Raw genomic sequence first — 570506 nt, forward strand, 5'->3', positions numbered from 1 at the left:
GTTTTCAGGATATCCACAATGAATATGCATGAGATAGATTTCCATGCACTGTCTCTGTTGCTTGCAAATCTATCTCGTAGATGTCCTGAAAACTTGGCCTGGTTGTAGCTCTCAAGAATCAGAGTTGGCCACCCCAATCTTGCGCAACATGATGAGCCTGCTTTAGGTAAATGTATGTTCCTTTCAGCTCAAGCAATAGTAAAGCAAAGTTGCTTACCTGTAACAGGTGTTCTCCTAGGACAGCAGGATGTTAGTCATCACACATGGGTCACATCATCGGATGGAGCCCAGCACGGAAAACTTATGTCAAAGTTTCTGGAACTTTGACTAGGCACACTGAGCATGCCCGACATGCCCTATATCACACATCCACGTGGGGTCCCTCTTCAGTCTTATAAATAGAATTATAAAAAAATTGAAAACATAAGGAGAAACCCAACTCCACAGGGTGGTGGGCGGGTTTTGTGAGGACTAACATCCTGCTGTCCTAGGAGAACACATGTTACAGGTAAGCAGCTCTGCTTTCTCCTAGGCCAAGCAGGATGGTAGTCCTCACACATGGGTGAATCCCTAGCTAGAGGCTCCTCCCCAACACAAAAGGGGACCAACAGGTGTTATGGTTTGTAGGCTTTGTGGACCCTTGGACTGAGATGGGGAAGACGCATCCTGAGGGGTTGGGCCTCTCAGGATCCCACCATCGGCAGGCGGAATCGGACAAGAGGTAATCAGAGTCAATAGGCAGTTTGTAGGGTGGTCAGGCGTGGCAAAGGTCAGGGGCTGGAGAAAATTCAAAATATGGTCAGGCGAAGCAAAGGTCAGGGTCTGGAGAAAGTTCAAGCATTGTCAGGCGAAGCAAAGGTTAAGGACTGGAGATAATCCACAGCGAATCACAGGCGAGAAGACGGGGAAAGCAACTGGCAAACAGCTAGGGAGCTGAGCAGTTGCCAAGGCAAGTCCTGCTGGTCAGGGCTCGCCTAAAATAGGGCCCTGGAGAGATGACGTCGAAAAGAAGGGCCGACAGCCGACTTGCTGCAGGTCTTTTAAAAAAAAGTAGAGAGGCATGCGTGTGTGCCTGGGAACCCGGGCGTACGGGGCAGATGGCGACAGCTTCTCCTGCCGCACCTCGCGGCACTCCGGCAGTGGACAGAGCCACGAAGAGAGAGGCAGCACTGGGAACATTCCCGCCGCCCTGCAGCAACCCTGGGAACCACCCCGGGTAGGACGGAGGGAAGGTGAGGCAGGCTGGTCGCGGCCTCCGTGACCGTCCGACGTAACAACAGGCACCAACCGGATGCCAATAGGCACAACCACAGTGCTGTTTGTAACAGAGGGGGAAACAGCCTGAGCCCAAACAATGTGCCCTAAGCTGGGAGAGTTGGGTTCTACACCTCAAAAGATTCCTGAGGACAGACTGGCTGAACCTACTGCCACTTTGGCCATCCTTAACCAGACAGTAATGGGATGTGAATGTGTAGCGAGAACTCCATATCAAAGCCTTGCAGATCTCCTCCATGGGATCTGCTGATAAGTGGGCCTCCAACATTGTCATGGTATTTGACAGAATGAGCCTTAATATGACCTCCAAGATGCAGTCCTGCCTGGGCATAACAGAAGGAGATGCAATCTGCTAGCCAATTGGATAATGTCTGTTTGGCAATGGCAACTTTCAACCTATTCCTATCAAAAGAAATCAAAAGTTGGGTGGTTTGTCTATGGGCTTCTGATCACTCCAGATAGAAAGCTAAGGCTCTCTTGTAGTCCAAACTGGGCAGTGCTCATTCACCTTGGTGTGAATGAAGCCTGGGAAAGAATGTTGGAAGGACAATTGACTGGTTAAGATGGAAATCCGTCACCACCTGAAGTATGAACTTAAGGTAAGTACGCAAGGGTGCTCGCTGACCCTGTGCGCTGCTGTGACTGCCACCAAAAATATGACCTTCCAAGTCAGGTACTTCAGGTCAGAGGAACGCAGTGGCTCAAAAGGAGCTTTCATCAGCTGAGCGAGCACCACGTTGAGGTCCCAAGTCATAGCAGAAGCAAGGCCGGTGCAAAGGGATTGGGTGCCCTAAGCATCTTCAGCCTTGTGCCGCCCCCCCCCCCCACCCCCACCCCATCTCCTCCCCCACCCTCCCAACTCCCTCCCCAAAAGAAAACTCACAAATCACCTGGTGGTCCAGCGGGAGGCCCGGGACCCTCCTGCCGCCCCTGGGTCGTCGGCTGCCATTAATCAAAATGACGCTAGTGGCCTTCAGTCTCTACCATGTGACAGGGGCTACCGGTGCCAGAATTTTGAAAGAGCCTGGGAGCGATCTGCCGCTCCCGGGGCCTCGGCTGCCACTAACCAAAATGGCACCGGTGGCCTTCTGCCCCTACCATGTGACAGGGGCTACCGGTGCCATTGGTTGGCCCCTTTCACATGGTAGTGGCTGAAGGCAATGAGCATGGCCACCTGGAATACTTTCCTCCCAAGACCGTCCATCGCCATGAGATCCTTCCCTGGGATGGTGAGGTGTGGGTCCTATAGTGTTTGTCCCTCTACCTCCACCGATTGGATTCTTGAATTTGGTAGCCTTATGAATGAGGTAAATCCCATCCGTCTTCCTGTTCATGGGAGGTACTGTGAGCGGGTGTTCCCAGATCCTCGGCAGCAACTCCTTAAAGATCTCATGCACCGGAATTGCTACGATCTCCTTAGGAGCCTCCATGAACTGGAGGATTTACAGTACCTTGTGCCTGGCTTCCTCCTCCGTCAACAAGTAGAAAGGGATGGCCTCTGCCATCATCCACACAAAACTTGCAAAGATTAGGTCCTCTGGTGGAGACCTCCTTCGTTCCACTGGAAGAGAAGGCTCTGAGGAGATACCCTCCGAGTCCTCCGAGGAGGAATCTGCAGTGTCATCCCCCTAAGAGTCATAAGGTGCCTTATCCTCACAGGGGATGGGGCCCTAGGTAATCGGCCTTTGTCCAAAGGCATGCGGACCGGTAGCTCCAGTGCCAGCCCCGGCAAGCTGGATGGAGAGCTATAGGCATCGGTGCCCGTGCTGGCCTTGTTGGAGCATCCTCCTCAGAGGAACTGGCAACGAGCACCGTATCAGTTGGGGGAAGTATTGATGCCCCGCCAAGCATCAATAGCATCTCGGGAACCAACGCCAGCTGAGTTGGTAATGCACCGATGAGCATATTAAGCCATTCCAGCAGGGGTTCTAGAACAGAAAGTGTGGGTATCGGTAACGTCAGTGCCACAGGCTCAATGCCCTGCATCACTCATTCCACCATCAGCTGGACTTTTCACTACAGCTCCTCCTTGAAAGTTACTGATGTCAACACCAACTGGGAGGCAGGAGGGGTGGCCAGATCTTCCTCAGATCCCAGAGATTGATCAGCAACTGGCACCAGGACCGGTGTAGCCAATTGCAGATCCTCAGCATCAATGGAGGATTGGCACTCCTCACGGGGTCACTTCAGGGGCACCTCCCTGAGCCCGGAACCATGCATTGAAGGTGACCTGTTCTGATTCTTCCTCAGCTTTCCTTGGTGCTCGGCCCGGTCTTTTCCCAGTGCCGAGGTCGTTGACGACGAATCTGACTTTCTTGACCTGGAAGAAACTGATAGGGGCCGGTGTCCAGTGCCCCTATCTGCCAGCAGCATTGATGGAACCAAAGGCCCTTCCGATGTTGATGGCATGGTCAATTGGTGCGGTTCCATGGTCCATCAGTGCAGATACCATCGATGCCGATGTTGATGGCTCGGACGTTCTCGACCCAAAGAGTTTTCCAACTTATCAAGTCGAGTGCAACCTCCCATAGGGGTCATCTGGGTGCACATGCAGCAACCTCGGACATCATGCGATGCCCCCAGGCAGAGGACACAAATCTCATGAGGGTCCATGATGGAATGGTACTCGGGCATTGAGGGTATCAAAGGAAACCGGAGAAGGGGAGAAAAACAAGGGTGGTGACAGCCGGTGGTCAAAGGCGGCGGGCACCGAGGCACCACCATCATGGGGGGGACAGAAGCAAAAAGAAGCTTACCAGGAACGCCAAAACTCCTGGCCGAGGAACCTATGGGGAGGAACTGAGAGGGACCCAGCATCGGTGGAATGTGAAAAAAACAAAAATAACTGGTGAAAGTTTTCCAAAGGCAACTCTTCAAGGAAAAAACCAAGAGCTCACTTAACTATGAGGCGAAAGCTCCATGGTAAAAAAAGAGACTGAAGAGGGGCCCCTTGTGGACGCATGATATAGGGCATGCTGGGCATGCTCAGTGTGCCTAGTCAAATTTCCAGAAACTTTGACGTAAGTTTTCCGTGCCAAGCTCCATCCAATGATGTCACCCATGTGTGAGGACTACCATCCTGCTTGTCCTTGGAGAAATGCAGCGTGGAGCAAAGGGCACCGGTGGGCACTGAAGCGCGAGATTCTTCATAACATTCAGAAAAGCTCCTTGGCGTGATCTTCCTGCACCCCCCCATCCCCCCCCCAATCCCGACTGTGGGGTACACATTCATCACTTTCACCTGTGATCTGCCAGAGTAAATAATTCTAGGCAGTGTCCGTGTACAATGAATAAGTTTCGCCTACCCACTGCCCTTATTCACTTGTGCCATTGAAACCCTCAGTGAGAGAAAGCCTCTCAGAGAGAGTGAGAGGATGCAACATAAACGAATGCTCAGCAATTTGAATCTGACGAGCAGGTGGTGACGGTTTTTTGGAGGCAAGCCTTATCCTGTCTGCTTTCTCCTTCTGCACCTACGACTTTGCAGTTCCATTTTTCGTAGAAAACTTGGACTCTGAAGTCCAAAAAGGCAAGCAGACAAACCAGGACTGGATCGGCCTGTCTCTGATGACCTGCAACCTTGGGTAACCCTGAGCTGACCCCTGAATCCACGTCCGGTAGCGGATGCACCAGATCTCCCGAAACCCAGAATAAGTGAGGGGAGGCCTGCCGCCTGCTCCCTCTTCCTAATAGCTTGGTGGGGAAGGAGATGGAAAATGCTGCAACAGGTCTTGAACAAGTAGATGTGAATCGGTTATTTACACTTTCGAATAATAGAAGGACTAAGGGGCATTCCATGAAGTTAGCAAGTAGCACATTTAAAACTAATCGGAGAAAATTATTTTTCATTCAACGCACAATAAAGCTCTGGAATTTGTTGCCAGAGGATGTGGTTAGTGCAGTTAGTGTAGCTGGGTTCAAAAAAGGTTTGGATAAGTTCTTGGAGGAGAAGTCCATTAACGGCTATTAATGAAATTTACTTAGGGAATAGCCAATGTTATTAATTGCATCAGTGGCATGGGATCTTCTTAGTGTTGGATAATTGCCAGGTTCTTGTGGCCTGGTTGGCCTCCATTGGAAACAGGATGCTGGGCTTGATGGACCCTTGGTCTGACCCAGCATGGCAATTTCTTATGTTCTTATGAGAACCAGGAGAGGAGGAGGAAGGCAAACCTTGCTGGGGGAGGATAAATGCAGAATAATTAATTAATTATAGTTAAAATGAATGTTCTGCTGCTTAAGTGTTCTTTGTTGCTGTTTTGTTTTTTTCTAACCCTGGCAGCTTTATTTAGACAGCTTTTATTCCTCATCCTTTCTTAATTCCCCACTTTCAGGTGGAAGTCTGTTTTCTTTGCCTTTTCATGTTGGTGCATGATTTCCCCCCCAAGTTTTCGTGAGTTAATTGCTTCGAGCAGGCGGAGCATGTCTCCATTGGAAATCCACCAAGAATCCTTCAGAGCTGAATGGGTAGAGCAAAGGTCAGCATCGTGCCTTGCTGAATTTGTTTGAAATCTTTGGATGCCAGCTTTTTCGGTGTGGAAACCCACCCAGCACTATAAGGGCAGCACATTCAGAGCTCTATGGAGAGAGATGTTGCTGATCATCCAAAAAAACAAGGTTGGGCTATTTGCATTCTCGGCAGTACAGTGGTCCACAAAATATCCAAGTGAGAATTTCATACACTGACAGGTTGTTGCATGACAAGAGGATGCATGCTTTGTGATATAATTCCTGTCTTCCTTGTGACCAAGGCTGCTGCCATTGCACTAGGAATCGGAAGGGAGCAGCCTAACACGATTTCAATGTGCCTCTCTAATAATTATACAAATAACCATCAGGTTACCTTGCCTATGTGTGACTGCTGTGGGATTTCAGCTCAAATTCACGTGGCTTAGTTAAGATCCCGTTTAGGCCGATGCAATATCGTGCACTCAGGCTAGCAAACAGGTTAACCCGCGGTTGGATGCGCATTTTGGACGCACATCCATAACCCCTGCTGCAGTAAGGGGATCAGCGTATCCAAAACGCGCGTCCAAACCAGCGCGTAGCTAATAGTACTCATCACGTGTAAATGCCATGTTGATGAGGCTATTAGCTAGTACTCCCTATGTAAAAAAAAGTCCCATACGCCCCACATTTTAACCCTCAAAAATTAACGCTAGCCCCAGAGTTGTCGTTAAGTCTTCAGGCACCCCAAAACCTGAACAGAAAAGCAGAAAATATTGAGCGTCCGTTTTCCAGCCCGTGCACAGCCATGCCTCCTGCTTGCCCGATGCCATGGACACGCTAGGGATGCACAATTTATCACTAGTTTGGACGCACGTTTTTCACACGCACATAATTGATTCAGTCAGAAAGTTTGTAGAATGTAATTAAATTACTTCATAGTGAATGCAGAATGCAGAGCTCAGGATGTGTTCTTCCTCTAGCTGCTCTCAGCTCTAGACATTGACAGGAACCATTCTCTGCTGAAATCAGCAACAGAGGTAACTTTATAGTCTGTTTTGTGCCGGTGATAACTGAGTGTATAAAAGGGATTTTAACTCTTAAATAAAGCTAGTCCAAGCACATTTCCCTATTATAAAGGGAGAGAGTTAGGAAACCTACAGCTATAGTAGAGAGGCACTGAGCACTATGGACTAATCTTTTCTTGGTGAGATGACATTTTTGTATCGATCCTAAAAACCCTGAAAGACAGAGAATAAGAGAGGGAGGGAGAGAGAAAGCAGAAGAGAGAAGCAGTGAGGTACAGTGGAATGCAGGAGAGAGATTTTTATTCATTGGGATTTCTCGAGGGGTTTTAGACCGTTTATATGTCCCCCCTTGCAGCTTTCAGGTTAGGGTGGAGGCAGTGTAAGACGGTGCAAACACTGTGCAGATTCTTGACCTGAGCCAGCAAAAGCAAATGGTACAGGGCGCAGGGTGGGACGAATCACTTCTTGCCTGCAGGTGCATCTTAGAGTACAGATGAGGAAAGGATGCCTGGGGGAGGGAGATCCTGTGGTGAACCCCTCTTTAACAGGGAGAGGTTCTCTCCTTGTTCCTCTCTTGGAACTAAGAATAACTTATCTATCTCGGGGAGAGAGCCCCTGTTCTCATCTCCTCCCTGAAAGCTCTCTTGTAGGACTCCCACTCTCTGTTTCTCTTACCTAGAGGTCTCTATTCACCCATCTCTTATCCAGGCTCACGCAAGAGGGTGAAGTAGGCCTGGAAAAGACCATTATAGTTCAAGCACTAGGAACATTAGTGGAGAACACAAGCGGTCCATACACCTCCTCTTTTTATAGTGTTTCCCCACCCACCCACCCTCTTCTATCAAGTCCAGCCACTAGGTGTCTCCACCGTGCAAGAGCTGAGACTCTTCTCCCAGGGCCTGTGAAACAGTGGCTCTGCAGGTTCCTCAGCCACTGACCAGCCCAAGGGGGGCACTGATCCACAGAAAGTGAAACAGCCTAATGTATGAACACGGTCTAGTGGCCATATTAATTCGGGAAGAAACTGGACTCTTTGGAGATTGCAATAATGGCCCAATATGTTGTCGTGAGCTTTGAAATCAGCTAAAGAAGGGACTTTGTTTGGACTTGAAACATCATGTATATCGCCACTCTGCCTATGGATAATGTTCGCTGGTCTGCTGGAAGCTATCACAGCCTGCAAAGAAGGCAGCTCAGTATAAAACCCTCTAAACTCAATTTCTCAGTTGGAGGCAGAGGTTTCTCTTAGAGTGCAGCAAGTGCTGTAATTAAAAAAAGTCAAGTGGTGGTGCTTGCTGTTTCACCAGACTGCAATTAAGTGAGGCTAATGTAAACCATCAAATCGCTCCAGCGGTAAACAAAAGGGCTCCCGCCATGTTATTATTAATGCATTGAAAATTGGAAACAATTCCAGTTTGCTCGCACTGTCATACTGTCACCTTTGTAACTCAGCCCGAGGAGATGGCAGGTCTCGTTTATCAATCAGGGTGGCTATCACTGGCCCAAACGTACAAGGCTTTGTTCTCCCAAAGACAGCAAATGGAAAAAAAAAAAAGCCATCTTTAGTACATCTGGCCCAAGTACTGAGGGCGAACACCCTTCCAGCCGTGGATACCATGCTTAAACAGTCACCTGCATCCTCCATTCTGCAGCGTTTTGAGTTGGGTGTCAGCAGCTTCCTTGGCTCGGGCTAGGCCTGGTTTTACCTCAGCTGTATCTCTGGCATTCTACTTCCCCATTTCTCTACAAAAAACTCTGATCTACAGCTCCATGAAACAGGGACAGAACCAGGGCTTGCTCAGCTGTCCAGATAAATTAAAGCTAGTCGGTCCGCCCTCCCCACAGACGTGACATTTTTCATAAATGAATCTACCGAGAGGTGCTTGCCCTGCAGTGATAAGACAGATTCATGTGTCTGGGGGAGGGAGGAAGAAAAACCTTAGAGCAAACTGGTCTACATCATAAAATTTATGAAGAAAAGTAAATGAATCTATTCATTACAAATAAGGAGACTCGGGTTTTGTGCCAAACTCGGAGGATCAGGGGCCTGTAACAGCTAACCGAGCAACATTTGTCACCAGCGAGCAGGTTTTGAAGAATTACCAGAGTCAGGCCCCAACAGCTGTTGACACTTCAAAGAAAGGAAGCCAAAGCAGCTTTCTCTGAGCACAGGACGCCTGGGAGATTTCTAAAGGCACATTTGCAAAATAAATGGAGAGAAATGACTAAATTACAGTTTTGTGTGTGGAAGCCAGTCTGAAAAATAACATTTATTTTCTCTTCCTCGAACCGGGAGCGTATTATCGAGTGACTGGCCTGCTCCCGTGCTCAGAGGGACCGACGGCCAAAGGCATCGGCAGCGTGTTCCCTGACCTCAGGGTCAGGCTGAGCCAGCCTTAGCTTTTACCCCATTCCTCTCTGCACTTCCAGTTTCCCCATCCAAAAGGCCTTTTAGTCCGGGATTACTTAACCCTGTAGTCCTTTTCAGGCTTCTCTGGGTTTCTACGGCTGATGGCGAAGGCTGGAATTCTTCACTGGGGTTGCATGCTAGGGGTAAATGTCCAGGAGTGTGGGGGGCTCGGTCTCCCCGACTGTGACCCAGCCAGCGGCCTGCTGATTCCTGATCCAGTCAGGAGTGAGCCAACACAGAAAGACGAAGACTTTGCTAAGCACAAGCGCCATGGAGTAAGGAGAAAGAGGGATCGGAGCGGTGATCCCATACTCCCAGGTCTCCTCGCTGTGACCAGCGGAGGAGTTTTTTGTCTTGCGTTAGATTTTCTGGGGGGTTGCACTCTTAGAGGACTCGGGCGCACCCCGCCTGGAGGCTGAGAGACAGGTCAGAGATCTACTTTGCCCATCCTCTCCTTGGTGGGTAGAGACTGCACCCTGGATTGATATTTTTGGGGGCTTAAAGAGACTTTTTTTTATTTGCAAGAATCCTGGCGGGGCCCCTGGACGCTGCCTGGAGGGAGGGCACGAGGAGCCCTGTCTTTGGGGAGCACCCGAACTAGGGAAGATCTGCCTTTCTGCAACCTCAGAGAGGGCGGAGGAAGGCGCTGACCCAGTGCCAGCAGGACCTTCTGGTGTTTACCTTGGGTTTTTTGGGAAGAAGAATTTGGTTAAAAGACCTGGCAGGCAGTGTTTTCTGCCCCTGGTCCTGCCCGTCTGAAGGAACACCTAGAGCTGCTCGTCACAGAGTGCATCCGTCTGACATAGAGAGGGCACCCACGATCTACTCCCTGAGGGAAAAGAGCATCTGAGAACACCGAGGGCCCTCGCAGGAGTCTTCACCTGCTGGGGAGGGAGGAGGAGGTTTGGACTCCCTGTGCGGAGACAGAAAACCGTAACGTTTGTTTTTTTTACCAGTTTTGGAAGGAGTTTTTCCTGCCCAACTGAAGGATACCCTGCCCACCTGGGAACAAGCCAAGCCGAGTCCTAAGCCAAGTCCTGGAGGGTGGCTCCTTCCCTTGCCCTGGTCACAAAGACTCTTGCACAGACGGAGGGGAAGAACTGTAACAGAAGAGGGATTTCGCGGCGCCGAGGACCCGTTTCGTGCCACATCTCATCCGAATTTTCTGTCAGTTAAAGACTTTCATTTTGAACACTAAACCAGCGGCTCCGGCCTGCTGTTTGGCACCCACAGCACGTGCCGTGAGGAAAAGTGCCCCTCCCCCAGGGACAAGAAAGAAGGTACAAAGGGTCACCCCCTGGTACCCCAGGCCCTGAAAGAGCAAATCATTCCCCCCCCCCCCCGCCCCCAGCAACAACCAATGCAGACCCTGGGGGTAAGAGAGCGTATACGAGGTAGCCGGGCGAGGTGCCAGCCCCGGAGAGAGCAAAACAATTCTTTGGATGGCCCCATCGGCGCGCAGTCCGCACCCGGGGATTGGGGGGGGGGGTTACACTAAACTCAAGCATTTTTTTGCAACCTTGTCATTTTGTCCTTCTTGTGTCCGTCCGTGCTCTGTTCTCTCTTTTCAGTCTTGTCGGTCGGTGCCCGAATCCTTTTCCTAGATCTCCTTTCTCTGTCACCTTTTCGTGTCTCTAACTCCCTCTCAAGCCTCGCCCCTCTACTTTCTCCTCTCCAAACTCTCTCTTATCCCACCCCCCCGTCCCCTTCTGTCTCTCACCCCCCCCACCACCCCCCCTCACCTACTCCCTCACTTCCCTCTTCTCTGATGTTCAGTTAATTTGTTGTACATCTCTAAGAAAGATCTTGCTGCGAGATCTATATAGCGATTCATAAATGTTATAAATAAATAAATAAATAAATAACCACTCCATCTCCCAAGTCATAGGAAACGGAGAACACAGCGGCAGATAAGCCTGCAGGCCCAGCTAGCCTGCCCGCTTCCGATGCAAACAGCCGTAGGGGCCCCCCCCAATCTCAGGCTTCACCCAGGGCCAAACACAGGCAGAGCCAACCTAGGCCCGGGCCTAGGATGCCAAATTCCGAAGACGCCCCCCCCCCCCCCCCCAAAAAAAAACCCGGTTATCCCCCTGCTGCTCTCTGATTTACCACCCCAGTCCTCCGTCATCTTAAATCCTGCCCTGGCTTTTCCCCTCACATCCTGGCATGCAGGGGATTTCCTGTCTTTATTCTGTTACCTGTTTTTTTTTTTTGCCTCCACCTTTTCCCCTGGGAGGCTCTTCCATGCATCCAGCACCCTTTCTGTGAAGGAATAATTTCCAGCGTTACTACCAAGCCTACCCCCCTCTCTGCAGCCTCATATCATGATCCCCCTGCTGCAGAATTTCCTCTCTCCACTCAGTGCTCCTTCCTTATCCTCACCCCACCTAAGCTGAAGGTTAAGGCAGACCAGGTGTGTGGGGGGGGAAACAGCCTTCTTCCTCCATCGCTCCTTATCCCCCTTCCCTGGCCTTCCGGGAAACTCTCTACCTCTTTCGGTTTCTCTGTCCTTCCTTTCTTGTCTTTCCTCCCTTGCCCGCCTTCCCTCTCTCTGTCCCTGGGAGCCGGTTGCATATTTTGGTAGAAAGATCTTACAAACCTCTCCTTAGTGCTGAAGACAAAGATTGTAGAACCCCCACCGGCTACGGAGAAATGAATCAAACATGCCTGCCCCTTAAGGTTTAACCAGCGAAAGGATGGGTGCTTTACCAGGCTGTCCAAGACGCCGGCATGAACATGGGACATATTTTCCCCCTAGCTCTATATTTTTAATAGGAAAGCTGGACACTGGATGAGCTTGGCAGATTTACCATTTCAGTAGAAAAGAACACAATTCCGAATGCTTCTGGGAAATAATAAATAAATAAATAAATAAATAAATAAAAACCCAAAGATGGGATAAAAGTACCCTGATATTGGAAAGACTTTACAAAATGCCAAGATGAGAAACTGGATTAATTAAATGTATGAAGTGGGACTACAAGCAACTGAAAGACTGCTGGGGCAAAGTTGTCGACGTTTTAGGTGACAAAATTCACAATAGAAACAGCAGCAGACAAAGCCTTTTTTAGAATTATTAAAACACAATTCCTCAAATAATTACACCTCAACAGCCGGAACCGCTGTGGGGAGACACTATCATCAGAGGAACCGTGACTACTAAAGTCCAATCTTTTTATATTTTTTCAATTGCAAATACAGTTCTTTAATTATTCTCTCATTATATTCACAGCTACTTAGCTTTTTTTATAGGTGAGAAATTCGACCAACAACCCGAAGTTAGCAGCATTTCGAGAGTTCCCCTGAAGCAGAGAGCAGTTGAGTACTCTCTTGAAACGCTGCTAGCGTGGGGTTGTTGGTTAAATTTCTCACCTATAAAAAAGCTAAGTAGCTGTGAATATAATGAGAGATTAATTGAAGAATTGTATTTGCAATTGAAAAAATATAAAAAAGATTGGACTTTAGTAGTCACAGTTCCTATGATGATAGTGTCTCCCCACAGCGGTTTTCCGGCTGTTGAGGTGTAATTATTTGAGGAATTGTGTTTTAATAATTCTAAAAAAGGCTTTGTCTGCTGCTGTTTCTATTGTGAATTTTGGAAGTTGCAGCTTGTCCTTTGTGGGGTGTAGGAGTAGTTTGACTTTTTAGGTGAGGCATTGGAAAAGAAATCTGAATGTGTATTCTCTACTTACCTGCAGAGAACATGTTCAACAAGATGAAAATTAAAGTTTTGGACATTTACATGTTGGTTGCAAGAGGCACCTTAAACAGTTGGAAAAGCATTATCCCAGTCGGTACATCTAGGAGCTGCGAATTATCCTGCCTTGGGGCATAGCAAGACAGTTCATGGGAGAAATTTGAGCTTTTTTGGAAAGTTTGTCATCCGCTGATTGAATACTTTAGAACTTGATGAATAATAACAAGGCAGAAGCTTTTGTTCTGCTGTTGGAAAATCTGAAATAGAACTGACATGTTGGTTTTTCTTTTCTTAGCAATGTTTGAAATTTGATTACCTAATGGAGAGGGAATCAGTGCTATGCAAGAATGCACTTAAACAAAAATAGGTGGCTATGGGGTTGACTGCCAACATTGTTTTTGTATGTTATCATTAAAACTACTAAAAAAGACCGCCAAAAAAAAAAAAAAAAAAAAGGTTTGTGTGCTCAGGAAGTTAACTGCTCAACCTAATCCATGCAGAAGGGTGAGGTGACCCCCAGGAGTCGCTTATTCTGAATGAGCCCAAGAAGACTCATCATCCCCCCAACCGGCCATTCCCCAACTTTTCCTCTCAGTGGAATCATGTACATGGATGCATAGGTGCTGTTACTTGTCATGAGTCTGTTAGTGAAACCTTTTTTTTTATTTTTATCTATTTTGCAGTGTATTTCTTTGTGGAAAGCCAGTTAACCATAAAAATTCAGTAGCACCATAAGCCAGAAATAATAACCCTTTGACTCATAAGAAGTGTATTGAACCTGGAGGGCTGCAGTTTGGTATTAAGTGCTGCCTTCCTGGAGGTCTGAGCGTTTCTTAAACCCCCTCAGTATCATTAAACCTTTTCCAATTCAGAAAATGTCGACTCTTTCCAAAAGACTCCAATACCTGGAGATCCTGTCTCCTGAAATCGCCCTCACCCAGCAATCTGCAGGAAAGAATCCTTTCCAGTGCATCTCTGTGTACAGGATGGGTGCATTGAAAACATGGCATGAGTTAGCCCCACTCTTCCTCCTACACCCTTCAGTGCTGCTTTGGGTCTCCCTCTTCTGGCATTATCCTTGAAGGCAGGGGTCACACTGTGGCTAAGGCCCTGTACAGTCCAGCAGCCTCGGGGCATTGATTCTCCATTAGGAGGGGAAGATAGACTTCCAGAGCCCTAGGAGTAGGGGGAGAAAACTCCCCTCTGGGTGTATGTTGCCGATTGAATGTATGACCCTGAATAGATGGGAAACTCTGGTTGGGTATTCCAACAACTCTGGTTGGGTATTACAGATTTTTGGAAATAATAACTGGCACCATACACACTTCACTCTGGTTGCATCGTGTCTCAAAGTTATTTTACAAACTGCTCTGATATCTGTGAATGTGTCCCTTGGTATTCGTGAAACAGTCTCACTCTCCAGGGGCATGGGATGGGAGGCATCTCAGGTGGATCTGGCGACTCTTCAATGTAGTGCAGTCCCTTCCCAGTCAATGCCTCAGGTCCAGATGTACTTCCGTTTCTCCAAGCTGTCAATCCTCTTCTCTAGGGATAGCAAGTCCAGTGTAAAAAAAAGAAACCCAATGCTTATTCTCACTTCTCCTCTCCAGATGAGATCTTTCAGATGAAGGGTCCAGTGCAGCAGGGAAAAAAATAACTCTTCTCTTTTCCCAACTCTTGGGCAGGAAGGGTGACAACAAACTTGCTCCTGAAACAAAAGACACAAATTCTTCACAAAATTGCTCAGATACTAGAATAGATTCACCAAAGTTCATCCACGTTGTGTGAGAGGGAACAGAAGATCTTTTATCCTCATCCTTCCCAGAAGCAGGATTTTCCCTCCTTGAGCAAGGACCAGGGATCAGCAAAACAAACAAAAAAAAAAATATCCACAATTTCCTTAGAAAAGCTGTAAAAAAAAACAAACCTGGTGTTGCGATCCCCCCTGCCTGCTGCGCTACAGGAGGTCTCTTACCTTCCTCCAGAGGCCGCTCTGAAGCCAGGGCCTCGCCTACGTTCCATCCGGGACTTGCTCCAGGGCCTGAGAGGCCTAGCTGTGCCTGTGGCTTGCATGCCTCATCTATTGTGGGTGGGGAGGAGGCGGGGGCAGCCAAAGGCCGCCCCCGCCTCCTAAAGAAACAGGGAGAAACAGACAACTAAAGAAAGGGAAGGAGAAGCCAGTGCACCCCAGCGCCCCCTTGCGAGGGCGCCGGAGACCACCAGCATTGGGACAAAGGAAGGGAAGGTAGGAGGGGTGAGAAAACAAGAGGCCACTAGGACACACGTGGCCGAAAAAGCAAGCAGGAGGCTGGAAGCAGGAAGCAGCAGTAGCTGGAACCAGCAGGCAGCAGCAGCAGCAGGGCTCAGGAGTAGCAGCAGGGCTGGAGGCCCAGGAGACTCAAAGTCACAGGGCCGGAGGCCCAAGAGAGACAGCACTACAGGACTGGAGGCCCAGCAGACACAGCTCCAGGGCCTGAGAGGCCTAGCTGTGCCTGTGGCTTGCATGCCTCAGCGTTTGGATTCCTGTTGGGCGACGCCCTTCCCTAGGGGCTGGCCCGCAGCTCTCTACCCCAGTTATAGGACCAGCGGTGGGGCGGTCCTGGCAAGCTCCTCCCAGGGAGTTGCCTTCTACCTCCAGTATTTAAGGACTTTCTGTCACTTGCAAAGGGCCTCCGGATCGGGCTCTACAGTCGTCTGTAACCGGCCGATCCAGGTCCCCCGGTTTCGCCTATGCCTTGATGGGTTCCTGTCCTGTGTCCCTGCCTAGATGTCATGCTCCTGTTCTTCCTGCCAGCCGTAAGGACGTTCGGATGTGAGTATCCCAGCATCGGAGTTCCTGTTCGCCTGGTCTTCCCCGCACCCTCCTTCTCAGCGTGGTCCGCGACCAGCCTTCCTGGGCTGTGTAGGGCGCGTCTGGGACAGGGTGGTCCGCGACTCAGTCCCACGGGTGGGCTGAGTAGGGCGCCCTGATGGACAGTGCCATGTTTCCGTCCAGCCTTGTCTACAGTGGTCTGCTTCAGCCCTTGCCCGGATGTCTTCCTGTCTCTGCCTTGACCTATGTCCTCATCTGGTTCCTGAGCCTTCTGTCCCTGTTGGGGCCCTGGAGTGGCCAACAGGAGGGATTCGTCCCACGGGCTCTTGAGCTTCTGCCAGCCGAGGGGGGCTTCGGATGTGAGTATCCCAGCATCGGAGTTCCTGCTCGCCTGGATCCTGCCTGTGTCTCGCTTCAGCCCTTGTCCTGATGTCTCTGTCTTGCTTCAGCCTGCTTCTGCCCCGTCTGATGTCTTCTGTTTAAGGACTCTGTCTGCCCTCGCCTCTGTCCGGCCTGCTGCCCATTGCCGTTCCCTGCGGCAGGTCCGAAAGGGCCGGGAACAGTCGGAGGACCGTTCATTAGTCAACTTCCCCGTGTTGGCTACCATGGGCATGCAGATCCGGCTGAGGTTCGGACTCCCTGCTTCTGTTCCTGCCTGCCTGGCTCACCATGCCTGCTCAGCTCACCTCCCACGGTGTGGCTCGGGGCTCCTCCTTGAGTCCTGCCGTGGCCCAAGGGCTCACCTCCACCCGCTTACGACGACCGCGCCCGCGCGCGCTCGTAACACCTGGAGGCAACTTCACCAGCCAGGTTGTGAACCAGACAGGCAGACTGCCTCCTTCCTAACTCTGAGGACACAGGTCATGAACCCTGAGCTACCAGAGATAACGGACCATAGAAAATTTACCATGCTTCTTCTAAGTCCAACTAAAAATGCCATAATGACCTCCCTCTCTTAGTAGACAGTAGCTCACCACTCCATGTAACCTCACAGGGGGTGCTCCTCTCCTAACTAGCCCCATGTTCAGAGCTAGAGCCATCTAGTGGAGATCCCAAGGGGTTTCCATACAGGAAAATTCTGGAGACCTTATAGTGGACCCCTTTCCTAAATAAGAGGGTTCATTCTTTGAAACCAATAGTTTTTTTTCTCTGCTCTTTTTGGTTCACCTACAGAGGTCTCTGTTCTCTTCCTCTAGATTGCTCCATGATTGCTCATCGTGGTCCCTGTTATAGGCACTGTAGCGTTTATAGGGAGCCCAGGAGGTCCGTACACCATGTTCCTTTTCATCTCTTCCTCGAGGTTGCTCTCCTACCCTTATCTCCTATCTTCCACCTCCCCCCAAGTTTCTTCTCCATTGTCTCCTTAGCCTTGCCATGTTCCTCTCCATCTCTTCCTTGTTTCTTCACAGGTTCCTCTTCATCTCCTTCCTCAGGTTCCTCTCCATTTTCACACCTGGGAGGTCTCCATCTTGCCTCTGTGGGGTTCTTCTCCAACTTTCCCCGTAATGTCCGGTATTCTGCGACGCATCAGTGGCCACTGTGGCTGGAAGAGAAAACCCAGCAATGGGCGCTCCTCATCCCACGGTAAGTGTGGCCGAGCTGGGAATCCCACCTGGGTCTCCAGGGCACGGTGGCCTCGAAGCGTTACAGCCCACTTTAAGCCCAGTGACCCGCTGGTGCTTAGATCTCTGAAACTACCTTATACGTGAAACATGTTATATGCAAATCTCACACACAGTCTTATGAGGAGACTACTTATCGTTACTTACGATAATTACAATATAGGTGTTCTGCACCGACACCCCTCTTCCCTCACAGTCTTAACTCCTGGGTAGCTTAGTTTAGGTATTGTCTTCTTTCATGTCCCTTATGTTCCCCCTCCCTGCTTTCTTTTTTTTCCTACCATACCCCCGGGAGATAAACCTCACAGACTTTTCTTAAGAGAGCGCTCTGGCTGGCTCTCACATTCCTGTCTTATGCAGTTATTTTTGCCCATAAGCTACTATCTCTCTTTTTTCACATTCCAGCTGAAAGTGTGAGGAGGAGGAGGCGTTGCAAAGTGGAACGTTATATATCACCATCAGCTATCCCAGAGCTACAATCCCACAAACCCCCTCCCCCCTTCCCACCTACCCCTGAATGATCGAGTGTAGGGTGGGCAGCCTGCAGTCCCTCCCCCTGCTCTGCTCCTAACTTCTCCCAAAATCTGTGGGGTTTTGATTTAAGATTCACTCCAGCCAAACGTACCGTATCAGAATCTGCCTACTGGATCTAACCCCCCTTGTGGCACATATTCTGCTGAGAGACAAAGAAACAAGCAGGCATGGGATTTTAAAGCACAGAACTACAGTATTCATCTCCAAATCTTCTTCTTGTCTCCGGATATCTGAGTGAAAAAGAAAAGACATTGAAAAGCATTACTGGCTGGGGTGGAGTCAGCTCTCGGGGACAGGTAAGGTGTGTGAATTTTCTACTGCTGTGCCCGGCTGTATATTTGCCAAAGTGTTTCCTTTCTGCAGCCAATCAGAGGCGAGCTCTAGTGGTCATTATTCCACGGTAGAAGCCTGCTTGCTGGAACTCTCTGCTGATGGGTTTTTTTTTAGGAATTTTTTGTTTTTAAGGGTTTTTAAAAAATATTTTTACTTTCTGAAAGCGTCAACCTCAGCAGGGTCTATCCACAAGAGCAATAGGTTTTGTCTTTCCCTTGGGGCATCCAGCTTCCAGAGCCGTCTCTTCTCTGTCTGTGGCGCCTGCCGTCAGGGGGACCATGGCTGTGATGGAGCCTCAATTCCCCTCCCCCTTCCGCCCCATAATTTTAAGTCATTCCTGAAGTCTCTGGACCAGGTGAAAGTATCATGAGCCACTCACCTTTGTGGGATCTTTCTCCAGGTCTGATCGACTCATATTCCTGGTGCGGCTCAGTGCGGAAACTGCTGTCACCCGAAATAATGAATCGCAGGATAGAATTAACACAGGCTGAGGCAGCATCTCAGCCTCTATAAAAGAAACATTGACGGCTTTGATTGCCGAAATCAAAACCCCATTAAGACTAAGTTTACAATTCTATACTTGAATTTTGTTCTTAAACCCCCATGTAGGAGGAGGGGGCAGATTGCTGGAAAGTATCGGGCCAGAGGTGGCAGGTTTCCTCCCAGGATGCGGGACTGGCCTAGGCCCACGTGTGCGAATTGTCGAGCTGGGTCAGACCAAGAGCCCAGCATCCCGTCTCTGGCGGTGGCTAGCCCGGATCACTTGGACATGCCCCGCAGACCGGAAACAGGAAAGCCCATTCCATGCTGCTCACTCCCAGAAGTAGGAGGCAGAAGCATTGTATGTGCTATATGTCCGTGCCTCCGCATAGACATGGAGGGGTATAGGTAGATGGCTTTGTATGTAGTATGCGTGGCTACACGCGTGCGCGCGCATATTTGTAAGCGTGGGCATGGGTGTCCCGTTCCCAGTGCCGCGTTACTGGCAGCTCTGCCCCGGAGAGCAGTGCCCATACACCTTCATCGGGGGGGGTGCCAATCAGCTGGTGAGTGGTGAGGCCGGGGGTGGGCTGCAGTCGTAGTCTGAGCGTGCCACTCGCATTTGGAGAGGGCTGCCGGTCGCCTCCTTTTTGCGTGGTGACATTTGTTAGCAGAGAGTCGCTGAGCTGGTAATGTCCACTTGTAATGAAAGATGATGCAGATATTAGCACTGGGATCCAGCTGCCCCCGGATACCCTATTCATTTTACCCATAGCATTTCTAGGGTGGGACCCCTGAGCCACTCACTTAAACTATCAGTGCTTAAGATAAATTATAAGCTCTTTGGGACAAGCACATGGCAGCCTTCTAATTTATCTGGCATAGCCCCATTTACACTGATGGAATATAATAACTAATAAATATTATAAATATGCAGCCTCATGTGATAGAGATATGGTGGAAAGGGAAGAGCTGGGAGCAGAGGTGACTTACCACAATTTGCACCCATGAGCCAGTGAAATAAGCTGGAGAAGTGAAGTGCACACTGCTGCTGCTGCTGCTGCACAGTTGGCCCCAATGAGTCCAACAGAGCCACCATTGCTCTTGACCATAAAACCTCGGCAGGGTGACGGTGGCAGAGGGAAGCAGCGCAGGGTCACCCTGGTGGGGACCTGCCCTGCTCCTGGTCTGGCTCAGCCTGCTGCGGCCACAGGACAGCAGCCTCCCTGTTCTGCCTTCGCTGCGTCTGTCCAGCCTGATATATGCATACGGACAGACGATACAGCAACTGTTAACAAGGGTGCATCCGATGACGAAACCGGCCGAAAAGGACAGACTGTGCTGCTGATGGCACCGATGCATACAGCTTGCATAGGAAGAATTACCTAAGGCTGTAAGGCACAGTGTATCCCGACTCCCAGGGCTCTGCTGCCTTCGTGGTGCATTGGGTTCATGCTGGGTCTGCTACACGTGCATTAGATTAGAAGGGAGGAGGAAAGAACAGATCAAAGGCACGATGATAAGAGATTCTCCGGCAATTGCCCCTCCTATCATCATCTCCAGAATGATGCAGTGCTTTGCTCAGCAGGGGAAAACTACAAGGGCCAGGGGTGCATTTATAAGCCTGTCTGCCTGGAATATAAATAATAACAGTAATCCTGGATTTTCCTAGATTATGACATCAAAACAGGCCATCGACACACATTAGATTTATGTAATCACAATGTTATTGTTAATGCATTACAGCTGGTAAACAGCAGTGCAGTGGGGAAGGAGCATGCTAGAGTTATGCAGGGAGACCAGAGTCATTATCAGGGTCAGATGTTCCTATGCCTCACTCTTTAACCATTAAGACCCACCCTGTCCCCACCATAAAAGTCTTAAAACATGGAAGAGTCACATTCTGTTGAACTGCATTTCAAGGGATAGTAACCATCCCTAGGGTTTGTATAGCATTTTTCATTCAATCAGGAGCCCAACACGGTTGATAAATATAATACTTCAGAAACATATCTACAGCCACCTCTGGGGTAGAAAGTCTGGTTACTGGTGTGGGTGATTGATCTGTATGACTGTGAAGAGAGGAGAGGGGAGGAATCTACAAAAATCTACAAAAAGACAAAGACAAGATGGAAGCGGTACAGAGAAGGGCGACCAGGAAGGTGGAGGATCTTCATAGGATGACGTACGAGGAGAGATTGAAGAATCTAAATATGTACACCCTGGAGGAGAGGAGGAGCAGAGGTGATATGATACAGACTTTCAGATACTTGAAAGGTTTTAATGATCCAAAAAACAACGACAAACCTCTTCCGTAGGAAAATAATCAGCAGAACCAGGGGTCACGATTTGAGGCTCCAGGGAGGAAGATTCAGAACCAATGTCAGGAAGTATTTCTTCACGGAGAGGGTGGTGGATGCCTGGAATGCCCTTCCGGAGGAAGTGGTGAAGACCAGAACTGTGAAAGACTTCAAAGGGGCGTGGGATAAACACTGCGGATCCATAAAGTCAAGAGGCCACCAATGAAGAGTGGGTGACTCGCCAGAATGATGGCTATTGACACAATACCCTTACTAAATAAACATACACATGCTTACTGTGACTCCTACATCGCTCTAAGCTTCAACAGCAAGAGGTAATGGAAAAAAGGATTTGCACTCATAAAGAGGGGAGTAGCTGGCTTGTTACGGCGGTTACTACCCCAAACCAAATATGCCTGATACTTCACTTTCAATGCATGATACCTCACTTTCAATGCATATACAGCATAGCTCTCTGCTTCAATGACAGGGGAGAAGAATAACTGATACTTCACACATCCAGCAGAGCTCTCTGCTACAACGGCAAAGGAGAAGAAAAAGGGTTCGCACTCAAAACGCGGGGAGTAGCTGGCTTGTTACGGCAGTTACTACCCCAAACCAAATGTGCCTGATACTTCACTTTCCATGCATATCCAGCATGGTTCTCTCCTGCATCGGCATGGGAGAAAGACTGATACATCACGCATTTCCAGCATAGCTCTCTGCTTCAAGGGCAGGGGGAAAAAAAAAAAAAACAACTGATGCTTCACGCATATCCTGCATAGCTTCAACGACAGGGGTGAAGAAAAAAAAGGATTCGCAATCACAAAGCGAGGAGTAGCTGGCTTGTTACGGCGGTTACTACCCCAACCAAATGTGCCTGATACTTCACTTTCAATGCATATCCAGCATGGCTCTCTGCTTCTACAGCAGGGGAGAAGAAAAAAAAAAAAAAAAACCAACAAGAGCTGTACAACATAGTCTAGGTAAAACAAATAAGCATGGGTGTAGCTTGCTTATCGCGGCGGTTACTGCCCCTACTACCCCTAACTAATCAAGCTAGATATTTCACTTGCATGCAGCTCCATCACTGCTCTCTACATTAATGGTGGGGGTGGAAGGGGAATAGAACAAGGAGCTAAGAGTAACAGATAAGAATGAGAGAAAAAATGTGTGAGGCTTGCTGGGCAGACTGGATGGGCCATTCGGTCTTCTTCTGCCGTCATTTCTATGTTTCTATGTTTCATTTCTATGAATGACTGATGTTGCAGTCACTGAGACCCAAATAATCCTTGAGTAACCTGAGCCCTAGAGAGTAAAAGTGACTTGTCAAAGGTCCAACAGGTCAATGGCAGAGCAGGACTGGAATGAACAAGTCTGATGCCTTAGCCTGGTTCATAGAGTAGTTCATTGGTCTGATTACCGAGCCACACCTCCTCCTAAGGACTGAAGCGAAGGCAACAAGCATAGGCAAGGACCCGAGGAAAGCAAGCAGGAACTTGATCTCATGCTAGGAAAATCACTTACGCATGCTATTAGGGCAGCAAGGCTTTGCCTTACATTAAGAAGTAGGTTGGTTGGCTCATAGGATGCAATCGTTCCCGGTACAATACAATCGCATCCCTCCTGCTGACTATATTTAACATTAACGGTGTTGCTCATTAAGGCCTCCCTCACTGATTCTGCAAGCACTGTACTATATGGGCTGGTAGTGTAGGGCAGAGGTAGAGCACAGAGCTGTGGGACCTGCAGGTCCCGTTATTTTCATGCATGTTGGCGTCATCACTGAATGCGTGGAAACCAGGGCAGGAAGCGAACCATGCTGTCATCTGTTCATCCATCTAGCCACCTTCAATTGTCCATCCCCTCTCGTCAAACGCCTTTTCCCTCCAGTTGCCTTTTTCTTTTCTTCCTTGCTGGGTCTGCCATATCTCCCCTGTTGCCTCTCCTGCCTCCCAGACCTGTCCCCCTTCTCCCCCGGCCTCCACGTTCATCACCCCCCCTCCTCCCAGCCTGATAGTTCTCCTTTCGCAGGAGGAGAAATGAAAGTGCCAGATCCCTCCCCTGCCAGTGCAGAAAGAGGCGCGCTGGCCCAAAGAATGCTCCGGAACAGGGGTAGGTAGGTAATACCGGTTCTGGGATGACCCAAACGGGTCTGGTTTTCAAGATATTCACAAGGAATATGCTACATGAGGGTCATCTGCATGCAAATATATCTCATGGATATTCCTGCTGGATATCCTGGAAAGCAGGACCCGTCTGTGGCGCTCCGGGGCCAGTGCTGTCTACCCCTGCTCCAGAACAGGGGATGGAAGGGGTTTAGACTCAGGAGTAACATAAAAGCATACGTATTTCTTTATTGAAGGGTGGTGGATGCAGAATTGTAAAAGCCTGAGAAAAGCACAGAGGATCCCTACTGCTCTGAATGGCCTATGGGGCAAAAGCTTCTCTGCCAGCAGAAAGGCCACCAACATCGCCCGTGTGTCCCCCCCGTCCCCCCCCCCCCCGTACTGCAATCACACAAAATCATTCTCTGATAAGGAATAAGACCAAGGGTCAAGGAGCGTAATGTAAAATGTATAAATTCTTCCAAAATTTCCAATCTCTCCACTTCTGACCATCAGGAAAAACCATTCCAAAGTTCTCCTTTTTTCCAGACCCGCACTCATCACTGCAGCCTCATTACAGCACACGTGCCTGTCCCCTCACCAAATACAGACCAATTGAACACAAATTAGAAAGAGAAACATGGAGACTGGAAACCCCAAAAAGCCAGACTCCGCCTGCAGTATAACCCCAGAGAAATAAATAAAAATTGCATTTTCCCTGTACTTTAAAATACAGAAAGATTCACTCGCACATTTTCCAAAAATGACACAGAGAAAATAAAACTCTTCCCACTTCCCATCTCAGAGAAACAGAAGCAATAGCAGTCTCACCCTCCTACTCATCCAGCCCCCAAAACTGCAGTCTTGGACTCCAGCCCTCTCTCCCCTCCCAGACCTCCCAGCCAAACTCACATGAGGCGCAATAATGTAGAAGTATCATCATGCCTCACAAAACAAAACCAAGAAAATCAATTGTATTAGTAAAACCATATTAATAAAATTCTTATTTCAAAATAGAAGATGAATAGAGCATCTAATAAACAATAAGGATAAAAGCAACTTTCAACATGTCCCAAAAATCAATATAATATTTCAATACAGCAGACATCAAATAACACCATTCACGAAAACGAATAAGGATAAAAAATGTTGCCCTCTCCATACTTGGGAACTTTTGATTTCCAGTCCCCCCCGAGATCGTTCTGGATTAGTCTGACAGGCACACTCTTTATCTTCCTGTAGTGCGAGGTCCAGCCAGGTAACATTTTTATCCAGGCTTGCTTCTGCAGCAGGCCTCACAGTTTTCAAGAGAGTTCCTGGGTGCTGAGAAAGATACAAAAAAGGCCCCAGGTGTTCTTTACAGCCCGGCTCCCCAGGCTTTGGCCTCTGCCGCTCACCCCTCATTACACCACTGCAATCTGGCCAGGTGATGGGTAGTACACCCCCCACTTTTATTCCATTCCCCTTCTCACATGGAATTTCTATCCATAAAGATTCTTTAGTGCATTTTGTTTCCTCCAGAACTTTTATCCTGTTTGACTCAATGCTCTCTTTAACATATAGTGCCACCATGCCACCAATTTGATCCATCCTTTCATCCGATCATCTAAATGGTCCTCACCTGTGGTATCAGGTGGAACAGGGATGTGAGATACAGTGTTGCAAACAAACTGCCCTTCACTTCCTCAGGTGCAGAGGCAATGGGAGAGGTGACAAGGACAAAACAAAAGTCAGGAAAAATAGCACTGCCTGGTGGTACAGCAGCTCATAGAATAGCTCATTTGTAGCAATGAAATACAACCCCCCAGAAACCAGCTCAGATAGTACCAACAAGTTGGTGGTGATTTGCTACCATATAGTAAGTCCAAAGGTACCTGGGGCTAGGGTAGAGGGTAAAGTGTGTGTGTGGGGGGGAGGGGGAACCACATTTTTGAGCAGCAGACTCACTGGTTTTGGTAGCTGTCTGGATTGTTACAAAGCTTGCTGATAAGACACGGGGAAGTAGGGGCTGAGTGTTGGATGAAGCAGACCTATGGAGTGCCTCAGGGCTCAGTCCTCTCCACAATACTTTTGCGTCCTATCCATCACCTCATCCAGTCCTTCAATATCGAGTACTCCCCTATCTGTGGATGACAGACAAATCTGCATCAAAGTGGGATCTGACCAGACTTCATCCATTAAAAATCTCAATACTGTCTTACAGTAATAGTCCAATGGCTTTGCAAACCCAAAATGAGACTAAATCCATCTAAATCAGAACTCTTCTAGCTCAGCCACTAAGGTGGCCCCCCTCTAATTGTTTCCTTCACTAGCAGGTACTGCCTTACATCGTTAGGAGTCAGTATGAAGCCTAGCGGTTAAACCTGACCAAAACCTCAGAATGAAATCCCACATGAAGTAAGGTCTTCCTTCATGTATCTGAGTCAGATTCGCCAGCTCTGTAATTTCCTTGAGAAACCCAATCTTGCTATCGTAATCCATGCATTAATCACCAGCTCAATCGATTATCGCAATTCCATATACAATGGCATCTCACGAGCACATCCAGTTCCTGCATTCTGCGAGAACTTAGGCAGGAGCAAAAGCAACTGATTATATCAAGCCTATTCTACATCAACTTCACTGGCTTCTGGTAAAAAAGCAGGATAAAATTTAAAACTCTTTGAATAAACAGGTCTCTGAATACCTCTCTCAACTTCTCTCACTTTGCACACCCTCCAGGGAACTCCGGTCCACTGAAATGGCTTGTCTTTCCTTTCCTCCACTGACCGCTGCCAGATTGCTCTTTACGAGACTCCACGCCTTCAGCTGCTACGCGCCAAAAATTTGGAACAAAATACCACTAACTCTGAGCCTGGTGCCATGCCACCTTAAGTTCAAGGAAAAAAATCCACTAAAGCGTGGCTTTTCAGCCAGGTCTTCCCCCAGGACCCACATCCTCGGCCCAACGTCCTGGGCCCCCCACCAGGGATCGTGTTATACAGAGCAGGGACACAACCGTGTCTTGAAACTATTCGCACATGGGTTTTCCTATGTTGGATCCCAGAGCTGTGTTAATTACAAATTCTGATTCAGCAGTAAGCTGTCTTAATGCCTTTGTTCATTTAAATTTATTGCAACACACCTTGAGACCAACTTTGGGAAAAGGTGGACATGTACATCTGGTAAAGAAACACTAGGGTATCCTGCATGGAACAGCTGCCACAACCTAAAACAGCGAGATATGTCCGCATTGGGCTTCCAAGAAGGCATTGAGGTTACCTGTACAAAAATGGTGGTTAGGAACCTGAAACAGCTTTCTGTTTTGAGCAAGCCTTCAATTGTAACTCGTACTGTCAGTGTTAGCACAGTATAGCAGACAACCTTTAAGTATCGAGGTGGAGCGCTGCAGTGTTTTGCTCAAGTGTGCGTCGTGCGTTTTTCTTTTCTATTGCTCTAAAATTATATGCCGTACTAGCTCCTGTTGGGATTTGTTCCCCTCTCGGGGCTGTTAGTGGAGTTAGTGGGCTATAAATTTTCTATATAAATAATAAACAGGCCAGGCCTCTGAGATGGTTTTTGGATAAAGCCTGCATGGAGGCTGGATATTTTTGGACAACTGTCTCCCTAATTTTGACGACTTGGGGAACTGCTACTGGATTAAGTAGTGACCTTTCAAGGACTGAAGTTGAAAATGGCAAGGCCTGAAGTGGCCTACCAACAGAGACAGTGAAAGCTAGCAGTTTTTTTTTTAATAGATGTTGGGCTCAACTGGGACAGATGTGGAGGGGGCAAGAAAAAGGGGGTGAGGGAGACAATTTGGTGTTGTGTTGCATCTGGGAATTCCTATGCTCATCTAGCTAAACCCGAAGAATCTTAACTGGGCAGACTGGATGTAACAATCTGATCTGCTGGCACCCCCCCCCCCACCACGCTTCCGTAGTGGAGGGGGGGGGGGAATAGGGGGCAATAGGATTCAAAGGAGAGCCAACGCTGGGCCCTGGTCTGGGGTATTGATAAGAGGACATTAGGGGAAAAACGCAGGATGGCTTCTACATCCAAGTCCAAAAGCAAAGCACATTTAAGTAGCATTGTCTGAATTATCAGGAAGGCTGCTCACCGCGTAAAAATGTTGCTAGCAGTATTTTGTTATGGGTTTGACAGTGCTTGGTTTTGATTGCAAATATTATTACCCTTAACATAAGGCTTGGGCGTAACCTTCACAGAGTGGCAGTTACTGCCCTTAACAGAAATATAGGGGTAACCTGCACAGAGCAGCAGTTACTACCCTTAACAGAAACATGGGGTTAAACTGCACAGAGCGGCAATTACTACCCTTAACAGAAATATAGGGGGTAACCTGCACAGAGCGGCAATTACTACCCTTAACAGAAACATGGGGGTAACCTGCACAGAGCGGCAGTTACTACCCTTAACAGAAACATTGGGGTAACCAACACAGAGCAGCAGTTAATATCTGTAACAGAAAACATGGTGGTAACCTGCACGGAACGGCAGTTACTACTCTTAACAGAAACATGGTGGTAACCTGCACGGAGTGGAAGTTACTACTCTTAACAGAAACATGGAGATAACCTGCATGGAGCAGCAGCTACAAACCTTAACAGAAACATGGAGGAAACCTGCATGGAGTGGCAGTTACTACTGTTAACAGAAACATGGAGGAAACCTGCACAGAGCAGCAGTTACTACTCTTAACAGAAACATGGTGGTAATTTGCATGGAGCAGCAGTTACTACCCTTAACAGAAATATGGAGGTAACCTGCACAGAGCAGCAGTTACCACCCTTAACAGAATGCATGGGGGTAACCTGCACAGAGCAGCAGTTACTGCCCTTAACAGAATGCATGGGGGTAACCTGCACGGAGCGGCAGTTACTGCCCTTAACAGAAACATGGAGGAAACCTGCACAGAGCGGCATTTACTACCCTTCACAGAAACATGGAGGAAACCTGCATGGAGTGGCAGTTACTACCTTTAACAGAAACATGGAGGAAACCTGCAGTTGTCAGGTTGTCAAACCCGTTGACAGCCACCGCTCCGGACCAAAAGGAGGCGCTAGGGACGCGCTAGTGTCCCTAGCGCCTCCTTTTGCCCGTTTCTACCGCCGGGCCTCATTTAAATACTGTATCGCGCGCACAGGCGAGTGGCCTGTGCACGTGCCGGGAGAGCGTTCGCCCGCTCTCCCGCGGACTTTACTGAATCGGCCCGTATGTTATGATGTTATAGTGTTAAAAAAGTGAGGAGGAGCCTGGACTGTTTTCATTCAGGTTTCTCTTCTGCCTTTCACAGATAGTGTAGTTTGTTGCAATGAAGAGACACAAGGATTCTTGTGATTCATGTTTCACCTTCTGTCACTTGCCTTGGGGGCTATTACCACAATTATAAAAACTGCGAAGGCTTAAACACAAAAAAAAATCAGGCATTATAATTTCATTTGTTTGCTTGAAGTTGTTTTTTGCCTTACATCTTCTCTTTTGTACTCCTAAAGGTGAAAGTAAAGTCTGAAGGGGACGTGCTTTTTTTTCCACGCGTTGGGTTGTAATGGGGCCATTTTAAAATACGAGTTTCTTGCCCTTGGCCCAGATTCGCCTTTTAACGCGAGCAACTCTTTTAAAATTCATGCCACTGGAGTGCTCCATTACCCCTGAGAATAATTCTTATAATTTTAGTCTGGCCTGGCTGTATGTCAGCTAGGTCTGCTGGAAGAATGCAATTCAGAGGAGTTGATTATGGGTAGGGATGGCAGAGAGGGAGGGAGGAGGATGAGCTGGTCATTATTTTAGTAGATGTTCCATACTGGATTTGATAATTTGGATGAGTATGGGAGCTGGGGGGGGGGGGGTGTGTGTGTGGAGAAAATGGGGGAAAATATGTAGGGGTTTCACCATGTCCCTTACCATATGCACTGCATGTGTGATGTTTGAGAACGTAAGCTCTGTGTGGTGTTCCCTGACCCTTCCTAGTGGGATGTGGAGGAGTAGTCCAGTGGGCAGAGCAGTGGGCTATCTTACTGCCGCTCCTTCTGACCCTGGGCAAGTCACTTTACCCTCCGTCGCCTCAGGTACAAACTTAGGGTTCCCTTTGCTAAGGCTTTCTTCACATTCTATGTCTATGTGAAAAATGCTTAGTACATGAGCCCCTTAGATCGTGGGCCCTCTGGGGAGAGGGAAATCCCCTCAAGTACCTGAATGTAATCCGCTTTGAAGTGCCTGAAAAAGCAGACTAGAAGATTGATAGAAACCTAAATAATGAGCCCACTTTAGAAACATAGAAACATATCAGAAAAAGACCCTATGACCCCCTCTAGTCTGCCCATCCGTCCCATTTATGTAGCCCTTACAATTCCCATCACTCCCTCAGAGATCCCCTGTATGTATGCCATGCTTCTTGAATTCAGAACAATCTCCACCACTTCCACTGGGAGGCCGTTCCATGCATCCACCACCCTCTCTGTAAAGAAATATTTCCTTTCACCCTCATCGCATGAGTCCTCGAACGAGAGTCTTCTTTCCATTGAAAGAGGCTCCTCTCCTGTGCATGGAAACCTTTGAGGTATTTGCATGTCTCCATCTTACCTCCCCTATCCTGCCTTTCCTCCAGGGTATGTGTGTTTAGATCTTTAAGTCTATCCTCATATGCTTTAGAAGGAAGACCACTGACCATTTTAGTAGCCTCCCTCTGTTGTTTATATCCTTTTCAAGGTGCTGCCTTCAGAGTTGTGCACAGTATTCCAAGTGAGGTCTTACCTGGGACCTATACAGGGGCAAGATCCCCTCCCTTTTTCTGCTGATCGTTCCTCTCCCTATGCAGCCAAACATCTTGTTGGCTTTTACCACCCATTATCCACCTGTTTGGCCACCTTAAGATCATCAGCAGGCTTTTTCTTAACTTCTATATGTCACTGAATATAAACTCTAACATCAGAAATGAGAAAACATGCAAAGATTTTTGAGGACTTCTTTACCTACAAGTTTTCCTCAGGGGTGTTTAATCTTCAGAAGAGAAAAGCCAAGCCATTCAGGCAACTTTAGCACAAATACTGGCCGTCAGAGTGAACTCACTTAGTAAATTTTATTTGTTTTGGAAATTGTTTTGTATTACATTCCACTTGTATGTATTTTAGGTATATGATATTATTTAAAAATTTGATTTTTGTACTTATTTTATGTTGATTTTATATTTTATGTATGTTTCCATGTTACCCACCTAGCCCTTGGGATATTGCAGTCTATATATACATTTTTAAATTAAATTAAATAAAAAATCAGACACAATCACCCCCAGGTCCCGCTCCTTTTCAGTGCTTAGAAGAATTTCGCCTCCAATACTGTACCTCTCCCTTAGATTTTTCGCAGTCTAAGTGCATTACTCTGCATTTTTTAGCATTAAATCTTTGTTGTTAGACCCTAGACCAGAGCTTTCCAAACTTTTCATGTTGGTGACACACTTTTTAGACAAACATAATTTCATTCAGTCTACTAGCAAACCAGAGGTTAAAGGTTAAACGAACGAAACGTATTTTGACAATTTATGTTTCCTTAAATATATACGTAAATAAAATGTTTCACGACACAACCTATCTCATGAAAACCTTTCATTTATATGAAAAATATATAATATTCCAAGCACTATTTTCCAGAAAAACAAGCCCAAGCACATGTCTGGCCCCCACACACTCATCTCTCTCCCCACCCCAGCACATGCCTGGCCCCCACAATCATGTACCACTTCTTGTTGATTGTTGCCAGTTAAGTGCTTCACTCCCTTCAGGGTTCAAGCCTGCCGTGCTGCATAAAACCTTCCAGGATCACCAGACACTGCTGCTTGCAGTCAGTACTGCTCGTGGCCAGGCCTCATCGGCAGCAGCAGCCAATGACAGGGACAGTTGGGCTCAAGTCCCACCCACCAAGCCCCAAAAAAACGTGATTGACAGCAAAAATTGCCCAATAATAAGCAACCCATGAACCGGAAAAAAAAAAAGTGAATTGCTAGAAAAAAAAAAACCCCAAACTCACGTTGGAGTTGATGGCGCGGTGCGCGACACACCTGCACACTGCAGGTGACACACTAACGTGTCACGACACACAGTTTGGAAAGCTCTGCCCTAGACCATTCCTCGAGCTTTGCTAGATCCCTCCTTATGTTTTCCACACTTGGCTGTCTACTCTGCAGGAAATGTTGATATCATCCGCAGAAAGACAAACCTTTCCCGACAATCCTCCGCTATGTCGCTCACAAAAATGTTGAAAAGTACCGGTCCAAGGTCCGATCTCTGACGCACATCACTAGTAACGCCCCCTCCTCAGAGAAAACTCCATTTACCACCACCCTTTGTCGCCTCCCCCTCAGCCAGTTTCTACCCCAGTCAGATTATGTTCTTTTGCCCAATCTTCTGTCCTAAGAAGGTGTCTGAGGCTCGAGGTCGATGCCCTTAGTTTGGTTACTGAACCACAGAAAGCCGCTTCCAGACAGGGGAGAGTCCCATCTCCTAACAGTACCTCAGAGCAGGTGGGTAGGAGGGGAAAGGAACCCCCATGTGTGTGAAGACTGTGCAGCGACTGCATATTTTTGGACCATGCACTGCCTGCGGATTTTGCAGTATGGATTGCGCTGTTCTTCAGTGTGCACTGCATTGCTTTTATTCACCTGCATCGTTATTCCAGTAAAGGATTTATTTATTTATTTATTTATTTATTTATTTGACAGCTTTTTTATACCGACATTAAAATACACATCATATCGGTTTACATCATAACGAAAGGTTGACATTACATTGAACGGGGAGGGGGGAAACATGAGAACAATAAACAAAAGAATAGGGGCTCTGAGGAAGAGCCAGAAATCAAGCGAGGAAAAAAAGGGGGGGGAGGAGAGGGATATGAACATATTTACAAAAATTGAAAATGATAATGCATAACAACATATTTACAAAAATTGAGGATGGATATGAGAATGGACATATTTACAGCGAAGAAGTCAGGAAAGGCCTGGTGGAAAAGCCATGTTTTGAGCATTTTTCTGAACTCCAGGGGGCATGGCTCAAGGCAGAGGTGGGCAGGTAGGGCGTTTTTTTTAAACCAGCAGATTGTGTGGCAGTGTGCTATCCTTACTGGAAGGGGTCAAAAGACCTCCAAACTTCCTAAAACTGTAACAACACCCCCCCCCCCCCCCCGTTAGAAAGGAATGAAGGGAGTATGAGGCGTCTGCTTGCCCCACCTATCCCAAATGTGTCTCTAAGTTCTAGTAACTGTTGAAACGGGGTCTACAGATGCTCGTTCAATAACTTGTTTTACATGTAGAGTGCATCCACAAATCAAATATACTTTGTCTTGCGTTTTTTTGTATGCTGGATTGTTAATAAACAAGTTTAAACATAGAAGCAAAGTGCACCCAGTTTGTTACATGAATCCGAAACACAGACCCGGGTCCGCTCTGCTGCATAGAAGCCACAGAATAAAGCTAGAATAAAACCCCAGCCACTATAAAGCCATGTGCTGTATTGTGGATGTATGGACATCACTGCTTCCCACAAGCAAGAGTTCTAACTTCTTTGTTGTTTTAATTGTCCTAGTACATGGCAAAGGGCTGTTGGTGGAGGTCACATTGACGCCCTCTCTGCAGTCCAGCCAGAGAGAGGTAACAGCGTCCCAGCATTCACAAGTGACAAGCAGTGGGTGCTCTGATCCTAGCTGTTCATGTCGTAGCCTGCAAGAGGGGGCTCTAGGTGGTGCTCAAATAAAGACGAAGAATTGTCTGTCCTCACAGCGGGCTAAAAAAGATCCTGGAAGGTCAGGGATCATGCTGAGAAGCTTTTACAGTGTGCACTTTTTTCCATGTTTTTTTCAGTAACCCTCTAACATTGTTTTAGGTATCAAAATGTCAGTGTTAGATGGGCTTCAGTTGGAGCACTAGATGTGTAGCTTGGTGGAACCACTGCATCCTTGGCCTTGGGTGTGTGTTCATGCCCCCTCCCCTCCCCCAGCCCTAGAGAGAGTGGCAGCTGGGGTCAGGGGGGGAATTATCCACAGATATTCGTCTATCTAGGCAGCTCAGGAGAATTAAAGAATTAGGGCCATCGGCACAGTCATGCCTTGTCCTCTTGTATCCAAGAGAGGGGAAGACAGCTTTCTCCACTGCTTCTCCGAATGCTGGTCTTTGATTACTGGAAAGTGCTAGGATGAAAGCCCTCAGGAGGGGGTGAAAGGAATGAGGGCGCCATTTCAGTCTCCTGCTGACATAGGCTGAAGAAAGGGGCTCCTTAAGGGGAGAGAATGTGGTTTTAAACAATGTGGTCTAGTCTGCTCTTACGCAGAATTTTCTAAAGTAGATTTTTGCTTAGCCAAATAGGCACTGCTCCTTCATGGAGCCCTCTTTCTTTAGTTTAGTTGGGCTTGGTGCTTTCCCCCTAGTCCTATGGGCGTCCAGCTCTGCCAGAACCAGGGCTGGGGTCCAAGCGGCACGAGCCTTCCCCTGGAACTCTCTGGGGATATCTCCCCTTCTCATTCCTCTTACCCACTCACTGCAGGGCTCCTTCTGAAACCCCGGGCCTTAAATCTGGCCACCAGGTGTCGCTGTTTTGTGATGAGACCTGAGCCGGAAATTCACTCAGGTCCTGTGCATGGCTGTGTGCCAAGCGGCTGGGCTTGCTCACTTGAATGCTCACTTGAATTCTCTTGAGCATTTTATGTGGTACTTGAGAGAGAAAGTGAAAAGAAGAATTATTGAAGCAAAATGTTCTTTGTGCTGGCGGCCTATTGTTTCACTCATTTGCTGCTGCCTCTCAGAGGAAACTGGCATTCTTTGTTACTGTGTGCGCATGCACAATGTTAAGCACGTACTCGCTGTATGACAGGAATACAGGGTGCACTAGCAGCAACGTGTCCTGAATTTCTCTTTGTGCCGGAATACAGGGTGCACTAGCAGCAACGTGTCCTGAATTTCTCTTTGTGCCGGAATACAGGGTGCACTAGCAGCAACGTGTCCTGAATTTCTCTTTGTGCCGGAATACAGGGTGCACTAGCAGCAACGTGTCCTGAATTTCTCTTTGTGCCGGAATACAGGGTGCACTAGCAGCAACGTGTCCTGAATTTCTCTTTGTGCCGGAATACAGGGTGCACTAGCAGCAACGTGTCCTGAATTTCTCTTTGTGCCGGAATACAGGGTGCACTAGCAGCAACGTGTCCTGAATTTCTCTTTGTGCCGGAATACAGGGTGCACTAGCAGCAACGTGTCCTGAATTTCTCTTTGTGCTGGAATACAGGGTGCTCTAGCAGCAACGTGTCCTGAATTTCTCTTTGTGCCGGAATACAGGGTGCACTAGAAGCAACGTGTCCTGAATTTCTCTTTGTGAAGATAGTGCATCTCACATTCAGCCTTTGCACAAAACAAAGCACATTGAGGTGACACAGGAGTAAAGAAACCCCTTCCAGGTGCAATTCTGCTGTTCTGCAAACTTGGTGTCACAAAACTGACATCTTCTTCCCCAACCTGGTTTCAGGGGATAATTTAGATCGCCTTTGAAGGAGGTGTCACGCTGGAGTCAGGCATTCATAGTAGAGGAAGCTTAAAGCCTGCAGACAGTATTTTTTTTAATAAAACTCACAGAGCCGCAGACAGACAGGACTAGTTCCATGTTCTGTTGTGAAACTGCTGCTTGTGGTGATATTTTGTTGCTGTGGGTGGGCCCGGTTTCTTTTGATGACTCGTGCAGCCGGATGCCCGCTTAACGTGAGTCACGCCAAAGGGCATGGAGGGTGGGCAAAGGGTACTAAGGTCTTCAGAGAAGCTCACCCTCTGGTTCAGGGCAAAGTACTTTCAGACTGGCCATTTGGAACTTGGATGTGCTTTTTTTCCGTGAACTTTGTCACGCTTAGGAGCAAATGATCATAACAGTCCACGGGATTCTGGGTTTCCCTCTTTTTCAACACACGCACGGTGATGGGTTTTTCTCTACTATAACCAGACACTGGATGACCTCCCTGGGTCTCTGTACCCTCCCCTGTGTCAAGACTTCTCCCTTTGCCCAAGTGTGGCAGTACTTTATCTGGATCTGTTACAGTGTGCTCATATACTGCACAATGAAACATAGAAGGTTTCATTGTGCAGTATAGGAAAGGTAGGAAAAAAATCACCAGAACCAGGGGTCACGATTTGAAGCTCCAGGGAGGAAGATTCAGAACCAATGTCAGGAAGTATTTCTTCACGGAGAGGGTGGTGGATGCCTGGAATGCCCTTCCTGAGGATGTGGTGAAGACCAGAACTGTGAAGGACTTCAAAGGGGCGTGGGATAAACACTGTGGATCCATAAAGTCAAGAGGCCGCCAATGAAGAGTGGGTGACTCGCCAGAATGAGGACTACTGCCTGGAGTCAATACCCTTATTAAATAAACATACACATGCTTACTGTGACTCCAACATCGCTCTAAGCTTCAACAGCAAGAGGAAATGTGGAAAAAAGGATTCACACTCACAAAGAGGGGAGTAGCTGGCTTGTTACGGCGGTTACTACCCCAAATCAAATAAGTCTGATACTTCACTTTCAATGCATATACAGCATAGTTCTCTGATTCAACGGCAGGGGAGAAGAAAAACCGATACTTCACACATCCAGCAGAGCTCTCTGCTTCAACGGCAGGGGAGAAAATGAGGGTTCGCACTCACAAAACGGGGAGTAGCTGGCTTGTTACGGCGGTTACTACCCCAAACCAAATGTGCCTGATACTTCACTTTCGATGCACATCCAGCATGGCTCTCTGCTTCAACAGCATGGGAGAAGACTGATACTTCACGCGTATCCAGCATAGCTCCCTGCTTCAACGGCAGGGGAGAAGAAAAACAACCAATAAGGGCTGTATAACATAGGCTGGGTAAAACAAATAAGCATGGGTGTAGCTTGCTTATTGCGGCGGCTACTACCCCGAACTAATCAAGCTAGATATTTCACTTGGATGCAGCTCCATCACTGCTCTCTACATTAAAACTGGGGGTGGAAGGGAAATAGAACCAAGAGCTAAGAGAAACAGATAAGTATGAGAGAAAAAATGTGTGAAGCTTGCTGGGCAGACTGGATGGGCCATTTGGTCTTCTTCTGCCGTCATTTCTATGTTTCTATGTTTCTATGACAGCAGATAAGGACTTGCAAAGCCAATCTGGCCTGCCCGTTGTATTTTATATATGATTGTGAAGCATTTTGTAATCCTTTTGTATGACCTGCGCTGTAAAAGGAAATTATATGGCCCTATATACTGTTGGGTGCTACGCCACTTAGCCAAGTATGACAGGTCCAAGATGAAAAATATGGCATGGCAGTGAATCAAAACTCACTCGTTAGCTGTATCTACAACATCCGAACAGATTTAATGGTTGAAAAGCATGCAGTATTGCCAATTATCTGGGCTAAAAGAAGAATTCCCGGTGCTGTGTTTAGATCAGGGGAGTAGAGTATGCAGGTGGAATTGGTAGTTTTGAAATCCTCATGTAAACGTCCCCTAGCAACCTCCTACCCTCCCATTTCTTGTCTTGCACAAAAAGGAGGTGCAAAGTCCACAGGGACTTTTGTGTCCTTGTACCTATGTAAGCAGGGGAAAACTTCCCAACAGTGGCAACCATCTGGGAGTAGCCACTCTGCCAGCAGAAGTATCCACTGCTGAATTTCCTTTTTCCTTTTTTAAAATTTTCAAATGGGCTTTATTGTAATAATGAAAGATAGTATAATAAGAATTTAAACAGTAGCAAAAACATACCACCCAAAATACGAATTACATCGATCAGCAAAGAAAGGTAGACTATACATAACATATTATAATATCACAATCCCTCTAGGTATCGTATGATACAGTGGAAACAGATCCTATTTCTTTACCAGCAAGTTTCAAAAAAAGGATCCCAGATTTTAGGCACATTATGTTGCGATCCCCCCTGCTGCTGCGCTGCAGGAGGTCTCTTACCTTCCTCCAGAGGCCGCTCTGAAGCCAGGGCCTCGCCTGCGCATCATCCAGGACTTTCTCCAGGGCCTGAGAGGCCTAGCTGCTCCTGAGGCATGCCTGTGGCTTGCAGCCTCAGTGTTTGGACTTCCTGTTGGGCGACGCCCTTCCCTAGGGGCTGGCCCGCAGCTCTCTACCCTAGTTATAGGACCAGCGGTGGGCGGTCCTGGCAAGCTCCTCCCAGGGAGTTGCCTTCTACCTCCAGTATTTAAGGACTTTCTGTTCACTGTGTCTTGGCCTTCGGATCGGGCTCTACAGTAGTCTGTAACCCTGCCGATCCAGGTCCTCCGTGGCTCCGACTCCTGCTTGTTGTCAGCCTGCCTTGACTCCGGTCCGTGACTCCGACTCCTGCTTGTCTTCGGCCTTCGATCAGGCCTTGGATCTGAGCATTACAGTCGCCTGTAACCTAGCCGATCCAGGTCCTCCATGTTTGATGGCGCCTTGTCCTGTCTCTGCTTGCTGTTCCTGATGTCCAGTGTCTCTGCCTTGATGTCTGTCTCTGACCCTGCCTAGATGTTTGTTCCTGTGCCTGCCAGCCGTAAGGGCTTCGGATGTGAGTTTCCCAGCATCGGAGTCCTGTTCGCCTGGGTCTTCCCCGCGCCCTCCTTCTCAGCGTGGTCCGCGACCAGCCTCTCAGGGCTGTGTAGGGTGCGTCTGGGACAGGGTGGTCCGCGACTCAGTCCCACGGGTGGGCTGAGTAGGGCGCCCTGATGGACAGTGCAATGTTCCCGTCCAGCCTTGTCTACAGTGTCTGCTTCAGCCCGTACCCTGATGTCTTCCTCTGCCAGCCGAGGGGGCTTCGGATGTGAGTATCCCAGCATCGGAGTTCCTGCTCGCCTAGATCCTTCTAGTGTCTCGCTTCAGCCCTTGTCCTGATGTCTCCGTCTTGCTTCAGCCTGCTTCTGTCCCGTCTGATGTCTTCAGTTTAAGGACTCTGTCTGCCCTCGCCTCTGTCCGGCCTGCTGCCCATTGCCGTTCCCTGCGGCAGGTCCGAAAGGGCCGGGAACAGTCGGAGGACCGTTCATTAGTCAACTTCCCCGTGTTGGCTACCATGGGCATGCAGGTCCGGCTGAGGGTCGGACTCCCTGCTTCTGTTCCTGCCTGCCTGGCTCACCATGCCTGCTCAGCTCACCTCCCACGGTGTGGCCTTGGGCTCCTCCTGGGGTCCTGCCGTGGCCCAAGGGCTCACCACCTGCCCGAGACGACCGCGCCCGCACGCGCTCGTAACAGATTATAGTATGAATCTCGCACAAAATATGTAATTAATTCTATAGAAAATATAGACCAACATGCTTGGATCCAGCCTTCAAAAGAAGGTTTAACTGGTAACTTCCAAAATCTAGCTACCGTACGCCTCGCCGCAACAATCAGATGTATCATTAAAGGAATGCCTTCCTCCCCTGGAAGAGAAGAAGTAATATCTGGTAGTGGAAGACCTAGTAATATTATTCCTGGATCAAATGGGTGCAGAATTTTCAAAGAAAACCTACACAAGCAGGCTACTTAAAATTGCCCTCTTCCGTGACTTGCCCAGGATCACAGGGAGTGGCAGTGGCAGAAACAGGATTTGAATTCAGATCTCCTGGTTCCCACTGCGCTGGTGTTGGGGCTGTTGGAATAGAAGTGACAGGAAAGCGGACAGGACAAATTTGCAATCTGTTCCTGAATATCTGAGGAACTCAGCCTAACCGTGCAAATTTGCCCAAAACGACCCCCAGTTCCTGCAGAAACAAGGATGTCCTTTACAGACTAATAACGTTTCTATGTTTGCAAAGCCCTGATACAAAAATCTTTTGGTGCCATTGGAAGCCCAGATAAGCAGCAGGACAGTGACACTCCAGTGCTTCTGAAAATTTGGGCTTGCATTCCTCCTGGCAGCCTGCACCACTTGGAAGCTAAAGCTTGTCCCTCAGAAAAGGCACAGAGATGTGGTACAAGTTGCTGCACCTTTAAGAAGCATGCTGCTAACCCTGCAGGGAGTTTTGTTGAGGCTCAGCGCAGCAGTGATGTGGGGGTCTGTATTGGGAGACATACGAAGAGAGGATGAAGGATCTAAACCCTGGAAGAGAGGAGGTGCAGGGGAGATACGATACTGACCTTCAGATGATGCACAGACTTTCGAACCTCTTTCCCTTGGAAAGGAAACAGTAGAACAAGGTGGTCACAAAATGAAACTCCAGGGGTTGATGACTCAGAACCAGCATCGGGAAATATTTCTTCACGGAGAGGGTGGTGGATGCCTGGAATGCCCTCCTGAAGGAGGCGGTGAAGAAGAAAACAGTCAATGAATTCAAAGGGGCATGGGAAAAACACTGTGGATCCCTATAGGCTAGAGGTTGGAAATGAAGAAGTGGGTGCATAGGGGTAACCTGCACGGAGCGGCAGTTACTACCCTTAACAGAAGGCATGGGATTACTGCCCTCAATCAACAGCATTGATGCTTTTGCTGCAATTGCAATATCGCTCCCCATTTTGATGGCAAGGGTAGGGGGGGGGGGGATGGGGCACTGGATACAGACAGCAAACCGAGGTGGGCCCTGACTTTTATGATCTGGGGTACTGACGCACAGACATAAGAAAAAAAACACAGTTCAGCTCTACGGCCAAGTCCCAAAGCAAAGAACATCATGGAGTATTGTCTGAATTATTATAAGAACATAAAATATGCCATACTGGGTCAGACCAAGGATCCATCCAAGCCCTGTTTCCAGCAGTGGCCAATCCAAGTCACACATACCTGGCACGTACCCAAACATTAAATAAATCTCAAGGTATTAATGCTGGTAACAGGCAGTGGCTATTCCTTATTGATTAACAGCAATTTATAGACTTCTCCTCCAGGAACTTATCCAAACCTTTTTTAAACCTAGCTACACCAACTGCCTTAACCATATCCTCTGGCTATGAATTCCAGAGTTTAATTGTGCATTGAGTGAAAAAGAAGGCTTCTCCAGTAAAAATGTTGCTAGAAGTAATTTATGAGTTTGACAGTTTCTTGGTTTAATTGATTGTAAATATTAGAGAAACATGGGGGTTTCCAGCTTGGAGCAACAAATACTACCATAAGAAGCTTTCTGGGCACACTGGATGGGCTATCTGGTCCTTTTCTGCTGTCATTACTATTTTACTATGTTAAGCCCAGTATCCTGTTTCACAAGTACCTGGCAGCAGGAACCCAAAAGGTTGATAGATTCCATGCTACTTATCCTAGAGTTAAGCAGTGGATTTCCCCAAGTCCACCTTGATAATGTTTTATGGACTTTTCTTTCAGGAACTTGTCCAAACCTTTTTTAAACCCAGTGTTGTGTTTGTGGACCCTTGGGCTGAGACAAGATTGACGCTACCTGCAGGGAGGAGCCTTGCAGATTCTCACCATTGGCAGGTGGACCCAGACGAAGCAGAGACTTGGCAGGACCTTCATCTATACCAGCCTACGTTCCTCTCAGGTTAGGTGCCAAGGCTGGCAGAATTTTGGTGGGATCTCTGCTGATGGAAGATGGGAAGGCCTGTGGTTAGCTAGGGTTGGGCAATGGTCAGATGTATCCAAGGGTCAGGCAGTGGTCAGAGATGGGTATCCTTCCGAAGGAGAAGAAGGATGGATAGATTGGGACAGGCAGGCAAGGGCTGGAACAAGCAGGCAACAGAGGATAGAACAGGCTGGAATGAGGACTGAGGACAAGCTAGACAAAGACTGAAGACAACAATTCCATGGTGTCGGGTGTGCAAGCACCCAAGGCGTAGCGTAGATGATGGAAGTCAGCGGCATCCTGCCATGCGGTGAGCCAGCAGCTTATAGTTGCATCGGAAAGTGGCACCCTGCCATATGGAGTGTTGGCGTTTTGCCACGACTAGAGGAGGCGGGATGGACCTGGCTGGGGAGGTAAGAGTGGACCGCGGAATGCAACACCCAGCTACATTAACTGCTTTTAACATGTCCTCCGGCATGCATTGAAGAAAAAAAACATTTTCTCCTTTTTGTCTTAAATGTATTACCTAGTAACTTCATCGTGTGTCCCCTAGTCTTTGTATTTTTTTAAAGAATAAACAACTAATTCGCATTTACCTGATCTACTCCACTCATCATACTTATAGACCTCTATTATATCTCTCCTCAGCCGTCTCTTCTGCAAGCTGAAGAGTCCTAATCTCTTTAGCCTTTCTTCATATGGGAATTGTTCCATCCTCTTTATCATTTTGATTGCCCTTCTGTGTATCTCTTCTAATTCTGCTATATCTTTTTTGAGATGCAGTGACCAGAATTGTATAAAATACTCAAGGTGCGATCGCACCAAGGAATGATTCAGAGGCAATTGTGGTGTTAAAAATAAATAAATATATATTTCTTTTTTTTTTTTAAACAGACACAGCTGTTTCCAAACTCGCAGCCTCCAGTGGGAAGCTGTTACAGGATTGATTTACAGTCCCATGCTTGATAAAAAAAGAAAATGCTGGCAGTCCTCCTTTGATGATTTTGTTAGATCTGTCAGCTATCTACAAATCATTTTTTTTTCTTTTTGCTCTTCCTGCTGTTTTTAAAACAGAAGGTTGTGTGTTCAAAAGGGCCTTGCCATAGGCACAGCATGGAGGAAATTCTTTTGACGTAAAGTTGTGTTACCAGATGACAGCAGGCCTTTAAGTTCAAGATAAGCCAGGCCTGGTTTTGTCCCATTGCTTCTATGGACTTGTCATTCCAGTGTTTCTATGGAAACTGAGGATCACAGGTCCGAAGACTCCATGAGAGCAAAACCAGGGCTGGCTTATCCTGTCCCTGATGACCTGGAGCCGTCTGGTAACCCTGCCCCAGGGTCTCTATTTTCTGAGGATGTTTGCAGGCTGCCCTAAGCTGGTGGATTTTCTAGGTAAAGAGATGAGTGCAGGGGGCAATGCACATCTATGACCTTTATTTGATTCTGAGCACGGGACCCAGCCCTCTCTTTTCATTGCCTGACATGGAAAGGTTACACGGGAAGCCACAGAATCTAACTTTCCTTGATTTAATTGCCCACCACGCGTCTGCGATTATTACCGATAAAATGCATCCAGCTGGGCTGCCAGGGCTCAGCAGGAAAGCCCCATCTGCTTCTTGTTTACACCCGTCGGGTCTCCTAGCATCCTCAGAGAAGAGCTAAAGTTGCAGCATGTACTTTACCTGATTTAATTACAGAGCTTAAGTTGTAGTTGCTCTAATAAATACACAGGTGTCCCTGGGTGCGTACAGGTCTGTGCTATCATGACTGGAAGGAACTACAGGGAAAGGGAGCCGGCCATACAGTGGAACAAATTTCACCTATTTTGGAGTTGCCCAGTGTTATATTCTGTTATGTTTGTAGACCCTGGATTGGGGTGAGAGCTGACTCCACCCACAGGGAGGAGCCCTGTGGGGACTCACCACGATAGGCGTGGCTTTAGCTGAGATGGACACAATAGCAAGAGACTTTATTGTACTGGAATGTAGAGAAACACAGTCCAGAGGAATAGGTAACTCAATGATGATATCCCCAGTAGTGGTCCGTGGAGCGGGGTACGCTGGGGAATCCCTCCTTCGATGGAACTTCCTGTATCGATCTGGTAGTGGCCCGCAGCATAGGGTACACCAGAATCACACGAGAGTGTTGCAAGTAGAGCAGGAGATCAGTAGAGCTTGGATAGCAGATGGTTCTCGCTCTGAAGTGTGCAAGGAAGGTTGCTGAGGTGATCACGGTAGTGGCCCAAGGCACGGGGTATACTGGATGTTCCGTCAGCTGAAGGTAGCGAAGTCACAAGGCTGAACCAGACAAAGCCCAGAGTAGGTGTAGAGAGATTCCAGGCAGGAAGGCCCTCCAAGGAGCAGATAGCCAGAACGTGACAAGGTCCCCCAAGGAGCAGGCACCTAAGGCATTCAAGTCTCTGGGTTAGGAACGAGTTCAGCGTAGCGAAGCAAAGCATCTCCGAAGGAGTGGAATTCACCAGGAAGGAAGTCCTTGCTAACTCGTAGGTAGCTCAGACCGGCTGGCTCAAATACCCGCAGGCAGATGACGTCATGCGGAGGGGACGCCCCTGAGGTTCCCGCCATGACATGTATAAGATGGGGCCCGGCGTGCGCGCGTGCCTTAGGTAATCCCCGATTCAAGATGGCGGATGGGATTGCCCACGCCATCCCAGGAACGCTGAGGAGAGCGGCATGCAGAGACAGAGGTCGCCAATTGTCCGAGAATTACTGATGCAGGAAAAAAGGAGGTGAGCAACAGCGGTCGCAGCCGTCTGGCCATGAGACATTTCACCTTGTTGGGCCACCAATCAGAAAAGCTGGAGCCTAGCTCCCCTGCCATAGGGAAGAGACTGATCCAATCCTGCCTTTAGCCCAAAGCTCACCTGAGTTTATCATTCTTCCTTCCCCATCCTTTTGGCTCCATAAGCCTTCATTCACATCTAGCTAGGATTTTTCTTCCTCCCAACGCAGCCTCATCATGGCAAAAGCCCTCATTCTGGGGTCACCAGCCTACTCGCTGGGTGCTGCCGGTGAATAATGACTGAGAGTTCCTCCTCTAGTTCCCAGGGTTCAAACACTGCCTCTGACCCAGTAATCAAATGCAGGTCCTCCCTCATGGTAGAGTTCAGAACCATCACTGAGCCCCCGGTCCAGCCCTTAGTTTGTAGTTCCGATTTTCATAGGGAAGCCGACTGGGCTGTCAGAACTACAAGCCCCTGAATGCTGTAGGTGTCGGTATCCCTTAGATTCCCCACTAATAAATGTGTCCTGCTAAAAGCAGGTGGTATGTTCCATTTTGTGAGGGCACCCCTTTCTAAGTGTGCCCCAGTGGAATGTGCCTGTGAGGTTATATAGAGACCCCTAGAGACTGCAGAAACACACAGAGAGCAGGAAGAAGCCATTGTGTGTGAGCAGGGGAGCAGCTGCAGACCCAAAGATAATTGCCTTTGAGCATTCCCTCTCTCCCAAGGAGTAAAAGAGGGGACAGCAAAGCTGGTCCTATTCTGTAGAATACCTTGCCCTGCTGCCTACGTAATATCAAAGATACTCATGTATTGAAAAAAAGCACTTAAAACCTATTTATTTAAAAAGGCATTTCATCCTGCTAACTGAAACTCTTATATTAAAATGAAAATTCTCTACAAGGTACCATGGTCGTGTTATTGAGCAATTGGCAGTCTGTTTAATATGCAGTTCGTTTGTCTGATGGCTTAGTTTTTGTTTTATTGAATGTGTACATTTTATATATGTTGATATGTACCCCGCCCCAAGGTTTGGAGAGTGTGGGTAACAAATATTTCAAATAAATAAATAAATTCCCAGTGTGTTTACTAGTGTCCTAAGCCGTTGCTCTCGTTATGTCCATGGCAGGAAAGAATCCTGTCCTCAGAGCAGAAACGTTACATTTAGGGCGGTCCAGAAAGGATCTCGGACTCACACAGCAGCCCGCTGTGATTCTGCCATGACTGAATTAGCATGTTCCTTATGAGATGGAATATTCAATAATAAACAATTTAACCTACATATACATTTCCCTCATGCTCCTATTGACCGGTACATGAAAACTATGTGATAAGAGACCTTCATAAATTGATGCTAACCAATATTAGTGTGTGAAGGGAGTACACAAAAGAGAACCCCAGAATAGCTTAAAAGACCTGATCCAGAGATCTTACCCGGTCCACCTTACGTCTGAGACAGCAGGGAACCCTGGTCTGGAAGAAGGATCCTGGGAAGGTGTATGTCTAGCCAGGCTCAGGAGGGAACGAGAGGCCCCAGGGATTCAGGAAGAAGCTTAGAAAGGCCAGACCGAGAGACTGTAAGTTGAGACAATGCTACTTTTGTTTGTAAGCTGCGAAGAGCTGTAGAGTTATTTTTCTGTTCTGAATTAATAAAACGTTCAAGAATAACCAGCCAGAGTCTAGCTTTCATCTATTCTCTGGCCATTCTGACTGCACACTGTGCCACGAAATGCTTCAGGGGAACTGCTGTAGATGACGCTTTTATAACTTCTAACTGTGCACTAAAATGGCTTCCAGAAGAGGGCAGACACCTCACAGAAAACAATGGCAGCTTTTAAATCTTTAGTGGCCAATCAAAATATTGGCATGCAGTGACTGAATTGCCTTAATGGTAAAAATCCAGAATTGTTCCCATTTATTTAACAAGGCTAAACAATCTCCTCCCCACTTGGATGGAGCAACTCTTTCAATAATAGTCCATCTCAAATCAATAAATGTAGTTGTAACTGCCATTGTAGTTGTGTTTGCGACCTAGTGATTGGATGTGACCACAGAGCTTCCTGATAATGACTACTCCCTCCCCCCCCCCCACAAGTGATTGTAAAAAAATGTGCTGGAAAACTGTTGCATATAGGACCTCCTTTCATCTGGATTGGCCACTTTTGGAAACAGGATACTGGGCTTGATGGACCCTTGGTCTGACCCAGTATGGCAATTTCTTATGTTCTTAAGTTCTTAAATATTCATATGAAATTCTTGCAACTAACTCAATATCAGACAAGGATCTATCAAACGCTTCCATAAGCATAGTGCTCTTAACCTTTTCTGCATTTTCAGTGCTCTGTTATTGCAATAAGATGGACTGTTATTGAGAGAGTTGTTCCATCAAAGTGGAGAAGAGACTGTGTAGCCTTATTGGATATTTCATCCTTATGAGACAGAGCCAGATGGCTTTCAATAGTTACAGTATATTGAAGAAAATGAGGCTGTTAAATGTTGGAATGGGGGTGAAGGTGAGTTGAGAGTTCTGGATATTCTGGAGCAATCTATTTTAATGATGCTAGATTTATATAAGAATAGGGTAAAACTCCATGGGTAGTTATGAAAGAAAGCTCATGGCACTACATACCTAGCTCTGATTTCAGTTTTGCTGGAATACAAAGGGTAAAAAAAAAATTGTTTCATGTAATTTGAAATTGATTGCAACTGAGAGCTATGCAATCTTGTCCTAACTGAATTTGTTTATGTAATGCTATTGAACATTTTTAGGATCGAGGCCATGGGAAGGAATGGGTGAGATGGGTAACCATCCAAGTTGTCAGGCCTGGCGGATTCCAATGTGCCTTGTTGGAGGAGGGGATTCCCTATGATGATGCAGTGGCACCCTCATCGTTGCATCATTGAGGAAGCCCCTGGCCAGTCACTAATGTGTAACTGTGTCACGGGAGGCCTCTCACCTTCTCTGGAGGCCGCTCCGAAGCCGGGGCCTCGCCTGAGTAATCGTCCGGATCTTGCTCCACAGCTTGGGAGGCCTTCGGTGTCAGCAGGGCCTACCCGAGGCCTACTCCACTGCAGCCTGGATGCTCTGGTGTGGGCCATGCCCTTCTTCTAAGGGGCAGGCCCGCGGCTCCTCTCCACTCTTGTAGGGCCAGAGAGGTGTGGCCCATCTGGACTCCTCCCAGGCAGTTGCCTGCTCCTGGGGTATAAAAGCTCTTCTCCAGCATTCATGGATTGCCTTGCATTGGAGTTACTCGCCTCTGGATGTCTCCTCTTCCCGCGCACCGTCAGGCCTTCGTTCTTTGTTCCAGCTGGGTGTCCGTTGTCTTGCACGTTCCTGATGTTTCCTGATGTTCCTTGATATTGGTTCCTGCTGTTCCTGTCCCAGTCCTCGCTCCTGACTGCCGGTGTGCAGTACCTCACTCCTGAGTGCCGATGTGCAGTACATCGCTTTTGACTGCCGATGTGCAGTACCTTTCTCCTGACTGCCGGTGTGCAGTACCTTGCTTTGGACTGCCGGTGTGCAGCATTTTGTTCCTGATTCCTTGTCTTTAGTACCTCGTTCCCTTCCTGTGCTGCTCCCGCTCCCACGGATGTAGGACAGGGTGGTCCATGACCAGACCAGTGGTACTGTGTAGGGTGCCCTGAGGGACCGTGCCAACGTCTGAACCTTCCAGGTTCCTGAGTCTACGTCTACATTCTATAGTTCCTGAGTCGGCCACTTCCCAAACCTGCTGCCCCAAGGTCCCGTATTGTTCGATCAGGCGGATCACTTTTGTCTAGCAGCCTGGCGGCAATTGAGGAAGAAAGATTATAAGGAGGAAGTTATATCCACGTTGTTATGGGCAAGTAAAACTTCTACCTCTCTCACTTATGTCTGGGTCTGGAGAGTGTATGAGAATATGTGTTCCGAGCTCGCAAGGCCTCGGTGTCTCAAGTTCTCTCTTTTCTTCAGAATGGCCTCTCAAAAGGTTTGTCCTTCAGTTCCTTGGGAGTGCAGGTCTCGGCCCTTGGTTCCCTCCTGAGGAAACTCAATGGTTTCGTGGTGGCGGCCCATCCGGATATCGTTCGCTTCCTCAAGGGGGCTAAGCATCTGAACCCGCCCATCCGGGCTACTTGTCAGTCGTGGAGTCTGAACTTAGTGCTTCGAGTTCTCTGTGAGGCGTTCTTCGAGCATCTTCAGCAGGCTACTCTCAAGGATCTGACCCTCAAGACGATATTCCTTGTCTCTATTTGTTTGGCCAGGAGAATGTCCGAGCTTCAAGCTTTGTCCTGTAGGGAACCCTTCCTTCGTTTTTCTGATTATGGGGTTTCCCTCAAAACTGTCCCCTCTTTTTTGCCAAAGGTTGTTTCCTCCTTCCACATGAATCAGTCCGTGGAGCTTCCGACTTTCTCTTCAGAGGATATTGCCAGCTTGCCGGGGAGAGAACTCTGGAAGCTGGATGTCAAGAGAGTCCTACTGCAATATTTACGGATCACGAACGAGTTCCGTGTCTCTGATCACCTCTTCGTGTTGTGGAGCGGGCCTAATAAGGGGGAATAAAGCTTCTAGAGCTACTATTGCTAGATGGCTAAAGGAGGCAATTGCGTCGGCGTATATCTGTCGGGGCTGGCTGGTTCCGGAGGGCTTGAAGTCCCGTTCTTTGCGTTCACAGGCTACCTTTTGGGCAGAGAGTCAGTTGGTCTCACCAAATGAAATATGCAGGGCAGCTACCTGGAAGTCTCTGCATAGTTTTGTTCGCCATTATCGCCTCAACGTCCAGGCGCCAGTGTTTGGCTTTTTTGGAAGGCAAGTACTTTGAGCGGGACTAACTCGGTCCCACCCTACTTAGTAAGCTTAGGTACATCCCACTGTCTGGACTGATCCGGGTACGTACAGGGAAAGGAAAATTTGTTCTTACCTGCTAATTTTCGTTCCTGTAGTACCACGGATCAGTCCAGACTCCCACCCTGTTCTTCATTCACAGCATTTTGGATAGAGTTGCTTCCTATCAGACATTTAAGGCACCGGAAGTATCTATCCGATAGATATATATGTAAGAGCAGTTATTTACTGGGTTTTGAATTGTTCAAATGGTTTGTTCAAATTTCCAGTTTTTGTTGCTTGCTTGATCTTTTTTTTTAAATTTTATTTTTATAGCATTTAACATCTTAATAAAGGTCAACTCTTACAGAATAAGAAATTTCTTCAAATACAGCTTATTCATGTTACGAGCGCGCGCGGGCGCGGTCGTCTCAAGCGGGTGGTGAGCCCTTGGGCCACGGCAGGACTCAAGGAGGAGCCCAAAGCCACACCGTGGGAGGTGAGCTTAGCAGGCATGGGGAGCCAGGCGGGTACAAAAGCAGGGAGTCCGACCCTCAGCCGGACCTGCACGCCCATGGTAGCCAACACTGGGAAGTTGACTGATGAACGGTCCTCCGACTGTTCCCGGCCCTTTCGGACCTGCCGCTGGGAACGGCAATGGGCAGCAGGCCGGACAGAGGCGAGGGCAGACAGAGTCCTTTACACTGAAGACATTGTAGACAAGGCAGGTGCAGACATCGAAGAGGAGGGCTGGAAGGAGACATGGCACTGTCCAACAGGGCGCCCTACTCAGCCCACCCACGGGACTGAGTCGCGGACCACCCCGTTCCAGACGCGCCCTACACAGCCCAGGAAGGCTGGTCGTGGACCACGCTGAGGAAAGGAGGGTGCAGGGAAGATCCAGGCGAGCAGGAACTCCGATGCTGGGATACTGACATCCGAAGCCCCTATGGCTGGCAGGCAGGGAAGCTCCAGAGCGCAGGGAAGAATCCCACCTGTTGGCCACTCCAGGGCCCAACAGGCCAGAAGGCTCAGGAGCCAGACAGGACGTAGGGCAGAACAAGCGGAACTGGATCAGGACATCAGGAACACATCAAGGCAGACGTCAGTAACATCAGGAAGCAAACATCCGGACAGAGACAGGACAAGGAACCATCAATACATGGAGGACCTGGATCGGCAAGGTTACAGGCGACTTTAATGCTCAATCCGAAGGCCAGTTGCAAATGACAAGAAAGTCCTTAAATACTGGAGGTTGTAGGCAACTCCCTAGGAGGAGCTTGCCAGGACCGCCCCTCGCTGGTCCTATAAATAAGGTGGAGAGCTGCGGGCCGGCCCCTAGGAGAAGGGCGTCGCCAAACAGGAAGTCCAAACGCTGGCATGCAAGCCACAGGCACAGCTAGGCCTCTCAGGCCCTGGAGCAAGTCCCGGGTGGAACACAGGCGAGGCCCTGGCTTCGGAGCGGCCTCCGGTGGAAGGTGAGAGACCACCTGTAGCGCAGCAACAGGGGGGATCGTAACAATTCATATATATTATTATTCTGTTATTTTCAATTAACCAGATATATCATAGGAAAATGGAGTACCAATTAAAGTTTACAGCAATCTAAATGAAGCAGTTAACAAAGAAGGAAATTAAATCTTCGAAAATCACTGTTACAACCATCCAAAATTATTTTTCCAGTCAATGGAGGTACTAGAAATGAGAGTCCAAATAAGATCTAAGTTGTTCCGGTGAATTGAACAAATATTTTGCTTCCTGATGTATAATCAAGCAACGACAGGGGAACCTTAAAAAAAATCTTGCCCCTCTACCAATAACTTCTTGTCTCATAGATATGAATTTCTTTCTTCTCAATTGTGTTGAGCGGGCAATATCAGGAAATATCCTGATATATTATCCATAGAAATGTATATTCTAATATCTGAAGAACATTCTCAATACTGAATTGCTTGCTTGATCTTAATACAGTTATCTTAATATTTTCTGCTTTGATAACATTTATACTGAAGGGACACAGGGGAGCTCTGTCCTGATATAGGATACCCTTTCAGTTTTTCTCTGTCTCCATCTGCTGGACAGGAGGCTCAACCCACTGTCTGGAATGATCTGTGGTACTAAAGGAACGAAAATTAGTAGGTAAGAACCAATTTTCCTATTTTGGTGTTATTATGGAGCACTGCGCAGGATTAATTGCAATAGACTACCTTCCAAACCAGGGTGCAGTCTTTTATCAAAGCCTACTTTCACGTGAGGGCTTGATAAACAGCAGAAGGTCATGAATTTGTTTATGTAATGCTATTGAACATTTTTAGGATCGCGGCCATGGGAAGGAATGGGTGAAATGGGTAACCATCCAAGTTGCCAGGCCTGGCGGATTCCAATGTGCCTTGTTGGAGGAGGGGATTCCCTATGATGATGCAGGGTCACCCTCATCGTTGCATCATTGAGGAAGACCCTGGCCAGTCACTAGTGTGTAACCATGTCATTAGAGAGCATAGGTTAATGTAGTATTTCCCAATCCAGTCCGGGAGGCACATCTAACCAGTCTGGATTTCTGAATACCTATAGTGAATATGCATGAGAGAGATCTGCAGTATTTGCAAATCTATCTCTTGCATATTCATTACAGATATGCTGTAAACCAGATGTGCCTTCAGGAGCATGGTTGGGAAACACTAGTTTAATTAGGAAAAGAGGTATACCTGGAATTTTGGTGTTATTATGGAGCGCTGCGCAGGATTGATTGCAATAGACTACCTTTCAAACCAGCGTGCAGTCTTTTATCAAAGCCTACTTTCACATGAGGGCTTGATAAACAGCAGAAGGTCAATACACATAGGAAAGGTGAAAAAAAAAAGAAGCAAAGGACAGGAATTGCCCACCCTTCCTGTATCTGGCGTGTACCTTATGAATTATGGCACTGAGATGTGTTGTGTTGCTAGTGCTGGTCAGGCCCACTGAGGATATCACTGCCAGTGCCTACTGGCAGCGGCTACAGGTGACAAATCTATTAGTGGCTGGCACTGCGACTGCTAGATTTAGTGCTCCATTGATGCCCTCATCCTTCACCCCACTTTGTGCTGTCAGCTACGGCTGCAATTCATTGTTAGGAAGGAAGAAATCATGTGCGTCACATGTGTTTCTGCAGGTGCTTTAAGTGATGACAGACCCCATGTGAGAAGCATTTGTGACACTCCGGGAGCCAGGGGAAGATGAGGCTGTGGTGCGTGAGGATCTGTAGTCTAGCAGCTGTTTTGGTGCAGTGGACCACGCTGGCTGAGCCTGAAGGTATGTGTTTCAGAACTGTATGTAGCCCCGGTCCACCTCCTCTCCTGACAGCAGGGCACATCAAGGAGTTGAAGGGCCATGAATCAAGCCTGGGATCCTTCTGACAGTGGGGGGGAAAGACAAGCTTTCAGAGCCCTTAGGCTTTGGATGTCTTCTGATTCTCCCAGAACAAATCGCACAACCAAAATAACGTTTACTGGGATACTTTATGTATGTAAAGAACTTGACTAACAGTACAGCTTCTTCTAGTGCAATCCATACAGATAATGGAAATCCATTGCACAGTCAATAGTTTACAGTCACAGAATATGCAAACGAGGGGCTTTCTCCTCTCCCACTCTTTAGCTCCCGTCCCTGGTGCCTGAGCAAAGTTACAGATGGTCCTCTCCAATTAGGAAGGTAAAAAACTTATACTTTAAGAAGGTGAAACTCCCCCCCCCCCTCTCTGAGATTCCTTTGAACATGGCCTGGTGACTGCCCTCTGTTCCAGGCTGAAATTCCACCTCACGGAATAGGCAAGGAGGTTTCACCCTATTCCCGTTCACTAAGAGATGACCGTAGTGGACAGGATCCTCCTGGACCTCCGAGATTATTCTCCCTCCTTGAAGACCTGAGGGCTCCTACTTTTTCCTGGATGAGAGCTTAGAAGGGAAAAAAGAGGGTAGCTCTGTTATATCGGCTCTGCCGTCCTGAACAAGACACCTTCCATTGGGGGTGTGTGTGAAACACCAAAATACACTCCTACAGTTTGATCTCACACGTAAGAGTCTGTGGACATATCTAGATAACTAGTAAGGGGCTGGGACTTTAAGGACCCCCTTACATGTATTATAAGGGAGGAAGACCTTGTACTATTACCTGTAGCTGCTATTGACCTTCAAAGCATCTTTTGTATAGCAGTCATTAAAGAAATGGGTGCCACATCTTCTAGAACCTCCTAGTGCTCACTGTCTGAAATTTAGACATTCCCGTGGGTTGAGTTTTAACTTTATGCTGGGGCATGGCACTTTGGATGTCGTTTTTATGAAGCAGCGAGGTGTACCCCCGATGCGGATCGGTCTCCTCTCAGATACGTCCTTCAAATGATTTTGCCCTAAAACAGTCTGTCTACGAAACACTGGCTGGTGTCGGGATATTGGGACTTTTTTTTTGTGTTCAATCTTTTTATTATTATAACAAATCTTTATAAAAAAAAACAAAACAATAGTAAAAATAACAAAAACAATTTATGCACAGGAGTACTCATTTACTTATACTCTAATACGACCTTTTCTAGTATTTATTTATTTATTTATTTATTTCGGATTTTTATATACCGACATTCTCAATACATTTATCGAATCAGGTCGGTTTACATATAACAAAACTTTCGCAACAAAAGCGTTACATTGAACAGCGTTTTCTTAACATAGTAAGTGAGACACATCGAATATTACTAAGTAGATCCCATGGAGTCTAATTAAGGGGTTTATATAGGGTGTCTCAGGTCATGATAAGGCACAAGGCACATGTAGGGATGGAGAGAGAAATTGTTTTCACAGTTTCATTGCATGGGATTTGTTAGCCTTCAGATGATTGGACATGATGGACTTCTAGTTTTCTTCAGCTTAAGAGAGAAAAGGCAGGGCCCATTAAAGGGATCAAGATATTTACATTGTATCACCATCACCAGTGTTTCCTGTTCATACCCAGATCAGTCCAGTCAAGTGGGGTTTTGCATCTCTACCAGCAGATGGAGGCAGAGAACAAAAACTTTGAGGCACTGCTACATATCTGAGAGTGTCACCTGCAGTCCCTCAGTATTTCTCTGTCTCCAGCAGATGGTAGAGGTGCAAACCTGCAGTCTGGGAAAAAAAAAAAAAAGAGAATTTTGTCTTAGCAGAAGGTCTGAGATTGGACTGGGGCTCCCTGAGGTATTAGGGACCATTTGAACCATCCCTCAAGTGGAGTCGAGAAACCGGGGAATTGGAAACCCCTGTCTGTAGCCTACTGCTTCTGGAGGCCCTGATAGCCAGGGGACCGGCTCCCTCGTTGCCTCCGGACAGGGACATATTCCTGTTTGTTTCTTTTGGGTTTATAATAAGTTTAAAAAATGAAAAAAAAAGATTAGGTGAAGCCAGGAGCTTCAGTCTCAGTGGCTCGGCGGCAGAGCATTTTCGGTAGCGGGAGCTGTCAGCGCCGGTAGCAGGGAATGAGTTGGGAGCCTGTCTTTTTTTTTTCTACCACTGGGGGATCCCGGGGTTTGAAGGAGGTTTGCCACGTACCGTTCAAAGCACGGCTTGGCTTGCTGGCCTCATGTGTGGCCTGTTCTTTTTGATTGGCGTGCACAGGTCTAATTCTAGCACTGCAGCCTGTGTCTCGTGGGGAATAGCACCAAAACCATGCATGGCGGAGTGTAGGGTGTGCAGCCTCTGGTCTAGGAGGCGCAATGTACGCTCCCTCGGTACTGGCTGCATGTCGGGGGAGGAGGGAACCTCCCTGAGTGCACCTGGTGAAAGAAGAGCCTCTAGGTCATTGGGGGCCACAGCTGCTATCCCAGGGGGATCAAATTTGATAGCCGGGCCGGCGGAGGATCTTAGTCAGATGTCCACATCTGCCAGGGAGGCCAGGGATTCCCCTCCTCCTCCTCCCTCGCCTGTGGATTTATTTATTTATTTATTCATATTGTTTTATAGACCAATATTCTGTATATCAATCATACCAGTTGATAACAAATAAATAAAGTAAAATGAGTACAAATATAAAATAAAACATTTACATCAGTTAAAATTACCAAAATATAATCAAATAAAACATTACATCAGATAAATAATAAAATGCAATTGGAATAAATTATCAAATTAAAATGAGATAAAAAGGACTAAGTAAACTCATAAAATTAAGTGAAAATAAAAGTAAAATAATAGACATTAATTTTTTTCTTGCTGCTCATCTATTATGTAGGGACCTCTTTGCTAAATGCCTGTTTAAACATCCAGGTTTTTAGCTCTTTTTTAAATTTATGATAATTTTGTTTCTAACCTTAGCTCAATTGTAAGTAAATTCCAAAGTGCTGGACCGGCAATTGTTAAGGCTCTGTCTCTTACTTTATTCAAATGTGCTGTTTTTACTGTTGGAATAGAGAGTAGACCTTTGTTAGTTGATCTGAGATTACATTGGAGAGTATAAAAATGTAGAGCTGCATTTACCCATTCCATTTGTTCATTAAATATTGATCAGTGAATCAGACAAAGGACCTTTAACTCAATTCTATTTTTTACAGGTAACCAGTACAAATTTATAAGAGTTGGAGTAATATGGTCAAATTTTCTTACACGTGACAACACTCTTGCTGCTGAATTTTGAAGTAATTGAAGGGGTCTTACAATGTTATTGGGTAGTCCAATAAGTAAGGCATTGCAGTAGTCAAGTTTCAAAAAAATAAGTTTTTGCAAAACTGTCCTAAAATCATTAGGGTTGAGTAATGGTTTCAGTTTTTTTAATAGGTGTAGCTTATAATAGCCAGCCTTAATTATCATATTTATATAATTTTTTATGCTCAACTCATTATCTAAAATTACCCCAAGATCACGAGCCGCATTAACTAAGGCAATATCAGATGAATCAATATTATAAGTCATTGGAAAGTTGATATCAATCTTACTCTTAAGTAGTAGTATTTCAGTCTTTTGGTTATTGAGTTTTAATTTCATGTGACATAATAATTGTTGTATAGTTGATAAATACACATTTATTAATTTGAGGGCTGCTTCAATTGTACTCTTTACTGGAATAAGTAATTGCACATTGTCTGCATAAATGTAATGAGCTATCCAAAGGCCAGCAAGTAATTTGCATAATGGCAACATGTATAAATTAAACAATGTTGCTGAGAGAGAAGATCCCTGGGGGTCTCCAGAATCTAAGTTCATCTTGTCAGAAATTGCCTGACCAATCTTTACCATGAAGGTACGATTACATAGTTATGAAGAAAACCAGCTCAAGGTTTTGTCTGATAAACCAATCCCAAATAATCTGTCTAAGAGAATTTGATGATTGTCAAAAGCTGCAGAAATATCTAACATAACTAGTAGAAAAGATTGACCTGTGTCCATTCCTCTGAGAATTGTGTCCATTAACGCTAGTAGCAAAGTTTCAGTGTTATGAGATTTCCGAAAACCATATTGAGCTGGATAAAGGATGTTGTGTTGGTCAAGGTAATCTGATAATTGTCTATGGACAACCTTCTCAAAGATCTTAGATATGAATGGAAGGTTTGAAATGGGCCTACAATTATTTAAGGATTTGTCTTTTGAAGTAGTAGATTTGGGAATAGGGCGAACCACTGCGCATTTTAATTTTTCAGGATATATCCCTTCTTCAAGCGACAGATTAATGATGTCTGCAACCGGTCTGGCAATAATGTTTGGTACTAATTTTAATTGTTTGATTGGAATAGTGTCCAATATATGGTTTGCTGGATTGAGTTTCCTAATCAGAACCTCAACTTCGTTTGAGCTAATTAAGTCAAAGCTAGTCCATGAATGTTCAGGTCAATCTTGAAGTGAGATCTTTTGGTGGAGTTCAGGTGAGAAATTATCAAGAATTTTTTGAATTTTTTCTTTGAAAAAATATGCAAAGTCATTACATTTCCGATCACGATCTTGAAATGTATAGTGGCTTTTGTTAGGTTTAATGAGGTTCTGGACTAAAGAAAAAAGAATCCTTACTGGAGGCAAATCATATGACATTTTTTGAATCATGGCTGGTAAGAACTTTAAATCTGGAAGCGACGCAGGGACCTCTGCGCTTGGAACAAGCCCATCGTTTGGGCCCACGAAGTGAAGGGGCAGAGAGACCGCGTATACTTATTGCTAAATTCCTAGACTTTGCATGAAAAGCGAAGGTCTTGCGTGCCGTCCATGCAGGGAAGAAACTTCCATACGAAAACAAGACCACTTTGGTGTTTCAGGATTATCCCACTAAGCTTTCAATGCTCCGGAGGGAGTTTTCACCATACTGCAACAGACTCTATAAACTTGGTTTGAAGTTTAATCTGCTTTATCCGGCGAGGCTCCTTGTCCAGCTGCCTGATGGAGTGCAATGGTGCCAATCAGTAGCTGAAGCAACTAAATTAATTTCTCGTTTGGAAACAGAAAAATTGGACTATCCAGATGACTCTTAGCCTTCTTTTTCATGATCCCCAAATTATTGTTTTTTCTCTGCTTACTGGGATGGAGGCTTCTTTCCTCCCACATCAGCTAATCAACAACAGCAGGGAGAGATGATATCAGTTTATTTTCTGTGAGGAGATAAGAGACTGCAGGATGCTTCAGGCCCTGTACCAGGAACACAGGGTGCTGTGCTTTATGTTTATGTCTCCATTGATACGTTTTGCCACACCGAGTCCTACTTTTGTCTGCAGAGGAAACTGGAGCGGGATGTTTCTGGTTTGCAGCTCAGGAATTTTTTGGACTTGTCAGACCCTGTACCGGGAACGCAGGATCTCAACGCATTAGACATGTGGATGGAAGAGTAGGCGAACTGCATCATTTTCAACAACCTTTTATTCAGTCATGTGAATTTACTGGAGGCGGGGGCAGATGTAGGTGGATGGGAAGATTAAGACGTAGATGGTGATCTCTAATTGTGGATAAAATTGACTAACTGGGGAAGAGCCAACATGGATTTTTGCAAAGGGAAATCATACCTATTAGAATTCTTTAAAAGGCACCAATACGTATGTGGATAAGAATGGGCCGGTCAGTATAATGTTCTTGGATTCTCAGAAGGCATTCAGATGGTCTGTAAGAAGGCTTGGTTTAAATTGCACCTTGTGCCTTCTTTGAAACCATTTTTGTCCACTCAGCAGTCTGAAACTATGATTCCATTGTTCGTCCTAGCTCTGATGGACCATTGTAACTCTCTATGGGTCTTCCCTTGAAAGGAATGCAGAAGATTCAAAATGCGGCCGCAAGGCTGATCTCTGGGTGAGGAGTGAGGGAGCTTATTTCAAGCTTCATTGGCTCCCAATTATTTTATAGACCCACAATTCAAGACAATGTGTTTTGCTTTTAAGGTCCTGTATGGTCAGGCCCTGCTTTATCTTTTAGGGAAATTGTGGAAATATGTCCCCAGTAGCCATTTAAGGTCAGAAAACGATTACCTGCTCTGCATGCCTTCCAGGAGAGGGTATAGATTGGCCAGAACTATAGCCCAGGCTTTTGCATGTGTGCAGAGCTGTTTTTTTCTATTAGGAGAACTAGGGTGCCGAGATTATTGGGGGTGGCTAAAGTCTCAGAAAACTGCAGGTGCCGCCTGCCCTCTTTTAAGGCACGGCACCAAAGGAGAGAGGGGAGTGGATGGTGGGTAGATGTAGGGGTAGAGACAGGGGAAGCTGGGTGGGTGAGGGAGTTGTGGAGCGAGAGCATTCTGGGAACTGCCAGAAGAGGGCAAACAGATTGGGCACAGCTGGGGTGCTAATCAGGGAGCGAAGGGAAGAAAGAGGAACATGCAGGTGGGGGGGGGGGGGAGGGGGAAGAGAGGAGAGATGCTGGATGGGGGGAAGAGAAGGGATGCTGGGCACTGTGGAGAGGAGACAAAGAGAGGTGGATGCAGGGCGTGGCAGAGAGTGAGAGGGGGATGCTGTGCCAGAGGGCTGCTGCCAGGCAAGAATGCAAGGGAGTGGACACAGCACTGAACGCCCCAGGCCTGCGACTGTGTTTCTGGTTGAATGAAACTCCTTATCCAAGGAGCTGAGATTGGAAAAACACTTCCTGAAATTTAGGCGGCTTTGGAAAGCATTTTTTTTTCCCAGCGGGCTTTTTCTTAAATAATTTCGTTTTTAGGTATTGGGAATGGTCTTGGGAATTCGGGTCTTGGCCTTTGGTTTGTTACCAGGGGAAGAGATCATTTGAACCGCTTTATTGGAGATTATTTTATTATTGTTCAGTCTATATGGTTTGTTTAAATTGTTCATTGTATTCATGACTTATCTGATGTACTTAAGTTGCTTAATTGCATTTTGCTTGTGTGCATTATTTTATGAGGTCTTTCTCCATCACTGCAGCAGAGCACAGGTCATTAAGAAATTGTGTGCGTTTCTGGTAGCTCCATGTCAAAACGATAGAGCCGCGTTGGAAAAGGTCCATGGAAGGGCAACGAAAACAATAAAGAGAACGAAATGGCTCCCATATGAAGAAAGGTTAAACAGGTTGGGGCTTTTCACCCTGGAGCAGAGAGAACTGAGAGGGGACGTGACAGAGGTTTATAAAAATCACGAGAGGAGTGGGAAATGGTTACTTACTCTTTCAAGTAGTACTAGGACTAGGGGGCACTATGTTAAGTGACTGGTGTGAAACAAGTGTAAGAAAAACATTTTCAGTTAGTGCACATTTAGCCAGTCTGCGTTTTTGTTGTGTATTAATTTGTGTATGGTGCATAGTAGGGATGTGAATCGTGAGATCGATCGTCTTAACGATCGATTTTGGCTGGGGGGGGGGGACGACTCTGATCGTCTTAGTTTTTTAGGTTAAAAAATCGTTTTATCGGGGGAGGGGGGAGGGCGGGAAAACCGGCACACCAAAACAACCTAAAACCCACCCCGACCCTATAAAATAAATCCTCCACCCTCCCGAACCCCCCCAAAATGTTTTAAATGACCTGGGGTCCAGTGGGGGGGGGGGGGGGGGGGTGTCCCGGCGCGATCTCCCGCTCTCTGGCCACGGCTGCGTTAAGAGAAATGGTGCCGGTGGCCCTTTGCCCTTATCATATGACAGGGCAAAGGTAGCGCCGGTGCCATTTTGGTTCCTGTGACCCGATGTCACGAGTGCAGGAGATCACTCCCGGACCCCCGCTGGACCCCCAGGGACTTTTGGCCAGCTTGGGGGGGCCTCCTGACCCCCACAAGACTTGCCAAAAGTCCAGCGGGGGTCCGGGAGCGACCTTCTGCACTCGGGCCGTATTGCCAATATTCAAAATGGCGCCGGCGCTACCTTTGCCCTGTCATATGGTAAGGGCAAAGGGCCACCGGCGCCATTTCTCTTAACGCAGCTGTGGCCCGAGAGTGGGAGATCGTGCAGGGACCCCCCCCCCCCACTGGACCCCAGGTAATTTAAAACATTTTGGGGGGGTTCGGGAGGGTGGGGGATTTCTTTTAAAGGGTCGGGGTAGGTTTTAGGGTTGTTTTGGTGTGCCGGTTTTGCCGCCCTCCCCCGCTCCCCCGATTTACGATTTTTGACGATAAATCGGGGGAATTGTTATTGTATCGCGGCTCAACGATTTTTGACGATTTAAAATATATCTGACAATTGTTTTAAATCGTCAAAAAACGATTCACATCCCTGCTAAACACAGCCCTTCGTGTACACATCCCCAACAGAAACTTAAGATCAGTCAACAAAGCACTCCTAACTATTCCATCAGTCAAAACAGCACGACTAACCCAGGTAAGAGAAAAGGCGTTATCCTTAGCGGGACCCATACTATGGAACTCCATGCCCCTGGAGTTAAGGTTACAAAGAGAAAACAAAACATTTAGGAAAAATCTAAAAACCTGGCTGTTTAAACAAGCTTTTCAAAAAGAGAAGGAAGAATAGAAACCAGGGAAGCGCAAGGAACACCCATACACACAACAGTAATCACCGAGTGTGTAGTTTTTTTGTTTTTTTGTTTTGTTTTAATAGAGAGCGCATCACTAAAGGATAAGTTACAATTATAAAACGAGTCTTGTACTTAAAACTGCTATAGAATTGACCTGGACATGATGTTTTTCACAGTTATCAATTAACATTTATTAAAAACTATGTTACCGAACCTTATGGCACCTATGTAAACTGAAAGATTTTAATTGCATTACTTTATGTGCCTTACTGTAAACTGTTGTGACGGTACCCACCTTAACGACGGTATAGAAAAGATTTTATTTATTTATTTATTTATTTATCCCTTCTTATTTTAAATAAATAAATAAATAAATAGATAAATTATTAGTCCTGTATACACAAGAGTCATCACCTCTTATTTCTGGGAGTGATCAGTAGGGAAGGGATCTTCCCAAGAAGATCCGCTGGGGTATTTCCAAGTGACCCAGACTGGCCATTATCGGAGACAGGTTGCTGGGCTTGGCGGACCGTTGGTCTGGCCCAGCGCGGCACTTCTTTCGTTCTTATGAGGGTGACAAGTCAAGACATCGTATATTTACGGCACGCCCTTCCAACAGGAAATTTCTGGGTGTGTTATAGGAGTAATTGCAGAGTAAGTTCAGATACAATGCATCTATATTAGCATACCACACTGTAAATATATTTAGAACATCGTACAGAAAGTATATAACATATTATAGTGCTACAATAGCTGGGGCAGCATGCAAAGGCAGCCACCATATAAAGTAGTGTGAATATTGGAGAGCAGGAGCTGCAAGGGTACTTAAAGTTAAGTGATGTGTACGTGTGTGGAAGGTATATACAGAGTTTTAGTGGGGCCAAAAGCTGCTTTGAAAAGTCAGGTTTTAAGCAGTTTTTTGAAGGATAGCAGATCTGGAGCAAGTCTGATGCAGGCCAGTAGTGTGTTCCTTAGAGTTGGGGGCAGATCCTGCGAAGGTCCTCGTTCTGGTACTGGTGAGGCTCGTTGTGTTTGGGGATGGAACTGCTAGGCAGGCCTGAGATAAAGAGCATAGGAAGCAGGTCAGTATGGAGGAGGTGAGAGAGCTGTCGAGATACGCTAGTGCTGGGCCTTTGAGGGATTTGTAGGTCGGATCTGAGATTTTGAATTTTGTGCAGGAGAGTGTAGGGAGACAGTGTAGGAATTTCAGGATTGGCTTTTCTCGATCCCTTCTTATTTGCGCTCCTAATCGTGCGAGCTGCTGCGTTCTGTATGAGCTGTAGCCAGAGGTTTAGGGCGTTACAATAGTCCAGGTGGGAGAGCAGACAGGCCTAGGTGGCAGTTTTGAAGGTGGGAACGGAGTTGGTTGAGTTGACGGAGGTGGAAGAAGGCTGTTTTGGTCCCTGCTTGGTGAGTAGTTGTGGATGTGTAAGGGCTTTCGGTATTGAGTAGATGGCAATTGGTTTCCAATTTCAGATGCTTTTCCTTCCTCCGCCATTCTCTTCCTTCTGCCCTTTTTTTTTTTTTTTTACTCCTCCTACTCCCAACTCATCTTTTTTTTTTTTAATCTCTTCACCCTTTCCAGCCTCACTCCTTTCCAAATCTTCTCCTCCCTATGTCTTTCTCTGCAATTTCCACACTTATCTCACGTTGTCCACCGGGATGGGCTCCGTTGCAGAAGCTACCTCCTCTCTCTACCTTAGCAAGATGAACTCACCCACCCTATCGCCACTGAAGCCCCCTTTGTCCTTTCCAGAGAGATGTGCTCTGCCTGCCGATACTGCACGTAACTCGGCCTCTCTCCCCAGAATTTCACGAGTTTCTTGCTCCCTGTGCTGGAAGGTAGGAGATGAGTTCCCAAAGCACGAGACTTGTGTAAGATGGGAGAGATTTGGCTCCCCTGCAGTGCTGTCCTTTGAATGGCCACCGGGAGGCACAACAAGAGCAGTGCTCGAGTGCTACCGTAGCCGCATTCACAGATCCGGGGCGCTAAAATGGGTGATGACATTTGAACTCATGTCTGTGCCTTGGTCACCCATCGTTCTGGCCTTTCACCTCGTCATATAGCTAAGCATTCATCAAAACATCCACCAGCTTACTAGATTCAATTCCTACCTGTCAATTAGGCCGATATATTTGGCTATAATGCCATTTAGTTCTGGCTCTTGAACAATGTCATCAATCTGCATTTCCAGATGTCGCCTGCAATTGAGTGACTGATGGAAAGATATCATTTTGGGAGTGCATGGAAAATGTAAAATAAAATCATCTCCCCTCTGATTAATGTTGCTGTTTAGTCTTGTATTTTCTCCAGCAGGTACTAATAGAAATTTGTTTAATACTAAATGAGGGTTTTCTCTGGCAGCTTTTGTCACTTGCTTTGCCTAAGCAAAATGTGGATTGCCCTGCTCGGTTAGACACTTCTCTCTTTATTTTTAACATAGTAGATGCTCGTTTATTCTCTTGCTTTCCTTTCCACCTCCTCCATGCTTCTCTCATTTGTGTTTCCTCCTTTGTCTGTCTCCCACCTCCCACCTCCCTCCTCTCTTTCTCTGCCTCTCCCTATCTCTCTTATCATTTCTGGTTTAATCATTGCTTCCCCATTTTACCTCTCTTTCCTTCTTCTCTCTATCTCTTATTTTTATTTCTCCTGTCCGTATCTTTTATTTCTTTCTTTTCTGTCCCTCGCTGTCTTTTTATCTCTTCTCCTGCTTGTCATGTCTCTCTTTACCCATAGTTCCTCATCCCTGCCTCTTGCCTTCTCTCCACAAGGGAAGTGCAGTGCTTCTTATTTAGAGCGGGGTTTCCCAGCTCTTTCCTGGAGGCTCAACTAACCAATTGGGTTTTCAGGGTACCCATAGGGCCAGATTTTAAAAGCTCTATGCACGTAAATCCAGTGGATTTACGCGCGCCGGGCCTATTTTCAAAAGGCCCGGCGACATGCATAAAGCCCCGGGACGCGTGCAAGTCCGGGGGTGGGGTGTGGTGGTCCGGGGGCGGAGCCAGAGGCCTCCGACACAGCGGCCATTTGCCGGTTTGAAAATCTACCCCATAATGAATATGCATGAGATAGATTTGCATACATTGCGGAACTCCTGAAAACCCAGCTGGCTAGGTGTGCCTCCAGGAGAGGGTTGAGAAGCACTGATTTAGAGACCTGAATTACAGGGCTAGGTACTTCCTATTCCCAGTGACGCCATCTTGATTGTGGTGGGTGTGGTGGTGCCTCCTGGTGACTGTTTTCATCGTCAGTGGTCCAACTGGGAGTATCAGTTTGCACCACTAGTTGGAGCCCCTAAGAGGGCATGGAGATCCAGTAGGGTGGCTAGTTATCTTAAAAGGGATTTGCAGGGATCTTATTGTCCTTTACCACACATGCACTAGTGCACAACTGAACTAATATACTGAAATATGTCACAGTATTTCCCACATGGACTTGCCAGCTCACTCTGTGTAAATAGCCCCACTTAACTTCCCAAAACTCTGTATCCTGTGCTTCTGTCTTCCATAGCCTTGAAACTGGCACCAAAAATGAGAATTGCCTATTTCAGGCCTTCAGCTCTGGTCATTTTGGTTCCTCTTCAAACCTTTTGACAAGATATTGGAATTGGTTGGCATTCAGTGAAATGTGAGTGCTGTGTGTTTCTGTAATATGTGTGACCCCTCCCCTTAATTCTGACTATGAATTACCCCTAAGCTTGGGGTGGGGCGTACCAAATGAGAAATGTTATTTATTACCAATATAATATATATTTGGGTTCGTAGCCTGAGTTGGGGATGAGACAGGGTCCCGGTCACCCCGATACCACAATTCTGTGCCCTTCCCACTCAACCTCTCACTTGTGGTGCCACAGATAAAATCATCACACAAGAATAAAGCAGTAATTAAGCCTTTTACTAGTATTGTGTAAGTAGACAGTAAACCAACCAGAACATTAAATGGGAATAGTACAGTAGTGAAGTATAATATAAACTTGCAGTTTTCTTATTTTATATCAAGCAATGCAGAAATAACACTGGATACGGCCTGTTAGTCAGGGCAACCAACGTACTCATATGGATAGTAAAAAAAAATAAAAAAAAAAAATATATATATATATATATATATATAAGGAACACTAATAGAGAAAGGTTGGGGGGAAAGCGAGGAAGTAGACAACTTTCAGAAATGTTCTTTATCCCTGAGTACTCAAAATGGGGGGTGGAGGGGAGGAACAGATCCACCCCAATGTTACCAGTTTGTAAAGGGTGCACCATGTCCCAAATACAAAATTGTGTGAAAAAAAAAAAACAATCAAGAAAATGAAGAAATCCCTCTTGATGGTGGAGCTGGTTAGATGAAAAAAGGCAAGGAAATAAACCTTCTCCTTCCTCTGCTAAGATACTCTCTGTGCAGAGTTTAGATTACTTAACACTGTCTCTTAGGAGGGTGATCCAGCCTGGATATCTCTGGAAAGGAAGTCTCTCAGCTCATGGCTCCCCTGCCTCTTTGTTAGGATTTTACATGTAGCTCGTCTATGAAGCAAGAACAGCTCTATCTGTCTCTCTATTTCCTCAGAGCGCAGACTTCAGTCTTTTCCTCTCGATAATTAGCTCTTCAGGAGAAGAAGTGATTGCAGGGCTGACAGGTGCACTTCTCTCTTCCTGGCTCTAACTCCTGACCTTCCCCGCCCCTCCCATACAGACAGAGCCAGCCAAACTGCGCCTGTTCTTCCTTAAATGGTCTCCCAGCATTCCTTTGCCTTCCTTCTCTGCTGGCTATGTAGTGCTGTTCTCTGGGCAGGCTAAACAGTACAGCCCTTTTTTCCAACTTGTTAACACTGTGTGTGCTGGATGCTGGTTCTTGCAGAATATTTGTCAGTCACAGGAGAGCAGACGTATTTTTTGATGTATTTTTGTATTCCTTCACCTTGGCTGCGGCGGCTTGCAGGGTTGAAAACCCCTTTTTGACAGGTCCAAAACACATCACTCAGGTCAACATAGCTTGGTCCACATTGTAAGGCTCCAACACATGATAAGCTCATGTGGGAAGGAACCTGGATTATAGTAGCTTGCTACCGTGTTTTGATAAGCAGCACTGCATGGTGTAAAATGGCATGCATTATGACTTCATAGGTATTGCTACTTGCATGTTTCTTGATTTAAGGCTGCACCCTTGAGGTGGCACAACTGTAGTCATTTCTGGCAGATTGTGCCTAAAAGCAGAGTAGGATTTGTATAATACACAATGAGGGCAACCTTCAAAGCCCTTTCTATGAGCCCTTTCATTAAAAACTCTCCACCCTATACAGTGGTAAAAGGACACGTCCTGTTCTACCTACACTGAGGGAAGCTGTGCCCAGGGCAGGGTTGGTTCGGGGGAGAAAATGGCACACATAGTTTAGTATTTTCAAAACCATGTGCATTGTTTTAAATCGGGAAAAGTACTCCTGTGGAAAAAGGAAGTGCATGTCTCCACTCTCCACAGGTACTGTGTCCCTAGGAAATTTTCATAGTGAAAGTATATGCACAATTTTACTTTGAAAATTGGTGCCAAGAGCGTGGGTATAAAGCATTCCCAGAGTTTGCAGCAACATGCATTGTTTTACAATTGCTCCCAATGGTAAAAAATCTGAATGTTGTTTATTTCTCCTAAATTCTTTCCCCACACACAATTCTTCTGGCCTTAAGCCATTCTGAAGTAACATTCTGAGTGAGGCTGTGCCCTTCCTCCCTGCAGTGTGCAGAACAGCAGAAATGGCGGACATCTTGTTTCTGGTGGATGAGTCATGGAGCGTTGGCGAGAGTAACTTACAAGCGATTAAGGACTTCATCAGGGGCATCATCGAGTCGTTTGGAGAGGTTGCGGTGATAGGGAAAGAGGGCGTGCGGTTTGGAGTTGCACTTTATGGAGATACGACGAGGTAAGTCAAGGCAACCCAAGCCAAACCATACCAGAAAAAGCTAATATCATCCAATCAGATATAATTTCAGAAACCCTTGGATATTTATTTCTCCAAGATTAATAATTTGGATTTATTTCCAACCTCTTTAATATGCAGAAATATATTGGGGAGGAAGGTAGGTAGCACATTCCTGAAGCCTGGATGGCTTGTAAGTAGAAGGTACAATACTGTTATAATTATTAACTTGTTATATCTCCGTCCCTAATGAAGTGCACAGTTTGGATAGGTTCGGGCTCTGTCTGGCATCTTTGTAGTTTTTTCCAGTTTGGAAAGAGTGGACTTGTAGAATAAATATATAACATTTATTTGCTGTCTCATTTAGGATTTACTTGGCTGCAATGCAGATAGGGGTAAATTTTAAGAGGTACGTGTGGGCGTATATGCGTGCGCGCTACCCGGCATGCATACATGTACGCCCGATTTTATAACATTTTATAACATTTTATAACCCCACCTTCCCTTCCCCTACCTCCCCCTACCTCCCCTGCCCTTTTCCCCCTATCTTTTTATTTTTTATTTTCTTGTTGAAAAACTTACTTCAGCCCTGGGGCTGAAGTAAGTTGTGCGCGACGGCCGACTGCCGGCACGCGATCCCCGGCCCAGTAGCAAATGGCTGCTGTGCCAGGAGCCTCTGACCCCGCCCCCCGCCCCTGAACCGCCTCTCTCCACCCCCCACCCCTTCCCCGTCCCCTCCCCACCCCTTTTTGCAAGCCCCGGGACGCATGTAAGTCCCGGGGCTTGAAAATAGGCCCAGCGCGTGTATGACTGGTTACATGCGTAAATCCTTCAGATTTACGCACGTAAGCTTTTGAAAATCCGGTCCATAATCTTTCCTTTGCTTACAGTACATATGACTTTAGAAGTTCTCTGACAGCTCAGGGGCCTGCTTCCTTGAGCACTACAATGAAATATTGAAAGAAAGATGTCTTGTTCTGTCTTGTGGAATAAGAACACAAGAGCACACAGGCACGCAGCGCACCAGTAATACCCTCCAAGCATCTATTAAAAATGTCACGGTAAATGGATCCATTTATTTATTTTTTTTTGCATAAATTATTTCAAATTTTCAACATAAGACAATTGGCACAAGAAGCAAGAAACAAGAAAAGAAAACACCAGTAAAATACTCCTGTGGCAAACTCTGTATCAAGTCCTATAGCAATTAGGGATGTGCATTCATTTAAAACAAAACTGCAAAAGGTGACGAATAAGGCTAATTTGTTTCATTCGAGGGGTCCTGAAATAAATCGGGGGTGCCCGAATGAAACAAATCTTATTCACTCGTTTAATTTTAAACTAATGATTTGGGCCCAGGTCCAGGCCCAAAGCCAGGACCACACCTAGAACATAGACCGAGGCCCAAAGCCTAGGCCTGAGCGCAACACTGGAGCCTTGGCGGAGGCATGGGGTGATGCCAGGGCCTCAACTGAGGCACCCAAAAATTAAACAAAAAAACCAAACTTATCTTATCCATTGGGTATCTGATGAAGGCCAGGTCCCGACACCGAGCCCTCAGCCGAGGCCCCCAAAAAAGTTAAATAAAAAACAAAACTTACCTTATCCATCAGGTATCTGACGAAGACCGAGGCTCGGATACAGGCCCAATACCGCGACCTGGCCTGGAGGATGCGTCCTGACACTGAGGTCCTGGCCCGGACCCAGGCCCAATGCCACGACCTGAGGCCCCGGTGTCGGGACCTAGCCTCCAGGTCGGGTCGCGGTGTTGGACCTGAATCTGGAGCAAGGCTGCGGCATCGGGACCTGGCCTCTGGGTCAGGCCTAAGCCTCAGCCTTGAGTAGGCTGAGGTCACAGTGACCTACTGCGCACTTGGCCTACGCAAGGCCGATAGGCCGAAGCCAGTGGATCCCCATTGGACCAGGTAAGTGGGGGCTGGGGGGGGGGATCCAGGCCCCTGCATTTTTTCTGGCCGGCAGGCAGGAGGCCCGGGAAGACTCATTTTCATTTTTGGGGGGGGGGGGGTTCATTTTTTTAATTGTTTGATTTGTTTTTTTTCTCAAAAATGAAAACAAATCAAACAATCCACAAACCAAACTTTGTGGAAAAAAAACTTCTGAAAACGAACTGAAAACGAAAATGAATTTTTTTTTCCTGCGCATCCCCTCCCTTTCCCCACCTTCCATCCCCCAAGAATAAAAATAAAAGATACAAGATACAAAATACAACAAATCTGTACCAGACTTCCAATGCATACTAAACATAGCACACCAAGCACAGTGATTCCACCAGCCTGTATAGATAAACAAATTCCTTTCCTTCGCAACCCCGAAAGTATCAGAATCCATTCCTAACATGCACAGCGCAGCTGAGCATTTAAGGTAACATTCCACCAGGTACCTATGGATTGAAAGATGCTTTCCCAAAACTGTATACATTCCCACAACCCATGAATCAGGGTAGCAGCTTTGTGACCACATTTTAAACAATCCCCATTTAAAAAAAAAAAAATTTTAGCTGCTGGAATTCACCTTAACCATTAAGAGCAATCCTGTTTGGAAAAGGGTCACACTTGACAGCATGTCGTGTAGAGCTCTAGGAGCGGTATTGGTCTTGAGGTCAAAATGAATACTCTGCAGGCTGGAGTAGCTTCTGTTGGACCAATAATGCAAGTCACAGCTGCTGAAGGGTCAGAGGCATGGGATAAGCAGTGGGGATGCTAATTTGAGGAGACAAGCGAGAGGGATGACAGAGATCAATGGGTTTCTGTAATATTGCAGCATGAAGGGAAAATGAGCAGTTAGATAGGCTGTGTGCTTCGTATTTGCAGTCATATGCTCTGCAAGTTCTGTAATCAACTAGAAGTCCTAGGAAAAATATCGGCACTCAATACCTGGATCTGTCTAGCAGGCTACGTGGGTTGGTGGTGGGGGACGGGAGCTAGGAGGCCAAATGTTTGGGCTACAACTAGTTTATCACAGAGCCTTGTGGTTAGGCATGGGAATGGCATGAGTTGGAGGGCAGTGAGTGGGGATCTCATTTGCTCATCTACCCAAAATGGTATTCAAAGGAGGAAAACAAAAGGACTGTCCTGCATAAGGAGATATCTTGCAGGTGGTCACGCCCATTGGCTGGCAGCTGGGATTGTATCCTTAGCAGTGTGGAGAGAAAAACTGGGAAGACTGGATGGATGGAGGGACTTTTTCTGCAATCGTTTACTGAGTCACTATATTTCCATGTTTCTGCACCACATGGTATGTCCTTCAGAGTATGAACTCCTGAATTTTGAGCCCTAGTTGTAGTTCCCTAAAGAACGCAGTGAACATGCTCTAGAGAGAGAGAGAGAGAGAGAGAGAGAGAGAGAGAGTGTGTGTGTGTGTGTGTGTGCTGATGCAGAGGGTACATGAACCAATGAAGTGCCGCAAATGGGATTTTATTCCTGCAATTAAACTTCATAGCTTATGCAACTGTATAATGCCTGTCCTACATGTATCCACAGTGCCTGCCTGTCCATCCAGTCAGCCATCTCTTCTTCATTTCTTTCCAGGATGAGCATTGAGCTGTCAGATTACTTCTCCGTAGAAGAGGTGCAGCAGGCCATTGGAGACATTTCGTACAAAGGGGGAAACACGAAAACCGGGGAGGCCCTGGCTTTCCTCGCAGATACAACGTTTGATCCTTCCAGATCAAGAGAGGACGCAGCGAAGGTCGGGCAGAGGCACCAAATAAAGCGCCGTGATGCGGATGCAAGAGGGTGATGCCCCTTCCCACCTGAGCTAGGCCCGTGGAGTGCTAGAGGGCGTTTGGCTTTACTGACAAGGAGTTTGCTTGAGGCAGTGGCAGGAAAAAAACAAACCCCCAACTGTTCCTTGCAAGGAAGCAGAATCCCTGATTTCGATGGCCAATAATTTCACCATTTTTCCACTGTCTGTAGGGTTGTCGCCTTACCCAGGTTAACCTGACTAGGCTGATCCTATCCATGTTCGACCCACTGCATGCATACAGACGTAGCCCTGCTTTTTATTAGGGAAATCAGAAATTCCTGTTTGGTTGACCTCAGGTGAGGTGGCAGTTCTATACCCCACCCACCCCAGAGCCTAAGGGAAAAGGTGAAGGACCCTAATCTCACAACAAAGTTTGCTTTTGGTTGCATTTAACTACTAAATAGGTAGAGAACATTAAGAAGGAAAACCCATTTTCCTTCGTGGCCACATTAATTTAACGTTTTTCTTGACAGATAGTCATTTTAATCACCGATGGGAAATCTGCAGATGCGGTGGAGGAGAAAGCCATACTGCTGCAGGACAGGGGAGTTACCGTGTTTGCTGTGGGTACGTACGTAGAACAAAAGTGTATGTCCTCCTTTATACTCCGCTGCTTTGGTGTTTTATTACTCTAGCAAAAGGGGATCTGACACAAAATTGCAACGCTCCTGGGAAGACACATTTCAGATATCAGGGTGCTGTTGTCTTGTCTCATAATACCCACACAAGAGTTCATTAGGACTCCCTGGTGTTACAGGGACTGCATTTTAATTCCCGTGATACTATGCTACCTGGCAATTACTTTACAGGAAAAGTGCATTGGGCATGGGGGTTGACATCTGAGAATGGACAAAGAATTTGCTGGCATGATAGCTCCACTATTTTTAACGTAAGGTGGTTATGTATTATAGTATTTGAATCTTTATTGTTACTAAAATCAGTTAAAAAAAGTAAAATGGATACGTTATCTGGATAAAATTACCTCGATAAGTTATCAGGGTTATTCAGTGGGATAATCATCCTGCTAAATATCCTTGAATACAATTATCCAGGTACACCTGGATATCTTTGAAACCTAACCGGCTATGTTTCAATATCGCCAGTTATGTTTAAAATTATCCGGGAACAAGCTACCTGGATAAATGTCTTTGAATATTTATTTATTTATTTATTTATTTATTTAGTATTTTTTTTATACCGACCTTCATGGTTAAATACCATATCAGGTCGGTTTACATCGAACAAGGGGATAGTAACAGAAAATACATATTTAAATAAGTGGATAAACAGAAGAATCAAAGTTACATTCAACAGGGATGGTAAAAACTTGGAAGCTTAAGCAGCTGGAAAGAAAGGCCTAAGAAGGCATAAAGTTAAGTAAACATATTGACTTCATACTAATTTTATTTATTTATTTATTTGTTTATTTAAAAGATTTTATATACCGTCATTCGTAGTTACATCACAACGGTTTAGAAAAGCATAAAAACAAATTCAAAGAAATACATTGCAGTAACAAAGTCAAGAAGGCTTTAAAATAAATAGATACATTTTAAGTTGGACTCTGAAGCATCTGTAACTATATTGGTCCTGGAGAAAACTGGAATCTTTGAGATACCATTGAAAGGACTAACAAAAAAGATGTTGCAGTGCACAGGCTTTCAAGATCTCACAGGCCTCTTCTTTATCTGATTTTAGGAAGGGACCTGGAGGTCTCCGTGCTTTCCAGATCTAGAAAGCCAAGGTAGGGAGGAAAAGGATCATAGGTCACCTCCTTCCCCTGCCATTGTTGTCCTCTCAATGCAGAAAGAGGCTAACGGAATAATTCTATGTTTTTATTTATTTTATTCCATTTTTTGTTTCGTAAAAATGTGGTTTATTTGTTGTATTTCTAGTGGTCTGGCATCCAGTTTCGGTTTGACCTGCTTCATGTAGTGCTGTGTTTGGTTGAAAAGATATGATCGGTTAACTGATAACTGAGCTGTGTGGGTGTATGTGCTATGAAGGAAAAGTATGATGCATCTTTCTGTATATTGTCTTGTGGGATATACAATTAATTGTTTATGATAGTGCTAAATAGTATTATCAGTAGTTAGTGCGAATGACTCATGCTTGCTAATGTAACATTGCTGTATGAGAATAGTGCCTTTATCTTCAGATCTCCCTCCAGTTCTGGACATCCATTGTTCCGTGGAAGTGTGATGTGTTAGAGAAGATGAGAAAAAGAGTATGAGGGAAGGTGCAAGATTGTGACTGAAAGGAAACAGAAGCTTATATTTGGATAACAGAAATGGTGTGTGGTTGTTGTCCTAATGTCAGGGTATGCCAGAGCAGTTTTTTAAAAAAGGGTGCTGCATTCCTCAATGAAAAAGGTGGCTTTATCCCTTTAAAAGTGCCTTTTGCATGGGAAAGTTTAGCCAGTGCTTAAAAATAGGTAAAGTTGTTCATTTCTTCTTTGTAATTATTATCTGGGAGAGTAAAAGAAGAGCATCTGTTCTTTATTGTCTACTTTTATACCCCTAGCTAATTTCTAGTTTGATTTATTTCAATTTTTGTAAGTGCTATGTTATCAGCTATATATCATTACTTATATCTGTTGGATTGTAAAGCTTGTTGCTAATTTAATGTTCATTGTAAACCGAGGTGATGTTTGCTAACGAGCCGCGGTATATAAAAATCCTTAAATAAATAAATAAATAATACTTATTTTTTAAATAGTGTAAAAAAAAAGTTTGAAATGTGTGAAAACTGGTCTGTAGCAAGCGATGGGAACTCCGTGGCAGCGCTTAGGCCTGGATTTGTGGCAGCCTGAGACTTGAGGAAATATATATTTGGGTCTGAGGGGCTGCAGGAGGTGAATCACATGGGCACCTCCGGCAGCACCTCCTGCCATTCCAGTTCTCGTCCTTCCAGAGCAGAAAGTGATCATTTATATTTGGCATCCAACACAGTGAGCGAGTCCCTTTTCTTCTTGGCTCTAGGAATTAAAAGCGCTGATAAGAAAGAACTGAAAAGCATTGCCTCTGACCCCTACGAGGAGCATGTGCTATATGTGGAAGATTTCCAGTTCCTAAGCACCTTGTTGCCCAAAATCTCACGGAGGATCTGTTTCACTGCGTCCGAGCCTCCAAGGCCAATCAGAGAAATAACGGACAGTGAGTGTGTCAGTTTGCTTATGTTTGCTGCCTTCGGTCTGTGTTGCGGATTTGGCTTTATACAAAAAAAAAGGCACGCGACAATCCAGTACTCTGCGTAGACGGGGTGAAATGCATTTCTCTCCATCGGTGTTTCAGCCCATAATAAGAACCTTTCTCAGGGTACAGATAATGCATGCGCATTCTCACACAAATTAAACATAGTAATGACGGCAGAAAAGGACCAAATGATTAATCCAGTCTGCGCAGCCAGCTTTTTTTTGGTAATATCTGCCGCACCGTGTAGGTTACCCCCATGTTTCTCTTAAGGGTGACAACTGCCACTCCGTGCAGTTATCTCCAAGCCTTATGATAGCCCACAAAAAATGTACTGCTAGCAACAATTTTTAGTGGGTGATGCACAATTTTTATAATTATCAGCATAGTGATGTCATCCAGGGTCTAGAGTGATGTCAGCAAGCGTTGTTTACCCTAAAAGGACTCTAGAAATACCAACTTTCATTACCATCAATGTGCAGTGTTAATGAATAGCAAATGCCAAGGCATTGCCCCAGCAACAACAGATAATGGGGGCAGATGTGTGAAAGGTTTGCTCTAGTGCAGAACCTGCTCTTGCTTTTGGCATGATTTGCAAAATTTATTTTTAAACTACTGATGATGCTTCAGCTGATGGATCTGGAGCAGCTTTTGCACTGGAAGAAAACCAGAGCGAGAGTTAGTTACGCAGCGCTGAATTAAAGGCAGCCATGAGGATTATTGTGGTCTGTAAGTATGCGATGGTAACATGCCACACATGAACTTCCCAGACTCTCGGTGCAAAATGATTTGGGGGTGTGGATTTTCACCTGCCTTTTTGTTCTTCCTCTCTCAGTGGAGAAGATTGTTGGCCCCAGGGACTTGATTGTGAGTGAACAGAGCTACAGCTCCCTCCGGCTGACTTGGACGCCTGCTACAGGGGCTGTGACAGGGTACCATGTGGCGCTGGATTCCCTATCTGCTACCGGGCAGCTGCTAGCGGGCGAGCAGAAACAGGTGGTGCATGCATGCATGCAAGCAGAAAGATACACAAAGAGCTTTAAAAGAGATTTTCTGGTTTTGCCCTAAAAAGAGGCGGGGAAGAAAAGGAGAATGTGCAAGGATATAGACCTAAATAGGACACGCTTCCTAAACTTTCTCTAGACAGTAGAGATGTGAATCGTGTGATTGATCGTCTTAACGATCGATTTCGGCTGGGAGGGGGAGGGAATTGGATCGTCGCAGTTTGGGTTTTTTAAATATCGTGTAAATCGTGTAAATCGAAAACCGGCACACTAAAACATCCCTAAAACCCACCCCGACCCTTTAAAATAAATCCCACACCCTCCTGAACCCCCCTAAAATGCTTTAAATTACCTGGGGTCCAGTGGGGGGGAGGGGAAGGGGGAGGGCAGGAAAACCGGCACACTAAAACAACCCTAAAACCCACCCCGACCTTTTAAAATAAATCCCCCACCCTCCCGAACCCCCCCAAAATGCCTTAAATTACCTGGGGTCCAGAGGAAGGGTCCCGGTGTGATCTTTTACTCTCGGACCTCCGTGCGTTGTAGAAATGGCGCTGGCGCTACCTTTGACCTGTCATATGACAGGTCAAAGGTAGTGCCGGCGCCATTTTGTTTTTTTGTCCCCCGACGTCAGGAGCGTAGGAAATCGCTCCCGGACCCCCGCTGGACCCCCAGGGACTTTTGGCCAGCTTGGGGGGGCCTCCTGACCCCCACAAGACTTGCCAAAAGTCCAGCGGGGGTCCGGAACGATCTCCTACCGCGAATCGTTTTTCCGTACGGAAAATGGCGCCGGCCATACGCCGTATAGCCGGCGCCATTTTCCGTATGGAAAAACGATTTGACTGCAGGAGGTCATTCCGGACCCCCGCTGGACCCCCAGGGACTTTTGGCCAGCTTGGGGGGGCCTCCTGACCCCCACAAGACTTGCCAAAAGTCCAGCGGGGGTCCAGAACGACCTCCTACCGCGAATCGTTTTTCCATAGGGAAAAACGATTCGCGGTAGGAGATCATTCCCGGACCCCCGCTGGACTTCGTTTTTCCGTAGGGAAAAACGATTCGCGGTAGGAGATCGTTCCGGACCCCCGCTGGACTTTTAGCAAGTCTTGTGGGGGTCAGGAGGCCCCCCCAAGCTGGCCAAAAGTCCCTGGGGGTCCAGCGGGGGTCCGGGAGCGATCTCCTACGCTCCTGACGTCGGGGGACAAAAAAACAAAATGGCGCCGGCGCTACCTTTGACCTGTCATATGACAGGTCAAAGGTAGTGCCGGCGCCATTTCTACAACGCACGGAGGTCCGAGAGTAAAAGATCACACCGGGACCCTTCCTCTGGACCCCAGGTAATTTAAGGCATTTTGGGGGGGTTCGGGAGGGTGGGGGATTTATTTTAAAGGGTCAGGGTGGGTTTTAGGGTTGTTTTAGTGTGCCGGTTTTCCCGCCCTCACCCTTCCCCCGATTTACGATTTTTTGACGATAAATCGGGGGAATTGTTATTGTATCGCGGCTCTAACGATTTTTGACGATTTAAAATATATCGGACGATATTTTAAATCGTCAAAAAACGATTCACATCCCTACTAGACAGTGCCTCAGTAGTAAGTGCTAGTATAGGGTGCCAAACTCTAGACCTTTGAAGGCCACCAGCAGGTCTGGCGTTTATGATATCCACAATTAATATTTATTAGATTTATTTGCATACAGGGCAGCCTGGGTTACGAATAATTCATGTATATTTTCCGATGATCCTGAACACCAGGCTCATTGACAGCCCCAGAGGTGCCAGTTTGACACCTTCCAGTGATGCTGACTCTGATATAGCCTCATTGGCTTCCTGCAGCTTTGTAAACTGGGAGCTAAGCCATGTCCTTTCTGTGTTATGTGCCAGCAGGTTATTCTGGACGGTGACAAAAACACTGTTTTGATGACAGACCTGAGGCCCAGCACAGAGTATTTATTAACAGTCCTGCCTGTTTACGCGGACGTCTTGGGGGATTCTGTTACTGTTAAAGGGAAAACAAGTGAGTTTCCAGCCCTATGTGAAATCCCATTCCTCCTGCTAACCCTTCAAATGTAGAAAATACCGTACATAGAGAAAAAAAAAATTTGTTGATTGGGAAAGCCGGATTAAGATAAATGCACTGTTTTCAGATGGATGTTGGTGATTCTCAACCTAGCCCTGGAAGTGTACCCTAACCAGTCTGTTTTTCAGGATGGGCCACTATGAATATGCATGGGAGAGATTTGCATGCCCTGGGACTCCAATGTAAGCAAATATATTTCATGCATTTTCATTATAGAGATCCTGAAAAACAGACCGGTTGGGGTTTGCCTGTAGGACAGGATTGAGAGAAACATTGGCCCAGGTTGAGAGAGCATCAGTGACAGAGGTAAGTCTTGAACTCATGACTCAGGGCCTCTATATTCCTCTAACCTCAGGCCACGCCTCCTCCCTCAGCTGTTTCTTGTACTCTTCATCTATACATTACATCTCCAAACCAAGGAGGCTCAGGGGATTCAAAAGATTAACATTCAACTTGACTGATGTGCATGGTACTGAAGGGCATTGCTTTTACCAGACGGTTCCACCACGCCATCGGTGCCAGCTTCAGCCAGAACTAGCTAAGAAGTTACTATGTCTTGCTGGAAGTAACTCTTCCTACTCTGTTGTTTCTGTTATAAAATAAACAGTATGTGTGTGCATGAGAAGAGAGGAGGAATGTGGCCTGATTTATAATTGCACTCCTTCCCTATATGGATTTGGAGTTTCCCTATGCCTGACGAGGCAAAACCAGGCCTAGCTTATCCTGCCCCAATAGCTAGAGCTTTCTGGTAATCCTACCTAAACTGAAACGGCTGAAAAATAAATGTACTTTAAGATGAAGAGACGCATTCTTCATAGCTGCAGAAATAAGGCTCGAAAAGGCTCTTAAATTGTCTTCCAGCAAGTTTGAAAGACGTCGTTAATGTGTAAAATTTAAGGAAGTTTATTGTACACATGGCCAGCTTTAGCACCATAGTGCCCCGTCTAATCACCAGGGTTGAGTTTATCGCTACAGTTCCCCCCTACCCCCCTGCTTTCATTTTCACCAAGTGCTGTTTGGATTCAGGGTGGATCCTGCATTTGTCCATAATGAGGCGGTAATTTGGGAGGGGTGGATATAATTTTTAATTGGATTTATACCGTTTTGTTTTGTTTTTTTGCTGTATTGGCGTTCATACCAACCTTATTGCACTGGTAAAAGCCTGGAGTAGACCTTTGAAATTATGATCTTCCAACCATTCTTTGGATCCGCCTTTATGATGGTTTTTATTTTGTGTGTGTGTGTCTGCTGTTGGCCAAAAGGTTTTGTGGCATTCAGGGACCTTTTTTGAAATAATTATTTTTGATGGAAATATAGTTCTATATATTTTTAAGGGAGGGTTTATGTGTTTTTGTATTTTTTGTCTTTTGTGTTGTATGTTTGGATATATGTGGGCACTTGTGTTCTTTCAGTGGTGGTTGTGGATGAAATTTATTGCTTATTATTTGATTTTTTAATTTATGTATTACTTTGTTACTATTATTTTGAAAATATTTCTGTCACATCTACTGAGTTATATAAGTTTTGAAATTCAGTTAAAGTTTTTATTTCATTACAATGACTTTAAAATTAATATTTTTTCACCTACAGAATACTAGCCACATGCCAGAGGAAGTACTTTCGTCGTTTGTGAAAAATAACATGCATGATATGTTTATTAATCTGTTTGGAAATCCTAAACAGATCTTCTACCGAGATCAATTTGCAAGTTTATCGGCGCATGCTGAAGAAAAAAAGAAGCCAAAACTCATTATACATTGCAAAATAATTGATTTTTTTTTTGTGTGTCTTAAGTTCTCTCAAACGGTGCGTTCTGTCTTGGGCTTGTGGTGCTCTGTTAATGCCAGATTGATCAGGCAGTGGGACCTCTCTTATATCTTTGAAGCCCCTGTGCCACCGGTGACCAACTTCCGAATCATTGAAGAAGGCCTCTTCAGTCTGAAGGTGGCGTGGACCTCTCCTCTGGGGAAACTGGACGGCTATAAAATCTACATTCCCCGATGTAAGTAAAACATGGACTCTGTAATTGTTTGTAGGTGTATGATACTTTTTTTTTTTTTAATGTTTATTTAATAACGTGAGGAACAGCATTACAGAAGCCATACAACAAAGAGAAAAAAAATAAAAAAAATACAGAAGCCAAGCAGGACCAAACATAAACCAGCTTAAATGACTGCAAACTGAACAGGTCAGGTATCAAGTCTGAAAAACATATATGACCAGATTAAGGGGGATTATTCCAGTATTCCTAAAAGCTCCCCCACATCGTATCATAAAATGCTTCAGCGGGTGTGTCAGTCTTTCAATGTTGGCAATATCCAGTACCTGTTTATGGTGTATGATATGTTTTATTGTATTAATATTTAAAAATCCAGAGATGTCATAATGCAGGGGTGGCCAACTCTGGTCCTCAGGAGCCATAAACTGGCCTGGTTTTCAGGATCTCCACAATGAACATGCATGACAGAGATTTGTGCACGCTGCCTCCATTGTATGCAGATCTATCTCATGCATATTTATTATGGATATCCTAAAAAGACAGGCCTTTTTGTTGCTCTTGAGTTAGCCACCCCAGGTATAGTGTGTGAGTTTTCCAGACCTCATGGGCCCCTTCTGCAGATGCCAGGCTTGGGTCCCGTCTGAATGCTGACATATTTAAAGGAATCAGCGTCACCGCGTCAGGGGTTGAAAACCTTTCACCATCTTTAAATTTTGTCACCGGTCCCCAAGCTGGGTGCTTTATCCTTAACTTTGGGGTGATATGGGTCCGGGTTCAGTCCGGATAGGGAGGAAGAATAATCTTCCCGGGCCACGCACTCTTTACTCTCAGTGCCCACACTGAAGGTAGAGCACCTCCAACAGGTGCCAGGCAGTTCAGAGAAGGAGCAATGAAGGCAATAACAACAACAAGGGTAGGAAAATCAGGAATAACACTTTCTGGAGTCCAAGAATGGTGTTCAGGTAAAATAGTCTTTACTGCAACTTAAATAAAATAATCCAAGCCAAATGCCAAAAATACAAAACAGTATAAAAAATGTAATAGCCATGAAGATGATGGTTAATTTGGCCATCTTTGATGTTACCTTCCTTCTCACGTCTCTTGCACCAATATCTATGGAGAAAAAACTGCTCCCCTTGCAATGTGGGGAAAAGTGGAAATGGGGCTCCAGCATGGATCAATCAGCAAATAGAAGAAAATCCCCAGTCGCAGGACAACTGTCCCCACGGACAAAAACATCCAACTGCAACTGGTCCAAGTTTTAACTTTTGTTCAAACTGGAAAAAAACGTATCACACTGTCTCAGTGGGGTTAGCCCTTTGAGTCCTGGTATCAAAAAATATCAAAAATCTCCTTACCCCCTGCTTCTTCAGGTCTCTCAGCAATCAGACTCTTGCCTCAAATCCTCACTCTTGTCCCAGGTCCTCAGGATACCAGGAGTACAGCCTTCCCTTCAAACTGGGCAAATCAAAGTCCAAAAAATATCCTTCAAGCCAAAATCTTTCAGCAGAAAAATATACTCCAGTTGATGAGCTGAGGCCCAGCCAAAAGTACTCAGCACTCCTCCTTCTGAGACCCCGTGGAAGTCCCAAAACTTCTCTCTCCTTCTCCTATATCCTGGGAGGATCCAAAGCTTCTCCCAAAAGTATTTGAGATCCTGGTGGGAATGTAAAAATGCTAATTCCTTTGCTCTGAAGTCCTAGGGGGATCTCTAGCTGCTTTCTCTTCCTGTATTGCCCTCCCTCCCAAGTTCCACCTTCCCTCTGAAGTGCTGGCCATGCTCCTAGGCAGTGTAGACCCCAGACACCATACTCCCAAAAAGGTGGGATGATCACATAGGGAGGAGTCAAAAATACAAAACCCCTCCTATAGCTACTGAATATTCACATTACAAGGGCAGCATTAGTGACGGCTTAGACTCCCAGTCAAATTTCCTGTCACAAAAACCAGCAGGCAGCAATTACTGTGTAAGTGATGTATTCTGGGCCCAGAGGCTTGTGCTGGCATCACCGTCTGGTTTGTCCCACCAGCAACAAATCCTCTTCCTGTGGCTTCCCTCTTAGCCAAGCTGTGTTGCTTTTTTGGGACTTTCAAGTCTGAAAGATCCAAGTAGCATCTGAGAGAAGACTTGGGAGTGAGAAGTTCATCTGGAAACCCCCACCGGACGACAAAGGCTTGGAGTTGTGGAGAAAGTTAGTGACCTCAGGTACGTTTCCTGCTTTTGGAAGGGATACCAGGGGTCTGCCGGTGTAGGAGGCAATGGCAGTTTTTCCCGATACTGTTGATGCTCTCATCTGACCCCACCGGGGAAATATGACCACCACTGGAGTGTCTTGCCATCTGATGAAAAGCACTGGTAACAGAAGGGCCTCCTTGCCAGCCGATGGTGATCCCAGGTCCCTCGCCGACATCCTGAAATAGCGGCCCCTTGCAGTAGTAACAATGGGTGAAAACCTGGGTCTCTGGCATGCCCGGCAGTCTGCACACTCAATGGCGAGGATTGCGCCCGTTCCAGCGAACATCATATGGAGCCCTGCCCAGTACTGCACGGGCCTCGCCACTTCTGTTAAGCCAAAGACGTGCCCCGGGCCACAAACGGGTACCACTGTCTCGCTTACCCATTGTCCTTGACAGAGTTTGCATGGCTTAAGACGTTTCTCGCACCATGTTGGGACTGCTCTTGTTGGATGGCTTTGAGGTAGCTTTATCAGCCATCGTCGGAAAGATTTTCTTTCATTGCTTCGCTCAAGTGTATGAAATTGGTATGTACGTTGAAATTGTAATAAATGATAATCACGCGGGGTAGTATCGCTGGATAGCTAGCATCAGTCGCTCTCACTGGATTGGAGAATTTGCAGCCTTACACGCGCGATCCACTCTGAGCTGCGCCCGTACACCTCATCCTGTGCATGCTGCCGCTTTTATAGCACTCTGTTAGCTGCATATCGAATACGTAGTCATGACGTCAGGTGCGTATGTCGCATGAGCTTTCTGTGTTTCGGCGCGCTTCATTTTCTGCCGATGTCCAAGCGCAGGAACAAGCGCCATTTTAGTTAGATGTCCCATTTACTTTTCTATCGCTTCTAGTACACTGTACATACGCCGAAATTCCACATTTCTCAACTGGAACACAAAATCCCATTCTTCCACTGTCCTCAAAGCCCCATGACCTTCAGGTGCCAAATCTATGTAACCTTTACCCGGGGAGTTTAGTCCCAAGGGCTCACAATCTTACTTATAACCTTCAGGGCTGCTCCGGCTAGCTGAGCTCTTCCCAAGCTTGACTCTTGATCCCTGGTGGGGGGGGGGGGAGTTCTTTCTACGGAGGGGAAGATTCTCATCTATGGCCCGGACACTGGTGTGTGATCCTGATTGTGTGTTGGTAGCTGTGGACTCCCCCGGAGGGAGATGCTGTGAAAGAACAGGCAGGACCAGGAACTGGGTGTTAAAGTTTACTGATTGATTTAAGACAAAATAAAGTCCATCTTTAAATACTCGTGCAGGCAAAGTTGATTCTTGTACAGTTAGAGTGTTTCACTGTGGGTAGGGGTCCTTTTATTTCAGCAAACTGGTTGAGCTTCCCATGATGGTGTAAATTGTGCACTCAAAGCTCTCCCAGCGGTTTAACCGGGAGTCCGAGGTCAGGGGTCCCCTTCTAGCATAGCAAAAATCCTACCTTAAGGTCCAGCGTCTTCCCGAACACCCAGTCCTGTATCCTGGTCTCATGTTGTTGGAGATCCAGATGGGGTCTCCTTGATCTTATTTGATTCCTTTAGATTTTTTATTTTTATTATTTTATTTATTTAAGGTTTTTATATACCAACATTCAGGACGAAAGTCCCATCATGCTGGTTCACAAGAAACAGGGGTGCAATTATAATAAACTTTACAATTTGAACAATAGTGCAGAAAAGCAGTTACATGTAACAAGGAAATAAATAACTTGGAGTAAGAAGGAAAATGAAGATCAGATAATTATATATATATAATAACATTGTAAGAGGTGGCTGTTAATGCTATTACTAGCGAAGTGTGTTGATTGATGGGAGTTAAACAATGTTGGAGTTAGGAAAGGCCTGTGTGAACAGCCACGTCTTGAGTCTTTTCTTGAAGGTTGAGATGCTGGGTTCCATTCTAAGATCTGGGGGAATGGAGTTCCATAAAGTTGGACCGGCTGTGGAGAAGGCCCGATCTCTAAGCGTAATGTGTCTGGTAGTTTTGGCTGGAGGTACTTGAAGTGATCCTTTGTAAGCATCTCTTGTCGGTCTTGTTGAGTTGTGTACTCGGAGGGGGATATGGAGATCAATTGGGGCTAATTGATGGATGTTTTTGAAAATGGTGAGAATGGCCTTGTAGATTATTCTGAAGTGGATGGGCAGCCAGTGGAGGCCCATCAGGATAGGGGTTATGTGTTCTATTCTGGTGTTAGTGAGTATACGGGCGGAGGCATTTTGGACCATTTGCAGTGGTTTGGTGTGTGATGAAGGGAGACCAAGCAAGATGGTGTTACAATAGTCCAGCTTTGCGAAAATGATTGATTGTAGAATCGTTCTAAAGTCATGTGTGTGGAAGAGAGGTCTTATTCTTTTCAGCACTTGGAGCTTATAAAAGCAGTCTCTGGTGGTTTTGTTGATGTTAGCTTTCAGGTTTAGGTGATTGTCAATTAGAACTCCTAGGTCTCTCACTTGTGTAGTATTTGGTAAGGCTGGATGAGTGGGTGTGAGGGAGCTGTTTTCTGGTGTGATGAGTAGAAGTTCCGTTTTTGATGAATTTAGTATCAGGTTGAGGCTTGTGAGAAGCTGTTTGATATTTTGGAGGCAGGTTTCCCAGTGAGACAGTGTTTTCGCGAGCGACTCCTTGATGGGGATCAGGACCTGAATATCGTCAGCGTAGAGGAAGTGTTTGAGATTGAGGTCAGTGAGAAGTTTACATAAGGGTAACAGATAAATGTTAAACAAGGTAGGAGACAAGGATGAGCCCTGAGGGACTCCTACTGACGCGGGGTGAAGTGAGGATTCTTTATTATGAATCTTAACCTTATATCCTCTGTTGCTGAGGAAGGTTCTGAACCATGATAGGGCAGTGCCTGAGATACCTATGGCTGTTAGTTGGTTGATGAGAAGGGAGTGATTGACCGTGTCAAATGCAGACGAAAGGTCGAGTAGGATCAAAAGGAAGGCTTGTCCTTTTCTGAAAGGTGACTCCTCGGGTAGAAAAATCTTAAGGTGAGAACCTGCTGACCCAGCCAAGTTCCCAGAGAAGAGGGGTGGCCAAAATAACCTCTTCACAACAAACGAGAGACACTTTCTTCTACAGAAACCTTTCTAGACTGGACTTCTGCTGCCACAGGTGCCTGCTGCATTCATGGGGGGAACGGGCTGACTGGTCTTCAGCCCCTGGGCTCTGAATCCAGCCAGCGAGGACGACCTTCGTCAAAGGAACAGAGTGAAATGCGGTCCCTTCTGTGGTAGCGTCCTTTCCACCTTCACGCACTTCGCACACCAAGTCTGTCACAGGAACTTGCCTCATTCAGGGAGCGAATGGCTTCCCTGGTCTTCAGCCCCTGGGCTCTGAATCCAGCCAGCGAGGACGACCTTCGTCAAAGTAACAGAGTGAAATGCGGTCCCTTCGGTGGTAGCGTCCTTTCAGCCTTCACGCACCTTGCGCACCCAAGTCTGTCACAGGTGCCTGCCTCATTCAGGGAGTGAATGGCTTCCCTGGTCTTAAGATTTCCTTACTGAAGCTAAATAACTAGGCTCCACTGGCAGATTGTGCACAGTGAATCCTCCTCCAAAACGGGAAACTGGTGAGGCAGGGAGGTCTCGCCAGGGAGGGACAAAAAAACCCGACATCTTGTCTCTCTGGTGTCTGCTCGGCACCCACTCTTGCCGCATGTCTTAGTCACACGATGGCTGGATATAAGGGGCCCTGAGTAACCAATCCCGGCTCTCCTAGCTGGGAGGAGGGCGAGAGGGGATGGGATAGCTCAAGATATTTTAGAAAAGAGAAATGGAACTAAGGCGGACTGGGGGAGGGTCTGGTCACATTCAGCATCACGCCTTTTGCTGTAAAACCGCACTGCGGCGAGCTGGTGCTGAAACTGGGCTATGAGTAGCAGCGCAATACTGTTCGCTAGTCTTTTACAGTTGCAAGATAAGGTGCAGGGTAGTGGGGGAGGTTTACCTTGGAATTGTGGATAAACTCACAGAAGATTTAGATAACCTCAGGGCACTCTTAGAGAGGGGGGGGGGTCTCTTTTCCTATATCTTTTATATTTATTTATTTTATTTATTTAAGGTTTTTCTATACCGGCATTCATGATAAGATCATATCATGCCGGTTTACATATAACAGGGGGTGCAAAAACTTATAGGCAAAGCAAGCCCCCACCCCATAATGTCAGAAGTGCACTTCAGGCTGAAAGAAACAGGGGAAGAAGGGCAGGTACCGGGTCCAGGCCCCAGCCCTCATGGCTAAACCTTTCTGATTTCTTCAGCCAACAGGCCTGGACTGACCTATGAGCAGATCCTGGCTGGAGACGTCTCCTCCCATGTGATTGACAACCTGCAGGAGGATAAGGAATACACGGTCAGCATCTACGCGGTATACCCCCAGGGCCCAAGCAAACCCGTGTCGGTCACGGGCCACACTTGTAAGTTTTTTTGTGCCCTTCTGTGTCTTGCGTTTATCTTGTCCTGCCATTGGTTCCTGTTTGTCTGTGTGTACCTTGCCCTGTTCTTGTGGCCCTGCCCCTGTCTTGCTCGGGTCTATCTTGCCTGCATGTATCCCGCGTTGTGTCGTGTCCTGCCCTGTCTAGGCTCTCCAGTGAGCCCCTTGTCAGTGTGTTCCTTGCGGTGCTCCTGTCCTCTTCCCTGTGGACCTCCCAGTGGCCTTTCTTGCCAGTGTATCAGGTCTCCTGGTGGCCTAGCTTCTTCTGTTTTCCCTGCCTGTCTCACTTAGGCCTCCCTGTGGTCTATCCTCGTGTATTCCTTCTCTCGGTCCTTGTCTGTCTTCACCCCGGTACCCATTTTGCCCTGCCTTGCAGTGTGCCTATTTACCTTGTTCCTGCCTATGTGTTTTACCCTGCTCCTGTCTTGTCTCTCCTCGCTCCTGCCTTGCCATGTTCCTGCTTGTCCAGCCTTGCCTAGCTATTCTCTTCCAGTTTTGCTCTGCCCTTGCTGTGTACCTATTTACCTCGATCCTATCTGTATGCTTTTTTTTATTTTTATTTATTTTAAAGGCTTTTATATACCGGAGTTCATGCACTTGTGCATACCACTTCGGTTTACACAGAACAAGGAACAGAAAATTACATCAAACAGATTGAACAATTAAACAAATATACAATTACATCCAACAATTGGGTATAAATAACATGGCTAACTTAGTAGGAACTTAGAGTTTGAGGTAAAGGAGAGAAATAGTACCAAGTGGTAATAGAACAATGTTAATAGCTAAATAATAAATATAAATAGTAAATACAAGTTCTTATAATAAATACAGGTGTTTACAGATTACAGGTGTTTACAGAATACAGGTGTTTACAGATTATGCTTTCACCCTATTCCTGCCTTGCCTAGCCTTGCTTCTGCCCTGCCCTTGCCTTGCATCTTATCCAGGCCTTCCAGTGGCCCTAGCTCTCCTGTGCGTTCCTTGCCCTGCACCCTGTTTGGTCTTGCCCTGTCTTGTGCTTACTTGTCTTCCCTGTCTTGCCGGTGGACTCCCTGTTCCAATGAGTACCCTGTTCCTGATCCAGTGCACTGCCCAAGAAGCCCTGCTGGCCACTAGAACCGGAGAACTCAAACCAAGCGGGAGGCGGCTGGACAGGCAGAAGATCCACTCCAGTTCTGCCTGCTCCTGACTCCTGCTTCCCTCTGCCGGGGTGGGGGGTGTGTGTGTGTGTGTGGTGTGTGTAGGGTGGGGGGAGGTGTATAACCAAATCGGCCCGCCCTGCCGTGACATCAACCCATTGCTCTAACCACTTCTTCACTCTGCTGGGAAGAATATTAATACTGTCCTAGGACCCAGCGTAAAACTTTCCTAGGTAGGGTTGTTGCTGATTGACTTCTGGGAGTTAGTGCTGTTTTGCTATGTCAGGTTTGCTATATAGATTCCGTCCCGAGTGACAGTCTTTTTATTTTTGCAGGGTTTTGTGTTATTTTGCACCATGTCTTGTAATGGGGGGGAGTCTGTGCCGCTCGTACTGAGGTGACAAACGAATTAGAAATGTTTTTGTATGGTGCGCAGTAAAGGGAAACATCCTAGTTCAGCCCAGCCAGGCAATCATTTCAAAGACGGCCTTCAGCCAGTATAGTATGGATTTCTTTTAATTTTTACATTTTATGGGGAGGGGGGTGTTTGTATGTTTTGCAGTTTACTCCCTCCCCAAATCACAGCTGACAAGATTTCTGAAAAAAAATCAGACCTTATGACAAGATTTCTGAAAGATATTTATAGTTTTGGTGCAAAATCCGGTGCAGGTACATTTTCCTGGGGGTTTGCACCACTTCTAAAGCGGGAAAGCAAGCTCCTGCTTTGCCTTTCACCTGCCCATAGTTTTAAGTGCTTTTTAGGGTGGACATTTTCTAAAAAAGCTTTTCCCTGGGTAAATCGGTATTTAGCTTTGGAAAATTATCCTTCCGGTGTCCAATTCAGCGTTGTTACAGGATTGCTTTGGGAGGGGCGATAGTGGGGGGGGGGGGTCGGGTCATCATGATTGCCGAGTTTAATTATCAAAATCCCGAGTGCGGTGGCCTGTGGGGCTGAGAGTTAACGGGGAGGGGGGTGCAAGGGTGAAGGTTCACCTAGGATTCCTAAATACTCTTGCACCGGCCCCGAGAACACGCGGAAGGATATAGGGAAAGAACTAAAGGTCGTGCACGAAGTGCTCCCTGCAGCTTGTGTTGCTGGTAAGGGGATCTACGCCACTCCTTCCTTAGGGTCTTGAATGACTGGAGGAGGTGGTGGGGATTAGCGGCCATAGCAATGAGACCCTCCATAGACAGGGAACATGAAAGCCCCCCTCGGCGAGAGCAGAGGAGGGTGACACTGATATCCTGGATGTGAAGTGCACTGCCCACTTCTTGGATTGTGTTTGGATGCGCTGCACTTGGATTTCTCCCATTCCGTGTCAGTGGCAAAGGACTCCTAGACCAGGCCCCTCTTATTTCATTAACTCAACCGCAGGGTGTTTCTAGAGAATGGAAAATTTCCAAATCCCCCAGAACTCCCCCCCTCAAGGGCACTTCTTGGAATGCGTAGGTCTCACCATGCCCTGTAGACAGGATATCTGGGGATTGTAGCGAACAACACAGATGGTGAGTAGGATTTCCTTTGGTGCATATATCTACTTAATGCCCTCTGGGATGGCCTTTGTTGGGCATCCCTGCAGTCTAGTACAAATGTAATGCATACAGCATTATTCTGAATGCGTCTGTCCTACCTTTTCTCTTCCAGTGAAGCTTCTGCCAGTGAAAGATCTTACCTTACAGAATGCCACCACAGACACCATCCGAGCCATATGGACACCTGTCAAGGGAGCATCAGGGTACAGGCTTGCTTGGGCATCCTCAGGTAAGTGTGCGTTGCATGCTCTCCGGGTCATGACTCTCTTGGTTGCACCAGGTATCGTTTTCTGTGTTTCCTTCCACACTGATCAGCACCCATTGAAGAGTGATGGGTGTAACTGGTGCGCAGAGCACAGTAACCGTACGTTTGCTTTTAAATTGATGCAGCCCTAGTGCCCCAGCACTGAGCTACATCTTTTAAATGGATTGTTAAACCAACATGGACACGAATCCAAGGCATTCAAAGAACAGCGATGTTAATCCGGGAGAGTTCCTGGATTATCAAGATTGCATCCCCATGGCTGCCAGCTACCTCGCATCTTATAGGGGTTTCCCCACTTTCCCAGACCAGTGCAGGAGGCAAGAGGGAGGCTCAGAAGTGGCCGTCCCCCACCAGCCATGGAAGGGAAGAGGCACATGGCGGGAGCAGCCTAAATGACAATGCAGATGTCAGCATCCTTAAGACAAGAAATACCGAGGGGGGAGGAAGTGGGAAGAGAAAACATGAAGGTGAAAGCTAATATTGGGAAAGAAGAGGAGAAGAGAGAGAGCAAGTGCATGGAAAGAGGGGAGTCGTGTTTAATAATACATTTTCTCTATGGTTGTAGACAGTAAACCAATCAATATGAGCTCTGAATCACAGAACAGTGAAAGGCAGTGTAAAATCACTTTAAAGATTCTCTCTCATGAGAAGTGCATTCATCTTTGTACAGTAATTTGCTTCATTTGTGTGTTGGTCACGCTGTCTATCACACCCCAGAAACCATATTTGCACTGGCTTTGTGGGACATTTGACAATTGACTTTCTTTTACTTATGATCTGCTCTCGGTGTCTGACCCAAAAATTGGTCCTTCGCCGCTTTAATCGAACACAAACTATAATTCAAATGCTTTTCCTCCTCTTTGTGGCCCCCCCTGCAAAGTCGGTTAAACGCAGGCGCGTTGTGGAGCAAGGCACGCGCTCCCAGCTGTAGCGAGGGGAGAGGGCAGCGTTCAGAGAGCCGATGCGCACGGGCACGTGGTGCGGAAAAAGAAACCGTCTTCAGGCCTGGCGCACGAGAAGCAAGGCAAAGCGGCGAATAGACGACAGCTGAAGGCAGAAACCCGCGGCAAGGCTAAGAGAAAAGGAAGCGAATGAGCAAAAGGCGGGAGTGGGGGTAGGCTCGGATGACATGGAAAGGCAAAGGGTTTGCAGAGGCAGTGGAAATGGGGAGACATCAGCAGATCCAAGGCAGATGGCATTGAAGAAGGGGAACTGGGACTTGACGAACGAAACATATAAACTCATTCGTTTCCGCACGTGCTCTTTAAATGGCATTTTTTCCCCTCCACCTGTCATTTTTGTTGGGCGCTTACACTGTCCTGAGCATAAAAGGCAGCTGTCCTTGTGTGCATCTGAGTGTTAATTCTTTGCTACGTGTACAGTGCAATGCGCTTGATCAGTTTCCCTGAGGTAGAGGTATCTGGTTGCCAGGATCATTGACCTGGGAACACGCTCCAGCTGTGCACTGAGCCTCTTCACCTGTTTTCCTTTATACAGAGGGCTACATTCAGAACCTTAACCTGGGGGAAATTTACACCCAGTACCTGATCCAAGGACTGCAGCTCAACACGGAGTATACTGTCACGGTCAACCCCATTTTTGTGGATATAGAAGGGCCAGTAGTGAATAGAAAGACCACTACGTGTAAGTAAAGTGCACTAGCACTGTGTACGCTGCCGTGCGGGAGGCTTGAGCGTAAGGTCCCAGGACTGGCTGCGGCTTTACTGGCTGACCAGGGTTGGGGAGTCTGCAACGTTAGTGTTCAGAGCCCCCCCCCCCCCCCCGGGGAAAGAGAAGTCCCATCCACCCCCAATGGGGGGGGGAGGGGACAAATATCTGCTGGATTCCAAGGGATGTGTGGTCTGCAGGCTCTGGCTGAGGACTGCCACTGTGACGGGAGGCGGAAAAACCCTGGCAGAGGGCTGGAAGCACCGTTGCCCCAGTGCAGGCCAGTTCTGATCTGAACTGAAAGCCGAAAGGAGGAACCTGCCAAGCTAAAAAAATAAAGGAGAAGTAAATTGTAATATGATAATCCGAGAGAGGGAAAGTTAAAGCCGTCTGGCTGTTTTGTTATAATGTTGATCCCAGGCAGTGTATAATGGATTCTTTGCAGGTTGTGCACATCTTTTCTTGGACCAATGTAAGACTAGTCCAAAGGTGGTGTGATGCAGGCAATTTGGAGACCACATCAACTCCTTCGGCTCCTCTTAAGAAACTAGAATTACAACTCCAGAGATGCACTGGAGTAGAGCCAGGAGTGGCTTGGCTTGTGACTTGTTGACATGGACCATTTTTTCACAGTTTAATCATAAAAGCTGAAAGAATATGGTTCAAAATGCAATGGCATTAAAGTAGGGCGAGATGAATATGTAAGGATCCTGGGCGCAGTCTTATTCTGGCAGCGCCTGCTGGCTGTGTCCACCTGACTCGGAATGCTCTATCCTAACAGACTGGGACTCCTGATCTCACTGAAGTCATCTCTCTGGTATTTTTGCTTTTAAAGTGGCATCGAGCGCCGTCCACAGCCTTAAAGCAAGCGCCATCACCATCAGCACTGCTGTGATATCGTGGAACTCAGTTACAGGGGCCACGGGATACAGACTGGCGTGGGGCCCCACTCCAGGTAAGGCTTTAAGACAGAGACTCAGGAAGGCACTGCTGAGCTGACCTTCATCAGAACTCCCATGCTAGTGCCCCCTTCCCCCACCCCTATGCATGGGGTGGGGAGTGCCACATGAGAAATTATATTTACTAATATTATTTATCTTTGGGCTCGTAGCATGAGTGGGGGATGAGGCAGGGTCCCGGTCACCCCTAATCCACAATTCTGTGCCCTTCCCACTCAACCTCTCACTTGTGGCACCAACAGATAAAATCATCACATCAGAATAAAAAAGTACAATATAAGAACATAAGAAATTGCATGGTGGGTCAGACCATCCAACCCAGCATCCTGTTTCCAACAGAGGCCAAACCAGGCCACAAGAACCTGGCAATTACCCAAACACTAAGAAGATCCCATGCTACTGATGCAATTAATAGAAGTGGCTATTCCTTAAGTAAACTTGATTAATAGCCGTTAATGGACTTCTCCAAGAACCCATCCAAACCGTTTTTGAACCCAGCTACACTAACTGCACTAACCACATCCTCTGGCAACAAATTCCAGAGCTTTATTGTGCATTGAGTGAAAAAGAATTTTCTCCGATTAGTCTTAAATGTGCTACTTGCTAACTTCATGGAATACCCCCTAGTCCTTCTATTATTCAAAAATGTAAATAAACGATTCACATCTACTCATTCAAGATCTCTCATGATCTTAAAGACCTCTATCATATCTCCCCTCAGCTGTCTCTTCTCCAAGCTGAACAGCCCTAACCGCTTCAGCCTTTCCTCATAGGGGAGCTGTTCCATCCCCTTTATCATTTTGGTTGCCTTTCTCTGTACCTTCTCCATTGCAACTATATCCTTTTTGAGATGCGGTGACCAGAACTGTACACAGTATTCAAGGTGCGGTCTCACCATGGAGCGATATAGAGACATTATGACATTTTCCGTTCTATTAACCATTCCCTTCCTAATAATTCCTAACATCCTGTTTGCTTTTTTGACTGCTGCAGCACACTGAGCCGACAATTTTAAAGTATTTTCCACTATGATGCCTAGATATTTTTCCTGGGTGGTAGCTCCTAATATGGAACCTAACATCATGTAACTACAGCAAGGGTTATTTTTCCCTATATGCAACATCTTGCACTTCTCCACATTAAATTTCATCTGCCATTTGGATGCCCAGTCTTCCAGTCTCACAAGGTCCTCCTGTAATGTATCACAATTCGCTTGTGATTTAACTACTCTGAATAATTTTGTATCATCCGCAAATTTGATAACCTCACTTGTTGTATTCCTTTCCAGATCATTTATATATATACAAGCCGTTAAGCCCGTTAAAACGGGCTACATCCCTCTGTCTCTCACCTCCCCCTCATTCTCTCTCCCCTACCTCCCTCATTCTCTCTCCCCTACCTCCCTCCCACCCACTCACCCACTCCTCCCCAGCCTCCCTCTCCTCTCACTCAGTCCCTCCCTCCCACTCAGTCTCACTCACTCCCTCCCCCTCTCTCCCTCTCACTCACACTCAGTCCCACTCACTCTCCCTCAGTCCCACTCCCTCCCTCCCTCTCCCTCAGTCCCACTCACTCTCCCTCAGTCCCACTCCCTCCCTCCCTCTCCCTCAGTCCCACTCACTCCCCCTCAGTCCCACTCCCTCCCTCCCTTTCCCTCAGTCCCGCTCACTCCCCCTCACTCAGTCCCTCCCCCTCACTCCTCCCCCTCACTCAATCACTCCCTCCCACTCTCTCTCTTCGTCCCTCCCACTTAGTCCGTCCCTCCCTCCCTCTCTCTCTCTCCTCCCTCCCTCGCTACTGGCCGCTGCCGCTACCGCTGCCGCCGCCCGCTGCCGCTACCGCCGCCGCCCGCTACCGCCGCCACTGCCGCCCGCCGCTACCGCCTCCGCTGCCGCCCGCTACCGCCGCCGCCGCCGCCCGCCCCCGCTACCGCCTACCGCCCACCACCGCTACCGCCGCCGCTGCCGCCCGCTACCGCCGCCGCTACCGCCCGCTACCGCTGCCCGCTGCCGCTGCTACCACCGCTGCCGCCATGTTTTTTGGTTTTTTTTTTGACGCTGCCTAAGACTGACGTGCTCGCCCGCACATGCGCAGTAGAGCTGCTCTCTACTGCGCATTTGTGGGCACGTCGGTCAAGCTTCATTTATCTAGTTAGATTGAAAAGCACCGGTCCAAATACAGATCCCTGAGGCACTCTACTGTTTATCCTTTTCCACTGAGAAAATTGTCCTTTTAATCCTACTCTCTGTTTCCTGTCTTTTAACCAGTTTGTAATCCACGAAAGGACATCGCCTCCTATCCCATGACTTTTTAGTTTTCTTAGAAGCCTCTCATGAGGGACTTTGTCAAATGCCTTCTGAAAATCCAAATACACTACATCTACCAGTTCACCTTTATCCACATGTTTATTAACCCCTTCAAAAAAATGAAGCAGATTTGTTAGGCAAGACTTCCCTTGGATAAATCCATGTTGACTGTGTTCCATTAAACCATGTCTTTCTATATGCTGTACGATTTTGAAATAACACTGGATATGGCCTGTTAGCCAGTGCAACCAACATACTCATATGGATAGTAAAAAAAAAAAAAAAAAAAAAAAAGGAACGCTAATAGAGAAAGGTTGGGAGGAAAAGCAGTGAAGTACACAGCTTTAAAAAATATCTTTACCTCTGAGTACTCAAAGAGGGGAGGGATAGATCCACCCAATGTCACCAGTTTGTAAAGGGTGCACCCTATCCCAAACACAAAATTGTGTGAAAAAAAGTCTCTTGATGGTGGAGCTGGCTAGAGGATAAACCAAATAGATGAGCCCTACGATATGTGGAAGGTCTTTCTCTCTCTCTCTCTTGGGGAGCTTCTCCAAATGATTTACTTGGTACTAAACAGAAAGCTGGCCTGGTTTCAGTCTCTTACAGAAATACCATGGTCCATCAGCTTCTCTTTCCCAGATTTAATTCATGTTGCTGTATTTGCCAGCTAGGGTTTTTGCTTGACTTTGGCTGAAAGGCTGAAGCAGTTAAGATGAGATACTGGATTTCTGACAAAAGGCAAGGAAATAAACCTTCTCCCTCCTCTGCTAAGATACTTTCTGTGCAAAGTTTGTATTACTTAACTCAGTCTCATAGGAGGTGATCCAACCATGTGCTCCTGGGCCGGATATCTCTGGAAAGGATGTCTCTCAGTCTCTCAGCTTGTGGCTCCTCTGTCCCTTGTTGGGATTTTACATGTAGCTCAGCTATGAAGCAAGAATAGCTGTCTGTCTCTCTATATCCTCAGAACTCAGTCATCTGTCTCTCCCTCTCGATAATTAACTCTTCAAGAGAAAAAAACAATTGCAGGGTCAGATGCACTCCTCTCTTCCTGCCTCCTAACTCGAACTCCTGGCCATTCCCCCCCCCCCCCCCCCCCCCACACACACACACACACAAAAAGCCAGTCAAATTGTGCCTTTTCTACCTTAAATGGTCTCCCAGCATACCTTTGGCTTCCTCTTCTGCTGGCTATGTAGTACTGTTCTCTGAGAAGGCTAAACAGTACAGCCTTTTTTACAACTTGTTAATACTGTGACTGCTGGATGCTGGTTCTTGCAGAACATTTGTCATTCACAGGAGAGCATACAGGGTTTTTTAAAATATATTTTTATGTTCCTTCACCTTGGCTGCGGTGGCTTGCAGGGTTGAAAACCCCTTTTTGACAGGTTCAAAACACATCTCTCAGATCCAGACACAGCTCAGTCCACATTGTAAGGCTCCAACACATGATAAGTTTGTGGGGGTAGGAATCTAATTTATAGTAGCTTGCTACACTAGCATTATGCTAACATACGCAAAGCAGGACCATAGCGTGGAGAGACAACAGACGTTTTTAAAAACAAGAGATGTGGTGCCAAGTTAAGATGCACCTGCTTTATTAATAACTGTTTAGAAATGTGAGCAATAAAATATATTAGGTCCAAAAAAATAAGCTAAGGAGATGGAGAAGTAACAACAGCAGTAGAAGCGCTAGAGTGAAGAAACCATCAAGTTGATGTGTCAAAGGCTTTGTTTTATAGTTAAGGCTGGAAGCTTTATTTCTAAGTAGAATGTGCACACAGAAGCTGTGTTAAACATCTCCTAAGAAGTGATTAGCTTCTACCATGGCCAATGACCCACACATCATACCCTAATCCAGCAAGAGAATTGGCAAAGAGGGGATAGAATTGGTGTGTAGGCAGGGAAGCTTCCATGTAGGCAAGATCAAGAGCAGGGACAAACTCAGGCAGTGAGCTCAGGTTTCTTGAGTAAGACAGAAAAATAGGCTTCCGACTGGCTGGCCTTCCAAATGGTTAGCTTGACGTTCTCAAATTGGTCCATACCAGTAAACAACAGCTGGGGCAAGGAGTTAAGCTTTAAAAAAGAATCCCAGAGAAACAGGGTGAGAGCACAGAAAATGATGACTTTTCCTTCTTAACCTCTTTGGAGAAGGATAGATTACTGTCACAGTGGTGATCTGGTGATCTACAACCTATCATTTAAAACAGCCACAGTATCTGAAGATTGGAGAGTGGCCAGTGTCGATGCCAGTTCTTAAAAATGGCTCCAGAGATGAGTTGGAAAACTATAGACTGGAGAGCATGATGTCAGTGCTGGGCAGAATGGTAGAAGCTACTGACCACATAGATAGACATGGTTTTATAGGGAAGAGTCAACATGGTTTTTCCAAAAGGAAGTTTTGCTTTAACAATTTACTAGATTTTTTAAACTATAAATAAACATGTGAATAATAGTAATCCGTTTGATGTAGTATATTTGGATGTTCAAAAGGCATTTGACAATTCCTCATGAGAGATTCCTCAGGAAATTGGGAGGTCATGGGATAGGAGGAGGTGTCCCATTGTGCATTGATAACTGTATAAAAGACAGGAAACAGAGGACTAAATGCTCCATTTTCCAAATAAAGAATGGTCATTATTGGAGTGCCCAAGGGGTCTGTACTGGGACCTGTGCTATTTAGCAAATCCATTAATGATCTGGAAAAGGGAACAGCGAGTGAGGTGATTACATTTTCAGATGACACAAAATTGTTTTGAGTTGTTAAAACAGCAGTAAATTGTGAGGTCCTGCTGAAGGATCTTGTGAAACTAGGAGATTGAGCATCTAAATGGCAGATGCAATTTAATGTGGAGACGTACAAAGTAATACATGTAGGGGAAAATAATCCCAACTAAAGATACACGATGCTGGGTTCCATGTTTAGTAGTCAGCACCCAGGAAAAAGACCTCTGAGTCCTTGTGGACAATACTTTGAAATCTTAGGCTCAGTGTGTGGTGGCGGCAATCAAAAAGGCAAATAGAATGATGGGAATTATTTGGAAAGGAACAGAGGAGAAAACTGAGAAAATCATAATGCCTTTGTACAGATTCATGGTGCCAATGCATTTTGAGTATTGTGTGCGGTTCTGGTCACCCCCATCTCAAAAAAGACATAGCAGACAGAGAAACATAGAATTGATGATTGGGAAAGTTATCGACCAATCTCCAACCTGCCTTTCATTGCTAAAGTCCTAGGAAAAGCAGTGCTATCACAATTAGAAAGCTACTTAGAAGACAACAATATTCTATACCCGAACCAATTCCGCTTCAGTAAAGATTGCTTAACAGAAACCCCACTCATTTCCTTAACCGATGAAGTACTACAGGGGTTTGACAATGATGAATCCTATATCTTGGTACTAATCGATCTTACAGCAGCCTTCGACACCATGGACACACACTACTATGCCATCAGTTGAGAAAAATTGGAATAGGCAGAAAGGTCAATGACTGGGTCTCGTCCTTCCTGACAGATAGATCATTCCAAGTAATATTAGTCTCTTATCAATGCAAAAATACATAACTAAAGTAATTAAATCAGGATACTCCAAGCTGACAATACTACACTGGCTGAAACCATTGCTAACAATACAAGAATTCTGTATGGTTTTACAAACACTAATATTTTCAAACATAGATTACTGCAACTCCCTATTACTAGGCTTACCCACAGGTCTATTAAAACCACTACAATTACTACAAAATGCCACAGCCAGACTATTACTAGGGACATGGAAATTTAACTACATTACCCCCTTGCTGATTACACTGCACTGGCTTTCTGTACAATCCAGAATTCACTATAAAGTATTATCTCTAATTTTTAATATCATTAGCAACATCAACCCATATCCAATAGGAGTTACTCTTCAACCTTAAACTCCACAGAGAGCCCTAAGATCGCAAAACAAAGGACTTCTAAAGGTGCCCACAATACAGAAAATACATCTAACACAAAAAAGAGACAGGATGTTTTCCATAGCGGACCCTATACTATGGAACTCTCTCCCAGAGTCTCTACGCCAGATAACAGAAAGAAAGTTTCAAATGAGAAATAAAAACATGGCTCTTTATAAATGCATACAAACTAACGAAAAACTCCAATATGCTAATAACACAGCTGTCGGAACATAAGACTATGCTAACAAGTATGCTAAATAAGTATTGAGTGATGTATTCTGAATATAACATGAAGGATAATATAATGGAAATCTTAGGTTATAATTCTACTTCAAAGCACCCCAATTAATATACATTTATTGTTGAGATTAACTGATTTTGTATAAAATCTACCTAGAAATATATTTGCTAGAAAACGTACATGCTGATATAGCAACCTTGAATATGAGCATTGAAACAGAATGGGAATGTTGACCCAGCAACAGTAAGACGATATTGTAAACCATTGTGATATGATTTTGGAACAAAGCTATATAAAACGCTTAAATAAGTAAATAAATAAAACGGTATAGAGAAGGGCAACAAAAAGGATAAAGGGGATGGAAAAGCTCCCTTATGGAGAAAGGCTGAACAGATTTGGGCTCTTTAGCTTGGAGAAGAGATGACTGAGAGGGGATATGATTGAGATTTATAAAATCATGAGAGGGGTGGAATGGGTAAATAGGGAATGTTTACCCTTTCAAACAACAGTAGGACTAGGGCACACTCCATGAAACTGTCAACTGGCAGATTTAAAACAAATTGTAGAAGTATTTTTTAACTTGCTGACCAATCAAGCTGTTGCCAGAGGATGTGTTCAAGGCATCTAACGTAGCTGGGTTTAAAAGAGGGTTGGAGACGCTCTTGAAGGAAAAGCCACAGCTAGGAGAGACTTGGGAAAGCCAGCGCTTAGCCCTGGGAGTGAAATAGATCAACTATTTGGGAATTCTCCAATACCTGTGATCAGGACTGGCCACTGTCAGAGACAGGATGCAGGGCTCAATGGCCCTTGGCCTGACCCAGCATGGCACTTCTAGTGCTCTTCTTTGTTCTTAAATAATGTATATCTTGGTGCTTATAATGTTTAGTACAGGGAAAGATTTGAAGTCAACCAAGCAGTGCTAATAACTCCAGTAAAGATGCCATTAAATTAGGGTTTAGGCAGTATGAGGCTCTCCAGGATTTGTAGCAGGAAGATGTCTGCCTCAGGCTGGAAGGGCTGAGATTTGTCATACGTTCCCTTGCACCCCCATTATAGTTTGATGAATTCTCAAAAAGTGGCCTCTTATCTCCTATAGGACTTGTAATTAATATATGTCTGAAAATTCAAACATTGTAACTGGGGATTTCATGTGTTCTGGAAAGTGTGATAGATAAATAAAGCTGCGGCCTCTGTATTTCCATGGTTACCCCATGTCTTGGAGTCAGATGTTGAATACTACTTACTGCCTGGAGGTGTGAATATATTGACTTGTTCAGGTGATGGAAAAGGTGGCCCAGCATTTCACTTCCAGTCAGCCGTAATTCTGCATTTTACAGTGTCTTGTTTTATGCAAGTGAGACCACAAGGTTTTGTTGTTTTTATTTTTTAATCTCGGATGAAAATGTGGCATCATTCCTAATGTATTCACAGGCATTAATCATATTTCATTTTTAAGCTTGGAAATGGGCTAATTACTGAATGGTTCATGATACAGTGACATCTCTTCTGCTAATCATTTTCATACATTTCATAAGTGTAGTAGAGACTATTGTTCCCCAGTATTGTTCCTCATAGCTACAAGAAAAGTTTGGATTAATCACATATCAGCTATAGTGGCTAAGACAAGGAATAATACATTGTCAGTCAGAGAATACCGGATAAGAGACCTGCGCTTTCCAGACTTCCATTAGCCATAAAGCTGCCTAAAAAAAATGACTGATTACAATAAACTAAGGTGACTGTTTAGCTCCATGTCAAAAGGAACAGACTGAGTCAGACCTGGTTCACCGCATTGCGCACACGGACGTGTAGTCTACATTTGTGAACACTGAGATCCAGAAGCATGCCTGGGCTCTGAGAGAGAATCTCTCTCCAGATGCCATTCCTTCATCCACCTTCAACTAGTCACATAACCTCACTTGTAAAGTCTTTGGGCCACAGGTCTTCTGAACCCTATGAATACGTTGTCTGGCAGTGCCATGTCCTGTGGCGCTGCGTGAATATATCCCTGTGCACACCACCAGCATCTGACGCTTTTGCCCCGCTCTCTTTTTTTATCTGTCACTCTCGTGCCAGATTTCTTGGGTAAGGACCGTCCACGGCAGCTGGCCCTCAACAGTTCCACCACATCCCACCAGCTGCGGGGTCTGGCCGACAACACGGAGTATGTCATCTCTCTCTACGTGCTCTTTGGTGACATTGTTGGACCTGGGATCACAACCACTGCCAGGACATGTGAGTAAAAACCTTCCTCTCATGGACAGACCCCCTTCATATGAGCTTATCAACTGGCTCTAGGCAGAGCATCATCCCCAGCATGGAGCCGATCTGATCTGACCTGAAACCAAAATGGTTGTTTAATTCATTTTTTAAATTAAAAATGATATATGGTTGAGGATGCTTGAATTTTTTAATGTCTAAAGAATCTGAGCACCTCACCTATTGTGTTTCCCTTATTTTGAAGGCGGCTTTCTCCTGGCCTTCCAAGGCATTTATTTTTTATTTATTTAGTAATTTTTATATACCGACATTAGAAAGGCACATCATGCCGGTTCACATATTAACCAAAGCAAGAATTTAATGCTATACATGTCAGTCCTAGATTTCTCTGCTGCATGTGGTTTCAATTTTGCTAAAATGCACAGGATTAGAAGACCAGAGATACATGAAGCAAAACAAAAAATGTTTCATCCTGTCCCCGTTGACCTGACATCACTTTAGAATGGCCCCTCTATAATATCCACTTGTATGCCTAAAGCTTGGGCATAAGAACAGAGATGCCAAGTGATCAGTTCAAGGAAGGAGATTTTAGGCTAGTCCTGGGTTTCTGCCAACCCCACCCTGGTGCATTTTGGTACCTGCAGCGCGTATGTCAAATGGTAGAAGTAAGGATTACCAGAGGCATAACCAGAATTGAATTTTTGGGGGGATCCAAAGTTAACATGAGTGGGGACTGTCCCACTCTGTCCCTTACTCCATCCTTTGTGGGCCTTCATGGTGATGTGGTTCAGTGAAATAGACACTTCGAGCCAACAGCTGTGGAGAAAATGTTTCTTTTATTAAATGCTCCATCTTATAATAATATTTAGTATTGTATAATAATATTTAGTATTGTTACACAAATTGATATTTAGTATTGTCACATCTTATAATAAGACATACCTTATGGAGAGAGAAACGGACAGAGCTCTGCAAAGCACCAGCATAAAACTCTCTCTCAAATGATTTTACTGTTAATAAGACATTATATAGGATTTACACTTAAATGTTTCCAACCTCTAAACTAGGTTACACAATTGTCAACATTTTTGTGATTGACTTTTTACAGTACTTTTAAGTTTATAAAGCATTTTCTATCGAGCCTGAGGTGTCTGCCTGTCTGTCAAAGGCAAAGTACAGAACTGAAGCAGAGAGGCTATAATACTTGCTGGAAATTATAAAGCTATTTATGATGAAAAATCAAAAACTTAGGAGAACAAGAATAATGACTTCTTTGTGTGACATGTCAAAAAGGGTTTCAATGTTATGCCTGCAATAGGGCTTTGGGTACCCACAATAATGGCGGTGGCTAGAAAACCCTTTTAATTCCTGGTTATCTCTATGTCTCCTGTCTCTTCACTCTCTCCCTGGCCTGTTTCTGCTGTTTGTTTATTAGATTTGATAAACCTCATAACTTCAGCAGTTTACAAAATAAAATACATATATAATCCAACTGCTTTAAACAAGTGTTACTATCTCAGGCTGCTGAAGAGCAATTACGTAAATAGTCCGGGCATTCCTGAATTTTGAAGGGGCTGAGAGGAAGGAGAATAAATAATTCCCTGCCAAAAGTAAACAAAGACTTTGCTGGCCGCAGACATTTTTTTACAAGTCTAGCTCAAGAGAAGTGAAGTTTCCCAGGCGAGTTAAGGCTCCTGGCAGTGATACCAGCGCCTCCTCCACTGTTAGAGAGATGACTCAGATGGGACATGACCGTGCTGCTAGGGCTGGGGGGGGGGGGGGGGGGGCTGAGCGAAAAGTGAGGTGGCGGAAGCCCAACTGTGGCCTAAACCTTTGGCGGATTGCAAATCCCACCAGGCACCGGTATGCAAGTTCAAAGAGCGGGCACGGCCCACCATCACCGAGTACGGTAAGAGAAAGCGGGCAGGATAAGATACATCTCACAGCCAGTTTGCTGATTCTCCTTCCCTCTCTTTTCGTTGTTTACATATCACAAAGTACTGCTGCACTTTTCGTCTGATGGTAAGAGAAGCCTGCTTTCATTTTCCAGCCCCTCTTGGCTATGTGTCCAACTTCAAGGTGACGGCGTACACAGGCACATCTGTCTCGCTTGCCTGGAGTTCCACAGCTGGTGCAACAGAATACAAAATCACATGGATTCCCACAGCAAATAAAGGTGCACTGGGCCTGCTTTGATTCGTTTTGTAATTTTGATAGTTAAAATAATAATGGTACCCCGATTTTTCAGGAACTCAGCCTCGTCCTTCTGGAGGCTTTTTTTTTTTTTTTTACAGTTGTTTTGGAAATAACTAAACTGATAAATTAAAGGTAACTGAAAACTGGGTTGTGACATGTTGAGGTTCCTATCCTCAGGGCTATCCTGATGCTGGGAGTAGAGGTTTCAGGGTGACTTTATGTCCGCTAGGGATGGACACATTCTAATGAACTCTAGAGACTGCGGCACTGATTTCTTCCAAGAAATGCAAAGTTGCAAGCGGGAATGGCCTCCGGTACATGTGCTGAATAGCTACATAGCCAGCTACATGCAGGCTTCTAGGGATGTGCATTTGTATCGTTCATTTTCATTTGTCAGTGTGTACTGAATTGAAATAGTGCACACTAAATGGATTTAGTGTGCATTATTTTGATTTAGTGCACACTAAATGAAAATTAACGAAAATGAAAAACAAAAGGTAAATGAATGGGGAAAAAAGGCAAACCTAAAGAAGAAACACATTTTTTTTCCAGCTGCACACCCCTGCAAGCTTCTTCTAATATGGCTGGTGTATTCTGGATAATGTGTGCAGTATTCTGTACAGGACCATGTAATTTCATCTGTTCAGTGAAGGAGTACCTACAGTATTTGGACACATTTGAATGCATGAATTTGGCAAACTTTCAAGTGAAGTTTTCTGTTATGCTTGTTTGTGCTGCCAGAACTGAGTCACTGCTGCACAAATTCTGTTAAGTTTATGGGGTTTCATGGAATTGGGAGCCACTAAAAAAAATGAAATATGCATATATTTATTTATGCATATTTTCAGAAAAAGCAAATAATAGTAACAGTAGTACTTATGATTTCAGTTGCACTGTGTGTAATTACCTGCTTTTTCCTGTGGAAATTCTGTGCAAAACAAATTACACATTCTGTATGCAATATTTTAAAATTCAGCAAAATTCTGCCTACTATATTTATCAAATAATTACAGCATAATCACCATCTTTGAGCATTAATTAAAACTTAAAAAAACAAAACATTTCTTACTCAGAGATGAGCTGCAGGCAGTGCTGACTTGCAGCGGTGCCCTCTGGTGATTACTGAACATATCAACAGTTGAAGGAAGTCGTTGCTGCCGGCAGCTCCCCTTGGGCTGCTTGAATTGCCAAATTAAAATCCAAAGAAACCAAAAGCCCTAGCCATAAGGCAGTAGACCATGCTTATCTTTCCTCTTTGCTCCCACTTTGCCACTCATTTCCTCCCTCCTCCTGCTTCTGCAGGTTCCTTCCTAACTCATCTCACCCCCATGTCTCTCCTCCCCATACTCTCACTCCCTAATTCCCAACACCAGTCCCTCTGACTCCTGCTGGCCTCTCCCAGCTGGTGTTGTAGGTGCCCCCTCAGAACAACTGGTTTTCTTCCTGCACTGCATAGTTCTCAGACTGCAAGCCTTGTGGTGCCCCGAATCCCACCTTATCTTGTGAGAACAGCCCAGGAGTTCGGGTACTGCACGGCTCATGGTGAATGAGAGCTGTGTGGTGGAGAGAGATGACAATGCTGGCTCTTCCCCCTCTTTCTGCAGGCTTGCAGCACTTCTCTCTTCAAGCAAAACCTGCTACACCAACTTCTTCTCCTTCTTTGTGGCTCGTGGAGTTCGTTCTTCACGAAGCCGCACACATGCGAGCCAACTCTTGCAAATTCTGCATGGAAATCTGCATTGCGCAGTTGTACAGAATTCCCCCAGGAGCATGCCCTGATTACAATGACTCCATCCCACTCTTAGTGGAAAATGAAGGGCCGGGTTTAAAAAGGCTTTTCTCCCATTCTGCGTGTATGGGAAAAAGGCTTAGTAGACCGAGCCCTAAGTCTGTTGGCGCATTGGCCAGTTTTTGTAGCTGGCTTAGAATGCAAGCATTTGATTATGGAACGAGTCGTTGCGGGTGCAAGAGTGAAGTGACTGGGTGTTGTTGCATTTCCAGAAGGCGGTGGTCTCCAGAGTCACTATGTGGACTCCAGTGTTTTTGCTTACCGTGTGGACAATCTGCTGCCAAATGCCCAGTACGCCATCAGCGTGCACGCCATTTATGGCAACTCTGAAGGACCTGCGGCCACTCTTCTCCAAAACACTGGTAAGCCACGCCACTTGAGTATCTGGTTTGTGGTATAAAATAGTGGTCGCTATGTTCAAGTAGATTTATTAATGTTGCATGTGGCGCATTATTGGATGAAATTAATACATTTGTGACGAGCTGAAAAGAGTTCCTTTCATCAGGTCAGGGCTTGCAGTAGAATGGAAAGCATTAAGCGTGGTTGATGCTGGTGGAGGGACTGCAGGCATTAGCAATGTGGCATATTTGACAAATAAAACACAGCAGCTGGCGCCATATTCTGTGACACACCCCATTCAGTTCCATCATCATTCTCCTAGGAAACCACGACTCCAGACTTTATTAAAGCAACAGGGACTTTTTAGAGGTCAATTGTCAAGAATTTAAGATGCTTTTCATCAGCTTCAGAATTGGTTTTCTGGATTTCTAGCTTTTCAATTTTTTTGTTTCAGTTTTTACATTTGCAGGGTTTTTTTTTTTTTCCTTTTTCTGATTAATTCCTGTTAAAGCCTGGGTCTGCCATGCAGATTTCTCAGTTTCTGCCCCGGGCATCCATAACATCCTTGTTGTCGAGTCAATAGGCAGCCATTAGATGATGGTGCCAACCCAACTGAACAAAATCTGAGAAGAGCACCCCTAACCCATGTTTAAAGTGACTCTTCCCAAATTATTCCCCAAAAACATTTTTCTGCTAAATCTGAGAATCATAGGCCTGGGATACTTAGAGTGATACGATAGCACGGTTTGTTTTACTCCGATTTGACCAAAACTGGGTGAGTATACGACTCTGCTGCTTTACAGGATATTAGAAACTATGTCTGACAAGCCACGTGTTAAAGGGTTTTGATGCCTACCCAGGGCGCTTTGGCATTGAGAGAGTGCATCCAAATACTCAATAAAATGCCCATGAAAACAAAACCAAACGTTGTGGCGTGCATCTCCTTCCTAGGAAGTGCAGTCTAGCAGCCGTGAAGAAGTAATCAGTGATAGCAGAGGATCTCTAGCAATGTCAGATGAAATCTGCCACTGCCCGTTCAGTATCCGTTTTAGTTTTATGGTTTTTTTGGTTTTATGCCATTATTCCAGAATCTTTTAGAAAGAAACCAAAATAGATTTGCTTCATATCAGTTCTCTTTTATTTTTTTGGCATTCTCTTACTTCAGATTCAAACCCCATCCATATCCCGCCTGTCCGGGACCTGAAGATTATCGACACAGGCGTGAACAATCTGAGGCTGTCCTGGAGGAGGAGCCCTGGCATTACCGGCTATCGAATCTCCTGGGCGCCTTTCGCCGGTGCGCTTGTGAAACATTTCTTTTTTTTTTTATGTTAAAGATTTTGTGACCATTGCTGTTCTGCTTAGGCCTCCTTTGGCTACGCGGTCAAGTTGGCACAATTTTCAGCTTGAGAACGGTAGAGCCGTGTGAAGGCTTTGACCCCCTTTCTCAGCTGTGTGCGGTTATGCAATTGCTATAGTTGGGTTGAAAACCTCCCCATTAGTCCATGAACTCAACATTTTTCATGCCATTTCTATGTTGAAATTTAAATGAGACATAAGATTAGATCATTATGTGTAAAAGTGAGGACTGCAGGGCCTCTCCCCCCATAAGATCAAAAGAAGGCAAGGAAGAGCTGAGTCTTGAAAGACGTTTTCCATCTGGTCACCAGAGGATCACGGTTTGGCAAGGATGACCCCTCGGGGTGGGGGTGGGGGTGCATGGAAGGGGGAAATAACAGGGATAAGGGCCTGCCGCAACCAATGCTGAGGAGGCACAAGTGAACAAAAGAAACTTTATTGTGCCACAATTCGCAGCTGCAGACTTTGCTCCTTGTGCGCTCGCAAGCGAAGATTTCTCTCTCTCTCTCTCTCTCTCTTTTGCGTGCAGGAGGGTTGGAGATCGCTCAGACTGTTCCGGCTCAGACTACATTCTTCACGATCCCCAAACTGCGGGAAGGCGTTATTTATACCATTCGCGTGTCATCGATGGTTGGGGAGCGTGAGGGAAGTCCCGTGCTCCTCACTGCCAAAACGTGTGAGTACTGGTCATGACGGTAGGTGGTCAAGAGTCTGTGATGCGGGGGCACCTGAAACTGAACAAGGTCAAGAGTGGATTTACTGAAAGGCAGAGTAGGCAAGTGCCTGTGGGCAGCCCCCTCTGCCTGTGTGAGTCACTTGTTTTACGTCATTGGCTGTGGCACCATTTTATCTGAAGAACTTATTAATTTGTTTATAAACTACTTAAATCAAATACATTGTACTAAGCCATGTGCAGGTTCACATATAGCATAAAAACATATAAAACCAAAATAATTCAAACAAAGCACAAAATAAAATTGACAAATACAGGTGCATTAAAAAACATAAAAGACAAGCGCAATAAAAATGATAATGCACATAACTCCAGCCTAAAAGTACAATATAATGTAGCGTGGGCCTTTGGCTGCTTACGGAACTGCTTAACCTCATCAAATATCTGTGATTTAATTGGAAAAGAATTCCATAAAACTAGGCCTGTCATGGAAGAGGCACGAGAACGAGACCAGTCAGCTGTCCGTATGCCTAACGGAGACGGGGGGGGGGGGGGAGGGCATGAAGCTGCCGCCGAGCAGGACTGGCTCTAGGAGCCACAGCTGAGAACTCCAACTAGCAGCACTTGTCAAGTGAAGCCGCCGCGAAGCACCGCAATAAGAGTATGGAAATGAGAAGTGCCATAGCTTAGCGGGAAGTCACCGTGGGGGTCCAGTTCCAAAGGATCTAGCTGCCTCACTTTTGGAGTTAGGAGGCTCGATCAGCCCCGTGGAAAACTGTTTGAGGCTGAGCAACCAGAGGGGATTCAGGGGTCCACTCCTGAGGTCCTACGTTTGGGGACTTGGGTGGGGGGGGGGGGGTGTTCGTATTCCTAATACATACCGCTAATCTCAGAGCGTTCGATTCCCATAAGGTAGGCCAGCACTGTAATGTCTTCATTTTTATTTTTTTTTTCCGTCAGTGGATTTGCCTAAGGTGGATGCGTTTGAAGTTCAGGAGACAACACAGGACAGTGCTACCCTGAACTGGACCACTGTCCCCGGGGCTTCTGCCTACTTGCTCATGTGGCGACTGTCATCAGGTAACAGACTCTGCCGGGGAGGTGGCGGGGACAAACATGTTTTAAAGGTTTAGAGGAGGACAGGGCTTGGGAGGTGGGGTGAGTGGGGACAGTCGGAAGCAGTGCAAGAATTGCAAGTAGATTGACTGGAGGGGACAATTTAGTTCTCTTCTGCTATTATTTACAGTCTTACTATGTATATATATATATATTGTTATATATATCACTATAGATTGTGATCGTTTGATAGTTCAGCACTGAAAATTTACCGCTGCTAAAACATTTTGATTCTAAGCCTTGCTTAAAACTTGAAGAAGTGAAGGTCCATATCATATGACCTTCTTGTCTTCAGGTTTGGGGAGGTAACTTCAGGAATTCTCTGTGGTTCTGTGTTTCTAGGTCTTCCAGGGCTGAGCTTCACTTAATATTTTATTTAATGCATGTATGGTTTGGATCCCCCTGGACAAAAGAGTCAGTTCTAAACAGAGTATTGTGCCAACAGCTGACAACCTCTGGTCATCTGTCAGTACTTGACCGCTAATCAAGGGGCAGCCCCATTGAATTGCTCCCAAGGAAATTAATTGGTTGAACTGCCAACACTGAGTCTCCCAAATTGTCTGCTCCAAATTATCTTTAACTTTGAAAAGAAGATTTTTATTTTTGGTTGATGATTGGCACTGACGTTTGATAATGAAAGAAAAGATTCCAGATGGAAAATAAACCAAAAGAACCCTTTTTGAAAAGAATTAGTAAGTCATGGTTCCAGGTGTATAAAAGAAGTATAAGATGCACCAGATCAGAGATCTGTGAAACAACATTAGGTTGTGATCTAGTGATTCTCACATGGAATGACAGCCTATAAAACACTGTAATAATAATAATAATCAGGTAATCAAATGGCCAACACATTCTTGGTAACAACATCTTATTTCTTCTCTTGTCTTCAGCATCAGATTTCTCAACAGAGCAGTTATCAGCAAGTTACAAGTCCTACAGAGTTTCCAACTTGGCTCACGGGAAGATGTATGCATTCTCAATCAAGCCCCTCTTCGGGGAGATGGAGGGACCTGTGACCAGCCTCACTGCACACATAGGTAAGCGGAGATAGCGTAAGAACATTTCTGGATCATGAGTGCACTATCTGTGCTGAATGGCACAGGCCACAGAGCTCATCGCTTCCGTCATCACCCTGAATTAATCACAGAGCATATCAAAGAGGGAAAATCCAAGAGCCAGTGACTGGTGTCTCCTCTTTACTGTGTATTTTCTATAATAGAAAGGATGGATTAGAAGACGGGGGGGGGGATCATTTGACTTGACTGTCTTCTTTTCCATTTTCTTTCTCTAGTGGGATCCAGCAGGAAGGTGACTGCTTCCAGATTTACCACCACTTCTACCAAATCCACCAACACCCCTCCACAAACTCCTTCTACCACTCTACGGGTGACCACCCGTCTTCCAGTTACAACCAGGCTGGTAGACACAACCATCTCCACCGATGCCTCTGCCCCTCTTGTCTCCAGAGCAACCAATGTGGGGCCAGGTCAGTGCCACTCTACTGGACTTCGCTGCTTTTTGGAAGATTTGGTTTTGCCTGTCTTTTAACTCTCTCCCAACTCCCTCATACTTTCCATGCTGGATGGCAGGAGTCCTCTGCTGGCGACATGCATCTCTTGTGAACCTGCTGCTTCCTGATTGGTTGAAACAAATCATGAACCACACTTTTCTGAAGACAGCTTCTTTCTGATTGGCTGAAATAAATGTCGTGCCATGTTTTCATGAATCTGCCACCTCCTAACAGCTTGAATTTTCGTGTCCATCAGTTTAGTAATCTAGCAACCTAATCATCCAAGGTCATGCTTGTGTGGTGCAATCTGTCATTTTGCTTGTTTTAGTTTGTGGCAGGCTGAAAGCTGACATCGTGTTTCTAGTGGACGAGTCCTCAAGCATTGGGCAAAGCAACTTTAACAAAATCAAAGACTTCCTCTACAGAATTGTGTCCTACTTCCCTAAAGTTGGACCTGAAGGGACGCAGGTAAGAACCTCTTGCTTCTTTGTCTGTGTAAAAATAGTGCTGCGGGAAAAAAAAATTGGGAAGCGCCGCGATTCCAGTATTAACCATGGAACACGTTGATGCACAGCTGCTGAGATCTTCGTGGATTGCACAGAGTGAAACAGATAAGGACGACATCAGAAAGTCACAGTGTATTCCATGCTTGGGGAACCGGGGTCTGGTATTATTATTATAGATTTATTACAGCTTTTCAAGGTAAAATATTCCGTAACCTATCCATTATCATATCGGAGGAATGGTCGTACACCAAATCCTCTTCTGATTTCCGCAACTGAATCCCCCTAGAAAAAACTCAAAATAACCCTGGAACAAATATTTGGCCCCATGAATTGCATTTGGAAGACCTGTAGGGAATCTGCTATTCAATCTTCTTTTCCCCCCGCGCTCTTCATCTCCTGCATGCATACTTTTCGATTTTGCATGGGGTGCAACTTTCCTTTGGAAAAAAAAATCGCCCTCAAAGCGACTCGTTTAAGGTCAGGTAAGTGAGGGACTCTCATAGCCCTATAGAATTAGTTGAATGAGGCTATCAAATAATTTTATAGTGTGAAACTGGCCAACTTTTTAAAATTACGCAGAAGACCCTTTGGACTTTTTTATTAACACTTTTTTTGTAACCAGTTTGAAAGCACAATCCATGCTATAGAGGTGGGTGTGATGAAGAAATGTCATTTTGGCCTCCCCCCCCCCAAATTCTTCTGTCTAGCGACGCCACTGATTTTCTGTGACCTAAACATTGGTACAAGAAGGATTATGGGGGGGATGCTGGAGAGGCACACAAATGCATTGGCCCCTGGGTGCCGGAGACCCTTGGCGTCACTGGGTGCGAGTCATATGGGGGCCGCAAGCAGTGGCAAAGAGGAGTGGAGATTTGGCGGGATGCGAGCAGTGCCCAACCTGCTCGCAACCCAGAAAATCACACAGTCAACAGGCGTGATCAAGAATGAGGTAGGAATCGGGGCCGAGACCGGGGGGTGGCGGCGCAACGGGGGGGGGGGGGGGGCGCAAGGGAGAAAGCTCGCCTAGGGCGCCAAATCCCCTTGCACCGGCCCTGGGGCCCGGCCATGCGCGTAACCCCTGGTACGCGCCAAAGAGCCAGGCTGGTTGAAAGGGGTGGGCCAGGGGGCATGGTCTGGGTGGGGAGGGGTGGGAGCTGGCTGGGACAGCAGCCATTAGACCCCGTCCCAGGAAAGCTCTTGTCGGCAGCCGGCTAGCGCACGTAACTTACTTGAGCTCCAAAGGAGCAGGTAAGTTAAAAAAGAAACAACCCCCCCTCCCCACAAATTAGAGTTAGTTTTGGGGTTGGGGAGGAGAGAGGAAAAGGGAGGAAGGGTAGGTAAGGTAAAGGAAAGTTCCCTCTCAGTCAATTACTTAATTGGAGTGGACTGGGAGGGAACTGGGCAAAGGCCCTATCGTGTTGCTGTGCGTAATTTAAAAAAATCCCCCCCCCCACGCGCGGAACAGGCCACCTGCCCACACATGCGCGTGCGGATATTAAAATCCGGTGTGCATGTGCACACAGGACCCGTATTTTAGAACATGCGCACATCGACGCTTGCATGTTATAAAATAGCCGCGTCCATGTGCGCGCACACATGGACGCACGCACACGCGGAGTTTTTAAAATCTAGCACATACTGCATTAAAAGTGGCCACTTACTGCGAGGCTGCCATTTTTGTGCAGTGAGCCGGGAGGGTGTAGGAGAATGTGGGTATTTGTGAAAAATGTCACACGAGCACGCTGTTTCCTCCCTTGATCTAAGCGGGCCTCTGGGAATGCCTCCTTTTGCAGCCCGTCAAAAAATACGTGTGCTATGGGAGACCGCACCACAATGTGTAGGCTGTGTGATGGACGTAGCAGGAAAATACATAGTATAATGGAAATGAGTTTTACTATTGATATAGAACGTATCAGAAGACTACATCCAAGAGAGAAGAGAATCCTTGGTCTTGAATCTCTTCGGAAGAGTTCATTAGTTTATCAACAGAGATTGAAGATGACCCTAACCAGTGCCACTGCACAGAGATCCAGTGCAGACCTGGTGATTACGGGATACAGGCTTCATCTTGACCAAATGATAACAAGCTTAACTCTGCTTATTTATACTGGAAACCTCCTTTATATAGCCTTTGAAAAATAGAGACAATTGACCAAGTTCATATTACTTAATCTCTACTAATGTCCATAAACCTGTCTAAATAGAATCAGAATTCAAAGGTTACAGATCCTCAGTTACTTGAGATCTTTATTGTGAATACTTTCTCAGAGGATACCATTGTAACAGATCATGGAACGCTCCCGTGCATTCCGTGTATCCTACCGTTCTTTGGAGTGGCCTTCAACCCGTAACAATGTCAACATTCATCAAAGCCAGCGCCCTAACTTGTCATACCCTCTCAGGCTTTATTTATAGGGGCGTGAACACAGATTATTTTCATGTTGGTTCATTTCTTCATTTTGTTCCATTTCTATTTTTATGCATGCAGTTTGCAAATTATGGGGTGAATTTTCAGAGTTAGGCATGCATGAGAAAGCATATTCGCATGTAAGCGGCCTGTAACCATGTGATTGCTATTTTATATTACAACATTAAATGGTAAAAAAAGATGAGGATAACAAAAATCAATAGAACATAATATATTGGGGCAGATTTTAAAACGTACGCGCGTGGCATACATTTGTGCGCTCTACCTGGCGCTCAGATGTGCACCCGATTTTATAACATGCGTGCGCAGCCGCGCGCATGTTATAAAATCAGGGGTTGGCGCGCACAAGGGGGTGCACATTTGTGCAACTTGCGCACGCCAAGCCCTTGGGGAGACCAGCTGGCTTTCCGATGGCCCTTTGCCCAAACCATGTGACAGGGTATCCGTGCCATTGGCCGGCCCCTGTCACATGGTAGGAGCACTGGATGGCCTGCACCATTTTTAAAGATGGCGCCGGCTGTAATGGATGGCCGGCGCCATCTTTAAAAATGGCGCATGCCATCCAGTGCTCCTACCATGTGACAGGGGCCGGCCAATGGCATGGACACCCTGTCACATGGTAAGGGCAAAAGGCCATCGGCGCCATTATGATTAGTGGCAGCCGACGGCCCGGGAGCAGGAGATCGCTCCTGGGACCCCCACTGGACCACCAGGTACCTGTAAAAAGTTTTGGGGGGGTTGGGAAGGTGGGGGAAGCTAAGGGATTAGTTTTAAAGGGTCGGGGTGAGTTTAGGGGTTATTTTTGTGTGCCGTTTTTCCCGCCCTCCCCCAAAACGATAAGAGAACCCCCACGATCAATATCGTGGGGTTTTCCTATCATTTTGGGGGAGCCCCCGATTTCTGACTATTTTGAAAATATCGACGATATTTTCAATCGTCCGAAGCCCGATTCTCATCCCTAATCACGACTACATGTTCCTGGTCAATGTTTCATTTTATTTATTTATTTGTTTGATGAGTTTTATATACCGTTATTCGGTAGAGCCATCATAACGGTTTACAAAGTGAACATTTTTTAACAGTAATGAAACATTATAGCAGAATGAGCATAAACAGAAGTAAAACAAGTCAAATACAATAATTATTCTTTGATTGGATGAAGAGGGTAAGTACGATTGGTTGGAGGTTATAGTTGAGAGTTTATTTGATGGCTGGTATGGCCGGAAGACAGAGGGTCAGTGAAGAATTTGCGGAAGAAAAAAGTTCTTATCAGCATTGCATGGTCCTGGCCATTGTTGCTGTGCTTCACAGTCGCATTTATTTGTCATTGGTGCTGTTTATGCCTGATCAGAGGGGCGTGCTTTCGTTTTCCTTTCAAAGGACTCTCGTCCGTTCTGCTCTGCTCAGTGAGACCGGGCTCCTTTATCATAACGCAGCTTAAGAAGGGGTCCTGCCTCAGCACATTGCTGCCTGATCAATGCACCTTGTATCACAGGAGCATGGTCTACCTCCGCACTCTCAGTCTTCCTGACGGATCTTCACGTTCTCCATCAGATTGCCATGGCGCAGTATAGCGAGGAGCCCAGGACAGAATTCCTCCTGAACCAGTACAAGGACAGGAACGGTGTGCTGAAAGCCATAAAGGGACTTCGGTATGCTGGAGGAAACACAAAGACAGGTACAAGGGCAAACTTCTGTTGAGGGAGGGGGGGAAAAATAACATATTAAAGCTTCAAGTTCTGTAATTGCAGACGAAGCACTGGTTCCTTTGAAAGATGATGGTTTCTGTGTTAGTGCTGTTGGTTACTGATGGTACTGTGGCTGGATGACCATAGCAAGCATAACACTGACTTTTCACTACAAGGTCAATACTCACTACAAGGTCAATTGTTAAAAGCCCACTGAGCGGGTGAGGATAACTTGGTAAATTCACCCAATTATCTTTATCTGAATAGACTCATAAGTGGCAGGGGGTATCGTGATCATATAACTCCAGTATTAAAGGAATTGCACTGGCCTCCGATTTGGAGCCATTCACACTTTAAATTATTGATTACAATTGTGAATTACAATCCATAATCATAATCAATAAATTATTATATTCAGTGAAATCTTGTTCAATGAAAGATAAAATCCAGTGGTACGAGCCTGGATGAACATTACGATCCCAGGTGAACAAATGTATCCTCAAATCTGGAATAAAAATCAGATGTTATACAGAAGCAGACAGTAACTTATGCAGATCCAGTATTATGGAATTCACTTCCTAAAGTATTACGTTGAAAAAAGAATTGTCTAAATTTAGGGAAAGACTGAAAACGTTTTTACTTCAAAGGGTGTACATTTAAATGTGATGTAGTCATTGATGTAACTTAATTTTAATGTATTTTATGCTTATGTATGTATTATGTTTGATATGTATATTGAAGTGTTACCCACACCGAACTATGCATAGGAGATAGTGGGCTATAAGATTTTAATTAAAAAAATAAATGCAATATTCAACAGCTCTTGTCTGGCTAAAAGTGCCACTGAATATCTGGCCACACAAATTTAGTGCAGATATTCATACTGATGGAGTTGTCCACGTGAATTTATACTGGTAACACTAAATATCATGCCACCCAGATATATGAGAGAGAGAGAGAGAAAGAGAGAACCTAACCATAATGCTGTCACACTAGACAAGTATTTATATCTCTATGGGAAGCCCTCCTAGTAACTCGAGGTGAGGTTTAGGTATTAGTGTAGGGATTAGGGTCCACTTTGACATTCAAAATGAGACGTACAAACAGCAAAGTGCTCTCTTGTGAAGATTTGAGGACCTTCGGAGTGAGGAAACTCAGCCAAAGATGAGATTTGTGCAGTGTTCTCTCAACCTAGCTTGATGGAGGTTGAGAGAACACTGCACAAATCTCATCTTTGGCTGAGTTTCCTCATGCCGAAGGTCATCAAATCTTTACACGAGTGAAGCACTGTGCTGTTCGTATGTCTCACTTTGAATGTCAAAGTGGCCCCTAAACCCTACACTAATACCTAAACCTCACCTCGAGTTACTAGGTGAGCTTCCCATAGAGATATAAATACCTATCTAGTGTGAGGGAATCATGGCCTTCCTCTCTCCCTCTCCCTCTCTCTCCTAAAATCAGTGTTAAAGCCATGTGATAGGGCTTTGCAAACCAGTAAATCACTTTTTCTGATTTGCATTACATGCATTAAAGGTGCTTAATGCATATGAAAATGCCATAACGCTATTTGATAAGTAAGCCTGAATGGATAAGAATTCCCTGATTAAAACCTAGTTTTAGACTATTAAATCTTTGAATGAAGACCACCCCCCACAAGTAAGTGATCTAGTCAGAAACATCAAGCCACACAGCCAAGCATAGTCAGGGCTGTTCCAGACCCTCTCTGTCTGACTGTGGCAAAAATCTGAACTGAAGCCAGCTGGAACTCGGAACAGTACAGAGACCCATGTTCACAGCTCCTGGGGAGAGGGGTGGAAGAAAGAATCTCAGCCAGTGCTCATTGGCGACATCTAGTGGTCAGACTCAGGGTGCACACATACTGAGTTTTGGGGGAGAGGGAGGAAGAGGAGGAGAAGAGATTCATGATCTAAAACCATTGCTACAATAGTGGAGCTGAATAGAAGGACAAAATAATGGGGAGGGAGACCTCCAGGTGGCAGAGAATGAAGGTTCATGCTAGTAGATACCAACTGGACTGGAAGCCCAAAGACGCAGGAGGTAGCTGTCAGGCCAAAAAAATAAAAAATTGAACTGTATCGAGCCCATAAAAAAATCGACAGGACCAACTGTAAAGATGGTTCGAACCATTTCAGGGATGTGCTGAGGCCACAAAGGAAATTGCTAAATGAGTCCCTTGGAGGCCCCTTGTTCCCCCCCCCCCCCCCCCCGTACGGACTGGTGGAGACATACGCCGTCACTTAAGAAATGGCGGAAATCGATCGCTGGGTGCGGGAGGTTCACAGGCAGCTCCAGGGGGGGCCGCAGTTCCCATGGCGGATTGCGGCTGGTCCAGGGATTGACTGAGGGTTCTGTATCCTTTTCTTTAATACATAAGACTGTAGCTTTCTTCACAGCATTAAACTGGATCCTGGCCTTTAATAGTAGTAAGAGGTAATCAGATGTGATGAGTTTCTGCTGGAAAGCTGCCGATCCACTGATTCCCTTCTTGTAAGCAGAAAGGAATTTTTACTTGTGGACTGGCAAAGCAACCTGTGGAGCGTAAATATATCTGAAGGCCTACAGGGTACTTGATTTTCTTTCTTTTGGATAACCAGAAACAAATAATTGCCCAAATACAAGCAGTTAGAAGCTTAGCTATGATGGGCTGATGTCATCTTTCAGGCAGAGTACCTAGGAGGTAGGCCAGGTAAGTTAACGGGATAAACTTATCCACTTAACCTAAACTGGAAGTTCAGCAGCACAGGTGTGCCATCGAATATACCAAGTAGCTCAAAGCTGGCCAGGCATAACTTTACCCACCTAACTTAAGGGCTGCCTCACGGTACAAGCTAAAGTTATCCGGATAGCTCAGCCAGATAACATTGGGTATCAGCAGTATCCCTGGCTATAAATAAATAAATTAGAATGTCCTGACTTATCCGGCTAACTTTTTATCTAGCTAATGACTCAGCTGGAGCGGTTCACTGTGAATTTAAAAGCCATGGTTTGTCTGGGTAAGTCCCGAACTTGGCCGGACAAATCGCATGCGAATGGACCCCATTATCTTACTAAAGGGAAAAAAATGAAAGAAGGAAGATGTAGATCCACCCGAGGTCCACTACCAGTGGGAAAGACCACGGAATAGTAAGGAAACCACGTGAGTGCTGAGCGTGGCTTCCTGCTTGTTTCCTCTGGAGCTCTGTTGTATTTATGAAGAAAGAACAGTACAAGTAAACCTAGGTGTAAACATCTGATGGTTACTGAGTTTGAGCACGTGGTATAAAGCGCCACCTGGGGGCATTTGTGTCCAAATAGGTCGGGGCATAGGCCACGTGTTGAAGGAGGTCTTTCAGGCATCGAAAGGCATGAGAGCAGCCTCTCCGCATATCCTGGTGCTGCTGACCGATGGACGATCACAGGATGACGTGGTGCAGCCGGCCAGAGTGGCTCATATTTTAGGTGAGTACCAGCAGCATTGTTAAAATGGCTTTTGGAGAGTCATCACTGAGGTAGAACTGGTTACTTTTCCTGGAAAGTGATCCACTACCAACTGCGGATTGCTGGAGGATTAATTTACTGTGGTAGTTCCTGCACCCGGTCCCCATTCCCCTCAGACCAGGCTGGTTTTCAGGATATCTCCGCTGAATATTCGTTCAATAGATTTGGATGTACCTGGTTCAAGAACCAGGGTAATTTGCATAGTTTGGTTGTCCTATAAACCAGGCCTGCTTCAGCACCAGAACTGGGTTCCATCCTCCTGCGGTTTGAACAGAAATTTCTCCTCGTGTTAGCTTCTATTTATTTATTTATTTATTTATTTATTTATTTATTTACAGGCTTTCTATGCCGTCATTCAGTAATCTGTCATAACGGTTTACATAAGTAGTACATATTGGAAGACACAAAAAACAAAATACATTAAGAAATTATAAAAAAGACATAAATTAAGATTACAATATAAAATAATAAAACTGAGTCAAATCAGTGAAATCATAATTATAAAACAGTATCATTAAAAACTAAAATAAAATTAATTAATTAAAAATAAAGAAGTAGTCCTCCATTGCCTAAAATGATTATTTCCTGTATCATAATATGCCTTAGGAATATTAAAATTGCTCATAGTCATGATTTATGTAATCATAAACATTGTCATATCTCTTGCATTGCTGGCTATAAGATATTATTTTCCTATTTCCTGATAAGCCTTTGAAAATAACCATGTTTTCAAGTCCTTTTTAAATTTAGTAAAATTAGCCTGTAGTCGTAGCTTGGATGGCATCGTGTTCCATAATTTAGGACCTCTTATCGGTAGATTTAGTTTAAGGGTATAGAATGAGATGAACACTTTGCACAACTCGACCAACTTGAATTACTTCTGAAGATGTCAAAATCTTGTTGCAAAAAAGCGTGGACAGTTAGTGAAACTAAATATCTATATCTAGATATGTCTCCTGGCTGACACCCCCAAAACAATTGCGGGGCGATGATGCCAACACCGCTGTCCCAGCCAGACCCAAGCACTCTTCCCCTTTTTTCCTGGACAGATGCGTCGGACTTCTGAGTTATAGACCCACATCTAGGGCTTCTGATTTTAGGAGGTCGATATTCAAAAGCCATTTATCCGTCTAAATGGCAAAACTGCAGAATTCATCACCACGAGCGGCTACATAATGAGTTAGGTGACTAGAACGTAGCCACCTAAATTGGGGGCAGGCCAGAGGCGGGCGAGAGGCATTTCCGAGAGGAGTGGAGTTTGCCGCATAAGTTATGCAGCTGGAGTTATCATCTTAGCTTATGCGGCTAACTCTGGTCACGTCATAGGGCTGTCCTAAAGTTAGCCGGATACACTTATCCGGCTAACTTTAAGATAGCCGGTGATATTCAGCGATGCTGCCGGACCGCTGAATATCCCCATTAGATGGGCCGGATAGGTTTATCCAGCTAACTTAACTAGCCTTTCCTCCTCTAGGTGTTTTTTTTTTAATTTTAAGGTTAGGTGCTTATTTCCCATCTAGTCAGGGGATCTTTGAGAGTACAAGATTGCACGTTTATCGGTGTTTTTATGGCACAGGTGCTGCAGCTGGGTATCTTTTCCAGCTGAATGAAATACGCACATTGGTGCATCTGAGGAGTCATTAGCACAGAAAAGACACAAGGACAGTGCGGACAAAGGGAGAGATGAAAGCCTACTAGGGGAAGTGATGTTTTTCCTGTGTTTTTCCGACAAGTATCGGCTTGTGAGCACTCTGGGGGTAGGGAGATGCCTCCAGTACCTCAATGTAATCCGCTTTGAAGTGGTTGAAAGTGGAATATAAATCAAATAGATAAATAAACTTACAATTTATAAACACCTAAAATCAGAAGCCCTAGATTTGTTTACTTTCTTAACTTTATGTTTAAATAATTTCTTGGAATTATTCTCCACTGTTGTAATAATTAATAACGCTCTTATTCTTATATCTTTTTCGTACTTTTATATTAATGCAGTTTGAAATTTATTATCTTTCTAAAAATGTAATTCAATGCTATATTTGTAAACTGTTATGATCTACTTTTGGAACGACGGCATATAAAAGGCATAAATAAATAAATACATGTTTTTCCACATGGGGGTGTTTTATCGGAGTTTATCGGTTAAAAACCTAAAATCTGAAGCCTTTATATATGTCCAGCCTAGTCTGGCTTTTGAGCAAGGTTCATTCCTGTCACGGTGTGCGCAGAACAAACCCATTTTGGGACAGAACCCCGGGAAGAACCGTACTGGAGTCCAAAGCAGAGTTTACTGAGCACAGGCCAGTACTTAATGCTGTAAGCCAAATGTTTTTCTAAGTAAGGGGTTACATTTCAGGAATGTTGTCAGGTTATTTTTTGAGGGAGAAAAGAAAAAAAATTTCTCTCTCTCTCTCTCTCTTATCCTTTTTTCCCTTTCTCTCCCCTATTTCCTCAATCTATACCTTCTTTTCCCTTACTTATCCCCCTTTTCCCACCCTTCCTACCTTCTACCCCTTACCCTCCCCCCCCTCGCCCTACCCCCCTGCCTACCCTCCTTTCAAACCTACACTCCTCGTTTTCCTTTAACATTATTTATTTTGTTGTATTTTGCTTTTGGTTTTTCTGTTTGTTGCTTCTCGTTTTAGTAACATCCTATTGTTTCAATGTCATACTGTTATATTGTTATATTGTTATACTGTATCTCCCAATTGAGTTCTATGTAAACCGGCATGATGTGTTTCACGAATGTCGGTAAATAAAAGTTAATAAATAAATAAATAAATGAATAAATATATACACATACATATGTATATAATAGCATGGGAGGCCAGCTAGACGTCCCAGTGTGACCATGTTTCTGCCTCCCTATTATTGCGGCCTTTAGTTATATGTAACATATGCATTCCTTCCTTGTAGGGCTTTAAGCATCCCTGCTGAGGAGCAAGAGGAGGAGGAGAGGGTAGGGGAGGAGGAAGCCTCTCAGAGCAATGAGTTTGCATAATATTACCAGAAATCTCCATATCATTAGTGGCAGGGTGAACTAGCCCTGACTGCGTCCATTGCCTACATGGCCATACAGTTCAGATGTTCCTATGAAAAAAAACAGGACTGCATGAAAAAGGGGGGAAAAAAAAGAATCATTTCTGGGTCAGCCTGTCTTTTCTGTCCTGGAGCTTACCTAAGTGTGGATGGTGCTGTGCTGGCGCCTGGGTTTACTCTGCTCAATCTCGTCGGCAGGGATCCGCCTGATTGCGGTAGGAGTCTCTGGAGCTGACGTGGATGAGCTGAAGGGTCTGCTGCTGCACAGGAATCTGCACAACATCTTCTTTGCCAGCACGTTTGATGATTTCCCCCTAATCGTGAGGGAGTTTATAGAAAACATTTGCTCTGAGGCTGGGGTTGCAGGCGTGAAAGTGCAGGAGGCTGAGGTGAGCAAGGTTTGCACTCATGGATTCTCTTGCGAACTGTGTTTGAGCCTGTGGTCGCCGAACCCAACAAATAGGCCGACGCATGACCCCGCGTTGCAGATCTTGGAAGTGGGCTGTTAATGTACGATATTTTTCTTGTGGTGACAGCCCATTTGCATGATATGCAGATCGGGTTCGTGGGCATTTTTGGCGGTAATGTTCACACAAAAACACAAACTTTATCACAAAAAAGTTAACTACACCTTCCTGAGATATAGTTAAGTTTCACTTAAAACTGGAGATTTGACCAATTTTCTGTACAAAATAACTATGTAAAAATTGCTAATTCACTGATTTGCACGATTCTTCAGCTCGTTATAATTCTGCATAATTTTAGCGAATGCTTTTGTAAATGCAAAAACTACATGCACAAAAAATGGCAAATTGCACGCATAAAAATTTGCAAACGTGATTTCACTTGTCATTTGCTGTTTATAAGCGTTATCGCGTTTGCAAAAGCATTTGCACTTTCATTTCATTCGATGATTTACTTATAAACTGCTTAGGTAGTAAGCAGTCGCATAAAAACTTACATAATAGTTGAAAATCTAACTCTGACACGCAGAGATTGCAGGTCTCTATTGCTTAGCACAAGGCGAAGTGCCTCAGCCTCTTAAACGTTAACCTGTTGGACGTAGGCGTCGACTGATCAGTTGTGCTGTTCACTGTCAGCAATATAATTCCCCTCTCCCACACTGTTTGTCTTGGTGGGAAGGATGGCTTTTAAAATGTGGGGAGCAGGTTTAGGCTGGTGGTCCGAGCACTGTCAGGGCTAGGGATGTACAAACTGTTACAAAAATAATCCACAAACTAATATGACAACCTCTAAACATATCAGTGAGTTTATCAGATCAATTCCCAGCCTTTTTTTTTTTTTTGCTTTAAACATAAGCTACTTGTAAAACTCCACCGCTGGCTATGCAGCAGATACCTGGACAATCCAGGGCGGATTTCTGCAGATCGCTGGATGCCTGCAGATCAAGCCGATTTTCTTAAGGATCGCAAGTAGATTCACTGATTTTTTTTTTTTTTTTTTACAAACTCGAGCCAAAATAGTGTACACATTCTTACCTAGGGCTCATTCTGTTCAAATCCTCTTTACCACTGATGGTGTGATGATGGGCAAGTGCCTCAATGGAACTAACTACAATGGGATAATTTTTCCATCCCTTCCTCTAGAAACTTTCATGTAGTCCAGGGCACCAGAAATATGGCGACATCATCTACCTACTTGCAGGGTTTCTGAAACATTAAACTTCGGCACATACTGGGATCCTGTTTGGTTAAAAATGTTATATATATATATATATATATATATATATATATACAGATTAGTCATCTTTGGTACTGTTGTTGATTATTGTCTAATCCATTGGGTTTGTTACAGTTTACCAAACAGGACATAAAATCTTCTCTCCAGGATCTGCCGCCCTCCGAGCCAGAAGTGCAGGGGCCAGAAGGTCCCTGTGCCTCCAGATGCCAGCAGGTGAGATGAGGGCTCTCTGGAAAAAGGGTCATGCAGCCTCCCTCGACTGGCACTTGGGGCAGTAATCCTAATCTCAGAGGGGGGGTCACTATTCAAAGTAATTTAGCCGGTTAGAGCTTATCCCCCTTAAATTACGATGTAAATTTAGCGGCACAGTTGTGCCACCGAATATACATGTATAACTGAGCGCTTAGCTGGATAAGTATAACTGAGCTAAGATGCTCTATGGCACGTCTAAGCTTAGCCATACGAATATTGGCAATTAGCCGCATAAGTTGTATGGCTAACTCGCTCTGCCGCCCCCCCCCCCTCCTTCTGCCATTGCCCGCCTAAAACTTACACAACTAACCTTTCAGCCATGTACGGGACCCATACGGCTGAGTGGCGGCCACCGAACGTGGCTAAAAAGCACTGAATGTTCTTTGAACATTGACCTCAGAAAAAAAAAAAATATTCCCTGCGAGAAAGCAGCTTCTCGAATCAGCACCTTGCCGGCGCCATCTTGTGCTCCTGCCATGTGACAGGGGCTGACCAATGGCACCGGTAGCCCCTGTGACATAGTAAGGTCAAAGGCTAACGGCGCCATTTTGAATACCGGCAGCCGAGGGTGTGAGTGCAGGAGATGGCTCCTGGATCCCCCGCTGGACCACCAGGGAGTTTTGGTAAGTCTTGGGGGGGGGGGTCAGGAGGGTGGGGGGTTGTAGTTAATTCAATTTTAGCCAGGAAACGAATAAGAATTAACGCATGAACGAATCGGGGGCCCTCCTTGCCAAATCAACGTATCTGCCCCCCGACGAATACGAATCCCGAATGCAGCGTATGGCGTCCCTCTGCAGAACCATAACTGTTACTTAACAATGCTATAGCGCTACCAGGCGTAGGATGAGCTGTGCAGACTCAGAGAAAAGAGCCTCCCTGCCCCACGGAGCTCACAATCCAGCTGAGACACACAGGCAAGACAAATAATTGCTGGTCTCTCTCCCCCAGCCTACACGTGCCCACGGGAGCGCCTTGTTTTCAGCCTGGCAGAGGAGGGGCAGTTGTCAGCCCAGGCCTTTTGCCTGGGTAGATGGCATTGAAAATTGCCTTCCCTGTGTCCTGTGGCAGCCATGCACAGCCCTTCCTGCAGCTCCCACAAGGCGCGTCTAGGGGCTGCCATGGTTGATGGGTTTCAGGATATTATCTGGGCTGGATACCTGCGGTAATACCTGGACCTTCAGTGGGCCATGCTTCTCTCACTCAGCTTGCTCTAGAGAACCATTTGCATGGAGGCCTGGCGAGAGTGCTGCGACGGGGGTCTCAGAGTAATTTGTCAGAACCACTGCATGCATGGAAATCTGGTGGATATGCATTTCTTTCTGCTGTCTTTAAACCATGGTATTTCTTCTTGTTTCACTTTATTTCATAGGGTCAGAAAGGAGAAAAGGTAAATATAACACAGAGCAGTCACACGGGTCTGCTCAGCAATCTTTCATTTGCTTTCTCATCTTTAGTTGAAAAGAATTGTGTTTGGATTCATGGTACACATTCATTTCATCTTGTGGAACTTATGTATTGAGGGCAGTAAAGAAGCCTGACGTGTCCCTTAATATAAAAGCAACAGGGGTAATGGTGAAGGCAAAGGATATTACTGGGAACTACAGTTGTGTCCTTAATGTGTAGCATTCTGCCTAACCTTTGCCTCACTTTCTTGCACGTAAGTTCATAAAGCGATCACATCGATGGGGTTTGGCACAGATTATTTGACTCTTGTCGTGAAACAGGGTAGTAAGGATTGTGGGTTTGATTTGCCAAGACCCTGTCAGTGGTGCAGATCCCTGGGTTTCTGGGCAAAGTTTCCAGCCATGAACTGGGGTAGGTGTTTTGTCCTTCTGTTACAAAACTATACGGAAGATAAAAGACCGCAGAAAAGGACCACGTGGACTCCTTTCTGCCTGCCCGCTGCGTTGTGACTGCTCTCAGTTTGTTCTCTTCTCCCTCCTTTCAGTCTGTCCCATGCATGGCTTGAATTCTGCAGCAGCTCCGGCTTCTGTAACCTCTGCTTGGAAGTCTGGTCCAGGTGTCCAAGACCCTCTTCTCACATTTCCTTCCTTCTCCCTCCCTTCTGCTCCGTAGGATGAGCTTTAGTCCTGGAGCTTTTCATTCTATGGAAATTGCTTCCTTCTGGTTCTTTATGGAAGCCTGCAGGACGTTTGAATGTTTGTGTCATTCCTCCCTCTCTCCTTTCCTTTTTCCTTCCAGAGGATGCCTCTTTAGATCTATCAGTCTTTCTGGGTGAGGCCTATAGTGCAGGCCATGGACCATTTTGGTGGCTGTCCTTCAAGCTGCCTTGTCAATGTCCTTTTGTAGACGCGATCTCCAGCTCTGAAGGTGGGGGTCTCATCGGAAACCTGTAGGGAGGTAATATAATAATTTCCCTCTGTCTCCAAGCTGACAACTCAACTATAATAGCTTTTCCAACTGCTTTGTCGCACTGACCGACTTACCCTGAGGTCCACAGAGAAGATGACGCCTCACGTCTCTTTCTTGTTTGGTGACTGCTGTTTCTTCACCCCCAGAAAGATATTGGCCCTTTTATTTCCGCATCTCAAATGCACGATTTATATTTGGGGGGGGGGGGGGGGGATTAAAGTGTAGTTGCCATACCTATGACCATTTTTCCAATTTTTCTAAACGCCATCTTTCATCTTATTTACCCTCTCTGGCATGTTTGCTTTATTGCAAATTTTTAGCATTTTTCTCCCAACTCCCAAACTGGCTCGTTTTCTCACCAGTTTTCTGTATGGAACAGTGCCAAAAGATTTACTGAATCTAGATGGGCCACATCCACCGCACCGTCCCATGTCTAATACTCTGGTCGCTTCATGGAAGAAATCAATCAAGTTATTTTGGCCAGATTCCTCCCCCCCCCCCCCCCCCCCCCCATGAAGCCCATGTTCCCCAGGACCCTGCAGTCCACTGACTTCAAGATACTGCACTGTTCTGTCCTTCAGTAATGTTTTCCATGACCTTGCCCGCCAGTGATATCAAAGTAACGTCTGCAGTTTTCTGCTTCCTTCTTGCTCCCACCCTGGTGGAGCGATGCTGCGTCTGCTCCTCTTCTTTCACCCGCCCTGGTTTTAACTGGTAAGCTGAGCAGAGCTGTGACGGGTGCAGCCAGTACCTCTTTTGGTTCACTCAGTGGTCAGGGATGCGCCCCGTTTGGTCCCATAGCTTTGCTTACTTTCAGTATATTGAATGCGATCTCTTTCGCTTTCACCTCCTCCCACTAGTGTGACTATTGAGGAAATGCATTTGTTTAGGATACCAGCTTTCTTCTGATCCTCTTCTTTACTAAACGCATCGCTCTATTGAATTCTTACTGTTCCCCTTTTGGTCCTCCCCTTTCCACTTCTGTATCATGGCAGAAGTGAGTGGGGCTTTGCTCTTGCTCTTTGCGCCACAGGCACATTCCCTGGCCGTATAAGAAAATGGCGCTAGCCGTCCCCGTGATGGACACCAAAGTGATATCTCTTTGGTGCCACCCTTGGCAACATTTTTAAAGTGCAGAGAGCAAGGGTCGGAGAAAGCCAGCATCACTTCTGCCCTTTCCATCATGCTGGACTGCACGGAAGGGGTAAGTGTGGGGGTGGGGGTGGGGGAAGGGGAGTGGCGGGGTTAGTTCTACAGTCTAGGAAAGTTTTAATGGGGAGTGGGGTCAGCAGGGTCAAGGAGGACCTCACTTGGCCTGGATAGGCTCAGGTTCTGGGCTGGATTTTTACCAGTGGGGGTCGGGGTCAGAGGGGCCCAGAGACACCCCAGCTGGACCCAGGCCTCAGACATCTCTTTGCTGGGTGGGCAGGGGGTTAGAGGACCTCAGGAAGGCCCATTTTGGTTATTGTTTTTGGTCAACAAAAACAAAAATACCCCCAGAGTTCTCATTCATGCCATTCAGTGTATTCAGTAAAAACGAATTTCACTGTCCCTGGAAGAAGACACTGTCCCTGGAAGACAGGCTGGGAAAGGCGCAGTAACTTTGGCACAGGAGGTGGCAAGAAAACGGAGGATAAATGTCTGATGGGCAAGAAACAGGAGCACACAGAAAGCCAAAATGTTTGGAGAAACATTGCATTTACTGAAATGTCAGGGAAACATTGCACAAGCCAAGTGAGCACAGTAAAATTAAAAGAAAAAGGTATCGTAATTTTCTCACATAAATTACCGCGCTTTTCCCCTCCGAGCTGATTCTGCTGTGTCCTGTCCTGATTCATTATGAAATGTTGGGTACAGAAACGCTGAAACGACTCCCATCTCCCTCTTGACCGAGACTGTGCGGAGTTGCTTCACTCCAGTGAGCTTCTGGTTCTCTCTCTTTCTACCACAGGGTGAACGGGGTCTGCCAGGCGACACGGTAAGGAAACACTAAGCCCTTCAGAGAGTTGTATTCTTGCCGTCAGGGCTGTGGGATGAAATGATGCTGCCCGTAGTATCACCTTGATCCTGAAATATTCGGAAATCATGCAGGTGTGGGGAGGAGGAGGGGGGGTGGTGGTAAATCTCCACGGGACAGAACCGTGTATCCTCTGAGTCACCCTGAAAGTCGGTCTTTGAAACACGAGGAGAGAAATATCTCAAAATAGCTAGGGATTTACACAGCTCGGGAAAGTTTACAAAAATTGAGAGGACTCCCCTGATTTCTAGTAGAGGCTGCGCAGTGGATTTAAAATGTCAGTGAAATAATGACGTTAGTCGTTTCGTTCCCTGCGTCATTTCCCATCTACAATGAATCAAAAACCAATGAAATGCCGCTTTCCTTCGTTTCTGTCGTTTTAGCAGATGAAGTGATTAAGTGTAGAAAGCTATAGAAAGTGGGGAAGGATTATAGAGTGCCAAATGCGGATAAATGTTACCGTCTAGAAAGAAAAGCCGTGTTAGGTCGACATTCAGTGCTCACTGAGCAGATACATTTACCTGTAGCCAGCTATTCAGTCTCATATACCCGGGTAAGTTTGCAGTGAAGAAACCTTTTACAGTCCTGCAGCTCAGTGGTAAACAAGGGGGCTAGGGGGGCATCTTATAGGGTTTCTCCTTACTCTGAGGGCTTGTTTTATGGGGGCACCAATATCACTGATTAATCAAAGCATCAGTCGTTAATGCGCTTGGCTCAAATAACCTTCCGCTAAGAAAAGGTGCAGAACTGGCCCACATCAGTATCACCCCCTGGAACTCCTGGAATCAGATGAGTCCCAGTGCATTTCACTACCAAACGAAAATCCCACAAGTAGACGATCCGACCGAGAAACAGCTTTGGTGTCCGAAATTTGTAACGCACCTTGTTGTCTGACCTGTGGAGAACTGTTTGCTGACCCCCATGGGCCTTGCATTGTCTTTCACTGCCCCTTGCCGGGAATCCTGATCCGAAGTTCCAACCAGGAGTGTGGTGGCTCAGGAAGAGACACCACTGGGAGACAGAGCTGGGCGCCCTAAAGGTAGCACAGGGCTGCCAGTGGAGTGGAAGTGGCACAGAGGAGATGGCAGTGGTTTAGAAGCAATGGGCCCCCTCCTCCAGACCAGCAATGCCCACTGCCCCAGTTGTATCTTTTCACATGGGTGAGAGTTGGAATAAAAGGGGGAAGAGAATCATTTTTGATTAAGTGGGAATGCAAGAGGTCCCTCCTATTCTATATGGTGGTAAATATTAAATGTTCTTGCTGCCTTGTAGAAATGTATATGGTTGTGTGGCCTGAGACTATTAACCACGAGTAGATAAGTCTGCTGTTTGACATCTTATTAGCGATGTACATAGTCATGTAGAGATGTATATGCTTATATAGTCTAATAAACCTGTCTATACAGCTGAAGGTGGCTCCCTGCCTTCTAAAGGGAGTGCCCTGTACAAAGGGGTTATAGATATGGTATCAGGCCTAGGTGCCTACAGGCAGCTCGATCCGTGCACTCATTGCTGGCGGATGTATTAACTGAGCCTTCTCTAAAATATGCCCATGCTCGCCTGATCAGCACAAGGAAGCACGGGCTGTTAGCTGCGGGGCTCCAAATGTGTGGAACCAGCTACCCCTTGATGCTCAGGAATCTACAGTCCATCTACGCTTTCAAAGGATTGTAAAGATGCAGGCTTTTCCTTGATTTTTCATCCATGTGTCTGTCTTGCTTTCTGAATTTGTTTTTCTGCTTACTTTGCCCACTTTTGGTTGATTATGCATTTATATTTGCTTTTCCTTTTTGTTCAATCTTTGTGTTTTTACATGTCTGATTTGATTAGATTGTACAGAATTTTTTATGTGCTTTCCCTCTAAGACCATCTTGGCATATTTGCAAGTAAGAAATTAAAAAAAAAATACTAAAAAAAAAAGTAATAATAATTTTCCCTTGGGTTCTGCACTTTTCTCCTGCTCCACTTGCCAAGCGTGACTCTTTGCTTCAAATGCTTCCCCACTGTGGGCTGGACTGACCTTAATACTATCTTAATTCTGACCTTAATGCTATCTCATCCCATATCTTGTAGGGTTTCACAGGTTTGCAGACCGGCGGTGGCTTTGACCCCTTCAGTTTCACTTCGAAGGGAGAGAAAGGAGAAAGGGTGAGTACAGGAGGAAGGGAATGGAAAAGCTTCACTATTCCAGAGGGATTTTCAGAAGAAGTCAGGCGCAGGGTCACTGTGTGCAATCCAAGACTCTGCGATGTCATCAGAGCCAGTGGCAAGAATCCTGGTGTCATGGCTTTTATCCCATGCTAAGCTCAGGACATTTTCAGGATTTGATAACACCCGGGCTAGTCTGTATAAACGTGGCTGATTGCAAAAAGCCTGCCTTAAAGACAACCCCTCCTGCTCCCCAATAAAATGTGACTGTATAAATCCGTGTTATTTTAGTCTTTGCAATGCTAGGGTTAGTGCAAGTAGATGCAGTGAGATGAGAGTAATAACTTGTTAGGATTCAGTTCAAATTTGTGGTGCTACATATTGAAGCCTTATTCGCCAAGAGGTCCATATTCAAAGCAGTTTGTCCAGATAAGTTTGGACTTTGCTGGACAAACCACGGGTTTTGATTTTCCCACCATGCTGATTACCACTGATTTATCTGGGTACATTTTTAGCTGGATAAATCAGAGGCATTCCAGGCAGGGCTAACTTATCTGGCTCACGCCAATAGTCAGCGCTATCTATCGAGCTTAATTATTCAGGTAAATTTGCCCGTGCCATCTAAGAATATTCAGCAGAACACATAATTGGCTGCTTTCTGCAGAATATAGGAGTAAAGTTATCTGGCTACCTTTATCTGAATAACCTATCGGTTCCCCGTGCTGCTTAATATGGAGCTCCAAGGCAAAGTTGACCTTGTACATATATTTAGAAGTTTAAGTCCACAATGTGCATGATCAGAATTTGGTTTACCATTTTATTCTAGGCAAGTTTATATATGGGCATAGAGAATGGCACTTTCTTGCATGCAGGAGAGTTATTTTTCCATGAAGTGGATACGTCTCTCGGTTATGGATATGCACTTCAGCACTTGGAGGCACCATGGGCTTATTTGCATGGGTACTCGCAGAATCCTTTCAGACTCTCATAGCATAGGGATGCTCACATGCCTTTGGAAGAGCTTTCGCGATGGAGTTTCCAGTTTCCGAGTCTTTGTTTTTTGCACAAGCCGAGGCTGGCGCCCATTTGAGAGCACTCGTGGGCAGCACAAGGATCTCGGGCATCCCTTCCGCCTTCCTTCTCTGCAGCCAACAACTTCCTAATTCTTAATTTAAGTTGTCAAGGGCTCACAGTGTTCACAGCACTGCACAGAGTCAACCAGTTTGCAATTTTGGAAAGCAAAGTTCATTAAAGTATGCAAATTATCAATAAGGCACCTGAAACAAAAGGATGGTGCACACTTTCAGCTCCTGCAAACTAACCTGGGTTGGTTTTGGGGATGAAACGTATGCACGTGCTTTTAAACCATCTCACATGAGGGTGTGAAATGCTCCATGTGGGCTCCATGCATAACATTTTTTAAACTTTAATGCAGGGGTAGGCAACTCTGGTTCTCGGGTACCGCAAACCGGCCGGGTTTTCAAGGTATCCCCACTGCATGTGCACTGCCTGCCAATGCATTCCTGCATATTCATTGCCGATATCCCAAAAACCTGATCGGTAGGCGGCACTCGAGGCCGGAGTTGCCTACCCCTGCTTTAATGTATGCATGTAGTTTTTATTTCCGACCAAGTCATCTCTGAACAGAATGCCTCGTTTTACTGTGGCTGACATCTGCACATCGGGGAAGGTATTTTCCTGCTTTTAGACAACTGAAAATTCCCCCGGAGGGATTCAGCCTGCATAAGCCATGATTTTACCAGCAGGGATCTCGGCTGAGCTCTGAAAATGTACCTGAAACTAATACAGACTGAAAGATAAGATGTGGGGACAGAAGTCTACGCCTGGGATTTCAGGTGTGAGGTGGGAGAGTAAGGGGGGGGGATACCCCTGGACTTACCCCATCACTGCAAGGGCGATGCTTTCAGTGTCTGCTTGCCGTAAACAACTTACAGTTTTGGCAGTAATGTAAGACAAAAGCAGCCAGTTGAAGAAATGGATTTTAATGACGATCGCTCCTTTCCCTGTCTACAGGGGCTGCCTGGAAAAGATGGAATTCCCGGGCTGCCAGGGAGGCCCGGACGCACAGGACCCCCAGGATCACCGGGGATCATGGTAAACCTCATCATTTACCGCCGGCACTGGAGCTATGACGATCACCCACTTTAGGCAGGTCGGGCGCTGAGGGCAAGAGAGAGGCCTAGTGGACTGAGGCTTTCCGAACCTGTCCTGGGAAACCCCACAGCCAGTCAGGCCTTCACCATATCCACCATGAATATACGTGAGATACATTGTGCATACGTAACTACAAACCTTTGCATACATCTCATGGTGGAGATCCTGAAAATCCAGCCGGCTGTGGGGTCTCCAAGACAGGCTTGGAAAGGCCTGGGCTAGGAGACTTACAGTCTAATAAAGTCAGAAAGACGAGATGCACAGACAAAACATATTGAGGGGGCGGTGGCTTCAAAACAGCAGGGCCAACTGAGGGGTGTGTGAGGCCTGTTGAGAGCCATCTGAAGACAGGGACCGCCTCACCTGACCCAGGTGAATCAGGAAGAAAATAATCTACAGGGTAGGTGGGCAAATGGCAGTGTAACAAGGGCATTTCTTTACCTGAAGCCAAACGCAAAAGGTTAGTACAAAACTAGTGTAACTATGAACATTTTAAAAACTCCTTATCTGCAGATGTCCCATTGACGCTTATTATCATCTTGGACAAATTACATTCCCTGTACATAGCCAGATCAGGACTGAAGAAACAGCAAGGAAGGCTGTCTAACAAAGCCGTGTAGCCCCTGATGTAGCCCCATTGTAAGAGGGCGAAACTCGGCCAGAGTTGGGCATTGTTCATATATTCGTGTTACTACCCAATAAAGGAAATCATTTGGACATCTGGCTGCTAATCCTGTTTTGTCATACCCAGATCAGTCCAGATTCTTGGTTTTGCCTCCCTGCCAGCAGATGGAGACAGGGAAAGTTTCACTGACACTGTACATAACCCAGTGTGCCGCCTGCAGTCCCTCCGTATTTCTCTGTCTCCAGCAGATGGTAGATGGTGTAAAACCTGCAGTCTGGAGAGAGAGAAAAAAAAGATTAAAAGACAAAATTTCTGAATACTTCCAGGGGATTGTGAAGTCTTGGTGGGGCCATCCCCCCTGGTTTGAGGTGGACAAGCAGGGGGTTGGTGACCCTTCAGATAGCTCAGCCCCGAGGTCTGTGGGGTGGACATCCGGTGGTCCAGATCCCTCATCCCCCATGAGAAAGCTGTGGAACCTGCTGGCGGTTCTGCACCGCAAGCCCGGTGGAGCAGGGAGGTTTTTCTTTTATAAGGTTTGTCCTGGGCTGGGTCGCTAAAGTTTAGCAAAAGGAAATGGATATAGCCAGTGGTCTGGCTCTTTTCTGATCTGCCATGCAGCCTGCGCTCCTGGAACCTGAACCTCTGCACCAAAGGAAATTATTGGTTTCTATGTATCTTCATTTGTTCTCAGAGAGTAAAAAAAACAAAACAAGAGAGAGAACAAGGAATCTGTGCAGCAGCAGGGTTATGAGGGAAGATGCTGCCTAAGTAGCTCGGGGCGCTCAGCGATGAGGTTTTTCAGAGCTTCTCTGCCTGCGGAGGAGACTGCGCGTTGGCTCCGTGGCGCTGAGGGACTGCTCCCCTGCTTGCCGTTGAGGTGCTGGTGGTGCCACAGGTGCAGGGAGGAACCGGTAGAACAAGCCTTGCGTGTGACGGGGTCTAGAGCTGAGGCTTTCTCAGTCAGTGCGGAAATGGTGGCAATTTTCCATTCTCTAGCAGCATCTGTGGGAGAGGCTGGGGAATCCCTTCCTCGACTGTCACCGGCGGTTCCCTGTCCCGCAGAGGTGCAGAGAGGCACTTGCACCGAGGAGGAGTCTCTGGTTCTGGTAGAGGTCTTCTGCCAGTTTTAATTTGCCTATGCGCAAAGCGTGTTTAGCGGGATGCTGGCTCTTGGCCTCAGACTCCATGGATTCTCAGCCAGTCTAGAGGGCTAAGCTGTTGAGAAGTTCTTCAGGCCAATGATTTTTGATGCCGGATGTAAAATAGATCCGGGCCTAAACGCGCTGAAGGTGCAGGCAGGCTTTGTTTAGCTGTGTGGTAGGCCGCGGCAGCAGTTCTTTTCCCGCGTGCGTAGGCGTGTGCGCGCATTCTCGCAGCATGGCGGTTGCATGCACAGGGACCTGAGTGCATAAGGCTGCAGCCTAGATTTAAGCGTATACATTTGCGATCTAGACTTGAGCGCATATTTGCGCAGATACTTGAGTGCGTATTTGTGCAGATACTTGAGTGCGTATTTGTGCAGATACTTGTGCATTTAAGGCCGTGACCTAGACTGGAGCGCATATTTGTGTGGGTACTTGTGCGCATAAGACAGCAACCTAAACTTAAGCGTGTAGTTGCACAGGTACCGCATTTTCTGGTATAAGTCACGCTTTTTTTCCCCAAAATATTGTAGGTGCAACTTATACACCGGTGCGACTTATCTGCTGCAATTTTCTCTCTCTTTCTTTCTTTCTCCCCAATTCATCCACTGCACGCTGTGTGCATGCTCCGCTGCCACATGCCTTGTTCTCTCTCTCTCTCCAGTTCATCCGTCACACGCTGTGCACATGCGCACGTATGCCCCTCAACCATGCGGTTTGTACGCATGATCCATCAGCGCACCATCAGTCGCTATCACTGCTACAGTTAAATGGGAGATGGAGAGGTGCATCTTATCCAGCAGTGCGACTTATCTACAGATTTTACCTGGAAAGGTCCTGTTTAGGCAAGGGTGCGACCTATACACCGGTGTGACTTATACACTGGAAAATACGGTACTTGTGTGTGTACAACTATGGCCTATACGAGTGCATATTTGCACATGTACTTGTGTGTGTACAACTATGGCCAATACGAGTGCATATTTGCACATGTACTTGTGTGTGTACGATTGCAACCTAGTCTTGAGCGCATATTTGCACATGTCCAGGAGGGGTATGCGTATACGCCTGGGTGGTATTGGTGTGCGCATAGGAGGCTGCCCAGAGCTGAAGTTCAGGAGAGCTAGGTGCCGGGGACAAACAGGTCCAAGCGCCTTGCTATCTGTGAAGCTTGCCATCTGATAGTAATTCAGTTCTCACTCCCTCTCTGTTTGTGTTAGCACTGTTTAGAAGCTCAAAGTGATTGACTACCTCAGCTTTTGCCTATTTGGGACATCCCCTCGGCCTGTGGTGTCTCTGGAGGGGAGTGGAGTGGGAGGCAAGGCATTGATCATTTCTCCTCCTCCCTTGTTGCCAAGGGCAGAAGCTTCACCAAGAGAGAGAGGTTGGAGAGAGCAAGTTTGGGCCTACGGGTGGAATGCTTCTAGGGCCTGCAGACCTTTCTGTTGGAGTGCCCAGCAAAGGCGAAGCAACCTATGTAGTGATCACATGCTGCAGGGAGGCTGTCCCTGGTAATGTTCAGAGAGATGTAGATCTTGAGACATTGGAAGATTCCAATGGGGAATTGGCTTTCTCACCTCTAGAAGAGGGAGACATTGCATATGATTGAGAGCTGCTTCAGACTCTGCTCAGATATTTTCTTTTTTCACAGAGATGTCTTGCTGAGTTTGTTGGCTCAGACTCTGAACTCGCTTGGCGTGGCCTGGGTCTGTTGGCTCAGACCATGAACACGCTTAGTGTGGTCGGAGGTCAATTTTAAGTTAAACTTCTTGTTTATTTTCCCTCTGTATCCACTTCAAGAGATATTGGATTTAAAAAAGGTAAACTCTGATGTCCAACTCTGAGGTCCATCATAGTGGCAGTATGCAAGGGAGACTTCTTCGCATCTCTCGCCTTGATAGAAGTGTATCTGCACATAGCCATCAGGCCAGAGCACCAGAGATTCCGGACGTTCATGGTCCTAAGGGAACATTTTTCTTTTCAAGTCCTTCCCTACGGATGGTGATGCCTCCATGTACCTTTATCAAGGTGATGGTGGTAAGGGCAGCCACATTGCAAAAGGAGGGTGTGTTGGTGTATCCCTATCTGGATGACTGGCTCATTCATTTGAAGAGAGGACCTCTGTCGAAAATCAGTACAAAAGGTACTGATGCGCTTGAAGTCTCTAGGATGGTTGGTGAACCTAGCAATAATAGCAAAGAACAAGGTATCCAGAACAATTTTGTAAATTCATATACGCCAAAATATTTTTGAATGTTGGACTGTTGCCGTCTGGATCTGCTAATCAGTCAGACCCAACTGCGGCGAAGTCGCATTAATTAATGCGACTTCGCCGCAGTTGGGTCTGACTGATTAGCAGATCCAGACGGCAACAGTCCAACATTCAAAAATATGAATTTACAAAATTGTTCTGGATACCTTGTTCTTTGCTAGTATTACTACTGTTGGTTTCCAGTATTTTGGGCTGTTTGTGTAGTGATTGAACCTAGCAATAAGCCATTTAGTTCTCTTACAAACTCTGGAATATCTGGGAGCTCAGTTAGACACACTGGCAGAGAGAGTGTTTCTCACTGAATGAGATTGCTAAAATTGCAGTCATATTAGGCTTCTGCTAGAGCTTTTGGTACCCAGGGTCTGGGACTATTTACAGGTCTGGGTTCTATGGCATCGACATTGGAATAAATGCATTGGCCGTTCGCACATATGCAGCTTCTGCAGGGGACACTTCTCTCCCACTGGAATCCATTATTGGAAGAATTTCATCTTCCTCGTCTATTAGAGAGGGAAGTCAGGGACAGTCTTTCGTGGTGGCTTACTCGCACCAGTCTTGCGCATGATGTGGAATTGTAGATTCTGAATTGGATAATAGTCACCACTCATGGAAGCCTCTCCGGATGAAGGGCAGCGTGGCAAGATCAGTCAGCGCAAGGCCAGTGGTTGAAACAGGAGGCCTCATGGCCTATCATTCAGTTTTAGATGAGAGTGGTGCATTTTGCATTGCTTGCCTGTCTGCCAAGGTTATGTGGCCATCCAGTACAGATCCTATCGGACAATGCGGCAATGGTGGACTACATCAATCATCAAGGCAGAATCAAGAATCAGGCAGTGGCTCGAGAGGCCTCAGAGTTGATGCACTGGGAAGTGCAGCGCTTGGAATGGCTGACCGCTTCTCACATCACTAGAGTGAACAACATTCATGCGGATTTTATCCATCAGATAAAGTTAGATCCCAGGGAATGGGAGCTGTTGGAGGCAGCAATGTGTCTCATTCGCGGAAGATGGGGGTATCCCAACAAAGAGAACACCAAGGTGTCACGGTTTTACAGCCGCTGAACAGAACATGGTACAAAGGAATTGGAGCTCTGGTGCTGCCATAGACTCGAGGGATTCTTCTTTGTCTTCCCTCCCATGGCCTCTGATGGACAAGGGATTATAGTGGATAAAGAAACACCCAGGCAATGTGATCCTGGTAGCTCCAGAATGGCCAAATCGACCATGCTTCCCAGACCTGATCAACATGGCCATAGACTAGTCCCTAAGGTTTGGACATTGGTTGACTGTTTTCCACCAGAGCCCAATATTTTTGGGTCAGGCGGCTCACTTCTGTTTCGTGGCTTTGCTTCTGAGAGGAGGGGATATTCCGAAGTGGTTATTTCCACTTTATTGCAGGCTAGGCAATCTTCTAAATCCTTGACTATGTGTGAATTTGGAGGATCTATGAGTCCTGGTCTGCTGTTGACTGAGTGCAGCCTCAGTCTATTCAGGCTATGGTGTTGCATATTTTGGCTTTTCTACAGAAAGGTTCTGGTCAAGGGACTAGCCTTTAACTCTCTGAGAGTCCAGACAGCATCACTAGGTTGTCCCCACATCTAGATGTTATACGGTTCCTTTAGAGCACTAAGAACTTGCATCCTCAGGTGCAGATTCCATCTTGGAATCTGAATCTAGTCCTCAGAGGATTGTGTGAATCACTAAAAAGAGCTACGGTTAAGGACTTGACTCTTAAAGTGGTTTTCTTGGTGCTTATTCAGCCAGGAGAATTTCGGAGCTCCAGGCGCTGTTGTGTCAAGATCCTTTCCTACAGATGTCTGATTCGGGGGTATCTTTATGCATGGTGCCTTCTTTTCTGCCTGAGATAGTCTTGGTGTTCCATCTTAGTTAGACAATAGAGCTTCTAGCTTTTATGGATTTGGATTTCTCTACGCCTCACACGGGGGAGCTTAGGCTCTTAGATTGGAGGCATGCATTATTGAGGTATCTATAGGTCACTTATGATTTTCATAGATTGGATCACTTCTTTGTATTGTGAAGTGGTCCAAAGAAGGGAAATAAGTCATCTAAGATTACAAGTGTGCAGTGGCTGAAGGAAGCAATTGAGTTGACTTACATTTCTAAAGGGCACCCACTGCTGGGGGGTTTAGCGGCACACTTGATGCATTCTTAGGCAACTTCCTGGATTGCGTCACAGCAGGCATCTCTGCATGAAATTTGCTGGTCAGCTACTGGGAAGTCGATGCACACTTTTGCTAGGCATTGGGTGTGGGGGATCCAACTTCCATGTGCTTTAGTTAGAATGATCTACAACCGGAACTCTCTAGGTCCCACCTGATTTAAGGGCAGCTTAGGAACATCCCAAGAGTCTGAACTGATCTGGGTACGTACAGGGGAAGGAAAATTGGTTCTTACCCGCTAATTTTCGTTCCTGTAGTAACAGATCAGTCCAGATACCCACCCCTTTACTGGGGGGGAGAGTCTGCTCCTCATACTGTTGCTTTGTATATAGTACGAGTTGTTGGAGGTTTTCAATGCTGATCGTGTATGTTAAATTTGGGAAACAAGTTTTCCATTGTTTTTTATTAGCAACTTCACCTTCTTCCAGCTCATTGGAGGGAAGCAAGTTTGCTTAGACGTTTGCTTAGAAATTTAAGATTGTTGGTGTGATCTTGGCTTGGGTACAGGTTAAAGCTGAGGGACTGCAGGTGGCACACTGGATTATGTACAGTGACAGTGAAACTTTCTCTGTCTCCATCTGCTGGCAGGGAGGCAAACCCAGGAGTCTGGACTGATCTGTGGTACTACAGGAACGAAAATTAGCAGGTAAGAACCAATTTTCCTTTATTTCCCTGGGCCCTGGGTACCTCTTTGGATTGTAAACTTCAGAGGAGAAAGTAATCTGATTGTCATGTTAGGTTTTGTTTTTTTTTGGTTAACCTTTATTTACCCACCTATGGTGGGGGAAGGAGGGGGGTAACTTTCAAACTGCAGTTTTACATGGCTAGAGGCGTGCTTCCTCATGCAAACATTTTGAAGACATGAACAGAGTTTTTTTTAGAGGATTAATGTTACAGCCAATCGGATCGCTTGGAATCAATGCAGACATTCTCTTGAGCGGATGATGTAGATTGTCATTGGCTTTCAAGTTACTCAGAACTCCACATGAACAAACGAACCTCTTTGTCGTTGTTGCTCTTCCTTTGACAGGGTTTCCCAGGAATTCAAGGCGATACTGTAAGTACTGAAGTACTAGAGAAGGAACATCCAAGATCTGTACAGTAACGGGGGTCTGTTTCAGATGTTGGGGTACAAGTGCATATGTGATTAACCAAGCACTTATTTTTTTAGTGGCCGACACTTTCCTATCTATTATTTTATTTCTTTAAAATAACTTTTGGCCCACCAATCATTACTAGCCATTCTAGGCGGGTTACAGATTACATAGATATTATTAATAAAAAAACAAACAACATCAGACCTAACTTAAAACACATAAAGAACAAAAACCAGCAATGTAATAAAATATAATCAAATGCTTGAGTGAAAATGTAATGCTTTAGGTCCTTGCAAAACTCTTTCAAGTCCAACATGGAGCACAGTTTTAATGGCAGAGCGTTCCATCCCAATCCTTGAGCCTTCCAGCTCAGTTGGAACCAGGACTGGAATCTGGCATCAAGAGTATCCATTCACAACTACCCAGAAAAATCGTTCCTCTGGTTTTATATCCACTCTGAACTTACTTTGGTCCAGTCCTTGACCAGGGAGTCATGCACCAGGGCTCTGCCAGACCCCTCCAATCAATGGGCCCTGAAGCTAGCCACCAGTTCTTGTCATTCCACAGTGACCGGGACACCCTGCCCTCTCCCCCTCGGGTGACTGTGAATGCTGTCTTCGCAACATTCCCAGCCCTGGTCGACCCAGGAAACGGAAGACCTGAGCTGGATGTCGGAACCAGGACATCCGCACGGCAGCATACCTAGCTGGACCACTCACTCTGGGGGTGGACAGGATCAGTCCATTTTCTCTGCTGGGGTAATGAATTATTTTGACTCAAGACAAAAGGTCCCTACATAAAGGAATTTATTACAGAGAGAGAGCATTGTGAGCAGCTGATAACTCCTCTTATTGAATCTTTTAGCTGTTATACCTGGGGAAGAGTTTAGTGCCTGATTTAGCGAATGGAGGGGAATGAAGAGCCAGAGCTAAAGTTTGCTCCTAATTCTCAGGAGTCTCTCTATCTATCTATCTATCTATCTATCTATTTCTTTCTTTCTTGTTCTGAGCTTCTCTATCTTTGGTCACCCAGTCAGCAATCGGCCATTTTATCCACTCATGGTGAAATGGGTGTCTACAATTAGGTCTTAACCCCCTAATGCCTCCAGCGTGGTGAGGTAACAAAATGTATACTGTGCTCATGAAAAACCCATCTGACATCAAGGGAAGGGATGGGTGGATGCCACCTGGGGTTCAGCTTTCAAACTGGTTTGGTTCTGGAGTGTGGGGAATCTAGGAAGGATAGTGCAGCGGCCATGACAGGAATTCTGTACTCTGAGCTGCAGAGGGAGTCGCAGGGCTTTCCGATTAGCTAAAAGCGCTGATGTCCTTTCTAATGCAGCCCTACTTTATGTATCCTTAACTAAACGGGCACTGTTTCATTTCCAGGGGCTGCAGGGCTATCCAGGATCACCCGGGCCAAAAGGAGAACGAGTAGGTGTCACTTTAACTTCGAAGTGAAAGAAAGACAAAAAAAAAAATCCATCAAAATCTATGTTAGGTATCAAGTGTGCCTGCTTTTGTCAAATGGGGGATGGAAAATATGCCAGTGAGGCTTACACCTGCAGTGTGATCTTCCTAACTGGAGGATATATAGTAGTTGCACTTGATAAGTTGCTGGAAACCTGGAGGGTGCGCCATCCAGGAGCAGCAAGGAGTAGGCTGTGCGTGAGAAGATTTTGACATGGAATTACAGGAAAGTGCCAACCCTGTGATAGCTGGTGTCGCCCTTTTCACCACTGCATACGTCCTTGCCTCGGCTGTCAGAAAAGTTTACCCAAAAGGACTTCTTAAGGTCCCTTCTTTAAGAACAGAAGAAGTTGCTTTACTGGGTGAGACCAAGGGTCCATCAAGCCCAGCATCCTGTTCCAGGTTCCAGATATCCGGCAAAAACCCAGAAGAAAGGGCTCATGCAAGGATCTTTGCTTGCTGCTGTTCAGATCAATCTGACATGTTCACTCTTCTCTAGGGGGAGCCTGGCTACGTGCTAGGAGGAGTTGAAGTCATTCCTGGAAGAAGTGGATCACCCGGTTCGCCCGTAAGTAAACATGCATTAGACACCAGGGCAAGTTTGGTGCTTGAGCAATCGGAGTGTGCTATTTTAACGTTGTGTGGTGCCAAGTGGGGGGGTGGGTCTAGTGGTTAAGCCAGTGGGCTAAGAACCAGGAACAGCCAGGTTCAAATTCTGCTTCTCCTATTGATGCTCCTTGTGAACCTGGATAAGTTACTTCACCCTCCATTACCCAGGTACCAACTTGTCCCTAGATTTATCAAAATGCTATATTTTTAGCAGAAATAGCGCCTGTGATTAAAAAAAAAGGGGCATGGTTAGGATACTTTTCCTGCTCCCGCATTGCATAGGTAATTTCTGCAAGCTGCGATAAAGAGCACTAATTATTACTTCACATGCTCATTAAGCAACCACAGGATTATAGTGAAAAGAATTTTATCACACATGCCATTGAGCGAGAGAGAGGTAACTTTACTATTTATACCACTGTAAGTGGGGGCACTTTTAACTCAGGCGAGGTTTTGGGGGAACGGTTTTACATACAAAGTAAGAGGTAAGAATAGCAAAGTTGACATCACTGAAGATTTTCTGTTGTTTGAATTGATTTGCTGTTTCTACCTCCTACTGTGTGTGTAAACCCCCCCCCCCCCCCACAAAACCTACCCCAAACCTCACTACGAGTTAAAAGTGCCCCCTGTTATAGTGGTATAAATAGTAAAGTTACATATTGCTCTCTCTCTCTCTCCACCACCCAAACGCGCACAGAAAAAAAGTGTAGTTATTTCTGGCAATTAACGTTAGGAGCGCTGTTTAATGCATGCGTTAGGGTCTTGACGATAGCGCGAAATGATAAACGACCCTGTTACATTGCTGGGGCCTTATGATAGCAAATTTAAGGCCTGATTTCCTAAGCTTTGTTCCCATAGTCACAGAATGGAAAGAAGCCTTAGTAAACGAGGCCTTCACATAGACAGTAATTACTTGGATATTAATCCAATAGATACCAGCTCCTCCAAATCCATCTTTTTGTCTTGCTGGGACCTTTTGACAGAGGAGAATGTTTTCACTTTTGATAGTTGGAGCTGTTCCTTTCCTAGTTGTTGCTTCCTTCTGCTGCTCTCTCCTGGCTCTTTGCGTTTTCCCTCCTGCTGGGGTTTTATTTTCTGAGTCTGTGTGTGGCCGCCGGATGGCTGGCGTGCTGTACAGTCATTTTGTGGGGGGGCCGTGCTGTGTATTCCTGGTTTTCTTGACCTCCTCTGCTCCTGCTCCGGTAGTGCTCCTGTGTAGTGCGCGTTTCCCCCCCGCCTCTTCTTGCACCCTTATCTGAAACAGAGATAAAGAAACCGAATAAGTATGCTTGGGTCAGCGCTTTACTCAAGCAGGACGGTGACCGCTCTTTGGGCAGCTGACCTGATCGGCCGGTTTGCTTGTGATTGCTTCAGGGCTCCAAAGGGCAGCCGGGAGTGCCAGGAGTGCCAGGGCCTCCCGGCCTTCCAGGGCAGTCAGGACCCCAGGGACCACCGGGGATATCAGTAAAGGTAAGTGGGGGTAGTTTCATTCTGGGAGTGTACGATAACAGAAGGGGAAGTCCTGCTGGACACCGGAGGCAGCGAGAAGACCACCCTAGTAGTAGGGTCACTAGGGTGCAGTGGACCTGCTCCTATCCCTCTCTCAGTATAAGGATCTTGGATAATTTCATTGATAGTCCAAGGGCTGAATTTACCAGTATTTTACCCAAGCTTACGAGCTGGAGTTATTGCTCTCGTCTTTACCCTTCCTAGCTTCAGTCCCGGAAAGTGTTTGTTTCTATTCATGTTAGTGCTGGCCTGACTTTAGCACCTCCAGTGAGAGCCATGTTGCTTTTCTTAGTGTTCAACATCTCCACTGTGTTCTTCCAGGGAGAGCCAGGAGAAGCAGGCACTCAGGTAAGTATTGTAGTGCTCAGAGAGCTCTCGTTATCCTTCTCTGCTTGTAGTTATCCATGCTGTATATCGCTCTGCTGTCTGTACAGTATTTCTCCGTATCCTCAGTCTCTGTCTCCATCTCTCTATCCCTTCACCATTCATGTCCATCTCTCAGCTTTCCCATTTGCTTCATTTCTTCAGCTGTCTCCCAAGTTTTTCTCTGACACTCTCTATCTATCTCTCTGTCTTGCCTCATAGACATTCGTTTGTTCCTTTTCCCCCTTCCTTCCCTGTCTTTTTCTCTCTGGATCTTCTGGTTATTTTTGGTCTGTGCGTCCATTGTTCATTTATGTACCAAATTCACAGAGTGTGAATATCGCTCCTGTTGGCGCAAGCTGTGCGTGTGTTAGTTCTGGAGGATTATTACTGTGCAGACAAGCTGAGGTGATGCTAGCTGAGGAAGCCACTAGACCAGTGTGTATGACCTGCATGACGTGAGGTTTCTTATGGAAAAGGACATTGCTAGCAGCAGCTTAGAAATGTGCAGTCTTTTTTGAATCGGTGATATGTTGGATGTGTTATCAGGGACCGCGAGGGAAAACTGGCCCTCAAGGAGAAAAAGGAGTCACAGGAGATGTTGTAAGTACCTTTTGCTAATAATTGAGATATTAGTTGGGAATATCATAGTAAACTAACAGCTGACGGGCAGATCAGGACCTATTGGTCCCTCCAGTGTGCCTGGTTGCCTTGCTCTCTGGTTTTCTACCACTATGGGTAGATGAACTTATAAATCTGCATTCCTGGTTCCTCCCCATGTTGTTTCCCAGATCTCTTAACCCTGCTCCTACTATTAGCATCTATGTCCCAAGTTTAAATTGTGCTACGGTGCTGGCCTTCATTGCCTCTGCTAAGTAGGCTATTTGGGGCTTGGTCATGTTCCTCTTTGGTCCACACGAGTTCCATATACTTAATCCAACACCCAAATCCCATCCCATGTCTTACCACCAAGTTTTGTAATAATCCACAAAGACAGCGAAATGAGCAAGGTTGCTGTCTGGACCAGGCGGTCGCCCCTTGCTCGTTGATATCAATGATTGTAACCATGGTCGCTCTGTGCAGGACAGGTTATCCTAACCATCTTGGAAGACAGATGCAGCTGTACTGCTGCTGTCGGTGTGCATCCTTGGCCGTTCCATGCAGGTTACCCCATTTATTGCTGGATTTTAATTTTCTTTCAGACCTTGTTGATGCTGCTTTTCTATGCTATATCAGATAGCTGTTCATGTGTTTGTTTTTTTTAAAGGGAAGGGCAGGATTACCTGGGCCCATCGGACTTGACGGTGCTACTGGCCTGACTGGTCAGAAGGGAGACAAGGTCAGGAAAATTGTTACGTTTTTATCTTTTTTGCAATTTCAATTGTTATTCTTATTATTTATAAAGTGCACAGGGCACCCTAGATGTGTAGTGTGTGCCGAAGGATATTTAATGAACAAAATGTACATAATAACAAGCAATAGAAAGATAAATAGGCAGAGAAGAGTGTAGGTCACTTTCCCAAAGGACTTACAACTTAAATTAAGGTAATAATTGATTTATTTATTTTATTTAATTATTTATTTAACTTTTTTTTTTTTTTTTTTTTTTTTACACCGGTATTCGTGGGAACATCATTTCGGTTTACATATAATTTCTAACAAGAAAGTACATTGAACAGGGAGAATGCAACTTGGAGGGGGGAAGCAGAGCTTAAGACCAAACATTGTGGGTAATATATACAGTTTGTAGAGGTAGCTATGGGTGCTGGCAAAAAGGGGTGGGGGGTGGAGGGTGTTCGTGGGAACAAAATATCAGTTTAAATATAACTTAAGTTAAAAAAGAACAATGGGAGGGAGGAAGCGGCTTGTGGGGGGGGGGGGGGAGCAGAGCTTGAGGCCAAAACATTGCAGGAATTATTTACAAGTAGCAGTTGGTTATCAATGGTAACTCCAAGGCTTTGTGCACGTTGTTGGAAGGAAGTTGTAGTTGTGCAGGGAATCTTGTTTGACGGGTGTTTGGTGATGTTATGTTGTGAGATGATGATGAGTTTGGTTTTTGCTGTGTTCAGGGCAAGGTGGAGGCTGGTGAAGAGGCAGTTTCCCAGGTTTTGATAGACTTGGATAGGGATTCTTGGATTGGAATGAGGATTTGGACATCGTCCGCATAGATGAAGTGTGGGAGGCCAAGATCTGTGAGGAGCTAGCAGAGGGGAAGGAGATAAATGTTAAATAGGGTGGATGAGAGGGAGGACCCTTGGGGGACACCTTGGGTGAGTTGAGTGGGAGCAGATTCGGAGTTTCTGATTTTGACTACATATTGCCTATTCTTCAGGTATGAGGTGAACCAAAGGAGGGCTGTTCCCATGATACCGATTTCTGTGAGGCATCTGATTAGGGTGTCATGGTTGATGGTATCAAAGGCGGCAGAGATGTCAAGTAGGGCGAGGATGTAGGAGTGACCATGGTCTATTCTTTTGAGGATAGTGTCTGTAAGGGAGAGCTGGAGGGTTTCCGTGTTTAGGAATTTTCAGAAACCGAATTGACTGGGTGAGAGTAAGTTGTGGGTTTTGAGGTAGGCTGAGAGTTGGGCGTTGACAATTTTTTTCATGATTTTGGCGAGGAAGGGAAAGTTGGAGATGGGTCAGTAGTTAGCAAGGTCTGCGGGGTCAAGGTTGGGTTTTTTTAGGATGGGTTTGACCACGGCCAGTTTTAGTGTGTCGGGAACTATGCCAGTGGTGAATGAGCAGTTGATTATTTGCACCAGGGGCTTGGCGATTATGTTTGGGATGTCTAACAGGGCTTTGGAGGGTAGTATATCATAAGGGTGTGAGGAGGGTTTGAGCTTCTTTAAAGTGTTTTCAATTTCTAAGGTGGAGGTAGTGTCTAGTGTGTCCATAGCAAAGTTATGGTTACTGCAGGGTGAGAATGCCAGGAGGGAAGGGGTGAATCGAAGCAAATGTTTGGCTATTTTGTTGTGGAAGAATAGACATGATTTACTTACATCAACTGTAGTTGATGTAGTACTGTACTGTACTGTATTGTAGTTTAAGTTCCTCTTTGTGTTTACACCCCTTTGTATATAACCTTTCTTTCAATGCTGCTCTTAAGTTACCTTCCTCCCAGTTCCTTTCCCCTGTTATAATGTAATTTCAATCTTGCTGTTCATTTGTAAACCGGTATGATGTCCTCACTAATACCGGTATATAAAATCCTGTAAATAATAATAATAATAATTGCCATTGCTCATTAGTTGTTATTAAAAGGGTCTGGCAGTGTAACTGGCTGGTTAGCGTGCTTTGCTGTGAAACCTATAGATCCAGGAGGACTAGCAGGGACTTTTTAAAGGCTGTTACTGTATGAACCCTAGAATCACTTACTGTAGGAGACCAGGATTTTGTAAACAGTATCCAGCTTTAAAATCTGTCCTCCCCTGTTTATATTTTGAATGCATTATTGTGTGTATGGCAGTTTGGCTTCTAATGTAACTGTGGGCATGAAATTCCAAGAGTGACATCATGGAGATGCATTCCTGCAGCGATATCACTGCAGCGTCACATTTGCAGGTGCATTCCTGCAGTGTCATTGCTGCAGTTTTGTATGTGGTGCTGGGATCCTGCACTGACATCACTGCAGTTCCATACGTAGAGAAGAATTCCTGCAGTGACATCAGAAGCTCCGTACATTTTAGTTTCGTGTCATTTGACAAGTTGCTGTTTTAATCGTTCTGCTTTTCAGGGGGAGGCTGGTATTGGAATCCCGGGGGCACCTGGCGTGAAAGGAACAGAAGGGAAAAAGGTACTGCATGCCGGTTTCATACATAGGGAGACTTCCTTTCTAACAAATCTATTGTCTAATGTTAATAAAGAATTATAAGTTGGGGGAAGGGGAGGGTGGGATAAAAGATAATAAGGTGGGTATAAACTTATTATCTAAACTATAGGATTATTAAGAGCTGGACCTCCATGTGATATATTTACAACACAATGTGACTTTGTGTAGTGTCTTTCCTACAAATGTGTACAATAGATGCACTAGGTCAAGTGTGTTGCTGGTTTACTGTAACAGTTCTTTGGTCTTTGCCTTTCTGCAGGGAGCAGTTGGGCCTTCAGGACCGCAGGGACAAAAGGCAGGTATTTAAATGCACTTAGCATCCCTAGGGATGAACATCTGGCTGAAGTTACGTGTATACTGTAGGAATGAACTGCACTGCAGGCTCTTTTCCTGGACCGTGGTGTACCTTTACAGAACTAAAGCTTTCACGGAGCCTACCTTCCTCCCAGCCTTGCAATTCTGAGAGCATTAATGTAGGCCTTTGTAGCATACAGTGCCGGATGCAAAGCAGACTGCTGGGAACGGTCGAAGTGCCAGGACCTGCCCACCACATGTTGGTATCTGACCCTTTCTGCCATCTTACTAGCATGCTTTGGAAACAGACATGTGCAAGGCAAAAGAAACCCTGGGCCACTGTCTCCCATTGGGTACCTTTTATATTATGTAAATAATGCCCACTTGCCAGTGACTTTGCCAGGCCTGTACCATCTCCAGCATATAACCCTGCTTCATTAATCACTGAGGAAGGCATTAATGCACAAGTTACTGTGCACTGGCAATCAATACTTATCTGCCTTAGCTAATATGAATGTCGGACTCCTGTCATGGTGCTCTAGCTAGCCTATAATCTTTGAGCCTAGTAGTAATCATTAGGAATCCACTCATGTGGATACGGAGGACAATCCCAGTCTTGCAAAATCAAGAGCACAGTTAAACAATTGTAAATAAAACTGGACACGACCTTCATAAGAACATAAGAAGTTCCATACTGGGTCAGAGCAAGGTCCATGGAGCCCAGCATCCTGTCTCTGACAGTGGCCAGTTTGTGTCATAAATACCTGGCAGATGAAGAGGGTCATGCCATGAAGAACCAATATTTGCTGCTGGCCAGCTGGTGCCTTTCTGGGGCCTTAGGGTTGCCACCTCACCCCATGTCAACTGAACAGGCTGATCCAGTCCTGGTTTTGTTGTTCTGATTTTTTACCATCAATTTCCCTAAGAAAAGCAGAACACGGCTCCACCAGGACTGGTCAATCTGTTTGGTTCAGCCCTCTCTACTTATGATCTCTAAGTGCCATTAACATTTTTCCATGTTGTAACCTCTGTTACCTATGTGGTCTAGAAAATTCAAGTGCAACATTTCTGTAAACTCTACAGGTTGCTCTAATCAAAGATATCATGACCTGCAAAGTTCTGGAAACTATGAGCTTACCCACATGTGTCTGTAAAGCAGAGGGGAGGGCTAGCAGCAACTCACGACTTGGTGTCTCCAAGGAGCCAGTTGGCCACCTGGAAGACCAGACATATTACTCACTATGGAAAAAGTCTATGCATAACCAGGAAGTGATTTGGGTGCTTATGGGCTGAAAACTTGCATTTCTGAAAACATTATTTGAGAGAAGGATATTACATGCATTATTTTTTCCCTTTTAGGGTGAAGTGGGATTGCCAGGGAAGGACGGATCAGAAGGCCCCAAGGTAAGACTGTACAACATCGCAGAGAAATCAGAGCAACTCCTTCTATTGTGAAAATCTGTTCTATGTTAATTGAAGGTTTAACACGAGGGCTCCTGTAAAGCCCTTTAAAGTAAGGCATCGGGTATGCAGTCTAAGACATCGGCAGCTCAGTCGCCAAGGGGTACCAAGAGCCAGCCAGTGGCCACGGAAGCCCAGCAGCTGATCAGCTGGGTGGAGAAGCATTTAGTAAGTATTGCAGCGTCTCACATAGCAGGAGTCGACAATGTTCAGGCAGACTTTCTCAGTCAGCACTGCCTCGATCCCGGGGAATAGGAGCTCGCAGACGAACCTTTCCAGCTCATATGCGACACGTGGGGCATACCCCGCATGGATCTCATGGCAACGTTTCAGAATGCCAAGGCTCCATGCTTCTTCGGTTGCTGCAGAGAAACAGGAGCAGAAGGGGTAGATGCCCTGGTGCTGCCCTGGCCGACTGACATGCTGCTGTATGTCTTCCCTCCTTGGTCGCTGATAGGCAAAGTGCTTAGGAGAGTGTAGATACACCCAGCAGAAGTCATCCTCGTAGCTCCAGAGTGGCCGAGACGGCCTTGATTTGCGGACCTGGTCAATCTGGCAATGGCGGGTCCCCTGCGGTTGCCACTGCTCCCGGACCTTCTCCATCAAGGGCCCGTGTGTTTGGAAGAGGTCGATCGCTTCTGTCTAGTGGCACGGCTTTTGAGAGGCGCCACCTGAGAAGCAAAGGGTATTCGAACGCTGTGGTGGCAACACTTTTCCGGATGCGCAAGACATCTACCAACCTCGCATATGTGCGCATGTGGAGAATCTTTGAATCTTGGTGCGTGGACAGGGCGATTGTTCCTACTCGGTCTTCAGTGTTGGATATTTTAGGTTTCTTACAATCTGGACTCGCCAAGGATCGTGTAGTTCCCTGAGGGTTCAGGTGGCAGCTCTTGGTTGTTTGTGCGGTTCCATTCAAGGCGTGGCGTTGGCTGCTCACCCCGATGTGGCTCCTTTCTTAAAGGGGGCAAAATTTACGTCCCCCGATCAGGCACCTTTGTCCTTCTTAGAATCTGAACTTGGTTCTCTCAGCTCTGTGTACGGCACCCTTTGAGCCTCTGAAAACAGCTACAATAAAGGATCTCACGTTAAAGGAGCTCCAGGTTCTATCCTATAGGGAGCCATTTCTGAGAATTTCGGATTCTGGTGTGACCTTGCGGACGGTTCCTTCCTTTCTTCCGAAGGTGGTGTCTGCTTTTCATGGGAATCAGTCAGTGGAGCTTCCGTCATTTCCCGTTTTGGACCGGTCAGACCCTATGTCTAAAGACTTACGGAAGCTGGATGTTTGTCAGGCGTTGTTGCGTTATCTGGAAGTTACTAACGCGTTTCGTGTGACGGACCATCTTTTTGTGCTGTGGGCTGGTCCGAAATGAGGAAATATGGCATCTAAAGCTACGATTTTGCGCTGGTTGAAAGAGGCTATAGGCTCGGCATATTTGCTGCATTGTAAGCCTGTACCGTTTGGTCTTTGGGCTCATTCTACCCGTTCGCAGGTGGCTTCTTGGGCGGAGTGTCAAATGGTTTCACTGCAGGAGATCTGCAGGGCGGCGACTTGGAAGTCTTTGCATACCTTTGCCAGGCACTACAGACTGGATGTTCAGGCACCGGGTGAAGGAGGTTTTGGAGAAGCAGTGCTTAGAGCGAGCCTCTCCAGATCCCATCCCAGGTAAGAAAGCTCTGGTACATCCCAGGAGTCTGGACTGATCTGGGTACGTACACGGAAAGGAAAATTAGTTTCTTACCTGATAATTTTCGTTCCTGTAGTACCACAGATCAGTCCAGAGTACTGCCCGTGGAACGCATGGAAGTAAGGGAGAGTCCACTCAATTATTAATTGATTTGTTATCAGATCTGCAGAAATTGGATTGACCGTCCTCAAGTGGTTCTTCAGTTTCAGTTCCTAGGAGGGTTAAGTGAACCGGTTATTTGTTTTTCTTGTTGAAGGGTTATTGTACATAGTTATGGTGGTTTTTTGAGAGCCATTCTGCTTTGACATTGAGTAATACTGCCGGACTGTAGGTGGCACCATCCTATATAAGGCAGAGCTTTGTTTTGAAAACTTCTCTGTCTCCATCTGCTAGAGGGGGGAGGGGCAAACCCCAGGAGTCTGGACTGATCCGTGGTACTACAGGAATGAAAATTATCAGGTAAAAAACTAATTTTCCTTTCTTGGCGTAACAGTAGCAGTTGTAAATGCCGTGCAATAGGTAATACAGACCATTGAGTGGTCTTCTGAAATACTACAAATTACTTGGAGTACTTTCTTTTAAGGAAGATCAGTACAGTGCTCCTGTGCAATGGATAACATAGAAGAAGAAGGTTATATCCAGTTGAAGGAATTTGGAGAGGCTTTCATGGTGACCTCAGAAGTTCCAAGCCATCAGATCTGACCTTGGATGAAGTTGCCATTGGTCTTGTTTGGCTTCTTGGCAGACGCACATCAGGTTCTGTCACCATGACGCAGTAACTTAAGGTGCTACATGAGAGCCTCCCTGATTCTTTGAACTGATGTAAAACCAATGCAAGAGAACCTGAATGGTCCAAAAATGTTTGAGAAGAGTTCTGCTCCATTGCTAAAATTGCTCTTGATTTACCAATGGAAATGTTCCAATGTTTTCAATGGGGAAAAAACGCAAATGGTAGAGAAGAGCAGCACTTCTTATGCTGGAGATAAAAAATGCCATACATTTTTTCTGAAGTGATTTTTGGATGATGTAATGGAAGTATATATTCCTGCTTAGCTTTAATAATGGAAACCATGTAGGTTCACAGGATAACATTTGTTGGTAACGGAGTATCTTAAATTTTTTTTCTAGGGTAAAAAAGGCATGCAGGGTGACAAAGGGGACAAGGTGAGTTTGCGGTGAACCAAGTAATAAAGAGATAAGGTTCATGGGTAACACTATCCCTGCTGCAGTGTGAATGGCTGGGTTTGGACCCAGGTTTGTTTATTTATTTATTTATTTATTTACTTATTTATTTATTTATTTTCAGTTCCTTATCTTCTGCCTCACAGAAGCCCCAGCCATTCTAAGCAGATAACAGTATAACATAAACATCTTACATTACACAAAAATAAACATTAAAACATGATAGTAAAATCAGCAAAGTTACATCCACGATAATCCCGCATATAGGTTACCTCTAAAACTTGCCAAAACAACAGCGCTTTAAACTGTTTGCGAAATGCATTATAGTCCTCTGCCTTTCTCAGTTCATGAGATAATACGTTCCAAAACGTTTGCCCAATTATCAAGAATGCGCCCACCGTTGTGGTCGAGATGGAAGTACTATCTCTTTGCTGTATGGTGCTCCCTCTAGTTGCAGGAGGAATGAATTACAGCAAGGGCATGGATTCTATTGTGAGTAGGGTTGCCACCTGACCCAAGTCAACCCTGACAAGTTGATCCACTGCTGGCTTTGCCTCATTGCATCCATGAACTCCTAGCCCTTCCGGTCCTTTGGAAATTGGAACTGCAAGTTCAAAGATGCCACTGGGACAAAGCCAAAACTGGATCAACCTCTTAGGGCAGCTCTAATTGCATAGCCAGCAGCACAGTCTTCCACTGCACCCTATTGGCCAGTTCTAACTGGGTTTCCAGACCTTGTACCGGATACTAGCTGCTCTTCTTTCTATTCCGATTTCTCTCCTCTTTGTAGTAGCTCAGCTGATTTGTTGTGAGATGCCTCCGGCTGCTGTCAGGGCTTGGGCCTCACTGTGCAGGCTTCAGGTTTTGAAGATGAGATGAGTCATGTATCGTAATCCAAACCCATCCTGCCCCTAAGGTGGGAAGGATCTCCGCCTTCACATGACTTCTGTCTACATATAATAACACTGAAATATCAGTGCTGCTTTGGGTCAAGTGTATGTTATAAAAGGAATATGTAATGAGTAGAGATGTGCATTTGTCTTAAATAAATTAGACAATTTCAACGAAATTGTCTAATTCGTCATGGTTTGGGAGCGCTCTGAAACAAAGGAACCACGAAAAAAAATAACCTGTACTGCGGAAAAAACGAAATTACCCGTGGGGGAACAGAACCGAACCACAAAAAGAAAAAAAAAAAAAGATACACATCTCTAGTAATGAGCACCCTGTGTTGGCAAAAGCGAACACCTTCTGGTAAAGAAAGAGCAGTGCTTATACTCTGCATAGCCAGCAGGGAGCACTGTCCCATTGGTGGCTTGGTACAGCTGTGTTGCTTTTAGACCAAATTATTACTGGTTTTAATGCTAACAAGCACATGTTTCCTCACAGTTCCTAATCTCCTGAGTCTTCCATCCCAAGGGCCCAGGTCCTGCCAGTGAGATTCCAAGCTTAATAATTGTGCGTTCTTCTTTTCTGGGAACTGAATGGAGCCCACACAGTCACTGAACAGAGTTTGGAAGGAAGCAGCCTGGGCTGGGTTTGAACTGGTGACCAAATGGAAAAGAGTTCTGTATTCCTGTGACAATGCCTTATCATGTTCTCCCCTACAGATTCAACATCTATTGTTTATCTACAAATACAGCCCTTACCATATTATTTGTTTTACATAATTTTCAGGGAGAGCGTGGAGAAACTGGGCAACTTGGATCTCAAGGAATTGCTGTAAGAGAATTGATTTCTTTAATCTTTAAGTACTGCAGTGGCTGCATTAGTCACCCTATGTTAATATGTCAGTAGGGCTGCCTCCTCACCAAGGTCAAGCTGGAGAGGCTGATCTACTCCTAGTTTTGTCCCGTTGCATGCATGGAGTTGATTATATGATTTCCTTAAGAAAAGCCAAGACTGGATCAGCTTCTGCGTTGATCTTAGTGATGGGGCAGTCCTCTATGGCAGTCACCATTCTGCCTTACTCCTGCACCCCCAACAAGAATTTCATTGGGGTTAGAGGGAAGTGAGATAAGATGGAAGAGAGCAGGGAAGGGGGCAAAGAGGAGTGCGTTGGAGTGGGCAGAGACCCACATTCATCAGCCTCTGTGTAAACCTGTCATAGTCCAGCCCTTAGCAATAGCAGTGGGATGAGGATCCTTCTGCTAGCCTTGCCATGCTGCCTTCTCCCCTGTGATGTGTTCTAATATGCAGCTATTTGCCTACTTAATGGGTTTTTGAATATTTGCAAACTGATCTTCCCAGGACTGCAAGACCAGGCTCGGTAGCCCTGTGTTTGTTCTTGCTTCCTCGCGTCTGTATCGGTGGCACACAGGAATTAAAGGCCCAGCTCCACGGCGCTCACAGCAGTGTTATGTGATGCTTTGCGGTGTTTTGCCTTGAGGTCCCGCCCGGGGGGGGAATGATCTGGGTAAGGTTTCTCCTGAAATTGCGGGGCAAAGGAAACAGTTCTTATGTGTCACCCATGTCTTTTGTCTATAGCTGATTTCAGGCATTTCTGTCATGCTCTGGTGCGTAACAAAGCATCAGAGGGTAAAAGGTCTGGAAGGAGCTTTGAAAAGTTAGTGAAAGAATGAGTCGAAATGCTTCGTCTGAGACCCTGGGAAGGACACTGACATGGCGCTGCACTAATGCGCTCCGTCACCTCTGAAAACTATTGAAACCCCGCTCTGTTTGTTTAATGGAGCACAAACGACTTTATTTGTTTCAAAATAAGTTTTGGTTTGTTTGCTTTTTGTCACCAATTGTCCTATTGGTTTCACAGGGGCTGCCAGGTCCAGTGGGATCGAAAGGAGAGCAAGTAAGTTATACCTTATTATTATCATCAAACGTTTCTTGGTGGCTCTCAGTCAATCACTGATAAATGGGACACTCCCATATGTTAGGAGGGTGTTGGCTACCATACCTCTTATTATGTAAGAGTGCTACATTGTGCATACATGGGCAAAAGGACTCTGTAGTGAGTACTGTGAGGGGCAGTGGTCTATTCATCCAAACCTAGGTGCAGTAGCACTCTTATTAAATAAGAGGTAATGTGCATGGCACCTGTCAATTTATCATAAAGCACATGTGAGAAATCAGAGGTGTGTCTGACTAAGAGGAATTATTTTTTTAAAATTCTAACCGTACGGTGACAGCGCTGGCATTGAAATTCCACAGTCACATGGTCTGATTGGTCAAACATCCTCTATGGTTTCTAATGCAGCAAAGAGCGTGGCTTGTGATGGAAGCTAAATAAAAGTGTTACAGATAAAAAGAGAACCAGAGGCCATGAAGAAAGAGCAACCCAGGGGAGGGAGAGACATTTATTTTGATGGGACTGGTAGGCAGTGCAAGATAGTGGGTTAGTGCCATATTAATACTTCTGTCCGTGACTTTGTGTACAATAAACTGGATGAAGTCAGTCCAGAGGGTGACTGCTAAAATGGTCTTTATCATAAAAAACCTGTATAGCCGAGAGGAAAAGCAAGATAGGGTAGATATGAAGGAAACATTGTAATACCTGCAAGGGATCGATGCACAGGAGGCAGGCCGCTTCCACTAGGAAAGAGGCTCTGGAACAAGGGATCAGGGGATGAGGGTGCAAGGGAGTAGAACGAGGAGCACACTAAGAAAGCAATTTCTTTACAGAGATAGTGGTGGATGCACGGAAAAGCCTCCCAGTGGAAACAAGAACTGTATCTGAATTCAGGAAAGCACGGGATAAGAACAGAAGATATCTAAAGGAGGAGAGGGATTGTAGAGCCAAGCATTTGGTGTGGAAGGGCAGACCAGACAAGCCGAATGGTCTTTGTCTGCTGTCATGTTTCTAGGTTCTAAAACCTTGGCATTATGAGAACACAAAGAATGCACGTGAAACCTTTGCTGCACCACAAAGAGCGCAGCAGTGAGAGATGTCACGGGTTATTTAGTAACAAACTATTGTTACAATAAAAGAAACAATGAAACTTTATTTATTTTGATTGGCAGCTTCCTTCTGCCCCTTTGGGCTTCCAACTCAATCAGAACCAACCTTTATTGGATTACAGTGCCAAGACCCTTCATTCACAATTACCTGGATTTTTTTCCTCCTATTTCATTTCATATCCTTCTCTCAACTCTCATAGCCCAGTCATTGCAAGAACTTCCCGCAACTGGGAGCCAGGACCCCGGGCTCCTTCTGGACTCCTGCAATGATGGGCCCTTAGCATCACGCTATAATTGGGACCCCCCGGGGCTGTGGACACACTGCTTCCATGGCATCCCCATTCCAGGCCAGACCAGGGGAACAAAAGAGCTGATCCAGAAAGCACATCCAGGTCCTTCTGCATGGTGGCATGCAACACTGCCACGGAGACATCAGGCCAACCCAGTTATTTCAGCTTTTATGTTCTTTTAGTGCATCATCTTATCCTGCTTTGATATTCTGCTTTATTACTCCTAAAAGTGGGTAGATGGGTGGGAATGTTGAGAGTTTGCTGGCGATCTTCTCCAGAAAATTATCTTGTAAAAGTACAGAGTCCTCTGGGGTCTGACCCAAAGCTGCAAGATCCGTGCCTGAGGAGCAGGACATGGGAGGAAGGTGTGGGGTGCCCTAATGTACTTTTACCTTTGCATTGCTCACACAGTAACCTGATGCATGTGTGTATTTTCTTCATTATTGTGTTACAGGGGAACCAAGGAATCCCAGGTGCTCCAGCGATGGGGGCAAGTATGAGCTCTTTAGTAACGGGTTTGAAACCATGGTGGGTTTTCTCCATACCTCATCGCCCCTTTTAAAATGCCAGGCCTTGTTTACATTTGTTGACAAATGTCCCAGGATTATGATTAGCATACACAGTACTAGTGGTGGAAGCGTTACCCTCTGATAACGAACCCTGTGTGGGTTTAGTGACAGATCGTACCGCGGTCTGAGGGTTTCCATACAACCCTATGGTACAGCAGTAAGGAAACAGGGCAACGAGGGCATGGGGAGAGCAGACCTTGGTGAAGGATCATGCTAGATGCTCCTTGGTAATTGCAGACTCCAGAACTACTGGATGAAGCTTCTTTATTTCTTTAAACGTCTGGAAAGTCTCCTGGAGTCAAACGGCAAACTATCTGTGCCTTGCAGACATATAATCCCACGCATGGCAGCGGCTTTTCCCATAGAGGACTCCTCTTGTCCATCCCTCTCCCTGATAAGACAACAGCCGGTTTAAGTTCAGCTTGTAAAAGAGCTCATGTCAGGAGCTGATTTGGTGAATAACGGGGTGCCATAGCAGCGCTTCTGCACGCCCTAGCTGTGTGTGATTATGCCGAGCAGACAGTCGCCTGGTGTGCGCCTACAGGGAGATTAATTCTATCACTTACACAACCACTGACCACTTCTAGGACACTCTCCACTTTGGCGGCAAGGGGGGGGGGAAAGAGGAATTGGATTCAGAGGACAACCACCAGGGCCCCCGACGTTTACGGTCTGGGGTATCGATATGCAGGCATAAGGGAAAAAACAGGACTGCTTCTACAACCAAGTTCAAAAGCAAACCACATCAAGCAGCACTGTCTGAATTTTCAAGATGCTCCTCACCCAGTAAAAATGTTGCTTTGTTAATATATAAGACTTTGGAGTGAACTGCATGGAGCGGCCCTTAACAGAAACATGGGGGCAACCAGCACTGAGCAGCAGTTCCTGTTTGTACCCTGGATCAGTCCAGGCAAGTGGGTTTATGCATCCCTACCAGCAGATGGAGGCAGAGAACAAAACTTTGAGGCACTGCTACATATCTGAGAGTGTCACCTGCAGCCTCTCAGTATTTCTCTGCAGATGGTAGAGGTGCAAACCTGCAGTCTCGAGGTGTTAGGTTCCTTCCTGGGCCATCCCTCGGGTAGAGCAGGGCGAGCAGGGGGTTGTTGATCCCTGGGATAGCCCTGCCCTTATCTTCAGAGGGGGGTGATAGCCAGTGGTTCTGGTCCCCTCATCCCCTCTGGGTCTCTGTTGCTGGCTTGGGCTCAGCCTTCTTCGCAGAAGCAGTGAAGTATTTCGGTTTTTCAGTTTTCTTCCATTCTGTGTGTGTGTGTCCCTATAATTGCCTTTGCAAAAAAAGAGCGAGAAGGGGAGAGCAGCTTTAGTTGGTGCTCCAGCGGCGGAGTTCAGTTTTGCTGCCGGGAGGCAGCTCGAGGTGAGCGGGGTCGAATTGCCGTGTGTGTCGGGGCTGGGAGAGCTTGTTCGGCACCTGGGATAGCGCCACCTGCAGTGCTCTCAGGCAGGGTTTATTTTTAGGCCGCTTTTATTCTTAGGCCCATTTTTGTTTCGTCAGCCTGGCGCCTCCTGCACTGCGCGGGAAAGTTTGCCGTGGCTGTGGCTCGTGGCGCTCTCGGCTTGATTGGGCCGAGCTTTGTGGGGAATGCGTCTCCAGTGGGGCGGGGAGCCCGTCTTTGGTGGGGACAGGGTTTTGGAGGCCCTGGGGGGGGCATGCGAGGAACCGGAGGCCATTTTGTGCACTCGTGCTGGGAGCCAGGCTGCCTTTTCAGGGATTCGGGACTCCCCTCCCACGCTTTTTTTTTTTCCTGCAGACAAGACCCTGCTTTATGGCAGGGCGAGGGAACGGGCGCAGGGGGATGCGGATCTGGATCCTTCTTCTTCGGATCTGGAAACTTTTTCTCCGTATTTAGTCCTTGTGATGCATAAGGCCTATTTGGCCAGGATGGTAGCTGGGATCAAGCGGCTTTTGCCTAGGAAGTCCCGGGTGGCGAAGAAGCCCAAGCAGGTGGAAGCAGGAGGTTTCCTAAGGCTTGTGGGTCTCAGGAGGTCCATGGTGGTGGAGGAGGACCCGTCAGATGAGACGGATGATCCAGACCAGGTACAGGGGGGGTCCGGTGGATCCGGGCAGGGACCCTGCTGGTGAGTTGCTCGATCCATTACAGGATCCAGGTCAGGATCCTATTAGTGCTGGAGGGGATCCTATACAAGACCTGGACGAGATTCCGGCGGTGGACGGGGACAATCCTCGGGTGATCCGCTTGTTCCACAGGGAGGAGTTGGACCTGCTGATCCCCCAGGTTCCGGAGGAGCTGGGGGTTAAGGTCGCTCAGGAGGAGTCAGATAATGAAGGAGTGAACCCAGTCCTGGAGGGATCGCGGGGTCCTCCTAAGGATTTCCTGTTACCGAAGACGGTGGATTGGGAGTGGGAGTCTCCCGTGGTGGGCTTGAAGGTAGCCAGAGCTATGGTCAAATTGTATCCCTTGCCGGAACAGACCCCGGAGTCGTAGAAGATCCCCAAGGTGGATGCAGCGGTATCCATGGTTACCAAGAAGACTACCATTCTGGTGGCAGGTGCAGCGGCCCTGAAGGATATTCAGGATCAGAAACTTTAAAATCCTCCTTAAAAGGCCGCTTTGAAGTTTTGGCTCTGAGCCTGCATGCCACCGCATGGGGGAGTCCGATGCAGAAAGCCTGCTTGTGCTGGGCTCAGAAGGAGCACGATAAGAAGTTGGGAATGACCGTGGAGGTGGCCTATGTGGCAGATACCCTGTACGACTTGATTCAGACTTCCGCCAGGAGCATGGTCTCGGCGGTGGCTGCGAGGAGGCTCCTGTGGTTGCAAAGTTGGTCAGCGGACATGTGGCCTAAGGCCTAAGGCCCAGGCCTAAGGCCCAGCTGCCTAATCTGCCCTTTAAGGGGAAGCTGCTGTTTGGAGAGGATCTTGAGCAGCTCATGAAGCAATTGGGGGAGTCGAAGGGTAATAAGTTGCCTGCGGACAAGAAGAACCCCAAGAAGATTTTTCCTCCGCGTTCTCAATTTCGGGAGGTGAGGAGGTTTTGCGCTGGCAGGAGTCGGGCACCCAGTGGCCTCAAAGCAGAGTTCTGGCCGTGCCCAGCGCAGGCCCCCAAAGGACAGTGGGTCCCAAGGTGGGGGCAGAAATATGGAGGTAACCTGCATGGAGCAACAGTCGCCACCATAGGAACCTTGCTGGGCAGACTAGATGGAGCATTTGGTCTTATTCTGCCTTCAGTACTATGTTACCATATTGCATCTGATGAGTCCTTTACAGTTGCCGTTCCTGTGGTGGCAGATTGTCTCAGAACGATCCCTTGGCCTACTGTACTTCTCACAGTCAAGGTTTATCACAATAAATATGGATCAGAACTTAAGCCACACACCCCTTAGTAATACTGGAGCTAAACAATAGTAAACAAGTGATGATCCTCCACCCCTGGAGCAGCCAGTCCAAGGCAGGATTATGGAGAAAAGTAATAGGAAACCTTTGCTGTACTCTTGACTGCTATGGGTGGAGTAAACCCGATGCAGAGCTTAAGGCGGTTTGCTAATGAGACTCCTGTTAATGCTGTGAGAACCACAGGTGTCCCCTTTGGGGACACCACTGAGACACTGTCGCCTTGTGTTATGTCCCACTGAAAGCACTGCCCCCCCCCCCCCCCCCCCTGAGTACCCCTGTGGCACAGACTGGCAAAACGTGACAAGCTGTTTTTTTAAATCATTTATATTAAAGGCAATCTTCACTATTTTTTTTTTTTTTACAGGTTTTTGGGCCTCCTGGCAAGAAGGGAGCCAGGGTAAGTTAAAGTTACGTTTCTACAGCTGAAGTTTCACAAGAATGTTTTGAGAATGAGTCCCGACTTCATAACCAAGCTTATTCTCTTCCCGCCCCTGCCTCTCCACATACAACCCCCTCCTTTTCGCTTGGTTGGTTCAGAAAGCTGCTCTCAAAATAAGTTTTACATGGCAGAAGGGTGCATTGTACTTCACCGTGGAATTCACTTAAAAGTGCATTAAAAATGGTTGTGTGCGAAGATTACACAAGAATTGTGCAGTGCCTTGTCAGACGCTACCATCCCATCTTGACAGTTTGTAAAATGAAAGGGGGTCTGGGAGATCTCTTTCAGGCTTCTTAAGGGCCATCAACCAAGCAACCGGTTTCGTTGCGATCCTGAAACGCATGCGTAGGCGGCTCCAGTCCTGATTTCCACGATGCCGCCAAAAGGAATAATCCCAGGACTGGTTTTCATGCAGGGACTCAACACGAAGATAAGTGTGAGCTATCCATTCTTAGTTCCGAAAATCAGATCTGCTTGTCTCTTTCCATATCCTCTTTATAGGATACCAAAAGCGTCACTGTGGCTCAGAGTAAGCTAAACCCCCTTAACTCTCACCACTGAATTTTGGCAAGCTAATGGCGACAGGAGGTCGTCAGAGCGAGCCACTGGCCTCTTATTGCAGTTTGCAGCCCACGGAAATGCGGGAATGGTGAAAGCACGTGGCCGCCGTACACCACGCTTTGAAAGTGCGCATTAACAGCTCAATACCTAGTGACAGGGCAAGCAGGAAGTTAGCTGGTTAAAGTTAATCAGCTAACTTTGGTTGGGATATTCGGCAGGACTTAACTGGGTAAGTCTCCCGCTGAATATCCTCAGCTAAAGCCATCGAGTTAACTTTGTTGCTCACCGGGCCTTTTGAGTATTGGAAAAATAAAAGTAGCAGGATAGATTTAAGCCATGCCCCCAGGACGCCCCTGCCCTGTCTCATTTTTGTGCGGCTAAGTTTCAGCCAGGTAATGGCTTGCCCGGTTAAAGCTTAGCGGTTCAGCGGGGCCGGATATGTCCTGAATTTAGCCGGATAAACCCTTTTGATTATCAAACTCTAGGAATCTCAGGGAGGCCTGGGGGGAGCTGAGTTCCTGCTGCGCAGAGATGTGCAGGAGCTCACTTCCTGCTGCATGGAGACATGCAGGAGCCCACTTTTAGCCTGTGGGAATGCCGTGTAGCTTTGTGCTTGTGGATGGCAGACGGCCTTGTAACAAATGCCGTGTCAGAGGGATCGCTGGAGCTCTTTCCATTACTGTTATAATTCTGCTGGTCCTCGTGGCTCTTGTCTTTCATGAGATTGTGATTTGGGTCATTCGCAGGGCGATCTGGGGCCTGTTGGCCCACACGGACCCCAAGGGAGCAAAGGAGACCAAGGAGAAAAGGGAGAAAAGGTAACAGAGTACTGAGAGGGCTCCGCCCGCACTATGGGGAGCCCCTAAGAGAGGGTCTGTGCACACTGTGGCACCCTGTGCGAGAGAGGGTCCCATGCACACTGGCAGCCTGTGGGAGAGGGACCTGTGTGCATACTGTGACTTCCTACATCAGAGGGCCCCGCCTGCACTGTGGCACCCAGTGACACCCTGCGTTATAGGGCTTCATATGCTAAAAGACTCCACGTGCACAGTGACGTCCCTACAATGGGCTACCTGTCCAGCAGATCCCTCTCCCCCCTGCCCTAGCTGCATATTCTCCAAATTCTTTATATAAACGGGGACACTCAGATCTCACAGGGATATGACTGTAAGGGGGACAGCAGGCACAGACTCACTGAGTAACTCTGGGCAGGAGCTGGGTTAACAAGTGAGGCTTTACTAAAACGCTCACCAGATGTGAGCTGGAAGTGAGAAAGGGGTCAGACACAGGCCGCCCGTTGGTACAAGCAGAGAGGATCTTCGGCAGTGGGGAAGGGGAAGTAAAGTTAATGACCAAGGAGTGGGAGAGTGGACAAAGACTGGCTGGGCCTCCTGGCCATCGTCCTCGTGGTCTCATCTTACCCTGTGGCTTTTGTCGCAGAAGGGCCTGCTTGCTGACAGGATATCAGCCTGGCGTCAGCAGGGGCACCTGAGCTTCTGCTTTCAGAGAGAATTAAGACTGAATTCCATGCGGATTGATTTTTATGCAGAAGCAAACGGGGATAAAAAAAAAGGCTGAATGGAGATGAATGAAAGGGAAGGAAGCGATCGGGATGGGTGTGTGGGGTGGGGGGGGGGGGGATATGTGTCTGCTTGCATCTTAGAAACAGAAAGCACAAATCTTAAACAAAAACAACGAAAAGCTTTTCTAATTTGTTCTCTTGGGCCTCTTACAGGGCAGTCCAGGCTTCGGCATTCCTGGGCAGCCTGGCTTGAAGGGGGAGCCTGGCGAAAGAGTGAGTAAATCATTTGCATGCCCGCACAATTAGAATGCGACAGAGAGCAAATTAGAATCCAGCGCAGAAGCCTCTTGCACTGCATAGAGAGAGAGAGTACAATGTGTGCGTCAATAGAACGTAATGGAGACAGAATTTGAGCATCATGTGTGCAGAAATGAATTCTAGTGCATACAGAACCATTGCACGTTGTGTGTGTAATACCAGCAGAGCCATAGTCCAGCATAGGCAGCTTAGTACTGTGTAATACCCCTCCATGGAGCAAAAGGGGCACACCTCTGCTTGCAAGTAAAGTGTAAAATAGCGCCAAAAACCAAAGATCGTCCAGAAACAGAACTGTAAAGAGAAATAAGTGCCTGGATCTGTGGGTCTTCCTCCCTTCTCTTCCTCGGTATCACAGGGAGACGATCTTCACAGAACAATTAGTATGGTGAAATGACTACTTTCCTGATAATGTCCTTTCCTCTAGAGAAGTTAGGCTGGTCCATCACGCATGGGTTGTGCACACCTACCAGTAGATGGAGACAGAGATCCACAGGCTCGCTGTTGTCTCTCCTCATACAGCCTCGTGCTGACACCAGCCTGCCAGTATTTTCTGCAAAAGCCAACTGTGGACAACTATAATAAAAACAGATACAGTGAACACTATCCCTTTGTTAGGTGGCATTAATCATTGTGGGATCCATTTTCAGCTGCTCTAGTTAGCCACATATTCAGTGGTGCAGTTACGCCGCTGAATATACCCAGCTATCTTAAAGTTAGCTGGTTATGTCTAACTAGCTAACTTTAGGACTGCTCTTCGGCCCGACCAGAGTTAGCCACATAAGTTAAGCGGCTAACTCCCGTTCCTCTTCGGAATGCCTCTTGTTTGCCCACTGAAAGTACCCTTCTTATCTGGCTAAATACTAGACAGATAAGGGCTAAATATAGCCAGGTAAACCATTTAGATGGATATCTATTACATTATCCGTTTAAATGGCTTTTGAATATGGACCTCTGTATTAATTTTTTTTTAAACTTACAGAAGGCCAAACAAGGCAAGAAAAAGACCCCAGAGAACCAACCCTACTATAACAAACTCAGGACGTGTTCCCCTCTATTTTTTGTTTGGTTCATCCTACTACCATAGAATCTTTCTGTGCATATAGCATCTCACAGTCAACAAGAGCTTCCATGAACCTGAAAGGTTGAAATTAGCAGCATCGGGAGGGACTATGGACTGGCTTAACTTCTCTAAAGGAAAGGAAATAATCAGGTAAGTAGTAATTTCACCTTCCTCTTCATTCCCCAGTTCATTCCAGACTCCTGGGTTTTGACTCCCTGCCAGCAGATGGAGACAAAGAAGAAAAACTTTACTGACACTGCTACTTAACCTAATGTGCCACCTGCAGTCCCTCAGTATTTCTCTGTCTCCAGCAGATGGTAGAGGTGTAAGACCTGAAGTCTGGAGTGAAAGAAAAAAAAAAAAGAAAGATTCCCTTCAGGAAGGGAATTGTAGCTGCCTGGTGGGGCCATCTTCCCTGGTTGAGGTGGACGAGCAGGGGGTTGGTGACCCTTGGTGGAGGCATGTCCCCAGACACCGTGGGGGTTTTTGAAAAGCTGGTGGTCCAGTTCCCTCATTCCCCTAGAAAGCCCTTTGGATCCAGCAGTCCGCTCTGCAGCATTGAGGAAAGTACTTTACATTTTTTGTTTTGTGGCATTTATTTTATTTATTTATTTATGGTTTTTATATACCGATCTTCTTACATTATATGTAAATCAAATCGGTTTACAGAGAACAGTTGAATAAGCTTGCTTGTGGGCAATTACATATAACAAAGAAACATTAAATTACATATAACAAAGAAACATTAAATTAAAGTTGAAAAAAAAAGCCCTAACAGTCACAGCTAAGCGAGGAGATCACGCTAAAGATAGGGAGGGAACTGGAGAGATTTTCATGGCAAGTAACAAAAAGGCAGCATGTGTGGGAACGTGTATGGCGCCAGCTAAGGATCAAAGCAAGAGCTGCTGCTCAAGTGGAGAACCAAGTGCGCAGCTGACTCGTGCAGAATTGTGTGCACGCTGTGCCTTCAGGGGAGAGGGCAGCTCTAGCAGAGCAGGTTCTGTGTTGGTGGGAAAGAGAATGACAAGATGGTCGGGGGCCACCACAGATGCCTTTCCTGTAAGTGCGCAAATGGTGCCCATACTGGCTGAAGTCGCAGCGACAAGAGAGTCTCCCAGGGAGGCAGGGGACTCCCTTCCTTCCTTTTAAGCAACCGTGAAAAGTCCCACGGAGAGGCAGGAAGCCTCTGAAAATGAGGGAGGCCATGCTAGAGGAAGATTCTGAGGATTTTCACACCTTGTCTTCAGATTATATATTGCTTGCCCATAGAGCATATCTTGCCAGACAGGCAGCAGAGGAAAAGCACCCTCTTCTCCAGGGTCAGCCTCAAAGTTACCTGCGGCCTGCAAAAAAGCCCAAGGTGGACGAGAAGAAGTGATCAGCAAACATCTGGAGGGTTCTTGGTTTGGCTGAACAACCGAATGGCCCCATAGAGGAGGCTGAGGATACAGAGGATATGGATGGTCTGATGCATGAGACTCCAGAAGCAGAGTCCGCTCATGATACTTTGGATCCGGAGGAGGTGCCAGTGGCCAAAAGGGACAAACCTAAGGTGGTCCAACTGTTTTGCAAGAAAGAATTGTGACCCTTATCAGATCAGATGTTATATACCGATATTAAATAAAGAAAGAAAGAAAGAAAGAAAGAAAATATTCCATCACAACGGTTTACAAAATACTTACAATTCAAAAAGAATAATAATAAAAGAATAAATAAATACAAATTATCAATAAACAGTACCACATAAAATTCAGACATTAAAATTTGAATTATAAATGAATATAAAATCATAAAAATAGTCAAAATACAATAATAAAACAATTAAAAACTAAAAGAAGTAAAACTAAATAAAATACAATTTATATCAGCTCAACTGTTCTGGTCTTACTGGATTTGTTCATGTTCATTCTTTGCCTAATGAAAGAGCCACTTTGAGATCTTTTTTGAATTCTTTCATATTTTGTTGAAGTCTGAGCTGTTCTGGTAACTCATTCCAGATTTTAGGTCCAGCTATTGAAATTGCTCTCTTTCTCACTTGCGTTAAGTGTGCTGTTTGCACCGTGGGAATGGTAAGCAGGCCCTTGTTACTCAATCGCAGATTTCTTTGTGGTGTATGTAGTCTAATTGTGGCATTAAGCCATTCAGTTGCTTCTCCATATAAACCTTTGTGAATGATGCATAGAGTTTTATACTCTATGCGTTGTTTTATAGGTAACCAGTGTAAGTTGATTAATATGGGCATAATGTGAGCGTATTTTCTTGGGTTTGAAAGGACCCTTGCTGCCGCATTCTGAAAAACTTGCAAAGGGTGGGTTGTAGCCTAGCAAAGAGTAGTATGCATCCATTTCAAAACCTGGTGTATCTCGGGGCACAGTTTGATACAAAGGCTGAAGGTTATTTCTGCTGAAGCAACACATCCTGAAGTTGCAGTTTCAGGTTCAGGGACTTTGAGTAGTAAGGTACCCTACGGTTTGGAGTTATCTTCAGACTCTGGGTCCATGGTGGCAACCTTGGATGTGGTTCCATGGGTGAGGGCTCATATGCTTCCATTGCAAAAGTCCTTACTGTCCCGTTGGAGTCTTCTGTCACAGGATTAAGGAGTGTGAGTGCCTCTTCTGAAGGGAGCTTGCTAGAAATTTGTGCTGGTGGATGGAACAGGAACCACCTAACCCAAGGAGGCAACTTGGTTACCACTGCCTAGACAGTGGTCACTACGGACATTAGCTTGAAGGACTGGGGAGCTCATTGCCAGGATCTTCATGTGCAGGGCCTTTGGTCCCCAGCAGAGGTGTTGTGGTCCATCAACTCTCTAAAAGCAAGGCATTTCTTTCTCTTTTTTTCTTTTTTTAACCTCCAGAAGAACAAGGAAGAATCACAGGAAACTAAGCATAGTACATCAGTCAACTAGAATGAATGAATGATAAACATGAAGGAAAGGACTCGAACCCTTTCATGCTCACCAAGGCCCTCGGCTGTGCACGATTAGCCCTTTAACACTCTTTCAGGACTATCTGCCCTGAACCTATGGGCACATAATAAGAACAAGGGCAGCATAGGGAGGGAGTATGGCCTGGCCTGACTGCCCGAGAGGAAAGACAATTATCAGGTGAATAGTAATTGAACTTTCTTCTGCACTGAGTCAGGCCGGTCCATCCACAAGTGGGATGTAACAAAGCTATTCCCTCAAAGGGAGGAATGCTGCCCGTGACCCTGCCAACACTGATGAGGCAGAAGGTACATCTTCTTTTACCCGAATATCCAAATGATAATGTTTTGGAAAGGTTTGCAGTGATGACCATGTCGCTGCTCTGCAAATCTCTGATGGAGATAACAATTGAAGCTCTGCCCGCAAAGTAGCCTGCACTCTCATCGAATGCACCCAAATCTGTTTGGGCAAGGGTACATTTGCCACTACATATGCGACCATGACCACTTCCTTAATCCAACGGACCACTGTCGCCTTAGAGGCAATTGCCCCTTTGCATACCCACCTCCATACAAAATGAAAAGATGATCCATCGTCTGAAACTGATTGGTTACCTTAAGGTAACGCAAAAGATGTCTACGCACATCCAAAGGATGGAGCAGCACATATTCCACCATATTCCCCTCCTTGTCTAAGGAAGGCAAGGATATCGACTGATCCATATAAAAAACTGAGACTACCTAAGGAAGAAAGGAAGGCACCGTACGAAGATGCAATTTATCCTGACTGACCGTCAGACTCCCGACAAGTGAGAACCTGCAGTTCCGAAATGAACCTTGCTTAACATATGGCCACCAGGAAGACGATCTTTAAGATAAGCAACCGCAAGAAAAGGCTCTTAAGAGGGAAAAATTGAGCTTCAACTAGAATGTGCTTAAAGAGCTAGGCATCAAATTTCCACAGAAAGAGTCTGACCAGTCATGGACGGCTTGAGGGGTCGGACAAAGGCTTTTTCCCACAAATCGGTAAAGGAGTTTGTGATCAGGTGACCAGTCTGAAGGTAAGAAGAGCAATGCAAAGTTGTATTTGTTACTGGATTAGGCACTCAAGCTTTTGATGCTTCCAAAGGAAGACGCTTCAGTCTCGGCGGTGACCAAGAAAGCTTCCGTTCTGGTGGCAGGGTCCACTGTACTGAAAGATGTTCAGGACTAAAAATTGGAAGTTCCCCTCAAGATGATTTTCTGAGGTTCCGGCTTTGGGCATCCGGGCTGCAGTATGCAGCAGTTTTATGCAGAGAGCATGTTTGCACTAGGTTCAGCAGTTGCAGGCAAAGGAAGCTTCTTCTTCATCCTCCACTCAGCAGGCAGAGCGCTTGGAAGTGGTGGTAGCCTATATGGTGGACGAATTGTGTGACCTGATTAGAATGTCATCCAGAATTATGATATCAGCAGTTCCTATGATTAAGAAATGGGTCTGTGGATGTTTGGTCAAAGTCTCAGTTAGGGGCCCTATCGTTCAAGGGCAAGCTCTTGTTTGGGGAGGATTTAGAGCAGCCGTTGAAGCATCTGGGAGAATCCAAAGGGCATACATTGCTGGAGGACAAGCTGAAGGGGGAAAGAAGTCATTTCCGGTCCATTCACATTTTAGAGACAATAGGCTAAAGACTGGAACAGGTTGGGCTGTGCTGAAGCAAGGCTCAGCTGGACAGGAACAAGGCTGGCTCTTGAAGCAAGCTCAGCACAAAGACTGGGACAAGGTACAGACATAGACTGGGTCCAGACAAGACAATGGCAAGGCAGGGACTGGGATAGGACAAAACAACACTGAGCAATGAACACTGAGGCCCGAAGGCAATGTAGGAGAAGGTCCAAAGCCGCTAAGCATAAGACCTGAAGGCCACTAGACACAGTGAGGCCTGAGTAAGCCATAGAGCAAGGAACAAGAGGACAGAAGGCCCAGAGGCCACAAGGCAAGGAAGGTTTGAGTAGGCCACAGAGCTAGAAACAAGGAAACAGGAGACCTTCCTGGAATACGCCATGAAGACTGTCATTACCCCAGTTCAGCTCAGCTGCTTGAGTCTGGAATTCTACTGCATACTCAGACAGGGGCCAGTTGCCCTGATGTAGCTGAAGTAACTCCGAGGCAGCAGTAGGCCAGCGGGAAGGCTCATCGAAGATCTGCCGGAAGGCTGTGACAAATTGTTCCAGGTTAGCCAGGTGGGAGTCCTGAAGCTCCCTTTGAAGGAAGGCCATGCCAGAGGTTTCCCGTCCAACAAGGTAATAATGTAGTTGGTTTTAATCCGATCCATGGGAAACTGGGATGGCAGAAGGTTGAACCGGATGAAGCATTGATTAAGAAATCCTCGGCATAATTTGGCGTCCCCAGAGTACCGTGAGGGCGCGGGCAGTTGTGTGGGCATGGCCGGTCCAATATCAGCCACAGCTACGTGTACCGAAGGGCTGACTGCGGTGGCTCCATCTATTCGATTGGCTAGTCTCTGCAGAGTCGTCAGAGAGTCAATGCATATTTGTTGTTGTTGCAATCTCTGTGCAATACCAGAAATGGCTTTCACGCCCGTGACATCCGCCGGGTCCATGGCCTTGCAAACTGTTATGGATGTGGACCCTTGAGTTGGCTGAGACGGACGGTGATGCACTGTGGGGAACCACAGTGGATGTCGCAGCCAGGAGGCGGCGCTGAGGAGAAGGCCCTGGAAGACTTCACCCTTGGAAGCTCGCGGTTCCCCTGGGAGAAGCCCCTGAGAACCTGAGCCGCTGGTACTTAGGCGAGATTTTCTCATTTTCTCATTTTGTCAAAGTTTCCCTTTTGAAAGTTTAGCACGAGAGCCGTGGATTTGCTTACTGTCCCCCTTCCAGTCATTAATTCAGATTTGATCATATTATGATCACTATTGCAAAGCTAACTTTAGGAGAGCTCTTTGTCCCAACCAAGGTTGACCAGATAAATCTGACTACGGTCAGTGGGCACCACTTAAGCTGGATAAATGGCTTAGCCAGTAAAGTTTTTAGCCGGCTAAGACAATGGAGGGGAATAGGCAGATGAGGAGGAGTGGAGTTGGCCGGATACAATAAGTTGCTAACTCGATAGATATTCAGCAGTGTCACTTAGCTGGCTAAGTGCCGTTTTCAATATCAGGCTTCAGCTCTCTCTGAGATACTCACCCTGTGGGGGTTCATATTCAGCCGATGTGTGGCTCGGCTAGTTAGCTTGATAAAACTATCTGGCTAACTTAGCCTGTATATTCAGTGGCATGGGCAGGCTGCTGAATATATCCAGCTATCCTAAAATTAGCCAGATGAGTCTATCCGGCTAACTTTAGGACAGGTTTACGGGATGAGCAGACTTAGCCAGAAAAGTTATCCGGCTAACTCAGTTTCTCCCAGTTACGCCCCTGGAAGGCCTCTAACTTAGTCACCCAACTTTTAGCTAGATAAAGTTACCCAGCTAGAATTTAACCAGATAAGTGCCCAAATATTCAATTAGCCAGATAACATCTGAGTTATGCGACTAAATGCTTCTGAATTTGTACCTCGCTGTGACTTCAGGGTGTTCTGCAAAAAGTCAGCATGGCAACTTAGGTTCATAAGTGTGGATGTGAAAGCGAAGGAACCAACATCTTCCCCAGCAATCAAAAGGGGGATTTATGATGGGTTTTTTTAAATGCCAGCTGAATTATCTGAAGTTTTTTTAGTACTGCTGCTGTAATGGTCTTGTTAATGTAACATACATAACCCTGAGCTCTCTGTTACAGGGAAACATTGGCTTATCTGGCCATCCTGGCAGAAAGGTAAGAATTCACATGGTGGCACAGTGAGGAAGTAGCAGTAAGACTTTAGAGCGTCCCTTTAATCCGAGGGGGTCTCTTTACAGAACACCCCTCTCCTCCCATGGGTTGCCTCTCAGCCCTGCCCCTGAGTCCCCCAACCCCCAGATGGGTCTCTCTGTACAGCACCTCTCTGAACCGAGGGTCCCCTCTTTACAGGGTCCCTCTCCTCCAGGGGCTCCCCTCCTGGCATTCCAGTGGTCCAGCTTTCCTTTAAAAGAAAAGGCACAGTTAGTGCCATTGTCTTGGTTGGGGTTACCAGCTGGATAGGATAGGCTGAACCAGTCCTGGTAAGACCCTCAGTGCATGCAGAGGAATGTAGTGGCGAGTTTCAAGAACTACATCTCAAGCCCCAACTTGTCCTAGGCAATATTTATTTATTTTAAAACTCTTCTATACCGTCGTTAATTTAATTCACCATCACAACGGTTTACAGAAAGGCACAATAAGAAAAAAACTATAATTGGTATAGATTACAAATTATTCATGTGCCAACATAGTACGGTAACATATTTTAATAAGAAAAGACTACGTGTTAATTAAGGCTTATATGTCTGTTGAAAAACTGTCAAGCGGTTCAAATCTAGCGTTAATACGCAATTGGAGATATTAGAGGAACAAACTGATTACTTGGTGCGTCATTATCTTTCAACTGTTTTCCTCCTTCTCTTTGTCTTTATAAAAAGCTTGTTTAAAAAGCCAGGTTTTCAGACTAGTTTTAAATAGTTTCAAATTTCTCTGCAGCCTTATTTCGAGTGGCATGGAGTTCCATAGAACAGGTCCAGCCAGCGACAGTGCTCTCTCCCTTACCTGAGTGAAGCATGCTGATTTAATAGAAGGAATAGTTAGTAGAGCTTTATTGGCAGATCTAAGGTTTCTGTGTGGTACATGTTCGTGCAGTGCTGTATTAAGCCAGTCCGCCTTTTCATCATGGATTAGTTTATGAATTATACACAATGCTTTGTATTTTATTCTTTGTTCAATTGGAAGCCAGTGTAGTTCAGCAAGTGTACCTGTGATGCGGTCTCTTTTCTTTTTGCCTGTCAAAATTCTAGCAGTGGTCTATTAGTAACTTGAGGTAGCCCTAATAGCAGAGAGTTACAGTAGTCTGTGCTCGCGAATATCATTGCCTCTAGGACTGTGCGAAAATTATTCAGTGTTAGCAGGGGTTTCAGTCTTCTAAGGACCATTAGTTGGCATAACCTTCTTTTAATTTCTGTGAAATATGTTGTTTCATGTTAAGCTCAGGGTCAATTATTACCCCTAGATTCTGTACTTTTATTGCTAAATCTACAGTTTGATTATTTTTGATTGTGATTGTAGGTTGTGTAGGGTGTATATTTTTTCATTCTAGATGTAAGAATTCAGTTTTATCAATGTTTATTGCCAGTTCCATTTGGTTTAGGAGTTGTTTGATTATTTCAAGATACATATTAACCAGTTTCATTGTTTCTTCGATTGTGTTTACGATGGGTAATAGTGGTTGTATATCATCTGCGTATATGTAGTGTATTATTCCAAGTCCAGCGAGTAGGTGAAATACTGGGAGGAGATAGATGTTAAAGAGTGTTGCGGACAGGGCTGAACCCTGTGGGACTCCTGTTTGTAGTTTAACTTTGATAGTGTGTTTTTTATTTGTACTTGGAAAAATCTGTTGCTTAAGTATAGAGCCAATTGGTAACCTTGCATGGAGCCAGTGTTCAAACAAGACAATTTTCTTTTGAAAAAGGCTTTTAGAATATTTTTCTTACTCCTGCATGGCTCGTACAGTACCAGCTTGTTTAACATAAACATGTAGAAAACCAAGACTTAAGACAACTGTTGAAAGTAAATTTATACCACCAAAAAGTGGATAAAGTTTTGAGAGGCAGAAAAGTAGCAAGAAAGGTAGTTTTTATATTTGAAAATCTGGAGTATCTTACACTGCATAACCTGTACTGAACCTAGTGAGAAAGCACTGTACCAATCTGGAAAATACTCATACTCCACTTATGCTCAAAGGGCAAATCGACTATGACAAAACTCCCAAAATGCCTGTGAAGTATTTTGAGGTATATACTGTATGTATGAATGAAGCACCATCATTGTATGTATGTATGTGTTGTGGAGTGCTAGGAGTGCGGTCCCACTTACCGAGAGATGTGTGTTCTTGGGCCACGGCCCGACCCCAGAGGAACTCTGAAGAGGTGCTGCGGTAGGCGAGGCATGCCCGAGCATGGGTTGAACAGGAGCGAGGCTGGACTGAAGACTGGAGAAACTGACCCTCCTCCGGACCTGCACGCTTTGGAAGACCAACAAAGCAATGATGGTCTTATGAACAGTCCTCCGACCGTTCCAAGCCATTTCGGACCTGCCGCAGGGTACGGCAAGAAGCAGCAGGCCGGATGGAGGCCAGGGCAGTGAAGACCGGAACATGGAGATACAGACGAGACTTCAGGGACGACGTAGACTCAGGCACAGACGTAGACTCAGGAATGAGGTACTAGGCTTTCAGAGAACTCAGGAACGAGGTACTAGGCATTCAGAAGACTCAGGAACAAGGTACTTGACTTTCAGAAGACTCAGGAACAAGGTACAAGGCTAGCATCATGAAGCGCCCTACTCATCCCGCCCGTGGGGCTGGTCGCGGACTACAACATGGCTTGCCGCGAGGTACCAAGCGTGTGGAAGACTCAGGAACAAGGTACTTGGCTTTCAGAGATTCAGGAACAAGGAACCAGGGATTCAGGAGAGCAAGACAGGATCACGGAATTCAGGAACAAACATTTGGACTGGAACACAGGTACTGGATCAGTAGACAGACCTTAGGGCTGGCACACAGACATCTGGAACAGCAGGTGAATGTCAGGACTGGAACGTAGACAAGAAGACAAGACGAGGAGCTCCAACGAAGAACAGGAAACACAGGACCTTGAAGAAGTGCTGCAACAAGGACACTCCTGGAGCAAAGGACAGCAGGATCCCAGGAGTGACCAACTCCTTGCGAAGGCAAAGCTGGAATGGATGCTGAGCCCTTTTGTAGGGCTGAAGAGGACAACGCCCAGGGAGGGGTCAGCAGGGGGCCACACCTGGCTGGCCCTTGAAAAGCTGGAGAGAGGCACATGCCCGCGCCTAAGGAGAGCTGGAGAGAAGAGCAAGCTGGAAGCTGGTTGCGTCCTTAGCCACGTGAAAGGCCCAAGGAGCGAGGCAGGCAGCGAGGCAGCCCTGCCCCGAAGCTGGAGGAAAGTCAGGTAGCTGGAGTGGCTTCCTGCCACGAAGAAACTAGGCAAGGAGAGAAGAAGGGCTGCAGGCACCGGCAGGGACGGCCTCCCTGCCGGCTGAAGGCCCTGGCAACGATGAGGACAACTCCCCGTCGTCCCGAGGACCCCGGGAACAGCAGTGGCAGTCCCAGCCGTGAGAGAGGTCTCCTGGAAGTCGGCCCTGCTGCACAGGGCAAGATAACGCGGCTCCTGTGCCGCGTCGGGGGGAGCAGTGTCAGTGGCCCAACTGGCCGTGAGAGGTAAGGAGCCTGCCCGCGAGGAGCGCGGGCAGGACCGCAACATGTATGCTGCCTTCTGTTGTCCTGTATTTTTACCTGAGTTAAACCTCTGGGATGGTCTCAAAAAGAAATCTTGAGAAATCTTTTAAGTTGACCAATTCATAAACTCGGAGCTAATGTAGACTGTCTAAACGTTGTAATGTGCCTTCTGCCTTTTGGATGAGAGTTTCTCTCAAGTAGAGCATTCTGGTGAAAAGGAAACCGACAGACGCTGGGTACAGCTGACCCCTGTGCAAGGCCAATGCATGATTTAAACAGGGATTTGTCATATAATAAGAGGGCCTTCTCTATCCATCTGCTTTGTGGAGTTTCTTTAAAACAATTTTATTTTTGATGGGCTCACACAGTACTTCCAATTTTCTACTCTCTGAATTACAGGTTGCTAACATCTTTTGAAAGCAGGATATTTAATCCTCTTGCTCTGGCAATACTCGTAATGACATCATGACCCCAATGGGTTTGGATTGCAAGGCATAAACCCCCCCCCCACACACACACATACACACACTTTGCACAAGTTCTCAGTCTCAGCTGAAGGGACAAGAAGGGGCAGACGTCAGCTCATGGCTCAGACGCTTAGATCTTAGCCAAAATGCGTTTGATGATGTTGTATAAATTGTTGTCTCCGCTGGATCCGGTTGCATCATGTCCCTTGCCAAAAGTGCCAGGGGGTCTTATTCCTGTCTTTCCTGTTCATTTAGGGTGAAGATGCAGGGAAGGGGGAAAAGGGTGAGGCTGGGTTACCCGGGACCCGAGGAGAGACTGGATTAAGAGGTAAAGATGTAAGTAGAAGCTAACAGTCCAGTAAGACTGATGATAGAAATCACACGCTGTCAGCATGAGAGGCTGAGGGTCAGACCTGGGTTGTTTTTCAGAACTCTGTGGAGTTTTAATTTTTCGAGAAAGAGATGCCAACGTGGCGTGGAAACAGAATGATTTTTATGTGACAGTAACAAGCATAAGTAGGGAGTGAGTGGAGAGCTATGCTAAATGACATTGCCAGGTGCATATGTGGTTTGTAGAATTATAACCCAAGGTTAGACAGAATAGCTATGCTGGAAACCTTTTGGAAATTTAAAACCCTCAATCAGCCTGTGCCACTTGAGCATACTGTAATAGTGATTTGACCCACATCTGCACCTTCTCGGGTGGAGGGGCTAGCAAAGTCTGGGCTCCAGGACAATTTGGTGCATTGTAGAAGTGCATTTGTAAGCAGAGTAGTGGAAGCTGGGGAGAAGGGGAGAATGATTTTGCTTTCTCCAACCTGCGCCCTCTAACGTTGGCTCCTAGAACTTACTTAATCGACAGATTGCTCAGTCATCCACACAAAATATCAAATAAGTACAAAGGCCTTGTGATGAAAGTTAAGCTTAGAAAATAGGGTCTGCACCTATTATAACACCGGCACCGTGGGGGAGTGTGGCAAACTAACTTACAGGCTCAGTAGCAGGTTTCTGATAGGATCACTGCTGAAGTGGGACAGTGTCTCGGTGAAAGCAAAATGTAGGGGACAAATCTGAAACAATTAAGGTCAAGTTAAAAAAAAAATGCCATGATCAGACAGACGAGGAAGGCGAATGATACTTTCCTGCTGCACGGTAGAGCACAAACAAACTCTCTTCCTAGCCTTTGCTTCTTTGCTTTTCTTGGTGTGTAATATCCAGCAACTCTTCCCTTTCTGTCCCTTCTCTCCTCAGTATTCCCCTTCCTAACCTCTCATTCTCCCTTTTCTTGCATCTCTTTCCTCCATTGCCCTGCTTCTGAGTCGTTCCTCCTCCTTCCTTGTCCCTGCCCCGCAGGATCTCACAGCACGGGAGACGGTATCCTCCCCAGGATCCCACGCAGCCTCTCCTAACCTCTGATTTCTGGGAGTTCCTGGAGTGCTCTACATAGCTGAGTATTTGGATTCTAACAAGGGAACTTTTTAACCTCTTGGTAGATTCAGAATCTAAATTGCTATAAACCAAATATAATCTCTATTTTGTTTTATCCTGCAGGGTGAACCAGGAATGAAAGGGGAACTAGGGAGCAAGGTAAAGTGGTCAAACTCTTTTAGCTGGTCTGTCTTCTTCCTTAAATGATTTTTTTTCCTTTTATGATATGCCTTAACTTTATCTTCTTATACTTGTAAAACCTGGCATGTTGGCCACAGAACACACCGTAAATATGTGTATACCTGGGAACTCTCCAGATTTCCAGATCTCGGGGAAACAAGAGGAATCTCTGGGCCTCTCTGTTTCCTGCTTCAGCCATTGCCCTTCAGGAAGGCTGCAGGGAACAGGGGGAGAGGGTTTGCCTGGAGCACATACTGCAGGAAGCACGTGGGGAGAAACGGGAGGGTGGGAGCTGGAACAGAGGCAGCCGGGATTGCACAACTGAGCTGGGAATTCAGCTGAGGGAGCACAAGTTAAGAAGCTGTGACTTATAGGGATAGAGGGAAGGAAGAGTGCCAGAGTCGTACCTGAACTGGAGAGGATGAGTGGGGGAGAGAGAGAGAGAGTGTGGCTTAGAGGAGGAGGGTGGAAGAGAGAACGCTGATACACCTTCTGCCTGCCTTCCTCCCTCCCAACCTGCTAATCAACAGCAAGCTCAGGGTGACTACAGCACCAGTTCCCCGGTATAAATATGTGCTGCATGCAGGTGACACGTACATATTTTTTCCACGTCTGCAAAATTCCAGCATTATCCAGCTGGCTGCCATTACCACGAGGCAGCCTCCTTCTCCTGATTGCTGTGACCCATTATTAGCTTTCTGTCTGCAGTCATGCTTGCTCCTGTAACACACTTTTCTTTGCTCTCTGCAGTGGTGCTTGCTGTTGTGACACATTGTTTATTTATTAAAATTTCTATACCGCTCAATCAGCAAAGCCATAATAACGGTTTACAGTACTAACATCCACACGAAAATAAAACAACAAAAGACTTCAACAAGCATAGACAATATCCTTATCGCCACAGACACTCTGTTCCCTGTACGTACCCGAATCTGTCCAGACTGCTGGGTTTTGCCTCCCTTCCAGCAGATGGAGACAGAGAAAAACTTAAGAGCACCCCCTCTTAACCCGGTGTGGCACCTGCATCTCCTCAGTATTTCTCTGTCTCCAGCAGATGGAGGTGGTGCAAAACCTGTTAGCTTTCTTTCTGCAGTGGTGCATGCAGATAGCACATTGCATTCCAATTTCTGAAGCAAAGAGAAGGAAGAGTCAATGTTACTGTCATTGCTATTACATTATTATTATTCTTGCCCCATTACATTTGAGTACACTGGAGTTCCCAGGGAAGTACCATAACAGGACCTGTCAAAAGCAATACTGAAATAGTTATTGCCCAAGCGAAGATTAGCATCCATCTGTCCTGATTCACAGTCCCATGCTGTAAAGACCGACCAGCCCTCATTATTAATCATATTGCAGTGGCCTGGAGATGTACAGGATTGATTAGTAACTTGCTCAGTTCCTGCGGCTGGCATTGGCCGGGCACTTTTGCCTTAGTGCACACAAGCCTTCACTGCCTCAACATGTCTTGTACTATGTGACACTGGGTTGCGTCTCTCAGTATATACCTATAATGGTTGCACTGGTGGAGAATCATGAATGCCAAAAGCTGTGCATAAAATAAAAATCTCTGTTTCTTCCTTTATCCTACAGGGAGAACCAGGTCTTTCAGGAGAGCCAGGAGAGAGAGGAATCAGGGTATTCATTCTTGACCTAATTAACCCAAGCTATGCTTCCAGCTTACACCAGAACAAGCTCACTTATCGGAGCTCAGCCATATCTTTATTCTAAGACAATGTGTGTTACCATTCTAGCATTATTGGGTGCGGTGAACAAAATAAGACTGCGTTCTCCTAGGAAAAGGAGAACGAGATTTCCCCACCTTGAGGGGAAGGGATTCTGTTTTCAAAGAGCAGGGAAATGTATAGAACAGGACTGTATTACTTTTGGAGTATGGTGACACTGAAGTTTGTGGTGATCCTGTGAGACTACAGAGAAAACTGATAAATCCAGGGAAATAATCCAATCACTGTATGGGGGGTAGGGATTGTTTGGGGGAGGGATTCCTTGCCACCCTCTGTATTACCATGTAGAGCGAGCTGTTGGGGAATTAGAAAAACGCAGGGCTTGAGGGGCGTCTGACCTTCTTTCAGGCTAAACCAACTGTGCTGCTGTCACCACGCACAGCATTACAGAATAAAATTCCCATGGTTTGAGGGTTCCCTTTCAAAAGGAATTGTAAACCAAGCTCAAGGAGAGGCTGGCGAAAGCAAAAGTATTAGCACGTTTTTAGTTTAGATAATTCATTAAAATAACAAAAAAAACCAAACATTCTTCTCCACCTTTCTCATGCTGGTTTGATTACAGGCAGCAGACAGGAGGAGAATTACACTTTGGCCTCTCTCACAGGACCCCACACGATTTCAGATGTGACCTGGAGTCCGCCACTCACAGTTGCTAGAGAGGAAAGAAACGCTTGTCTTTTTGCGTCTTAAGAAAAAGTGGTTTCTCTGAATTGTTTTCTAGGGTCCCATGGGACTTCCAGGCCATCCCGGAAACGCTGGGATCAAAGGAGACCTGGGTCCACCTGGGAAAGATGTGAGTACCGGAGCTGAGAAGGGAACACTGAGGCTGAAAGGAAGAGAGAAAGACGCCTCAATACAACATGTTATCTCAGTGTTTTCTAGGCCGGCTGGCACTGTCTAGCGGGATGTGTTTAACCAGCTAACTTTAGGATAACTTTACGGGCCGACCAGAGTTATCTGGATAACATATCCAGCTAACTCAGCTCCTCCCAGTTACAACTCCAGAGTGCCTCGAGCATATCCTGCTTAATTCTAGATGGGCAACTTATTATCTGACTAGAGTTTATCCAGACAAGTACCCAAAGTTTCATTTAGCCGGCTAACTTCTCAGTTAGCCGGCTAAATGCTTTTGAATATTGACCTCCCAAGTTTGTATCCTGGCTCCTTGAATAGGTACCTCAACTTGGTCAGCTTAAAAACTGGCCAAGCTGAAATGACCCCTCACAGGAATAGTGTGCTAAGGTAAAGTCCTCTAGGCCCCCTTAAAAAAAAAAAGAGAAAACTATTGTTGAATGAAGGGTTGCTTCTCTGCAGGGCCTTTCACAGAGCTGTGTGCTACCTTTACAAGCCTCTGGTGGCAGAAACTGGGCCACACCTAGGAGTTGTGCATCCGGGAAAATAGCTTGCAGATTAGAAAACAGTAACTTTTTTTTTTTATTGTATACGTTTGTGCTACACGGCTGCAGGGGATTGTTGGCGGGAGGGAGGGAGAGGGAGTGAGGAGAGAGACGGGCATTTTAACTTTCAGGAAGGCAAGGTAAAGTGCTTGCGAGTTTGGGGCTGGATAATTCTGCTTCTCTGGTGGTGAACAAAAGCACTGCTGGAATTTTACCAGCTGTGGGTTTTGGGGCTTCTTTTCCTTGCTCCTCTTCTCCTTTTTGCCGCCCCGTCCCTCACCTTCTTCGTTCTCTGGACCTCCTCCTTATCGCTGATCTTGTGAACTAACCCTCTTCCTAGCAAGCCTCGTCTCCTGGAGGTGGTTCCGAAGTCTGAGCTGAAGGCATTGCCGTCTGTCAGCGCTGGTCTTGTCAAATCTGTAGAGCCATGACCAACATGGAGGGCCCACAGGGCAATTAATGCCCTGGTTTATGCAATCTTACTATCTTATCTTGCTAATCTTACTGTTTCCTATGTATCCCCTCCCCATACCTGTTCATTGTAATTTCTACCTGCTGTTATGCTGTAAACCGATATGATGTCGCTATGAATATCGGTATAGAAACGTTTGTAAATAAATAAATAAATGCCATTCTTCTGGCCCTGGGCCTTACTTCCCATCGAACACCTGGCTAAGATGGTCTTTAATCATATTCAGCCTGCTATATAGCACATAGCAACATTAAAATTAAGCTCCTGGCTTGGCTCACGTCTAAGGATTCTCTTGCAGCTTCTTTCTGCCTCCTTGTCGGGACTAATGCCCTTTTATTCCAGGTAATGAGCGAAAGCTGTTGTGTTTGCGCTGGGCCGTGGCACGGAGAAAGCCTCCTCTGAAAAGATTTCTCTGTCTGTCTGTTTTCAGGGTTTTGGAGTTGAGAAAGGAGAGAAAGGAGAACCTGTAAGTTTTTTCGTATATAAGCCAGAAGCCACCTGTGGCCTTGTAAGATGTGGTATTATACCTAAGGGCGCGCTAGCAACGCCATCAGACCCACACTGCAATACAGTGATCCAGTCCTGGTTTCCCTAACTCCCCAATTTACTGCATTCTAGGATAGTTAGAGTTACAGTAAATAAAAAATAGATATAGTATATAAAAAAAACAGTGCTGCAGATCTCAAAATGCAGAGGAATGGGGGTGAGGTAAGAGAAGCAGAACTGAAATAGCTTTATTCTGGTTGGCCAGGGTAAAGTGGCACCTGAAGGGTACATAACAATGCCACCAGGGAACGCGCCCTATCCATTGCTGGCCCCATACTCTGGAATTCTATGCCCGCTGACATACGCCAAGGACACTGCCTGCACAAATTTAAACAAAAACTAAAAACTTGGCTCTTCCCACAAGCATACTCATGATCTCAAGGACACTACACTGCATCCCATTACAATGCATCCTATACCACCCCTACACCCTGCCCTCCCAATAACCTACGCCCCCCTCACTTACCTTAACACCTCACCACACAGTAGCTCTCCTCACGGAGAATACTAAACATCACCTTACCCAAGTTTATCCTACTGAAAACGGTCCAGTCCACACACCCACTTATATTATGACATTAACTATGCTATTCAATTTAGATATATATGCACATTATTTTATTATTTAGCAACCCCTATTTGTCACATTATAAACCTGTTACTGCTGCACTAAACAAATATAATCTGCTTAGCTGTTTCTGTTAAACTGTTATTATAGTTACTCTGTAAAACGTTGTTATATTGGTTACACTGTAAAGCTCTGTTGCTGACTCCATGTTGCCTGTAAACCGATATGATGTCCAACAACAAATGTCGGTATAGAAAAACCTTAAATAAATAAATAAATAAATAAATAACACATAAGGTGAAATGAGGGAGTGGCTGTAGTGAACCACAGCTCGTTGACGCAGGGGGTCATCACATTGCCAATGACATGGAACTGAATTTAAACCTCCCAAAGGTGAGGGGCCTTTAATGAATAAATATATTGAAAAGTAAGGGTCCCAATACAGATCCCTGAGGCACTCCACTGCCCACTCCCTTCCACTGAGAAAATTGCCCATTTAATCCTACTCTCTGTTTCCTGTCTTTTAGCCAGTTTGCAATCCACGAAAGGACATCACCACCTATCCCATGACTTTTTACTTTTCCTAGAAGCTTCTCATGAGGAACTTTGTCAAACGCCTTCTGAAAATCCAAGTATACTACATTTACCGGTTCACCTTTATCCACATGTTTATTAACTCCTTCAAAAAAGTGAAGCAGATTTGTGAGGCAAGACTTTCCTTGGGTAAAGCCATGCTGACTTGGTTCCATTAAACTATGTCTTTCTATATGCTCTGTGATTTTGATATTTAGAACACTTTCCACTATTTTTCCTGGCACTGAAGTCAGGCTAACCGGTCTGTAGTTTCCCGGATCGCCCCTGGAGCCCTTTTTAAATATTGGGGTTACATTAGCCACCATCCAGTCTTCAGGTACAATGGATGATTTTAATGATAGGTTACAAATTTTTACTAATAGATCCGAAATTTCATTTTTTAGTTCCTTCAGAACTCTGGGGTGTATACCATCCGGTCCAGGTGATTTACTATTCTTCAGTTTGTCAATCAGGCCTACCACATCTTCTAGGTTCACCTTGATTTGGTTCAGTCCATCTGAATCGTTACCCATGAAACCCTTCTCCGGAATGAATATCTTCCCAACATCATCTTCAGTAAACTCCGAAGCAAAGAAATTGTTTAGTCTTTCCGCGATGGCCTTATCTTCTCTAAGTGCCCCTTTATCCCCTTGATCATCTAACTGTCCAACTGACTCCATCGCAGGCTTTCTGCTTTGGATATATTTTTTAAAGATTTTACTGTGAGTTTTTGCCTCTACGGCTAACTTCTTTTCAAATTCTCTCTTAGCCTGTTTTATCAATGTCTTACATTTAATTTGCCAAAGCTTATGCTTTATCCTATTTTCTTCTATAGGATCCTTCTTCCAATTTTTTAATGAAGTTCTTTTGGCTAAAATAGCCTCTTTCACTTCAGCTTTTAACCATGCCGGTAATTGTTTTGCCTTCCTTCCATCTTTCTTAATGTGTGGAATACATCTGGACTGAACTTCTAAGATGGTATTTTTTAATAATGTCTACGCCTCTTGCACACTTTTTACCTTTGTAGCTGTTCCTTTCAGTTTTTTCTAACTATTTTTCTCATTTTATCACAGTTTTGCTTTTGAAAGTTTAGCACTAGAGCCATGGATTTGCTTACTGTCCCCCTTCCAGTCATTAATTCAAATTTGATCATATTATGATCACTATTGCCAAGCGGCCCCACCACCATTACCTCTCTCACCAAATCCTGTGCTTCACTAAGAATTAGATCTATAATTGATCCCTCTCTCATCGGTTACTGAACCAGTTGCTCCATAAAACTGTCATTTATTCCATCTAGGAACTTTATCTCTCTAGCATGTCATGATGATACATTTACCCAGTCAATATTGGGGTAATTGAAATCTCCCATTATTACTTCACTACTAATTTGGTTAGCTTCCCTAATTTCTCTTAACATTTCACTGTCCATCTCACAATCTTGGCCAGGTAGACAGTAGTATACTTCTATCACTATACTCTTCCATAACACATAAGGGATTTCTACCCATAAAGATTCAATTGTGCATTTAGTCTCATGCAGGATGTTTAACCTGTTGGACTCTATGCCATCCCGGACATAAAGCGCCACAGCGCCTCCCGGGTGCTCCTCTCTGTCATTGCGATATAATTTGTACCCCGGTATAGCACTGTCCCATTGGTACAAGATATATTATACATAAACATAAATTTCAAGTTCATATCACGCTAATTCAACTATGACATAAAGGCACTAAAATCATCACTAGTACCCTTCCATAGTACCATACTATCATCAATAAATTAGTGCCACAGGTCTATCAGTGACCAATATGGATTTACTAGCAACCATTTTTCTTCAAGTTGGCCATATCCGGGTCCATTGTTGCTCCCATAGCCACCCACTTGGCTATATAACATATTGAGAGAGTAATAGGGTAAAACCAGCAAATCAATGAATTTTGAATGCTTACTACTGATACCACTTGGGGCCCCTTGCATGGCAGGAGGGAGTGGATGGATATCCAACTAGCATCTTAGAATAATTTCTGAAGCCGTATTCTTAAATTATGATATTTCTTTACAGCAACATTTATTGATTTTGTACAATTTTATTGAGTGAAAAGTATTTACCTCCTCAAGTGTCATAAATTAGGTAAAATAGAAATGAGGAAGAGATGACTATAATGCCATAAAAGCCAATGATAAGTACCATAATTTACATGGCAAGAGTTAAAGTTACACAAGAACTGGACCTTTAAAATATAGACAGACCCCCTCACCAAATACAGAATAGAAAGACCATAAAGTATAAATAGAAATGTGCCAACAAAAACTGTACTGGAAACCACAAGCCTGACTGTAAAATGCAGTGCAACAATTGAAAAACAGAAACATCATCATTCCTTGCACAACATAAAGCAATAAAATATCATTCATAATAGTAAAACCATACTAATAAAAAGAATAAATATGTCAGCTGACAAACATCCAATAATTTAAAAAAACTTGCATAATATTTACCAAACATCAATAAAATAATTCAAAACATCTGATGAATGAAGCATCCAATAATTAAAAATGTTGAAATATTTCCCAAAAAAACAATAAAATATTTCAAAACAGCAGAAACATCAAATTACACCCGATTATTAAAACTAATAAGGATTAAAAATTCTCCTGCTCTCCATACCTGGGATCTTTTGATTTCCAGTCACCCTGAGATTGTCATGGATTCGGGGAGATTTATTTATTTATTTATTTATTTATTTATTTAGAACTTTTCTATACCGACTTTCCAATAACAGAATTACTGATCAATTCGGTTTACATTCTGAACAATAACAGTGACAAGTAAATGTCTTACAAAGAACAGGTAAAAATAACTTGGAAATAAATATATGGGGTTAATAACATAAAAGATAGAGATAGGGCACACACAAGCGTTATCTTCTCTTTCTCTCTCACACACAAACACACACTAATACATTCATTCTGTCACACACTCCCTCTTTCATATACATGCCTATGCTCTCATACATACTCTTCCTCTCTCATATACACAGGTTTTTTCTCCTTCACACATATTATGTGTGTGTGTGAGTGCCTGTGGGAGCCTATCTATTTGAGCCAGTAAGGGGCCTGTGAGAGTTTGTATGGGACACATAAGTTCTCACAGGCACCCACACACACTCACAGATACACACACATATGCACACAGACTTGCACAGAATCTCACACAGACACACAGACTCACACAGGTACCGACTCATACACAGACTCTCAAACAGACACACACAAACATGCACACAGACTCACACAGGCACACAGACTCATACAAACATGTACACAGATACTCACACAGACACACACAGCCTCCTCCTGGTCTCTTTGAGCCACAATGGAGTGAGCTCCACCATGGCCCCACTGGCTTCCTGATCTCTTCGGGTCATGGTGGGATGAGCTCCACTGTAGCCCCGACAGACTTCCTGCACGGGCGATAAAAAGCAGTGGGGCAGATTTTTAGAGGAGCGCGCAAATGTACACCCGATTTTATAACATGCGCGTGCTGCCACGCACATGTTATAAAATCTGGGCTCAGCGCACGCAAGGGGGTGCACATATGCAAGCTTGTTCAAAGTTATTTGTCTCTGTCCAATAAAGAATCCAGATCGGACATTTGGCTTCTAATTCTGTATTGTTGCCTCCACGGCTTGGTTAGATAGCCTCCCTTGCTGTTTCATCAGTCCTTACCTTGCATCTACAGGAACCGACCCAGCCCCCCGTGTGATACTATTCTGAAAAACACCTTGACCTTTGGATATCATCATCCTATTTAATCCTATGTAATTTGTTGATACTCAGTATTATGCTACTGATTGGTCAATGGCTCATTTTTTGATTGTTGTATGATTTATCTGCACCAGTGGGAATGATTGACATCAGTTTACAGTATTATATGTGAAAGAAGAATACCACTTTCTGTTTGCAATGCATTTGCTTTTCCTAAGGGGCTCTGGTGTCCTTTCTTCACAGGGGAATCCTGGGCTCCCTGGTGTATCTGGAACCACTGTAAGTATTCATAATTTTACTGGCTGTCACAGAATCTACAAGAGATACATGCATTTCTGTATTTGCCATTGTGCTTTTTGATTGATTTTTTTATCTTGTAAAATGTATAACATTAGATTTTGTAAAACTGTTTGACAAAGTTAGCTTAAAACATTATTAAAAAATTGCGCAGATTACAAGTATAGGTTTTGTTTTGTTTTTTTAAGTGCATGTAATTTATATTTGGTTTGTTAGATGAGTAGCCAGGGTCCGTGTTCCCTCCGATTTGTTTGTGTGCCATGTGTACAAAAGAGTTCTTGTGTGCAAGACAATATACAAATCTGAGTGCAGTGTGTTCTTTGAAAGACCATTCTGTTTTCCTTGCATGTGCCATGCTCTCCTGTGTGCACATGCACATGTGCACAGCTTACAGGGGACATTGGCCAGGATTCACATTTTCAGGCAGATACAGTAAGGTGCGCTTGGCCGAGCGCATCGTTTAACCTGCAATTGGCCGTGCTTTTTCGACACGCGGTTAGCAAAACGGATGCTCAATTTTACCAGCGTCCGTTTTCCTAACCCGTGGCTGTCAGCAGGTTCGAAAACCAACCTTCCGGTAAAAACCAACCTGCCGGTAAAATAGAGCGTCGGTTGTTGGACCCGCTGACAGCCACCTCTACCGCTAATAAGGAGGCGGAAGGGACAAGCTATTGTCCCTAGCGCCTCCTTATTAGCGCACCACCTAATTTAAATACAGAATCGCGCGCCCAGGAGAGGTGCCTGGGTGCGCACCGGAGAGCGGGCACTCAACACGGAGCACCCGCTCTCCCGCATTTCTGACTGTATCGGCCTGTTAGTGAGTCTGGCCTGTGTGGTTGGCTCAATAGTGTAAACCCCCACCTGTGGAAGGAGGCCACATAAATAACTTTCACCTCTCAGCTGTGAGATTCAGAATGGGCATGTGTAACATGCCTACACAACTAAAAGGTTTCCCAAGGATGGGGAGGGGAGGCTAGAACAGAAAATAATTGTAACGTAAAATAAACACATAATATGTTGCTCTTGCAAGTCATGCCAGCCAAATCAGTGTATGCAGATTTACATAAGACATGCTGAGGTAGATTTTAAAAACATACTGCGCGCGCTGCCCGTTCTACTTTTTTTTCTACCCCCCCCCCGCACCTTCCCTTCCCTTCCCTTCCCTTACCTAACCCACCCCCCCCCCGGCCCTATCTAGACCCCCCCACTACCTTTATCGGAGAAGTTACTACTGCCTCCGCTGTGTCAGGCCGCTGTGTCGGGGCACTCGGCCACACCCCCGGACCGCCCACACGTCCCTGGACACGCCCCCAATCCTTAACTTTGCCCCTGGCCATGCCCCCGACCGCCCCTTTTTGCAAGCCCCGGGACTTACGCGCGTCCCGGGGCTTGTGCGCGCTGCCGAGCCTATGCAAAATAGGTTTGGGGTGCGCAGGGGGGGTTTGGGGTAGGTTTTCGGGGGGTACGCGCGTATCTTACGCGCGTACCCCTTTGAAAATCTACCCCATAGCATTATAATAAAAGAAAACTATTAGCATAGGAAAAAATAAGAAAAAGAGCCTTTTGTAAATTATGACAGATAACCAGTATCTTCGTCTTATATCTCAGTTCAATTCACTTCAAAAAATAAAAAATTGGGGCTTCAAAATTCCCTTCTAAATTCTGGCCAGAATATTAGCATAAATTTTCAGTTTGCTCTCTCGTGATTTTTGAATCCTCAAGACAAACTTATATGCAATCCAGATGGGTGATGAAGCAATTGCTGATGCTTAGGATATCCATGATGATGCACCGTATGGTCCAGAAATCTTTGCCAAATTAAAAGAAAATTCCCTCTCTTATCTGAATAAACTCATAGCAAATCTTTTGAAAATTCCCTTTCACTTAAAGGGTCATTCATCAAAATGCATTAGGGCGTTTTAACGCCCGCGATAACGTTGTAATGCATGCATTATTTTTTGCATTGCATGATGCATATGCAAATTCTGAAAATGTAGTCAAAGAGGAGGAGTTTGGGGGGTTTATGAAAATGAGGATGTTTAATGTTGCGTGCAATAGTGTAACACACATTTTAACGCTGGAAATAACTACACCGTTTTTACATGAACAGTTAGACGTACAAACAGCACAGTGCACATCAGTGAAGATTTGATGTGATTTGGAATGAGGAAAGGTACACAAAGAGGAGATTTCTAGGGCGAGAGTACATTGTGTACCTCTCTCTCTCTCTTTCTCTCTCTCTCTCTTACCCAAAACAAGGAAATTTTAACATGCGTTACAGTAAAATAGCAAGTACTAAAATAGCACATGTTGCAGTAACTAAAAAAATTAGCCTGACCATGCCCCTTTTTATCACGGGCGTTATTCATGCAAAATTTATAGCATTTTGATGAATCTAGGGGTTAGTTAGGCTATTATTAAAAGTGTGCACTATTCATGTAGCTTGAAATAAAACAAAATCAGGGAATATTTATAAATCACCTTCCTTTCCCTTGCTACAAAATAAATAACTATCTGTCTCATTACTAAGTAATTTTCTTAGGATAATAACTACAACAAAACTTCCACCTACCTAAAACTTCTTTTTCTTTGTTATAAGTAAAGCAGCCAGCTGGAAGCCTCATCTCATGATTACATCCCTCTACCTTTCCCTCTCTCTCTCTCTCTCCTTAAACACTAGTACCTTCACCTTTTATACTTAATTAAGAAGGCTCATTAGAATTTGATCCCCTGACCCCTCATTGGCTCCAGACAAGTATGACTCACTCCACTTCTGATGCAAAAACTTACAATTGGTCCTTTTGATATATAATAGTGTCCCATGGATTGACTAAAAAAAAGTTAATTATAATGAGTCCTAATATTTTCCCCTGTCCAGGAACGTCCACTTTTTTTTCAGTGTAGTCTAGTAAATAATACAGCACTGGCTTCCAGGCAAAGGAGCCCCCTCCCTTCCCAGTACGGACTTCAAATAAAAGGCAATCACCATCACAAGGAAGTGTTAATGGCTTTTTTTGTTGGCTTTAACCATTATGCATTTCCTCCGGGACTGCAGAGTTGTTCACATGTCATCATTTGTCTTTTTAACTCAGTTATGCTGAGCAAGGAAGCAACAATTTTGAATGTATAAATACTTCTAAAAAGTCACTTACATTAGTTTCCCAGGCTGGTCTCTTGGCACAGCTGTAGTGAGTACTGAGGTAAATTTTCAAAGTTGCCTGCTCTGCAGCAAAAGATAGAATTAATCCACGTAAATTACAGCATGCGCATTAGCAGACCTCCAGCCTGCACTTTCCTAATGTTCACAAGCTTATCTACATTAAGAGGCATTTCATGCTGTTTTATTTTTCTTTATTATTTTTTTCACTTACATTCTATATTTCTAGAAAATAAGATCAAAGTGGATAACAACAAGAGAAATAACAATATAAATAAGTATTAAATCAATAAGTCAATAAAATTTTAAAAAATCAGTATTAAATTTAATACATAAATACATGCATGGAAAATAATACATACAACGCAGATTATATGAGCATACCATACATCTTCAGAAGGTACACATGGAGACATCCTAATGCTAATGGGCCTAACTTTACGCCCCTGTTTTATTTTTCCCTAAGCATGTGTGTGCACATTTACCCACATAACCTGATTTCAATCTTGGCCTATTTGGGCTTTCAAGAATGCACATGCCTTTGCAATTAGGCATCCCCTAAAGAAATCATTGTATGGATTTTAGCTCTTGGCCAAGTTCGCTCTAAGCTGTGTGAGTCCTCAGTTCATTTCCTCCCACAAGCAGCTTCTGTATCTTCACACAGGTTGGGACTTGGCTGCCATCCAGTTGCCCTTGAATGATGTTTAGGTGGAGGAATAGGAGACGGAGGTGGAGTGGATGGGAAACAAAGAAAAAAGGATGGAAGGGTAGGAGAGGGGAACGTGGAATGAAGGCGTAGGGGAGGGAGATGGAAGATGGAAGAAAAACTAAGGAAGAGAAGAGAGCAATGAAGGGAAGTGCTAGAAGGTGTGAAGAGAAAGATGGAGAGAATGAGGGAGAAAGATAGAGGAGGAGGCAGTGGTAGGTGGCAGTGCTACAGTAGAAAGAGCACAGTGATGGAGAGGGGGCAAAAAGCGCTCACGGTGGGGACTCTCCTCACATAGCACACACTTGCAGAGTTACGTGTGCAAAGTTAGTGCACCCTTCCCCCACCCTGTAAAAAATAAGAGGGAACGTTGGGGAGTGGAACAACGAGGTGGAAGCCCCAACCTGCAGCCAGAATTCTGTGCCTAACAGCAGCCTGCACCCACAAAAAATGAGAGGGAGCATTGCTCTTGGATTTTTCTGGCACCTGGATTCGTTTGGGCTGCAGCAATGCTGCCTTTCTATGCCTGCACATGCTGGTTTCCTTATGTCTGTGCTGTCCTCTTGTTTCAGATCGGCTCTTTGGATCACAGCCTGGTTGTGAAAGGAGATAAGGTACAGTACTGTCCCCAATGGTCCCAGGGCAATCTCACGGGGTTTCTCTTGCTCTGTTTGGTTTCTCGCTTACTCTCAGTTTACTACTATTGTAACTACAGTTGAACACTCACTGAAGCAACTCACACTCAGCTGTACAGTTAACTGCACAAAAATACAAGGTGACGGAGTGTTTAACTGGTTAAGTCATGCAATTGATTGAATTTTTTAAATTGTGATACAGAGGCATTATGATATCCTTTGTTTTATTTTCCATTCCTTTCATAATAATTCCTAACATTCTGCATGCTGAGCTGAGGATTTCAAAGTATTATCTGCAGTGACGCCATGATCCTTTTCCAGTGTGGTGATGCCTAATACAGAACCCAGCATCGTGTACCTATAGCTTGGATTATTCTTCCCTACATGTATCACTTTGAACTTGTCCACATTCAATTTCATTTGCCATTAGATGACAATCCCTCAGTTTCGCAAAGTCCTTTTGCAATTTCTCACAATCGGCTTATGATCTAACAATTTTGAATAATTTTGTGTCACCCTCGAATTTGTTCATCTCACTCTTCAGTCCCTTGTTGAGTTCATTTGTAAACAGAACAGTTCTCTCTTGTGAACATTTGATGACCCTCGGAGTGAGGAAACTCACCCATAGATGTGATTTGTGCAATGCTCTCTCAACCTAGCTTGATGGACTCTCTACCTGGGTAACATCAAGCTGGTTGCGTGCGCCGGCCAACTGCCAGAGCGCGATCCCAAGCACAACGGCAAATGGAGCCTCTGGCCCCCGCCCCGTCCCATCCCCTCCCCAACCCTTTTTGCAAGCCCCCGTCCCGAGGCTTTATGCGCGTCACCAGGCCTTTTAAAAATAGGCCCGGGGTGCGTAACCTTTTTAAAATCTGGCCCTCGAAGTATTTTGAGCTGCATTCAGCGGAGGCATATCCGGGAGTGTGAGAGAAATATAAGGCACACAGATTGCATTTTAAACTCTTCCACACGAAAAGGTTTGAAATGTGCACAGGTTCTTTGTGCCTGCAGTAAGTTTCAAAGCAAAAGTCCTTTCACTTTGACATTTGGTGGAAAGTCCACAGGTAAAAGACTTTGACCCCGTGAGCACAGTTAGAAAATTGCCCAGATGATGTCCAAAAAGAACCCACTTTCCTACTTTCTTCATTGTCACTGGAAGCATCATCAGAGAATAAGGGGTGAGCTTGGCGTGGGATGAACAAGGTAGCACTCGCAGCCTGCAGCAGGCAGAGGAATGACCGAAGCATGTTGGCTTGTTCTAGGGGGATCCTGGTGAGCCGGGTGAAAACGGGGATCCAGGAGAATCGGGCTTTAAAGGAGAGAAGGGGGAAAGAGGTCCTCTAGGTCCAAGGGTAAGTTGTATGTATGTTTTGGTTGTATCTTTGTACACAATTGTGTCTCTCGGTGCACCGGTGTGTGACGAGAACATATAGCATGAGTGCATATATGCGTCTGTCAGTACACATGCATGTCTCAGCACATGTGCTTGTGTCTGAGGCCACCTGCAGCGCTGGCCACTGACACATGCCAGGAGTCTGCAGTGGCCCTGTGTGATAGGTATCTGCAGCAGCCGGCCGAGACTCCATGTCATGAAGGTGTTCAAGGGACAATTTACTGTTCCAGCGAGCTAGGGTTTGAATGAGAATATGTCAAGAGTAGCAAAGGTAACACCTAGACCAGGCCTTCTGCAGAGGTAGCCAAACTCTTACTTTGCCTTAATATAGTGTGCTCGGTGTTGTTCAGTTCCTTTAGAGTGCTTAGGAGGGATGTGTGCTCGCTGTTTATGGTGTAATTTTATCAGAAGTCCACAGGGCAAGAAGTAGTACTCTCCCATTGAGAAGGTGTCCGTTATAGACTCCTTTGGGAGGATGGCCAAAGAGCACCACAGGGTCAGTTCTGGTGCTCATTGTACTCTCTGCTCAGCAAACGACTGGTTGGAGCCAAGAAGCCAGCACTGGGATTTAGATATTTAAAAATGTTCATTTTTATGTTTGAAGGGCCCTGAAGGCCGTCCTGGAGCTCCAGGGGGAACGTTGGTAAGTCATGTTCCATAATGTGCTTTTGGTTTTATGCCTGAAGAGCAAACTGGGGAAACCAGTGCAACTCGTGTGTCACAGTCAATAAGCTGTAATGGTATCAACCAACAAGATAGATGCCAGATGTCCTTTATAAGCTTGTATAAATAGCAATCTATGTATATAAATAATCTACGCACATAATTAGCATGCTTATAAAGAACATCTGGCATCTATCTTGTTGGTTGATACCATTATGGCTTTTATAGTTTGCCTCCCTTCTTGTTTTGTAGGACAGTCAATAAGCTGCCCAGATTCTTTGTTTAATATAAAGAGACTGAATGAAGCTATTCAGATCCTGGGAGGGGGAGTGTATGCATGTACCTAAGCGTGGATGCAGGGGGAGCCTTAGTGGTGGGAAAGTGAGGGTAAAGCCAGAGATCCTGTAAGGTCTGTGATGTTGCAGTAGATAGGGGAAATGGGCCTGGAGGTCTTTTGTCTTCCCTTCACGTTCAGTGTTTCTATATATGCTGTTGTTCAGCAATGATCCAGTTCCCACTGATCTCATGAGGGGGGTATAATGTTCAAATGCAAGTCAGAATGCATTAGGTTAGTCCAACGAAAGGGTTCTACCCTCGCCTTTGTTATTCAACCAGTTTGAAAAAAGAAATCACAACCCTCCCCTCACAGTGACTGTGGGAGAATATTTTCTTAGAACACAATTCATAAAACATTTTTGACTAAAGTAATAAATAAATAAGTTAACATACCAAGATTGGCTAATTATTGCTATCAGTGCCTTTCAAGCCACTCTCAACCAGTTTTGGAGGGCTTCACAATATGTAAGGCATTTATATTTCTTACAGATAGACTGTATTCAAGGTGCCTGTCTTAAATCAACTTGCCTACTTGCTTTCTCTATTGCTACTTCTTATGGGAAAGATGTATCTCAATAAATTTTGTTTCTTATATTTTTACCCATTTTTGGAATAAAAAGTGTTCACGCTTGGATTACTGCCATACACTTCCCCCCCCTTCACTCCCTCCACCAAGTTCACTCTTTCTAACAGGAAAACACTGATTTGGCAATGGTGATAACACAATCATGTCTCCGTTGGGGTCAAGTCAGAGCTGGATTAAGACGGAAGGCACCCACAGGAAATGGGGGGGAAGCGAGTTATCCTCTCCTTCCTCCCTGCGGGAGATTGAGCGTTAGAGAATATCCCTCCATCTCAAATGTCCCTCCCCACTTACAAACTTGTGGCACTGCTTCTCTCCTCCAAGCCCCGGAAGATGCAGTAAAAATCAGCGCCGGGCCTTTAGCAGCCCTGGCGCGCTGAGTGACCCTGTGGCGCAAAGCCCCTTGCACAGGTTTCCATGGTAACAGGAAGCCGTGGAGGAGGAGGAAGGGGCGTGGTCCCACAGGATCACTCAGCGCACCAGGGCTGTCAAAGGCCTCGTGCTGATTTTTACTGCATGAGGAAAGAAGCGGTGCAGTGGTGGCAGGCAATGCCTATAAACATTTGACACTGGAGGCAGCTACCTATGTTGCCTATGCCTAAATCTGGGCCTGGATCAAGTGGTAATGTGTTTACCCCCCCCCCCCAATATTGTTCAGATTCTGTATCTCAGCCAAAAAGCCAAGAGGGGAACCATTCTGAGCTCATAGCCCAGGTAAAGGAAACATTGACCTAGAGACACCACCGGAGACAGAATAGCTGGGTGGGGGTACTAGCAGGCTTAAACTCCTGGGAACCAACTGGGTTGGAGATACAGTTCTGATTTTGTTAAGACAAGCAGAACCACATCTACAGGCATGAAATTGGTTAAAACCAGGTCTGGCTCCGCCTATCCCTTTTGACATGGCACACTGTGGTCATCCTGCTTGCAAATGTACATTGTATCATAACAGCCTTTAACCATCCACGCTTTCAGTGTTTGGAGTGATTTACAGGACATGGGTAGATGTGGCCATCGTCCCTTTGATTAGTCCAGATTATTGCCCTGCCAAGAAGCCTGTTTTCTATCATTCTGCGCTCTTCTGTTTCTGACATCCTCCAAGCTCAGGTTCTGTGAGCTTTAATTCCTGTTCCCTGACTTCGATTTCCAGCTGGACATTGTACCTGCTAAAGGCATCAAAGGAGAAAAGGTAATACGTCTAGTAGGGAATGTACGTTTGAAACAAAATAGAAAATCTCAATGAAATTTCCTACTTTGTTTCCTTTCGTTTTCATAATGAAACTAAAGAAAAATGCTAAAAATAAAAAGAAGATTTCAAGCAACTTATGGCCGATTTCCTCTCTCCCCCACCTTAGAATAAAGATGGCCAGTTGGGCCTTGCATCCCCCTCACCCCACAGCTCATAAAACAAAAATATGTTGGGACCCCTCCCGATCATGGGCATAGCATCCATAGTGCACAGTGGGTGCACAGGCACCCCAACTTTAAAAAGGGGTGTGCAGGGCACTATCAACGGCCTGGCAGCCAGAGCACAGCATCCACATCCAGGAGAGTGGCGACAGAGAAGAGAAAGAGGCCCACGAGGCTACTGGCAGCTGAGAAGAGAAGGAGGCATGGGAGGCCACTGGCGGACCCCATCTCACCAGCAGCCGAAGAAAGAAGAAGTCTGGGAGGCTGGCAGTGGCCAAGAAGAGGAGCAAGCCCAGGAGGCCACCAGCGCCTGAGAAGTAGAACAGGCCCAGGAGGACACCAGAAGCTAAGAAGAGGAAGGAACTTGTTCTCTGACTCCTTTAAGTGTGCCTGCCCTCTGGCATTCAAACCACGTGTGGCCAGTAGGTGCTCTATGCTGACCTCATGCATTGCGAGATCAGCATAGAGGAATTGCTAACCCTGCACATTTTGAATACCATGGGGCAGGCACATGAACAACAGCAGCAGCAGAATGGGCTCCCCCTTCTTCTCCCAATGGAGAGCTTGCCTGTGTTTTGTCTTTGTGTATGTGTGTGTGAATGGTAGACTGCCTGGGTGTGTGTGTATGGTAACCTGTTTGTATGTGTCTGTGTGAGAATGGTAACCTACCTGGGTGTGTGTGTGTGTGTGTGTGTATGTGTGTGTGTGTGTGTGTGTATGTGTGTGAATGGTAGACTGCCTGTGTGGCTGTGTGTATGGTAACCTGCTTGTATGTGTTTGTGTGTGAATGGTAACCTGTCTGGATGTTCGTTTGTGTATGAGAATGGTAACTTGCCTGGGAGTGTGTGTGTGTGTGTGAATGGTAACCTGCCTGGATGTGTGTGTGTGCATGCATGTGTGACTGTATGGTAACCTGCTTGGATGTGTGTGTGTGTGAATGGTAACCTGCCTGGGTGTGTGGGTGTGGGTGTAAATGGGAGCCTGCCTGGGTATGAGAGAGAGCGAGAGCATGTGGATGTGAGAGTCTGTACATGTATGTGAGAGAGCGTGTGGGAGTGAGAACCTGTATGTGTGTGTGAATGTATGTGTTTGTGGGAGTGGGAGCCTGCAAGTGAGAGAGACCATGTGAGTGTGCGAACCTATGTGTGTGTGTGTGTGTGTGAGCGAGAGAGATAGTGGCAGCCTGCATGTAAGAATGAGAGCCTGTGTGTATAAATATGTATGAGAGTGGGAACCTGCATATGAGAGAGAGCATGTGAGAGCCTGTGTATTTGTATGTGAGAGAACATGAAAGATCAAGAGCCTGTATGTGTGTGGTGCATGTGTTGTGAGAATGGAAGTCTACATGTAAGAGCATGTGAGAGTGAGAGCCTACATGTGAGAGCATATGAGAGTGGGAGCTTGGGTGTTTGTGAGAGAGAACATGCAAGCGTGGGATTCTTTGTGAGAGAAAACTTGTCTGTGAGAGGAAGGAAAGAAGACAGGAGGAGAGAGAAGAAACTGAAAGAATAAAAGAGACCCTGAAAAAGGAATAAGGAAAAGACAGACAAGGGGAAAAAAGAGACTAGGACCAACCAATTAGAAAAACAAGATCAGACAACAAAGGTAAAAAAAAACATTGTCTTTCAGCAATTGGAATATGCCATCTTTGGGAATATGAATTTACTATATATTTGTATTTTGCTTTTTCTTCAGTAATCCAGAGTTCACAGAGTCTGGTTTCTCTGGCTTTCCATTTTAGTTTTACCTGCATGTTTGTTTCTAATTTTTAGTCCCTTATTCTGTATTAAGTAAAGGTCTGAGTATGATGCGCATGTGTGACAGAGGTGCAGTATTTTGACTAGTATGTAGTTTCTCTGTAGAGATTTGTAGCAGTCCAGCTTGTTCTGTTTGCCCAGTAGGTGGTGTATTAGTGTTTTAGGGTCTGGTGTGTCACACACACAGTCTCTCACAGGCACATGCATGCGCAAACACACGCATAGGGCCAGATTTTTAAAGGAGCGCGCACGGGGTACATTTGTGCTCGCTACCTGGCACGCACAAATGTACACCCAATTTTATAACATGCGCCGCTGCCGCAGCCTTGGAGGAAACTTTTTTTTCGATCCCCCCACCTTTCCCTCCCTTCCCCTAACTAACCCACCCCCCCGGCCCTACCTAAATCCCCCCTACCTTATTTGACGGTAACTTGCATGCGCTGGCGCGCCATCCCCCGGCACAGCCGCTGTGCTGGAGGACTTGAGCCTGCCCCCGGACCGCCCCTTTTTCAAAGCCCCGGGACATACGTGCGTCTCAGGGCTTGCGTGCACCGCCGAGCCTATGCAAAATAGGCTCGGCGCGCGCAGGGGTAGGTTTTCGGGGGTTACGCGCATATATTACTTGCATAATCCTTTGAAAATCTACCCCATAATGTGTATGTGAAGAAAAGAGAGCCTGTGTTTGTGAGAGGGAGGGAGTGTGAGTAAGAGCATTGTCATGTGTATGAGAGAGGGATTATGAAAGAATTAATGTGTTAGTAAGTGTGAATGAGAGAGAGAGGAGATAATTTGTGTGGCCCTACCTCCCTCAATCTACGATAATCTTAGGGTGAGTGGAAATCAAAAAACCCCAGGTATGGAGAGCAGGACATTTTTAAAGTAAATAATAGTTTAATTGTTGGGTGTAATTTTATGTTTCTATTATTTTGAAATATTTTATTGTTTTTTGGGGGGGAAATAGAACATTTTAAATTATTGGAATTTTTATTCATCAGATGTTTTGAAATACTTTATTGGTGTTTGGTAAATATTAGAACAAATTTTTGCATGTTTTTTTAAATTATTGGATGTTCTTTTTATTAGTATGGTTTTAATATTATGAATGTTTTATATCTCGTGATTTTATTGCTTGATGTTTTGCAAGGAATGATGTTTTTGTTTTTCCATTGTTGCACTGCATAATATAGTTTATTTATTTATTTATTTATTTATTTAGCGTTTTTCTATACCGGCATTCATGATTAGAAACCACATCATGCCGGTTTACATAAAACAAGGGGTGAGAACAAGAAACGAAAAACAAGAGAACAAAAGTTACATTACAACAGGGTCTTAAAACTGGGAAGAGAAATTAGAATAGTTGGGCTTGTGATTTCCAGTACAGTTTTTGTTGGCATGTTTCTATTCTTTATTTGGTGTAGGTCTGTCTATATTTTAAAGGTCCAGTTCTTGCGTAATTTTAGTTCTTGCTGTGTAAAAGATGGTACTTATCATCAGTGGCTTTTATGGCACTATGGTCCACTTTTCCTAATTTCTGTTTTACACAGAAGTTAGCTTTATTAATTTCATTTGCACGCAGAAAGTGGTTTTGAATGTTCTTGCAGAAAATGTTTTTTCATTCACATATTTTATTGCAACTGCTATTAGTACATTAGGCGATTATTTTAAGGGATGAACTTAGTTAATTTTCCCTCTAAAGACTAGGTTGCTGTAGGTATAAAATTAATAGGCTTTTTGCATCAAAGAAAGTAGTGCTCACAAGGTATTGTAGGAAGGTGGACTCTGTTCTAGGGCACCTGGCAACAGCAAACTTTCTGGTGCATCACCATCTTCAGCAGTCACTCTATGCCACTGCTCCCAACAAACCACTTCCAAAAAGAACTGGAGGCCAGGCTCTTTCATCCCACTCCTGGCAAATATAAAGTATAATCTCTCTGCAGTCCCCTCTCCCCAGACCTTCCCGATGCCTAAAAATCCCCATCAGGAGCAGGGTCTGCACTTACCCACTCCCGGCAAGGTCCAGCGCAGGTTCTGTCAAGCTTAACGCTTCCAGCAGTGGCGTAGCCACGGGTGGGCCTGGGTGGGCAGGTGCCCACCCAACTTAGACCCAGGCCCACCCAACTGGCACCGGAACTGCAAGGCTGTCGCGGGATCCCATCCCCGCGACAGCGAACAAGAGAACCCTCGCCTCGCGCGCCATCACGGCACACGTGGGGAAGGGAAGCGCCGCGCGCAGCTTCCGCTTCCTCCCCCCAATGCAGGAAGATCAGCTGCCTCTCCTGCTGCCACCCGTTCTCCTGCTATCTTCGGACCAAACGGCCTGCCGAACTTCCTGTTTGGGGGAGCGGAAGCGCCGCGCACAGCTTCCACTTTCTCCCCCAAAGCAGGAAGTCCCGCTGCCTCTCCTGCTGCCACCGGCCTCCTGCTATCTTCGGGCGTCGGGCCGTACTGCCCGCCGATCTTCCTGCTTGGGGGGGGGGGGGGGGGGGGGAGGAAGCGGACGTTGTGCGCTGCGCTTCCGCTCCCCCCCCCGACAGGAAGTTCGGCGGGCTGTACGGCCCGACGCCCGAAGATAGCAGGAGGCCGGTGGCAGCAGGAGAGGCAGCTGATCTTCCTGCTTTGGGGGAGAAAGCGGAAGCTGTGCACGTGCTTGAATGTGTATGTGTGGATGAGAATGGGAGTGTGTGTGTGTGGGTGAAAACTGGAGCCTGGGTTTGTATGTGGGTGAGAATGGAAGCTTGAATATGTGGGTGAATGGGAGCTCGAATGTGTGTATGTGTGGTTGAGAATGGGAGCCTGGGTTTGTGGGTGGGTGAGAATGGGAGCTTGAATGTGTGTATATATGGGTGAGAATGAGAGCCTGGGTTTGTGTGGGTGGGTGAGAATGGAAGCTTGAATATGTGGATAAGAATGGGTGCTTGAATGTGTGTATGTGTGGGTGAGAATAGTACCTTAAATGTGTATATGTGTGGGTGAGACTGGGAGCATGGGTTTGTGGGTGAGAATGGGAGTCTGGGTTTATGTGTGTGGGTGAGAATGGGTGCCTGGATGTGCGTCTGTGTGTGCATAAGAATATAAGCCTGGGGAGGGGTGAGAAAGTGAGAACTTGAATGTGAGCTTGGGGGGGGGGGGGGGAGAGCATATGAGAGTGACAGCTTGAGTGTGTGAGAGGGAGTCTGTGAGAGAAAGCGTGTGTGTGTGTGGGTGGGTGTGTGTGGAAGGGAAGAAGACAGTAATAGAAGAAAGACACTGAAAAGGAATTAGGAAATGAGCTATAAGGGAAAAAATGGGAAAAAGAGACCAGGACCAACTGATTAGAAAAATACAAAGATCAGACAACAAAGGTAAAAATATATATCTATATTTTGAGATGTTAGCAATTTAAATATAAGCAACACAACCGCTCTCTCAAAATTTATGGACAGGTAGGAGCCGTGTATAAAATCGTAATAATAAGAAGGCTAAAGTACCACAAATCACCGTGAATTATGTTTGTATCATTAAGTAAACCTCATATTTAGGCGTAGATGTGAATGCTATGCTGCATAATTTGGCATTATTTATCAGTAAAAAAACAACTAGTAGACCTGCATGCCTACAGCCCACCCCTGTTAACCTTGTGCCCACCCAAAAAATCAATTCTGGCTACGCCACTGGCTTCCAGCATAGATCCTGCTCCCGGTGGAAATGTTTAGGTATCAGGAAGTAAGGATTGGATCGGGGGAGAGGGGGGAATGCAGATAAATGATACTTTATATTGCCAGGGATGGGATAGGATGACATGGCCTCCAGTTCTTTACAGAAGTGGTTTGTCGGGTGGAGGGTGGAGGGATGGGACGGCTGCCACAATCCCACCACATTTTTTTTTTGGGGGGAGCTGTGGGGTAGGGGGATGCAAGGCCTGATTGGGCATCTTTACTCTTAGAGTGGGGGGAAAAAGGAAATCATCCATAGGCCATTTGAAATCTTTTTTTATTTTTTAAGATATCCGGATAAGTAGCACGTTATCTTAGCCACACAAGGCCGGATAACTTAGCCAGATATATGCGATATTTGTCTAAGTTAGGTGGATAACTCAACCCCTCCCAGGAACACCCCTGTAACGCCCCTTTTTTATCCAGCTAAATTATAGCTGGCTAACTATGTATCTGGCTATAATTTAGCCGGATAAATGATTGAATATGCCTGTTTTGCTATTGCTATTCAAATGTTGCTTTGCTATTTGCATAAGACAGATCGAGCTTTATTTCCGAGACACATGCGTAAAAGGCTTTTTATATTATATAATATTATATTATATGAGGTCCATATTCAGTCGCTATGCTAGTTAGCCGGTTATACGTAACTGGCTAACCAGCGGGCTATAATCAGCGGCACGGTCACGCTGCTGAATATACCCAGCCATCTTAAAGTTAGCCGGCTATGTATTACCAGCTAATTTTAGGACAGCCCTGTGGCCCGAACAGAGTTAGCCGCATAAGGAAAGCGGCTAACTCCGAATACTGGAATTAGCTGCATAACCTATGTGGCTAACTCTCCTCCTCCTGGAAATGCTTCCCACCCGCCCCTGGAGTTATCCATTTAAATGGCTTTTGAATATCAATCTCATTATATTATATAATATGTTATATAGCACATATAACAATAGAGGTAAGACTGGCCATACAGTTACATCTGGCTCTATATAAAGGCTTGATAACGAATTTAAGAACATAAGGCTTGCCATACTGGGTCAGAATGAGACCAAACCTGGCAGAATCCCAAATATTAGATAGATCCCATTCTGCTAATGGCCAGGGTTAAGTAGTGGCTTCTACCAAGTCTACTTCGTTAATAACGCTTCATGGACGTTTCCTCCAAGAACTTGTCCAGGCTTTGAATGCTCAAACATCTGGTGTGCACCTGGAAGAAAGTCAGCTCGTTTACCTGCTCTAACCTGCGGACAAGAGAGAGAGCCACAGTCCATGGGATTCTGATGCCCTTCATTCCACCGGAATCTGTCGAGATCAAAATCAGATTCCAGCGATGTGAAGTACATGAGACATGGAAAGAAAAGCACATCTGCAGCCAGGGCTTTACAGGTGGTAAATCGGCTTGTGAAATCCTAATTGCCTGTTGGCCAGTCAGCTCCTAGATTTATGTGTGGCACTCTAGCAAAGGGGCCAGCAGCACCTGATCCATGTGCCGGAACCTGGCATGTGGAATAATTCCTGCCAGCGGACCACTCTGCCAAACCACGTCGCCAACCCCTGCTCCGGCAGCGCCACAGCTTCCACGCTGGTATTCAGTGGCGCCTCGGCGGAGGCACTAACCAATGGCACAGCAGCTTTCAACAATACCTGATGACATCACAGTGCAGATGGGAGACCTGCTACATAGCTGCCAACATTCTGGGCTATTCGGTGATTCTGTGAAGATAGATAAATGGATGGATATGTGGGGAGGGCGATAATCAAAGGCATTTACGTCCTGGAAGTGGTGGCTTTGATTATTGCCTTACCCTCAATGCATTCAATAATACATAGTGACATATATCTAGTTTTGAATCTTTATTAGTGAAAGTCTCATAAAACACATACCCCAATTATATTTCCATTTTCCTCAGAAAATAGACATTTAAAAATATCTCAACATACCCATACATATCCCATTCATTCTTCATATCATTCACTCACACCTTAATAATTCTTATTCATAAGAAATTCTAATCATTTAAATTAGACATAAATATAAACATTTACACATAACATTATCAATGTAATCTATTTGCAAGCAGAAAGAGTTCTATTGCATAAGAAAATTTTTTGTTCATTATAAGGACACCAATCCTTTCAATCCTTCTTCATCTTCTCCTTTCAATCTTTCTTCAATTTCTCTCAACATGTTTCGCCTTCCCTTAGGCTTCTTCAGGAGAATTTCTGAGGGATCTCCTACTGCTCATGTATCCTCAATATCTATCCAAAGGGTTTACCATCTATAACATTATACAAATTTAATTAATACTTTCAAATCACATTTATATTTCCAAAGCTTCAAAATTTATTCATAAGCCATTTTACCTGAATCAAGTGATTCAACGGAAAGACAGGACGGGATGGGAGAAGACGTAGAGTTTACTTCCGTTGAATCACTCGATGGCGGCGTCTCTTTGAGCTGTGGTGAAGTTTGTGTTAAAGATTGAAAAGGTAAGGTTTCTTTATTGCGCATGTTGAGATAATTCTCTGAAGAGAAGAAAAGATTTTTTAAATTATTCTGATTCACTTCATTTTAGATTTACTTTACATGAGATGAAACGTTCTATTGAATGAGTAAGACGCTAAAAAAGAGTCGGGGATGTGTTTGGCTGTACGTCTGAGAAAAGGTGTTTTGGGACGTTCAGGTAAAATGGCTTATGAATAAATTTTGAAGCTTTGGAAATATAAATGTGATTTGAAAGTATTAATTAAATTTGTATAATGTTATAGATGGTAAACCCTTTGGATAGATATTGAGGATACATGAGCAGTAGGAGATCCCTCAGAAATTCTCCTGAAGAAGCCTAAGGGAAGGCGAAACATGTTGAGAGAAATTGAAGAAAGATTGAAAGGAGAAGATGAAGAAGGATTGAAAGGATTGGTGTCCTTATAATGAACAAAAAATTTTCTTATGCAATAGAACTCTTTCTGCTTGCAAATAGATTACATTGATAATGTTATGAGTAAATGTTTATATTTATGTCTAATTTAAATGATTAGAATTTCTTATGAATAAGAATTATTAAGGTGTGAGTGAATGATATGAAGAATGAATGGGATATGTATGGGTATGTTGAGATATTTTTAAATGTCTATTTTCTGGGGAAAATGGAAATATAATTGGGGTATGTGTTTTATGAGACTGTCACTAATAAAGATTCAAAACTAGATATATGTCACTATGTATTATTGAATACTGATTGGTTTGTGATATATGAGAAGATTGCCAGGTTTGTAGTATCTTACCCTCAATGCAGGCAAAATTACTCACATTGTTTTTCAACGCAGGTCATTTTACCCGCATTTCGGGGGGGGGGGGGTAGTGGAGGAGGGGGGGGGGCAGACTGGGCAACAAAGGGCATAATTTCCGACAGAAAAGTTACCTGAAGAGAAAGCAGGCACAAATCTCTGAAAGTTTTTCTGCCTTAGGCAATAATCAAAGTAAAACTACCCGTGTACCTTTGAGTTCATTATAGCGGCAAACCCCATGTGTTAAAATGACTCACGGGACTTGCAAAATGACTGATTGTTAGCTCCCTAAGGAAGTGCTTTTGATTCTGCTCTTGCCGGTGCCATCTTGCAAACCCCCATGGGTCATTTTGACCCATAGCGGTTTGCAGCAATAATGAATGCAAACCCATGGGGGTAGTTTTGCTTTGATTACTGCCTAAGGAAAAATAATCCCTAGAGATTTGCACCTGCTTCCTCTGAGGGTAGTTTTTCTGTCAGAAACAAATGTGCATAGTTTTGCAGGCACGGTGTGGCTTAGTCTGCCCTCTCTCCATACACAAATACCCCCCCCCCCCCGGGGAATGCCTCCAAGCACTGTGGGCAATAAATCAAAAGGCCCCATTTCCAGGGGTATAACACTACTTTTAGACATGAAAGTGCCTTTGGTGATTGCCCTCCTCATATTGTAGACCCATTAAGATGTTTCAGAGCCAATAGAGAGATCATAGATCTCTATTATTTTTCAATATTTTGAGTTACTGGGCATTCTGTTTTCTAGCATTTAATCTGACTATCGCACACCGCTCTTAACAGTGGTATTCACAGCATAAGTTGCGAAGGCCCTGGCATCTGTAGAGCTCCATTTGTAAAAGTTGCACACAGAATGTGTGTCCTATATCTCTTGGCTCTCTGCCGCAGCTATGCAACCTGCTACATCTCAAGGTCCAGCCTAGCAAAAATCACAGGACGTGCTGGACGGGTTTTATTGGGTTCAGGCCAGTATCCACAGCAACAGCAGGTACTGTAGAGAAAAACCTGGAGATCTGTGGATTTGTGGAGAAAAAGGAGGAGGTAGGGATAGGCCTGAGGGATAGCTCTGCTGCCTGACGTATCAGCCCATAACAGCTGTCTAGTTCCAGGCCGGAGGCTTAATATGATCAACTCTCTCCTGATACCCTAGGACCAACCTGAGAATTAGCCAAAGATGATGTAATAAGTGATCTAGACCCTACATCTGAAGGAAGGATCTGAGGTGATCTCAAAATATTGGTGGCAACATTGATTCCAATTAATACTGTGGGCTCCAGCAGAACTTCTAAAATCCCCCCCCTCCCCCATTCACTGAAATTCTGTCTTTCAGATTTTCTCTTTAATTTCAGGGCAGCCCGGGAGTAGCAGGCAAGAATGGCAAGGAGGGGAAAAACGGCTCCCCAGGACCTAAGGTGTGTAAAAACAGCTAACGTGCGTAATAATCATGACCTAGAAAACGGTTGCACTGAAACCTGGAAAACGTTTGCACTGAAATCTTAGAACTGCATAAACGTTGAGGCCAGTGTTAATTCCTACCGTTCCTTCAGTGACAATATTGCCACATTGCTCTGGATCAGAGCTGCTAAGTGACCCAGAGGGAACGACGTAACATCCCAGTGCATTGTGGTATGTGTAGTCCTGCATTGTCTCTTTAGGGAATCCCTTTATATATAACACATAGTAATTGTGATGATGGGTTCTTAAAACATTGCACAGAATTAAATGAAATATTTTTACAGCTGGTCACCTCAGATCTCTTTATTCTGGATCCCCATTGCCAGCAGGGATCATGTGCATTTTATAAATCATTTTGGTACGATTGTGTCTAGCCCACATTTTCTTAGCGTTTGGGTTTTGAGCTAAAATGTTTATGCATGTATACATGGAAGTGAAGAGGGCTTCTTAGAGAGAACAGCCTGCCGCCTTAGAAAGTAAACTGTGCTTTATTTTTTTGTGCTGTGTTTAGGGGGAACCAGGACAGAAGGGGGAACCAAGCAGTATTGTAAGTTATCTGAACTCTGCAATTGCTACATGACTATGTGTGAACCAGTCAAGAGGGCTCAGCTTGGGGGGGTCTGTGCAGCTCCGTTCTAGGCACCCGTGCTCAAGACCGTCACTAGAAAGGGGGCCACTATTAATCAGCCCGCAGGGGAGGTGATACACTCAGGCTCCTGTAGGTCAGGGCATGCAGGCGCTCCAAACTTTTTTTTCAGATTGCACTGAGAGTCACTGTCACTGCAAATGCTGCTAATGATTAGGCTTCCCCTTGAGATGCATTGGATGAGAGTCGATTTTAATTGCTTAGAGTGAAAAACTGGGCATATTGGGATTTTATGTATTTTTTTTATTTTTTCTCAAAATGCTAGCTTGAGCCTTCTTAAGGAGATAAGCTGGGATGTTTGAAGCAGGATAGTCATACTGTGGGTAGAGAAAGTTATAATGGGTCCACTTTTGGAAGAGGTTACTCCAAAGCCAGGGGATCTCAGTTCTTCTGGCAGAAACACAGGTGAGAAGGTTGAGGATGGGCCCCGGCGGAAAGGGGAAGTGTGTGTGGGAGGAAATATTAAAGAATATTTGGTATGAATCTCATAGATAAAGCTGATGATTACTGAGACTGGGGAAAGGAAAATTAGTTCTTACCTGATAATTTTCGTTCCTGTAGTACCAGCTTTATAAGACTTATCTTATCAGAGTTTTGGGGGAAAACCCCAAGGAAAGATGGTTTATAAAGTTAAAAGCTTTCAAATGTGTTGAAAATTAAATAACAGACTCCAATAATATACCAGGGTTGGGTCTTGCATTGCATGAGAATAATGGATTACATTACTAATATCTATTTAAAATAACTGACTTTCCTTAAACTTTTTGTATTATCTTAATAGTAAGACAATAGCACTGTTTAGCATGATGCTGATTTCTTAAACCATACACAATGCCTGGATTTCCTCAGACAGGCCAGTAAAAACCCCCCAGTGATGAGGTCACCATGAGGTTCCCGCAGAGGCCACATTGGAGCCAGCAGTCACCCCTGGCCAGCTGCTAGTTTTAAGCTGTTATTTTTCTGCAGATCTGGGAGAAGAAAGAAATCTTCTGGATTTAGTAGACTTTTTGCAAGCACCAATCTCAGTTTGCTTGAATGTTAAGTGGTGCAGAAGCTTGTTTATAAAATTAATTTCTGAAGCTCTTATAAAAGGACCACGTTAGGGGAAAACCCCCAAAGTGCACTTTTCCGATTAAGAAGAAAATATATATTTGGAATTTTCACAACATTACAACCACTGACCAGGGCATTATCTGTCACATAATGCCATTCCTGGATTAGCAGACAAAGAGATGTCAGGCTGCTCAATGGCATATAATTATTGGACCATTAGAACAATATATTTATCATGTTTCAAAAATCTGAAAAGCGCTATTAATTTTGAGGTGGCCAACTGGCCATGTCAGGAGCTGTCCAGACCACGGTGCTGAACAAGCAGTGAAATGCGCTTTAATAAATCCTGAGGGTTAGTGGTCATTCTTGTTTTTACTAAATTTTGCATCCCAGTGGAAACAAGTTTCTTGAATTGACAGACCACCCTGTGTGCATCCTGTAACTCCTGTAAATCTCTTGCTATGTCTGAGTGCTGGCAGTAAAACTTCACAGTTCAGCACGGCCCCTGCACAAGTCCCAGTTACTACTGAATAAATACTCAGCAAGGCGGAAGGGCAGAAATCCAGTTCCTGCAGGAATTTCCTGGGAAGCAGAGTAGGGATTACTGACCGGCTTCAAGTTTTTTGGCACAGACTGATCCCGGGCTGGTTTTTTTTTTCCACCACTGCATGCAGGATTCCTAGTTCCTCTTTCCATAGGCAGATCAGAACTGCAAGGCCATGCATGAAGCGGGGGGTAAAATCAGAATTGGATCAACCTTGTCCTGAAAAATATAGAGCCAGCCGGTGACCCTGGAAAAGAGATCTTAGTGGATGCAAAGCAGTCGTTGCTTATGCTTACTCCATGTTGATTAAATTTGAGCTAGGCATACCTGGATTTCCTACCCTAGTACCTAAGCGATCCGGACAGTGCTTTCAATTCCATGCTTCTCGGAATTAAGAGGAAAATAAGTCTGTAATAATTTTGGAGGCTCCAGTTTAAGCATGGCTGCCAGGCCATTTTAAGATTGTTGGAGTTTGTAACCACACCTCCCCCACCCATTGGTTACCCAGCGAGGGTGAGGCATGAGGTGCAGGGATACCACTGATGCCCTGCATGGTGAAAGAACTGCAGCAGCCCCAGAGCTTGGCAGGACCGATCCAGCAGCCCTATCCTTAAAACACGAGAAATACAGTTAAGAGTATAACAAAACGCCGCTACTTGAAATCAGTCAATCAATGAAATCAATATAGATGAGATACGTTGTTGCTATCAGCATCTCCTATTCAATGCTCAAATTCTAATGGATACACTGTTTTTAAAATGAATTCTCAGTGAAGATAGCTAACAAGTGCTCCTTCTGATGGCGTTGAATATGTGTGTGTGTGTGTGTGTGTTTTTGGGAATTACAGATTGGGCAGAAAGGGGAACGTGGACCTGTTGGACTTCCTGGCCCCCCTGGGGTCCCTGTAAGTCCCCTGATATATGTGCCAATAATACTGTGAGAGTTAACAGGGCACCTGCACCGTGCTCCCCCAGAGATATCCTTCTTTCTCATTCGCTGATGCAATGACCAATACTACACAGCCTGGGAAGCAGTGACCAAGGATGGCCTGGCCTGCTCGTTGCAGTAAAGCTTTCAGAAACACAATGTTTTTGGACATGTGTAGCGAAAAAGAGGGGTGCATCTTAAAATTTCTCTTGGAAATGGATTAGAATGATTGAACATTTTAGAGAACAGAGGAAAATAACCGGCCATTTACAGTAGTAAAGAACAAAATTGTAGGACTGCATCTTCTGGTGCAGGCCAGTTATATCATCGTCCACATTAGACCTAGGCTTTCTAACCTGGTAAGTTCCTCTTTACAAGAGATACACACGAGATCTAGAAAAGGTCACGAAAGCCTGGCTCATATCCCTTGAGTGACAAGGAAAGTGTTAGAGATGTTCTGTAGTGTAGTATTCAATCATTCTTCTGTTGGTGGCTGAGACTCAGATATGTAACCGCATGTCTTATGCCTGCTGTCTTCCTTCATGGTCCTAATATGTTGCTCAACTCTCTTCTTTTTTTGGAGGGGCCGCCTGGCAGAGGAGTGGAGATCAAGGTACACAGACAGAGTTGTGGGTATTTAAGCATAGAGGGAATTTTGCCCTTAATGTCTCGTTTGGGGTTGGCGTATTTTAAAGCAGCAGTGCCACCTACTGCCAGGAACATTGAGGACTCTGAAACTGCCCCGAAGTACCTCTGCGCTCTTGCCTGTGAGTGTTTCCAGCTACAGGTGCTTGTCTGTAGCTATGAGTAGATCCTTTCTTGTGAGAATGTCTGTGTGTTTAGGCTCCTGCTTCTGAGGCTCTTGCCGAGAACATTTCTCCAGTGTTTTCGCGTTTTGTTTTTTTTTTTTAATAGCTTTCCTTTCTTTCTCAGGATCTGGAAAATCTTTTTGAAGCTTACGGCATTAAGGTAGGTGAATAAAGTCACTTTTTTTTGGTGTGAATCAGTGCCACAGCAAAATTGTACTCATCTCTGAGAAACCTTACCAAGAATGGCTGAAATGGGAAGGGATGCGTGAGGCTTCTAAAGGAGTTCATTCTGTGTGGTGAGTCATAGGGACCCTACCGCTAAAACAGGCTAAAGAATCCGTTGGATTTTCAAGGGGATTGTCTGTGAGCTCCCAGCCCATCTCTGGATATGGACCCAACCTGGAACGTGTGTTTTCAGGGAGGTTGTAGGGTCTTATCAGGGTCTCCAGGCCCCTTTGAATTTTCTATTAAGAAATGTGAATGAAAAAAAAAACTGGAGTATGATGGAAAGGTGCATAAATTGTGATCCTGCACAGAAGACTGGTGAGACCCAGGAGTGAGGCTGGAGCTCATGGCAGCCTGCCCCTGGTTACAGGTCTCAGGTCATCCCTAGCTATAGGGCTCCTTGTTCTAAAATTAAACTTGGGACCCGTGGATCCAGAGGCAGACTTACATGGGCCTCTCTTCCAACCAGGTCTTTTTATTTCAGAACCAGACATAAAACATGAGTTCTGCCACCTCTGAGAATAGATTTTCCCATTCTGATCAGCGCGGCTAACCTGTATCCAGAATCTCTTCTTCCTGCATACAGCTGATGCATCAACAGAGCAGCAACTGTCATTTTTCACTGAGACGTTGAAGTTAGCTGATTTCCCCAGGGGTGGCAGAAGGTACTCTATTTACAAATCTGGCATTGGGTTATTAAATGTTCCATGTAGCCACAATCATGCTCTGGCGAAGATCTTAATATCCAGTTGTACATGAGGTATTTACATGCACCATGGCCTGTACAGACAGGATTTAGAGACGTCCATACTCCATGTGGAAAGTGATAACCAGGAACCTTCTGTGCTGGATCTTCCACAAGTTGTTAGTTTATAACTTCTGGAATCTCCAGGTTTCATGAATGTTAAAAGTACTTTGCCTTAGGTTGGAAGCATGGGTCCAGAAGGGCTGATGTGATGTTGTAGCGCAGCATTCCAGCGATGGGATCCATCCTCCCATGGATTGATGTGACGATGTCAGCTTGTGGGAGAAAAGCCGAAGCCCTCTCTGGCTTGCTGATCCCTTCTCCATTGCCATTTCAGTTGGCTCTGCTGAAGGAACTGACGGACCATCTCCTGCAAGGTGGAATGGACGAGGTGGTTCTCCAGCTCACAAACTCCCAAAAGGAGAGGAGCACAAAGAGGAAACAGGGGCTGAAGCATGCTACGGAATATCCCGTGAGTGTCCAGCACTGGGGACTTAGAGGGAAGCAGGAACATGTGGTATATACCATGAGAAACCATTGCCAGCTTATGCCATGGACGCATTGGGGCTGAAGCATGCTACAGAATATCCCATGAGTGTCCAGCACTGGGGACTTAGAGGGGAGCAGAAACATGTGGTATATACCATGAGGAACCATAACCAGCCTATCCAATGGCCGCATTGTGATGCTTTCTGCTGTTGGTGCCCTGCCTCTGCAAAGGACATTACAACCTGACTGACTTTGTGAATCAGTCAAACCGTAGAGCTGTATCCAGTAGCAACTCTGGGGTAGATATTCAAAAAAACAACAAATCCTAGCACAGAGAACAATGTAATCTGGGGCCTAAACAATCACCAACCAACACAAGTCTCCCAGTAGTAATTCATTAATTAATCATACCCAAATTTGTTTCACCACTTTAAATATTCTTTTTCTTTGTTTTTTTTTCTTTTTGTAGGACCTTCAAGTACTTATCTTCGTACGTGTGGTTCTTAATCTTAGACTCTCTATGTACATATGGTTGGTTGGAAAGACTGCTCTAGTAGACACCTTTGATACAAAATGAAATGAACATGTAGATTGGTATATTTCATTTCGTATCAAAGGTCTCTACTAGAGCAGTCTTTCCAACCAACCATATGTACATAGAGAGTCTAAGATTAAGAACACACATACGAAGATAAGTACTTGAAGGTCCTACAAAAAGAAAAATACAAAGAAAAAGAATATTTAAAGTGGTGAAACAAATTTGGGTATGATTAATTAATTAAATTACTACTGGAAGACTTGTGTTGGTTGGTAGATATTCAAAAGCCATTTAGACGGATAACTGAAAAGTTATTCATCTAAATGGCTTAGCCACAATGTTTGACAACTTATCTGGCTACATTTCAGGCAGATAACTCTTTATCTGACTAGAATTTAGCTGGATATGTCAGGGCCTTCCTGGGGCAGGTGGTAGGCATTCTGGGGAGGAGCGAAGTTACCCGGTTAGCTGCAGGCTGGTCTAAAGTTAGCCAGATATACCTATATCTGCCGCACCACTGAATATCCTGGTTAAATTAACCGGATAGGTATATCTGGCTAACTTATCTAGCCACTCAGCAGCTGAATATGGACCCCTCCATTACTATATTGAGAAGTTGAGAGGCTGAGCACCTGATTAATCAGTGACTATCTCTCCGTACGTGCTGGGGAGACCCCTTAGTAAATCAAGGGGACTGTGTTTCTTTTCTCTTCCAGGGCTCACTGAAGTATGAAGTTTCCAATGTGCCTCTGACCCAGCTGGAAGTGACAGAAGACCTGAGCCCAGAAAAGGAATGTTTATCGCTAACTTCTGCCCCTCCGTCACATACACCTCGCAAGGTAAAACTACCCAGGAAAGCTGATGAAAGACTGGCAGAACAGTTAACAAACGTAGTAGTCTTACTTGGCATGAGATATTAGGGCAACATTTATTTTCTGATGCCTGATGCACTACACAGCATGCCCCTAACATATAAAATATGAATGCTTCTGATACTGAGGGAAGTAGCTTACAAGTGGCCTTGGGGAATTACGAGCATATTTTCCATACAGTCACTGTAATGTATTATAAGGATTATTTTCCAACAATTGGGGCCTGTTTTATTTTTTATTTTTTACTGCATTGGACTTGTATTATTGTCAGGCATGTGTAAACAAAACCCTAAGGTAAGTAAAATATTAAATACTCATATAGAAATGGGGAAAAAAGGCAATATTTGGAAAGCTATGTGCCCTAATGCTCATAATATGGGGATTAAAGTCCCAGATCTAGAGGCAGTCATGGAAGAAGCTGGTTTAGATAATAGTGGCTCTCACGGAGACCCTGATGGGATATAGTTATACCCGGCTACAATCTACTCAGGAAGGACGGGCTAGGAAGGAAAGGAGGAGGTGCGGCTTTACATATGAAGAACAATATTAAAGCAACAGCACTGCTGGGCTTACGAGGTAAGGAGGAGGCACTGTGGGTTAATTGGGAAAGAGGGAATGGATCCTCTGTTTACATCGGTGCAATACACAGACCTCCATCCCAGACGGAGGAGATGGAGAGAGATTTAATGGAGGATATGGGCAGCAGGATTGCAGTGACAGGGGAGGTGCTGCTGCAAGGGGATTTTAATCTTCCAGATGTTGATTGGGACATCCCAGCTGCAGTGTTTTCTAGAAGCAAGGAGAACTGTTCTGCCACCTGGTAAGGGAACCCACATGGGAGGGGGCGATCCTGGACCTGGTTCTTACTATCAGGGGCAGCATTTCTGATGTTGTAGTGGATGATCCTCTGGGAGCCAGTGACCACCGGATAGTGAGGTGCAACATTAGGAGGCAAGAGAGAAGGTTCACTCAAAGGCAAGGGTCCTACACTCAGAATGGGGGAGCACCTCAAGGAGTCATTAGCTGGATGGGAAAATCCAGGGGAAGTAGAAGGGCAGTGCGCAGAACTAAAAGGAGATGTCATAAGGGCAACTAATGGAATCACTGCTAAAATGGAGAATAGTGCAGTTTCTGGAATCCAGTGGATTGCAAGATCCGAGGCAGCATGGTTTTACCAGAGGTAAATCTTGTCAGACGAATCTGATCAATGTCTTTGATTGGGTGACCAGAGAGTTTTGGGGTTGTTTTTTTTAAACACTTATAGTCCTCCTATATTAACCCAGTCATGCTAGGCGGGTTAAAAATAAACATTTAAACACATATAACAAATAAAACTCTCATACAAATTAGATATATAAACAATAAAGATAATTAAAAGGCAGCCCACTCCATACAAAATTCTAGCCTGCTGTCCCTTAAACGCTTCATCAAATAAAAGTGCCTTAAGTTTTTCCCTAAAGAGTTTCACCTCTGGGATGCTCCAAACTTCTAAAGGAATGTTTTTCCATAAGGACGGCCCAACCACAGAGAGATCAAGGGAGAGCGCTAGAAGTAGTGTAACTTGGATTTCAGTAAGGACTTTCACACAGTTCCGCACAGAACATTTATAAATAAATTGAACGCCCTTGATATGGAACCTAAGGTGACTGCCTAAGTTAGAAACTGGCTGAGTGGCAGGCGACAATGGTTAAGTGGAGTTTACTCGGAAGAGGGGGCGTTGTTAGTGGTGTTCCTCAGGGATTGGACCGGTTGTTTTCAATATTTTCATGAGCAACATAAAAGAAGGATTGCCAGGAAAAGTTTGTTTTTTTGCCAATGGTACTAAAAAATCTGAAACAGGGTGGATAGCCAGGAAGATGTGGAAAATATGAGGCTGGATCTAGCGAAGCTCGAGGAATGTTCCAAGGTCTGGTAGCTAAGATTAAATGCTAAAAAATGCAGAGTAATGCATGCATTTTGGATGCAAAAACTCAAGGGAAAAGTACAGTATTGGAGGTGAAATTCCTCTAAGCACAAAGGAAGAGTGGGATCTGGGGGCAATTGTATCTGATGAACTTAAGGTGGCCAAATGGAAAAAGCCAGAAAGATAGTAGGCTGCACAGGGAGAGGAATGGTCAGCAGAAAAAGGGAGGTGATATTGCCCCAGTATAAGTCCCTAGTGAGACCTCGTTTGGAATACTGTGCACAATTTGGGACACCACACCTTCAAAAAGAATATAAACCATTTGGAGCTGGTCCAGAGGGTGGCCACTAAAATAGTTAATGGTCTTCACTCTAAAGCATATGGAGACAGACGTAAAGATCTAGCCATGTACACCCTGGAGCAGCGGTTCCCAAACCTGTCCTGGGGACCCCCCAGCCAGTCAGGTTTTCAGGATATCCACAATGAATATGCATGAAAGAAAATGTGCATTCTATGGAGGCAGTGCACGCAAATTTATCTCATGCATATTCATTGTGGATATCCTGAAAAGCTGACTGGTGGGGGGTCTTCCAGGACAGGTTTGGGAATCTCTTCCCTAGAGGAAAGGCAGATAGGGGAGATATGATCGAGACATTTAAATATTTCAAAGGTTTCCATGCACAGGAGTGGAGCTTCTTTCAATGGAAAGGAGGCTCTAGAAAAAGGGGTCATGGGATGAGGGTGAAAGTGGGTAGACTCAGGAGGAAGTTTTTTTTATGGAGTGGGTGGTGGATGCATGGAACAGCCTCCCAGTGGAGGTGGTGGAAATGAAAGCATGGGATAAATACAGGAGATCTCTGAGGGAGTGGTGAGAATGGTAAGAGCTACATAAATTGGATGGATGGATAGACTAGATGGGCCATATATCCTTTTTCTGCCATCATGATTTTGTGTTTCTATGTTTTTATCATTTACTTTTCTTTATTTTCATTGCAGTATATTTGTATTTGTTTTATTGCTTTATTTTAATGTTATCTGCTTTGAGAGGTTATGTGAAGTAGCATATCAAGTGTGACTATAAAATAAAGTAAAGATTTATCGAGCTTTTCCCTCATAGAATGGGAGAAACCCTTTAGTGAATCAAGCGCATAGACACTACAACGTTACACCCTTAGACTCAGGCAGAGATTGACTGCCTTCATGAATGTGTTGGCCCTCTCAGTACTCCAGCAAGCCATGGCAACCTGCTGTGGCTCTTTTAACATCAGTGTAGCCCACCCATGGAAGATCCGCCACCTGACACAGAAACCCGGGAGATTTGAAAAGGATGGCACTATCCACAGCACTAAGTTGAAACCGCTGTTTGCTCTTCAGCCTTCTCACTTTTCTTTAGGATGCAAAAGAGAACAGAAAAGAACAGAAAAAGAAAAAAGGTCGGCTGGAAAGCACGCCTGATCTCAGAACCAAGATTGACACTGTACAAGTGGAGACCAGGGCAAAATTGAGCCACAGTCAAACTCTAGTAGATGAAGATATGATAATCACCAGCGAGGATCTCCTTGGAACTCCTATCCCAGCCAACAGGGAAGATTCATCCCAAGACATAGAGGCAGAATATCACAATATCAGCCAGAAATCTGTAGACCTAATTCTGCTGACTGAAGAACATCCCATGACCAGTCTAGAGCAGGTATGTTTAAAATAAAGGGAGCCCACGCCAAAAGTTTTTCCAACATCCATGCCAATCCTCTGGACCTTCTGTATCTAACTTAAATATGTATCCACTTAAACATCTATCCTAAACTGCATCAGCCAGCCGGACGACTCAGTCGTTTGTGGTATCAGTCCCAATTTTTATATTTTTGTTTTTTTGTTTTTGCAATTAAAATCTAACTTCGCAGATGTATCCTTTTCAAACCAAATGACTGTGGATACATATTTAAGTTAGATACAGAAGGTCCAGAGGATTGGCATGGATGTTTGAAAAACTTTTGGTATGGATTTCCTTTTATATATGATCAGTGTTTTATGGGAATCTTTTTGGCTCTTTTTGTTTGATTTTTTTTTTAAATATAACGTTTATTATATTTTATTTATTAAATATATTATATCTTATTTATTAAATATAATTTTTAAATATAATTTATAATCCTACCCATCCTCTGCCACCGAGCATTCACCGCCTTTACTCCTTGTCTATATCCTTGATAAATGTGCAATACTCTCTACCTCTTCCCGCTCCTTCCTTGCTCTCTAACGGGCCGATACAGTAAAAGTCACGGCCACTCTCCTGTGCGCGTGATTCTGTATTTAAATGAGGGCCCATGGCAAAAAGAGGCGCTAGGGACACTAGCGCATCCCTAGCGCCTTTTTTTGGACAGGAGTGGCAGCTGTCAGCGGGTTTCACAGCCGACGCTCAATTTTGTCGGCGTCAGTTCTCAAAACCGCTGACAGCCACGGGTTCGGAAACCGGACGCCGGCAAAATTGAGCATCTGGTTTTCAACCCGCAAGCCGCGGGCCGATTTCAATTTTTTTTTTTTACTTTTTTTAACTTTCAGGACCTCCGACTTAATATCGCCATGATATTAAGTCGGAGGGTGCACAGAAAAGCAGTTTTTACTGCTTTTCTGTGCACTTTTCCGGTGCCCGGAGAAATTAATGCCGACCTTTGGGTAGGCGCTAATTTCTGAAAGTAAAATGTGCGGCTTGGCTGCACATTTTGCTTTCTGAATCGCGCGGGAATACCTAATAGGGCCATCAACATGCATTTGCATATTGTGGGCGCTATTAGGTTCAGGGGGGGTTGGATGCGCATTTTCGATGCGCTAATACCCCGTACTGAATAAGGGTATCGGCCTGTAAATTAGTCTCAGCACCATACCCGTTCGCTAACTGATAACTTTTCCCCTAGTGAACTATAAGCAACCCTGTAAATAATTTCCGTACCGTGTATATTTACTTATATACATATATATATAAACATTTAGACATATATAGTGTTCTTGGCATTGTACGTATCTACTCCTTAAGTCATATATATTGTTCTTGGCATTGTACGTATCTACTCATGGCTTAGGATTAGCTTTGGTACATCCCACTGATGGGGATTGGCCTGCCTGAATACAGAGGAAGGAGAAATTACTACTTACCTGATAATTTCCTTTCCTCTAATGAGGGCAGGCCAATCCCTCACCTGCCCTAGACTGCCAGTCTTTCTGTTATGGTTAGCCTCTTCGGGGTGAACTTTGCAGAATATGATTCCTGCTCTTCACTGAAAACTGGTAAGTGGCTTATCTAGCCTCTTAGTTTAGTGAATATGTTATTTCTTTTGGCTGAGCTCAGAGTTCCCGTTGGGTTGGAAGCATGAATGGTTGATTGTTAATGATAATATTCAAGTATAATCAGTTTGTCCACAGTTTGGCTTTTCTAGAGAATACTGGTGGGCTGATATAGGGGTGGGACTATATATCAGTGACATCAGCTCAACTCCATCTGCTGGCAGTCATGCATAACCCACTGGTGCGGTTTGATCTGCCCTCATTAGAGGAAAGGAGATTATCAGATAAGTAGTAATTTCTCCTTACGTTAGGCGTAGAGAGATACGGGGTGAGGAATGGTAGAAGAGGTAGATAGATGATTATTACGATGGATATAAAGAGCCATGGAATGAGGAATGACAGAAGGAAGTTGGTTATTACAATGGGTGCGGAGAGCCATTGGTAAGGAATAATAGGAGAGGCAGATGGATTGTTGATATTGTGAGCGCAGCAGTGATAGGTATCCCAAAGAATGCTAAATGTCTTCACTATGGTGACAGCCTTTCCAGGGTTCCAGCAAGCCATGCTTATCCCATGGATTTTATTTATCTACTTTTAGCCTGCCTTTCCTCAAAGGTCAAAGCAATGTACAATATAAATAAACATTACAACAAAAATAGAAACAAAAATGTACATTATAGATTACAGTATGATACCTAATTAAACTGTAGGATTATAGCACATCAAATGAAAACAATAAAACATTCAACTTAAAACCACATCCAGGATTTGCCATAGTAACCTCCCAGAGGTTCACTAAGTTCCACGAAGCCAGCCTGCAACAAATGCATAGTGTGATGAAGAATCTGGGAACGGTGAAAGGGTTGGGTTGGAAGTATGCACAGTGCTAGGTTGTCAGCAGCATTGATTCTTCAGCCCTATTCCTTTTCCATAGGATGTGAAAGAGAGCAGAAAAGAACAAAAGAAGAAGAAGAAGGCCTGGCCGGAGAATGCACAGAAACCCAAAACCAAGACTCATTCTGGCCAGGAGGAAACCAGGGCAGAGCTGAGCCACAATCAAACTCCAGTAGATAAAGACATGAAAACCACCCGCGAGAGTCTCCCTGGAACTCTGACCCTAGCCAACAGTGAAGAGTCATCCCAAGAAGTAGAGACAGAATCTCACAATATCAGCCAGAAACCTGCAGAAACAGCTCTGCTGATAGAAGAACATACTGTGACCAAGGAGGAGAAGGTGAGCTTTCAAGGTAGTGCAATTGTATAAGTATCATATATTTTCAGCAGTAAGAAAGTGGATCTTTTAAAAGATCAGTATTATGCAGTCTTTGTGCACTATAACTGAATTCATTCTTTGCTGGTTGTGATGCCTTCTATTGGGCCAAAATGTTGCAATACATGGTCTTTCAAGACCACATTAGTCCCTTCTTAAGATATGACCATGAGGCATGTCTGTAACCATTCTTCAGGTCAAATGCGGTAGCCACCTTACCCTTTCTGGAGAATGGAGCCAGGTTAGACTTTATCCCAGTCTTGGCTCTCACAATAACACAATATTCTGCCTAGATTCTGCCATTATGGCCTCCATGTCTAGGATTTTATTGTAACACAAGAACAAATATTCTGCTATAAAATGTACTAGGATTTTATTGTAGCATACAAGCATGTGGCCTTCCAGATCTTGCTTGTTGCATTTCTGACTCTCATCTATCCAAGCTCCTGCTCTTTACAGGTACATTTGTGGGTTTTTTGTTTTTAAGGATTTGCTTTCACCTTTCATTCTATTCTTTCCATTCACTTGTGTGATGTGAAACCTTGATTACTCCTGCCTACAGCTGCCAATTCCTTCAACTAGCTCTTGCCAATATATGAGCTAAGCTGTCTGCTGAGAGCCTCAGCTTTTCTTAGATAGATGTAGACCATTGCTTCTCTGTAGTCCTACCCCTGTCCAGGTGGAGTCGCAGCCCTCAGAGAAGTCTAATCCCTCTTTCATGAACCAGTCCTTAAAGTCATGTAGTGAAGCTCCTGTCCTTCCTCTTGCCATAGACAGGTAGTTCCCCAAGGAAGGTCAATGATACCCCATCAGTCTATGAAAGTCATGGGCATAATTTTTCGTATAGCCAGTCACCATAATACTGCATAAAATTAGTTACAGGAATATCAACAAAGTAATTTGGTAGAGGTGATACCTATATAAAGATAAGAACTTATAAAGGTGCTTCTCCCTTAAGCGATGACTATAGGTACATGAATACTATCTCTATCCAACTTCTTTATTGTTTTCTTGTAAGGACTGATGGCCGTGATCTACATATAGTGTTGTTGTGACCTGCATGGCCTCTTTAGATCTCCTCCTTTGTTTTAGGATATAAAAGAGAGCAGAAAAGAGAGGAAGAAGATTCGACTGCAGGACGGACGTGATCCCAAATCCAAGAACAGCTCTTTACAGGAAGATACCAGAGCAGAGCTGAGTCACAACCAAACTCTGGGAGAAGAGCACATGAGAACCACCAGTGAGGGTCTCACTGGAGCTTGGTTCTTAGCCAGCAGTGTAGAGATGAAAATCATGACCAAGGATCTCACTGGAGCTCTGATTTCCACCAGCAATAAAGACAAGGAAAGCACTAGTGAGAGTCTCACTGGATCTTCCATCCTTGCCGACAATGAAAATATGAGAAATGCCACCAAAGATTTCATTGGGACTCCAATCCCAGCCACTAGTGAAGACGTGAGGACCACCAGCGAGGGTCTCACTAAATCTCCAGTCCTAGTTGGTCGTGAAAAACTGGCCCAAGAATTAGAAACAGAATTTCACAATATCAACCAGAAATCTGAAAGAGCAGCTCAGTTACTAGACAAACATTCAGATCCCAGAGAGGAGAAGGTGAGTTTCAAGCGATGGAAGATCTTGTGATTATAGAAATGTATGATACTTTTAGCTGATGTGTGCTTTATGGTATATATACTCGGCTGAGTCTAAAATTTTGCAGGAGTGAATCTTTCTGCTTCCCAGAATTGAGGCAAGAGGCCAAAGTGTGTGCTAACTTTCCTGCTTTATAGCATAATTGCCGACTTTAAACACATATGAACACACTGAAGCAGACCAGAGGTTCATCTAGCTTAGCATCTTATCTCCAACAGTGGCAAGCAACAGATGCTTACAGCAGGTGTACAAGATACAGGACGTGTACGGTTGGGCATTCTCCATTGTATCTACCCAGGAGCCCATAGTCATGGTTTAGGGATTTTATTTATTTATTTATTTATTTATTTATTTATTTAAAAACTTTTCTATACCATCGCTAAGTTATATACCATCGCAACGGTTTACAAATAGGCACATAGACTAAGGTAAGTAAATGTAGGATATCTTACATTCTAACAGGTGCCAATAAAGTTTGGTTACAATTTCATAAATAAAATCATTATTTGAGTAATGTTGGTCAAGTCCAGGTATATTATTGAGTTACTATCACTTTGAAATATTTCTTCTTAAAAGTAGGATTGATTAAATTCATTCTCATCTGCATTACCTTGTACTTTCTTTCTCTACCCTCCACACTCTTTAGTGAAGGCTTTTTTAAAGAGCCATGTTTTTAGATTTTTCTTAAAAGTTTTGAGATTATTCTGTAATCTGAGTTCGGGTGGCATCGTGTTCCATAGTATGGGCCCAGCCAATGATAAAGCCCTTTCTCTCACTTGGGTTAATTTTGCTGACTTTACTGAAGGGATTGTTAGTAGTGCTTTGTTAGCTGAGCGGAGGTTTCTTTGTGGAACGTGTACTCGTAAGGCTGTGTTTAGTAGAGATGTGAATCGTGTCCTCGATCGTCTTAACGATCGATTTCGGCTGGGAGGGGGAGGGAATCGTATTGTTGCCGTTTGGGTGTTTAGAATATCGTGAAAATCGTTAAAATCGTGAACCGGCACACTAAAACCCCCTAAAACCCACCCCCGACCCTTTAAATTAAATCCCCCACCCCCAAATGCCTTAAATTACCCTGGGATCCAGCGGCGGTCCATAGCTAAATCGGGGGAAGGGGGAGGGCAGGAAAACCGGCACACTAAATCCCCCTAAAACCCACCCCCGACCCTTTAAATTAAATCCCCCCAAATGCCTTAAAGTACCCTGGGGTCCAGCGGCGGTCCGAAACGGGCTCCTGCTGTTGAAGCGTGTTGTCTTCAGCCGGCGCCATTTTGCAAAATGGCCGCCGCAAAATGGCGGCGGCCATAGACCAACACGATTCGACCGCAGGAGGTCGCTTCCGGACCCCCGCTGGACTTTTGGCAAGTCTTGTGGGGGTCAGGAGGCCCCCCCAAGCTGGCCAAAAGTCTCTGGGGGTCCAGCGGGCGTCCGGGAGCGATCTCCTGCCGCGAATCGTTTTCCATACGGATAATGGCGCTGGCCATACGCGTATGGCCGGCGCCATTTTCCGTATGGAAAATGGCGCCGGCAGGAGATCGACTGCAGGAGGTCGTTCAGCGGAGGTCCGGAACCCTCGCTGAACGACCTCCTGCAGTCGATCTCCTGCCGGCGCCATTATCCGTATGGAAAACGATTCGCGGCAGGTGATCGCTCCCGGACGCCCGCTGGACCCCCAGAGACTTTTGGCCAGCTTGGGGGGGCCTCCTGACCCCCACAAGACTTGCCAAAAGTCCAGCGGGGGTCCGGAAGTGACCTCCTGCAGTCGAATCGTGTTGGTCTATGGCCGCCGCCATTTTGCGGCGGCCATTTTGCAAAATGGCGCCGTCTGAAGACAACACGCTTCAACAGCAGGAGCCCGTTTCGGACCGCCGCTGGACCCCAGGGTACTTTAAGGCATTTGGGGGGATTTAATTTAAAGGGTCGGGGGTGGGTTTTAGGGGGATTTAGTGTGCCGGTTTTCCTGCCCTCCCCCTTCCCCCGATTTAGCTATGGACCGCCACTGGACCCCAGGGTAATTTAAGGCATTTGGGGGGGGGTTCGGGAGGGTGGGGGATTTAATTTAAAGGGTCGGGGGTGGGTTTTAGGGGGTTTTAGTGTGCCGGTTTTCCTGCCCTCCCCCTTCCCCCGATTTACGATTTTTTGACGATAAATCGGGGGAATTGGTATTGTATCGTGGCCCTAACGATTTTTGACGATTTAAAATATATCGGACGATATTTTAAATCGTCAAAAAACGATTCACATCCCTAGTGTTTAGCCAGTCTGCTTCTTTATCATATATTAGTTTGTGTATGGTGCATAAAGCTTTGTATTTTATCCTGTATTCGATGGGTAACCAATGTAAGTCTGCTAGAGTTTCGGTTATATGGTCCCTCCTCTTTTTTCCCGTTAGTATTCTGGCTGCAGTATTTTGAAGTATCTGGAGTGGTCTTATCGATGTGCTTGGGAGTCCTAGTAAGAGTGTGTTGCAGTAGTCAGTGCTAGAAAAGATAAGTGTTTGCAATACTGTTCTGAAGTGGGCAGGTGTGAGTAATGGTTTTAATCTTCTGAGGACCATAAGTTTTGCGTAGCCTTCTCTTACTTTTATAGATATGTGTTGCTTCAGGTTGATTTCTGGGTCCATTATTATTCCCAGATTCCTTACTTTTTCGGCTAGCTCAATTTTTTGGTTATTTCTTAGGGATGAACTCAACCCAGGATGACATCTCTGCCTTTTAGTTCAAGCAGCAGCTAAGAAATATACTTTCCATCAACTTGGCATGATATCCCATCATGCAGTGCATTCCATCTATTTGGAGGGTTTCCCGCTTACACTCACTGAACATTTGCGAGAAACAGTGGCATCTTAGAAGGAGAGGTGTGGCACTAGAGGCACTATCACTGGGAGATCTGGCAGTGGAGAGCTAGCACTTCCACTGGAAGGGAGGTTTGGTACTGGTGGGGGAGGAGAGTTCAGCTTTCAGTATTTATGGAAAACCTAATGGTGAGATTATGGCACACTTCATTCATTCATTCATTCATTCATTCATTCAAATTAAATAAAATAACTGTAATTAGTTAAAAATTAAGGGGCTGATATTCAACTGCGGAGTGGCTAGTTAAGTTAGCTGGATACACCTATCCGGCTAATATAATGGGGATATTGAGTGGTGCTGATTATACCCGGCTATCTTAAAATTATGCAGCTAGTAATCACATTCGGTGATGAATATCACTGTTTTGCCATTTAGATGGATAACCTTTCAGTTATCCATCTAAATGGCTTTTGAATATCGACATCTAAAATTATATAATGGGGCCCATATTCAAAAACCCACTAAGTGAGTAAGATAAGTGTCTAATTTTAGTTGGTTATCTTTTGGTGAAATTTCAGCTGAACTTATCTGTATAGGTTTTCAGTTGAAAATTTCCTAAACCTTAGCCAGCTAGATTTAATTCACTCAGTCAGTGTTGCCTGACCTTAACCAACTAGTGCTGAAAATTAGTGCTAGCGGGTCAGGGCCAGCGCTAGCTGTTTTGCTATCCTGTGTGAACAATTACTGTGTTGCCCTATCCCTCTTCTGTTTAATTTTAAGACTTAATTTTTATAACATAGGGACTCGAGACCTTCGTTCTGGCAGCTGTCGGTTCCTCCCCCCCCCCTTGTAAATAATACTACATAACATCTGTATGGTGATAAACAAAGGCCGCAGTTTATTGAACCTAACCCGAGCCAAAATCTTAACATAAATCCAAATAACATCCCCTCCTCCACCTCCTCTGCCGCGTCCCAATCTTCACTTACACCGCGGCCCGGTGGTAAGCTAGCGTTTTGCCCCCCCCCCTTTCCCCCTACTTACCCCGCCGCGTCACCAGCGAGGGTAAGCTTGCGGCCTGAGCATCGGCCCCCCCCCTTGCTCTTTAGGCCTTCCCGTGTAGCGGCCCCAAGCTACACGGGCATTCCTCCCCCCCCTCCGAACAGTCCATTACAATTTCACAATATACAATCCAACATATGGCTCGGGTTTTCCGCCGCCACTGCGACATGCACAAAATCCACACAACCAATACACATTGCGTCCAAGGGAGGGAGGGCGGGTAGCAACAACCCTCTGCTTGCTCCGCTGCCTGGTTCCCAACTGACTTACTCACTGAACTTTCCCCCCCCCCCCATGCCCTATCTATCCACCAATGACAGAGCAGCATTTGAAATCGCTGCCTCCCATTGGTGTCCCTCTCTAGCTCTCCCCCCCTCCCCCTGCTTCCGCCCCAGCTCGCCGCCGGCCGACGCTCGAGCCCACGTTATGGGCGGCGACCCCGGACAAGCCCGGATCGCCTCCTTTTGTTTTTCCAGTAACACACTGTAGAAACAGTCTTTATCTGTCTCAGTCTCTCTCTGTCAGTCTCTCACTCATGCTGTCAATTTCACACTCTCACACTCTCTGTTCCAGGTTCCCTTCCCCACCAAAAAGAGCCCAGCTCTTTCTAGCGACCCCAATTTTAAAAACTGACCCTGCAACAAGCCAGATTCTGTATGCAGTGCCACAGTGGAAAAACAGAAACATCACCATTCCTCATAAAGCAACAATAAAATTAAGAAATATAAAACATCTGTCATAATAATAAAACTATACTAATAAAGACTAAATATTTCCAAACAGCTGATGAACAGAATATTCAGTAATTAAAAACTCATATAAAAATTTCCCCAAACACTAATAAAATATTTCAAAACAGCAGACATATCAAATAATACTCAATAGTTAAAATTAATAAAGATTTTTTTTAAATCCTGCTGTCCATATCAGAAAACTTTTTATTTCCAGTCACAAACATGCTCACTCACACACTCTGTCTCTTTCACACACACACATGCACACTCCCTCTCTTACACACACATATGCTCAAACACACATTCTCACAAGGTCCCTCTCTCACACAGGTGCTCGCTCTTATACTCACTCATATTCTGCCTCTCTCACTGACACGTGAAAGAGGATGTGTGGATTTAGACCACACCATTTTATTTTTCACATTGAAGGGCATCTGGAGGTGGAGGAAGGATGGGTTCAGACCAGCACTTTTTTTTTTTTTTTTTTTTAACAAAGAAGGAGATCAGGAGGCAGGAGGTTGGAACACAGGCAGCTTTTTCTAAAATGCAGGTAAGGAGAGGGGTTCGCGGCACTGGACATTGTTTTGCTTTTATGTCGGAAGGCCTGGATTTGGCTGGTCAAGGGCCAGATTCATTATTTATTTATTTATTTATTTATTTAAAATTTTTATATACCGACGTTCATCCGGGATATCACATCGGTTTACAGTGTAACTGAAACAGGCGCCTGGGATGGCGGTTTACATCGAACAGATATAACGAATTTAACATATGAACAAATGAGGAGGGGGAAAAAAGGAGGGAAATAATTAAACAAAACTTATGAGCAAAATTTACAAATATATATAGAGTATCACTATGTACAAAGTATTCATAAATACAGCAATGCCATGGAAATACAATTGTGTAGAGTTATAAGAGAGGAGGGGGGATGGGGAGGGGGGGGTGGGGGGTGTAGGAGGGGAGGAGGGGTGGATGGGGTAAAAGGAGAAGGCGAGCTGAGAAATCAGGAGAAGGTAAGAGGACTGAACAGGTAGGGGGCGAAGGAGGAATTTAGAGGTGGGAGTGAGGAATGGGGGAGAGGGCAGGAGAGTATGGGTGTGAGTGTGAAAGTGGGGGAATTAGGTGTATGCTTGGTGAAGAGCCAGGTCTTTAGCTTACGTTTGAATGTTTTTGTGCATTCTTCTTGTCGTAGTTCGACAGGCATTGCGTTCCAAAGGGTGGGCCCGGCGATAGAGAGCGCTCGGGCTCTCGTGGAGGTAAGTTTGTAATGTTTGGGAGAAGGTGTAGGCATGGAGGCGAGGTGTTGGTGTCTGATGGGCCTGTTGGATTGGTGGAGGCGGAAGGATTCGTTGAACCAGTTCATTTCAGGGTTGTATAAAGCCTTGTGGACAAGGGAGAGAGTCTTATATTGGATGCGTGATGCAATTGGGAGCCAGTGTAGGTCTTTTAATACCGGTGTGATATGGTCATTTCTGCGTGAGTTAGTCAGGATCCGGGCTGTTGTGTTTTGTAATATTTGAATGGGTTGGATGGCATTGTTCGGTAGGCCAAGGAGGAGAGCATTACAATAGTCGGTTTTGGGCTTTTCTCCCATTTTATGTCTATGGGAAAAACCCTTAGTGAATCAGGTACCAAGTTAGGTGGCTACTGCTGAAATCAGTGCTAACCTCCTAACTTTCTCCCCCTCGCCTCCAGGCCCACCCCAGATATGGAGCGGCTAAATTTAGCTTTTCAGGCCGGCAGATTTTCAAAGACTGTGAGCGTACCCAGCCGGCTCTATCCCTTTGAATGCTTAACCTCGGATGTGTCCATGAGGGAATCCACAGCAGCGCCACTCCTCTGACCTGAGCCCCAGCAGGCTTGCCATGGATGGAACGGAGACTGCCACAAGCGTCCAGCCCTGACCAATGGGAGGCGCTGCGCACGTTAGCACTGACTTCATTGCCGCGTTACGCTGCAGCGCCCCCCAGGTCCCGTTCATATCCGCCCTCGGTCACTGACCCATGGCAGTAACCTGGAGAAGAGAATCAGGAGCGCAGCACTTAAGCAAGAGGCAGAAAGCTTGCGTGACTCTTACAGAGGGAGATCTGTACGCAGAATGTCCATCTCAAAATCCTTCTTTAATAGTAAAACAAGAGCCTCTAACAAAATCCGCTTGTTGTGTGGGCACCTCATTGAATTAACTTTTCTTCATATTTCCATCAGGCTTCCTGCTCTGCATTACCAGTTTATCCCATCAATTTGAAATCAATAGAATATTAGATAATACTGTACAGTTTACCACCAGTGAAAAATAATAAGAATACTCGGGTTGAAAGACGATTTTCTCCCAAACTAGAATAAATGATGCAGGAGCGGCTGAGCTTCCATGTGGCCAGCAGAGGGCAGCATAGACTCACAAATCACACTGAAGCCATCAGCTCTTGTGGTGGGAAAGCCTAAATTAGGCCTTTACAGCTTACTCTGGTTTTATTTAGGTTTATTTTAGTTCTGCAGTATTTATTTATCCTAAGCTGTCCCTTTATATATATATATATATATATATATATATATATATATATATATATATATATATATATATATATATATATATCATCATTTGCTGCTATACACTCTAACTCTTACTTCTTAGACTTCGGCATTGGCATACAGATATTTTGGTGGTCCCTCTCGGGATCTTCCCCCTCTTCGGGGGAAGATCCCGAGAGGGACCACCGGTCAGGCTCAGAATTTGGAGACAGACACACTAGTTCTTTTATTAAACAGTATAGTGAACCACCAGAGGTTGCAGTAGTGAGCTGGAAGAGCTCGGCTGGGCTGCAGTCCCTCAGGCACTGGAACAGCGATCCCAGGATGGCCGAGCTGTAGACAAACTGAATATAGTGAGTAGGCAGAGTTCAGGAACAGAACCTTGATGGTAACACTCACACAATAGTCTCTTAGAAGCAGCCCAGGAGCTGGAATGGATTAGGCCCTCGAGGAGTGAGTACCTGGTTCCAGGGAAAGCTCTGAGAGAGAGATGGTAACTCACTGGTGTTGTAGGCAGCGGTGACTTCCTGGCAGAAGTTATATTCAGTAGCAGGTCCGGGAACATGGGCCCTCGAGGAGCGAGTACCGGTTCCAGACTGCGACCTGAAAAGCAAGAGAGAGAGTGAGGCCCCCGAGGAGCAGGTACCCCTGATAAAGTCCAAGGAGGCAGAGTAGCAAGGTAAGCGGAGAGCGAATCCCATCCGCAGCGATACCTGGAGGCAGCTAGGTAGGAAACCCTTTGCTAACTCGACTAGCTAGCAAAACAAGAGACCTTAAATATCTGGCGATGATAATGTCATCTCAGGGGGACGCCCCTGATGCACCACAGCTGGTACTTGAGTTGGGGCCGCGCGCGCGCCCTTAGGCCTCAGGAGAACATGGCGGAAGGCAACGTCTAGCCAGTCCAGGAACGCTGGAGGAGGTCGGCAAGATGATGCCGCGGCAGCCAAACTTCCATCAACCAAAGAGGGAGTCGCCAAAGAAGTAAGGTGGGCAGAGTGGAGAAGTTGGGCAGCGACGGTCGCAACAAAATGTCTGTATGCCAATGCCGAAGTCTAAGAAGTAAGATGGGAGAGTTAGAATGTATAGCAGCAAATGATGAGATTGACATAATTGGCATCACAGAGACTTGGTGGAAGGAGGATAAGCAATGGGACAGTGCTATATTAGGGTATAAATTATATCGCAATGATAGGGAGGATCAACTTGGTGGGGGTGTGGCACTTTGTCTGGGAGGGTATAGAGTCCAACAGGATAAAGATCATACAAGAGACTAAATGCTCAGTAGAATCTATATAGGTAGAAATCCCATGTGTGTTGGGTAAGGGTATAATGATAGGAGTATACTACCATCCACCTGGACAAAATGGTCAGACATGATGAAATGCTTAGAGAAATCAGGGAATCTAACCAATTTGGCAGTGCAATAATAATGGCAGATTTCAATTACCCCAATATTGACTGGGTAAATGTAACATCAGGACTTGCTAGAGACATAAAGTTCCTGGATATAATAAATGACTGCTTCATGGAGCAATTGGTTCAGGAATCAACAAGAGAGGGAACTATTTTAGATTTAGTTCTTACTGGAACGCAGGATTTGGTGAGAGAGGTAATGGTGGTGGGGCCACTTGGCAAAAGTGATCCTAACATGATCATACTAATGAGTATGTTAGGGAGATACCAGTTCCAGAGATGGTTTTCAAGGGTGATAAGTTCTTGGAGGAGAAGTCCATTAATGGCTATAAATCAAACTTACGTAGGGAATAGCCACTGCTATTAATTGCATCAGTAGCATGGGATCTTCTTAGTGTTTGGATAATTGCCAGGTTCTTGTGGCCTGGTTTGGCCTCTGTTGGAAACAGGATGCAGGGCTTGATGGACCCTTGGTCTGACCCAGCATGGCAGTTCTTATATTCTTATTACACCAGGCCCTAAAACACCAATACACCTCCTATTGGGAAAACAGAACAAGTTAGGCTGCTATACATCCCTATTAGAAACTACTTGTGAGCAGAACCCTTCACCTCAAACACACACGCAGAACATAGACAAACCTTCACCAAACATGAAACAGAGACCATAAATTATAAACCGAAACATGTAGACAAAAACTGAATTGGAAACCGCAACAAGCCACATTCTGTATGCAGTACAACAATGGAAAAAGGGAAACATCACTATGCCACATGAAACATCAAACTATAAAATCAAGAAATATAAAAACATCGTGATAGTAAAACCATACTTATACAACAAATATTTCACAACACTTGACAAGAATATCTAGTAATTAAAATCTCCTAAAAAATTTCCCAAATACCAATAAAAGATTTCAAAACAGCAAACACATCAAATAACATGCAATTATTAAAACAAATAAGGATTTTAAAAAATCCTTAGTTCTCTATACTGGGATTCTTTGATTTCCAATCATCCTGAGATTGTCATGGATTAATGGGGGGGCATACAGACTTTCTCCTCACACGCATAAATACACTCTCAACACACACATAGTCATCAACTCACACATACACACATGCTCTCTCTCTCTCATATGCTCTCTTTCACATACACAAACACATGCTCTTTCTCTCTCTCCCATATGTTCTCACATGCTCTCTTTCACATACACCCATGCATAGTCAAACAAATGCTCTCTCTTTCTCCATTTTCCTCTAACAAAGATGCAGCAGCAGCCTTCTTCTTGGGCCTGCGCAGCATCTCTCACACGCACCTGCTCGCTGTCTCACACACACACAAGCTCTCACATGCTCACTCTCTTTCTCCCATATGTTCTCACATGCTCTCTCTCTCACACATAGCCACACACATGCTCTCTCTCTCTCTCTCTGGAACATGCAGGCAGCAGCAGCATCCTCCTTGGGCTTGCCACACACACATGCGCTCTCTCACAAACAGACATACTCACACACCAGCTCTCTCACATGTTCTCTCTCCTAGGAATATGTAGGCAACAGCAGTCTCCTCCTTGGGCCCATATAGTGTCACTCACATACACACACAAGCTCTCACTCATGCTATTCCTCACACACAAACTCTCATACTCTCTGTGCAGGCAGCAGCCTCCTTTCTTTGGCCCTACTAACACAATAATTTCCTCTCTTCAATCACATGGACTGGATCCAGTAGACTAATCTCTTCAGCTGCACAGCCCAGGCTTGACAGGGCAATCTCCTCTCTACAGCCACATGGACTGACACGGCAACCTTCTGTATTTAGCCGTGCGGACCAGCCTGACGCAGTAGGCCTTATGACCCAGCCCTATGTGACATCCTCCTCTTAAGCTCGGCAGTGGAGCACAGGCAGCTTTGATTCTCTCCAATTGCCCCGATACCAATGATGCAGTGCTGCCTGCAGCAGCAGCAGCCTGGTGGCAGGGTAAATTGAAAGTGAATTTTAAAAGTGAGTGGGACTGCTGAGACTCGGGGCACGGGCTCCATGTCTGGTGCTAACAATGCCCCTGATTGAGATGTGTGGTTATTTATTTTAAATTCTTACATACCGACATTCCTGTAGAATGTACAGATCATACCGGTTTACAGTACCGGTATGATCTGTACGTACATTGTAGAGAGTGTACACTGAGCTCAGGTGTACTGTGTAGTAGTAGAGTGGATTCAGAGAGAAAGAGGGGGGGATGGAGCTCAATTTCCATATGTGGTAGTAGAAAGTGGATTGGACAATGCAGAGAGAGGGGTGGAGCTGGAGAGTGCAGGGAAAGAGGGGCAGAGCTCAATTCCCATACAGAGAGGGGCAGAACTAGAGTAGGGCGGAGCTGGAGAGTTCCAGCGATAGAGCTCAGTTTGCATACTGGCAACGCAGCTGGGGGGAAGCTTTCCTCTTTATTATAGTTAGATATTTCTTCACAGAATGGGCCACAGATGCATGGTATGCCCCCCCCAGCAGAGATGGCAGAGGCCAGCAAGGTGGTGCACTGAGTAAAGCAGGCGAAGGGCCCTTCTGTTTAGTCACAGCTTGCACACCGTAGGCATCCTCGTGCAGGAGTGAGGGCTTGGATGAGTGGCTCAGCCCGTAAGGTAGGGTGGGGTTCAGTCTCGAGGCCAGACTGTGGGAATACAGATCCGGAGGACAACTCTGCCTCCTTGGGCAGATCACTTTACCTCCCTCTACCTCAGCTGGCCCACCCGTAACTGGGCAACAAGAAAAATGTTTCTCTTTTTCATTTTTTTTCGTCCATTTGGAAGCTGTTAGGCAGTCCTGAAGCCAGAAATGTGCATCCCGGATTGACCTTTCTGCAATGCCGTGACTGTAGGGAATATTTGTATCGATTAAGATGAAAAGCACAGGAGCGAGTCTAAAGCTGTTTTTAATTATTAACTCTTCTCCAACTTTTAAAAACTTTTTTTTTAATTACCTGGTAGGTGGATAAAGAAACAGAACATTCCAGCCCATCGCACTCCGACTCCTCAAGAAGTGAGGTAAATGTAAATCTCAGATTAATATTAAGGTAACTCTTCCCGAGGAGCACAGTTCTTGTTCCTTTGGCACTGATTCACTAGGAAAAGATGTAGTACATTCCACTTTAAGAAATGGGAAGCAATAATTAACTATTATAAAATTGTGATCAACAATGAGCCATTAAATCTAAAGATAGAGCCTATGTGGGCGGGAGAGGGAGGTGCTGGGGGCTAACACTATCCATGGTGGTGCTGGGACTGGCAGTAACTGTAATGGATGTTGGGACTGGTACAGTCTGCGGGGGGGGGGGGGGGGGGGGGGGGGTGCTGGGACTGGCACTATAATGGGAGCTAGGACTGGCACTATCCATGGTGGTGCTGGGACTGGCAGTAACTGTAATGGATGTTGGGACTGGTACAGTCTCCGGGGGGAGGGGGGGGCTGGGACTGGCACTATAATGGGAGCTAGGACTGGCACTATCCATGGTGGGTACTGGGACTGGCAGTAACTGTAATGGATGTTGGGACTGGTACAGCCTGCGGGGGTGTGCTGGGACTGGCACTATAATGGGAGCTGGGACTGGCACTATCCATGGTGGATACTGTAACTGGCACTGCCTATGGTGGGTGCTGGGACCTACAGCCTGCAGGTGGTGCTGAGGCTGGCATTTTAATGGGTGCTGTGGCTGAAACTGCTTCTGGTACGTGCTGGGACACAGCCTGTAAGGGAGTGGGGTACCGTTTTAGTGTTATGAGTGTAGTATGCGCTCCTTTGGTAAATTAGAGCCTTTTCAGTGTTATCGGTACAGTGTGCATTTTGGTAAATCAAAGCCTTTTCAGTGTTATCGATGCAGTGTACAATTCTTTAGTAAATCAGTCCTTTTTCAGTATTATCTATGCAGTGTACACTTCTTTGGTAAATCAATTCCTTTTCACTATTATTGATGCAGTGTGCATGTCTTTGATACATCTCCAGGTGGTGCATTGTCCTTTCGCACCAAGGATGTGTCTCCCAGGGCTACTGCCCAGGAGGGAAGGGTTAGGTCAGCCATCAAAGTTGGTCATTCGATTATTAGGAATGTAGACAGCCGGGTGGCTGGTGGGCGTGAGGATCGCCTGGTAACATGCCTACCTGGTGCGAAGGTGGCGGATCTCACGCGTCACCTAGATAAGATTTTAGACAGTGCTGGGGAGGAGCCAGCTGTCGTGGTACATGTGGGCACCAATGACATCGGAAAATTTGGGAGGGAGATTCTGGAAGCCAAATTTAGGCTCTTAGGTAGAAAGCTGAAATCCAGAACCTCCAGGGTAGCATTCTCTGAAATGCTTCCTGTTCCACGCGCAGGTCCCCAGAGGCAGGCAGAGCTCCGGAGTCTCAATGTGTGGATGAGACGACGGTGCAAGGAAGAGGGATTCAGTTTTGTTAGGAACTGGGGAAGCTTTTGGAGAAGGGGCAGTCTTTTCTAAAGGGATGGGCTCCACCTTAACCAGGGTGGATCCAGACTGCTGGTGCTAACCTTTAAAAAGGAGATAGAGCAGCTTTTAAACTAGAACAAAGGGGAAAGCCGACAGTCGCTCAGCAGCGCATGGTTCGGAGAGAGGTATCTTCAAAGGATACTAATGATGCATTAGAATTAGGGCATCCCGACAGTGAGGTTCCAATAATTAGAAAAGTAGTCCAAGTGCCTGTAACTAAAAACTCACCTGAGCTAAAAAATTCTAACTTATCCCTATCAATTAAAAAGCAGAATGAAAATACAAACAAAAAACAGACTTTGAAATGTTTGTATGCTAATGCCAGAAGTCTAAGAAGTAAGATGGGAGAATTAGAATGTATAGCAGTGAATGATGACATAGACTTAATTGGCATCTCAGAGACATGGTGGAAGGAGGAAAACCAATGGGACAGTGCTATACCGGGGTACAAATTATATCTCAATGACAGAGAGGAGCACCCGGGAGGCGGTGTGGCGCTTTATGTCCGGGATGGCATAAAGTCCAACAGGATAAACATCCTGCATGAGACTAAATGCACAATCAAATCTTTATGGGTAGAAATCCCTTGTGTGTCTGGGAAGACTACAGTGATAGGGGTATACTACCGTCCACCTGGTCAAGATGGTGAAACGGACAGTGAAATGCTAAGAGAAATTAGGGAAGCTAACCAAATTGGTAATGCAGTAATAATGAGTGATTTCAATTACCCCAAAATTGACTGGGTAAATGTAACATCGGGACATGTTAGAGAGATAAAGTTTAGATGGAATAAATGATAGCTTTATGGAGCAATTGGTTCAGGAACTGACAAGAGAGGGAGCAATTTTAGATCTAATTCTCAGTGGAGAACAGGATTTGGTGAGAGAGGTAACGGTGGTGGGGCCGCTTGGCAATAGTGATCATAATGTGATCAAATTTGATTTAATGCCTGGAAGGGGGACAGTAAGCAAATCCACGGCTCTTGTGCTAAACTTTCAAAAGGGAAACTTTGATAAAATGAGAAAAATAGTTAGAAATAAACTGAAAGGAGCAGCTACAAAAGTAAAAAGTATGCAAGAGGCATGGACATTGTCTAAAATTACAATCTTAGAATCACAGTCCAGATATATTCCATGCATTAAGAAAAGTGGAAGGAAGGTCAAACGATTACCGGCATGGTTAAAAGATGAGGTGAAAGAGGCTATTTTAGCCAAAAGATCGTCATTCAAAAATTGGAAGAGGGATCCATTGGAGGTAAATATCATAAACCTTTGTTGCATTGGTGGACCCTTGGACCGAGGGGGAGTTAACGCCACCTGTGGGGAGGAGCCCCACAGGTCCCCATCATTGGTAGGCGAGGTTGATGACACACAGAGACCCCTCTGGGGTTTCACCATTACCGGCACACATTTCCCTTAGGTTGAGCCCTTGGGTGCCGGGGCCGGCTGGACTTACGTGGGGGCCTCTGCGAAGATGGAAGACCAGAAGAGAGGCAGGCAGCCTACCTCTTGAGTCAATATCCAGGCAACAGTCATGGCAGGCAGCGTAGCTCATGGTCAAGTCCAGTCTGAAGTCAAAGCCAAGACAAGCAGGATCAAAGAAGAGGGCAGGAACAAAGAAGGAACTCGGGAACGCAATAGTAACACACAGCTTACGAGAAGCAAGGAGACCTGTTGCCAAGGCACCTGAAGAAAGCAGGGACTGCCCTTTTATAGTCCCTGGGAGTTGATATCATCGATGAGGCCCGCAGAGCTTTTCCCACCACGGGCCCTTTAAATTTGGCACAGAGGCATGTGCACAACTAGGGGGCCGAAGGTGAAGCAGCACATCGTCAGTGTTCCAGTAGCGGTACGGCGGTGGGTAAGGGAGGCCGGTCACGGAGCTCCGCAGCTGGCGAGCTTAACAGCATTGGCAAGTTAAATGTAAGACATTGATAAGACAGGCTAAGAGAGAATATGAAAAGAAGGTGGCCATAGTGGCAAAAACTCATAATAAAAACTTTTTAAAATATATCCGAAGCAGAAAGCCTGCGAGGGAGTTGGTTGGACTGTTAGATGATCGAGGGGTTAAAAGGGCACTTAGGGAAGATAAGACCATTATGGAAAGACTAAACAAATTCTTTGCTTTAGTGTTTTCTGAAGAGGATGTTGGGGAGATACCTGTTCCCGAGACGGTTTTCAGGGGTGATGATTCAGATGAACTGAACCAAATCATGGTGAACCTGGAAGATGTGGCAGGCCAGATTGACAAACTGAAGAGTAGTAAATCACCTGGACCAGATGGTTTACATCCAAAGGTTCTGAAAGAACTAAATATGAAATTTCGACCTATTCGTAAAAATTTGTAACCTAATCAATAAATTCATCCATTGTACCTGAAGACTGGAGAGTGGCCAATGTAGAGATCTGGGAAATTATAGACTGGTGAGCCTGACTTCAGTGCTGGGAAAAATCATGGAAACTGTTCTAAAGAATAAAATCACAAAACATTTAGATAGACATGGTTTGAGACCAGCCAACATGGATTTACCCAAGGGAAGTCTTGCCTCACAAATCTGATTCATTTTTTTGAAGGGGTGAATAAACATGTGGACAAAGGTGAACCAGTAGATGTGGTGTATTTGAATTTTCAGAAGGCATTCGACAAAGTCACACATGAGAGACTTCTAAGAAAACTAAAAGGTCATGAGATAGGAGGCGATATCCTTTTGTGGATTGCAAACTGGTTAAAAGACAGGAAACAGAGAGTAGGATTAAATGGTCTGTTTTCACAGTGGTAAAAGGTAAATAGTGGAGTGCCTCAGGAATCTGTACTAGGACCAGTGCTTTAATTGATCTGGAAAGGGACACAATGAGTAAGGTGCTTAAATTTATGGACAATACAAAATTATTCAGAGTAGTTAAATCTCAAGCAGATTGTGATAAATTGCAGGAGAGCCTTGTGAGACTGCAAGATTGGGCATCCAAATGGCAGATGAAATATAATGTGGAGAAGTGCAAGATGATGCACATAGGGAAAAATAATCCTTGCTGTGGTTATACGATCTTAGGTTTCACATTAGAAGTTACCACCCAGGAAAGAGATCAAGGCGTCATAGTGGATAATACGTTGAAATTGTTGGCCCAGTGTGCTGTGGCAGTCAAAAACGCAAATAGATTGTTAGGAATTGTTAGGAAGAGAATGGCAAATAAAATGCTGGAAGTCATAATGCCTCTGTATCGCTCATGGTGAGACTGCACCTTGAATACTATGGGCAGTTCTGGTCGCTGCATCTCAAAAAAGAAATAGCAGCGACCAAAATGATAAAGGGGATGGAATGGCCCCCCTGTGAGGAAAGACTAAAGAGGTTAGGGCTGTTCAGCTTGGAGAGGAGATGGCTGAGGGGGGATATGATACAGGTCTACAAAATTATTAAAGCACTTGAACGCAATGGCACAGCCAGAAATGAATTTTTTGGGGGGCCCCAAGGTTAACATGGTGTGTAGTTGACATACAAGTCTAGGCCCTACTATTTGTATTCTTATCAATAAATAATGCCTTAGGGGTAGATTTTGAAGAAGAATGCACGTGCGTCCATGCGCGCACGCTACCCGGCATGCACACATGGCTGTGTGATTTTATAAATGCGCATGCAGGTGCGCGCATGTTATAAAATCATGGGTGGCGTGTGCAAGGGGGGGGCAGACATAAGCCAAAATCACGTGGCGACGCATAGTCCAGCTTGTGCGCGTAACATGGTCCCTTTTAAAATGCGCACAGCGCGCGCAAGGCACGGCCACACACGTAGCCCCTGTCTTTGTCGCACACGGGCCATTAAAAATCGGGCCGTTAGAAATCCATTGTCAGATGCACTCTAAGTAGTTTCATCATGAGTGATGCTTTAAAATATTTTAATTCTATTATTTCAAGCACTTACCAACATTAAAAATACCTGATTAATCTATATTAATTTCATTGATTTTATATTTATCGCAGTTTATAAATACATATCTTGTAAAAAGTAACAGAAGTTGTAACAGAAACAGATCCAATTATGAAATAAAACAAATATCAATGTATTCGTTTATGCATCCTCTTTCATAAGTACAATAAAACAGCAATAATCATAATAATTATCCTAAGAACTTAAGATTTGCAACAGGAGCAGAACAGAACTAGGACATGCAAAAATATATATATTCAAATGCTGGTGCCACCTCAGTGATGGCAAAGCAAACTCCCTCCAATGCCAAACACTTCGTGAAGTAAGACAAATTCCTACAAAAACAAAAAAAAAAACAACACCCAAGACCCTTCCCATGCCCCATACCATAACAGTAGTAACTCTCAGGGCTCAAACAGCAGCAACCTTATCTAAAAAAAGGCAGCAGAAGGGAAGGCTGTTACGCTCTACTATGTAGTTACGTGTATGACAGAAACCTTTATTGAACTATTGTCCATATTTGTGCTCCTTACGAGGATACAAGGAATTCAGCTTGGGGGGAGGGGGGGATGTAGCCCTGTGGCTAACTAATGACATGCCTCAGGACCACTCCTGCAGAGAGACCCCTTGTAGTTGGGTTGAAGATGTAACTGGGCCATCAGCAAGAAGGATCCAGAGCCTTTCCTTAGAGAGAAGTCTGGAGGGAGCTTACTGTGTGCAGGGGGCAGAGGCTGGCATGGAAATAGTCAAAAACAATTTTCTTCCATGGTAGGGCTGCCATTGCCCAAAGGGAAGAGTACGAACTTCAGATAAAAAAAAACTTAAGGACCCCTGAGAGTCCATGAGAAAAAGAGAGTCAAAGTCCTGTGAATTTCCATGGAGGGGCTACATGGCAAGAAGTCATTATTTTGAGAAAATACTGTGGGAGCAAACCCTTCCGTGGTCCCAGAAACTGTCCCTCATTGTTGTGGTGGTGCAACAGTGGAAGTTGCACCCCTGAAGTTGTTTGCCTCCTTCTGCAGGCGCTGAAGGGGGACTTTGTGGCGAATAGTGTAAAACAGTTGCAGGTGCTCCCACTTGGAGGAAGCATGAAATGTACTCTGTAAACTTTGTGAATAAACGCAGCCAATCTGGGAGCACCTCCTCAGCGTGATTTGCCTTCTTGGGAAAAGTCTAGCAACTTTTGCATACAGTTAATCTTGTTTTTTTACTTATTTATTTATTGTGTTTCTATGCCACTTATCATAAATTTAAGCAGCTTACATTTTTATCACATATACAATGTCATATCATAAAAAGCAATTAATAGAAACACCAATGCACCATCTCAAAATTATATATTAAAAACACACAATAATCAAAACAGACACAAATAAAAGCCCCTTTGTTCATCTCTTTTTAGCATCCTAACCTTAAATATTAACTCTTCCCCTCCTACTGTTCCAGTTAGCACTTTACTCTTTGAATGCTTCTGTAAAAAGCCAAGTTTTTAGCGCTTTTTAAAAACAATTTCTGATCTCCAGATAACCGCAGCTCTTCTGGCATTAAGTTCCAAAGCGCCAGTCCTGCCATTGATATAGCCCTTTCATGTATAGCACTTAAATGAAGAGGGAGTCACCAAAAGAGCTTGATTCACAGAGCGTAGCTCTCTTTGAGGCATATATACCTGAAGTCTAGTCCCCAGCCATGCATAATCCCTAATGCAGGTGCACTACACCCTCTGTTGGACCTTTTATTGCAAGAACCCACAAGCCGGGTCAGAAATCTTACTAACAGATGGCTCAAGGACAAGGCTGGCGCTCTCCTGGCTTTAATCCACTCTCCTCCCCCCACCCCACTGAATGCATGGACTTGTTTTTATTTATTTGTTTCAATTCGATTTCTGCTTTGTCAAAATCTCAAAGCGGTTGCAATAAAAATATGACAAAACACATCTCCCCATAGCCCACCCCAGAACTACAACCCCCTTGCCTTACAGTCAGCAAGCTTATAATGTCATTTTTTATTTTTAAAAAAGGAGGACACCATAAATAAAATCCAGTCTGCTAGAACATGTCAAGAAACTACAGACAAACAAATAATTAGTTTTAAAACTGGTATGACAGAGCTGTAGAAAATAAACATTCATTGATTGCCAGTCCATGCATGCAGTGGGGTAAAACCAGCACTTAATGGACCTGCCCCAAAAAAAAAAAAAAAAGGTCACCAAAGCAGACCTGCCCGCCTCTGGCAAAGGGTGCAGCGAGAGGCTGAAAAGAACCCGCCTGAAACTAAAGCGTGCCTCTGACTCGCGTGCGAGTGGAATGAATTGTGTGTGCCCTTTTCTGAAAGCTGCAGAATTCTAAATGTCCTCTTTCTTTAAATCACACAGGGACGTTTGTAAACCTCCCTCCCCCACGGGGGCCGATCTCCTCCTTCCCTTCTTCCAGACATCACTGGGAAAGCGCCTGGCGAAAGATGAGGCACGCTGGCAGTGCTTGTGGCGGGGAAGGAGTGTGGGTCAGTCGCAGAGACCGCGTTGAGTGCCTTGACCCTTCCAGCCAGCAAGCCACGGGCTGGACACTTAAGCCGGGCTCTGCTCCTCTGGTCACCTGCATTGATTTTAGAACAATTCTTTTCTTTCAACGCTCTCGGCTGCTCTCCCCCTACCCTGTGGAGGCCTGAGTTTTCAACCCATAATGCAGCCTGGACTGCTGTAACCTGTAGAAACGAATGCTGTCCAAAGCATGAATATTATGCTCTGGGAAGGAAGGACCTCTGCCAATATGACTGACTTCTCACCCACACTGCCAATAAGCTGAAGAATGGAATGTTGGATTTGTACATGAAACTTGGGTAGAACTGAGTTTGGCCCAGTTTTCTGGACTACTACAGTATCATCCTCTTCCATGACAGATGTACATGGAATTAAGAGCAGTTTTTAATGCCATGCGAATATTTGATGAGACCTTTTTTCCTTCTGTCCCAACCCTGCTGCTGTCCTTGCTCTGAACCTTACTAGTTGGATGGACAGCCACCGGCTGGCTGCCCCTTAGCTAGCCGTAGTTAGATAAAATATATCCTGCTTCCACCGTTTTCATGCCAATGGCTACCATGCATTACCCCAGTGTTAGGATCCAGACCTCCAGGCGGACCAGATAGCTTTCTGCATGTCTGTAAACATGTACAGAGCTGGTCCTTGCCCTCTGTGTCCCCTTCTGAGCACTGAGCACCTTGGATTTTTATAGAGCCTGTCCATCCCTGATTCAAGATTAGGAAATATCTTAAGGATTCCAGTGCATAGGAGTTAGAGTCATTCAAACTCAGTTAGGCACACCTGAGCTTTTCTTGCTGATAGGGCAGTGATTCTGGAGGCGCACCTATCCGGCCTGGCCTCTTCGATCTCCCAAACGAATATACATGAGACGTGTGTATACTGGGTCTCCAGTGTGCGTGCTCATGCACATTCCTTATAAAAAATCCTGAAAACCAGACAGGTTAGGTATGCCTCCAGAACAGGGTGTGGCTAAATAAACCCGCAGTAAAAGCTGAAATGGCTCAGCTTGCTATGGAATGGGAGTCACAGTTTGGATTTTTCTTTGCCTTGCAAGTATGATGGGCAGGCAGTGTGAAAACGAAGGGTGGCAGTAGGGGGAACTCCAGCAGGGGCAGTAAATGGGATGTACAGCACAAAGCTGGACTATCACTGGGAAGAATAAACAGGAGGACGTGTAATCAATCAATCAATCAATTTAGAAACTATGCCCAAGGCAAGAAACAACATAATAATAAGTACATTTTAAAACCACACCTCCATCATAAATAGTTGGAATATAATAATTACTGATATAACTATAATAATAATATCTGCAGTAGTCTAAAATTTTAGAAATAAAAATAGCCAAACCCTCAAAAAATGCAATACATCTTAACTCCTGAAAGCAAGCAGATAAAATTAAAACTCTCACAGCATAGTTCAACACCTAGAGTAGCAGAAATAATATTTTCCAGTTCCCCTGGGCTCCTGAGCAGCTGGAAAAAAAAGCACATTACAACATTGCTCCCATTGTTGTTATCCGATGTTTATTTCATTCGTGAAGAGATTATAAGTACGGGGAGTTTTCTGAGCACTTCTCCTTGTCTTTCAGCACCAGCACCTTACTGCATGGTGGACATGGCTTGCAGGCAGCAGGGTGCTTCCTTCTGGAGCCCAGTCCCATTGACCCAGGTCATCTCCTGGAGGAATCGCCCTGAATGTCGCATGCCAGCGCAGCCCCTTTTGTTTTATTCTGGGGCCACCAGGCGGACCCAAGTCGTCAGGGACAGGCTGAGTCAGTCCTGGTTTTAGCCCACTGCAGCTGTGGACCTCTGGTCTTGCCTTTCTTAGGGAGAGTAAAGCAAGAGATGCAAGAAAGCAAACCCCGATGGTCTGCAGCTATGTTTTTGTTCCGAGTGCTTGTTTCAGACAATATTGGGGGAGCAATTGCTAAAATCACCAAATATTCCCCCCGGGACGCGCCTAGCCCATCGGGTTTTCAGAAGCACCTGCAGAGCTCTCTCATGCATATTCATTGAGGGTGTTCCTCAAAACCCGACTGGCGAAGTGCGTCCCGAGGACCGGCTTAAGAACCCCTGTCCTAAGCTATACAGCAGAGGGGGTCCCTTGTACTATTCAGCAGGGGCCGCACAGGAATGTTCGCTATAAAGGCAGCAAATCTGATCTGACAATGGCTACCTGGAGACGTCTCCGCTGTACAGTGAGTTTTGTCGCTAGCGTGAGCTTTTGAACCCCGCAGTATAACAGCATGCTTTACTGTATGACAATGTAACATGAAGATTTGTGGCAGTCAGGATTCAGTGGCGTCTTAACTGGTGCAGTTCTGTATTTTTTCTCCCCTCTGCAGGATCTTAACGTTGTATCAGGATTCTCCTACATGTAAATTCCAATGAAATACATTGCCATATTTAAACAAACAAGTGTGCCTGGGTTTTCTTTCTTCTTATTTAGGAAAGATAAAAACCTAATCTGAATGTTATTTATGTATTTATTTGTTTGGGCCCGGCAGTTGTCCTGCTCCTTCGGGCTTCCAGTTCAGTCGGAACTGGCCTGTATTGGGCCTCCAACCCCTGAGCTTCATTTGCAACTTCCCAGGGATTATTTTCCTCTCCTTATTTTATATCGCTTCCTGAAAACACCCAGGCTGGTCATCGCGGCGATGGTCAGCAGCCAGGAGGTCCATACACCAGGGCTGCCTTCCGGATCCCTACAGTCACGGACCCTGAATCCGGCCATTAGGTGTCGCTCTTAAACATTTGTGTATCTTTTCCTTTAATAAAAATGTGTACATTCCCTGTACATATCCGGATCAGTCCAGACCGTGAGTTGAGCCTCCTGTCCAGCAGATGGAGCCAGACTAAAACTGAAAGGGTATCCTATATCAGGACAGAGTCTACCCTGCAGCCCTTCAGTATTTCTGTCTCCAGCAGATGGATCAGCTCACCCTGCGGTTCCCTGATTTTGGCTACTTAGCCCTTTCCCTGTTGGGTTTCTTTTTCTCTTAAGGATCAAGCAAGAACCACTTTATTTAAAAAAAAAAAACAAAAAACTACCTTTTGGGCTCTTTGTTTTTTCCGATCAGGAGACAATCCTGTCTCCTGGCTCTTGTGGGGCTTAAGGGGGCTTGGCCCCTTGTGTTTTACATAGCCTAAGCCCTGTTTTCCTGGTGGTCCTAAGTGGGGTAAAACTGGTGGTCCAGTCACTCCCCCCTTACCTGGCTGCTCTTTCTATAGGGGCTTTTCTCCCCTAGCATTTTCTTAGGGAGGTGCTCTCTCGCTCTGTTCCTAGAAAAAAAAAAAAAAGGAACATTTTAAAAGCCACAAGCCGGTCTGTTTTCTCTTGTTTTTGCCAGCAGCCAGGTATTTAGTACAGAGGAGCATGCAGGGTTTGTTCCTCTGCCTCCACTCCTCCCGGCAGCAAAGTTTATGCAGTCAGCTGTTTTTTTTTTTTTTAGGCAGATCGCGGCTCCTCTTCAGCGAGACATGCCGCGATCTCAGTGCTGCCTCGCTTATGGTGAGCCCTCCACGCGTCTTTTGTGCGAGGGACTCTGCTCTTCTTGCTTGCCGGGTGAGGAGGGCCCCTCCTCGGCAGCGCTGATGCAACAAGCCTGGAGTCGCGTTTCCAGCCGCATGACCAGGCCGTTCCTGGGTTGGCAGACCGCGGGAACGGTGGACATTTTGGGAGTTTCTGCAGCTCCCAATTCAGGGCTGCCTGGCACGGGGGAGCCGATTTTTATTAAGTCTCACCCGGATTTGAGCCCCGTGCGGTCCCAGGACGTGGGTCCCTGCCCCCCCCCCCCCCCCCCCGGCAAGGCTAGGGCCCGTTTTTCTTCGGAATTTGTGCTTCTTATGCACAAATCCTACCTGGCCAGCTTGCAAGAGGAGGAGGACCCTCCCTCAGGTCCCCTGCTGGCCAAACTCGCTCGGCCAGCCCCTCCGCCCGCTCAGGAGGTGCAGGGGTCAGTCCGGGTGTGGGTGGTCCCGGGGGTCCCTCCTTTACCTGATCCTCCGTCTCCCCTGGTCTCTCCGGATCCGGACCCAAACCTAGACTTCCGGGGGGGATGCTCCCCCCGGAAGGGGATGATCCCCAAGTTCTCCGTATGCTCCTGAGGGAGGAATTGTAACCCCTCATTCCCTCTGTTCTTCAGGAGCTAGGGATTGAGGGGCCCACGGCAGATACTCTGACAACGGGGCTGCCAAAGCACATGGATCCAGTCCTGGCGGGACTCAGGGCTCTGGCGTCTGCTTTTCCCTTTCACCCCATGCACAAATTGCTGTTGCTTCAGGAAAGCTTTATCCCCTCCCGGAAGACTGCCTGGACATGCTGAGAATTCCCACAGTAGATTCTTCCGTCACGGCGGTTAAGAAGCACACCACTATCCCAGTGGTGGGTGCGATGGCTTTGAAGGATGTGCAGGATCGCAAGCTCAAATTCCACCTTAAGCGTATCTTCGAGGTTCTGGCCTTGGGGGTGCGGGCGTCTATCTGCAGCAGTCTCATGCAGCGGGCAAGCCTCAGGTGGGTTCAACAATTGCTCTGCACCCAGGACCTCCAGTCTGCAGAGGCGGAGCAGGCTGAATGATTGGAAGGGGCCATTGCATATGGGGCAGATGCTCTGTACGAACTCCTCTGCGTCCAGGTGAAAGCAATGGCCTCGGCGGTATCCGCAAATATGCTCCTCTGGTTGTGCAATTGGTCAGTGGACCCATCGTCCAAGGCACGGTTGGGCACTCTGCCTTTTAAGGGCAAATTGCTCTTCAGAGAGATCTTGAGCAGCTTATTAATTCATTGGGGGAAAACAAGGTCCATAAGCTGCCTGAGGACCGACCGAAACAGTCTCGGGCATTTGTGCCCTCCCATTCACTGTTTCGGGGTCAACGTAGATATACTCCTCGAGGGTGCAATGGCTCCTCTAGAGGTTATTCTTCCCGGTCTCAATCTTGGGCCCAGCCCTTTCGAGGTTGCAGGCCCTTCCGCGAAGGGGCCTCTCAACGTACCACCCCAAAGCCCGCTTCCCAATGAACTTCGGTCGACCCATTCCTCGGTTCCCAACCTAGGTGGTCGTCTCTCCCTGTTTTTCGAGGAATGGGTGAAAATCACGTCGGACCAGTGGGTTCTCGAGATCATCCGAGACGGGTACGCTTTAGAATTTTCTCGAGATCTACTGGACCTCTTCGTAGTCTCTCCTTGCGGTCGTCAGAAGTGGGCTGTGGTGGACCAAATGCTCACCAGGTTATGGAGACTGGGCGCCATTGTACCAGTTCCGGAGGAGGAACTTGGCGCAGGCCAGTATTCCATCTACTTCGTAGTGCCAAAGAAAGAGGGTACCTTTCGCCCGATCTTGGACCTCAAGAGGGTCAACTGGGCCCTCAAGGTGCTGCACTTTCGCATGGAGACCCTAAGAACGGTCATCGCGGTGGTTCATCCCGGTGAATACCTTGCCTCTCTCGATCTGATAGAGGCTTACTTACACATTTTGATTCATCGTGACCACCAGAATTATCTTCGTTTTCACATCCTGAACTAGGATTTTCAGTTTCGAGCGTTGCCTTTTGGCCTGGCCACTGCACCGCGCACCTTCACCAAGGTCATGGTGGTGGTGGCTGCTCTCCGCCGAGAAGGAGTCCTGGTCCATCCGTATCTGGACGACTGGCTCGTGTGGGCCAAGTTGGAGACTCGTTGCCGGCAGGCTGTCGCTCGGGTCCTAGCTCTCCTCACCTCGCTAGGGTAGATAGTCAACTTTCCCAAAAGCAATCTTCAGCCTTCCCAAGTCTTGGAATTTCTGGGGGCACACTTCAACACTTGGATCGGCAAGGTGTCCCTACCTCGCACTCGAGCTCTCAAGCTTATCGACCAGGTGCGCAATCTTCTCTTGCTCCCGCTCCCGACGGCGTGGCACTACCTCCAGGTCCTGCAGTCTATGGCGTCCACCATCGACCTAGTCCCCTGGGCGTTTGCGCATATGTGACCATTTGCAGAGAGCTTTTCTATCCCGCTGGCAGCCGGTGTTGGCACAGTTTCACACGGTTCTCCCGCTTTCGGCCTCTACCATCGCCGACTTGCAGTGGTGGCTTTCGCTCCCTCATCTTCTGCGAGGAATGCCTCTTCAGACTCCACAGTGGATAGTAGTCACCACGGATGCCAGTCTCTCTGGCTGGGGAGCAGTCTGCCAATCTCAGACCACGCAGGGAGTCTGGTCCCCAGTTCAGTCCCGCTGGCACATCAATCGTCTGGAGGCCCAGGCGGTGTGTCTGGCTCTACAAGTGTTTTTGCCCCTGTTCTGCGGCAAGGCACTGAGGGTTCTCTCCGACAACTCCACCACAGTAGCTTATAATCAACCGGCAGGGGGGCTCTCGGAGTCGCCTGGTGGCTCTGGAAGGCAGCCGGCTCTTTGCCTGGCAGCCTTCCACATACCGGGCAAGGAGAATGTGCAAGCCGATTTTCTCAGTCGCCAGCATCTCGATCCCGGAGAGTGGGAACTCTCGGACGCAGCCATGGATTTGATCGTCAGCAGGTGGGGTCCCCCTCACATGGACCTCATGGCAACCTTAGGCAATGTCAAGGCCAACAGATTCTTCAGCTGCTGGAGGGAACACTGTTCGGAGGGAGTGGATGCTCTAGCGCTCCCCTGGCTCACAGACGTCCTTCTCTATGTGTTTCCTCCATGGCCTCTGGTGGGAAACGTTCTTTGAAGAATAGAACTCCACCAGGGACCAGTTATTCTGGTAGCACCCGAATGGCCTCGCAGACCGTGGTTCGCGGATCTCATCAACCTGGCGACGGACAGGCCTCTTCGTCTCAGCCATCTTCCTCGTCTCCTTCGGCAGGGGCCCGTATTTTTCTACCAGGCAGATCGCTTTTGTCTAGCAGCCTGGCTTTTGAACAGAGTCGCCTGAGGCAAAAAAGCTATAAGGAGGAAGTTATCTCCATTCTCCTGCGAGCTCGTAAGACGTCTACTTCTTTGGCTTATGTACACGTTTGGAAAGTTTTTGAGGCTGCCTGTGCGGACTCGGGTGTTTTAGCACGCTATGCTCCGGTTTCATTGGTGCTTTCCTTTCTTCAGAAGGGTCTCTCCAAGGATCTCTCCTTCAGTTCGTTGCGCGTTCAGGTGTCCGCTCTCGGCTCTCTCCTTGGTAGCGTAGAAGGTCATTCCTTGGAGTCTCACCCGGATGTTGTGCGGTTCTTGAAGGGCGTCAAGCACTTGCGGCCGCCCGTCCATTCCACTTGTCCATCTTGGAGTCTTAATCTCATCCTTCGGGCTCTTTGTACGGCTCCATTCGAGCCCATTCGTCGGGCTACGGTAAAGATCTCTCGCTTAAGGCGGTCTTCTTCATTTCTATCTGTTCCGCTCAGTGGGGTTCAAAGATTCAAGCGTTGTCCTGTCGGGAGCCTTTTCTGCGTTTTTCCGATTCAGGAGTCTCCCTCAAGATGGTCCCTTCCTTCTTGCCAAAGGTCTTTTCCGCTTTTCATGTCAATCAGTTGGTGGAGCTCCCCGCGTTCTCTCCGGAGGATGTCACGGGTTCCACTGGTGGCGATCTTTGCCGGCTTGATGTGAAACGCGTGTTACTAAGGTATCTCCAGGTTACCAGTGAATTTCGGGTCTCCGATCATCTCTTTATCCTCTGGAGTGGTCCAAATATGGGCAAGCAGGCTTCTAAGACTACTATTGCTTGGTGGTTGAAGGAGGCGATTTCCTCGGCCTATCTTTGCCAGGGCCGGGCGGTTCCTGAGGGCCTAAAGGCTCATTTGTTGCATTCTCAGACTACTTCCTGGGCGGAGAGTCAATCGATTTCTCCGCAAGAGATCTGCAGGGCCGCTACTTGGATGTCCCTGCATATTTTTGCTCGACACTACCGTCTGGATGTGCAAGCACCGGTTTTTTGTTCCTTTGGTTGGCAGGTGCTTCGAGCGGGACTGTCTCAGTCCCACCCAGTTTAGGGAAGCTTTGGTACATCCCACGGTCTGGACTGATCCGGGTATGTTCAGGGAAAGGAAAATTAGTTCTTACCTGTTAATTTTCGTTCCTGTAGTACCAAGAATCAGTCCAGACTCCCTTCCCTGTTTCTTTCATGTCATCCACTTGAAGCTTTTCCTACAGGTTTCTGGATGCCAGTTCTATATCTCTGAATTCAGGATACTAGAAGCATCTGTGTTGATGACAAAGACTATGCAAGAGCATTCTTATACAGAGTTCCTTCAATGGTTGTAATTGTTACTCAGTTGAGTTTTCTGGTTACTTGCTTGATTTTCCTCTTCGGGGGTTTTCTTTGTTCTTTTCTGCTTTGACAATGGTTATACTGAAGGGCTGCAGGGTAGGCTCTGTCCTGATACAGGATACCCTTTCAGTTTTGGTCTGTCTCCATCTGCTGGACAGGAGGCTCAACCCACGGTCTGGACTGATCCGTGGTACTACAGCAATGAAAATTAACAGGTAAGAACTAATTTTCCTTTTCTTATTTTATAATATCTGCAGACCCTTAATCTTCGCACTAAAACTTTTTCTTTGGTTTTGACCTATTATTTGTATGCTTTGTGCTCCTTTCAATGTATTTCTGTGGCGATTGCCCTTAAGCAATGACCACGACTCTTCCCTCCCCGCTCCCCCTTCCCCCCCCCCCCCCCCCCCACCAGGGGCTGTGAACGCAGCCTCCTCAGCCCCAGCTGACACAGGGAATGGAAACGCACAACTCTTGTCGCTTGAGCCAATGGGCTGGCCCCCAGAAAACATTTTTTTATTTACCGTGCTCCATGTGAAATTGAATTAAGAACATAAGAAATTGCCATGCTGGGTCAGACCAAGGGTCCATCAAGCCCAGCATCCTGTTTCCAACAGAGGCCAAACCAGGTCACAAGCACCTGGTAATTACCCAAACACCAAGAAGATCCCATGCTACTGATGCAATTAATAGCAGTGGCTATTAGCTAAGTAAACTTGATTAATAGAGTTAATGGACTTCTCCTGCAAGAACTTATCCAAACCTTTTTTTAATCCAGCTACACTAACTGCACTAACTACATCCTCTGGCAACAAATTCCAGAGCTTAATTGTGCATTGAGTGAAAAAGAATTTTCTCTGATTAGTCTTAAATGTGCTACTTACTAATTTCATGGAATGCCCCCTGGTCCTTCTTTTATCAGAAAGTGTAAATGTTACGCTCTCCTCCTCCTGAGGGAAGGAGTTAGCTGTCTGATACGCCTTCCTTCTCCAGAGGGGAGGAGTTAGCAATCTGCTGTCGCTCACCCTGCCAGGAGGGCGGAGTTAGCAAGCTGTTCTGCTGTTCTCCTGAAAGGGGAAGGAGTAGCGATATGACATGACCTGCTCCTCCAGAGGGGAGGAGTTAGCTACCTGTAGATCTGTTAGCGAACTGCTGTTAGATGCTGTTAGATGCTCCTATAAGGAAAGGAGGTAGCACTCTGATACCAATCTGTTAAGGAGTAGCAATCTGTTATGGATCAACTCTCCAAGGAAGAGGAGTTGGCAATCTTGTATAAGAACACTCTTCTGAGGAGAGGAGCTAACAATAGGTATATAGTACTTCGCTACTGAGATAGCAATCTATCATGCCTCCGCTACGGAGTAGCAATCTGTATATATATATAAGCTGCTGGCAAGTCTCAAGTAAGAGTAGTAGCTGCCTATATAATACTTCCGTGAGTGGAGTTAGTGGTCTGTAGTGGTTGGCTCCCACAAGGTGACAATAGTGGTGAATCCCTGGGTCGATGGTAGATGACAGCGCCCCCAGGAAGAGATCCTGAGAGGAACCACCGGCTAGGCTAGAATATGAGATAAACACAATAGTTCTTTATTAGACTGGAAGCTGGACCACCAGAGGTGGCAGTAGTGAGTCGCCGTGTACGACAAGGCTGAAGTCCTTCTAATACTGGAATATAATCTCTGGATCGCTGAGCTGTAGAGAGAGACTAGAAATAGTAAATAGACTAGGTATACTGGATACAAGATGGTACACTCACAATAGTAGATGTCTGCAATGGTCTCTATGCCACAGAGAGTCTTCAGTACATTCAGGAACAGGAGCCGTAGGCGAGCACTGGTTCCCACAAACAGTCTGTAACAAGAACTCACAATTGCTGTATATGAAATGGCTTCTAGAGTAGAAGAGAGTCTGTAATAGATTCTAGGAACATGGGCCCTCGTGGAGCGAGTACCAGTTCCTATCTGTAATCTTGCCAATGTAACTCTAGATCTCTGTACCTGCGATAACATCTTGGACGGAAGGGAGTCTTCAGAGCAATAGGAATGTAGGCCCTCATGGAGCGAGTACCGATTCCTATGTAATAGAACTCACTGTGTTCACGTCCGCGATCACTTCCAGGCAATGAGGAGTCTTCCGAGTGTTCTGGCAATCTGAAATCAAGAAGAGAGAGCGGAGCCCCAGTGGAGCGAGTACTCCTGGTAAGTTTGAAAAGGCCGAGCAGCGGAGAAGGCTTCCCCTCGCTGACTCGAATCGTTGTTGCAAGTATCGTGGACTGCCTAAGCAAGTCCTGTTGGAGTTCCTTGCAAACTCGTTAGAGGTTAGCAAACAAAGACCTTTTAAAGTACAAATGGATGACATCACTAAGGGGGAACGCCCCCGAGGTTCACGCCCTTGCTGGTACAAAGTCTGGAGCGTGCGCGCGCGCCCTTACGTCATCTGGAACATGGTAGATCCAAAGTGTCAGGCCAGCCTGGAGGAACCGGGACCAAGAGGCGGAGAGAAGCTGCAGCTGCATCTGTCTGTCAGAGCCGAAAGGAGTCGTATCCCAGGTAGAGAGGGTGGAGCGAGGGGCGAGAAGAGGCATGAATGCAACAGTAATTAACTGATTCACATCTACTCATTCAAGACCTCTCATGATCTTAAAGACCTCTATCATATCCCCCCTCAATCGTCTCTTCTCCAAGCTGAACAGCTCCAACTTCTTCAGCCTTTTGGTTTGCCCTTCTCTGTACTTTCTCCATCACAACTATATCTTTTTTTGAGATGCGGTGACCAGAATTGTACACAGTATTCAAGGTGCGGTCTTACCATGGAGCGATGCAGAGGCATTATGACATTTCCATTTTATTAACCATTCCCTTTCTAATAATTCCTAACATTCTGTTTGCTTTTTTTTTTTTTTTTTTTTGCAAATTTTTATTTATGCATGAAAGGCATAACGTACAGAACAACATGATATCCAGATCAGAAACAGGTAAAAAATACAAGCTGGAATTATGATCAATAAAACAGTCGTAAACAACCAATGTCTCGTCTCATTTTTGATGCCGGATTACATTTCCATACCCAGTTACAGGCAATAGCCTCTCAATGTTTTTCCCCCCCTAGTCCGCTCCCCCCCCCTCTAGTTCCCTACCCCCTCTCCCCCCTCCCCCCCCCCCCCCCCCCCCCACGTTTCCCCTATGCGATCTCCACAGACGAGTAGATCTAAGACCAGCCTACTGTTGCAACCATGCCAGGTAAGGTGCCCACACAGCCTGAAATTTAGCCACCCGATCAAGTCGAAGTGCGGTTAGGTAACCCATCTGATAGATCCTATCCAATCGTGAATGGACCTGCGACAATGTAGGGGCATCATCAGATTTCCATCTGAACGCTATTTCACTTCTAGCAGCGATATATATCTGTATTAGCAACGTGGTATGCTTGTCACTGAGATCCCCGTTCACCAGGCTTAAGAGACAACCCTTGGGATCCAGTCGTATCGAAACTCCCAGGACCTTGGTCGCAAACCCCGCAATTATAGCCCAAAAAGCTTGTATCTTAGGACATTCCCACCACATGTGATAAAAGGTTCCCTTACCGCCGCATAATCTCCAGCAAGTATCACTGACTTGGGAGTTCATACGGTGTAATTTGTCCGGGGAGAAGTACCATCGATACATTAATTTATATCCGTTTTCTTTGATGTTTGCGGATATAGAGCTCCTGCCCACTAGCATATGACAGCGATCCCACTCGGGGTCCTCTATTGCTTGACCCAAATCGGATTCCCACTGTAATTGATAGGACCCTTTGGTTTTATCCGCACTATTAAGGAGTAAATAGATCCGAGAAATCGGTTTGGACAAAGGGCCTCGCTGTTCACAAAAGGATTCAAATAGGGATTTACCTCTGGAAAGCTCCCCGGGCGCCCCTTCTGATCTTAGAAAGTGGGTGACTTGCAGGTATGCATACCAATCCCTTCGCGTTCCCCCGTACTTTTCCCAGATCTCCGCCATGCTCAACACAGCAGACCCCTGAAACATTTGTCCAGCCTTTGTCAACCCCATGCATGTCCATCTATCTGAAAAGGCTTTATCCAATCCCGGTGGAAACCCAGTGTTGCACAAAAAGGAGGTCAAATGGTAAATCCTTTTGGACCCTGCCACCCTGGGCCACCACACTGCCCAATGCCTCAGCACAGCCTGGGTGAATGGTGTCAGAGATGGGACGATGACTCTCCCTACATCCTTACTCCACACCCTGGTGGCTAAGGGAAAGTCTCCGGACGCTGCCTGCTCTATAGCAATCCAGGGTTTAGGTGCGCCCGTCGCGTGCCAGCTGACTATCACACCTAGTATAATTGCAGTATAGTACCAGCTAAGATTGGGGACATTAAGACCTCCCCTCGTTCTATCCCTATATAAAATGGACCTAGAAACCCTGGGTGGCTTATGCTTCCATGTAAAGCGGAACAATTTTCTCTGCCATATCCTAATAGCCCCATCCGGCACCGCCACCGGCAATGTCTGAAAGACATAGCAAAGCCGGGGTAGGATGTTCATCTTAATGGCCGCTATCCTGCCAAGCCAAGAGATATCAGTTCTGTCCCACCTATCCATATCTTGTTGTATCTGAGACCACAAAGATTCATAATTGAGTTTGTATAGAGAATCTAGATGGGCCCCCAGTTTAACCAAACACAAGAGTGCAGAAAGGAGTTAGTCCAAACCACAAAATAGTTCAAAAAGCTCTAAGGAGCACGAGATTTTTATTCATTTTTTCAAGCGGCAACTCCACTGACTTGCAATCACACCACAGTTTAGACCGCGTCCCCCCCAGTTTAACCCCCAGATATTTTATAGATTCCTTAGCTTGGCGAAAGGGCAATGCCTTCCCCACTGTCGCATATTGGTCCTCTGTCATGGAAACATTTAACAGCTCAGACTTATCAGCATTGATCTTAAAGCCCGACAGTCTCCCAAACTCCCGAATCTCCTCTAATAAGACTGGTAAGGAGAGCTCTGGCTTGATAAGAGTAAATAAAAGATCGTCGGCAAAAAGCGAGATCTTGAATTCTAAATCCTGTACCGGTATGCCGTGTATGCCCGCATGGCGCCGTATTTTCTCGGCAAGGGGTTCTAACGAGAGGGCAAACAACAAGGGAGACAGTGGGCAGCCCTGACGCGTGCCCCGCTTAACTTCAAAAGGGTCTGAATAAGCCCCATTGATTTTTATCCGAGCGTGCGGACCACTGTAAAGTTTTTTAACCCAATTAATGAAAAATTCCCCTATGCCCATAACTTCCATAACCTTAAATAAATACGGCCAATGCACCCGGTCGAACGCTTTTTCGGCATCCACCGTTAAAAGCACCGACGGGATCTCATTAGTCTGTGCCCACCACATCAGTTCCACGACCCTGCGTACATTGTCCGAGGCGAGCCGGCCAGGAATAAATCCCGACTGGTCCCTATCCACCAACCTAGGAGCTACTCTACCGAGGCGAAGAGCCAGCGCCTTCGCCAGAATTTTCAGGTCAATGTTAATCAGGGATATTGGCCTGTACGACCCGCAAAGAGTATGGTCTCTGCCGGGCTTGGCCAGCACCGTGATTCCCGCAGTATTGGATTCCTTAGAGATTATTCCTCCCCCCCTAAGATCATTATACATAGCCACTAGCGGAGGTAGCAATTCTACACTAAAGACTTTATAAAATTTTCCGGTGAACCCGTCCAACCCAGGGGCTTTTCCCAACTTGAGACCTTTAATGATAAGAGATATCTCCCCTTCCCTCAATTCCTCATTGAGCACAGTACTCTGCTCTGGAGACAATACCGGTAAAGCAACATCTTGTAAAGATTGGTCAATCTCCTCCACCGTGCAGAGGGTCTCTGAGTCGTATAAGTTCCGGTAAAATTGATTGAAACATTGCCCAATTTCGTGCTGAGAGTACACATATTGCCCATGGTCACCCTTAATCTTAGTAATTTGGGATTGCGCTGTCTTTTCTTTTAATTTACGGGCAAGCTGCCTCCCAGCCCTGTTGCCCCATTCAAAATGATGCTGTTTCAGCAACTGTAGCTGATACGCTATCTGATCCCCGTCAAGAACTTGTAGCGCCTGCCGAGCAGCCAGTAGGGGTTGTAATAGACCAGGGTCTAGAGTACGCTTGTGCCTCAATTCTAATCTAGCTACCCTCTCCAAGAGAGAGAGCCTCTCCCGGTCCCTCTCCCTCTTAACATACGCCGCTCGGGCTATGCACAGACCCCTCACATAGGCCTTTAAGCTATCCCAGACAATCCCAGGTGTAACTTCGCCATTCTCGTTGATGTCCAAATAATCGCTAATGTGCTGCCTGAGCTGAGACACAAACCCCTTATCCTCAAGCAATCGGTCATTCAATCTCCAAAATTTTGTGCCAGCCCGGGAGTCTTTGGTCTGTAGAGTTAGCCAAACTGGGGCATGGTCGGACCATGTAATATTGCCCACCTCCGCTTCCAGGATCTTCCCCACTAAATCCTTATCTATCAGAAAGTAATCAATCCTGGAATAGGATTTATGAGGGTGGGAGAAAAATGTGTAGTTCCTAGATGTGGGATTGCGCAGTCTCCAAATGTCCAGGAGCCCACGATCTCCCACCAGATGTTTAAGCGTTTTTCGGGCAAGTTTTCCCCCCACTCCCCCACTGTGGGAATTGTCGAGATAAGGGTATCTCGTGATATTAAAATCTCCCCCCACAATGAGGCGCCCCTCCGCCCAATCGCTAATAACAGCCGATAGTTTCGTATAAAACGCAGCTTGATCGGCATTGGGGGCATACACGTTCAGAAAAGTATACTTTTCTTCGTTAATGGTTGCTTTAACTAAAATATAGCGACCCTCCACATCCCGGATTTCAGAGAAAACATCCGCCACTACCTGATTAGCAAACAATATCCCGACCCCTGTGTATTTATTGTGAACAGTAGCTGCGGCATGAAAAACTTGTGGGTACCCTTTAGAAACCAGCAAACGCTCGTAGCGTTTTCTAATGTGGGTTTCCTGGCAGAAAATAATATCCGCCTTGTGATGGGCCATATCGTGCATGAACATTTGTCGTTTGTGATATGTGTTCAGGCCCTTGACATTAATGGAAAGTAGTTTTAAAGGCTTCATGGTGCTGTGTTTAAGTGCGACCAAAGCCACAGTAAAGTCACTGCATGGCCGCTGAGGCTTGGCCCTCCATAAGTTGAACTTGTAACTATTCGCCTCTCGCCCAGTGGATGTAGTCTAATCCCGCAAATACTCCTATCCCTGTTCCCCCCGCCCTCCCCCCCCTTCCCCACTGCCAACCACTCTGTGTCCCGAGTGGATCCCCTCCATTTGAGACCTAACGTCACCGCATGACCTAAACATGGTCCCCTCTCCTCCATATCAATAAACACAAAAACAATTAGAACCCCCTGTAGTATTCGTGAGTGCAAAATCATGGTCCCTCGTGGCTTAACATACCACCTGTTAATCCACTGTATACCACAGGTCCGGTAATATCATCAAAACTCAAACTCAGTCTATGTCCACCATACCCTGGCTGTTACCGCCAGCTCACCAGGACTCCAAATCATAGTCCTGGCTGGCTCATCCTGGTTCCTCGAGTCCCGAGGTGCCCGCAGATCTGCGGCGTAATCTTCTGCCCCCATTGTCCACTCTTTTCCAGCGTGGGCGGTCACTTTTCCTGCTATTACTCGCTTCAGTAGATGCAGAGGGCCCCTCGGAACCCGCTGCTGGTAATCCGGCGGCTCGCAGTATGTCTTCCGCTTCCATCACTCGCTGTACGCGGGACTGTACTCCGTTTAACGAGAAAAGTAGACCGAATGGGAAGAGCCATCTGTACTTGATATTTTGGGCACGAAGTATGGTAATAACATCCTTAAATTCTCGCCTTTTCCGGATAGTAGAGATCGCCAGGTCCTGGAACACCTCAATTTTATAGTCCTTCCAGGTGATAGATCCCAGGGCTTGCGCTGCTCGTGCTACCGCTTCCTTAACAAGGAAGCTGTGAAAGCATGCTATTATGTCCCTCGTCTGCTTATTCCTCGGGTTACCAAAAGCTCTATGTGCTCTCTCTAGAACCACTTCACGCGGCTTCTCCTTAATGCCCTCCGGGTCCAGCAAGTAAGCACATATGTCTTGCACCACTTGTGTACAATCTTTAAAGGCGTCCCCTTCTGGCACCCCACGAAATCGGAGATTTACTCGCCTGGTTCTATTTTCCAAGTCTTCAACGTGTGAATGGAGCTCCTCATGAGCATCCCGAAGCTGCCCCAGCTCCTCCCGGACCCGAGTCCAGCTCCGCTTGCGTGTCCTGCAGGCCCTGCTCAGTTTCGTCCGCTCTCGTTCCAGTTCGCGGACATCTTTCTTTGTGCTCTCAATCATGTCTCCGAGTTCCTGTCGGAAGTGGGCCATGTCCCACCGCAATTCTTGAAACCAGGTGCGAAATTCACCCCGGGTTGGGACCTCCGCATCCGCGGTCACTATCGCCAGCGCCGGCTCCGCCTCCCCCACAGGCTCCGGGATCGCCGCCATCTTGCCTCCTTCCTCGAGTGCTGCCACCGTGCTCGCCGCCGCAAATGAGAAGCGATTTAAATCAGGCTTTTTCCGTGGTGTAGCCATGTGCAGTAATCAGGGACCCCAAAGCAGCAAAATTCAAAGTCCGCAGATCCGGCTAGGCACCGATGGGGGTGGATTAGCGATGGAGGAGAGGGGAGCCGAGGTCTTAAGCGGCCATCTTAGCAGGTGACGTCACCGGTCTCTCCTGTTTGCTTTTTTGACTGCTGCAGCACACTGAGCCAATGATTTCAAAGTATTATCCACTATGATGCCTAGATCTTTTTCCTGGGTGATAGCTCCTAATATGGAACCTAACATCGTGTAACTACAGCAAGGGTTATTTTTCCCTATATGCAACACCTTGCACTTGTCCACATTCAATTTTATCTGCCATTTGGATGCCCAATTTTCCAGTCTTGCAAGGTCCTCCTGTTATGTATTACAATCCTCTTGTGATTTAACTACTCTGAATAATTTTGTATCATCTGCAAATTTGATCACCTCACTCGTCGTATTCCTTTCCAGATCATTTATATATATATTGAAAAGCACTGGTCCAAGTACAGATCCCTGAGGTACTCCACTGTTTACCCTTTTCTGCTGAGAAAATTGACCATTTAATCCTACTCTCTGTTTCCTGTCTTTTAACCAGTTTGTAATCCACAAAAAGACATTGCCTCCTATACCATGACTTTTTAGTTTTATTAGAAGACTCTCATGAGGGACTTTGTCAAACACCTTCTGAAAATCCAAATACACTATATCTACTGGTTCATTTTTATCCACGTTTATTAACCCCTTCAAAAAAATGAAGCAGATTTGTTAGGCAAGACTTCCCATGAATAAATCCATGTTGACTGTGTTCCATTAAACCATGTCTTTCTATATGCTCTACGATTTTGATCTTTAGAATAGTTTCCACTATTTTCCCTGGCACTGAAGTCAGGCTCACTGGTCTATAGTTTCTCAGATCGCCCCTGGAGCACTTTTTAAATATTAGGGTTACATTGGCAACTCTCCAATCTTCAGGTACAATAGATGATTTTAATGATAGGCTACAAATATTAACTAATAGATGAGGAATTTCATTTTTTAGTTCCTTTAGAACCCTAGGATGCATAACAACCGGTCCAGGTGATTTGCTACTCTTTAGTTTGCCAATTTTGCCTACTACATCTTCTAGGTACACAGTGATTTGTTTCAGTTCGTCTGACTCATCACCCTTGAAAACCATCTCTAGAACTGGTATCTTCCCAACATCCTCATTAGGAAACACGGAAGCAAAGAATTCATTTAGTCTTTCTGCAATGGCCTTATCTTCCCTAAGAGCCCCTTTAACCCCTCAGTCATCTAACGGTCCAACCAACTCCCTCACAGGTTTCTTGCTTCAGATATATTTTAAAAAGTTTTTATTATGAGTTTTTGCCTCTACGGCCAACTTCAGTTCAAATTCTCTCTTTGCCTGTCTTATCAATGTTTTACACTTAACTTGACAATGCTTATACTTTATGCTATTTTCTTCAGATGGATCCTTTTTCCAATTTTTGAAGGATTTTTTTTTGGCTAAAACAGCCTCTTCCACCTCACCTTTTAACCATGCCGGTAATCGTTTTGCCTTCCTTCCACCTTTCTTAATGCGTGGAATACACCTGGACTGCGCATCTAGGATTGTATTTTTAAACAATGTCCATGCCTGTTGAACACTTTTAACCTTTGCAGCTGCACCTTTCAGTTTTTTTCTATTTTCCTCATTTTATCAAAGTTTCCCTTTTGAAAGTTTAGTGTTAGAGCTGTAGATTTACTTATTGTCCCCCTTCCAGTTATTAGTTTATTTATTTTATTTTTTTTATTTTTAATTTTTTTTTATACCGAAATTCTTGTAGGGATTACAAATCAATCTGGTTTACATAAAACGATAAACTGCCCAACAGAGAGGGTGGCTTTACAAAGAACAGTGGAACAGATGTAACAATATAACTGGATGTCAAATTAACATTATGATAAATAAATATTATAGTTTAACAGTGATAAATAAATATTATATATACAGTTTAACTATTTAACGTAGAAATATTGACATATTAACGCTGCAAAATAGATACAATAAAATATGATGAATTTATGGACTAAAAGATTGTTGTCCAGTAGCAGACTCATGAAAGTAGGACTTGGTACGGTGTCCATAATGTGGGGATACCTCATATTTAGGAAGTCTTTCCGTCTAGAATTGAGAGTCTGGGAAGGCTTGTTGGAAAAGCCAGGTCTTCAGTCTTTTTTTGAACTCTTGATGACTGGGTTCTAGTCTTAGATCTGGGGGGAGCGTGTTTAAATTTGATCATGCTATGATCACTATTGCCAAGTGGCTCCACCACCGTTACCTCTCTCACTAAATCCTGCGCTCCACTAAGAATTAAATCTAAAATAGCTCCCTCTTTGGACCAATTGCTCCATGAAGCAGTCATTTATTACATCCAGGAACTTTATATTTTATTTATTTATTTATTTATTTATTTATTTATTTATTTAGAGTTTTTATATACAGGCAATCATGAAAACATATCTTGCTGGTTTACATAAAACGGGAGTGCATTATATACATAAAAACTAGAACTTTGGTGATCGAAGGTACAGTTATATTTAACAAGGGTAGCCGAACTTGGAGAAGGAAGAAGAGAGGAAAGAATAGAAATGGTTAAACAATATACAAATTAAATGTTATATACAAATTAAATGTTATATACAAAAGGCATGGTGTTTTAGGAGTCATTGGATTGTGTCATTGGGTTGTGTCCGGAAAAGCTTGCTTGAATAACCAAGTCTTAAGTTTTTTCCTAAAAGTTAGGAGGCAGGGCTCCTGTCTGAGATCTGTAGGAATGGAGTTCCACAGAAGAGGGCCAGCTGTGGAGGTGGCACGATCTCTTAGGGTAATGTGTCTGGTCGTTTTCGCTGGGGGAACTTGGAGGGAGCCTCTGTAAACATCTCTGGTAGGTCTAGTTGAATTATATACTTGGAGAGGGATTTGAAGATCAAGGGTGGTGAGTTGATGTATAGTTTTGTAGGTGACAGTTATGGCTTTGTACATGATGCGGAAGTAAACGGGTAACCAATGAAGCTCTTTCAGGATGGGGGATATGTGGTCTCTTTTCCTTGCGCCTGTCAGTATTCGGGCTGCTGAATTTTGAACCATCTGTAGTGGTTTGGAATAGGATGAAGGCAGACCTAGCAATAGGGAATTGCAATAGTCTAATTTCGAAAAAATGACTGCTTGGATGATCGTTCTGAAGTCTTGAGCATGGAAAAGAGGTCTTATCCTTTTCAGGACCTGGAGTTTATAGAAGCAGTCTTTGGTTGTTTTGTTGATGTGTGCCTTGAAGTTTAGCCGGTTGTCTATTATCACTCCTAGGTCTCTAGCTTGTGTGGTAGGTAGATTGGTAGGAAGAGTACTGTTGGAGGTGTTGTTCTCAGGAGAGATGAGTAGGATTACAGTCTTGGAGGAATTTAAGATGAGGTGTAGGCTGTTGAGTAGTTGTTTGATTTTTTGGTGGCATGATTCCCAATAGTCAAGAGTATTAGAGTATATGTCTTTGATGGGGATGATGATTTGAATATCATCTGCGTATAGGAAAAACTTTAGATTGAGGTCGGTGAGAAGTTGGCAGAGAGGAAGAAGGTAAATATTGAATAGAGTCGGAGATAATGAAGAACCTTGTGGGACTCCTATGGCAGAGTCAAATCTTGAGGATTCCTTGTTTTGGAGTTTAACTTTGTAACCTCTATTGTTGAGAGAGGTTTTAAACCAGGATAGGACGGTGCCGCTGATTCCTATGGACGACAACTGGTTTAGGAGGATGGCGTGGTTGACCGTGTCGAACGCTGCGGATAGGTCTAACAAGATCAATAGGAATGAGTTTCCTTTGTCGAGGCCCAATAAGATATGGTCTGTCAAAGAGATAAGGAGGGATTCTGTGCCTCGATTTTTTCGGAATCCGTATTGTGGGGCGCAGAGGAGATTGTTGTCTTCGATGTAGTTTGAGAGTTGAGAGTTGACTAGTTTTTCCATGATCTTGGCGATGAATGGGAGGTTAGCTATGGGGCGGAAGTTGTTAGGGTCCTTCGGGTCAAGGTTAGGTTTCTTTAGGAGTGGTGAGATTGAGGCCATTTTGAGATCGTCTGGGAAGGATCCTTGGGCTAGAGAGCAGTTGATGATGTTTGTCAAAGATGTGACAAAAAGACTTGCTATTTCTAGCAAGTCCTGATGTTGCATTTACCCAGTCAATATTGGAGTAATTAAAATCTCCCATTATTATTGCACTGCCAAATTGGTTAGCTTCCTCATCCAGATTTGACAGTGCCGCTCCTCTACCCTGTATGGCTTCCCCCGCTGACCCCCAACTGCTCCAGGAGAGAGCGGTGGATGGCGGTACTGTCGGGTCTCTCACCTTCCCTAAGCACAAACAGTGAAGGACCATGTGTGGTTTTCATTGCTGACTTCATAGAGATGGAGAGGAATAAACTTAGTGGAGGGGGCAGGGTAGCAGGTGATAGGAGGAAAGCATTTAGCTGAGGGAGGGTACTGGAATCAGTAGGGGTCACAACATCAAACTCCCAGGGGGTAGATTCAGGAACAATGTTAGGAGGTAATTTTTCCCCCGGAGAGGGGGTGGATGCCTGGAATGCCCTCCTGGAGGAGGTAGCGGCGATAAGGACAGTGGCAGACTTCTAGAACACAGAGGGGCCGATGCAATAAGACGCGCGTTGAAAAGGGGCACTCGTCCCGAGCGCCTGTTTTCCTAACGTGCACGCAGCCACATCTCCTGGGCACCCGATGCAGTATTTAAATGAGGGGCTGCGTTAAAAAAAAAAGGATGTGCTAGGGGAGAAGTCTGCGTCCCTAGCTCTCAACTGCATCAGGCGCCCACAATTGCAACGGGCGCTCAATACAAGCGTCCGTTTTTTATTCTGCTTCTTCTGGCCAATTTTGCTGAGGTTGCTGAAGATGCCCATAGCTAAGAGCCCCTTGCTATGGGCATCTAAATTGTGTGTCCAGAAGAATTTTTTTTTTTTTTAATCAAGTCAATATACATTTATTTTTCAGTAGCGCAAGCAGTAAATGTAAGTGTCTCCTTGATACTAAGTAGGAGGAACCACAGAGGACCGTTATTTTTTAACTTCTCATGAGCCCTTGACTTGCAGATTGACTTTATGCCACCTCTGGTGCTGCGGTTAAAACGTGTGCGTTGGGCACCCAGCGATTTTCTGTATTGGGGGGTAATAGCTAATAGCCTCTTCTACATGGAATTTACATGTGATGGGCGACCTCCGCTATGCATTCGTTTGGGAGCGTGTTTTGGACGCGCTGATCTCCTTATTGCATCGGGTGCTAGTCTAGCCTGTCCAAAACGTGCATCCAACAGCATTTAAACCTATGCGCTAGGCTGGGCGCACTTTACTGCATCGGTCCCAGAGGATGCCTTCGCCGAGTGATGGTTGCAGCCTGGGCAGCAGTGATATGACTGCGCTGTGCTTCCTGGATGGCACGGGGAAACCTGCAAAGAGCAGCAGCTGCAACCCTGAAAGGCACACAGTGGGACTGGGGGTGGGGTTCCATGTGGGAATCTGATCTGCTTCGGGTAACTGTGCATAAATCCGCTGATGGGCAAACTAGATGGGCATTTTGGTCTTTATCTGCCATCATCTATTATGTAACTACGTAGGTAGTTTGTGATACTTTTTAAGGGCCCGTCATAATAGTCCAAAGCAGCGGGCTCTGAGTCACAGGCTATTAGCTTGCCTGCTTATGCGTCATCATGAATCCTGCTTTGTTTTAAGCAGGAAAAGGCAGGTCCTGGACCAGACGACCGAATTCGAGTCAGAAGAATGACGGGCGGCCAGTGGGAAACGGTAAAGAAACTCAGTCGCTCTGGTCACCTCCATTTGCTGTGTTGGGATGCTTTGAGAAAGGGAAGAGGTGGAGATAGACTGGTTAACATTAAAATGAGTCGCGCTCCTCAGCCTTTTCTTTGGCTAGGATCAAACATCAGATCTGATTCATGAGCTGGGGATGTCTCCTGGCCTTTGGGCCGAGACTGAGAACCCTGTAAAATACGGGGAGAAGGGGGGAGGAGGGTTAATTCCCTGCCACCTGACCCCAATGAGGGCTTGAAACCATCTGCAACCTGGTCAAACAGTGTGCATTCAACATCCATAAGAACCTGAGACGTGCCGTGTCGTCTCAGACCAGTGGTCCATTGAGCCCAGCATCTTGACTCTGATTTCCAGCACAATAAATAAACAAACAAACAAAAAACCCAGGCTCCTGACTCTGTCCTCCCATTCAACACTCTTGGGGCTTTCATTTTCCTAATTATAATTGCATGACAATAGTAATATTCTTCTTTCTTCCCCCACCCCCTTCCTCTGGAAACTGTCACACCCGTTAGGCACCACGCCTGGTACTTCGTTTCGCCCATGGGATGAGTCCAAAGTATTGCAATTGTACAGCATGTTAGGATTGTGCTATTGCAATGTTTCACTTGAGCCCGTAGTCTTGAGGAATTTTGCAGGGGCCTGAGGATGGGGAGCAGAGCTCTCGAAAGCTACTCTCACAGGTGTAGCGAGTTTTGCCCAATAAAAGGGGCTCACCTGAAACTTACTGGCGGACCCTTACTTATGCACGTACAAGTGGACTAACACAGCAGACACAAGACTTCGCTGAAGAGTTTCGCTGAAATACATTGACATTTCGGAAATGAAGCAAAACATAATTTGAAAGCAGTGCAGGGAAGGTTGATTTGATTAAGTGTTGCTTTCCTGCAGAAGATGCCCCTTTCCTACATTTCATCTGACAGGAAGCGGTTGCCTTCTTGCTATCCCATTGCTTCTGACTTCCTCTTATAACCATGGGACAGGGCTTAACATGTTCTCCCCTGCCCGCTGCCTTTCTCCAACACCCTGGCTTGTTCTCTTCTTAGATACATGAGTTTTCAAAAAATGGCTTGTGGAAGCAAGCGAGAGAATATGTGTTTAAATTATTTGTAAGAAATTAAGTTCCTGGGTGAGTTATAGACTAAAAAAAAAAAAAAGGATCAATAGGTACTGATGAAGCAGATGACTCTGTGCTTGTTGCCCTGTACAGATTCGCTTGCCTGGGGCTCCTGGAGCCAGGAAATCACTGGCAGGAGGCGCGGTAAGTACGAAGATCCTTTACTTTAAGCCTGGTGGAAATGCCAGGTAACCAAGACATGCAAAGTAACCCTGGTTCCTAGATCAGAGGTTTGCAGCTATGTGTCTCACGTATATTCATGGTTGGGGAGTCTGATGATCCGACAAGCTGCAGGAGCCACTGGCACAGGCCAAGTGACATTATTCAGCCTAAAATACAAAAACAAAAGTGTTTGTAAGAACCCTTGGTGTCTGGAAGATGTCACGCCTACATGTTGCCTGGGTATGCTGGGATCAGCATAGACCGTGTGAAATATCACACAGACAGTGACCTGGTGTTGCTCGAGGAGATAGAGCGGACGTCCTGGAGGCGGGAAAGGTTTACCCGGACTGAGCTGAGGTGAGGGAGGGGTTCGCATTTACACACGTCGCTTTCCCTTTCTAAAGCAGGCCGCTCCATTTTCCTGAAATAGAACCTGCACACAGATTAGCAGGCGCAAATATGTGGTTGGGCAAATTTTCAAAGCAAACCTATGTGTGGAAGTTCGCTTTGAAAATTAGTGCGACTTAGGAGTGTTTGATTTGAAAAGTTGGCAGGCTTTGACAAAATGGAACACCCCCCCCCCCCCCTCTCCATTTGGGGGATAGATTCTCCCTGCAATTACCAAGGTGTTACCCAGAGACACATGCCATGCCGTGGCAGAGCCATGTCAAGGAGCTGCACAAACTAAACACACAATCCCATTCTCTCTTTTTCCAGAGGTATCCAGGACCACGAGGAGATAAAAGGATCAAGGTAGATAATTGTCCGTTAGGGTCAATATTACTGCCGAATTGTTTTGCAAATTTCCCTCACAATATATCGTTAATCTTCCCTCCCGTTTGATTTCAACTTCTAGAGCCTGGAATTGGACACCGAAGATCTGCAGCTACCTCCTCTGGAAAATACGCAGGTCAGGTCCTGAAGCCAAACAGCAAAGCAAAGACCACAAGTCTTATACATGGACTGGGACCAGATATGATTGCCAGGGTTTAAGGAAGACAAATGTTCAAATATATGCAGGGTGTCCATATAGCTCCATGTCAAAGGAAAGGTTAATCCAGGCCTGATTTTACCCCAGTGCATGCAAGCGATATAGCTCTGATTGCCCTAAGCATAGCAGGATTACATCTCCATGCATGCAGTGGGGTAAAAACCAGGACTGGATTAGCCTGTCCTTTTTCACATGGAGCTATATGATCACCCTACATCAGAGGTGGCCAACTTTGGTCTTCAAGAACCACAGACAGGCCCTGGTTTTCAGGATATCCACCATGAATATGCAGGAGGTAAATCTGCATACGGTGGAGGCAGTGCATGCTAATCTATCTCATGCATATGCATGGTGGATATCCTGAAAACTAGGCCTCTTTGTGGCTCTTGAGGACCAGAATTGGCCACCCCGATCCTAAATACCTCACACTCAACAGAAGAAACAAATGCAACTGTTTATATAAAAGCAACATTGATAAAATAATAGCCCACAGGAAACTCTGAAGGTCAGAAAGGGCCCAGCTGCAGAGTTTGCCCAGGCTAACAAGCATTGCACCCCCGTACTGAGTCACTCTATAACAGTGTTTCCCACCCCTCTCCTGGATATCCTGAAAACCCAACTGGTTAGGCATACCTCCAGAAGAGGAATATGGAACACTGCTCTATAGAAACCTATGTTTTGGGCCATGGGGATGGGCTGATCTAACCCTCCCCCTCCCCCGCAGTTTCAGTTCAATGTCACAAACACATCCTGGACTACAACCAGTACGCTCAATCTGTGCTAGCTATTCTCACTCATTAAACTGTGGCTAAAACTTTGCTTCAGCGTAACACATTATGGCCAAAGTCCATGAAGGCACGGTTCCAGAAGGAGCCCTGCTGCATGGCTCCCACCCCAGGACCGTCACTGCAGTGACCAGACCTAGGCATGTTAGGCGTAGGGGGTGGGGGGAGAGAGGTAAAATAAGGTCAAAATCCACAGGAAGGTTCATGGATTCCAGCTCTGGTTCTGATTGACCTGGAAAATCGCAGATTGGGCTTTTCATGCTTCAGCGTTGCTGCGAGGGCAGGCCAGCACTGTCAGTGGTTATCCCTCTCAGCTATGTGAGGATGTGCACGGTTGTCTGTGATGAAGGGAGGTTTACAGGAGGGTTGGAACATCCTTATGCACTGTAAGCTTCCCGTGCTCAGAAAACAAAGTTCAAATATCCAATGTGGTATCCAGTGCCAGCCAGGAAAAAAGCCCTCATAAACTAGATTATTCATTTAACAATTAAAGCAAACAAAATCCTTGGGGGGGAGGGGTGCATTTTTTTTTTTTAATCCATACCTGAAGAGAAGTTGAAGCTTTTCGTGCATCACAGTTTCCCGCCCTCAGGATCCCATGCAGGCATCACCTTGAGTAAAGCACGGACAGCCGTGGAGAGGAATCGAGTAAAAAGGCAGAGGTGTGGCCGCAATAAAAGGTGCACGCTTTTTATTTCAAGTAAAAAGAAATTGCAAAAGAAAGAAAAATGTAAAATCTCGGGGTGAGAGGAGAAAGTAAAAAGAGACATGAATAAGACCAAAAGAAACATCGGTAGAGTCAAGAAACAGGAATGTTGACACTGAATAATTCAGTCAATATTGCTGCTGTAAGGCACATGTGCAATTGCCATCTGCTGCATTCTAGCCCTACCATTACTGGGGTTGAGTCCAGGCCCCGTTTTCTCACATTGACTATTGAATGTTATTTTGCAGTTCTGTATTCATTATTAGTTTAAGAAAGTAATGGGAATGGGGGCTTCCTGTTAATCCGTGTAATGTTTACTTATTCCAGGAGGAGGCAGGGCAAGCTGGCGTTGCTGGGCAGAAGGTGAGTGATGGGCTTAGTGTGCGGGTCACTCGGTGACGTGTCAAGGGCGCCAAAACCGGGAACCCTGAGCTCTGAGCCCGGCGCACTACAAAGCGGAGGGCACTGCCGCCTGGCTGGGGCCATGCAGGAGACCAGCTGTGAATCAGGGCTTGAAGCCGGCGGCTTGCAGAAGGATTCATGGCATGACAAAGGCATTCGGACAGGGGGTAAACGCCCTACCGCCCGACTCTGTTGGAGGTACACTGGTGCAAAGGCCATTGGCAAAGCAGGGGGATTAAGCTTTGGGCCACAGGAACCATTGTGGATTTACACAGAATGTGTAACAAACTGATCACCGCAGCCAGCGGCCTAGTGCTGCAAACCTGCCCCGCAGTTCGCATGTTGGTGAAGACAGGGAGATTCTGCTTTGTAGGCACTGATTTATTGGTTGGAGTCCAGCGGTGTTAAATATACAGTAATAAGGCGTGGGAATCATTTGGAGGGGCCAGGCAGGGCGCTAGTGATTCCTTGGGATGAGCTGTTAATGGCATCCTGGTAATCTTTCTGGGACACTAGGAAAAATGTTACTTGGCTGTACGGGGAAACTGATTCCTGACATCCTTATTTCTCGTAGGGAGCTAAAGGCGACGTGGGTGAGAAGGGACAGAAGGTAAGGTGGCCTCTGGCTGTCTGGCATATCCACTTCAGGAAAATGCAATTTATTCAATAGACGTTCTCACTAGCTGGAGAATAAAGGGCAATTTTTATCAAGCAGACAAGATAGAGCCATGACATATCCTATCTTAAATAGTAGCTTTGCCCTCTTCTACTGAAAGCAACGATGAACAGGTCCCGTGTTACAGGTTCACTCAGGTGACATGATAGCGGACACTTGGGCACAGGCCGAGAGATCTGGTTCAAATAATACACCAAGGTAGCCTATTGCCTCGCAAAATGCTAATCTCTTCCCATTCAGATGGAAAGCAAAGCTAAAACGGAGCTCCCACCAACCCAAAGCCAACCTCTCTGTTTTCTTAGGAATAAGTGTAGGATGATTTGCTTCACACCGGGCGGAGATGTTGGGGAAAGACAATGATTAAATCCATGCTCAAATACAGACTAAGGGAAAAAAAGAACAGACATCTTAGTTATTATAAAACAGAGAATAATTGTGCATGAAGACAGTAATTGAATTCAAAAGAGCATGGGATAAACAATGCGATTCCCCAGAGGCTGGAAATGAAGAAAAGGGTGCATGGGGGTAACCTGCACAGAGCGGAAGTTGCTACCCTTTAACAGAAGGCATGGGGGCCACTACCAATGTTCCCTCTAAGCTGCTTGCATGTGCGACTGCGCATAACCTTTCTCATGGCCACGTGCAACCTTTACCCCTCCCCCACCCCGCGCATAGGAAGACCGGCAGGGCTGGGGTGGAGCTCAGCCCACCGGGGTCCGAAGTGAGAGGGAGGCTGGCAGGGTCGTGGTGGAGCTCATCCCACCGGGGCCCGAAGGAAAGAAGAAATTCCCCAAACTCCGGGTGCTCCTCCTCCTTCCTGCTTGCACGGCCCCGGAAGAAAAATGTTGCCAGAGCCGCACTGGCAGGAAGGAGGAGCCTCAGCCCACATGCAAAAGAGAAGCAGCATCTGTGGCAGAGCCACCGCAGACCTCACAGCAACCCACGAATAGGAGACCCAGTGGCAAGACGGAGTCTAAGGCCCTGTAGAGTGTGTATGTGTATGAGAGTGAATTGAGAGACTGTGTGAGTGTGTGTGACAGCATGTGAGCGTGCGAGCCTATGTGTGTTTGTGTGTGAGAGAGAGCATGTGGGAGTGAGACACTGTGTGTGTGTGAGAGACAGAAAGTATATGAAAACCTTTGTGTGTGTGAGAGAGAAACAGCGTGTGTGTGAGAGCAGGTGTGCTTGTGTGAAAGGGCATGTGTGAGTGAGAGCCTAAGGTAAAAAAAAAAAAATTTTTGAAATTTTAGTGATTGGCATATGTTATCGTTGAGAATGTGCATTACACATTTTTATTTTGTTCTTTCTTAACTGTTCCACCATTCAGAGTGGTTTCTCGGGCTTTCAATTTTATTTTTGTCTGCAATGTTTCAATTTCTAATTTGTAGTCCTTTTTCTGTATAAGGTGAGGGTCTGTCTGTATTCTGCATGTGTAACTGAGGTGCAGTATTTCTGCTGGCATATAGTTTTTCTGTAGGGCTTTGTTCTGTTAATCCCAGTAGATGGTGTCTTAGTATTCTAGGGCATGATATAATAATAGCATTGCTGCCTTGTCACAGATAAGACTCCTGCTATGTGAGTCCTGAGATAGTGCTGGTATGGGATGGTATTGCAAGGTTCTAGGTGTTTTCTTTTTTGCAGGGGTTTGTGACATTTCTCAAAGTGTTTGCAGTTACTGAGATGAGTGTGTGTGTGTGTGGAAGAAGAAGAGAATTGAGTGAGTGTGCATGTACGTGAGAGTCTGGAGAGTGAATAAGAGGAATGAGAGCGACTGTGTATGTGTGTTTGTGAGAATGAGCATGTATGCGTGTGAAAGAGTGTGAGAGTGAATATGCAAGTGTATGTATGTACTGCATGTAAGAAAGTTTGTGTGCATGCTGTTACCAATGTTCCCTCTAAGGATTGGGTTGCTTTAAGCAAAAAATGGATAGGCTTTTTGCATCAAAGAAAGTAGTGCTCATAGGGTAATAAAGCCAAAAACCTTTGCTCACAAACAAAAATTTTTGCTCAAAGCAGCCTAACAGTAGGTATGGGGGTAACTTGCATGGAGCGACAGCTGTAATAGCTGTTAATAGCTGTCGCTTAACAGAAGTCTTGGGGGTAACCTGCATGGAGCAACATCTATTACACTTAACGGAAGAATTGGGGGTAACCTGCATGGAGCGGTAGCTATTACACTTAGCAGAAGTCATGGGGTAACCTGCATGGAGCGGCAGCTATTACACTTAACAGAAGGTATGGGAGAAACCTGCATGGAGCAACAGCTATTACACTTAACAGAAGTCATTGGGGTAACCTGCATGGAGCGACAGCTATTACACTTAACAGAAGTCATGGGGGTAACCTGCATGGAGCGGCAGCTATTACACTTAACAGAAGTCATGGGGGTAACCTGCATGGAGCGGCAGTTACTACTGTGAGCAACTTGCTGGGCAGACTGGATAGACCATTTGGTCTTATCTGCCTTCATTATTATGATATGTTACCATGTTTTTAAGGATGTGAGTGCTAGCTCTAGCTAGATTACCAATTCTCTTTTGTGTATGTTAAACTGCAATTCAGTTCACTGCAATGAGGGAAGGATATTGTTTCTATAGCAAGAAGCTGAGAATAATTAATTTCCAAAAGAAAATAAAGAGGCCTCGTTATTTTTTTCAGTTCCAAAAACTTGAAATTATATTCAGCTTTAGATTGGGCCACCACAGGACCCCAGGTCATCAGGGACAGGCTCAGCCAATCCTGGTTTTGCCCTGTTGCCTCTTTGGACTTGTATTTCCAATTTTCGTAAGATAAGCTGAACTATAAATCTACATGAGGAAAACCTAGGTCTGGATTGGTCTATTTCTGATGACCCGGAGTCATCCCGTAACCCTAAGCAGAGATTTATTCCTGTGCATAATTTTGTGCACACCTCCAGATGTCCTGGAATAGAAACCCAAGCGACCGATTGCTGCTGGCAATTGTAGAGAGCGCTAGAAATGTTGGGTCCTTGTGCTCTGGAATCAAAATTCTCTGCCTCCTTTCTGAACTTTCTTTAGGGAGAACCTGGAGCAGGCTTCCGAGGTCCCACCGGTCAAGCTGGACCCCCTGGGCAAAAGGTGCACCGCCTTCAGTTCTACAAGGGCACAGTCTCGGAAGTAACACAAGGAAATGGGTGGCGAATGTCTAGAAGAGAAATGCAGAACCCTTTAACCTCCAGGCCTGCAGAGCTCCTGGGATTAAACAGGGATACAGAACCTATCTGCTCCAGTGCCAGCGGGCTCAGAGCTTGTCACCTCAGAGCTTAGGAGACAGGCACAGGGATATACTAGGACTGGATGGTTCAGGGGATTGGACCTCTCAGTGAATGCAGCTTAGACTGGGCGTGACTGAGAACTGTTACCATTTAAAAATTATTTCATATCATAAGAGTGTGTGAAACTACATTCTGTTCTAATTAGCATGCATGGTGCTTTATTTCAGTGGACTTGAGGGTCAAGGTGTCAGGGTCAGCTGGTCAGACACGTACAAAATATTAAGGAAATAACACTTTCTAAAAGCTTCATCTTCTGTGCTCGTTACAGATGTGCTGTGTTGCTAACGCAGATGTTGAAATGATTCCAATCCTTGTTGTGACAGGGGGAACCCGGAGAGCCAGGATCCCCCGGGGCCCAGGGGGTACAAGGTGTTCGCGGTAACCCAGGTGTCCCTGGATCGTCGGGAGAAGCTGGTGCCTCAGGTTTGCCCGGATTACCTGGACAGACGGTAGGTCACAGACTGCACATTGCATTGTACTCCAGCCTACGTTATGGGACTCACGCAGTGCAACTCACACTAGAAACGTTTTAGCGTGTCAGTCGGTCACATTTTACTGTGCATGTTAAAACTCCACTTAACGTGTTTCCTAATACGTTTTACTGAGGGCTCACTGAAACCTTTGCCTTAACAGCATGGCCTTGATACTAGTCGTGGACGTTAACACAGATGATTGTATTGCCCGCACTAGCTACCCCAAGATCTCCCGTGCAGACTGTCCTGAACTGAAAGGGCCAGTTTACTTGGGGGAATTCCCTCTCCCATCGCTCCACGCACAAAACGAAGAGGCCATGGACAACAAGCACACGGCGAACCGCCATGAGAGATCAGCCAGGGCCATTTTTAAAAATGTTGGCTGTGGGTTGGGAGGGCAGAAAGCTCTCTCTCCTGCTCGGATCTCTTTCTGCTCTACCTTAGAAAAGGCAGGAGGAAGGGGAGACCCTCCAAGCTCTGAGAAGGAGCAAGGGAGGATGTCAGTCTCAGGATTGATCCCTGGTTACTATTGACTTATGCTTGGGGGGGAGGTAGGGGGAATTGAGCCTTGGGGAGGTCATTGATTTGTGCTGAGGATGGACCGGGGGGGGGGGGGGAGTGTTGTCAAGCCTGGCGGGAAAACCAGATCTGGGTCAGATGATACCCCCTACATGGGGTCATGGATCTCTTTGATTTTGTCCCTGGATCCGAGTTGTGACTGTGCTCCTGCTCTTCTATTTGAAGGGGGAACGAGGCAAGAGAGGCAGAAATGGAAACCCTGGACCGCCAGGACTCCCAGGACTGCCAGGAAAAAAGGTGACCTTTGATTCTGGGTCAGATCATGGGCTTGACATGGTCTTTCCATCTATTGTGCATCTGTGGACACCCCCCCAGCAGAGCCTCGCTCCGAGTGGGATGCAGTTGTCTTTCCTGCCACGTTTACCCTGGTAGGATTTCAGTAGCATCGCTTTTTCTGGGTAGGTCTTTAACACTAGCTAAAATTAGGCACTGTGTGGATAAAAGACCAGTGCTCTACCAAACACAGCTCTGCTCACTTCAAACGTGAACCATGTCACCAGAACTAGATAATGTCTGCAAGCCATCAAACAACAGACAGAGCAGAGCGGAAGGAGCCCTGGAGAGCCCTTACAAATCTTCCCATGCAATCGTTTTTCTGCACCGAGCTCAGTTTCAGATATCAAACCCAAGCCTCTTTCTCTCTCTCTCTCTCTCTCTCTCTCTCTCTCTCAGTAAGTATATAAGATATTTCCAGCTTTGGACTTTTCTCTCCTATTTCTTCCTCTAACACATCCAGTACAAAACATTCCTCCAAAGCACCTGTTCTGCTTGAGCTGCACTGCCAAAAGGTAATTGACTATTTAAAAGTGAAGAAGGAGCTTCTGGCAACCTGTTCCATGCCATTAAGACTTTCCAGTAGGAAAATAGCCACCAGCAGTCTAGTGGAGAGAGGCAGCAAGTCAAGATATCCGTGTAGTGTTCTTCTGACTTGCTTTACGCATGTCAAACAGTCAATGGGACTTTGACATGTTCCACTTTATTTTATGTCCTGTAGCTAAGCAAAGTATGCAAATTGATTCAGTATTTTTCTTTTTTGAGGAAGTGGCCTAATAATTTTATCTGCTCGTTTGTACTCTCTGAAATCTTGTCTGCAAATGGCACCAAATGAACAGAGTCGGCGGTGTCCTGCCACTTTGGAGAGAAGGAAGGTAGGGAATCTGTCCGCGGATGCGGGCAGATTCACAACAGTAACTGCCGCTCTGTGCAGGTTACCCCATGTGTTCTGTTAAGGGTAGTAACTGCCGCTCCATGCAGGCTACTCCCATGTTTCTTTTAAGGGTAGTAACTGCCGCTCTGTTCAGGTTACCCCCATGTTTCTGTTAAGGGCAGTAACTGCTGCTCCTTGCAGGTTGCCCCCATGTTTCTGTTAAGGGTAGAAATTGCCGCTTCTTGCAGGTTACCCCCATGTTTCTGTTAAGGGTAGTGACTGCCGCTCCTTGCAGGCTACTCCCATGTTTCTTTTAAGGGTAGTAACTGCCGCTCTGTTCAGGTTACCCCCATGTTTCTGTTAAGGGTAGTAACTGCTGCTCCTTGCAGGTTGCCCCCATGTTTCTGTTAAGGGTAATAACTGCCGCTCTTCTGTTAAGGGTAGTAACTGCCGCTCTGTTCAGGTTACCCCCATGTTTCTGTTAAGGGTAGAAATTGCCGCTTCTTGCAGGTTACCCCCATGTTTCTGTTAAGGGTAGTGACTGCCGCTCCTTGCAGGCTACTCCCATGTTTCTTTTAAGTGTGGTAACTGCCGCTCTGTTCAGGTTACCCCCATGTTTCTGTTAAGGGTAGTGACTGCTGCTCCTTGCAGGTTGCCCCCATGTTTCTGTTAAGGGTAGTGACTGCTGCTCCTTGCAGGTTGCCCCCATGTTTCTGTTAAGGGTAGTAACTGCCGCTCTGTGCAAGTTACCCCATGTGTTCTCTCTCTGACCTCTTACATCCAGCATCTGTGAAGACTCTGCTGTATGTAGTGAGGAGCATTTTGGTGGCATCGTTCCATCTGCGTTTGTGTAAAACTTTCTGCCAAAACAAAGTACCGTTATTAAAGGATATTCAGGAAAGGACTTAACGGTTAAACATGGACAGGAATATAAGGGAACTTGTGATGCTGCAAACGAATGGGCCGCCAGTTAGAAAATCAGTTTCCTAAGAGCTGGCCCAGTGGCCTGCTGGCAGGCAAACGTGAAACATGAGTTTGCTTCCCAGACCTGGTCCCTGCTCAGCGGGCAGGCAGGGGAGGGGGGGTCCAGAGATGCAGAATCCACAGCTCCCGTCCACCCCCACGCCCAGGGAGAAAGAGCTGTCAGCCATCACTCAGCACTAGCGCAGGTGGGATTCATGTGTCCTGGGAGCCTAATGGAGCTGCAGTCTGTAGCCTCTTGCTGCTGAGATCTGTGGCTGTGCTGGCTGGGTTACAGAGGGAGGAGGGCAGGGTCTGATCAGGAAATAGAAATCCCTGTGGTTGGAATGAAGATCCGTGGAGCCTCTTGAGTCATGAAAGAAAATCTCTCCTTTGCTGTAGGATTTGTAAGCAGCTCTTGAGTGATCTTGTGCTGATAGAGTGTCTGTTGTCTCATTTTGCAGGGGATACCAGGAGCACCCGGTGACGGTGGTGACAAGGTTAGGTCCCTTTAACGATTGCTTGCAGGAGAAAGCTGGATGGGCAGGCCACAGCAAAGCTGCATGGCCACCAAAAGCACAGCCATGCAGCCACTCATGAAAGAGCGGGACTGCCGGGCCAAAAGAAAGAGGAGGCCAGCAGCTTGATGAGAAGGAGGGAGGAAAGGGTGGAAGTGCTGGGATTGGGGGGGAGGGGGGGGGAGAGAGATCTGTGGGTGGGCTGGTATTGGGCTGGGAGAGAATGTGCTGGACATGCTCTATCAGATATATCCTCCATTGAATTTTCAGTGGGATGCAGGTAATTAGGATACACATACAAGGGTTAAGCTGTCAGAATTATTATTTCTGAAATAAAATAGTGAGAGGTGTGTAAAAGCTTGAGATCTGGTGACACATGGTTCTGAAAGATGACACGTGGTGCTGAGACCTAGTGGCACATGGCACTGAGACGTGGTGGCACTTGACGCTGAGATCTGGTGACAAATGGTGCTGAGATCCGGTAGACATGGCACTGAGACCTGGTGACGCATGTCACTGAGATATGGTGACACCTGGTTCTGAGATATGGTGACATGGCACTAAAGTCTGGTGACCCACAGCACTGAGATCTGGTAATAAATGGTACTGAGATATGGTGATGCATGGTGCTGAGATTGGTGACAAATAGTGCTGAGACTTGATGACACATGCCACTGAGATCTGGTGACAAATGTTGCTGAGATCTGGTGATGCATGGCACTGAGATCTGATGATGCTTTTGCTGAGATATCTGGTGACATGGTGCTGAGATCTGGTGACATGGCGCTGAGATCTGATGACAATTGATGCTGAGATCTGGTGACACATTGCACTGAGATCTTGTGATGCTTGACACTGAGATCTTGTGATGCATGGTGCTGAAACATGAAGCCTGGCACTGAAACCTGGTGACACATGGTGACAAATGTTGCTGGGACCTGGTGAGACACAGCACTGAGACCTGGTGCTGCGATCTGGTGACGCACAATTTTATTTGTACTTTGTAGGGTGAAATTGGGATGGGAGCAGTAGGCCTCAGAGGACAGCGAGGACTCACCGGTCCCAAGGTAGGTAATTTTAGTACAGAACACATCTCTTATGCTGTTAAGCCTTTCTAATTTTTAGTTTTAATTTACTTGTTTTCTGAGATGTAGCTGGTTTGTGTAATAGATTAAGTCTGTGCTCAGGTTCACAAACCTTGCATATCTCTTTTTGAATTTAATTTTGTAAAGGTAAATAAAATAAGTTATTTTAAATTATGATTGTCAATGTCAGCATAAGGAGCAATGTTCCACAGCCTTGTGAGCAGACCTTCCATACTGCTGTATCCTGACCCTTCGTGGTTCTGCACAGGGACCTCTGCTGACTTTGCATGACCTTGTGTCTGGACCTTCAGTGGTTTTGCACAGTGACCTTTCTGGGAAAATCTGTATGCATTTGCAGTTTCTGATATTTTCCTTAACCAACACTATGTTATATCAGTTATTTCAATAACTATCAAGCGCAAAAAAATGTGCATCCAAACCAGGCACACATTTTTTTCAACATCTGCACATTCCCCTCTCCTAGGCGCCCGTTGCAATAGGGAAATGAGCTGCTGGGCTGAAAAGGACGCACGGGGGATAAATTGTGCATCCCTGGCCCGTCCATGGTTTCGGGCTGCTTCCTGTGGTTCCTCCTAATTAGTATCGGGTTTTCAGGATACCACCTCATGCATATGAATGAGAGAGGTTTGATTGCAATGCCTCAATCATATGTAAATCTGCTTCATGCATATGCATTAGAGATATCCAGAAACAAACATACCAGTTTGCTGCCTTCAACAATTGCCATTTGACACAAAGTTGGTTGACATCTATATGATTTACACCACAAGTTGAATGAAGAGAAATTTCCACAAAAGGTCTCCCTGTTTGTGTACTGTAGGTGGGAATAAGAGCGTGCATAAGTAATGAGGATCTGTGGATTCTGTAGCAGAACATTATTTCCCTTGGCAGAGATTACAGTGACCGATGAGACGTCTGTTCTGCTGGTGGCAGTATTGCATTATTATTCCTCACAGTGATGCCTTCAGATTTCTGCTACGGGGTGGAGGAAAGAAAAAGTTGCATTTCTTTGATGAACCAGTTAAACGGCGCGTTCTGATGGCGTGTTAATGATATGCAGGATGCTAACCTGCCGTCGTCTGGGGAGCCGAATCAGTGCGAGATGCGCATGTTCTGGGGGGATCCGCTCCCCCCCCCCCCCCCCGCACCACGTGCATCCATCGAGCTTCTTCATCTTTTCAGGCTTCTGAGGGGGGGATAGGGTCCACATGTAGCGCCAAAGTGGCAGCGAATGCCCTTACACACCTGGAGGTTCTCCCCCTGCTAAACAGCAATGTTAGCAAATCCAGTACCAGACTACATAACTCTCTGGCCGTGCTCGGGGGGGTTGTTCCCTGTGTATTTCCTGTTATAAAGGAGGCCCAGCCGATTGAGGCAGGGGCCTCGTAACTGGACCGGTGTGCTGCAGCCAGCTCGAGGAGGGGAAGGGTGGGCAGCAAGTGGCCAATAGGGCTCCCTGGCTGATTTAAAACTAAGCTAGGAGCCAATGAGAAGGGGAGAAGCAGCTAGGGCTCTGAAGCAATACGGGGTAAGGTAGGGAGTGCAGCACATTTGCTGGAGGAAGATGAGAAAGCAACCCTCAAACACCCCAGGGTGCTACAGGGCATGGGTTGTGGGGCGGGACTTTGTCACAGCCTTAAGCTAAAAGCAGCAGGACCCTCACCAGGGGATGCTTTGTTGTTGGAGAGGGAAGGGTGCAGACACCAAAGATTATGCAATGGGGGGGGGGAACTTGTGGGGGCGCATGAAGTGGGGATGCTATTGGTCAGCCTATTAATAAGTGGGGAGGGGGGGGGGGGGTGATGGACCTATGCAATGGATGTTGCAGACCGGGATGATGGCCGGTCTGGGGGTGGCCAAATGGAGGCCTGGTGGAAATAAATAAGGCGTGGCCTGCAAGGACGGCCAGGGGGTTTGTGAGGCGGCAGCCCATTGCATGGAGTGGCAGTGGCCACGGCGGCATTCACGGAAAGGGATGCCAGTGGGTACCACCTTCACGGAGCGGAAGGTTGGAGGGCTGCCGCCTCACCGGGATAGCAACAGTCTCTTATAAAAGGTTGATGTTAAGTTTGCATAAAGTATCTCTGTATGTTAGGTTTAAGTTCATGCTTGTATGGCTGTGGCCATTTTTATCCATTCGATAAAGAGCATTATGGAAATTGTAATGTGCCATTGTTGGTAATGGGGGCAGGGATGGGGGTGGGGAGTGGGCTTCTAGGAAGCTACGGCATGCCCAGGTTAGGGAGCTTCCCTTGGAGCTGCAGAGTTATTATTATTAAACACTTGGAAGAGGCCTGAATTTTAGTGAAAAACTGGCAGGACATTAGTAATGTTTAGAGGTCCGCGCCCTGCTCCCAAACAAGATCAGGCAGGATTCGCTAAGGAACAGGAATTCAGAACAAAGAGAAACGAAGGCTTGCACAAAGTAGGGAATTTGAAATGTCCCCGATCATCTCGTTGTAGGAAATAATCAACCAGATAACCTAATGGGGAAATATCATTCTGGTGAGACTAACAAGTACTTGACCTTTGCACTCTTGGTCACTGAACATAGAACATTAAAATCTGACCGTACATAAGGACCCTAAGGCCCGATTTACTTCCTGTGCACTTCCACAGACTCCAATTGGTCTCTGGCTTTCCTTTCCCTTCACTAAGGAGCGTTTCTGCCTAGCCCAAACGTTCCTGAATTCCATGACTGTTTTTGTCATCTCCACCTCCGCTGTGAGGCTGTCCCATATATCTGCCACCCTTTTTCTTTTTTTTTAAGAAACATTTTCTGATGTTTCTCCTGAGTCTGCCATCTTTGAGCCCCACATCCTGACTTCCTGTTCTTCAAATATCTTCTTATACAGCATGGCTTCCTTTCTGTGATACCGTGCACTGCACTAATGCTATTCTGAAACTGTCTTCTTTTAAACATTTACTGACAGGGTGATAATGGTGAACCAGGATCTCATGGCCCCGTTGGACCACTGGTAAGGAGCACCGCGGTGTGGTGACGCAGTAAGAATACCTATGCTGAATGTGACTTGAATCTGGAGGGGTCACCACGGCTCCACTGATGCACATGGTCATCGAGAGTACTGTATCTCGGCTACAGTGGAGGCTTCCAAATATGACAGGAGATTGGGTGGTGCAGTTACAGTACTCAAAGTGCATGAAATATGTCTCTAAAACTGCAAGATAACACTTCTCACAGTGCCTTACTTTGAAAGACAAATGCACATTCAAATCCAACCAGATTTGCTGGAGACTCACCATGATGTTTTTTGCCTCTTTGGCTGAGTAATTCAACCGCTGCTTGATAGCCATAGCCCTTTCAAGCTAAATGTTGACCTTACCTATGGCTGCCAGAACACTTCCCAAAATGCAAGTCCCTCTTCCTGCCGTATGAGGTGGAAGAATCCACGTGCACACATTTGGACACATGAGGTAGATAATCAAAGACGGTAAGACAGTCGTCCGTGCGGCTCCACTTAAGCAAACAGATATAGCAGGTTAGCGTGGAATATCGAGCTTACCAGCTAAATTTGAAAACCCCGCCCCGTGCAGTCCCCTTTTGAATATCGACCACAGGCAGAGAAAAGGTTGAATTAGCACAACTTTGAAACCTTACTGTATCAGTAGATTTTCCGTTGACTATGCGATGAGGAAAAGAAGGGACTGATGGATAGAAACAGAGAATATAATGACAGATAGAGGTAATCAGACCCATCCACTAGGCTCAATATTTGTATATTGAGCATTATAGATATGCTGGGCAGAAATGACTAAAGAAGATTGGAGTCCTGGATTGAGCAGGGGAATGATGCTCTAAAAATAACAAAAAAACCCAAAATTCAGAGGGGAAGAGATAGCGAAGTTTCTTTCAAAGCTTAATCTAGCTTGGATACCAGAAAGTTACATCCGGGCCATAGGCCTGGACTTGGGCACAGGCAACATAGGCAATTGCCTAGGATGCCACATTTTGAAGGCGCCAAATGCCCAGGCCAAAGAGGAGTGCCACTGTGCCAAGGAGGAGCCTGCCAAAAGGAGCACCGCGGTGGCATTCTGGGACTCTGGAGGGGAGTGGAGGAGGAGGGACCCCCCACCCATTATCTGATCTCCAGGGTCTCCCAACCCCTACGGTCCAGTTCTGCCCATGAGTGCCCAAAACCTAAATCCAGCCCTGCCAGGCCATCCACCCCGGAAGTGGCTACATGGATGCTTTAACCTACTACGCCCCAAGGCATATTGGGCTCAGCGTAACATGAGCTTTGTTCTGGCACCACAGCTTTACCTGCTACAAGGGTAGGGGAGGGGTGCACAGGGTGTTCACAAATGCTGCCATTGGATTGGCTGAATCCCCTGGTGCCTTAAAATGTTTTCATTTTGTTTGATTTACTACAGCCTCTCCCCCTAATTACTTCTATTAAACATCAAAAGGCGATATTTTTAGCTTCATTTTCCCTTGTGCCTGTTTCTTTTTTACTTTTATTTCATCTTTTTAGTTTCCATAACAACTCTTGATCTTTGCACCCCCTCAAGACAAGACGTACATCTATTTTTATATATATAGTATGTTTTCTTCTTCTCATTTTAAGAAAACTCTAAGTGCCTGCTTGATGTTAGAAAGAAAGGTGCAGTGTTCTGAGGTTAAACGAGCCCTGGAGAACACCAAGGCATATCGTGAAAAATCCCAAAGCAATGGGGTACCCTACTGTCTGCTGTACAAATGCGATTGTTTTTTTCTAAGTGATTTAAAATTTCAACGGGGATGGTAGATTTTAAGGTAGTGCTGGGGACAGAGGACAAGCCCTCCTTGTTAGGAGTATGCTTTACCCTCTATCAGGATCGACAGGCATAGAACACATAAGGTAAGAGAGGAACCTCCATCACTGGAGGGTTTTTGGAGAAGGTCAGACAGGCATCTGTCTGGGGATGACATAGGTACAGCAGATTCTTCCTGGAAGCAGGAGGTGGACAGGGTGACCTCTCGTGCTCCCTTCCCACCCTCTCCTATGAGATTATAATAGTTGCGTTGGAAATATCCAGTTTGTGTGGGCTGTAATAACCATAACTCGATTTAAAGAAGGCGCCCATCATCACCACAAATGGCAGCACACAGTAAGTGACAAATTAATGCTATACACTGGACCATGTTACGTTAAACAGCCTGACCTTGCATTCCTGACACCTGCCCAGTGAACACTGGTTGGGCTGAATCACGCCACCCGGTTTCCCTGAGAAATACAAGACTATAAAAGTCTATGCATGGTGGTGGGGGTTGGGGTGGGGTGGAGGAGAACGAGAACCAGGACTGGATCTGCCCATCCAGCCAAAATGTAACCAGTTGGCCAACCTAACCTAAAAGGAAGGTGAAAAATCTATGAAATCCAAGATGTGTATAACTGCATGCATAACTGCCCATCACTATGGTATTCCCAGCTGACGTATGCCATTCTGCCCTCACCAGTTTTGCATGTTGTTAACCATTCATACTGAAAGCATTGACCTCAGCAGAGTTAGCAGTGTGCCAAGGGTGGTGTCCAAGTTTTGTTTTGTTTTTTTTTTCACATTGCTATCATTCAGAATCCCTAGCACCTTGCAATGAAATCTAATTTTAAAAACAAGGGACAGTGCACAGGGCAGTGGTCCTGAACCTGGTCCTTGATGAGTCCAGTTTTCACAGGGCCGGCATAAGGAATATGCTTGAAATATATTTGAATGCGTTTGTCTCCATTGTATACAAATCTGTCTCCTGAATTTTCATGGTAAATTTGCTGAAAACTGAACTAAGTGGGCAGACCCCCAAGAACCGGGCTGAGAACATTGGCATAGGATATTTCTGACGTGTGATATTCTTTATAAAAAAACAGTGTTGTGCTCACTTGCAGGGGCCGAAGGGATTTCCAGGTGCGAAAGGAGAGAAAGTAAGTGAAATAGGGTGAAGAGTGAGGGGGAGGGGAAATGGGAAAAGAGGCTGAAGGCGACCTGAATCTACTACCACGCTGACAGCCAACCTGTGGCATTCATGCCCAAAAGTGCCACTGGGGGCCAGTTCTTCGATGACACAAGCACCATGGCTCCCAGCTGAAAACAGAGTCCTTCCCAGCGATGCCAGGGCAACCTGGAAATTCTGAACGTTTGAAACCATTTACGGTATCCAAACTCAAAAAAATGCACCATTGCTGTTCATACTAATTCAGCAGGCATAAGGGGAAAAGCCACAAGCAAGCCAGGTGTTCAACCCATAGATTTTTGTGTTTTTTTCCCATCCAGCAGTTTCCTCCTGTCCCTTTGGACTTCCAGGTCAATCAGAACAAGAGTCCGTTGGAATCCAATGCCAGGAGCCTTCATTTGCAACTGCCCATGGATTAAGGGATTGGGGGGGGGGTTCTCTTATTTTATATGTCCGCTCAACTCCCTCGGCCCAGCTTTCACCGCTCGTATTTTACGCTGGGTACCCAGATAGGCTTTCCTTGAAAATGGGTTGCAAGTGTGCGTGGTGAAAGTGCCGGCGTGCTTTGCAACGAAGCAAGGGCTATTCGGAAATTGCCTTTTTTTAATCCATCTCAAGAGGTAGCAAGGAAAGACAGTTTCAAAAAATGGAGGGAGAATTGATGGGGAAAGCATCTGCTTATGGGGTAAGTTTTAAACGGCCCGCGAGGGGGCAAACTATCTAGGTGCCTTTGTGTGGATTTTCAGCAGTTTGTTTGTTTGTTTTTAAATTAAACTACCCATCGCTTTTGAAAATTAGCCTGGAACCTGCATTTGAAGAGCCCACATACTTTCCATCTGCTATGTATTGGTGGCTGAGGAGTTGAGAAAATAACCACATTGGAGGGCAATTTACCATCGCGCCATTTTTACCCCATTAAATATTTAACCCCAGGAGGGTATGTGCACGGAGCACAATTTTTCATGTACTTTTACGAGCATACTAAATAGGTGTTTTGGGGGGATGCAGCTGGAGTGGGATTGAGAATTTACGTGCAGGGAGGATAACTTGAAAAGCTGTGCATGCACCCATATGCACATGTATATGGACACACACAAATTTACTACTCTGTTTTTATAACCTGCATAGGTGCAGGTTATAAAATATGCACAAATATTCATTTTAGACTTATCCAGCAATCTGGTGTAGCCAGATAAGTAGCACTGTCTCAGACTTATCCGGCTATCTTACTTACCTGATAAGTCTGAAAAGGGCTAATTAGACAAACAAGTACTGCTACTAATCCAGATATCTCTGAACTTGTCTGTCTAAGTAGCTACTTAGTACTACTTAGCTGGATAAGTCAGAATTTAGCCAAATAAAATAATATATCCGCGTATTTTTACTTCAAATTTTAAAGTGATACGCGAGTAGATTTTATACATGTTACTTAGAAGCACTTACACGTTCGCAGCAATCAAGTTTCCAGTTTTACCAATTAGTTTACCAGTTTGCCCAGGTCGACGAGACCCTCCTGGCTCTTCAGCCTGACAACCCCCCTCCCCATTTCACCCAGACCCCCACCCAGTCATTTTTTTACTTCTAAGATGTTTACAATCACGTAAACCTGATATGGAGCAGGTGTAAATATACGCGAGTAAGCTGCCAAATTAACATGCGTAAATTTCTTATATAATAGCATCTTACATAAATATTAGCATCCACCTCAGGATGCTCCTGGCCAGCCCCTTTTTTATACACAAGGAAATTTTCTCGCAGATCCTGATTTATGCATGCATGTTAAGGTTTCTAAAATAGCACATCCTCTCGTATCTGCTATTTTATATGCATAACTTCTCATTTCTTAACATCCACAAGTGGGTTATGCACTCCTACCAGTAGATGGAGACAGAGCAAGCTGATGTCACAGTATATATATACACCCCTGCAGTGAACTCAGCCCGCCAGTGTTCTCTGTCTCTAGCAGATGGTGGACGTACATCTCCCCACTGGGGATTGCTTCAATTTTAAGGAGAATTTTGGATAATGATGATAGTTGCGGCAGCACTGAGAATGGATGGAAACCTGGTACACCTGTATTTGGATGACTGGCTGATTCGCGCCCAGTCGCTTGAAGAGAGTCGCCTGATAACTCACAAGGTGATTTCCCTGTTGCGTGAGCTCCACTGGGTGGTTGTTATTGTTTGGGATAGTTGTGGGTGGATCCTTGGGCCGGTAGTAGATGACCACGCCCCCAGGGGAAGATCCCGAGAGGGACCACCGGTCAGGCTCAGAGTTTGGAGACAGACACACACTAGTTCTTTCATTAAATAATATATTGAACCACCAGAGGTGGCAGTAATGAGCTGGAAGCGCCCGGTGGGCTGTAGTCCCTCAGATACTGGAACAGCGATCCCAGGATGGCAGAGCTGTAGAGAAACTAAGTATAGTGAGTAGGCAGGGTATGCAGTATTCAGGAATAGAACCTTGATGGTAACACTCACGCAATAGTCTCTTGAAGCAATCCAGGAGCTGGAACGGATTAGGCCCCCAAGGAGCGAGTACCTGGTTCCAGGAAAGGCTCTGAGAGAAAGATGGTAACTCACTGGTGTTGTAGGCAGCGATGACTTCCTGGCAGAAGTGGTATTCAGGAGCAGGTCCGAGAATGTGGGCCCTCGAGGAGCGAGTACCGGTTCCAGTCTGCGACCTGAAAGGCAAATGAGAAAGCGAGGTCCCCGAGGAACGGGTACCCCTGGTAAAGTCCGAGGAGGCAGAGTAGCAAGGTATGCAGAGAGCGAATCCTATGCGCAGTGATACCTGGAGGAAGCGAACCCTTGCTAACTCGATTAGTTAGCGATTTCACAGACCTTTAAATATCTGGTGATGATGACATCATCTCAGGGGGACGCCCCTGAGGTTCACGCCACTGCTGATACTTGAGTTGGGGCCGCGCGCGCACCCTTAGGCTTCTGGGAAACATGTCAGAGTGCAGCGTCTAGCTGGTCCGGGGATGCCGGAGGAGAACGGCAAGATGACGCCGTGGCAGCCAAACATCCAACAAGCGAAGAGGGAGTCGCCAAAGAGGTAAGGTGGGAGGAGTGGAGATGTCAGGCAGCGACAGTCGCAACAGTGGTGAACCTAGACAAGAGCAGCCTGTAGCCTACTCAGTCACTTGAATACATGGGGGTTTGGTTCGACATGCAGCAAGGCAAGGTGTCCCCGCCGGAAGCATGGGGGTTTGGTTCGACATGCAGCAAGGCAAGGTGTCCCCGCCGGAAGCTTGAATTCGGAAGTTGCTAGCTCAAATCCATCTGTTCAACACTCTGCGCCCGACTATATGGTCTTACCTGCAGATTCTTGGTTTAATGACTGCAACCTTGAAAGTGGTACCATGGGCAAGGGCGCACATGCATCCTCTTCAGCACTCCCTGCTGTCTTGGAGGAATCCGTAGTCTCAAGACTTTTTGGTTTGGCTCCACCTGCCGATGGAGATCTCCTCCCAACTGCAGTGGTGGCTGCAGGCATATCATCTATGGAAGGGAGTCTCCTTGAGCCCATCAGACTGGTTAGTACTGACAAAGGATGTGAGTCTCCTAGGTGGGGAGCTCACTGTCAGAAGCTGACAGCACAAGGGTTATGGAGTGTAGAAGGGTGTCTCTGGAACATCAGTCAGCTAGAAGCCAGGGCTGTCCGGTTAGCATGTTTTCAGTTTGACAGCAGGCTGCAAGGTCGATCAGTTTGAATAATGTTGGACAATGCAATGACCATGGCTAACATCAATCGGCAAGGAGGTACCAAGAGCCAGCAGGTGTCGCTGGAAATAGATCAAATTATGGAATGGGTGGAGGTGCATCTCCAGATGATCTCAGCCTCGCACATTGCAGGCAAAGACAACATCAGAGCAGACCTTCTTAGCAATGAGAGAGTCTGGACCCTGGAGAGTGGGTGTTGTCAGACGAGGCATTTGAGCTGATTCGGGATCGCTGGGGTCTTCCATTCCTGGACCTGTTGGTACCTTTGCGCAACACGAAAGTTCCATGATTCTTCAGTCGCAGAAGAGATCCAAAGTCATTGGGGATCGATGCCCTGGCGCAGGAGTGGCCGGAAAACAAGTTGCTGTATGCCTTTCCTCCATGGCCTGTTAGGCAGATTGATTCGAAGGATCAAACACCATAGGGTGCTCTTGGTCGCTCCAGATTGGCCCAGAAGACCATGGTATGCAGATCTGCTGAGACTTCTGGCTGATTCATCTCTTTGACTTCCAGCACACAGGAACCTGTTGCAGCAGGGACCTGTTCTTCATGAAGATCCAACACAATTTTGTCTTATGGTATGGCCCTTGAAAGGGCTCACTTGCTGATATGTGGATGCTCTGCAGCAGTGATTTCCTCCTTGCTAAGAGCTAGAAAGTTCTTCACTTTCTTGGCCTATGTGCGAGTTTGGAGAGTGTTTGAGGCCTGGTGTGTGGATCGAGGTCAAGATTCCGCTTATTTTGGAATTTTTGCAGGTTGTTTTGAATAAAGGCTTGACTCTTAATTCCTTAAAGCTACAAGTAGCAGCTCTTGCCTGTTTCAGGGGTCAGGTAAATGGTGAATCCTTGTCGGCTCTTCCTGATCTGGCCTGTTTTCTGAAAGGAGTGAAATATCTTCGTAGTTGCTGACTTTGAAAACGGTATTCCTTGTGGAAGCTTGTTTGGCACATAGGGTTTCCGAACTGCAGACCTTGTTTTGTCGGGAGCCAATTCTCTAGGTGATTCCAGGGATGGTACAGCTGCGTATTGCTCCTTCCTTTTTACCGAAGGTGGTCACTGAGTTTCACTTGAATCAAACCATCTCCCTGCCGTCTCTGGATAAAGACAAAGATGCAGAGGAGTATTGTCTGTTGTGACCCTTGGATGTCAAGAGACATATTGTCTGGTATCTGGAGGTTACTGAGCCTTTGCGGAAGTCAGATCGCCTGTTTGTCCTTCAAGGCAGTACTAGATAGGGAGAGCCAGCCTCGTGGGCTACAGTAGCTCGCTGGATTAAGGAGGTAGTCATGGCTGCATATGTTGATGCTGGGAAGCCGTTACCTAGTCAGGTTTGGACTCATTCCACTAGGGCTCAGGCACTGTCATGGCAGAGTTAGATTATTGTCTACTGTCGACATTTGCCGAGCTGTGCCATGGACCTCCTTACACACCTTTCCAGGTATTATTGTCTGGATGTTCAGGCCCGGGAGGACACGGCCTTTGCACATGCAGTTTTGTCTGGACCGTGGGCAGCCTCCTACCCTTTTTGGGAGTAGCTTGGGTACATCCCACTTGTTCTGGATTCATCTGACCAGACGCTAAGATAATTTACCTGATAATTTCTCATTTCTTTAGGACAGTAGGATGAATCCAACTTCCCTCCCTTGGCTGCCGAATGATTGTGTAATGATCCTCCTGTGTGCCTACGTGTTACAGAGATTACTGGTAAGTGTTATTCCAGTCCCTAGACTAGTGTTATTATGTTCTTCACTGAGCTCAGTGTTGCCTGTTGGCTGAGTATTGACATGGTTATCTGTTTTTAATCAACTTTTTTTGCTAGTCTGTCCACATTTGCTTTTGAAGAGAATATTGGTGGGTTGAGGTCACTGCAGGAGTATATATAGTATGACATCAGCTTGCCTCGTCTCCATCTGCTGGTGGAGGTGCATAACCCACTTGTTCTGGATTCGTCTGACTGTCCTAAAGAAAACGAAATTATCAGGTAAGTAGTAATTTCTCATTTTCATGCGCACAACTTTTAAAAATTCGCCTTATATTTTCTTGAGCAACTGTAACACGCACACCCACGAATTTTCAGAGTGGATTTATGCACATAAATTTGCTTTCTCTGTAAGTAATTACCCTCTTTATCTCCCTCCCCAGAAAGTCTGCAAAAGAACCTCAACCTGCTAATCATGAGCCTTACTGTATGGATGAATCTTGAAAAGGCAAAAATGTTAATGTTCCAGAAAAAGCCAAAAAAAAAAATAAATTTCCAAAACAAATTCAAATTTTACCTAAACAATAAAGAAATATAATAGACCCTAGACTTTTCTTGCTTTGGCCTGAAACGACATACATCTGGGGGCTTTAACTTTGGCTATAAAGAGACTAAGAAAAAAGCTCTGAGAGCTTTCTGTTCAGCAAAGCAACCCTCATGTAGTTTGAACTCCTGAGTAAAGTTGCTGTTAAAATCATTTGATACCATCATCCCACCAATTTTTTTTTGTACAGGAGTGAAGTCTGGACTACATCATCAGCCCAAATCCAAACAGAATGGGAGAGGACGGAACCTCTGTGCCTGCAAACAAACACTCTGGGGCCATGTTGAAAAAACCCCAGCAACAGCTACAGTTAGCCGGATAAAATTGTCCTGGATATTCAGAGAGATAAACGTCCTACTGAATATTTACAAATGGGTATTCGGCTATCTTCAGTACTGCCGGATAGGTTTAAAATTATACAGCTGTATACGGCCAGATAATTTAAGGCTTAAGTGGCTGTATTCAAAATAATATAGCTAGCCAAGTGGCAACAGTCTTAAAAAAAAAAGAGGCGCATGGGTCTGTTTTTCCCATTTCCATCCACCTCCCCCCCGTTGCGTGTGCTGGCCACAGCCAGGCCCTCTTACCCCTGTTTGCCTGCTCCAGCGCCTGGTTCTGCCTCTCTCGCGCCCATGGGCTGCTGCCTCCGACTCCGAGCTGCTCCCCATGCTCCCAGCTCCGCAGCGGATGTCCCAGCTCCGCGGCGGGTCTCCCCGCGTGGTCCATGGGGAGATGCCGCCGTCTCACGCCGCGCCCCTCCCCAGGTGCATTCGCATCAGTTCTCCTTTTAAACAGTCCACGGCGGGAATCCAACCCATGGCCCCGGATGATGACTTTACTGGGTCCCGATACTTAAGGCCAGGCCCAGCCAGTGCTACCTTGCTGTGGCAACAGGTCTCCATGCTAGTCATGTGTTTAGTTGCTTCCTCCTGCGATTCCTCCATGCTCCTGGTTCCTGATTCGTCTGCGTTCCTCTTCCTGATCCTGGTGCCCGTTCCTGCTCCTGTGTTCCGTGTCTACCCTGCTTGTTACTACTGATTGCCTCCTGGCTTTGACCACTGCTTCATCTGACTACGGTACAGTTTGTCTCCTGGCTTTGACCACTGCTTCGTCTGACTACGCTACTGATTGTCTCCTGGCTTTGACCTCTGCTTCATCTGACTACGATCCTGCCCATCTCCTGGTTTGACCTTTGCCTTGCCTGACCATTCTCTAGCTGACTTCTGGTTTGGACCCACGCTTGCCTTGCCACTCTTCCTTGCCTGCTGCCTGCCCTGACTTCAGCCTGCTCTACAACGCTTCTCTTGACTTCACTCTGGACTTGGCCTCTCAGGCTTCAGCCTGTTCTTACTCGGGCGCCCTCTGTCTGCCTTCTGTTCCCACTGACGCCCAGGTCTCCAGGACTCCGCCTCGTCCAGATCAGACCACCTACTCCTACCACTGCTGGCCCCTGGCTGACCTCGAAGTCCCTGAGAAGACCTTGGATGGAGGCCCACCTAAAACCAGCCAGCCCCAGTACTCAAGGGCTCAACCTGCGGGGAACGAGGGCTGATATTGGTGAAGCTCCAGCCGGCCTCTGTCAGTCAGCCAGCTCCACCTGCAAACAGTGGGGACCCGTAGGGCTTGCCCTGCGGGTAGCGTCAACCCCCACCTTGTCCCAAGGATCCACCTCCTGTGCAACACCCCCCCCCCCCCACACACACACACACACATAACGCTGTTCATTGTCTAAAAAATGTACCCTGCTGGGCCTAGCCCCTACCCTCACTCGCTCAAACCTCTCCGATGGGTTGTGGCCTCCACCCTCTCTCTAACTTGGCACCTTCATTAACCCAGTTCTGCATTGGGATCCCAGTACATGGCAGTCGCCACAGCCTCCGATGTTGCTCTGACAGCAGTGCTGGAAGTGTAACCTACCAGCAGGGGCGGATTGGCCTATCGGGGGATCGGACATCCCCCGGTGGGCCGATCGCTCCAGTCACGTGATCTGCTGTGCGCGCATGACAGCTCTGTCAGAGCGCTGGGGGCTTGAATAAGTCAGTAGAGTTTGGGGGGGGCTGAGATATAATCCACTCTTGGACCTTCCTCGACCTTAGCCCTGTCACGGTAGGGGTTCTGCATTGGCTCAGCTTCAGTGGGAGCAGGGGGAAGAAGAATTGGGCTTTTTTTTTTCTGTTCAAATGATTTCTAGACAGGCAATTGCAAACCATTATTATTTTATGGCCCTTTTGCAAAACTTGCCACCTTCTCTTCTGTTGGATTCAATTTGTACTAATAACTCATCACATTTTTTATTCCTCCCAAATCAAATGCAATTTAGCAAATGTCAGCACAATTACACCTCTCCTAGTAGACCTGCTTCTCGTTGAACTGTTGGCTCTATATTTAATGCCTCCCCTTGCTGAGATATTGCTGAGTGCTACAGGATTACAGTTAGCTGCTCTGATTAGCTCTACTGTATAGATTAACCATTTTTCTCTTATTAGGATAGTGGACCTTGCTACATTGCCTCTTGTGTGTCAGGGGGAGAATACAGTGGATAATCAGAACAGACTCCCAAGCCATCATGAATGCAGAAGCATGCTTTGTAAATTGTGCATGCTTCTTTTGGGCTATCTACTGCATATTAATAGCAAAACTGGGATGACCTATTGTATATTCCTTTATTTTCTTCAATTTGATTACCTGCCTTATCATTGTACACCACAAAGCACGTTATAGAAATTCTGTCCAATTAAAAGATACTAGAATATAATTGTGAATAAATACAGCAAGTATAGACGATGAATGATATCTGTGTAGAAAGAAATTGACCCAGAAGGTAGGAATGATGATTGAGAGATCTGTATTTCGCCTTGTCATGGTGGCTTGCATGTTCCAGTGACCCTCCAGGAGTGGTGATGTCGGGAGCTCATGCTCCTGGTAGGGTCCCCAATGGCAGCAAGGCTAAGGGAGAGGTTCCAAAGAGAATAATCCAAGATGTCCTCATTGGCAGAGCATGCAGAGAAATGCTTTATTTACTTATTTAAAATTTATATTCCGCTTTTTGCACTTTTTTCAGTGCTTCAAAGTGGATTACATTCAGGTGCTGGAGGTATTTTGTGGGTGTCCCCACTGACTAGTCAGCAGAAAAAGGAAGTGATTTCTAGTGGCACCCCAGACCACGGACTCCTCCAACATAGCTCCTGACACTGTGCTGCAGCCATTGGCGCTGACTAAGAATTAGACTGCAGCTCCTGAGCTTTTATAGGCCCTGCATTCAGGACTTCCCGTGGGCACCGGCTGATGACATCACTTCTCTCCCTGGATGTAAGGGAGTTCAGTTCAGTGAGCCAGTGCCTCTGCAAAGGTCCTTCTGGATACTTTTGCCTAGGTGTTACTTATGCCTAATTCTGACTCCTGTCTCTGCTGGTCTTCTTATCTGTTTTCTGCTTCCTGCCTTTACCTGCCCTGCCCTGCCCTGCTCCTGCCTGTCCTGCTTGTCATTGCCTTTGGATTATCATCTTGTTGCTGAGCCAGTCTGACTTTCGACATTGCTCTGCCTGTACTCTGCTAGTCCTTACCTCAGTCCACTCCTCAACTATGCCTAGTTGCTATCCGCCCCAACTGCAGCTTGCAACACCTCAGCTGCGGCCTGTCAGAGCCTGGTCCGCGCTTGCATGAACCAGGCTGTACCAATCTGACAGTGGCCCAAGGGTTCACCTCCCTCAAGCATGACAGATTGCCGAGGCCATGAGCTTTACTGAGGTGCTCTCGCCTGAGTTCTTGTAGGGCCTGGCGCTAGCAGTCCAAACGCAGCAGCGATACTTGGAACACAGCACTGGACTCCTGCAAACCCCTGCTTTTCATTATTTTAAAACCTGTTTTCCTGACCTAATCCTTGGAATTTTGTTTTGCCGGGTGAGTCATGACACAAGTTCTTCTGAAGATTGTGTGCTGCTCCCACATTACCTTCCAAGAATCCGGTCCAGGCTGCTTCCATAGCACTTCCAAAGACTCAATCTCAGGCTGCATCCACAGTGTCACAGATTTTACCCCAGGTTATGCTCACAACAGGTTCTAAGACCTTCTGTCAAACTGCTTCTTTTGCAGTCTCTAACCCTCTATTTCAGCCTGTGTCTGCAGCAGATTCAAAAACTCTATCCCTGGATGCAGGGGCGTAGGGTGACTGCTGGAGTTGGTAGCGCACCAGCAAATTTGCTGCTGCCACGTGCCCTAGAACACCGTCCACCCTCCTACATTACCCTGTGAACACTACTATCTTTGATGCAAAAAGCCTATCAAATTATGCTCACAGCAACCCAATCCTTAGACGGAATATTAACTAATTCCTTAAAATAATCACCTAATCTACTTTCAGCAGTTACAATAAAATATGTGAATGAAAAAATTGTTTTCTGCAAGAACATTCAAAATCGCTTTCTGTATGCAAATGAAATTAATAAAGAGCAAAGGTTTAAAAATAGAAATGAGGACAAGAGGACCATAATGCTGTAAAAGCTAGAGATAAGTACCATCATTTATGAAACAAGAATTAAAGTTACACAAGAACTGGACCTTTAAAATACAGACAGACCCTCACCAAATACAGAATAGAAATGTGCCAACAAAAACTGAACTGGAAACCACAAGCCTGACTCTGTTATGCAGTGCAACAATGGAGAAACAGAAACATCATCATTCCTCTCAAAACATCAAGCAATAAAATCAAGAGATATAAAACATCATTCATAAAATTAAAACCATGCTAATAAAAAGAATAAATGTAAAAACAGCTGATTAACATCCAATAATTTTTAAAAAACTTGCATTAAATTTGTTCTAATATTTCCCCAAACACCAATAAAATATTTTAAAGCTCTGATGAATAAAGCATAAAATAATTAAAATAATTAAAAAATGTTCTAGTATTTAAAAAATACATTTAACACAATAGAAACATCAAATTACACACAATAATTAAAACTAATAAAGATTAAATTTATTTTTTTTTTTGTTTTTTTATACCAATCTTCCTACATTAGATGCAAATCAAACCGGTTTACAAAGAACAAAAACTTGCCTAACGGCATTACATGGAACAATGAACATTTAAGCAACTTTAAATAATGTCCTGCTTTCCATATCTGGGATCTTTCTGGACACCCTGAGATAATTGTGCATTAGGGGAGGTAGGGCCACACAAACTATCTTCTCTCACTCCCTCTCTCATATACATGCCAATTCTTTCACACACACTCCCTCTGCTCACACACAGGCTCTCTCTTCTACACAAGGTCTCACAGGCATGCGCTCACACACACACACACACACACATGCACACAGGCTCTAAACACAGGTGCACACACTCATAAAGCCTCTCACACAGACATACATGCACACAGGTTCTCACATATATAGGCCTCTTCCTCACTTCAGGCCATGATAGGATGGGCTCCACCACAGCCCCGCCAGCCTCTACTTCACTTTGTGCTGTAGTGGAATGGGCTCCACAGTGGCCTCGCTGGTCTCCCCTTCACTTCGGGCTGTGGTGGGATGGGCTCCACCATGGCTCTGCCAGACTGGAAAGCTGAGTGCGCCCACGGGAAAAGTTGTGCGCGAGCACACATGTAGCTTAGAGCTGCACAAGTGCACAACTTTTCCTGTGCATGCGTGCAGCTTAGAGGGAACAGCAATGGTAGGCAATAGCATTTATTGTTCTTGGGGGAGAGCCAGATAAAACAGGATAGCTTCCCAAGTTGGTGGTGCACAGCATATCCTGTTTTAAAGTTGGTGGTGACTGTGCACCACTGTGCACTATGGATGCTATGATCATGCCTGGATGTGCTTACAACAGATTCATAGACACTTCGCCAGGCTGCTTCTTCCACAGCTGCAACAGAGACCTTGTTTCTGGCTGCTTTTTCAGTAGAAGTACCCAAGAACTTGCTCCAGATTGCTTCTTTCATAATAGCATCATAGACCCTGCTTCAGGCTGTGCCTGCTGCAGCACCTAGGAAGGTGAAAGAGGTTTCTGGGACTCTTCCTGGGCTATAGGATCTCCTGTCAGAACCGCTACTGGAAGTATTCTAGCGAATTCCCAGCTCTTTCTGGCACAGTGGCCTTGACAACCTCATAGGAAGCCCTGCCATCTGGATTGGTGGCCTGGAATACCGCTTGACTGATGCCATTGAGAAAATTAGACAAATAAGTCATCCAACTGGTCTCCAGCCAGGCCGACAGGTGGGCAGTCTATTAGGAGTTCTTTAGAAAGACCTCTGGATCCTGTCCTCCATTCATCTTAAACAAGAAATGCAAAGCTGAAAGCGCATGAGGTATTCCGGACATAGCCAATTGCAGGGCCTCAGCTAGCTGAGTTAAAACTGTACTTTGTTGCATTAATTGGTCTTGTAACCGCTGCTGTTTATTTGTGATTGTACAGTGTTTTGCAGCTGTTGCTGTCCTGTGATCAGGACCTGGATTATTTGTTCCATTTTATCTTCCTTTGGGGCAGCTCCCAAACGGATAACTCAAATGAGGCGGAGAAAACAAAAACACCTGCTGGACAATCCAGCCCTAACTTACAACTTGACCCTGACTGACCAGGCATGGATAGCCCCCTTGACCTGCTGTAGTAAACATTGAAGTCAGAAGGCCCAGGAAAGAAAACTCTGCAAACAGTTTTATTTTTGTTTGTTTTTTGGGAGGCTGTGGGTCTTTACTTGTGCTTCCTGCTTAAGCAAAAAAGAAAATTCCCTGAACTGACACTACGTTTAGCATATTTGGGCCTGCTGCGGCCTCAAGAATAGCTCAGGAACCCAATAAGGCTGGAACAACTTAATTCTGGTGCAAGTAATTATTTACAGTGCTTTAAGGATACAGAAACCAAAATAGTAGTTCACCTTTTGTCAGGCACAAGTATCAGGTAAACTTACTCCATCCGGGTGTATTGTGAAGTCCTACCGACTCCCTGGGGGTCTCCCCACACTTTCCAGGCCTGGGTTCTTATGGTAGGGTGAAGGGAACCTCCCTTCTCCCGGAATCCCTTGAGGTGTTCTGCCTTAAGGATGACTGGGTTAAGCCCCGAGCCAAGCTTCTAAAGGTAGAATGAGGGAGTTATCAGCGCACGCCGTCACAAGAAGATATATCATATCACGTGCAGTGGTGCTCTAATGGAACATGATATGCATGTAACCCCTTGTGGGTGGTTTAAGTCCCAGGACACACAATCCAAGTTATCTCTTCTGTGGCTCCTCCGGCTAACCATTCCATCCCTTGCTGAATCTTAATCCCCGGGGGGATTCTTTTTATGAAGGGAAGTTCTCGCTTATGGCCCAGATGATGCTGAGAAAAAAGGTCGCCAGGGTGTGTGTGTGTAGTAATTTGGTGCTTCCTATGAGGTGAGAGGCTGTAAGAATTAGACAGGACCAGGACTGGGTGTAAAATAAAAGTTTACTGATTCATAAAGTTAAGTAAAGTCCATTTGTCCAAAAAAATGAGTGTACATCTGACTTGATGAACAGGATTTTCTTATGGGTAGGTAGGTGTCCTTTGTTACCGACATTTGGGTCGAGCTCATGGTGATTTTAAATGTGCATAACTCTCCCAGCGGCTGCGCGGGAATCCTATTGAAGAGGTCCCCTTGCATTAACAAAATCCTACCTTTCGACAACTTCTTTCCCTTGGACACCCAGCCTGGCCTGGTCCCTCGATGTGCAGAGATCCGGATGGGGGTCGCCATCTCTGGTCTTTCTTCCTTTGGTTCAGCTGTTCCTTTATCCTTAGCTGTTAGTTCAGGGATTTCTCTTGAGGAAAAATCAAGGGGTCAGGCTAGTTCTCAGCACTGGAATCCCAGTGGGTAAAGGGGCTCCAAAAAACCTCCCCATTAAAGTCCAAATAGGTTTTAAAGCTTAACTGGATACTTCTTCTTGTAACCCTTTGTATGCCAGGAGTCACCTTCCCAGCCCTGGGGATTAGGGTAATTACAATCCCGAGGTGGGGAAATAAATCTCCGGGGCAGGATAACCTGCAGGGCCAGTGCCAGGCTGAGAGCACTCTGCATAAATAAACCACTCTCCAGCCTCGAGTTGTGCTCCAAATAATAAATAGTTTACAGCAGAATCTTCAGGATCAAACATAGTGACAGCGACAGTTCAGGGAGATGCAGAAATCAAACACAATCACAGTTCCAGAAATGTTAACTCCTCTCCTTAAGTAACACTTTCCTCTTACAGCAACTCAGGGTCTCTGGCTACTCAGTTTCTCTTCTCCTTGGTCCTTGCACAACCTAGCCTGGACCTCTCTTTAGTCTCCTTAGATAACAGAATAGTTACTCACAGGAATGTCCTGCTCCGCTCAAGGAAAAACCCTTCTGGTACAGCATCGGGATCCTCCGAGCCCCAAAACAAGTTCCCCCGGTACAGTTTGGCTTCCTGGTCCAGAAACGTTCCTGCCTCAGTTAAGTGCAGGTTTTATCTTTTAACTTCCAGGCTGTACTGCACACTCTCTCTACTTCTTCTCCTCTGCTCTCAAGCCTCTGGGGATTTTTAGAAGAAAATCCCTGCACACTCCTGCTGCTCCCTTCTGAGATCCAGGGTGAGGGTCACAGCTCCATCCCACTCTCTTTGCAATCTGGAACAGCCCCAGAGTCAGCAGAGTTGGGGTCTTTTATCACTTCTGCGCCATAACCGAGCCCCTCAGGGGAATGAACCCCCTTTATCTGTGAAGAAGGCAGGTCACAGCTCCTGACCTCCCATCCTTTGCTAGTTTCAGATTAACCTTTTGCCCATGCCCATCTCATTCACTCCACGTCTGACGCACATTAAAGGCGCTAATCCCCCTATTGCATTAGGGGGTGGATTAGCGCCTATTTAACCAGTGTCCGACAGCGGGTTAAAGAGTGCACTCGTGTGAGCGCACTGTATTGCATCGGCCCCAGGGATAGTGGCCAGACCAGGAGGGTCCGCCACAAGCAGTAAAGAGGCAATCTTAGCCAGTAAGATAGAATTTTATAATCTGCATAAGTAAATGAGTTTGAGCTGAGGACTTTCCTTCAAGCAGGAAGAGAAAAGTATGTCAAATATTGTTCTGCAGGTGCTACTGACCATGAAAATTAGATTTAGGAACAACAGGCTTTGTAAATTGACTATGAAAGTAAATAAATTAGGGACAGTTGACCCACATTTTAAAAATATCTTGTTATATCTTTATTTTCAGGGAGATCATGGCTTTGCTGGACTCAAGGGAGAGAAGGTAAGAGATGTGATGAAAGAAAGGTACTAGAACAGGAGTTTCCAAACTGGGGGTTGAGAGATATTAGAGGGTCATGGAAACCTTGCATCTGTTTCTTGAGATGAATTGCCCCACTGGGGGCATGCAACAAAGAAAATGAAAAGTGAAAATAATGGGGAAAGTCATCCAAAAATTGCCAGCTATAAGGACCTGACTAAATCAACAAGACAGCTAGGTTTCTGGATGTCCTTAAGAACAGCGAATGCACTAAAAAGCAAATTTTAAAAGCCCTATGCACACCGAAGCAGGGAGATATGTGCAGAAGTCGGGCTGGTGTGCTGTGCGGATTTTAAAAAGCACATAAGTACACACATATCATAAGGACATGCCATACTGGGTCAGACCAAGGGTCCATCAAGCCTGGCATCCTGTTTCCAACAGTGGCCAATCCAGGCCATAAGAACCTGGCAAGTACCCAAAAACTAAGTCTATTGTATTATATCTCCTGGTAATCGTACAAATTTTTTTTTTACAAAATAGGGGCAAGGCATGGGCGATCCTAGATTTCTCAATGAAATCTGTGTTCTGATTTGTGGGTATGTGGACCCTTGGCCCAAGGTACAAGTTGTTACAGCTTGTGTGGGAGCAGCCCCACGGGTCCGCACCGTCAGGAGACGAGGTATAAGCGTAGCGGGAGGCTGTAGGCACAGTAGTGGGGAGATCCCCAGAGACCAGGAGGTGACCCCCATAGGATGGTAGACTGTAAGCAGTCCTTGGAGTAATGGCCTGGAGAGAGAGAGGCGCCAGGCAGGCCGCGAAGCAGTAGGCGCAAGAATAGCCACGCAAGAGGTTCTCCGGGAAGACGGCCCCGAGGGGTGGAGCTGCAGCGTAGTAGGCATAGACTGGAAGGCGCAGGCCAACCCGCAAGGCAGGGAAGCCCAAGCGCGGTCTCAGCAGCTTACGTAGACAGGTACCTGGAGATTGGAGGAGAACCGGCTGAGCAGTAGAGAAGCAGGCCCGAGAAGTGGGACAGCTGACAGTAGTGATATACCCTGAAGCAGGGGAGCTCAAGATAGTCTCCAGCGTGGAGAGCGTGGCCCGAGGAGTGGGAAAGCGCGGACAGTCTTGCTGAACATAGGCGCAACCCTGAGGAGCGGGGAAGGCCAGCCAGGAAACTCACGAGTTGCCGCAGTAGTTCCAAGGGAGAGCCGAGGGAGGAGCTGGTAACTGGATAGGACCCAAGAGGCGCGAAGCCAGCCCGAGGAGCGGGGTAGGCCAGGAGAGCAAGTCCCCGTAGGAGCGCACACTGACCCCCGAGGAGCGGGTGCCAGACAGGGTCCCAAACTGGGGAGGTGCGGCATCTCAGGAACATGAGGCAGGAGTAGAGGACTCATACGGAACTTGTTGCCAAGTCGGCTTGCTGGGGGCAAAGGTGGAGCTTAAGTACAGGAGTCCGATGACATCATCAATCAGGGACGCACCGAGGTTCCTGCCAAAGAGGCTTCAAAGGCAGGGCCTCTGACGCGTGCGAGCCCCTAGGAAGGCTCAACATCGAAATAGGAAGTAGCAGCATCCATGTTGCTGCGAGGAGACCCGAGGAGCATGGTGGTGAAGGCAGGCCCGCACAGCGAGCAGACCCGGAGAGGGCAGGAGCACGGTGCAAGCCGTGACTATTCGTGGTTGCAGCCGTCTGCGACCGACAGGCATAACAATCTGCACATAAGTATTTACGTGCACAAGCACACTGGGGTCCCCTACAGTGTAGCTTTACTTCTGCTATGGATGACGTATAAGTCCTGAAACAAAAAAAACTAATGAGGTTAGCGGGGTTTTAAGGGTTGGGGCTTACAAGGTAAAAGGTAGGCAATTTAACTAGGGAAGTTAGGAAGTCCTATCCTTTACCTGGGTGAACTTGGGAAACTGGTAATTGCATCAGCGCGTGTGTCTACTAAAATCCTCCCACTTACGCGGTACAGGCGGCATTTGTGCACACATGCGCGCATCTACATAAAATTGTGCATACATGTATACGCGCATAGCCTATTTTATACCATGCGTGCATACAAATGCGTATGTTATAAAACGGCCTCGTCCATTGGCGTGAGCTGGCATACGCGCATATGTATGCACCCACGCGGCTGTTTAAAAGTTATCGTCTAAATGTCTGCACCAGATGAGGGGGTTGTTGCGTCCTTCGGTCTCAGACGGCTTCAACCGACATGCCTCACCTCTATTTCAGCCTTCTCCACCAGCCTCGGGAGAATGGCGTCCGTAGCGTCTCCTTGCCGCACCCTCTGGCTTCTCCGGAGCGGCTCTGGCGCGGTGTCCCGCCATGTTGACCTGAGGTCTCCTAGGGCGCGCGCACACCTCACGTCTTGTAGCAGTGTTGAGGCGAATCTCGGTGGCATCCCCCTCGAGTGACGTCACTGCTTCCATATTCAAAAGGTTGCCCATTTGCTGACTCTCGCCGAGTTAGCAACAAATTGGATTCGCTTCTGTCTGAAGCTGCTCTGCCGCTTCTACTCTGCTGGAAGCTACCTTCACTCTCCGGGGTTCTATTAACCTGGGTACCCGCTCCTCGGGGGCCCTTTGCTTATTTCCAGGTGCCTATCCTAAATACAGGCACTCGCTCCTCGAGGGCCTGTGTGTCTATCCTGGGGCCTGCTACCAATTCTTCAACCTGCTGGAACACTGCCTATCAGCTACAGAGAGTGAGTAGAACCTCTCTCAGTCTGTCCATCTATAGCTCCTCGCAGCTCATCTGCATTGGGCCCTACACCATCATTGTGGAAAGGGTCTCCTCTGCCGAGGATTACAGACTGTTAATACATATCCTCTCTCTACTGCTCATTGGGAACTCTATCTACTCAGCTACCTGTGTTATAACAGCTGCCAGTCTGTCTCTCCTACAGTGCCTTACTGGACATCTGCATCGGGGCCTTACACCACCATTGTGGGATGGGTCTCCTACACCAAGGATCACAGACTGTTGCTATCTAATCTACTCTCTACTGCCACCTCTGGTGGACCACACTAGCTGCATAATAAAAGATATATTCTCTGTGTTTGTGCATCTGAGTCTAGCCCGGTGCTTCAGTTCCCTACGGGGCTCCTCCCCATAGGAGATACCATCACTGTTGCCCCTGAGAATCCATCAAACACCTCGATATCATAACAGGGGTTTTTGGATCTGGTGCTAACAAACCAGGAAGAGATTGTAAGGGATCTGCTGGGAATGGCGACCACAACATGACATCGTTTGAGATAAGAAGAAAAGCAGAAAAGGGTAAAGTAAACTGGATTGCAGAATTCATTGGAAAACACACAGAAAGGAAATGGTAAGTATTTAGAAAGATTTCACACAGTTGAAAAGAAGCGTATCTGCCAGTGGGAAACACACAGAAGAAGGGGTGAACTCCCCTATGGACTGTAGGGCCACATCCAGTGCTATAGCTGATGAGTGGAATACCCTTTTTATATCTTGCTACCTTGTATAATTACAGACTCCTCATGATAAGTTATGTTCACATAACTATTCTCAGATAGTTAAGGGAATCCTTATTCTTCAGCACATGAGCAGTGGTTGTCCAATTTCTTTCTTCACTCTTGGTTTCATTCAGATATCACATGAAGTCAAGAAAAAAAATTCTGAAAAAAAAAAAAGAACATTTAAACCAATGAAAGGGAAAAAGATGGACAGAGGAAACCGTGCATCTGGGATGGTAGTGGCTATTCATAGTAATGATATTAACCCGTTTAATTCTCCCAAAGGGCACATTTCCAAGAGTCTAATGACATCATCCCGTGACCTTTTAAACTAGCTTTAGCTTCTCCCAAAGCTCCTTGCCTAATTACAATAGTATTCCCTCATTAACTGAACCCTAGCCTAGAGTCAGCAGCCAGGGATCAGGATGGCCACTGGAGTACCTGTTGATAGTTTGAGGTCCATGTGGGTGCTTAAGATTCATGCTTGTATGTCGGGGTTCATGCTCATGTGAACATTGGAGGATGCAGGTTTATAGTTTGCTACATGATTATGTATGTGGATATATTGTATGTGAAAGGTCTGTTGATGTTTTAGGTGTCATGCTTTTATCATGGCATATTATGTGTATCATATTTTAGGGTTCATGCTGATATTTTTGGCACAGTTGCGAGTATCTTGGAATCCACCTGCGAGATGCTAATCTATTATCTATTCATGCGTGCATATGATTTACAATAAGGTCACTACATAATGTACTATAACTTATCAACAAAACATTATAATGTATTTTAAGTTTTGTAGGTTTTTGTGTAAGATATACTGTTTTAACTGTGAATGTTTTATTTTGTAAACTGCCTAGACGGATAGACCTCTACCCCATTGTGCAGTATATAAAACTTTTAAATAAATAAATAAAATAAATAAATAAAATGCTCCTAGTATTTCTCTACGTTCTGATTCCATTCTCAGTAGGTTCTCCCTAAGTAAGATAAATAATTGTCTCTTTTCTCCCCCTCCCCCCCCAAGGGTGATCCGGTGACTATTTTTGGACCTCAGGGTTACAAAGGAAGCAAAGGAGAAGCAGTAAGCAGAGCAACATCTTTTATTCCTTTTTCTCATATTTGTATCAGATTTTACAGATTAATAGTACCTGAGCGGAGAAAGTGGAAAATATTTCTATGCTAGCTTGCTAAGAGTATCATCAGTCTCCCTCTCTCTGCTTCTGTCTGCCTGCCTATGGCTCCATCTATTTCCATCTCTCTACCTCTCTTTTCTTTTCATTTCATCCAGTCACATCCCTTTTTACCAGCAAGAGTGACTTTCCTTCTAGTCCGGCACCGTTTTGTTTTTCGTGCTTTTAGTATGTCTGAAAGGTGCTTATGCAGTGGTTCCGTCCGTCCATCTATACAGAAGCACTGTGACTTTTCTTAATACGGACAGACCGATTCAAACTCCGTCCTAAAGTTTACCAGACTGAAATTGATCAGAACCTGATCCATGGCCATCACAGAATATGCAAGCCCGTTGCCTTTCCTTCCCTGTGTTGTGTGAAAGACAAACATGAAGAACTGAGATGCCTTACAAATTCCATGTGCTGTAAATGTAGGATTTCCACTTCCATGTTTTTAGCTGTGATCACTGCTTTTGAAGAACTTATTATTAGAACAGAATAAAGGCAATAAGCTTCCAGGAAACAACGGCGGCTAAAGCACTGTAAGGTTTCCTGCTAAAGATGTAAATAAGGGGCATTTCTAAATGAACAAGGCAGACTGTTCTTATAACAGGGATTATTTGCATAGGTAGGAACATACAATAGATATTTTATTATAAAAAAAAAACCAAACAAACCCAGATGGTTGTTAGCAATTACTTCCACTCTAGGGCTTTGTTTTAGGGCGTATGAAGATATCCTTAAGCATGAGCTCTTAAACTTGAATCCACCGCACTATCACTGCAGACTAATAATCAATCCCTCGGGCTCTCTGCAATTCTGGGGATGTAAAATTGGCTGCAGAAATTTCTTACTGCTGAGGAATCTGCTCGTCACCATGGAATTCCTCCTTGTTAACATCTTCATATTAAAAATGCAGTAGTTTTATGCTACTATTTCAGCAAAAAGAAAGGAAATGGCCAAAAATCCAAGGGATGCGTCCCCGGACATGAATTCAGTAGTTTTAGAGGCTGACTTGGGCTGGCTTGGTGTAGACACAAACTCATTGAGCAGGCAGACCAGGCCTGATCATCTTAACAAGTTGCAAAAAAAATCCTTTTGTCTTCTCTAAAAGAGCTAAGGGGCCGAGAATATCTGTGTTCTAAAATGTTTGACGAGAAGTAGACGAAAGGAAAATGGAATTTTAAAATTAAACATTGTTAAATGTGTATATTCAGTGAGTATTGGGTCCTTATCTGCTTTCACCTATATCCATGATGAGTGGTGAGCCTTTATCATCCAAGGACCATGGATAATGGATCAACAACGGTCTGCTTTTGTTGGAGATTTGCATATAAATAGTATGTTAAGCAACCCTCGCTCACCAGAATCAGAACAGAGATGTATCTACAGAAGAGTAAGGGAGATTTGCTTGTATTATCCAAGAATACTTAACTGTAATAACAATAGGTAATTAATTAAAGAAACATGTTCCTTAATATGCACTGATTTTTTTTAATGGTCTTTGTTCACTGCTTAGTATTGGGAAGAGATTATTTAAGACAGTCATGTGAACTATTCTCCAGTTTCTCTACAGAATCCGACTTTATTAAATTCTCGAGTGGGACAAAACATCAGTTCTCCGAATAATACAGTATTCTCAATCGGAGATGGTTATGTAGAGAGGTTGACATTGATTAGAAGTGTTGTGATATTCTGGGTCATTGCCATTTTGTGTTGCATTTTATCTGATTTTACATAGAAACAGAAATGATGGCAGAAGAAGACCAAGTGGCCCATCCAGTCTGCCCATCAAGCTTTAACACTTATTTTTCTCATACTTATCTGTTACTCTGACTGCTGAGGTCAGGGTCCTTATTGGTAACTTTTTGGTTCTAATTTCCTTCCACCCCCACCTTTGATATAGAGAGCAATACTGGAGCTGCATCAAAGTGAAGTATCAAGCCTAATTGGTTAGGGGAGTAACCGCCGCAATAAGCAAGCTACTCCCACACTTATTTGTTTACCTAGCCTGTGCAATTTAGTCCTTGGTTGTTGCCTGAATATAAATCATTTCTTCATTCCCCCCCTGCCATTGAAGCAGGGGGGAATTAAGCTGGATATGCATTGAAAGTGAAGTATCAGGCTAATTTGGTTTGGGGTAGTAACCGCCACAACAAGCAAGCTACTCCCATGCTTATTTGTTAATGTTTTTAAGTTATTAAGTATTTATTCTGTTGTCACACCTTGTTATTTGTAAACCGGCATGATGCGACTCCCATCGCGAATGCCGGTATATAAGAAATTTAAATAAATAAATAAATAAAATTTGTGAATGCAAATTCTTTTTCCCACATTTCCTCTTGCCGTTGAAGCATACAGCAATGTTGGAGTCGCATTAACCGTGTGTATTTTTATTGAATAAGGTTATTAATCACCAGGTAGTAGCCATCATTCCTGCAAGCCACCCCCATATCTCTACTCTTCATTCACATCCTCAAGACTTTATGGATTCCAGTGTTTATCCCATGCCCCTTTGAAATTCTTCACAGTTTTGGTTTTCACTAGAGATGTGAATCAGAACCGGTATCGGTTTGGATTCCGGTTCTGATTCACATCGTGAAATTTTTATCTTGCAGTCCGACCGGGTTTTTTTTATCGGCTGCGCCCGAGCCGATAACCAAAAAATACAGCCGACTCTTTAAAATGAGTTTGTTAGTATCCCCCCACCCTCCGGACCCCCCCCCCCCCCAAATTTTTAAATACCTAGTGGTCCAGCGGGGGTCCCGGGAGCATTCTCCCACACTCAGGCCGTCGGCTGCCAGTAAACAAAATGGCGCCGATGGCCCTTTGCCCTTAGCATGTGACAGGGTATCCTTGTCATCTTTAAAAATGGTGCGGGCCATCCAGTGCACCTACCATGTGACAGGGGCCGACCAATGGCACTGATAGCCCCTGTCACATGGTAAGAGCAAAGGGCCATCGGCGCCATTTTGATTAGTGGCAGCCGACAGCCCAAGCGCAGGAGAATGCTCCCGGGACCCCCGCTGGACCACCAGGTATTTAAAAATGTTTTGGGGGGGTCCGGAGGGTGGGGGGATACTAACAAACTCATTTAATTTAATTTAATTTAATTTTTTACATAATTGTTCTATATATAATTCTTTGGCGTATAGTTTTTTAACTCTTACTATCTTGTTCTATGTAGAAAGTTAATGCGTTTTATGTATAAAGCTACGGCGTTCGTTTTATAACGCCAAGGCGTATGTTAATATGTTCTCTGTATACCGACGTGATATCTTGATAAACGGCGGTATATAAAAACCAATAAATAAATAAAATAAATAAATTTTAAAGGGTCAGGTACTGTTTTTAGGTTGTGTCCTTTCTTCCCGCCCCCCCTCCATAGCGATAAGAAAACCCACTAAATTAATCGTGGGGTTTCCTATCGGACGATATTTTCAATCGTCAGATAAACGATTCACATCCCTAGTTTTCACCAAAGTGAAAGTGGTGGTTCTGTTTGGAGATGTGCAATTGCTGGAGCTTTCTCTTCTATTGACATCTGAGGAAGGGACCTGCATGTCCATGAAAGCTTGTGTACTACAGAACTGATTCCTAGAAGAATTGTATTGGAAGGGACCTTAGGGGGTCAACTAGTTCACCACCCTGCTTCCTCCTGGAAGGATCTAGTCTACTCTGTCATCCCAGACAAATGCTTGTCTAACTCATTCTTAAAATCATCCAATTGCAGAGATTCTGGCATACCCCTGAGTAACCTGCTCCAGTGCTTGACCACATTTAAAATTAGAAAATTGGTCCTAAAGTTTAACTTTAATTTCTTCTGCTGCCATTTAAACCTATTGGTACTTGTCCTTTTCTCTGTAGAAATGGAGAGCCATCAGTTACTGTCCTCAATGTCATTATAATTTCCTTATTAGATGTTTGAAGATTTCTATCAAGACCCCCCTCGGTCTTCTCTTTTACAAACCAAATATTTTTACCCTCTCTTCCTTGGTCATATTATCTAGGCTACAAAGCATTTTGACGTTCCCCAGTCCCTTCACATTCTCCTTGAAGTGGATGGCCTAAACCTTACCAGTGTTGAGTAGAGTGAAATAGTTTCTTTACATATAATCCTCATGTAACCCCTCCTCCGGGTAATCGCTTCTTACTAATGGGACCATAAAAGATTTTTTCAGTTCTCTTTGGGGCCAGGCTAGCTCTTAACTCTCTTCCAACAGTCTCTCCAGGGCCTGGATTCTTTTACTGATGGGGGTGGTGGTGGAGATCTTCCAAGGCCCTAGATGGATGGCTGGGAGAGGTATACCTACTCTTTTCTCCCTCCTCTGGATATGAGTGCCAAACAATCAACACTGGAGACTCTAGGTGAATGCCCAAAATTAATCGTTACTGAAAATAAGTTCTGAATATTAAATGGCACAGTTCGCATCAGTTCTTATCTCTCAATTGGCAATCACGGTTCTTTCTCTGTCTGTGCAAGGGTCTCGCTTTCTCTTTCTTTGACAGAGCAAGGAAAAACACTTACTCTCCAGGGCTTGGATACATGAGGTTCCCATGTGGCCAAGGGTGATCTTATTTGGGCAGAAAAACCCCTCCAATGCTGACAAAAAATTGCTAACACAGTCTCTGCACAGACTCCGAATTCCTCTCTCTCCCAAGGGTGAAGACTCCAAGTGGGAGTCTCCCGATGAAATTCAATATTATTCTTACTCACAGTTTTCCAATGTCCCTCTTGAACTCTTTCTCTTTCTTGAATCCCACGTTAGAAGTGAATCCCCTGGAGCGCAGAGCTCTAGATGTTCCTCTGTCAGGGCAGGAAGAAGGGGCAACAAAACCCTTCCTCCCAGGTCGTCCAACAAAATGTCTCTTCTCCCAAAAAAACTGAATCCAAACACCAGAAGGCACTGCAGCGGGTCCCCACCAGAGGGGCAGGTCTTCCCTCTCCTGGGCTCCTCAGGGAGAGGGTTCCCCCTGCCCTCACCCAAAGCAACACCAAGGGGCCTCATAGGCTTCTTACGAGGAAAAATCTTCAACAATCCCAAAACAACCCAAGATACAGACCCAGCCAGCCAGTTAGTGGACTGGAAGGGCAACTCCCCATCCCCTGCCCAGGAATTGCAAGCAAGTGGTACCGGAGTTCAAGGGTAGACCTAAAACTCCCAATCAAGAAGTGAGCTCCTGTGTCACGGATGTGAGCCCTTGGGCTGAGGCGTGGTTGATGCAGCCTAGCAGGCAGACCTACTGTACTAGACCCAGGCTGACAGCTGGTGGACTCTCTCTTTCTAGGACTGGAGCTGGAGCTTCACCTATACCAGCCCCGTTCCCCGTAGGTTCAGCCCTTGGGTTCCAGGGGCTGGCAGGGCTTAGGCGAGAGTCCCTTAAGGAGTGAACAGATGAAAGCAAGTCTTGGACAGAGGTCAGGGTTTGTAGCAACTGTATCTGGGTCCAGGATAAGGTTGAGGCAGGCAATGAGCAATCAGTATCCGGGTCCAGGCCAAAGTCAGGGCAGGTAGAGAGCAATCAGTATCCAAATCTAAGCTGGGGTCAGGACATGACTACAATCTAGAAGAGTAGTCAGTAGTCGGTATCCATAGCGGAGGTCTGAACCAGGAATCAGGCAGAGATGGATGAACAAGACCAAGACACAGGTAGGGCGGACAAGGCAAGGTAACAGAGAGGCAGAGCAAGGCAAGATGATGGCGAGGCAGGAAGGTAACGAGGCAAGGCAGGACAACAAGGAGGCAAGACAAGACAAAAGGCACAGAGACAAGTGGCAACATGCACTGCAATGCAGGAGGACCTGTTACTGAGGCAGTTAGTAAGAGCAGGGCAGGGGTTTAAATACCCCGCCATATGACATCATCCAGAAGTGCCGAGAGAGAGCTTTTCCATCAGGGGGACCTTTATCACTAGTGTGGGCATGTGCGCCCATGGGGCAGCTTTGGAGAACGGCAAGAATGGCGTCCTGGGGCCTGATGTTGGCATCTTGCGGCATCAGGGTGACTGAGGCTGGATCGTCCTGCAGCCACTCAAACATTACATTCTGCACTTCCTCTTAACTCCCACTCAAAACTGCACTGCCCTAGGGCTCTCAGCTGACAGCTGCTTATAAATCCTTCCATGGGGACAGCCATTTCAGCTCCCTCAAAGGGAGAGGCTGCTAATGAAGGATACCTTCCCCTAATTACTAGACTGTGACTCTCTATCCTTAGGTAAATGGAGTAAACCCAGGGTACTGCTAGTAATGAACCCGGAGGGGCTGTTAGACTCCAGTATGGTGTTAGCTTTTTTTTTTTTTTTCAATCACAATCCTACATCACAGATTCAGGTTTAGTTTATGGTTTTCACTAACCTTCCCCCATTTCTTCTCCCCTTAGAGCTTTTTCTGCAGTGCCACAGCCAAACCAGTGACTTCTGTTTTGTTTGTGTGCTTAATTCTTTCTTTCTAAGTCTAAACCTTTTGCCTTTGTCCTTTTTGTAATTCAGTCTGTTCTGTCTCTGACCAGTTCTCCAAAATGTTAAGATCATTTTGAATTCTTATCCTGACCTCCAAGATACTTGTAACTCCTACCAACTTGGCATTGTCCCACAAATTTTCTAAATGTACTCTAGTCCTTCATCCAAATCATTTTTGCTAACGACTTAGATGAAGGACCAGAGAGTGCACTTAGGAAATTTGTGGTACAATGCTGAGTTGGTAGGAGTTACAAGCATTTTGAAGGTTTTATATATATAGCTATATAGAATTATAGTACACAGTATTTGCTGAAAATGGAAAAAAACACATTAACATTTTTGTGTTTTCACATTCATGTTTGGTTTGTCCCATTTTACCCATTTGTTTCAAATGAATGCACATTCCACACACACACACACACACACACACACACACACACACATATATATATATATATATATATATATATATATATATATATATATATATATGGGATGTATAAATAGATACAACCTGAATGCAAAAGTTCATATTCAGTGTCTGTCGTCTGGCTTTCAAAAGGTGATGATGCCATTCTTACGAAAAATACCATTGATGTTTCAGGGTAGCAGAGGATCTCCAGGGTTTGATGGAGATAAAGGAGAGAAGGGGGAGGATGGGCCTCCAGGTGAAAAGGTAACATGACAGAAGCTAACTTTGTCACTGCAGTTTAACACGAATGAAACGAGTTAACTGTGGTGCAGCACATATGAAACACGTTTGTCTTTCTTTTGCTGTCTATCAGGGTGTTAAAGGAGAAGCTGGCTCCAAGGGATCCATAGGGCTCTTTGGTGCCCGGGGACCAGTGGGACAGAAGGTGAGTAGTAGGTCTCACTAAGATCCAGCCTTAGTGCTGCACATAGGCGATATGGATTGCATTCCCGAGCTCAGCTTCTGCTCCTGGGGCCCTGCCAGAGATGGAGATGCTGCAGAGGCAGCACTCACAGCCCCAGGGAGAGGGAGTCCCAGCCAATGTGCAGTGGCGCCGCCTGGTGGACAGACTTGGTGTATGTGCACCAGGTTCTGGAAGGAGCTGCAGTGGGTGGCCCCTGGTTGAGAATGGTCACTACAGTGGGTGGGCTATGTGGGAAGCAGGAAAGGGCTATAAAGGAGGAATATCTCGGGCAGTTACAAATGAAGGCTCATGGCACTTTAGCCTGAGTAGAGTCCAGTGACGATTCAGCTGGAAGCCCAAAGGACTGGAAGGAAATCACTGAGCCAGAAAAGTAAATAAATTTGGTTTCATTAAAATAGAATTGTAGCCAGAAAGTACGTATTGTTTTACTGCCCATTAATGAGGCACCCAGTCCAGCAAAATGCCCGTTAATTCAAAAGCTTGTTTCGGTTTTAGATAGTCACAGTCCTCTGGTAAATTCTGCCCCTGGGGTATACTCAGCCTTGGTATTCCCAGTACTATACAGGCAACCTGGGCCATATTTCCTGCAACAAAACTTCTCGTGTCTTGCACTTGGGACAGCACATGATGCTTCATTAAGGCCTTAATGTAAACCAGCTTCCAATTCTTTTGCAGGGTGAGCCCGGAGAGTCGGGGTTTCCTGGACTTGCAGTGAGTACATGTTCTTGGTGTGAGGTTTTAAGCAGCTGTTAGAAATCCTGCAGCCTGATTGCTGTTCCTGGGTGCACCTTAAGTCTCCCTGCTGTTTAGACACATTGAGGTCGATATTTAAAGGCTTTGTCCAGTTACCTGCACAAAAACAGAGATTTGAAAATTTGCCCCCTGCTCCCCAGCTAAATTTTGCCCAGGTAACCCATTTTGTATTTATTTACTGCTTATTTATTTAAAACATTTGTATACTGCATAACCTGTACAAATATAATAACAGCTGTTTACAAAATTAACATACACAATAAAAATTAGCATATACAATAAAAATAATACTGCAGCATAAACAGTACCAAACTAGACTAAGGGCTGGATTTTCTAACACCGCAGGGATTTGTTAATCCCGCGGTTACGGGGGGCAGGGGGGTCAAACGGGGGGCAGGCCTGCAAAAGCCAGCAGCGATCGCACCACCGCGGTGTTATCACTGCCGGCTTTCACACCCAATAGCGCCACCGTGAAACATTTATTTATTTATTTATTTATTTATTTATTTATTTATTGAAAATAATTTATTATCCTTTTGGAATAACACTGAGACCTGAACTTTTAACATTTGAAAATTCCAAGCTTTCCCCCTTGGGAAATTCTAAGCAACCAACCTGGTTCATACCACGCCAACTGAGCTGCTATATACCTAAGTTGTAACACCCCCTCACATCTAATCTGAAGCGCATCCAGCATATCCTTTGGGTTCATGGTGCATCCAAGAAACATGGCAGAACTTCCTGCAGCTCTTCTTAACGACCACTCTTGTCACTGGGCAAAAGCTATTGAGAAAGGGGTGGATTTTAAAGGGGTTACGCGCGTAACCCTTTAAAACCTCTCCTGCGCGCGCCGAGCCTATTTTGCATAGGCTTGGCGATGGGCGCAAGCCCCGGGACACACGTATGTCCTGGGGCTTGAAAAAATGGGCAGGGAGTGGGCGGGGCGAGGGCGTGGCCAGAGGCCTCGCCACTGCTGCTGGGCCCAGGGATTGCATGCCGGCACACAGCCGGCGCGCACAACCTACGCCTACCCAGAGGCAGGCGTAAATAATAAAACAAAGGTAGGGGGGATTTAGATAGGGCTGGGGGGCAGGTTAGATAGGGGAAGGGAGGGGAAGGTGGGGGGGCGAAGGAAAGTTCCCTCCGAGGCCGCTCCGATTTCGGAGCGGCCTCGGAGGGAACGGGGAAAGCCATTGGGGCTCCCCTAGGGCTCGGTGCGCGCAAGGTGCACAAGTGTGCACCCACTTATGTGCGCCAACCCCGGATTTTATAACATGCACGCGGCTGCATGCGCATGTTATAAAATCGGGCATAGATTTGTGCGAGCTGGGTTGCGCGCACAAATCTACGCCTGCGCGTAGGTTACAAAATCTGGCCCTAATCCTATCAACCTACTCGACTACTTCGTTCCTTTCAGCGAAGCCTTCTAGAAATTCCATCTCCAAAAACAGCCCGTCTCCATATCACTCGTGAATGTGCATTTTCAGTGGCAGGACTAACCCTCTGGAATTCATTTCCAGTAGACATCAGGTAGTGCAATTCTCTTAAGACCTTTAGAAAACTAATTTATTTATTTATTTTTTATTTATTTAGGTTTTTTTATATACCGGCATTCATGAACAAGTCACATCATGCTGGTTTACATACAAACAAGGGGTGCATAGAACAGGAGAACTAAACTGGTGCAAAGGGGAAGCAGTTACAAAAAACCAGGGGTGGAATAACTGGGATGGAGAAAAAAGAGGAACAGTGGGGAGTAAAAGAATTGTATGGGGATAAAATAAATAACTTAATGAATATTTACAGTCACATTCTTACAGGAGTTAGAGGTGGTTATGAGTTGTCCGGGAAGGCTTGTTGTCCGGTTATGAGTTGTCCGGGAAGGCTTGTTAATTAAAACTTTTCTTTTTAAATTAGCTTTTTTTAAGTCAAGTTTTATTTTTTGTCTGGTTTTATTTATTATTTATTGCTCCAAAAACTGTTTTTGTTTTTATGAAGTTTAAATTTGATTTTATTATTTTATGATTTATTTATTTGCCCTTTATGATATGTTGAAATTGTTTTATGAATGTTGTCTTGTACATTGCCTAAACTTTTTAGAGTTAGGCGATTCACAAATTCTGAATAAATGTAAATAAATGTAAAGGGAGACTCAAAACTGTCTTTACAACAGATCTTATGCTTTCTTAGCAGTGCTAGTTGGCCAGCGTGTTTTTATGCATTCCTGGTATTCCTGGTGTTGTTCCTTCTCGCATCCTTGCTCCTGGTGTCCTCTTTGTGAGTCCTGTGGTTCTCTGTTACACTCTCAGTTGTCTTGTCTGCCCTGATGCTGGTTCCCGTGTTTCTCATCTCGACCTTGGACTGGACTCTGACCCTGCTAAGATCACTCGGCTGCCAGAAACTGAGGGCTCAACCTGAGGGGGAGGTGGATGGCTAGCCAGAAGACTTACCATTGCAATGTGTCAGCCACAGTCTGTACGGCCTATCTTATGCTCGCTCAAGATAAGCAGTGCAAACTTAACAGCGGCACAAGGGCTCACTACCCTCTGGAAGGATAGAAGTCCATTGGGCTGAAAAATGCGAAAGGCCAAGGATAATAATTTAGAATTTGCCCTCCCTGCAATAGATAACAATGCAGAGCAGTTAACATAGACAAGGCTCACTCCTTCCTAGTATTTCTGCATACCAGTCTCTCAGCACTATTCTGAATTAATTGCAGTTTTTTAAACACACAATCCAGTAATCCCACCAGCAACCCATTACCCACACAAAATGTAGCAGGATAAAAAGAGGGAGTGGTGGAGATTTTCCAGGGGCATAGTTAAATTTTAACTGGTGAGAGAGCAAGTTTGCTTACCATAAATGGTGTTTTCCGTACCTAGCAGGATAAGGATTCTGACGAATACCAAAAGAAATGAACATATTTCTCCGGTTCTAAAGAGCTTACACTGGCTCCCCGTCAAATTCAGAATCATTCATAAAGTTCTAATGCTGATCCACAAATCTATCCACATGCAGACCCCACTGGATCTAATCTTCCCGCTTCGACTACACTCGTCAGCCAGACCTATAAGAACAGCACACAAAGGCACACTCCACGCTCATCCCTCCAAGACCACTCTCAGGAAACGGGCCCTCTCCACAGCAGGGCCCACACAATGGAATTCTCTACCACCTGACCTGCGCCTAGAAACCTGCCAAAAGACATTAAAAAAAAAGCTTAAGACCTGGCTCTTCAGCCAAGCGTTTCCCTGAAGAACTGAAGCACGCCATAAGACTCTATACCTAACCGCATTACTTAACACAGATATCGTTATTGTTACTTCAATGTTAATGTTATTAACGCTATTATTCTTCCTCCACCTCTATTCTTGTTTGTGACTCTCCCAGAGTTGTTTCTCCAGGTTAAACTCCCCTGTTTAATGTATTTCCAACTAAAGTTATATGTAAACCGAGGCGATATGATTTTTCATGAGCATCGGTATATAAAACCTCTTAAATAAATTAGCCATTACATGTGGGTGATGTCATCTGGTGGCACCATACTCGTTTCTCTAAGCTAGTAGAGCTTTGAGTTGTACTGAGCATATGCGGGAGTTCCCACACAGGAGTTGCCTCATAAGTCTCTTCAGTCTACACCAGAGCTAATCTAGCTATGCAATCGCCTGTCCAGGGAGGTGGGTGGGTATTCCTTGGCTAATTCATCCTGCTATCAATGAAAACAGTGTTTACAGTGAACACACTTGCTTTTTCCATCTATAAGCAAGCTGAATTAGCAATTACATATGGGAAGTCCCAAGATGTGGAGTGGAGTCCTCAGCGTGGGCTCCTCAGTGGAGCGTTTACTTAATAAGCAACCTGGCCCTCACCGTGGACTACAGTGAGATTAGATTTTGCAAAACTACATATCCAAATTTACTGTCAGTCCTTGAGAGGTTATCAAGACAGTAATGGTACATAAAGACCAAGTTACAGCTTTGCAGATATCTTCAATAGGTACTTCTCAAAGATGCGCAACAGAATCAGCTGTGGCTTTCTCTTTATGAGCCTTCACAGAGTCTGTGATTTGCAGTCTTGCTAAGATGTAGCAGTTGTGAATGCACTCAGCCATCCAGTTAGACAAGGTATGCTTGGCAACCGCTACTACTAGTTTGTTAGGATTATATGACACAAAAAGTTGGGAGGTTTTACAATGTTGCTGAATTTGTTTCATATAATATGCTAAGGCCCTTTTATAGTCTGAGCTTTTTCGTCCTCATGCACATGGGGCCTAGGAAAGAAGGTAGGCAATACAATGGATTAATTGATATGGAAAGTCGAGAGTTTCTTTGGGAGAAACTTCAGGTGAGTACAGAGAATCACCCTGTTGTGGAAGAATTGCATGTATGGAGAAAAGTGAATGAGAGCTTGGAACTCACCGACTCTCCTAGTTGAAGTCATTGCAATGAGGAACACCACCTTCCATGTCAAGTACTTTAGAGAAGCTGATTCCACTGGATTAAAAGGAGGCTTCATTAGTTGGGAAAGGACTACATTCAGGTCCCAAGGAACAGGTGGCTTTTGTACCAGGGATTTGACATGCCATAGACCTTTCATAAAATGAGATATCAGAAGATGGTTAGAGATTGGTTTGCTGTCTACTCAAGCATGGTAAGCCACTATACCACTGAGGTGCACTCCTATGGAAGAGATGGCAAGGCCTGAGTTAGAAAGGTGGAGAAGGTATTTCAGTAGATGCTTAGACTCACATGAAAATGGGTCCAAAGCATTTTGATGACACCATTTGGCATACCTGTACCATTTTAAGGCATAATTTCTCATAGTGGAAAGTTTTCTAGAAGAGACCAGTATATACACAATTTCTGTAGGTAAGTGAAGGTCCTCAACCACTGAGCGCTCAACATCCAACCCTTGAGATTGATGCTTAAAGGTTGGGATGGTACAATGTCCCATCATCCTGACTCAACAGCACAGAGTCTGTTTCTAGATGTATGGGAAGACTGCTGGAAAGTTGTGTGAGATATGCATAACAGATCTGTCTGGGCCATGCTGGGGCTATGAGGCTTAGATGAGCACGATCCTGAAGGACCTTCTGCACTGTTCTGGCAATAAGTGGTAATGGTGGAAAAGTGTATATGAGGTGTTGTCCCTGTCGAGGAGGAAAGCTGTTACAACTGTTGCTGCCCGATGTCTCCACTCCTCCCTCCTTACCTCTCTGATGACTCCTCCCGCGGTTGATGGACGTTTGGCTGCCACGGCGTCTGCCTGCCGTCCTCTCCGGCATCCCCGGTCCGGCTTGGGCGCTGCCTCCCGCCATGCTGTCCAGCTGCCTTAGGGTGCACGTGCTGCGCGGCCCTGCTTCAAATACTTTCTTTGGTGCAAACCTCAGGGGCGTCCCCCTATGATGACGTCACGCATCCCGGATACGAAAAGCCTACACTACTGCTAGCTAATCGAGTTAGCAAAGGTATTCGTAAGGGAATTCCTTACAGATGGGATTCACTCTCCGTACCTAGCTTCTCTGCCTCTCCACTATTGAACTTATTCTATTCGGGGTACCTGCTCCTCGGGGGCCTCTCTCTTCTCTTTCAGGTCGCTGTCTGGAATCGGTACTCACTCCTCGAGGGCCCATGTTTCTGGACTCGCTGCCTGGACTTCACTTCTGCCTGGAAGATACCACTGTCCACACCATCAGTGAGTTACCACCTTCTTCTCTCAGAGCGGTTCCCTGGACCCAGGTACTCGCTCCTCGAGGGCCTGCCTCTATTCCAGCTCCTGTGTTTCCTACCGAGAAAAACCGCTGTGTGAGTACTCAACCAACGAGGCTCTATTCCAGAACCCTGCATATACTTCATTGTACTCACTATCTCAGTTTCTCTTCACTACAGCACAGCCATTGTGGGATCGCTGTTCCAGAGCCCTGAGGGAATCCAAGCCCAGCCGGGCTTCATCTCTGCTCACTACTGCCACCTCTGGTGGCTCCTCAATACTGTTAATAAAAGATCTATCTGTGTTGTGTGTCCTAAGCTGAGCCTGACCTGTGGCCCCTCACGGACTTCCCCCCATGGGTGTGGTCAGCAGCCACAGTGTCCAGAAGTAGCCCGGCTGGGCTAGTATCCCAAGGCACACAACCATTCGTCCTTCTGTATATAAAGCAGGATCATGCTGAGGGAATTAATTTTGAATTTCCCTCAGAGTATGTGTTTCTTCAGGTTTCTAAAGTCAAAAATTGACTGCAGAACCCCCATTTCTTGGGAATAAAAAAGTATCAGGAATAGAAACCCCACATATGCCGAGATGCTAGGATTGGCTTTATCGATCACTGTTGGGGAAGCGATTGGACTTCCAGTAGAAGCTACGGTAAATGAGATGGATCCAGATAGAACGCTGAACAATGTGGCAGGGATAGTGGCCAGGAGAAATGCAATCAGTACCCAGACTGCACAATTTGGAGGAACCAAGGGTCCTTGATGATCTGATACAAAATATTGGATACTCCTACTGGGAGAGCCAGAAATGGATTGTTCAAAGTGATAAAAAACTAGGCCCCAGTTTTGGCTGGGCCTGTTTCAGCTGACAGTGTTCCATTTGCCAAGGTCCATCAGGAAGTGGCTGTTGATACTGGGCTGGAAGGGGCAGGAGACTGTACTGTTGAAAAGACTAGTAAGGCCTCCTGTGGAAGTATGACTATTTGTATGACCGTGGAGAGCTGCTCAGGAACCATCAATAGCAACTGCACTGCCACATTCTAGGCCTTTATCTGAGTGACTGTTTCCCAGAGCTGTTCACTGAAAAGACTATCCCTTAAGCAGGGGAGGTCCACCAGTTTTTTGTGGACATCCTTGCAGATGCTACTTCAAAGAATCTAGAATAGATCTACAGGCCCCAATAGACGTGGAGGAGGTGCATGAAATGGAATCAAAGGATTCGTATGATTGGATTAGACAGATGCCCTCTTCCTTATCCAGGAGTTGTTGTGGATAGTAATTGTCTTGCTCTATGATAGATAAGAAAGGCTTCAGTTTTTGAATACAGTCATTAATATACTGCACCATGTAAAATTGGTGAATGGTAATGTGAGCAGATAGAATTGCATTTTGAAAAATGTTCTTGCTAAAGTTATTTAGAAGTTTGTGGTCTTTTCCTGGAGAAGAATTTGAATGAATCTGTGTCTTCTTTGCTTTTTTCATAGCAGATTCAACCACTATGGACTGAAGAGGCAGCTGAATGGCACCAAAGCCCGGTGTATGCTGTATTCTGAATTTGAGGTCTACCTTTCTAGCTGTAGGAGTGACTGAAATGGGAGTTTCCCATATTCTCATCTGTAGATCATTGAGGATGTTGTGAACTGAAATGTCTGCTAATTTGTCTGGCGTGTCCAGTATTTGAAGAAGCCCAAGAAGTGTTGCCTTTTTGGACCCTTAGGGTGAGTCAGAATTGGCTCAACTTGCATGGAAAAGCCCCGCAGGTTCCCATCAGCAGCAGGAAGACCCAGACAAAGCAGAGACTCCGCTGGAGCTTCATTTATACCAGCCTTCATTCCCTTTGAGTTGAGCCTTTGGGTGCTGGGGCTGGCAGGTCTTAGCTTCGGTCTCTGCTGTAGGCTGAAGAGGAGGACCATTAATGGCTATTAATCAATTTTACTTAGGGAATAGCCACTGCTATTAATTGCATCAGTAGCATGGGATCTTCTTAGTGTTTGGGTAATTGCCAGGTTCTTGTGGCCTGGTTTTGGCCTCTGTTGGAAACAGGATGCTGGGCTTGATGGACCCTTGGTCTGACCCAGCATGGCAATTTCTTATGTTCTTATGTTCTTATAGAATCATAGAATAATGCAGACAAGGACCATACAGTGCATCAAGTCTGTTCCATTTATTTCCTTTTACAATGATGTAGATCCCCATGGATCACAACCTCTTCTATGCCTCTTCCAGGCATTCTTGAATTTGTCCAGCTAAGTTGCTCCTCCTTGTAACATATTCACAGTGTGGTGGCCTTTCAGTGGGGGCTGGATATTCAGTCGCCACTGCTTAGCTGGATAACTAGTTAAATGGTGATCCAGCCACATATCTGACATCATGCATACTTATGGGCTTGGTTTTGATAGGACTTGGGGTCCATTTTAGAATTGTTTTAGTGTATAATTTTGTAGTGCAGTCAGTGTCATGCAGTTGTATGCCATATGTGACTGGATACAGGCAGCAGACTGAGAGTTTGTTGGCCATGTTGAAGCTACCTCACATCATTTCCCAGACTGCTGTTGGGGTCCCCGCCCTCTTGGAGGACCCGGATCCACCTCCTGGACTGCCACTGGGGTCCCTGCTCTCCTGGGGGACCTGACTCCATCTGCCGGTTTGCCGCTAAGGTCCCCACCCTCCTGGGGGACCCGGCTCTGCCACTGAGGTCCCCTTGCTCAAGGAGGACCACTTGATCTCCAGATCTGCCGCTGGGGGTCACCTCATTCAAGGGGGGACCATTCCACCTCCAGGCCTGCTGCTGTCCTTCAGTTCTCCTCCTTCAGTAAGAAGATGTTCATTGACTTGGGTTTACAGTTCCACTAGGCTCATGGCTGTTTTAGCATTCAATGGTCCTGGCCTGCCACAGTCTCAGCTTTCAGTGACTTTAGCTCCGCTAAGCTCATGGCCAGTCATGTTCTGTTACCCAGCCTGGATAAGTCACCTTCTCTCAGCCTGGCTTTTGCTTTATCTGTTGTTTGACCCTGTATGGGTCACCTCTCAGCCAAAAGGCCAAGACCCAGGCAGGACCACAGAGAGGGACCATGTGCATGCCCCTCTGTCCTGCCTGGTCAACCCTCTGTTGTCTGGGATCTCAGTACCCATAAGTCTGAATACCCTTGTTAGTCAGGGTGAAAATCTGTTTGCTTTCTAGGACTGTTTTACTGTATATTTCTCTCATTAATCCCTTTCCTACTCATGGTTCTGTAATTTAGGAGTTTGAATCCTCTGATTTTTTAGTGATATTTCCTACAAAAAATTTTCCAGCAGAAGTCAAGGGGTCTGTGACATGAAAATCCCCTACCTGAATATCTGACTAATCTATTCAATGGTCAGTTAAATATCTTCACACTAAGGAGTCCGACAACCTTTTAAATGTCATTCTATGTTTACTGGGTTGGCGGCTCATGTTACACAGCTGCATTGTCCTCCCCTTTTTTTTTCCTCCTACAGTTCACTTAAATGGTAGCATGCTCAAACCTCCGTCTCTTGTGTGTGTGTGTGTGTGTGTGTGTGGGGGGGGGGGGTGTCACACCCTAACCCTTGCAATAATGAGTCCTCTTGGTGATGGCAAAAGTTCACTGCCTGCTTCCACGTAGCAGAACTCTAGAGTTGAATTGGGAGGGGTGGGGGGTGGGGAGGAACTCGCAATCCAACCGTAAATTTAAGGGCATGGATTTATTTGCCTGGCGCTTAAGTGTGCACACTAGCATTGTTATTTTTCATGTGGATGCCCTCATTTCCTGAGTCACGCAGAACTTTAAATTGATGCTATTTGGATGAGGGGGAAGAGAACAAAACTTACCAGCATTTGTACCTTTGGGAGTGGGGGAATTGGCGCTCCTCGCACTAAAGTCTGAATCATCTTCATACTTTTTCTAGCACCGCCCGTGATAGTAAGTAAAATCCTCTTCCTGGAGTACAGAATTGTTTTCATTATAGATTTTTTTTTTTTTTCCTTCTATGTTGTTACGCACGATTAAAGAATTGTGACTAAGTCCAGGAACTGCAGCAATGCAAAGCAGCATCTTTTTAGAACGAGAAAATATGTTCCCAGTGACGTGTGAATGGCAGCCGTGCATCCACCAACCATCCTGTTTAGTCACGGCATCTTCTCGCACATTAGGTGTATTTTAGTTTTTTTCGGTATTGTGTCCATAATTGCCTGATAATAACACACTTAGTAGCTTTTATTGTCCATCCCTTTATTGCATTAAAAAAAGCGTAAATCCCAGAGGAAGAATTAAACAAATGTTAAAATGCTTTTAGTTACTCCCTATCCACCAAACTGATTTATTCAAAACTTCATGAGATTTCCTTTAGGCAAATAGAATGATTCAAAGTGTTCCTGCAGCAGTAAACATCGCTGCTGCCTTGATTCTGTGAAATTTGGAGGTGGGCAGGCGATTTTTGCCCGGTAGTAAATCTCTGCGGGGTGGACACAAATATCCCCCCACCCCTCCCCCCCGAGCTATTTTGTTTTTTGCAGCAGCAGAAGAAGAAAAAATGCCCAGGATTGAATGTCTCTTGGTATTTGTCCATCTAATACAGCTCAGGAAATTTGCAGCTCCAGGGCCATTGTGAATGTCTGATGGCCGATGCCTTGTACTTCCCTTCTCCAACACTTAACTGCGAGTCAGAAGAAGTTCCAGGTTGATGAGTTCTTGACTCTCTTCTGCCGCTGACTGAATGATCTTGAGCTAGACTGTCTTAGCTCCTTGTGGCTCGCTTTGTCCTCTGCCCGTAATGCAGCTCAGGAACCAGAAGTGTACTGCCAGGCATTTATGTTAAGGTTACCACCCTGCTACGCAGTGAAGAACAAATTGCTGGGTGGTCCTTACTGCAAGAGCTGAAAGGCCACGACTTAGTGTAAAATAACATTAGGTTCCTTCTTACTTTTCCTCTTTGGTAGAAATATTTTTGAAAATGTAAGCAAACGTGGGTGCTGTTGCACTCGTCGTCAGAGCTTTCTGTGCTAGAGCAATCCCAATTGACCCAAATTATGATTACAGTGTAAAAAGAGACCACTAGGGAAAGATTCAAGAAAATGGCATGGACAACCAATATGAAAGATGCAAACTTTGTGCTTAAAAGCAAACAAGAGGCCAACATGATGCAAAAGGGATTAAACCTAAAAATAACACAAAGAAATCGTTCTTGCCCAGGAGGGTGGTGAGTACATAGACAGCCTCCCAGGAGAGGTGGAGGAAGCCCAGGTAGTAATGGAATTCAGTAAAGCATGAGACAGGCACAGGGGCGGAAAAGCCAGAGAAAATGTATGGTCTGTGATATTGCAGGAGGTGGAGAGAAGAGAAACTGGCGTGACCGGGCAGCCTTTACCTTTAATTCTGTGTTTCAGTTCCAAACAGGTGTGAAATGAAGAGGAATAAATTCTCTGTTCTTACAAATAAAAACAAGAGACTAGGATCAGGATGAGAAGGGGAGGAATAGCGTTAAGACAGGCCCATGGTTCTTTGAAGTAATTCCCATTTGTACTGTGTCTTTAAGAGTCCGGGAAGGTATCAGAGCAGAGAACTCTTACAGAGCAATGGACAGGGTGATGGACAGAGGGCGCTGACAGTGCGATGGCAGCCTCCCTATGAATTACTGAAGTTGGACATTCAAATGATCCATCACGGTCCCCTCCCCCCCCCCCCCCCCATCCTTGTAAACAAGGTAGCGCACATTAAAGAATCCTGAGACGAAAACACTTACAATGCTAATGAGACATCAAAATGAATATCTTATTCTTCCTTTCTGTCTTATGTTTTCTTTCCTTTGAGAAAATGAAAGTTGATGGAATCTGCTAAGTGCCTCTCAGACATCATCCCATCCTTTCGCTTCTGGCTCTGTCTCATTCACATATTAGCCACGTAACCCTGACATCACGGGCTGATAAGCCTCTGACTCGGCTTCTCTTATGCAATGAAAATGGAGCAGATTTTACAGGAGTAAAACTTCAGGGACAGCTTTTGAAACCACTAGCGTTGTAGGGTACTGTCCCCCGGGTCACCCTGCTACTTAGCACAGGCTGAGCCAGTCCTGGTTACCTCCACCTGCCCCCACCCCCCACCCCCCCAGTGCATGCTTGGAGATGTAGTGCATGCCACGGGATAAAACCAAAACTGGCTCAGCCTGTTCGAGGTGAAAAGGATGTGTGTGTGTGTGTGTGTGTGTGTGTGTGTGTGTGTGTGTGGTGGGGGGGGGGGGGGTGGGAGGGGGGTCTCCAATTACCATGGCCCTGACTGCTTTCAATGCCAGTTTAACGAATCCATATTGCATAGGGATATCAGATGGGTCCATGTCATGAGAAACAGACTGACTAGTCTCAGTTTTGTCATCTTTCATCGCTTGACCTGTAGCCTTGCTTTGAACAGCTTATCTCACACGAAATACCCCTGGCTTTGCCCTCTTATTTCACAAACATGCACCCCCTTCCCAAATCAGATGGCTCGGGCTGACCCATTTGTCTTGTTGTTCTGTCCCAGGGCACGGCTGGACTCGATGGGAAGAATGGCCACAAAGGAATCAAAGGGGACCGAGGTCTGCAGGGACAGAAGGGAGGAGCGGTGAGTGTGGGCACCAGCTTGTCCTGGAACAGATCTGTGAGAGAGTGCTGGGGGCTGCCGTGCTGCTATGGAGGCGGGGTGGGTGGTGGGGTGGGTGCCGCGCCTTTCTGTGGATGTTTGCCAATGAGCACAGAGCGGTCCCTTCATTCTCTCCACACCTCTCTTTTTTTTTTCTGGGAGTGGCCCCTCCTGTCCCTCAGCTCTTGGAGCGAGCAATAGCCACAAAGGCAACCCCAGGGGGAAAACGTAGCACAGCAGGAATGTGACTAGCAAGACCTTGTGAGGTGCTGTGGAGAGCACTCTACGTACACCTGCTGATGTGCCATAATACTTTAATTTTATGGACTCCTAGAGTATATGTGTCTGGTTGCAGAAGTGGAGTAGTGATGGGAGGTCCTTGGGGGCTGGGAAGCGAATAGGGACAATACCCTAGGTCCTGTACTGGGAGGGCCTTGCACTGCCATGCTAGCCCCATCTCCAGCGCACTAATTTCAGTGTTCCAGGGCTGTATTGCAGTTGATTCGCCCTGGGCCAAACATCCTTCTAAGGTCAGTTCTGGCAACAGCAGAGTGAACAAAGTGCAGAGCATTAATACTAACATCTGGAATACAATATGTGTAACAGATGTATGTCAGACGATCTCAAGGTGGCCAAACAAGGTAGGAAGACAGTAGGGAGAGCCAATGGAAACCTTGGGTGCATATGGAGAGGAGTAAGCAGCAGGAAAAAAAAAGATGACAATAATGCCTCTGTATAAATCATGGATGTGTGTTCCTCAAGGCTACATCTCCAGTGCACTAAATCTTGGGGAGGGCTTCTAAGCTGGTGCAGAGTCTGCAGTGAGAATTAAGGCCCTAAATGTGCATCCTGTGGAGGATCGAGGATGCCCCTTGATGGAGACAGTGGGAGTAAAATCATTAGCAGCATTTCAGAAAGTGTGAGGCCAGCAGAGAGTAGATCCTTAGGGACTGATGCAATAAAGTGTGCCCAGCATAGTGCATGGGTTTACGGGCGTTACACGCACACTAGGCTAGCGCTGAATGCAGGAAGGAGATTACGTGTCCAAAACATGCGCTGTAAAAGAACGCAAATCTGATAGTGCCCGTCAGATGTTAATTGCACGTAGATGAGGACATTAACTATAACCCCCTTTGCAGTAAAGTGCTGGATGCTCAACGAACACTTTTTAATGTGGCAAATTTAACTCCAGCCTCGGAGGTGAAATAAAGTCAGCTTGCAGTTAAGATCTCATGAAAAACATTAAAAAATAGCTCTCTGTGTTGTGTTAAGTGAGTCCTCCCCCTTAGTATCATTGTGACACTTTCATTTACTGCTTTTAGTGGAGAGAAATAATTGTATATTTTCACTTCATAAAAAAAACAAAACAACTTTTCTTATTGCTACATAATTTGGATATCCATTGCAATGGGCACCTAATATTTTGCTGAGGTTACTGAAATGAATTATAGCAAAAAAAAAAAGGACGCAGGATCAAAATGGATGCTCGTATGGAGCACCCATTGCAATAAACTATTGAGCGCTATGGACACTCAATTCTCCAGTAGCGTGCCCTTTTTAACACTGCCTCTCATTTAAATATCGCATCGGGTACGCAGGGGACGTGGCTGCACGCACATTAGGGAAACAGGCATTCAATTCGAACGCCCGTTTTCGGCATGTGTTTATTGCATGGTGTGTGGGAAAGGAAGGGAGAAGCATGGAGATCAGGTAAGGTCTGTGGTATTTCAGTAGGGAATGTAGACTAGATGTGCTGGTCATTTTTCTCTTTCTAACCTCATGCTTTCCTTGGCATGTAATGAGAGAGCATGCTTACACCTGAAGTATATGTGGTAATGTGCACCAGACAGGTTACACTGTTGCGTGAATAGCTACTTACTGTTGTGTGGCTCCACTTTACACTATGACCTGTGAAATGTGGGTGCCTGCTCCTTCCCTTCACCTCTCTGTTGGAAGAGAGATGCATGTTGGTGTGAGCTGTTCATTGTAATGAATGTCTTTGTGTGATGATATACATTACAATCTCTCCTTCCTAATCTAGGGGGAGAAAGGCGACCTTGGTTTAGCCGGTGACCATGGGCAGAAGGGAGAAAAGGTACTGTAAAAATATATATTCATATGGTTTCGTTTGCACAGTGCATTACGAGATAAATTATAGTTATTAGATCCCTCCATGCAAAGAGTTTGTAATTGTGATGTGCATCTGGAGGTTAAGTGACTTTGGGAAAGTCACAGGGTGAGTGCTTGATAGTGAGGTGGATGGATATCACCAATTGCACAGTTCTCTGCTCTAAGTACTCAGTCATGCTATCAGTCTTTCAGCAACTTCACATGCACACATATGTGCGAACACAATTACACACGTACAGAAAAACATGGTAAAAACTAAAATACCCATCACAATAGTAAGCTGCTCATTAAAAAGACTGCAGCACCCACTCACCAGACAAATATAGAATGAGTGGGTGGGCAGGAGAGTTAGGTAATTAGATAAAGGGCAGACTGTAACCTGGATCTTCACCCCAGACCTAAGGGAACGTGCTGCTGTTCGTACCTCCTTCTCTGAAGATCATTTTTATAAGGTGCGTGTGTGTGAAGGACATAGAATGCATTGCAGTGTCTTGAGATTATATCAGAGGAAGTAAGCCAGATGCAGCTCAGCTGGCCAACAGTAACTAAATAATGACATTTAGGCCAGATGGAGGAAGTATTTTTTCCGTAGATGCAAGCGAAGCAGTTCTCACGTAGCCCGCGCAGCTGCGCGCATTTTAACCACAGGCACGTGCCAGGTGTTTTCTCTTTGACAATTCATGCTATAAATGTCCTCATGCTTCATGCCTGCTGTGTGTGCAGGCGGCCAAGTTGGGGTGAGGGGGGGGGAATAGCTGTGCACTTTTGATAATTTCAGGCATGCACAATGTTGTACACTCACCTCCCCCCTCCCCCGACCTGAATGCCCCTGGAAATGCCTCTTTGTAACCTGGGTGTAAGTTTGCACAGTGCGGAAGCCAGCGGGTAATTTTAGCCGGGCTGACCTGGGGCAGGTTTCTGGCAGGCCGATATACCTGGGTAAATGGTTTGGAGAACTGCCCTCTGCGCAGAAAATATCCTTAGGCACATCCGGCCTGGTGCTCCTTCTCACCGCAGCCCTTTCCGAAAGCTCATTCAGTCCGAGGTGGGGGAGGGGATGTTCACTGGGTGCATGATGGCAGGACCTTCAACTTTTGTGATTTTAAAAGGTACAGTTTTATCCCTCCAGGGATTTCGTGGATTTCCGGGGAGAATGGGAGCCCCTGGTGGAGAAGGAGTAAAAGTAAGTCCAGGCTAGAGGATATCGGGACTCGGAGTACAGTAAAGAGCACCAGCTTTCTATAGTTGCTGCATGTGTCAAGGCCCCATGCGTGAAAAGGCACGAGGACAATTGCTTCTCCTGACGTGGTTTTTACTTTTCCACTATTCATTTCCAAGGATTGTTTTTCCTTTTAAAATGAGCAAACGCAAAATCTACAGGTTAAAAACATCCCCGCACTTCGCACCTGCTATTAGAGCAGGTGACTGAGCAGGGGCATCATAGCGTGCATACGTTTGGATATCTCATGCATGTTTGCTGTTTTCCTCCTACAGCCTAAACATGCCTCTTTTTTATGTGGCTGAAAGTATGCGCGCTACGGAAGTCGCATGTTCTTTCAGCTGCATTTGAGGGAAGGCAGTTCAGGCAGGCCATTTTATTCAGATAAATACCTGTTTAGCTAGAGAAATGCCTTTAAAAGCTGCCCTTTGTGTACCTCTGTACTGTTGTTCTGTGTGAGAATAATCCAGAAAGCCAGTGACATTGAGGAAATAACCAGATTGTGAAGGACAAGAGCTATCAATTAGGGATGTGAATCAGGCTTCGGACGATTGAAAATATCAGACGATATTTTCAAAATCGTCAAAAATCGGGGGCTCCCCCCAAACGATAGGAAAACCCCACGATATTGATCGTGGGGGTTCTCTTCTCATTTTGGGGGAGGGCGGGAAAAACGGCACACAAAAATAACCCCTAAACCCACCCTGACCCTTTAAAACTAATCCCTTAGCTTCCCCCACCCTCCCGACCCCCCAAAAAACTTTTTACAGGTACCTGGTGGTCCAGTGGGGGTCCCTGGCGCGATCTCCTGCTCCCGGGCCGTCGGCTGCCACTAATCAAAATGGCGCCGATGGCCCTTTGCCCTTACCATGTGACAGGGTATCCGTGCCATTGGCCGGACCCTGTCACATGGTAGGAGCACTGGATAGCCGGCGCCATCTTGTGCTTCTACCATGTGACAGGGGCTGACCAATGGCACCAGTAGCCTCTGTGACTTAGTAAGGGCAAAGGCTATCGGCGCCATTTTGAATACTGGCAGCCGACGGTCTGAGTGCAGGAGGTCACTCCCAGACCCCCACTTGACTTTTGGCAAGTCTTGGGGTCAGGAGGGTCCCCCAAGACTTGCCAAAAGCCCCTGGTGGTCCAGCGGGGGTCCGGGAGCGATCTCCTGCACTCGGGCCATCGGCTGCCAGTAATCAAAATGGCGCCGATAGCCTTTGCCCTTTCCATGTCACAGGGGCTACCGGTGCTATTGGTCAGCCCCTGTCACATGGTAGGAGCACAAGATGGTGCGGGCCATCCAATGCTCCTACCATGTGACAGGGTCCGGCCAATGGCACGGATACCCTGTCACATGGTAAGGGCAAAGGGCCATCTGCGCCATTTTGATTAGTGGCAGCCGCCGGCCCGGGAGCGGGAGATCTCTCCAGGGACCCCTACTGGACCACCAGGTACCTGTAAAAAGTTTTTGGGAGGTCGGGAGGGTGGGGGAAGCTAAGGTATTAGTTTTAAAGGGTCGGGGTGGGTTTTTTGTTTATCGGCTCAGGCGCAGCCAATAAACAAAACCACCATCGGGCCCGATGAAAAAAAAAACCACATGTGAATCGGAACCGGAATCCAAACCGATTCCGGTTCTGATTCACATCTCTACTATCAATATTGTGAGGAACTGGAACATCTCCAGTTCCCCTGAGTCTGACTAAATCCGAGCACTCCTGTTTCTACCATATCTTACTGAATGATGTTGTCATGGCTGTAACAAGCACACTAACAAGGTCATTTATCATTTCACATTAGGACTTTAACGCTAGCGTTAAGGCCCTAACACATGCGATAATGCTGTAACGTGCACGGTAAATAGCGCAATGTGACATTTGCTATGCAAGTGAGAGGAGTTTGGGTGGAATTAATGGTAATTAATTTAGTTTAGTTTATTAAAATTCTTAATCGCTTTGTGTGTAAGTTCTAAGTGATTTACAAAATAACATACATAACAATCAACAAATAAAAAAATAAATTAACAAACAGCATAAAATAGTACAACAATCAAGTTCAACAAGGACTCAGTCCTAACGGACATACATCAAAATAAATGAGCAGCTCCTAAGGTCAAATGCAGGCTGGAAATAATTACATGTGCGTTACCTACCGAAAAGGATTTAGCACAAAGGGGGGGCGGGGGGGGGGGGGGGGGGGGGGGGAGAGAGAGAGAGATACTTTAGGGACCATGCTGTCATGCTACTATTTAAACCACTGTAAGAGGGGGCACTATTAACTTGGGGTGAGGTTTTGGGGGGTGGGGGGGTTTGAGGAGCAGTTTTACATACACAACCAGAGGTATGAACAACAAAGTTGACATCAGCGAAGATTTTGTGTCATTTGGAGTGATGAAAAGTAAAAGTGGAGTTGATTTGTACAATGTACTCTCTACCTAGCTTGAAACACTCTCTACCTATCTACCTACCTTGATACACTCTCTATCTAGCTGCAATAGTAGATTGATAGATTGGTCCCCATTACGGCTCTTTCTCTCTCTCTCTTTCGAACCGCCATTCGCGATAAAAACCTTTTTGGTCAGTAACATGCCTGCAGTGGATTAATCAGCGTGCGATGCATAAGTGTATCATGCATTGCGGAAATGACCAATGTAATGCGGTAGCAGGAAAATTAGCCTAACCATGCCCCCTTTTTATCCAGGTGCTATTTCTGCTATATTTATAGCATTTTGATGACTCTAAGGCCAGTCCCGGGTTTCTCCCATTGCATGCAGGGAGTTATTGTTCTGATTTCCCTAAGATAAGCAGGACTCTGTTTCCCTGCATGCAATGGGGTAACACCAGGACTGGTTCAGTTCATCCCCCTTAACATGAAGCTATTAGTCACCCTATTCATAGGGGGTTGAGACTTTGTTTCACATTAAGGAAACCAGGTGTTGGTGCAAGTGTTACAGGTTGAAGTTTCCTATTGTTACCCTTACTATATGCTTATTGGGTGTAATTTTTGCAACTTTTCACACTGATGCTGACCCTACAGGTACTTTTTATCCACAGAGAGGACAATATTCAGTCACTGTTCAGATAGTAAATTTAGCCGGATAAACTTATCTGGCTAACTTTGAAGATATATTCAATAGTGCAACCTCAATAGGGCAGCTATTTGGCCTGATCAAACTTAGCCAGCTACGGCCTGGATTTATCAAAATGCACTAAATATTGCATGTGATAGGAAAAGGGGTGTGTTTTATGGTAATAGGCAGTTTATCGTGCTAATGCCTATGTGAAGTGCTATCTTAGCACAAATTGTGATAACTTTTTTGCACTTTGTAAGTGCCAGAATTGATGTATTTCCTACATACAATCACTGGAGGGACCATGTTTAGAGAGAGAGAGAGAACTTAGCCATAATGCCCTCACACTAGATAGATATTTATATCTCTATGGGAGGCCCACCTAGTAACTCGAGGTGAGGTTTAGGTATTAGTGTAGGGGGTTAGGGGCCACTTTGACATTCAAAGTGAGACGTACGAACAGAACAGTGCTCTCATGTGAAATTTGATGACCTTCAAGCTAGGTTGAGAGAACATTGCACAAATCTCATCTTTGGGTGAGTTTCCTCACTCCGAAGGTCATCAAATCTTCACAAGAGAACAATGTTCTGTTCGTACGTCTCACTTTGAATGTCAAAGTGGCCCCTAACTCCTACACTAATACCTAAACCTCACCTCGAGTGTCTAGGTGGGCCTCCCACATAGATATAAATACCAATCTAGTGTGAGGGTATTATGGCTAGTTTCTCTCTCTCTCCCCCCCCCAGGAGGGATATAGTTTTGCAAAACTGTGAGCCCAGCCCACTTGGCCAAAATTCCCACCCCAATATCCTCCCCTTTTTCTCATTTGCATCACACCAAACGTTATGGTGCTTTTGCATGCTTTAATGGCATTTTCACATGCGTTAAAGGCATTTTTTGCATGCGAAAATGCCATATAGCACTTTGTTAAATGACCCTCTAAGTTAGCCTGCTAACTTTGAATATCGTATAACGTAGCTGAATAACTCAACTCCTCCCAGTTACACCCCTGGAATGCCTCTTAACTTAGCCAGATAAATTCTAGCCGACTAAGGCCTGGATTTTCTAAGGTCTGCGACCTTAGAAAATCCAGCGATAATGGGGGGCAGGGTGGCGAAGTGGGGGGCAAGCCTGTGAAAGCTGGCAGCAATCGCACCTCCGCGGTGCAGTTGCTGCCGGCTTTCGCACCCAATAGCTCCATCATAAAAGGTGGTGCTATTGGGCATGAAACTGGCAGCGAAAAGGGCCCTTACCTTTTTGCCTTCAGCGGCGTCTTCACGGCGTCCACCCTGGAGCCGCCCTGACTCCTCCCCTTCCGGTGCGGACGCCGCCCAGAACCCGCCCCGATCTAGGTATCGCACGCGAGAAGGGACTTTTCGCATGCAATCCCTTTTGAAAATGACCCCCTAAGTGCCAAAATATTCAGCAAGCCAGATAACTTCTAAATGCTTCTGAATATGGAATTCAACCTTTACACTAATTTTCCAAAGGAACTGCCCACATACTTTTGCTTTGAAGCGTATCCAAGAAAAGCCACCCACACACATGTATACCCGCTAATGCGTGCGGGTAGTTTTTCTGAGAAAAAGGACAGGCCTATTTTTGAAAATGCAAAAGTGTGCATGTAATTCCAAACCTTGCCCCCAACCCTGTCCACAAGAACACCTCATCACACTGCGGGTAAACATATGTGCAACAAGGCCTTACGTGTGCACTTTTACGTGAATATTGGGCAGGCAGTTTTGTAAAAGCCCGTTTCCACAGGTAAAGCATCTCTTCTCTTCCACCCATTTGGTTCAGTAATCAGCTGTTTGAACTGCACAGGACTCTGTGGGTGGAAGTGGAGAGGCGCCAGCAGCAAGAGACAGGAACATGCTCTGAGGGTAGGAGGGGTGGAATTGGAGAGCAGGGACTTAGGATACCATAGACGGGAATCAGGGTATGCCCGGGGCTACCAGTGCACTGAAAAGCTTAATAGATAAATCTTGATCGGTTGCCATCTTTTATGACAACATACAAGGCGGACTCAGTTAAATGTTTTGGTTCCATATTCTCTTTTCTGTTGCTGATGGATTTCTTTGAAGTCAGGGTTGCAGCTTGTATTTAATAAAGTTACATTTATTGTTACATTTACCTAACTGCTTTCCCTCCACTAATCCTGCATCTAGGGAAATACTGGTGGCCCTGGGAAACCAGGAGTGCTGGGATCAGATGGACTGGAAGGGCCAAAGGTTAGTGACAATTAAAGTGTCAAAACTAGTAAAACATTTTCCAGGTAATCTCCTTGCAGTTAAAGCAAGCAAAATCTTTTTTTTTTCTGAGTTCTTATTTCTTTTCTGATGACATAGTGTTTCTGAGAGGTGCTTTTGCTACTTAGCCACGCCCACCATTAGTAAATCTGGGGTGCTACTGTACTGATCCTCATCAGGAGTCCCTGCAGGCATCGCAGATAATAGCAGAAAGCATGAAGCTGAAACATGAACTCAGGCAAGGAACCTTTGGAAAACCATGAAGCATTGCCAAAATGAAAAGTGCACATCTTTCATTGTAAAATAAAAATTGCGTAAAACTGTAAGAAATAAAAAATATATATATATTTTGTCAAAATGGAAAAGAAACCTAACAAGAAGACCCAAAGAGTGTTGATAGTTGGTATGTTGAAGATGCTAAGCTTTAAGAAAAGATGTGTTATTCCAGCCAGTAAATGGGATAATGTGTGTGTTTGTGTGTGTGTGTGACTTTTTTCTCTGGAGTAAGCACGACATCCCCCCTCATTGTGTCCTGGAGAGGGGGCAGACGGGAGTACCATTTTTACTGCTAACCTTTGCTACTGTGGGAAATAAGAATATAAGAAATGCCATGCTAGGTCAGACCATCGAGCCCAGCATCCTGTCTCCAACAGTGGCCCATCTGGAGCTCTAGAGCACCCCTATGAGTAGATCCGTTTCTTAATGCCCCGAGTCTGCCTGGCTAGTAACTGTTTGTGGACTTTTCTTCCAGGGACTTGTCTGAACCCCTGTTAAACTCAGCCATGCTAAATGCTTTTAGCCCATCATCTGGCAAGAAATTCCATATCTTGATTGTGTGATGAATGAAAAAATACTTTTTCCAATTTGTTTAAAATCTGCTACCAATTAGATACAGAGTATCCCATAGTCCTTATATTATTTGAATGAGTACATAACCATTTTTCATCCTCTCATGAATTTATAAACCTCTTCCTCAAGCTGAAGAGCCCTAACCTGTATCTCATCTCCATCTTTGTACTATTATATTTTTTGAGAGGGGGACAACCAAAAGTGTATTCAGTGTACAGTTGCCTCATAGATCTATACCAGTGTTGCGATACCGGCCGCGCTCGGCGCAGCCGGCCCCTTACCCACGCTCGGCGCGTCCAGTCCCTTACCCGCGCTCGGGGCGATCGGTCCCTTACCTCCGCTCGGCGCCGCTGTGGGGGAACAGTCCAGCCCCGCAGGTCCGCCGCTGCGGCCTACCCGCGGCGCTCCCACGAGGGAGACGCCGTCAGGAGTCACCAGCCCCGCCCCTAGGACTCGCGCGTGCTCAGTGGGAGTCTTTTGCAGGCCCTCTGACGCATAGTGACGGACACGCCTCCTTTTGTGACGTCAGACGCCGGGGGGATTTAAACCCGGCGTCTGCTAGGTTTCCTTGCCTTGCAACGCTGTCACTTCCCTGAAGTAGTAAGTTACTGTTCCTGCCCCTCCTGCTAATCCTGACTTCCTGCCTGCCTGTCTGCCTGGTTGTCCTGCCAGCCTACCATGCCTGTCCGCTCTTTCTGTGTTCCTGCCAGCCTGCCTGTTTGCCTGCCTGCCGGTCTACCTGCCTGCCTGCTTTCCTGATCTGACTCTGGCCTGTCTCATCGCTCGGTATTCTGCTGCCTGCCCAGACCTCGGTCCGTCTGTCTTCGCTGCCTCTGGTGGTCCGTCCTGCTTCTGCTCCGCTCTTGGTCTTCTTCCGCTCCGCCATATCTCCTAAGTCCCAGCGTTCCGGGTCCCTACAGGCTCCTCCTGGGGGGACCGCAGACTTCCAGGGCGAAGCCGCCTAAGTCCTAGCGATCCGGATCCCAACAGCTCCTCTGGGGGGGTCACGGGTTTCCAGGTGAAGACTCGACTCCAGCAGCGTGTGTCTGCCTCCCGACCGTCCTCCATCGTCGGTCGGCCCAAGGATCCACTTCCGAATCACAACAGATCACAACAACCAGGGCTTCCCAACCCTCTCCTGGAGGCAAACCTATCCAGTCAAGTGTTCAGGATTGCCACAATGAATATGCATGAGATAAATTTGCATACCAGAGTCTCCAATGTAAGCAAAGCTATCTCATGCATATTCATTATGGATATCCTGAAAATCTGACTGACCTGGTGTGCCTCCAGGAGAGGATTGGGAAACACTGATCTATACAGAGGATTTATGATATTGTCAGTGTTCCATTCCATTCCTTTCCAAATAATTCCTAATATTCTATTTGTTTTTTAAATGCCACTGCACACTGGGCTAAGGAGTTCAATGTATTATCCACACAAATACAGAACCAAACATTGTCTATCTGTTGTAAGCATTATTTTTCCCTATGTGCATCGCTTTGTTTTTGCCCACATTAAATTTCATCTGCCATTAAGATGCCCAGTCCCCTGGTCTGGCAAGGTCCTTCTGCAATTCCTCTCAGTCTGCTTGTGTCTGCTATTTCTCTCTGCAATTCCTCTCAGTCTGCTATTTTGAATATTTTTGTGTCATCACTCTTTGCTCCTTTTTCCAGATCATTAATGAATAAGTTAAACATTACTGATCCCAGTACAGAGCCCTGGGGCATGCCATTATTTATTTCCATTGGAAAAACAGACCATTTATTTCTATGCTTTGGGGTAGATTTAAAAAAAAAGCGCGTTCGCGTACTTTTGTTGGCGCACCAGGCGCCAACAAAAGTACGCTGGATTTTATAAGATACGCGCGTAGCCGCGCGTATCTTGTAAAATCCTGGATCGGCGCGCACAAGGCTGCTGATTTTGGGCAGCCGGTGAGCGCCGAGCCGCACAGCCTGCCTCCATTCCCTCCGAGGCCGCTCCGAAATCGGAGCGGCCTCGGAGGGAACTTTCTTTCGCCCTCCCCTCATCTTCCCCTCCCTTCCCCTACCTAACCCACCCCCCCGGCCCTATCTAAACCCCCCCCTACCTTTATCCATGGATTTACGCCTCCCGGAGGGAGACGTAAATCCACGCACGCCAGCGGGCTGCTGGCGCACCGAGACCCAACCCGGGGGCGGTTCCAGAGGGCGAAGCCACGCCCCTGGAACGCCCCGGGCCGAAACCACGCCCCCGGGCCTGCCCCCGAAACGCCACGTCCCGCCCCCAAAACATCGCGTCGTTCGGCCCCACCGCCCCCGACACGCCCCCTTCAGAAAACCCCGGGACCTACGCGCGTCCCGGGGCTCTGCGCGCGCCAGCGGCCTATACAAAATAGGCGCACCGGCGTGCGAGCAGGGCTTTTAAAATCCGCCCGTTTGTTTTTAATCCATAGTAAGATGTCGCCGCCTATCCCTTGATTATTTTTTTTTGTTGTTGTTTCCTGAGGAGTTTCTCTTTAAGGACTTTATGAAATGCCTTCTGAAAATTTATGTTGATTGACTCACCTTTGTCAATATGCTTGTTCACATCTTTAAAGAATTCTAGTAGATTAGTAAGGCACGACTTCTCTTTGCTAATTCTATGCTGGCTCTTCTCCATTAAACCATGTTTATTCATAGGTATAGTAATTTTGTTCTTAATAATAGTTTCCACCATTGTACCCAGCATTGATGTCAGGTTCACAGGTCTATAGTTACTTGGAACAAACTCCTAGAGCACTTTGTGAAAATTGGCATTACATTGGTGAACCTCCTGTCTTCAAGGAATGAGACAGACTGGAATAACAAATTACAGATTACCAGGGGAAGTTCCACAGTTTCACATTTGAGTTCCTTTAGAACTCTGGGGTGAATACCATCAAGTCCCTGTGATTTGCTACAATTTACTTTTGTCAGTTTGCTCTAGCACCTCTTCAAGATTCACATTGATTTGTTTCAATTCCTCCAAATTATCACCTACAAAGAAAGGTTCCAATGTGGGTATGTCCCCAATAATATCCACAGTAAAAACTGAAATAATTAATTTAATTTTTCTGCAAAAGCCTTATCCTCTCTCAGTCATCTATTAGTCCAACTGATTCTCTTGCAAGTTTCCTGTTTTTTTTTTTGCAGTTTTTTTTTTGCAGTTTTCCAAAATACATCAAGAAAAACATTCTTGTGTAAATAGCAGTTTTAACAATAAACATTATTACAACTTAACACAATATCCTCTTCTCCCTAAACATTCTGCTTTAAAGTCCTCGTATCGGGGAGAGATCCATTACTCTACTTCAGGAATAAACATAATACAATACTGAAATTGCCATGATCCTATACAGGAGAATTCCTTATTACAGATCCAACTGAGGGTTAATATTACTTAGCCTTCCATTACAGGAGAGGAAGTTGTTATCTCTAACAAATACTTTTTTAGAAAATTCTCCAGCTGCTCTGGTTGAAAAAATATATACGAAACATTTTTATATTTTACACAACATTGCACGGATATTTGAGAATATACATAGCTCCCATTTTTTGTACTTGAGGTCTCAGTCTCAAAAATAATTTTCTTCGGAGCTGGGTACTTCTCGCCAAATCGGGAAATATTCCAATATTCAAACCAAGAAAAGTCTCAGTCCTGTGTCAAAAATATGATCTTAAAATCCAATCTCTATCCGATTCAAGTAAAAACGTCACTATAAGAGTAGCTGGCTTTACTTGTTCACTCTGAGTTGTTTTCAGTAGTTTTGTTACATCTAAAACTGGTGTTTCCATTTTATTTGATATCACAGGAGTTAAAATTTGAAATTCTTTTTCTCCTTCCTTCTCAACTTTTTTAAATGTTGGTATGTAATACATCTTAGCTGTAGGGGGAATCATTTCCTCTGAGATCTTCAATGTCTGCAACAAATATTGCCTCCACATATCATGTGGGGTCACCATTGGGTCTCTGGGAAAATTTATTAACCGTAAGTTTCTCCCCTTTATTTGATTTTCCATATTTTCTAAACGATTCATTAATACAGAATTTTCTTTTATAATATTACATTGAAGATTTTTCATCTCTTTCAATTCTATCTCAACTTTTTCGAATTTTTCCATTTGTATATTCATATCTTTCTCTAATTTTCCCATTCTCTCCATTGTTGTATTTAACACTGAAGCCAAAGGATTTATCTGATTAAAAAGATTATCATTTACAATTTGTATTGCTTCCCAAATCTTCTCCAAGGAGAAGGTATCTGGTTTAATTAGTTCCTTCTTTATAGGTAAAGTTAAGAGTACTTTCCTTTCCGTTGGAGGCTGTATCGTAATGTAGCCTCTGTTGTTCCTCCCCACCGCCTTCATCGTGCAACCACGATTCTCCGGTGGTTTCACTCTCACTACCACGGTTGAGATCGCTCCTGTTCGCCCTTCGAAGGGCTGCAGGATTTCCTGGGGGCATCCGCATTACCGGGGATAGAGTCATCTGGAGCTCATGTGAGGAGGCGGTTTCTTCTTCTACCCGCTGTCCTCGCTGCGAGCTGTCTCCCGGTTTCTGCTCCCGTATTACGTGGGAGTCCATAGGGCCCTGAATTCGACCCTCAGAAAGTTCTCCCAACATTTCTCTTTCTTTTGCTCTTCTTTTTCTTCCAGTATGAGGCATTTTCCTCCACAAAGACACGTTATTCCTCAGAGCCCTGGTTACCCACGTCCGGACCCTTCAGCCATTTTGGATCTCTGCCCTAGTTTCCTGTATTTAATGTACTTGTGAAAGTTTTTATAAATTAGTTTTTGGATCCATGGCAAGCCTTACCTCAGATTCTCTCGGCCTGCTTTATTAGCATTTTGCTTCTAAGTTACCAGTGCTTATGTGCCTTCCTTTTTTCCTTATTAGGAAAAAATGCCTTTTTGGCTCTAATAGGCTCTGTCACAGTCCCATTTAGCTACTGACTACTGACCTTTTTTAATTTGTAGAATGCACTTATCTGGGCTTCCAAAATGGTACTTTTTAACAGTTCCCAAGCCTCATGTAGAATTTTAATCCTTATAACTGTTCCTTTTATTTTCCTTCTAACTAATATCCTTATTTTATCACAATTGCTCTTTTTAAAATCATAAGTTACCTTAATAGTTTTATTAATTATTCTCCTTCTATTAATAATCCCAAATGTGACTGTATTATAGTTACTATTACCAAGCAGCTCCATACAAGCTTGTACATTCCACTGAGAACTAAAGTTGTCTTTCTTTCATTGGTTCTAGGACCAATTACTCATGAAGCAGTCATTTATGGCACCTTGAAACTTAATCTCCTTGACGTGCTCTGATGAGACATTCACCCAATCAGTATTAGGTTAATTGAAATCTTCTATTATTATTGTGTTTCGTGTTTGGTAACTTACCTAATCTCCATTAGCATTTCACAACCTGTTTACTTTCTTAAACCTAGATTCATCATTTTGCTATAAATATAGCAAAAATAGCTCCCACGCTAAAAAAAAGGGGCATGGTTAGGTTAATTTTCCTGATAATGCATCGCATAGGTATTTACAACGCACGATAACATTATCACAACACATGTTATTTTCACATCGTACACTGAGTAATATACTGCAGCACCAGCTGAAAAGGTTTTTTCGGGGAGGGGGATAGAGGGCGAGAGAAAGAGAGAAAGAGAGAGAGAGATCTCTGTAGAGGATCACAAAAAAATTAACTATTTATACCACTGTAAGAGGGATTCACTAGTAACTTGGGGGGAGGTTTGTGGGGTGGGGTGGGTTTTGGGGGGCAGTTTTACATGCATAGTCATACGTACGAATAGCATAGTTAACATCAGTGAAGATTAAATGTGATTTGGAGTGATGAAAGGTAAAAGAAGAGTAGATTTCTATCATTTACTCTCTACCTAGCTTGATTGCAGCTAGGTAGAGATTGCATCAGGCTTGGTAGAGAGAACATGGTACAAATCTACTCTTCTTTTACTGTTCATTCCAAATCACATTCAGTCTTCACTGATGGTAACTGTGCTGTTCGTACGTATGACTATGCATGTAAAACTGATTCCCAAATCCTACTCCACCCCCACAAACCTCCCCTCGAGTTCATAATGCCCCCTCTTATAGTGATATAAAATGTTCAATTATAAGTGACCCTCCACAGAGGCGCGCTCTCTCTTTCTCTCTCTCTCCCTCCCCCCACAGCTATCGTAGATATAATGCACAGAAAAAAAGTGTAGTTATTTCTTGCATTACTTTATAACGGCCCTCATTTCCATTTACTCTGCCCAAACTCCTCCCACTTGAATCCTAATTTTAAATTTGCATGCGCATTTCGCAATACGGTATTTATCGCGTGCATGAGGGCCCTAATGTGTGCAATAATGCCCTAACGCATTTTGATAAATGACCCTGTTGGTTGGGTGGACAGTAGTAAACCTTCACTGCTATTCGCTGCTTCATCACACATGGAATTTATATAGAAATCCAGGGAGCAGTTTGTTTCCTGCAGAATTTGTATCCTGCTCTACTCCATGGAATCCTTAACATATAATGCCAAGCACTTTACTCTATCATTTCCATAGATTCTATATGCTGGTGTCACCGTGTCCCAGTGGTTATCCCTTTTCCACCAGCTTACTGAGACCTCTGTTACGTCAATGTCTTCATCTAGTGCCATACATTCTAACTCTCCCATCTTATTTTTTAGACTTCTGGTAGTTGTATATAGACATTTAAATGTATTCTTTTATTTGTTTTCATAACCCACTCAGTATTTGTTGATTTAAATAATTTAGAATCGGCTTTTTCCACATGCTCTCTGTCAGGACACTCTGATTTCCGCTTTCTAATGGTATCCTCCCAACTCCAAATCATGTGCTCCCTGATTGACTGTAGTCTTCTCTTTTCCCCATGATCTAGTTCAAAAGCTGCTCTAGCTCCTTTTTAATTGTTGGCACCAGCAGCTGGGATCCATTTTGACTAAGGTGGAGCCCATCCCGCACCATTGTCTCATCCTCATATTGCGACTCTGGAGCTCAGCCTGCCTCTGGGGTCCTGCGAGTAGAATGGGAAGCATTTATAAGGAGGTTCTGGATTTTAGTTTCCAACCTAGTAGCCTAAATTTAGTCTCCAGCACTTCCTGCACTTTTCTATGTCATTTGTACCCACATGGTTTACAACAGCCACTCTTTTAAATCCTGTATAGGCAATGCATGAGGTCTTCTACCTCACACCAGGTAGGTAAATTACCAAGCGATCCTCATGCACACCAGTGACCCAACTATATATACGGTATTCCTAAAGTTCAAATTGCCAATAACAATGAGAGTCCTGTCCCTACCATCCTGGACAGACAGCCCTGAAAATGTATCTACTGTGAGAAAGGATAAAGCAGAATGCAGCTTACTCCAGAGCAACTGCCAGTGGTGCTGTCTGACTGTCAGCTCAAAGAGCCTGCTTCACTTTTCTCCCATTCTGTGTCTATTGGAAAATCCCTTGATGAATCAGATCCTTGGTCTCATTGTAAAAGGTAGCCTGGCTCCAGCCCTCACTGCAGGGGCCTGAAGTGCTAATTCTAGCACATTCTCATTGCAAAGACCAGAAACATGTACTCAGGGGTTGCAACCCAGGGTTCTGCTTGGCAGTGCTGTCCACCTAAAATCCCACTTACATGTAATACTCCTCATGAGGCATTAGTCCGCACTTGGTTTTCAAGGGTAATGTGGGTTACTTTTTTACCCTCAGACTTTAGCTTGAATTTTTAAAGTGGATTTTATGCACATAAATTTGCATTGAAACGTCACTGGTATGCACAGAACCAGCGCCGACCTGCTTTGGTACTGATATAAATTATGCATATATGTTTAAATACATGCGTTTGAAAATCCATTGTAATTACGTGAATCATATCCCCACCTCAACACCATCCCCCAGAGCGTCTTTACATAAGTAACACTGGAATTTATGCAAACAATTCCTTTTGAAGATCCCCCCCATCCACCCCCACCCTGCATGTCTCCCATTCTAGTGCAGTCTAGTGCTTGCTTCTGTGGAATGTGCTGTGATGAATGTTGGGAAACCAGAGCTGGAATAAAATCTTGTCATGTCATGGATTTCAGTCAGTGACATTATAGGTAAATAATTATTTTACATGATTTTCTATTTATGTTGATAATGTGATTTATTTTATTTTGACCGGGGTGATCTTTTTTGAATCAACCTTTAGGGCATGCAGGGAGAGACAGGCACGGCTGGGCCCATGGGAGTTCCAGGAGAAAAAGGAGAAAAGGTCAGTGCTCTGAAAATAGCATTAAAATGGACATTGCATAATGAAACATCAATCATATGTGCGGTAACAAAATTATACACTTCCTCTGACGTATACCCTTTTCATATTGGAAATGTCATTTATCCTGAGTCCTTAAAACGGCAAAGAACTGGGAATGGGGCTACCTTGCTTTCTTATGCCTCATTTTGCAGCTACAGACTAACCCTCTGAAGCAGAGAACTTCATGTTGTTTCATTTGTTTCTGGCCTTGTTCAGAGTGGCTGATACATCCAGTGTAAAGATAAAGATTTTGTAAACTGTCAGAACATGGGGCAGGGTCTCATTACAGAGCTGCCAAGTTACCCAGTTCCAGGAGGGAGATTTTAGGCTAGGCCTGGGTTTCTGACAACCTCATTCTGACATATTTAGGGACCTGCACCAGTGAATTTAATGAGTAGAATCAAGGACTACAAATACCAGCATGCTTTTGGATGCAAGTGCAAAACACAGGACTGGTAAAAAAAACTCTTGCTCCTGGAATTGGGTAAATTGGCAGCTCTGCTCATACAGACTAATTCTAAAATCTGGGATCGGAATGCTGGGAGAGGAGGGTCAAGGCACAGCATACTAACCAGTACCAATGTGTTTGTGTACAGGAAGCACATTAGCACAGCAGAAATGGAAATATAGCTTGGAATTTGCAAATTCTATGTGTTATGCCCTGGCTCTTAAAACCAGTGCAATGCAGTAAATTTAGCAAACTGTATTATTCCAGGAGAGTTAATACAACTCAGGAAGTGTAGTTTAATCTGGTAAGGCTGCCTGCCTTACCAGATTAGTGCACCCAGTGATGCTCCTGGGGTCAGCATTTAAAGGGGCTACAAGGCCCATGAATATCTCTGCCACCCGCCTTCCCCTCTTGGGGACCTAACTCTGCCTCACACGTTGTCATTGGGGTCCACATCTGGGGGACCCAACTCTGCCTCCTGGAATGCTGCTGGAGTCCATGGCCTCCTGGGGGACCGCTCAATCTGCCACTGGGGTCCACACCCTCCTGGGGACTGCTCGATCTGCCACTGAGGTACTCTTGTTCAAGGGGAACTGAGGGTCACATCCCAATCTGCTACTGGGATCCCCTTCCTCCTGGGGGACTGCTCGATGTACCACTGGGTTCTCCTTCCTCCTGGGGAACCACTAGATTTGCTGCTGGGGACCACTCTGTTACCTCACGTCAAGTTGGGGCAGCTGGGGTGCCGGCTTCCAGTCTCCTCCAGCGATCCTCCCGGGCTACAGCGTGGGCCGATGTGACGCTGCCGCAGACTCCGCCCCCGCAGAGTGCCGGACGTCAAACCGGAAGTTCCCGCGTTTACGCGGGAACTTCAGATATTTAACAAGCTGAGCCCAGCACTGGAATGCCTCGGCTATAGGCTTGCTTGTGCTGGTGCTCTGTGCGTTTCTTTGCTCGTTATCTACCTGCTGACTCGGATTGCCCTCTGGACCTGTTGTTTGCTGCCTGCCTGTTGACTCGGACTGCCTCTGGACCTGTTGTTTGCTGCCTGCCTGCTGACTCGGATTGCCCTCTGGACCTGTTGTTTGCTGCCTGCCTGTTGACTCGGACTGCCTCTGGACCTGTTGTTTTGCTGCCTGCCTGTTGACTCGGACTGCCTCTGGACCTGTTGTTCGCTGCCTGCCTGCTGACTTGGATTGCCCTCTGGACCTGTTGTTTGCTGCCTGCCTGTTGACTCGGACTGCCTCTGGACCTGTTGTTTGCTGCCTGCCTGCTGACTCGGATTGCCCTCTGGACCTGTTGTTTGCTGCCTGCCTGTTGACTCGGACTGCCTCTGGACCTGTTGTTCGCTGCCTGCCTGCTGACTCGGACTGTTCCTGTATCTGCTACTTGTGGGCCTGGGGTGCCCCTGATCCGCTGTGTCCACAGCTCGCCCTGAGTACAGTCGGTGCTCAGCGGGTCAGCTCCACTAGCTGAGAGCCTCTTGGGTCTGCCCATTCTCAGGGTAAGACCCTTGAACATTTGGGATTCACTAGAATCGTAACACACTCCACCTCTGGATCGGTCGCTGTCCTTTGGTTCCTTTCCTGTGGTAGGAGAGCTTTTCCTGGCTTGGGTTTATAGCTCTACTAGGCCCATGGCTTGTTTAGTATTCAGTGATCCAGGCCCTCTGCAGTCTCAGCTTTCAGTGATTTTAGCTCCGCTAAGCTCATAGCCAGTCATTCGCTGTTACCCAGTCTGGCTGAGTTACCTTCTGTCAGCCAAAAGGCCAAGACCCAGGCAGGACCAAGGGAAGAGAATATGTATATATCCTTCCATCCTGCCTGGCCTTGTTTTTTCTGTTGTCTGAGAACTGGGAATCCAAGGATCTGACTCCCCTTGTTAGTCAGGGTGAGAATCTGTTTGCTTCCTTGGACTGTTTTTTCAGTACATTTCTCTCATAAATCCCTCTCTCATTCAGAATTCTCCAATGTAGGACTTTTCCACTCATAGTTCTGTAATTTAGGATTTTGCTATCCTTTGATTTAAAGTGATATTTCACTGCAAGTTACCAACATTAGTCCAGGGGGCTGTGACATGCAAATCCCCTACCTGATACTCTGACTCATCTGTTCAATGATCATTTAAGCACCTTCATAGTAAGGGGTTCTGGCAACCTTTTCAATCTCCTTCTGAGATTCCTGGACTGGCGGCTCATGTTACATAGCTGCATTGTCCTCTTTTTTTCTCTGCTGCAGTTCATTTAAATGGCAGCATGCTCTTTAACCTCCGTCTCCCTTTGGAGGTGGGTTTCAATTGTATGATGTATTATCCTATATCATGCCAATCAACAGCCTCATTTAAACCATTAGATGATACCATTTATTTATTTATTTATTTTTAATTTTTATATACCGAAGTTCTTGTAGGGACTACAAATCACTCCGGTTTACATAAAACGAAGAACTGCTCAACAGAGAGCGGAGCTTTACATGGAACTGTAGAACGTATGGAACAGTATAACTGGTAGACAATTTAACATAATGATAAATATAAATAATAGTTTAACTGGTAATAAATAAAGAATTATATTATTTAATATAAGCAGTATAACTATAACATAAAGAAACAAAGCAAAATGTTATTTAAATTTTGGTAAAATGTTTTTATATGCACTATAAAAAAAAATCCAAGCAGAGATCTCTAATGACAGTATTTTCCCGCAGCATTTTGGCTATTGTGATGTAATTTTTGAAGTCTCTGTTTAACTTCAATAAACTTCATTCATGTACTGTTTGATCCTTGGTTCTAGGTTGTTTTTTTGTTAATTGGTTTATTATATTTACAGCCTAAATTTGTGACTTTATTGTTGCATATTTAAAATGGCGCCAGCTGACCCCCAGGTACTCTTTTACCTCTATGTCAGCACTCTTGGGTTCTTTTTCGCCGAGTCTGGGCATGCAAATCAGAACAAGTCCCTCTATCTCTCTGTATTTAAATTCATGTCAACAGTTTCTGGTCAATAGTAACATAGGAACATATTAATGACGGCAGAAAAAGACCAAAATGGTCCATCTAGTCTGCCCAGCAAGTCTAGCCTCCTGGGGGTGCTGTCATCTGCCATCGGCCCAAGGATTCACCTATCTACTTTCTGTCCAGCTGAGCACTTGGGCCGATGGCAGATGACAGCACCCCCAGGAGGCTAGGCTAGGCTGGAGTATGGAGACAGACACAGATAGTTCTTTTATTAGATAAGTAGTATAACCACCAGAGGTGGCAGTAGTGAGCTGGTATGCCCAGCAGGGCTGAAGTCCCTCAGATACTGGAACTGCGATTCCAAGGTTGTTGAGCTGCAAAGAGACTGTAGAGAGTGAATAGACAGGGTATGCAGATATACATAGCCAGTACTAGGTGATAACTCACATAAGGTCTTGAAATGGCTCAGTAGCCGGAAAGGGTTAGGCCCTCGAGGAGCGAGTACCTGGTTCCAGGGAAAGCCCTGAGAGAGCAGTGGTAACTCACAATAATCTGTATCTGGAATAGCTTCTAGTCAATAGAAAATCTTCAGAGTGTTCAGGAACATAGGCCTTTGAGGAGCGAGTGCCGGTTCCTATATACCTTCTGAAATAGTAACTCACAATCGGGCCGATACAGTAAAATCGCGGGAGAGCGGACGAGCGCCCGCTCTCCTGTGCGTGCGATACAGTATTTTAATTTATTTAAATTAGGCCCGGCGGTTAAAAGAGGCGCTAGGGACACTACCGCGTCCCTAGCGCCTTTTTTTTGATGGAAGCAGCGGCTGTCAGCGAGTTTGACAGCCGACGCTCAATTTTGAATAAGGGGTAAAGCTAGCGCGTCCAAAACACGTGTCCAAATGCCGGCTAACAGTGCGCTCCATTGGAGCGCATTGTACTGTATCAGCCTGAATATCTGTACATGCAATAGCTTCTGGACAAGGAGAATCTTCAGAGTATTCAGGAACATAGGCCTTCGAGGAGCGAGTACCAGTTCCTATCGGTAATCTGAAATAATAACTCACAATGTCTGTCTCTTGCGATCGCTTCCAGGCAATAGAGAGTCTTCAGAGGGTTTAGGAACATAGGCCCTCGAGGAGCGAGTACCGGTTCCTATCTATAGTTTGAAATAAGAACTCACAAATGTCTGTACCTGCGATAGCTTCTGGGCAAGGAGAATCTTCAGAGTGTTCAGGAACATAGGCCCTCGAGGAGCGAGTACCAGTTCCTATCGGTAATCTGAAATAAGAACTCACAATGTCTGTCTCTTGCGATCGCTTCCAGGCAATGGCGAGTCTTCAGAGAGTTTAGGAACATAGGCCCTCGAGGAGCGAGAACCGGTTCCTTTCTGTAATCTGAAATAGAGAAAGAGAATGAGGTCCCCGAGGAGCGAGTGCCCCTGGTAGGTCCGCAGAGGCAATGTTGCAAGAGTGAAGCAGGTCCGATGGAAAAGTAATCTTGGACAGCTGAAGCTAGTCCAATCGGAGTCCTTGCTATCTCGATCTGTTAGCAAAAGTAAAGACCTGTTATGTTGGAAGTGGATGACGTCAATACAGGGGGATGCCCCTGAGGTTCGCACCCTTGCTGGTACATACTTCGGAGCGTGCGCCCTAAGTCATCAGGAACATGGCGGATCCGCAGCGTCGAGCTGGCCCGGGGACGCCGGGGAGAAGTGGCATGGAGACGCCGCGGCATCAAGCCATCCATCAGGCACGGAGGGAGTTGCCACACAGGTAGAGAGGGTGGAGCGAGGGCGAAAGCAGGCACGAATGCAACACCCACAGGGAGCATCACAGCCGGGAGGCACGCTGAAGAGACTCCGAAGAAGACTTCACCACTGGAAGTCTGAGGTCCCCCCAGGAGGAGCCCATAGGAACCCGGACCTCTTGGACTTAGGTGGGACCCTATGCAACCAAGGATCCGGGCAGCGGCTGAAGAGATGGATGAAGAGGATGACTGGGGCCCTGGAGGCTGGAAGAATCTTCACCCTCGGAAGTCCGCAGCTCCCCTGGGAGGAGCCCATGAGAGCCCGAGCCGCTGGGAATTAGGAGAATCCTCTGGACCAGCAAATACCGGATACCTGAGGAGGTGGAAGAGGCTGAAGTCGGAGTCCAAGAACGAAGCCGGGTCAGAAGCCAGAAGTCAGAGGTCCGAAGCCAGAGCCAGGGGCGGAAGCTGGAATCAGAGTCGTGGGATGGAGCTGGGTCAGAAGCCAGAAATCAGAAGTCAAAACCAAAACCATGGGCAGAAGCTGAAGACGAAGTCAGGAGACGAAGCCGGGTCAGAAGCCAGAAGACGAAGAGACTAGTAATTCAGGGGACTGAGTGAACCTCGTTGCAAGGCACTAAAGATATCCAGAAGCAGGGTTTAAATACCCTGAGAGTGTCTGACGTCATCCGAGGCAGGGCTTGAGTTTCCCGCACTGGCCCCTTTAAGAGGGACTCCTCCCCGCACGCGCGCGTCTAGGGGGCGGGGCCAGTCGCGGCGGATCATCGGCGTCTCTCCCAGGGAGGGAGAGACGCGCTGGAGGCCGTGCAGGCCCGAGGAGGCCTCGAAACGGCCTGGGCCGTCCCCGAGGTAGGTGGAGGGACCGGGGCACGGCCCGGGACCGTAACCGACTGCCGCTCCGTGCAGGTTACCCCCATGTTTCTCTTAAGGGTAGTAACTGCTGCTCCGTGCCAGTTAAGCTTTTTTATTTATTCCCATCCTCTAGCCTTTTAGAGATCTGAAGTGTTTATCCCATGCCCCTTTGAAATCCTTCACAGTTTTAGTCTTCACCACTTCCTCTGAAAGGCATTCCAGGCATCCACCAACCTCTCAGTGAAGAAATATTTCCTGACATTGGTTCTAAGTCATCCTCCCTGGAGTTTCAAATCGTGACTCCTAGTTCTACTAATAATAACCACACTGGCCCTCCTTGCCTTTCTCCTTCAGAAGCTATGGTATGACGTGGGCTCCGGAAATGAGCCCTGTAGAAATAGTTCTGTGAATGCCCCCGTGGGGAACCACTGTGATAGGCTGACACAGATAGCAGACACAGAATGGATAGAGTCTCTATTGTACTGCTGTACATAGATGGTGAAGCAGGAAGGTAAGGCACTGATCCACGAAGTGCCAGTATGTTCAACAGGCTCAGAAGTATAGTCTCACCCAGATGTTCACGATAGGCGGGAGCCCGCAGTGCGGGTAACGCCGTGGCTGGTGGGTGGAGTTGGAGCGCCAGATTGTAGAGGTACTCACAGAGTGAAGGCGTATTCCTGGTGGTAGAGTGGTGGGACCAAAGTTCCTTGCTGCAGGATATGAAGTAGATAGGCCCTCGAGGAGCGAGTACCTAATGGTCCAATATCCTGAAATAAAATAGAGAGAAAAGACCCCTGAGGAGCGATTGTCTTAGTTAGTGAGGAACCCCGAAGGGAAGTTGGAAGCCAGAGACCCCCGAGGAGCGGGTGTCTAGAGTTTCTGCTGGAGTGAGACTCTTAGCGTGAAAGCGGCGTCTAAGCATGCAGCTTAGAGCAGTCAGAGTAGCGAAGTGAAGTCTTTGCTAACTCAAAGTGGTAGCGGAGGCGGAGGCTAGATATACCCGGAGGTACTGACGTCATGCGGTGGTTCCCGCCATGATGTGTATTTGAGCGTAGGAGATGTGCACGCTCGCGCCCTAGGAGGCCATGGGAGTGAGCATGGTGGATGGGGATGCCCATGCTGGTCTGGAAACGCCAAGGCCCTCAGCACCGGGAGATAGTCATCTTGCCCAAAGAGCGTGAAAGGGAAAAAAAAGAGGTAAGGCAGAGCAGTCGCAGCAATCTGCGACCGGACGCAACAGTACCCCCCTTCAAAGGGCTCCCTCCAAGACCTCTTCTAGGTGGTCTGGGCTTGTGTGAGTGTGCCAGGTGGAATTGGCGTAACATCTTCTTGTCTGTAATATTGGCCAGTGGTTCCCAGGAGTTTTCCTCTGGGCCATAGTTCTCCCAAGAGATGAAGTACTCCCATGTCTTGCCTCTTTTACGTACATCAAGGATGTCATCTACGTCATATTGAATGTCATCTTCTGTGTCCAGGCTGGTAGGCTCTGCTTCTTTCCTGGAGAACTCGGAGAGTATCACTGGCTTTAGTAGAGATACATGAAATGCATTGTGTATCTTCATTGATGGAGGCAGTTTGAGACTGTATGTTAAATTTCCTAACCGCCGAAGGATGGTGAACGGTCCTACAAAGCGAGGAGCAAATCTTGCAGAAGGAAGCTTAAGTCAGAGGTATTTTGTGCTTAACCAAACCTTGTCTCCAGGCTGGAACTGAGGTGCCTTTTGATGATGACCATCATAGGTCCTCTTTGCCTTTTGTCCTGCATTAAGGAGGAGCTCCTTTGTCTGTCCCCAAAGTTGGGATAATTCTGCTGCTGTAGCCTGGGCAGCAGGAGAGGCTACTGACAATGGAATTGGCAGCAGAGGTAAAGGTTGTCTCCCATAGACAAGTTGGAAAGGGGAAGTCCCCGTTGAAGAAGCTGGATGTGAATTGATGGCAAATTCTGCCCAAGGCAGTAATTCAGCCCAGTCATTCTGTCTAGAATTGACATAAGATCGCAGAAATTGTTTAAGCATCCTATTCATCCTCTCAGTCTGACCGTTAGACTGAGGATGGTAGGAAGAGGTTAAATCCAAGGCGATGTCAAGTTTTTACATAATGCTCTCCAAAACTTTGCAGTAAATTGCACTCCTTTGTCGGAAAGGATATGTTTGGGCATCCCATGAAGAATGAAGATGTGCTTAATGAAGAGTTTTGTAAACTCGGTAGCAGAGGGTAATCCTGGTAATGCTACAAAGTGTGCCATTTTAGAGAAACGGTCGACTGTAACCCATATGGTGTTATTGCCACTGGATGATGGCAGGTCCACTACGAAATCGGTAGTGACATGGGTCCATAGTAGAGGCTGTAATAAGCCCCAAGGTCGCACGGGTGGTGGCTTTTGCTTGGCACAGACAGCGCAGGAACCTACGTATGCTTGCACATCCTACTTCATGGTTGGCCACCAATAGTATCTTTGCAACATTGCTAAGGTACAACTCTGTCCTGGATGGCCTGCCAGATAAGAATCATGTGCCCATTTCAACAGTCTTTTTCTTAAACATTTGGCCACCACCGTCTTCCCGGCAGGTACCATGTGACGGGGTTCATCTGGCACGTCCTGTGGTGAGAAGGAACGCAATAGGGTATCAGCCCGGGTGTTCTTCTCTCCTGGACGGTATTTCAGAAGGAAATCGAACCTGTTGAAAAACAGAGACCATCTTTCTTGACAATGGTTGAGTCATTGAGTATGTCGAAGGTACTCTAGATTCTTGTGATCAGTGTATACTACTATTTGGTGTTGTGCGCCTTCTAGCCAGGGACGCCATTCTTCAAAAGCCAGTTTGATCGCGAGAAGCTCCTTGTCTCCTATCCCATAGTTTCTCTCAGCAGGCGAGAATCGCCTAGAAAAGAAGGAGCAAGGATGGAGCACATTGGATTCGCTGTACTGACTTAGAACCGCCGCCACATCAACATCGGATGCGTCAACCTCCACGATGAAAGGACGTGTGGGTCAGGGTGGCGAAGACACAGCTTCTTTTGAAAAGCCTATTTGAGCGTCATGAAGGCTGAGATGGCTTCAGGAGACCAATTAGCAGGGTTGGCTCCCTTCTTGGTCATAGCAGTTAGAAGGGCAGTCAATGATGAGTAGTTCTTTTTTTTTTTTTTTTTATATTCTTTATTTATGAATTTTCAAAACAAATTAAAATTCACATATTCTGTTTCCAATTTTACATTGAAATTTTAAGGAAAATAAGGAACATAAACCTTATATACATTATTAAGAAAGGAAAAAAAAAACAAACATTTATTTCCTTTTTTTCCAATTACCAAACAATATGGGGGTCCGAAGAGCAGACCTAATTTATTCATTTCAAAAGAAAAAAAGAACACTTTCCTAATCAGGTAAGACGAAAGAATACACAGATCTATTTAAATCCAACTATTTTAACTGAAGAGGGCCATTATTGACCCTGACCCTGACTTCTGCGTTCTTCCAGGAACCTTTCCAGTTCTAATGGATCATAATAGACATATTTTACACCATCTACCCTCATAATGCATTTACAAGGGAATCGTATTATAATCTGAATTCCATAAGTTCTAGCTAAATTAGCTAACATAATAAACTTTTTTCTACGTAATTGGGTGTCTTTTGCTACGTCCGGGTAAACCCATAGCTTCTGACCTAAATATAAAAGGGATCTTTTCTGCATAAAAAGTTTTAAAATTTTATCCCTTTCCATAGAAAGGGCAAATTTTACTATTAATGTTCCCCTTTTTTCGATCTGGTCAGTAAAAGAGGTTTCTATAAGCTCGGTAATATTCAGAGTATTTTCCTGTGGGGGGATAGTTAAATTAACATTTTGATTTTGAATTCTTTCACCCAGGAAATACGCATTAATAATAGATGGAATTTTATCAGATGGAAGAGACAAAACTTCTAAAAAATAGTTCTTAAGCTGTTCAATGGGTGAAATCATCTTACATTTAGGGAAGTTTACAAACCTTAAATTAGGATAGCGTACCACATTCTCTAAATTCTCAAGTTTTTTAGCCATAATACTTTCCCCTTTTATTATAGATGTTTGCACCTCCTTTATTTTACTTATCTCTACCTCAACTACCTTAAGAGTAGTCCCATTATTTATTACTCTCGGGCTTAGCCCCTGGAGTGTAGTCTGAACATCCTTTATGTTAACATTTAAACTTTCTACGTTTTTCTGTAAAGACATAATAGCTGTCCATAACATTTCCAATGACACTTTTTTGGGGTCCCCAAGATCGACATTAGGAGCAGGTGGAGTACAAAAAAGTTGAGCCCGTTCCTGTTCAGAAGCATTTCCAGGGGGGGGGGCGGAAGTGACGTCAGTGGGCGTCCGCTCCTTAAATTGAGGAGCAAATCGGCGCATACCTGGGGCCCGAGTTGGAGGAGAGAGGGGCAACCAGTCCTGTCATCGCTTACTGCTTGACCCGATAACACACTTGGGTAAGCCCCAGTACAGCTGAGACCAGATTTTCCGGACTCTAAAGGAGGCGGAAGTGACGTCAGTGGGCGTCCGCTCCTTAAATTGAGGAGCAAATCGGCGCCCGTCGCCGTCGGCGCGTGTCGCCTAGGCGGCGGACTGAGTCGTGCGCATCACTACAGGCTGGGAGGCTGATTTCAACTAGCCGATAAATTGCTGATTCTCGTCCTTCTACCTATATTTTGGCGACGAAAGAGTGAGTAATTCCACAAGGTGTTTATCTACAATATTGACAATGCCCCATACTAAAAGAAAAGGTAAAGTCAGGCAGGAAGCCTCTACCCCTGCCAGACCAGGTCCTTTACAAACCACCTTGACTGGTTTTTACTCACGCACGGATAATGTAACCCCGGAGTATCCCATTACAAGTGGAGATTTTGAGCAGATATCTCCCTTGTCGGGAGAAGTGAGCCTTAGTCCCGGGGTTCCAATGACACCAATTCCACCAACGATCCCTGTTGGTATTTATGATCAAGGCTCTCCAATGCTACGGACAGCGTGTGCATTGGTCAACCCGTTAGAGGAAGTTCATGAAAATCCAGCAGAGATAGTAGAAGGGAAGTGGGTTAGCTCACTGTCCCAGCGATTGGATCAAAGATCTGGTGAATTAATTGGAACTACTACGATAAATGAGTAGTTCTTAATAAAGGATCTGTAGTAATTGGTGAATCCCAAGAAGCAACGCAATGCCTTCAGGCCTGTGGGTTGAGGCCAGTCCCGGATACTCTCAAGTTTCTTGGGGACTATCACGGGTGTTAAAAGCAGTCTTCCATTCGTCTCCTTCTCGAATACTCACCAAGTTGTAAGCTCCTTTTAGGTCCAATTTGGAGAATATTTTGGCCCCTTGGAGTCTATCAAACAGTTCAGATATTATTTATTGATTTATTTATTTATTTATTTACTATTTTTCTATACTGGCTTTCAGACAGGTATCACATGAAACCGGTTTACATTTAACAGGGTGTGCAATATACAGAGAACTCGAGCAACTATAACAAGTGCGTGGTTAACGGAATTGCAGTTACAATAAAACAGGGCAGGGGGTACCTGTCCTTGATGGTAATCTCATTCAGACCCCTGTAGTCGATGCAGGGGCATAAGGTGCCATCTTTCTTCCCTACAAAAAAGAAGCCTGTACCAGCAGGGGATTTGGAAGGTCTGATAAATCCCTTTTGTAGATTTTCTTGTATGTAGATAGACATAGCTTTGGTCTCAGCTACAGAAAGAGGGTAGACTCTTCCTTTGGGAGGTTCAGAATTTGGCTTCAGATTTATGGCACAATCGAACTCTCTGTGTGGCGGAAGAACATCAACTGCTTGTTTAGAGAAAACATCCTGAAAGGAGGCGTATTGTGGAGGTAAGCCAGGTAATGATGGCGTGGTAGGCATGCAGATGAGCGGTGAAACTTCAGCAAGACACCGACCATGACACTCTGGTCCCCACCGGGATAGTTCTAAGGTAGCCCAATTAAATTGTGGTCTTGAAGCCATGGCAGGCCCAATACCACCGGATGCATGGCTTTTTCCAACACTAGAAAGGAAATTGATTCTGAGTGTAGGGCTCCAGTGCGCAGGCCAATGGCTGGGTGATCAATGAAACTTCTCCAGGAAATGGTTCTCCATGGATGGATGACAATAGCAGAGGCTTAGCTATTGGTGTGGTAGGAATCCTCAGATGTTCAACCAAGCGCTTCAGAATAAAATTACCTCCGGCACCGGAGTCAATGAGAGCGAGTCTGAAATTCGAGACCTCCGCAAAGCAGAGATACAGGTAAAGATAATGTAGGAGTAGGAGAGGTGAGGCCCAGGAGAAGTCTTCCTGCAGATCCTAGGCCCGTCAGTTTCCTGGACAAATGGGACAGTTTGGACTGCATGACCCAATTGGCCACAGTACATGCACAACCCCATGTGCTTGTGATAACGTCTCTCTTTAGAGGTCAAGTGGCTTCGGCCTAGTTGCATAGGCTCTTCCTCCTCTAGGGGTGCAGACAGTAAGCTGGAAGCAATAGGGACAGGTTTAGGATGGTTAGCCCCCACTGTAGACTTTCATGGACTCTTAGCCTCTTGAGTACGATCGCAGATACGACGGTCAATTCTCCCTGCTAGTTCCATCAGGGACTCAAGGGAATCAGGAAAATCACGAGCCACTAATTCATCCTTTATACGAAAGTTGAGACCCTCCATAAATATGGCATGTAAGCATCCAGTGTCCCAATGCAGTTCGGATGCTAGAGTATTAAATTCAATAGCAAAGTCTGTAAGTGGCTTGTTACCTTGCTGAAGGTTGAGCAAGGTGGATCCAGCAATAGTCTGGCGAGCCGGGTCATGAAACACAGCCTTAAAAAGTTGTAGAAATCCTGGTAGGTCATTTAGGAAAGAATCTTTACGTTCCCATAGCGGTGAAGCCCAGGCCAAGGCTCGTCCAAAAAGGAACGACAGGATGTAGGTGGTCTTTGAAGCATCAGTGGGAAAGAGGGTAGGCTGTAATGAAAAATGCATGCTGCATTGATTAATGAACCCTCTGCACATCTTGGCTTCACCCGTGAAGCGGGTAGGTGTAAATAAAGGCACAGTGGTATTAAGGGTTACCATTAGCGACAGCAATTCCTTCACATGAGGAGCTGAAGAGTTCAGTTGAGCATATAACTGATTGAAGGCAGTAGCTAGGTTTTCCAAAGACTTTTGTTGTTCTGTAATCCGCTGGGCTAAGCCAGGGATGGCCTGCAGGGCTGCGAGCTGAGCCGTCCATGGTGTTAGCAATCTGTTGTATTTGAGGCATTGTGGACTCTTGGTCACAATGGAGATGACTCCGCCCATGGGGAGGAGCCCTGTGGGGAACCACTGCGATAGGTTGACACAGATAGCAGACACAGAATGGATACAGTCTTTTATTGTATTGCTGTAGATAGATGTGAAGCAGGAAGGTAAGACACTGATCCACGAAGTGCCAGTACGTTCAACAGGCTCAGAAGTATAGTCTCACCCAGATGTTCGTGATAGGCGGGAGCCCACAGTGCGGGTAACGCCGCGGCTGGTGGGTGGAGTTGGAGCACCGGATCGTAGAGGTACTCACAGAGTGAAGGCATCTTCCTGGTGGTAGAATGGTGGGACTGAAGGTCCTTGCTGCAGGATATGAAGTAGATAGGCCCTCAAGGAGCGAGTACCCAATGGTCCAATATCTTGAAATAAAATAGAGAGAAAAGACCCTTGAGGAGCGGTTGTCTTAGTTAGTGAGGAACCCCGAATAGAAGTTGGAAGCGAGAGACCCCCCGAGGAGCGGGTGTCTAGAGCTTCTGCTGGAGCGAGGTCCTTAGTGTGAAAGCGGCATCTAAGCGTGCAGCTTAGAGCAGTCAGAGTAGCGAAGCGAAGTCTTTGCTAACTCAAAGTGGTAGCAGAGGCGGAGGCTAGATATACCCGGAGGTACTGACATCATGCGGTGGGGCCGCCCCCGAGGTTCCCGCCATGACATGTATTTGAGCGTAGGAGATGTGCGCGCTCGCGCCCTAGGAGGCCTCGGAAGTGAGCATGGCAGATGAGGACACCCATGCTGGTCTGGAAACGCAGAGGCCCTCGGCACTCAGCACCGGAGACAGTCATCTTGCCCAAAGAGAATGAAAGGGGAGAAAAAGAGGTAAGGCAGAGTGGTTGCAGTCATCTGCGACCGACGGCGCAACACTACCCCAAACCAATTAAGCCTGATACTTCACTTTCAATGCATATCCAGCATAAATCTCTGCTTCAATGTTATCTCTGCTTCAATGGCAGGGGGGAATGAAGATAAGAGGATTTACATTCAGACAACAACCAACAAGGACTGAATTGCACAATCTGAGTAAACAAATAAGTGTGGGAGTAGCTTGCTTATTGCGGCGGTTACTACCCCAAACCAATTAAGCCTGTTACTTCACTTGGAAAGCATATCCAATGCAGCTCACTGATTCAACGGCAGGGGGAATGAAGAAAAGAGGATTTATATTCATACAACAACCAAAAAGGACTGAATTGCACAGTCTGGGTAAACAAATAAGCGTGGGAGTAGCTTGCTTATTGTGGCGGTTACTATCCCTAACAAATTAAGCCTGATACTTCATTTTGAATGCATATCCAGCGCAGCTCACTGCTTCAACAGCAGGGGGGAATGAAGAAATAGGATTTACATCCAGCCAACATCTAACAAGGCATTGATCTGAGCAGTATGAGTATACAAACATCGGGATAACTTGCTCAATACAACGGTTACTAACCTCAAACATTAAGCCTTATACTTCACTTTGATACAGCTCCAACACCGCTCTCTGCATTAATGACGGGGGTGGAAGGAAATTAGAATAAAAAAGCTACCAATAAGGGCCCTGAACTCAGCGGTCGGAGTTACAGATAAGTATGAGAAAATAAGTGTGAAAGCTTGCTGGGCAGACTGGATGGGCCTATTGGTCTTCTTCTGCCGTCGTTCTATATGTTTCTATGTTTCCTATTCTACAAGTTCCATTTCTTAAATGACCCTGTCTCTGAAATTGTCCTGGGCACAGCCTGCCTGTGATTAGCTTCTTTTAATGGCCCCAGGGATTGACCTCTTAAAAGGCAGTGTGTGAAGGGTACAATTAAAGCAGGAGTCTTTGGAGGGCAGTGGTGCTAAATGAAAAGAGAGATTGTGTCATACGGAGAAAGCACAACATCAATCATATCTGCCTCCCCTGCAACTCCTGGTCCGGCTGACTTAAGCTCCCTCTAATTTCCCACAAGAAGCTAAGCCATGGGCCAACATGTACATGTGCAGGGACTTTTCATTTACTTCAGACTCCATTGTTCACCTGCGTGGAAGTTAAACCTCGGATATTGGTGCACACCCCGCAAACAATCTCCAGTTTGGGTTCTCAATCATGGCAGTACAACTGATTTGACTCTGGGGTTTGCAGCAGCCACAAGACCCCTTACTCCCTCTTGCTTGCACTCAGATTCAGGAAAGAAATATTTGGTTTGCCCTATACTTGAACTTACAGGGGTTTTGCAGCCTTCCTCCAGCTCGGCGTGGAAGAATGACCCTGATCTTGACAGAGAGAAGAAAATTAAACTGAATGTCCTGCCAGTCTGCTAAGCACACAACGGCAGTGAGTTGGCTAATCTATAGTGTACCTCTGTGTGCAATGCAGAGGTTAGCAACCTCTCGTCCCTGTGGGGTTTCTGGCTATTCCCCATGAATGTACATGAGATAGATTTGCATACAGTTGAAGACGTGTGCATGCAAAACGATCTCATAAGACCATATTCATAAGGAATAATAATTGCCTGAAAACTCAAGCAGATTGGTGTCTTTGTGAACTGGCATTTGCCTATTCTTGATGCAAGGCTGGTATTTTATTTAGTTTATACCTTTTCATTGGTAGTTCAAGGTGAGTTACAGTCAGGCACTGTGTGGATATTTCCCTACCCCCCCCCTCCCCGGAGAACTTACAATCAAAGGGGTGTATTTGCTAAAGGCTTTCTCCCATTTTATGTTTATGGGAAAATTGCTTAGTAAATGACCCCATAAGTTGGTATCTGAAGTAAGAGAGGGTGAAGGGATTTGCCCAAGGAGTGGCAACAGGATTTGAAGCTTGACTTCCCTGCTTCTCAGCCTGCTCTTCTAACCACTTATTTTGTAATGGTTTTGCCTTTCTTTTCTCCCCCCTCTGTATTTGAATCATTCTGAGGCCAATATTCAAATATCTAGCAAACTGGTAACCTATCCGCCTAAAGTTAGCCGGATACGTTTTCTGGGATATTCACTGGGATAAACGTCCCACTGATAAACGTCCATGCAAACGTCCCACTGATAAACGTCCATGCAACCGTAGCCAAAGAACTTTAAAACTGGCTATTTTTTAATCTCTCTGGGTAGATGTAAAGTTATTTGGCTACGGTTAGTGGGATAACTTTAGCCTTAACCAGCTATTTTCAAAAGAATAAAACAGATTAAGAATATGGCTGGTTAAGTGCTGAGCTGCAGGATTTAAAAAAAAAAAAAAAAAAAGGTTGTGGGCCTAAAGTGGTATCTCTGCCTCTCTCCCCCTCGAACTCCAAATGTTTGACTCTGCAGGGCCAAGCCTGCAGCCTCCCCCACTCCAAACCCCTTCAACTCCAGAAAAATAAAAAGAACCAGTGCCGGTCTCCTACCCGCCTGCCAGCTCCTGGGCCACGCAAATTCTTAATAAAAGATAAGCCTTCACCCCAGCCCTAACCCTCTCACCCATCTAGCACTTTCAAGCTTCCAGTATAGCTCCCCTAGAAATGCTAGAAGTAATTAGGGATGTGAATCATTTTCTGACGATTTAAAATATCGTCCGATATTTTTTAAATCGTCAAAAATTGTTAAAGAGTGCGATACAATAGAAATTCCCCCGATTTATCATGAAAAATTGTTAATCGGGTTTGTGTCCACTAACGGGAGTTATTTGGGGGGAGGGCGGGAAAACCGGCACACCAAAACAACTCCTAAACCCACCCCGACCCTTTAAAACGAATCCCTTACCTTCCCCCACCCTCCCAAACCCCCCCAAAACATTTTAAAATCACCTGGTGGTCCAGTGGAAGCCCCGGGACTGATTGCCCGCTCTCGGGCCGTTGGCTGCCACTAATAAAAATGGCACCGATGGCCCGATAAAAAAAAAACCACCCCGACCCTTTAAACCTGACCCCTTAGCCTCCCCTACCCTCCCAACACTCCCCCCAAAACGTTTTAAAATCACCTGGTGGTCCAGTGGGGGCGCCGGGAGCAATCTCCTGCTCTCGGGCCATCGGCTGCCACTAATAAAAATGGCGCCGATGGCCCTTTGCCCTTACCATGTGACAGGGTATCCGTGCCATTGGCCGGCCCCTGTCACATGGTAGGAGCACTGGATGGCCGGCACCATTTTTAAAGATGGCGCCGGCCGTCCACTGGATGGCCCGCGCCATTTTTAAAGATGGCGCCGGCCATCCACTGCATGCTGGGCAGTGATCCCTGCAGTCGCAATGGCAACAGGCATCCCTGGACTTCGGAGCCTGCATCTCCATCACGTAGCCTCTGAAGATCTCCCTGTCCTGAGGAAAGAATCTCTTCAATCTGGAGCAGGGGATTCCTTTTCAGACTGCCCTACTTCAAGTGGTTCTCACCATCGATGCTTCTCCCCACGGTTAGGGAGCCCATGCAGTTGACCTCCACATGCAGGGTCGTTGGATGGCTCAAGAAGCTCTGCATCAGATAAACTTTCTGGAGCTTTGAGCGATTCGCTACGTTCTTTGGGCATTTTGAGACCACTTGTCCCACAAAGTAGTCCTGATTTGGACAGACAATCAGGTGGCAATGTGGTACATCAAAAAGCAGAGGGGGAGGGCACGGGATTGTACCTCCTCTGTCAGGAGGCAGTGCAGTTCTGGTCATGGCCTCTGTCACAAGGCATGTCCCTGTGAGCGATGTATTTGGCTAGGCCACTGAATATGTTGGCGGATCGATTGAGCCGCTCCTTTCAGCCACATGAATGGTCTTTGAACCTAGCAGTGGCAGCCTGGATTCTCCGCTTATGGGGAATTCCGGATGTGGATCTCTTTGCCTTTCCATTCAACCACAAGGTGAGCAATTTTTGCTCTCTTTTCAGTACGGATGGATGCCCAGCCTCCATCCGCATAGGCCTCCTATGTGCGTAACCTCCTATTCCGCTGCTCATGAGAACTTTTCTGAAGATCCAGCAGGACCAGGGGACCATGATCCTTGTGGTTCTATACTGGCCCAGACAAGTCTGGTTCCCTTTCTTTCAGAACCTGTCGACCAGAAATCCCATCGGTCTAGGGACTGCGACCGATCTGATAAAGCAGGATCGGGGTGCACTGCATCATCCGAACCTCCAGGCACTAGCCCTGACGGCTTAGATGTTGAGTGCTTAGTCCTCTAGTCCCTGGATTTGTCTTACGACATGTCCCAAGTGTTAGTGGCTTCCAGGAAACCTTCCACCAGGAAGTCTTACATTTTGAAGTGGAAGAGGTTCTCTGTCTGGTGTGTGGGGAATGGCCTGGATCCATTCGCTTGCCCTATTCGAAGGTTTCCAGACTACTTGTGGCAATTCTCCGAACCTGGGCTCAAAACCATCTCAATAAGTTTCATTTGAATGCAGTCTTTCCCGGCACCAAGGAAGCTGAGGATCCTGAAGTCCTGGAGAGCACCAAAATCAGTGCAGTTCGATGACCAGCTCCTCGCTCCCTAGAAGAACTCACCGGGGGGCATGGAAAGGAGCAAGGTATCCATCAGTTCCCCTCGACCCCTGGCTGTAGAAGATTCTAAAGCCGGCATGAATGGAGTAGACTTCTTTGGCCCAAAATGCTTCTCCATTTATCAAGCCGAGCACAACGGTCTTTGGGGGTCATCTGATCGCACGGCTGACACTCTTGAACATCGTGCGATACCCCGGGCAGAGGATGCAGACCTCATGCGGATCTGTGATGGACATGGTCCACGGGCACTGGGTGCACCGATGAAAACTGGACGACACCATGAAGGTAAGCAGGTGAACGGTCGATGGCCGGCAGCCACCTGGGAGCGACACGCCAGCAATAAGCCTGCAATCCTTATCTTTTTTTTTTTAAACCCTGCAGCTTGGCACTTAATCTGTTATATTCTTTTGAATATAGCCAGTTAAGGCTAAAGCTAACCAGGAACATGTTCAAAATCTGAGTTAGCCAGATTAGTTATTTGGTTAACTCAACCCTGCCCTGAAACACCAACATGCCTCTTTGTTATTTGGCTAAATCTTAGCTGTATAATGAATTATCCAGCTAGATTTTTGGTCAGATAAGCAAAGGGATTATTCAAAGCTTGGACCTCTTTATGTATTACTTTGGCAACACAGGTAAAATTGGCATGCCCTTCTGAATCTCATTCTGCAATGTATCACGTAAGACTGCATTAAATAGAAAACACTACACTTCTGGGTAAACTGCAGGAAACATCAGCACAAAATACAGGGTCTGCCATAAATGGCCATGGGAATAAGTACAACATTTCCATTCTTTGAATCAGCTGGCTGAGGGGGAAGGGGATTTGCTTCTTGAGCCAGATAAACCCAGAGAAGCTAATCCAGGCCCTGTTTTCTCCCACTGCATCTTCAGGGAAGAGGGATAACAGCTTCGGGAACTTGCGAGTTCGGGTCCCCGCTCCTGCCACTGACTCTATGCCTCAGTTTGTCCAAATGTAATCGAATAAGGGCTAATAACAGTCTTGCTAGTTCTCCCTTTTGGAATCTGTCACATAAACACCAAGGGCTACATTTAACTTTTGAAAAAGAAAAAAAAAGGTGGCAAGAGCCTGTAAGTATATTTGCTTGCACGGTTTTTGAACTAGCATCATCTTTAGTTCAAATATTCTGAGGAGGGGGAGGGGCGCGTAGGTTTCAAAACAATTATTTGGACATTCAGTCTGCCTTTCCAAATGATGCTTAAGGCTGCTTACAGTGTTATTGAGCTCCAAAAGAGCTTAAAGTAAGTAGGAATCTGCGATAACAGGAGAGTCAGTGTGGGAAGTGGAAATTGAATCCTGGTTTCTCTTAGGAGATCCTACAGTTCAAAAATAAAATGATCCAAGTTTTCACAGGCTGTACCTAGGGTGCCTGAACGTTGGAAAGTACCCTAAGGCCAGTCTCATGACTCAAATTGAGTTGGGTGAGGCCCACGAGTGACATGCCACAGATGTGACACCCTCATCCTTGGGGAGGGAGGACAGACGGTTGCTGACACTATGGCAGCTAAGGCTAGGCTTGGGGGGGGAGACCTTCTCCCTGCCATGTTGGCGAGTGAGGGCATGTGTTTGCCTGGGCATGTCATCTGGGGCGGGAATGTGCAAAATGTGGGAGAAAATGGAGGCTGAAAGGACTTTTTTTGTTTTTAATGTGTTTTCTAAAGTCAAATGTGAGACCAGCCTTTGTATCTCTCTAATACCGTGTACTAAAATGTCTGGAACTTTCAGGGCTATAAGGGGTTCCCTGGCCTGGCTGGTTTTAAAGGACCTGTTGGATTATCTGGAAAAGTGGGTGCACCGGGACCACCAGGCCCTCAAGGACCAAAGGGTGAACCAGGACCGCAGGTAAGATGGATACCCGATGCTTTCTAGTGCTGCAAGAATAGTGGCATGCAGTAGATAGGCCAAAAATAACAGGAGGTGAGGTTGCTGTAATAACTTATCAAAGGTCCAAGTTTCATAGACACCTAAGGTCACACAGTCTTGAAGAAGGAGTATGTCAAAAAGAAAATTATTTCAACCCAGAGTGCCTCACCAGCACCAAAGTGACAAAGTAAGATTGGGGAAGACGGACAACTTAGCTTCCCTAAATTCTTGAACTCCCCCCGAATTCACCAATTCCATTTCTACTCATTGACCCCCAATTGGATTATGAAATCAGTATCAAAATCCCTTCTTTCAGTTGTCTCCCTATAAAATACAGAATCACCTACAAAACCCTCTCATCCATTCATAAATCCATTTACAAAGCCTCATACCTAGACCTCAGGATCCCATTCCAGCTACATTCTTCCTCCCGTCCGCTGAGATCAGCGCAAAAAGGCTCTCTAAAAACCCCCCCACTCAAAATTTCGTCAAACAAAAGAGCCTTCTCCACTGCAGGTCCGATCCACTGGAACTCTCTACCATCAGATCTCAGGCTTGAACAATGCCCCCTCACTTTTAAAAAAAGACTTAAAACTTGGCTTTTCTCTCAAGCCTACGATTGAGTTGTCTTCACAACTCCCCCCCCCCCCCCCCCAGGTCAATCTCATATCATACCACTTAGTTCAACAACTCTAGAATTAATTTTCCAATCCCTCACATCAATTTTGCAGATACCTTATTCATAATTGATTCATTTTAATCACCTGTCTATAAGATTGCTATTATTTATTGTTGTTATTTTAATGTTATTTGTTATTTATTCAATTTTCTCCAAGTTCATTTTCCTGTTCTATGTAAGACACACATATTAAGTCACTCCAATGTTATATGTAAACCGAAGTGATTAGTAACATTGTTACTAGATCTTCGGTATATAAAAAATGTTAAATAAATAAATAAATATATTACTAAGAATCTATTTTGTATTCTTGCTAGCCAAGGATCCCAGTAGGTATTTGACCTTTTTGTTTCCCTCGAAAATGCTTAAGTTAATGCCTTTGATAACGGAGTCCCCCAGGAGAAGGAAATTTCTGTTCTTCGGAGATTGTTTGACAGGGCCTTTGAGTTTTTGTATACAGTGGTCTCTCTTTACCTCTGTTACCATTTCAGATGCTATTTCTGGAGTATTATCAGTTTCCAATATCGTGAAGACATTTTGTAAGGCTATCCTTTGGTTGGAGAGTCTCTGTGTCACCAGTCTTATTGCAACAGAGTTCACAGTAGCCCATTTACTCCTGATTTTTCAAACTCTTTGTGAAAGCGGGGACAGATTTTCTGGATCTTGTATGTAAAGGAAGGCATTTCTAATTTTAGTTAACTATTCTTCAAGCTAGTACCTTCTGCATGACAGAGAGCTGCAGATTGATGGAATATGCTCTAAGCCTCCATATGGTGTGTTTTAGGACTAGAGCCCCACATTTACTACACAGAATAAATCTGAATGTGTCAAGTCTTTTTTTTTTATTTAATTTTTATTAGAGTATCTACATAGAATCAACATGAGATTGCATCAGTTTTACAATATAACCATAATGTTCCAACCAACTCTTTCCTGCCCTCCCACCACCCCCCTTCTTCTACAGTCACATACTCAGAGGCGTAACATGCACAAAATAAAACATTTAATAATGATCTAAAAAAAAACACAAAGAGAAATAAGGGCAGTACACTCAGCATAGCATACTTATCATGCAACTCTCGCCAATGTGTATATGGTATCTAGATATCTTCAAATCCAGACAATTTTCATTCTTAATCATAGTCAGCTCCTCTAAGTAATATACTATAATCTTTTATTAATTGCCTGTAATCCAGGACTTGAAGGTAGCTTCCAACAAGCATCTAACGCACATCTAGCTGCAATTATAATTTGAGTAATCAATAACTGCAATTTTCTAGTAATATTTTCAATTGGAAGGCCCATAAGAAAGACTTTGGGGATAGTAACCTTAGTAATATCTTGAATCCATTGAAAAATCATATCCCTATATTTCTGGGCCAAGGGGCATTCCCACCAAATATGATATAGAATGCCTACACCTCTACATAAGCGCCAACATTCATTGTTAACATGAGGATACATTTTGTGGAGGCACTCCGGCATAAGAGACCATCGAAACAGCAACTTGTATCCATTTTCCACAAGTAGAGATGAGATGGAACTTTTTTTTTTAATAGACAAAAGTCATAAATCCCAGGCTGTCATGCAATTCAACTCCAAGATCCTTTCCCCATGCTATTAAATGTTTATGTTTGCCCTCCAATGTACCCAAAAGCAATATATATATAGCTTAGTAATTATCTTACAAACTTTGGGGGTCATTTTCTATTGATATCATACGCGAAAAGTCCCTTTTCACATGCGATAGCTATGTTGGGGCGGAGTTGGGAACGGAAGAGGATGAGTTGGGGCGGATGCGGCGGTAACTTCGCTGGCGGCGATAAGGTAAGTCCCGTTATCGCCGCCAGTAAAGCGCCCAATAGCCCCACCTTTCACAGTGGCGCTATTGGGAGCGAAAGCCGGCAGCGATAACACTGTGGTGATGCGAACGCTGCCAGCTTTCGCAGGCCCGCCCCCCACTTCGCCCCCGCCCCCCATTACCGCGGAATTCAGAAAGCTGTGCGATCTTAGAAAAAACAGCCCTTTGTGAGCTTCGCCACAGTACTCTTCAAAAATTGCTTTTGTAACTGAAAACCCACCAGCTTTAACAATAGTCCTCATAAAATGTTTTTAATTTCCTAAAAGAGAATGCATCTCAGGATGACAGATGGAATTTGTTATAAGACAATTCAAGCTAATCATCCCCTGATTATCCCACATCTAACCTAACTGTGAAATGCCCCAATGAATAAAATCTTTAGAAGTTAAGCCAGGTAAAAATGCAGTATGGGAGAACAGTAGGAATAAACACAGAGCCCCACAAGAACCGATTTCCACCTGTCCCATAGTTTCATTATATAGTTTGTGTATGGCGATAGGAAAGTCCTATTTGGACAGGAACTCTTAGGGTGTCAAGTCTTATTTTTATATGGAATACTTTCCTTTTTTTTGTAACGAATCTCCAAATCCTAAAGATTATCATATAATTTAATTGAGCAAGGTTTCAAAGACATCTGACTTCGCCCATTGAAAGAATATGTAAGGAAAGCAACCCTGCTGGTTAAATCTTTCATTATTCACACTAGTAGTCTGTTCAGTGTGTCTGTTTGTCTGATCAGTGTGCTGCAGCAGTCAAAAAAGCAAACAGAATGTTAGGAATTATTAGTAAGGGAATGGTTAATAAAATGGAAAATGTCATAATGCCTCTGTATCGCTCCATGGTGAGACCACACCTTGAATTCTGTGTACAATTCTGGTCGCCGCATCTAAAAAAAGATATAGTTGCGATGGAGAAGGTACGGAGAAGGGCAACCAAAATGATAAAGGGGATGGAACAGTTCCCTATGAGGATAGGCTGAAGAGGTTAGGACTGTTCAGCTTGGAGAAGAGATGGCTGAGGGGGATATGATAGAGGTCTTTAAGATCATGAGAGGTCTTGAACGAGTAGATGTGAATTGGTTATTTACACTTTCGAATAATAGAAGGACTAGGGGGCATTCTATGAAGTTAGCAAGTAGCACATTTAAGACTAATAGAAGAAACTTCTTTTTCACCCAACGCCCAATAAAGCTCTGGAATTTGTTGTCATAGGATGTGGTTAGTGCAGTTAGTGTAGCTGGGTTCAAAAAAGGTTTGGATAAGTTCTTGGAGGAGAAGTCCATTAATGGCTATTAATCAAGTTTACTTAGGGAATAGCCACTGCTATTAATTGCATCAGTAGCATGGGATCTTCTTAGTGTTTGGGTAATTGCCTGGTTTGGCCTCTGTTGGAAACAGGATGCTGGGCTTGATGGACCCTTGGTCTGACCCAGCATGGCAATTTCTTATGTTCTTATGTAGTCCATTGGCTCTTCCCACTGCCTTGTTACACTATTTGGCAACCTTGAGATCATCCAGTATGATTATACCCAGATGCTTCTCCTGTTTGGTGATCATCCATCCCTCACCCCCATCGTGTTCTGCTCTCTCAAGTTTGTAGCCAGTAAGTCACACCTGTATAGATGAAAGTGTTTTGTTCCTTTACAAGGTAATCTAAAGCATCTCCTTCTTTCCCTATACCCCTTTCATTTCTGTTATTTTAATATTATATTTTATGTAAAAGGGGGAGACCTAGCATTTCACAATAAAAAAAATAATATTAAATTGATAGAATTGCAGGGAATAGTGGGAAAGGAAGAAGTGCTATGAATTACATTGGAAAGAGGAGATGTCACTTCCATGTACACTGACGTGACCAAAAGACCTCCAGCACAGTCAGAAGAGTTAGATAGAGATCTATTGAAGAAACCAGTATAATTTTCCAAAGATGTGGCTGAAAAGCTATGGGCAGAAAGATGAGCATTTAAAAACTGCAAAGGATCTTAGAAAGAGGAGCAGAAGGAAGAATCTCTTCTAAAGCTGAAAGGAGTGGGGAAGAATTCAGGATGGTGAAGGTGAGAGTGTAAGAAAAGATAACTAAGTTGGTAAACCAAGTGACAAGACGTTTTTCAAGTATGCCAGTGAAAGAAGGAAGGGCAGAGATGGGATTGTAAGATAAAAGGAGGGAGGGTAAAAGAAGGGCTGTGTGGAGGATGATAAGGAAAAAAGGAGAACCACTAAAAAGAAAATTGGTTCTTACCTGCTAATTTTCATTCCTGGAATACCACAGATCAGTCCAGACTCCTGGGTTTTGCCTCCCTGCTAGAAATGGAGACAGAGAAAAATTTCACTGACACTGCCATATAACCTAGTGTGCCACTTGCAGTCCAGCAGTATTGACCTGTACCTAAGCCAAGATGATAACTATTGCACTAAGAATCCTGACACCAAAAAACTCCCCTGACAAGTAGGAGGAAGGTAAAATCTCAACAAAAATAATGGAAATTTGTTCCAAGAAACCAAAGCAGAACAGCACTGAAATTACCAACTCTGCATAACATGATCAAATTTAAACTAATAACTGGAAGGGGGACAATAAGTAAATCTGCAGCTCTAATACTAAACTTTCAAAAGGGAAACTTTGATAAAATGAGGAAAATAGAAAAAAACTGAAAGGTGCAGCTGCAAAGGTTAAAAGTGTTCAACAGGCTTGGACATTGTTTAAAAATACAATCCTAGAGGCGCAGTTCATATGTATTCCACGCATTAAGAAAGGTGGAAGGAAGGCAAAACGATTACCGGCATGGTTAAAAGGTGAAGTGAAAGAGGCTATTTTAGCCAAAAAAACATCCTTCAAAAATTGGAAGAAGGATCCATCTGAAGAAAATAGCATAAAGTATAAGCATTGTCAAGTTAAGTGTAAAACATTGATAAGACTGGCGAAGAGAGAATTGAACTGAAGTTGGCCATATAGGCAAAAACTCATAATAAAAACTTTTTAAAATATATCCGAAGCAAGAAACCTATGAGGTAGTCGGTTGGACCGTTAGATGACCGAGGGGTTAAAGGGGCTCTTGGGGAAGATAAAGCCATTGCAGAAAGACTAAATGAATTCTTTGCTTCCGTGTTTACTAATGAGGATGTTTGGGAGATACCAGTTCCGGAGATGGTTTTCAGGGGTGATGAGACAGACTAACTGAACGAAATCACTGTGAACCTGGAAGATGTAGTAGGCCAGATTGACAAACTAAAGAGTAGCAAATCACCTGGACCGGATGGCATGCATCCTAGGGTACTGAAGGAACTAAAAAATGAAATTTCTGATCTGGTAGATAAAATTTGTAACCTATCATTAAAATCATCCATTGTACCTGAAGACTGGAGGGTGGCCAATGTAACCCCAATATTTAAAAAAGGCTCTAGGGGCGTTCCGGGTAACTACAGACCAGTGAGTCTAACTTCAGTGCCGGAAAAAATAGTGGAAACTATTCTCAAGAACAAAATCGTAGAGCATATAGAAAGACATGATTTAATGGAACACAGTCAACACGGATTTACCCAAGGGAAGTCTTGCCTAGATCTCTTTCTTGGGTTGTAGCACCTAATATGGAACCTAACATTGTGTAACTATAGCATGGGTTATTTTCCCTATATGCATCACCTTGCACTTATCCACATTAAATTTCATCTGCCATTTTGATGCCCAATTTTCCAGTCTTACAAGGTCTTCCTGCAATTTATCACAATCTGCTTGTGATTTAACTACTCTGAACAATTTTGTATCATCTACAAATTTGATTATCTCACTCGTCATATTTCTTTCCAGATCATTTATAAATATATTGAAAAGTAAGGGTCCCAATACAGATCCCTGAAGCACTCCATTGCCCACTCCCTTCCACTGAGAAAATTGTCCATTTAATCCTACTCTCTGTTTCCTGTCTTTAGCCAGTTTGCAATCAACGAAAGGACATCACCACCTATCCCATGACTTTTTACTTTTCCTAAAAGCCTCTCATGAGGAACTTTGTCAAACGCCTTCTGAAAATCCAAGTATACTATATCTACCGGTTCACCTTTATCCACATGTTTATTAACTCCTTCAAAAAGTGAAGCAGATTTGTGAGGCAAGACTTGCCTTGGGTAAAGCCATGCTGACTTTGTTCCATTAAACCTTGTCTTTCTATATGTTCTGTGATTTTGATGTTTAGAACACTTTCCACTATTTTTCCTGGCACTGAAGTCAGGCTAACTGGTCTGTAGTTCCTGGATCGCCCCTGGAGCCCTTTTTAAATATTGGGGTTACATTAGCTATCCTCCAGTCTTCAGGTACAATGGATGATTTTAATGATAGGTTACAAATTTTTACTAATAGGTCTGAAATTTCATATTTTAGTTCCTTCAGAACTCTGGGGTGTATACCATCCGATCCAGATGATTTACTACTCTTCAGTTTGTCAATCAGGTCTACCACATCTTCTAGGTTCACCGTGATTTGATTCAGTCCATCTGAATCATTGCCCATGAAAACCTTCTCCAGTACGGGTACCTCCCCAACATCCTTGAGTTGATTGTAAACCGGCGTGATGTGTTCTACGAATGTCGGTATATCAAAAGTTCTTAAATAAATAAAAAATAAATAAACACCGAAGCAAAGAAATCATTTAATCTTTCCACGATGGCCTTGTCTTCTCTAAGTGCCACTTTAACCCTTCGATCATCTAATAGTCCAACTGACTCCCTCACAGGCCTTCTGCTTCGGATATATTTTAAAAAGTTTTTACTGTGAGTTTTTGCCTCTACGGCCAACTTCTTTTCAAATTATCTCTTAGCCTGTCTTATTAATGTCTTACATTTAACTTGCCAACGTTTATGCATTATCCTATTTTCTTCTGTTGGATCCTTCTTCCAATTTTTGAATGAAGATCTTTTGGCTAAAATAGCTTCTTTCACCTCCCCTTTTAACCATGCTGGTAATCGTTTTGCCTTCTTTCCACCTTTCTTAATGTGTGGAATACATCTGGACTGTGCTTCTAGAATGGTGCCTCTTGCACATTTTTTACGTTTGTAGCTGCTCCTTTCAGTTTTTTTCTAACAATTTTTCTCATTTTCTCAAAGTTTCCCTTTTGAAAGCTTAGCACAAGAGCTGTGGATTTGCATACTGTTCCTCTTCCAGTCAATTCAAATTTGATCATATTATGATCACTATTGGCAAGCGGCCCCACCACCGTTACCTCTCTCACAAAGTCCTGTGCTCCACTGAGAATTAGATCTAAAATTGCTCCCGCTCTCGTCGGTTCCTGAAACAATTGCTCCATAAAGCTATCATTTATTCCATCCAGGAACGTTATCTCTCTAGCGTGTCCCAATGATACGTTTACCCAGTCAATACTGGGGTAATTGAAGTCTCCCATTACCGCACTACCAATTTGGTTAGCTTCCCTAATTTCTCTTAGCATTTCACTGTCCGTCTCACCATCTTGAACAGGTGGACGGTAGTATATCCCTATCACTGTAGTCTTCCCCGACACACAAGGAATTTCTAACCATAAAGATTCAATTTTGCATTTAGTCTCATGCAGGATGTTTATCCTGTTGGACTCTATGCCATCCCGGACATAAAGTGCCACACCTCCTCCCGGGTGCTCCTCTCTGTCATTGCGATATAATTTGTACCGTGGTATAGCACTGTCCTATTGGTTATCCTCCTTCCACCATGTCTCTGAGAGCCAATTAAACCTATGTCAGCATTCACTGCTATACATTCTAATTCTCCCATCTTACTTCTTAGACTTCTGGAATTAGCATACAAGCATTTCAAAGTTTGGTTTTTGTTTGTATTTTCATTCTGCTTTTTAATTGATAGGGATAAGTTAGAGTTTTTTAGCTCAGGTGAGTTTTTAGTTACAGGCACTTGGACTACTTTTCTTATTATTGGAACCTCACTGTCGGGAGCCCTAATTCTAATGCATCATTAGTATTCTTTGAAGATACCTCTCTCCGAACCATGCGCTGCTGAGCAACTGTCGGCTTTCCCCTTTGTTCTAGTTTAAAAGCTGCTCTATCTCCTTTTTAAAGGTTAGCACCAGCAGTCTGGTTCCACCCTGGTTAAAGTGGAGCCCATCCCTTCGGAAGAGACTCCCCCTTCCCCAAAAGGTTCCCCAGTTCCTAACAAAACTGAATCCCTCTTCCTTGCACCATCGTCTCATCCACGCATTGAGACTCCGGAGCTCTGCACTGCCTCTGGTGACCTGTGCATGGAACAGGGAGCATTTCAGAGAATGCTACCCTGGAGGTTCTGGATTTAAGCTTTCTACCTAAGAGCCTAAATTTGGCTTCCAGAACCTCCCTCCCACATTTTCCTATGTCGTTGGTGCCCACCTGTACCACGACAGCTGGCTCCTCCCCAGCACTGTCTAAAATCCGATCTAGGTGACGCGTGAGGTCCGCCACCTTCACACCAGGTAGGCATGTTACCAGGCGATCCTCACGCCCACCAGCCACCCAGCTATCTACAGTCCTAATAATCAAATCACCAACTATGATGGCCGACCTAACCCTTCCTTCCTGGGCAGTAGGCCTTGGGGAGATATCCTCAGTGCGAAAGGACAATGCATCACCTGGAGAGCATGTGATGCATCCTTGCTACAGGATCCTTTCCTGTTGCACCTGGTTGATGCTCTCCAATCATGAGACCTTCGTCCTCCAAGGCAGCACCAGGGCTGCCAGTCTGAAGTTGGGACTGGACTACTATGTCCCTGAAGGTCTCATCTATATACCTCTCTGTCTGCCTCAGCTCCTCCAGGTCTGCCACTTTAGCCTCCAGAGATCGGACTCGTTCTCCGAGAGCCAGGAGCCCTTTGCATCGCATGCACATGTACAACTTCTCACCGGTGGGTAGAAAATCATACATGTGACACTCGATGCAAAAGACTGGGAAGCCCCCCCTCTTGCTGCTGGACTGCTGCCTTCATCTCAGTTTTGATCAGTTCCTAGTTAAGTAGGAAGTAGGAATGTGGGAATGTGGGAATAGGAATGTGTCTAACATCCTTTAAATGTATTAGTGAATTCACTATATGTCTGGTAGTGGCCTACCGGGATCTGATCAAACTCTCAATAAAGTTTTTGTTGTTGGTTGGTTTTTGGGGTTTTTTTTTGTGAAAGTGGCACCTGCCTATAAATTAAAGGATGAGCTAGGGGTGGGTTGGGAAATACAAACAGTCTAACTTCAGTTAGTCAGCCAGAGTGACTCACTGCTCTCTTGATTAACAAATGTTGGTACCTATTCAAACCAAATCACACTACCTCAACACCTTTCCAAGGTGAGTAACTGAGCTGAACCTTTCAACCTTTTTACTTAGGTATACACTGCTCCTAGCTTATTTCTAGCTTCTGGCAACTTTTTTTTTTGGGGGGGGGGGGGTTATGGGTTGTTTTTTTTTTAAATACAAACACTCAGTTCTGCTTACTAGCTGCCTTACAGACTTTTAAAAATAAACACACTACCTACTGCTTACTAGCTGCCTTATTGACTGACTATTTAAAAATACAGTCTAACTTGTTTATTCACTGCCTTACTGACTATTAAAAGCACAAATACACAAACACACTAAATAATATTCCCAAATAGTTAACTTTGCCCCAATACTTTTAAAAAAGACAACGTCCCAAGCAAAAACTTACTGATTCCTTTCAGCCACCAGCAAGGTGATCCTCTCCTCTCAGTGCTCCCACTGAACAAATAGCCACCAGAAAAAAACACCTTCAAAGTTAAGTCCTTTATGGTTGCCCTCTTCAATGGTTCACATGGTGCCTTACACAATCCTCTAAGCACTAGATTAAGGTTCCAAGAGGGACAGACCTTTCTACTACTACTAAACATTTCTATAGCACTACATGACAACACAGTGCTGTACAAACATACCAAAAGCCAATCCCTGCTCAGTAGAGTTTACAAACTAATTAGACAAGCATACAGGACAAGAAACTTGGGGTATAAAGCAAGACAATATTTAAAAAGAAAAGAAAGTTATTTAACAAGTCTACATAAGTACATAAGAACATAAGATATCCCATACTGGGTCAGACCAAGGGTCCATCAAGCCCAGCATCCTGTTTCCAACAGTGGCCAATCCATATCGTAATGATTGTTTTGTGTTCTTCCTTCCTGAGCAACCTGTCTTTCATTAATTCCAGGAGTGTTTTATTTTCTTCTGGAAATTAATAGGTCCTGTTATTGATCCTATAGATGTATCACTGCCTGATGTACATATTAAGCCAATTTCCAATGTTCCATTCATGTTTTTATCTCCTATCTTTTTTCTTGCCCTCTTCTCTCTACTGTTACTTTATTAAGTTAAAAAAAAAGGTTCTGTGGGTCTGCTAAAGGATCTGTTCAATAGATCTTTGGAGGTGGTAATGGATCCATGGGAATAGAGAAGAGCAAATGTCCCTTTTCAGAAAAGCAGTAAAAGAGAGGAGGTAGGAAACTACAGGCCTGTAATCTGACCTCAGTATCAGGAAAATTAATGGAGACTCTTGTGAAGGAAAGGATAGTGAAGTATCTTGAATTCAGCAGGCTACAGGATCTGAGGTAGCAGGCTTTTAGCAAAGGGTCATCATATGTCAGACAAGTCTGATTGGTTTCTTTGATTAGGTAACTAGAAACTTAGATTGAAGGTATGTGCTGGATGTGGTATACTTGAATTTTGGCAAAGCTTGTGATACTTAGAAGGCTCACAAATAAACTGAGCAGCCAAGGGGTGTTGGACTATATTGGAAACTAGTTGGGTGATAGACAACAGAGGATTGTGGTAAATGTGAATTCACTATGATGAGCGGAGTGCCTCGGAGATTTGTCCTAAGGCTAGTTTTGCTCAATATCTTTGTGAGTGATATTGTAGAGGGATTAGAAGTAAATGTTTTGTCTTTTTGCAGATGACACTAAAATCTGCAAGAGAGTGTACACCCCTGAGGGAATTGACAGAATGAGATGTGATCTAAGAAACCTTAAGGAGTGATCAAGTGCATGGTAACTAAGTTTCAGTGCAAAGAAGGGCAGGTTCACACATTTCGGGAGCAGTACTTGATGGGAAGGATGCAGGGGCAAATTGGCCTATTGGGGGATCGGGCATCCTCCGGTGGGCTGGTCGTGCTAGTCACGTGGTCTGCCGAGCGCGGCCATGACAGAGCCGCGCTCGGCAGACCATGTGGTATCTCCTGGGCCGGCCTGGGCAGCGAATCCCCGAGCCGGTCTTCATCAGAAATCCACCGCTGGAAGGATGAAACACCATTATCCACTCAACAGAAAAAAGACATCTATTAATATGAAGATAGTGAAACAGCGCAGCAAGGTGGAGAAGGAGCGAGAGAAATGCTAGGATGCATAAGTAGAGGGATACCTAATAGACGTACAGATCGTTGAGACCTCACCAGTTCTGGAAGCTGTACCTCTGAAAGGGTACAGACAGAGGTCCAGGAAAGGAGCATTAAAAATTGTGCAGGCTTAGAACACAACTTCCAAGCTGCTGCAGGCTTTCTTTTTATTTGTGGACTTTGCTCCAGTTGTGAATGTGAAGGTACACATGTCCTTTCACTTTGAAAACTGCTTAAGGATAAAGTGCCTGCAACCATCGGCACCTGCCTTTTGTGTGGGGTGCTTTCTCCAGCCAAAAATAATGCTTGTGCTTTCGAAAACTCAGATTGCCTGCATGTATTTCCAAATGCTGCTTGCCCTCTGTGGGTAAAAGCACACACACTGTGGCACTCCAGGCATCCAATTACTGGCATGGGGAGTGGGCAATGTTCACAGCAGCAATTTCTGTGGGCAAAGCACTATTTTACCCAGGGAAAGGCTTTGAAAATTACTTTCTGCAGGACCCAAAAATGTATATCCTAGAGGAAAGGAGAGAGGGGAGAGACATCACATTTCTCGAAAGTATAAATAATGCACAAGAGGTAAATGGTTTTCAGCAGAAAGGGAGTTCTAGAAAAGATTATGAGATGAGACTCCAAGAGGTCAGAATCAGTAGTAACACAGGAAAATGTCTTCTTCACGCAAAGGTGAAGAAGAAAGTTGGATGCATGAAATGGGGTGCTGGGGACAAAAACAGTAACAGAATTCAAGAAAGCCTGGGATAAGCAGAGAAAATTCCTGGGGAAAGCCAGAAATCAGCCAGGGCCCATGGCATTGCAGACTGGACTGAAATAAACTGGTCAGGCTGGAAGGGCCTGAGGGTCCTCATCCGCTGTCACACTCTCTGCTTTGCACGGCCCAGGGACATGCTGGTGACTGTCCATTGAGTGACTTTGTCAGCCAACACTGGCTTTCTGTTTGCTGCCAAACAGGATTGTGTATTCGTGTGCAAAAAAAGAACATTAAAAGAGATGAGTTCAACCTGTACAATGCCACTTTCTGAAATCTGGCACATTGTGTGCTCGTTTTGTCTTTAATGGGCCTCATCCTGGCTTTCTGTCTGTGGACAGGGTCTGTAGCTGATTTGTGACTGAATTAATTCTCGTTTATGATCTGCAGAGTTTGGCACCTGGCAGTATAGTGACTGATTTCTGGGCGATGTACTGTTTGTTTATACTTAGTTTATAGTAAGAAATGAGATGAGGAATCACACACTGGCTTAAATTGAGCTCATGGGTAGGGTTACCAGATGTCTCTGGATCATCAGGGACTGGCTGAACCAAATCTGTTGGCTGTTGTTTTTTATTTTTCAATGATTTTCCTCATGTAAGAAATTGTAGAGCTGCTTTTCTTAGGGAAATAGGCCGAGTCCCAGACTGCAGAGGGACCAAACGTAATGCAGCCGTCCAGTGACCCTCCAGATCAGGGGTTCCCAAGCCTGACCTGTGAACACCATAGCCAGTAGGATTTTCAGGATATCTCTAATGCACCCACCCAGATTCAGGCATAGGCAATGTAGGCAGCTGCCTCCAGAGTCAAATTTTGATGGGTGCTGGATCGTTGCCAACACTGCCGCCATCCGGATCTGCCAAATTTTTCCTTTTCTTTCTTCCAAGTTAGCAGCAGGACCTTCCCTTAAATTGAGAGCAGGGCTCATGTGTCCTGTGCCTATTCACTGTGGCGCTTCACCCCTAGCACGGCTTCCCTCGATAACCTGACTCCCATGCTGGAACAGGGACGCAGCGCCGCAGGGCCTGTCAGCAAGCAGGCACTGGCTGCATGAGCCCGGCCCTTGGTTTGGGGAAGGTCCTGCTGTGGACCTGGAAGAAAGAAAGGAAATGGCCAGCAGGCCGGGAGGTGAGAGGCCAAGGGTAGAGGGAAAGATCTGCGCAGGGACCCTGAACCCTCTGATTTCTGGGGGTTGGGGCAAAGGGGTACTCCTCCCCCACCATGTTCCAGTGATTTGTAGGGGAGGGAGGAATCCCCACCCGCCATGCTCCGATGCTTCCTCGAGGAGGAAGGAAATTCCCCTCCCCCATGATTTCTGTGGGTTGGGGGAAAATACCCTAAACCCCTCACCCCACATCCTCCATGATTTCTGGGGACAAGGACACCCACTCCCCCTGCCTACAGGCGCATAAGTTATAAATCTGAATTTGAATATGAATGAGAATAATCTGCAAACACTAGAGACCCAGTATATGCATATTTATACCACACACTCTGAGGTAGATCTTTAAAAAGTACACCGGATTTTAATAGATATGCGTGTAGCTGTTAAAATTCAGGGTCGGCGCGCGCAAGGCTGCGCAAAATCGGCAGCCTGCGCGCGCTGAGCCGCGCAGCCTGGCTCCGTTCCCTCCGAGGCCGCTCCGAAATCGGAGCGGCCTGATAGGGAACTTCTTTTTTTGTCCCCCCCCACCTTTCCCTCCCTTCCCCTACCTAACCCACCCCCCCCAGCCCTATCTAAACCCCCCCCTACCTTTATTCCGCGAGTTACGCCTGCCTGAGGCAGGCCGTGTTCCGATCCGGGGGGCTAGTCCGGAGGCCGCGGCCACACCCCCCGGGAAAAGCCCCGGGTCGGAACCACGCCCTTGGACCCGCCCCAAACGCCGCGTTGCCTCTGACACGCCCCCAAACAAAGCCCCAGAACTTGCGCGCGCCGGCGGCCTATACAAAATATGTTGAAACAAAATTTCAATATCCAGCGAAGAAAACGTACACTTACATGCCACAAAGACACCAATCTCACTGAATCACGTCAATGGTTCGACATGTAAGTGTACGTTTTCATCGATGGATGCTGAAATTTTGTTAGGAGACGATGTATTGGACCTTAGCAAACAATATCATAACATGTGACTTGGTTTTTAACAAGTTGGTGATTTTCAAAGTTTCCCCTAAGGAAGCCCTTTATTTAGAGGGTGAAACAAAGAATTCCTTGTCCACAAGGAAAAAGGAATTTAGAAATTGCAAGCCTTTCTCTTCTCTTCTCTTATTGTTTCATTTGATGTAACTTCATCCATCTCTGCTAGTTGAACCTGTTTTAATGTACTTAGTGGATACAGAATAGTATGAGTGAGTGTGTGTGATTGTTGGTGGGCTTTTATTGTAATTTTAAGGGTTGGGATATGATCCAGCAAGTATATAGCATGTGTTGTGTATATTATACATTTGTAAAAATTATTTTGTAATTGATTAAAAAATATTGTAAGAAATTTTTATATTTTTTTCTCTCTTACATATATATTTTACAATCTGTTATATATCTGCTAAGGAGTTAACAATCTGTTAGCGCTCACCCCACCAAGGGGGGTGGAGTTAGTAATCTATTATTGATCAACTCCCCCAGAGGGGAGGAGCTGGCAATTTGATGTAGATCACCCCGCCAGGGAGGCAGAGTTAGCAGTCTGATATGGATCTGCTTCCCCAGAGGGGAGTAGTCAGCAGAGTGATGTACTCCTTAGATGGAGTTAATGATCTGTTGTGGGTTGGCTCCCACAGAGTGGCAGTCTGATGATACTGCTCTAGTAGTGTAAGGAATAAACACTGAATGGAAAATGGTGAATCCTTGGGTCGATGGCAGATGACAGCGCCCCCAGGAGGATATCCTGAGAGGGACCACCGGCTAGACTGGAGTATGGAGACAAACATAGATAGTTCTTTATTAGACAGGAAGTAGAACCACCAGAGGTGGCAGTAGTGAGTTGATGTGCCAGGCAGGGCTGAAGTCCCTCAGATACTGGAACTGTGATCTCTGGGTTGCTGAGCTGTAGAGAGAAGCTATAGATAGTGAGTAGAGAGGGTATGCTGGATACATAACCAGTAGTAGATGATACACTCACAATTGTAGATATCTTGTAATGGCTCCAGTGCAACAGAGAGTCTTCAGTATATTCAGGAACAGGAGCCGTAGGCGAGTACTGGTTCCTATATGCAGTCTGGAATAAGAACTCACAATATCTGTGTATGAGGTGGCTTCTGTAATAGAAGAGAGTCTTTGGAAGGTTTTTAGGAACATAGGCCCTCGTGGAGCAAGTGCCGGTTCCTGTTTGCAATCTATAATAGTACTTCACAAGATATAAGCATGCAATAGCTTCTGAGATAGAAGAGAGTCTGTGGAGGGTTCTAGAAACATGGACCCTCGTGGAGCAAGTACCGGTTCCTATCTGCAATATGAAATAGTAATGTACCAGATGTTGTGGAGCGCTAGGAGAGCGATCCCACTCCTGGGTGATGTGTGTCCTTGGGCCACGGCTCGACCCCAGAGGACTCTGAAGAAGTGCCGCGGGAGGCGTGGCATGCCCGAGCATGGGCTGGACGGAAGCAAGACTGGAGTGATGACCAGGAGACAGGCCCTCCTCCGGACCTGCACGCTTCGGAAGACCCAACAACGCAATGTTGGTCTTGTGAACAGTCCTCCGACCGTTCCCAGCCCTTTCGGACCTGCCGCAGGGTACGGCACGAAGCAGCAGACCGGATGGAGGCCAGGACAGCGATGACTGGAACATGGATGCAGACGAGACTCAGGAACATGGTACTGGAAGTGCAGACGTAGACTCAGGAACGTGGTACTGGAAGTGCAGACGTAGACTCAGGAACATGGTACTGGAAGTGCAGACGTAGACTCAGGAACGTGGTACTGGAAGTGCAGACGTAGACTCAGGAACGAGGTATGATGCATACAGGAGACTCAAGGGCGAGGTACGAGACTGGCAACATGAAGCGCCCTACACAGCCCGCCCGTGGGGCTGGTCACGGACCACGACAGGGGTTGCCGCTGGATACCAGGCTTTCAGCAGGTTCAGGAACAAGGTAAGGCATTCTCACGGACTTAGAAACGAGGTGCATGGCTTGCATCACGAAGCGCCCTACTCAGCCCCGCCCGTGGGGCTGGTCACGGACCACAACATGGCTTGCCGCGAGGCACCAGGACATTTTGAAGATACAGGAACGAAGTGCTAGCTTTCAGGAGATTCAGGAACAAGGTAAATACTTCTCAGAGATTCAGAAACGAGGTACATGGCTTGCATCACGAAGCGCCCTACTCAGCCCGCCCCGAGGGCTGGTCATGGACCACAACATGGCTTGCCGCGAGGTACCAGGACATTAACCAATGCAGGAACAAGGTGCTAGCTTACAGGAGATTCAAGAACAAGGTACTTAGCTTTCAGGCGAATACAGGAACAAGGTTTGCATCATCTGGGCTGGAAACATCAGGAGAGGAACATCAGGACTGGAACAACTGGACAAGGAGCTCCGACAGAGAACATGAAACACGGGACCTTGCAGAAGTGCTGGACCACGGATGACTTCCTGGAGCGAAGGATCCCAGGAGTGACCAACTCCTTGCGAAGGCCAAGACAGACTGAACGTTGAATCCCTTTGTACAGCTGAGGTGGACAACGCCCAGGGAGGAGCCAGCAGGGGGCCACACCTGGCTGGCTCTTGAAGAGGAGCAGAGAGGCGCGCGCCCGCCCCCTAGGGAGCTGGAGAGAAGAGCTGGAAGCTGGTGGCGTCCTCAGCCACGTGGAAGGCCCAGGGAAGCAGTGGAGCAGCCCTGGGCTGGAGCTGGGTGAAGGCAGGTCACTGGAGCAGCTCCCAGCTGCAAGGACTGAAGCAGGAAGAAGCAGAGAGAGGTAAGGCTGGCTGCAGGCACCGGCAGGGAGAACAGAGAGCTGCAAAGACTAAAGCAGGAAGCAGGAGAAGGGCTGACTGCAGGAACGGCTCCATGCCGTGAAGACAGCCCCAGGAGGAGAGGTAAGACTGCAGGCAGAGTAGAGAGCTGTAGCAGGCTGCAGGCACTGGCAGGGACGGCTTCCCAGCCAGGCAAGGTCCCGGGCTGTAGCAGGAACCAGCAGAGACGGCCTGCTGACTGAAGGGCCCGTGATCGCAGCAGCACGTCGGGAGAAGGCAGGAACAGAGGAGCCAACCGCATGGGAACAGCTGCGGGGACAGCCCCAGCTGATTCAGGGAGAAAGCAAGCAGCGTCAGCAGCCCGACTGGCTGTGGCTGTGAGAAGGTAAGAGCCTGCCCACGCTCCTTGCGGACAGGATCACAACACCAGATATAGGTATACGATAGCTTCTGAGATAGAAGAGAGTCTGTGAAGGGTTCTAGGAACATGGGCCCTCGTGGAGCGAGTACCGGTTCCTATCTTCAATATGAAATAGTAATGTACCAGATATAGGTATACGATAGCTTCTGAGATAGAAGAGAGTCTGTGAAGGGTTCTAGGAACATGGGCCCTGGTGGTGCGAGTATCGGTTCCATTCTGCAATGACAACTCACGATCTCTGTACCTGCGAGAACGTCTTAGACAGAAGGGAGTCTTCAGAGATTAGGAACACAGGACCTCGTGGAGCGATTACCGATTCCTATCTGTAATAGAACTCACAATGTTCACGTCTGCGATCGCTTCCAGGCATTAAGGAGTCTTCTGAGCATTCAGGGACATAAGCCCTCGAGGAGCGAGTACCGGATCCCGTCTTAGCAGTCTGAAATCAAGAAGAGAGAGCGGGGCCCCCGAGGAGTGGGTACCCCTTGGTAAGTTTGTGAAGGCACAGCAGCAGAGAAAGATTTCCCCTTGCTAACTCGATTTGAAGTAGCAAACGAAGACCTTTTAAGTTGGAAGCGGATGACGTCACTATGGGAAGACGCCCCCAAAGTTCGCGCCCTTACCGGTACATCTCTGGAGCGCGCGCGCATGCCCTTACGTCATCAGGAACATGGCAGATCCACAGCATCAGGCCAGCCCGGGGATTCCAGGAAGACACAGCGAGGAGAAGCCGCGGCAGCATCTGTCCATCAGACCCGAAGGGAGTCACCACAAAGGTAGAGAGGGTGGAGCGAGGGCGAGAACAGGCACGAACACAACAACCAGTTTGCAGATACCTCCACTAGTTTCTGCAGATCATCTTCACTATTTTACCGAGACCTTCCAGCGCTTCACCCCGAACCCCCACCAGTTCACCCAGAGCTCCTACCCATAAACTACAGACAAATGACAAGTGTGATTCCAATTATGTGAGTCAGTTAGGAAATGTAAAAGCCTATGGACAAATTTGGTAATGTATGCATGCATACTGCTTACAAAACAACAACTTGTGCCTGTACTTCCAATCCCCATCTTGGAATGTTCATACACTGCCCCTTTTTTTCTCTGTTCACACTTATGCCCGACACTGCAAGTATGTGTATATTCTCGAGGTTTATAAAAGAGTGTATACACGTGTAAATGCTACTTACATGCGTATATTCTATGTTTATGGGCACAATGCCCATGTAGTACTTAGAAAATTGCCTTCTAAAAGCAATCTGTATACTTTGTGCCTGTTATTTGGGCTGATAGACAGAGGGCATCAAAATGCTGCACATCCATTCAAAAAGAGAATGGGGCAGATTTTAAAAGGTACGCACGCGGCCTACCCGACGCGCACAAATGTACACCCGATTTTATAACATGGATTTACGCGCGTAGGGCTATGAAAATCTGCCCCAATGTGCGCACAGTAAGCTGGGCCTTACTTCAGATCCCTAGCGTTAAGCTGTTACAAACGAAGCATGGAGCCTTTTCTTGCGCAGGCCTTTGGGGTGCAACAGTTCTCCATTGTTACTAAGAATGGACAGTGATTATGCTTCTTTTTGCAAATCTTGCAAAACATATTGGGGCAGATTTTTAAAACCTACGCGTGCGGACTACATTTCTGCGCACTACCCGGCGCGCACAAATGTAAGCCCGATTTTATAACATGCGCACGCAGCTGCTCACATGTTATAAAATCCAGGGTTAGTGCACACAAGGAGGTGCACACTAGTGCACCTTGTGCACGCCAAGCCCTAGGGGAGCCCCGATGGCTTTCTCTGTTCCCTCCGAGGCCGCTCTGAAATCGGAGCGGCCTCGGAGGGAACTTTCCTTTACCCCCACCCCCCCACCTTTCCCTATCTAACCCACCCCCCAGCCCTACCTAAATCCCCCCCTAACTTTATTTTGTAAATTACGTCTGCCTCTGGTAGGCGTAACTTGCGCGTGCCGGCCAGCTGCCGGCGCGCAATCCCCCTTCAAGGCCACTGTGCTGGAGGCCTCGGTCCCGCCCCCGCCCCTTTCACAAAGCCCGGGAACATACGCGCATCCCGGGGCTTTGCGCGCGTCGCCAGGCCTATGCAAAATAGGCTTGGCGCGCATAACCTTTTTAAAATCCGCCCCATTTTTTTTACAGAGCATTTAATCGATGAATTCCAGATGCGTATGTATCCTGTATTATGAAGTTGTAACAGTATTTTATAATGTTGTACGCTGCCTTTGTAGCCTTTGTGGAAGAGGCAGTCTCTAAATTTGAAAATAAATAAATAGAATGTTGTAAGTACCTTGGTTGTAAGTACCTTGGTACAATTGGTCATGAACTACTTCGCTAAATGACTATGTCTAATGATATATTGTAACCGAACCTTTGACGGCACCTGTTAGAATGTACTATTGTACACTTTTACCTACATTAAATATGTGCCTACATGTAAACCGTTGCGACGGTATTTAACTTAGCAACGGTATAGAAAAGTTTTTAAATAAATAAATAAAATACCTTTAGATTTAAAAGTTTTAGATTTAAAATCTTCAAAAAGATGAGTTTTTAGATGGCATTTAAACAAGGCTAGAGAGAGAGCATGATACCAGCTCTGGAAGTCTATTCTAAGCATATGGTGTGGCCAGGTGGAAAGCACAGAGTCAGGAATTGGTGGTAGAAGAGAAGGGCATAGATAGGAGTGACTCCCCATTAAGTTCTAGAAGAGGCGTAAAATTTAAACTGGACATGTAAGGAAGATAAAAGCTTAACCCAAGAAAGGGAACCCCCCCCCCCCCCCCCCCCCATCCTCCAAAGGATTGGCTTCTACCTAGACTTAAAGTATGAAGAAAAAAGCAAAAAACAAACAAACAACTGAAAGCCAGCCAGCCAAGCATGATGTATATTTAAAGTAGCTGGAACTTCAATCCTCAGCAGTGGAAACAGCAGCCAGCTCCAAGCCAGGGCTAATTAATGCTCCGAACATCCTCCTTGATTAGAGAGATTACAGGAGGAGCAGAGCCCACACCTCTCCCAGGAAGCCTTCTGCAGTTTAAAAGTAAGGGCAAAAAGTGCAGTGCAAGGGGGAACGTTGGCAGGAAGGGAGAGACGTGGGCGATGGGGAAGGCAGCTGATTAAAGCACACCAGGTTCCAGTCAGGTTTGGAGTATTTCATATCTAGCAGCTTTAAAAAAATAAAATAAAGTAAAATTAATTTTAGTTTGCTGGCAAAAAAAGTATAGTTAAAAAAACTAAAAAGTACACTTTAAATAAAAAGGGTTGGCACATGCCGATTGAATCACACTAGTAGATTTTGTACATAGTGTTATTATAAAGCCTTCATCGGTGAAACAAGGGCCTTGTTGGGGCTTTTTATCTGTCAACCCGTGACATTGTAGATCTTAGGTTGTCTTCTTTGTGTGTATGAATGGCTGTTATTATGCCTGTGTATGTTTTTGTGGTTACATATTTTGAAATTTAAGAGTGCAACATTTGGAGTATTGATGACCAATCATTGGTACAGTTATGTATAATAATTAACTGTTATTGATATTCTACTGTCATTCAATGATATTGTATGTATCTGTTTACGTGTATTTTGTAATATATTTTTCTGCCTATTTTTGCATTTGTATTAGGTAGTGATTCAATGTTACGTGTTTGAACTTATCAATTTTGTAATAAAATGGTTATATCTGATCTGAGCTAACGATAGCAGGTATTGCTCACTTATTTGAATATGGATAATTTTTGAATAACAATTTTTTTAATACCTTCACATTAGTTCATTTTTTCCATTTGGGAAATATTTTTGGAAAGATATATATATATATATATATTTATATATATATACTAGCTGTACCCGGCCACGCATTGCTGTGGCTCGGTCTGGTTAAATGGAAAAGAAAGCAAAGAGAAAGCACATGTTTCTAATACGTTTAATTTCACAATGCTTGTGGGTATACAATATTTTTTGTTGTTCCATTGTCTGTGCAGATATAGAGATTGTCTGGTTTGCCGACTCTAGAACACACAACATATAATTGTCCATGTGAGAAGCAATCCGTGTCTAGATGTAAACCGCATAATTCTAGAAATGAAAAAGAATAAAAAAAAAAAAACATAAACTATACTCACTAAATGAACGGTATGGTAAACGACACAGCTCAATTCCAACGCAATGTCACGACCCACGGGTGGGTTGACAGCACTGCCTTCCCCCTCCCCCCCCCCCCCCCGCAGTTGCGGGATATTTACTTGGCTTCTCCTTATCTGCAGGACTCAGGGGCGGGGGAGGAGGGCGAGCTGTTCTCTGTTCAGCTCTTTGCGCTTTGGCTGCTGCAGCTGCTTGTGATCTCTTCACAGCCGCTTTCTACTGCATTTGCTCTGCTCCGGCCGTCCCAACTCCCTTCCCCCATTCCCCGGCGGTGGACGGACTAGCTCGGCGACTCTTCTACCCTTTCCTCCTCCTGTGTGTAACTGTCCGGCAGTCCCTACTCCCTCCCCCCTTCCCCAGCGATGGAGGAACGGGCTGAGCCGTTTCACGGAGCGGCGACTTGTCTGCCCTTTCCTCCTCCCCTCTATGACACCCAGCACGTAGCGCAGAGCTCTATGGTCTGCACATGCGCGGTAGAGCTGCTCTCTACTGCGCATTTGTGGGCCGTCGGTGAGAGCCCATTTATATTGTAGAGAGCGTGTGTTGCTTTTACGTCCAACAGATGGTGCTGTTTTTCAAAAAAAGCATGTTTTTACCTGTCACAGGTGTGACATCTATATAATATAGGTATATAAAAACATGCGCGTATTCGAATGCAACATTTTGTCAAAATTTCACAGCAATCGGTGAAGAACTTTCGGAGATTTAAGATTTTGAACAAACAAATATTTACATTTTTATTTATATAGTTATACATATATATGTTGTATGAAAATGAGGTGTTACCTGCACGAGCGGCAGTTATTACCTTTAACAGAAGGCATGGGGATTACTATCCTTAATCAATTAGCCTTGATGCTTGTGATGCAACTGCAACATTGCAGTTGCATCATCATCATTGTTTCCAATGTAATTTGCTGATTCATTCAACTATTGTAATACCGTTGCACATTTTGTAAATTATCTTTCCCATTTCTAGATTATTGCTCTTTATTGTTTTCCTTTAAGTTTGCCTCATCCTTGCTTCCTCTTCTATTTGGGGGTTGTCCTGTTTGGGGGAAACAGGACAACCCCCTCCCTTGTTCATTGTATTTTCCATCTTTTTGTTACGCTGTAAACCGATATGATGTGTATTTTAATGTCAGTATAGAAAAGCTGTTAAATAAATAAATAAATAAATAAATAAATAAATTGCTCTCTGCTTCATTGGTGAAAAAAAGGGAATTGGATTCAAAGGACAAGCCAACATTGGGCCCTAATTTTTACAATCCAGCGTAATGATACACAGGCATTAAGGATAAACACAGGACTGCTTCGATGGCCAAGTCCAAAAGCAAAGGATGTTCAAGCAACATTGTCTGAATTATCAAAAAAGCAGCTCACGGAGATCATATGATGTGCTGAAGGGTAAGGACGCTTGTGGCTGACTCTCCCAACCTCCAGGCCTAAAATTCGTCATCATCCTAGCACATTTTACCTTTTTGGAGCTTTCAAGATGTCAAAGAAGTGCCTTCCAAGACACTGCCTGCTATGTGGTCAGACAAGGGGAGCAAGACGCAGAAATCTGGACATAAAAGCTCGCAGAGTGGTAGGGTGCAGGCCTCTGATGAGGAATGGCCTGTGCTCACTTTCCCAGTAGACATTCCGAAACAGCTTCAGACTTTGTTCGAATCTTTCTCCACAAAATTAACCTCGATTATTAATAGAGAGCTAACGGTTGTTGTGGAAAAGGTCGCAGAGCTAGTGGCATCGGTGCAAGACAATTCATCATGGATGGAGTTAGTGGAGTGTGGAAGATCCTGAGCTTTCACTAACAGAACCACGGTGCAAGGTGGATTTTCTGGAGCAGCAGCTCACAGAAACAACAGACAAATTAGGAGACATAGAAAATCGGGGCCACTGTTGCAAATTCAGAGTGGTAGGGCTTCCAGAGGGATGAGAAGGCACAGCACCGTTGGAGTTCTTCAAGCGATGGCTGCCGTAAGCTCTGCACTTGCCGGTGCTTATAGAGCCTTGGCGCTGAAACCAGGCCCGGATGGGCGGCCCCGCACCATCGTCATTCAGCTGCATGCTTTCACAGACAAGGCCAGAATAATGGGCGCTGCATGATCAAAGGGTGAGATTCTCTACAAAAATAATAAAGTTTAAGATGTTTTTCAGGACTTTTGATTGGCGGTCTAAAAAAAAAAAAGGGGAGGGCTGGTTTTGCTGCTGTAAAGAAAACCCTGCAGCATTGTGGAATCCCATATGCCGTACCTTACCCCACATGTCTAAAAGTCTTTTTTTTTTAACAAACCCAAGATCTTTGACTCGCCAGTGGAGGTTCAGCGTCACTTGGATTAGGTCAGAGCGGCGCTGCTGGGACAGAAGCAAAACTGTGGTAGCAGTGCTGATGAGATCTGATCACCAGGAGCTGACTGGGAGAATGTGCTGCATTGCTGGGGAGGGAGAGCTAAGCAGGCCCTGAAAAAATGATATGCTTGACTGTTACTGGGGCGATCTTCAGGGGGTTTAACTTTGTTTTTATTTTTCTTATTTACTTAATTTACTGTAGTAGGTTTGCAGGGTGGATGGGGGGTTTATTGGTAAGAAGGGGTGAAGGAGTGAAATGCCCTGGCACAACCATGGTCCTTTTATTTGCTTGCTTCTTATGGTTTCTGTAGGATAAGTTGGACTCTGAAGGCCGGGGTCATGTGCGTTTACTGGACAAGCTTTTTTTTCCATGGCGTGGACTTTGTCATGAATGTGTGGAGATGAGCGCACTTGACAGAAAAGGAGGCGGCTGGTGCCGGTCGGGAGCGATTGGCAAACAGAGGCAGTGGGAGCATGTAGAGAGGGGAGCCACAATTCAAGGGGACTGCGCTCGGAGGCCTCAAATGTCAGTGTACTGGTATCTGCCTCTATCGCTGTTTACTCGGAGTGCTTAATGGCTGCCAGCATATATTCCACAATGTTTGTATCTAAGTTTTAAATGCCCATGGTACTCCTATGTACTGGGTTTGTATCAGGGGAATCTGTGTTACTTTAAGAGTTATTTTGTTAGTCGGGGGTCTTATTAAGGATGTTTGGTGGTGTCAGGCTGGAAGGGTGGAGGGCTGGGGGGCTTGGGAAGAGGTAGGGAGAGCACTGTGTTGAGAGGGCTTTGAGAATTCTGGGGGTTGTGGGATGGGGATGGGGATGCATTGTTTTCAGGTGGATGGAGAGTGTGGGATGAGGGAGGAGAGTGTCTGTTTGGAGGGGGTGGCAGAACTCTGGCCCCGAGGGTTCTCCTGCTGGAGAGTTCAGCTGCAAATTAGAGGGGGGAGGGGGGTTTTGGCTTCTGGAGGTATTGGAAGGCAGGACAGTTTGAGGTCAGAGAGAACGTAAAAATCTTGCTGTTCCTAAACCTTGGGGGGGGGGGGGGAGGTTACTAGTTGGGGTTTGGCAGGGGCTAGTGGGATTGCACTTGGAGGTTTATGATTCTTTGTTAAATCAAAAAATGGGAAGAGATAGCTCTTTTTCAGTATTTCCTGTCCAGTGTTGCGTCATATGGTGTGGTTGGACTCTTGGCCTGATTCTACAGAGTGGGTATATCCATTTTGAATATGGTCAATACTAAAGTAGGCTTGATAGCCTGGAATGTCTATGACATTATTTCCCCTATCAAGCAAAAATGAATTTTTCATTTTTTGAAGCAGCACTTGACTCAGATAGCCTTATTATAGGAGACCCATCTAACCGACAAAGAACATGAGAAGCTCAAGAGAGAGTGGGTGGGACAGGTCTTTTATGCATCCTTTAATTCTAAAAGTCATGGGGGAGGGGTCGTATATTGATATACAAGGCTCTTCCATTTAAAGTTTACAAAGTTCAAAAAGACCCGGAGGGCAGAATCATTTTCATTGAGGGAACCCTATACAAGCAGTCAGTGGTAGTGGCTAATATCTATGGGTCAAATAAACACTAAGATGCTTTCTGTTCCCAAGTTAGGGTGGAGCTGGCTGGTTTCTCCCCTTACCCTGTCATAGCATCGGGAGATTGGAATGCATGTATAGACCCTGTGCTGGATAGATCTTGTCAGGGTGGATTGTAGCCTAATAGAGGGCTTTGAGCCTTTATACAAGGGGTGGACTTGGTGGATTTCTGGAAGGACAGTTATCCAACGAGCAGAGACTACACCTACTTCTCGGTGGTGCACAATACACATAGCCATATAGATTTTTTTCTATGCACCAAAGGCTTGCTGAGTAGAGTGCTACATGTGGCCATTTTGCCCTGCTACTTGTCGAATCTTAGCCCTATTGCACTCGATATGGATCTCATGCAGGCATTGCTGGGAGAGCATTCTTTGCGGCTTAACCTTTCGGACTTGGGGCATAAAGACCTTAAGGCCTTGGTTGAGGATGAGATAAAGATGTTCAAGGAAATATATGCAATGACCAAATGTAATCCGGTATTTATATGGGAAACTTTGCATGGCAGAATTATCAGCTACACCAGCCATTACAAAAAGCTGGGGGGGGGGGGGGGGGTTGCCAGAGAGAAGTCATTGGTATGAGATAAGGATCACCTTGCTGGTGGCTGGAAAGAACCAGTAAGTACTGCTTGGAGAAATTTTTAAAATTTAAAAGTATTGGGGAGAAGTAAACTATTGGGGTATATTATTTAGTGTGTTCATATATTTGTTTTCAATAGGTAGTGAGAAAGGCAGGCAACAAACAGACATTTGTGTGTTTGTATTTAAATAGGTAGTCAGAAAGGCAGGTAACAAAGAGAAGTTTGTGTTTTTGTATTTCCCAGCCCTCCCACCCACCTCTAGCTCATCCTTTAATTTACAGGCAAGTGTCACTTTCACACTTAAAAGGCTGATTTTTAAAAAAAAAAAGTTTTTAACTTAAACTCAGAAATTCCCCACACCTTACCAAGAGTTTGATCATTCCCTTGTAGGTCACTACCAGATATATAATGAATACACTAATACATTTAAAGGACCCTTATTGTATGCATTCCTACTCCCATAGCAACTTAAAACTTAACTAGGAACTGAACAAATTTAAGATGAAGGCAGCAGTTCAACAGCAAGAGGGGGGCCTCCCAGTCTTTTGCATCGAGTGTCACATGTATGATTTTTTACCCACTGGTGAGAAATTGTACCTGTGCATCTGATGCAAAGAGCTCCTGACTCTCAGAGAACGAGTCCGATCTCTGGAGGCTAGAGTGGCAGACCTGGAGGAGCTGAGGCAGACAGAGAGGTATATAGATGAGACCTTCAGGGACATAATAGCCAAGTCCCAACTCCAGTCTGGCAGCCCTGGTGCTGCCTTGGAGATGGAAGGTCTCATGATCAGAGAGCATCAACCTGGTGCAGCAGGAAATGATCTTGTAACAAGGTCCTGCTCTCCAGGTGGTGCATTGTTCTCTCATACCGAGGATATGTCTCCCAGGGCTACTGCCTGGGAGAGAAGGCTTGGGTTGGCTGTCCAAGTTGGTGATTCGATTATTAGGATGTAGACAGCTGGGTAGTTAGTGTACATGAGGATCTCCTGGTAACATGCCTACCTGGTGCGAAGGTGGCAGATCTCACGTGTCACCTAGATAGGATCTGAGATAGTGCTGGGGAGGAGCCAGCTGTCATGGTACATGTGGGCACCAGTGACATAGGAAAATGTGGGAGGCAGGTTCTAGAAGCCAGAATTAGGCTGGTAGGTAGAAAGCTGAAATACAGAATCTCCAGGATAGCATTCTCTGAAATGCACCCTGTTCCATGCGCAGGACCCCAGAGGCAGGCAGAGCTCCGGAGTCTCTATGGGTACATGAGACGGTGGTGCAAGGAAGAGGGATTGAGTTTTGTAAGGAATTGGGAAACCTTTTGGGGAAGAGGGAATCTTTTCCAAAGGAATAGGTTCCTCCTTTAAACAGGGTGGAAACAGGCTGCTGGTGCTAATCTTTAAAAAGGAGATAGAGCAGCTTTTAAACTAGAGCAAAGGGGAAAGCCGACAATTTCTCAGCAGCAGATGGTTTGGAGAGCGGTATCTTCAAAGGATACTAATGTAGCATTAGAGTTAGGGCATCCCAACAGAGAGGTTCCAATAATAAGAAAAGTAGTCCAAGTGCCTATAATTAAAAACTCACCGGAGCTAAAAGATTTCAATTTATCCCTGTCAACTGAAAAGCAGAATGCAAATACAAACAAAAAAACACACTTTGAAATGTTTGTATACTAATGCCAGAAGTTTAAGAAATAAATGGGAGAATTAGAGTGTATAGCAGTGAATGATGACATTGACTTAATTGGCATCTCAGAGACATGGTGGAAAGAGGATAACCAATGAGATAGTGCTCTACTGGGGTACAAATTATATTGCAATGACAGAGAGGAGCAGGCGGGGTGGTGCTTTATGTCCGGGATGGCATAGAACCCAACAAGATAAAGATCCTGCATGAGACTAAATGCACAATCAAATCTTTATGGGTAGAAATCCCTTGTGTGTTGGGGAAGATTATAGTGATAGGAGTATACTACCATCCACCTGGTAGGTAGGGAAGTTAACCAAACTGTCAGGGCAGTAATAATGGGAGATTTACCCCAGTATTGACTAGATAAGTGAAACATAAGGGCATGCTAGAGAGATTAAGTTCCTGGATGGAATAAATGACAGTTTTATGGAGCAACTGGTTCAGGATCCAATGAGAGAACATAAGAACATAAGAAATTGCCATGCTGGGTCAGACCAAGGGTCCATCAAGCCCAGCATCCTGTTTCCAACAGAGGCCAAACCAGGCCACAAGAACCTGGCAATTACCCAAACACTAAGAAGATCCCATGCTACGGATGCAATTAATAGCAGTGGCTATTCCCTAAGTAAACTTGATTAATAGCTGTTAATGGACTTCTCCTCCAAGCACTTATCCAAACCTTTTTTGAACCGAACTACACCAACTGCACTAACCACATCCTCTAGCAACAAATTCCAGAGCTTTATTGTGTGTTGAGTGAAAAAGAATTTTCTCTGATTAGTCTTAAATGTGCTACTTGCTAACTTCATGGAATGCCCCCTAGTCCTTCTATTATTCGAAAGTGTAAATAACTGATTCACATCTACTTGTTCAAGACCTCTCATGATCTTAAAGACCTCTATCATATCCCCCCTCAGCCGTCTCTTCTCCAAGCTGAACAGCTCTAACCTCTTCAGCCTTTCCTCATAGGGGAGCTGTTCCATCCCCTTTATCATTTTGGTTGCCCTTCTCTGTACCTTCTCCATTGCAATTATATCTTTTTTGAGATGCAACGACCAGAATTGTACACAGCATTCAAAGTGCGGTCTCACCATGGAGCGATATAGAGGCATTATGACATTTTCCGTTTTATTAACCATTCCCTTCCTAATAATTCCTAACATTCTGTTTGCTTTTTTGACTGCTGCCATAAAAAACTTGCTGGGAAGACTGGATGGACCATTTGGTCTTTTTCTGCCATCATTACCATGTTACTATGTTACTATCTGGTTAAGTGGCACTATATCGGCCCCTCTGAATCTATAGAAATAAATACTTAATAAATAATGCTCTAAGTAAGAGAGGAATTGTTCTGAAATGCAGGACAATAATTAGCAAAAATACTGTATTATTTTGACAAAATGTAGAATTTACAGATTTTGTGCACCGAATTTTAAATTTTTTTGAGCAGAGGTTTTAACTTTTTGGCACAGTATTCTCCCAGGAGCAATTACAGTTTACAGTTATTTTTCAGTTTTGCAAGATGTTTTTTATTAGACTTTTCTCATCCAGTCAGCACATTCTTTGCGGATCAACATAAGAATTGCTTCTGAGAACATTTGGGGGTCCTTTCTTTAGAGGTGACCTGTTGTGAAGAAAGGGCCCATGTGGTCTAGAAGGTTCTTATTATCCTTGGATAATTCTTAGAATCCTTGGAGAATTCTTAGGATGGTTCAGCTAAAGGTCTCCATGGCCTGATCTCTTCAGGAATATTATTAGTTGCAGAATTCTCACTCAGTTCAAAAGATATGATGTCAGACATTGTTTGCTTTTGATCCGTCAGTTAATCCTCCTCCTTTTGGCTTCCAGCTCAGTCACAACCAGTGCTGGGATCCTGGTGCCATATGACTTCATTTGCAACTACCTGGGGATTTGGGGGACAATGAACCTAATCTGGGCCTTGCATCAGGATTCCTGGGTCTGGGGTCATGCACCTTCTTCTAGAACCTTGCAATTATGGACCATTAAATATCACCCTTGAATGATACTATGGCTCTCCCATCCCCCTTGTGGCTATGAACACTGCCTCCAAAGCAACTCCAGTCAGCCTGGGGAATGAAAGACCCAACTCGGAGATCATAGCAGGAACCTTCCACATGGATAGTGATAATATTAAGAATGTACATTATTGCCGTGCCTTGGTTATAGCAACAGTGGAGTGTTAACTTACTTTTCAGCCCTTCATTGAAGTGCTTGTTTCATAATATTAAAATGAAGGAGAAAGAATGACGTGACTATGGTTGTGCCTTAGATACTGTATCAGTTGAGCAGGCTATATATAGATGAGATGGTGGAAAAGAAATGTTTGATCCAATTTCAAATCTATCAACTGTTGGGAAAACTTTAGAGAAATGATTAGCCATACAACTGAACCAGTATTTGGAGGATAACAATGTGCTGGATTTTTATCAGATGGGCTTCCGGAAACACAGAGAGACCAAACTTGTATTGGTTTTCTTGATGAATTACTTACAATGTGAATCGGATAAGGGCAATTTATTATTGTTGATACAACTTGATATATCAACAGCTTATAATTCAGTAGATTATAAGTAATTATTGCAACAACTCCAAGACTAGGCATTTCAGCTATAGTTTTAAAAATGGTTTTCCCCTCTAAGTAATAGGAGTCAACAAATTGTAGTGGGTGAGAAAAAAATCTATAAGTTGGAATGTCTCATCTGGGGTACCCAAAAGGATTTTCTTTGTCTTCCTGTTTATTTAATATTTATTTATTGTAAATAGGGGCCCTATTTCGTACACTTGGAGTAAAATATATATATTTTATATATTTTTATATTTTTATATATATATTTTATATATTTTTATATATTTTATATACATTGATGACCTGTAATTTTGTTTGCCCTATTGTCACAATGATAAACTCCAAGAAAGAGAATGTAATGTGTGTTTAGAAGCAATACGCTCTTGGCTAGTAAAAAATAGATTGTTGCATAATGTAAAAAGAACAGTTTTATTATGGGTTAGTTGGCAAACTTGTGATGGTGAATTTCAAGAAATTTAGGTTTGGAGATCTAGTTATTCCTGTTGTTCAAGAAGCCTGTAACTTGTGAATTAATTTAGATTCTAAATTATCTATGAAGCAACCTATACAATAGGTGGCCAAGGTAGATTTTGCTTGATTATGTTTAGTTTGACAACTAAAACCATTGTTATCTGGTATAGACTTCTGGTCGGCAGTCCTGGTGCTTGTTATTAGAAAAATTGTTTATTGCAACATTCTTCATGTGAGATTACCAAAGAAATGATTAAGAGTTCTGCAATTAGTTTAGAATGGGGCAACACAGATGACAACAGGAACCTAGTATCTGGAATATTATTTCACCAGTTTTAGAATATTTGCATTGACTACCTATAGAATATAGGATATGGTTTAAGATATTAACTTTGATATTTAAGGAGTACCCTTTGTCAGAGTTGGTTCAGGCATATAGGATAGTTTGAGCATTGCGGTCAGCCGATCAAAAGTTGTTAAGTGTATCTCATTTTAGAACTTTTGCTTACCAAGAGATGCGGAAAAGAGCATTTTCACTTGTAGACCTAGAGTTGTGGAATGCTATGGATATTGTTTTATGGAAAGAAGAAAAACTGAAATTTTTTAAGAAGTATCTGAAGGCTAAATTTTTTAAGCAAGCATATGCCAAATGATTTTATATTGTTTTATGTGTTGTTTTCATTTTTTCTGTTTTTGATCTTTTTATTAGGATTTCTTAGTATTTACTCCACACAGAACAACTAGATTTGAATGTCGGGGATGATAAATGTAACAAATAAATAAATATTGGGGGGAAAATGTATTAATTGCAGAGAGAAAAGTGAAATAGATATTGCAATCTTGTTGTGTGTTTGCAGGTGATAATGGGATCCCCCTTGCCCTGGCTGTTAACCGTTCCTGCATCCAACTAGTACAGGGGTGGGAAAACGTTTTGTAGAGGAGGGGTGTCCCCTTGGAGCTCCAGTCAGAGGAGGCAGTGTGTGCAAATCTGTCCCATGCATATTCAGTGTGGAGATCCTGAAAACCTCATTGGCTAAGTGTGTCCCAAGGACTGGGTTAAGAACCCTGCTATAAAGTACAGAATCATAGCTAAAAGCTTTAGACATAAAACAATTCACTCCTTGCTTGCATCACATAAGCTCAATAACAAATCATATTTTTGATAAACCTTTTGGCTGTTAAATATTCGAAAAGCAGTAAATTATGCATTTTTAATTTCCATTGAGTCTTTCCCGATCTAGTCAGCCACAAAAAAACTGTTTTCTTTCCTGCAAGAAATACTTTACTTAAGAATAATTGTGTTCCCCCGTCCCATTTTTTTCATTACATTATCTAATAGGCAACTCCTGGTGGATATAGGTATTTTATATTTGGTAATTTGGGTTAACAATATATTACATCTGCCCAAAAGCGGTGCATCTGTGGACATGACCAAAAACTATGGAAATATGTCTGAACATTTAACACATGCAGTATATCTGTCTGCATTAACTTTTTGCTTTATATGCCCAGCTTTGTGGCAGATACATTCACTGGCTCTTCAGGTCCTCTTCCCTTTCCTTAAAGCAGCCTTACCTCTTTTCACTCTTGAATCATAACTTTCAGCTGTCTCTTTTTCTCTTTCCCTTTCTCTTCTGTAGTAGTCACCATCTCTCTGCCCGGCTTAGCTGTCCCATGCTGCTTGGCAGCTTCTGACTGTGTGCAGTCCCTTTTCCATCACACTTATGGTGCTCGGGTTTATTCCTTCCAGCCTCTTATTGTGACCTCTTATCATAGCTTTTCTCTTTATCAGAGAGGCTTGCCTCTCTGTAATTTATACCTTTGAAGTATTTGTATAATGTAGTACATCATTTTCTAAAAGTAATTTGCTTGTTTTCTTCTTGTAGGGTGAAAGAGGTAGACGAGGAAGGTCACAGCCATGCCCAAAAGGGAGCCCAGGAGCCCCAGGAAATAAAGGAGAAATGGTGAGTAAAAGCAAGTTTGCTTACTGTAAATGATGTTTTCCATAGACAGCAGAATGAATGAGCCATGCTGACTGGGTGCGACATCCTCTGGTGGCGCGGATCGAAATCTTCTCCAATAGTAGAGCTTTTTGTTTTGCTCATGCGCGGGAGTTCCCGCATGCGTACCTCAGTCGTCATCAAAGGTTCAGTTCAGTTGGTATGCAAAGCATGGGTTATGTCTCTCCAAGTGTTTGCAGAATCTGCCAGGGAGGTGGGTGGGTTTGCATGGCTCATTCACTATGCTATCTATGGAAAACACCATTTACGGCAAGCAAATTTGCTTTTTTCTGATGATAAGCGAGTGAATGTGCTATGCTGATTGGGGAGTCCCAAGCTAGGGCTGCTACTTTAGAGAAGCCTGGAGGAGAGATCGTCGGATGTTCAGGCTATAATCTGCAACCCGATCAACTAAGTGGCAAGCTCTGTGCATTTTGAATTCTGAATTCCGGATAAAAAAGCTCTCCCAACCGAACTGTCCGACTCAGAGAGATTATCAAGACAATAGTGTGCTGTGAAGGTATGGATTGATGACCATGTTGCAGCTTTGCAGATGTCCACAATGGGAATGTCTTTTAAGTGCACCAGCGAGGTTGCTGTGGCCCTTATTTAGTGTGCCTTCACTTTTCCAGGAAGAGGAGTGGAAGACATGGTGTGACAGTACCGGATGCAACTTGTCAACCAGTTAGCTAAAATCCTTTTGGAAACCGCCACGCCAAGATTATTAGGATTGTAGGAGATGAATAATTGTTGAGATCTCCTGTGAGCCTGCATTCTTGCTTTGTAGTAGGCCAGAGCTCACTTACAATCTAGTGTATGCAGAGTCTTTTCTCTTTGCAAAGTATAGGGTTTTGAAAAGAACGTCAGGAGAGCAATAGATTCATTTAAATGAAAGACTGACACCACTTTTGACATAAATTTTGGGTGAGGCTGTAATAGTACTTTGTCATAGAAGAACTGTAGATATGGTGGAAAGTGGACCAAGACATGCAGCTTGCTAATTTGTCGGGCGGATGTAATTGCCACTAGGAATAGTACTTTCCAAATGAGGAACTTAATTTCAGTTGTAGCAAGGGGTTCAAATGGACTGGACAGGAGGGCAGTTAACACTAGATTAACATCCCATGGGATTGAAGGTTTCTGTATTGGTGATGAATGTGAAAGAGTCCCTTCATGAAGTGAGATACTTTCAGATGCATTGCAATGGAATTTCCATCTACTGGTTGATGGAATGGCACTCAGATGGTGCAATGGCACTCAGATGGACTCTAATTGATGAGGTCTGGAGATCTGTCTGAGACAAGTGGTATAGGTAGTTAAGTAAGAGCGTTGGAGAACAATGAAATGGGTTAAGTGAATGTTCCTGGCATTAAATTACATAATGGGACCATTTGAAGGAGTAATTACGATGAGTGGAGGCTTTTCGAGAAAAGAGAAGAATACCTGTTGGCAGGTCCAAGTGTTCTAAGATTTGGCACTCAATCTCCAAGCAGTGAGGTGGAGAGTTGAGAGAAGGGGGTGCAGAAGGGTTCCCTCTTCTTGCGTCAGAAGTGTTGCTTGACAATCCAGAGGTCTGGGTGATTGTATTGATAGTTGTATTAGATATGCGTAGGTCGCCTGTTAAAGTTGTCTCGGCCATGCTGGGGCAATGAGAATCATGTCCGCCTTGTCGTGGATGCACTTTTGTACCATGCGGGTTATAAGTGGGATCAGTAGGAAAGCATATAGAAGACTCTCGGACCAAGAGAAGAGAAAAGCATCTTGAGCCATCCTGTTCGGAGACAGAAGGAGAGAGCAGAAGGCTTCCACTTTTGCATTGTACTGGGTCGCACACAGGTCTATGGAAGGTATACCCCACTTGACAAAGAAACTGTCTGCCATGCTTTGGTCGAGGGATCTCTCATGTGGATGGAACACTCTGCTGAGTTTGTCAGCCTGCATATTCGCTACTCCTGAGAGATAGGTTGCCTGAAGGTATATGGCCCGTTTGGTCGCCCATTCCCAAGTCAGAGTCTCTTCCTTGCACAATATCAGTGAACCTGATCTGCCTTGTTTGCGTATGAAAAACATTGTGACTTGGTTGTCCATATAGATCATTATTGTTTTTCCTATTAGGAAATCTTCGAATACTACCAGTACTTTGCTAATAGCCCTCAGCTCGAGGAGGTTGATCTGATAGGAGAACTCTTTGGGGGACCATAGGCCCTAGGTTTGATAATGAAGAAGGTGTGCACCCCAGCCCATGGTGGAAGCGTCTGTGTTGAAGAGAAGCTCCCTGTGTTATAGCTTTTTTTTTTTTATCTTTTCTTTATTGAACAATTTTTACTTTACGAACAATATCACAAACGCATGGCATGACACTTATGTAGTAATACATTCTCCAACTCCCCCCCAACCCTTCTCCAATCCCTTCCCCACCCCTCAGGAGCCAGGCGTCCATCCACTCTAGAGCTATGAGTTATCCCTTGTAGAGGCTGAATAGTCATAATCCGTATATCGAGTAATAAGGTATCTCTTGGAAAGTGGAAGAGAGTGCCAAAATTTGTCCCAAATGGAATAGCAGGTAGTTTGAGGCACCACTGATTGTGTCCTGGCCGTCATATATTCATGCTGTAGCAGTGTCACCAATCTAGCGTGCCAGTGCCCTCCACCTGGCCTCTCAGCTGTAATCCACCTAGCCATAATCGTCTGTAGAGCAATGAGCAATGCTTTTCCCAAGAGCACTTGATCCTGTGCCATCAGTTCCAATACCGGGTTGGTGAATAGTTGTAGGAGGCATAGTTTAGGGTCACGGGGTATGCGCAATGATAGAATCTGGCTAAGACTGTCCAACACTTCCTCCCAGAAGAGAATCAACTGTTCACATTCCCATAGGCTGTGGAAGTAGGATCCTTTGCACTTCTGACATTTCAAACAGATATCAGAATCACATAGTTTAGCTGCATACATCCTAGTTCTAGACATGTACATATAGTGCAATATCTTACATCCCATCTCCCGGATTCCCACATTTTCAGACAGACGAGAACAATTGTCTAAAACTTTGACAATGTCCTCCATCGCTAAGTACATGTCAGCCTGTAGAACCCACTTATTTTGTATTGCTCTAAGAGCAGTAGGATCTATGCTATCTTTCAAAACTTTTGAAAAACCTGAACAGGAGTTGCCCCTGGGGCTCCTAGGTGTAAAATAATCTCATAATCCTTCCCAAGCAGTCCCTAGCAGTTGTGAGCCAAATATGTGTGTAATATAATGCCTCACTTGTAAGTAGACAAAGAAATCATGGGGGTCGAGCGAATATATGGCCTGCAGGTCCCCGAAACTGCGAAGCACCCCCGTGCGCGAGTCGTAGAATTGATGTATACATTTTAAACCCTGAGTGCCCCATTTCCGTATTACCAAGTTATCGAGGCCTACCTCAAATTGTGGGTTCCCGCTCAAAGTAAGAAATGGAGTGGTACACGTCCCCAGTTTTAGCTTGTTGCGGCATAAAAAACTCCATGCCCTTCTGCCGAAGGTAAGTAGTAAGTGCTGTTTGCAAGAGGCTGGTAGCTGTGAGCTATGGATCTGTACAATATTTTCCTGCCTATAGGGGTATATCACTGCTTTTAAAAAGTCTAATGGTGTGAATTTCCCTGTCCCATCCAACCAATCCTGAACATGGCACAGCAAACAGGCCAGATTATAATTCCTCCAGTTGGGACACCCCAGGCCCCCTTGGTTCCTACTCAATTGTAAGGTAGACAGGGGCAAGCGGGCGGGTCATCCTCCCCACAGAAACCGCCGCATAACCCGATTCATCTTGGTTATCTCCCTTTTAGTTAGCCACAACGGAATGTGTTGCATAACATAGCACCACCGGGGCAACTCCAACATCTTTAGCAAAAAAATCTTTCTCCGTCAAAGACAACGGCAGAGTAGCCCAAATCTTCAATTTATTCTCCATATTTTTGAACAGAGGAGTTATGTTCACCTCATGTATCCTATCCACCTCTCTGACTAGTTGGAGTCCCAAATACCTCATTTCTGTATGCACCCATCTCAACGGGAACTTCTCTACCCATCTCTCCTTGACTGTTTTACCTAATTCCAGAGCTTCCGATTTGTCGGTATTAATTTTTAAACCAGCAAAGGACCCAAATAAGGCCTGATGTTTGAGAACTGACTCTAGCGAACTTTGAGGAGAAGTGAGGAAAACCAGTACGTCATCCGCGAAAGCAGAGACCTTGAATTTTTGGCGTCCCCAAGTGAAATCCGCAATCAATGGATCTGCCTCTATCTTCCGAAGAAGCGGATCTATGGATAAAATATACAAGAGGGGGGATAGCGGGCCCTGTGTTATAGCTTTCGGATGTTGCCACCAGTTATGTCCTTCTTCATTGAAGCTGTTATCATTATTTTGGCTGATAAGGGTTGAGATCCTTGAGTCCACTGACGTTTTGGTCCCCACTACAACCGTCTTATGTACAGCCGGGTGAGAGGGACTACATGTAATGCGGCCACCATATGGCCTAGTAGCTTCAGGAGCAAACGGCATTGGCTATGGACTTGCTCTGTTGGTGTAATGCCAGGAGCCGGAGGCATTTTATTCTGTCCTTGGGCATCTCCTGGATGTAATCTATCTTCGCTCCTATAAATTGTAGTATCTGAATTGGCTGGAGAATGGATTTCTCATAGTTGATGAGGAAACTGAGGCCTTCGAGACAGTGAATGGTGATTTGAAAATCTCTTTGAAGATCCTGCAAAATGGGGGAAAACTATTAGCCAGTCGTCCAGATATGAGAAGATTCGTAAGCCCTTGTGAAGATGCATCACAGCCATTGCTAAACACTTTGTAAAAATTTGTGGGGCAGAAGAGGGGTCAAACGGAAGAACCTTGTACTGGTAATGGGATTTGCCTATTTGGAAGCAAAGGTAACGTCAGCAGAAACGGTGAATTAGTATATGCACATAGGCATCCTTGAGAATACATGGAGCACATTCAGTCTCCCTGTTGAATAAAAGGGAGGATGGTCTTTAAAGTTGTCATTTTGAACTTCTCCCTCTTGAGAGTTTTGTTAAGTGGGCAAAGGTCTAGTATGGGATGCAAGTCTCCTGTGCGCTTGAGAATGAGGAAGTATTGGGAATAAAATCCTGTATTGTGGCAAGATGGTGGTATGCTTTGAATCGCCTTCAGTGTTAACAATTTGTTCGCTTCCTGCTGCAGGAGAGGGATCTGGTCGAGATGTTTTGACAGTGGTAGTAAATGGGGTAAGCGAGGGGAAGGTCTTGAATTGCAAGTGGTACCGCTGTCGGATAATATTCAATACCTATCTGTCAAAAATAATATTGGACCGAGCTTCCCAATGATCAGAGAGTCTGCCTCCTACCGGGGTGACTATGGTTGTGTTGGGCGTCGGTGGCTTCAGCATCAGCTCCCTGAAAACCTTGCTGAGGGGCTTTTGTTGCCTACGATCCCATGGGTGTGCTCTCTGTGCAGGTTGTGATATTTGTGGAATAAGCTGTTGATAGATTGTGGGTCTGTACTGTGTGTACTGCCTATAGGATTTTCGTGGATAGTATGGTTTTCTGAACTGCAAAAATGGACGTTTAGCAGTAGTGGAATGGTTGCCTGTTAAAGTGAGGGATTGCACTGCTATGTTTTGTTCCTTAATCTGCACAACTGTTTCACGGAGCTTATCTCCAAATAGGTTGTCACCCAGACAAGGGAGATCTGCCAGTTTGTTGTAGACGTCTTCCCTAATTGAGCTCGCCCACAGCCAGGATGTTCTATGAGTCACTATAGTGGATGCCGAGGCTCTGGTGGTAGTCTCAAATGCTTCGTAGATTGAGCGAAGGAGGTGATAGATTCCTTCTTCCAGGTCAATTAAAGGTTGAGGAGTGATCTGTTCTCCTGTGTCAGAGCACACAAAAGGCCTTAGGAGTTGTAAGCATTTATATATGTACTGGACCATATAGAATTGGTGTTGTTGGATACAAGAGGCAACCATTGAGTTTTGAACAATCTTCTTAGCAAAGTTGTCTAGTATTTTATTATCTTTCCCTGGAGGGGAGACAGCATGGAGTGTTGACTTTCTGCTTTCCTCATAGCCGACTCAATCACTACAGACGTATGTGGGAGGTGTACCAGGCCATAACATTGAGATTTTTTAAGGTGGTATTTCAGGTCCAGCTTCCTAGCTACTGGTACGTTGGAGTGAGGAGATTCTCAGGATTTAAGGAGGACTGATTCGAGCACTGAATGAGGAGGTAAAGCCACTGGCTCTGAAGGGGCACTCTAGTATCTTTAAGAGCCTAAAGACTTCTTTACAGGGGTCTGGGATCTTTTGAATTTCTACAAACAGCAAGACTCCCATTTTTTCCACAAAGTTTGGATATGTGAGATCATCAGGTGGGGAGGTATGTTCCGGAGGGTCCTCTGGTTTGTCAGAAGGGAGGCCAGTAGAAGAAGTCTGAGACAAGGAGGGTGATTGGTATGGAGGAGGTGAATCTGGCCTCTCTGCCTCATCCTCCTGATCAGGGGATGTCTTACGTGACTCCAGACTTTTTGGGCTTTGTCTTGGAGAGTGTTGACTGGTTTGCAGAGAGACTGACTCCTGGTGTGACCTGTGACATTCTGAGCTTGGGATGTGAAACCTTGGAGGACTGACCTCTGGATGATGAGAAGAAAAAAAAGCCAGATAGAATGGCTGATATTTGCTGCATGACCTCTGAGGAGCTATGTCCAAGAGATCTTGGGAGCAAACACTGAGGAGACACCGAACGGTGGCCCATGCATGGCTGCACAGCTGCTTTGTAAATCTCTGAGTTAGGAGCATGAAGGCTGGAGGCTCCTTTACTATCTTCTTGGGCCTGGGATATAGAGGTTCTTGAAGTTGAGTTACTTCTTGTCTTCTTCTGGATTCACATGATAAGCCTGAGTACACCTGTTGACTGAGATGAGAAGATCCTAAAGAGATAATAGTGTGGGACCTGGCCTGTGGGGACAAGGGCCTGGGTTGAAAGGTCTGTAGAATGGGTTCCATGTCCACTACTACCTCTAGGTCCTGGGATGTCTGATCTTTAGAAGACCTATGAGTATCTCTGGTCTTGGGGGTTTCAAGAATCTGGACTGTGTCTTTGCAAGCAATTTGGTGTTGTGCGGAATGAGTTCCCGTGGCTCTGGTAGCTGTTTTGCATCGTGTTTGTGTTTCGTCTGACTCTTTGCGTCATGGGCCGATGCAGATGAATGATCGTTCGACTCAGGCCTCTCTTTGGACAACGCCATAGTTTCCTTGGACGATGCAGGCGAAGTGTGGGACAGCGCAGGTGTGGCACATGACACTGTTGCGTCTCGGGACAATGCAGATACTTCACACTGGGGTGTGTAGAGGGGCAATGTGTCGGTGGCCTGAGATGCCAGTCCCGTTTTGGTTGCTCCGGGGGCAGGTAGGCGGGTTTACCATGCGTCGAAGTGGATAACATTTCCAGCGCTGGATGAGTTGCTGAAACACTGGCTTTTAAAAATTTGGGCCTGGTTTCAGAAGATTTGCAATGTTTTTTTCTTTTTTGCTGAGCCATTGGGTCCTCAGAGAATGCCCAGGAGCAATATTTGAAGCCTGGGGCTTTGTTCGTTGTCGACATCGATGCGATGAAAAGAGTGTGACTGAGGAGGAGAAAGATTTGCGTCCAATAATGCAACTAAACTGAACCATTGATGATGACTGAGGTACGTGCGCGGGAACTCCCGCGCATGAGCAGAACAAAAAGTTCTACTGTTGGAGAAGATTCCAATTCGCACCATCAGAGGACATCACACCCAATCAGCATGGCTCATTCACTCACTTATCGACAGAAAAAGATAAATTTAGTAAGTTTGGTCCTCTAGGTACAGGTATGTACCAGAATATACTTTGGGTTTGATGTACTCTTTCTTTGGACTTTAGAGTCATCTTGAGAACACAGTTCTCTATATTGCTTAACAGGGATGTGAATCGTTTTTCTGACGATTGAAAATATCGTACGATATTTTCAAAGTTGTCAGAAATCGGGGGCTCCCCGAAACTGATAGGAAAACCCCATGAAATTGTTCGTGGGGTTCTCTTTGCGTTTTGGGGGGAGGGCGGGAAAAACAGCACACAAAAACAACCCCTAAACCCACCCCAACCCTTTAAAATAGCTCCCATAGCTTCCCCCACCCTCCTGACCCCCACCAAAACGCTTTAAAATTATCTGGTGATCCACTGGGGGTCCCGGGAGCGATCTCCCGCTCTCGGGCCATCGGCTGCCACTAATAGAAATGGCGCCGATGGCCCTTCGCCCTTACCATGTGACAGGGTATCCGTGCCATTGGCTGGCCCCTGTCACACGGTAGGAGTAATGGACGGCTGGCGCCATCTTTAAAAATGGCGCAGGCCATCCTGTGCTCCTACCGTGTGACAGGGGCCGGCCAATGGCACAGATACCCTGTCACATAGTAAGGGCAAAGGGCCATTGGCGCCATTTTTATTAGTGGCAGCCGATGGCCTGAGAGCGGGAGATTGCTCCCGGGACCCCCCCTGGACCACCAGGTAATTTTAAAACGTTTTGGTGGGGGTCGGGAGGGTGGGTGAAGCTAAGGGAGCTATTTTAAAGGGTCGGGTGGGTTTTTTGTTTATCGGCTCGGGCGCAGCCGATAAAAAAAAAAAAAAAAACCCGATCGGGCCGCACGAAAAAAAATTCACGCTGTGAATCGGAACCAGAATCGGAACCAATTCCGGTTCCGATTCACATCTCTATTGCTTAATAACTTTGTGCCAATGACTTGCTAAAGATCATTGTAGATGACTGTTGTACATCTTGCTCCATCCTGAAGCTCTGTCAGAGCACTGAAAAATAGCCAGACAGCCAAGCAAATTGCAGAAAAGCAACTCATTTTATTCTCACACATAGCCTGTACCTCAACAGGCAATCACACAGCCTCTTCCTTAAGACAGTAGGCATTGCATACATGACTAGCAGGGATTTATAAACACGCTGTCATGAAGCTCCATGCAACAATCTAACCCACCATTTGCTAAACCAGATCTCAAACTAGTTTCTCCAGGGTTCCTGAAGTGGTAGCGCCAAGCTCCTCCTCCAACCATCCCCTGCTTATCTGGCTATTCTGCCTCCCTGGCAGAATAGCCAGGCAACTCTTTGACCCTCGGCTTATCAGTTACCCTTTTCCAGTTTTCCCAAGAGACTTTTCTTTCTGCTTAATCACACTCTAGCTGGCCATATCTTTCTCCTTGTCTCTCGTACCTTTAGAACTACAGCCTCCTGGCTATAGTGGCTCTTCTTTCCCTTTCCTTTTCCTATCTGTAGTGCCCCCTGCTTCTTTGGTAGACTAACTGCACCTAATCCCTAATTTGCTCACAAGTGGACCCGTAGGGCATGAAAGGTGGGAGGTCTGGGTTCTGTTTGGGAAAAGAGGGATTGTTCTTTGTTACACTGCTGCTTACAATATAAAAGAAAGACACAAAATTAAAAAAAAAAAAAAGTGGAAGAAATCCTAATTCTGTTTTAGACTACAACTCCCAAGGGCCTATTCTTTAAAGCCACAGACCTCTTGATGTCGCTTTCAGCCTACCCATGGCAGAAACACTAACAGAGAACATAAGAACATAAGAAAGCACATTGCTAATATATAGAAAAACTTTGTGCGATGCCCCTTTGATTGTAAAGCCATGAATATCCAGAGATTCTCTGCCTGGGCTAAGGGTTTAATAACCAAATTTATAAAAGAAGAGGAGAGGAGACAGAGGGCAACCATATATCTTTTTCATATCTGTCTACCTTAAAAATATGAAAAAGTTATCTGTTATTTATCTAGTCAGATCCATGGCTATCAAAAATTTCATAAAGACTTCCAACTGGATCTACAGAATCTTGCCGAGGATTTTAATATCTACATTTATTAGAGAGATCCTCTTTAGCAGGGGTAGACAACTCTGGTCCTGGAGTGCCACAAACAGATCTGTTTTTCAGGACATCCACAATGAATATGCATGAGATATATTTGCATACAATGGAGGCACTGCATGTGGCTATACCTCATGCATATTCATTGTGGATATCCTGAAAGCCAGACCTGGCTGTAGCACTCCAGGACTGAAGTTGCTTACCCCCGCTCTATAGGCCCTGCATTTATACCCTCTTTAAGCAAAGTTATAGCATTGGAATCCACTGAATTTGCTTTAGAGGCTTCTACAATTCTTTGATAATTAAACAGTTGTAACATCATAAAGGATAACATTTCAAAGTTCTTCTATATTCAGTATGGAAACCATCTGGCCCTGAACTCTTCCTGGATGATAAATAGTAAAGGACTTAGCTGGACAATCTCTGAATTTTAAATATCCTGCACTGAATGGCTTAGTTTTAGCCAGTAAGTTATTACTTGGATAAAACTTAGTTAGATAAAAAAAAAAGAGATGGGGTGTGGGTAAAGATGCATGCTTTGGAGCCAGATATCTACAAAAGATACCATTAGAAAGAGGAGATCAGAGTAGCCTGACAATGCAAATGTGAAAAAAGTGTCTGTATGCAAATTCCAAAAGTAAGATGAGAGAGTGTAAAAAATAAGACGGGAGATGGGCGCGTTAGAGTATATAGCACTAGATGAACATATTAACATAACAGACATCTCAGAGACTTGGTAGAAAAAGGACAACCAATGGGATACAGTGATCCCATGATACAAAATATATCAAAATTAAACTGCTGCTTGTACTGGTGGTAAGTGGCACTGTATGTTAAGGAGTCCATGGAGTCAAATAAGGTGCAAATCCTGCAGAACACAAACTGTTCTGATCTGACTTATTTTCTTTTGTTATAACTATACCTGAAGTTGTGATTGGTGCTACCCTTTATGTGGACTTTATAGGCAATATTTCTATTTTTGTAATATGAATGCCTGTGGCAATGATATTTTTTGCTAAATTTGTTACTTCTTCTATTGCTTGCAAATCAAGTTTGCTTGAATATGTAATGGGAAATTTGAAAAATAAAAAATTATATAAAAAAAAAGAAAACAAACTGTTCTCTAGAATTTCTAGAGATAGAAATTCCATGTGTAATAGTTATCTCAGCCTAGATTCAGGCTTCCCAGACCTGTCCTAGTGACCCTAAAGTCACTCAGGTAGATTTTCAGGATATCCAAAATGAATATGAATATGATAAATTTGCATACTTTAGAGACTCAGTATGTGCAAATTTAACTCATGCATATGCATTGTGGACATCCTGAAAACCCCAGTAGGGATGTGGAAACTTTCAAAAGTCAAAATTCAATGGGCATATTTCTGCCTGGTTTCAGTTTGACCAAAATCTACAGCGTCCCCTGAGATCTGGTTGGAAATGCCATTGGATCTTTTCAGGGAGCACCAGGACAGATCCATGGGCCTGTGGAAATCCATGTCTGAATGTAATCTGCTTTGAAGAGCCAGAAAGTAGAATATAAATAAATAAATAAATAAATATCAGATTTTGTTTGGCTCTCTGTTGGTTATTTACTGAGGATTGAGTCTCTGACACCCTTTTTGAGCAAAACAAATCCAGAGATTTTCCACAAGTTTATTGCATTGATTGGGCAACCTATTTTTTAAATATTAGGTGCAAAAGTATCCCCTCACAGGTCACCTGTCTGAGCTTTGATATAGATGAATAACCTGCTTCTTAACCCATTAAGGGGCCGATGCAATACAGTGCGCTCAGCTGAGCGCACTGTATTGCATCGGCCCCTTAATGGGTTGTGTAGGCGCTACCTAATCCCCTTATGCAATAAAGGGAAAGATGCCTCCACAACGTGCGTCCAACGCGCGACGAAACTAATAGCACTCATCACATGCAAATGCATGTGAATGAAGCTATTAGTTAATCACCCGAAATGCAAAAAAAATGTGCATCTCCCAAAGGTTGTACAGAAAAGCAGAACATACTGCTTTTCTGTACATCCTCCTACTTAATATTGTTGCAATATTAATTAGGAGGAAGGAAAACTTTTAAAAAGTTTTTTTTAAAAAGTATAAAAAATAGTGCCAGCGGTTAGGTTTGGGAAACGGATGCTCAGTTAACAAGCGTCCATTTCCCGAATCTGTGGCTGTGCGCCGATTAGGAAAACAGTTGCCGATAAATTCAGCGTCCATTTTCTTAACCAGCGGATGGCCGCTGACAGATGACTGCCCGAGGGCTCCCACTGTCAAGGAGTCATTAGGGGGCGCGCAATCGATCCGAGCACCTCCTTGACAACACGACCCCTAATTTAAATATTGCATGGCGCCCCCAGAGGCGGTGCTGAGGGAGCATTAGGAAAGCGGGCACTGAACACTCAGTGCCAAGCATTTTGTTTGCATCAGCCCCTAAATGCTGTGTTTGTTTATCAGGGGGAGATGGGTACCACCGGCCTGAAAGGAGCGAAGGGAGATCCAGGACTTTCCGTGAGTAGAGGTTTCCTTCTTCTTTTATACGTTTTTTATTTTAATTTCTTTTCTAGTGAATTTAGTGTTCGTGAAAGTTACAGGAATGGGATGGACTTCACTGAAATCCCAAAACTGTGAATCAGAGGTGAAACAACAGTGAGAAACCAAGGGAATGGCTGATCAGTGAACCTGAGGGTCCAGCTACTGTTCCCCCCCCACACACACACGAAAACACCACGTCTGTTCACAAACACACATACACAAAATTACTACTCCCAAACACACTTTGATAGGAACAATTACTAATCTTAAGCACATACACACACATCTCTTTCTGAGTCAACTATTTTATATTTATTTATTTATTTATTTATTTATTTATTTTTTAACGCTACCAAGGCATCAGTAAAAATGATTTTGGAGTGTAGTGGTCCTATTGCAGAGAAACCATGTCTTCTTCTTTGGCAGGCACTTTATATTGCTCAGTTATAGACCATTGATTTGCTGGGACAACCCTGGTTTCCCCTGGTGGTCTTCCATCCACATACTGGCCAGGTCTGATGTAGCTTAGCCAAGTCCTCATCAAGGAACACGATGAGAATGCTGATCCAAATGCTCCCCAGTAAAGCCTTCTTTTCTGTTAGAGCTGGCCATATCCTCCTGTTCCTTTGCCCTTCCCACTCAGTCGGAACCAGGAGTTGGATCCAGCATCGTAATTCTTTCCTCTATTTTTTTTTTAAACCTCCTCCCAACTTACCTGAGTCTGTTTATTGCAGCGATAGTCCTTGGCCAGATGTCCTGCATGAGTGTGAGCCCTAAATCCTGCCAGGAGGTGTCACCATTATGCGATAACTATGATTCCTTTCTCACCTGGGGCTGTGAACTCAACCACTGCAGCATCCCTGGCTCTGGCCAACCCAGGCAGTAGAAGAGCCGGGGAATCATTTTGAGTCCATTCATAAAACTTCTGGGATAAAGGTTGAGGCATTTTTCTCATAAGAACATGCCATACTGGGTCAGACCAAGGGTCCATCAAGCCCAGCATCCTGCTTCCAACAGTGGCCAATCCAGGCCATAAGAACCTGGCAAGTACCCAAAAACTAAGTCTATCCCATGCTACTGATGCTAGTAATAGCAGTGGCTATTTTCTAAGTCAACTTGATTAATAGCAAGTAATGGACTTCTCCTCTGTCCTATTTTGACCAAGTAATACTTTATTTTACCAGAAGTCTTTTAATATTGCAATTTACAACCACAAAAATAGTTTTTAATAATTTTTTTCCATTTCAAAATCCTGATACAAAATTCAAATTTTCGAGAGGATGAGTTGCTTGGTCATAAGAACATAAGAAATTGCCATATTGAGTCAGACCGAGGGTCCAACAGTGGCCAATCTAGGTTACAAGTACCTGGCAATTACCCAAAAACTAAGTATATCCCACGCTACTGATGCCAGTAATAACTGTGGCTATTCTCTAAGTCAACTTGATTAATAGCAGTTATAGACTTCTCCAAGAACTTATCCAAACCTTTTTTAAACCCAGCTACACTAACTGCACTAACCACATCCTCTGGCAACAAATTCCAGAGCTTAATTGTGCATTGAGTGAAAAATAATTTTCTCTAATTAGTTTTAAATATGCTACTTGCTAACTTCATGGAGTCCCCCCTAGTCCTTCTATTACCTGAAAGAGTAAATAATCAATTCACATTTACCTGTTCTAGACCTCGCATGATCTTAAAGACCTCTATCATATCCCCCCCTCAGCCGTCTCTTCTCAAAGATGAACAACCCTAATCTCTTTAGCCTTTCTTCATAGGGGAGCCAAGCACACTGCTATGAGGTGGACCATTGATTCAATTCCCAGTTCTGGTCTTCCATTACCCAGGTCGGCTGAGGGTGGGGATGTAGCAGAGGACTGTGTTCACAGTCATCGCACAATGGTGACACCTAGTGGCTGGATTTAGAGCCTGTAATTGCAGGGTTCCCAGAAGGTGCCCCTAACTTCAATGACTGGGCTAAGTGAGAGTTGGGAGAGGATAGAAAATTGGAAAAAATCCTCAGGTAGTTGAAAATGAAGACTCCTGGCATTATAGTTGAGCCTACAACCCAGAGGAGGAGGAGAAAGAGGCCAGACCCAAAAGAAAATAGGGACAAGCTGTGATGGGATACGTGTTCCAGTCACGCCCAGAGAATTAAACTGTGTCCAATCAGAAGCAGATGATGCGCATATGGCCATGGGTTCAAGAGTCCTGTCTGCCTTTTACATGACTCTGGGCAAGTCACTTTCTCTCTGTGTGCCTGGGGTTCTAATCATGGCTCTTTCATGGGCCTTTGTGCGTGTGACCATCATCAATCACTTCATCTGCCTTTTGCTCCCAGAGCCCAATTGAAAACAATGCTTTTGTCTTATTCTGACTTTCCCAGTCAACAAATCCACACAAAGAAATCATTTAGAGTTCTGATCAAGAACAAAAATGCAGCAGTGCCCCTCACAGAGGAAGTCTTTCTAATGCAGAATTTCTCTGCTTGGAATTGTAGGAGGAAGATGTGAAGACTTTGGTCAGGAAGGAGATGAGTGCTAAATGCGGTGAGTAAATTGAATTAGGGCCCAGCTGCTGTGTTCTCTGCTCCCCAGGCCCTCTGGGAGGCGGGGGCTTTACTAAATTGATGCGATTTGAATTCCCGCACAGCCAGGCCCAGTGGCGTGCTTCAGACTGATAATACCTCTCAATTAGCCAAACGAGACAGAGAACGAGCCAAACCAAGCAGAAGATGAGCCCATTCGTTCCTTAGTCACGAGCTCTCTGCGACCATCTCGACCTGATGTTCTGCTAATAACTTGCCATTAAATCTCAGTTTTGCCTGAGTTATTGGGTACTTTTTAACCCTCTTGAGCTGTTTCTCAGTCCTAAAAGTAACTGTTCTGTTTATTCTGTCCCCAGTTGTAAGACAATTGTAACTGATCCAAGGTTTATATTTTATTTTTTTTAAAAAGCCATTTATTACAGCACAAAATAACCACGGTATTTACAGAGGCAATTCAACAGATCTTGCTTCAGCAGACACATGCTTTTAATGTCCTTCTTCGAACAGAAATCAATCCATTCTTGATGTCTCTGTTTTCCTTGATCCTTTGATAATGTGCGAGGTTAAATCAGTTTACGGAGGCATGAATGCAGCATCAGGTCTTCAGATGAAGAAAAAGAAACAATCTATTTCTCAGGAAGTATTAAGCAAGAAGTGGATATTATTGCTTTCCTTCCAGGTCAAGATCTTTCCTTCGCACAGGCTTGATTTCCACATTGTTTTCACTGTCTCTCTTCTTCCTGTTGGCTCTGATCTCCTCTTTGCACAGACATGAGGAGGGTGAATTTCAAAGGCAGGCAGAATGGCCTGGCTGAAGATCACCCGCCTCAAATGCGGCTAAGGGCACATGCAGCTTCCACGGCGCATGCCTCTTTAGCCACCTTAAAAAGAGACGTTCCTGTGTGCTTGTTTAGGTCTAGGGAGGAACAACAGTGCGTGCACATTTTGATTTTTAAATGCACATTTAATTATTTATTTTATTTATTCCTGTGCGTCATTATGCCTCTCCCCTTTTCTCCACCTGCGCATACAGCACGTACTTTAAAAGAGCATGCTTTGCCCGTGCTAATTTCAAAAGAGAAACAGTGCGTGTAGGTGCGTCAGTAGGGCCCATGTGGTTTGCAGTTCTGTGGGCTATATAGGAATTGACCCATCAACATCCACTATTTCAATCATTGGCCTTACGCCGACTGATCTTCCCTCACTGAGAAAGTTTGCTGAAATTGCAGAGTCAGATTAGGCTTCTGCTAGTGTTGCGGTCCCGGGCCGTGCTCCGGTCCCTCCACCTACCTCGGGGAAGGCCCGGGCTGTTTCGGGGTCTCCACGGGCCCACAGGCCTTCCAGCGTGTCTCTCCCTCCTCGGGAGAGATGCCGACGATCCGGCGTGGCTGGCCCCGCCCCCTGACACGCGCACGAGCGAGGAGGAGTCACATTTAAAGGGGCCAGTGCAGGAAAACCTCAGTCCTGCCTTGGATGACGTCAGATGCCTTCAGGGTATTTAAACCCTGCATCTGGACTCCTTCAGTGCCTTGCAACAAGGTTCCCTCTGTTTTCAGAGTGTCTAGTTGCTGCGTAGGATCCTGGATCGTCTCTTCTGTCTTCTGGATTGACCCGGCTTCGTCTCCTGACTTGTCTTCAGCTTCTGCCCCTGGTTTTGGTATTGACGTCTGACTTCTGGCTTCTGACTCGGCTCCGTTCCACGACTTCGTCTCCAGCTTCCGTTCCCAGCTTGGTATTGTCTTCTGACCTCTGGCTCCTGACCCGGCTCCATCCCACGACTCCGTCTTCTGCTTTCATCCCTGGCTTTGGTTTGGATCTCGGACTTCTGGCTTCTGACCCGGCTTCGCTCTTGGACTCCGACTTCGGCTTCTTCTTCACCTCAGGTATCTGGTACTTTCGGGCCCAGAGGATTCTCCTAAGTCCCAGCGGCTCGGGCTCTCACGGGCTCCTCCCAGGGAAGCCGCAGGCTTCCGAGGGTGAAGACTCTCCAGCTACCTGGGCCCAGCCATCCTTCGTCCATCTCTTCAGTCACAGCCCGAATCCTTGGTCACATAGGATCCCACCTAAGTCCAAGAGGTCCGTGTCCCTATGGGCTCCTCCTGGGGGGACCTCGGACTTCCAGTGGTGAAGCCCCATCTGATCCTCTTCTGTGCTGCCTCCCGGCTGTGACGCTTGCTATGGTCCTCCACGGCATACCATCCGCTGTCTCAGCTGGCCCAAGAATCCATGACATAACAGTTTGCAAGGTCATGGACCCAACGGATCTTGCAGGCTTAAAAGCCATCCTGGGTATTGCCCAGAGGCTGCAACAGCGCAAACCTGCCTCGACACCCTGATGGCGACAGTGCAGGGACTAGCCGACCGCGTCGGCGGAGACACAGCTGCCAGTTCCTTGATACCTGGAGCTGGGACAAATTCCGGATCTACCGCACCCATACAGATGCCAGTACCTTTGCAGTTTTCAGGAGACATGAAGCTTTGCTGAGGGTTCATGAACCAGTGTTATATTCAATTCAACCTCCTTCTGCTTCAGTTCCCAACAGACTGGGTCATGATAAGTTTTATTATCTCTCTGTTGGATGGGAGACCCCTGGCATGGGCCTCCAACCTCTGGGAGCGCCAGGACTCCCGCCTGGACAACTTGGTGCAATTCGTCACTGCCTTCAGATGGGTCTTCGATGAGTCCTCCCGCAAACCCACTGCCGCATCAGAACTGCTCCAGCTGTGTCAGGGTAACCGCCCTTTGGCGGAACATGCTGTGGACTTCCAGACTCTTGCCGCCAAGTTGAACTGGGGAAGTGACAGCTTGCATGGTATCTTTTTGGAGAGTCTCTCCCCAAGAATCCAGGATGAATTGGCGGCTAGAGACCTCCCAGATGACTTGAACGATCTCATTGATTTAGTGGGCTGCGTGGACCGCCACATCCAATGCCGGTTCTGGGAGAAGAGGTCGGCTCCTAGGCCCGGGACCTTTGGAACCACTACGTCCCGAAGCGGGAGTTCCCTGTCTGCCTCTCCGGGGGTCCAAGACACCAAACCCATGCAGGTGGGTCGGGGACCTATCTCCCAAGAAGAAAGAAGGAGATGCCGGTCTCTGGGCCTATGCCTGTACTGCGGTGGCAAGGGCCACTTCCTTGCCCGTTGTAGCGAGCGTCCGGGAAACGCTCAGACCTAGGGACAGTCAGGGAGCTAACCCTAGGTCACACCACCTCTGACTCCCCGTGCATTGTACTGGTGACCTTACTCCTCCCCGATGGGGAGTTCGATATGCAAGCCCTGATCGACTCGGGAGCCGGGGGGAACTTCATACTTAAAGACTTAATTCAGCAACTCCAGATTAGGGTCCAACCCCAACGACCCCCTCTCCATGTGTCCTCCATTCAGGGGAAACTCCTCCCAGGCACCATCGCTACCTGTACCAAGCCCCTCGCGTTACGCACTGGCATTCTACATCAGGAGGCGATCTCCTTCCTCATCCTAGAGAAGTCCATGCATCCAGTCATCCTGGGCCTACCTTGGCTTCAGAAGCACTTTCCTGTAATCTCGTGGGATTCTCTCCAGGTGGCATCCTGGGCACCATCGTGCTTTGATTCCTGCCTGGCCGCGGTTTCTTGTTCTCCGATACCGCTCCTGATGGTCTCCTTGGCCCTGCCTTCGCACTACCAAGACTTCCACGATGTCTTTTCCAAAGAGAAGGCCGAGATCCTACTGGAGCATCGCCCCTTTGACTGTGCGATCAATTTGCTCCCAGGTACCACACCGTCCCGGGGACAGGTATACCCGTTGTCCCTTCCAGAGACACAAGCTATGTCCGCCTATATCCGGGAGAACCTGGACCGAGGATTCATTTGGCCTTCCAAGTCCCCGGCTGGAGCCGGGTTCTTCTTCGTAGCGAAGAAGGATGGGTCCATCCGACCCTGCATAGATTACCGGGGCTTGAACAGCAACATGTGGCGGGATCGGTATCCGTTATCCTTGATTCCTAAACTCCTCGACCACCTGCAGGGAGCCAAGGTATTTACCAAGCTGGACCTTCGTGGGGCATACAACCTAGTGCGTATCCGTCCTGGAGATGATTGGAAGACCACTTTTAACACAAGGGATGGCCACTATGAATATCTGGTCATGCCCTTCGGCCTCTGCAATGCCCCGGCAGTCTTTCAGAACCTCATGAATGAGGTCCTGAGGGAGATGCTACATATGTCCGTAATTGTCTACCTTGACGATGTCTTAATATATTCCAGGGATTTAGGAACGCACCATCAAGATGTCAGCCAAGTACTGCAGAAGTTGCGAGAGAATCGTCTCTACGCGAAACTTGAGAAATGCCAATTCGAGCAAGAATCACTACCCTTTTTGGGGTATATCGTATCCTCTACAGGGTTCTGCATGACCCGGACAAGGTTGTCGCCATCAAGGATTTGTCTCAACTGGTGGGAGTTAAGGCACTCCAGCGGTTCCTCGGCTTTGCCAATTTTTATTGGCAATTCATCCCCCATTATTCCCAGATGGTGGCTCCACTGATGGCCCTCACCAGGAAGGGGGCCGATGCCAAGAACTGGCCGGCCACGGCCACACGGGCCTTTCAGGAGTTAAAAAATGCATTCCTCCAGGACACCTGCCTTCGCCATCTAGATCCCCAACGCCAGTTCCTCGTAGAGGTCGATGCCTCTGACATAGCCATCGGGACTGTGCTAAGCCAACTGTCCGCCGGATGCAAATCCCTGCTGTGTATATACTACTCTCGTAAGTTCATGCCCGCCGAGAGGAACTATGGCATCGGTGATAAGGAGCTGCTGGTCATCAAGCTAGCTTTTGAAGAATGGCGCCAATGGTTAGAGGGGGCCCAACATCCCATAGTCGTCTACACCGACCACAAGAACCTTGAATATCTGTGCCGTGCCCAGCGTCTTAATCCACGGCAGGCACGCTGGTCACTCTTTTTCAGCCGTTTCAACTTTTCCGTCCGTTACCGACCAGCATCCAAGAACGTACGGGCGGATGCTCTCTCCCGTACGATGGAGATTGAAGATACCACCAACCTACCTCAGTGCATTTTGGACCCAGCCAAAGTCCTGCTGGCCACTTCCGAGGTGGCTCCCGCGGGTAAGACTGTGGAGCCCTCTGGTTCCTGCAGGAAAGTCTTAGCATGGGCCCACAATTCACTGACCGCCGGACACCCAGGAATTGCCAGGACTCTAGAACTTCTGACTGAGTTCTATTGGTGGCCACAGGTCAAGAAGGACGTACACTATGTCCAGTCGTGTCCTACCTGTGCCCGGCAGAAACCTCTGCACAGATGCCCCTGGGGGCTCTTACAGCCACTACCCATTCCCACTGAGCCCTGGACTCACCTGTCCACAGATTTTATTGTGGATTTGCCAGTTTCCGACAGGAAGACCGTGATCTGGGTCACGGTCGACCGTTTCTCGAAAATGGCCCACTTCGTGCCTCTCGCCAAACTGCCTTCAGCGCCGGAATTGGCTAGCCTCTTCACACAGCACGTCTTCCGACTACATGGCCTCCCTTTGCACATTACCTCAGACCATGGCCCACAGTTCACGGCGAAGTATTGGAGGTCCCTCTGCAGGAAGTTTGGGGTGCAGCTGGATCTCACAACCGCCATCCACCCTCAGGCCAATGGCCAGGCCGAACAGACCAACTGAACTCTGAAGGCCTTCCTCCGGGCCTTCGTCGGAGATCTGCAAAATGACTGGGTCACCTTATTACCTTGGGTGGAGTTTTCATATAACCACCACAAGCACTCTGCAACTGACCTGTCTCCGTTTCAGTTGGTCTATGGAAAGAGGCCTAGGCCTCCATTGCCTTTGCCACTGACAGTACCCTCGCCTGCGGTTCAACTTACAGCACGACAGTTGCGCACCCTCTGGACTTCTACCCAGGAAAAGCTCTGGACAGCGTCTGCCAAGGCGAAGAAATACGCTGACAACTACGGCACCCGGCCCCGGTCCTCCTTCCAGGGAGTAAGGTCTGATTGAACACCAGAAATATTCAGTTACGGGTCCCTTCTATGCGCCTGGCCCCCAGGTATATTGGTCCATTCACAGTGACAGAGCGAGTTGGGGCTGTATCCTACTGTCTATGACTACTGTCCATGTTGCAGATTCACAAAGTGTTCCATGTGTCCCTGCTTAAGCCTGTGGTGCTCTCCACCTTTCATGCAAGCCTCCGGAACCCACCACACTGAGTCCGAGACCGACGGCACCTATATGGTGAAGGATGTCCTGGACGTTCGATTCCACCGCCGCCGCTGGGAATACCTACGAGAGACAAGCCAATGTGCTAAGTGTTTTGCGGATGCTTGTACTCTATCGCATGCCTTTTGGGGCTGTCCTCGCATCCACCGTTTTTGGGCTGCGGTCGCAAAATATCTGGAGAAGCTGTTGGGTATCACTGTTCCCCTCTCCCACGCCGCCCTATTGTTTGGCTGTATGAGTCCTGCTAAGATTAAAGGAGCGGAAACACGTCTCCTCATTCAGAAGACATGTTATGTGGGGGAAAAACTGATCCTGCTACATTAGAAGGGCTCCATGCAGTAAACGTGGGTAAAACCTGTTGACAATTCAATTGCATATTGTAGCAATTTTCAAAAGTCCACTTAACAAGAGTAAAATATATTTATATATGTAAAATTCAGTTTTAAGCATATAAATGCTTTTGAAAATCAGACCGTTATTTTTTAGGCGTGCATTCAGAATGTAAGGTAATTAAATACTCTGGCGCCGATGCAATAAAGTGCACCAAGCCTAGCGCACAGGTTTACATGCAGTTGGACGTGCGTTTTGAATGCGCTAGCCTAGCATGTGATACAGTAAGGAGATTAGCACACCCAAAACACTTTCCCAAACAAATGGGTAGCCAATAGTGCCAAAAAACATGTAAATTACATGTAGATGAGGCTATTAGCTCCTGAAGCAGAAAACCACTAGGTGACCAACTCACACTTTATAAGGCGGCAAATTTAACTCCAGCCCCAGAGGTGGCGTTAAGTCAATCCGCAAGTCAAGGGCTCATGAGAAATTAAAAATAAGGTTCTCTGTTGTTCCTTTTAGTTAGTATCATTGTGACAGTTAAATTTACTACTTGCAGTATTGAAAAATAAATGTATATTGGCTTGATTTAAAAAAAAAAAAAAAAAAATTCTTCTGGATGCACAATATAGATGCCCATAGCAAGGGGCACTTAAATATGGGCGTCTTCAGTAACCTCAGCAAAATCAGCCAGAAGAAGCGGGATAAAAACGGATGCTTATATTGAGCAACTGTTGCAATTGTGGGCACCCAATGCATTTGAGCAATAGGGACGCACAATTCTCCCCTAGTATGTTCTTTTTTATGTAGGCCGTCATTTAAATACTGCATCGGGCACTCAGGGGATGTGGCTTGGTGCGCGTTAGGAAAACAGGCACTTAATACACACGCCCATTTTCAACGCATGTCTTATTGCATCAAGCCCTCTGTGTCCCCAGCCTGTTTTCTAAGGAGTCTTTATAAACATTATCGTGAGATCAGATAGATGTAAAACAGGCTAGGACAAATTGTCTTATAAAAGCACTAAAAATCTTCTCCTTATAGCAGACGTAGAGATGTGTTTTTATATGACTATGACCCTAGAACTGTGGATAAGTGGGTTACAGATGCCTTTGAATAAAGAAATAGGTTGCTTTTGCAGTTACTGCTTTCTGTCACACAAGCACGATTAGTTATAGTGACAGTACCTGCTTCTGTCTCACTTGTTACTGCAGTATTTACAGTCTCTGGTTCCTGCCTTCCTCCACTCTGTTCAGTCCCTGAAAAGTGAAGTTGTAGCCATGAATGTATCCTCCCAATAGTCGAGGATGGATATTATGGTCACAGTATTTTCCCTGTAGTCAGCGTCACCAGCCACTACAATATGACATCATGGCAACCCACAGTACAATACTTTTCCCTGTAACCAGTCACTGTGCTGTGGCATTCCTGTGTCTACATTGTGTAGCGTAGTGATTAGCTTACTAATCACTATTTTCAGTTGTACCTAACTGCTAGTCCTTGAAACAATGATCCTGCTCAAAAAAGACCTGATCTGTTTCACTGACCAGCAAAGTGCTAGAGAAGGTTCATGGGGGCTTCTGGAAGTCATTTGCTAAATTGTTTCATGAAAACAAATTATCTTACTAAGTGGAGTCAAGCTGGGGATGATTTGGGGGAAGGGACACAGTGGGGCTTAGATGCAGAGGGGCCGAAGCAATAAAGTGCACCCAGCCTAGCATACAGGTTTATGTGCGGCTGGACACGCATTTTGGATGCGTTAGACTAGCACGCGATGCAATAAGGAGATCAGCACATCCAAAATGCAAGCTCAAACAAATGTGTAGCCGATACCGCTCATCACGTGTAAATTCCATGCAGATGAGGCTATTGGCTATTTCCCCCCTGATTCAGAAATTCACTGGGTGCCCAATGCATATTTTTTAACATGGCAAATTTAACTCCAGCCTCAGAACTGATGTTAAGTCAAGCCGAGAGTCAAGGGCTCAGGGGAAATTTTAAAAATACAGTCCACTGTGGTTCCTCCTAATAGTATTGTTACGATACTTAAATCTACTTGTCGGGGAGACGGTGACGTCACGAGCTTGAATGGCAGCCTGACCACGGAGCTCCGGTGAGCCTAGTGCAATCTACTAGCTTAATCAGCATCCATCCTTCACACAGCCGAGCACAACTTGCATTAAACAACGCGGATCTTCCATACCTCCATGGCAGCCAAAAAAAAAGGTGCCGATTTACGGCAATTTTCTTATACCAAGGGGGAAGGAGGATCTGGGGCCTCCATGACGGGCGACACAGCAGCGCCGTTGGATATTGAAAATGGCCTAGAAGGCGATGCCTCAGACGAACAGCCACATCCTGACTCGCTAATGCCTACAAGAACCGAATTTCGGCAATGGTTTCAAGATTTGCGCCAGGACATGAAGAATAACAAACGGGAAATGATGGATAAAATGGCGGAGATACGGGAGGAAATGGCGGACATAGGCCGGAGGGTCGACGATTGCGATGTGCGGTTGGAGGGCCATGCAATTAAAATTGACAGACTTCAAGAACAGGGCATGTCCCTGCACCAAACCACAGTAGAACTTTCAGCCAAGCTTGAGGACTTGGAAAATAGGAACCGAAGGTGTAACCTTCGATTCCGGGGCGTCCCAGAGACAGAGCAATATGGTGACTGTGCGGCAGTGGTTAGATCTTTGTGCCGATTTTTCTTGGCCCAGGAGCAGGATGGCGGACAATCGGCTGACCTTGAGGCTGTGGACATCGAGCGTGCGCACCGCACCTTGGGACCCCGAGTCGGCAATCAGCCGCGGGATATCATCGCTTGTTTCCTTCGCTTCCCGCTAAAGGAGCGAGTGCTATCAGTGGCGCGAAAACAGAAATCGTGGGAGTGGGAATCCCATCAAATCTCAGTCTTCGCTGATCTATCCCCCCTTACTTTGAAACGACGGCAGGAATACCAACCAGTGACTGCTGTTATGCGGCAAGAAAATATGAGGTACCGATGGCTGTTTCCGGTGGGCATTGCAGTCACTATCAAAGGCATTACAACGAAAGCCAACAGTGTGGTAGATGCGGCGGCCATTTTGTCCTCAGCTGGGTTCCCGGTCAAAATAACTGCGCCATTGCCACAGCGGGAGGGACCGGAGCGGCCACGCTGGCAACGGGTGGAGAACGGAGGTCGCCGGTTACGAAGGAACAACAGCGGCTCCATGCGCCCGGAGGGTGACTGAAGGAATGCACCGCAATACTTGCGAACATTTTATCTTGCCAGAGGTTCCTAAGCCAGTTGGAGAACTGGCGTCTGGTAGCTATGCACGAATTACTGTTTGCCCTGACCAGCTGGCTTTGCTTATATCAATGTTATAGATGAACGGGATTCTCGCTTATGCTTGCTCTTAATTTTTATTGCTAGTCCCTACATGTTAAGAGGGAGGGTTGATGGTTACTTAAAGGTTTGAAGGCAATACTGGAGTAGGGGTTTACTGCCATTATGATTTCACTGATCTCACACACTCTCCTGACAGGCCAAACAGCGTTGGCTCATGCAGGAGGGATTCAGAATGGGGATGGGAAGGGGGGGGGGAGGGTGTGGGTAGTGTGAAGCACCATGGGATGGTCGGGAAGGGTCAGTTTAACTGTGTATACCGGATATTTGTGCATTTCTTATCCGCTTATAGGCGCATACTCACACCAGTGCCTGAGGGTCAGAGTCCCCCGCTGCAGGCAGTCTGTAGACGGTATAGATATGAGAGGGGCCAGGCGGATCAGGTACCTTGTGATGTTTTATGATGGCGCTACGACTTTTCTCTCTTAACGTTAAAGGGATGCAAACACCCCGCAAAAGGCACTTACTCAGACAAGAAATCTTAGATCAGGGGGCAATGGTGATCTGCCTGCAAGAAACGCATTTAAAGAAGCGTTACGAACATCTTCTTAACTGGCCCCAGTTTTCCCATAAATATTTCTCAGCTGCTAACCAGGCGGCCAAATATGTCGGCGTCTGCACATTATTCAGACAGGGACATGACTTTATACTACGTAGACATATAGGAGATGACAAGGGCAGATATATCTTGGTCTGTTTTGAATATCAGGGCACCACCTTCACCCTGCTGAACATATACACTCCCAATACCGATCAGAGGGGCTTCTACCAGCAGCTGGATGCGCTGTTGGCCAGGGAGGGAGAGGGGGTGATAATTGTTGTGGGTGATTTCAACCTGACTCAGGATCCCAGACTGGACAATTCAGGGGGCGGGCATGAGGGTACTAAAGTTCATAGGAAGGGGTTGAAATCTCTGATGTCCAAATGGAATCTAGTAGACGGATGGAGGCAGTTGAATCCCCTGTCCAGAAATTATACATTCTTCTCCCCTCCTCATCAAACATATTCGCGCATCGACTATTTTTTGCTGGAGAAGTCACTTATGAATAGGGTGGGAGCCTTAGAGATACATCCCATAACGTGGTCGGATCATGCATCCATCACGGCGGAGATCAAACTGACACCAGACACTACTGGGTTTAAATCCTGGAAATTAAATGATTCCTTGTTAAATGATGAGGCTTTCCGTAATCAAATACAGGCTGATATCCAGGAGTATTTAGGGACCAATGATGGGGAACCTGCCCTGATATGGGACTGCTTGAAAGCGGTGTTGAGGGGTAGATTTATCTCTAGAGGCACATATGTTAAGAAATCCCAGCAACAAGCGAAACAAAGAATAATGGGGGAGATAACACAGTTAGCACACGAGCATAAAAGAACGCTCTCCACACGTGTTTATCGACAACTTCAGAAATCGAGGGATGATCTGAGGGCGTTAACAGAAGCTGACATGGCAGCCAAATTGTTTTTATTGAACGTAGAAAAATATGAATGGGGCAATCGCTCCGGGAAACTCTTGGCTAGGTTTCTAAAGCTAAAGCAAACACAAAATCAAATCCTAGCTATCAGAAACACAGCTGGGGAGATTATAACGTCCCCCCCAGCAATACGCAGCAGGTTCCAGGAGTTTTATGGAACTCTGTATGCAGCTTCCACCCGCGCCACCCAAGAACAGATTCAGGAATATTTGGGCTCTGTCACACTCCCCTCATTGGAGGAGGAAGAGTGGGATGTTTTAGATCGGGAAATATCACTCATAGAAATACAGCAGGCTATAGGAGACCTCAAGGCTAACAAAGCACCTGGCCTCGATGGATTTACTCCTCAGTTTTACAAAACATTTTCCACTTCTTTGTTGGAGCCCATGCGAGAGTTGTTTAACTCCCTGAGGGAAGGCGGTCAGCTGTGGCCCGGCTCTAATGTGGCGGGGATTACGATCCTGGGGAAGCCGGGGAGAGATCTATCTCACTGCGGGTCCTACAGACCCATCTCCCTTATTAATGTAGACCTCAAATTACTAGCCAAAATTTTGGCAAACAGAATGAATAGAGTCATGAATAAGCTTGTTCACACTGATCAGGCAGGCTTTATTCCGGGACGGATGGCCGCTGACAATATCCGCAAAATTACTGATTTGATGTGGTGGGCCCGAAAGGAACATCTGCCCCTGGTCCTGCTATCAGTGGACGCAGAAAAGGCCTTCGATATGGTGCACTGGCCCTTCCTGTTCACTGCATTAAAGGCCATGAACTTTGGGGATAAGTTTTTAACCTGGCTCCAGCAGCTCTACAATATGCCTACAGCACGAGTAAAAGTCAATGGGGTATATTCTGAGGCATTTCACATCCAAAGAGGGACAAGACAGGGTTGCCCCCTATCACCATTGCTGTTTGCCTTGTTTTTGGAACCCATGGCCATCAGAGTGCGCGGCAATTGTTCGATCCGCGGGGTAGAACTTGCGGGTAATGATTACAAGATGTCTTTATTCGCAGACGACATTTTGTTCACTCTGTCTGACCCGAGCAATTCCCTGACGGGGGCCCTAGGGGAACTTAGCGATTTTGGAGCAGTATCCGGTTTCAAGCTAAATATCGAAAAATCTGAACTGCTTAATGTCACACTGCCCACTTCTGAGCTTGAGACCTTACAAACTCAATTTCAATTCCGCTGGGCTCCTACTAAAATTAAATACCTAGGGGTATATATTAGTAAGGATCCAAGTGACCTTTTCAAGCTTAATTATCCACCCCTAGTACACCAAATTTTTAATGACTTAGATAGGTGGTCCGGACTCTACTTATCCTGGTTCGGTCGAATAGCGTCAGTTAAAATGAACCTTCTCCCCCGTCTGGGCTATTTATTTCAGGCAATACCTATTTTTATACCCAAAGCAGTGCTCACTGGCTGGCAGAGGCGGATCTTCTCCTACATCTGGAAGAGGCGTCCGCCTAGGGTATCTAGAGGGGTTACGTATCGCCCAAAGGAAAGAGGAGGCTTGAGTGTTCCCCACTTACAGTGGTACTATACAGCGGCTCAAACTAGGGCTATTTTTGATTGGAATCGCAAAGGGGAGCAAAAACAGTGGGTGCACATAGAGCAAGCCTTATATGGTGGGACCCCCCCTTAGATCGGTAATATGGCAACCTAGGACCACACTCCTCCCCTGGGGATCCATGGCGGCATCGACCCAGACCACTTTCCAGGTGTGGTCGCAATGGTGTCGACAATTGGTTGGAGCCCGGCGTTACTATTATAGCTCTTGCCTCCAGACAAACCGCTTGTTCTCAGTGGGTGCAGCCCAGGGCCCGTTCCAACGGTGGTGCGGGAAAGGCATCACAACCTTTGGGCAGCTATGGGACGGGGACAGTTTCATATCCTTCCCCACTTTACAAGGCAAATATGGCCTAACGGGGTTAGATGTATATCCTTACCTACAAATCCGACACTTTTTTATGACCGAGTCGGTGGGCCGAGAGCTGGCCCTGGGTAGAACACAAATGGAGGCCTGGTGTGATCAGGCTGACACTCTGCGGAGAGCTATTTCCCAGGTTTATAATTATTTGAACAAAGACCCACAGCAAAAACCAGCTTTCATGAGGACCTGGGAGAGGGACCTGGGACGAACTTTGGAGGAGGATGCCTGGGACCAGATCTTTCTTTTTACCAAACGGGGCCTCCCCTACTCTCAATTAGCTGAGAACCGGTATAAGATTCTGTTGCGATGGTACTGCACACCAGCTAAAATACATAGCTTTAATCACCAATATAGTGACCGGTGCTGGAAGGGGTGTGGCTTAGAGGGCACGTTCTTTCACATGTGGTGGTCCTGTTCTTATTTGCAGAGTTTTTGGTCCGGGGTCGCCCAGCTAATCCAGAACATCTTGGGGGTAGAGGTCACTCTTACTCCGGAACAAACCCTATTAAACCTTCCCTATGATGTGACTGTGGCCCAGGGGAAGCTGATCTCGTTTATTCTATCCGCCGCTAAATGTGCAATCGCCCTGGAGTGGAGGAAGGCAGGTCCTATACCTGTGGGGCAGGTCTCCTCTCGACTACATAAACTGTTCCTACTGCATGAGAAGATGGGACGCCCTAACACCCGGGAAGGGAAACAACGTCAGAGTCTGTGGCACCCCTACAGGGCATGGCAAAAGAAAAGGGCAGGGGCTGCCCCAGAGAATTAATGCACACGTTACTCACTAGATCATCTCTAGGTAGACCAGTTATAGAATCTGATACCTATCCAGACCGACTATCATGGTTGACTACTTGGGTCTTTACTCTGCTTTGCTCACACAGGGGGGGGGGGGGGGGTTGGGAAGAGGGGGGTGGGGTTGAGGGGGGGACGGTAACCTAAGTTCATAACATGACTTGTTACATTGTATTGATGGCATGTTGACTTTTTCTTTTACTGTTCACTATTGTCATTTGAATGTTATCATTATGTTCATTCAATAAAACTTTAATGTGAAAAAAAAAAAAAAATCTACTTGTCGTCTTTAAGAATAACGATATAATGTAATAGCCTGATGAAAAATAAAATTGGACACACAATATACATGCACAATAGACACTATCCAGGCCGATTTTGCCCTTTGCTATTGTGCATATATATTGGCCGAAATCAACCTGAAGTGGGTTAAAACAGATACTCGTATTGAGCGCCCACTGCAAATGTGGGCGCCCAATGCATTTAAGCGCCAGGGACACACATGTAATGCAGCAGCTCATTTATATATTGCATTGGGCACCGAGGAGAGGTGACTGTGTGTGCGTTTGGAAAATGGGTGGTCAATATGAGCACCCATTTTAATGCGCTTCATATTGCATTGGCCTGAGAATGCGGCTGGTGTTTGAAGGTTGTGATATGAGGGACAGGCTGCAGAGCTAGTGATGTGCTGGAGGGGGTGCCTACTGTCCTTTTCTTTAATTATTCTATAATATCAAGGAATGTCCCATCGATGGAGGGGGGAGGAGCAGCACTGGCGAGAGACCATTGAAAAGAAGTTGGTAGCACATCATTGGGACTGGGATGTAGCCTCCCATCTTGTGTAGTCCAAGGCTTGGGAAAATCTCCAGGATAACAATTCTTTCAAGAAATAGTGCCTTTCTGGTTTCCACTTGCAGTCTCAACTTGTCACAACTGAGTTACATAGGGCCCCCTCTCCCCCACCTTATAGATATCATTGAATCAGTACAGAAAGTGGAGTAAAGTGAATAATATCAAGTAACCTACTACAGTGGTTCTCAACCTTTTTTCTGTCGGGACACACCTGACAGATGGTTCTCACATGCGTGACACACTGACCCATAATCGTCACAGGGCTAGATGTAAAAGTACAGTTTGCATCCACGTGAACTCCCCTGACCCACAATAATGGATGTAAAGCAGAATTATGACATTCCCCATACAACTCACCCTACAAAAAAGGCACTGTCCCGTTCCTTAACTCCCCTAATGTTTTCCTCTCTTGTTGAAGAGGTACAATGAGACTTCTTCTAGTCAGCACATGTGGGTGCAAGATTTAATGCATATCACTGATATTTCTTCTGTGAATTTCCTGGTGATCCTGCATTTACTTTGGGGGAAGCAAAAAAAACACTCTTGCAACTTAAGTGATTCCCAAATTCATGTAGGAAGAAACTTTGACTTAATGGTTACATTTACAGACTCTCATGCAGGCTATGAAGGGCTTGTTGAGCCCACGGCGGAGACAACCCCAATGTCATTGGAAGAACTATTGCAAGAAAGTGAAGAGCCGAAAGACTTGCTGGATGAGATATGGAATGTGACCCAATTGGAAGAACCCATTACGGAGCAAAATAATAAAGGTATCTGTAAAGAGGTGCTATTCAAAGTCTTTTTTTTTTTTTTTTTTTTTAATACAGCAGTTTCATCCTGCCTTCTCTTGGCCTCCTGGTTCAGTTGGAATCGGCCTTTTTTTGGACTACAGTGTCATAAACCTTCGTTCGCAACTACCTAGGTATGGAGGAAGGGGAGAGTTTTCCTACTTTCAAATCTTCCTCCCCACTTCACCCAGTCATCACAATGACTGTCCTTGGTCAGGGGGGCCACAAACGTAGCTCACTTTTGGACCCAACTATGGACCTTGAGTCTGGCCATTAGGTGTCACCATTCAATGATGGCTGAGACTTCTCTCTCTCTCTCTCCCGGGGATTGTGAATGCTACCTCTACGGGATCCCCAGCCCCAGCAGGCCTAGATAGCAGAGTCATGGCCTGGGAATAAAGTCTTACATAAAATCTGGAATATAAAAATGATTTACTTATTTTATTGGCTACTTACTGTTGCTTTAAAACAACACTCAATACTTTGGCTGCTTCGGTGTTCCTTTTCTTTCTTTGTTGGGGCCTTGGAAGAAAATGAGATTGCTCGTCTTCATAGTTTAGGAACTGATTGTTTTATTGTATATTTGATATTGTATATCCATGTTCAAATGCGTTTGATATTGTATATCCATGTTCAAATGCGTTTAGCAGGATAATTCTCAAGTTATCCAGCTAAATGCTGACTTTTGAATATTTTGGGCACTTATCTAGCTAAACTTTAGCTGGATATCTCATTATCCGGCTAAAATTTAGCTGGATAACATGGGGTGTTCCAGGGACATTTCTGGGAGGAGATAGGTTAGCCGAATAAGTTATCCAGCTAATTCTGATCGTCTTTTTGTATGTTTGTACAGTGCTGCGTATGTCGTGTAGGGCTACAGAAATGTTAAGTAGTAGTAGCAGTAGTAGCTGGATAAACCTATTTGGTTATCTTTAAGTTAGCCGTCTATATTCAAGTGAAGCTGCACTACTGAATATCCAATTAACTGTGCCAGTAACTGAATATGGACCTCTTAGTTTTTATGTATGTAGATTGTAACTTGCCTTCAATTTAAAAAATACTTTAAATAAATAAATAGAAGCTTGTTTAGCTTAATTTTAAAGGAAAGGAGGCTTACTCATAGATTCTCCTATCAAAAAACACCTTGCCTGTTTCTTAGCTGTATTTTTCCACTTTGGGATGTACACAAGGGCTCTCTGGTTTGTTTGTTTTGTGGCCTAATACATTGTTTATATTCACATGCATTTATTTGCGATATTAGACATAATATTTTATTATGGCCTCATCTTTGATTTAAACATTGCCTTTTCTACCTCCAGTTTTTCACTGCTTCTCAGGTATCAATGGGATTGCCTGCATGGGGCTCAGATGAAGATTAAAACCTTTCTTTTCAAATTAGCTTTTTTTAGTTAGTTCTTTATTTCTGGCCTGGTTTTATTTATTATTTATTGCTCCCAATACTGTTTTTGTTTTATGAAGTTTTAATCTGATTTTATTATGTTACAATTTATTTATTTGCCTTTTATGATATGCTAGAATCATTTTATTTATTACTTATTGCTCCCTTATACTGTTTTTGTTTTATGAAGTTTAAATTTGATTTTATTATTTTATGAATTACTTGTCATTTGCCTTTTATGATATGTTGGAATTGTTTTATGAATCTCATTTTGTACATCGCCTAGGCCTTTTAGAGTTAGGTGATTCACAAATTCTGAATAAATGTAAGATCTGTTCTTCATTTGTCCATGTTCTCATGTCTCTAATTTTTGAGAATATATTATATAGATTTGAGACAGGGGATGCAGACTCCTTTGATTCCAAGCACAGCGCTTTGTTTCCCTTGCTCCGTGACTGAAAAACGTTAACCAGTCAGCTGCCTCCTGCCTGCCCCCTCGCCCTGGTCTTCCCTGAAAAACATGGGATGGATTGTGCTAGCTGTCCTGGCAACAAAGATCTCACCGAAGACCTGCATTTTTTCTGAATACTACATCTTCTGTATTCATGTTTTACATTATTATTACCATTTGGATTTATAGCTCATTTTTTGAATAAGAAATTCACTCAAGGCTGGGGTACAACATCATGAAATAAACATAACACAAGTTTACATAAACAGTAGCTGTAGCAGTATAGTAGAGGTCTAAATCTAAAACAGACAATACAGTCTACCCTTGAATAAATAGACAACAGCTTAGTAAATGACACAAGTTATAGCAGCCACTCAAGGTAATCAGAGAGTAGATCAGTCAGTATGGTTTCAGCCATTAAAGCAGTAAAGCCAGCTTTCAGCTGCTTCTTGGTAGTTAATAGAAGGCCTGGCAGAAAAACCAGGCTGTTGCCTGTTTCCTAAAGTGGAAGTGGTCCATGAATTTGATGGAGCTCTTGTGAGAGAGAGTTCCAGAAGTCAGGTACTGTTCTTCAGAAGGTTCACTGACCAGTAATTGATCTTTTGATTTCTTTGGTTGATGGTGTGATCATCAGGTAGCTAGACCTGTTTCCTCTTTTGATCAGAGTATCAGTGTGAGGCCTGCAGAAGGGTTTTGATGAAGATCTGCTCTTCAGCTATCTGTGCTATATTCCTGTGCTGTATTCCTGCTTATATGACTCCTCTGTGTCATTTTGCTTGAGTACTCTCACACTTAGAATGTGTTTCCTAATGTTTAACTTCAATCTCGCCTGCTGTTATTAAAGTCCATTAGTGTTTCTCTTTTCCTCAAAAAACAGTATTGTTTCTACAGCTTTGCTGAATGACCTATCTCCCCCATACACACACACTTTTTCTTTTTTCTTAAACCCCTCTGCCCCAGGCATCAGGAACCCACTTGGTGACACTGGTGGAGCCAAAAATAGTAATACATTTCAAGAAAGCATGGCATAAGCAGAGAGGATCCTTAACTAAGGGGAAAGGAAGACACGGACAAAGATCCAGTAGACTCTCTATGTTACTGCAACAGTAAAGGATAAAAGGCAGCTTAGACGGACCTGCTGGTATTATCTGCCGTCATATTCTAAGCCTCTGTGTCTCCTCCATGATGATTCCTCATCACCGCTCTTGATGCCCAATAGGGACCTTCACAGAAGTAGCAGCAGCTGCCTTCCATCCCTCCCCAAGGTCAAGCACATTGCCTCCTGTCACGGCACTTAGCCTTGCTGGAAGTTACAACACAACACAGTACCAGAAGAAATTAGTTCAAAATGTGAAAAAAGAAATGAGGGAAAGTAAAAGAATGAAGAAGAGAAACTGATAAACTTTTCCACAGAAGTGAAATCTGCAGGCAACTTGGGAAGCAGTTGTAGAAGATTTTTGTTAGATTCATATTTTGCATCCAAGCCCTGGGGGGCTCAGGAAAAAGGACAGTAGTATTTCTCACTGCCTGCGTTTCTTAGGGCAATGCAATTTGCATGTCTGTGCATGCAATGGGGAGGTAAAACCAGGACTGCAAAAGCATATCCTGAAAACATGGAGCCAGTCACCAGAAACCCTGGTACTGAAGCATTCAGAAGAGGATGTGGATATTTTCAGTTTCAACTCTTTTTCTAGTCTGCTTTCACTTGGTAAAAACTGTATTCTTTCCACAGCTTTGTTGAATTTCTTCACAGAAGTGAAACAAAATAGTGACTGCAGTCATGGCATTTTTGGCCTGGGGGAATATGCAATGGTAGAAGAGGTTTCCCTGAAAATCAGCAGTGCCACTGAATGTCCCCATCATAGAAGGATCCAGGGCCAGGCAGGCCAAGGGCAAAACCCCATCGTTATTAGCTATGTTGGAGTGGTTTTTACACTGGCTTCATGAGATGCTGCTTTTAAGAACATAAGAACATAAGAACGTGCCATACTGGGTCAGACCAAGGGTCCATCAAGCCCAGCATCCTGTTTCCAACAGTGGCCAATCCAAGTCACAAGTACCTGGCAAGTACCTAAACATAATAAATCACAAGCTATTATTGCTTATTAATTACCGTAATAGCAGTTTATAGATTTTTCCTCTAGGAACTTATCCAAACCTTTTTTAAACCCAGTCACACCAACTGCTGTAACCACATCATCTGGCAATGAATTCCAGAGCTTAACTTTATTTTGGGATTATTTAGCTCAAGTCTGACTATTGATGAACTCAGAGCCACACAGACACCCTCACAGCAAGTGTGGGAATATACAGAGGAATGCAGAGAACTGTCCCTGACACCTAATCCCCCACATAATTGCTTTCTGCGGGCAGAAAGATAAGGTTATAGAATAACAGACCTCTGACATAGTCTGAATTTGGAGGTGTCCCTTACTATGTGACAGTCAAGCAACACTTCATGAAGTGATTCAAAGAAAGAAGATAGGCCAGAGATATGCTGCCGCTCTGTGATCTCTTGCAGAAAGAACATAAGAACATAAGAAATTGCCATGCTGGGTCAGACCAAGGGTCCATCAAGCCCAGCATCCTGTTTCCAACAGAGGCCAAACCAGGCCACAAGAACCTGGCAAGTACCCAAACACCAAGAAGATCCCATGCTACTGATGCAACTAATAGCTGTGGCTATTCCCTAAGTAAACTTGATTAATAGCCGTTAATGGACTTCTCCTCCAAGAACTTATCCAAACCTTTTTTGAACCCAGCTACACTAACTGCACTAACCACTTCCTCTTGCAACAAATTCCAGAGCTTTATTGTGCGTTGAGTGAAAAAGAATTTTCTCCGATTAGTCTTAAATGTGCTACTTGCTAACTTCATGGAATGCACCCTAGTCCTTCTATTATTCGAAAGTGTAAATAACCGAGTCACATCTACTCGTTCAAGACCTCTCATGATCTTAAAGACCTCTATCATATCCCCCCTCGGCCGTCTCTTCTCCAAGCTGAACAGCCCTAACCTCTTCAGCCTTTCCTCATAGGGGAGCTGTTCCATCCTCTTTATCATTTTGGTTGCCCTTCTCTGTACCTTCTCCATCGCAACTATATCTTTTTTGAGATGGGGCGACCAGAATTGTACACAGTATTCAAGGTGTGGTCTCACCATGGAGCGATATAGAGGCATTATGACATTTTCCATTTTATTAACCATTCCCTTCCTAATAATTCCTAACATTCTGCTTGCTTTTTTGACTGCTGCAGCACACTGAGCCTACGATTTTAAAGTATTATCCACTATGATACCTAGATCTTTTTCCTGGGTGGTAGCTCCTAATATGGAACCTAACATCATGTAACTACAGCAATGACTTTGTCATGTAAGGGTTTTGATATATTGCATTATTATTCCTACTACCTATCTATATATAATTTCTAAATGCATTATTATAACTCCTGAGCTACATAATAAAACCAACTGCCTGAGATTAATTTGTGCTTTTTGTCCCTAAAGGGCACATGTAGTACGATTGTGGCCCCCTTAGATATCCCCTAAACTGCCTTGGGTGACAGTGAACTCCTATATAAGATAAACTAATCACAGTCCCTGTAATATGCTGAGCCCAGTCAGTAGCCCCTTTGAAATTTGAGAAACCACAAGAACCTGTCTTTGAGGCTATTAAATTACACCAAAAGCCTGTACACATATTAACATACCTAAAGGTTCAGGTTTAGGAAGAGAAGGCAGGACAAATCAAAGAAAATTCTTTTTTACTCAGCGTATATGGTAGTTAAGCTCTGGAATTCATTGCCAGAGGATGTAGTTACAGCAGTTAGTGTAACTGGGTTTAAAAAAGGTTTGGATAAGTTCCTAGAGGAAAAATCCATAAACTGCTATTACAGTAATTAATAAGCAATAGTAGCTTGTGATCTATCTGCTTTTTGGGTACTTGCCAGGTACATGTGACTTGGGTTTGGCCACTGTTGGAAACAGGATATTGGGCTTGATGGATCCTTGTTCTGACCCAGTATGGCAATTCTTATGTTATGACACATTGTTTTGAGTTTCAACGTTTTCTATTTCAGCTTTCCAATTTTAGGTCAAGGCAGTTTACATTTTTTTTTAGGTATAAACCCAAAGGGGCTTACAATCCAAGTAGGAGGACAAAGTGACTTCCCCAAGGTCACAAGGAAGATCAGTGAGGGAAGTGGGATTTGAACCCTGGTTTCCCAACCCATATCACTAAACATTAGGCCACTTTCCTCCCAAAGAGCACTGTATTTGAAAAAAAATAATTCCCTTCCTTACAAGAAAAAAGTATCCATTGGATATGACAAACACATTAAAATAATGAAAAGTAATGAACTCAAAGACTTATATAAATGCAGAACTTTAGATGGACAATCTCGGGCTAGCCATAAACCAGTCAGAAGGCTGTCACTGTGGCTCAGACTGCAGTAACTCCCCAGAGTATTTTTATACCCACCCATCTGGCTGAGAAGACTCCTTCCCTCCCCGAGAGACAAGACTTGTGAACATGACCTCCACAGCATCCCCAGCCCTGGGTAGCCTGAGGAGTAGAAGCTGGACTTGGTACTGAGCCATCTGGTTGGTCCATTATTCTGGTTTCTATTCTAAACAAAATCTCTCAGAAATATAAGGGCAAAAAGACAAAAGACTGATTTGGTTAACCACAAATAATGTTGATTGTGATCTGTCACACTCTATAGTGCTTTTGATATGACAGTGTAAAATCAAAGAAAGCTATTTACTGAGACAACCCTTCCCTCCTACCCCCCAAAGGTTTGAGGCAAGGCTTGGCTACAAGGTGTTATGTAAACCACAGATTATTACAAGTATCTCTGTCAAGCTAAATCTTGCGTTGAATGATGTGTCTAGAGGGAAGGTTTTAAAAGGTTAACCTGTTTCTGCAATCAAAGGCATATTACTTGTGAATAATATTATCTCCAGATTTCATCAAACCTGTTTGACATTTCTTCCGCTCTCCCATAAACCCTCCATGTAGTTGAGTAATGGCCGACCTTTCTGTCTTGAATTGCTCTGAGCTATTAAGATTTTATGACTACAGATTTCCATGCTAACCAGTTGTTCTTTGACATTTCTAAGGCACTTTTTCTGCACGATGAAAATCATGTAACTTGCAAGAATCATTGTTTAAACTGTGGCTAATTTACTATGCGTCCTCACTAGCAATGATCTTCCCATTTGCTTCCTACCAGGCCCACATGATAAGGGGATAACAGAGGCATCCGGGCGAGCGAAGCGACTTGCTGGAAGCTCATTACCAGGTGAGCGGCATGGAATGAAACTGCAAAGAGGGAAGTTGCTGTCTAGATCAGGTCAACACCGAGTCATCTAGGGCACCTTCGGCCCGCTCCATCACATGCTCAGCGTATTGTCTTTCCTACATGCTGTCTTGTCTCCTCCTCCATTCGTCTCATTTACTCCTCCTCTTCTCTCTTCCTTTTCTCACTTCTCTCCCTCTCACTATCCCTTTTTTCTATGCCTTCCTTCCTGTTTCTCTTCCTTTTTTCTATTTCCCTTCCAGCTCTTTTCTTTTTTCTCTCTTTCTCCCTCTCTCCCTCCCTGAATTTTTCTTTCTGGCTTTTATCATTTCTTCCTTCTTTTTCTCTCTCTCCTGCATTTTTCTCTATTGCTTCATTTTTATTTTCCTCATTCCTAGCTCGTTCCCACCTTCTTTCCTACCTTTTAAAAATCTTTTGTTTCTTCTCCCCCGACTCTCACCCCCTTTCCTGCCCCAGCCCTTCTACCTTTCCAAAGCTGGGTAATGAAGTAAATGCATAAGATCATAAGAAGTGCCATGCTGGGTCAGACTGAGGTCCATCGAGCCCAGCATCCTGTCTCCGGTGGCCAATCCAGGTTGCATGATAACCTGGAAGATCACGTGAAGTGGCCTCAGCCTCATCCCTCCTCCCTTGCATGAATGACCCCTTCATGCTGTAGTAAAGCAACCCTCCCAACCACCTCCATAGCTCAGGGGTTCCCAACCTGTCCTGGGGACCCCAAAGCCAGTCCGTTTTTCAAGCTGTCCACTAGATGAACTTATATTCATTGGAAAGGCAGTACATGCAAGTTTATCGCATATACATTGAGACAATGTATATATCGCATATATATTGAGACAAGAGCCATGCTCTTTAACATTTAGGAAAAGACTAAAAACTTGGCTTTTCAAAAAAGCATTTCCAAGCCTTGAATAAAACCTCCTCTCACTAGCACTAACTCGTATGCAATAATGGAATGTAAACACGAATCAACCAACCTCAAACCCTCTCTCACTAATTCCTGCTGAATATTTATCATACTATTACCATTCACAACTGTCATATTTATTCATTTGATTACCTATGTACCGTTTCATAGTCTTATTTTTTCACTTGCTATTCTAATGTATCAATAGGCTGAAATGTAAATATTGTGCTGTTCAATTTCTCCCCTTCCATCCCAAGTTTATTTTCCTTGTTTTTTGTAACTTTCCCTCTCCCTTTTTCTGATTCACTGTATTTAAAGTTCAAGGCTCTTATTGAAAATATTGTTTTTTACGTTACGTTATGCTTTACACTCCTTGTTATTTGTAAACCGGGTTGATGTGATGCCTATCATGAAACTCGGTATAACAAAAACAATAAATAAATAAATAAATAAATATATATTCATTGTGGATATTCTGAAAACCTGACCAGCTGTGGGTAAATACGACAGATTAGGAACGCCCCGCCCTAGCCTCCTGTGGGATTAGTTTCCGGAATAGTTCTCAACTCACTTCTCGGCTCGCTCAGTTTTCAGGATATCCAAAATGGAAAGGTGAGATATACATTGAAATAATAATAAATTGAAATAAATATGCAGGAGATATAATTGCATGCACTGCCTCCACTGCATGCAAATATATCTCACGCATATTCGTTACAGATATTCTGAAAATCAGACTGGCCGGGCAGGCCCCAAAGATTGGGTTGAGGACTCTTTCTCTAAAAGAAAAAAATTCCCATTATGGAAGCAATAATCAAAGTGCCCACATTTCTGCATACCCTGCGAGTAGTTTTTTTACTCGAGTTTGCTGAAATAATCAAAGCAAAATCTCGTGGAAACAGTAATTTTGCTTTTGATTATTGCCCATGGAAAAGTACCCATGCAAATTTGTGCAGATAACATTTTCAAGGCAAAAATCTGTGATATTATCCACATAAATACCTCCCCGGCCCATAACAGCCCTGGCCCCAAGAATGCCTCCGAACGTTGCTGACATATGCGGGTACTTATACACGCGTAGGGAGTGGGCAACAATGAAAACGTTCACTGACATGAGTGGCTTTGATTACTGCCCACCCCAGCTATTGGAAGTCAGAAGAAAGTTTGGAGAATGGGGGGGGGGGGTGTCAGTTTTGAATAGCCCTGGTCTTTTACAATGTATGCGGGAGACTTTTAGCCCAGTTTTGAAAGGGAAAACCGCCCACATTGTTCCCTTTGAACATTAGCAGCTACCGAGTGCGTGTGCTGAAAGCGATTGTGTTCTTTGCTCCTGCTATGGGTGCCTGCAGGCAGCCAAGTAGAAGCAAAATAGCACACAGTTTGAAAATCGAACCCACAAGCAGGGTTTTACTCCCCAGTCCAAATTCCTCTTTTTTTAACTGTGTCATTTTTCGCCAGATAAGGAAGGGCTGTTCTCAACCAGGCCATTTTACCTGGATCAATAGCTTTGAAGACTGTCCTCCCCATGTTACAAATATTATTGCACCTCGACCTTCTGTCAAAACCCTTAGCAGCGTCATGGCTTGTGTGGATGTGTTTCGTCACAGACCCCTGCAGGCTACCTATGGATGAAGGCTCCTGCCTCCGGTACATGTTGCTGTGGTATTATCACCAGGAAGTGGATGACTGCCGGCCCTTTGTCTTTGGAGGCTGCGGAGGGAACAGCAATCGTTTCAAATCCAGACAACACTGTGAATTCAGGTGTAAAAACATAACAGGTAACATAACAGGACTGTGCTGGGAGCAGTGCAGCACTGCCAGCAGAGCTTCCAGCCTCCTGACTATAGTTTGGTCTTTTTTTTTTTGTTTTTTGTTTGTTTTTCTTTTGGAAGACAAGATGACATTTTGGTGTTTTGGTGGCATGATCCTGGAATAAGAGTGAGGTTATTAAAAATGTATGGAAGAAAGTGCAATGATAGGGTACTGCTTTAAAATAAGAGTATTGCCCAGAAAATGAGAGTGAGTTAAAAGGTGTTCATTAATCCTTGTATTTCAAAGGTAGCTCTGGTCCTGTGTACTTGGTCACATAAGGACTGTTCCTCTTCATACCCCAGATCAGTCCAGATACATATATTGTTCATCCCTACCAGTAGATGGAGACAGAGAAGAAAGGTTTCCCTGAACTGCTACTTAACATAGAGTGCCACCTGAAGTCCCTCAGTATTTCTCTGTCTCCAGCAGATGGTAGTCAAGCCAATTTGAAGCAAGGGGTAGACTTGGAAGTCCTGGATTGGGTGATAGTGACCACCGATGCCAGCCTGAAAGGTTGGGGGGTCATTTGCCAAGGGCAAAAGCTCAGGGCCAGATTTTTAAACTTATGCGCGGGTGTAGATTTGTTCGTGCAACCCGGTGCGAACAAATCTATGCCCGATTTTATAACATGCGCGCATGTTATAAAATCCAGGGTCAGCGCGTGCAAGGGGGTGCATATGTGCACCTTGCGCGCGCCAAGCCCGAGGAAGCCTCGATGGCTTTCCCCGTTCCCTCTAAGGCCGCTCCGAAATCGGATCGGCCTTGGAGGGAACTTTTTCTCCGGCCCCCCCGCCACCTTCCCCTATCTAACCCACCCCAGCCCTATCTAAATCCCCCCCCCTACCTTTGTTGAAAAAGTTACGCCTGCCCAAGGCAGGCGTAACTTGCACACATTGGCTCGCCATCCCCCGGCACAGGCCACTGAGCTGGAGGATTCGGCCCCGCCCTCGGACATCCCCCCGCCCATTTTTTAAAACCCCGGGACATACGCACGTCCCGGGGCTTGCGCGCGCCACCCAGCCTATGCAAGATAGGCTCGACGCACGCAGGGGCAGGCAGGGGCAGCTTTTCGGGGGTTACGCACGTAACCCTTTGAAAATCTGCCCCTCAGTGTCAGTAGTTGATGGTGAAAATGTTATGGTCTATCAATCGTTTAGAGATGAGGGCGGTTCACATGGCGTTGCTTTCCTTTCTTCTGTGGTTGCGTGGTTCAGGTCTTATCAGACAATGCAACGTTGGTGGCTTACATCAACTGCCAAAGTGGAACCAAGAATCTCAGGGTGTCTCAGGAAGCCCAGAAACTTTTCATTTGGGTGAACCAACACCTGGTAGCTCTGGCAGCTTCCCAGGTCACCAGAGTGGACAATATTCAAGCAGACTTTCTCAGCTGGCAGATGTTAGACCCTGGGGAATAGGAGCTGTTGGTAAAGATGATGGCTCTCATTTGTGCCAGGTAGGGCAGCCCTCAGCTGAACTTAATGGCATCAAAACAGATTGCTAAGACATGCTGCTTTTTCAGTTGCAGGCGAGAGGTCGGATCAGAGAGTCTCAACGCTCTGGTCCTCATATGGTTGGCAGGAATACTGTTATATGTCTTCCCTCCATAGCCTCTGATAGGAAGGGTGTTACAGCATGTCAAGAGGCAACTGGGGAAGGTGATTCTCATGGCTCCATAGTGGCTGCATCGGCCGTGATTGTGGATCTGGTAAATCTTGTGATGGTCGGTCCCTTAAGACTGGGGCATCTTCAAAGGTTGCTTCGTCAGGGACCAATCTTCTTGGATCAGGCTGAAAACTTTTGTTTCATGGCCTGGCTTTTGAAAGGCATAGTTTGCAAATGAAGGAATATTTGGAAGAGGTCATTACCACTTTGCTACAGGCTAGGTGTGCTTCCACTTCCCTGATTATTGTCAGAGTATAGAGTGTTCGAGAAGTGGTGTCTTGAGGAGTCAGTTGTTCCCTGCCTGAGTTTCAATGTCTAATATTTTGACTTTTTGCAGAATGTTCTAGAGAAAGATGTTTATAATTCCCTTAGAGTTCAGATGGCAGCCTTAGGCTGTTTTCGGGGTAAAATGCACAGCTTTGCATCCAGATGGAACCTTAACTTAGTGCTATGGGTAATGCAATGTTCTTTGTTTGAGCCATTGAGACAGACGTTACTGAAAGATCTTACCCTAAAGGTGGTGGTCTTTGTAGCGATGTGTTCAGCCAGAAGGATTTTCGAACTTCAAGGTTTGTGGTGTTGGGATCTCTTTCTTCAGTTTACTGAGAATGGGGTGTCGTTGCACACGATACCTTTCTTTTTGCCAAAGGTGGTTGCCACTTTTCACCTCAGTCAGACAGTGGAACTCTCTGCATTTAGGAATTTGGATTCAGTGCATCTGCATTTGAGGGAACTTCATTTGTTAGATGTTCATCGAGCCTTGCTGCATTATCTCAATGTCACCAATGGTTTCCGGAGATCTGATCATCTCTTTGTTCTATTTAGTGGAGTGAAGAAAGGATGTAAGTCTTCCAAGGCTATAAATGTGCGGTAGCTGAAGGAGGCAATTATATCGGCGTACATTTGTAAAGAAAGACCGATTCCTGAGGGGATGAATGCGCAATCTACTAGGGCGCAGGTGGCCTCCTGGGTGAAGTGTCAGCTGGTTTCCCCACAGGAGATCTGTCAGGTGGCGACTTGGTCTTCATAACACACTTTCACCAGGCATTACCAACTGGATGTTTGGGTGCCAGAAGGGGCACATTTTGGAGAGTGTACTGCAAGTCGGTCTCTCTCTTTCCCACTGGGTTTAGGGGAGCCTATGTACATCCTATGCATCTGGACTGATCTGGGATATGAACAGGAAAGGAAGATTGGTTCTTATCTGATAATTTTCATTCCTAGAATACCACAGATCAGTCCAGAGCTATGCCCTCTCTGGAAAGACTGATCTCTCTTCTGTGTGTAAATAGTGGAGAAATTGTTTTAAATTTTGTGGTTCGGGAGTTTTCAATCCCTGTTATTGATGTTATATATACAGTTTAGGGGCTCAACTTTTCCCCTGCTCGGTTTGAAGTTATGAAGTTAGGTTTGGACTTTGTTCTTGGCTTGAGTACAGGTCATACTGAGGGACTGCAGGTGGCACACTACATTAAGTAGCAGTGTCAGTAAAGCTTTTCTTCTTTGTCTCCATCTGCTGGTAGGGATGAAAAACCCAAGTGGTATTCCAGGAACAAAAATTAGCAGGTAAAAAAGAACACATTTTCCTATTTTAAATGGGATATGGTTGGAACCTTTATTTACAAAAACTCTGCAACATTCCTAGTAGGATGTGTGTGTGTGTTTTACCCGAATGGGTAAAATATGAAAAATGAGTCTATTTTTGGTTTGTTCCAAATGTAATGAACCAAAAATGGACTCATTCTGAAATATTTGAAAATTGTTTATTTTAATTTTTTTGGGTCAGTAATTAGTGCTCACTAGCTAATAGTGCATATTATTTGTCAGCATATTTGACCACCACTCCTACCCCCAAAGTCCCTTCCCCTGATCTCCCCCTGGCCTCTGTTTACCCCTTCCATGGGAGTTTCTTAGATAGAAAGGGGAGGGAGCAAGCCCCAGACGCTCCTGCCCCTGTCAGGTCTGGCCATACAATAGCACTGTTTGGCTTTACAACCGGAGTCATGCTGTTTTACAATCATATGCAGGATCCAAGGGGCTTGCTCATGTCCCTTTCTATTCAGGGAACCCTCATGGAAGTAGTAAGCAAGGCCAGGGTGGGCAGCAGGGAAGTTAGGAGTAGTTGGTAGCAGGTTTCTTTTTGTTTTAGGATCTTCTTTTCAATGTGATGTTTATTTTGGTTTGCAAACAAACTGAACCATAATAAACATTAAATGAACTAAACCTTGAAGAACCACCACTCTCTCATCCACTAAAATAAAACAAAAATATTTTGTATGCACATCCCTAATGCCCAGCCTGGGCCAACCCAGGTAGAAGAGGATCTGAACCAGGATATGAACACAGGTCCCTCTGCAGGGCCCATTTCTTGGGTATTTTTAAATAGTTGACTAGAAAGCATTCTGTCAGCACACACAAGAGGTCCTGGGGGAGCATAGGAAGAAATATCAACAGGAGAAAGAAGTAACAGGAATTCTGGAAATGGAAGCATTTGGGAGGAAAAAACATATTAAATGTTAAAGTTTCTGTTACCCCAAAGTATTCACATCCTTCTCCCTCATGATGATGTGCTAGAGAAAAGGGGAAACTAGGGGAAGGGAATAGAGAAGGGATCTCTGAGGAGGAAAACGAATAAGGAATTTCAGATAGGAGGGGTAGAAGGATGGAGGGAGAATAGAAGCATGGGAGGAGGGGAGGATCAGGAAATCGGGGAACAAAGGGAAAGAGAATGAGTGGAGGAGAGGTACGGGAGATCAAGGAGAGATGGAGGAGAAATGTGGGATCTTGGGCTGGGGAAAGGGATCCAACTTAGACTATTGTAATGCTCTTTTCTTAGGAATGTCAGACTCTTCACTATACCCCCTTCAACTGATCCAAAACTCTGCAGCCCGAATATTAACCAGAACTTCTCTACGCCATCATATCACTCCTATTTTACAATCGCTACATTGGTTACCCATAAAGTTCAGAATAAAATACAAAATTCTCTCTATTATCCATAGCTTAATTCATAACCATAATCATACATCCACCTGGCTTTGTTCACTACTGCGCATATACAAACCGACACGACACCTAAGATCACTTAACCAAAATTTACTAGATATCCCTTCTCCTAAACAAGCCAGACTAGACCTCACTAGAAAAAGAGCCTTTTCAATAGCTGGTCCAACACTCTGGAACACTTTGCCAAACCATCTTCGCTCAATATCCAACCCTTCTCATTTCAAAAAATCTCTCAAAACCTATCTTTTTCAACTTGCATTCAATACGTCTTCTAACTAAACTCAATCATCAATACCGAACCTACATTCATAAACTCATTACACCCATTACAACCCCATTTATGCTACTCATAACTACAACATACTTGCTCATTCACATGTCTCCAATTATCATATCCTCCTTCCTTCTTCCCTTTATTATTATATAATTTTTACGCTGTATTTTTCCCACTCCCCCTCCCCCTCCCTTTTCCCCAAAACAATAAGCCCATGGCTCCAAACTTTTATATTTTTAATATCTTATATACTAGCATCCTGTCTAGTTATTGCCTATTTTTATGTAAAGTTTAAAAATTCCATTTTATTTTGATTATTTTATTTTTGTTTTAAATCTGTGAACCGTTTTTGATAAAATTCCTTTTTTAAAAAAACGGTATACAAATACTTTTTAAATAAATAAATAAATAAATAAAAAATCAGAAGAGGGAGTGATGACTCACTCATACCTCTCCTCTCAACACTGATCCTTTCTTTCACACCTCTCTGTTCTCCTCATTTATAGTCCCTCTAATCACCTCGCTCTCTGCATCCCCTCCTGTGATCCCCTCACTCACACCCTACAGTTCCTCCCATCCCCTTACTCTCTCTTGTCCCCAATCCCTTCATTCACTCTCCATCCTTTCCCTCTGCTCCCCAATTCATTCTTGCCCCATTCCCTCATTTACTCTCCCTCCCCACCACACCCTTTCAGTCCCCTCATTCACTCTTCTTCCCCACATCCTCTTTGATCCCCTCATTCACTTCTCCCCATCTCCTCATTCTTGTCTCATCCACTTATTCACTCTCCCTTCCCCTGTACTCCCTGCATTCCCTCACTCTTGCCCCATCCCCATTCATTCTCCCTCCTCACCCTGCACCCTCTCCAGTCCTCTCCTTCACTCTTACTCCCATCCTTTTATCCCTGCCCATCTCTTATTCATTCTCCCTCTCCCACATTCCTTCCAATCCGCTCATTCATGATTTCCTCCCACCAGTCCGACTCCTTACTCTTGCCCCATCCCCTCATTCACTCTCCCTCCTCCCCTGCACCCTCTTCAGTCCCCTCATTCACTCCTGCCCCCCACCACCCATTCCCTCACCCATCCCCTATCCCAACCACTCAAGCTTTTCTGCCATCCCCATCCCTTCACTTACTTCTATTCAACCCCCCTCCCCAAAACTTTCTATTGAAACCCCCAGTCCCTTCCTGAGTACTCCCCTGTGCTGCCCCCGCCCCTTTACGTTGATTGGCAGGAGGAAGAAAAAGACATAGCCACATAGCTGAACATTCAGGCATGCGGTTGAAAGCGGGACAGGTCCAGGCAGCAAGAGAGGAGGAAGCAGCCTGATGTGTTGCTACTGCTCTCCCCCTCTTCCTGCTGCCAGATCACCGCAGAGGGGAGGAGGGAGGGACTTAGAATGCTTTGCTAGGAGGGGCCCTGGTCTCCCTTTTTGCAATTCTGCAGAAAAGGGCAAACGTCTTGGGAACCCACCACAGCCGTGGAATCACAGGAGACCAGGGACCCTGCCTGTAGCGCTGATTACAAATGAGCAGGACTACAGGAAATCGGAAGAACTTTAACAGAAAGTAAAGCCTAGTCAAGTCTTGTCTCTCTTTTTTTCTTTCAGCATCTCGCCCCAGAAGGTGATTCTTCTGTTCCACAAACTAAATAGAATCCATCAAAAAGAAAATCAGCTATTTTTCTAGGATATTTTTTTTTCATGTACAGCAAGAGAAGAATTTAATGAGTTACCGCATCTGGAAGGTTCATGATATGATGAAATCTAGTTCCGTGGACAAAGGTTATCCAAGAATTTTTTCTGTTGCCATGAACATTAGGAATGGTCACTGGGAAAGCAAGAAATTTAGAAGGCATTGAATGACATTTCAAATTTTCGCTGCAGCTTTTTTCAGTGGAAATGGGATAACTGCCACGGAAAGGGAGAAGCCTTGGTTTACTCAGCACATATCAGTTGCATTTTAGGCCTTGATGAGATATTAAAGGTTTTCCACATGCTTGCTAAGAAAATAGCCTCTGATCAAAGGGTGTGGCCTAATTAAAGGGGGAGGTCTTAATTAATTTATGGGATAGTTTTGTTCATTTTTTTAAAACATTTTCCAGTGATTTTTTTTTTTTTTTGCCTCTAAAAGCTATTGAATTAGCATTAAATATTCCATTGGGTTGGACCATTCAGTAGACAATTGCTTATTTCAAATTCCACTAATCTTGCCCAAATGTATCTTGCCCATCCTTTTTCCCTGAGCTGTTTTAAAAAAGTATACAATGACCCCTAGTCCTCCTTCCAACTCTGCATCACTATGGCGCTATTTTAACTGCACAGGCACGAGCAGGGCTGGTGCAAGGGCCTTCACCGCCCCCCCCCCCCCCCCCGTCGTGCTGTCATCAGCCCGCCCCAGGTCGCAGCCCCGACTCTAGGGACAGGGACCACATGCCGCCACTCCCCCACCTGCCCAACCTCCCCCTCCACCCCCAAAAAAAACTCAACATTGCTTTTCTGTTACACAACTGCTAAGAAAAATGTATACTTTTGTAAACCGTTGTGATGGCTCTACCGAATGACGGTATATAAAACTCAATAAATAAATAAATAAACAAAACACCTGGTCCAGCGGGGAGCCTGGGAGCGATCTGCCGCTCCCGGGTCATCGGCTGCCACTAACCAAAATGGTGCCGGTGGCCTTCAGCCCCTACCATGTGACAGGGGCTACCGGTGCCATTGGTTGGCCCCTGTCACATGCTTGGAGCTAAAGGCCACCGGCGCCATTTTGGTTAGTGGCAGCCAAGGCCCCGGGAGTGGCAGATTGCTCCTGGGCCCTCCGCTGGACCACCAGGGGGGCGTCGGGGGGATGGCACGATGGGGGGGTGGGGGGGGGGGGAAGCAGGGTGAGGTGGGGGCTGGGCAGAATTTTGAAGGGGCACTTTTTGCCCTTTCAAAATTCTACCGCCTGAAGTGGCCGCGCCCCCTAAGTCTCGGTGCCCTAGGCACAGGCCTAGCTCGCCTAGTGGTTCCTCCGGCCCTGGGCACGAGTCAAGTTAACCTCTTCTGAACAGATGCAAAAGCTTCAGTGTGGACAGGCCCAACAGATCCATTAAGTCCAGTGCTTGAACACTTGATACCATCTGTAAAGAACTTCTCTCAAGTGTTTGAAATTCTGAGTCAATAAAGCCCTTCTAGTCAAACTTGAAAGGTGCAGGTGCACACGATTTGGACGTCAAAGTTGTGCTACTTCAGGCCTTTTATTTTGAGAGGATTGTGCTGTTTGGGAGATAGGGGCAGTAAAATACAACAACTCATGTTCGTTTCCTTGAATGCCTTGCAGGCAGATTTGATTTTAAAATCATTATCTTATTGGCTAATGGATCTAGGTATGACAATCTGATTCAGAAAGCAAATTTCAAGTATAGAACTTTCTTTTTATTAAAGGTTTTAATGAAATAAAGCAATCTGACCCCCTACCTTTTGTAACTTTTCTTTTTTTTAACTTACATAACATGTTAGCTCTCATTATACAATTCGCAAACATAAAGGGCCTTTTTTCCTATGAATCTGTGGGAGGTATCTGTCTGCTTCCAGGATAAAGTTTAGGGTCCACTCAACCCTTTATGCAGGCTCCACAGGGAGTCTTGGCTCATTCGATATGTGTTTTAATAATTTGTTGGGGGTTTTTTTTTACTTCAAATGCATGTTTATTTTCTTCAATGCTAACTACCAGAATTACATAAAATACTTACAACATCAATGGCAACATTGTGAGACATGTAGCGTAATGCTTTCTAACTGCCTGCATTGCTGCAAAATCCGTGTGTATTTTTTTTTTACCCGCGGGCTTTGTGCCAGTTCTTAAAGGGAAAGCATGCACATAACTTTCTCTTTCAAAACTGTAGCAAACGAAGGGTACCTGGGGACTTGTGCGCCTGCTTTTTTGGCAAATGGAAAACAACGTGTAGATTTGAAAATGCAACCTATAGCACATTATTTTCCTCCTGTGACCTAAACATGCCCCCCCCCCCCCCCGGCTGAAAACGCCTCCTCCTAATGCAGCTGAAAACATCTGTGCTGTGAGACACTGCACATACTTTTGGCCATCAGATGCGGGCAAGTTTCAGATCTTTTATACTTGCGTAAATCGGGATTTACTTGGATAAGTGGCTTTTAAAAATGGCCCTCTCCATGCATTTTCTCTCTTGTGCATTATTGCTTATTTGCAAAAATCAATAGGATGTGGGGTGGAAATGTCGGCACTTGACTGGTCACTCCAGAGGGCAATAATGTAAGAAGGACCAGCAGTCTCTATATCCCCCAGATGTTCCAACAGCATTATGAGCTAAATCAAACAGTTAATCTATTCCCTACCCCCAATTCACTAGAGTGCATTAAGCATTAACGTGCCAAAATGTATGCCGTTTATCGCAGGCCCTATAACGCTTTGGTGTCTTAATACTTAACACAGCTTTGTGAATATGGGGTATTTTTAAATGGTTATTGCAATGGATGATTTATAATATTAATGCCAGCAAACACACTGAAGCTAAATGGCTAAAAGAGTTGTATTCTCTGCTGTGCTTCTATTTCTCCCCACCCCCTCCCTTATAGAGCATGACACATTTTTCTACATTTATTTATTTATTTGTTTTGGATTTTTATATACCGACATTCTTACATTACATGTAAATCATACCGGTTTACATAGATCAAAAAACAGCTGGAGAATAATTCCATAGTCTGATACAGTGAACAATTACAAATTAAACTTGTTAACAAACCAAAAAGGGTACATAACTTGGAAAAGGTTTATATAACAGAAAATGAACAAAAAAGGATATTAAAGGAGGCACCAAGGGTTGCACGAAGGGGAGCACAAAGGGGAAAACCACTTTGTCGCACCCCTTCGTCACGCGGCGCCTGGTGGTGAGGCGCCCCTCAACCGCCGACGAAGGTCTCCGTGACGTCGTGGGAGGGGGCGTGGTCTCTCTCTCTCTCGCGATGTCATCTCACCTCCCGATGTTATAGTTTCCTCTCAGTTCCTTTTCTCTTTTTTTAACTTTTGATGATGGAAATTAAAGTTACTGCGGGGGCACTAGATGTAAATGTAAATATCTGAAGATTAATGATAACATGTGATGATGGATAACAAACAGAAAGTATTAGGGCTAAAAACCTTGGGAAGGGTCAAATAGTGCCCCTTTGATCCTTTTGCCCCGGCTAGCGATGGATTGGCCTATTGGGGCTTCAGGCATGCTCCAGTGGGCTGGTCCAGCCAATTAAGAACATAAGAACATAAGAACATGCCATACTGGGTCAAACCAAGGGTCCATCAAGCCCAGCATCCTGTTTCCAACAGTGGCCAATCCAGGCCACAAGAACCTGGCAAGTACCCAAAAACTAAGTCTATTCCATGTTACCTTTGCTAATAATAGCAATGCTTATTATATAAGTCAACTTAATTAATAGCAGGTAATGGACTTCTCGTCCAAGAACTTATCCAATCCTTTTTTAAACACAGCTATACTAACTGCACTAACCACATCCTCTGGCAACAAATTCCAGAGTTTAATTGTGCGTTGAGTGAAAAAGAACTTTCTCCGATTAATTTTAAATGTGCCACATGCTAACTTCATGGAGTGCCCCCTAGTCTTTCTATTATCTGAAAGAGTAAAAAAACGATTCACATCTTCCCATTCTAGACCTCTCATGATTTTAAACACCTTTATCGTATCCCCCCTCAGCCGTCTCTTCTCCAAGCTGAAAAGTCCTAACCTCTTTAGTCTTTCCTCATAGGGGAGCTGTTCCATTCCCTTTTATCATTTTGGTAGCCCTTCTCTGTACCTTCTCCATCACAATTATATCTTTTTTGAGATGCGGCGACCAGAATTGTACACAGTATTCAAGGTGCGGTCTCACCATGGAGCGATACAGAGGCATTATGACATTTTCCATTTTATTCACCATTCCCTTTCTAATAGTTCCCAACATTCTGTTTGCTTTTTTGACTGCGGCAGCACACTGAACCGATGATATCAATGTGTTATCCACTATGACACCTAGATCTCTTTCTTGGGTTGTAGCACCTAATATGGAACCCAACATTGCGTAATTATTGCATGGGTTATTTTTCCCTATATGCATCACCTTGCATTTGTCCACATTAAATTTCATCTGCCATTTAGATGCCCAATTTTCCAGCCTCATAAGTTCTTCCTGCAATTTATCACAATCTGCTTGTGATTTAACTACTCTGAACAATTTTGTATCATCTGCAAATTTGATTACCTCACTCGTAGTATTTCTTTCCAGATCATTTATAAATATATTGAAAAATAAGGGTCCCAGTACAGATTCCTGAGGCACTTCACTGCCCACTCCCTTCCACTGAGAAAATTGTACATTTAATCCTACTCTCTGTTTCCTGTCTTTTAGCCACTTTGTAATCCACGAAAGGACATCGCCACCTATCCCATGACTTTTTACTTTTCCTAGAAGCCTCTCATGAGGAACTTTGTCAAATGCCTTCTGAAAATCCAAGTATACTATATCTACTGGTTCACTTTTAGCCACATGTTTATTAACTCCTTCAAAAAAGTGAAGCAGATTTGTGAGGCAAGACTTGCCTTGGGTAAAGCCATGCTGACTTTGTTCCATTAAACCATGTCTTTCTATATGTTCTGTGTTGGTCGCAGTGGCACCATGCCAGCAGGGCCACTGCGACCAACACCAAAGCTTCCAGCCATGCTTCTTGCACAGTGGGAGCCTCCCTCAAGGCTCTCACTCTCTGACATTTTTTCACTGATTTTTTTCTGCAGCAACTCCTTAGTGCTCCGCCCCCTGCTTTCTCGGGTCTTCTCCCTCATCTTCAGCCGTGGAGGCAGGAAACAATCCAATCACCTTGCCTTACTGCCTCTGCCTCTCCCTCTCTTAACAGCAGATGGCCAGTAGGCTTCCCGTGGCTGCTTCACCACTAGCTTCTTGGGCTGGGGCAAAAAAAATAAAAAATAAAATAAATTAAGAGTATCAGGGCCTTGCAGTCTGCCCTTTCCCATGGGAAGGGACATCTTCTCCTGCAGCAAAAGGCAGCTTATTAAGATCCCGTTATTCCATGGGACACTCACTCAGTAAGCACATGAGCAACAGTACAACAGCAGAATGTGTGTCTGTGTCTGAGAGAGAGAGAAAGAAAGAGTGTGCCTCTAAGCCACTGGTTGGCAGTATGGTTGCTTCATTGCTTGGCAATTGGTTTAAGAGCTGATTGGTTGGCAAGGGACTTTAACACCAGGTTAGGAATCTAGGATATATATGTGACAGAGGCCTTGCCCATCACTAATAATTTCCCCAGACGTTTTTCCTAACATAGGGGTAATGGGAGGAATTACTGATGGTTGGGATTATTCCCGTTGCTTTATCCCTACCTTTCGGGCCGATACAGTAAAGTCCGCGGGAGAGCAGACAAACGCCCGCTCTCCCGGCGCGCGCACTGGCGAGGGGCCAGTGCACGCGATTCACTATGCAAATTAGGCAGCACGGTAGAAACGGGGAAAAGGAGGCGCTAGGGACACTATCGCGTCCCTAGTGCCTCCTTTTTGACAGGAGCGGCGGCTGTCAGCGGGTTTGACAGCCGACGCTCAATTTTGCCGGCGTCGGTTCTCGAGCCCGCTGACAGCTACATGCTCGGAAACCGGACGCCGACAAAATTGAGCGTCCGGTTTTCGGCCCGACAGCCGCAGGCCGAATTCTCATTTTTTTTTTTTTACTTTTTTTACTCTTTGGGACCTCCGACTTACTCTTTGGGACCTCCGACTTAATATCGCCATGATACAGTACAGTGCGCTCCATTGGAGCGCACTGTACTGTATCGGCCTGTTTTTGAGGAAGAGGCAGATCTAAAGGTTTATAATTTCTGGGAGCATGTCCAGTGGGGTGAAAGGAAGTAGAGATTCATCCAGAGCCCCAAATGAGGAAAGCTGTTTTGGAGATTCCTCCGGAGTGTCAACTATGGAGCAGTGTTTTGATTTTTTGGAGATTTTTTCAATGGACCAGTCTGAAAGGGAGGGTTGCCCCCTAACTCTCTAAGGATTGGGGTAAGAGATCTGTTTGCCTAAGCTTTTGTTAGAGCAAGGGTGAAGAGAACAACAGAGATTTGAAGAGAATAGAAGCAAGAAAACTAACTGGTGAAGATCTGGACTATAGAGAAGTTTGGGGAGTTTGGAACTCCTTTTTGATAATTTTTCTAGGTTTGAGGACTATTTTTTCCACTAGATTTTTTGTTGGATGTTGGAGTCGAGCTCTAGTTGTCCCACCCTTACTGGTGAAGATATATTTTCTCAGGATGAAGGTACAAGAGCAGGAAGGGACATGATTAGGAGAAGAATGGACAGAGAAGCCATCTGCTTTTTGGTAATTATTGATTGTATGCTGATTCTTATTTTTGTGATTTTGGCTTTGATCCTTATCTTTAAATTACAGTAAAAGCTATCTTTTATTTGAAAACCAATTTCAGACTCCAGAGATTTCTTTAACCTTTTCCCACCCTAGTTGAACTTGAAGGGGAATGATTGGATCTTGGTTTGTTTCATGGTTTCTGCCTGTGGTGTTGATTTTTGCATCCCTGCTCATATTTTTTACCATCTGGCACCTTCCATGGTTATTCAACCTAGAGTGTGAAGTGATTACACAGATTGTGATTAATTGTATCAGGGACCTTGAAAGGTCCCTGACTTGAACCCGGACCTATAGCACCCCTAGTTGAAGATAAAGCACCAAAACGGGGGGGCCTGCTACATATATATATATATATATATATATATATATGGAGAGATATAACAAAACTTTTAGTGAGGGTGGTAATGCAGGAGGCCAACCAATTACATGTATGGAAGGGGGACTGCAGTTTAGTTTTCTCATCCCTGGTCTAGGGTATGCTCTACTTATTTAGTAAAAATGTGAAATTTTATATTAGAGATATTTTGGATTCAGGGCGTATAATGTACCTCTCAAGGCTCGTCTTGGTATGCTTTTAGAAACTGTTGAAGCATATGGGACTGTTTTGAAAAAATATCTCCTGGGTTGATATATTCCTGCAATCTGGCCCTGTCCCTAGCTGCTCAGTGCCTACGAGATATCATCTATATTAATATTGCTTCATTAAATAATGGTGTTGGGCTACACAGTATTGTACAGGATAAATTGCATGGTTTTAAAGTCATTTGTTGCAATGTTTTTATAATCAAGGAGGTTATTTGTTGAAGATCATCCAGTGAATGTGTAGCAGTGGCCTCAGGCTTCATATGCATGCTCAAGCTGCTAGGTTGCACCATCAGTACCAGTGAATATTGTGACATGTATTTTAAAACTAAAATAATTGGAGTGAGCAACACTGATGATTGAATGACAGAAAACCATCTGTAATGTAGAATGCCACTCTAACTTTATAATTTACACGTGAAGAGGAATACTGAAGAACTGGACCAACAGACTCTGCCTCATTTCTGCTCCATTATACAGCACTATGATTAATTCCGTGATGGCTTGAAGGTTTGCTAATCACTAACGACACCAGTTATGTGAAAAAAAAATTATATATATATATATATATAAAACAGGTGCAGCTGCTTTCTAAAGGAATGGATGGGTGCTCAAACCACTTGTTCTTTTTGCGTTATCAGACTGATTGCACTGCTAAGAAATTGGATTTGTCAAGTGCCACTTCACAGGAGGGGGCTTCTTCTGTCATCATTAGGCAACGTCACCAAATGTGGCAGCGCGGCACTCGTCAGGGAGACTCACGGCCAGTCAATGCACATTCTGGTGACGGTCCCATTTGTGTCAGTCCTGAACTAAGCAGCCTGGGAGCAGACATTGAATAAAGGTTGTAATGATGTGTGGCTACGGTGACCTCCGATGTCTCCTTGGCTATAACACTAACTAGAGCAATTTTCAGAGCAGTTTTCCCTGTTAAATACCAATGTATCCAGTCAATTGGCTTGTCTGAAGGTTGCCTTTCTCAGCGTGCAGGTTAGCACAACGTGGACACTTTTAGCTGGATTGCGAGGAGGCGTTCTCGGGAGGGGGGGGGAGGTTTATATCAGGGGCATAAAATAGCTCACCCATGAAAATAGCGGGTGCCTAGCATGAGGGTGCTTTTAGCATATGCATGTTACCATGGCTCATCTTCAGACCATCTCAGGCATTCCCTTAAGGTCTGGGGAGGTAGTCTAGAAGCTTTTATAAATAAATAAATGACCTGGGTAGTTCCTCTTTGAAAATTACTACAAAATGCTTACAGTAAAAAGTGCCCACATGCTTTGCAATTAAATGGGCTATTGAAAATTGTTCTCTAGATCCAGGCTTCCAAACATTTTAGCCAATCTGGCCCCATTTTAGAACCTGAATAGTCGCATGACCCCAGACAACAATCAAAAGAAATTAGCAGGGGGAGAATCCCCCTCCAACAATAACTCCACTGTCACTCTCCCCGCACTCCAGCTGACCCTTTTCTCAACATCCATTCTTGAAGAAGACCCCCTTCTCTTAACCTCCTCTCCTCCAATTGATCCCCACTTACATAAATTTCCCAGCTCTCACCTCCCCAGCCTATTTCTTCTCTCTTCAGCTCTTTTTCCATCCTTGCAGCTGATCTCCCTCACCCCTTCTTATAACCCCCAACTGATCCTGTCATTCCTTCCCTCTCACCCCATGCCCCATTTCCTCCTCTCATCTCTATTCCTCCTCTCATCTCCCAGCCTCAACTCCTCCACTCCAACCCTCCTCCCACATCCCTGAACTGATTCTCTCACCCCCCAGCTCCTCTCTTACATCCCCATCAGTCTGTAATTCCTCCTTTTACTATCCCTATCAATACTCCCTTTCCAGCTCTTCCTCTTACATCTGGTTCCTCCCTTCTCCAAACAGCCCCTGGCTAGGGACAGCGGCAGCATCTTCCTGTGGGCCCCAGACAAATGTAGATGACCACTGGTGGGAAGAAAGGGCAGGGTGATGACAAGGGCAACATTTTTCTCGTGGACGAGTTCAGTATGGAAGAGCAGATTGGATCAGTAGCCATCTCCACCAGCCTGTGCACAATCAGCCTCCCCTTCCCTCATGGCTGCTTCCAAGCCCGATGGTGATCTGCAGTTGGCAGTGTGTGAGCCTGTGCAAGCTTACAAGTTCTGCAGTGACCCCAATTCCTCCTTGCACAGAGATTCTTGTTACCACAAAAACTCATTCAAGGGCGAGGCCACTGCAGGGCATGTGAGTATGATGGTTAGATGTTTTCTCTAGTTTATGTTGAATTTAATAGCCAGTCCAAATGGAAATTGCATTTATTTATTTAATTTTTAATCGTTTTTGCTGATGAATGTTATTTTAATTGACTTTGGTTTTATAATATTTTGTTTTATGGTATTTATTATGAATGCACTGTTTTGTTTTTTTTTGTAATTTGACATTTTTATTGATTGTATTCAACAAAATAAACAGTGACAGAAGCACACCGTACAATCAAACGTCCGTGGTTTCTTATACAGTGAGATCCCCAACCCTCCCACCTTGCAGCATTCATCATGAAAACCAAAAACAAAGCATACAAAACAGTACATATCAGCGAACATTAGCCCTGGTAGCATAATTGCTACTAATAATCACCGAGGTCACCTAAAGTGCTTTGTGCGGAGTGCAAAACCTCATACAGAAATTAAGCCATGAAAAGCAAGACTATAGCAGAAGCATGAACAAACAATATACAGGCCATCAGTGAAAGAAAAGAAAAAGTAAATAGGAAGAAATTGCAGGGCATAGAAATTGTAGGGTGGTACAGCATTTAGGTAATCAACCCCTGAGATGCCTGTCATTTAATAAGAGGATCCCAGGTTTTTTCAAAAACAGCCGTCCTATTATGGCATAATGTGGTTAAGTGAGCTAATCGACAATGATTAGACAGTTGATGTATAACTCCTTGAAAAGAAGGTACCTTGGTGTGCTTCCAAAGAAACACCAGCACATAGTGCGCTATTACAAATACTTGTTGGCAGAATCACTGTTGAAATTTAGTTGTCCCTGGAATTGGCAAGGGAAGTAAAACACAACGAGCATTAAAAATATCCCCTATTCTCAGGAGGTTGGATAACAAATCAGTAAGTTGTTGCCAAAAGGATATCTCCCTACAGTGACACCATATATGCATGAAAATGCCCATAGTCCCACAATTTCACCAACATTGATCACTGACAGAGGGATAAATATGGTGTAATCTAGCAGGGGTGAGAGAGATACCAGCGAAACCATAACTTAAAACAATTTTTCTGGACAGTGGCAGAAATGGAGCATCTGCCTGTACAAAGATAGACTGAATCCCATTCTTCGGGGGGCTCAAGGTAGTACCCAAATCCAATTCCCAGGCTTTAATATGAGGGTAAGCATGGGATATGTGCCTATTAAGAAGGCAATATATTTTGGCAATCAAGCCCTTCAGTTTGTCAACTTGATCACAGTAGTTTTCAAACATCAGCTTGCTCTGTTGGATGGTAGAGGCTCTTTGTTGGGTTACAATAAAATTGAATGCACATAAGAACATGAGATATGCCATACTGGGTCAGACTAACGGTCCATCAAGCCCAGTATCCTGTTTCCAACAGTGGCCAATCCAAGTCATAAGTACCTGGCAAGTCCCCAAACATTAAATAAATCTCAAGCTACTATTGCTTATTAATTAATAGCAGTTTATGGATTTTTCCTCTAGGAACTTATCCAAACCTTTTTAAAAATGTTACACTAACTGCCATAACCACATCCTCTGGTGATGAATTCTAGAGCTTAACTATGAGCTGAGTGAAAAAGAATTTTCTTCAATTTGTTTTAAATGAGCTACTTGCTAACTTCATGGAGTGCCCCCTGGTCCTTCTATGCACTGTTTTAACCTGCCTAGAATTGTAGATAGGTGAGCTAGAAATTTTTAAAATAAATAAATATGTGCAGGCTCACAGGCCTCATGCTGACGTCAATGCTGCTGTAGAGCGCTGTCATTTGAGGCACTTGTGACCCCAGCAGAAGGTTTTGGGAACCCATTTTGGGCCATGATCCACAGTTTGGGAAGTTCTGCCCTAAACATAGACCCTCCTTGATGCTAACATCCCTTCCAGCTCATATAGTCATGGATATAGCATTATGAGGAAAGTCCACAGGTACCTTTTACCCATGGACCTTGCACCAATCTTCATTGAGAAAGTATGCATGTTACTTTCACTGTTTAAACCTACCACAGGAGCAAAGTACCGTGAACATTTGCATCTGCTTTTTGTGCGGGGACAACTTACATGGAAAATAACATGCGTGGAGCTGAGAAATGTAACTCACTTGATTCATTTTCCAATCCCACCAAAAGCACGCCTCTGATAGCAGCTAGAAGTCCACGTGGTGCAGAGCAAGTGACATGCTTTTGGCTAGATTGTTTGAAAATTACACTCTCAATCTATTAACCCACGCAAGTGGCTTTGGTAATTGCCCTCCCCGTGTAACACACCTCACTGGCACCATGGCCACGACACTCTAAACCAGGGGCGGGCAATGCCGATACTTGAAGGCCCCAAACCAGTCAGGTTTTCAGGATATCCCTAATATGCATGAGAGAGATTTGCATGCACTCTAGTGCAGGGGTGGGCAAGTCCGGTCCTCAAGGACTGCAAACCAGTCGGGTTTTCAGGATACCCCTAATGAATATGCATGAAATAGATTTGCATACAACTGAAGCAGTGTGTATGCAGGTCTCTCTCATGCATATTCATTAAGGATATCCTGAAAACCTGACTGGTTTGCAGCCCTCGAGGACCGGAATTGCCCACCCCTGCTCTAGTGTAAGCAAACCTATTTCATGCATATTCATTAGGGATAGCCTGAAAACTCTACTGGTTTGCGGCCCTTAAGTACAAGAATTGCCCTTCCCTGGTTTAGAGTGTTGTATCCATGGTGAATTTATAACTGGGGATGTTACAGTGAGAGGTCACCACCACCTAGATGGAAGCTAAGGGAAGAACCTGCCCTGGAGATGAGAACATTCCTGTCTAGTATGTCTACCCAGAAGAAAAGAACGTGAAAGAATACTATTCACCAATAACTTTGCTGTAGGGCAGGGGTGGCCAACTTCGGTCCTCGAGAGCCATGAACAGGCCAGATTTTCAGGCTATCCACAATGAATATCCATGAGACAACTCTGCATATGCAAATCTATCGCAGGCAAGAGGTAGATTTGCATATTCATTGTGAATTGCCTGAAAATCTACATTTTTTGTTCTGAATTTACTTCTTTTTTTCTTAAGCACAACATGCAGGGACCTGTCCTGCGTGATTTCTTGGCCACATTCTCTTTACATCGTCCCAAAATCAGCCAGTCTCATTATATCATCTGGTGGACATGGATGGAAAACGCATTTCACTTCAGTAATAAAACGTACGGGAGAGGGGGAGCCTGAGTTGTTCTACCTTATGAGAACGTAATGATCAGCAAATTACACCAAAAGCAGCAGTCATAGAGGGAATGACTCTCGACCTCTTCAGCTGTTAATCTTAGTCACTTTTTGCAGGTATGGTACACTGTTCCTTGAAATATGCAGGGCAGTTAGCCACATGTGGCTCTTCGGGACCCCTGGTGTATGTCTCCTTCCTTGTTAGGAATTTTAATGTAGTTAAAAAAACAGAACTGAGTCTTAGCCTATGCTTCAGTCTAACATTTAAAAATTTTTAACATACATGTAGTTCTTTGAGAACCAATACACACCTACACGGACTGCTACACCAAATGGTCAATGCTGAGCATTAACTAGATTATTTTTATTTTTTTGTATAGCACAGAGCAAATGCTAATTTTTCAAGTACAAATTGGTGCAATTTACAAACAGCCCAAGTTTCTATCACTGACTTTAGGGACAAAGAGATTGCAGACCTTGAGAAATCAGGGTGGGTGAGGGTGGCAGGGTCTAAAGAGGTATTTTTTGCTACAGAGAGCAAATGTACATATTTTTAGATATGTCATACTGCTATTATAAACTGGGTGCAACAATTTTAAACAAAAGTTTAATTACCTCCATTAAAGGAATTAAGTAACTTAACAGTACATATTTAGCTTCTACAGAAATGATTAACCCATCAGAAGCCTCTTTCAGAAGATGCAAATAGACTTACCTGCATAAAAGTGGGTCACACTTTTGCAAGATTTTTTCTTTTAAATTTCTGTTCTGTTTCACAGGATTTATGTTTGGTTTTCTCTTATACAATTTTAAATTCTTTTCAAGTTATGGATGTCGAATTGATTTATGGAGTTAGCGGCAGTGATGTATACTTTCATGAATGGATGCTATTTTAGTGCATCCATCAGTGGAACATGTAGAACTTGTATCCAGCATTGTTGTCTTGTACACAATTACTGTGACTTGTAGGTTATTATTGATTTCCTGGATGTTGGTCCTCTTTGTGAGTCTTTGTGTGCAATAACAAATACAGATTAATTTAAAAAAAGGGGAGGGGGGAGGTTACAAGGGAACTCCAAGACATTGGAGCAATTATTGGAGACCAGTCAATATTTTTTTTAATACTTCTCTCAAGAGTGAGTGATTTTTTCACCATTTAACATATCCAGTAATGAAATATTGCTCAGCTTCCTCTCTTCATAAAAAGATGATCACTGCTTCATGACCCATTTTTATGCCTGCAAGTGCACGGACATCTAAATAGCTTCTGGCTTGTCCTCAGGGCTGACACTAGAGGGTGTGGAGTCCAGGGCAAATCACTTGGAGCTGATCCTCCCTCTTCTTACTTATTTTATTTTTGTTGAGATTTTTATACTGCTATTCAGTCAAGCCATCATAGCGGTTTACATCTTATTTAAAAGATTACAGAGTACAAACAAAAGAAGAACCTAGATCCCACAGACCTAAACAACTACAGACCAATCTCAAACCTCCCCCTAATCGCAAAGATGACCGAGAAAGCAGCTCTTACTCAACTCAACGAACACTTGAGGACAACAACATTCTACACGACGCCCAACATGGATTCAGAAAAAACCGCAGCACAGAAACTCTCCTTGTCAACCTAACAAACAAGATAATTAGAGGCTTCGACAACAACCTAAGCCACATCCTCATCCTACTTGATCTATCCGCAGCCTTCGATACCGTAGACCACACATGCCTACTGTCGAGACTAGCCAGCATTGGGCTCACAGGCAAAACCCTCAACTGGTTCAAATCTTTCCTGAAAGACAGATTCTTCAAGGTTACCATTAATAACCAATCTTCAAATCCTCTCCCACTCGAAACTGGCGTACCACAGGGATCCGCACTTTCGGCGACCCTCTTTAACATATATCTACTCCCTCTATGCCACCTCCTATCAACTATCGGAGTTACTTTCTACATGTACGCTGATGACATCCAACTCCTCTTCCCAATAACATCCACAATAGAAGAAACATTGCAGCCAAACACCTAATCACCATCAGAAACATGCTGAACCACCTAAAGTTATCCCTCAACATGAATAAAACAGAATGCATACTAATAGGAAGAAACAACACTACACAATCCTCCACTCCCCTCTCTCTACAAATAGAAAACTTCAACATCCAACTAAAAAACTCAACAAGAGACCTAGGAATCTGGATCGACAACGAACTCAACTTAAAACAGTACATTGCTTTCAAAACAAAAGAAGGCTTCCACAAACTACACGTCCTCAAACATCTAAAACCACTACTACACCAACATGAGTTCCGAACAATTCTACAATCGCTCATCTTCAACAGCCTCGACTACTGCAACTCCCTCCTGATTGGCCTACCAAAAACCACCTTAAAACCTCTGCAACTACTACAAAACGCCGCAGCAAGAATTCTAACCGGAAAAAAAAAAATCTGACCATATCACCCCAGTCCTTAAATCACTTCACTGGCTCCCAATAGACCAGAGAATTAAATTCAAAGCATTAACAATAGTTCACAATGCAATACACTCAACGGATAACACCGCTCTCAATGAACTTATTCTAACACACAAACCTCAAAGAATGACCAGATCTGCAAATAAACTTCAACTTGAAATTCCATCAATTCCTCTAGCCAAACTCACAAACACCAGGAACAGAGCTTTCTCCATAGCAGGCCCAAACTTATGGAACAACATTCCACAACATTTAAGCTCAATTCATGACATCAAAGCATTCAAAAAAGAACTAAAGACCTGGTTATTCAGTCAAACTTTTAGAGATGGCGTGGGATAAGAAATCCACCCCCTCTCGAACCATTACATGCTGACGCCCCCATTCCTTCGACGATCCCTTTCTATTAAACACTGTCTCACCTCCCCTCCCCCTTCTTTCCCTCTCACCTCCCCTTTCTGTGCCCTCATCCCTCATCCTCTTCCTACCTTTCTCAAGTCTTTACCTGAAGCACCTAACATGCCCCGAGCTCCTACTCTTACCCATATCCTATATCAACCTTCTACTGCTCAGATTGCTATTTGTTCCACATAATAATTAATGAATATCATATATTTACTCTTCGTGTAGATTACCTCTTTCATATAAATTTCTCATTTAATATGTTAAATAAGGTTATACTCTTTGAATGTTAAATATAGTTATAAGTTATTTGTATGTATTACGTTGTTATACTTCGGTATATAAAAAAACCACAAATAAATAAATAAATAAAAATAAATATAACAAATAGCGTAAAATACGGCATCCTACATAAAATTGAGTAAAATAGTATACTAAAATTTAAAGAAAATTAAAATAAAGTATAATAAAAGGATTGAATAAAAGAGTTCTTTGCCTATTTTCCTTCCAGATTCTTAAAAGCAATACCAAACAGCCATGTTTTCAGGTTTTTTCTAAACAATTTTACATCAGCTGTTGTTTCAAGAGGAGTAAAGTGAGTGAGAGTGTTTGTGCACATGAGTGAGAAAGATCATGTGTGTATGTGTGGGTGAGACACAGCATGTTTGATCATGCCAGGTATTTGTGACCTGGATTGACCACTGATGATGGATCTTTGGTCTGACCCCGTATGCAAGTCTTATGTACTTTTATTTTTCTTTACTTTCTCTTTATTAATTTTCAAAGTTTCAAGTAACCTTGATGCAAAAAAAAGTTGTGAATAATTACAAAGACAGATCGAACAAGGAAAATATAAAAGAAAAAGAAAAAAATGTATAATCTTCTCTTTAGACCTCATAGAGGAGTAGATTTAATCAGGAAACAAACGGGAAATTTTCTACCGCAAGATAAAGCAGAGTTGCTTACCTGTAACCGAGGTTCTCCTAGGACACCAGGATGTTAATCCTCACAGATAGGTAACATCATCAGATGGAGCTCAGCACAGAAAACTTTTATCAAAGTTTCTAGAACTTGGACTGGCACACTGAGCTGAACAGCCATAACCTCCTTAGCCTTTCCGCATAGGGAAGCCATTCTATGCCCTTTATCATTTTGGTTGCCCTTCTCTGTACTTTTTCCAGTGCAACTAAATCTTTTTTGAGGTACAGTCTCTCCATGGAGCAATAGAGTCATTATGACATTTTATTTATTTAGATTTTTATATTCTGCTTTTTGGCACTTATTTATTTATTTGAAGCTTTTTATACCGACGTTCACAGAACACATTGGTTTACATGTAACAGGTAGACAAAAAAGGGAGGAGGGTTATGCAAAGGCTTGTTTGATTAGCCAGGTTTTTAGTTTTTTTTTTAATTTGTGGATGCATGGTTCTAATCGCAGGTCAGGAGGCATAGCATTCCAGTTTGAGGGACCTGCTATAGATAGTGCTCTTTCTTTTGTAGTGGTAAGGCGGGTACGTTTGGTCGGGGGTATGTGTAATGTACCATTGTAGGCAGATCTTGTGGGTCTATTGGGGGTATGGAAGTGTAGGGAGTCATTGAGCCAGTGTACTTCTTGGTTATGCAGTGTCTTGTGAATGATAGAGAGATTCTTATAGAGAATTCTGAAAGAGATTGGGAGCCAGTGAAGGTCTCTCAGGATAGGAGTGATATGGTCTTTTCTGCGAGTGGTAGTGAGTACTCTAGCAGCGGCATTTTGTAGCATTTGGAGGGGTTTGATGGTGGGTGAGGGGAGGCCTGGCAGGAGGGAGTTGCAATAATCAATTTTGGAGAATATTATAGCCTGAAGGACAGTATGGAAGTCATTAAAGTGAAGGAGGGATTTTAGTTTTTTTAGGACATGTAGTTTGCAATAGCATTCTTTCATGGTGGAGTTTATGAACTTTTTTAGGTTAAGTTGGTTATCTAAGATAACGCCAAGATCTCGTACGTGCTGAGTGATAGGGAAAGAAGGGGGAAAAGAGTTGATGTCAGTGGTGGTCAAGGTATTAGGGCTGTGTGATATGATAAGGAGTTCAGTTTTGGAGGTATTGAGGGTGAGGTTAAGATTAGTGAGGAGATGGTTGATTGAAGTGAGGCAGGTTGCCCAGGTCTTGAGAGATTTGGAAATGGATTCGGTAATGGGGATAAGGATTTGGACGTCATCCACGTAGATGAAGTAAATGAGACCTAAAACAGAAAGGAGTTGGCATAGGGGCAGCATGTATATATTGAACAGCATGGAGGAGAGTGAGGAGCCTTGGGGTATGCCTCGAGTTAAGTTGATAGGGTCAGATTCACTATTACCAATTTTGATTTTGTAGTGTCTATTTTCCAGGTAAGTTTCAAACCAGCGAAGAGCAGTACCAGTAATGCCAATTTCAGTGAGACGGTTTAGTAGGATCTTGTGGCTGATAGTGTCGAAGGCAGAAGAGATATCTAACATGGCAAGAATGTAGGAGTGCCCATTATCGATACCTTTCAGGAGAGTGTCAGTTAAGGAGATTAGGAGGGTTTCAGTACTGAAGAATTTGTGGAAGCCAAATTGAGAAGGGTATAAAATATTGTGTCTTTCTAAGTGGTCACTTCAAAGTGTATATCAAAGCAGATTACATTCAAGAATCCTACTTCTGCCTCTATGACTCAAAGAATACTTCCATATCAACAAGCACACCGACACACAGCCACATATGGAAGAAACAGAAACAATGGCAGAAAAAGACTGCCAACCAATACAGCATTACAAATCCCATCACTTCCTTAGAGATCCCTTGTACTTATCCCATACTTTCTTGAATTTAGATAATGTTTTTGTCTCCACCACTTCCACTGGGAGGCTGTTCCACACATCTACCACCCTTTTTGTAAAGAAATAATTCCTAAGATTATTCCTGAGTCTACCTTGTTTCAGCCTCATCTCATTACTCCTCATTCTAGAGCCTCCTTTCCATTATAAAAGACTCACCTCCTGTGCATGGAAATCTTTGAGATATTTGAATGTCTGTGTCATATCTGTGTCATATCTCTGACACACCCTATCCACTTACCCAGAACTTCAAAAACAGAAACTCACAATGGACATCCTCAGATGAGCTTAACACTGGACTGGATATTTACATAGAATGCCTCAGATGAAATGCCCAATCTGAGATAATTAATAAACAGCATTAAATAGCTCAATTTTCTCAGTGGAAAAAGGTAAATAGTGAAGTATCTCAGAGAGCTGCATTTGGACAGGTGCTTTTCAATATATTTATAAATGATCTGGAAAGGGATACAATGAGTGAGGTGATCAAATTTGCAGATGATGCAAAATTATTTAGAATAGCTAAATCACATTTGGATTGTGATAAATTGCAGGAGGACCTTGCAAGACTGGAAGATTGGGCATCCAAATAGCAGATGAAATTTAATATGGACAAGTGCAAGGTGATGCATATAGGGAAAAATATCCCTTGCTGTAGTTACACGATAATAGGTTCCATATTAGGAGCTACCACCCAGGAAAGATCTAGGCGTCATAGTGGATAATACATTGAAATCATCGGTTTAGTGTGCGGTGGCAGTCAAAAAATCACTCTACCCTCCATTGCCTCAGGTACAAACTGAGGCCTGGATTTATCAAAATGCACTAAATATTGATTGTGATAGGAAAAGGGGTGTGTTTTATGGTAATAGGCAGTTTATTGCAATAATACCTATGTGAAGCACTTAGAGCAAATTGTGATAACTTTTTTGCACTTTGTGATAAGTGCCAGAATTGTTGTATTTCCTACATACAACCACTGGGGGGACTATGTTTAGTAATTTTAAGCTCCTGGAAAGCCAGCCTAGCTATCAGGCCCAATGGGGGAGGGAGGGAGGGAGGGAGAGAGACAGACACTAGCCATAATGCCCTCACACTAGATGGATATTTATTTCTCTATGGGAAGCCCACCTAGTCACTCGAGGTCAGGGTTAGGTATTAGTGTAGGGGTTAGGGGCCACTTTGACATTCAAAGTGAGACGTACAAACAGAACAGTGCTCTCTTGTGAAGATTTGATGACCTTCGGAGTGAGGAAACTCACCCAAAGATGAGATTTGTGCAATGTTCTCTCAACCTAGCTTGATGGACTCTCTACATGGGTAACATCACTCTATGGTGAGACCACACCTTGAGTACTTTCTACAATTCTGGTCGCCACCTCTCAAAAAAGATACAGTTGCACTGGAGAAGGTATAGAATAGGGAGATCAAAAATGATAAACGGGATGGAATGGCTCCCCTATGAGGAAAGGCTAAAGAGGTTAGGGCTGTTCAGATTGGAGAAGAGACGGCTGAGGTGGGTTATGATAGAGGTTTACAAAATCATGAAAGGACTAACAGGTAAATGTAAACCAGTTATTTACTCTTTCCGATAATAGAAAGACTAGAGGATACACCATGAAGTTAGCAAGTAGCACATTTAAAACAAATCAGAGAAAATTCTCTCTCACTCAATGCATTATTACGCTTTGGAATTTGTTGCCAGAGGATGTGGTTAGGGCATTTAGTGTAAATGAGTTTAAAAGAAGTTTGGATAAATTCCTGGAAGAGAAGTCCATTACCTGCTATTAATCAAACTGACTTAGGGAATAGCAACTGCTATTATTGGCATTAGTAACATGAGATCTATTACGGGAGTGCTAGGGAGCAATCCCAATTCCGGGGAGAGTTGTGTGCCCTTGGACCATGGTGCAACTGCAGAGAGCTCCGTAGAAGCACCGAGGCAGGTGAGATGTGTCCAAACACAGGCGGATAGGCTGTAGACCAGGGACTCTGACCTCCGCCGAACCTGACGCACCAGAAGAGACTCAACAATGCAATGCTGGTCTCTGGGGTAGCCTTCGGACCACTCAGCCCTTTCAGACCTGCCATACGGGAATGACAAATGCATCAGGATGGACAGAAGTCGAGGACAGGCGATGGTACTGGAACAAGACGAAGACTCTAAGACATGGTCAGACGAGGACAATTGACATGGTCAGATGAGGATGCTTGAAGACACGATCAAACGATACTTGAAGACATGGTCGAAGAGGGGTACTTGGAGACATGGTCGGGCGAAACATGAGGCAAGAAGGCAAGGTTGAGGCATGGTTACATCAAGGTCAAAAAGTGTAACTTAGTCCAAAGTAGTCCTAATTCATTTTTTATTAAATCTTTATGTAGTTTATATATCGGCAACTCCACTGTTTAAGATTACAAAGGGTCGGGTCCCCCGACACGGACCCGTGTTTCGCCGTAGCTGCGTCGGGAGGGACATGGACTTCAAACAATTCTGTGAACAAATATTCAATGAAGGACTAAGTGAAAAGGCATGCATACCGGCAATATAACAACTTGCTTAAACATTTAAAGATACAGACATACCCGTATACTTCAAGGTGATATTGTGGCAGGGAGCGCATAATAAAAATTGAGTACTGGGGTTTTAAAGCCTTTGAAAAAGGCACCAACGAGTCCACCAATCAGAATCCAGAAATCAAAAACCAATCAAAAGGAGGCCTCACAGAACTAAGTAAACAGGTTCCATTCAAGATCTTTATTAAGGCCTTTTGGTGCAACAGTGTCCAAAGTATATATCCACCACTGTTCTCTCCATGTTAGAAACTCTGAATAGTCACCGCCCCGAATTGGGGGGACAACAACTTCCAAAACAAAAAAGAATAGATCTTCAATTGAATGTGTAAAACGGGTCCAATGTTCTACAAGAGGAGCATTTTCACGAGCATTCTTAATATCTGAACGATGCTCTATAATTCTAGTTTTAATCATATGTGATGTTTTCCCTACATACAAACTCGAACAGGGGCATCTAATCACATAAACTGTTACATAGAAACATAGAAACATAGAAATGACGGCAGAAGAAGACCAAACGGCCCATCCAGTCTGCCCAGCAAGCTTCACACATTTTTTCTCTCATACTTATCTGTTTCTCTTAGCTCTTGGTTCTATTTACCTTCCTCCCCCACCATTGAAATATCTAGCTTGATTAGTTAGGGGTAGTAACTGCCGCAATAAGCAAGCTACACCCATGCTTATTTGTTTTACCCAGACTATGTTATACAGTCCTTATTGGTTGTTTTTCTTCTCCCCTGCTGTTGAAGCAGGGAGCTATGCTGGAAATGCGTGATGTATCAGTCTTCTCCCATGCCGTTGAAGCAGAGAGCCATGCTGGATATGCATCGAAAGTGAAGTATCAGACACATTTGGTTGGGGTAGTAACCGCCGTAACAAGCCAGCTACTCCCCGCTTTGTGAGTGCGAACCCTTTTTTCTTCTCCCCTGTCGTTGAAGCAGAGAACTATGCTGTATATGCATTGAAGGTGAAGTATCAGGCTTATTTGGTTTGGGGTAGTAACCGCCGTAACAAGCCAGCTACTCCCCTCTTTGTGAGTGTAAATCCATTTTTCCACATTTCCTCTTGCTGTTGAAGCTTAGAGCGATGTTGGAGTCACAGTAAGCATGTGTATGTTTATTGAATAAGGGTATTGTCTCCAGGCAGTAGCTGTCATTCTGGCGAGTCACCCACTCTTCATTGGCGGCCTCTTGACTTTATGGATCCACAGGCCATGCCCCGGTCCCTCCACCTACCTCGGGGACGGCCCGGGCCGTTTTGGGGGTTCCTCGGGCCTGCAGGCCCTCCAGCGCGTCTCTCCCTCCTCGGGAGAGATGCCGACTTCGATGGTGCCGGTTCAGAGGACGTCGATGCGATGGACGGCGTCGGGGTGTGAGCACGGAAGAGGAGTCCCATCTTCTCCATTCTGGCTTTGCGACCCTTAGGTGTCATGAGGGCACACTTGGTGCAAGTTAGGACATCATGCTCATGGCCTAGACACAAAACACAGACTCCATAAGGGTCTGTGATAGACATGGTGCGAGTACAGTCCGGGCACCGACGAAACCCCGACGCCATGGAAAAAATCGAGCCGCGGTACGGTCGATGGCCAGTAGGCCACAAGGGCCAAACTCGACGGTAACTGACGAAAAACGGTGAAAAAATTTACCGGAGTACCGCGGTTGAAGAAATCTAGAGGGGGGACCCCTGTGGGGCGAAGTATTTTTATTTAATTCCGTTAGGAAAATTCCTGTCAGGAATCAGTTCAGAGCTCCTAAATCGCGAGGCTACTGCTGCATGGAAAAAAGAAGACTGAAGGGGGACCCCTGCTGGCTGCAGGGTTAGTACCATGCTGGGCATGCCCAGTAGGGGCCAGTCAAAGTTCTGGAAACTTTGACAGAAGTTTTCCGTGATTGGGCTCCATCCTGATGATGTCACCTGGTGTTCCAGCCCTCCTCGGTGTTTGTTCTTGCTCCGGAGCCTTCTGTTCTGCCGGCCGTGGATCTTTGGGTGACGCAGCTTCGTCATGGGAGATGCCGGCAGTGGACTGGTGTCCTGTGCTCCTGAGCCGTCTTATCCTGCCAGCCTTTGTGGTACTTCGGATGACATCTGGCTCCATCGACGAAGTTCTGCCTCGGCTGGATTCTTCCCTGCACTCGTCCCGCTCTCCTCGTGGTCCATGACCAGCCTCCTTGGGCTGTGTAGGGCACATAGTGGGACAGGGTGGTCCGCGACCAGCCCATTCGGTCCGCCCATGAAGGTGGGCTGAGTAGGGCACCCTGAGAGACAGTGCCTATGTCTACCTGCCCAGCTTCTCGTCTCATCTGGACGACGTCAAGTTCCTCGTCTCGTCCCTGATGCCGTTGCATCAGCCTTGGTGTCATGTCTTCAACAGCCCTGGTGTCTTGTCTTCACATCAACCCTCGTCAGTAATGCCGTCGCATCAACCTTGGTGTCATGTCTTCTTGTCAAGGCCTCCGTCTGCCCTCATCCTCAGGCCGGCCTGCTGCTCCATGCCGATCCAAGCCGCAGGTCCGAAAGAGCTCGGAACGGTTGGAGGACCGTTCTCTTACCAACATCATCATGTTGCTGGCGCTGGGAGCTTGCAGGCCCGGCAGAGGGTAAGACCGTGTCTCTGCCATCCTGGGACACATCGCCAACCCTTGGTTTGGTCCTGGATCCGTCTGGGGTCGGGCTGAGGCCCAAGGGCACACTAAAACACCTCCCACACAACAGAATGCCAGGCCTTTCGAGGCCGCAACACAACACTAAGAAAACTAAAAAGTCATGGGATAGGAGGTGATGCCTTTTCATGGATAGCAAACTGGTTATAAGATAGGAAACAGAAAGTAGGATTAAATGGTCTGTTTTCATAGTGGAAAAAGGTAAACGGTGGAGTGCCTCAGGGTCTGTACTTGGATCAGTGCTTTTCAATATATTTATAAATGATCTGGAAAGGAATACGACGAGTGAGGTGATCAATTTTGCAGAAGTCTAATAATTATTCAGAGTAGTTAAATCACAAGCAGATTGTGATAAAACTGCAGGAGGACCTTGTGAGACTGGAAGATTGGGCAGTCAAATGAAGATGAAATTTAATGTGGACAAGTGGAAGGTGATGCATATAGGAATAAATAACCCATGCTGTAGTTACACAATGTTAGGTTCCATATTAGGAGTTATCACCCAGGAAAATGTTCTAGGCATCATAGTAGATAATACATTGAAATATTTGGCTCAGTATGCTGCAGTGGTCAAAAAAGCAAACAGACTGTTAGGAATTATTAGGAAGAGAATGATGAATAAAACGGAGATTGTCATAATGCCTTTGTATCGTTTCATGGTGAGACCGTACCTTGAGTACTATGTGCAATTCTGATCGCTGCATCTCCAAAAAAGATATACTTACACTGGAGAATGTACTGAGAAAGGCGACCAAAATGATAAAGAGATGGAACAGTTCCCCTGTGAGGAAAGGCTAAAAGAGGTTAGGGTTGTTCAGCTTAGAGAAGGGATGGCTATAAAATCATGAGAGGACTGGAAAGGATAAACGTGAATCAAGATATTTACTTTTTCAGATAATAGGACTAGGGGGGACTCCATGAAGTTAGCAAGTAGCACATTAAAAATAAAATCAGAGAAAATTCTCTCTCACTCAATGCACAATTAAGCTCTGGACTTCATTGCTGGATAATGTAGTTAGAGCAATTAGTGTTACTGGGTTTAAAAAAGGTTTGGACAAGTTCCTGGAGGAGAAGTCCATAAACTGCTATTAATCAAGCTAACTTACAAAATATTCACTGCTGTTACTGGCATTAGTAACATGGAATCTATTTAATGTTTGGGAACTTGCCAGGTATTTGTATCCTGGATTGGCCACTTTTGGAAACAGGATGCTGGTCTTGATGGACCCTCGGTCTGACCCAGTATAGCAACTTCTTATGACCACTTTAGAATGAGGTAAAAAACAATATGCAACCAAAAAATCTTCAAAATGTGCTATAGGATGTTAGCCCTAAAATGCTAAACTTAAAAAAAAAAAAATTTGCGCAAATGGCACACGCCATGGTTTTCTTAAGATTTTGTTTGCATAATGTTTATGTGGATTCCTTGGGCAGTAGATATGCTATTTCAGAATTGTTACTAACTAACTGGCTTGCAGGCTTTTCTATTTTTTTTTTCCGGCCTAGCCAAACTATTCTCACTTGGGCCAGCTTGTCAATTTAGTCCTCTTGTTTTTTAGTTTAAGCGCAAGATACCTCTTCCATGTTGTGGCTGTGTATAAATGGCAAAGAAGGCGGGAAGCAAGGCTGCTTCCAGGGGGCCTGGCACAATTAGAGGCCTGGAGAGGTGACCATATTTAAAAGCTTTGGAGGCCTGTTTTGTTTGCCCTGGGTTCTTAAAGAATTCACTGTCACCTTGGGTAGTACTGACCCACATCTCCAAGAGAAGCTGAGTATGTTATCTACCTGCCCCCATATCTAGTGATATGGTTAACCTGCAGAAGAAGATGGAGACTGGTAGCAATGGCACAGTTTATCTGATCAGATGAGGAAAATAGATTAGAAAGACAAATAAAATATGAAAAAATAAAGTAAATTTGCTTCTTTCAAAGAAATAAAATGCCTTACTATAAGTACTCTGTAAAATAAAGAATCTTCCAGTATCAACATTTTTTTTATTAATTTTTTGGCATCAGCCCACTAGGGGCACAGATCCCTATCCCATCCTTCACTCTAACTTGGTGATGTATAACTGTTTATCCAGACTTGAGTCCTCATTAGACTAATTATCCAAGTGTGTGTTGGAAAGTTGTTTGGTGATCATTTAACATTTGAAAGCTTCAGCCTGCTGTTTGAGCTCATCGGAGCATGTAGCTGAGCAGAATCCCAAGGCAGAGCAGGAACCTTTCCTTAATCTCCGATAACGGAGGGGGTGCCTCGTGACTGAGAAAAGAACAGTGGGTCCTGGTTGCATAGAGGCTTCTGCTCTAGACACCCTACCTGCATTCCGAAGAACTTTTGGGTTTTTCTCACCCTAAGACTGAGTGGGGAGAACATAAAAACATAAGATATGCCATACTAGTTCAGACCAAGGGTCCATCAAGCCCAGCATCCTGCTTCCAAAAGTGGACAATCCAAGTCACAAGTACCTGGCAAGTAACCCAAAACATTAGATAAATCACAAGCTACTATTATTGCTTTTTAATTACTGTAATAGCAGTTTATGGATATTTCCTCTAAGAACTTATCCAAACCTTTTTTAAACCCAGTTACACTAACTGCCGTAACCACATCCTCTGGAAATGAATTCCAGAGCTTAACAATGTGCTGAGTGGAAAAGAATGTTCTTCCATTTGTTTTAAATGAGCTACTTGCTAACTTCATGGAGTGCCCTCTGGTTCTTCTACTATCTGATAGAATAAATAACTGATTTACATTAACTTGTTTAAGTTCTTTCATGAGTTTGTAGACTTCTATCATATTCTCCCTCAGTCTTCTCTTCTCCAAACTGAACAGCCCTAACTTCTTTAGCCTTTCCTCATAGGGCAGCCGTTCCATGCCCCTTATCATTTTGGTCACCCTTCTCTGCACTTTCTCCAGTGCAGCTATATCCTTTTTGAGATGTGATGACCAGAATTGCACACAGTATTCAAGGTGCGGTCTCACCATGGAGCAATACAGAGTCATTATGACATCCTCTGTTTTATTTGCCATTCCCTTCCTAATAATTCCTAACATTCTGTTTGCTTTTTTGATTGCCAAAGCACATTGGGCCGACGATTTCATAAGAACATAAGAAATTGCCATACTGGGTCAGACCAAGGGTCCATCAAGCCCAGCATCTGTTTCCAACAGTGGCCAATCCAAGCTACAAGTACCTGGGAAGTACCCAAAAACTAAGTATATCCCATGCTACTGATGCTGGTAATAGAAGTGGCTATTTTCAAAGTCAACTTGATTAATAGCAGGTAATGGACTTCTCCTCCAAGAACTTATCCAAACCTTTTTTAAAACCAGCTACACTAACTGTACTAATCACATCCTCTGGCAACAAATTCCAGAGTTTAATTGTGTGTTGAGTGAAAAAGAATTTTCTCCGATTTGTTTTAAATGTGCTAGATGCTAACTTCATGGAGTGCCCCCTAGTTCTTCTATTATCCGAAAGAGTAAATAACTGATTCATATTTACCCATTCTAGACCTTTCATGATTTTAAACACCTCTATCATATCCCCCTTCAGCTGTCTCTTCTCCAAACTGAACAGCCCTAACCTCTTTAGTCTTTCCTCATAGGGGAGCTGTTCCATCCCCTTTTATCATTTTGGTCGCCCTTCTCTGTACCTTCTCCATCGCAACTATATCTTTTTTGAGATACGGCAACCAGAATTGTACACAGTATTCAAGGTGTGGTCTCACCATGGAGCGATACAGAGGCATTATGATATTTTCCGTTTTATTCACCATTCCCTTCCTAATAATTCCGAGATCTCTTTCCTGGGTGGTAACTCCTAAGATAGAACCTAATATTGTGTAACTACAGCAAGTGTTATTTTTCCCTATATGCATCACTTTGCACTTGTCCACGTTAAATTTAATCTGCCATTTGGAAGCCCAATCTTTCAGTCTTGCAAGGTCCTCCTGCAATTTATCACAATCTGCATGTGATTTAATTACTCTGAATAATTATTAGACTTCTGCAAAGTTTATCACCTCACTCATCGTATCCCTTTCCAGATCATTTATAAATATATTGAAAGCACTGATCCAAGTACAGCCCATAGAAGTGTGGATTCCGAGAAAGGGTAAATTGTAATAGGAGTGTGGGGTCCTATGACCATAATACTGCCTGGGGCCCAATGCACCCTTAATTCATCCCTGGGTACATCAGAAAATGCTGAGTGGTGGTGGGGAAGAATTGTTGTTGTAGCAGTACATATAAGGGAGACCCTGCTGTCAGCAGTTCCCTCTTTTGTAGTGGGAGTGGGCAGCACTGGCTGCCTTCCTGAACAAAAAGAGAATGAATGGTCTATTCCCAAGTAGTTGAAGAATGACTGGAGTATGCAGAAAATGCTGGTACATGTAAAATCTGTGGCCATTGGCCTTGCTGAGTTCATTCAAAGTCTCTTATTTGTTTCTTGTTATGTGTTTTGTTATATCTGTCTTAGCTAGATTGTAAACTCCAAGGATTATGAGTCTCAGCATAGTGCTGCATACATGTGGCATAAGATATACAAATGATGATAATTGCAGAATACACTAAGTGGCATTAGCATCATCTGAAGCAGGAAGCCATCCACAAATTTAAACTTCTCCATCTTTTTACAAAAAATTTCCAGTCTTCTAAGAACAACTAAACTCTATTTAGCAGGTGAAGCAGAGGTCCGGGCTTGGAGAGATCAATGTCGTAGTCAGGCGAAGCAAAGTCAAAGTCCATATAGTCAATCTGAGGAATGAAGCAAGGTAGGAACAAGGAGAAAGGAACCAGGAACAACGAGGAGCAGGAACGCAGAGATGAGATGAATCTCTAGGAGGCAACGAGTACTTGACCAGCGAGGAGACCTGTTGCAAAGGCTTGCTAAGGAGCAGAGCCTGAGCTTAAATACTGTAGTTGAGCTGACATCATCCGGGGTCACAGCTAGGTTCCCGCTGCGGTCCCTACTTAAACATCAATGGTGCGCGCGCCTAGGGAGGGGCACGCAGCGCGATTAGCAGCGTGACACCGCGGCCCACGCAGAGAGGCCCAACGAGAAGTGGTGGCAGGACCCGGAACGCCAGGGACTGTAGCAGGGCCGGAGGCACCGGGGGAGGCCCAAGGACAGAGCTGACGGCCCACCGCCACCAGCGAGGAAGAATCAGGAGCTGGAGTCACTGTAGAAAGGTGAGGGGGCCGTGCTGCGGGTCTGCCATGGACGGCACGCATAACACCAACACTGTCTCAGCCTCTCCCTGGACTCCACTTCACCAAGGAGACCCACACCTAAGTCCTGCCGGCCCCGGCACCCAAGGGCTCAATCTGAGGGGAACGAGGGCTGGTACAGGTGAAGCTCTAGCTGGGTCTCCCTCACCAGTACCACCTTCCGACAATGAGGACCACTGGGGGCCGTCCTTCGATGGTGGTTCCAACCCCTCGTCCCGGCCCAAGGGTCCACAGTGCTAACAGGTGTCAGAAGCATCCAAGTTGCCATTCCTCCTAAGGTCATAGGCATCATCATCATCAGTGTAATTTGACAGGCGATGGGCCCTGAGGCACTCAGGCCCTGGCCAGCAGTATGGGAACCGATGGAACCAGCTGTGTTCCCCTTCGGGGAATTGGGGATGTCCACTGGATCAGCCGGTGGCACTTTTGATGCCACAAGCACTGACACAGGCTGTGTTGGTAGCATGCCAATAAGCACATATAGCGATTCGAGCAGGGGCTCAAGGTAGGTCAGTGCTGGTCCCAGTATCATTGGTGCCCTGACACCGAGACTCCTCACTGCCTGCTCCATGGCTGCCTGCATGCACTTCTCAAACACCTACTCAAGCATCGCCAATATCAAGACTGTCTGGGAGTCAGGAGGAGTGGCAACATCCTCTTCAGACCCGAGAAGTGGATCTATGATGGACATCTGGACCGATGGAGGCTATGGTGAACCCCTGGGCATTGTGGTGGATTGGCTGCCCTCTCCATGGGGTCACTTTGGGGGTTCACGGCATCTGCAAGTGCATCCCCGTGCCTGGCACCATGCATCGATGGGACCAACGCCAATGCTTCTTCAGCTTCCCTCGATGCTCAGATTGGTCTCTCCCTGTTTCCGAGGTCGATGACGACGAACCCGACTTCTTCTACCTGAAGAAGTCAGGCGAGTCATTGGTGCAGCTCCAAGGTCCTTTGATGTCGATGCCCTCAATGTCTATGGCTCAAACTTGCCCGATCCAAAATGTCACTCCATACTGTCAAGTCAAGCTTGATGTCTTTTTGGGGTTACTTGGGCACATCTACTGCAATCCCGGACATTGCAAATGTTGCTTACCTGTAACAGGTGTTCTCACAGGACAGCAGGATGTTAGTCCTCACATATGGGTGACATCATCAGGATGGAGCCCAATCACAGAAAACTTCTATCAAAGTTTCTAGAACTTTGACTGGCCCCTACTGGGCATGCCCAGCATGGCACTAACCCTGCAGCCAGCAGGGGTCCCCCTTCAATCTTATTTGATAGCTACAGGCAGTGCCGAAAAATAAAACAATAAAACGTTACGAACCCAACATCGCGGGGCGGCGGGTGGGTTTCGTGAGGACTAACATCCTGCTGTCCTGTGAGAACACCTGTTACAGGTAAGCAACATTTGCTTTCTCACAGGACAAGCAGGATTGTAGTCCTCACATATGGGTAAGTACCGAGCTGAGGATGTCCGAACATGCACCAAATGTACCCAACGGCGTGCAACAGGCACAATATCTGGGGTGAAATTTGGTAGAGGGCATCCTGAACCCCACCGGGCAGGCGGAAGAGTGTAGGTACGTCACGTTGGAAATAAGTTACGCAGGACAGACTGGCTGAAGATAGAATCTTGTCTTCCGGCTTTGTCCAAGCAATAGTGGGCTGCGAAAGTATGGAGAGAACTCCAGGTGGCAGCCCTGCAAATGTCAGGAAGCGGCACCGATTGTAGGTGTGCTACTGAAGTTGCCATGGCCCTCACAGAGTGTGCTTTAACACGGTCTTGAAAAGGAATGCCTGCTTGCTGATAGCAAAAAGATAAGCAGTCCGCCAACCAGGAGGAGAGAGTCTGCTTACCCACAGGTTGCCCTAATTTGTTGGGATAGAAAGAGACGAACAACTGAGTGCTCTTCCTGTGGGCAGGTGTACGGTCTAGGAAGAATGCTAGAGCTCATTTACAGTCAAGGGTATGCAGAGCCTGTTCCCCTGGATTGGAATGGGGCCTGGGAAAGAAGATAGGTAGTATGATGGATTGATTAATATGAAACTCCGAAACTACCTTAGGTAAAAACTTAGGGTGAGTGCGGAGTACCGCCCGGTCCTTCAGGACTTTAGTGTAAGGCGGATAGGTAACTAGGGCCTGTAACTCACTAACACTGCGAGCTGAAGTGATAGCCAAAAGGAAAATCACTTTCCATGTGAGATATTTTAGGTCACAGGAGTAAAGAGGCTCGAATGGTGGTTTCATGAGCTGACCGAGAACCAGATTAAGGTCCCAAGAAGGGGCCGGAGGACATAAAGGTGGCTTGATATGGAGCAAGTCCTTCAAAAAGCATGTTAAGAGGAGTTGTACCGATATAGGAACATCCCCGACACCTTTATGGAAGGCGGCTACCGCACTGACATGCATTCTGATGGAAGAGGTCTTTAGACCTGATTCTGACAAATGCCAGAGATAGTCCAAAAACCTTGGGATTGGACAGGAAAAGGGATCAAGGGACTGCGAGGTGCACCATGATGTGTACCTTTTCCATTTATAGGAATAAGATTTTCTTGTGGAAGGCTTCTGTGAAGCAATCAGGACACGAGAAACCGAATCTGAAAGGTTAAGAGGTTGAAGGATTAACCTTTCAACATCCATGTCGTCAGAGACAAGGCTTGAAGATTGGGATGGCATAGGCATCCATTATTTTGAGTGATCAGATGCGGGTCCATTCCCAAGGGAATGTGTCTGGGGATGGAGAGATCCTGAAGTATGGGAAACCACACTTGGCATGGCCAGTGAGGTGCAGACCGGTTGCCCATGAGAGGGAGAATGCATCTCTGGGCGGAGAGCGCTCGCTCCGAATGAGGGAGCAGAAATTGTCGACTTTGTGGTTCTGAGGGGACGCAAAGAGGTCTGTCTAGGGGTATCCCCATTGTCGGAAGATTGAGGTCGCTATGGAGGGGTTGAGAGACTACTCGTGCAGTTGGAAGACGCGACTCAATTTGTCCACCAAGACATTGTCCACTCCCGGCAAGTAGGTGGCCCTGAGGTACATCGAGTGGGAGAGCGCTTCCGCCCAAATCTGCGCAGCTTCCTGACACAGAAGGAAGGAGCCTGTGCCTCCCTGCTTGTTGATGTACCACATGGCCACCTGGTTGTCCGTCTGAATCAGGATGACATGATTTGATAGGCGTTCCTGAAAAGCCCTGAGAGCATATCGCATTGCTCGAAGTTCTAGGAAGTTTATTTGGTGTTTGGCTTCCCCTGGAGACCAAGACCCTTGTGTCTGTAGATTGTCCACGTGGGCTCCCCACCCAAGTTTGGAAGCGTCGGTGGTGAGAATGAGTTGAGGATCTGGCACTTGAAAGGGCAGTCCCTGGAGGAGATTGTTCTGATCTTTCCACCAGGCGAGAGACAGACGGAGTGAGTCGGTGATGTGGACAATGGTCGACGGAGGCTGAACAGCTTGAATCCATTGTGACCTCAGAGTCCAATGCATGAGTCTCATGGCCAAACGGGCCATTGATGTGACATGGACTGAAGACGCCATGTGTCCCAGAAGGACGAGGAATTGGCGAGCCATTGCTGTATGCTGAGACTGCAACTGGTGAGCGAGAGACACAAGTGTTAACGCTCGTTGTTGAGGTAGAAAGGCTTTTGCCTGCAAGGTGTCCAAGTCTGCCCCAATGAACGACAAGGTTTGAGATGGGATTAAATAGGATTTTCTGTAATTGACGAGAAATCCTAGTGAAATTAGAGTGTGTAAGGTGAAATCGAGGGACGGCCGAGCGGCTTCCTGGGTTGGAGCCCTGATTAACCAGTCGTCCAGATAGGGGTAGACGTGAACACCTTGTTTCCTGAGGAAAGCTGCGACAACTACGAGGCATTTGGTAAAGACTCGTGGTGCAGACGCTAGGCCGAACAGAAGCTCTCAGTATTGATAGTGCTTGGGGCCTACTAAAAACCTGAGGCATTTGCGATGAGTAGGAGTTATCGCAATGTGTGTGTATGCGTCCTGGAGGTCCAGAGAGCAGAGCCAGTCTCCTCTTTGTAGAAGAGGTAGAAGCAACCCCAAGGTTACCATCTTGAACTTTTCCCACTGGAGGTACTTGTTGAGAGCACGTAGGTCCAGAATTGGATGAACTCCCCAGGATTTTTTGGGGATCAGAAAGTACCGGGAATAGAACCCTAGGCCTTGCTGCGAGAGTGGGACCGGTTCTATTGCTTTTAACTGGAGAAGGAGGGAAACCTCCTGATCCAGAAGGATAGAGTGGTCGGATGTCTCCCACGTCCGCAGAGGTGGTGAATCCGATGGCAGAGCAAGAAAGTTCAGGTGGTAACCCTGAGCAATGATTGCTAGCACCCATTGGTTGGTTGTGATTGATTGCCACATGTTGTGAAAGTGGCATAATCGACCTCCTACTGGTATGCTTGGCAGAGGAATAAGGCTGCTGCTCTCCAAGTGGAAGTCAGAAACCTGAAGCAGGCCCTGGCTGGGGAACTGCTTGTGATTTTTGCTTTCGGGCTTGGCGAGGCTGAGGCTTTTGATAAGGTCTCGTAGCTCGGGACCTTGCTGGTGGAGGATAGGCCTTCCTCTGATGGTAGAACGACTTCTTAGAGTCCTTCCTGAAGGGCTGGCTTAAGGAGAAGTCGGAAGGTATTGATGAAAGCTGTTTAAGGGTCTCATGATGGTCCTTTAATTCAGCCACCATTTGCTGGATCTGTTCACCGAACAGATTGTCTACTACACGTGGTAGGTTAGATAGCCAGTCTTGTACCTCTGGGCGAAGGTCAGAAGATTTGAGCCAGGCCCATCGTCTTGCCGAAATAGCAGCTGCAGACACTCTAGTAGAGGTGTCGATATCATAAGATGTCCTAATCTCATGTTTTCCTGCCTCAAAACCCTTGTTTACAAGGGTTTGAAGCTAGTCTTGGAATTGTTCAGGCAGGGTTTCAGAGAAGTCCTGTATATGCTTGAAGATGACCCTATTATATTGGGTCATATAAAGTTGGTAAGCCACAATTCGGGAGATGAGCATGGCCCCTTGGAACACTCATCGACCAATATTGTCTAGGAACTTCTGTTCCTTAACAGGTGGGGTAGAAGAGTGAGGCTTCGACCTCTTTGGCTTCTTTTGAGCCGATTCTACCACAACTGAGTGGTGATCGAGCTGAGATTTTTGAAAGCCAGGGGCTGACTGAACTAAATAGGTAGGGTCAGCCTTTCTGTTTACTGGAGCAATGGATCCAGGGTTCTCCCAGTTCTTTTTGAGGAGGTCAAGAAGAACTTGATGAATGGGAATAGAAGTGATCCCTTTGGGGGCATCCAGGAATTGGAGCAACTCCATCATCTGGTGCCTATCATCCTGTTCCATTTGAAGTTGAAAAGGGACCAACTCAGACATTTCCTTCACAAAATTAATGAAAGAAAGGTCCTCTGGAGGAGAACGCTTTCTACTTTCAGTAGGAGAAGGAGGTGAAGGTAAGTCATCGGTGTCTGTGGAAGTATCATCACCCCATGTGTCATAAGAATCAGCAGACTGACCTGTAGGACGAGAAGGGAGTTGGATACCTGAAGGCCCTGGTCGAGGCTCCGAGAAAATCGGAGGAATCACCGGGGGCACCAAAGATGGCACAGAAGGCATCGGTGCCGGCATCGACACCATCGATGGCGCCGATGGACGTATCGGCACCGATGGATGAATCGGTGGCGAGGGACGAATTGGCATCGATGGCTAAGGCAGAACTTCCGATGGAGGAATGCAGAACGGTGTTTCTCCTCCTGATGAAGTTATCAACGGGGAAGGCACCAGAGCCATCGGAGACCCAGGAACCACCGGTGGAAGGGCGGACATGAGCGCCTCCATCCGGGATAGCAGCGACGCCAGTGCTGCTGCAATCGGGTCGGTGACTGGTTCCACTCTCAGTGCCGGTGTCTGTGCCAGAGGAATCTGGAGCCGTTGCATCGCCTTGTCGATGGCCTCCTGAACCAGCCGGTCTAGTTCTTCTCGGAGACCTGGAGCAAGCAGCCCCGGCTCCGGAACAGAAGAGGGAGGCAGAGGCACAGTCGGAGGGCCCACCTTTACAAGTGGAATCGCGACACCCAAACCCCGATCGGGTGAGGGTGGCCTCGGTGTCCCGGTCGCAGGAATGGTCGGTGCCTTTCCTGGACGGGACTTCTTCGACGGTGGCTCAGATGGTGGCGAGGTCGATGATTTCACTCCCTCGACATTCCGAGTCCTACGATGTTGATGGCGATGTTTCTCCCTGTGATCCTCTCGATCCTGAGGGGGAGTAGCGGGCGTCGATGGCTGTGAAGACATCGATAGCGGATGGTCACCGGACTGTGGATGATGCTGGCGCGACGTCAACGGTGCCGGTTCCGAGGACGTCGATGCAATGGATGGCGTTGGGGTCTTAGCACGAAAGAGGAGTTCCATCTTCTCCATTCTGGCTTTGCGACCTTTTGGTGTCATGAGGGCACATTTGGTGCAAGTCAGGACATCATGCTCACGGCCTAAACACATTACACAGACTCCATGAGGATCTGTGATAGACATGGTGCGAGTACAGTCCGGGCACCGACGGAACCCCGATGCCACAGCCACAGAAAAACTTTATGAACATGAAGGAAAAGACGCAAAAAAGTACAAATCTTTATAAAAAGCTCTGTGGAAAATAAGAGACTGAAGGGACCCCACATGGATGCATGCTTTAATGGCATGCTGGGTATGCTCAGAGAGGCTCAGTCAAAGTTCTAGAAACTTAGACATAAGTTTTCCATGCTGGGCTCTATCTGATGAGGTCACCCCTGTGTGTGGACTGCCATCTTGTTGCCCTTGGAGAAACAGCTTTGTTGGCTGTGTCTGTGCTCTGCAGAAGGGGATTTGCATTGTCTTGAAAACTCATGCGCAACTTCTTTGGAAAATTCTTACGTTATTCTGATAAAAGTTGTCACAGACTGCAAAAAGTCCCATTTACTCCAGGACTATAAACTTTTTTTAGTACGAAAACAGGCTGCGGAAGATATATATTTGGAACCTCACTAGATGGTTTCAAGCATGGCCTGTTCCACACCTCTGCTCTGAACCTGTTGCGATCCCCCCTGCTGCTGCGCTACAGGAGGTCTCTTACCTTCCTCCAGAGGCCGCTCTGAAGCCAGGGCCTCGCCTACGTTCCATCCGGGACTTGCTCCAGGGCCTGAGAGGCCTAGCTGTGCCTGTGGCTTGCATGCCTCTGCGTTTGGACTTCCTGGGTTCCAGCCACGCCCATTTTCCTAGGGGCTGGCCCGCAGCTCTCTACCCCAGTTATAGGACCAGCGGTGGGCGGTCCTGGCAAGCTCCTCCCAGGGAGTTGCCTTCTACCTCCAGTATTTAAGGACTTTCTGTTCACTTGCAAGGGGCCTGCGGATCAAGCTCTACAGTTGTCTGTAACCTTGCCTGATCCAGGTCTACCGTGGTCTGTCTTGCCTAGATGGTACCTTGTCTCGATGTCTGTTTCTGACCATGCCTAGATGTTTGTTCCTGTTCCTGCCAGCCGTAAGGACTTCGGATGTCAGTATCCCAGCATCGGAGTTCCTGTTCGCCTGGAGTTTCCCTGCACCCTCCTTTCTTCAGCGTGGTCCGTGACCAGCCTCCTGGGCTGTGTAGGGCGCGTCTGGGACGGGGTGGTCCGTGACCAGTCTAGCTGTGCTGGCTGAGTAGGGCGCCCTGATGGACAGTGCCATGTTTCCGTCCAGCCTTGTCTACAGTGTCTTGCTTCAGCCCTTGCCCGGATGTCTTCGTGTCTCTGCCTTGACCTACGTCCTCGTCTGGTTCCTGAGCCTTCTGTCCTGTTGGGCCCTGGAGTGGCCAACAGGAGGGATTCGTCCCACAGGCTCTTGAGCTTCTGCCAGCCGAAGGGGCTTCGGATGTCAGTATCCCAGCATCGGAGTTCCCGCTCGCCTGGATCTTTTCTATGTCTCGCTTCAGCCCTTGCCCTGATGTCTCCAATGTCTTGCTTCAGCCTCTCTTGGATGTCTGCTTCAGCCCTCGTCTCACGTCCTCAGTGTAAGGACTCTGTCTGCCCTCGCCTCTGTCCGGCCTGCTGCCCATTGCCGTACCCAGCGGCATGTCCGAAAGGGCCGGGAACAGTCGGAGGACCGTTCATTAGTCAACTTCCCCGTGTTGGCTACCATGGGCATGCAGGTCCGGCTGAGGGTCGGACTCCCTGCTTCTGTTCTTGCCTGCTCAGCTCACCTCCCACGGTGTGGCTGGGGCTCCTCCCTAGCTTTCGCCGTGGCCCAAGGGCTCACCACCCGCTTACGACGACCGTGCCCGCGCGCGCTCGTAACAGAACCACCATCCCTTCTTTTGAAATGCATTGGGAAGTTGCCATTTAAAAAAAATAGAAGAAAAGAAAAGGAATATTACTGCATATTTGACTTATTCCAGCAACATCTCAGATTACCAGCCTTCTGAACACGCAAATCTGACAGGCCGGTAATTAAACAGTCACCTCTGACCCCCATTTGCTAATCATAATGAACAAAAAGAAAGATTCTATTTAATTGCTGGCCAGTTTGATCAGAAGCTGCTTGTCAGTGGAAAGATACTATGGGCATGTCTCGGTGTCAGGAAGCTTCTTTTTTGACCCAGCAGTTTTTGCCTTCTCCCTTGGGCTTCCAGCTCAGCTAGAACCAGGGCTGGGATCTGGCACCATGAGCCTTCATTCATAACTAGCCAGGAGGATTTCCTCCTATTTTGTATCCCTTTGTATTTAGTTCAGTCATTGCTGCCACAGTCCTTGGCTGGGGAACCATGCACCAGGGCTCCTTCTGTAAACCTAGAATTGTAGGGCCTAAATTTACCTGTTGCCATGGTACGATGTCTATGATTCCCTCTTCTCCAGGGACTGTGAGCATTGTCTCTGCAGTATTCCCAATTCCAGCCAACCCAGGGAGTGGAAGAGCTTAGCCAGGAATTAAAGCCATCTCTCTACAATGCAGTGCGGAATACCATCACTGAGCCACTGGGCCAGCCCTATAGGATCCTTCTTGAAAGACATGAGAATCTGGATGCAGATCTTCTTTTTAATCTCTGTACTCTCATGGTTGGCTATGTGGCAGTGCCAGCTTATTCCCTGGCAGAAGGTTTCAGTAGAATACATTTGAATTTCATGAGCATAGTTCTAGTAGCCATATTGGGCCTGGAAAAAATGGATTGTTGCAAACTGAGAACTTTCATTGGACCACAGTAAGAATTGTCCAAAGATGATGATGTACCTGAGTTTTCAAGATCACATAAGTAATATCTAAATGTAGCTCCTCTTCTAATTGTAGCTATGAAGGTAGGAGACACCACAATACTAGGGCTTAGTCCATACAAGTCCCATTAAATCCTCTTGCAAATTCTTGGGGGTTAGGTTTTGTAGGTTTCGTGGACCCTTGGCCCGAGGTGGGAGTTGACTCTCCCTGAGGGTTTGAACCCTCAGGGCCCCACCGTCTGGAGGCAAGGTGGATTGGAAACACAAGCAACTGGACCACGGCTGTGGTCCAGGAGAAAGGAGGCGTAGCAGAGCCATCTGCGTCACAGCCACGTGATCGCAGACACTTGGATTGTAGGAATACTGTCAGGTGCCCCAAGGAGCAGGGAAGCGTAGAGAAAGTAACTCCGGTGTGGCAATGCTGGAGCTACCCCGAGGAGCAGGGAGGCGTAGAGACTGAATGTCCTGTGTGGTAACACTGAGGCTACCCAGAGGAGCGGGGAAGCGCAGAGACAGGAACCCGATGTGGCAAAGCTGAAGCTATCCCAAGGAGCGGGGAAACATAGAGACAAGAACTCCGATGTGGCAATGCTGAGGCTACCCCGAGGAGCGGGGAAGCGTAGAGACAGGATCTCTGGTGTAGGAACACTGAGGCTACCCTGAGGAGCGGGGAAGCGTGGAGACAAGATCTCTGGCATAGTAGCGATGAGGCTACCCCAAGGAGCGGGGGCAGTGCAAGACAAAGTCCCGAACAGGAAGCGCAGAGCAGGCCCCCGAGGAGCGGGTACCCAAGCCAGAGTCCAGAATGCAGTTCAGAGATCCAAGGCAGGAACGGCAGGTCCGGAGAACAGGAACAAGCACCAACGAAGCTCAGGGAACTCGTTGCAAAGTCGATTAGCGTAGGCCAAAGGAGAGGCTTAAATATCTCAGGCTTGTGATGTCATCAGCCAGGGACGCCCCTGCAGATCCTGCCATTGGGATGAAAGAAAAGAAATAGATGCCTGTAGTCTTAAAACAATCCTTTATTGCAGTGGAGACACAAGGGTAGCCCGACTCTGGCCGAGTTTCGCCGTTTCAAAACGGCTGCCTCAGGGGCTAAAAACATAAATAAAAAACTTTAAGAATAAGAATAAAATAAGAAATGGCATCATCAATAATTGTATAGTTATTTGAATCAATCAACCACATTTGAGTGAATCAGTCATTTAAAAGTTAAAAAATAAAAAAGCCAAGGTGACATATAGAGGATAAATACACTAAAAAGATGGGTTTGTAACACACCAAGTGAATTTGTACATAGCCTCACGGTAGAATAAATTGCATAAAACAAAATCCAGAATATTAATAAAAACATCATCATTACCTTACAATAATCTTCTTGAATTCATTAGTTATATATCGACTAAGAATATAATGTGATCATATAAAGAGCTGTATGATCTCTTATGTTGCGTCTGTAATGGTGCAGAAAAAAGATGACAATATCACATGATGTATTATACATTATAGTTGAACATTAATCAAGATATTATGAACATTAACTGTACATATCAATGTATCTCTGTTAATATAAATAGATATATCACTTATTGTTGTGTGTGGTTAAACTGTACTCTGATAAAATCATTGTTATTATAATGTCTTACTGATGTATTTATATAAAATATGAGCTTAAAACTGTGAAAGTGAAACAAATTAAGAACCTATGAGAATAAAAATAATTGTTAAGAATCTCTGTGCTATGTGAAGATCTGTGATGTATGTGTATGTGAACATTATAAGATAGTGTATGATAAAATTATTAATTTAAATGAATATGAATGAAAAAACTAAAAAAGAGCAATACAAACTGGGGAGAACAACTTCTCATACATGTGTGAATACAACAATTGCACTACAAATTGCACTCTATGTACAATTTATACCTATAACAAGCGCACCAAAAATGCTACATCCCTATAGTATAACAAACTTTTAGACATGAGTGCTTTGCTGATGGAGTCCGATCATAAAAAATATGAAAATGAATAATGAAGCCATTACATTCCTTTTTTATAGACCCATAAAGGAAAATTGTGATCTTAGTAAATAATGTTCAAACATGCTAAATATAAGGGCTTAAAAATTCATGCCGAAATACTTGAAATTTAAAAATTGGAAAAGTGAATACATAAATAATGATGAGCATGTCGATTTAAATTACTGACCAATGTGCATGAAAGAGGGGTGATGCATAAAGGTGCTAAGATTACAGTCAGTGTTGACTATAATAATTTAATATGCATCTCAAAATTAATATCTGTAAATTAATCCTTGCTCTAATATGTGTGCCAAATATTCCTTAGACTATTTTAGAAAGTGGCAAAGAACTACTAAGTGCTTATGTAAATGAATATGCGTCATGAATATTTCATTGTGTAGCCTTCCAAACGCTATAGTATCCAAAATTTTTTTTTTTTTTTTTTTTTTTTTTTTATCAAAGACCACACATATGCAAACATAAATGAATTCATTAAATGTTGTGAAAAATAAATTATAAAACCTTTTTAAAAAAACGCGGTGCTGTGAGTGTATTAAAAGCCATATAGAAGCAAGATGTAAATATCAAACTGAACCACCGTGATGAGTAAAGATATATATTGATATTACTTTCTTTCAAAATAGCTCTCCGATGAACAATGTACATATGTGTACCTAATGACATAACTAATAAGAAGTGTTCTGACTGATACCTTGAAATAGTTTAAATCATGTGCAGATTGCAAACGGCAGGAGGGCTACTGATGTAGCGATCAGAGTGCAAAAGAAACATTGTTAAAAGTGCTCAGGAAAGTGTTTGATAAAGGAATGGAAACAAACAATGCTATTTAACATACTGAGAAGGTTAAACAGAGCAAACAGGACATCAAAGAAGTGAATTTACCTTGAAGCATTCGCGATAGCAGAACTCCACTAGCAAAGGCAAACATGGACGGCAGTGCTGTGCAGGAAAAGTTTATAATCAAATTTGGCGCCAAATTACAGCTGTCAATCATTGACGAATAAATTTAGTGAACCCAAAAAACATCAAAAAATAATGTATTGTGTGTGAAAAGGTGAAATAAACAAGTTTATAATGTGTGATGTGAAAAATTGTTTGTAAAGATTAAAAACTAAAAAAAGGGAATGAACTGTCAATCATTTGAGGGGGCGTGTCAAAACAAAAAATAAAAACAATGAAAGTAAAAACATAGTGGGCACAAGTCAGTGTAATAAATGTATTGAAGTGAAGTAGTGTGTATTATATTAAAAAAACTCACCTTTTCACACACAATACATTATTTTTTGATGTTTTTTGGGTTTGATGTCCTGTTTGCTCTGTTTAACCTTCTCAGTATGTTAAATAGCATTGTTTGTTTCCATTCCTTTATCAAACACTTTCCTGAGCACTTTTAACAATGTTTCTTTTGCACTCTGATCGCTACATCAGTAGCCCTCCTGCCGTTTGCAATCTGCACATGATTTAAACTATTTCAAGGTATCAGTCAGAACACTTCTTATTAGTTATGTCATTAGGTACACATATGTACATTGTTCATCGGAGAGCTATTTTGAAAGAAAGTAATATCAATATATATCTTTACTCATCACGGTGGTTCAGTTTGATATTTACATCTTGCTTCTATATGGCTTTTAATACACTCACAGCACCGCGTTTTTTTAAAAAGGTTTTATAATTTATTTTTCACAACATTTAATGAATTCATTTATGTTTGCATATGTGTGGTCTTTGATAAAAAAAAAAAAAAAAAAATTTTGGATACTATAGCGTTTGGAAGGCTACACAATGAAATATTCATGACGCATATTCATTTACATAAGCACTTAGTAGTTCTTTGCCACTTTCTAAAATAGTCTAAGGAATATTTGGCACACATATTAGAGCAAGGATTAATTTACAGATATTAATTTTGAGATGCATATTAAATTATTATAGTCAACACTGACTGTAATCTTAGCACCTTTATGCATCACCCCTCTTTCATGCACATTGGTCAGTAATTTAAATCGACATGCTCATCATTATTTATGTATTCACTTTTCCAATTTTTAAATTTCAAGTATTTCGGCATGAATTTTTAAGCCCTTATATTTAGCATGTTTGAACATTATTTACTAAGATCACAATTTTCCTTTATGGGTCTATAAAAAAGGAATGTAATGGCTTCATTATTCATTTTCATATTTTTTATGATCGGACTCCATCAGCAAAGCACTCATGTCTAAAAGTTTTTATACTATAGGGATGTAGCATTTTTGGTGCGCTTGTTATAGGTATAAATTGTACATAGAGTGCAATTTGTAGTGCAATTGTTGTATTCACACATGTATGAGAAGTTGTTCTCCCCAGTTTGTATTGCTCTTTTTTAAGTTTTTTCATTCATATTCATTTAAATTAATAATTTTATCATACACTATCTTATAATGTTCACATACACATACATCACAGATCTTCACATAGCACAGAGATTCTTAACAATTATTTTTATTCTCATAGGTTCTTAATTTGTTTCACTTTCACAGTTTTAAGCTCAATATTTTATATAAATACATCAGTAAGACACATTATAATAACAATGATTTTATCAGAGTACAGTTTAACCACACACAACAATAAGTGATATATCTATTTATATTAACAGAGATACATTGATATGTACAGTTAATGTTCATAATATCTTGATTAATGTTCAACTATAATGTATAATACATCATGTGATATTGTCATCTTTTTTCTGCACCATTACAGACGCAACATAAGAGATCATACAGCTCTTTATATGATCACATTATATTCTTAGTCGATATATAACTAATGAATTCAAGAAGATTATTGTAAGGTAATGATGATGTTTTTATTAATATTCTGGATTTTGTTTTTATGCAATTTATTCTACCGTGAGGCTATGTACAAATTCACTTGGTGTGTTACAAACCCATCTTTTTAGTGTATTTATCCTCTATATGTCACCTTGGCTTTTTTATTTTTTAACTTTTAAATGACTGATTCACTCAAATGTGGTTGATTGATTCAAATAACTATACAATTATTGATGATGCCATTTCTTATTTTATTCTTAAAGTTTTTTATTTATGTTTTTAGCCCCTGAGGCAGCCGTTTTGAAACGGCGAAACTCGGCCAGAGTCGGGCTACCCTTGTGTCTCCACTGCAATAAAGGATTGTTTTAAGACTACAGGCATCTATTTCTTTTCTTTCATCCTGACGGCTATTATAGATCGCCTTCCTTCGTGCTTTTTGGATCCTGCCATTGGGCCTTTAAAGGGAGGCCCGGTGGCACACGTGCACCTAGGAAAGCCCGGAGTCGGTGTGTAGGTCGGCGGCGTCCCAGCCGCCACGTGGAGTCTCGGGAGCCAGGAGGTATGCGGCGGTAGCGGCTAGCCACATCCGCAAGTTCACCCAAAGTGGAGAGCAGGGCATGACATGATGTAAGTTGGGTCGGCTGCGGCCGCCCGCGGCTGACGGTCATAACATTGGGATTCACTGCTTGAGCTTCAAAACTCCCCTTTTCTGTTCTTCTGCCTGAAACTCTAGGGTGGAGTCCCAGGTTCCTCCTCTCTGCTCCCAGCTCTGGATTCCAACTAGTTATGAAACTCACCTCTCAAGAGAGGGAGACAGAGCATACTTCCATTTAAGTGAATTGCAACAGAAAAAAAAAGGGTGGGCAATGCTATTATGTAGCATGAGCCACCAGCCCAGGAAAGCCAGAACAAGACTGAAAGGTTGCCAGACCTCTTATTGTGAAGGTGCTTAAATACTACTGAATAGATGAGTCAGAGACTATTGAATAGATGAGGTAGAGTATTTCCATGTCACAGCTCCCTGACTACTGCTGTTAACTTACAATGAAATATCACTTTAAAAGCAAATAATGGCAAAGTTCTAAGTTATTGAACTTTGACTGAAAAAGTCTTAAATTGCAGAATTCTGACTGAAAGAGAGATTCGTGAGAGAAATGCACTGAAAAATCATCCCATCAAGCAAACAGATGCTTATGCTGAGTGATAAGGGGAGTCAGAACCCTTGGGTTCCTGGTTCTCAGTACAGAGAAAAGTCTAAGTAGATTAGAAGAATTTATACCTGTTCTCTTTCCATAAACCTGCCTGGGTCTCAGCCTTTTGGCTGAGAGGAAGTGGTTTCTCCAGGCTGAGTAATAATTTTCCATGAGCTTAACTGAGCTGGAATCACTAAAAGCTAAGATTGCTAAGAGCCTGAAGCAATGACTAGTGGAACTGTAACCATGACCAAGGAAAACCCTCCCATCAAAGAAGAAGAGCATGAAGACAGCAGTTATTTGGAGGTGGAACTGGGTCCCCCAAGAGGGCAGGACCCCAGTGGTAGATTGAGAGGTAATGTTGAGTCCCCTGTGTTATTGTTTGGGATAGTTGTGGGAGGATCCTTGGGCCGGTGGCAGATGACCACACCCACGGGGGAAGATCCCGAGAGGGACCACAGGTCAAGCTCAGAGTTGGGAGACAGACACATATATAGTTCTTTTATTAAACTGTTTTAAAGAACCACCAGAGGTGGCAGTAGTGAGCTGGAAGCACCCGGCTGGGCTGTAGTCCCTCAGAGACTGGAACAGCAATCCCAGGGTGGCAGAGCTGTAGAGAAACTGAATACAATGAGTAGGCAGGGTATGCAGAGTTCAGGATTAGAACCTTGATGGTAACACTCACACAATAATCTCTTAGAAGCAGCCCAGGAGCTGGAATGGATTAGGCCCTCAAGGAGCGAGTAACTGGTTCCATGGAAAGCTCTGAGAGAAAGATGGTAACTCACTGGTGTTGTAGGCAGCGATGAGTTCCTGGCAGAAGTGGTATTCAGAAGCAGGTCCGAGAACGTGGGCCCTCGAGGAGTGAGTACCAGTTCTAGACTGCAACCTGAAAGGCAAAAGAGAAAGCGAGGAACGGGTACCCCTGGTAAAGTCAGAGGAGGCAGAGTAGCAAGGTATACAGAGAGCGAATCCAATCTGCAGCGATACCTGGAGAAAGCCCTTGATTAGTTAGCGATTTCAGAGACCTTTAAATATCCGGTGATGATGACGTCATCTCAGGGGGACGACCCTGAGGTTCGCACCACTGCTGGTACTTGAGTCGGGCCGCGCTGCGCGCACGCCCTTAGCCTTCTGGGAAACATGGCGGAGTGCAGCGTCTAGCTGGTCCGGGGACGCCGGAAGAGGTCAGCAAGATGACGCCGTGGCAGCCAAACATCCAATAAGCAAAGAGGGAGTCCCCAAAGAGGTAAGGTGGGCAGAGTGGAGACATCGGGCAGCGACGGTCACAACACCCTGCAGCGGATCCAGATGCAGAAGTGGGTTCCCCAGGAGGATGCAGACCCCCCGTGGCAGATAGGGAGCTGATATTGGGTCCCCCAGGAGAGTGCAGACCCCAGTGGTGGAGGCGGAGTCAGTTCCTTTCACAGTTTTATTAGATGAAATAGGGGTCTTTCAGTCTTAAGGATCCAAAAATATTGCAAATAGGGAAAAAGTCTTCTTCCCCAGTCCTTTCTCTCAAGCAGGAAGGGAGGACAAAAGAACTGTTTTCTAACAAATATCACAACATACCAAAACACTCCAAAAATCAATACAATCACAGTTACTAGCCACTGGATGTGAGCCAGAAAATTGATCCAATTGCTTCCTATACTTCTCAACACAGGGGTTTTAGCCAATAGTGAAAAAGAACTATGAAATCAGATCCTTTCCCTCCAAACATTAAAACAAAATACCACATTAAACCTTGGCATCACCTGCTAATATGTGGGAAGTAAACTACCATTGCAGCAACTTCCAATGGGGTGTTGTGGCAAGATGTCACATTCCTCCATTCTACACTGCTTAGTTCTAACCATAGGCTAAATTCTATAGTAGAGATCCCGATGGGGCTCTACATAAAGAAGAGATCAATGTGATCTTGAAAGCTCATATATGTCATAGTCCTTCCATAATTCATATGTTGGCCCAATAAAAGGTATCCCCTAACCTACAAAGAATCCTATCTTGTGAAGTCTTTCTTCATCGCCTATTTTAAATGTTAGGTGATTCATAAATTTTAATAAATAAAAATGTAAGTCATGCAAGTGTCAAGGCTGCAACTCTTGTTGCTGTCCATTCACAAGAAAGGTATCCATGAAGACTGAAGACTTGACGATTGACATTACCTGTCAAGCTTTCTCTGATTTAACCATTTTTCTATTAGTATGTGTCCAATATGTCTATGCTATGTAATATTCGGAAATAACAGAACAAAGCCACACCCAAAGAATCCTACCATGCAGCTCTCCCAAAGAACTTCACAACAGAGAGAGAAAATAACACTCCAATAGCAGGGTAAAACCTTTTTATTTTGGCTTATCTTCAGCTATGAAGTCTCAGCCAGGAGAAAAAAATCCTACCATGTGTTTTGACAGTGCTTTTAGAAGGAATAAATCTGGCTGAATTTCAGATCTGGGGACACTTGGACATTCCTGGTGTTTTCCAACAAAATCTACTAATTATTTCCCACACCGTTAAACATGTTTAGGTGTGAAAATGTGTCACATTAAAAAAAAGGATTATTTTCATGCTTTCTTAATTATTTCTGCAGCACGTAAATCTGCAAACCTTCAACTAGTGGATTCCTTTTTACTATAACAGATGTTTATTTGGTAAAAGCAAATGCAAATTACATGTCATCCTGAAGACATAAAATTCAATATTTTCTAAACCCATTGTGTGTGGAAAAAATATTTCATAGAATTAATTTCAGTTCTGTGTAGTACTGGTGCTATGATAAATATAGTACCAAGATATATGTACAGTATCTGTATACCAATGTCTAATAATATACTGTAGAATCAAAAAGTTAGGGTTGAAAGAAACTTCAAGATTTTATCTAGCCTATTTCAGACAGAATCTACTTTATTTATTCATTTAAACATTCATTAACCACCACTCTACAAAGAAATGTATAGAAAAAAATCTCACAAATAAAATGCAACTCATCAAGAATAAAAATATTAACAAAACATAACACAATATAGCAGAGTTGCTTTCCTGTAACAAGTGTTCTCCTAGGACAGTGTTGGCAGCCACGGCTGGGTCCCCCCTCACCTTCCTACACTCTCCAGTGCTCGCCGCAGGCTTCCCCACTCCGGTCCGGGCCACGACGAGGCCTTCCTGCGGCATCCTCCCCACGAGGAAGACACCGCCAACTTCCTTGTGTGGCTCCACCCCTTAGGCACACGCACACCAACCCAGGATTTATAGGGGCCGAGGCGGGAAACTTCGGCCCGGCCCCATCATCAGCCAAGGACTATATAAGGGCTCTGCTAACCTTCCTGCCTTGTCTTATTTTATTTATTTATTTATTTGCTTTTATATACCGACATTCATTGGGGTATATTACATCGGTTTACATGTTAACACGGAGAATAATAGGACTAAGGTGGCAACAGGTCAACTCTTTGAGTGCTAGTTGCTGTCCCTGCATGTTCAAGTTCCAGCTCCTGTGTTCCTGCTTCCATGATCCTGTTCCAGCTCCGCTCCTGCTTCCATGATCCTATTCCAGCTCCGTTCCTGCTCCCTTGATCCCACTCCAGCTCCTGATCCTGCTTTGGCTTGACTCTTTGTTTTTTTACTTCGGCTTGACTCCTGGTATTCTCTGTCTGCTGCCCGTCCTGACCCTTGGCTCATTCTCCAGCTTCGCCAGTCTTCTGCCTGCCCTGACCTCTGGCCTGGCTCCTCGTCTTGCACTTCTGCCGCCTGCCACGACTTCTGGATTGTCTCCGTCTTTCCAGCTCTTCTACTTGCCTTGACTCGGACTGTTCATCGGACTCTTCTTTGCCAGGAGACCTTCGCCTAAGTCCTGCCAGCCCCGGTACCCAAGAGCTCAACCTGCAGGGAAACGAGGGTTGGTATAGGTGAAGGTCCAGTCAGGTCTCCTGGTCCAATTCCGCCTCCTGGCTATGAGTTCCGCTGTAGGCCTTCCTTCAGAGGCTCCTCCAAGCACTCTAGCCGGCCCAAGGGTACATGTCCTCAACAGCTTGCCAAGGCCATGGACCTGGCAGACATTTCTGGCCTCCAGGTTATCCCAGGCATGGCCCAATGCCTGAAGCAACAGCAGCACTACTTAGACCTCTTAGCGGCTACCGTTGAGAGGTTAGCTAACTGCCTGGACTCAGCATCCCTCGCTGCAGCTCCGCCTCTGGCTCCCGTTCCAGCTCCAGGTCCCGCCACATCTTTACATTTGCCTGTGCCACCTCGTTACGCAGGGGATCCTAAACAGTACCATGGCTTCCTTAACCACTGTTTCATGCGGTTCGCCCTGCAGCCTGCGCAGTTCCCATCGGAACTACATATTGTCTCTCTTGGACGGTCGAGCTCTGGCCTGGGTTTCACCACTATGGGAGCGAGGTGACCCCTTGCTTGGGGAGATGCAGCAGTTTGTTCACGCCTTCAAGCAGGTATTCGACGAGCCAGCCGGCAATCCACTGCAGCTACAGAACTCCTTCATCTTCATCAGGGTCCTCGGTCTCTGGTCGACTACGCAGTCGAATTCCGCACCCTTGCGTCAGAACTGGGTTGGTGAGAGGACAGCCTAAGAAGCATCTACCTGGAGGGTTTGTCCCCTCGAATAAAGGATGAACTCGGTGCCCGGGACCTCCCGAATGATCTCGAAGCATTAATTGATCTCACTGGACGGATTGACCACCGGCTTCAGCAACAAACTCGAGAAGTCAGGTCTCCTCGGAGACCGGTCCCATTGGCTCCATCTTTCTCTTGTCTGCTTGCCCCCCCCTCCTGAACATCAGGGCAACCAATGAGAGGAACCCATGCAACTCGGGCGAATCCCACTCCCTCCAGAGGAGAGGAAGCGCTGCCGTTCGCTAGGTCTTTTCCTTTATTGCAGAGGCAAGGGACACTTACTGGCCCAATGCAGGGAGCAGCCAGAAAACTCCCAAGCCTAGGCATCACTGGGGAGCTGACCCTAGGCTGCGTGAACCTTGCTCCCAATGCACCGTCCCCGTCTCTCTGGAATATCCTGGTGGGACATTTTCAACCTTGGCCTTCATAGACTCTGGAGGAAATTTCATTCTTGCTGATCTAGTGCAACAGCTGCAGCTTCCAGTGCTGCCACGCACACCGCCCTTGCGGATATCTTCCATCCATGGTACCCCGCTCGCAGGCTGTGTCTCTGCCACAACAGTCCCGGTGATCCTCCGCACCGGGTTTCTTCACGAAGAAGAGATCTCCTTTTTCGTCCTGGGAAAGGCTATCCACCCTATTGTCTTGGGCCTACCCTGGCACCAGAAACACTCGCCACTCATTAAATGGGACACCCTTCAAATCGCTGCTTGGACCCCAACTTGTTTCTCTACATGTCTGCTGACATTGTCTTGACCATGCATTCCTTTGCCCGCCATGCAACTGTCGCTGCCACCACAGTATGTGGAGTACAGTGACATCTTTTCCAAGGAGAAGGCAGAGCTCCTTCCGGAACATCGCCTCTTTGACTGCGCAATTGACCTGCTACTGGGTACCATGCCTTCCCGAGGCTGGGTTTACCCTCTGTCCCTACCAGAGACACAGCTATATCCAGGAAAATTTGGACCGGGGGTTTATTCGACCCTCAACCTCACCAGCGGGGGCCGGCTTATTTTTTGGCACTAAGAAGAATGGCTCCCTTAGACCTTGTATAGATTACCGAGGTCTCAATGCCATCACCCACCAGGACAGATATCCTCTTCCGCTCATCCCAGAACTCCTAGATCGTCTACAAGGAGCTAAGGTCTTTATTAAGCTCGACCTTCGAGGGGCCTACAACTTAGTGCGAATCAGACCAGGTGATGAGTGGAAAACCGCATTCAATATTCGTGATGGGCATTACGACTATCTAGTCATGCCCTTCGGATTGTGTAATGCTCCAGCGGTTTTTCAAAACCTTATGAATGAGGTCCTCTGAGACATGCTACACTCATCGGTAATCATCTACCTGGATGACGTCTTCGTGTACTCCAAAGATCTAACTACCCAGCTACAGCAAGTAAGACAAGAACTAGAACGAGTCCGGGAAACCTGCTTGTTCGCCAAGCTAGAAAAATGTCTATTCGAACAAGAGTCTCTGCCATTTCTGGGATACATAGTATCCTCTACCGGATTTCACATGGATCCTGAGAAAGTGTCGGCCATCAAAGACTGGCCCCGTCCAGTGGGAACCAAAGCCCTTCAGCACTTCCTCGGGTTTGCAAACTTCTAACGGCACTTCATACCTCACTACTCGCAAAAGGTACCTCCACTCACGGCCCTCACTAAGAAGGGAGCTAATGCCAAGAATTGGCCACCAGCGACGCTCTGGGCCTTTGAAGAATTAAAACAAGCTTTCCTCTTGGATTCTTGCTTACACCACCCAGATCCCCAACGTCCTTTCATCGTGGAAGTGGACGCTTCTGATCTGGCCGTGGGGACTGTCCTCAGCCAAGTTTCTAACAAAGACACGTTACTCCCCTGCTCCTACTTCTCTCGGAAGTTCTCTGCCACCAAGAGAAATTATGGCATAGGTGATAAAGAACACCTAGCCATAAAATTGGCTTTTGAAGAGTGACGTCAGTGGCTGGAGGGAGCCCAGCATCCAATTGTGGTATCTACAGCCCACAAAAATCTGGAATATCTGTGACAAGCCCAGCGCTTGAAGCCTAGACAAGCTCGCTGGTCCTTGTATTTTAATCGCTTCCATTTCTCCTTGCGGTACCGACCAGTATCAAAGAATCTTCGTGCTGATGTGCTCTCCCGTACCTCTGAGACTGAGGATTCACCCATTACACCACAGTACATCTTAGACTCAGCCAAGGTCCTAGTTGCCGCCTCTGAGGTCGTCCCAGCAGGCAAGACGGTTGTGCCCATCTGCTTATGGAAGAAAGTCCTCTCCTGGGCACACAACTCTCTAACTGCTGAGCATCCAAGCAGGGCCAGAACCTTAGAATTACTAACTCGTTACTACTGGTGGCCGCACGTCAATCAAGACGTCCGAGCGTATGTCAGCTCCTGTCCCACTTGTGCTAGACAAAAGCCCTCATCGGATCGCCCCTGGGGGCTTTTGCAACCTCTTCCCATACCAGCAGAGCCTTGGACTCACATCTCTACAGATTTTATAGTAGATCTACCTCTGTCCAAGGGGAAGCAGGTCATCTGGGTCACGGTAGATAGACTTTCAAAGATGGCTCACTTCGTGCCTCTCTCAAAGCTTCCTACCGCACCAGAGCTTGCCCAACTCTTTACACAGCATATCTTCCACCTGCATTGACTACCACTGCACATCGCTTCTGATAGTGGCTCTCAATTTACAGCTAAATACTGGAGAGCACTTTGCAAAACATTTGGGATCCATTTGGACTTCACATCAGCTTTCCATCCTCAAGGCAACGGGCAAGCAGAACAGACCAACCGTCCTCCTTTGTAGGAGACAAACAGGACGATTGGGTGGCCCTACTATCCTGGGCAGAGTTCTCTTACAATCACTACATTCACTCTGCAACTGGAGCCTCGCCCTTCCAAATTGTCTTTGGCAAACAGCTTTAACCACCCTTGCCACTTCCTCTAACAGCCCCTTCGCCTGCAGCTCAGCTTACTGCCCAACAGCTTCATTCTCTCTGGGAATCCACCCAAGCTAATCTGCGGTGTGTGGCTGCCATCGCAAAGAGAGACATAGATAAACACCGTCGCAGAGCTCCAGTCTTCAACCCTGGAGATTGAGTTTGGGTAAGCACCCGGCATAATTGTCTACGGATTCCCTCCATGGTCACGGAACGAGTGGGTACAGTCTCCTATCGCTTATGTCTACCACCTAGCCTACAAATACACAACATATTCCATGTTTCTCTGCTGAAACCTTTAGTACTTTCAACTTTTCACCACAAACCACCCGAACCCTCAAATATAGTAGCTGATGAAGAGACCACCTACCAAGTGCAAGATATTCTGGATGTACGATTCTATCGCTGACAGTGGGAGTACTTAATATCATGGGAGGGATGTGGTCTGGAGGAGAACACGTGGGAACCCACCTTCAACATCCTAGATAAGCCTCTCCTCCATCAATTCCACCAAGAACATCCTGGAAGCCAAGACCTCCGGGGAGGAGGCATAAGAGGGGGGGTACTGTTGGGAACCCCGGCTACGGGCAGCCATGGCCGGGTCCCCCCTCACCTTCCTACACTCTCCGGTGCTCGGTGCAGGCTTCCCCGCTCCAGTCTGAGCCACAACGGGGCCTTCCAGCGGCATCCTCCCCACAAGGGAGACACCGCAGACTTCCTTGTGTGGCTCTGCCCCTTAGGCACGCGCACACACCAACCCGGGATTTAAAGGGGCCGCGGAGGGAAACTTCGTCCCGGCCCCAAATCCCACGTCATCAGCCAAGGACTATATAAAGGCTCTGCTAACCTTCTTGCATTGCCTTGGCAACAGGTCAACTCTTTGAGTGCTAGTTGCTGTCCCTGCGTGTTCAAGTTCCAACTCCTGAGTTCCTGACTCCGTGTTCCTGCTTCCGGAGGTTGGGATGGCGCAGCCTGCCTCGATCCTGCATAATTAGATAGGAGGAGGTCCACAGACTGATCAGTTCCCTGACAGAGAGATCCCAAAGGATTGGGAAACAAACCTGTCTTGGCTACCAGGGAGCCACAAGATTCATGGTTTCCCCATCCTGTAGGAGCTTCAGGAGAGTCTTCATCACTAGTGGAAGCAGAGGATATGTATATAGAAGGCCCTTGCTCCAATAGTAGGCAAAGGCATCTGAGGCTGGCCTCCCGGTCCCCCTGTGCAGAGAGCAGAAATTGCTCACCTTGTTGTTGTAGGGGGAGGTGAAGAGAGCCATGTTAGGTATCCCCCAGAGATGGAAAAGGCAATTTGCCACCGCCTGGTCCAGGGACCACTCATCAGGTGGAATGCTTGATTCAGTCGATCCGCCACCAATTTCTCCAACCCTGCTAGGTATATGGCCCAGAGCAGGATTTCTTGCGATTGGGCCCAGGACCAAATTTGGACAGCCTCCTGACAGAGGAGAAACAATCCAGTACCTCCCTGCTTGTTGATGTATCACATCGCTACCTGGTTGTCGATCTGGACCAGGACTGCTCGATTGGACAGGCAATCCCAAAACGCCCAGAGCACATACCTGATTGCCCAAATCTCCAGGATGTTGATCTGGCATAGAGCCTCCTGGGCCGACCAGAAAGTTTGTGCATGGAGGTCATTCATATGCACCCCCCAGCCCAAGGTGGAAGCATCAGTAGTGAGTACAACCTAGCATGGAGGGTTCTGAAAAGGAATCCCCTGCTCCAGGTTGGGCAGAATTTCCCACAGGACAAGGAGTCCTGGAGGGGCGGCGTGACGTGCATCCACACACTGAGGTCCTGGGAGGCCTGTCGCCACTGCAATCGCAGAGTCCATTGGGCTCTCCACATGTGTAAGCGTGCCAAGAGGGTGACATGGACAGAGGCAGCCATGTAACCCAACAACCGAAGCATAAGGCGGGTCGGCACCCATCGGCTGGGGTGGACCAAGCTCATCAGAGACACTAGAGCAAGCGCTCGGTCGTGAGGAAGAAAGGTCCAGCCCTGGATCATAGCTAGGTGGGTCCCGATAAAGTCCAACTGAGCCGAAGGAACAAGATGGGACTTCAGGCAGTTGATGACAAACCTGAGGGATTCCAGCACCTATATGGTCAAGTTGAGGGAACAAAGTGCCCCTTCATGTGTGGCCTCCTTGACCAGCTAATCATCCAAGTAGGGGAAGATGTGCATCCCTATTAATAACCCCCCTGTTTTCTTTGGAATCGGGTAAGATGCCACATTTACATGCGTACATTGCATATAAAATAGCAACTTACTCGAGTAAATGTTGGCCTCCTTGGAATGCTCTTGGCCCACCCCTTTTTACATGTGTAAATTTACTCGTGGACCCTGATTTACGCGTTTTAAAACAGCGTGTCTTCCCATATCTGCTATTTTACACGTGTAAGAGGTATTTTTTATGCGTGCAACTTTTGAAAATCCACCTATTAGTTTCTTCTAAATAATGGTGGATTTTATTACCGTATACGTCAAAAACCTACATTATATTGGTAATAGTAATATTGTTATATTAATTTCCTGTGTGTTAGACCATTTAATTGCTTCTCAAGAATCTTGAAGCTGTAATGAGAATCTATATAAATAAAAAAGAAAAAGAATCAACATAAGGTAAAGGCATTATCTATTTTAATTATGCCATAAATAGCTGACATTTTGATTTAAAAAATGATAAATTATCTTCTAATGCAGTTGCTTCAGGCTGTTTTAGTATGACAGTAGTTCTCAGAGTACTTTTGTGATGTAACTAACCAACTTGAACCTAGGTCATAATATATATGTCTATCTGTGTGTATGTGTTGCAGGATATCTTTCTGAGACACTGCCTTTAGCTGAGGTGTATTTTGCTGTAAGGAGTTCATCTTAGTTTTTTCCCCAGCTGCTGAAAAATTATCTAATTCTATGAATCACATAGAAGGCCACTCGCTAATGAAGGAGGTGATGTGCTAACATTATGTTTAGGATGGAGATAAACTAATTGACAATGTAACAGCACTTTGTGAAACATAACGTCGCGTCGTCTTGAGTTACGTGGGAGTCAGGGCCAGTGCTAGCTTTTTTTCTGCCCTGTGCAAACAATTATTGTGCTGCCCCCCCCCCCCCCCCCCCCCCAGTTCCTGCTTTCATTCAGTCTTTGTCTTGTGCCAGTAAAAAAAAAGCCCAGCTCCTTCCAGCGACTTAAACTTTAAAAACTGTCACCCATTACCCTCCAGGTCTTCACCCCCTCCCCTGGCCAGTGCAAGAGTATTAGATGCTCTAGGCAAACTTTATATTATACCCTTGGCACTGCTGCTCCCACCTCCATGCACACAATTAAGAATTATGCATTGTGTGATGCAGTGCAGCACTGCCAGGGGCAGGAACAGACAAGACAACATAGGACGGCAGGTAATACCAGAGCCAGACAGCAGAGGGTGCAAGGGAGGACAAGAAAAACTACAAATCCCAGGTTCGTAGAGCCACCACCTGACCCGTGGGGAGAGCCTGAAGGCGAACACCTGGCAGAATCAGAGAATAACGAGTCAGACACAGGTGAACCGATGGAGTTAGAGGAAGAGGGCGTGCCTACATGGTGGCAATGGCCAGAAAAAGCCAGCTCTGGGAAGCAGGAGGAGGAGGAGGAATCCTCCAGCTCTCATATGGATACAGAGTAGCCAGAAAGGGGAGAGGTATAACTAACATCTTAAAGGAAGTTGGGGAGAAGGGCTCGGGAGAGCCTGGTGTGTCTGGTATTTAAATATAGATGTGTGGGACTTGAAAGGTAACTCTGCGCAAGCACTGGTTGTAAGGGAGCTGGATTGCTTGGGGGCAGGGTCATTTATCTAGGTTTTGAGCCACCAAGAACTGGTGGAGGCGGGGGATATGAAGGAGTAAATGTATTAGATCCATCTATTGCCTTATAAAATGCTTTGAAGAAACGGTCTCTCTGTGTTATCTTTGGGGGATTGGGGGCTGTTTCACCCCCAACTCTGTACAAGGAGAACCTGGAAGCCCAGCAAAGCCAGGGCCTGCTGAGACCCAAACCCAGGGAGTTACGAGTGGCTGACGGACTCAAGGGATATCAGGGACTCACGAAAGGCCTGAGCGAGAGGCAGAGGACCGGCACCCAGGGCAGCGCTGGCGGTGAGCCGTTACAATTTATAATAACAGATTTTACATGAAAAAGAATATTCAAAGTTCAGTCTTCTGAGATAAAAATATCACAACATGTATATTATATTTACACTAGCCGTTAAGCCCGTTAAAATGGGCGAGATTCCATCGGTCAGACCAGCACGGTTAGAGCTGCTCTGTTCTCCACAACTTCCCTTTTCCTTCCATCATCTCTCACCTCATCTACAACCCCTTCCCTCTCCCAGCCTTCCTCCACTCTTTTTTTTCTCTTCTCCAGAACTTCTTACCCTTCCCACTTGTTCAGTCATATCCTCTTTCCTATTCCTTCCCCTCTCACCTTCCCACTTACATCCTCTTCCTTCCATCCCTTCTCATCTTCCCTTTCCTACCCCTTCCCTCTCCCTCAGCCCTCCTCCACTCCCTTTTTCTGTATTCCACAGCTTTACCCCCCCCCCACTGATATCCTCTTCCTTCCCCTCCCACCTCCTCTACAACCCCGTCCCTCTCCCTCAGTCCTCCTCCACTCCCTCTTCTTCTCTCTGGCCCGCCTGACACTTAGATACCGCCGCCGCTACTCCATGGGAGGTCTCCGGGGGTCTCTCTCTCACGCGCGCCTCTCCACCGGGCTCGTTGCTGGCTCGCCCGACGCTCGGTGATGAGGCGCGCACGAGAGAGAAATTCCCAGCGACCTCCCATGTCTGTGCCACCGCTGCTTCTCCCCGCGCGAGAGACACCCCCCCCCCCCCCGGAGACCTCCTGTGCTGCTGCCGCCGCTGCTCCTCCTCGCCGTTTCCAAGTCCACTGGGCTCCCCTCTGATTGACGTGCTCTCGCGCATGCGCAGTAGAGCTGCTCTCTACTGCGCATTTGTGGCACGTCGGTCCAAGCCCATTTATATGGTAGATGTACTATTATGGGGCCAACCACAAAAGCCTGCAAAAATGACACTTGGAACTGATATGGCATTAGGGTTATTGTAATGCATGATAGGTATGGGCACCCTCAGAAAGCCATGGGTAGATTACAATAAAAATATAACAAGCCTACTACACCAAAACAGCACTAACTGCTAGCACTTAAAGTAACAAGCTAAGAGCTAAACAGATAAGTATGAGAGAAAAAAGTGTGTGAAGCTTGCTGGGCAGACTGGATGGGCCGTTTGGTCTTCTTCTGCCGTCATTTCTATGTTTCTATAAGCTTATCTATGAAAAGGCAAAACACTGCAAATAGTGCACCAGGCCCTAAAAGACCAATACACCTATTATGAAAACAGAACAAACCAAGCTCCTATAGATTCCTACACACTAGCAGAAGACCTCTTCTCGGTCATACATCTAGAACACAGGCAGACCCTCACCAAATACAGAAAAATTGAAATCATAAAGTATAATAGAAACATGCATGAATAAACTGAACTGGAAACCGCAACATCAAACTCTGTATGCAATGCAACAATGGGAAAACAGAATTATCATCAATCCTCAGCCATTAAACAATAAAGTCAAGAAAAATAAAAAATACATTAATCATAATAGTATAAACATACTAATAAAATGAATATTTTAAAATAGCTGATGAATGGAAGATCCAATAATTAAAATATACAATTTGTTTTAAATTTCCCAAACACCTTTAAAATATTTTAAAACAGCAAATAATACCCAAAAATGTAAACTAATAAAGCTAAAATAATTCATGCTCTCCATACCTTGGAGCTTTTGATTTCCAGCCATTCTGAGATTGTCATGGATTAGTGGGAGAGGGATATACAAACTTTCTCTTCCCTCTATCATAAATATAGATATATATCTATATATACACACATACGCTCCTTCTCCCACATACATACTTGCATATGCTCTCATTCACACACATGTTCCCACTTACACTGTTATGTTCTGTGTGTCTTGAACTAGAAGTGGGCCCTTAGGTTGTGGTGAGTGAAGACTCCGCCCACAGGGAGGAGCCCTGTGGGCCCTTACCACAACAGGCAAGGTCTCAGCAGTTGTTGCGTTCATGCCTATTCTCGCCCTCGCTCCACCCTCTCTACCTTTGTGGTGATCCCCTTCGGCTCTGACGGACAGATGCTGCCGCGGCTTCTCTCTGCCTCTGTGTCCTGGAGTCCCCGGGCTGGCTTGACGCTACGGATCTGCCATGTTCTTGACTATGTAAGGGCACGCGCTCCAGACTTATACCAGCAAGGGCGCGAACCTCGGGGGCGTCACCCCGTAGTGACATCATCTGCTTCCAACATAAAAGGTCTTTGCTTGCAACTACGAATCAAGTTAGCAAGGAGGTATCTTTCTCCGCTGCTCTGCCTCTACAAACTTACCTAGGGGTACCCGCTCCTCGGGGGCCCCGATCTCTCTCTCTTCTTGATTTCAGATACAGGACGGAATCCGGTACTTGCTCCACGAGGGCCTTCGTTCCTGAAGACTCTGAAGACTCCTATTGCCTGGAAGCGATCGCAGACGAGAACACTGTGAGTTCTATTCAGATAGCAACCGGTACTCGCTCCATGAGGGCCTACGCTCCTAATCCCAAAGACTCCTTTCTGTCTAAGACGTTATCGCAGGTACGGAGATTGTGAGTTATTGCAGACAGAAACCGGTACTCGCTCCACGAGGGCCCATGTTCCTCAACTCTCCTAAACTCTCTTCTATTCCAGAAGCCATCTCATACACAGTTATTGTGAGTTACTATTTCAGACTGCTTACAGGAATCAGTACTCGCCTGTGGCTCCTGTTCCTGAATACTGAAGACTCTATGTTGCATAAGAGGACCTTACAGATATCTACCATTGTGAGTGTATCATCCACTACTGGTTATGTATCCAGGATACCCTGTCTACTCACTACCTATAGTCTCTCTCTCTCTACAGCACAGCAACTCAGAGATTGCCATTCCAGTATCTGAAGGACTTCAGCCCTGCCGAGCACATCAGCTCACTACTGCCACCTCTGGTGGTTTTACTTACAGTCTTATAAAGAACTATATAAGAACATAAGAAAATGCCATACTGGGTCAGACCAAGGGTCCATCAAGCCCAGCATCCTGTTTCCAACAGTGGCCAATCCAGGCCATAAGAACCTGGCAAGTACCCAAAAACTAAGTCTATTCCATGTTACCATTGCTAATGTCAGTGGCTATTCTCTAAGTGAACTTAATAGCAGGTAATGGACTTCTCCTCCAAGAACTTATCCAATCCTTTTTTAAACACAGCTATACTAACTGCACTGACCACATCCTCTGGTAACAAATCCTAGAGTTTAATTGTGCGTTGAGTAAAAAAGAACTTTCTCCGATTAGTTTTAAATGTGCCCCATTCTAACTTCATGGAGTGCCCCCTAGTCTTTCTACTATCCCAAAGAGTAAATAACCGATTCACATCTACCCGTTCTAGACCTCTCATGATTTTAAACACCTCTATCATATCCCCCCCTCAGTCGTCTCTTCTCCAAGCTGAAAAGTCCCAACCTCTTTAGTCTTTCCTCGTAGGGAAGTTGTTCCATTCCCCTTATCATTTTGGTAGCCCTTCTCTGTACCTTCTCCATCGCAATTATATCTTTTTTGAGATGCGGCGACCAGAATTGTACACAGTATTCAAGGTGCGGTCTCACCATGGAGCAATAGAGGCATTATGACATTTTCCGTTTTATTCATCATTCCTTTTCTAATATTTCCCAACATTCTGTTTGCTTTTTTGTCTGCCGCAGCACACTGAACCGACGATTTCAATGTGTTATCCACTATGACGCCTAGATCTCTTTCTTGGGTTGTAGCACCTAATATGGAACCCAACATTGTGTAATTATAGCATGGGTTATTTTTTCCTATATGCATCACCTTGCACTTATCCACATTAAATTTCATCTGCCATTTGGATGCCCAGTTTTCGGGCCGATTCAGTAAAGTCCACGGGAGAGCGGGCAAACGCCCGCTCTCCCGGCACGCGCACAGGCCATTCACCTGTGCACGCGATTCTGTATTTAAATGAGGCCCGGCGGTAGAAACAGGCAAAAGGAAGCCCTAGGGACACTAGCACGTCCCTAGCGCCTCCTTTTGGCCCGGAGCGGCGGCTGTCAGAGGGTTTGGCTGTCAGAGGGTTTGACAGCCGACGCTCAATTTTGCCAGCGTTGGTTCTCGAGCCCACTGACAGCCACGGACTCGGAAACCGGACGCCGGCAAAATTGAGCATCCAGTTTTCGACCCGACAGCCGCGTGCCGATTTCAATTTTTTTTTTTTACTTTTTTTTTACCCTTTGGGACCTCCAACTTAATATCGCCATGATATTAAGTCGGAGGGTGCACAGAAAAGCAGTTTTTACTGCTTTTCTGGGCACTTTCCCGGTTCCTGAAGAAATTAGCGCCTACCTTTGTGTAGGCGCTAATTTCTGAAAGCAAAATGTGCGGCTTGGCTGCACATTTTGTTTTCTGAATTGTGCGGGAATACCTAATAGGGCCCTCAACATGCATTTGCATGTTGAGGGCCCTATTAGGTTCGGCGGGTTGGACGCGCGTTTTCGGCCCCTTACTGAATAAGGGGTAAGGGAAAACGCGCATCCAATGGCGGGTTAACAGTGCGCTCCATCGGAGCGCACTGTACTGTATCAGCCTGTGTGTTTGTCTCAATATTCCAGCCTAGCCGGTGGTTCCTCTCAGGATCTCCTCTTGGGGGCGCAGTCATCTGCCATCGGCCCAGGGATTCACCATTTCTACTAAGTGTTCATTCCTTACACTAATAGAGCGGTATTATATCATCTACCACTCTGTGGGAGCCAACCCACATTAGTTCACTAATTCTGCCTACGGAGTATCATCACTGTTACTCCTTCAAGGGAACAGATCCATAACAGATTGCTACTTTAGTACAGAGATTATATTAAGTGCTAACTCCCTAGCGGATCTGTCTCAGTTTGCTCAACTCCAAAGCAGAATTATAACAGAGTGCTAACTCTTTCATTCTACAGGAACCAACGCATACCAGGTTGTCAACTCTACCCTCCTGGCGGGGTTAGCCATATCAGACTGCCAACTCCTCCCCTCGGAGGAGCTGGTCGATACAGACTGCTGACTCCACCCTCCTGGCAGGTTGAGCCACAACAGTTGCTAACTCCTCCTCCCAGAGGAGCTGGAACCTAATAGATTGCTAAACTCCGCTCTCCTGGCGGGGTGAGCAATAACAGCAGTGATGGACAACAGAGGAAATAACTGTATTATACAGCCGTAGAGGAGCGGATCAATAGAGTCAGTCTCCAAGACAGTGACCTGCAGCTGGTCAGTCCAAGTAGAATCCTCAGCGTGGAGTAGTCTGATTATTACCTTCTCTAGGCTAGCTTGTGCTGGCACTCCGGTAGTGGTCCGCAGCGCGGGGTAGGCCAGAAGCTGATGGAAGGCTGCAAAAGGCTGGAGGGATCCGGTAGTGGCCCGCAAGCGGGGTAACCTGGGGATCCATGCCACAAAGGTAAACGAGTAAATGATGTACTCACGCCAGTGCTGATGAAGTAGATGGAGGTCAGACACCGAGGAGGTCCGAAAAGAACAGCAAGGGTTGTCCAAGGACGATGCAGGAACTCACTGGAACAGAGAAGCAAACAGAAATGGCTCTCCGAGGAACGGATAGCCCTGAGTGCGGGAAGGCCCCCGAGGAGCGGGTACCTAGGTCATCCAGTAGGTTAGCGAGACGGAGTCCCAGTGTGGTGGAAATAGCAGGACCGGAATCCTTGCTAACTCGTAGTGCAAGAAGTCAGCTGAGCTTAAGTATGGTAAGCAGATGACGTCATGCGGTGGGGACACCCCCCGAGGTTCCCGCCATGACGCGTTCAAGAAGGGGGCAGGCACGCACGCGTATGCCTTAGGTAACCCCAGATGTAACATGGCTGTCGGGAGTGCCCACGCCGTCCCGGGCACGCCATGAGGGTTGGCGTGTGGAAGCGAAGGCTGCCATTCTCCCCAGACGTGGAACAGCATAGAGAAAGGAGGTGAGCAGCAAAGGTCGCAGCCGCCTGCGGCCGACGGGTGCAACATGCACATGCTCCTTCTTACATACACATGCTCACACACACACTCACCCTCTCACACACATGCTCCCTCTTACATGCACATAGTCACATATATACACACAAGATTCCTCTCTCTCACACATACATACTCAGACACACACGCTCACACACATGCTCCCTCTCTCACATACACATGCTCAGACACATACATGCACACACATGTTCAGACACACAAACGAAGAGAAGTGGCAGGCCTGGACTCCTACCCACTCAGAGAACACCCTATGCTTCAATACCACAACCTTTCCTGATAAACTGCATAATTTACTGCTCAAAAGAACTTGCTACTTACTATTTACACTTCTTTCTCCATCTCCCTAGAACTTGGTCTTTGCACTTGTTTCAGTGCTCCCTCTCACACACACACATGCTCAGGCACACACAAACATACTCCTTCTCATACACACCTGCTATGACCCTCAGACATACATATACATATACACACACACACTCAGATGCACACAACAGCTCTGTCTTTCACATACACCAAGGTCTCTCTCAGCAGCCCGGGGCCCTCTTCTTCTTCACTTCCGATGAGGGGCAGGTTAGGAACTGCCTCATGGACCTTTTTCTTCTGGCTGCGCAGCTGATTGTGAATGGCTGGTCGGCCCCATGGCTCTCTCATCTCAGCTACACAGTGGGTTGACAACCACTGGGCAACCTTACAGCTCTCTCATCTTAGCCGCACGGTGGGTTGCCAATCGCCGGGCGGCCCTGTAGCTCGATCATCTCAGCCATGCAGTGGGTTGGGAACTGCCGGGCAGCCCTGGAACCACTGGAAAGATTTGCAGCATTGGCTTCTTAGGCTGTCTGGCAGGTTCCCACCAAGTGGCAGCAGCCTCCTTCTCATCTTGGGCACTTGGTGGATTGCAGTCCGGTGGCGGCAGATTCTTTTCATTTTGGTCACCGGCCCCACAGCTTTCTCTTGACTTTGGGCCCTGGTACCTTCCAGGCTGCCAACCCCTTCAGGCCTCCGCCCTGTGCAAGTGCATGGCTTGCACAGTGGGTTGTGCCAGCCATGGTGGAAGTTGGTGGAAGCTACACTGGCAAAGGCTATCTTGGCGTGCCTTTACCTAAGATACCATCTCTTTTCATGCCATGATCCACAAGCAGTAAGGAGAAAAACAACAGATGTGCACAGACTTTTCAACCAATCAACTACCTATCTTGTAGAATAAAGGCAGCATGTGACACATCCTCTGGAAAAATTCTTTCCCCTCAAAGGCCTCAATGCAACTCCAACAGAAACAGGCCCTTTAAAAATTCAGACCATTTCAGGACACTTGCCAGAGCTGTTCTAGTTTTGAACATCAGTGTCCTGCTGGGTCACACCAAAAATCCAGCATCCTGTCTCTGACAGTGGACATTCGGGGTCACTTGGAAGTGCCCGTAGATCCTAATGGGGAGATACAGTCCCCATCACTCCCAGGAATAAGAGATGATGATCCCCAAGATTGTCTGGCTAATTTATGGACCTGCTCTCCAGAAACTTATCCAAACCTTTTTTAAAGATTTGGATAAGTATATAAGTATAATCTTGACCACATTCTCTGCCAAAAAATTCCACATCTTTGTGTATTGACCAAATCAATGCTTTCTTAAATTTGTTTTAAATCTACTACTGGTTAGTTTCATGACATGTACTCTAGTTCTAGAATTATTTGAAAGGGTACATAATTGCTCCTTAGTAACTCATTCCACACCTATCAAGATTTTATAATCCTTATTCCTAAGTCCATTTTAAAAATACTGAGTAAGCCAGCAAATGGGAAATATCTGGATGAAGTAACCTGGATAACTTTAGTCAGACATTTAGTGGAACTTACCCAGATAAGAGTTCCGCTGAATACACCTGGATAAAGTTATCTGGATAATTTTAGGATACGTATTTGTCCAGCCAGACTTATCTGGCTAACTGACTGGCTAGCAATGAATATCAGTTTTGCTCGACAAAGTGAAACTGCACCATGGGAATGTTTCCAGTGCCCACCCTTTTTCGCCCAGGGAAATTTTGTGTCAGGAGAGGAAATGTTCAAATCTTGGGTTTTGTCTGGCTAACTGGTGTATAAGTGGTGCTCTCGAAGTCACTGAAAGATTTGCTCCACATGCTGACAATGCTGGGCAGAGATCATGAGAAGATGAGAATATCATCTAAATATACTACCTTGTGAAAGTACAGAAGATCTCGAAAGATCCCGTTGACCTTATTTTGGCAGAGGCATTACAAAGGCCAAATGGCATGACCAAGTATTCATAAAGGATATCCCTGGTGTTAAAGGTGGTCTTCCATTCATCACCCTCTCGTATGTGAATCAGATTATATGCCCCACGGAGGTAGAGTTTAGTGAAGATTTGTGCTCCTCAGAGATGATCAAACTTGGTGATGAGAGGCAGAGGGCACTGATTTTTACGGATGATAGCATCGAGACCTCTAGAGTCTTTTCCCTACAAAAAAGAAATCTGCTCTATTTTTCCTGGCACTGAAGTCAGGCTAACTGGTCTGTAATTTCCCAGATCGCTCCTGGAGCCCTTTTTAAATATTGGGGTTACAATAGCCACCCTCCAGATAACAAAACAAGGGACACCGCCAGTTATCTAATATTGTCCAACAGTTCTCAAGATATACTTGTGGTTCATCCACAACTATTGTAAACAGCTCTGAGGGCACTTCTGGAGGAAAACCAGAAATTATAGAGGTCAAATTGAAAAAATAAAAAATACACCAAAAAAGCAACTGCTTCGGGAGACCCATGGGGCAAAACCCCAAATTATTGATACTCCCTGTTCCACCCAATTGATATTGCTACCAGTTAATGTCTAATGCTGAATCAATCCAGCAAACCAGCAACATCTGCCAGCTTGTCCAAACAAACTGGTTTACCATCCCATAATATCCAAAGTTGTGCTGGATAAAGTAGGTGATGTTTTTCTGTCTTAAACAGTGCTTTACCTCCCAGAAGCTTTGACAGCACTTCTGTATCTGCACAGAGGGATCCTGGAAAATAAATATTTTCTTGTTTTGAAAAAATAAGTTTCCTCGCAAATGAGCAGCATCCATAATTCTCTGCTTGTCTCTAAAATGGTAGTGTGCAATGATAAGAGCTCTTGGTCTGCCATTTTGATCTGGCACTGGAGCCAATGATCTGTGAGCTCGATCGATGAGGAGTAGGCCATCTTTAGTTTCAAGGCCTAACAAATCTGGCAGCCATTTTGCAACGAACCCCACCGGGTCTCAGGTAGTCCTATAACTGATAGGTTGTTGCATCAGCTACGGTTTTCAAGATCTTCCTGTTTTTCTTCAAGAGTTGCAGTTTTTCTCTCCAGAAGATCAATTTTGCTTCCGTGCGAGATAACTGTGTTTTCCAGGCCACATGTGCGAAAATTCAGGGAGTCTATCTTCTCATTCTGCTGTTGTATGGATGAGAATAATTGGGCAACCTTTTCTACTACCACTCCCAGCTGCAAGTGGACAGTCTTAGACAACCAAACAGAGAAGCAATCCATATAGCACTTGAGCAAGTCTGCCGATTCAGTAAGCAAAGTAGATGTATGCCAGTCTTCCCCATCAGAGGAAGATTCTCCACTCATGTCCGAGGCCTGCTTATCAGAAGACAATTTCCAGCAGTGCTCTCTGTCTTAGCAGCTTTATCTACCCACATTTTTCAAATATAGCACTTGGGTTGTTTTTTCAGTATGATTTGAAAAGAATCTGTTCAAATTAATATCCAAAAAAGAATGAAAAATATTAGTATCGGGTAGAAGCCAAGACACCACACTGCTGCTACCTCAGTGCATCATGTGGTCTCAGACTCATATACTTTTGTCTATTGGATTTGAGAGAGCTGTATCCAGAAGTATAGGTATCAGGGAAAGTACCCAAGGAGGGTTTTCTATGCCAGAGTACCTACTGCCAGAGATGTGCTGGATTTACTACTAACTGAGACTATGATGTAATGGAACTTTATTTTATGGTTTATGTGCCATAAACCATATTATACTATCTATGATTTTTGTTTCCGGTAATCAAGTTCACAAGTAAAGCATATCTTTGGGGCATGTGTTCTTTTTACTAGACTGTTTGCAGAGAGGCTCCAAAAAACCTCTAAGGGCCCTTAAAGACTGTTTCTTTCTCCCATGTCCAGGAAGAACCCAGGAGCATAGATGTTGTTATGACTAGTGACCTCCCACATGAGACCCTGTGCCTAGGTAGAAGTTGAGGCAGGGGCTACATGAACTAATGCATGTAGCCCCTGCCCCAACTCTGTTTCTCTTGCTCTCTGCAAACAAACCTGCTGTTAGCCCTTTCCCTTAAGGGACAGATCATTTTGCAGTACAAATATTGTTCATTATTTCACAGTTGTATTTTATCCTGATTACAAATTACCCAGAGTTAGCAAGGTTTGAATTTTCCAAATTCCTGTCAAGTTTTAAGTTTGTTTAATCTTTTTTTCCGAACAATACAAAAATATAAACTGTGCCAGTAGCCCAAGTGAAGTCTAACAGAATAACTGCAATACTGGAAGATTCAGCTAATTCAAGTTATATTTGCCAAAGTCTGGGCGAGTGAATGACGAGAGGGGCTGAATGAAACAGCCTAAATGAATCAGATGCACAACCAAATATAATGTCAACACTTTAGGCTTTCCCAAATGACTCCATGCCATCAGACAGTCTATTCCAGTCTGGGTTTTGCCCCCATAGTATATATAGACTTGTAGGTCCAGTTTCCCTATGAAACACAAATCTATAAATCTGTGACTTCAATGAGGCAAAGCTCCTGTTCCTGATAACCTAGGGCCCTCGGGTTACCCCTATCTCAGGCAGCTGTGGAAAACCAGATTTACCAAGTGTCCTCTGACTGATAAAATAAGAGGATACATTCCCATAACCACCACCACCATCTCCATTTCCACTTCCCCTCCCTACTCTACCACCATCTGCAACATAGAATGGTGGAAGGTATTGCTTTCTGGGATGGGGGGAAAAGAGAGAGAACTTCCCCTTCCCAAAGCAACTTTGGAAGTCCACATACCCTGCTTCCCAGAGCAAGGAAAGGATCCCCTACCCTTAAAGTTGGAAAGAAGGCAAAACGATCACCGGCATAGTTAAAAGGGGAGGTGAAAGAAGCTATTTTAGCCAAAAGATTTTCATTCAAAAATTGGAAGAAGAATCCAACAGAAGAAAATAGGACAATGCATAAGCGTTGGCAAGTTAAATGTAAGACATTGATAAGACAGGCTAAGAGAGAATTTGAAAAGAAGTTGGCCATAGAGGCAAAAACTCACAGTAAAACTTTTTAAAATATATCCGAAGCAGAAAGCCTGTGAGGGAGTCAGTTGGACCGTTAGATGATCGAGGAGTTAAAGGGGAAATTAGAGAAGATAAGGCCATCGCGGAAAGATTAAATGATTTTTTTGCTTCGGTGTTTACTGAAGAGGATGTTGGGGAGGTACCTGTATCGGAAAAGGTTTTCATGGGCAATGATTCAGATGGACTGAACCAAATCATGATGAACCTAAAAGATGTGGTAGGCCTGATTGACAAACTGAAGAGTAGTAAATCACCTGGACCGGATGGTATACACCCCAGGGCTCTGAAGGAACTAAAACATGAAATTTCAGACCTATTAGTAAAAATTTGTAACTTATCACTAAAATCATCCATTGTACCTGAAGACTGGAGGGTAGCTAATGTAACTTGGATTGGCCACTGTTGGAAACAGGATGCTGGGCTTGATGGACCCTTGGTCTGACCCAGTATGGCATGTTCTTATGTTCTCATGTTCTTAAAAAGGGCTCCATGGGCGATACGGGAAACTGCAGACCGGTTAGCCTGACTCTAGTGCCAGGAAAAATAGTGGAAAGTGTTCTAAACATCAAAATCACAGAACATATAGAAAGACATGGTTTAATGGAACAAAGTCAGCATGGCTTTACCCAGGGCAAGTCTTGCCTCACAAATCTGTTTCACTTTCTTGAAGGAGTTAAGAAACATGTGGATAAAGGTGAACCGGTAGTTGTAATGTACTTGGATTTTCAGAAGGCGTTTGACAAAGTTCCTTATGAGAGGCTTCTAGGAAAAGTAAAAAGTCATGGGATAGGTGGCGATGTCCTTTCGTGGATTACAAACTGGCTAAAAGACAGGAAACAGAGAATAGGATTAAATGGACAATTTTCTCAGTGGAAGGGAGTGGGCAGTGGAGTGCCTCAGGGATCTGTATTGGGACCCTTACTTTTCAATATATTTATAAATGATCTGGAAAGAAATACGACGAATGAGGTAATCAAATTTGCAGATGAAACAAAATTGTTCAGAATAGTTAAATCACAAGCAGATTGTGATAAATTGCACGAACACCTTGTAAGACTGGAAAATTGGCCATCGAAAGGGCAGATGAAATTTAATGTGGATAAGTGCAAGGTGATGCATATAGGGAAAAATAACCCATGCTATAGTTACACAATGTTAGGTTCCATATTAGGTGCTACTACCCAAGAAAGAGATCTAGGCATCATAGTGGATAACACATTGAAATCGTCGGTTCAGTGTGCTGCGGCAGTCAAAAAAGCAAACAGAATGTTGATAATTATTAGAAAAGGAATGGTGAATAAAACGGAAAATGTCATTATGCCTCTGTATCGTCCATGGTGAGACCGTACCTTGAATACTGTATACAATTCTAGTCGCCGCATCTCAAAAAAGATATAATTGCGATGCAGAAGGTACAGAGAAGGGCAACCAAAATGATAAGGGGAATGGAACAGCTCCCCTATGAGGAAAGACTAAAGAGGTTAGGACTTTTCAGCTTGGAGAAGAGGCGGCTGAGGGGGGATATGATAGAGGTGTTTAAAATCATGAGAGGTCTAGAACGGGTAGATGTGAATCGGTTATCTACTCTTTCGGATAATAGAAAGACTAGGGGGCACTCCATGAAGTTAGCATGTAGCACATTTAAAACTAATCGGAGAAAGTTCTTTTTCACTCAACGCACAATTAAACTCTGGAATTTGTTGCCAGAGGCTGTGGTTAGTGCAGTTAATGTAGCTATGTTTAAAAAAGGATTGGATAAGTTCTTGGAGGAGAAGTCCATACCTACTATTAATTAAGTTGACTTAGAAAATAGCCACTGCTATTACTAGCAACAGTAGCATGGAATAGACTTAGGGGCAGATTTTTAAAATTACGCGCGGGGGGTACATTTGTGCGCACTACCCGGCGCGCACAAATGAACACCCAATTTTATAACATGCGTGCGCTGCCGGGTAGCGCGCACAAATGTACCCCCCACGCGTAATTTTAAAAATCTGCTCCTAAGTCTATTCCATGCTACTGTTGCTAGTAATAGCAGTGGCTATTTTCTAAGTCAACTTAATTAATAGTAGGTATGGACTCACCTTGCACACGCCAAGCCCTAGGGGAGGCCCAATGGCTTTCCCTGTTCCCTCCAAGGCCGCTCCAAAATTGGAGCGGCCTTGGAGGGAACTTTTTTTTTTTTTCCCCCCCACCTTTCCCCACCTTTCCCCTATCTAACCCACCCCCCAGCCCTACCTAAATCCCCCCCCACCTTATTTTGTTGAGTTACGCCTGCCAGAGGCAGGCGTAACTTGCACGCGCCGGCTGTCTGCCGGCATGGCAGGCCCCAACACAGTCCGCTGTGTCGGGGCACTCGGCCACACCCCTGGAGCACAGCCTCCCCCCACGCCCCGCCCATTTTTGCAAGCCCCGGGGACATACGCGCGTCCCGGGGCTTGCACGTGCCACCGAGCCTATGCAAAATAGGCTCGGCGCGTGCGCGGGGGGGGGGGGGGGGGTTTACGCGCGTAACCCTTTTAAAATTCGCCCCTTAGTGTTTGGGCACTTGCCAGGTTCTTATGGCCTGGATTGGCCACTGTTGGAAACAGGATGCTGGGCTTGATGGACCCTTGGTCTGACCCAATATGGCATGTTCTTATGTTCTTAACAGCACTACCTCACAGGTAATGGCAGGCAGTGTGAGGTTTCACTTGTTCCAGTGCATGTGTCAACCACTCAGTATGGGGTGAGAGAAGAGGTATCAGAACACTTTGGAATGTGGCTTCCAAACAGAACTAAACTCTCCACCACCCTCCATTCCTCTAGAAATTGAAGACAAAGTGGCAAAGATCTAAAGTTTTAACTCCTGTTGCCTGATCGCTCACCCAGATCATCTTCAAACTGCTCTCACAAAAGCCTTGTGGGAGGTGCAGAAAAAGGCAGTATTAAGTGCCAAGAATACCTCTCCATTCACTATAAAGCATTAAATAATCCTCAAAGCACTCAACAATTAATTAAGACTTTGGAGACAAATTAAAACAATTAAATATAGAAATCTATGTTCTATTAAAGCAAAGAAGGAAAATAGCATACGATCAGCCTCAGTTTAATTAGACCAGCGATGCTACATCCAATTAATTGCCAGCGATATGCGAAAAAGCAATTAAGCTCCAGTAAGCGATGACTGGATCTGTCATTGAAGAGAAGGTGTTTCATGAGCATTTGTTCTCAGCAAATATTACAGCCTCATTAGGTGAAACCAAGCAGGCAGTGGAATGACAGCTATTTTTTTATAATTTGCTCCATGTGGTATAATTAGTTTTGTTTGTACAGTCCCTGTCAAAATAAACCACTGGAGCTCAGGTGCCCAGATCAAGCCCCGAGATTCAGTTTTTTTTGTCCCAGACTCCTTTTGTGTTCCTTTTTACATTCAGGACTTGAGTGAAGAGCGGTGAGCAAGGAAATGGCAGCTGACTACTGAAGCGCCTGACAGTCTTTGTGTCATTTTCCTCTTCCCCGTAAAACCCGCAGAGACCTCTGTTAGCCATGGAGGCCTGCCTGGCAACAGAATAGTGGGGGACCTGGTGCAAAAAGTGTGAAAGGGCTCCCTTTTGAGTAATTTTTTTTTTTTTTTTTTTAGAGGTCCAGATGCTCTGCAGTTTTACAAGCTATGTATGATAAAAATTTCTGGATTTTGCATGCCTAGAAAACGTCAGGATTCTGCATTAAATTGCTACATCTTTAACAGTAAACAAAGATGTATTAGTAATGAAAACACTTTAAAGAGCAATTTCTTTTTATAGGCACACGGATGGACTAGGTTTTCTTTCCCATTGAGTTTATATGGGAAAAAATCTCTAGTACATCTGACCCTTATTAGAATTCTATTCACCTAAAACTGGAACAGAAAAACTTCTGCTGGGGCCCTTCGCACTAGCTGGTTTTAATGCATTTTACCATCTGTACCAGCAGCAGTACCTGGGTGGTATGCCTGCTGTCAGCCAAGAAGCCAGAATCATCTCTATGCCACTTTCATCACATGCTGCCTGTTTTTGATCTGAAAGAGCCCTCCCCCAGGTGTCAGGTACTGGTCAGAGTATCGCCAAACAACAGCTAGAAGAACTAATAAACTGAAACAGAAAAGGAGCAGACAGAAGAGATGAACCAAGTCCAAGCAGAAGTCAAAGCTGGAGCGTCTACCAAAGATAAAATCGAGTAAGTACAGAAATGATCAGGAGCAAGCCAGGTTTTAAGCCAACAGATCAGTCCAAGGAAAAAACAAGCACACAAGGAGTCAGGAACACAACAGGAACTCAGTGAGGATCTGGACAGACAGGAAGAGAATTTCAGGGAGCAGGGTTTTAAATAATGCAATCAACCAGGGCTCGTACCTGCTGGACCAATAAGCTGGCAGCTGGAGTAACTGGGATCTGGGACTTGCTTGGACCTGTGTCTCCTTAGCAAGGATTCCTGTTGCCAGTTCTGAAGTCTATTTGTTTGCTCAAGACCAGCTGGGCCTGACCATACTCCTCTCTCTCTAAAGGGCGATTCCTGGGAATCCTGGATCTGACACGGTGCATCCAAGGGCTCAACTCGTAGGGAACAGTGGCCGTTTCAGGCAGAAGTCAGCAGCTCCGGATCACCTGCCCTCTCCAAAATATGCCCCTGCCTAGACACTATACCTAGTTTCCATCCCCAGCAGAGCAAGCCATGATGCATGCAACAAGGAGACTTGGGATATAATCTGGATGGGCCAGACGAGAAGAAGCAGAAGGAAGCTAAGCAGCATAAACAGTAACAATAATATGAGCAGAGTCTTTAAGAGATATTTCCTTACCAGCCCTAGAAGAATCCTCTCTGCTCGATCCCTAATGTCTGCTGTCAAAACAAACTGCTACATAAAACAGCAGAAACAAGCTCTGCTCTAAAAGCCACCAACATGACAGCACTGCAATTATCAAGTGCTGGTAACCCTGGTCAATATGTTCTGGGGTTTCTCTACTTTTCAATGAACTATTGGGGAGTGTGGAAAGTCATTATTATGATGTACTTCACCTTGTGAGCAATTATGCTATTAGTGCGATAAATTAAAAAAAAAATAAATATAATACCACTGGCACACACTTCAATGAGCATGTACAGCCTGCTAACACAGAGGAAAGGAGCCATTATGGGGCAGTGGTATGGTACAAGAATGAAGGCCAAGGCAGAAAATAATACAAGTACAATTTAAGGAACAATTGTAGGACTGACTTTCTGAGTGAAACAGGAAACTGCTGGCGCTAATGTTAAAAAAAAAAAAAAAAAAGGAGACAAGCAGTTTTTAAACTAAAACATGGGGGAAAGCCAACAGTTACTCAGCAGTGCATAATTCAGAGATCTGGTGGAAGGAGAACCAATGGGATATTACGATTCCAGGATACAAATTATATCGCAATAGGGTAGATCAAATTGGCAAGGGAGAGGTAGTGCTATATGTTAAAGATGGCTTAGAATCAAACAGGATAAAGCTCCTCTAGAGCAGTGGTTTTCAACCTTTGTCCCATTGTGACACACCTGATGGACAACGCTCACATGCGTGACACACTGCTCATTACAATCCTCAGCAAAAATATAAAATAAAGGCCCAGTATTGTTTTTATTAAGAATGACACAAGGAAAAGATAAGTACTCTCTCTGAACAGAAGTTACATAAATAGTCAACCTCCTATACCAGAACAGTACCAACTTCCAGTACTCAGTTAATCACCTTTCCTAAGAAAAGGCTACAATGAAATTATTACACCAGGCCTTAAAACAACAAATCTTCTCCTAAAAGGAAAACCGAACAAGCCAGGCTGCTATAGAGCTCTACACAGAAAGTACATGCCCGCAGAATACCTGACCTCAGTCACATATACAGACCCTCACCTAGCAAAGAAGAAAGAGACCATAAAGGCTAAGACAGAGGCTTCAAGGACTCACACAAGAAGATGAGGGGGGGCTGTGTGCTACACAAAGTGGGGTAGATTTTCAAAGGGTTACGCGCGTGCCCCCGAAAACCTGCTCCCGCGCGCCCCCGAAAACCTGCTCCTGCGCGTGCTGAGCCTATTTTGCATAGGCTCGGCGGCGCACGCAAGCCCCGGGACGCGCGTATGTCCTGGGGCTTTGAAAAAGGGGCATGGGCATGGCGCTGGTCCGGGGGCAGGACCAAGGCCTCCAGCACAATGGCTGTGCCGGGGGATGGTGCACCGGCAGCCGGCCAGCACACACAGGCGTAAAAATGGAAACAAGGTAGGGGGAAATTTAGGTAAGGCTGGGGGTGGGTTAGATAGGGGAAGGTGGGGGGGAGCGGAAGAAAAGTTCCCTCCGAGGCCGCTCCGATTTCGGAGCGGCCTTGGAGGGAACGGGGAAAGCCATCAGGCTCCCCTAGGGCTCAGCGCGCGCAAGGTGCACAAGTGTGCACCCCATTGTGCGCGCCGACCCCGGATTTTATAACACGCACGCCGGGTAGCGCACACAAATGTACCCCACGAGCACTTCTTTAAAAATCTACCCCAGTGTGTGCCAGCTATCTCTGCCCAGCATGCATGATTACACATGCTCTCAGAAAAGAGTTCCCATCAGTTTATCAGCCATCACTGGTGTCTCTTGCTGCAAAGTGCTGAGAGCAGAGCCCAGGCGGTGCCCTGGATCAGGGCATAAGATAGTGGTGACTTTTCTGTGGCACATCTGATCAGGTCTGGAGGCACACTAGTTGGGAAACACTGCCATAAACTCTGCCTACCTACTCCTGGGGAGGAGGGGTACCAGACGTGATCCATACTTCCGGCTTCCTCCAGGGCTTAAGAAAAAGAAAATTAAGCCCTGTCCAAAATTATATGCATCATTACTGGGGAGAGCCTGGCCTATGACAGCACAACTCCAGATGGAATTCTGCTTTCTCAATGGAGCCAGTGCAGCCAGGGCATCAGGAGGCCTAGGAAAACCTTACAGCCTTGCCCCAGCCCCAGCCTCTATACACCCAATTAAAAATTAAGCATTTGTAATAAGATTTTTCATGAAAAAATTACATTCATTGTACAGTCTTCTGAAGTAAAAATATTACAACATGTCTATTATATTTACATGTACTGTTGTGGTGCCAACTAGAAAACCCTGCAATAAAAGTAAAAAGATGCTTATAACACATAGGGGCAGATCTTAAAACATACGCGCGGACATAGATTTGTTTGCACAACCCAGCGCGAACAAATCTACGCCCGATTGGCTGGTTATCTAGCTTGTTTCTTTTTTATTCTTTTTGTTCTATAAACAGATTTTCTGTGCAGCAATGACTTCTTACCAGAATTTCCTCTTTAATCTTTCAATATTGTTTGTCTTTTCAATTTATTTTTTCTTTCTTGATATTTTTTCTGTGCAAATTCTGAGCCTGTTGGGATAGATAGCTCAGCCTGGCACAATTGGGAGGAGGATGGGAGGGCGGGGGTAGGAACAATTGTTACACATAGGGGTAGATTTTAAGACCTGTGCATGGGCGTACATGTGCATGCGCAACAGGTGCGCACACATGTATGCCCGATTTTATAACATGTGAGCGCAGGCACACGCATGTTATAAAATTGGGGGTCGGCGCGCACAAGGGGGTGCACACTAGTGCACCTTGTGTGTGCAGCTCCAAAATTGGAACTGCCTGTGAGGGAACTTCCCTTCCCCCTTAACTCCCCCCCCAATTTCTTATCTCACATTTTGCGCCCGCTGCGAGCCCTCCCTTGGATGCCTGGCTCCTAGGCGCGCGCGCGCCACTTGGGCACTTTTCTAGGCCATTTCCTGCCAGTGGTGACTCCGCCCAACTCCTGATGTCAGACGCCGCGGCCTTGATAAGCCAGCCGCGGCCATCCAGTATTTGCCTTGCAACGGGTTAGCCTCCCGGTTTCCTGTTGCGCTGTGCCCCGGAGTGACTCGCTTTGCTTCGTCGCTCCGTTCCTGCTACAGTACACCTGCATGGTTCCTGCCTGCTTGCTACAGTACCTGCTGGTTCCTGCCTGCCTGCTACAGTACCTGCTTGGTTCTTGCCTGCTTGCTACAGTACCTGCTGGTTCCTGCCTGCCTGCTACAGTACCTGCTTGGTTCCTGTACCCGAATCCTGCTACAGTTCCTGCCTGGTTCTAGTACCCGAAGCCTGCCTGGTTCCAGTACCCGAATCCTGCTACAGTTCCTGCCTGGTTCCAGTACCCGAGCCCCGTTACAGTATTGCACTGTCCTAGTCTGGTTCCAGTTATCTGTCCTGATCCACAACCTGCCTAAGTCCCAGCGGCCGGGCCCCTAAGGGCTCCTCCCGGGGGAGTACCAGCTTCCAGGGTGAAGAGCATCTACGTCCTGCCTGAACATCTGCCTCCCGGCCTGCTATTCACTAGAGACATTGACCACCTTTCCCAGTCTCCAGCAGGTCGGCCCAAGGGTCCACTAAACAGAGACTCCCACAACAGGAAGAATATGACCCAGATTACGCTGGGAAGCACTTAAATCTGTATTAAGGGACAAGATTATTGCATTTGCCAGTTATCAGAAACGGTTAAGGGAGAGTAAACAGATTTTATTGCTAAGACTGCCAGTTTGGAAACTAAGCATAAACTGCAGGGAGTCCAAAATTTGCAGAGAGCTTACATTGGCCCGTGATGAACTCAAAAAGTTGCAGATCTCCCAAACTGATAGATTGTTTCAAGGTGGCAGTCAGAAATTTTATAAGTTTGGTAACAAATCTGGGGCTCTTCTAGTGAAATTGGCAAAACAATCTTCATGGGCTACAGTTATTTGCAGCATATTGGAAATATATGGACTATCCCTCAGGATATTAATCAGGTGTTTAGGGATAATTTTTCCAATTTTTATTCTGCTACCGGTTTCTTACTAAATTTGATCTTCTGACTTTATCTCCAGAGGCTGCTACAAAGCTGTTAGGCTCTATAACAACAGATGAGATTACTCTCAGCCATATCGGCTCTGCCCTCACACAAGAGCCCGGGCCCAGATGGCTTTCCGGTGGATTTCTATAAGGCATATTCTGAACAACTGACGGTTCTTATTCGGTCTTTATTTGTGGGAATGAGTACACTCACTGGTTTTTCTGGCTCTATGACAGATGTCTTTATTACTTTAATTTATAAAACTGGGAAGGACCCATTGGAACGTGCCTCATATAAACCCATTTCTCTCCTTAATACAGACCTTAAAATTTTGGCTAAAATCTTACCACTCCATTTTGAAAGTGTCTTGGGCCTTTTGATTCACCCAGATCAAATGGGCTTTATGAAGGGCAGGTCCTCCACCACTAATGTTCGTCAGGTGTGTTGTGGGTGAGCTGTTTAGTGGACTCTTGGGCCGACCTGTGAGAGACTGGGGAGAGGTGTACTATAGTCTCTAGTGAGTGACAGGTCAGGAGGCGGATACCAGGCAGGAGCTGGACGTGAGCTTCACGCTGGAAGCCGGTACTCCCCCGGAAGGAGCCCATAAGAGCCCAGTCACTGGGACTTAGGTGATTCCGGAAGCTGGAGCTGGAGCGGGCGGGCAGGCAGGGATCAGCGGTCAGGCAGGAACTGAAGCAGACTGGGACCAAAGCAAGCAGGAACTGAAGCAGGGCTGGCTACTGGAACCAGACAGGAGCTGAAGCAGGGCTGGCTACTGGAACCAGGCAGGAGCTGAAGCAGGACTGGCTACTGGAACCAAGCTGGAACTGAAGCAGAACAGGTTACTGCAAGCAAGCCAGACTGAAGCAAGACTTGGGCACGGAGTGAAACAAGTCTCAGGCAGGAACGGAGTTGCTAACGCAATAGCACACTCCGGGGCACGGCGCAACAGAGAACAGCAAGGAACCCCATTGCAAGGCAAAGTCCTGGGCTCCGCGGCGACCTTACATAGGCCGCGGCGTCTGACATCACGGATAGGGCGGAGTCTTCAGTGGCGGGAAACGGCCTTCGCGGCTTGCGCGCACGCCTAGGGAGAAGGCATCCAGGCAGGGCTTCTCGGCGGTGTCCCCCCCCCCACTGGGATGCCGCGAAACAGGCCACAGACCCTCGGAGACGGGCCAGGACCAAGGAGGTAAAGGCTTAGTCATGGCTGCCGCGACTGGGACCGCAACAGTACCTCCCCTCTTACGCCCCCTCTTAGCAGGCCCGGGTTTACCTGGATGGTCTTGATGGAAGGCTTTCAGTAAGTCTTTATCAAGGATGTTGCGGGCTGGCTCCCACGTGTTATCCTCAGATCCACAACCTTCCCAGGTGATGAGGAACTCCCAGCGGCATTGATGAAATCTGACATCTAGAACCTCCCGAACTTGGTAGGTGGTATCTCCTGGTACGGAAGGATCCGCAGATTCGGGAGCTCGGGGATGGTACCTGGAGAGGATGAGAGGCTTCAAAAGCGACACATAGAAGACATTGTGCACATGCATAGAGGAGGGTAAGCGCAAGCGATAGGAAACAGCTCCTATGTGCTCGGCAATGCGGAATGGGCCGCAGAATCTGGGGGCGAGTCTGCGGGAAGGAATCCGAAGTTGTAGATTCTTTGTACTCAGCCACACACGGTCTCCTGGGAGGTAGACTGGTGCTGGCTGATGGTGGCTGTCTGCCCATTTTTTGGCAGCACGGGCAGCTCTTTGCATTTTCTTTTGGATGGACGTCCAGAGGGCAAGTAGCTGGCAGGCAGAGAGTTGCACTGCTGGCAGTGTACTGGGTTCAGGCGAGGGCAAGGGCGGCCGAAGTTGCTTCCCATAGATGGCTAGGAAGGGAGAACTTCCTGTAGCAGAGTGTGTATGATTGTTGTATGAAAATTCCGCCCATGGGAGTAGTATGGCCCAATTGTCTTGTCTTTCGTTTACAAAGGAACGCAGAAGGTCTTCAGAGTCCGGTTCGGTCTGCCCGTTACTCTGAGGGTGGAAGGCTGATGAGAGACTCAACTGGACCTTGAAGCGTTTACATAACACCTTCCAGTAGCAGGCGGTGAATTGTGGTCCTTGGTCTAATACGATGTCCTGGGGAAGACCATGAAGTCGGAACACATGTTGAACAAACAGATTAGCCAAGTCGGGCACTGAAGGCAATTTTGACAGGGGCACAAAATGTGCCATTTTGGAGAACCGGTCCACAACAACCCAGATGACCGTGTTCCCGTCTGATGCTGGAAGATCCACCACAAAGATGGTGGAGATGTGCATCCAGGGCTCCACCGGGATAGGCAAAGGGTGTAACAATCCTCTAGGTTTTCCGCCAAGCGGTTTCTTCAATGCGCAGGTGGGGCAGGAATCGACGAAGAGACGAACATCTTGTCTTACCATTGGCCACCAATAGTACTGGTTGAGGTGGTCTAGGGTCCCGGTACGGCCCACATGCCCTCCAGTGAGGGATTCGTGGGCCCATGCCAGCACGGCCCTTCGAGAGTGGCGTGGGACTACGGTCTTTTCTTCGGAAGACATGGAGGTGGCGGCGAGACACACCTTCCTGGGATCTAAGATGTACTGGGGCGTCTCAGGAGTCTCTTCAACCTCGGTGGACCATGACAGGACGTCTGCTCGCACATTTTTTGAGCCAGGGTGATATCGCAGAGTGAAGTCAAACCGGTCAAAGAACAAAGACCACCGGGCTTATCTCGGGTTCAGGCACTGGGCTTGGCGTAGGAAAGAGAGATTCTTATGATCCGTGTAAATGGTGAAGGGGTGATTGGCTCCATCCAACCACTGCCTCCATTCTTCCAGGGCGAGTTTCATGGCGAGGAGTTCTTTGTCGCCGACTCCGTAATTACTCTCAGCCGGGGAGAACTTCCTTGAATAATAGGAACACAGGAGAAGCTGTCCTGTGTCGGAGTGCTGGCTCAACACTGCTCCAGCAGCTACATTCGAGGCATCAACCTCAACCATGAACGGCCGACTGGGATCAGGATGGCGGGGGCATGTGTCTTGTAGGAAGAAGCTTTTCAGATCTTCGAAGGCTTGGCAGGCTTGGGCAGGCCAGTCCACCGCATTGGCTCCCTTCCGGGTGAGTGCAGTCAGAGGAGCCACTATGCGGGAATAGCCGGGGATGAAATGCCGATAAAAGTTAGCAAAGCCGAGGAAACATTGTAACGCCTTGAGGCCCCTCGGCTGCAGCCAGTTCCTAATTGCAGTGACTTTCTCTGGATCCATCTGGAAGCCGTCAGCCGAAACAATATATCCTAGGAACGGCAAGGAAGTTTTTTCAAAGCTGCATTTCTCAAGCTTAGCATATAAGCTGTGCTCTCTGAGTATTTGGAGGACCTGGCGAACATGCTGGCGGTGCGTCGACAGGTCACGGGAGTAGATCAGGACGTCGTCAAGGTAAGATGATCACACAGATGTTGAGTAAATCCAGTAGTACCTCGTTCATCAGGTGCTGGAAGTCCAAGGGCAGAGGACAAAAGCAGGAGTGCTGGAGGCTTGGGAACCTTCATACAATGCGAGAGGCAATAGGGACTCCACTTAGTGATTTGCAGATATCCCACTGATCACAGGCGAGTGCTTTTGGAGCCACGGCAGCCCCAGCACCACGGGGTGGACAGCTTTTTCGAGAATCAGGAAGGCTATCTCCTCCGAGTGGATCGCCCCGGTGCGGACTGTGATGGGAGTCGTGGCAGTCACTATGCAACCTGGGAGGAGCGTTCCCTGAATGGAGGTAATTTGAAGCGGAACCTCTCGTTTCTGCGTAGGAATCTGGAGTTGAGAGACCAAGTCTTGCTGGATAAAATTACCTCCGGCTCCGGAATCCAGAAAGGCGAGGGTTTCCAAAGACCCTCCGGGAAATTCCAAGGTAATAGGTATCATACTCTGAGGAGCTGTAGCACAACCTAGGAGGAGCTCCTCCCAACCTCCTAGGTTCTGGAGTTTTCCGCACGCTCCTGGCATCGGCCAAGAAATGGCCTTTCTGACCACAGTAAAGGCACAAGCCCATCGAGCGGCGGCGTTGTCTCTCCTCAGGGGAGAGCGGGGCACGTCCCAGCTGCATGGGTTCAGAGGCAGAAACATCAGGACGGGCAGGCCTGGGTGAAGGCAGTGGGCATGAGGAACTGCGGGCAGGGCTGTGCTTTGTCATGCGTAAATCTCGTGCTCGCTGCTGCAGGTGGCGATCGATGCGGGAAGCCATGTTGATGAGGGCATTAAGATCTTCCGGGAGATCCCGGGCAGCAATCTTGTCCTTGATGCGCCCTGACAACCCTTCCAAGAAAATGGCTTTAAGGCTATCGTCCTGCCAACATACTTCCTGAGCGAGAGTTCTACAGTCCATAGCATAGTCCGCCAGGGAATGGGATCCTTGGCGAAGCTGTAGCAAATCAGACATGGCTGAGGCCTGGTGGGCTGGTTCGTCAAAGGCTTGGCGAAAGTTGGTGACAAACTGCTGCAAGTCGTCCAAGGAGGAGTCGTTACGCTCCCAAAGGGGGGAGGCCCACACCAGGGCCTTTCCATCGAGCAGGGAGAGAATGTATGCTACTTTGATGGAATCCGTGGGAAACTGCCAGGGCAATAGAGAGAAGCGCACGAAACACTGGTTCAAGAACCCACGGCAGATCCTAGCATCTCCAGCATAGCGAGCAGGCGGCGGCAGCTGAGTCACGGGTGAGGCTGCATCCTCGGGTCTCGAACCCACAGCAGGCAAAGAACGAGTATCATGGGCATCCATTCGGGCAGCCAGTTGCCCAACGGAACCGGCCAGGACATCCAGGTATTGTTGTTGCTGTTGTAGCTGTAAAGCCAACCCAGGAAGATCCTGGGGTCCTGGTACCTCGGCCGAGTCCATGGCCTTGCAATCTGTTGTGAGTGAGCTGTTTAGTGGACCCTTGGGCCAACCTGTGAGAGACTGGGGAGAGGTGTACTATAGTCTCTAGTGAGTGACAGGTCGGGAGGCGGATACCAGGCAGGAGCTGGACGTGAGCTTCACCCTGGAAGCCGGTACTCCCCCGGGAGGAGCCGTAGGAGCCCAGCCGCTGGGACTTAGGTGATTCTGGAAGCTGGAGCTGGAGCGGGCGGGCAGGCAGGGATCAGCGGTCAGGCAGGAACTGAAGCAGACTGGGACCAAAGCAAGCAGGAACTGAAGCAGGGCTGGCTACTGGAACCAGACAGGAGCTGAAGCAGGACTGGCTACTGGAACCAGGCAGGAGCTGAAGCAGGACTGCCTACTGGAACCAGACAGGAGCTGAAGCAGGACTGGCTACTGGAACCAGACAGGAGCTGAAGCAGGACTGGCTACTGGAGCCAGGCAGGAACTGAAGCAGGATTGGCTACTGGAACCTGACAGGAGCTGAAGCAGGACTGCCTACTGGAACCAGACAGGAGCTGAAGCAGGACTGGCTACTGGAACCAGGCAGGAGCTGAAGCAGGACTGGCTACTGGAACCAGGCAGGAGCTGAAGCAGGACTGGCTACTGGAACCAGGCAGGAGCTGAAGCAGGACTGGCTACTGGAACCAGACAGGAACTGAAGCAGGACTGGCTACTGGAGCCAGGCAGGAGCTAAAGCAGGACTGGCTACTGGAGCCAGGCAGGAGCTGAAGCAGGACTGGCTACTGGAACCAGACAGGAGCTGAAGCAGGGCTGGCTACTGGAACCAGGCAGGAGCTGAAGCAGAACAGACTGAAGCAAGACTTGGGCACGGAGTGAAACAAGTCTCAGGCAGGAAAGGAGTTGCTAACGCAATAGCACACTCTGGGGCACGGCGCAACAGAGAACAGCAAGGAACCCCGTTGCAAGGCAAAGTCCTGGGCTCCGCAGCGGCTTTACATAGGCCGCGGCGTCTGACGTCACGGATAGGGCGGAGCCTTCAGTGGCAGGAAACGGCCTTCATAAGCACGGCTTGCACGCGCGCCTAGGGAGAAAGCATCCAGGCAGGGCTTCTCGGCGGCATCCCCCCCGCGGGGATGCGTGAAACAGGCCGCAGACCCTCAGAGACGGGCCGGGACCAAGGAGGTAAGGGCCTAGTCGCGGCTGCTTATTATCATGAATATCATCTTATCCATTAGCTCACCCTCTTGATGTAACTCAACAATCTTTGAATTTTTCATTTATTGGACTCTTATCACTTATGACCATCATTACTATGTAATCCAATTCTTATCTACCTAGATTTCTATGTAATTTAAATTGTATATTTAGTTTTTCTTCTCTTTGACTATTACTTAAAGTTGCTTAAATGTTTATATGTTTATTGTTCCATGTAAGGCCTTATGGCAAGTTTTTGTTCTTTGTAAACCGGCTTGATTTGCATCTAATGTAGGAAGATCGGTATAAAAAAACAAAAAATAAATAAATAAATAACTCTCATGCCTACTTCTCTTTCTTTCCCTCCCCATCTCCTCCCCCCCTAAACATAGAATTAACTCTTTATTCATCAGGGAAGATGGGACCCTCTCAGCTCCTTTTTCCAGCACACTTTATTTAGACAATTCTGTTGCTACCAGTTCTATAGTTCTACATGTTATCAGTTTAACTTTTTAATCATTTCATATTTATAACCCTAAATTCCAGTTGATGTAACCCCTGTTGTATGTAATGGTATTACAAAATAGTTTTATCACTGTAAACCGATGTTGATGTTTCGCTGTAAACCTGAAACCCCTCCTCCACCACCAAGACTTTCGGACTGTCATTCACGCCACACTCTCTTCAAAACTCGACTACTGCAACGCCCTCCTCCTCGGACTCCCCTCCACCTCCATCAAACCCCTACAAATGCTCCAGAACTCCATAGCTAGAGTTATCACAAACACCAAGAAATCTGAACATATTACCCCATTCTCAAAGACCTTCATTGGCTCCCCATCGCATCCCGTATCCTTTTCAAAACCCTGTCCATTATCCACAAATCCCTTTACTCCCACAATTCCGACTGGCTTGATGAACCCCTCCTTATTACACACTCGGATCGGCCCACCAGAACCATCAATAAGGGCACCCTCACAATACCTTCCCTTAAAAAAGCCCACCTCTCTTCCACAAGGGATAGAGCAATCTCTATCGCAGGCCCCAGGCACTGGAACTCCCTTCCAACCCCCCTTAGACTCGAAACATGTTACACAAAATTTAGAAAGAAACTAAAGACCTGGCTCTTCCGAATAGCCTACCCCGAATAGACCTTTCTCCTTCACCGCTCTACCCTACCTTGCACCCCTGCCCCCCCCACCCCAGTCCCCCTGACACAAGCATTTGATCTTTGGCCCTGTATCTAGTGTATATATTTTTACTCCATTCTGTACATAGTTCACTACCGTTTTACAGTTTTACCGTTTACTGTTTTTCTGCATCTTTGCCTTATCTCCTCTACAGCCTTTGCTATGTCCCTTCCCTTCACCCCTGTTCATTGTATTTCCTTTCCGTCCTTTCTTAGTTCCAATGTAAACCGACATGATGTTTGCACACTAATGCCGGTATATAAAACCCTTAATTAAATAAATAAATAAATAAATAAATTCTTACATGATTGTCGGTATAGAAAAGTTCTAAATAAATAAATAAATGAGGTTTAAATGTTACTCCCATCATGTCATTGTTCATATTAATGTTGTTGAATATTATTGTTAGAACTTTGTATCATATTCTTGACTGTACAGGGAAGCCAATGTAATGCAATCAGAATTGGGGAGATGTGGTCTTATTTCTTCCAAGAGTGGGGGTCTTTCCAACCTCTGGCTTTCTTGGATGATCCCTGACTCCTTTCTTATGAGCTTAGGTTGTATTGACCTTCTGTCTGCTTTTTTATTTAAATAGGCACTTACAAACAGGCACATCTTGATAAAGTATCCTTCAGTGTTCTTGTTTTTCCACTGAGCTGTGACAGTACATTTAGGGCCTGTCAGTACTGTCTGCATATTTCTTTGGCTATTATGATTCATATTTACTGCTTTCAGAGGTAAAACATGAGATATCTCCCTACCTTTCCTCCTTCTTAAACGGGATGAGCCAGCAATGGAGCTTATCTTGCTTAAGCCTAACTACCAGGCTACTATGCAGGCCTCAGCTGTATGACATATAGGACCACTACTGATGACATCAACATGAGGTAGGTATAATGCAACAATAATAATAATCATGACATTTATAAGGAATCATAATAGTAATAAAATGGGAATGATGTAATAATGTATTAAGGTAGGATAACTGCTATAAGAAGGAAAGGCAAAAAGTATAATGAAGAAAAATAAATGGGGAATAGTAACAGAAAATATATATGGGTGATAAGAAATAAGGAAATAATGTAGGTCTTACATGTTGCATGCTGTAGAAATATGAGGTAGGGACATCATTTCAGACGAGGTAGAATATATGTGTGTGCAACCCTACTTTCACTAGTCTGGAAAGTGACAAAGTGTGATCACTGATTATCTGGTACCTCATACAGTTCCAGAGATGGGGGCTGCAGGAGGTTTCACAAGCGCATAACTTTACGGCGAGACCTTTCCCATGTGTGTCTCATTAGGGCCCTTACTCTTTTAAAGAGGGTGATTGAAAATAGGATATGGGCTACGATCACCATGGATAGGGAAGGTAAGGCATAAGACAATATATAGTCAGTTTGTAAAATATCTTCAGCTCAGGAATCATAATTGTCAGCAATTTCTGCTGTGTCTTGGTCTACAGACAGTTCCACAGTGTGAGAGTCTTTATAGCCTAAAAGATATACCAGGTTTTCATCAAAGTTGGTTTCATGGCCCCGATACACAACCAGGATTTCTGCTTCTGTGGGAACTGGGTCTGGTTCTAGGTAGTATAGGGACACACCCCCTACAGTAGCTACTGAGTTCTTAGGTACTGTGATTAAAGAAACATTATTGGGTAAGGGAACCTTACTGGTAACATCATGATTGACTAACACAATTGATCCACAGCCCTGTATATAATGTATTTATAATGTATTTATTGTTATACTCCATACTGTACATAGTTCATCACAGTTTACTGTCCGCTTCCTTGCCTTTATCTCCTCTGCAGCCTATGCTATGCCCCCTCCCAATACCCCTGTTCATTGTATTTCCTTTCCTCCTTTTTAGTTCCAATGTAAACCGGCATGATGTTTGCATACTAATGCCGGTATATAAAAACCTTAAATAAATAAATGATTATTACAAATAGCAAGTTCTTTCAGAGGGTGCTAACTAACCAAACATTATTTACAACAGCAACCTTGGTTTCGGAGAATTCCTCATACTTTGTCATGGTAATCTTACATTGCTCTCAGACATTGTCCGAAGTCAAACGACACAGAGCTTTTGGAGTATCCTTAAGGAAAGGCTTACTGGGACATAACCAATGTATGTCCTTTGTTGGCATAGGTCTAAATTAGGAAATAAATATTGCTGTGGGTTGTCGATCTGATAGGCTAGAAGGACAGGGGTGTCTACACACAGGTATACATCATTTGTCCATGTACCTACATTAATTGCTTATTTCAATTGGTAAACATTCTCAGGTAAAATGAAAGGCAAATTTAAAACATACACAGCCTCTATATTCTCAATGTCCACATACATATGATAAGCAATCTGGACCTGGATAGGCTCTATTACTTTGGGTAATTTTAATAAAGGCATCTGTAATGACATCTGGAGAGACTAAATAGGTTGGAATCTGCTCTTTCATTAAGTTACTCATGCTGTTGTCCAGATCTCTAAACAAGTCATTGGCGAGCGCTTGAATGGGCTGGATAAAAATGCAATCCGCACTCAGCACGGTTTTAATGGTGGTAATGTCCTCTCTATTATGCTTAATTGACTGATGATGTAGGTTAACCAAGGTGACAGTGTTACTTAGTGTTTTACCTTGAGGAGTTAACTGTTCTTATTGGTGTTGTATCTGTTTAGAGATGAAGAGCTGCAGGATGCTATGCAAATTAACAGTGTTCTCCAAGATCTTTTTTTTACAGAAACTGCATTGGCAATGGACATGGATGCACCACCACAGGAACTTAGGATAGAAAAGATAATAGATCCAGCAATTAGAGCAATAAATCTTTTGGGACGGTCTAAGTCTTTTCTAACTGGCTAGATCATAATTTTGTCCAATTGGCTAAGAATGTTCTGAACATTCTGGGTAGCATATTTCAGGTGAACCTTGAACCAAGATTAGTTGCAGGCAAATGCATGTTAATGAGGTTAAAATGTTTCTGGATCACATGTTGGTCCAGCAACACAAAGACTTTCTGGGTAGCAATCTGGGACTGCATGATGAGGAAGCCAGGGGTATCTTGCATCATGATGCCGCAGGAAAGACCAGGCTCGACCAGCTTCTGTTTCTCTCATCAGCAGCACTAGGATGATCACCCTCAGGGACTGCCTCTTCATCTGAAAAACAGTAACGAACTACTCTTCTGCTTTATTGTTAATGACAAATGTCAAGGGGCATAGCATTTTGATTCAAAAATTTACGAGGGTGACAAGGTCTGAGCTGAGAAATGTGGACCCATTTAAGGACATCTTCACTATCAGGATTTGTCTTAATTTGAATAAGTTATGTGACTGGTGAGACTTTATCCACAAATACAAAAGGTCCTTTCCAGCTAGGCACAAATATGCTTTCTTTGGCTTTGTTTTTGCTGCAATTATAGTAAAAAGACCTTGTCTCCAATTTTATACTCTTTATAGGTAGCTTTTAAATCATAATAGACTTTTCTATCTCTGACATTTCTCTCCAAATTCTTTTGGGCAAAGGTAAAAGTGTTTTGCAAATGTTCTCACAGATGGGTAACATTCATGTCCAGTTGTAGTACTAACAACTATTTTTTTTTTTAATTATTTTTATTGAGACAATGAGGCGATGATACAGGTCATAACATAACCAACACTTTTCCAACATTGAGAATAAACAGGAAAAAAACAACCATCAAGGCAGAAGGGAGAAGAAAAAAACTGATACCTCACGCATATCCAGCATAGCTCCCTGCTTCAACGGCAGGGGAGAAGATAAACAACCAATAAGGGCTGTATAACATAATCTGGGTAAAAACAAATAAGCATGGGTGTAGCTTGCTTATTGCGGCGGTTACTACCCCTAACTAATCAAGCTAGATATTTCACTTGGATGCAGCTCCATCACCGCTCTCTACATTAATGGTGGGGGTGAAAGGGAAATAGAACCAAGAGCTAAGAGAAACAGATAAGTATGAGAGAAAAAATGAGGGAAGCTTGCTGGGCAGACTGGATGGGCCATTTGGTCTTCTTCTGCCGTCATTTCTATGTTTCTATGTTACTATCCTTCGATCATCCTCGTGCCTGTTTTTTGTATGTATCCTTACAATTGTAATATCAATTACGGTTGCCTAACCCTCCCCCCCTAAGAACCTCCCTCAGTCAGCAACCCATACACACACAATCCCCTTCTCCAAATGCTCAACATTGAGATATAGCTCCCTTTAAAGCATTCTTTGGGTCTGCCTCCCTCCAACTTGCTGAGTATCCTAATTCTTTCAATCTGAATTGGGTCTGGAAAGGCAACGTGTCAGGAAATTTGTGCCAGGTATTGATGTTATCATGTGGGACCCTCCGCTGTAGTATAGAGACATCAAAACACTCCATCTGCATGAAAGAGATCATGTATTCTGTCCACCAAAATACATTTACGAGCCAATAATAAAGCAACTGACACAAAAAGATATTGGCTCTTTGTAATAGAGGGTATGGCTGAGCGAAATAAGCTCAAGCCTCCCAACAGTAGCACGTCACCCCTGAGGGGCAAAATGGTATTATTAGAGCACTTCTGGACAGTCAAGATGACTGCCCTCCAAAAGTCAGCAAGTTGACAACAAGTTACAAACAGGTGAGTATATGACCCTGCTTCTACATGACACTCCTCTGAATCCACTATCCCCATTTTGCACAAATGTATTCTGTCCATATGGGAATGATGAACAATTTTAAATTGCATTTCTTTCAAAGTGACCTCAGCAGGGAGGCTATTCAACTCTTCAAAAACTGTTCCTAGGGCTTCAGCAGTTACTGTATTTTCTAGTTCCTTCTTCCAATATTCTGTTAATTTGCAAAGTCCCACCCCCTGCAAGTATTTTTTACAAATCTTATACCATCCTGATACAGAATTTATACCCCCCGACTATCTGATCTACTTCAGCCATCCATTTAAGCTCTATACTAATTTGTTCTCGTGTCATCCCTGTTGTGATTCCGGGCCGCCCCCGGAATCGCCACTCACCGGCTCGCGGGTCGGCGCGGATCCCGCGCTCCCCAGGGCCCCGGGGACGCCGCCGACCGCAGGCCCGGCGTTCCCCCAGCTCGCCCGGGCCTACAGCCACTTCTGCTGCCGCTTCCCTGCCTCGCCGGAGCAGCCGGCGCCTCGCGGCGCTAAGCCCCACCCCCTAGACGCACGCGCGCGTCTCTCTTGATTATTTAAAGGGGCCAGCGCGGGAAAGCCTTGGGGACGCCCCTGATGATGTCAGACGCCTCCAGGGTACTTAAACCCTGCAGCCAGGCCTGTACGTCGCCTTGCAACGAGGTTCCCAGGCTTGCTCCTGTCCCCAGTTGCTGCGTTCCCGCTATCTTGTCTTCCATTTGGTTCCTGACTCGGATTGGCATACGTTTCTTCTTGGCTTCTGACCCCGGACTGGTAATTGGATTTCTTCTGGCTCCTGACCTCGGACCGGCTTCCGTTGACCCCCTGGCTTCCGACCCCGGACCGGCTTACGTGGATTCTCTGGCTTCCGACCCCGGACCGGCTTACGTGGATTCTCTGGCTTCTGACCTCGGACTGGCTGACAGTGATCCATCGGTTCCTGACTCCGGATTGGCGAGCAAAGACCCTTCGGCACTCAACCTTGGACTGCAGCGGACCAGGCCCCCGTGGGCCCTCCTAAGTCCCAGCGGCCGGGTTCCTACGGGCTCCTCCTGGGGGGACTCCGGCTTCCAGGGTGAATCTCCTAAGTCCCAGCGGCCGAACTCCTACGAGCTCCTCTCGGGGGAGGATCGGCTTCCAGGGCGAAGGTTCTCTCAGCACAGTGCCAGCGCCTTCATCACCGCCTTCCTCGCCAGAGCTCTTGGTCGCATAGGGCTCCCAGGATTCCACCTTCGGCCTGCCACTAGTCTGTCAGCTCCGCCTCCCGGTCGGGGTCGCTGCTACAAACATCTACAGCAGCTTCTCTTCTGGCTCCGATCGGCCCAAGGGTCCACGAATCCAACAATCCCTAAGGACTGGAAATAATGTCTAGCCTGAAGGTTACCATAGAAATGTGTAGCTGGGATGCAGTAAGTTTCTTGTAACTGGGCAAAACTGACAAAATGGCCCGAGTCTGCATCCACCAGCTGTTGCAGATAAACTATACCCCTTTTTCTCCAATCATCAAATAGCGATGATTCTAACCCTGGTGGAAAGGAGGGATTTTACGATAAGGGAAGAAGAGACTTTCCACAGCCCTCCCATGCAACAGTGCAGAATTTTCCATGCCTCTGCAATCAAACTTAAAAAAAAATATTACCTTTGACTTCTTTTGACCAAGTTATCTTAGGCATATGAAACTAACCACATTTTTATTGTGTTTTACTGCAACCCATTCTATCTTACCTTTCACCTTGAGGAAGAGGGATTCGCTCATGAAGGAGTCCTCGCTACTGAGCATCAGTAGTACCTGTATGTTTTGTATGTCTGCAAGATGGACATACACTGAAATGGCATCTCCACTCTGGTGTATGTCGGTCAGCTTCCTGAGGTGTACCAGATGTGTGTTTTTGGTTACAGGTAAACTTACCTCCTGAGACTCTCCTCTCCCCGAGGCCCCCCTGGACCACCAGGTAATTTTAAAAGGTTTTGGGGGGGTCGGCCATCCAGTGCTCCTACCATGTGACAGGGGCCGGCCAATGGCACGGATACCCTGTCACATGGTAAGGGCAAAGGGGCATCGGCGCCATTTTTTTTTTAGAACAGCTGATGCCTGGGAACGGGAAATCTTTCCCCGAGGCCCCCCTGGATCTCTCCTCTCCCCGAGGCCCCCCTGGACCACCAGGTAATTTTAAAAGGTTTTGGGGGGTCGAGAGGGAGGGGGCTCGATTTAAAGGGTCGGGTGGGTTTGGTTTTTTTTAGCGGCGCGGGCCTCCCTAAAAAAAAAATTAGCGATGTGAATTGGAATCGGAAACGATTCCAATTCACATAACTTAACGATCAGATTTTTCCACACCCCCAGCCGAATCTGATCGTTAAGACGATCTGGCACACGATTCACATCACTACCCTATACTATCTCTGTGAGACGGGTCCCCTCTGCCGAGGGTCCCTGGACTGCTACCTCTGGATCACCTCACTACTGCCACCTCTGGTGGAACATCAGCTGTATAATAAAAGACTAATGTCTGTGTTTGTGCGTCCGAGTCTAGCCCAGTATTGTGGTTCCCCACGGGGCCCCTCCCCGTGGGCGTGGTCATCTCCACAGTACCCAAGAATCCACTCAAACACCTTCAAACCATAACAGGAATCATGAAGTGGAGTCCCTGAGGCTTTAATTTCCCTAAGAAATTCTTATGTTTCCTAACAGAGTCCAAATCCAGAAGGGGAGTAGGAGTCTCCAGTGGCTGGATGTCACCTGCACTGTAGAGGTATGGGCATCTCTGGGTTCGAACAGGGAAGTAAAATCACAAGCAGATTGTGATAAATTGCAAGAGGAATTTGTGTGGCTGGAAGATTGGGCAGGCATTCATATGGGGATGTGTCCCATTCATGCCTATCTATATGTTCTGTGATTTTATTCTTTATAATAGTTTCCACAATTTATCCTGGCACTGAAGTCAGTCTCATCGGTCTATAGTTTCCCAGATCACCTCTAGAGCCCTTTTTATATATTAGGGTTACATTGGCCACCTTCCAGTCTTCAGGTACAAAGGATGATTTTAATGATAGGTTACAAATTACTTGTAATAGGTCTGAAATTTCACTTTTGAATCTTTAGAACCCTGGGGTGTATACCATCTGGTCCAGGTGATTTGCTACGCTTCAGTTTGTCAATCTGGCCTACTACATCGTCCAGGTTTATCGTGATTTGGGTCAGTTCATCTGAATTGTCATCCTTGGAAACCGGCTCTGGAATGGGTATCTCCCCAACATCATCCTCAGTAAACACCGAAGCAAAGAATTCATTTAGCCTTTCCACAATGGCCTTATCTTCCCTAAGTGCCCTTTTAACCCCTTAATTATTTAATGGTCCAACCGACTCCCTCACAGGCAGGTGGCACTCTTGGTTATGTAGAGTAGTTTTCTGCCTCCATCTGCTGGTAGGGATGTAAAACCCACCTGTCTGGACTGATCTGGGGTATGAATAGGAACACTTTTTCCAAATCTGTGCTGAAGGTGATTTACAATTCAGGTATATCAGATAGTTCCCGTATACTAAAGAAAAAACCAGAAAAGTCTAAGACTCAAGCTAGAGTCACGGTTTCAAAATGGAAATACAGCAGTGCTTTGCAGTATTATTAGTTACTGCGATGTCACTGTGATTTAGTTTATGCTTCATATATTTCTGGGCTCCCCTCCCTCCCCTGCTTCTCATGTACATTATTGTGGTCTCTCTGGGGAGATGTATAGGAGTAACAGATTGTACCACTGCTGAAAGCTAATTCCTCAAGACGGCCACCCTGACGCATTTACTGAGTATGCAGGATTAGACTTTTCTTTCTAAAAAGCCATTTTCCATCTGGTCACCACTGTTTGTGTTGCAAATGTGCAGTGCTTAATCTTTAACCAGCAAGGATTACTGCACTGGAATAAGAGGGTGGGCAGTGGCAGCAGGGGAGGCACTCAAGGAGAGTCTTCACCCTCCCCAGACTTACCTACTGGTGGCAGCTCTAGCACCCTCCTGGTGATGGCGACTGGCTGGCATAGCATGGCTCCCACACAAACGTTCACATTCTTCCCGGCATCCCCCTCTCTGCCTCTCTTCCCATTTCCAGTATCCCCTGCCTCCATCCTTTGCTAAACCACCACTGCTGTGCACAGAACACTTCCAAGTAAGCAGGGAAGGCAGGGTCCCTTCTTTCCTATTCTTACCCCTTTCTATCACCAACTCTAATTTCTCTTTTCTCCAGTATCTTCCCTCCTGCCTCTTTCTCCCCTTACCCAGGCCCAGCACTTGCTCCACCTTTCCCATCTGCACATTTCACTAGCATAGGCATAATCTGTCTGCATAGTCTGGGGATCAAGCGTTAGAGAGGTGGGAAGGGGGCCAATTCAGCAATAGCACTGGAGTGTCTGGGGGAGACACTGCCTTCCCCAGATTAGACCTATATTCCCTAGCATCCATCCATCTTGTCTTTCCCACTGCCTCTCCCCCTTCTTCCCTTCTCCAGCATGTCTATTGCCTTTCCCCTTTCTTCCCTCCCTCAGCATCTTTTCTCTGCCCCTCCCATCAGCATCTGCTCCCTACCTCTCCTCCTCCCTCAACACCTGCTCCTTAAATCTGCCCCCTGCCTCACTCTCCCTCAGGGTACATAAGCATCAGCAGCCTGTGCTACTGCTCGTCTCCATTCTGCCTCCCTGACAAGCATGTTCAAAACTCGCAGGCCAGCACTTCTTGCTTACTGCTGCTAAATTCATGTTGCTTGGTGAGTTTTGAATTTACTTGCAGTGCCAGCAAAGAGAAGGGAAAGCAGTGGAGAACAAAGGCACAGGCTCCTGTTGCTCCAGCCCTGACTCGCTCCTTATCTTCAGCTGGCTGAAGCCTGGGGATCTCCACCAGTCACACTGCTTAACCTGGCTCGGTCCTGCTCTGATCCATAACCAAGCCAACTGGTGGCCTGGGCAATGAAGCCCATCTGTGGCGGGTGAGGCCCCTATCAAAATGACGCCCTGGGTCTCTCTACAATGATGTTGGCTGCATACTAGTGGCTGCTTGGGAGCTCTGCATAACTCCTGTTGTGGCAGGGAGTACTGGCACCCTGCCCCCCCCCCCCCAGAAGGCATTTTGGCAGTCTCCCCCAGGGCTGGTACCCTGGATGAATGCCCACCTTGCCTGCCTTTTCTGAAAAAGCCCTGGCCACACTGCAACAATTTGTCACACCTCCAAATTTTGGCACCCTAGACAAATGCCTAGCTCACCTAATGGTAAAATTGGTCTGGTTCTCAGCCCTCAGGAAGGAAAATATCCTAGCCAATGCTCAACTGCAACAGATCTGGGTAGGACTGAAGGAGCACACGTCTGGTCCAAAGGATATCCACAATCTGTGACTCCCTACCTAGGACTATTACTACAATAGCTGGGTTATAGGGAGAAGAGGGGAAAACCCCTAATAATGAATAAAGGCTAATGGCACTTCAGCTTCAGCCCAGCCCTCTCCTCTCCCCAACATAAATAGCACAGAATGGGGCTTGAGGCAAGTTCCAATTGAATGGGAGCTCAGGTGTGGATGAACGTGAGCCAGTCCAAAAATGTTAAAATACAGAATGTAAAATAGCAATAACTGAAGTCTTAATTAGTGGGAACGATATATAGGAGGATCCTCCGGGAGGTAATGCAACTTTCAAAGCTCTGTATCTTTGCACCAATCAGTCCCCACTCGTCAAGTGTAAAAAATGATTTAGCTTAGCAAAAGACTGCCAGAAAATAAAATGCTGGTTTTTACAGTGCCGGCTTTTTTTTTTTTACCCCAAATAAAGCAGCATCATGGACAGCCTTTCCCCTTCTATTTGAATGACGTCACTTGTGCTTGAAGGCTCCAAGTCTGGGGCCTTAATTCAGCGCCTGTGTCATGTCTGCTGCACACAGATTGTATTAACAACAGCGGTGCCTGGATCGGGGGCAGCAGGGTTAGAAATTACATTAATCAGATGTTTCAAAAGCTATTTAACAAAATGTCACTTGTACCCAGCAGGCCACAGGCCTTGTGGATGGAGCTGCAACACAGACGAAGAGTTTGGGGTTTCAGAAGTGGTCAGGAGTTCACCATGCCTGGGTGTATTATAATTATAATTTTTAGTTACATTATTAATAGTATTTGGATTAATAATAGACTAGTGCCAGTATGAATGCTAAGATGAACTGTAGGTGTACGGTACAGAATTCAGCAGTCAGTCTGGTTTCCGTACGCACTGATTTGCTGTGATTTCTGTGTGTGATTTAAGATGCCCCAAGATTTAGCTCTTTGAAGAAATGGTGGTGGTGTGAAAATTATCATTACAGTTATTAAGGCAGTTCCATGTTAAACATTGTGGTCTCCTACTAAATATATATATATTAAGTCTGTGCTCTAAAGTGAAGAGAGGAAGGAATGGCCTAGTGATATCATGGGCTGGGACCCACTGTAAACCAGCATTCAAATCTTTCTTCTCCCATCAATGTTCCTTGTTACCTTAAACACACCACTTTATCTTCCCTTACCTCAGGTTCCTGCTTAGATCATAAACTCTGGGACAGGGAATATTTTACCTGAAAAATAATTTTGTAAACTGCCTTGAGCTAAAATTGAGAACTTGATCTAAAAATATAAAAAAGAAAAGAAAAAGAGATGAGAGCACCTTGGTCCTAGATACTTCTATTTCAGTGTTACATTTGTGGTATGTGCTACTCAGAAGGCATGAGGACCTCTAGTTGAACACTTGAGATGAGGAAGGGGTGAGAAACCTTGACAAGTGTAACTTAGGTTCCTGTGTCACCTCATTTACACTTAGAAGCTGGCAGTGAGAGCCCATCTGATTTGTGCAAGATCACCAGAGCATGGGATCTTTGGGATGCTTTTCATCTCTGTGCAAAAATCCTGAGAATCCAGCAAAGGTTATCATCTGGGATGAAGGACTTGATCCATGAGGATTGCATGGGTGTCTAGGTAATTATTCTTGATTTAAATGGCAAGTGCTTAGTGCAGGTAGGAGACTCTTATACAATTACACTGAGGGGCCGATGCAATGAAGTGCGCCCAGCCTAGCGAACAAGTCAATGAGCAGTTGGACGCACTAGACTAACACCCGATGCAATAAAGGAATTCGTCGTCCAAAAAGCACACCCAAATAACTGCATAGCTGATAGCTAATAGCCTCTTCTACATGGAATTTACATGTGATGAGCGTTCTTACCATCTGATGCAGTAAATTCCCGGGCACCCAAAGCACACTTTCTAAAGCCATACATTTAAAGCCAGCCCCAGAGCTGGCATTAAGTTATTCCGCAAGTCATGGGCTTATGGAAAAATCCAATACACTATTCTCTGTGGTTCTTCCTTTGTGGAGGAACCACAGAGAATCACAGAGAACAGTAGATCTACTGCTTTTGGTGATTAACAATTTTGTTACGTGTGCTCAATACAATTGCTACAGGCGCTCAAGAAAGAATCAACCTAATGCAGGGCTTCCCAAACTTCTAGCCAATGTAACCCCATTTTAGCACTTGAAAATTCACATGACCCCAGAGGACAACCAAACCTAATTAGCGAGGGTGTAGTTCACCTCCAGCAATCCCTCCACTCAACATTCCTGCACTCCAACTGATCCCCTCTCTCAACCTCCATCCCCTCCAGAGGGCCTCTCAACCTCTGCCCCTCCAGCTGATCTCCTCTTACATCCCCCAGTCCTCTCCCCTTCCCAACCTAGCCGCTCGCTCACCCACTCCAGCTTTTTACATCCTCTCCACTGAGCTTCTCTCATCTCCTAGCTATTTTTGTAACCCCAATTGATCATTTGTCATCCCCTTCCTCTCTCTTTTCTCACATACCTCCCCAGTTGATACTCTCACCCCTAGCTCCTCTCTTGCATCCCCCCTCTTACCTTCCACAGCCAATCCCTCTCCCACTGATCCAACCCTAAAACCTTTCCTGTATCTGATCCCTCCCTTCAAACAGCCCCCATCCAAACATCCCCTTGCCTAGGATCAGCAGCAACATTTTCCTTTGGGCCTCAGGCGATAAGTGGATGGCAGCTAATGGGAAGATAGGGCAGGCTGATGACAGGGGCAACATTTTTCTCTTAGGTAAGCTCAGCGATGGGAGAGGATAGAGAAGACGTGACAACCTGAACAGACCTGTGCACAATCTGCCCACTCTTCCCCAATGGCTGGTCCAATGCCTGATGTTGAACTGCAACTGGCAGCAGCCTCAGTAATGAAAGACAGCACAGGATCTGTGAGCCAGTAAAAGCTCACAGGCCCTGCAGTGGCCCCAGTCCCTCTTCACACATGGTTTCCTGTTAACGTGGAAACTCAAGCAAGGGCGGGACCATTGCAGGACCCGAGAGTGCATGCCAGCTCAAAGATCCCATGCTGTTTTCCACTACTTCTGCTGCTGGTGATGTCTGGAGAGGACTGCCCTTTGAGGCACTTGTGACCCTGATTGGAGTTGTTGTGACCCCGTTTGGGGTCCCAACCCACAGTTTGAGAAGCTCTGACCTAGTGGATTGATTACAAAAAAAAATTCTGGACGCACAATATACACACATAATAGCAAGGGACAAAATCGGTCTGGAGCATGTATATTGTGCGTCCAGAAATTTTTTTTTTTTGTAATTGATCCATTTCATTGATTCTTTCTTGAGCACCCATAGCAATATGTAAGCACACAGCCACGTCTCCTGGGCGCCCGATGCATTTGAGCGCTAAAGAAGTAAAATTTCTACCTGCCATGTCCCTTTCAATACACCAGCTCATTTAAATATAGCATCGGGCGCCCAGGAGAGGTGGCTATGCACGCACACGTAGGAAAATGAGCATTCAATACAAGTGCCCATTTTACCGAACATTTTATTGCATCGACCTGCAAGTATGTACAACCTTCCTGGTCTGAGAATGGTAGCAACATTCACTTGTTCACAATGGTGCCCATAACACCATATGGTGGCCAACTGCCCAGTTTTGTGGCCATTTGAACAGTATCTGTTACCATAGGCCTAATACCATATGGGATCCAGTAAACTGCCTTGATTACTATGAAATCTACATCCTATCCTTGCTCACCTTGTTCATTTAATCTTCTTAAAGCAATCAAAGGGGGTTATTTTCCAACTCACGTTATGGCCTTTTCGCATGCAAAAACGCCTTAATGGATGCGAAAAGCACCATAACGCATGGTGCGATACTAATTTTTAAAAGGGGAGTCGTTGGGGGCAGGATTTTTTGAAAAGTGGGCTGGCTTTGCAGGTAGAGTCCATCAAGGTAGGCTGAGAGAACATTGTACAAATCTCATCTTTGTGTGAGTTTCCTCACGCCGAAGGACATCAAATCTTCAGAAGAGAGTACTGTTCTGTTCGTTTGTCTCACTCTGCATGTCAAAGTGGCCCCTACCCTCTACACTACAACCTAAACCTTACCTCGAGTTACTAGGTGGGCATCCTATAGTAGCATAAATAGCTGCTTACTATGGTGCCACCCCCAGAGTCTCTCTCCCCCCCCCCCCCCAGTGGTTGCAGGTAGGAACTGCTAAAATTGTGGTATTACCACAAAGAGCGAAAAAGTTATTGCACTTTGCGGTAATACCTATGTGAACTCACACTGCGATAAATAGGCTATTATCATAAAACAAGCCCCTCTTCCTAGCGCATGCGATAGTTTGATAATCTAGCCCAAAGATGGCATCGCTCTACCCATTGCCAATATTGTGAATTCATCACTTGTCACAGACACATTACTGGGTTGCTTAAAAATCGTGATTTCTCAGATTTCCATTTTCTCTCTTCATTACCATTTCTTGCAAAAATATCTGAATCAGCTGTCCTAAAACAACTTACAGCTTTCCTTGACAAACACTCACTCTTAGATCAATATCAATTTGGTTTCAGACCCAACTACAGTACAGAAATCCTCCTAATCTCCAGTACCGACATTATCCATCATGGCTTTGACACAGGAACTTCATACATTTCCGTTTTCTTAGATCTTTCTGCTGCCTTCAGCACCAAAAATCATCAAATTCTACTTTCCATTCTCAAACCTAGAAATATCCGGAACAGTGCATACTTGGTTTCAATCATACTTTTAAAAAAAAAATTTAAAAAAAAAAAATATATATATATATATATCAGCAAATATTCATAAATCAAACCTGTTCCACTACTTTTGCTCTAAACACAGGTGTTCTGCAAAAATCTGCTTTATCGGCTGCTTTAACATATATCTCACATCCATCTGTCAGCTATTGTCCACCTTAGGAGTAATATAGGATTTACGCCAATGACATCTAATTTTATTTTCCAACCAAGCATACCTGGATCGATACACTCAAATTTCTGAAACTCTCTTTATCTACAGTTAAAAAATTGCTACTACATAAATTCAGTTTAAATCTATCAAAAACTGAAACTGATTTTAGGAAACCCCCAATTCGACAATATCCCATAATCCATTCTCCTAGTTAACTCTACCATCAATATCATGAAACAGGTTCATAACCTCGGGATCATACTTGATCCAAAGTTAGATTTAACTGCACAAACCAAAACATTACTTAAAACATCTTTCTACAAACTTCACCTTCACCTCTTCTTGACTCAAACCACTTTCAGTCATTAATTCTTTCTGGCTTAGATTATTGCAACTCGCTATATCCAGGCCTCCCTCAATCTACTATCCAACCACTTCAACTTCTACAAAACTCAGCAGCACAACTCCTTTCTAACACAGGCCCTATGATCATATATCACCAATACTTCATCAATTGCATTGGCTGCCTGTTAAATGGCACATCCAATATAAAACTCTGACAATCATTCATAACCTGATTTACAACAATAATTCTACTTGGTTATCTGCAGCATAAACCTCAGATCCAAAGAAAAAGAGCATACCTGCAGTTCTACTCTCTATAGATGCAGAGAAGGCGTTTGACTTAGTCCACTGGCCTTTTCTGTTTAACACATTAACTAAAATGAATTTTGGTCATTTTTTTCACACAGTGGATTCTACAGTTGTACAGCGGTCATAAAGCTATGGTGAAAGTAAATGGTGGATATGGGGACGCCTTTACGATAGGCAGAGGAACTCGACAGGGATGTCCTTTATCTCCTTTGCTTTTCGCGTTGTTTCTCGAGCCCTTTACGTCCCGAGTGCGGGCTTCACAGGCCATACGGGGGATACAATTGGGCACCTCCAAATATACAATTTCACTATTTGCTGACTGTCGTCACATTATGTTCACATTAGCTGAGTCAAGCATCTCCTTGCGTGGAGTGGAACAGGAGCTGATGTCGTTTAGTAACGTGCTGGATTCAAGGTGAATTTTGACAAATCTGAGCTTTTGAACATTATCTTGGGGGATCTCGAAGTACAAAATATTGCCAATTTCCTTTTTGATGGGCCAAACGATTCCTGAAATATTTGGGTATTCACTTGGAGGTAGATCTTAAATAAGTACGCGCGCGCGAACAAAAGTATGCCCGATTTTATAAGATACGCGCATAGCCGCTTGTATCTTATAAAATCCGGGGTCGGCGCACGGAACGCTGCGCAAAATCGGCAGCCTGAGCACGCCAAGCCGCGCAGCCTGCCTCCGTTCCCTCCGAGGCCGCTTCGAAATCGGAGCAGCCTCGGAGGGAACTTTCCTTCTGCGTCCCCCATCTTCCCCACCCCCCAACCCTACCTAAATCCCCCCCTACCTTTGTTGTGCAAGTTACGCCTGCTTCAAGCAGGCGTAACTTGCGCGCCCCGCCTCGGGATCCCCCCCGCACAGGCCGCAGTGCTGGGGGACTCAGGACCGCCCTCCTGGCCTGCCCCCGGACCGTCGCTATGCCCCCGGACCACCCCCTGACCCTGGACATGCCCCCAAGACACGCCCCCTTCCGCCCCTTTTACGAAGCCCCGGGACTTACGCGCGTCCTTGGGCTTTGTGCACGCCGGCGGCCTATGCAAAATAGGTGTGCCGGCGCGCGTAAATCCAGCAGGATTTACGCGCGCAGGGCTTTTAAAATCTAGCCCTTAAATTATAAGGTTGAAGATCTGTTTTCTCTTAATTATACTCCATTAATTCAAAAGATGGACAGAGATTTAGATACTTGGCACAGAAGCTCATTCACATGGCTTAAGAGAATTGCCATTATTAAAATGAATATACTGCCCCAGTATCTATACTTGTTCTCTACCCTACCAGTTCTTCTTCCACAACACCTCCTTTGTAGGCTTCAAAAGAAAATTTTTGATTTTATATGGCAGTGAAGACCTCCCAGAGTGGCTCGCCGTATATTGTTTCAACCAAAGATCCAGGGTGGATTGGGGGTTCCTAATTTGCACACATATTATGCAGCCTCACAATTGAGGGCAATATTGGATATAGCGAGAGTGCACACATGTAGGCAATGGGTAGCTATTGAACAATTTATGATAGGCTCCATGCCCATCGGAAGTTTACCTTGGCAGCCACGAACCACTTGGCGGTTTGTACCGAATATCCCCTGGTCCCTGCAGACCACTTTGAAAGTTTGGAATAAATGGAAATCCAAACTTGTAGGGGACTATTCTTATTTTTATCTGACAACCCTCCTTTATAATAGAGACTTTGCAATTGGTTGTCTCAAGCTTATAGGAAAATTAGTTTCTTACCTGATAATTTTCGTTCCTGTAGTACCTAGTCATGTTTAAAATCATGAGAGGTCTAGAACGGGTAGATGTGAATCTGTTATTTACTCTTTCGGATAGTAGAAAGACTAGGGGGCACTCCATGAAGTTAGCATGGGGCACATTTAAAACTAATCTGAGAAAGTTCTTTTTTACTCAACGCACAATTAAACTCTGGAATTTGTTGCCAGAGGATGTGGTTAGTGCAGTTAGTATAGCTGTGTTTAAAAAAGGATTAGATAAGTTCTTGGAGGAGAAGTCCATTACCTGCTATTAAGTTCACTTACAGAATAGCCACTGCCATTAGCAATGGTAACATGGAATAGACTTAGTTTTTGGGTACTTGCCAGGTTCTTATGGCCTGGATTGGCCACTGTTGGAAACAGGATGCTGGGCTTGATGGACCCTTGGTCTGACCCAGTATGGCATTTTCTTATGCTCTTAGGATCAGTCCAGACTGCTGGGTTGTGCCTCCCATCCGGCAGATGGAGTCAGAGAAAAGCTGAAAAGCGCCCCCTAGATATATTGGTGTGCCACCTGCGATCCCTCAGTATAAAGAATATCAAAGCAGAATGAATCATAGAAACATCCACTCCTGCTGAATAGTAAACTCCTTTAACTCAACCAATGACTAGATCAAGTAGGCCTAGTGCTCTGAAAAAATACAAACAAACTTGTCTCCCTATATGAAAATAGAAAACCCTGTATAACTTGCCTGAAACTACGCATCAACACGTATTCAGATACGCTGCAGCTGCAGGAACTGTAAGGAGACAAAGGAACAGAAAGAAATACGAGCGGACTCTCCAGTAGCAAACAGACTTGGGCGGGCGTCTGGACTGATCCTAGGTACTACAGGAACGAAAATTATCAGGTAAGAAACTAATTTTCCTTTCCCTGTACATACCAGGATCAGTCCATACCGCTGGGATGTACTCGAGCCGCCTTAAATGGGGTGGGACCCAGAGAGTCCCGCTTGAATCACAATGCTACCAAAAGAATCCGCCGATGGATCAAGGATATCTAACCGATAATGTCGAGCGAATGTGTGCAAGGACTTCCAAGTAGCCGCCCTGCAAATCTGTTGGGGAGACACAAACTGACTTTCAGCCCATGATGCCGCCTGAGAATGAAGAGAGTGAGCCTTAAGCCCATCCGGTACAGGCCGTCCGCACCCAATGTATGCAGAAGCAATCGCGCTTTTCAACCAGCGAGCAACAGTAGTCTTGGAAGCCTGAAGACCCTTCCTGGGGCCATTCCACAAAACAAATAGATGATCCGACCGTCGAAAATCATTAGTCACCTCCAAGTACCGCAGAAATGCTCGATGGACATCCAAACACCTCCGATCTCGACCTTGAGAAAAGCGGATATCCTCCTCAGAGAAGGCAGGTAATTCCACCGCCTGATTGACGTGGAAGGCCGAAACCACCTTAGGCAAGAAAGAAGGTACCGAGCGCAGGGACACCCCAGACTCAGATATACACAAAAACGGCTCCCTGCACAACAATGCCTGAAGTTCCGAAACGCGACGCGCTGAAGAAATAGCCACTAGAAATACTCTCTTGAGAGTTAAATCCTTCAAAGTGGCTCTCTTTATAGGTTCAAATGGAGAAGCGCAGAGACTGCGGAGAACCAAATTCAAGCTCCAGGATGGACATGGAACCCTAACAGGGAGACGCAAATTCCTAACCCCGCATAAAAAACGAGCAATGTCCGGGTGGCAGGCAAGAGAAGAACCATCAATCCTGCCCCTCAGACAGCCCAGGGCTGCTACCTGCATGCGAAGCGAACTGTAAGCTAAGCCCTTTTTCAAACCGTCCTGCAAAAACGCGAGAATATGCCCCAAAGAGGCAACAGCTTTAACCTACTGCACCAGGAGTCAAAGACCTTCCAAACTCTAGCATAGGCGAGACATGTCGAGGACTTGCGTGCCCTGAGAAGAGTAGAAATCACCGCTTCCGGGTAACCCTTCTTTCTCAGTTGTCTCTGCTCATAAGCCAAGCCACTAGACAAAAGCGATCCGCCACATGGAAAGATACTGGGCCTTGACTCAGAAGATTCGGGAGATGACTGAGACGCAACGGACCGTCCACTGCCAGATTGACCAAATCCACAAACCACGGCCTTCTTGGCCACTCCGGGGCCACTAGAATTACCAGACCCCGGTGAGATTCGATGCGTCTTAACACCTTTCCTACTAGGGGCCACGGGGGAAACACATAAAGGAGGATGCGTGGAGGCCACTGAAGTACCAGCGCATCCACCCCTTCTGATCCGTGTTCCCTCCTTCGACTGAAGAAGCGAGCCGCTTTGGCATTTCGCCGAGTCGCCATTAAATCCAAGCACGGTGTCCCCAACATCGAGTTATGAGTTGCATCACCTCGGCCGACAGTTCCCACTCTCCTGGATCCAGGTGTTGTCGACTGCAATGTGTGAGGCGGCGATGTGGGTCAGATTTCGTTCCACCCAGGCTATTAACAAAGTTGCTTCGGCAACCACCGGGCGACTTCTTGTGCCTCCTTGCCTGTTTATATACGTCACGGTGGTCGCATTGTCTGATAGAATTTGCACCGCCCGATGGTGCACCATCGGGAGGAGTTGACGCAAGGCCAGACGAACCGCCCGGGTCTCCAAGCGATTGATGGACCATGTGGGCTGCCGGGGGGGGGACCATCGTCCCTGCACTGCTCGGGACTGACAGACCGCTCCCCACCCGGATAGACTGGCATCCATCGTAACAATGATCCAAGGTGGAGGTTCCAAGTCCACGCCCTGAAGAAGATGGTCCGGTATTAACCACCAACTAAGACTGGACCATGCCGGCAAGGGCAATAGCATGTTGTAGTCCTCTGACTTGGGATCCCAGCGGGAAAACAGTGCCCCCTGCAAAGGGCGCATATGAGCAAAGGCCCAAGGGACCATTTCCAGAGTAGAAGCCATATGCCCAACTACCTGTAAATAATCCCAGGCCGTAGGCAATGGCAGTTCCAACAGGTTCCGCACCTGAGCCATTAAATTGACCATTCGTTGTTGTGGAAGAAACACTTTGCCCACAGAGGTATCGAATCGGGCTCCCAGAAACTCCAGGTGCTGAGTTGGGGTTAGATGGCTCTTCGGGAAGTTGATCACCCAACCTAGTGCCTGTAGCTGCTCCACCACTGACTGAACCGCTAGCTTGCACAGAGCTTCCGACTTGGCCCTTTCGGAAAAGGACCGCCCCTCCCTTCCCCAAAAATGAAGCCCAGTTCCTAACAAATCTAAAACCCTCTTCCTTGCACCATGGTCTCATCCACACATTGAGATTTTGGAGCCCTTCCTGCCTCTGGGGTTCTGCGCGTGGAACGGGGAGCATTTCTGAGAACGTTACCCTGGAGGTTCTGGATTTCAGCTTTCTTCCTAAAACCCTAAATGTTGCTTCCAGAACCTTCCTCCTGCACTTTCCTATGTCATTGGTGCCCACATGTACCAAGATAGCTGGCTCCTCCCCAGCACTGTCCAAAATGTATCTATGTGATGTGCCACCTTCACAATAGATAGGCAAGTTACCAAGCAAGCCTCACTTTGGGCAAGTCACTTGACTCAAGTACAAACGTACCCCAGAATTCATCATTCTGCTATAAATATAGCAGAATGATGGCCCGCAGGAAAAAAAGGGGCAGGGGGAGCAAAAGTATGCAGCCAGCCACATCGCGGCAGTGCATTTTCACCAGCCACACATTTTTACCCCCATAAACGCCACGGGAAAAGGTGTAGTTATTTCCCACGGTACTGCCGGCAATAATGTGGAAAACATCGCCCGCAGCGCTGCAATAAGGCGCTAACGCACACAATAACCGATTAAAGAATGACCCTGTGAGACTGTGAACCCCTTGGGGACAGGGAAATACCTACAGTACCTGAATGTGATCCACTCTGAAGTGCCAAAAAGCAGATTATTATTCAAATAAATGTGACACTGCCTCTTTATAGGTAGGAGTATTACTATTGAAATTCTGCCAGTTAGGGCTGTTTTAGTATGGAAGGTTTATTCATGGTGCTCCTAGGGTCAATTCTACATCTAACACACAGTGCAATGGGGTTACAAGTTTCTTTTTTTTCAGGATATTCTGGTTGGCACCACAATCGTACAAATAAATATAATACACATGTTGCAAGTGATATTTTTACCTCAGAAGATTTTCCTTTTGCCGGTCCCAAACTTTGGAACTCTCTCCCATCAGACCTCAGACTAGTGCAATGCCCAATTGTATTTAAGAAAAGACTCAAGACCTGGTTATTCAACCAAGCATTCTCCTAACTTCAGCTTTTATTTGAATTCCAACCTATGATCCCTTTCATTGGTAACCCCCAGAGAACGCTCTTGTCATTTATCTCTATGCAGTCTAATATTAAAAACCTAGCCTTATGCCCAACACCTGTTCTTAACTCCAGCCTACATTAGGCCCCATAACTTTTACTTTATGTTGTTAACCCCATTTATTTTTATCCAAGTTCAATCTACCTGTTTATTGTAAGACATCCTCTTGTCATGGTTACTGTTTAGAATGTAAACCGACTTGATTAGTAATTCTGTTACTGGAAAATCAGTATATAAAAGTGCTAAATAAATATAAAACCTTTTATTTATAAAAAATCTTTAATGTGTGGGGGAGGGCAAAGGTGCAGGGCTGTAAGATTAACCTAGGTTGCCCAGTACCCTTGTTCCAGGTTTGGTGTCAAATATCCTGAGACCCAGCTCTAAATCACTTGTATGAGAGAAAGAAGGCAGGGGGGGATGGGGAAAGTTTATGCAAATTAGTGGAGGGGAAGGTCGGGTCAGGCCAATCCCCCTAGTCCTCAAGTGTCCAGTCTTGGTCTACGGAAAAACTGGCAACCCTATAACACGGACTTAGAAAGAAGAAGAGAAGGCAGTGATGTGGACTGACCTGGCGGCACGATCTGGGCTCTGGTTCAAGACCTCCAGTGGGCAGGTCAAAGGGCTGGCGCACAAAAACGAAGCGGGTTCAATCCTGCGGGAGAGTTCAACAGGCGGCGAGAGACTAAATATTTGCCCAGGACTTGCCATCCCAGAGCAACGTGAAAAGGCAATCACTATCTTCAACATTTCCTCTGTCCCTTCGGCAGGCGTTAATAGCGCGCTTCCGTCCCTTTAAATGTGGCTTTTCCCACCTCAGGCGCCGCCGCAGACCATCAGAGCGTGGTTCACTGGGGTCTGCCAATGCGTTTCGGTAGAGAAGTAACGGCTTGGGGCTGCTTTTTCTCCTTTTGACAGCGAAAGGACGGAGGGAGGGTCTCCTTCCGCGGAACTCCCCTCTGAGAATGTGGCGCTATGGGTATTTCAGGGCTCTGCGGCTGCTGTGCCTGCTTTCTCTTAAGATGCAAAGTCGGTGCCATGATTCCCGGGCGGGGTACAGGGAGTTCAAAACGAAAGCCCGCCATTAATTTCACCTGCAAGGCGGGGCGATATTTTATCAGCATAACATCTTTTGATAATTCTCTAAAAGAATAATGAAGTACAAAAAAAAAAATATATATATATATATATAAATTTTTTTTACAAACCTATCTGTGACCGGCCCTATAAAATAATGTTTATGAAATCAAGTTCCGTCCGCGCGCTTTCTTTTTTGACCTGGCGGGAAACGGCCGCCCCTCGCGTGTTCCCATGAAAAGCCTTCGCGCCCTCTGAAATGTGTCCGGTCCGCCCTGTAGTGCCAGAGTTTGTTTCTGGAGGTTTTTGTTTTCTAGAAATTCTCTTTCCCTAACTTGCAGTGGTACAAAGAGAATAAGAAACCAGGGCCTTATCTCGGCTATTTGATTTGGGCCAACTTCTTCCCCTCACCCCCTTTTAAGTTTTAAGACGTGAGAAAAGTGGGGTGTTTGGTTTTTTTGGTCGGATTTCCGTGTGAACAACGTAGGCGGGAGTTCAGGGCGTTCTCTCCAACTTCTGAGTGACGACACGAGCGAGCGCCTTTTAAAAAGAATTTCAAAAGAACAATGTATTTAAAAATATATATTAAAAGTTAAATAGTAGTAGATGGGCCAAAAAAAAAAAAATCACAGTTATTGATCGTGATTTAAACAATGCTTGCAAACCATCTGGGAAAAGTCGCAAAAAAAAAAAAAAGTCTTGTAGAGAGGAAACTCTAGGCTGAATTTTTTGGGCGGGCGTGATGGTGGTCAAGCCAAATTATATTTCCAGCACAGTCCCCAGCGTTTAAATTGGCAATAAAAGACACAAGAAAAAGTCCCAAGGCACTAATAGGCAATTTTAAAATATCCAGCCAGTTTAATATTCTCAGTGAAACTACAATTATTTGACATCCTCATTCAAACCAGTTCCTCAAGATGGATTTGAGAGTGAAGCTTGGAGTCTGCATGAAGGGACAGAATCTAACTATAAAACCTGCACCTCCATTTCTATAACACAGGAGGCATCCACAGAAATTTCCCATATAGTGGGCCTTGGACGTTTCCCCTTACAGCTCACCATACAAAATAAAATTTTTAAATTCTGGTATCACCTCAGTAACAGCAACACCAACAGGTTCCACACTGCAAGACACTTTGTGAAGTAACACAAAACCCTGCAGAAAAAGATGCTCAGAAGCTGTGTTGTAAGCCTTCCATACTATAACAGCACTAACTCCTAGAATTTAAACTGCAAAAACCCTACCTAGGAAAAGACAGTACTGCAATATGACACTGGGTCTGGAACAATATATCTATGTGGAAAACAACAAGCTGTACTGCAACACATCACAGAAGCTACACACTATCAGAATCCCTTAATTTGGTCACATATGCAGAACAGAGACCACCCCTCACCAAATATAAAGAATAAAGTGACCATAAAATATAAATAGAAACATGCAAATAAATTTAACTGGAAATTGCAACAAGCAGGACTCTAAACAATGTAAAAACAGAAATATCACCATTCCCTATAAAACATCTAATAATAAAATCAATCCAGTGGGAGCACTGAGAGGAGAGGAACACCTTGCTGGTGGCTGAAAGGAATCAGTAAGTCTTTGCTTGGGAAGTTTTCTTTTTTTTAAAGTATTGGGACGAAGTTAACTATTGGGGAATATTATTTAGTGTGTTTATTTTTAATAGTCTGTAAGGCAGCTAATAAGCAGAAGTTAGTGTTTGTATATTAAAAAAAAAGTAGCCAGAAGCTAGAAATAAGCTAGGAGCAGTGTATACCTAAGTAAAAAGGTTGAAAAGTTCAGCACTCGCCTTGGAAAGGTGTTAAGGTAGTGTGATTTGGTTTGATTAGGTACCAACATTTCTTACTCAAGAGCAGTGAGTCACTCTGGCTGACTAACTGAAGTTAGACTGTTTTTATCTCCCAACCCATCCCTAACTCATCCTTTAATTTATAGGTAGGTGCCACTTTCACAAAAACAAAAAAACTTTATTGACAGTTTGATTATTCCCCTGTAGGCCACTACCAGACATATAGTGAATTCACTAATACATTTAAAGGACGATAATTAGACACATTCCTACTCCCATAGCAACCTAAAACTTAAATAGGAACTGAACAAATTTAAGATGAAGGCAGCAGTCCAGCAGCAAGAGGGGGGCTTCCCAGTCTTTTGCATCAAGTGTCACATGTATGATTTTTTACCTGCCAGTGAGAAATTGTACATGTGCATGCGATGCAAAGAGCTCCTGTCTCAGAGAACGAGTCCGATCTCTGGAGGCTAGAGTGGCAGACCTGGAGGAGCTGAGGCAGACAAAGAGGTATATAGATGAGTCTTTCAGGTACATAGTAGCCAAATCCAAAATTCAGACTGGCAGCCCTGGTGCTGCCTTGGAGGAAGAAGGTCTCATGATCGGAAAGCATCAACCTGGTGCAACAGGAAAGGATCCTATAACAAGGACCTGCTCTCCAGGTGGTGCATTGTCCTTTCGCACCAAGGATGTATCTCCAAGGCCTACTGCCCAGGAGGGAAGGGTTAGGTCGGCCGTCATAGTTGGCGATTCGACTATTAGGAATGTAGACAGCTGGGTGGCTGGTGGGCGTGAGGATCGCCTGGTAACATGCCTACCTGGTGCGAAGGTGGCGGACTTCACGCTTCACCTAGATAGGATTTTAGACAGTGCTGGGGAGGAGCCGGCTGTCGTGGTACATGTGGGCACCAATGACATAGGAAAATGTGGGAGGGAGGTTCTGGAAGCCAAATTTAGGCTCTTGGGTAGAAAGCTTAAATCCAGAACCTCCAGGGTAGCATTCTCTGAAATGCTCCCTGTTCCACGCGCAGGTCCCCAGAAGCAGGCGGAGCTCTGGAGTCTCAATGTGTGGATGAGACGATGGTGCAAGGAAGAGGGATTCAATTTTGTTAGGAACTGGGGAACCTTTTGGGGAAAGGGGAGTCTCTTCCGAAGGGATGGGCTCCACCTTAACCAGGGTGGAACCAGACTGCTGGCGCTAACCTTTAAAAAGGAGAGAGAGCAGCTTTTAAACTAGAACAAAGGGGAAAGCCAACAGTCGCTCAGCAGCACATGGTTCGGAGGGAGGTATCTTCAAAGGATACTAATGTATTAGAATTAGGGCATCCCGACAGTGAGGTTCCAATAATAAGAAAAGTAGTCCAAGTGCCTGTAACTAAAAACTTACTTGAACTAAAAAATTCTAACTTATCCCTATCAATTAAAAAGCAGAATGAAAATACAAACAAAAACCAAACTTTGAAATGTTTGTATACTAATGTCAGAAGTTTAAGAAGTAAGATGGGAGAATTAGAATGTATAGCAGTGAATGATGACAGACTTTGGCATCTCAGAGACATGGTGGAAGGAGGATAACCAATGGGACAGTGCTATACCAGGGTACAAATTACATCGCAATGATAGAGAGGAGCATCCGGGAGGCGGTGTGGTGCTTTATGTCCGGGATGGCATAGAGTCCAACAGGACAAACATCCTATATGAGACTAAATGCACAATCGAATATGGGTAGAAATCCCTTGTGTGTTGGGGAGGCCTATAGTGATAGGAGTATTCTACCGTCCACCTGGTCAAGATGATGAGACGGACAGTGAAATGCTAAGAGAAATTAGGGAAGCTAACCAAATTGGTAGTGCGGTAATAATGGGAGATTTCAATTACCCCAATATTGACTGGGTAAATATATCAGCTAGAGAAATAAAGTTTCTGGATGGAATAAATGACAGCTTTATGGAACAATTGGTTCAGGAACCGACAAGAGAGGGAGCAATTTTAGATCTAATTCTCAGTGGAGGATAGGATTTGGTGAGAGAGGTAACGGTGGTGGGGCCGCTTGGCAATAGTGATCATAATATGATCAAATTTGAATTAATGGCTGGAAGGGGGACAGTAAGCAAATCCATGGCTCTCATTGTTGCGATCCCCCCTGCTGCTGCGCTACAGGAGGTCTCTTACCTCCCTCCAGAGGCCGCTCTGAAGCCTGGGCCTCGCCTGTGTTCCATCCGGGACTTGCTCCAGGGCCTGAGAGGCCTAGCTGTGCCTGTGGCTTGCTTGCCAGCGTTTGGACTTCCTGTTTGGCGACGCCCTTCTCCTAGGGGCTGGCCCGCAGCTCTCCACCTGACTTATAGGACCAGCGGTGGGCGGTCCTGGCAAGCTCCTCCCAGGGAGTTGCCTTCTACCTCCTGTACTTAAGGACTTTCTGTTCACTTGCAAAGGGCCTCCGGATCAGGTCCTACAGTCGTCTGTATCCTTGCTGATCCAGGTCTTCCGTGATCATCATATGCTTTGATGGATCCCTGTCCAGTGTCTCTGCCTAGATGTTTGTTCCTGTGCCTGCCAGCCGTAAGGACTTCGGATGTGAGTATCCCAGCATCGGAGTTCCTGTTCGCCTGGAGTTTCCCTGCACCCTCCTTCTCAGCGTGGTCTGCGACCAGCCTTCCTGGGCTGTGTAGGGTGCGTCTGGGACAGGGTGGTCCGCGACTCAGTCCCACGGGTGGGCTGAGTAGGGCGCCCTGATGGACAGTGCCATGTTTCCGTCCAGCCTTGTCTACAGTATCTGCTTCAGCCCTTGCCCGGATGTCTTCCTGTCTCTGCCTTGACCTACGTCCTCGTCTGGTTCCTGAGCCTTCTGTCCTGTTGGGCCCTGGAGTGGCCAACAGGAGGGATTCGTCCCACGGGCTCTTGAGCTTCTGCCAGCCGAGGGGGCTTCGGATGTGAGTATCCCAGCATCGGAGTTCCTGCTCGCCTGGATCTTTCCTGTGTCTCGCTTCAGCCCTTGTCCTGATGTCTCCGTCTTGCTTCAGCCTGCTTCTGCCCCGTCTGATGTCTTCTGTTTAAGGACTCTGTCTGCCCTCGCCTCTGTCCGGCCTGCTGCCCATTGCCGTTCCCTGCGGCAGGTCCGAAAGGGCCGGGAACAGTCGGAGGACCGTTCATTAGTCAACTTCCCCGTGTTGGCTACCATGGGCATGCAGGTCCGGCTGAGGGTCGGACTCCCTGCTTCTGTTCCTGCCTGCCTGGCTCACCATACCTGCTCAGCTCACCTCCCACGGTGTGGCTTGGGGCTCCTCCTTGAGTCCTGCCGTGGCCCAAGGGCTCACCACCACCCGCTTACGACGACCGCGCCCGCACGCGCTCGTAACACTCATGCTAAACTTTCAAAAGGGAAACCTTGATAAAATGAGAAAAATAAATAGAAAGAAAATGAAAGGAGCAGCTACAAAGGTAAAAAGTGTGCAAGAGGTGTGGTCATTGTTAAAAAAAATACCATCCTAGAAGCACAGTCCAGATGTATTCCACACATTAAGAAAGGTAGAAAGAAGGCAAAACGATCACTGGCATGGTTAAAAGGGGAGGTGAAAGAAGCTATTTTAGCCAAAAGATCTTCATTCAAAAATTTGAAGAAGGATCCAACAGAAGCAAATAGGATAATGCATAAGCGTTGGCAAGTTAAATGTAAGACATTGATAAGACAGGCTAAGAGAGAATTTGAAAAGAAGTTGACCGTAGAGGCAAAAACTCACAGTAAAGACTTTTAAAAATATATCCGAAGCAGAAAGCCTGTGAGGGAGTCAGTTGGACCGTTAGATGACTGATGGGTTAAAGGGGCAATTAGAGAAGATAAGGTGATCGCGGAAAGATTAAATGATTTTTTTGCTTCAGTGTTTACTGAAGAGGATGTTGGGGAGATACCCGTATCGGAGAAGGTTTTCATGGGTAATGATTGTTATGTTTTGTAGGGTTTGGGTGAACCCTTGGGACACTGTGGCAGCTGACCACGCCCACGGGGGAAGTCCCGTGAGGGGCCACAGGTCAGGCTCAGCTCCGGACACACAAACACAGATTATATCTTTTATTAGACAGTTTATGAAACCATCAGGGGTGGCGGTAGTGAGTAGAAGATGGAGCCTGGCTGGGCTAGTATTCCTCAGGGCACTGGAACAGCGGCTTCTCCGGTAGCAGTGCTGTAGGAAGAAGAACTGAGAAAATGAGTACACTGAGATATTCACAGAGTCCTCAGTATGGAGAAGCCCTGAGATAGGAGGAGCGAGTACCAGATCCCTGGGCTCAGAGACTCGTTGGCAAGTACTCACACAGCAGTTCTCCGTGGAAGATGACACTGGTGCTGGAACGGAGGCAGGCCCTCGAGGAGCGAGTACCTGGTTCCAGGGAAACAGCTCTGAGGAGTAGATGGTAGTAGTACTCACAGATGGTGTCTGTTGCGAATTCTTCCAAGTAGAAGAGGAGATGGACACAGGCAGCGAGTCAGGGAACATGGGCCCTCGAGGAGCGAGTACCGGTTCCTGATAGCGACCTGAAAGAAGCAGAGAGGCCCCCAAGGAGCAGGTACCTCGTTAACAGCAAAGAGTCCAAATAGAAGTTGGAGGCAGAGTAGCTGGGTACGGAGAACTAATCCCATCCATAGGAATTACCCTTGCTAACTCAAAGGCTAGCAATAAACAACAGCCTTAAATATCCGGGCAGCGTGACGTCCTCACAGAGGGACACCCCTGAGGTTCGCGCCATAGAGGAAATAAGAATGAGGGCCGCGCGGCATGAGTGCCCTAAGGTACCTGAGGAACATGGTGGGAGGCAGCGCCCAAGCCGGTCTGGAGGCGCCGGAGAGGACGGCGGACGGACGCCACGGCAGCCAGACGTCCACAGGGAGAAGGAGGAGTCACAGAAAAAGAAAGGTAGGCGGAGTGAAGCCGTCGGGCCGCGACGGTTGCAACAATGATTCAGATGGACTGAACCAAATCACGGTGAACCTAGAAGATATGGTAGTAAATCACCTGGACCGGATGGTATACACCCCAGGGTTCTGAAGGAACTAAAAAATGAAATTTCAGACCTATTAGTAAAAATTTGTAACCCCAATATTTAAAAAGGGCTCCAGGGGCAATCCAAGTTAGCCTGACTTCAGTGCCAGGAAAAATAGTGGAAAGTTCTAAATATCAAAATCACAGAACATATAGAAAGACATGGTTTAATGGAACAAAGTCAGCATGGCTTTACCCAAGGCAAGTCTTGCCTCACAAATCTGCTTCACTTTTTTGAAGGAGTTAATAAACATGTGGATAAAGGTGAACCGGTAGATGTGGTATATTTGGATTTTCAGAAGTCGTTTGACAAAGTTCCTCATGAGAGGCTTCTAGGAAAAGTAAAGAGTCATAGGATAGGTGGCATTGTCCTTTCGTGGATTACAAAGTAGCTAAAAGACAGGAAACAGAGTAGGATTAAATGGACAGTTTTCTCAGTGGAAGGGAGTGGTCAGTGGAGTGCCTCAGGGATCTGTATTGAGACCGTACTTTTCAATAAATTTATAAATGATCTGGAAAGAAATACAATGAGTGAGGTAATCAAATTTGCAGATGATACAAAATTGTTCAGAGTAGTTAAATCATAAGCAGATTGTGATAAATTGCAGGAAGACCTTCTGAGACGGGAAATTGGGCATGCAAATGGCAGATGAAATTTAATGTGGATAAGTGCAAGGTGATGCATATAGGGAAAAATAACCCATGCTATAGTTACAAAATGTTGGGTTCCATATTAGGAGCTACCACTCAAGAAAGAGATCTGGGCGTCATAGTGGATAACACATTGAAATCATCGGTTCGGTGTTCTGCAGCAGTCAAGAAAGCAAACAGAATGTTGGGATTATTAGAAAGGGAATGGTGAATAAAACATAAAATGTCATAATGCCTCTGCATCACTCAATGGTGAGACCACACCTTGAATATTGTGTACACTTCTGGTCGCTGCATCTCAAAAAAGATATAGTTGCAATGGAGAAGGTACAGAGAAGGGCGACCAAAATGATAAAGGGAATGGAACAGCTCCCCTATGAGGAAAGACTAAAGAGGTTAGGATTTTTCAGCTTGGAGAAGAGAAGGCTGAGGGGGGATATGATAGAGGTGTTTAAAATCATGAGAGGTCTAGAATGGGTTAATGTGAAACAGTTATTTACTTTTTTGGATTATAGAAAGACTATTTGCCACTCCATGAAATTAGCATGTGGCACATTTAAAACTAATCGGAGAAAGTTCTTTTTCACTCAACGCACAATTAAACTCTGGAATTTGTTGCCAGAGAATGTGGTTAGTGCAGTTGGTGTAGCTGTGTTTAAAAAAGGATTGGATAAGTTCTTGGAGGAGAAGTCCATTACCTGCTATTAATTGAGTTAGAAAATAGCCACTGCTATTACTAGCAACAGTAGCATGGAATAAACTTAGGGCTGGATTTTAATAGGTACGCGTGGGCGTAGATTTGTGTGCGTAACCCAGCTGCTGAAATTTACCACGTGGCGACATGGTCATCTTTGCACACCTTCTCCAAGCTTGGATGTTAGGGCTAGGGAGGACGTCGCTTTTGCGCGGGTGGGTCTGACTGGGCCGCTGATAGCCTCCCGACCTTTTCGGGATTAGCTTTTGTACCTCCCACTTGTTGGGATTGAACTATCCGAACGCTAAGGACGGATAATTTACTACTTACCTGATAATTTCCTTTAGTGAGGGTATGTCAATCCCAGACCTGCCCTCTGCTGCCAAATTTGGATTTTGTGGTTAGCCTTGTTAGGGCAAGTGATGCAGAGTATGATTCCTGCTCTTCGTTGATAACTGGTAAGTGGCTTCTCTAGCCCTTAGTTTGCTAGATATGTTCCTTCTTTTGGCTGAGCTCAGTGTTCCTGTTGATTGGGAAACACAAATGGTTGCCTGTTGCTAATAATGTTCAAGTTTAATCAGATTTGTCCACAGTTTGGCTTTTTCAAAGAATACTGGTGGGCTGATGTCAGGGCGAGGCTATATAGCCGTGACGTCAGCTTTTGCTTCGTCTCCATCTGCTGGCAAAGGTGCATAACCTACTTGTTGGGATTGTCCTACCCTTTCTCTAAAGGAAAGGAAATTATTAGGTAAGTAGTCATTTATCCTTATTCTCTGTTTCAGCAGCAATTTCCTTCATTTGCTTACCACAGAGGTTAGACTAACTGGTCTCTGGTTCCCAGCCTCCTCCTTACTTCCACGTTTATGAATAGGAACCATATCCATCCAGAAAAGGGCTACCAAAATGATAAAGGGAATGGAACAGCTCCCCTATGAGGAAAGACTAAAGAGGTTAGGACTTTTCAGCTTGGAGAAGAGACGGCTGAGGGGGGATATGATAGAGGTGTTTAAAATCATGAGAGGTCTAGAACGGGTAGATGTGAATTGTTTTTTTATTCTTTCGGATAATAGAAAGACTAGGGGGCACTCCATGAAGTTAGCATGTGGCACATTTAAAACTAATCAGAGAAAGTTCTTTTTCACTCAACGCACAATTAAACTCCGGAATTTGTTGCCAGAAGATGTGGTTAGTACAGTTAGTATAGCTGTGTTTAAAAAAGGATTGGATAAGTTCTTGGAGAAGAAGTCCATTACCTGCTATTAATTAAGTTGACTTAGATAATAACCACTGCTATTACTAGCAACAGTAACATGGAATAGACAGGATGCTGGGCTTGAGGACCCTTGGTCTGACCCAGTATGGCATGTTATGTTCTTATGTTCTTAAGAAGATCTTTTGGATTTGCCCATTTTGTCTTGGGAAAGTTCAGAAATCTTAGATTATTTCTCCTTATCTCATTTTCCAGAAAATCCATCCTCTTCATTGCCAGATTCTCAGATTTTATTAAGTTGGTTTGCACTTCTTTTATATCCTTAATTTCTATTTCAGCTTTATTCAAAGACTTTTCAACCAATTGGATCTTATTTTCCAGGTTATGTGTTACCTCCATATTATGTTTTACAACGTAAGTTAAATCGTTTATCGCCGTATTCATCTTTGTAAGAGCTTTGCAAATTTCAACAAGAGTTATTTTATCCGGCATTTCCAACGAGGTATTTAACACTATTTGTATCTCAGTCTCCTTACCTCTTGTCTCCATAAGGCCGTCCTTGCCTGAATCCATTTGCCGTGCTTCGTCCTTGTTATCCCTGGAGCCCAGATTTAACGGGCTTTCCGAAGACGATGAAAATTTTTTATCCCTTCTCTGGGGGTCAGCGAGGTTTTCAGATGTTTGTAGCCACGGCGTTGTTCTTTGCTGTTCCGTTCCCTCTTCAATCAGAGTCTTATAGGACAAGGGGGGAACTGTTGGTGCTCCGGGGCTGAGTGACGCTTCCTTGGCCAGGGCATCCGATGGCTGCTCTCCGTCACCAACCCCAGCAGCCTTGCCATCCGGTGTCTGCTGCATGGTCCGGAAAACCTCCTCAAGCCGCGTTTGTCGCAAAGGGGCATCTGGAGTAGAGGTAAGAATCTCAAGAATCCTAGCCTTTCTTTTCAAGTGCGGCATCAAAATGAAAAGGAGCGGCCTCGGAGGGAACAGGCAGCGCGCGCTGGGCTCGGCGCGAGCAGGTTGCACAAATGTGCACCCCCTTGCGCGCGCCGACCCCGGATTTTATAAGATACGCGCGTATCTTATAAAATCCAGCATACTTTTGTTCGCGCCTGGTGCGCGAACAAAATTATGCGCTCGCGCAAAATTATAAAATCTACCCCTAAGTCAACTTGATTAATAGCAGTTAATGGACTTTTCCAGGAACTTATCCAAACCTTTTTTAAACTCAGCTAAACTAACTGCCCTAACCACATCCTCTGGCAACAAATTCCAGAGTTTAATTGTGCACTGAGTGAAAAAGAATTTTCTTTGATCTGTTTTAAATGTGCTACTTGCAAACTTTATGGCGTGCCCCCTAGACCTTCTATTGTCTGAAAAAGTAAATAACCGATTCAAATTTACCTATTCTAGTCCTCTCATGATTTTATAGACCTCTGTCATATCCCCCCTCAGCCATTTCTTCTCCAAACTGAACAGCCCTAACCTCTTTAGTCTTTCCTCATAGGGGAACCATTTCATCCCCTTTATCATTTTGATCGCCCTTCTCTGTACCTTCTCCAGTGCAACTATATCTTTTTTGAGATGCGGTGACCACAATTACACACAGTACTAAAGGTGCAGTCTCACCACGGAGCAAATCAGAGGCAATATGATATTTTCTGTATTATCCACTATGATGCCTAGATCTTTTTCCTGCATGGTAGCTCCTAATATGGAACCTAACGTCGTGTAACTACAGCAAGGGTTATTTTTCCCTATATGCAACACCTTGCACTTGTCCACATTAAATTTCACCTGCTTATTGGTAAGGATTCATTCAAGAAATGTTATACTATTTGGATGAAGATTTCAATTTCTTGCTGTCCCAAACCCCAGCTCAAGGGGTTACATTCCAGTTACAGTAGAGGTTTCCCTGCCCCTTTGCACCTGAAGCAGTGGAGTGTGAAATTACTTGCCGAAGGTCACAAAGAGCATCTTTTGGAGAAGTGGGATTTGGACTCTGGCTGCTGCTGTAACCACTAGGCCACTCTACTCCACAACAAGACCCTTGACAGCAGAAGGTAGGTCACTAATAAACAGCCAAATCTCCAAGGAATTTATGTATATTTATTAATCGCTTACTGCCTAAGCTCTTAAGTGATTTACAACTGAACATAATAAATATAGACTTAACATTAACAATAGGAGCAGTTTGGTAGAAGATCTGCAGGGTCTCTGGTTTTAAAGGGAATGCCACCTGATACATCAAAATTTGTCACTTTTTTCCTACATCTCCCAGCTCTGCTCTCCCACAAGACAAGGAATAAATCATCATTTTTTCACAATCGAGCCCCAGGGAGAAGGACAGCACCATAGGCAAGAGGACTGCTTTTTATATAAATACATATTTTTTTAATTGGATTAGCATATGCAAGATAAATTCACAAAAGTACAAACACCCTCCAGCACCTAAATCACATAACCCATTTGTACCTTTCCCTTATACCTTTAAAAAAAAACCAAAAAAAACCCCTATCATTAACCATAGTATGAAATAATACAGCTAGACAACACAATGCAAATGCCTAAAGAAACTTTTAGATGCAGGAGGAAACCATGCCTGGAAATTTCTGGGTCAAAACAGTGCCTAAAAAGAAAAGAGAGAGAGCCACAACCTGGGAGCTCCACTCTGCTTCAGCTCTTGGCATGGGGTAAGAGGCGTGATGCGGCTCCCCTCCTCTGTAGCCCCAGCCCTTTGCTCAGCAAGGGGGATCTGTCCCAGTGGTGACAGCCTGCCCCCTTCTTATTCTGCCTTAATGAAATCATGTCCAACCACGAAGGCTTCATATCTGGAATTACGATCCCACCCCGTGATCAGTCACTTTTATACAATGCAAGAGGGAGCCAGGCGTTTCCATAGAGAAAGTATCCGAAGCCTACTCTGGAGCATCTGGGGGGGGGGGGGGGGGGAGGGAGAGAGAACCACATCCCTTGGAGCAGCCCAAAGCCCTCTCTCTTAATGCAGTTCGTACGGTGAGGAGCAGTCAGACACACGCAGGTGAGACTCCACAGTGGGGGCACCCCCAGGTGAGTAGCCTGTCTTGCTCCTTGGCATCTCTGCACTTTAGAGCTGAAGCTCTGCACTTAACAGGTGGTGGCTGAATTAAAGAATTGGATAACTGCATTTCTAGCCCAAAAAGGTTGAAAAAAAGAGACAGAGTTACAGGTAAAGCCAGGGAAAAAAATACTATTCTCTGTATTCATATTCTTTAACCAGGAAAAAAGTGTGGATTTTCTTTAAGATTAGATGCATGTTTTTTATACAAAAATATGTACAGGCTATTAGATATACAGTGTGCTGTGTATGTATGTGTGTGTATATATATATATATATATATATATATATATACATAGATATGTTGTGTGTATAGATAGATATATTTATAGATAGATGAATACATAGATATACACACAGTTATTCCTCAACTAAATCTGTGCTAAAGGTTTTGTTAGAGTATGATCTATATAACTGATTTGCTTTGAGGCACAAGACTTATTTGTCGTAGTCAAAATGTTTATACAGAGGGTAGAGAGATTGTTAAAGATAAACATTTAGCATGAATTTATCTTTAGTTGTATGAGTTTTCTCATGAGACATTTTTATATTTATTATATAAATAGATATATATTAAAATCTAGTTCAAGCATGCTTTTTCAGAGAGATATATATATATATATAGCGGGAGAGAAAGATGCTGAACAGAGTGAAATATTAGTCAGGTCTACAGAAACTACACAGCTAGATAACAGACAGAGGACAGAAAGTGGATTCATTGTCTCTAAACAATGCTCTAATAAGGCTCCCGTAGAAGGACGTGGTTTTACACTTCCTATGGGAGCCATTCCACTTGAAGAACTTTTAGAGTCCAGTTATTTCTTGACTTCATTGCAAGAGTTTTCTTGTAAGAACATACATGCTATGGCTCTGCTGTTGGATATACACATTCATCTAGGTGAAAGTCTTTAACAATATATAGTACATGCATATGTAAAATAATAAAAAGATCTCTTGGGGAAAGACCAAAGCAAAACATTGTTAGACACACAAAATTGTTTCCTAAAATGTGTCCCTTGAGAGTCAGAAATAGAAGTAAATGGTTTAATGATGCAATAAAATCTGCACTGATTTATGCATGGATGGTTTGAACATCAAAACGGGAGCAAGCAATTTGTGAAAGGGTCACAGAGATGAGAGGGGGAGAAATACACTCCTGAAAAGGAGGCTTAAAAGCTATTTTATGCTCCTCTAATGAGCTTTTAGCCTTTGTTTATTTTTCATGGGGAAATGCAGTCCTCAGGTATGAATTCTAATCTGTGGTCTTCCCTTTTATATCCCCCTTTACTGCGAGAATGATATGAGATCCATTCTGTGTTCTTGCTCGAAGACATCAGATGAATACATGGAGAGCAGAAATATAACCTGCTCCAGTAACAAATGGGCTTGGAGAGAAATTCTTAGGAAAGAGAAGGGGGGGCGGGGTGGGCATAATGCACAGCTTTTAGTGTGAAAGAAACGCAAAACTGTAACTAATTACAACAAAGAAAGGAGATCTAGGAAAAAGACTGAAAAGAGAAGCAAGAGATTCTGAAACAATACTTTGAGCAACTGAGTTAGCTAGGGAAGTCTGGAGAGAGGGAGATGTCTCAGTGTTTCACTGAGGAGCACTTGGGTCGGTGAACTGTAGGATGGAGTCAGTAAAGAAACACCAAAAGTGTGCAAATGTGTCATGAAGGTCTGTCTGGGTGCCATACTGGTGCCAGGGGGGACTCTGCCTGTCTGTCACCGTTGCATACTGAGGTAGGTTCTTGTATTTGTTCCCTGGTGCGTAGAGCCATCCCACATCTCCTAAATACATGAGTCTTCAGACTTATGCAACACCTTATGCAACACCATCCTGGTACACCGAAGGAGTCTTTCTTATAATGAATGAGTCTGGTATAATGAAGGAATCCCTGTTGCAGTGGAGGTGTGTCTGTTCTAGGTCAAGATGTGGCTTTAGTGAACGAGTCTGTTACAGTGAAGGTGTAACTCCTTGTTCTAGTGAAAGGAGTCTCTTATAATGAATGAGTCCCTGTTATAGTGGTGGGGTCTCTGTTCTAGTCAAGATGTGGCTCTAGTAAAGGAATCTCTCTGTTACAGAGAAGATGTAATTCGTTCTCGTGAATGAGTCTTAGGCTGAATCAATCTGGAATGAAGGAAACTCTGTTACAGAGGAGGTGTCTCTGATCTAATCAAGATGTGGCTTTAGTAAAAGTCCATTCTAGTGAAGATGTCTCTTTGTTGCAGTGAAGGTGAGGTGAAAATGTAACCATCATAGTTCAGTAAAGGAGCATCTCTGTTACAATGAAGATGTAACTGTATTTGCTCTAGTGAGGGAGTCTGACTTAACACAAATAGAACATACATGTATGATAACCAAGTGTGATAACCAAGTATGATAACCAAATGCAGAACAGGATCCCCCTTCCCTGTGCTCACTGCTTTTATCCTCCTGTGGCTGGGGAAGAGAATCTCCCAGCCCTGTGCGCCCTGCTTTTCTCCTCCTATGGCCAGAGGAATAGATCCCCCCCTTTCCTGTGTTCACTGCTTCTCTATTCAGGAAGGGGATCCTCCAGACTGTGGTTATAGTCTCTTTCATCCTGCAGCCCAAGTGAGGGATCCATTGGTTCCACACTCTTTCATCTTCTGGAGATGGGATCCCTCAGTCCAGCCTTCACTGCCTCTTTCCTCTGGCTATGCACTCACCGGATCTCTTCCTGCAGTCCAGGAAAAACATTCCCTAGCCTCAATATCTCTCTGTTTCTGGGACCTGGGGAGAGATCCCCAGACATGCAATAACTACATGTCAGAGACATAAGTATGCAATCTGCATGAAGAAAGGGAACAGTCAACACTATGTAGATAATGAAACAGCAGAAACATAGGTAGTACAAAGATGAGCGAAAACAAAGTTGTGAATCCAACAAACATGGAAACCAATAGTGGATAAAGACCCCCAGCTCTATTTAGTCTTCCCATTTTCCTTTCAGACTGTGACACTACATACCCACCTTGCTTTCCTCATTTACCCTTACTTTCCCACTGCTAAGTATCCTCTGCACTTTTCCCATACAGGGCCAGATTTAGGCATAGGCAACACAGGCACATGCCTAGAGTGCCACGTTCTGAAGGCTCTCTGATTTCCAAGGGTGAAATCCCACTACCCGCAGTTCATTGCCTATGGTCCCATATCTTCCTTAAATTTTGGGTGATACCAAGAAAAAGAGCAAATCTGATGTCAAAGTTAAGATAGGACCGGAAGATACCGAATTAGGCTTGACGAGGAACCTCAAGGCTGGTGGGGGGCAGAGTTGGGTGGGGAAGAATCAAGCCTTGGACACAGTAAGTGGCAGGAAGCCAAGCAGAAGCCACCAGACAACATTTCAAAGCAAGCAAGAAATATGAAACATAGAATCATCCCGTGACAGCCCTAAGGGCTGAAGTTTCAAATGTTTAGTTGGGAATAAGGCATGTTAAATAAGGAGTTACAATGTAAACTGGCCGTATGAACACCTTGTATATTTTAATACAATTTTACACGCACAGAGGTGTTTCCAGGGGAAGGGAGGTGCTTTTCAGAATCTTGCTTATCACTTACATGTGCAATAGAAATTTAAAAAACCTTATATGTGAAAACAGCACGCCATGTACGCATATAACTTTGCATCACATACTGGAATAGGTAACTTTGCATATGAAAGATGCATAGCACCGCAACTTTCAAAATCAATTTGTGTTTGATAATCAAGGAGTTTTAGTACTGCTTGAAAGTGCATAAATGCGGTTAGGAGCAGTAGTGAAAATGTAGGCCTAATATTGTCATGATTTCCATGCTTCTTGCGTGGTTCTGATAAAATCTTGTGGCATGGAGGTGGCAGTTCTTTATGCTGATTCCCTTAGTTTATTCCTCTACAGCCCAATCCACATTTCATAAAAGAGAATTATAAAATTAATAAATACCAAACCATACCAACATGCAAGATTCCGAAGTGCTTTACAAATTAATACTTCAGAAACAAAAGATGCAGCCACTTCTGGGGTGGAGGGCCTGGCAGCATATTTGTCACCTGAGCTGCAGGTAAGCTTCCAAAGAAGTGAGGGGAGAAGGAACAAGGTCCATATTCTCATTACTCCAAATACAGCGAGGTAAAGCAACCTGCCCAAGGATCCCATAGTTAGGGGTGGAAATATGTTTAGAAAACGTAGGTGCCATTCAAAAATGTTTAGGAGCAAGGGCACATTTCTTTCCTTTATTCTCAGCTTTTCACTCTTATTGCTTTTGATAGTTTTCTAATTTTTTTTAAGGCTTTTTTTCTTATTTTGCTCTTTTTTAAATTTAATTTTTAAATATTTCTTTGCTCCTTTTCCTATAGATATATATATATATATTTGTGTACGGATTTCACCAAAGTCTCCCTTACTTAGAGACATGAGAGTAATTTCAGACACGGAATGAGAAGGTCAGAGTAGGAGTGCATAGTGTTCTCTGACACTCCCCAAACTCAAGCAGTTAAACTCTTGAACCCTTGTTCTTCTGTTCCATCCTGTTCTAGAAGTGTGCTGAGACTCAAGGGAGGAGTGCTCAGACACCCAGGAGTTGGGGGTGCCTCAAAATTAAAAGGAAATATCGAGACAGGGAAGAACCAGAGGGAAATAAGGAGATGGGGTTAGTTCCATACTCATGGAACTCACTTAAGTATCTGAAGTGGATTTCAAAGCTGGAATCAGAGGGAAGGATGTTCAGAGGGTGAAGCTGATTCTACATTTTTGCCTCACATATGGGGCTGATGCAATAAAAAGCGCGGAATGCGGGCACTGAAAAGTCAGCGCCCGCTTTCTAAACGCGCGCGTGCTGCTTTCTTAACGCGCGCATGTCGCCTCCTTGCTAACACGACCCCGCCGCGGCTGCTGGTTTACGAAAATCGACACCGGTAAACTCGGCATCGGTTTCCATAATCAGCTGTCAATGCCAGTAATGAAAACGGATGCCGATAAGCAGGCGTTAATACCTGAGAGCTAAATGTGCGTCAGAGATGCACACTTTTTTTTTTTTTAATGCGGAGTGAATGAGTAATAGCCTCATTCACATGCATTTGCATGTGACGAGCGCTATTGCATTCACTCCGCATGGGCGCTAATTCCCCTATTGCATTAGGGGGTGGATTAGCGCCTATTTAACCTGCATCCGAGTGCGGGTTATACAGTGCGCTCGGCTGAGCGCACTGTATTGCATCGGCCCCATAGGTGGAAGTAGGAACTCACTGGCCTTTCTTTAGAAGAGGTGTTTCCTGGTAAAAGCACTGATCTGCATTAAGCTGTTCAGGGGGGTCAACACAAAGAGGCAGGGAGTGGTTGGTGAAGAAACCCTTAGCATGTGCAGAACTTTTTTGTCTGTAAATTTGAATTCTGAGCTATGCACCTAACTCGCTTTTTGATTTTCTGTATGGCTTTCACTGGATGCAGTTGTACCAGTGCTAAGTTATTGGCATCAATTCACCCAGTAGATTTATTTTTGAAACAGCCCCAAGCCAGCCTGTTGTGTTATTTTTCCTAAATTTGGACTTTGCCAGAAGAGCTCCTAAGCCTATGAGCCTTGAAAGACTTTTTCTTGTCCCCTGGGGAAAAGACCCAGGGATCATAAGTTGAAGTTTGGTCCCTGAAACCACCCAAGAGAGCCCCCACCTAAGACCAGAGCGTGGGTCAGGGGTTACATTTGCGTTTCTAAATTTTAAGCTCCAAGTGCTAAGTTTTAGGCACCCAGGTAACCTGGTTCCCAGGATATTTTTTAGCCCTGAACATAGTATTCCAGGAGTTCTCCTAACTTGTAATTTATTGCTCTAATCCGGGGGGTGGGGGGGGGGGGTCCTCATCCTTTCAAGGGAAGGGCCACATAGGACATTTCAAATCTCCAAGAGGGCCAGATGGTGGGGGAACATGTCAGGATTTTTTGATGATTTTGAAATGCTGGGAAAGAATTCCCAGGGGTGTGGCAGAAAGAATGCCAGCAATATTTCTAGATTTTGTGGAAGTTGGTAAGCCTGCCACAACTTTGGGAACCCTGCTCCCTGCTTCTAGTCCTTGAGGTAGGGTAGTAGGTGTAGTGGTAGGTGTAACGTGGTGCACCCCTTTCTCTTCCCTCTCTCACCCCCTTCCCAGCCTTCATTTCACTCACCCTTCTAATCCCTCCCGTCCTTTTCCTTCTAATTCCCTCCTTTCTCTCTCACTTATCCTCCCCACCCTTTCTCCCCATTCCCTCCCTTTACTCACCCCTCTTACTCACCTACTTCCTTCTCACCTTTCCCCTCCCCTCACATCCGATTTCTCTCCCTTCACTCATCTCTCTCCACAGGCAGAGAACCTGGGTGGGCCACCAGGGCCATAACTCAACCATTTTTTATCCCACACAGCATCAGGAACTAGGGAGCTTGGAGGACAGGGATAGATGTTGGCTTTTCTGTTGCCCCCTACCCTTCTTATTTCTTCTCTTCCCTCTCACCCCATGTCCTACCCTTTCCTCCCATTCCTTCCCCTCATCTCAAGTTCTTTACCTGTATCAAGTTGTTATACTGTAAACCGGAGAGAAGGCAGATTGCTATTCTTCGGTATATAAAAGAAATTAAATAAATAAATAAATAAATCTCACTTCATCTCACCCCTCCCTTCTTCTCTCATTCTCTCACCACCCTCCCTTACCTAGTGGGTACAGTTGGCTCTTCTCTCACTGATGGGGCCTGACCTCCTCACCAATATATCTTCATCAGCAGGTACAGAAGGCTCTTTGCTTGCTGGCAGGGCATTGGTAACCCTATCAGCCTTTCTGCTGCTGCCATGCCTAAAAAAATAATCTTCCTCTACAGACCAGATCCTGCCAAGGGGAGAAAAAGTGTGATGAGCCACTAAAATAAACTCGTCGGGCCAGGTCCAGCCTATGGGCAGTAATTTGGGGACCCCTGTTCTAATCAGTAGTTTGCTCCTGCTCTACATTCATGTATCATCAGGGATGGACCTCCCAATAGGCAGGTAGGGCAGTTGCCCTGCCTTATAGAAGTATGTCCTGTATGGCTCCCCCTGGGCTAGCTTTGACTCCCCACCTCCTTGGCTGCCACTTTAGGAGGGGGGCTGCCAGTTCTCTAACTTCTTAAGGGCAGTTGAGTAGGGAGGGGGGAGAGCAGAAGAACATAAGAATCGGCATGCTGGGTCAGACTAAGGTCCATCGAGCCCATCATCCTTTCTCTGACTGGCCAGTCTAGGTCACAAGTATCCAGCAGATCCCATAAAAAGGATATAATTCCTGTTACTCGTGTCCAGAGATAGCAACAGCTTTCTTTAGTCTACCTGGCTAATCATTTGCTATGGTCTTTTCCTTCAGGAATTTGTCCAAATCTCTTTTAAACCCCACTATCGTAGTTGCATTGATTTCATCCTCTGGCAACAGATTCCACAGTTTGATAGTGCACAGAGTGAAAAAGTATTTTCCATGTTTTGAATCTGCTGATTGTCAGTTTCAAGGAGTGTCCCTTTATTTGAAAGGGTGAATAACCATCCTTTATTTACCCATTCCATCCTACTCATGATTTTATAAACTTCTATCATGTGTCCCCTCTCAGCCATCTCTTTTCCAAGCTGAAGAACCTAAGGAGTAGATTTTAAAAGCCCTGCGCGCATAAATCCTGCCGGATTTATGCGCACAGGGCACTTGCGCGCCGGTGCGCCTATTTTGCATAGGCCGCCGGTGCGCGCAAAGCCCCGGGACGCGTGTAAGTCCCGGGGCTTTGCTTGGGGGGTGTGTAGGGGGCATTTCGGGGGCAATGCGGCATTCGGGGCGTGTCCGAGGGCGTGGCAGCAGTCCATGGGAGGAGTCAGAGGTGTGAGGCAGGCGTAACTCAACAAAATAAGGTAGGGGAGGGGGATTTAGTTAGGGCTGGGGGGTGGGTTAGATAGGGGAAGGGAGGGAAAGGTGGGGGGGGGGGAGACAAAAAAAAGTTCCCTCCAAGGCCGCACCGATTTCGGCGCGGCCTCGGAGGGAATGGAGGCAGGCTGCGCGGCTCGGCGCGCGCAGGCTGCCGCTTTTGCGCAGCCTTGCGCGCTCCGACCCCAGATTTTAAAAGATACACGCAGCTACGTGCATATCTTTTAAAATCCCTCGTACTTTTTTAAAACCTGCCCCTTTAGCCTGCATGGCCTCTCATCTTAGGAAAAATGTTCCATCCCCTTTCTCGTTTTTGTTGTCCTCCTCCGCACCTTTTCTAGTTCCGTTATGTCTTTCTTGAGACGGGGGTGACCAGAACTGCACACGGTACTCAAGGTGCGCTTGATACAGAGGCATCGCTGTGTTAGCCACCATGGGCTTCCTCATCACACAGCACCCCAGCAGTTGGCTGTCATTAATGGATGATGCTGTGTTCATCCTTGCTATCATGGTCATGCCGTACCATGACCGACAATGCTTCCCAACTGCACCAGCTATTTTATTACGCACCAGCACTGCAGTAAACATCTCTTGCTGTCATTTGTTTGCTGGGAGCAAGACATTCATGCTGTTGGGAAAATGCATTGTCCAACATCTCCAAGGGAAACAAGAATATTAGATACATATTATGGATTTACATCACTTGGACGTTTCTCACTCTTTGTGATGCATTTATGAACTCCATTTCATTACTGTTTAAAATAAGGGCAGAAGAAAGAGGAAAAAGCTTAGGCATAATCATGGCAAGTGTAGGATAGCGTTTTGTCCCCATGGTGCAGTGCTGTGAAAAAAAAAGAATTCACCCGGCTCTGAGATCCATGGGCCCAGAGTATAGCAAGGTTAAGCAGCTTGCTCAAGGTCAATCCATGACTTCAGGAGGCAGATCTGGAACCTTGATATAAGCCACAGTCAACTTAATTTACTTCTGTGAAGTAAGGTTGCCAACAAGCTCCAAGTCCTAAGGGACAGATAGTGTCGTAGCTAGCCTACGGAGATCAGAAGGGTGCTGCCAGCCACACTGGGACAGAGCCAGATCAAAGCCTTCTTAAGCAGCAGCATAGCTGCTACAGCTTCCCTCCTAGGACTGGTGGCGTTTCTAGTGTGCTAAGACACCTGCAGTTATTCAGGCAGTGTTAAGCATGTGCAAATCAGAGGCATGGCAGATGGACACCAGCAAGAAGCAGGAACTGCTGCCTGCCTAAGAGGACCCCAGGAAATCTAGTTAGCAGTGGCGTTCTGATACTGTGTGTCCTGCTGTTAAAAAGGAGCATGTGGTAAGGGCTACTCTATCGCTGACACTTCAGGCTTTGCAGACCTTGGACAGCGGTGCAGGCAGTTGGCTGGAAAACACTTGGAGAGGGGAATCTCCTATTTGGCTTGCGATGGGGATGTTGCTTGTGTTAGGGGAAGTGAGACAGGAGGTGTCTGAGGGACAGGGAGAAAGGGATGTTTCTGGGAGGGAGAGGGGAAAGTTAGTGGCAGTATGAGGGAGAAGGAAATACTGGTACTGAACTGGCTGGAGGGGAGACTGGAAGAGACAGAGAAACCCTGGGGTGGGGGGGGGGAGAGAGGGTGGATATTGATGCTGGCTTGAAAGAGAATGGGGAGACAGATGGGGATACCAGTGCTAGACTGGGGGAGGGAGGGCAGGAACAGAGATGGGGGTCATTGGATGCTTGATGGGGAGAACGGGATAGAGTGGGGGATATTGGTGCTGGCCTGGGCAGCTGCCAGGGTGAGAGCATGTGTGTGTGTGTGTGTGCACATACATGAGATGTGTAGGGGACAGTAAGATGGGGAGAAGAGAGCTTGTGGGGGGAGGAGCAGTGTGCATGTGTGTGTGTCTGTGTGGAGGTTAAAGTTTGCACACACACCTCCCAAGACATACACACTAATCTACAACAATCTCTGCTTCGGGCTGAATGGAAATCACAAGTTCCCAGGTATGAAGAGCAGGAATTTTTTTTTTTTTTTTTTTTAATCCTTATTAGTTTTACTTATTGAGTGTTTGTTATGTCTGGTGTATTGAAATATCTTATTGGTGTTAGTAATTTTTAAAAGTTATGTAAATGAGTTTTTAATTATTGCATATTCTTTTCATCAGCTGTTTTGAAATATGCACATTTTATTAGTATGGTTTCACTATTAATGATTCATATTTCTTGATTTTATTGTTTTTATGTTTTATGAATAATAACGGTGATTCTGTTTTTCCATTGTTGCATTGCATGTAGAATCTGGCTGGTTGCGGTTTCCAGTTCAGTTTTGTCTGCATGTTTCTATTTATTCTTTACTTGGTCTGCATGTTTCTATTATGTATTTGGTGAGGATCTATCTGCATTATGCATTTATGGCCGAGGTGAGGTATTCTGCTAGTGTGTAGTTTTAGTGTAGAAATCTATAGCAGATTGGCTTGTGTGACATGTGCGTCTACCTATGGATTATAATAGTAATAGTGTTATGGTTTAGATTTTTAAAAATTGAGGGGTAAATATTCAGCTGCTGAGCGGCTAGTTAAGTTAGCCAGATACACATATCTGGCTAACTTAACTGGGATATTCAGCAGCACAACTGCGCCACTGAATATACCTGGATAAGTTAATTAGCCGGGTATGTGGTATCCGGCTAACTTTAGACCTGCCCTATGGCTCGTCTACAGTTAGCTAGTTAAGTTAATTTAGCCGGATAAGTTAAGTTAACTAGCTAACTCTGCTCCTCCCTGGAATGCTCCCCGACTTATCCGGCTAAATTCTAGCCGGATAAGCCTTTTAAACATGTGACTAAGCCATTTAGTCGTATAACTTTCCTGTTATCTGTCTAAATGTTTTTTGAATATGTACCCTTAAAAGAGTTTTCTAGCGCGTGGCATTGTGTTGTGCACAGGGTGAGGGCGCATTTTTTCTCTTGGCCATAGGTGCCAAATTGCCTGGCTACGGCTCTGGGACAGATTAAAGTAGTCCTGGTTTTACCCCATATCATCTATCATCTTGCATTTCCACTTGCTCTAAGAAAGGCAGAACTACAAGGCCATAGATGAGATATGGCATGATATAAAAAGTTCACTTGTGTCCTTTAATGATTGATCAATGACACCACCCTCACAGAGTAAAGAGTCCATCTTCATCTGCAAGTATTTACATGCCAAAATCCAGAAGGCAGACATTTGATTTTCAAAAAGTTTTTATTTCAGATCCATAGTTTTATTATTATTTTGATGTGAGAATGCTTCCAAATTTGTATATACAGAATTTTCCAACATCCAGACCTTAACATTTCAGGTGAGACACATTAGTAAATGCACAAGGCCCTTCTATTGCTTTCTCCTGGCCTCACTTAGCTCAGAGCCCCAGAGCCCTTCATGTGGCTCATCCATGCCAAGGGTCCCAATTAACAGTCTTCACATGTGAATTTATAAAGGGGATGGCTACACATGCTCTTGCAGAGAGATTCGCTGGCCAGGCACTAGAGGTCATTTGGTGCTGTGGGAAATAAGCATATAGGAATTTCTACCTAACATCCACAGATATATATATAGATATGACTGCACTTATACATATGATTTATATAATGATCTATGCTCATCTGGCCCTAACTAGTACAATACACTAGGATCATTGTTACAGTCTCATTTGGAAGGAGGACTGAGCATTGCAGCCACTCTAGCTAAGCCACTGATTTAATAAGGCAAATTTTCTGCTTGTCATATTGTGGAAACTACAGATTGATGCCTGTTAATCTCAGTGCTGAAAAATCAAATTTCATGGGTTAAGAGCACCTTTTTTTCTGGTGTTTTTATTGTGTTTTGGGAAAGGAGTTACTTGAACTGTACAGCTCATTAGCAAACTCCACATTTCCACAATCTTGCTGGAGGCTCTGGTAGCTTTGTTCTAGCAGTCTGATTAGATGCAAGCTCTGGAGTCTTTGCTCCAGGGGTCCATATGTTTTGCTGGAGGCTCTGGTGTCTTTGCTTCAGGGGTCTGTACATTTTGCTGGAAGCGCTGATATTTTCACCCAGGGATCTACATTCAAAGTCTGTGCTCAGACAAACACTTTGCTTTGTTTAATTTTAGTGAAGGGGGGGAGGTGTTATTCTGGATTTGCTTCATTTATTGTTTATTTTCTTAGCGTCTAGACAGATGAATCCAGAACCAGTGGATTATGCACCCCTACCAGCAGATGGAGACAGAGCAAAGCTGACGTCATAGTATATATACCCCTGCAGTGACAGCCCACCAGTATTCTCCATCTCCAGCAGATGGTGGATGTGTATCTTCCTAGTGGGGATTGCTTTAAAGTTTAGGAGAAAAGAGATTAATTTGCCCCGCTCTCCTCTGGTAATACCTTAAGGTCGATCCCTCAGTTGAGAATTCCTGAGGTGACTTCTGTGGTCCCTCAGATGAGTGCCTTGGTGTAGTAGCTGGCTTTTGAGCTGGCGTGGACTCAGATGTTAAAAAAAAAAAAAAAAAGTTGAAAGGCAAGCGGGTGCAGGAAGCCAAGCGCAGCGGTGCAAATATTTACCCTCTCACCCTGCAGCCGCAGACCGTGCTTGTACTCAGCCAGGATGGGCTGAGCTCAGGTAAAGTTTTTTTAAATTGTTTGAAAAGAGAATGGGAGTTGATTAGGGATTGCTCCTCTCCCCCTTTTCCGGTCTTCATGCTCGGCGAGCGATCCAACGGTCGTTCCCGCCTTTGGTGGTGTTGGGGGATCAGGGGGCAGTTTGAGCAGCCCTTGTGGCTAGGCTCCGCTCCGAGGCTCGGCTGGTTTGCTGCGTGGTAGGCCATAACTGTGCCTTCATGCACTTTTTGGGCACCAAATAACACCTCCTTCAGTTCCGTCGGATCGTGACTTGTGCGCTCGACTGTGCGGCCTGTTGTGCACCTATTTGAGCGCTAGCTGGGAGCACTGGAGCACCTACCAGTGTGCCCAAAATGTGTGCACACACCTTTATTATGCTCATGCACACGAACTCACTTGGTTTTTATGCGTGTTCCCTGAACGTCCTGTCGGAGCTCAAATTGGGTGCTTATTTCAGCACAGTGTTGTGAGCCTTATATGATGGTGCCTTTAGCAAAGAAATGTAAGCGCCTTGCCCTGTGTGTGCTTTATTTATTTATTTAAAAATGTTTGTATACTGCCTTTACAAATAAAAATTTAGTCAAAACAGTTTACAGATTTAAAACATACATAATCTAAATAAAGCTCATCAATAAAATAGACAAAAAACCTAAAACAAATTCAGTAAACAAACAGTGGGCGCCTCTCGGGATTAAGGTGCCATAACTTGCTAGGTTGTATTCGAGTGTATTAGAGGAGAGGGGGGGAGGGGAGTAAGGATTGGACTGAGGATGTGTACTGGTACAGGATCATGGCGATATGATGAAAATAAATATTAAATGATCAATTTGAACAGGAAATGTTAAAAGCTTTTTGAAATGGATAGGTTTTTAAGGATTTCTTAAATTGATGCACAGATGATATGAGTCGCAGGGAGTCTGGTAGGGAATTCCATAAGTAGGGTCCTGCCACAGAAAAAGCTCTCTTGTGGGTTAATTCAAGCCTTGCTAATTTGATTGTAGGCACATCTAAAAGATTTTTTGATAAGGATCACAATTGTCTGGCTGGTTTGTAAATACGTAGAGTCGTACAAAGCCAAGTTGAAGAAGTATTATAAATAAGAGTGTGAATGATTGTCATATTCGGGTATCTCAGCTTGGCGTTCCTTCTAACTTGTGTCAGCATTGTTTGGAGGCTCAGGGGGAACTACCCCCTCTGATTTTACTAAGCCCGGTTCTTCCCAGCCTGGTGCAGGAATGGAGAAAGAGCTGCCAGAAGGGTCGCCTGATCTTGGGGCTCCCCTAACTGGTTCGTCAGCGGGGGAAGGTAGTTCAGTGGGCTCAGGACACCTGCTCTGGGCCTTGGCATGGATCCTTCAGCTTTTTCTTGGCTGAATTTTTTTTTCAAGGACTGCAGTCTTCTTCAGGCGCAGTCCTCGGCCCCCCTTATCCAGTCACAGACAGTGAATTCCCGCATGGCTGGTGTTGCGGGTTAAGCGTTGGACTACTTCTGGTGCCGG

At 45.5% G+C, this 570506-nt stretch overlaps 1 protein-coding gene across 12 annotated transcripts; it reads left to right on the top strand.

The window, feature by feature from the left end:
• Positions 1 to 17755: 17755 nt before the first annotated feature.
• On the top strand, positions 17756 to 438580 carry LOC115098596 (collagen alpha-1(VII) chain-like). 12 transcript variants are annotated; one of them, XM_029615285.1, is made up of 100 exons: positions 17756 to 18120; positions 51194 to 51333; positions 65633 to 65816; positions 69362 to 69521; positions 70052 to 70145; positions 72560 to 72733; positions 73605 to 73765; positions 75653 to 75785; positions 77734 to 77850; positions 84344 to 84499; positions 87304 to 87420; positions 88954 to 89100; positions 89960 to 90079; positions 98652 to 98810; positions 100846 to 100971; positions 102996 to 103142; positions 104285 to 104416; positions 105008 to 105154; positions 106112 to 106231; positions 107158 to 107304; positions 107559 to 107753; positions 108106 to 108245; positions 112266 to 112389; positions 115715 to 115858; positions 119132 to 119322; positions 120749 to 120847; positions 122256 to 122273; positions 125211 to 125237; positions 127350 to 127424; positions 129459 to 129539; positions 136848 to 136874; positions 138303 to 138347; positions 138883 to 138951; positions 140367 to 140462; positions 140823 to 140849; positions 141414 to 141467; positions 142132 to 142203; positions 144600 to 144659; positions 144955 to 144990; positions 146349 to 146393; positions 149267 to 149302; positions 150998 to 151042; positions 152091 to 152126; positions 153977 to 154012; positions 157829 to 157861; positions 159211 to 159282; positions 160200 to 160259; positions 168063 to 168098; positions 172374 to 172454; positions 173670 to 173705; positions 175320 to 175364; positions 176193 to 176264; positions 177771 to 177806; positions 183042 to 183077; positions 187531 to 187572; positions 188856 to 188945; positions 189591 to 189629; positions 191719 to 191757; positions 202080 to 202142; positions 202697 to 202732; positions 205276 to 205332; positions 205939 to 205968; positions 206289 to 206324; positions 207472 to 207606; positions 208878 to 209000; positions 212330 to 212626; positions 215150 to 215449; positions 216578 to 217096; positions 228665 to 228721; positions 259253 to 259324; positions 260559 to 260609; positions 261345 to 261380; positions 261484 to 261537; positions 263437 to 263472; positions 264086 to 264121; positions 267226 to 267285; positions 267806 to 267931; positions 268700 to 268771; positions 271106 to 271141; positions 272167 to 272226; positions 275199 to 275243; positions 278145 to 278180; positions 293438 to 293473; positions 297966 to 298022; positions 305174 to 305245; positions 305355 to 305426; positions 306141 to 306176; positions 318442 to 318522; positions 320582 to 320635; positions 321800 to 321853; positions 327125 to 327187; positions 336280 to 336342; positions 356877 to 356993; positions 390326 to 390403; positions 402823 to 402876; positions 405401 to 405449; positions 421064 to 421225; positions 428328 to 428396; positions 430929 to 431099; positions 437688 to 438580. In XM_029615285.1, the coding sequence occupies exons 2-100, from the start codon at positions 51258 to 51260 to the stop codon at positions 437705 to 437707; spliced, it is 8793 nt and encodes a 2930-aa protein (XP_029471145.1). In that variant the 5' UTR covers positions 17756 to 18120; positions 51194 to 51257; the 3' UTR covers positions 437708 to 438580. The 12 variants fall into 12 exon arrangements, with proteins under 12 accessions (XP_029471145.1, XP_029471142.1, XP_029471141.1 ...); XM_029615282.1 differs by having other exon boundaries at positions 17756 to 18125; positions 102993 to 103142; positions 437688 to 438579; XM_029615281.1 differs by having other exon boundaries at positions 102993 to 103142; positions 437688 to 438579.
• Positions 438581 to 570506: the final 131926 nt, after the last annotated feature.

Source organism: Rhinatrema bivittatum, chromosome 9 (genome assembly GCF_901001135.1).
Source record: "Rhinatrema bivittatum chromosome 9, aRhiBiv1.1, whole genome shotgun sequence".
Taxonomy (NCBI): Eukaryota; Metazoa; Chordata; class Amphibia; order Gymnophiona; family Rhinatrematidae; genus Rhinatrema; species Rhinatrema bivittatum.

Excerpts from the sequence above, each read along its gene's own strand:
- LOC115098596 (XM_029615282.1), top strand. The coding sequence starts at position 51,258 with ATGAGGCTGTGGTGCGTGAGGATCTGTAGTCTAGCAGCTGTTTTGGTG. Across the intron at positions 202,733-205,275 it reads AGGGGGAACCAAGCAGTATT|ATTGGGCAGAAAGGGGAACG; the intron begins GTAAGTTATCTG and ends TGGGAATTACAG. Across the intron at positions 278,181-293,437 it reads CAGGTGCGAAAGGAGAGAAA|GGAGATCATGGCTTTGCTGG; the intron begins GTAAGTGAAATA and ends CTTTATTTTCAG.